Raw genomic sequence first — 576,716 nt, 5'->3', positions numbered from 1 at the left:
AGCATCTGAATTAAGCAGAACACTCCTACCCAGTCAAAAGATCAGGGCTTGATCCATCACCGTTTTTTAGCTCACTGCACCATCCCAGTTCAGAACCTGGCTACATGCAAATTAGTCTGTCCCTGGCCCAGTGCATCATGGGAACAGGGCAGACCAAACTACCAAGCCAATTCTTTACTGGAAAGGAAACAAGCTTCCGGGGACCGGTTTCTGGCATTGCAGCCATCTTCGGCCAGGCTTGCTTGAATCCTGATGGTGCAGTGAGCAAGGGACTCATGTCTGAGCATACCCTTCCACACTTGTAGTGGCCAAAACGATTCATAAAAGGGGGTGGTGATGGACAGAGCATCTGAATTAAGCAGAACACTCCTACCCAGTCAAAAGATCAGGGCTTGATCCATCACCGTTTTTTAGCTCACTGCACCATCCCAGTTCAGAACCTGGCTACATGCAAATTAGTCTGTCCCTGGCCCAGTGCATCATGGGAACAGGGCAGACCAAACTACCAAGCCAATTCTTTACTGGAAAGGAAACAAGCTTCCGGGGACTGGTTTCTGGCATTGCAGCCGTCTTCGGACCATGCATGCTGCCCATTTTCCGCCAGGAAATGAGGACACTCTGGCTAAAACTTACCCCAAGTTGCAATTTCTTGCGCTGCACCCTAAATCACAGCATGATGGGTGCAAGGACAAGTGAGATCTCAACAAATGGGATGCTCCACCTTGTCAGCCCTGTAAATTAAGACCCATGAACAGTAGGGTTTCCCATCCTGGTCGCCTCAGGGTTCCGCAGGGGGTGGAGGAAAAGACGGAGACTAAGAACAAAGTGAAGATCAGGACATATTCACTTTGGGGTCACTGCTGAAAGCCTCCTCAACTGGAAGTTGCCTCTTTCAGGATTAAATTATCCAAGAACTATTGCTTCTAGCATATCGCCCACCTGGCCCGAGAGCCAAGTTCATGGAGACCTGGTGCAAAACCTATCAACCATGTGCTACCATGGCCCACTACACAATCCTAGGGGATTTCAATTTTCACCTTGGAAACCACCTAGACAATGATACAGTCCACCTTGTAGATCTTATGTCTTCCATGGGGTTTGAGCAGAGGGTCCGCTCTCCCATCCACACAGCCGGCCACACTCTGGATGGCATTTTTAGTAATCACTATGACTTGGTGATTGAGGCAGTCCAACCCTTCAGCTGGGTGGACCATTGGCTGATCGAATTTAAAATCTCCCCCCCCCTTCCCATCAGAACAAATGAGTCCCCCCCCACTGGGCACCGTTGTTGCAGAAAACTGAACAAGATCACAACCACTAACTGGGAGGCTGCCTTGGCCTTGGTTCCTGCCGAGAGGTTCATCACTCCACCCCACACAGCAGTGGGCTTTTGGGACTGGATTAATAGGGCTCTGGACACAGTTGCTGTTAGACTTGGCACTGTTGGCGTGGGTCTTCCATTTTTTTGCTGTTGCCTCATTTGTTTTTTGCTGGTTATAGATGCTTTGGACACTGGCCACTGATATTCAGTGCCACAGTGCAAGTGCTCCCTATGGTAAATCGATGTATGGATTAGTGATTCCATGATTGGCTGGTTTAGTTTACTTGTTAGATTCCAGTGCACTGAATGTGCCCAGGGCTTGTAAATCAAATGCTGCTGGTGGGCTTGCAGCACTGGTTGTGCCACTCACAGAAGCAGCCTGTAAAAGTGTGTCTCAGGTCTGCCATTGCAGAGCCTATGTGCAGTCTATTACTGCCATGTTGACTGGGCAAGTGCATCCTCTTGCCAGTACCTAAACCTTCCCTTTTCTGCATATGAGTCACCCCTCTGGTAGGCCCAAGGGCAGGGTGCATTGTAGGTAATAGGTAGGGCATGCCCTGATGTGTGTGGCATGTCCTGATAGTGCATTAAAGCCATTTTTGTTTTTCAGTATTGCAAGGCTACCTGTTCCCCATAGGCCAGAATGGGCAGTTTGATTATAACACTTTATAATCCTAACTGACTCAGGGAATTAGGAAGGAACTCGAGTTTAGTATACCTGAGCTCATAATGATAAAATACAGATTTCAGTAAAGTTGGTTTTAACATTCTGTGTTTGAAAATACCACTTTTAGAAAATAAGTATTTTCTTGCCTAACTATCCAAGCCTGCCTCTGCTAGGTTGTGTATTCCTTGCCTGGATTTTGAGTGACAGGGGTTGGGGCATTCCAGGAGACAGGGTGAGTCAGCACAGTGCTGAATAGAGCTATCTGCATGTAGATGGGTGGGAGGATTTGCACCTGGGACCTGATTAGGGCTGTGCCTGCCTTCCACAATACTGGCTACACCTCCTGTGGTGCGTCTGATGTCCCTGGCCCACACTGTCAAAGGAAAGTAGGAGTCAACAAAGTGTCCAAGACTGAACAGAACTGGTTTGGACTAGGCACAGACACTCTCTGCCTCCAGAGAAAAAGGATTTGCTAGTATAATTATGGGGACCCATACCCCAGAACTTAGATCACTTTTGGGAAACAAGAAGAAGCTGAGTGCTCTTTGGGGGATTGGCCTGCAGTGGTTGCCTGACTGCCAAAGAAAGGAGAAAAGATGTTGTGCTACTTTCAAATCAACTTGGAAAGGAAATCCAAGGGCTTGAGATAGAGCTTGCCTCCTGCTGAAGTCTCAGGGATAACAGACTTCACCAACCAGGTCCCCAGAGTTCTTTTGAAGTGCTTGCTGTTTTGCTGCGTCTTCTGAGGTTCTGCGTGTCGCAAGGAGCTGGAAGCGCGTTTCACAAAGATGAAGCGGGATGAGATTGCAGAAGCTCCTTGCATCACCGGAGAAGAGTGTCGCCGTCCCAGCAGACGCAATCGCAGCACCGGAGAAGCGTGTCGCCACCGCAGCTGCCGTATCACATCACCGAAGCGCCTCGCATAGCTGGAGAAGAATGTCGCCGTCGCAGCAGATGCTGTCGCATCACCGGAGAAGCATGTCATCGCCAAAGCTATCGACATCACATTACCCGAAGCGCCTCGTATCACCAGAGAAGGATGTCGTTGTCGCAGCAGATGCTGTCGCATCACCGGAGAAGTGTCTCACAGGGCCTGTCGCTGCTCAGCAGATTCGTTGAGTCACTGCACGGCCGTCGGGTGTGCACGCATTGTTGTCGCATCAAGAAGAAGACGTAATTTTGTTTCATTTCACCTGATCTTGATCGCATCACGGCGGTGCAAGCCGCATCGCCACCGAAGCGCACCAACGCATCACCTCCCCATGCGGAGAATAACCAATGCTTCCCCTACTCAGCAGTAGGGCCCCAACACATATTGCGTGTAAGGAACCGACGCATCACCTTCTCTGCAACACTTTCATTGTATAGCGTTAGGCATCTAAAGGTACATTGAACTAAAAGTGTCACATTTTGCATCTAAAGTGAACTAAGCTAATTTTACCATTTTTAAAGTACAGTATTGTGGATTTTGTTGTTTGTGGTCTTGTGTAGAAATACTTATTTTTATACTACGACTTGTGTGGTTTCCATCCGTAGTGTTGTTACTTGGTTACTGTATGTGTTCACAAATGCCTTACACACTGCCTCTGAGATAAGCCTGTCTGCTTGTGCCAAGCTACCAAGGGGGTGAGCGGGGGTTATTTTAGGAGTGTACCCCATTACCCTGATTAGACGCAAGGGTCCCTATTTGGTCAAAGGTACCTACCTCTGCCAACTATAGACCCCCAAGACTAACAGTTGCCCCTTTCATCAACTGTATCTTTAAAATGACTAAATCTTCTGCCCCATGGTTCTTGGATGAACTCATGTCCCTGAGGCGTGAATGACGTTGAGAGAGCGCCATGTAAAGTGAATTTTGTAGAGGTGCACCATATGTACAAGTAGTCAGCACCTGGATATATAGAGGACTTTAATCATGTTTAGATGCGATATATGACAAAGCATTTGAATGGATTGACATCTGAAAATGTGCAGAACTAGCGTTACAAGGTGCAATTCCATGCTTACTGCAAGGTAGAAGTGTTTGAAATGAAATCTTTCACTAATGATAGATGTGTTTAATAGATTAATAATGTGCCTTTGGATGAACTATAGCGAAATGTATATTCATGCTTTATGTATTAGATAATTAGTTTAAGATTAGAGCAAATGCTTTTGTCGTTAAGGTTGGAGGCCTAAGTGAACCAAGAAAGTGCAAATGTAAAGCGTTGGGCCTATAACCAGCAGAGGCCTAGTAAATGGAAATGGCGCAGGCCTGTATGAAAATGTCTTGCTTAAACACATAAACAATAGAAATGCTTATGAAAGACCTTTAAGAATTGTTGCAACATTTGTAGACTGAGTTATGTGCGTATTTCTTTTCAGGCGCCTCATCAAGCAGTTAGTAGAGTAGAAGGGCCCATTGTGTATAAGTGTTAGGATGGTAGACTCAGACATGGAGGAGTAGACCAGGAATTCACTGAAGTAACTTGAAAGGATGAAGAGCCTGAGACCCAAGGACGTCTGAACGGACAAGAATGGACTTGTGCCATGTGGAAAAATACAGTATTCAACACCGTCTTGAGGGGCGTACCAGAAGGCGTGACATTAACATTGTGGGGTTTGGTATTGTGACAGTGCCCCGAGGGTGGAGGCAGAGCAGTTGAGCTGAGGAGCTAGAGAGAGCGGTCAGATGGGCAAAGGACATAGATGCAAGTCAAGAATGATAGTCTAAGAGAATGTGGGCGAACTTCACCTGGAAGTCACCACGGCTGACACCTTTTGGATAGGACGGGCGGTCGTTGAGTAGGGATGTCATCTAGCATAGAGTAGGGACAGACTAACCTGAATTGATGTCTATTATCCTGATGAGTACCAGAACTCAAGTGATAGCAATTTTGTTTAGCCTGATGGTCCTGGAATTGATTCTCGTTCTGTTCATTAGCCGACTGAGACTTTTCCGTAGGATTATGTTTGTATTAGTACCTGTTTATCTGTTGAACCTCTTGCTGAGGTGCCTCTATCTCCAGTTATTTTTGGTTATGTAATAAACCTTCTAAATTCAGTCTTTAGTCAGTGGTTCTTTGGGGAAAGCAATTGGGTATTTTGAATTTGATCTGTTTAGTGTCAACTAGGTTGCCTTATTCACTCCATGACAGGTAAAAAGGTCCAGTCGACCTGTGATGGGATTCTAGAGAATGAGAAGCAGACTCTAGAGGAGGAATCCCGCCGTATCAATTGGTAGCAGTGTAGGATGGTTATCTTCTGAGTGAGGGTAATCTAGAAGTAGGTTGAGATTTCCCTGAGGCCCATAGAACACAAGGATGAGTGTCCAGAAAATCGCGGATGGCGGATGGCGTTCCATGGAATCTGACGGAGAGTAACAGTGCGGCAGACAGCAGCAGGTCGGAGGAGAGTGAGTATGAAAAGGGTCATGCGTTGTTAGATTGCGGTGTCATGTTGTATTGTATGTGTATTGTCTTGCGGAGCTGAATGTCTGTAGTGTGAAAGAGGACAGGTTGTGAGCGCGCGCAACCGGTGAAAATCTTAAGCTCAAGGGCAGTTTAAGTGGTTCGGGTGTATCGAACACCCAAAGTAATTGTCGACCATTGAGAAAGGGGGTCATGAGGTACCATTGATCGCCCATAGGACCGGGATAGGGGGAACGTGTGTGTGAGTGTGTGGGTAACGGACGCTGGTCGGAAGTTACCGTGAACTTGTAACCTATCAGAGTGGCGAGTGTCCGGTCATTCGCGGACAGACATTTGCCAGTTGGTGACAATTACAGTCAGACTGTGGCCGTACAGTCAGGGAAGTGGTTGCTTGGTCGGAAGTAATCATTTTCAGTGTATGATTGGGACGCATGAGAGACCGCGAGAGGAACAGAGAGAGGAGGGGAACTGCTGCGAAACGGAGGCGAGTGACGTCAGAAGGAGCAGCGCTGTGATAGGGCGGTTAGTGTGAAGCCGCGCTGTGATAGGGCGGTTGGCGTGAAGCCGCGCTGGGATTGGTGGATTGTCATCAGGAAGTACAGCGAGTGTTGTAAACAAGGAAACGTGTTGTTTTCATTATGAAATGTTTTAAGGTATTGCGAAAATGGTTCAAAAGAGAAAACAGGATAGAACCTCGGGGTGGGGAGGAGGCTCCACCCGAGGATACTCCAGCTTACTACATGGCAACGAATGTTGGGTTGCATACCATATTGTGGCTCGATAATTGGTGTAAGATGACAGATGGAAACGAGGAATTGACTTTTCCTAAATATGGAACGTTTAGACTAAAAGTGTTATACCAGTTGAAAGCGATTATGGCTGCATTGCGACCTTTGCCCAGACCAACACAGTTCGAAGCACTAAACGCATGGATAAGGGCAGCCCACGACAGGAACAGAGATATGAGACAAGAAAGAGTGAAACGCTCGGTAAGGGCGGTTCAAGATGCAAGATGGGATGCCATGGAAAAGAGATGGAGGGTGCAGACCATTGCAGTAGACAAGTTGTATCCATTGCTGGAAAGTGCAGGCGATGGGCAGAAAAAGAGTACAGAGGATGAGGAAAGCGAGACAGATGACAGCCTGATAGAGAGACTGTTGTCGGAAAGGCCACCCCAATACAATCCAGAATTGCAGGGAACGCAAGCACCGACAAAGCACTGGGAAGCCCCAGTAGGGGAAGGCGGGGGTCCAATGGGGAACGGATGGGAAACCCCAGGGGACAAGTTTACCCCAGAAAAGGGAGAAAGGGCACCCCCACCCTCCCCAGTGTCGAAAGTAGTGGGACGGTTTACAGTACAGAAAATTAGGGTAGAAGAGCGTGTCCATTCTCAGAAATTGCCAGATGCCCTGACGGTACCTGTTACCATAGGTCCTATAGTATCAGTGTACAATCCAGAACAGACCCAAGGTGAGAGTCCACTAAAGATGGGGAGCGAGAGGAGTGCTAGTGAAGGTAGAACTGATACGGCAGATGGGTGGAAGACATTACCCAGACCGGTAGAACGAAGCACCCCTTTGGTGGCATCGGCAGACTCCTCAGAGGAGAAAAGAGGTTGGAGGGATTCGATGGATTTGAGAGGACCAAGGCCGAGGTCGATGAGGGAGTTAAGGCCAGATTTGAGAACTTGGGAAACAATTGTGGACACCCAGAGCGACAGAGCAAGGAATGTGTTTGGGACAGAGAACAAAGAGAATAGGATGGGTTCTCACTGTGCAGCTAGCGAAAGCAGGCAGGAGTGGGAAAACGGAGGTGTGGGGAGCAGGGAGACGTCTCATCATTCCTCCGGAGATAGGCGGCAGGAGTGGGACTGTAAGAGTTGCGAAGGTAGAAGGGTTCCTCCTAATACACCTGAAGAGAACAGGAGAGGGAGTAAGGAAGGTGGCGGAAGGGACTCTAAGGAAACCTCTAGCCAAGGCACATTGAGAGCGGCAATAAAGGCAAGGAGGTTAGATGTGCTGAGATTAAAATCAGAAGTAGAGGAAATAGTGGAAGGTACACTGCCACTAGAAAGGATTCAACTTTACGAACCAGATGAGTTGTTGTTTGTGGCAAAAGATGTTACTCGAAAGGCTAGGACAGCTCATGAGAAACTTTCTGAATTGGCAAACAAGTATGTGGTAGACTTGACAAAAACGAAAGCCCTACAGGGGGGCCACAGGTTACAGTATTCAGATCAAGATCTAGAAGAAAAGAGGGTGATCGGATTAAAAACCCATATTAGGGAACTGATAATGGGAATCCGGACATGGTCCCAGTTGGAGAAATGGGAGGAAAGATGGTCAAAGAAAAAGACAGTCAGGCGGAGCGTTATCGAGACATCCCCGGGAGGAGGGTTGATGCACGCTGAAGCGTACCCCTTGCAGGAGGTGGCTCATGGGGGATATGTACATGTACCCTTGAGCAGGGGAGACCTGGCTGCTTTTACGAACACATTTCCTAAGTTGAGGGAGAGTCCAGTGGAATGGTACAAGCAGGTAGAGAGGTTTGTTAAAATTTCTAAGGTGCTGTGGATTGATTTGAACGCACTGTTTGATATTGTGGTTCCAAGTGATTTATGGATAGCATGCAAAGTCAGTGTCGAATGGCCCACTGCGGAGCCAGAGAGAGATAGTGCCACAAATGGACCGTCACCTAGGGTGATGGCAAAGTACGAGCAGGCGATCACGTGGCTAAAAACTAAAGTACCACCACAAGACATTGATTGGTTAAAAATAGACTGTACAAGACAGGAACCTAAAGAGACAGTTTATGAGAGGCTATTGCTGATTTTCAAGCAGTACAGCGGATTAGATGTGATGGATCCGAAGGATATGGGACAGTTCGTATCCAAGTTTGTGCTGGGATTGAGGCCTGATATCTGCCTTATGATACAGCAGCATTTGATTTGTTGGCAAAACAAACCTCTAGATGAGATTTTGAGATATACAAGGTACTGCAGTGATGAGATAGACTCGAAGACAAAGAAGCTTAAGGATAAACTAATGTTAGTCCAGATGCAAGCAGGAGGACAGGGTCAGTCAGGAAATGGCACCATGGGAAGGATATCAGGGGGGCAGAAGAAAGACGGGGAGGAAGGTCCGAGACCTAGGATAGACATAGAGGCCCTGAAGAAGACGACCAGGTGTCATCAATGTCACGAGGTTGGGCATTGGAGACGCGAGTGCCCCCATAACCCAGAAAATCAGGTACAGGAGCAGGAGGAGGAGGAAGTCCAAGCCCCTCCGGCACGAAAGGTGACAGTGCCTAAGCCTCAGATGACGAAAGGGGGGTCTTCAGCCCCTAGAGCTCAGGTTCCCCAGCCACCACAGATTTCAGCAGGGAACAAGGTATACCACCAGATGCCTTTCATAGTTGAAGGGGATGAGTGCTATTACTTTGACCCAGTGACAGGTCGGTACCAGGATGGGGAGGAGGGTTGTACCCTTGGAGCAGTACTGGAGGTAGATCAGAGAGGACCGTTTGTAGAGGCAGATGTAGATGGACATCCCACCACCTTCTTGGTTGACACGGGCGCTTCTCGCTCCACTGTGCGGTCTGCGGTAGTTCCCAACTTACCCCTCTCAGGACAGACCATACAAGTGGTACGAGTAGCAAACAGAAGAATGACAAACCCCCTGACTGAGCCGGTCCCTGTGAAGATTGGAAGTCTTAGAGATCGACACCAGTTCGTGGTGTGTGATTCAAGCCCTGTGTGTCTGTTAGGAAGAGATCTTTTGTGTAAACTTAATTGCACCATCTATTGTACCCCAAAGGGAGTAGAATTACAGACTAATGACGACGATGCTGATTTTAAGGTTGCAAATACGCAGGTGTGTATTGAATTGTACCCTGCCATAACTGTGGATGAACTCCCATGGGATTTGAGGGATTCAGTCTCGCCGGAGGTGTGGGACTTTACAGGAGAAGAGATTGGACTGATAAAAGGGGTAGAGCCTGTCCGAATCCAAGTGAGACCAAATGCTGAATTCCAGAGAACACCACAGTACAAATTGACCCCAGATACACTTGCAGGTATAAAACCCCTGATTGAGTCCATGATTAGACAAGGGATCCTGAAGGAGGTTATGGGCAGTCCCTGTAACTCTCCGATAATGGGTCTGCAGAAGCCAAGTGGCAAATTCAGGATAGTGCAGGACTTGCGAAAGATTAACAACATTGTCGTCCCATGCTGTCCAGTGGTACCGAATCCATCAGTGATATTGTTCCAGATACCGTTCCAAGCTTGAATGGTTTTCTGTGATTGATTTGTGTCAAGCCTTCTTTTCCATCCCATTGCATGAAGAAAGCCAATTTCTTTTTGCGTTCAAAATAGAGAGTCGCGTTTTAACATGGTGTCGAATTCCTCAAGGGTATACAGAGAGTCCATCGATCTTTAATCAGTTGCTGAAAAGGAATTTGGAGAGTCTGGTACTGCCACAGAACTCGGTTCTCGTACAGTACATAGACGACCTCCTTGTTGCGTCAGACACCGAAGATGCATGTAGGATTGATACCATTGCTTTGCTGAACCATCTGGGAAGGAACGGACACAAGGTGTCCCCCAACAAGTTGCAGTACTGCCTACAAGAAGTGCAGTATCTGGGTCACAGAATAGAGCAGGGAAAGAGGAAGGTGTCGCCTGACAGGATCAAAACAATCATGAGAATGAACGTGCCCTCGACCCAAAGAGAGGTTAGAATTTTCTTGGGCATGGTTAGCTACTGCAGACAATGGATTGTTAACTTTTCCCTGAAGGCGAAACCCTTGCAGAAACTGACGCACAAGGACGTGAGTGATCCGGTACCATGGGACTCAGACTGTATGATGGCTTTTCTTGAATTGAGAGAGGACTTGTGTCGGGCTCCGGCTCTGGGAATGCCTGATTACAATAAATCATTTGCATTATTCTGCTGTGAAAGAGAGGGATGTGCATTGGCAGTTTTAGTGCAAGATCATGGAGGAGTCCGTAGACCAGTTGCATACTTTTCGGCTACCCTAGATCCAGTAGCCGCAGCGTTGCCCGGATGTCTCAAATCCGTTGCTGCAACAGGTGTCAGCATTGAAAGATGCGAAAGTATAGTGATGGGATATCCACTGACAGTGCATGTACCGCATTCTGTGGAATTGCTGATGAAGAGGACCAGGACGCAGCACCTGACCAACAATAGGCTCACACGCTACGAGCAGGTTATACTTGCAGCGGAGAATGTGACTCTTAGAAGGTGCTCTGTCTTGAATCCTGCTACCTTGTTGCCATTACCCAATGATATAGATGATGATTGGGAAGATCATGATTGTCTTGATGTAACTGAACTGTGTACCAAACCTAGGCCGGATATTGTTGATGTGCCGTTGACGGACCCTAATGAAATTTACTTTGTCGACGGCTCATGCATAAGAGACAATACTGGTCAGCTGAGAGCAGCGTTTGCTGTTTGTACTATTTCTGGAGTAATTGAAGCAGCCTGTTTGGAAGGAGTACACTCCGCGCAGGTGGCTGAGATAGTTGCATTGACGCGTGCCTGTTTGGCAGCCAATGGAATTCGGATCACCATCTTCACCGACAGCCAATATGGATTTGGGGTGGTTCATGACTTTGGTCAGTTGTGGTCCCAGAGGGGTTACATGACATCATCGGGCTCCCCAATCAGAAATGGCGAGTTCATCCGGTTATTGCTGGAGGCTTTGCAGGGTCCTGCAGCAATAGCAATGGTGAAATGTACAGCTCATACAAGAGGAAGTGACTTTGTGACAATGGGAAATAAATATGCTGATGAAGTTGCACGCTATTGTGCGGAGCAAGGTTATTCTTTTACCGAACAAAGCATTGAAGGACCAAGGGAAAGGACTGAACTAAGCATGATGCTTGAGATGGCAGACACTTGGGAAGAGTTGAGAGACATGCAAGGGCAAGCGTCAGAATATGAGAAAAGGGTGTGGACATTGGCTGGTTGTACCAAGGGAGACTTGGACATGTGGGTTTCTGCAGATGGAAGGGCTGTGTTGCCGAATGAGTTGGTGAGTGCAATGGCACGACAGATACATGGTCCTGTGCATCTGGGAAGGGATGCGATGTGTCGTGTGTTCAGGCAGACGTGGTATAATCCCGAATTTAGACAGGCTGCAGAGGCAGTATGTCAGAGATGTGTGACGTGTCAGCAGATAAATGTGGGGAAAAGAACACCAGTTACACTAAGTCACATTGGTAGGTCCGGCGGACCTTTCTACAGGATGCAAATAGACTTCATTGAAATGCCGAGGTGCAATAGCCTTAGGTATGTCCTGGTGATTGTGTGTGTATTCTCTAGATGGGTTGAGGCATATCCCACTCGTAGGTGCGATACACTCACGGTAGCCAAACTATTGCTGAGGGAATTGGTGCCACGATTCGGGGTCCCGACCTCTCTGGAATCGGACCGAGGAAAACATTTTAATAGTGAAGTTGTGAAGATGCTTTGCACTGCCCTGAACATTGATCAAAGACTGCATTGTAGCTACCGTCCAGAGGCGTCTGGCATTGTAGAGCAGATAAATGGGACCTTGAAAGCCCGAATGGCAAAGGTGTGCTCATCTACATCCCTGAAGTGGCCCGATGCACTGCCGTTGGTATTAATGAGTATGCGTAGTACCCGGGATAGGAGGACAGGACTCTCTCCTCACGAAATATTGATGGGGAGGGCTATGAGATTGCCATCGATTCCTACGACTGCTTTGCTGAATATCACAGATGATGTCATTCTTGACTATTGCAGAGGACTTTCTGATGTCATGTGTTCTGTGTCCCTTCAGGTGCAGGCTGCTGAAATTCCGGCTTCTAGCGACCTTTTTCACGACCTGTGTCCAGGAGACTGGGTCTTCGTGCGAAAACACGTCAAGAAAAACTGCCTGGATGTGCGTTGGAGAGGTCCGTTCCAGGTTATCCTAATAACCACGACATCTGTGAAAGTTGGTGGACTGCCAAATTGGGTCCATGCTTCTCACACCCGACGAGCTCCAGCACCCAAGGAGGGAACAGCTCCCCTCATAGACAAAAACAATAACGAAGAAGAAGATCCGGGTGAGGGGACAAGTCAAGCTGTGGAGGTGCCTGTGGAAGTTGGGGATTCCCCGAATCAGGCTGTATATGATCACGACGACAGTGACACCGAATCTGCCCAAGAAGAGGGAAGTGGCGGAGAAGGTGATCTGAGTGCAGAGGAGCCTGCGAGTGGGGACGAACAGGGTGTGCAAACAAGAAGCAGACGAGCAAGAGGCGCAGAAGCTCATTGGCCTGAGAGACAGAGGCGAAGAAATGTGAGAATGGCTTCTGAAAGAGAATTTTCCCCTGTGTCCGAAGAATCTGATCTGGAAGGGGAAGAAGGAGAAGCTGAGCAAAGGGGTCCGAGAAGGTCAAGGAGAGTGCAAGTACCTTGCGGAAGATATGCTACTCCAGAGTGGACTTACCCTTTCGCAAATGCTAGGGCTACCAATGCCAGGAGTACTGAGGTCCGGGAGGGTGAGGACAGTGACGGTGATCAGCACGATTCCCAATGTTAAGCTGGAAGTGATGTTGTTGGTACCTGGACTTGAAATTGAAGGTATACTGACACTCACTATTCCTAATCCCCCTCTCCTAACCAAGATACTCCTGGATAGATTGATTTTCCCTACCTTTGTTCCGGACATGCCAGTCTATGATGAAGTTGTGCTCCGCATGGAACTTTTAGATTATGTGCTGCAGGCAATCGGATCAAGTATAATCATCGACTATTGAGAACTTTGAACTTTGAACTTTGAATTTGAGTTGGATCTTTGCTTGAACTTTGAATTGCTTGAAAGACTTTTGAAAAGACTTTGTCAGTAGCTGTTAACTTAACCTAGAGCCAAGTGGAAGAAGAACAAATTTAGGAACTTTCCACAGAGGACGGAGAAGGGTTAAGGCTGTCTGTTGATTGAAGCAAAAGAAGAACTGAAACAGAATTTTCAAGCTGCCAGATGTGGTTCCGGAGACTCGAATAACAGAGAAAGAGACTTTGGGTGTTTTCCGAGAACGAACTGCTTTGTGTTAAGACCATGGCGCCTGGGAACCCGAATCGTAGAGCCAAGTGCATAGTAGGCACTCTTTTAGCTGTAGTGATTCTCCTTATAGTTATAGTAGTTTCCGTTTCCTATTTTGCACCACACAAACAAGTAGAGAAGGCGGGGGGGACACCGACACCAATTACCCCTAGCCAGAAGGAAGAAAGAGAAAGAAGAGAGAAGGCTTTGCTGGCTGCAGAGAGTCGTAGGTTACATACAGATCTGTCTAAGGGAAATTTTGGACAGAACGCATATGCAAAGCTGCTGTATGAATACATTGATGCGATGGATGCGAAGGACTGTTACGTGTGCATGCAATTGCCAGCTTCAGTAGATGAGGGTATCAGATACCATCACCTTCCATTGACATATGGGATATCCTGTAGTTTGTTGATTAGTATCCTATATGGGCGAAATCACTTTGAATACTTCTTTTCGAATTATGATGCTGTGTTACCAGAAGTCCAGAATTACAAGCATTTGAACAAGTGGGACTATTATAAGTCAGAGGACAGACTTGGATATTTTTTCATTCCCACTCAAGAGCTAGACACCCCATATGCACACCGACACAACTTGACCTGTTCACTATCCGAGATAGAGAAAAAGTTCATTGAACAGGTGGAAGATAGGTACACAAAGCAAAAGAAGTTGCGAGATTCAGGTCAAGGCAAGGTAGATTGGACCGAAGAAGAGAAACAGCATAAGTCGAGAGGGAGTTATGGTCCAATAGCTCTAGATGTAGTACAGAAAGGGAAGTTATGTTTACATCGGCCACAGACGTATTATGAAAATGTGTATGTGGGTCAGACCACGTGTGACCACACCTTCACATTAGAGTATTATACAAAAGACTTCCTGAAGAGCGTGGTTCAGGTGATTCCTACTGTGTATTTTGTCTGCGGAAGGAATGCGTATGTGAGATTGCCAGAGAAGTGGTATGGAACGTGTTACCTGGCAATTATCTTTCCCAAAATTTACCACACTGAGGATTTTGCTCTCTTAGAGGGAGGGTCTCAGAAGAGGGTGAAGCGGGGGGAGAGTGCTGGAGCCATAATTGGAGACGTGTTTGGGGCAGCGATACCCATGCTAGGAGTGATTTTAAATGACATTAAGATAAGGCGGTTAGCAACTGTAGTGGATGAACTGTCAATGAGTACAGCCAAGTCATTGGTGCTGGTTGAGGGTGAGATGTTGTCGATAAGGACAATGGTTTTACAGAACCGTCTTGCTCTAGACGTCATCCTAGCAAAAGAGGGCGGAGTCTGTAAACGTTTGAAGGTTCAGGAATGTTGCACTTATATCCCAGACAACTCTAAGGATCTGGAGACATATATATCCAACATTACTGCAATCCATTATGAGATTGAGGATTTGACCCAAGAGAATACATGGGAGACCGCTGGCAAGGGATTTGGAAAGGTTGGAAACTGGTTTGCTAACCTAGGAAAGGGTTTCCTGGGATTTGCACTGAAACCCCTCATTATAGCAGTGGCATGTGTGATTGCTTTATGGGGACTAGTGAGGTTGTACAAATGGTACAAATCAAACAGATTGGCGAGATCAATGAGAGCGCAAGAGATGCGAATGGAAAGGATGCAAGACAGTCAATACCGCAGTTTGAGAGCCTTGGAGATGCTCAAGCGAGGGAACATGGCCACAAGCTCCGTTTAGTTCAGTTCTTACACTGAGTATGATGTGAGGGTGGTGATGACACAGGTCATCAAAGGGGGGAACTGAGAGAGCGCCATGTAAAGTGAATTTTGTAGAGGTGCACCATATGTACAAGTAGTCAGCACCCGGATATATAGAGGACTTTAATCATGTTTACATGCGATATATGACAAAGCATTTGAATGGATTGACCTCTGAAAATGTGCAGAACTAGCGTTACAAGGTGCAATTCCATGCTTACTGCAAGGTAGAAGTGTTTGAAATGAAATCTTTCACTAATGATAGATGTGTTTAATAGATTAATAATGTGCCTTTGGATGAACTATAGCGAAATGTATAATCATGCTTTATGTATTAGATAATTAGTTTAATATTAGAGCAAATGCTTTTGTCGTTAAGGTTGGAGGCCTAAGTGAACCAAGAAAGTGCAAATGTAAAGCGTTGGGCCTATAACCAGCAGAGGCCTAGTAAATGGAAATGGCGCAGGCCTGTATGAAAATGTCTTGCTTAAACACATAAACGATAGAAATGCTTATGAAAGACCTTTAAGAATTGTTGCAACATTTGTAGACTGTGAGTTATGTGCGTATTTCTTTGCAGGTGCCTCATCAAGCAGATAGTAGAGTAGAAGGGCCCATTGTGTATAAGTGTTAGGATGCTAGACTCAGACATGGAGGAGTAGACCAGGAATTCACTGAAGTAACTTGAAAGGATGAAGAGCCTGAGACCCAAGGACGTCTGAACGGACAAGAATGGCCATGTGGAAAAATACAGTATTCAACACCTTCTTGAGGGGCGTACCAGAAGGCGTGACATTAACATTGTGGGGTTTGGTATTAGGGACAGTGCCCCGAGTGTGGAGGCAGAGCAGTTGAGCTGAGGAGCTAGAGAGAGCGGTCAGATGGGCAAAGGGCATAGATGCAAGTCAAGAATGATAGTCTAAGAGAATGTGGGCGAACTTCACCTGGAAGTCACCACGGCTGACACCTTTTGGATAGGACGGGCGGTCGTTGAGTAGGGATGTCATCTAGCATAGAGTAGGGACAGACTAACCTGAATTGATGTCTATTATCCTGATGAGTACCAGAACTCAAGTGATAGCAATTTTGTTTAGCCTGATGGTCCTGGAATTGATTCTCGTTCTGTTCATTAGCCGACTGAGACTTTTCCGTAGGATTATGTTTGTATTAGTACCTGTTTATCTGTTGAACCTCTTGCTGAGGTGCCTGTATCTCCAGTTATTTTTGGTTATGTAATAAACCTTCTAAATTCAGTCTTTAGTCAGTGGTTCTTTGGGGAAAGCAATTGGGTATTTTGAATTTGATCTGTTTAGTGTCAACTAGGTTGCCTTATTCACTCCATGACAGGTAAAAAGGTCCAGTCGACCTGTGATGGGATTCTAGAGAATGAGAAGCAGACTCTAGAGGAGGAATCCCGCCGTATCAACCTAGACAAGAATGCAAGGTGGGAACTAAACCATGTTGGAATTGTAGTAATTGTCACAATATAATTACAGGAAGTACATTCACACATCCAATGAAAGGACATGAAATTCAACTGAAATTGAACGCGACATGTGACACTATGAACACCATTTACATGTTAAAATGCCCCTGTGGGAAAGCATACATTGGACAGACAGAACGGAAATTAAAAACGAGACTGTATGAGCACAAAAGCAACATAAGAACAAAAATGATGAAATCCACCATTGCTACCCATTTTCTGGAAGAGAAACATCAGATAAGTCAATTAAAAGCCTGCATTCTAGAGGTAATCACAAGAACTGAAGGTAAAGACAATAAAAAGACTCTTTTGAAGAGGGAGAATTATTGGATATATCATCTTAATACCCTCAAACCACATGGGTTAAATGAAAGGGTTGAACTTTTGTGTTATCTGTAGTCTTAACCGATTGAGCAATTGTTATTGAACACAGTTGTACAACGTGGTCGAGTGAATACCAATGTATATATGTACCCAGTTGTTGATTGTCTAAGTAACATTCAGCCATCACATGTGCGTAGTCGCGAGCATTTTTTAGATTCTAATCACGCACATCACTTTCTTGTTTTTTATATATTCCACTTTATATAAACACAGCAGTATTGACATGAAACGCATGGCCCCTTTAAGAGCGGCCCGCGAGAGTTAATTAACATTAGACGTCAGACGCGCGACGTAGCAGCTTAGAGAAGGTGCACCGTTATCCGAACACGGAGTAAAGGAGAACCGGAGAAAGCGGCACTATAGAGGACCTGGTAAGCGCGTTTTGTAACACACTTCACAAACGTAGAGATGACAGCATGTCACGGTAACTAAAAAATAAGCTGGGCTAGCATTTAGCGCGAGCACATGTAAACAGTGTACGGAAACAGCACATCCATTAGAACAGTGGCTATATGTAACAAATTAATGATTCATTAACAGCGCGCCCCGCATATGATTTCAAAGTTTCACAACGTTTAACACGCAGGTTCGGTTTCCCAATGAAACACCTTAACAACATCACACCAGAGACAAGCAACAAAGCTAATTTTCACTAGTATTAAGGTGGTGGCATATAAATCGACAAGTTTTCTCAGTATTAAAAGGAACATATCTTTTGTTTAGATATCCCCTGATAAAGGCACAATGTGCCGAAATGCATTGGGAGAATTGGGAGAATTGCATGAACTCAGAAAGGAGAATAATGCATTATGGATATTGTAGTTGTATGCACAACAGCCATGCAAGAAGCATTGAATTAGTGTGAAGAAAACACTATATGGAATAATTGGAAATAAAAGACATAAATAAGGAGAACAAACCGTGCAGATCTTTTTATTTAGCACAGCAAGTCTGTGCACAGTGTGACAGCCAAAGAGCACTTGGGACTGCGACCTTAAGACTTTATGCCACACACTCCTGGGTAGGGAGAGTATCACTGGAGCACGACAAACATTTGAAACAACGTCAAAAAAATGTAGTGCATGATCCACTTCTACTAGTTTCAACTTTCTGATGTACTGATGCTATGTTTCCTTTGCGGGCGGGAGGGTGGGTGGGGCTGCTCTACTCACGGAGCAGGGCTGGGGCAGAGTGTTATGCCCACTCAAGTGCTCAATGACTGTTTGGTCGGATCTCTCAGGCTGCACAAAGCAGTAATTCACACTTTCCTGTTAGCAATGCAGGCTGTGCATGGAGTACATGCCCACGCCTCCTGTCCCTGGAGGCTGAACGCCTTGTCACAGTGCTCAAGAACAATCACAATGGTGCTTTGCAGTGTTGTGATTAGCTTTGGTGAGGTAGTCTGGCTGCCGGCTGCCTGCTCCCTGTTCCTGGAAACAGACTCAGGAGAACAGGGGCACAGAAGACGCAAGACCCGGGCTTGAGGTAAGAATTATTTGAAAATATATTTACAACCACCATTACCCCCGCATTCGCGCTCCCTTCAGTGTCCTTTCCCGCATTTCTCAGCTGTCCAGTCTCTGCCGGATCACTACTTAATGGTGGCCGCTGTGCCACCATGCGCAGCGGGCTTACCACTGGTGCGCCAAAGGCAAGCCTGTCTGCATCCATCCACCCCTGGACTGTGCCCAGCATCCAAGGGCCATTCCTCTCTGACACTTTACCGCTATGACACCAACACCCTCCTCCCCATCAACCCTGGACGCCACACCGCCTGCCATCTAGCAACACTGTAGAATTATCTTGCACACTGCACCTGTCGAAACTACAAATGTACCTTCTGCCACATCAGCACACCAGCGCCTCCTGCCACCCAGCCGACCAACAGCACAGCCAACCAGTTCAACTGCATCCTCTTAAATGGGGGGGCCCTCCATAAACATGCAACAGAAATCTGGCATCTTCTTGACACCACCTCTTCAGACATCGCCTTCTTCACAGAAACCGGGACCAATCTCTGCTCCTGATCGCCATTACCATCAACGCAACTACAAATTTACCCATATGGACCATCCTGAGCGCACAGGAGGCGCAATTTCCATTGTCTAAAAAAGCACACTCCGACTGATCACGCACTCTAATGACCCGATGGTGATCATGGAACACCTTCACTTCCAGATCCCGACCAACCCCAACACCACCCTCCACGACACCCTCATCTACAGGCCCCCCGGGTCTTTAACTCCCATTCACTGATGCCATTGTAGACATCATCACACCCCAGACTCTCTCATCCACCGATTCCATCTTACTCAGAGACCTCAAGTTTGACCTGGACAACCCCAGTGACCAGAACACCACCCCCCTCCTGGTGAACCTCGCCGATATCGGACTCAAGCAGCTAGTCTCTTCACCAACCGACATAGCCTGACACACGCTCGAGCCCGTCTTCCCCACCAGCAGGAACTTCAACTACACCTACACCACAGGACTCTAATGTACCAACCATCATTGTTTACATCATGCCTTTACCACCACCACGATACACCATCACCTTCTTTTCCCCCCCGTCACTGCTGTATCAAGGCCACTGAAGAACTTCCCGTCAACTCCCTTAGCTCCATCACTCTGCCCATGTTTACAGACGCCAACACCTTAGTGTGCAACCTTCACCAATGGATCACCAACTGTGCCTACACCAAGATGAGCAACTGGTTCACACCCCCCTCCACTAGTTCAGCCCCACCTGCAGAAGTTTTGAGAAGAGATGGAGCCACAACGTCAATCAACATGTGTCCTGATTGATGTATTGTCCTGGGTGATTTAGTGTCACCATATGTCCCTTGTATGCCACAATCTGTAGAAGATCAGCAGCAAAAGGAGTGTCTATTTTTCATCTTCATATCTGCTTAACCAGCACCCACCATCCTTTATCAAAAAAATTATTCTGGGTATGGTGGCGCGGATCTGCATACATTTTAATTATCCTCTTCTGAGTTGCTCTGGTGTCTCGCTTCTTTTCAGTTTTATAGTGATTGATATGGGGTCCATTGAGGTTGTCAAAAATAGGTCTTCCACCAAAGGAAAACGTGAATATTCATCTATGACTAAAATGAGATGTGGTCCATTTCCGACAGTCCAAAAAGGGCAACTGCAACCCTCTCCCAAGCATGGACAGGAACATCAGGCATTGTCACAGGGTGCTGTGTCACGTTGGGGGACAAGCAGTTGCAAATGTGTCACACCTTCAGCTGTGTCTTTTATCGCTTATCTAGCCAAGGGATAAACACTTGGGGCCAGATGTATGACCTTTCAGTATAGAGAGTCGCAAATTGCACATAATTGCGACTCACAATTTGCGACTCGCAATTTGCGACTCGCTAAACTAAATGTACAACTGTGTCTCAGACACTGTCTGCAATTACCAATGGGGTCGCAAATTACATGCCTCATCAATATTCATGAGGCAAGCTCGATTTGCAACCCCACTGGGAATTGCTAGCACTCACACTCACAGGGATGGTGGCTTGCTGGGGTCAGCAGACCACCATATCTGTTACTGCTTTTTCGATAAAGCAGTATTTTTTTAAATATAGCGTTTTCCTTAAAGGAAAACAGGATGCATTTAAAAAAGAAAAAATAAACTTTTCAGTTTCATTTTGGATGGGCAGGCAGAGGTCCCTGGGACCACTGCCTGCTTGTAAAAAATATTTGTGCACCCATTCACAAAGGGGAAGGGGTCCACTGGACCCCTACTCATTTGGGAATTGGGAATGGTTTACCACCTACTTGAATTAAGTGGTAAACTGCGAGTGTTTTGTGACTGCAAATGCGGTTACAAAACATTAGTACATTGCAGTCAGACTCACTATTAGGAAGAGACGCCCGTGGCACGCCCCTTCCTAATAGCGAGTCACAAACCATATTTTGTGAGTCTCTAATAGGTTGGCGATTGGCAAAATATGGTTTGTACATGGGCTGACCAATTTTGCGGTCGCAAACGGGCCGAATTTACATTTGGAACCACAAAAAAATGATTGTAGATCTTCCCCCATGATCTCTAAAGGTTCTTTTGATGGCTATGATACAACGATGCCCTTCATGTGGCAGCTCAATGACCTACTTTCTTACTCTTCCAGGTATGACAATTCATGAGCCTCACCATGTTACTCCTTCATGGGTGACTGCTAACTCATCCTGCATATTTTTTAACTTTTGGAATTCAACTATATCGGCAAGAAGTCAGGTACTTCTCCTCCAGAAGTATGTGGTAACTGGTAGTAATCTCCTTGTGCATCATGCTCCTGCCACCAGATTGCGGAGAAACTATGCATCTTGCCCAACACTCTTAATCTAATAATACTAATGGACCTATAATCGGCCCTACAACAACAAGTAAGTAGCACTGTTGGCATGTCCGACCAAAAACCAAAAGCCAAAAGGGAAGGAAGCCAGGCATATCGCGGAACGAGCGACCACTTCTCCGGAGGCAGCCGACAGGGAAACCCTACAGCTGGGCATAATGCTATTTAAGAAAGCTCTTACAAAATCTTCACTGTACGCCTTGGTAGGACCCGAAATCCAGGGTGATGCCCCACCCTCTACACCGCATGAATCAGTCAAAGAAGTAAAGGACAAAAAATGACCAGGCTATCATAATGGAAAAATTACAACCGAGGAAAATAATTGGTCTGATGCCTTATCAAAAACAGCAAAAAAAAGACAAAAAAGGCCAGAAACAATGCAGAGAGAGAACGCTTTTCAAACCAGCTTCCCCCCAAACCAACAAAACCAGATAACAACCTGCTTAATGTATACCCACTGTTCAAAAGCAGTGGAAAAACAAAGAACTCTGCTCAAACACCTGCTTCTTCATCCTATGCAACCTCAGCTTTGTTACCAACTCTACCCAAACCAAATACAGACTCTATCACGGTACTAAACGCAATTACACAACCCATCATACTAGGAACACACCAACTGGGGATACAACCCCTAACCATGCAAGACCAGAAGGAATTTCTGCCTAGTAACAGTGGCAATAAGTTAAAAGACCTAGAACCAGGACAACTAACTGCTCCTCCATCCGAAAGTACTGCAACATTAGCTCTTTCTTCACCCAAGACAAAACTAAGTTCCACCGTTGACCAAAGCCCCCTATCTCGATACTCAGTCCCTTCTACTCAAATGCAGAGGGTGCAGCATCCCCCAGGATGGGTGGCATCTCCTGTGACAAATAGTGTGGATCCACGGAGACTACCACCAGGGTGTGATCAGATCATACCAATCATCAATTATCATCTTCCCTTCGCCCATCCTCACAATGAAGGTCAACATAAAAAAGTGCCCTGGTGTAGATCGACCATCTTAACTGGCCCTCATTCCGCGCTATCCTTCGGAAGGGAGCCACGATGTACTGAATTGAATAAATATATTATGGTTGTTTCAGGCTACTCCCATTCAGTCAAAGATAACGTCGGAGGACATTTTAAGCGTGGAATTTAAAACCACCCCAGAGTGCTGCAATGGGAGGGAAGCTACATTCTTAACATTAAAAACAAACTCAATGGCAGAAGACATATTAGACTGTAAGGGTATTTTAGAAGAATGGGGCATAGGAGTTCAAAAACTCCAAGTGCCCAAATATCCAGCACCACTAAAAAAGTCACTTGACTCATTCAATCCAAATGCCCACCCCTACAGTATATTAAGTGGGACCCGGCACTCGCTTCGTCCTCCACGGAAAGACAACATGCATATTGCCTGCACTTACTCATCAACAAGGGGCCCGACCTGGAAAATAGCAACAGGTCAAATCAGGGGAGAACAATAACCCGACTGGAACCGGGCACCCTTTTACTTGTTTAGTGAAGCCACAGCTAATACCTAGCAGTGAGACGCGCACAGAAGGGCCACATTAACACATAACTCTTCTGTCATGGAACGTTGCTGGGCTATCAAGACTTTTAAGCTCAAACACAGCAAAATCATTGCTAATGGTATTGGACATTCCCTGTTTCCAAGAAACATGGCCTCTAACTCCACTAACAATCACTGGCTTCCAAGGGGTCCACCAAGCAGCAAAGAAAAAAACATCTTTGGGAGGTCCTCTGTAGGCTTGTCAATATACCTCAACCTTAACATGAAAATAATAACACATCCAATTCCAACTCAAGACGAGATGCTTCAAGTGCTCGTATTGGAGAGCCCTAAGACATCTGCATCACAAATTGAGATCCTCCTAATCAATGTCTATTTCAATAGTTTTGGATCATTATGTGCAACATCACTGAGCCAGCTGAGCGATAATTTGGATCAAATCCTCTGCGATCATGTTAATCATGAAATAATAATCTGCTGTGACTTTAACCTGAGACACCTAGGATCATTTCACAACATCAGCCCATCTTCAAATCCCCTAAGTACTCCACTAAACAAAATACTTAAGTAAACATGAATTCAAATCTGTACAGTCTACAGTCAACAACCTTGGACCATCAACTCAGACTATAAAAACTTTTAGGGGGATAAGCACTATTGATTACGTTTTGCCTCTGAAAAACTCATGAACGATCTTTTTGAGTTTTAAAGCACACCCCACAAATGATAGTGATCACCTTCCTTTTTGTACAACCTTTAATCTCCACCTACCGTAATGTAAAGGCTATAAGGTTCTGGGCACTGCCTGTAACCACGAATCAGTACATCTAATTCGGTTAATAAAATTGGGACATGTCAACCTCCAGGAATTAGCATCATGGAAAGCCGACACAGGACAGTCCCTGCAGGCGCAAAGTGGTGAATACCTAATAAACCACTGGGCATCTAAAACCAGAGGCATCCACAAAACAATGAACTCCCGCACAGGCCGCGAAAGACATCAGTTAAAATCCTTTAACAAAAATCAACTCATACTGACTAGCTCCCGGCATAATCAAAAGCTGACGAGGGCATGTAAGAAAACCCGGAACGAACAAGCTAACGTTGCATTGTTATTGGAACGTCAAGCGCTAGAAAACAACATAAGCAATTGATATGGAGGAAAAAAACAAGGCGAGGGAAAAGGATTGGCTATATGTCTACTTGATAATGAGCAAGCATAACCAGGCCAATCTATGGAGGCATATCAAAAAAACCACACGCCAGGAAGTTACAAGTTGTAACGCCATCAATGAAGCCCTGTGGTCCTCACATGTAAAAAAGCTATACGTAGTTTATCATCCGATAATCTTCCCGTTTGAACATCCAGACTCTGTTGATGACACAAAACACTGTGTCTCCACATATGCAAGCAGCAGCATTCAAAAAGTACTACGTAATATAAGAGCCTCTGGTGCACCTGGCCCAAATGGTCTCCTGGCCCAACCATTCAAAGAAGATTTAGCTCTATGGCCCGTAATACTTTCCCCATTGTTTACCACCTGCGTCAAGCTCCATCAAGTGCCTGACAGTTGGAGAGGTTCAATACTGCACCCAATATTTAAAAAGAGGGATAGACAGAACTCTATCAACTATTGTTTGGTAGCCCTATTTGATATCGAGGCCAAGATCTACGAAGCAACACTTTTAAAGGAGTTGGAAACTTGTGCAACAACAAATTTAAAAATTCCTTTCTGCAAACAGGCTTTCGACCCAACTCCTCCACGCTGGACAACATAATTACCTTATCTTATCTTGCCCACCAGGCAATCATCCAGAAATCCTCAGTTCTTTAAGCGTGCTTTGTGGATTATTCATCAGCATTCGACCTGGTGGACACAGGAATCCTATTGAGAAAACTCCAGGTGTGGGGAATTCCAAGTGGTCTGCTTAACGTCATTATATCACTATACTCGACAACTTGGGTGAAGGTCAAGCTGTCAGACACTGCGTTGACCAGGAGGTTCCCCACCAACCAAAGGCTAAAGCAAGGGTGTGTCCTTGCACCAATGTTCTTTAATCTATTCACGGTGAACATGTCCAGGGCACTCAACAATGCTAAGCTAATCCCTCCAAAAATTGGAAAAACTAAGATCACAATATTTCAGTACGTGGATAACATAGTTCTGTTGATTTTAAAAGTATTTTTACTTTCTGTCTAAAAAATTCAAACCAGCTTTCTTATAACAGATTTTAAATAGTCAAACACCCTAAATTCAATTAAAACTGCTTGCATACATTGAATGTTATATTTGGGCACCAGCTATTGCACGGACCCATCATTCTCCTTTTTTTCTCAGCCTAATATGCCTTTTAAATGTTTTATATTGTCTTGGTTTTAAGTAATCTACACAATAAACTTTCCATTGATTGATTGATTGATTGAACTGGTAGTAAGTTATTTGATGATGATCATGTCTTATCTGCATTATAGGCAGCAATGATTTGCTCCACTGATAGATCCGCTGGTGTGCTGAATCTCACAATAAAGTTCAGATATGCTTCTGCCATCTTTGAGGTCGAACTGTGACAAGATAGTGGCACTCGTGAAAAGCAATCGGCCGTGTTTTGATCCTTCCCCGGGTTTTAGACAATTTATAGTCATACTCATGCAGTCTTAACGCCCACCTCTCGATGCAAGAGGGCATCTTAGCCTTCTGGTTTCTAAAAATTATGAGCAACGCCTGGTGATCCATTATAATGGTAAATCATTTTCATAAAGGAACATATGAAAATATTTGCAGACCCACACCATAGCCAGACCCTCCTTCTCTGAAAGTAGACATGTTGTATTTCAGACAGGCTTTGACTGCCATAGGTCATAAGATATCTCTGAACTTTTTAATGGCCATTGTGTTGATCAAGGACTGCCCTCAGCTCTACTGGGCTCAAAGCAACGTTTATTTTTAGTGAGATCAAAGTAGGCCATTTCAGTTACATTTTCAATTGCATGTTTAATGTCTTTCAAACTTTGGTTACATTCTGGATACCACTGAAGTGGGACATTTTGCTTTGTCAAGTCTCTTAATGGAGCATTCACTGTAGCAAAGTTGAAAATATATCTTGAGCAACAAATGGCAATGCCTAGAAAGGAACAGAGCATGGTTACACCTTGCCGGGGGCAATCCCCATCAGAGAAGAAATGCACACAAAAATTGAGTTTGGTTTTGTGAAACTCACACTTTACGGCGTTCAGAGTGAGACCTGCATCAGTGAGTAAATGATACACTTGTGTAAGGGCTTTGTCCTGTTCTTCTTGTGTTCGCCCAAAAACCAGTATGTCATCACTCTAATTGAAAGCATGTGTAACAGGTTGGATTACTCTGTGAATAACATCCTTAAATATCTCAGCAGACGAAAAGGCTCCAAACCTCCGTCTCTAATATCTGAACAAACCAACATGAGTTGAAAAGGTAGTAATGTACCTGCAGTTGTCCTCCAGCTTAAGTTGATGGTAACCTTTATTTAGATCAAGACTGGTAAACATATTGGCTCTGTTCAATTGCACTATTGTGCCCACTATGGGGTCGATTCCGATCTGGGAAAAGCGCTCCGAATCGTCGTACGTAGCGTTTTTTCCCGTACAAATCGTACCTGTAAACGTCCCGTACGTACGACGAAGTACGATTCGTACCAGGAGCCGTACTCCGTACGAGTCGTACAAGACACAGTACGACTCTAATCTCTGTACGATTCTCCCTCGGAACCCGCTGTACGTGATATCTGTACGGTTCGCGGCTGGTTTTTACGACCCAGCAAGTACAATACGTGTCGGGTACGCACCGTACGACCCTTTTTCTACGGGAGCTGAAAACAGCCGTAAAAGCAGAGTTCGCGCCGAAACAGGTATGGAACGGCCCAAACGGGTACGGTGCGTACCCCCCATGATCGCATGGGTACCCACCGTACCCTTGCGATCATGGGGTGTACGAGCCGAACCCCCATTGTAGGATCGCTGTACGAGCCGTACCCCCATTGTACGATCGGTGTACGAGCCGTACCCCCATTGTACGATCGGTGTACGAGCCAAACACCCATTGTACGATTGGTGTACGAGCCGTACCCCCATTGTACGATCGGTACACGAGCCGTACCCCCATTGTATGATGGGTGTACGGCTCGTACACCCATCGTACATGGGGTACGGCTCGTACACCGATCGTACATGGGGTACGGCTCGTACACCGATCGTACAATGGGGGTACAGCTCGTACACCGATCGTACAATGGGGGTTTGGCTCGTACACCGATCGTACAATGGGGGTACGGCTCATACACCGATCGTATAATGGGGGTACGGCTCGTACACCCCATGATCGCAGGGGGGAATTGGGTGGGAAGTAATTTAAATAAAATGTATTAAATATGTTAAAAAATTTATTGGTATTTTTTTAGAATTAATTGTTAATTAAAAATGTATGGGTAATTAATTAAATTTTAATTGGCAATTATTTTTATGTAATTGATTAATAGCTAATTATGTTAATTTTACTTATTTATTTTCAGTAGCGGGTTCAGGGTTTATAGGGGAATTGGGTGGGAGTAATTTATTTATAATTAATTAAATATTTCAATATTATTTCAATTTATTTAATTGTATTTAATTAGAAAAAATAGATAAATATGTTTTAATTGTTAATTAAATACATAAATTGGTAATTACTTTAAAATAATTTGTTATAGATATACATTTATATTTTTTTAAATAATATATGAAGTATTTAATTTCTCTACTGTTGCAAACTCTGGAGTGGGAATAGTAATTTTTACCCCTACGCTATCCAATGCTTTCCCTAATGTTGCACTCTTTGGAGTGGGAATAGTAATTTTAACCCCTACGCTATCCAACGCTTTCCCTACTGTTGCACTCTTTGGAGTGGGAATAGTAATTTTTACCTCTACGCTATCCTAAGCTTTCCCTAACGTTGCACCCACTGGAGTGGGAATAGTAAGTTTTACCTCTACGCTATCCAACGCTTTCCCTACTGTTGCACCCACTGGAGTGGGAATAGTAATTTTTACCCCTACGCTATCCAACGCTTTCCCTACTGTTGCACCCACTGGAGTGGGAATAGTAATTGTTACCCCTACGCTATCCAACGCTTTCCCTACTGTTGCAATCACTGGAGTGGGAATAGTAATTTTTACCCCTACGCTATCCAAGGCTTTCCCTACTGTTGCACTCTCTGGAGTGGGAATAGTCATTTTAACCCCTACGCTATCCAACGCTTTCCCTACTGTTGCACTCTTTGGAGTGGGAATAGTAATTTTTACCCCTACGCTATACAATGCTTTCCCTACTGTTGCACTCTTTGGAGTGGGAATAGTAATTTTAACCCCTACGCTATCCAACGCTTTCCCTACTGTTGCACTCTTTGGAGTGGGAATAGTAATTTTTACCCCTACGCTATCCAACGCTTTCCCTACTGTTGCACCCACTGGAGTGGGAATAGTATTTTTTACCTCTACGCTATCCAACGCTTTCCCTACTGTTGCACCCACTGGAGTGGGAATAGTAATTTTTACCCCTACGCTATCCAACGCTTTCCCTACTGTTGCACCCACTGGAGTGGGAATAGTAATTGTTACCCCTACGCTATCCAACGCTTTCCCTACAGTTGCACTCACTGGAGTGGGAATAGTAATTTTTACCTCTACGCTATCCAACCCTTTCCCTACTGTTGCACCCACTGGAGTGGGAATAGTAATTTTTTTCTCTACGCTATCCAACGCTTTCCCTACTGTTGCACCCACTGAAGTGGGAATAGTAATTTTAACTCTACGCTATCCAACGCTTTCCCTACTGTTGCACCCACTGGAGTGGGAATAGTAATTTTTACCCCTACGCTATCCAACGCTTTCCCTACTGTTGCACTTTCAGGAGTGGGAATAGTAATTATTACCCCTACGCTATCCAGCGCTTTCCCTACTGTTGCACTCTTTGGAGTGGGAATAGTAATTTTTACCCCTACGCTATCCAACACTTTCCCTAGTGTTGCAGTCACTGGAGTGGGAATAGTAATTTTTACCCCTACGCTATCCAACGCTTTCCCTACTGTTGCACTCTCTGGAGTGGTAACAGTAATTTTTCCACTTACGCTATCCTACGGTAATAATATTGATTATTATTTAATTATATTATGTTACTATATATATATATTTTAACAAACATGATTGTAAATAAGTTTTTTTTATAACTTTTATTAATTATTTAAATATTATAAGGTAATTTAAGTATTTTTAAGTATATTTTAGTAATAATTTTTTTAAAATAATTTCATTTAACACTGTTTTTAATAAAGTCGATATTTTAATTAACTATATTTTTGTAAACGATATTTTGTACTCGATATTTTTGTACTTCCCTGTTTGTAGATACAAACTCGATATTCTGTCTGTTGATATTTTGTCAACGATATTTTTTCATCTCGATATTATGTCCCTCGATATTTTTTCAGTGATCCCTTCTGACTCTTTCTCTACAGCTTCTTGTAGATGAAAAGTAACTCTATGTGTTGCTGAGCAGCAAGGCGAATATCTTCCTTGATATGAACCTGCACTTTCACTTTATTGAGTTTTTCCAGGCCATGGAACAATTAAGGGAATTGGCTTATGATTTCAGACTGAGCACAGAGGTTGTAGTTGAGGGAGATCAACCCCATATCAGCATCAGTTGCAAAAGTGAGCAAGCAGGCACTCGATGGAGTCCCTTGTAGAACATGAATGTTGGCTCACAACAATTTCCTTTTGAGTTGGATTATCACTGTGAATGACCCTTGACTGCAATGGCTCAGAAGCAGCTCATATATACATCTTAGTGCCTGACGGTGAAGCAATGAGGTGAAGCACAGAGGAAAGGATGTAAAACTTTTCCACTGGCATGATATTAGTCGACACACCACTGTCTATGATGAAAGTTATTTGGTAATCGTTCACTTTCAATCTGATTTTGGGACAGTGTCCAAATGATGTTTGTTGCTTTAATTGGTAAGCTGAATTTGATCTGTGACTTTCTTTACAAGCAGCTAACCCATATGTCCTTTGGTAGATAGCATCAGCGCACACCCATCTTCTTTGCTAGTATTTGATAGTGACGCCGAGGAGCCTGTGTACAATGAGCTTGACGATAATTGATTATGCCTGGTTTCTACTTGTAGCTGATATTGCTTTTTGGTTTTAGGTGCATAATGAGAATGCTTCTAGAATGTTCTTGTGTCCATCTTTTCTTGCTGTCATGGCACACTTGATTTTTCTTTAGCTCGCCACACAGTTATGAAATGCTTCTCTTTCCCACAACATTTGCATAATTGTCTTACGGCTAGACATTTACCTTCCTGAGGAATTGAAAATCCACATCGAAAGCATAGTTTTGTTTTCCTTGAAGACATTGACTTACTTGTATCTTGTTTATGATTGTGCATGTTTTTCACGATCAATGCTGATTTATTGTGTGCCGTTCCTACTTCCATGTCAGCAGCTTGTTGGTCCGCTCATTCTTCAGCAACCATCAGGTTTTCTAGACTGTGTATTTCTTTTCACAATGTGACTTCTAAGCGAACCTGAAAGGCAGCCGTCAATGACTCTAAGGAGCATGGCTTCTACGTCTGTGAAGTCAAAGAACTTGCAATGTTTAATGAGTGCATCAAGTCTTTCAACATATCTGCCTCATTTACATTTTGGTACGATTTTACATCAGTCAGGGAGATTTTCTTTAGCACTTTTTTCACTCCATCATCTGCAAGGTTTTCCAAATATTTGAGGATCTTCTTGTAATTTTCTTCCTCTAGCACATATATGAAGTCATCAAAGGTTTCAATCCATGCAGCTCACCTGACACCAATGTTCTATTTCTTAAATGTGTCAAAGGCAGTGGTGGCTTCAGGAACACAGCTGCAATGTACTTCACGTTCCCTCTTGCTACCATTGAGAGCACATGCTGTTCAGACAGACTTTGCAGTGCAGAGCGGCTCCTACGTCTGCAAAAAAATGCCTTGTGTTTGAACCTGTGTTGCAGAATGCTCAGTTGCCCTTGATGGTGGATAAGTTCTGTGTTTCTCGTACCTTGTTGTCTAGATTGTTATTTCTGGCTTTGTCTGATTAATTGCTCTATATTTGGGCATGGCGCAGCGTTTCTGTCAAACACCTCATCAGCGGTTTTGGCTGGTATTTTGAATATGCTCCTCTGCAGAGCCTTCAATTTCTTCTGAAGCCATGTATGGGCTGGAGCAGGGCTTTGACTCCACATGTTCGGTCACAGACCACTCTGTATCCTTTCTGGAGATATGAGACACGCAAAAGCAGTTTGTCGTATCATTTCAAACTCCGAGAGAGAGCGGTCTTCTCCTTTCGGCCATGTATACCATACTCATGACCAGTTATAGCGTGTTCCCCAGCCCAGGTGCATGCAGATGAAATATGCCACCCTACAGCTGTTATCAAGTATTACTTTATTCATCAGCACACACTCACACACAGCGCATTACATCATTCTTCACAGTAACCACACCCTAACACATCCTCAAATATAATCTATTTCCTCCTCAGAGCCTGCCCAGAACCACAAAGCTCCTAATGAACATGTCAAATATGTCATTTTTTATTGAAGATTTTCTATCCCCTGAGGCTGGCAATAAGTTGTTAACTGTTTGCAAGCCAGACCTTAAAGAGCAGGAAATCGGTTCATTGAGACACTTAATCATGCTTTCTAGAGTCACTACTTTGCGCTACTTTTAATAGATCCACATGGGTGTCCTGATAAGTCAGATAACTGAAATTCTACAGGTTTGTGAGTACCAAAATTATTACACCTGTTTGTGGTAATCTAATTTGTTTCACAAGTTGCTGCCAACTCCTCTGACACTCCTCCAAGAACACAGAATTTTACAAACCCATGTGTGAATGATGATTGCCGAAGGTGTGCATATATAACAAACAGTATTCAAACCTAGAGTATTATCTTTATATGTGAGTCTTGGACGATTGTAAATTGTCTATACTTTGTGCATGTGTAAATTGTGATTCTTTTCAGGATTAACCTTTTTATACACCTAAAGAAGACCTTGTAAATCACCCGCTATTCATATAACATCCTCTGACAGAAGCTAGCAACTTGCAATTTCACTCACATAAATGATCGTGTTTTAACCCATTTCATAGTGATGAAAAAAGTATCATCGAAATCCGTAGCAATTTTTCTGAAATAATTCAAAAGTAAGACAGCGTACTATGGATAATAGTGTGTAAATGTTTAGTTGATCTGCAGATGGCCGTATGCTCAAAATGAAAAAATGTAAAACATACCAAGGCTAGTTGTTTCTTAAGATTATCAACATTGTTCACAACTATCGTCAGATAAACAGTAAACAAAGTTAGAAAGCATGAAAAAAAGTTGTACGTTCAAGGACAACTTGTATAACTTGTATGCTTATCAAGCTTTAGTGCGTGTTTTTTTTCCACCAGGCTCCAGGCCAATCTTCGTGCCCACGTTTTCCTTTGAGCAGCATTGTCTATTCCGTGCAGCTATTTAAAACATGTTGAATATCAACAATGGATTTCGGTGGTGTATTGTGCACTTTTGTATAAAGCAATCTTCACAGAAGGAGATGGCCCCAAAGCGTATAGTTCTGTGTGCTGTGCTTCACGGGCTCTCGACCTGAGTGCGAGTGACTGAGTGATAACAGAGCGCAGTGCTGTTCTATGAGTACCCTGATACGTGATGCGCAAGACAGAGTCGTGAGGCGTACCTGTGCAACGGTGACGCATACCACCCTGGTGTTAACCTGGGCTGCTATGGGAATTCACAAGGGAATATTATCAAGCCCAATATCGCCGCTTTAGCGGCAGTTTACTGCCGATAAAGCGCCGATAATTTTATCGCCTGTGCTTCATAATGTGGCCCTACGTGCGCAATAAGTTGATATAAAATGCATTTTTGGTTTTCCACAAGTTGCTCGTTTATAGGGCTTCTTTTCAACACATTAACCTCGCGGCTTTTCAGGGCATTTTCATAGGTCAGCTCAAGGTGATATCACCAAATAAACTTTTATCTCCATGACGTCCAGCAATAGATCTTCCTGCTGCAGTTTCAGTTATAAAAACATGTGTACCTACTGCTTGTTCACGTTTCTGCTGTTTTTTCTTGTGTGTATGTGTGTCTAGATGGCTCTGCGTGTGTGCATGTGTGTTTTCTGCGTGTGTGTATATTTCATGGACATTCTCTATTTCCTTTGTTAATGCCCTGTGAGTCTGTCAAGCCTGGCCAGTTATGTTACTCCAGACATATGTAATGTTTGCAGGATTAGTGTAAAAACATATTACTTTTGTTTGCAGCCAATAGTTTGAAAACAGGAGAGTTCAGTGACTTCTTTATTCAATCCATTAACTACATTTTTGCATACAGAATCCTACAGAACATATTTAAATTGAGAATTCTAACGTCTACAAAATATTATCAGTCATCCTACGAAAATTGCAATCGCCCCTCTCTGTCTAATTCACTGATTTAAAGTTCTGTGACATGTGCTCACTGGTGGAAGAATAATGTCTATGTTAATAAAGTAATGGGGGACATCGAAATAGAAATGTTGCCATAAACAAAGGATTAAAAAAAATAGCACATTATTAATTGTGAGTAAAAAGAAAAGCGTTATCCAAAGACTAATGCAAACGAACCCTAATGTCAGATCTAATATTGACTCAGACAGCAAAGTGTTTGTTTTTGAAGTGTCACTCGGGCACACTCTAGGTACTGTCTGCGTGACGTCGGGGTGGGTGAGGCAGAGAAAGCAAAATGCCATTAAAATGTCTGTGAGTGTCTTTGTCTCGGACTCTGGGCCCCTTTAAATAGCAACCCCTGTCTGTACGGTGTCTGCGATGGAACAATGGCCATTAAAAAGCTTTCAATGAAAGCATACTTACAACTCCCAGTAAAACGCATACACGTAGCTGGGAGAACGCGTGAGCGGCTGAGTATAGACAGCAACTCACTGCCTCACTGAAAAGCCGAAGGCTTTTCGGGCACTTTGCAGACACCTTTACGAAAGCTAGGCGTCTAATTCCTTTCTACTCGCTGATGTTAATCGCTAAATCATGCGGGGCCTCATTTATGAGGCTGTGCGTCACTTTTACTCCGCCGGTGCGTCACTTTTTGTGACGCACCAGTGGCGTAAAAAATGCGACTTGTTGCCCCATATTTACAAAGTGACGCATCTAGGTAGATGCGTCACTTTGTAAACCCCTGCGCCACATTATACCTGCACCAGGTGTAATGTATGCAAGGGGGCGTATTGACGCAAGAAAGGGTCATGGAAGTGACGCAGTGAAATCTATGAGATTTCACTGCGCCACTTCTAGGACTCAAATGCGTCAAAATCTTTGGCCTGCCTCACAGCAGGCGTAAGACTGACGCAGGCCCTTTCTCATGGGGCTTGCCCCATGTGAAAGGACCCATTGCTGGAGTTGCGTCACTTTTGTGACACACGCAATGCGTCACTTTTGCGCCTACAGATACGTCAGAAATACTGACTTATCTGTAACTCCTTGCGACATGATGCGTCATACTGTAAATATGACACATCATTGGTGTCGTAAGGAGGGCGCAATGAAAAGTGACGCATCGCTGTTTCACGCAGCGATGCGTCACTTTTCATAAATGAGTGGTATTTGTAAAGTATTAGGGACCTCATTTATGAAAAGTGACGCATCGCTGCGTGAAACAGCGATGCGTCACTTTTCATTGCGCCCTCCTTACAACACCAATGATGTGTCATATTTACAGTATGACGCATCATGTCGCAAGGAGTTACAGATAAGTCAGTATTTCTGACGTATCTGTAGGCGCAAAAGTGACGCATTGCTGGAGTGTGTCACAAAAGTGACGCAACTCCAGCAATGGGTCCTTTCACATGGGGCAAGCCCCATGAGAAAGGGCCTGCGTCAGTCTTACGCCTGCTGTGAGGCAGCATAAGATTTTGACGCATTTGAGTCCTAGAAGTGGCGCAGTGCAATCTCATAGATTTCACTGCGTCACTTCCATGACCCTTTCTTGCGTCAATACGCCCCGGCTGGATGCATTATACCTGGCACCGGTATAATGTGGCGCAGGGGTTTACAAAGTGACGCATCTACCTAGATGCGTCACTTTGTAAATAAGGCGCAACAAGTCGCATTTTTTATACCACTGGTGCGTCACAAAAAGTGACGCACCGGCGACGTAAAAGTGACGCACAGCCTCATAAATGAGGCCCTAGGTGTGGAACAGAAACCCTGAGTTCAACAGCAAGCATTTCTTTTGCTCATATTTATCAAATATTAGTGTACTTTTTTTCCTGCAAATTGTACTTTTTTTGTGCCCACCATCCTATGTCTCTCAGAGGGAAATATGTTTTTGTAGCGCCTGCCAAAACAAGTTTTGTGATTTACGAAGTCACCCTGCTCTTTGCATTGTGTTTCCTTCATGACACTGCAATATAATTTCTTATATTGTTCATCTATTGCTAAAGATCATGTGTACTGTGTGTGAGAAATGTGGTCTGATGTAGTACTACTGTGGATCTATGGTAATTTGAACTAAAACAATTTACTTATTAGCATGGGCTATCTGTGACTTTGTCATTATACAACACACCACATTGTGAACCATAACACCGTATACTGTACTAATTGATGAGGTTCTTGCAGGGAAAATGCTAAGAGGACATGCCGTGTGACACACTTATGCATGGTAAATAAGAAACTGGGTCTTAAAATGGGTGATTCATACCATACTCTCTTTACTGCCTCCTCACATATAGTCATTTACATTGTACCTTCATGCTATTGTAGAGCCATTTAATCTCTTTAATATCACACCTGCTTATAGGTAAGACGTACCATCTACGGTTTTGCAAATCTCAAATACATTATAACGGTGTGAAGAAATATACTCCAATGGATATTAATTTGATCATTAGCAAGTGTTTCAATTTAGAAAAGTACCTCAATATGTACATAAGTAAGATGTGTCCCACTACAGTTTGTATTATATTGCAATTTATTTAAATAGCAAAATGGTTGCATTTAAACATCGTGAGACTCAGCGCACCCTGTTGTAAATAGAGGTTTGGCTTTGCATGACAGAAAAATGGAGGCACACCAATGAAGGTGAATGCAAAGTCTAGCATACAATTCCAGAGTTACCTTTTAAATCTATATCTGAAAAAGAAACAATGCTCCTCTTTGAAGTTTACATCGTATACAAATTTTTTGATACACATTTTTAGTGGTTTTATGACTTGTTTTATTTCTTTATCCTAGACTAATTTAATTCATCTTCTTTGCACACACTAGTGCAGATTTGAAGTCGGTTCTGTCTCAATGGCGCCTGAACTTGCTGACCTGTTTATTGACTTGACTTTTTTGATTGCCAACATCACCTTGTTCGTTGGCACGATCATTGTGTCAGCATGATGACTTGTGTTGGTGCACATGCCTTTGCTTTTTTAACGTATTCATTAAACTCAACCTATTTCTAATTAGACACGAATACAATTAAATACTAAAACTTAAATTGACAATTCTATCCACATAGTTTGCCATTACATTTATATTTATATATACACCGTGAGACCAAAGGCTAAGTGGTTTATAAATGTTACCTGAACCCCGAGATGGCAATATAGGACCATATTGCACAGGTGACTAGCCATTTTTCCTTACCTTATATGATTAATGAATTGATTTTAGTACTCTTTAGAAAGAGTTAGAGAATTTGTGCATCTACTTTTTAGTACGCATTGTCTGCTTGCAACTACAAATATGTCAAAGGTTTTGAGCAATATGTTTATGTTGTGGATAATGTTCTAATATTTAGAATGTGTTTTATGCAACAATGTTTATTATAAATCAAAGATTAAATGCAAAGCACATTGTAAGGAAATTAAAAACTTGCATTTTAAATGTGCTTTTCTTTTGAAGCTTTTGTACAACCCATTTGCCACACTCACTGCAGATTGAGCTCTGATAGATGAGCTCTGATAGATGATTCATGCATTGCCTTTATCAAGTGTTGGAACTGGCCCTTCTTGCAGGGTCATCCCCAAACGTTTCGCTTCTTCCTCCCTTATTTTTCCTGACCTGTGGCTGTTGGCAATAGGACTCTGGGCACCTTACCACTGCTGATCAGTGCTAAAGTGCATATGCTCTCTGTGTAAATTGTGATTGTAATTGGTTATCCCTGATTGGCATATTTGTCTCACCAAGAAGTCCCTAGTAAAGTGCACTGAGTGTGCCAGGGCTGGTGATACAAATGCTACTAGTGGGCCTGGAGCACTAATTGTGCCACCCACATGAGTAGCCCTAAAATGGTGTCTCAGGCCTGCCACCGCAGTGCCCGTGTGCAGTCTGTGAACTGCCATGTCCGCTTGGTCAGTGTCACCACTGACCGGGCCTAACCCTTACCTTTTTGTGCACATTGGTCACCCATATGGAAGGCCCAGGGTACCCCCCTGGGCAGGGTGCAGTGTATATAAAATGTAGAGCATGTACTGGTTCAGGTGACATGCTCTGGTAGTGATTTACAGCCATTTTCGTTTTTCACTGCTGTAAGGCTATCTTGCTTCATAGGCTATGATGGGGGATGCTGGCTACAGTGGCTACCAGCATATCTTCCCATAGGAACAATATAGAACATAAGAGTCTAGTATCCCTGAACTCAGAATTTAATAACACATCTTTTAGGAAAGGTTGTTTTTGAATCCTGTGTTTAAGAACAGCACTTTTAGAAAGTTGCTGTTCTCTTGTCTGACCTTCCTGTGTGCCTTGGCCTGTTTGTGTATTGACAGTCTGGTTTGAGAGTGACAGGGGCTGGGGATTCCCCAGGAGGCTGGCTGAGTCAGCCCTAGGCTGAATGACTGCATTTGCAACTTGATGGGAGGGAGGAGTTCCACCTGGGACCTGAATAGGACGGTGCCCGCCCCCCACAGTGCTGGCTCCATCCACCCCCTGTGGTGTGTCTGATGTCGCTGCCCTGCGCTGTTTAAGGAGAGAAGGAATCATGTCAACAAAGTGCTCCAGGGCTGTGCTTTCCCTCCACAATGCTGGCTCCACCTCCTGCTGGGCGGCTGATGACCCTGCCCCTCTCTCTGAAAGGAAAGGAGGAGCCAGGAAAACAAAGTGCTCAAGAAACACCCAGAACTGGTTCAGACCGTGCTCAGGGCACACTTGCACAAAGAGAACAAAGACTTTTAGGGGTATAAGTAGAGTACCCCTGACAACAGAAAATTAGATCATCCTGGAATGAAGAAGGAACCTCTGCCAAGGAGAAAGCTGAAACTGAAGAAGGAAGATTGTCCAGCTGTTGCTCTGCTGGATTGCCCTGCTGTTGCTTTGCTGCCAAGGAGAGGGGAAGGACTTTGCTTTGTGCTGTGTCCCCTTGCTTGAAGGAATCTCCAGGGGCCTGAGAAGAGCTGGCTCCCTGTTCTCAAGTCCCAGGAACAAAAGGACTTCACCCCCAGCTTCCCCTGAGCTCTACTGAGAGAGTTCTGTCCTTCCTGGAGTGTGTGGCCCCTGTGTGGTGCCTCTGGAAGTTGTACCTGTGCTGGGAAGCTGGAAACCTAGATTTAAGAGACTTTGCTAAAGAAAAGTTAGTGCATCGCTCGCTGCGGAGAGCATCCCTGACAGTGCGAGAAAATTCCCGCTGCTACGAAGGCCGAGATAGTCGCAGCGCCTGTTGCCGCTGTCAGAGCCGTCGCATCCTTCGTTTGCGGGATGCACCCGATCGGTGCCGGAAGACTAACATCGCTGCGAGTGTTGTCGCAGAGCATGTTGTCGCTGGGTGAGATCGCCGCACCGCTTGCTTGCGGACCGCATCATGTCGCTGCGAGAGTCATCACCGAAGTCATCCCATCGTGGAGCTGCGAGAGAGAAGATCACCGTTGGTCCGCGCATCGTCGCCCCAGAGATCATCGCAACTCCAAAGATCGAACAAACTTCCTACGGAACCTACGCACCGGAATCCATACAAGTGGCCTTCCTCCCCATACAGACCGGATTAGTCGCAACACGCCCGCTGCTGCAGCGGGGCTGTCGCAAACGCCTCCCTAGGGTCTCTGGAGCAACGCATCGCTTATTTTCCACCGCACCAGCTTCTGCTTTTGGAACTTTGTCGCAACTAAAGGTACTGTGAGCTAAACGTGTCGCAACTGTGAACTTTTCACGCGACTGTGGATTATTTTTATTGCAACCTAAAGAACTTTATCGCAACCTTAAGAACTCTTTTGAAACCATATTCTTGAACTGTGTATGTTGGATGTTTGTCGTTTTGGTCTTGTGTAGTTTAGATTAAATACCTTTATTTTTCTAAACTGTTGTGGAGTCAGTTTGTGGTGTTTTCACTGTGTTACTGTGAGTGTTGGTACAAATACTTTACACGTTGCCTTCTGATTAGCCTTGACTGCTCGTGCCAAGCTACCTAGAGGGTGAGCAGGGGTTATCTCAGAAGGTTTCCTCCTTACCCTGACTAGAAGCAAGGGTCCCTATTTGGACAGTGGTACCTACCTCTGCCAACTAGAGACCCCCATTTCTAATATCAAGCATATCACATTGTTTTTCAGTGTGGAATTGCAGAGAAAACACACTTTGTTTGCCTTCGAAAAGCCCAGGAAGTTAGGATAATTTGTCCTTTACAGAAGTTGTGCTTCAACTGGGGCACCCGCTATGTTTACGTTTGTAAGTGCTTTCCATTGAGGTTTAATTTCTGTGAAATGAGCATCAGGTCCAGCAAGGAACATCACCTGCTCGTTTATCCTACAAGAGTCCACAGTTTTGCGTAAAATGTCTACACAGCTGGAATAGTTTAGTCTGGTTAATTAGTAAGTGGTGCCTCGTTTGGTAAATGCCAGGTGCGTATTCGACAGTATAGCTACATAATGGTTCACGAGGAAATGTCTCCAGAGAACTTCTCTGTGTTTTGGCAATATTATTGTTCCTTATGTATCTTTAGCCAGAAATATGTGATAACATTAATATTGCTATATAGAAGGCAACAAAACTACAAAGAGAGAATCTCCACCAAACAAGGGTACTTTAATTTAAATATATGAAGCAAGTGCTTCTTTGTTGATGGAGATGTCCCATTTTGTTGGGCCTGCAAGAATGTGGCATCATTTTCCTCGGCATCAACAAACAGATGTCCCCCAGAAGGCTTTCCTTTTATTTTTTTTATATTTGTGATTTTGCAGAAAACAGTTGCGATATGTATATTCCACTACTGCAGCTATTTGCAAAATTTGCGTGATTTTTAGACAGTGTAAAAAATATATATACACATATTGTAATTAATAATTGTGATCAGAGGATTACTGAAATAACATAAAGTGAGATTTTACTAAAAGGTTTCATGGTTGAACCCTGTTTTATTACATTTCCAGTAATCAGGAATACGTCGGCGTTCATGACAACAACATGATTATCATATGACTATGGAAGAAAGCAATTTCATTAGACAAGTCACTTTTGATTATTCTAGAAAGGTGATCCATACCCAGTTTTCTTTTCTTCAGACTTCTAGTGCTGAGATTGGATGTTCACATTTCATCACCTGCTCTTTTCAATTTGAATATCGACTTGAGACATTTTTGGGAAATTATTTCCAAATAATATGGTATCTGGTCGAAGTGAAGATCAGGAGCCACACCTTGATGAAGATAGTTCTTTGGAGGTGAAACCCCTGGCAAAGCGGCAATCAAGTGCTTGGGAGTTTTTTACTATACCCTCTGGGAAGAGGAAAGTAGTTTCAAAGTGCTCAATATACGAGAATACCCTCTCCATGGGTACGTCCAAGAAGAATTTGAGTGGCATAATGAGTATGTTGTATCATTTGAAGGCATACCACTCTAAGGTGTTGACCAGATCATAGAAGCAGTGAAGTGCAGGGCATCCATCTACCTCAACTGCAACACCAAGTGCTCCTTGAGACCCTCTATCATCTGACATGCAGCAACAGTTCCCAAAGAACTCATTAGAACTCCGAAGTATTGGCACTTTTTGTTTGGACTGCTAAAAAGTTATAACTGCTGGGGAACAATCTGTTGCCACACTTGTGGATGCTGCAAAATTGCATAATTGTTTTTTTTTCTTTTTTGTTTTTGAATGGCACTTCCGTCTCCATTTTTTATTTTGTTTTAAAACATTTCCCAGTTGCTATTTTAATTGTAAGAACCACTAAAAACTTTAACAAATAAAAAAACATTTTGAAAAATCACAAGAAAATTCTAGTTAGAACCACTTTTCTTAGTTTAAACAAAGGTCACTTGTGTGTGTGTATGTATAAGAAAGAGTATGAGGGAGTGGGTGGGTTTCTGTGTTAGCGACTGAGTGGGTGCAGGAGTGATTAAACGGATATGTAAGTGTTTGAGGGACTGGGCATATGGGTGAGTGAGTGAGTGGGTAGGACAGTGCATGTACGGGTTCTGAATGACTGTGTAATTGTCTGGGTATGTTAGTGGATGCATCAGTGGTGCTGTATTGATGAGTAGGTGTGCGAGTGGGTGTACTGATGTGTGAATAGGTACATGATGAGTGAGTGAAAGCATGAGTGTCTGGGTGAGTGAGTGTGTTAGCAGCTGTATAGGAGAGTGGGAGTTTGTGTCAGGGACTGTGTGTGTGTGAGTATTTGAAAGAATGGCTGCATGGTTGTGTTAGTGGCTGTGTTAATACCTGTAAAGGTGAGTGAATGGGTGTTGTTAGTGACTGTATGGTTGTTAGTGAGTGGGTTGTTAGTGAGTGTAGAGGTAAGGGACCTGGTATGTCAGTTGCTGTATGGGTGTTAGTATGTACAATAGTAGCTGTATGTGGTAGGATGTGTGAGTGCCTGTATGAGCAACTGAGTGTGTGCCGCTAGCTGTATGGGTGAGTAACTGTCTCTTTTAGTAGCTGAATAGGTGAGTGAGTGTGTGTATAAGTGACTGTTTAGGTGAGTTAGTGGATGTGTTTGTAGCTCTATGGGGCGTTACAGGGTTTGTGTGTCTGTAGTTACATGGGAATGTGACTGGATGTGTTAGAAATCGGATGGGTGTCTGAGTGGATGTATGAGTGACTATATGGGTGAGTGAGTGAATGAGTGAGTGAACTAGTTATTACCTGTATGAGTGAGTAAATGGGTGTTTGAGTATCTGTATGGGTAAGTGAGTGCATGTGATAGTACAATGTTTTGGTAAGTAAATTGGTGTGTAATTTAAAGTGTTCGTGAGGGACGCTGGATGAAGGGTGGTATGGTGAACGCCAAACTTGAGGTATATCATGTCCCAGGTGGTCTGTTGAAGCTCAGCTTTGCTGGATGCCTGAAATTTAGAAATAGGAGACCCAGCACTTACACGTAGCCATTTTATTGACCTTTTAACATGGATTAAAGTGAAGCTATCAAAACCTTGTATTCAGCCACGCCCCTATGCTAAATCCTGATTTGATAAGGAATGCAGATTGGCAAATGAATACTTGTGTACGGCCCTAAAACAAACTCAGAGAGACCATGTTGTAATTGCAGCAAATAGAAAGATCTATCAAATTGCAGTAAAGAAAAGGAAAGTGACCATGAAGGAGGAGAAATGGGAGTCTAGTCAAAGCCTGTCAGCTTAAGGACCCTCAAGCTTTTTGGAAGGCAGTGTGGTCAGTCTTATCCCCCTAGACCCCTCAAAACATAGTTAAGGTTCACATTACGATGGAGTTCTGGTTTGTGTATTTCTCCAGGATCTATGCTATTGGTAGCAGCGCAGCCAATGAAGTGCCAATGGTTGACTACCCTCGTCCAAAACTTGAATTTAGTGAGGAGGAGGTGCACAAGGCGATTGTAGACAGCAGGTGCAAGAAGGTGCCAGGCCCAGACCATGTCCCTCTTGAGTTATTCAGGGAAAATCTGGGGTTTTGGACCCCTGTCCTTGCCTGCGTATTTAACTCTGTATGCTGTTTGGCCATACCTTCGTCATGGTGCACCTCTATCATCGTCCCCATTTTTTAAAAGGGAAATGCCCACAATACAAAGTGTTATTGCCCAATATCTCTCCTAGACTAAACAGTAAACATCACTGGGAGAGTAAAAACAAAGACAAAGAGGTTTTATTTGTTAAGGAACTCTGACGGAGGTCCACAAAATGCATCAATACAGTAAAAAAGACAATTTTAAACACAATACAAAGAATATTTCCCTTTTTTTCCTAAAATACAACAATAGATTAAAAAGTGCAGCATAAGGATGAATATGCTATTTATACAATAATGGCAACTAATAGCAACATTTTAAATAAACCCTAATAAATTGCCAAAAAAGTTTCAAAAAATCTGAATATCCTAAAACAGACTATTTCATTTAGTGGGGCTGAAACACAATTTCTGGCCTCCTTGGCTGAATGAATATTACATTTAATAAATGATGGTCCTAAAAACAGATGCCTAGCCCTTTGTAATTCCGGACACACAAATAAAACATGATTAAGATCCTGGATGTTAGTATAACATAATTCGCAAATTTTCTCCTCTTTCGGGATTTTATCCCATATGCTAGTAACATCTCTTAAGGGCAACAGATTAATTCTCAAAAGAAGAAGTCTTCTAATCCCATGTGGATGATTCCAAATTAAATAAGGTTATGGCCTTTTCCCCAAGGCACTACCACAAACCAACTCATTTTAGGACTTAGATTTACTTAGAGCAATATCACTTGCCATGCTAATCGAGCTTGCAGACTTCTTTATGAATAGCTTCAATGCAGACTTTGGCATAGGAGAATTACTATTTAAACTGAGCACAAATAAGTCATTTGCATAAGCAAATGATCTAAGAAATGCTGAATGATCTTTTAGCTTGTCAAAGATTTCCACTCTCAGGGCAGCCCTGAGGGAACCCTCATCTCCCCAAAGGAGAGTGTTCCCCCACCTCAGGCTAAAATAAAAGAGGAGACTAAACCAAATTCCAAGCGTAAAACATGTGTGGCGGCCAGAGGATTTAGATTACAAATTTGGCAGAAGAACCGGCCTTCAGCCTTGTCAAAGACAAGCCAGTAATTATTATCTAATACATCTGCAGCATAGGTTAATGAGGGCGGAATTTTAGCCTTGAATACTTACAGGACATGACCAAAATGACGTCTCCCACAAATTTTATAAAATCTATTCAGAGCTCCAGCCTGGGAGGCGGCCTTACCAACACATAATTCAATATGTTCTGAGTCTCGGCAGTTTTTTGCAAAAACCTTTCCCAGATACAAATAAGAGTCAACCAATTCCAGTTCTTCATGCCCTAACAACCACTTATACCCATTCTTTATTCTAAGACCTTTCTTGTAGAAGATTAAGATTTTACTTTTGGAAATATTAAAATTTTCAAAAAATGACCCTCCACATAATTAGTTAGGATATCCAGTCAACGTTGCAATCCAATAGGAGTTAAATCAAAAATTGCAACGTCATCTGCATAAAGTAGGAAAGCTACAAACAATGAACAAATTCTAGGGGCATCCCCCCTCATTGAATTTAACGTGCCTGTAAGATCATATATACAGAGGGAAAACAGAAGAGGGGCTAACAGGCAGCCCTGCTTCAGCCCATTATTAGTCTCGATCCTGCAAAATAGACCTTGCTGGCCTCCCATCATCACTTGACACCAAGTGTCTGTATGTAATTCTATCAAGAGGCCCAGAAGATGGTGTGGCATTCCGAGATGATGAAGCTTTCTCCACAGCGTTTGACGATCCACTTTATCAAACACCGTTGAGAAATCAATGAAAGCCGTATAGACCGGCATACTTCGTGAGAAAGTATATTTCTCTACAATGGTCTGGACAGCCGCAATGTTGTCCATGGTACGTGATCCTTTCTAAAGCCCGCCTGTTCTGGTGGTAAAATGTTCTGGTAACTGGCCCATTGCTGCAGGTATGCTTTTTTCAAATAATTTGCCTGTAGCGTCCAACAACGCAATCTGTCTAAAACTGGTAGGTTGTTTCTTTGGGTCTTTTTTATACAAGTGAACTATAATTCTCCCCTTCCAGGAGGAGGGGATGTTAGAAGTTCGGAAGCAGAAATCAAACAAAGGTGCTAAAAAAGCTCTCCAAGCCTCTGGCTCCTTTTTAATTAACCACAATCAGAATTCCATCCGGCCCTTGTGCGCTTGAGGATCTACTATTCTTTATGTAACCCACTACTTCATCCCTTGAAGGAGGACCATATTCCAGGAGAGAAGACTCCTCTATAGAGGGCGTCAAAATATGTACTGTACCATTGTTTTTATACAATAGTGAGATGTAAACCACCCACTCCCTTTCTGGGATTGGAATAGGCAGGGCCCTCTGCCTTGAATTGCAGTATTCTGTGATCCGATGCCAGTATTTTTTTGAGTTTTTGGCTCTGGCAGCTTCCCTTAGCCTGATCCATTTGGCATCAAACTTCCTTCTCTTTTCTTTAAATTTATAACGATCTCTAGCTCGCTTAAGGCGGTTGATTTCCTGTTGTTTGCCAATGGAGAATTGTAAATGTTGTTTTCTGATTAAACGGCTAATATCTTAGTTTAATAGTTTCAGCAGTGGCAAACCCTGGTTTACAATACGGGGGCAAGTTGAGTCTGTACTTACATTTTTTATCTCCTTCATTTGTGCCTCGAAAAACTGTAAAATGTTTGGGGAATCAGAGCCCTGCCATTCTACATAACCTTTCTTCACTATCACACCTAACTCGATGGTATCTTTTGGGGTCCAAAAGGAGCAGCCTTTAGCTTTATTAAAGACCACTGATCCCTGGTCCAGGTTCACTAGGTTCAATGCGTGTAAATTAAAGGCAATTGTCAAACCCAATACACTGTGGTCAGTCATATTGACCGAGATACCACTAAATTTTCACAGGCCCCAAACATTTGGTAGGAGTCCAATAAGCTTTGTGTACGATGAGAGTCGAAAGTAAAAACTGCTGTTTTATCAAGCGGAACCCTACCATTTAAAATGACCAAGTCCATGCTTCTGATAGTATCAAGCAAAAGTAGACCCCGTTTGTCAGTTTTTATTTTATGAGGTAGGAGAGAATCTTGAAAATGCCAAATCTTCTCTGGATTGGCATAAATCTCCAGGCCAGAATTCAAAATTTTCGCATTTTGATATCCCACTAAAACAACCAAGTGGCATTCTTCCAGGGTAGCTATCTCATGAATATATGAGAAGAGTGTACTTAACAAATTGTCAAAAGTTCTCCCTGGAGGGATAAATAGATTTGCCACCAGAAAGAAAATAATGCTGCCGGATTCTCCCAAACATGACAGCTTGAGGCAGATACATAGATTTGTTGGATGGGGGAATACTTTCTGATTCCAGTTTCTCATATTGTTAAGCAAGATGGATACCCCCCGCTAGCGGGACCCCTTTCGGAGTGCTTGGCATAACAAGAAAAAACTAAAAAGCCATCACAATCTAAATCTTTACATGCCCAGGTTTCCTGTAAGCATATAATTGAAGGATTCAGGTATTTTCGAAAAATCAGTTTCTCATCTTTATGACCTAAACCAGCTATATTCCAGGCCAGAAGTACCCCCCCCCCCAGGCTACCTCGATGAACCACTTCTTTCTACCACCGGGCAGTTGGTGTGCAAGGATTTTGCGACCCAACTCCACTGAGCCAAATCGTTATCTATGTCTTTGTCCTGATAGGTGCTAATGGCATCTGACACCAGGTTTATTGAACGACCACTTTTATCTAATGACACCTTAATCTTTAGACTGTTACCTGATGGGAACTCTGAGTTGGCCCCAAAGCGTCTAAGACCACAGGATTACCAGGCCTCCGTACTTTTGGGTACTGAAGTGTAAGGCAGAAAGTGTGATGTTCCTTAGAATCTAATACAGTCATTAAATCCAGCCCTCATTTTAAAACATTTTCACAGCTTTGCAGGACCAAATTTGCCACAATCATAGAGCTAAAAACAACCCTGGAATAAAAGAGGCTCTCATGCAAGTTAATCTTCATGGATGAGATATCCTTACTTTACACCAGCTTTAGTGCCTCTATCTCAGAAAAGAGCTTGAGAATGAATCCTCTATTTACAGGGCAGGATTCACCGTTGAATAGCCAGATAAAATCCACAATGGAAGAGGAGACCTTCTACCCCCCATTATCTTTCCTTACAACACCCTTTGGAGGGATCCATAGAGGCACTCTATCGACGAAACTGACAGCTTGTGCCTCCTCATTAATGATTTCAAAGGCCATGGGATGCAGTCCCAAGGGTTAAAATCGGCCTAGTGAAGGGCCGCATGGCACCCCTACCCATAGAATTTCCAGCAGGATTGCTAAGACTTTGGTGGAGGCACTACCTCCTTTCTACACCATTCTGCAAATGCGCCTCATGGTGCACCACTGGTTGGGGATGAAGTCATCTTGGCTGCTGAGGGTCGCTGGGGGCCAAGAACCCCTACTGTTGCAACAAGTATGCCCCCAACAGCAGAATTGCTGTGACCTCTTCAGAGGCCGGCCCCCTTTCTCAACCACTCTGGAAAGGGGCCTACTGGCACACTACTTGTTGTGGGATGAAGTTCTCTTGCTGCTGAGGGTTGTTGGGGGCCAAGTATGCCCCCCCACATCCGGATGTGCTGAGATGTTGTTGGAGGCCCGCCCCCTTTCTCAACAGCTATGCAGAGGGACTAATCTATACAGTCTCTCAGATACCCACTCACTAATCCATACATCACTTACACACCCACTCACCCATACAGACACTCACAGAGCCATTTACTCACCCATACATCTGTTTACACACCCACCTATTCTCCTTTACATCAAAACACACACCTACTTACACATGGCGATGCACAGTTATACAAACACTCACATCATCTATGTTTAAAATAGAATCAATTGTTACTAGTACACACACTAAACTAATTTAACTTTTGTGATACCTTAGTATATATATTTAACACTCAGAAACCTTTAGAAAACACTCCCAAACACTGGATGATGCCATCAGTGATGTCACGCTGTCATGAGTGATGTCACTGATCATTTCTTGAAGGATGTAATATGCTAGATCATAAGCTCTGCATTGTGGAGGCGTAATTCAAAGTTAGCTCAGGTAACTGTAACTGCTGATTTCCAATGTTTTTGTACGAGTGAAATACATGTCAAGCCTCCAGTATTGAAACACCCAATGCATTTCAGCAAACAGCCTACATTATGAGCTCCCATTTTTTAAAACATTTTATACATTTAAATTACATTTTTTATTTAAAATTATTTTTATAGTGCTGTAGCATTTTTAAAGTTCCTTCTACATCTTAAAATAAATGTCTAAAATGAATTTACATTAACAGTTAACATAAAAATATTTTTGGAATTTTAAAATTTTAATTCTCTTTGTGACTTTTTCGCATTCTCTACAATAAGGAGATCTCCTCCATCGGGATGTGAAAAGTTACAAAGAGTAATTTTACACTCGTTAATTTGGCTCCACCCTTGGTTTAAGGGGGTGGAGACATGTAAGCCTATACTTGTAAAGAAATTACACTTATAAATGGTTAATGACCAAAAGCAGTAGATTTACTACGAAGTGTAAGAGTAAATTTACAAGAGTATATTTTCGAAGATGTAACATTACCTTTGTGATCAGGCCCCATAGTGTATGGAGAATCCTAGGCATCTGCTAGCCTTCTTGCAGCTCTGATACGATACAGCAGTCAAAGTCTCAGTTGGTTTTCACACATTTGACAGCACATCCCACTATCTCAGATTGTTGCACTGGCACCTGCCATTTAATTGGTGCTTAATGAATAATCTCTGTATATTCAAAACAGATATCACTAGGACAGACCCTACAACTCGACAGCAGAAGACAACAGTATAAAACTAAGTGGCATAACAAAACTGGAGGCGGGCCCCATGTAAAGTACATGGAAGGGTCCCACAAACCCAGTCAGTAGCTCTCAGACCAGGGGGCAACCCCAACGTACAGCGTCGGAACTCGGGCCCCTTGATCTGCAGTGGCTGTGGAGGGGGGGGGGGTAAGGTTATGCCACTGTAAGAACTTCTTCAAGCACTCATTTCAGCTAATGATCGGTTTGCATGTTTTCCAGCTGAATTTATTAGAGACAATACCAGTCTTCTTTTTCATTGCTCTCACATCACAACTGTAATAACCAAAAAACAAAAGTTGTTTTTTCGTGTTATGATGTAACTCTCTCTGCATTTGACCTTTCTCTTGTGTCTCCATAAACCTGAGGTAGTTGCTGGAATGGCGGTAATGTTCAGGTGCCTCCAAGCACCATCACTGTGTCAGCCAGAAAGCTGACAGTACATTTCTCTCACTGCAGATGGGTACGCAGTTTGATTGATTCTCTTCCAGCTCTGCACTTGCTCTTTGCTCTCTGTTGAGATAGGAGACCATGACACTCAAATCAGAAGGGCGAAATAGAGGCAGAGAGGGTAATGGCAGGACCAGGTGTTTTTTCAAACTATTTTGGCATGGGATGATGCTTCCAGGCATAAGAGGAGGGTGGCAGGACTCCAGGAGGCAGATTTACGTTGCCTGACGCATCTCTGCAAATCGGCAGAGATGCGCCAGGAAAGATACGGCACGCAAGTTCATCCTTGCGCCACCCATGATGCGCCGCATTTACACCATGGCGCAGGAATGAACAGATGCGTGTCGCATCTTGGGCGTAAAGTTGGCGCAGTGCTGAAGTTGAGTTACGTGTGGCACGCAACTCCAGCACTTTTCCAACTTTCCCTATCTTTAACATGGTGCGTCAAGCCTTACGCCTGCTTCAAGCAGGCGCAGGGTTTTGACGCATCAGCGTTGGGAAAGTGACTCAGTGAAATCTTGTAGATTTCACTGAGTCAATTTTCAGGGGCGTTCCTGCGACGGAACGCCCCCCCCTGCACCGGAACGCCTATATGAAACCTGACGCAGGTTTCATGTGGCGCAGGGCCTTACACCGTGACGCATCTCCATAGATGCGTCACGTTGTAAATGCCTCATAAGGATGTGCCACGTTTACGCCGCCTTGCGTGACACAACAGCGGTGTAAATGTGGCGCAAGGGGCTTGTAAATCTGCCCCCATGTACTTTTATGTTTTGGTGAGTGGAGGGTTCTATTAAGGCTGCGGGGGGTAAGGAAGGGTGTCAAATGATACTTTTCATGATTTTTAGAAGGTAAAAGGAGGAAGAGATGGTGAGTATTTGGTTGGACGAGTGCAAAGACATCAGCTTTAATTGTGTTTTATACATAGTACAATTGAAAGAGTTGAAAGAGGTGACACAATATCATGCTTGCGCTCCCATGGCTCATTTACGCCCCCAGAGGTGATCCCTGGTATAAGCTGTGGGGGGTGGGGGCATTTTAGGAAGGCATATAAAACAGTGGAAAATATATGGGTAGTTCTCACTAACGGGGTAGGTCTCCAAGGAGGAGTCTCAATTTGCATTAAATAGGCAATGAGAAAGAGCCTGAAATTGACTTTAGTATCACTTGGACATCCATATTCTATAGTTCTAGAAATCTTCTCCAAATTTCTAGGATGAGTTGAAGGCGAGTGAAAGGATCTCCTTCTCTGTGGTGGTGTCGACCATGAGGAAACCTCTCTGAGTCACGAAAACAAAAGCATACCACAGGCCATTATAAGTACAGAGAGTGCAACTGAAAATAAAAAACGACTTTACGTCTCTACACGTGAGCTCTACAAAATGCATCCCATGATAATTTTAGATTGGTGTCATGGACATCACAGAGACTGTAAGATTTTCAGATGGGTGTTGCATTTTTTTAAATAAAAATACTGTAAACTACTTTTTTTTAAGCAGAACTATGTTTTCCATACAAAGAGCTATATTTAGAATTTGGGGGAGATGTTTCTCAATCAAAACGCGTTTGATGTTCTTGACCATATAGGGGGTCAAACTAGTTTTGTCTACTGTCAGATATGCGCTATCTATTAGCATTTGTGCATGAAATACGAATTTCAATCTTAAATATTTCACCCTTTAAATAAAACGGTCAAGGTTACCACTATGCTTTTCAAACGAATTATCAATTATCCTGCCACATAATAGACACTGAAACTTTACTTTTTTTTTTATAAAATAGGACATTGGGCGTAATTAAACCATCCTTAACCTGGATTTAATTATTTTAGACAGGATTTAATTAATGTTCCACGGGTACCTACTGTAATTAAAGATTCTTTAATAAGACCTTTGGTGACATTAAAATATATTACCCTTATCTTCCGTATCATATTTGGCCTGACAACTCCGATTTGTCATTTTAGCATACGTATATGTTGAGCCAAAGGGAATTAGCTTCAAATTAATTTATCAAATTACCGTTGTTTGTTTAATTTTCTCTTCCGAGACTACTTAGCCACGTTTTTTAATTAGCAGTGCAGAAACATATGTCCTCGATACCAATTTACCATAAATTCACAAAAATGTTTCTTTTGTAAACCAAATTATATGACAAATGCAGATAAGAATTATGCTTAATTAATTATGCTCAAGTGTTCAATCTTTGAGATAAGTATAATAATGAACATTTAATTTCCTAACAGTGAATAATAATTGAAAATTATTTCAGATGATATCAGGTAAGGTTTTTACTGTATTATTAATCGAGTATATATCATTGAAAAGTGATTAGGCTCCTACATGCCAATATGAACTTGCATTGCATGTTTACAAATACTAATGTCCGTCACGCAGCCATATAGTCAATTCCGCACTCGAATTACTTTTTTTCTTCATTATCCTGTGCATTTAATGTGCTTGCAGCCTATTCACACCCAATACAAATGGAAACCTCTCAAAGAGGTTCCTTAGCCTGGAGAGTCAATAGAAAATGGAGCGCAGTTAATATAAAGCAATGTTCACAGCTGAGCCGCACGCCATTGTCAGACGACAGAACTCGAATTAGATGATTGTGATTAGAACATTTTACGGTTTAGTGAAAACGCTGGAAAACCATTTGATTTACATTTCATGCATGTTTTATCTTTTAAAATGGTTGCCGAGGAGAGCGCTAATAAGAATCGTCAAAGTCCTAAACACTCTTTGAGGCATTCATTGAAGTTAGCATTTAGTGAACGTTATGAAAGTTTTAATATAAGTAAGGGGATATGTGTATCATGCCCACTCCAAAGAGAAACGTGAAGTGTGCTCTGCAAAAACAGAAAATGCATGTTTTTAATGAGAGAGACAATAATACGAACAGACAAGAAAAGTGTGTGATGAATGATGAAAACCTGCTGCCATGCCTTCTTCCTCATTTTATTGGGATTTGTTTAAAAAAAATGACAACCATGAGTTATCCCGAACTACAAATTCTTCCCAAATACCATCTCTTTTATCGCTCTGCTCTTCCTTACTGAGCTTTGGACTTGACTGCCATAGGATATGCGTACAGTCTTAGAAAGCTAAATGTAAGTTCTTCTGTAGGGTCACACTGCTCACAAGACCAGGGCACCACTTATTACATGGAACTGTGTAGCATGGGTGAAGTGAGCTCCTCATTTGCCCCATTCCTCTTACTGCTAATACATCTTTGAACAAAGTAGGGCCAGAATAGATGTCAAGCTTTCTTAAGCCATAGGCTCGGCCAAGGTCCCTAAGATCAGCCGAGCACGGAAAACTTGTCCCTAGAATGCGCAGGGTCAACTATGGTGGCAGGAGTTTTACTGTCACTATGGCCAAACCCTGGAACTCCTTTTCAATCTCTCTTAAAAAAGAAACGAATCTGTTGGAAATTAGACAGGGTCTAAAAACCTGGGGCCATATTATCAAGAAAGGGCGATACATTATCGCCGCTTTTATCAGCAGGAAACTGCAGCTAAAGCGGCGATAATGGGCTTGATAATATGCCCTTGTGAATTCCCATAGAAGCCCAGGTTCTGGTGTTAACCTTGGCTTCTACGGGAATTCACAAGGACATATTATCAAGCCCATTATCGCCGCTTTAGCGGCAGTTTCCTGCCGATAAAAGTGGCGATAATGTATCGCCCTTTCTTGATAATATGGCCTAGGCTTTTTAAAGGGTGAGTCTTATCTATTCCATCTAGCTCTGTCTATCTGAAGGTAGCACCTAGACACCTCAGGGTATTAGTAGTGCTTTATAATTATATAATCATCATCATCATGAGTATTAAGGAGCTGGACATGCCCAGCAACAACATATTCGTGATTTGACGAGCACATGTGCTCAGTCGGAAGGTCACTGGAAGCTACTTGTCTCTAAGATCTTCAAACAATGACACAGACATGCAGAAAAAGCCCTTAGGTTGTATGTCTCCTTGATGTGCAGGGATAAAACAATATGAACGTCTTTCTAGTAGCAATGACTGTAGTGTACACAGTCTTCAAGTTGCACAGGAGGTATAGTGTATTATGTCAATCTAAACAAATACCTAAAAAACACCTCATTGCCTTGAACTTGTATTAGCAGCAAGTCCCATAAGGTGCAGGGAGAGCAAGGGCTAAGGATAGGCATGGCAGGCTCTCTCCCAGTGATTAAGGACATTTTGCCATTTGAACAGTTTACCCCTTCTAGAATTCTATTTTATGTGCATGTTCGTAAACTAACAAATTCAAACACTCATGTTTTAGAGCAAAATAGGATTATTTTGGGGTGAGTGACTGCCACCCACAATTCCTGCCAGGATAAACCCTTAAAATCACTAAATTAACCTGAGCTCCCCCCTCCCCCCTCCCCCCCCCCCGGTGGCTATGGTACAGAGCAGACATGCTTAAATTAGGGCAAGGTGTAAAATATTTATGCTGTGCCAAACAGTAATAACATCAAAACAATAAAAATCCCACGCCAAATTAGAAAAATAGAAAACATGTAATGAATGAAATGCCATCAGGTTTTACACTGAAGTAGTCAGGCTACAAAGGGTAAGCCTGTAGCTATGTTTGCACTGCCACTGTAGTGGATGTCAAAGTAGCTGCTGAAGTCTACAAGTAGCATTTAACTTCCAGGCTATGAATTTATGGCAAGTGAAATGCGCCAATTTAAAATAAGCCAGATCAAGCATGTTTAAAGGGGAAGCGAAGACAGTTTACTCCTGGTTAGCAGGAATATGGTTCATAGAGTTCTAAAACCAGCAAAAATAGGATCCAGCTAAAAAAAATCTGGGCTGACCACACAGAAAAGATGGACTTCCTGTAGTGTTTATCTGTTGTGTGTGTTTGCATCTGGATACATATGCTTTTTGCGACTTATCATGCTACTCATGCATTCTTCTTTCTTTCGCTTGTACAAATTGATATCTTAACAACAAAAAGTCAAGCTATGTTGTTGCTAATTTAAAGTACTTTTTTACATAGGAGAGATATTCATACTTAAACACCATGTCTTAGAAACAAGATCTATCTTGCAGGGGTGAGTTTCTCTTTACACATATGGATCATTATGTTGTTCTGTTATTTGAACTTATAAAGTGCATGGTTACCCTAGGGTGTCCTGGCGCTGAGCATGCCTGCTGGTTATCAGTATTGGGAGATGTTACTGTGAGAAAAGTCATGTTTTCAGCCCCTTTCTAAAAGAGAAGAGATCTGCTGAGTTCCTCCGATGGAGCGGGAGCTCGTTCCAGGCTTTAGAGGCACAAGTGATGAAGCTTCTGCTATCTCACTTGGCCTTTTTAATCGGGGGGACCAGGGCTTGTTTTGCTCCTGCGGACCGAAGAGTCCTTCCAGGAACATACCATTTGAATTTTTGCCTAAGATGATCCGCGCCTATTCCATTGAGGGCTTTAAAGGCCATGCAGAGGGCCTTAAAACTTACCCTTTGCTTCACGGGAGCCAATGTAATTGTTTTAATCCTTTTTTAAAGAGGCAAATTTTGATGTCCCTGTAAGCCATCTAGCCACAGCATTCTGTGCAATTTGAAGCCTGTTGATGTGTTGTTTTTGGGCATTCAAATATAGACTGTTACAGTAGTCTGGCTGTGCCATAATGAGGGCCATGACCAATGTCCTAAGACTGCCTTCAGGGAGAAAAAACTTTATTTTCCTTATAATTCTTAGAGTTAGAAAACATGCTGAGACCACCAAGCTTATTTGATCACCAAACATGAGCTTATTGTCCACGATCACCCCCAAGTTCTTTGCTTTCCTGGTGGGAGTTGGGCAGACACCCAGCTCAGCTGCCCACCAGTCTGGCGTCCACAGGTTAGGGTTGTTCCCAACAGGATGACCTCAGTTTTGCCTGAGTTTAATTTAAGGCAATTAGACAACATCCATCCTGAGATGGCTTTCATGCAAACCTGAAAGCGAGCCCTTGTTTCGTTCTCTTCCCCGTCTCTAAGTGACAGCACTATTTGAGTGTCGTCTGCATAGGAGGTAAGTTTAAAGCCATAGGATCTGATCAGACCTGCTAAAGATCTCACATACACAATGAAGAGCGTTGGGCTTAACAATGAGCCCTGTGGCACCCGACATGGGAGAGAGAACGGCTTTGACCTGTGGTCATCCAGTTCCACTGTTTGCGTTCATTCCGAGAGGAAGGACTGCAGAAGATTCCAAGCGGCTCCTTGTACCCCTACTTCGGACAGCTGGTCCAGCAGAACTTCATGATAGACTGTGTCGAAGGCTGCTGATAAGTCTAACATAATCAAGATAGCCTTTCCTCCCCTATCCAAGGTCCCGCTCACTTCCTCTGTTGATTCTATAAAATCCAACTCAGTGCTATATTCTGCTCTAAATCCGTATTGAGATTATGTGGTATTTACTGAGTTGAAAAGAGAAATGTTCTGCAATGAAAATCACCATGCCACTCAATCACATCTTAACACAAAACAATGGAGTTGCTCTTTCTCAACTGAGGCTATTGGTTGTTTGGGTGCATCCCTCCACCATCAATCAAGTCCCTGCATTCTAAAGCATGAGGGAGAATTTTATAAAAGGCAAGCAATTTGAATATCCCTTTGTCAGATGCACATCACTCTCCCATCTTGTCTCCTGCACTTCCCACTTTTGTGTCTCCAACTCTTAGCTCTTCTGTATGTTGCCCCCATGACCCCTCTCTCATATTATTTCCTCCCAACCTTTCTTTGCTTCAGAGTGTAGCTCCTCATAAATAATACTGCCCCTTTCCTGCAATTGCTTCATATTACCTCCTCTCTACTCTGTGTGTATCTCCTCATAATTGTTGCCCATCTCAAACACCTTCCCCTGTTGTGTCCATAAAGGATCCCGGCTGCTTTTCATCAGTGCTGCCAGTGCATTGTTTGCCCTTCTTTTATAGAAAGAAACAATTATCTTGTTGCAGAATTCCTTGCCTTCAAGAAGGTCCTCTTTTGTACATGTCAAAATAGGATTGCTTATAAAGGAACCTTTATTATAGTCCTTCTTTACTTTTATATCATACAAATAAAAAAAAAGACGTTTGTGAACGTCCACTTGTCATCCAAACTATATATAGCTTAGAAAAAATCAGAACTGTATTGGAGGCAAGGCGATTTTCAATATAAAATACAATTTGTTTATATATGTCTGCCTTTAATGTTCTTAATCTGAATTTCAGCACAAGCAAGCTCATATAGTTCAGACCTATTTGGTCTACCAATATTTGTATAATAAGACTAACAAGGCACCCTTTATCTCTTTGTCTTAGATACTTACATTGAGTGTGTATTAGGCTTGTAAAAGAAAACCAGAAGCTTCATTCATAATATTAGCACCTTATCTCTTTCGCTGCTACAATCATTACTTCAAGAAGAAATGGCTCTTTATCCTGGAAACAGTCAATGTCATTTGCACGTGCTAAAATGAATGAAAATTATCACTCTTTTTCAACAAATCATTTTGATATTCACAATATTTCTTTTTAGTTCATAAACATCTCCACTTATAGCTGTAAATGACTGCTTCCATTGGTGGATCTTACGTTTTTTCTACCTCTGAAGTGTGAAAACTGTTGACATTGAAAGCCCTATCTCCCAAATGTAGGACTTAAATGCTTTTCCCAGAGACAGCATGTATGAAATCAAATTGTTAATCTACAGGAAAAAGAATGGTTGACATTATAGGGTTGAGATTTTCTATTCAAACACCAATATATGCATGTTGAGGAGTGGTGTTGGGCATTAAAGGAATTACATTTACTATTCCAACTCCAGTCTAACCATATTGAGGGAAGGTGTTGGAAACCAAAGGGGTGACATTTACTATTCCCACACCAGCCTAACCATACTGTGGGGAGATGTTGGACACCAAAGGGTGGTTAGACTAAAGTGGGAATAGTAAATGCCAATCCTTTAAATTCCAACATCTTTCCCCAATATGGTTAGACTGGAGTGGAAATGGAGACTGTAACCCCATTAGTGTCCAATGCCTACCTACAATGGTTAGACTGGAGTGGGAATAGTAAATATGTCCCCCTTTTGTGTCCAACACCATCCCTAAATATGGTTAGATTGGAGTAGGATTAGTAAACCTCAACCCTTTATTGTCAGATTCAACCATTATGGTACAGTGGAGTGGGGACAGTAAATGTCCCCCCTTTAGTGTCCAACATCTTTACCCAATAGGATTGGACTGGAGTGTGAGTAGTAAATGTCTATCCTTTAGTGTTTAACTGCTTTCCTTATAATATTAGACTGGAGTGGGAATAGTAAATGTCACTTCTTTAGTGTCCAACACCTTCCCGCAATATGAAAAGGTTGGAGTGAGAATAGTAAATTTCACCTTTCAATGTCTAACACTTTTTTTTTAGAATGGGTTATTTGGGAGTGTGGTTATTTAATTTCTAAATTGTAGTACAGAATTTTTATTTTTTAATTGTATTTGTATGTAGTAGGATTAGTTTGTGTTATTTTATTAATGTTGTTGGTGTTTAGAAACATGATATTGGTATGTTGGTAAGCAATAATATTATTAATACAATTTTGTATAGAATAAAAGGATGTAACACATTGTTCTCAATGTAGTTATGCTTTCAAAGTTTACTTTATAATTGTACATTTTTAAACATGCATATATATTAACTTATTAATAAACACATATAAAATTAAATAAATAAGTTTTCTTAAAAAAATTACATTCTCTTTAATTACTCTTTCATGTTGCATATTTTCTAACCCTGGGTGGCGTATGCGTAGTGGTGCTTTGCGTAGTTCCACTGAGTAAAAAAAAAAAACTCTGTGGAACTACGCTTTGCTCTGCTCCACCCTGGGCCCACAAAATAGTTTCACATTTTTTTTTAATAACTCTCACCTTCTCTTCTGCCTGCCCTCCTCCTCGCCGCAGTGTCTTCCTTCTTCCGTCGTACTCCTCCTCGCGTACCTGTACATATTACATCTTGCGTAAACTGTGCAGGAGGAGGGCATGCAGAACAGAAGGTAAGGGTTTTAAAAAAAAAATTTGTAAGGGGGCTGGCCTTGGTCTCCGCTCTGCCAACGAGTCAGAGTTTTGAGGTAACTTCGGGTTCCCAGCGGAGCATAGAGTTTGTAAAACTCTGCAAAATCCGCTGCGGAGTGGAATACGACGCCCAGGGTTAATATTTCCACTTTTATTTTCTATTTTTTTGTGAATTTTTTTTTACATTGCTGTATATACATATTTTGAAATTTATTTTATCATATTTTTTAGCATATGTAAAATAATTGTGCATATTCAGCAACTTATTTTAATTTATAATTTACAATTATGTAACATGTTTTAACAACATTTTTTACACATTTCACATTTTTTATAATTCTTTACATTGCAGTATACATTTATTGAAAACGTTTAAATTATTTCAATACATTGCTATAGGGAGATAGTCATTGTTTTAGTTTCATTTAGGTTCATGTTTTTTACAACCAGCTTGTAATTTATAACTATTTGTGTTCTTTAGAGTATATTATCCCAGAACGAAGTAGCGGTAAGGTACTGCTGTTCATCCCAACAGGTAAGTCTTTGTTGAAGGGTTGTGAGGGCAGGCGGGTTTAGGGGGGTGGTCTAAAAGATGGTTACAGTTTTCTTTGTGGCTTTTGGGTATATTTAGATGTATTCATGGTGTTTTTCACTAATTAGCAGTTTGGGGTTTTCATGGAATATTTTATTAATGCGTCATTATGTTATGTTAATTTTTGTCATTGTATTTATATTTTGATGATTAAGTGTGATGTATATGAATTTGGGGAATGTAATTTGTTTTGCGGGTGGGTTTATGTACTTTACAGGTTTTTGTTTGCAAACGTGTCCAATGGGCATTCCTTTCAGGTTTTTTTAATTAAAAAAAAAGATTTTTTTTGGTTAATAATAGCCCAATACTTTTTACTTGATTTCCTTTTTTTGGGGGGTGGGGGGTCTCCTGGAGTGTTTATATAGTTTTAATGACTTTTCAGGTTTTTTAATGGTTCCTAGATACTTTGGATTTCTTTGAGGTATTCAAATTTGTTTGTTTTATTTTTGCTTTTTGGGGGGCTTTTTGGACAATAGTTTCCCAATTTGTGCAGGATTACTATTTTTTACTATGTGGATGCAGAGGGAGATCTGCAGCTACAGAACAGAACATTGTATTCATTTAATATCTTTTGGATGGGAAATGTGATATTATATTGTTTGTGCTCATATTATATATGATTATTATTTGGAATTGTGTTTTTTATGTGTTGTAATTAATGAATGTGATGGATTCAGTCTGGTTTTAGTTTCTTGGTTGGTGATGTTTATTTTTTTATTTAAATACATTATATACTATTTTTTGAGTCTTCATTAATTTTGCAATTATTCTTTTTTTGACTGATGTAATAATATAAAGTCATAGCAAGTCCTGCTTTATTTATTTGGTAGTAGGGCATATAAAAAGGGATATTTGTATTTTGATTTTCACCAGGTATCATGTTTATCTGAGTGAATTGTTTGGGATACATTTTCAAGGCCCCATCCATCATCCATGTTTGACATTGGCTACGTTTTAGTAAGTTATTTGCTGTGAAGAATATTAAAATTAATTCTCATTATTTCGGTTGTCATGTAAAAGGAAAGGTTCTTCATTATGTGTCATTTTTAAATGTTGAGGAATGTCCTGATATCTTCTGGGCAGGAGGAGTATCGCTGGTGGCTGTGTTAGTTTGTGCACTTACATACTTTAAAGTGGAGCTAGGTGGTAGTTGGCCTTTGATGTGTTCAGGGACTTAGGTCAGTAAATCTTTGAGGATTTTGGTTGTGGTTCCTAAGAACTAGTGCTTGCTTCTGTTATATCTTGCACTATCTCCCTTACTTCTATTTATATCACGTTTGTGGGTGATTTTGCTCTCTTAGTTGAATTACAACATGCTCTTTGTAGCTGCCCTCCCATAGCATACATTAGAATAATATTTGATACATTTCCAGCCTATGTTTTCTGTTGATGCACTTTCTTCGCTGTAGGCGTAGTCCATGTGATTTAGTAACTGCTCTCCTTTCTGTGAAGTGATATTGCCATAAGCAACCTACCTGGATCCCAGGTGATTCCAATGGGGCGACCATGCTAGTTCCCAAATTCTCTTGAGACTTGCCCCCGGTTTACAGATGTAGAAACTGTTCCAATGGCAAATACCAGTGAGAAGTGGGTTGGGATGGAGAACGTGTGTAGTCAAAAAGATGCTGTGGCTCGTCTACTCAACTGCAGCACTGCAGCAGGCAATCACACCAGTCTGATGAATGGTACCAGCAGATATGTTATCTATATATAAACCATCATCATCAATCTTTATTTCGACAAAAAATTGTCATAAAAGAGCACAGCAATAAAACAGTTAAAATAATACGATAAAATGTTTAGAAACAGGCAATAAAAAAACATTTCATAGCAATGTATATTTCCAATATAAACAACCCAATGACCCGCCTGCCCTGCTAATTCTAATACCAGCCCCAATAAAATTCTATTATATACCTTCTATGTCATAATTTATAGGTTAGCCACAAGTGCCCTTCTGATGTTCCACATCGCTGCTATAAACTTTGTGACAGCGAAGGCCACAGGCGAAGAAAGTTCCGTCTTTAGGATTCTAAACGCCTGAAGACAGTGGCATATCCCCACGTTTTTACATATTGAGATAATCCACCTCCGTCTCGGGTTTAAGTAAGAGGGACAAAAGAAAATAACGTGGACCTCATTTTCTAACACTGCAGTACACCCTGGGCAGTTCTTCGGCGATAGTGCGCACCAATCAGACGTGAGAGATCTGATGGGTAGCGAGCCGTGCCGCCATCGGAGAAAGAGCTTCCTCGAGGCAGCAGGGCTGATATCATCCAGGACTTGCTCCAAAAAATAAGAGTCTTTGATTAATAAAAACCTGGCTGAGAGAGTACCCAATTGGGTGCTTGATGATAAATGAGCCATACGGTTTTCCCGGAACAGCTGAACCAGTTGTTTACGTGAAATACCAGCACAGGTATGCTCCGGGTCTGACCACATTGGAGCAAGTCCAAGATTCTCGAATTCCTTCCTGACATATTTTAACCAGGGAAGCCTTCCCGCATTAGGCAAGCCCAGTACTTCAATTAGCTCTTTCCTTTATTCAAACAGCTCTGGGGTAACCCAGAGTCTCCTCCAAAAAGTTAGAGGTCTGAGGGCCAGTTCTTCCTCAATAGGTCTGATGCCAAGGTCTAGTCTTAGCGGCACTAGTGGGGTACTCACGGGCAGAGCTGTCAGTTGTCTTAAGAATCTATTCTCCGCAACAGTAATTGCTGAGCTAGTCTTGTAACCCCACAGCTCGGCCCCATAGGACACTGCCCCACGCGCCCGCAGTTTGTAGATTTCTAGTGGGGGACCAATCGGTTTATACGAAGATCTGCTCAAAAGTTTCAGTATACCCCCAGCTATCTGGGTCATCTTAAGATGCAGTTTCAATTGATGTTGGACCCAGGTGAAGGATTCATTAAGGGTAAGCCCGAGATAGTCAAAGGTGTGGACCCTTTCTAATCTAACACCATCTATCATGGGGTTTGGGCGTGTTATTGTGGGGGGGTTAAAGATGATGTATTTGGTTTTTAGGGTGTTAATTTCCAAACCCCGCTCTTTACAGAAGCAGATGAACCGGTCTAAGACATGTTGGATACCCATAGGGGTTTTAGATAGGAGCAACGGGTCATCAGCAAACATGATCGCTGTGATCCGGGACCATGCAAGCTTTGGGGCGTCACTATCATGTACCACGTCCAGATGTGCGATTACCCCATTGACATAGAGGCAGAACAGGCTAGGTGCCAAGACACACCCCTGCCTTACCCCCCTGCCAACGGGGAATCGAGCTGTCAGTGAACCGTTGCTACCACACCAGGCCTGTGCATAGTTCTGGCCGTGGAGTCGTATTATTATATTCAGGAGTGGGGATGGAATACCAAGCTCCCGAAGTACAGTCCACAACTTCTGGCGTGGGACCAGATCGAATGCCGCACGTAGGTCTACAAAGATAGTGTATAGTGACCCACCCCCGATCTTGACAGTTTTCCAATAAAGCATGTGTAACCGGAAGATCTGATCCGTAGTAGAAAAATTCTTCCTGAACCCTGCCTGGAAAGGGCTCAGGATAGAATACTCCTCAATCCAGTCTAAAAGACGATTTAGGATCAGTCGTGCAAAGAGTTTTTGGGGCACATCCAGAAGGCTAATAGGCCTGTAGTTGGCAGGGAGCAGAGGTGAGCCCCTCTTGAAGATAGACACAATCTCTGCCCCCTGCCAGGTACTCGGTACCTCCATACCCCCCCATATAGCGTTAAAAATAACCATCAGATAGGGGGCCCATACCACCGGTTCATGCTTTGGAAGGTCGCCTGGTAGTTTATCAAGGCCCGGGGCTTTGCTTGAGGGCAGGTTAAGGATGACTGTCTCCACCTCCCCCACAGTGAACTCATACTCTGTTATTCCTCTCTGAATGTTAGGAGCTGGGCTCAGCGAATTCTGTGCGCCCTCGGAGGCGTCCACCCAGTAAAGAGTACGAAAATGCTCTTCCCAGACCTCGGCGGCTACGTTGGGGGCCACAGCCTCAACTTGTTCTAGCGACACAGTATTAACAATTTGCCAACATTTCCGGGCATCTCTTCCGGGCAGGCTCGATGTTAAATTGGCCCAATGATCCACCTCCCATTCTGCTTTAGCATGATGGATTAACTTCCTGTACACAGCCCTTTTTTCATTAATCAGAGCACTATTAAGGCTAAGTTTCAGTTCTTTAATAAGCTCTGATTTTGCCCTTCTGCATGCTGGGTTGAACCAGGTAAGTTTTTTGCCTGTTTTTTTCCCATTTCCCACCGGGTTCAGGATCTCTGCTACACTTTTGGTCAATTCCTGATGAACAGCACCAAGTTTGACAGGTACTGAATCAGAAGTAAGGTCCGGGGTCAGGGCAATCACAGCGTCCAGTGCTGTGGCTACTTCTACGTATATATCAGCCACTAACTCAGGGCGGTTTACTGCCCTATCCCATCTGATTCTTTGTCTGTTGCTAGACAAAAGCGCCTGGTTATCAGATCCTCTCCCTCCCTTCGGGCTGTCTTTAGAGCGACCAGGGCAGAGAAAATCTAGGATCAGAGGATTATGATCACTTTCGGCCCTGGCTACCACCATGAAGTCAATGACTTTATGCCATGCGCATGCTTCGACGAATATATAATCCAATCGAGCCTCTTGGCCCAGTTTGCTGTAGGTGTATTTTGCTGGTATGTCCGAGCCTGCACGGCCATTGCATGCCCTTATTGAGTGATTTAATGTCATAGCTAGGATTTGTACTGCCAGCGGTGCCCATGACTTAGGCGTAGGACCCACCACTGGGGGGATTTTCCAATGATTATCCTCTTCTAGAATAGCACCATCCATCAGGTCACTCAATGGCTCAAAGTGGGAATTAAAGTCACCACCCATCACTAGAGTGGCCCCCTGGGGGATCCTAGTTAGGAACATGGAAAGTTCCTCAATGGTTTTAGACTCCGCTGTAGGGCTGACAGGTCTGGAGTAAACATTCACCAGGACAAGTCTGGAGGCGTCAGGCCAAGCCAGTAGGATGCTTTGTACATCCTCCGATGTTGTCTCCAAGATCCTGGCACTGCACCCCAGATGAGTTTTCACCCAAATTGTCAGCCCCCCAGACGGCCTTCCCTTTCCCCCCCACTTTGCGGGTATAGAGAAGGATGCAAAACCGCTCCTGAGTTGCTCCCTCTTGCCCAAGTTTCTTGGAAGAAACAAACATCGCTTGAGTCAATGAAGGTACCCCACTCTGGGCAAGCCAGTTTGTTAAGTAGCCCTGCAATGTTTCATGACAGGATTTTAAGAGATGTTTTGCCAACAATAGCCTGGGTGCATGGGATAGTGAGGTCCCTCTCCCCATTTAGCGAGAGCACTGAGTTGGAGATACCATCCCCCCTTTTAGGTGATACAGACATAAGCCCGCCCAATTCCATCTGCGAATTCCCCAGAACAGTATTCAACCCATTCCTTTCTACCGGGGTGGGCTGTGAGTTTTCATGACTTACTGAGCCCTCCCATCCTCCCAATCTTTTTCCCCTTTCAAGTCAGTCAACCTGGTCCAGTGAACTGAACCTGTTGGCATGGAAATAGTTGGGGTACATTGTGCCTATACCCTCCGGTAAAGTTCTTAGCACCCACCCTAGTCCACCCTTCTTCGCCCCAACGTGGAACTGGATAGCTTGGAGATGGGTAAAAGTAGGACAGTGGGCGGTTCTGTATTATGGTACCGGCTGTGTCTCCCACCCAGTTACAAATATGTGTGACTATACCTGGGTGCCTAAAGTTAACCAGGACCATAACAATTTCGGTTGGTTGATGTGGTGGGGCCGGTCTGTGAATATTCAAAAAGCTAACCACCTTGTTTTTTAGGGATAAGAATGATTCTGGGGTAGAGCCGCTGAGCTCAGGAACACCAGTTAAAACAACTACTAAAGAAGCCGCTTCCGGGGGCAAATTGACTGCCTTACTCCACCTGACGCGGCCCCCATCCGCTTTGGGGCGCTCGGGCTCCATGCGACCCAAGCCAGTAGTTCTAGGGGGATTAGCACTAAGCGCGCCTGATGGTGCTAGTGCTGTCAGGGGATTAGTTACTGGGGGCGCGTTTGTGGTGGGCGCAGGCACGACAACTGGAGATGCTCCCCCACCATCATCCTTGCCCTGTTGTATAGTTGGAACTAATTTAAGATGGTTCATCATCTCCCCGGTGGCCTGTTCAATAGTTGAAAGTCTACGCTCAATAGAATTTAATCTGTCCACTAGAGGGTTAAGCAAGGATTGGTAGAGCACAACGCAGGGATCAGATTATTTGTCCCTGCTTGCGCCTTGTCCCCAAATATAAATGCAGTAGGCTGGGTTATCACAGGGTCCTGGTGGCATACATTGGTGTCAGCAGTAATGAAGGGGGTAGCTTCCATGCTTTCGGCTTGTGCCAGCAGCTGGTTTGCTTCGGGACCCTTGTCAAGTTTCGCCTTTTTCCCACCCCTCGCCTGGGCGCCGCGTTTCCTCTTGGGGACAGCCCCTTCCCTCATTCCCTGCGACTGTCTACGAGTGGGAGGGAGCCCACCCTCCGAGGTCCCCGTGTTGGTAATAGCCACAGATGGTGGTAATATTGTGACTTCAGGGGTGATCGGTAAAGGTGCCCTGGCAGCTTCTGGACTATTTCCAAGGTCTTGTAGGACATCCGTAATAGACTGATCAATGCTATCCAATAGGGCTGTGGGAGATCCCCCCCCCTTTCCGGCGTTTTAGCACTAGCTATTAGACCCAGAGAAGATCTCCTGAGGCTGTCAATGCCTTGAGAGAGAGACGGCTCTCAACCACGGCAATCTCATTGGAAAGAACAGAGTTCGCTCTGATCAGGAAACTGTCCAGTGTACCTGTAATCATAGCACTTGAAGCAGTGGCCTTGCTCCGTGTCTCTCGGCCTGCATTGATTTAAGTTCTGGCCAACCTTGGTGCCGTATCGGATGTGAGTTCCTCTTGCAAATCAGGGCCAAGAGGGTAGACCCGGTCCGGTCCTGCACGGTCTGGAACGGGCTAGAACGGGCCCGCCCGTGGCCCGGGCTTTGCCCGGCGCCCGCACGTTCCGCGAGCGCGGTTGTGGGTGGGACTAAGTAGGAGGAGGTGGGGGCGGGAATAGGCTCCAGCTGCGGCGCATGGCAAGCCGCTCAGGATGCTGGGCCTCGCAGTCCCACGCCCGTCCTCACTCTGCGGTGACTGCTCCCAAAAAGATCCAGGTGAGTTCCAGGGAAAAGGGTTAGTGCAAGGCAGCTTCCTCAGCAGGTCCACGGCTAGCGAGCGGCTCCCGCAGAGCGGGGGCCGCGAGCCGTAATATGCTGCAGGGTGGCGGGGCGGGAAGAGGCTCCAGCTGCGGCGAGTGGCAAGCCGCTCTGGATGCTGGGCCTCGCAGTCCCACACCCGTCCTCGCTCTGCGGTGACTGCTCCCAAAAAGATCCAGGTGAGCTCCAGGGCAAAGGGTTAGTGCAAGGCAGCTTCCTCGGCAGGTACACGGCTAGCGAGCGACTCCCACAGAGCGGGGGCCACGAGCCGTAATATGCTGCAGGGAGGTGGGGCGGGAAGAGGCTCCAGCTGCGGCGAGTGGCAAGCCGCTCTGGATGCTGGGCCTCGCAGTCCCACACCCGTCCTCACTCTGCGGTGACTGCTCCCAAAAAGATCCAGGTGAGTTCCAGGGCAAAGGGTTAGTGCAAGGCAGCTTCCTCGGCAGGTCCACGGCTAGCGAGCGGCACCCCAATAGTAAGTCTTCAATATAGTATTAGCTATATCTTTTAAGGTATCACCTCCCGAAACGTTTTTAAATCTCAACCAACCTTTAGTTTTGTTGTCAGTTGTTATTAGATAGTCCATAGAGATTCCTTCATCAAAGTTTTGAAACTATAGTGAGTGTGATTCCAGCATGATTCCAGCATCAAACCCACAAGCTAATTTGGATAGGGTGAGTTTGTCTGCAAGCACGGTGTTGCGACTGACCTCAGCACTTGGCAAAATCAAGTCCGTTAATGCTTCTTTGCTTTGCTTCTTATTTTTCCATCCAGGTGCAAGACTTATGTGGGGCGTCGTTTGCGATGAGGTCGAAGTGGAAGGAACAAGGGAGCTTGCAAGACGGGATGCCTTGAACAGGTAAGTGGCAGGCAAAGAGGCTAAGTGAAGAGGTTGAGTGTGGAGGGTCATTAAACTAGACTGTTTATTAATGTTCAAAAAGTTCACATTCTAATTGTTTGTAATAAGGAACAGGCACAGATAATTAACTTGGTGAGTCTGCCTTCTAGAAGGTGTTTTAAAATGTTCACAAAAGTCGTGTTCTAATTCCCTATAGCAATGAACAGGTGCAGATAATTAATTTGATGAGGATGTCTTCTACAAGGTGTTATAGAATGTTCACAAAGGTTGTGTTCTTATTGCTTATAGCAAGGAACTGGTGCATGGGATTAATTTGATGAGGGCTGTCTTCCAGAAGGTTCACGTGGAGGTCATCTATGCCAATTGCTTGATGCTTATTCGGGTGGATTTTCTGGATGTTTCCGTACCGCCTGAAATCTACCCTTGCATATGCATGGTAAAACCTTTGTAAAAGCTATTAACCTTTTTCAAATACACCAGGGAACACCAGCTGCAGCTATCTATTATCAGCAGCATGTAATATGGTCAAATGTCATGGTACAAGATGTTTGTTCATTTATAAGTGTTGGGAGGAATAATCTGAGTTATGCCAGTATATTGTGATAGTCAAGAGACGTGAGCTTTGGCAGGAATCCTGACAGATATACTTTGCAACTTCTGTCATTGTATTTGAAAGTAGTGCAGTAGTTTGATGTAAATTAAACTAAAACAAGGGGTTCCTTTTGTATCAGTCACTCACTCAAGTCATACCATCCACCACTATATACTTTGTATAGGTAAAACAAACATTACATACACTCCACTATGTTGATACTGAACACTGATACATGTAAAAACTGTCTAGTTTATTTAAAATGTATAACCATTACATGTTCAACGTTTAAATATATACTGTATGTACTATTTCATTTCTATAATTAAAATCTATGTTTAAAAACAATATTCATATCATGTACTGATTATCATCACACATCTATCTCAATATTGTCAACCACATTTGTTTTGTATACAAAACAATCGCTCTAATTTATACAAACACACGGTTAACTATAACCAAATCTCACTATCAGTACAAATCGTATCCCAGCATTTTGGTGGTTTTGAATTGGTTCTCACCACCTTCTTCGGGACTTAGCCCGATAATGCTTATACATAAACCATCTGCCACTTGACACCTGGAGCAAAATGAACCCTTGATCAGGGAAATCAGCCCGACCAGAAGCGAGGTATTCACATTTAAAGATTAAAAATTTTAATGTGCCAACACAAGCTTTTTAACATGTGGTACATGAAATTTCCCCAGGAGGGCCTCTTATTTTCTTTCTGCCTCCATGGATCACCATTTACCCAGGGGCTGGTGCATACATGGAGGTCTGTGGGACCCCATCCCCTTGACCAACAACAAAAGAAGCCCACATGTATGAACGCAGCAAGGGAACTACAAATGCCAGGTCCTGTGCCTGCAAAGGGGCATGTTGGATGTGTGGGAAGCTTGACAGATGGTGTGGGAGTGGGCTCTCTGCACTGTCCATATGTGAAAGATGGCTGTGGGTGCAATGTGTTGGACAGCGGCACCCAATCTGAAAAACAAAAACCCAATGGCAGTTAAAGCAGGAAACAGACACTGCGAAGAGAAGCTTCAGAGTGGCAACTCCCCATATTATTAATTTTCCCAGGCCGAGGAGCACCCCATATTGCCCTGCAAGAGTTGATTTTGGTCCTTTCTCCCCTTGTGGTGTTCCAAGGGGGAGTATGAGCACCACCCACACTATCTGGATATGTTGTGGGGGCTGCATGAAGTGCAGCACCCCTTTAAAAATATCTAACTCAAGTCATATGAAAAATGTGGACACCGAAGAATTTAGGCCAGATGTGTGACTATTTTTTGCTGTTACAAGCACAAAATCGGGCTTTTTGCAACAGCTTAAAAGGATTGTAGTAGTGATTCGCACTGGTAAGTATGATTGTTTTGCGACTGCAAATACGGTGGCAAAAAAATCGCAGTTGCCACCAATATCAACAGTGAACCCCTTCCTCTTTTTGGTTGGCAGCAAAAATATATTTTAGGAGCAGGCAGTGGTCCCACAGACCACTGCCTGACCTTTAAAATTTAAAATAAATCTTTTCATGTTTTTCTTTCAAACGCATCCCGTTTTCCTTTATAGAAAAGAGGCTGCATTTGAAAAAAAAAATTGCTTTATTTAAAAACTAAACACAGATATGGTGGTTTGCTGTCCCTAGCAGTCCAAAATCCCTGTGATTGTAGCCTATTCCCAATGGGTTGCAAATTGCAACCTGCCTCATGAATATTGATGAGGCAGGTCATTTGCAACCTCATTGGGAATCACTTAATGTGTCTGAGACACATCTGTACATTCTGTTTTGCGCGTTACAAATTGTGAGTCGCAAAAGGTCACAATTTGTGACTCGCACAATGAAATGGTCGTACATCTGGCCTGTTGTGTCTACTTTAAAGCACTCTGGAGCTGAAAGTTTGGCTCTACAGTTGGCTAGTGCATGGGACCCCTAGTGGTAGTGCCCAAGGCTGTATTTTATGTAGCGTGAGTGTGTAAAAGAAGCACTCAGACGCGTTATATTGCTTTTCAATGCTTTATTTGAGGTATATTGCTGACAATGATTTTTGGTAAACGATGGAATGCTTTTATTGACAGTATTGATTACCTTTAAACATGGATACAGAGTCCACAGATGTGATGGTGGCTTTTTATATATGCGTATTGTTCTATCTTAAGGGGGTGATCCCTTGACCAAGCCAATAGATCTGTTTGATTTATTATTGCACCTCCCCTTTGATTAAGATGTTCAATCTGGTATAGCTGGGCAGTACTGTGATTTAGGGGACATGAACCACTAGGGCAAAATGTGATTTCAAAATGTCACCAAAGGAATTTCCCCTGACCTGATGTACATATTTGTAATTAATGTGTAGTATTTAGTGGTGAGTGTCTAATAAATGTACTTTTCCAAATTCAAAGAAAAAACACTGACAGGACAATCATTTATTGAGTTGGTATCACTACCTTAAATGTTCTCTGAGGGCTGTGCTCTGGTTGCCTAGTCTGCACTCCCCTATGATGCATGGCTGCATTAACCTCATACTTCCACTGAAGCAGGGGTTTACAACCTTCTGCCTGTTCCTCCAAAGGGCCTGCACATGCTGCCAAAGCAAACATCACATACTAATGTGCCCCAACTCCTCCATTTCCATACATTATAGACGTTGGTGCTCTATCTCAGTGTATGGAACTGTGCATTTTTTGTTACTCGACCGAGACCCTTCTACTGCACACTGCTTTCATTCCCACTCATGTGGATGGCACTGGCTGTGGTCAAATGCTGCACCTAGAAGATCAGGAAGCCTCCAGCTGGAGGATTTCCAGCAGCAATACGCTTTTTTCTTCTGGCTGCCATCTAGGAATGTAGTTAGATCCAAATGTATTGAACTGCCTATGTTGTCATCTTTAAACTTAGTGATGATTGGCATCACTGCACTAACAAGTTGAGCATTTGATTATGCTTTCAATGCCTGTCAAATGCCATTCACGTGGTGCATCTCTTCCTGCGTATATCATGTTCATAATCTGCATGTGTCAGGATTATGGTTAGGAGACAGGCACTAATGGCTGGAGGGACAAGAAAATGGGCCTGTGGAAGCTTAGATTGGCAAGAACACTAACCTGCCAACCTTCAGTGGACTCAAGCGTTCATTCACTTCCTGGGTTGGGGTCGTTTCTAGATCTAGAGGGTATAGACCTATTTAATCTCCTAGAGGCACTAGAGCTGTGACAGGAAACATGTTTCATGGTGGTAATGTCTTTTTTAATTCTTGTAACAGTTTGCACCCTTTTTGTGTCCCTCACTGTTTGTAAACCCCTTCACCCCCCAGGTTCCCTCAACTCCTGTTAGTCCCTTTGTTGCATTGTACTGTTGGTTGTGCTGTCTCCTGAGCAATTTGTTTGTAGGGTCTTACCAGCGTGTTTTCATCAGTTTCCAAGGGCCTTTGATGGTTCCTGGTCAGTTCCAATCTAGTAAAAGCATCATCTGCTGCTGGAACTAGTATGCTTTGTTTCAGATGTTATTTGCTCATTGAGAGTTAGCTGGTGTTATTTGCTGACCTTATGCCCAAGTCTTCCAACTTGTCAGGGTCTGGTGGCTCAGTGGACTAATACATCCACTGCAGGGGCATGTGTTCAACCTCATAGTTACAGGTTCAAATCCTGGTGGGTACACACAGCCTTTCATCCATCTGAGGTTGATAAAATGAGTATCACTGAGTTGGTAACCATAAACATCTGTTATTCAGCACAAGATACTTAAGGGAGAACGTGCGTTTTACAAATACACGTATTATGTTATGTCAGATCTACCTAGTTCCATAACATCAAAACAGAGTGGTGCCTCCACTTGAATGAGACGAATGCCAGGAGAATGGACTCCAATCCAGTACTTTTCTCACTCCCTTTCCATGTTTCTCCCCCAATTTCCATGTCAGGTGATACATTTCATTCTGTTAACCAACACAGATATTCAAGGGCATCACTGGCTTTCAACTGGTCCGTGAATCACAGCACGTAAAATTGGTTCACTCTGCTTCTTCAGTATGATAGTCCCCTAGCCAGGGTCCTAATATATTTTCTATAGCTGGACTCGACGAAAAATCAGTATGTTTTCGCTAACCAACCATGTATGTGCATAACTCCACTTGCTGCTTCTTTCACTCTTATTCCCTGTAGAGGTTTTATTATGGATGATGACATATACAGCATTACACGGGGTTGCCTAGTAAACTGCCCTGCTCTACCCAAGGGTCTGTTTTTATGTTCTACCAAGCCCTGAAACATGGTGAACATCACATGTGAACTCTAACCTCCAAACATGAGTTGTTGGATGTTAATCCATAACTCCTCTAGCCCTCTAATTTTAGGGGTAAATAGAGTCTTCAGAGTATTTAGCATTATCAATAACCCTGGGCGTAGTTGGCATAGTAGCGCTACGCGTAGCTACGCGAAGTGCACTTTGCACTACGCGAAATGCTGTTCGCACTGATTGCACAGTGCCGGATGCTTGTACACACTGTGCAATCAGTGCAAACCACCTCTTGCACAGTGCAAGCGGTCGTTTTCTGCCGCTCGAGTAGATTTCTACTCGAGCTGCAGCTTTCTCAACAAGGACTGGTAGTTTCTCATCGCGAGCGGTCGCGAGCATATGAGACCAATCGCAATGAGAATCCTCACCTCCCTGTGTTGAGAATCTCGCCAGGAGGTTTATTTTCCATGCTCGCAATTGGCAACTTGATGTTGCTGATCGCGAACAAGGAAAAAGTCTCGCCGGAATGTCACATTGCTCACTCGCGGTCGCCAACTTGCAATTGAGGACCGCGAGCAAGCAAAAAATGACCACTGCACTACGCTACGCGTGTTTGTACTGTGCTATGTGCAACTCGCGTAGTGCAAAGTAGCGCAAACTTCGCAAACTACGCCAGCGTAGCGTAGTGTTTCGCCCAGGGTTAATTATCAATGGAAGAATTGCGTTATGCTTTTGTTAGCAGAGATCTGCTGTTTCTAGGTTGCATTCACCTGTTGCATTGCTTGGCAGTCAATTTCTACTACATACCCCCCTAGATGTGATATTTGCCTGAGTGCTAATTGAATCTATTGAAATGATGGAAGACAATACTTCAAAGGTGGGTAGAGAGGTCAAGGCCGCCTGTTCCAACATCACCTCATTCCAGAACCTACAAGACTTGACTTGACTTTACTCTATAGAGAGCCGTTGGTGACCAACTCTAAAGTCTCCTGATAGATGCCATGAAACATGAAATCTGCACTATTTGACAATTGAATTAGAGGGCAGAAGCACCTGAGACAGTGTTTGTTTTGTTGTGGTACCTGAAAGGTTGATGGCGATGACATAGGGCAGTTTGTCTCCCACCTCTTCCCGAAACCACTGAATCTCAATTTCTCACACTATTGAAATTTTAGAAGGTGCATGTAGAAAAGATGAATCTGATTCTAATAGTTACCCCCACTTTTTGCTTGATGTTGCACTGTTTTTGACTAGTCTGACTGAAATCCTGCTAATCAGGACCACAGTCTGCTCTCTCGTTTAAATTGACTTTGGTACACTCCAGATTGGATACTGGGGTACCCTTATAAGTACATGGGCTGAAGCATGTATTATTCCACCCATGTACTATGCCACCCATTTTGCATGAGAGGCCATGCAAAATAGAACTACAGGTCTGCTACTGCAACCTGTGTAAGCTGGTGCTTCCACCTATTACTTTAGATATTGGTTCACTATATCTATTGGTCACTACACTTAAAACTTATAAGTCACCCCTATAGCAGACCGTATCAATCCTGAAGGCAGGGTCCTGAGCTCTATGTGAGAGGGTGCCCCTGCATGAGCCGAGTCTCTTTTCAGCCTTCAGGAGACCGTTCTCCCGGGTTGTCTGTGACTCAGCCAGACATATAGATAGAGGTGCATTATAACCTTGCGGTAAATGCTATCTCGAAAATGGCTGCATAGAAACATATTGTGTTTGGTATCAAACACCTTGGAATCATACCTCCACACCAGTAACTGATGTGGGAGGTATGATTCCACCCTTCAGAAGCAAGCTTCTTGGGGTCACTGGTCTATCCGGTGCCAGCCTTCATGACCTGGTCAGCACAAAATAGATGCTGCCAACCAGAGACACATTTCTGACCTCATGCTGCTGAGCCAAGCTCAAGCAGAGGAAGGCAGCACAATAGGCATCCTCTCACAGGGAGGTGTGATCACCTCCCAGACAGGATTCAGTGTATTGGGGCTGTGTGGGTGCACTCTGAGAGTTCCTGAACATCTGCACTTGGGGCACATTTAGTGTCCCTGTACAAGTAGCACCTCAAACCAGTTCTGGGAGCCATTGGCTCCTGCTCTGTTGTGAAACTAGACAAAGGACATGGGAGTAACCTCCCTCTGTCCTGGCCCTCCCCTAGGAGGGTCCCCTGAATCTGTTCAACCCTCTCCCGTGGGTACAAAAGGGCTTACCTGGCTGTAAGAATTTAGATTTTACATGGACAAAATTCTACAAAAAGAAACTACTGACCTTTGACCGTCTGGACACTTTGGACTTTGCTGGCCCTCGACTGGTCTCAATTTAGTCCCCCTTTCCATCCGCAGCTTAGTCTGTGCCCTTGCTCCATGCAGGCTCTGTGCAGGACCTGTGGTGCACTAAGGGCAACAGTGAAGGAGTCACTCCCCTGCCCTATCAGGCACCTCAATGCGATTGGCCGGTCAGCTTCTCCAAAGCTCCTGAAGACTCCAAAGATTTTAGCAACACAGGAGGTGAGTTTCTGAAGGTCCATGAGGTTGATCTGCCCTCTCAGCAAGTATCCCTCATGGGGACTGCATGACCTGAATTCTTGTGCAGTGTGTCCATTTGTAGTTGCATATGCTTGTTGGCAGATCCCGAGCTTGTGCATTGGACTCCATGTAGTCCTGACCCTGTGCAGTATTGGCACCAAAGAACTCTGGCCTCCTCACACGGAGTGCTCCGTGGGCTGCTACTTTGCAATCTTGCTCGAGGTCCCCTAGCGACTCCTGGTCATTCGCCCAGTGGGTCCTCCTGAGGGTCATCTTGATCTCTCTTGGGCTTTCCTGGTTGCTCCAGACATGCCCTGACTCCCCCTTGGTGAGTCCCCTGGACCTTGCTGTCGACACCGTAACCTGCTTGATTTTCCTGCGTGGGTTGCTTTTGCCAAGGCTTGTTGGTGCTCCGGCTGGACACCGACTCCTCAGCACTTGATATCCTTCATGGGACAGCTCACATCTGGCTCTTGGTCATCCATGATGTCTCCTAGTCCTTGTGGCTACAGAGTCAAGCATCCCGTCTTCGCACCTGAAGCACCCGACATCGGTGGGCATTTGTCTATCGAGCCCCTGGTCACTCTGAAGTGACCCAGACTCTGTCCCCTCTGCTTTCAGGTTCCTTTCTTCCAGAATCAAGGCTTGGATTCCACCAGACCCTTTTCACCTTCACGGCAGCAGTACGTCCTCACTTCCCTCCATTGAGAACAACAGCGATTTCCGACACCTTCCAGACCTATGCACCCGGCTCCCCTGGGATAGGTAACTCAGGTACTACGGTATCCACAGGTGGGGTGGCTCTCTAACCTCTTAAGTTCCAAAGGGTTTGCTCGAAGTCCTCCTAGAAGAGTCCTTAAACTTTAAAATTGCAACTGCAACTTCCCCATTCAATTGGACAGAGCCCGCGTTTGTGTCAGCACACTGGACCCGTCCTCCGTGGGGTCCCTATCTTTTCACCTTGGGTGGTTCTGTGGGGTCCCAGTGATTCTATGTGGTCCAGACCTTGTCTTGACTCAAGTCGTGATTGTTATACCACTATTTAAGTGGATCACTGACTAAATATCGAGGGACAAAATATAGACTACCCAAAATATAGATTCCAAAATATCGACAGACAAAATATCGAATTCCTATCTCCAAACAGGTAAGTACCAAAATATTGACCCCAAAATATCGTTTATATATATATACATTATAAAAATATCTAATTTCTTAAAATTAATGTAAAATTAAAAAAATATTAAAAATAAATAGCTAAAATATACTTAAAAATACCTTAAAATTATTAAATAACTAATTTAACTTATATAAAAAAAATACAATCATATCTGTTAAAACATATATATATATTAACATAATATTAATAAAAAATACACAATATTATTACCGTAGGATAGCGGAGGTGTAAAAATTACTATTCCCACTCCTGGAAGTTCAACAGTAGCGAAAGCGTTGGATAGCGTAGGGGTAAAAATTACTATTCCCACTCCAGAGAGTGCAACAGTAGTGAAAGCGTTGGATAGCGTAGGAGTAAACATTACTATTCCCACTCCAGAGAGTGCAACAGTAGGGAAAGCGTTGGATAGCGTAGGGGTAAAAATTACTATTCCCATTCCAGAGAGTGCAACAGTAGGGAAAGCGTTGGATAGCGTAGGGGTAAAAATTACTATTCCTACTCCAGAGAGTTCAACAGTAGGGAAAGCGTTGGATAGCGCAGGGGTAAAAATTACTATTCCCACTCCAGAGAGTGCAACAGTAGGGAAAACGTTGGATAGCGTAGGGGTTAAAATTACTATTCCTACTCCACACAGTGCAACAGTGGGGAAAGCGTTGGATAGCGTAGGAGTAAAAATTACTATTCCCACTCCAGAGAGTGCAACAGTGGGGAAAGCGTTGGATAGCGTAGGGGTAAACATTACTATTCCCACTCCAGAGAGTGCAACAGTAGGGAAAACGTTGGATAGCGTAGGGGTAAAAATTACTATTCCTACTCCACACAGTGCAACAGTGGGAAAATCGTTGGATAGCGTAGGAGAAAAATTACTATTCCCACTCCAGAGAGTGCAACAGTAGGGAAAGCATTGGATAGCGTAGGGGTAAACATTACTATTCCCACTCCAGAGACTGCAACAGTAGGGAAAGCGTTGGATAGCGTAGGGGTAAAAATTACTATTCCTACTCAAGAGAGTGCAAAAGTAGGGAAAACTTTGGATAGTGTAGGGGTAAAAATTACTATTCCCATTCCAGAGAGTGCAACAGTAGGGAAAGCGTTGGATAGCGCAGGGGTTACAATTACTATTCCCACTCCAGAGAGTGCAACACTAGGGAAATCGTTGGATAGCGTAAGGGTAAAAATTACTATTCCTACTCCAGAGAGTGCAACAGTAGGGAAAGCATTGGATAGCATAGGGGTATATTTTACTATTCCCACTCTAATGAAAATAAATTAATATGATTCACATAATCATCAATTAATCAATTAATACAAATTAATTATCAATTAAGAATTAATTAACAATTTATTCAAAATAAATACCAAATAATTAATTAACATATTTATTTAATTATAATTAAATTACTTCCCACCCTATTCCCCTATAAACCCACAACCCGCTACAGAAAATAAATTCATTTAATTCACATAATTATCAGTTAATCAATTAATAAAAAATAATTATCAATTAAGAATTAATTAACAATTTATTCAAAATAAATACCAAATATGCCACGCATTACCCTAATAAGACCCACTTGACAAATAGGGGTTCTTAGAGCAAGTGATTTAATTACTCAGATTGTACAGCCTTGCTAAAGTTGGTATCACTCGTATTTCTCTTAAACCTCAACTGGTGATACTGATTAGGTCCTTTCCCCACAGAAGTGTCCTCTTAGTGATGTCATCTTTTCCTGCTTAGGTAACACCCACTTTCTGCTCTCCAGGCATACTAATCCCCTGACCTTATATGAATTATTTCACTCACTCTAACCACTCCTTTTGAGGGTGTTCAACCCTTTACTGTAGCTCCTCAACTGGGTCTTTTTTACCTCTTCTTTCAGTGACAGCACACCTACTGCTATGTGACCATTACTTCATCCTGAAAAATATTTATCAGGGGACCACAAGCTGTTTCATATATAAGTAGAAAACTATCGATACTCCCGCTAAAAGATAAAGATGTGTCCCATTTAATGAAATGGAAGAGAATTCTGACTTTTTGGTCAAACAATCAGCTGACATAATTCGTGCCAGAAAAAAAGGGCTGAGAAGCTAAAAAAAGGGTTTGGTTGGGAAAGTCGATTTTGCCAGCAGCAAGTCTTTCACCAGCCCTACTACCTAAGCTTTGTTCGGCCACATTTAGGGATGAGTATCTATACACTTAGACCGCTAAAAATAATTGAATTATTCAAAATTCCTTCAGTTTGCATATTTGTAAAGACGTATTGTCAAAAATGGGGCGCCAAGGTGAGGCAAGGAAGACATTAGAGATTTTGGAACAACCATGTTTTGCAGTTAGTTTAACTTTTACAAAAAGAAAACAGATTATTGGTTACTCCTCAAACTTCAGAGATTCAAGGAATTGAATATACCAAAAGTATGTAATGGAAATTAGCCGTAAACGATGTTACAGCTTTTCCTAAAGCACTTAGGGCCATATGTATCAAGCTAATTAGCATTCGCAAAGGCGAATGCTAATTAGCTAAATGGTATGTATGAAACATTTTCGCAGCAAAATAAGGAATCGCACATTTTGCTATTCCTTATTTTGCGATTGCACTTAAGGAATCGCAAAATTTGCGATTCCTTAAATGCAATGTATCAAAGAAATATTTATGCAAAAATGCCAATAAGGATTCGCAGACTACCAACAACTTCTAGTTGGTGGTAAGTTGAGAATTCTTTTAAAAAAGCAATTTATTTAAATTCCAAAGGTGCCATATGACGCTCATACATGCCCTTAGGGCATGTATGTGCGCCATATGCCCACACATGTCTTTTTCAGGAGTGCAGCAGGGTGTTCTTGTGACACCCCTGCACCCTTGAAAATATTCAAAATTTGCGATTAGCAAATTGCTAATCGCAAATATCCCCTTCATTCCTATGGGCCTCCTGGCCCATGGAAATGAATGGGAAAATTGTGATTAGCAATATGCTAATCGCAATTTAGGAATGATAAGGAATCGCTAAAAAGAAGCGATTTCCTACATACATACCGTTTTGCGATTTCTAAATAGCGATTCCTTAAAAATCGCTATATAGGAATCGCTAAACGGTATGATGATACATATGGCCCTTAGGCTTCAATTACAAAATATTTCGCGCTCCAAAGCTGGGAACTAACAGTGGAATTTTCTATTGTAATTTGCGAATCAGCAGTCAGAAGGTTAGTATTAGGGTGAGAGGTGTGATATCATAAAGTTACCAGTGGTTTACAGACCCATTTTTCACAGATACTCCGGATATTAAAAATCTTTGAGTAAGTGTGGAAAATGGGTTGGAAACACAAACACCTCTATTTTAGAGAAAGTTTAGGGCAGTGGATCTTTTGAGAAGGAAAATGTTTTTCCTCTAGCAAAAACTCTAGCAAACTAAAAAAAAAAAACATAAGAAGGCAGACTTTTGTCCCATTTAGAGTTAGGCATACATACACACACACAGGTTAATATGAATCACTGAAAGGTAGTAAATACAATATTCATAATTCAAATACATACGTCTGTTAATCATAAAGGTGATTCTTTTTGTCATTTTCACAGTATGACTTGATCAGGTAAAAACAAACAGGATCAGATTTACAAAGCCATTGGCATGAGTATATCTGTCTTATGAGGAATATGGCTCAATTTGTGACTGCAAAGTTTTAACATGCACGCTATAACCCCGTGGATGTATGATATTGTGCATGAGTAAAAACCAGTCAAGAAGTGGCCAGTGCCGTTCTAGAGTGTAGATTAATTTGTAAAGTTTAGGAAAAGCCGCAAATTGGAGGGCTTGCAGGCGTTCTCGAACAGCTCTCAACCCCTTCTCACTGTGCAAATATTGTGTCACTGTCCAAAGGTGCTGGCATTTCACACTATGTACAATTTACAGATTGTAACTACAAAAAATCATACGTACTCATTGCTCATTGTGAATGGAGCCCATGGGTGGATTTACCCATTCCTAACCCCCAGGGCAGTTTCTGTTGATTAGCGGGGTCAAGACTGATTTGCATATGGCTGGTTCCAAACTGGAATGGCATGGTGAGCAAAAAAACGATGGATTTAGGCCCAGATTTCTGTACTGGGGTGAATGTATGACATTGTTCTGCATTCTGTCCTTCAATTCTTCTTTTTGGATTAGGAGATCACGTCAGGGTAAAACCTACATACATAAGATGCCACTCCAGTTCACTCCTCAGCAACAAGGTCACAGGTTTAGGGGCGAGGAATTAGAGCTGTCCATGCCCTATAGGTGGTAGGTGTACATAGGATTGGCAAGACAGTGTAAGGAGCTTGCATAGCCAATGATATGCTAATGCATAGAGAATGCCATTTCTAATACTATTTTTATAGACCAATTGATGATTTTTTTCTTCTTAAGAACATGTAAATATATGCATGAAATATGATTAAAGGGATTTACTCTTATGTTATAAACCTTCGAGTAAATTGATGTAAAGCACATATAAAAGCACTGTAAAATCTGCTGTACCTACAGAACGTGCTTTAGAAATGTAAAATTGATGGCTCCCTGAATTTGCGGAGAGCTAGAAACCTATTACTGCATTTGCATTCCGGTATTCAGGAGCAAAGCACAAATCAGAGAATCTTTTTAATCAAATTGAATTCTGATAATGTGCTGGCACACCAAATCTAATTTAGTCTGCATTACAGGGCCACAAGTTGACTGCTCTTACAGGACAAGGTTAAGCAGATTACACGTGGCTTCATGTCAGCAGCATCTGCTAGTTAGCACAGAGAATTCTGACATAATGGAATATGTTGTGCTGGGTCTTCTGGAAAGGCTGCTGTTTTAGGCAGGTGCTTCAGGAACATATGTAATTTATATTTGTCTAAGGAAGAATTTTACTGAGCTTTTGAAATTGTAGGCATCATGGATCCCAATAAATATGCAGCAATTAATGGTAAATAGCATTCTAGAAAATATGGTGAAATACATTTTTGAATTTTTTTTTAGAGGAAACATGGCAGATTTGTGGGAGCCAGCAAGATAAGCATGAAAGGGCTATGCATAAGGGGCCACCTTTACAAAAGAATTTGAAGTCTTAAATTCTGTTATTTGCAAAATTATAGAATTTGTGACTTGAAGCTACCTTTTTGTGGTATGACAAAACCTTTTTGTAAGAAGGAAATGGCTAGGAACGTCTGCCTAATAATTGTGAGTCGTAATGACGTATCACTGGTTTGTCGTAACAATTGTGGTTGCAAACGGATGTATGACGTTACAACGCATACTTTTACAACGCCTACCTTTACATCGCAAGGTTTACAACGCATACCTTTACAACGCATAGTGCTTTTAGGCGCTGGATAGTGAATTGTTTAATTTACTATTCCAACTCCAGTCCCCGTGGATAGTAGGGAAGGTGTTGGATAGTACATTAAACCTATTCCCTATCCTAGAGCGCCCCCCCCAGTGCATGCGTTGTAATGGTTTGCGTTGTAAAAGTTGCGTTGTGAAGGCACTGCGTGGTAAAAGTTGCGTTGTATAGGTTGTTTACCGCTGCAAAGTATGGGTCATATACTCACACTAAAACGGGGGGATGGAGGGACATCTAATTCACAAACAGGGAGCAGTCCCCATGGGACAGCATTGTTTTGGGAACTGTTTCAGGGGGATCACACAGAGGTCCAAGAGACCAGTGCATGCTACCCCTTTGTCTTATCAAATCAGAAGCATTTTTTAAACCACAAGTTGTCTTTTAAAGGACATATGCTGCTTTTGAAAATTACAATATGTTTCCTGTTTGGAAATATGAGTGCAGAAATGGAGGGCTGCTTTCCCTTCCAAGCCGCAATCCCAGTATTCGCAAAAAAACAGTGTGCTGCAACTAGAAACCTATTTACTTAAAATTAATTATCCAGGTCATTTTGTGACCCTTTTCAAATGCCCTATTTTCGGGTTGACCTACTTATACAAGTTTCAAAATGACAAGCAGGTTGCGAAATAAACGGGTGCACAATTTGCACCCACTCTTAATGACCTGCCTGTACATCAGATCTGCAGTCTTTTGGTGACTCAGAACAGCTTAACACTTAAAGACAAGGCATAATTTATGAAGAATATATTCTGACTAATGGCGGTTTCATGCTTGTAAATAGGAGTGAATTATGCTATTGTGACATACACCCTTTCTGAAGATAGGGAAATTGATGTATTTAGGTACAAGGCATTTCTATGCATAAACCTAGTCAAAAAGCAATGGAGAATTAACTGTGCAGGGCCAAAGGCAAGCATTAAGTCAAAAAGTGATGGGAAAGTAGCTAGGTTGTGACCAGTTAATTCATTGCGATGTGGTGTTCTCTAAAGAAGTGAGTTTTCACCCCTTTCCTAAATTGGAGCAGCATTTGGGTCCTCATTAATACAGGGATGTTGCTCCAGATACTGAGTACATATACTGAAATGGTTGTATGCCTTGTTTTTTCTCTTTTACACTTCTCAGTGAGCAGTCTGATAGTATCCTTGCTGCAGATATACTAAGAACCACCAGATATGGTGAACTTGCGTGGAAGAACAGTGTGGGTTTTGGTCATTATGGCTTTGTAAATAATGCAGCTGGTTTTGAAGATGGTGTGGACTGGCAAGGGGAACCAATGGAGTTCCATCAGGATGAGTGTGATGTGGTCATATTTCTTCAGGCCCTGGATGACACATTATACTGCATATAGGATTCCTCTAAAGGGTGCCAGCTGGGAGCCTGGGAGGTCGTTTAGCAGGGCATTACCACCATCCAGATGTGAACATATGAGGGCCTGAACAGCGGTTCTGAAGTCACTTTCTGGAACAAACAGTTTCATTTTCTGTAGAAGAGAGAGCCAGTACCAAGCTGTCTTTGTTTGTTGGGAATTATGTTCTTGAGATTGAGGTTGATGTCTAAAGTGAATCCAATTGACGGCATTTGATGAGAGTTGCGGTTTGAAGTCTTCATGGATCATGTCATTGAGCCAAATTTGTACTGCTTCTTGTTTGTCATACACATATCATACTAATGGCCTAAGATTTAACATGTTTGGTATTTAAAAACATTTTAAATTTCTTGTCCCAAACTTATTTGCACAATTAAGCTTATGTCAGCGGGCCGTGCGGTAGTCTTGTGCATACATCAGGTGCCGGGTGACCGATTGACCTATATTCTCTTGCCGCATTGAAGTGGCGTTTCAGCGCGAGTAGGCGCTTTGGACATCTCGCCTTGCGGTGCGGTCTGGGTCTCTCTTATCTTGCAGTGTCTAAATTGGAGCTGGTATTTTATCTAGTATTTTTAACTTGTGTGGAGCCTTAGCCTGGGATTTACCACCCTCTCAGCTGCTCCCGCACTCCGGGCTTTTAACTTCGTGGCTCCAGTTCGTTTTTCCTTTCGCTTGGCATGCTCTGCCAACCCACCTGACTCACACCATCTCCTCTGTGCTTGGCTTCCCCTTCGCTGGTGTTTCTTCGACACAGCCCGATCCGACGCCGGGATTTTCTGTTCGAGCGGCGGGTCTGTGTGGAAACGAGCCAGCTGACCCTACATCACCTGACCTACGGGGGCGGAGCCTACCAGAGGCGTCACGGTTGGGGACTACAAAGCCCACATGCCTTTCTGGCCACGCAGCGGACGCGTGCAGCGGGCGTGCCCAAGGCGAGCCTGTCTGCGCCCGTCCGCGGCCGACCGGGGCATGGGGCATGGGATACTGCCCAGATTTTTAAATACTCCTCGGCTGAGCTCATGGCGTGCCAAGGCGAGTGGGCTATTTCTAAGCACGTACAGTCCAAGCTTAGTTCGCTTGGCCTTTACACTTGTTTGAAGCCCCCCTGCTTGGAACCGCCAGGCGTGGCTGCTATGGATAGTGGGGCACAGTCTACTGTCCAACCTTTGGGCGGCCTTCCTGTGTCCTTTTTGTCTTATTTGTTGAATACTCGGTCTTTAGTTAAACATTATTTAGAGATTTTTACCTTTCTTAATCAGGTTCAGCCTGACTGTTTATTTTTGTCTGAAACCTGGCTAACCCCATCCTCTTCCCCTGACATTTTAGCTGCCATCCCGATAATTATTATGTCCTACATTCGGATCGTACACCAGGTAAACATGGTGGGGCGGTGGCTGCTATCATCCACTCAAGTTGGTCTTTTTCCCTTATTCCTTCGCCGAAGATTCCTGCCGTGGACTATTTAGTCATGAAAACCCTGTCTGTCTCCCCTCCGCTTGTTTGCGTCCTATTTTATCGCCCCCCTCAGTCTATGCCCGCTTTCTCTACCTTGGTTGGAGATATCCTTGCAAATTTAATAGTAAACCACGCACGCATAGTGTTCCTAGGCGACTTAAACTTTTGGCCTGGTGATCCTATGGAGAACTCTCAATCTAAAGAGTTCTCGGATCTACTTACCCATTTGAACCTGTCTCAATTGGTTGATCTTCCCACTCATATGTCTGGCCATATTCTTGACCAAATTTGGTCTGCTAATTTGGAGATTTCTTTACTCTCGGTTCTCCCCTGCCTGTGGTCTGACCACTATCTGATTTCCTTTTCCTTTTCCTTAAGCCCTGTGGTTAGTACCCCTCCTCCTGTTAACATTAAAGTCAGGAATTGGGGACGAGTCAATATCAGTGCTTTATGTGCTTCTCTTGTTGCTTCTAGTTTTCTAGACGGCGACTACTTAGATCTCTCCCTCCATGATCAGGCCGCAGCCATCAACACCCGGCTTACCTTATCATGTGAGGAGCTGGTCCCTTTACGATCAATTCGCCTCTCGCGCTCACACGATTCACAAAAGTGGTTCTCCCCTTCGCTCAAAGCAAAGAAGCTCCAGCTTGGACAGGCTGAGCGTAAGTGGCGTCGGGGCTATGCTCCTTCTGATAAGCTAACCTACTCTGCCATTCTCAGAGATTATAAAAAAGACATTCTTGCTGCTAAAATTCAATATTTTTCAGGACTAATATCCTCTTCTTCCAACAAGCCTAAGGAAATGTTTTCCACTCTCAACAGCCTGTGCAAGCTGGATAGAGTTACCGCTAAACCTCTACCATCTCAAGATTTATGTGATTCCCTGCATGACTTTTTCTTCACAAAAATCTCTGTTATAAAAAAACATATCGCCGTTCCCTCCCCTTCCTTTGATCCCCCTCTCCCACCTCCTTGCACTCATTCCTTTACTCACTTTCCATCGATATCCACTGAGACTTTTCTTAAATTAGTGGTGTCCACAAAATCGGGCTCTCCTACTGACAGCTGCCCATCACATATCCTCCGGCAGATTTTCTCAATTTGTCCTGATCCACCTTTGACCTTGCTTAATAAATCTTTATCATCTGGCTCTGTTCCTAATCTTTTTAAGTCCGCCAAGATCGTACCTGTTCTGAAAAAGGTAGGTGCCGATCCTACTGTCTCTACCAACTTTCGTCCCATCTCCTTGCTCCCCTTTTTGGGCAAGGTGTTGGAGAGATATGTGACACACTGCTTGAGCTCCTATATCGAAGCCTCTAACTACCTTGATCCTTATCAGGCTGGTTTTCGGCCTACCCACTCGACCCAATCTGTCATTCTGTCGGTCTTAGATGAGCTAAAAGTGGGTGCTGATCGGGGTTTTTCACAGGCTCTGATACTTCTCGATCTATCGGCAGCGTTCGACACGGTCGACCATTGTCTTTTGGTCGATCGTGTCGGATGCGCTGGCATCTCGGGGGTTGCCTTAAGCTGGATCTCCTCGTTCTTGGAGAATCGCCAACAGGCTGTCCGACTGTCCCCTTTTTGTTCTTCCCCTCGCGCGGTGACCTGTGGTGTTCCACAGGGCTCCGCTCTCTCTCCCCTTCTATTCAATCTTTATATTTTTCCTTTAATTTATGCTTTGCGCCGTCTGGAGGTCACAGTGTTTAATTACGCTGATGACCTCCAACTTATCTTTACTCTTTCTGCTTCCCCTGATTCAGTTACCCATTTTCAGAACATTATGATTTTCATCCATGACTGGATGTGTATGAATCACTTAAAGTTAAATCCCGACAAGACGGAGCTTGTCTTGTTCGGAGGTTCGCCCAATCCTTGGTGCTCCAACTTTTGGCCCCCCTGAAGAGTTTGGGCATTAAAATCAGCAGTGATCTGTCGATGCATACTCAGATCAGTATGATCGTTTCTTCTTGCTTCCTGTCTCTTCGTGTATTTCGGAAGGTCTCTCGTTTTTTTACTATTGACGCCTTGAAGGTTATTCTCCTAGCCCTTGTAATTTCTAAGGTGGATTATGCTAATTCTTTGTATACTGGTATTCCTGCCTATGAATCACGCCGACTTCAGCTTATCCAAAATCAGGCTGCTAGGGCTGTATTATAGTCGCTCTTGATTCCATCATGCCCTTCCTCTCCTTAGACAATTGCATTGGTTGCCGGTCTCTTATAGATGCCAATTCAAATTAGGATGCCTCATTTTTAAATCTTTGGCGGGCTTAGCTCCCCACTATATGGCATCTAGGCTCTCTTACTACATCCCTTCCAGGAACCTACGGTCGTCGTCAAAAAACCTCTTGGTTATCCCTCGCTTTGTTAGGAAGAAGCATAGGGGGTCGTGTTTCTCTTTTTTAGCACCCAGGTTTTGGAATGGCCTCCCTGACAGTCTTCGTTCTTCTCTTTCATATTTGGAATTCCGTAAAGGTTTGAAGACCTGGCTATTCACCAGAGCGTTTGAAGCCTAAATTGTTTTTACAGTACTGCACATTACTAGCGCCATGAAACCTTTTTTGGTATACGTGCGCTCTATAAATTGCCCCAACTTCAACTTCAACTTCATCAAGTTACAGCTGGGAGATGCAGACGCAATTGCTGATGAAAGTCTGGGAAGGAGCACTAATCAAATAATCCAATGTAAGGGCAGGAAAAAGAAAGGACATGATGGGGAAAATAATTTTAGGTGAGGGAAAAAACAGCTTCTAATGTTAATATTAAATATTTCAAATCAACAAAGCCTGAACTGGTGCATTTTACTCAGTGTGTGAAATAGGAACATGTAAGGGCTTATGAGAATTTTTTAAGGGTATTTTGTGATACATTCCATAAATATTAGACTGTTTCTTAAACAGTTTTAAGTTAATCCTGCTTGGGATGGGTAGGATAACAAATGCACCCAACATGCATAATTAATTAATAGACTCGTGTGTTACCATTGTGAGTCACAAGTGTCAACTTTTATGTTAATTGAAACTTTTAGGTTATACAAATGCATTAAGCAACAAGAGTGACAAATTAAAGTGCACTTGTAAATAGCATTCATACATCTTAGGCTTACTGTAGGTTTTCAAGTGGGACAACAAGAGCTGTGAAGGAGCCAATTGTGTTACTACCTACAATGGTGCCCTACATTCTCCCACCACATAATGTTACACTTCTTTGCTTTATCTCTCGATAGGAGTGGCCAGTGTAAAACCAATATCCATTTTCAATCAGAAGTATTCAACATGTATTTGCAATCCCTTTTCCATGTAGGAACATGAACAAATGTAATGGAGCAAACATTTTATTTCACATCTGTTAGACCTGACAGCCCTGGGGTGGCATTCCCCCCAACCTTTTGCCTACATCCTCCAATTTTCTGACTTCGTGTTTTCTGAATTTAGGACTCTATGCACGTTTCCACTGCTAACCAGTGTTTTTGCTTTCTCCTCTAAACATGGTAACAGCGGTTCATCCCCAACTGGCATATTTAATTTACTTTTAAGCCCCTAGTAAAGTGGTAACCCCTGAACCCAGGGCCTGTAAATTAAATGCTACTGCTGGGCCTGGACACTGATTGTGCCACCCACTGAAGCAGCTCTTTAACCATAACTCAGACCCGTCACAGCAGAGCCTGAATGTGCAAATTTACATTGCCTAACTGTTTTTCTTTGCCGGCCCTATACATACATATAAGTCACCACTAAGGTAGGCCCTAGACAACGCAGAGAACAGGGTGCAATATATTTAAAAGGCAAAACATGTACTTTTAAGTTTTACATGTTCTGGTAGTGGAAAAACTCCTAAGATCATGTTACACTACTGTAAAGGCCTATCTCTTCTGTAGGATAACATTGGGATTGCCTTATGACATTTTATAAGTGCGATTTCCAATTGGGAAAAGATAATACCACCAAGTCTGGTTTCCCTGGAATCCTAATTTGAAATCTTAACTGATGGTGAAGTCTGATTAAAAAAATAATCCGGAAATGCTACTTTTAGAAAGTTGGCATTTTCTTACATTCACAGCTTGGTACCTGCTCCCTGATTCTGATCAGTCTGGGGTTGGTGACAGATTGGCTTTGTGTATTACCCCTAGACAGCCACACACAATGGGACCTTAGGCTTAGACTTGATGGGCCATCCTGGAAGGATGGAAGGGAAGAGCTAGATCCAGCCTCACTTACACCTGAATAGTCTGTGTCATGTCCCCACACAAAGGGCTGCATAACCCCCTGTAGCAAGTCTGGAGCCAGAGCAGGAAAGGAGGACATATGTGCAATTCAAAGACCTGTATTTGAATACTCAGCCATTTCAAAGTCCCAACTGAGTATTAGTACTGGACCTCTGACACCATGACTTCAGTACAATTCTGGACCTGGAAGGCTCTGTCAGGAAGAAGGACTACTGTGCTGCTGAAGGACTGCCACTCTGCTGGACTGATGCCTTTTCTCGACTCCTGTCTTGCTGTGCTGCCCTACTTGCTGCTGTTTACCTGCCTGGGTGAGAAGGACTGGACCGGCATCATTCAAATCCAGAGTGACTCCAAGGGATAGACGCCTGGCCTCTTGAGCTAAAATCTCAGGACCATAAAATATGTCCACATTTCTTTACCTGCTTCTGCATCTGTACTCTACAATTTGTGAGTTTGCCTGCCAAGTAGTGCCAGACAAGTCAGGGACGCTTAGAAGTGAGGCCTTAGGTGCTTGCTTCAGCAAAACCCACAAATCTTCTGTCAAACCGGCGCATCTATGCCATTATGTGAAATAAACTATTGCTTCTAAGTGCTACTTTACAGTTTTTTTCTTTAAAAATGTGTATCTCAAGTTCTGTGTATTGCATTTTTGTCTTTTTGGCCTTGTTTTATATATTAAATTAAGTGCTATTTTTCTACACATTTTATTTTTCTTATTTTACTGTCATGTTTACATGATAATGTGGATTAAAACAATGTTTAAATAAAATTTTTTAAATGTAGTCTTATATTTTATTAATTCCTATATTATTGTTCTTGTTTTTTATTTAAAAATCAAGCCAAATGATATCAAAAAGTTTGAGTAGCTCAACATTTCAATCTAATGTTACATGTTGTAATATGTATGTCACAACATGTTTTGTTCCCATTGTACTGCGATTCCTTATTTATTATGTGCATAATGAGAACAATATTAATGTATTTTTCCCATGCCTGAATGCAAGAGATTTTGCCAGATCACATATCCACATGTGAAATAAGTTTTTCTTAATCCACATTAAAGAAATGTTAGTGTCACTAAGCATGTTACACGTTATTCATGTTTAAGTTATAAAATTAATGTTGTGTTAAATTCAATAACACAAATCCATGCAAACATTATGAGACATACATTTAGTATAAAATACTAATAAAAAAATAAAATAGAGCCTTAATTTTTTGCAAAATGCTGTAATTTATTTAAATAGGTTCTATGGTTATGTGTCATTAATATGTGACGGCTTGCTTAGTTTAACCTTTTATTTGGTTAACAGAAATGCATATATAACAATGTTGATCATTTAACAAATACATACATGTAAAATATGTTGCTAAAAGCTTAGACATAATATCAGGCATAAAGTTTATTTTGTAATCAATGTCTGTTCAACAGAAATGGTGGCATGATTGCTAACAAAATATGTTTTTATATTATATTCCAATTTATTCCACAAACATATATTTAATGCTGGTTACTTTTCAAAAGTATGGGCCTAATTTCAGGGCCCCGTTAACCTGATTTCCAGTTTTTTTCCTGTGACATTTGGGACCTTACCATGATGATCAGTGCCATAGTCCATGGATCACTTGTACCTTGACCAATTGTTATTAAGTAACACTTTTTTTTAACACAGATGAGAAACCTCAGGCACTCCACACATATCTGTCCAGATCAGACAGATGCTAGGGAGTCTATCAGGCTGTAGTTGGATGTGTTAAGATGGTCAACCGATTTTTTGATGAATTTCTGGTTATGAAGGTAAAGCCTTGTTTTTCTAGGGTGCTGGGAGTATTTACTCTGTATTGCTAGATTCCATCTAATACAAATCTTTCACAAGTGAAGTTGTTCCGGAGATCTTAAGAAATACCAAGAAATAAATAGTATCATAAAAACATAAAACACCCCTCTTCGTTTCCCTCCACACTCTGACTCATCTTAAAGCTTTCTGTCTACTATGGATCTTAAACATACTTTCCCTCTTTTCTACCTTATTCATCTCACTAACAGGCACACAGGTCCACTACTCACAATACCATCTCACATCTTCCCTTGATTATTCAGATTCAATTAATCTATCCCTATTCAAAACAAAAGAGTAAATGCATGAAATCTCAAGAGCACAAAGGTTACAACCTTAACAAAACAAATACTACCAGGAAAATAAAGCACATATTACAAATGTTCTACCTATTTACCACTAACCTTGGGTTCCAAAGTAATGTTCTGTTCACCGAAAAAACACGTCTGGTACTCATCAGCAGTAGCAAGCGCTATGCAAATAAAATTTACAATTTTCAGTTACATAAACGTACACGTAAAGATGCTCTGCATAAGAACTCCACCATGAATTGAGTGCGACAACAACTCATGAATGACATACTAATTGATCACAACACATTGAAAATGTTTGTCCCTCTTCAGTTACTGACACTTCAGGGATTCTCCAGGATGCAAATTTACTGTCTAGTTATTATTTTATATGCTTGAGAATAGGACATTCATAATAGATGGAGTTGTCTATCTGAATATTTCTTAGTCATGTACAAATAATCTATCATGCTAATGCTGCACATGGTGTAGTGTAATCATATGCCACTTTATCATTATTATTACAAAATGTCAAAAATAGTGATATTTTAAGAAAAGGACTGTGTTTATATTCTCCTGAAATAGTAAATATGTTTTTACATTTTATGTTGTATAAGCACAACATGATGTCAAACTGTGGCACAGAAAACTTGAATTAGGATTAATGTAAATGGGCAAAGCTATGTTCATAGTTGGTTTGATTTGAAAAATTCAAATATGTGTTAATGTTAGCAATATTATTGTGATATGTGTAAAGGAATGCAATATGGTTTCTGAAAGATATTATTATTTAATACAATCAAATATAAAGGTATTAATGTTTTTTTGACATTTTAGATATGATCATAGACAGCTTCAATGTCGACCTAGAGAAAGAGTGTATAAAATTCTTCCTGATCACGAAACGATGCAAGAACGGCATGCGATGAAGAAATTTTTATCAAATAGAGTGACAAATAAAGATCTTTGCCAACAATTAGAAATTGAAGTGGTCCCTGGACTTAGAAATCCAAAGATATTTCTGCTATTGTGAAGATCATGACATTACTAGGCTTTTGTACAACAGGCTCGTTTCAGTATATTGTGAGTGATTCTTATTGGATGTTTCAACCTACTTTTTATAATGGAACAATAACTGCATACAAATTCCTAGTGAAAATGACATTTTGAAGAACATCAATGCAGGCATCTATGCTTTGGAAGGCATACCATATGTTGTTGAAACTGTAGATGAGACACACATTGCCTTGGGCCAACCACATTACCAAGAACAGGCCTACAGCAATCACACACATTTCCACTTAATCAATGTTCAATAGCTTGCCTATAAGATGTACTTATATCAAGTGTTTGTGCCGAATTTCCAGGATCAACCCATGACACAGTAGTGCTGCGGAGCAACAACATACCATTGCATATGGCAGGACTGTCATCTGTGAAGACTTATATTGTTGATGAGTTGCATGGACAGTGAGGTTCATAAAAGTTGCTATAAGGCCTAATTAAGTTATTTAGAAAGTAATAAAGAAAAAGACACAATCTAAAAATGGCATGTTTCTTTCTTCCCATTTCAGGGGCTTCTGCATAGTGAAACCGAAACCATACATGGCTCCTCACTCCTCTTAGAAACCCAACAACACTAGGGGAAATCAGCTTCAAAGAGGTACACATCAGAACTAGAGGAGCAGTGGAGTGGACTGGGGGGCTCCTGAAGGCACATTTTTGATAAGGCAGGCAGAGCCCTCCTCTACTCTACTGCTAAGGTCTGAAAAAATGTCATGTTGTGTTGTATGCTACACAGCATTGCCCTGAGGAAAAATATAACTTTTATCCCAGATAATGATTATCATGGTGACACCCATGGTGATATTGTTAACATGGGTCAGCAGAATGGCAGTGATGATGAAAATGGAAATGAAATCTGATGTGAACTCATAGAAAACATGTTTGAGTAATGGTCAATTGAGCAACCATTCCTTTATTGCATACACTAAAAATGCTTATTTTGTCCAGATAGTAGATATTTTCTTACTGTGTTGTTTGTGATCCATGTTTTACGCTAGGCTTATGATATTTTATAGCTTTTGCTTTTAAAAAACATAATTAAGGTTTAAGCTATATAATACACATTTGCTAGTTAAAGCTTAGAAATATAGCAATTTAGCATATGCAGGTCCTATGAAAAGTTATAATATTAGATTATTAAGTATGTTGGTTAGATTATTAAGTATGTTGGTTATTGATTTAATTAAAAGTGAGAGTTACAATACTAGTGGAGAAGTGGTTAAATATCTTTTTATTAGATAATTCCATCTTGTCATCTGTTGAAGCACTAGCAATCGATTGGTTGAACAATGGTACATTGGAGCAATTCCGAAATATATACATTTAGTAAGCTAACTACTACAACATTAAAGGTTGCAGATGTGTTTGGTTGTCTATTCTCTTGTTCTTCGTTAAGTATTGTTAATCGAGCTATGAGGTGTACTGATTAATCTCTGATGTGTTTTTGCTGCACCAAGGTGAGGACATTGTATTTATTTTGTTCATTGAACCAAATAAATATATGTAGTGGATATATGTGTTCTGCATGTATGTTTGAAACAAAGTTGAATATTACAGCGAAGATAGGTAGAACATTTCTGTATGGAAGACTATAGGGCTGTGATGACGTTTTGGCACAAAAAAAGCTATGGACAAATGATTTACAATATGAAGATGAATTTATATTTGAAAGATTATTGACATAAAACCTTTCCTTACCTATCTGTTTTTGATTTTCCAAGATGGTTTAGAGATTGGTAAATTTTTTCCATTTATTTGGATTTGTCTTTTTCCCATGTTTTCATTATTGTTTTTAAATAAGGACTTAACACTTTGTAGTTACACATTTGAATTGTTAAATGAAATTTGAAATATATTTCAGATAAAAAAACAGATATGTGATTGCTTACTTTTTTGAAATAAATATGTACAATTGTATTTTAGTCTTACAAGTAATATTGTGAGTATTAAAAACATAAATATTACTGCGAAAATCATTTCCATACACAAATAAACAAGTCACGTGAATCAACACACAAAGCTGGTTTATAAGAAAAACATTTATTCACAGGTTGTACATATGAAATATATGAAAATAAAATTTCATAAAAATGATTTGAGAATTTCAGTCAATGAAATTTCATGATACATCAATGTAAATTTTGATACCCATATTCCAAACCCCAAAAAAAAGGTGTGATTAAGAAATCGGTTCAAGAATAGTGCGCAAAGTAAATGTATGTCACTCGCAGGAAACAGCTTTTGCTTCTTCTGGTGGTGGTTGGTTTGGGGCTGCCCTTTACTGGGTCAGACGATTGACCCCTCCTTCAGGCCCCTGAAGCAGTGTGAGGTACAACAGTTTCAGTGTTAGTGAAAGATTCAGGTGTCAACACTGTCCTCCTTTCCCTGGAGGAGCCTGCTGGAGATTTCGGAGGATGCAGAGCAGCAGATGTTTGCCCCCAAGGAATGACCATGCAAGAGGGATTATTTCAGTCACAAGGGACTTGAAACAATTCTGCAACACTGTGGTTTATAAGATACGTACATTTACTGTTGTTCCAGCCAATCATTGTGTTAACTCCAAAGGTCATTCTGTGCCCTTAGTTGCTTGATAATCTGGCACATTTTACCCTTTTACTGGCTATCCATACTGATTAGGTTTTCAAAAAATTGAAGGGATGATGTGTGACCTCCCTCTTGCAACCTTTTGGTAGATGATTTAGCCTCATCTTTTTGCCCATGGCCCTGTGGTCTTCTGCTTGTGGCTTCAGATGTTATCTGCCCTGGCTGACCCTGTGTTGCTGATGTGGCTCTAACAGGCTCCAGGATTTGTGTAGTCACTGATGGAGGAGTAGTTCATCAGTGACTAAGCAAGTGCTACAACATGATTCTCCCAGACTGATCATCCAGATCTTCTTTCTGGATAGGAGAGTCCTGTTCACTGAGGGCAAGTCGTGAAGGGCTTTCTGGCTGGAGTGATGTCTTGAGTATTTGAAGATGATTGTATTGGCTGAGATGTATAGGTATGTTATATTGTGATTTACATCTTATTACAATTACTTAATATTAAACACAACAGTATCATAAAGCACATTTTTTGTTTGTGTGAACAAAAATGAACACAGGATCCTTCGTATAAACCACAACATTGACCACAATCTTGCATCCAAGGATTTAGTCCTGAAGAAAGAATTAGATACCTTGAAAAGTGTTTGTCAATGTTCAAGAACAAACTGTGCTCACTACAAATAAAATTTGTTTACATATAATTGTTAAAAAAATGCAAATGTTTATTTATTCATTTGAGAACATCATTAAAAAATGTTGACAGTTGTCAAAAAACTGTAATGCATGTGTTTAACTTTTAATAAAGATTTAATAAACCTAGTTCTGTTACAGTAAAATTACTGACCTGTAAGTGTGATTCATCTGGCTTCATTTAGCTACTTCTAATAAGCATTATGTGACTTTAATATTGTAAAGGAATTAGAGATAAGGGTGTAGAAATGAGTACAGACCTAATCAGTACCTTATTGGTTAAACTTGTCCAGCCAGACAGAGGTCTAATATTTATTTTTTAACAATTTTTAAAGATATATACAAACAAAGGTGCTGAAAATGGGACACAAGCCTGTATCCTACTACAGAAACAGGAAGACAAACAATCAAGAAACATTCAAGGGAGGATCAGGCAACGCTCACGGTTTGTTCTTAGAAAAATTCTTAATATTGTAAACAAATCGCAAGTAGCACCTCTACATAGTAAATAAAAACATAATGGTTATTGCATGAGGCGTTTTTAGGGTATCGATGGCGTTTTGATCCACATGTACAATGCGTGGAACATCATCAGGACATTTAATTAAGCATGCCATCCCTGCACTCACCCTTTTGAACGAATCACTCTCATCGGCCAAGTCCCTATGGCCTTCAAGAAAGCCGTAGTGGTACCTAATTACCGCCTGATCACCCTGCTTCCGTTTTTTGGTGAAGGTAGTAGAGGCCCATGTAGCCAAATGTCTATCCAATTTCTTAGAGGAGTCTAAATCTCTGGATCCCCATCAGGCAGGGTTTTGGCTAGCTCATTCCACTGAAACCATAATCCTCGCTGTCCTGGACACTCTCCGGGACAACGCCAATAGGAGCTCGCCTCAGGCACTGGTATTATTGGATCTCTCTGCCGCCTTTAACACAGTCGACCATACTAATGTGGCTGACCGTGTCAAACAGGCGGGTTTTCAAGGTGTGGCAGCTCGCTGGCTCACTTCCTTTCTGGATGATCGCTCCTAGGCCGTCCGTCAAGGACACTTCTTGGCTTCCCTATGCAAAACTACCTGTGGTGTCCCACAGGGCTGGGCTCTCTCTCCCTACCTGTTCAATCTTTATATCGCCCCCCTGATTCAGTCCCTCAAAGACAGGAAGGTGATGGTTTTCAACTATGCAGATGACCTTCAACTAGTCTTCAAGATCGACACCCTGCACAGCTCTGTCACCAATTTCCAGGCCACCATGCTGCACATCCAACAATGGATGGAGCACAACCACCTTAAATTAATCCCTGGTAAGACAGAGCTTGTTCTCACTGGGGACAGCCATAGGTTCTGGGGTCCACACTATTGGCCACCTGAGCTACGACCTCCTCCCTCCCCTTCCCCCTCGGCCAAAACACTAGGAGTCTCCCTCGACAGTGACCTCTCACTGAAAACTCAAGTTGGCACGGTAATCTCTAAGTGTTTCTTTCAAATGCGTAAGATCAGGAAGATACATCGCCTTCTCACTCAGGAAGCACTGATCTAGGTCATAATAGCCACCGTCCTGTCACACCTGGACTACGCCAACTCTGTGTACTTGGGCATGCCATTATACCTGCTCAAACGGCTGCAGATGCAGATGGCTCAGAACCATGCAGCCCGAGTGGTCTTTCGACAACCTACATGACAACCAGTAACCCCCTGGCTGAGGAAACTGCATTGGCTCTTCATTTCCCAGTGGTGCGCATTAAAAACAGGCTGCCTCATCTTTAAATCCCTGCATGGCAACAGTCCTGTATTGATCAACAGCTTGATACTCAGGCACACTCCCTCATGCAACCTACGATCTGCCCTCCTCTCACTCCTCACCACCCCAGCGTTCAAACGAGTACGTCAAGGAGGCTGCAGATTTGCTACCCTTGCCCCCAAACTGTGGAACTCCCGCCGGCTGGAAATACGGTCCTGCACTGACCTTCTACAATTTAGGAAGTCCCTTAAAACATTGCTATTTGCACAAGCCTACAACTAATGTCCTCTTCGAGACACACAGAGCCTTTTCAAAGCCATGAAACCACCGGGTGTACGTGCGCTTTATAAATCTTTTTTATCATTAACATAACATTAATATATTAGACTACTGAAAGCAATCATAATTATTGGGAGAAAAAAGGGAAAAAGAAACATATCAAAGAATTACGCAGACTGATTATGAAATGACAAGCTAGTCAGTACAGATCTTAAGCGTACCTTGTAAATAATTGCAGTGTGGCATAGCGAGATTAGCCAATTTACGCATTTGTTGGAATGAAACATATAGCGCAGTGACTTAGTGGTCAACCAACAGTTTACGGCACAGTGACTGGGTGGGCAAGAATAATTGAATATAGTGGGCAATTATAGTGACTGGGTAAACATTGTGTGGCATTGTGGGAAAAAGCCTTATGATGCAGTGACTTAGTGGTTGACAGAAAATATTTAACGCAGTGACTTGTTGGGCAAGAGTAATTAAAATTCCTGTGACTGGGTGAGCAAGACAACTAATTGAACGACGCAGTGATATGATAGGAGATATAGAAAAATACAACAGCCACAAAATTAAAGCAAGGTTCATGGTGCTTGACGACACAGTGACATTGGAAGTGGAAAGGAGCCACATTGAGGAGAATAAGCAGGGCTAGTTGGGTGCCAATTCCATGCAGAATTACGTTGTGAAGTGAATAAGAAGAGAAGATATCATAGAGAGAGCCTTTACTTAATGAAACAGTTGGGGAACCAAGTATGAGGGATATGAGCCTATGATGGCAAGGCAGCGGTTCTGAAGGGTGAAAAGGTACACGGTTAGGGTAGTGTGGTAAATAAATAAATAATACCTCTATTTTTGACTGGACATAACAATAACAGATAGCTCAATAAATAAGAGTCAAGATTCGAGGTAGTAGGAGTTTGCAGGTTTTAATACAGCATAAAGGACGGGAACAGGACAACCTGCACGGGCAAGATCTGGGATGGCTAGCCAACAGGGGGGCCCCGACAGCTGTCGGGCAGGAGCTGGAATGAGCGCGCTGGCTTTTAATAACAATACACAAGTATATATACTAAAACAATTGCATTACAGTACATACAGTAGGTGTGACAGTGGGTAGAGTTAGCAACAGTCGCGAAAGATAAGGATGAAAGTGGGTGTAACAGGAGGCGTATACATAGACATGTGATGTAGACGTAACAGAATATGTCATAAATGGGGCGGAAACATGGAGGGGGCTACCGAAGGAGCCGGGACCTCTAACCTAGTGGTGCGCGCAAGCTGACAATGACGTGTAACTAGGGAGAAGCTGGGGGCTATGACTTCTGAGCTAGAAGGAGAGACGAAAGTCTGGAGAGTCAGAGCAACATGTACCTAAACACTATCTAGTATCTGATGTTTAGAGAACATGTTGATAGAATCCAAAAGTTATCAGGGCAAAGGCTAACATATACTAAGACTGGTGCATGCATTATTCTACATGTAGTGTGTGTTGAGGAATATTAAATGACCATAAATACAGTATTTCTCTTACATGGAGACGTAAAGGCTAGACGATGACTGAAACTATTGATGCGATTCAGTAGCTTAGGAATGCAGAGAAGGAGAGCTGGACTGATAACTAGAATCATAACATACTCTTGGCAGACTGACAGGCAGAGCCAGGCCGAGCCGGGCACTGTGAGGCAGGAAGTAAGTGAAGGGTCAGGGATACAGGTGGGGGCTGTATCGCTCCTCAGAGAGGGTTCAGGAGACAGGAGCTGAATCTGAGTCCGGGCCCTTTTGAGGCCTAGAAACGGGGACTTTTCAATGAAATAACGTGCACACTGAGAAACGTGGCAACGTAGCTTTACATAGGCCTAATACTCGTAGCTTTCACGAGAACTGGAAACTGGCATATTAGAGATGGACACAACTGTAATTGCGTCTTTAATCGATCATGGGGAATACATATGCATATTAATCATGCACATACAACATAACATGGGGAACACGTAGGGACACAGAACATGGCAAAATTTACTTTTCCACATTCCCTCCTTGTCACTACGTTTCCATCAAGAAACATCAATATTCATGATACCATCTATCATTTCATACAGTATCATTTGCTCGTCTCGAAATTTCTTGGAACGGGATCTAGGACGGGACTTGGGACTAGGAATACAAGAGGTAGCACAAATGCCGCAAATCGCAGGGCCACATTGTATACAGAGGCAGCAACTGAATATGATCGCTACTGCAATACCTAGAAATGACAATACTTTCCATCCCCAGGCAGAAATGATATGCCAGAGCCAACCGGACCATGTCCAGGTGCCTGGATTCTGGTGTAACTGATGGGCAATTTTATGAAGTCTGGTTATAGCTGAATAAACAGATGGCGCGTTATTAGGAATGAAAATGCAGCAACTAGATCCGATGACTCTACATGCTCCTCCTCTATCGGCCAGTATGACGTCAAGAACGAGACGATTTTGGAGCACGACAAATCTCATAGCAGATTGCTCTTCGGTTAAGTTACCTAGGGCAGAGGCAGTCTCATTCACTACTGCTTCAAGGGTTCTGGTCAATCTACGGATTAACTTACTATTCTGGATAGGTCCTATAAAGAAAAAGAATCCTCTATTGAAATCTGTATACTGTTCTAGTGCAGTTTCAGTTTGATCGACAACTGGGGACTCGATCTCCCTTCTATGTCTAATATGTACTAGATGTGTGTTTCTATGATAATCAGATGGGGCTAGGAAAACTGGTGGCAGTAGGAAGGCAATGTAACAGGTTCCCTCCCAATCGAGGGGCAGACGAACATATGCGGTCTGACCACAAACAAAATAAGAATGACGTGAAGCTTTGAAAATAGATTTCCCACTGTCACTATACTTGATAATAGTAGTACAATCACTATGTCCTACATGTACGGAACCGTTATTTCGGACACATAATTCGCCTTTGACTGGTAATACTGAAATAGCAGGTAAGTCTGGAGTAGGATCAGACTGAACATTCAGGACCATAAAATTCGAAGAATAATTACCTAAATTATAAACTTCATTTTCTAGATCTAACCCTGTTCTGTGGGGAAGACCTTGCTTGTCTGGAAAACATGTACTGTTCAGAAAGGACATATCAGTTGAGGATGACGTTAACATGGACCATGCTCCACACGAACCATTATGTGAAAACGGATAAGGAAAGAGTGGCAGAACTCCCTTCGGTGTCTGGAAAGGGGGGAGTCGACCACACACCCAACAATTAGTGGCATTGCTGGTCTGGTGTGAATAATGTAACATACGGATAAATGAATTGTTGCGCATAGCAAGACGATAAGATAGTTCATGAGGAGGCAGATCACTAAACGTGTGCTCTACTGTAGCATTAGAAGACTTATTTACATGAGAAATTGGAAAACATAAATGAAATGCATAACTCGTGCAGGTAACCATCAGGCTGAGAAACAATATAAAACTTAGAAAAACGATACATCGGATTGAGTTTCGACTAACTCTCTCACTATGGGGGTCTATTTCATACATGTCAGATACCTGTCTAACCGTTTCACCTAGGGGAGGACTTAGACAATTAAACTGGCTGACTTATTTTACTAGACCGGAGCTTACTTTTATACTCCTGCTGCGGAGTTTTCTCTAACAGGGGAGGCTTGGTATCAATGTCATTTGCGGGACAGTCCTTAAGAATAGTATCTTGGCAGTCTTTAAAATCTTGACAATCCTTGGAAAAGTTCTTGGAAACAGTTTGTAGTCGGAGTCCATGAAATTTCTTGACGTGCGACAGATGCACCCACCCCTTCCTGCCTTCCAACTTGACGGCAGTACGGGTGGCCAAAAGGACTAACTTCGGCTCCTTCCAGCGAGGCTCCAGCGGACTTGAACGATCGAAATTCCGGACAAGAACCAAGCTTCCTGGAACGATTTCATGCGGTTTCACCTCGGTATTGTCTGGAAATGCGGCGGCAACCTGTGAACGACAAGAGTGTAGGGCAGACATCAAGGAAGCTAGGTAATCTGTCAGCATATTACTGGAAACATCTGTAATACTTCGGGGTCTGGGTGTACCCCACACGTTCGGGGGGCGGCCGAATACGACCTCATAAGGGGACAGACCTGATCTGGAATGTGCGACCATGCGCATATAGAACAGAGCGACTGGCAGGGCAACTAACCAGTCTACACCTTTTTCTTGACAGATTTTGGCAATACGGATTTTCAAGGTTTGATTATGTCTCTCTACGAGACCGGCTGCTTCTGGATGGCGTACACAATGGAACTTCCACTGGTACCCTAACAACAGGGAAACGTGCTTCATTAATTCAGATGAGAAGGGCTGGCCGTTATCAGAATATACGACCCTAGGGAGTCCATAACGGGGGAAGAATTCACGAACCAGCTGCTTGGCAGTGGTCGCGGCTGTGTAATCTGGGACTGGATATGCTTCTGTCCACCTGGACAAAGCGCATACAACTACAAGGACATACTTGAAACCTCGACATCGCTCCATCTGAATATAATCCATCTGGAGGACTTCAAAAGGGTGGTCAGGGGGCTGGAATCCACCTTGTTCCACCGGGACACTTTTACCTGGATTGAATTGACAACATATCATACAGGTACGGACTTTCTGCTTGGCTGCAGCTCGTAAATGCTTGTTAAACCAAATGTTCTGGATACTGTCTAACATGGCTTTTTCTCCTAAGTGTGCAGGACTATGTGCGGTATTGATAATGACTTGAACCATTGAGTCGGGGAGAAACCATGTGGCTTTACCCTTCGTCAACCATCCCTGATCTGTCTGGACCCCTCCTTGTTCGGACCATTTCTTAATTTCCTCGGGGGTAGCATGTAACTGGATATCTATGACATCTTGAGTAGGGTCCTTAACTGTCATACAAGTAGTCTGTTCTAGAGTGGATGTCGGTGTCTTGTTAACTGGTATGTCTGGTGTCTGTGCTGTAAGCTTGGCTGTTCGATCTGCTAGATCATTACCTTGGGAAATAATGTCTGTAACTTTCGTATGTGCTTTGCACTTCATGATAGCAATAGATGTCGGTAAATGTATTGCATCTAACAGAGCTTGAATAAGGAAACCATGCTGAATCTTGGTTCCATGAGAAGTCATGAAACCTCTCTCTTGCCAGAGCACTCCAAAGTCATGTACAACTCCGAATGCGTAGCGTGAATCTGTGTAAATATTAACTTTCAGGTTCTTGGCGTGTATGCAGGCTTGAGTCAGAGCAACTAGCTCTGCTGCTTGAGCAGACAGGGTGTCAATACGGTGTGTTTCAATAACTTCAGTGTCAGTAGTCACTGCATACGCGGCTACTAGTTCTCCTGTACTCGTTCTCATACATGAACCATCCACATAAAGTGTCAGGTCGGGGTCTGGTAATGGAATATCTGTCAGGTCTTGTCTTGGTTTAGTCATAGTGTTAACAACTTCCACACAGTCATGTGTGGCAGGATTTGAAGTAACTGACGGTAACAGTGTAGCAGGATTTAGAACGTTGCAGCGTCTGATTTCTATGTGTGGCTGGAACAGTGTCAATTCATAACCTGTTAAACGTGCAATTGTCAAGTGCTGAGTCTGTGTTCGGTTTAAAAGAACTTCCACGGAGTGTGGAACTTGTACTGTCAAGGAATGTCCTAATACTATGGAATCACTTTGTCTGATAGCTAGTGCTGTGGCTGCAACTGACTTGAGGCACGCAGGCAGAGCCTGGGCTACTGGATCTAGTGTGCTCGAAAAATAAGCACAGGGCTTGTACTGTCCGGCTTGATCTTGTGTGAGAACAGATAATGCAGTACCATCACGTTCTGTGACAAAAAGTGTGAAAGGCTTACTGTAGTTCGGTGTAGCTAGAACGGGTGCTTGGCATAAAGCTTTCTTTAACTCATTAAAACTAAGTGTATGTTCAGATGTCCAAGGGAGGACAGTCGATACGGCTGCCTCCTGTGTCGTTAACTGTATCAGTGGCTTGGCTAGAAATGCATACTGAGGAATCCATTGTCGGCAATAAGAAGTGAGGCCGATAAAAGCACGTACCTCCTTCTGTGTCTTGGGCTGTGGAAGACTCGCTATTAACTGGATACGGTCAGGTGTCAACTGCCTACCCCACTTGGACAGTAAGTGGCCTAAGTAGATCACTTGCTGGACACAGAATTGAAGCTTTGAAGGAGACACCTTGTGCCCCATCTCGGCTAGGAAATACAGGACTGTAAGTGATGCTCGCTCGCAAGCATGTTCAGAACGGGCTGTGATCAGTAGATCATCGACATACTGGAGTAGGGCAGTGTCAGTTGGCATGTGAATGTTGTCTAGTTGTCTCTTAAGTGCTTGACTGTAAATACTAGGACTTTCCGTGAAACCTTGAGGAGCTCGTGTGAATTTATAGCTCCTTCCATTTAAACAAAAACCGAAAAGATACTGGCTATCTGGATGAATGGGGACACTGATGAATGCATTCTTGAGGTCGATTATGGTAAAGAATATTGCCTCAGAATCAATGGCTGTCAATAGGGATGAGATATCTGGAACAACTGGATACTGGGGAATAATACATTTATTGAGTTCTCGAAGGTCAATCACTAATCGATATACTGGGGGTGCATTTGGATCAGTACGTTTCATGACTGGAATGATCGGAGAATTACATACATTGGAGTCAGTTTCTACAACTACTCCTTGAGCCGTGAGCTCGTCAATAATTTTGGATAAGGCTGCTACAGCCTCAGGTGGCAATCTGTACTGTCTGATTCGTGGTAACACTACACCTTGCTTGAGAGTCACACGATGGGGTGTGATTTGCATAAAGCCAACATCAGTTGGACCTTGCGCCCATAGATGCTGCGGAACATTAGACAATCTCGGATCAAAATCTCGTAAAACATAGTGACCCTTGAAGTCACGTAAAAACAAACGTATTCCCTCTGGGGAACAGCAAATAACTGCACCTAATTCTTTCAGTGTCTTAATGCCTAACAAATTTTCTGGACATGATTTCGTAAGCAATAGATCAGTAGTTCGGGACAATGGACCTACTTCAAGAGTAACTGGCTTTGATATCTCGTTTACAATAGGCTTTCCTGAAAATCCAAGGGAAACATTTCTAGAGCCTGAGAGCGGAGCCCCTGGAACCTCGTCGTGACTAATGGTAGTCCTACTTGCCCCTGTATCAATCAAAAACTTTCTGTCTTTCCCCAATACTTGACTGTGAACATAGGGACCTTCTTGATCTACAGGAATCTCGATGAGAGGCAAGCCTACCTCCCTCTCTAGGCTGTTTCATGAATACGCTTGATACTCTGGATACTCTGTCTGTGCATACTGGTACATCTGCTGTGTAACATGCTGTGTTGCAGCGATAGGCTGCGGTGCTGGAACTGTCTGTTGTGCATTCTGTGGCTGAGAAGTCTGTGAAACTTGTTCTTGTCTAGGCGGACGTGGTCTTTCTTTAGTTTTACCAGTGGCTATATTGTGTTTCAGAACTGCACACTCGTTTATAAAATGACCTGGCTGTTTACAATAATTGCATGTCCCTTTAACGGGAGCTGCAGGATGACTGGCTTGATGCGGACCCCTCTTCTGACTGTCTTGAGGAACAGATTGTGCAACTAGTACTTTCATTTTCGTGTCTTTCATACGTCTTCTCTCGTGTTCTTGCTCTTCTCTGATTCTATTCTGGTGATACTGGAGCATCTGTAACATCTGGGACGGGGTACTAGCTTGCCAAGTACTTTCGACTTTCAAAACTCGATTCTTAACTTGTGGACTTGAATTCTCGACTAATTTAGTAACAAAAAGATGAGGGTATGACTCACTACTCGTCTTCAATCCACTGTTTATTATGAAACATTTTTCAAATCTGGAATAAAAATCACTAGTGTCTTCGTCTTGTTTCTGTTTACAGGCTGAGATTGCATCCCAGTCTTCCTTTTTAGTGGCTAATAATCTAGGCAAAACTTGTATTAACAGTTCAGGTAATTCTTTACATTTATCTCCAAGACCGGTACCTGGTACTCGTATCTTATCTTCAGCTTCTAGAGCTGTCCAATCGATCTTTTTCTCTCCCACCTCCCAATCTTTTTCCTTGAGTTTTTCGTATATGCCCGCAGGCAACAGGACTTTTAGCATTTTAATAATATCTGGATACGTGTATTCTCCCATACGGAGCATGTCTTTTAATTCTCGGTGGAACCCTGCTGGATCTTTGTCGTGACAGGGAATTAATTTCTTCATCTCTAAGAGTTCCATCTTGGTAACTGGGGTGTAAACAAATACTCGTTGCATTTCACCACCCGTTGTCCTAACTGGGTGTACTTCTCGTAGCGGATGTTGTCTATCTATGTAAAACGGTTTACTTTCTGGAGGCGAGACATGAACAAAATGCGGGTTCAAAAACGTTCTATATTTGTGGCGCTGTTCTAGAATGACACTAATTAAATCGGTACCTAAACCTTTCCATCTATACTGGAGTAACTCGTTCAGGACATCATGTAACGGACCTGGATCAGAATGTTGACCCTCATACAGCGTAATGAGGTGCTGGATCATATACATACCCACCAGTCTCTGCTCGGCTGGGGGCAGTTTCAGAAACATTTGTGCCACTATTTCGTCTGGAAAAGTGGTAGAATCAGTAATCCATCGGACTGCTGATCGGGCTAGTTCTTGTTCATGCATAGTACTTAATTCACTATAACCGATTCGTGATTTCAGAATTTGATCGGTAGCTTGAAACACTTGTTCTAGAGAGCCTTGTTCTGGTGCTGGGAGATGAAAGACTTTCTTGTGTTCTAGGCGTAAATGTCGGTCTGGAAGTCTAGATTTACCTACATACGCTATTCTGGCGGTATTCTCGTCGTCTACCTCTTCAGTAGAAGAGTCATTTTCTTTCTCGCTTACTTGTGCTTCTTTGCGTTGTTCGTGTAACCTTATTATTTCTTTACGTATTTTCTTGTACATACTCTCTATACTATTGAGTGTCTTGTGCTTACCCTCGGCTATATTATCACTCCACTTTGTCAGAATTCTCATTTCGGTCGGATCTTTAGTCGGGGAATCTTGTTCCCTAATTAAACAATTGATCAGAAACTTTAACAGCATGAACTGGATCTCAGATTTCCTGAGAGACATGACTTCACCAATACTTTCTGGATCTTGTCCTGTACGAATGAAACGATACATTCTGTCTAGATCTTCTTTCATATTCGGTAGGGTGACCAAATACTCGGACACCTGTCTTATACGTACGGAATATATAACCATACCATCCTCGCCTGGGACTGGATCATAACAGCATTCAGTAAGAAGTCGCCTGATTTCTGCAATAGTCTTATATTTGGGCGTACGCTGTAACGCACGTTCATGTAACTCGACTGCTCCTAAACGTCTACTTGGCGGCGGGGTACCAGGAGGACCTCCGCCCGCGGCCCCTATACTGGAATCGTCGACTGATACTCTTCGTGCTGGCAGAGTGACTGATGTGGCGGGAATTTGTACTACGAGCTGGACCGGGGGTACCGTAGCAGGTACTGCAACAGGTGCCCCGGTGACTGGAGGAGCAGGATTTACATTATTTACAGGAGCTGGTGGAACAGGATTTGCATATTCTGGGACTGTGTCGTCCAAATAGGACGAGAGAAAAATATCAGCTGCGGTCGGTTTGTGACGTAGCTTGGTCGGAACTAAAGGTGGCGGAAAATTACTGGATGCTTCCGGGGTTGCTTTTGGCAAGCCCTCGGCAAGAAGAGGATACATACCCTTAATGAGGGCATTTCTCTGCCTGTCTGACTGTTCGGTTTTAACTCGTTCACCTATTTCGATTAGTTCCCTTTCTTGGGCTTTTTCTAAGGATTCTCTACTTAATTCTGACTTTCTGATTTCTTTTTCGGTTCTTTTATGAGATTCTTTGCGCCATAACTCGATGGCATCTTTCTGTGACTGTCTGGCTTTCTTTTTCCATAATACTTCTTCTACTCGCATGATGCACTCGGCATCCCATGTACCCGATACGGGCCATCTGTACTTTTCTTCTAACTGTTTGGTGTACTCCACCCATAAATCTAGATATAATATGGCACTTATGCCATGCTTTTGATACATAAAATGACCTGGACTGTCCCTAGGCGGGACAGGAACTGCTTCTTCTAACAGACCTTTTCTAGTTTTTAACTGACGTAGTTTGGAAAACAACGGCATGACTGAACTGTAGTCTAGACACAATACACAATGACCACGATAATTACACCACTTTCATACCACGACATTGAAATACATGAATGACATTTAAAATAACAGTTTTGACAAAATACTACCTGGAATACTGAAAACAGAATACATGAATTTCTCGAGAACAGAACGGACTAGAACAGAAACTAGACGCACTGCTAAAACAGTACGAAACTTACCGGTCTCATAAAGAGACACGTCAGGACCTGCATCCACCTAAGTGGACACTTCGTGTTGGATCTGTGTACCCTAAACCCACGGACCAGAGACAATGCAATTGACCCTGTCTAGATACTACCCCAGCAACGGTACTCACCGGGCAGCAAGAACGGAAGGCCTCGGACTGGACTGGACTGCTACGATGACGGACGGACGAACTTCGGACTTCTGTTACGGGTGGGCCTCCGGATACCTCGGACCTTGGACTCTCGGCTTGGGCTCTGGTCGGGACTCGCCGCGTTCCTCCACCGCCTCGTCTGGATGCTGGACCGCAACCTCCGTCTCCTCCGTGGGCCTGAGGGATACTTGAAGCAGAAATATCTGCACGTGCACGGTATGGTTCCGTCACGGCTGCAGAGGATCAGGGGGCTTGCGTGGCTTCTCCGGCGCGTGGGGAAAGGGCAAGTCCCTATTCGGGCGCCATTATGTGGTAAATAAATAAATAATACCTCTATTTTTGACTGGACATAACAATAACAGATAGCTCAATAAATAAGAGTCAAGATTCGAGGTAGTAGGAGTTTGCAGGTTTTAATACAGCATAAAGGACGGGAACAGGACAACCTGCACGGGCAAGATCTGGGATGGCTAGCCAACAGGGGGGCCCCGACAGCTGTCGGGCAGGAGCTGGAATGAGCGCGCTGGCTTTTAATAACAATACACAAGTATATATACTAAAACAATTGCATTACAGTACATACAGTAGGTGTGACAGTGGGTGGAGTTAGCAACAGTCGCGAAAGTGGGTGTAACAGAAGGCGTATACATAGACATGTGATGTAGACGTAACAGAATATGTCATAAATGGGGCGGAAACATGGAGGGGGCTACCGAAGGAGCCGGGACCTCTAACCTAGTGGTGCGCGCAAGCTGACAATGACGTGTAACTAGGGAGAAGCTGGGGGCTATGACTTCTGAGCTAGAAGGAGAGACGAAAGTCTGGAGAGTCAGAGCAACATGTACCTAAACACTATCTAGTATCTGATGTTTAGAGAACATGTTGATAGAATCCAAAAGTTATCAGGGCAAAGGCTAACAGATACTAAGACTGGTGCATGCATTATTCTACATGTAGTGTGTGTTGAGGAATATTAAATGACCATAAATACAGTATTTCTCTTACATGGAGACGTAAAGGCTAGACGATGACTGAAACTATTGATGCGATTCAGTAGCTTAGGAATGCAGAGAAGGAGAGCTGGACTGATAACTAGAATCATAACATACTCTTGGCAGACTGACAGGCAGAGCCAGGCCGAGCCGGGCACTGTGAGGCAGGAAGTAAGTGAAGGGTCAGGGATACAGGTGGGGGCTGTATCGCTCCTCAGAGAGGGTTCAGGAGACAGGAGCTGAATCTGAGTCCGGGCCCTTTTGAGGCCTAGAAACGGGGACTTTTCAATGAAATAACGTGCACACTGAGAAACGTGGCAACGTAGCTTTACATAGGCCTAATACTCGTAGCTTTCACGAGAACTGGAAACTGGCATATTAGAGATGGACACAACTGTAATTGCGTCTTTAATCGATCATGGGGAATACATATGCATATTAATCATGCACATACAATATAACATGGGGAACACGTAGGGACACAGAACATGGCAAAATGTACTTTTCCACAGTAGGACCATGTAGTGCACGGTATAAGGGTAGATAACGACAGGGTGAGAAGGCTTACCAACGGTATACAGGGATGACAGAGGTTGCCACATTTGAGTGGTCACTGGTATGAAGGATGGCATGATTTCTTCGTGGAACCACCGGTGTGTGCTCAGAGGGCGCAAGGGCCTAGAGAGAATTAAAAGGCTCAGTGCGGAGAATTTAAGATAAGGAATCCTGAGCGCCAAGTGCGTGGCAACGATGGTACACTCACGTACAGTCGCAGGAATTCTATGGCATTTAGGGTGAGAATTGGGGGGGTGTAGGAGCCACGGGCGTGTGCATGAACCGCGTAGTGCCCTGAAAAGGAAATCTGAGGGTCTGGAGGTCGTGGCCGGTAAGGAATTGGGATTCTATCATGCTGAGGATGAGAGTGTGCAGAGAGCTTACCTAATAGCCGATGTCTACGTCTGGTTGCGCAGGGGGTCAGCTTTCTGGCGATGTGGAAAGAGGGAAGGCAAGGAGCCTCTGTCTAAATAGGAAAGTCGGGTCGCAGTTTGCCAAATTGAGCATGTGATCAGTGCTGAGTGCAGGAAAGAGGAAGGCCTAGGAGGTAGGTATAGCGCCATATTGGAGTGGAGTGTAACCCACGACATAAATGGTGTGAAGGGCAAGGTGGGTGAATTAAAAACAAGGTGATAGTGACAAGAAGGTGTATACTTTGTTAAAATGACCACAGTTAGTCAAAATTCCTTCATTATTAAAATCTATCATTTGTCCCCACTACCTATCCCAACTTCTTAGACTTACAAACGGAACTACTACATTTTTTTCCGCAAAATAAGATTACACGGTTACTTTTTACAGAACCCATGCCCAATCAACACTTCTAATACACCATTACGCCCTCCATCTACTTTTTCACCTTTCTCCAGCATGTTCCCCAGTGAGATCATCACTTTTGAGAAATTGGTCCTTAAAGAGGTGGCGCAACTAGAAAGCTTGCACCAATACTTTCCCTACAACATAACCAGAGCAGAAAAAACTGCTATCACTGCCTTAACTCAGAATGAAAACCTTGTAATTAAACTGGCCGACAAGGACAGAGGCATAGTACTCCAAGAGATCAACACATATAGGGATGAAATCAACCGACAATTAGCCAACACAGATCATTATTGCAAATTACCCACCAATCCTACTAAAGAACTCCAAACTCTGATTCTGCAAGTTACCAAAGATGCCCCCGGGCAAGGCTTTCTCAGCAAACACAAACATCGATTTCTTAACATCAAATCACCGCGGATTCCAGTAATTTTCAACTTGCCCAAAGTACATAAAAATATGGAAAACCCTCCTGGCCGTCCGATTGTCTCAGGCTGCGGTTCTATTCTACAGCCATTAGGTCAATATGTCGATTTTTTCATCAGATACTTTGTCCCACTCACTGACTGTTATGTATGTGATAGCATGCCCTTGATTAACTTGGTTGAAAACCATCCTTTCAACTCTATCACTGACACTTTATGTACATTGGTCGTAGAGTCCTTATACACAAATATTCCACTGATAGGCTCTTTACTTGTGATGGGGAATGTCCTTAACAAAAGATCACAACCGCACTCAGTCCCGGCCAACTTTATACTTCAACTCCTAGAGATTTGTCTGACTAGAATTGTTCTCCTTTTTGAAGACCAGTTCTATCAACAAGTGAAAGGAACTTCGATGGGGGCCATTTTTGCCCCCAATTTCGCTATTCTATACATGGACTCACTTGACACCAACCATATTTTGTTCCCTTACCAACCCCTTCAACAATGGCATTAAGTAATGGAAGAGGTACATAGACGACATCTTCATGATCTGGCAGGACACTGACACTTCCCTAGAGTCTTTCCTCCACTGGCTCAATCATAACTGTGGTGGCTTAAAATTCACATTAACAGAGGATAACTTATCCATCCCATTTCTTGACCTTAACATCATACATAGAGAGGGAATTCTTATCACCAGTCTTTTTCATAAACCTACTGAGCGCAATACCTTACTTAGGAATGACAGTCACCACCCCTGGGCACCCCGTAATTCACTACCATATTCGCCGTTCCTCCGAATCATGAGGAATTGCTCCATGAAGGAGGACTACTTCCATGAAGCTAAATTACTACATAACAAACTAACCAGTAGAGATTACCCCCATAGACTGGTACGTAATGTCATGAAAAGAACATGGTATTGCCCTCATGAGGCCCTATTGGAAGTTAAATACAAACCATGTCAAAATCGCTTGGTTTGTGTCACAACCACTGTTCACAATAAGCTGCGCGCGGGAGCGCACACGCAGAGAAGTCACTCTAAGCGCGCAGTGTGCTGTATTTAGCAAGCACTCCCACTACACCGTTCACACCACCGCTTTCAAAATGCAAGCAGCGCAAAAAACTGCCATTCCCTTGTTGCGGGAGACGATGATTTTTAGAGTGCGCAGCTGTGGGGTTTGTATTAGTATTTGTGCTAATTGTAGCGCACACCAGCAGCTGTGCACTGTATGAAATTTAATGCAGAGAGCCAAACACACGGCACACAGTCGCTTCGAGCTCTGAAGGGAACGTTAAAAGTACAACTCTTCCTCACGGTTTGCGTAGACAATACACTTTAGATACTCATTTCCTCAATTAAGAACTACGGAAATGATCAGTGAAAGCATGGTCTTGTAAAAGTCGATTACAGCGCACACGGACAGAAAAAGTAAAAAACATTCTTACATACAGTAAGAAAAGGTTCGGCATCATCAACAACAAAAACATATGGCTGTATAACACCACAAAATAACAATCTAAAGATGCACAGTCAGACGCATTCTTCGCAATAAAGCATACTCAGTAGATCCTGGGTGACTCACTGCTTTAAAAATCTGCATAGTCGACATCGGCAACCAATTACATTCAGCCTGCCTTTTCCTGACACACACGGATTCCCTGCTCTCTGCTCTCAAAACAGACAGAGGACCGGGAGCGTAACACAGACCTCTGCAGCCCCCCGCGTTGGGGGGGGGGGCACGCTCCAAATCTATTTTGTAAAGGGCAAGGAAATCAGGACCTATACCTAGATCAGGACCTAGACGGAAATATGACACAATCAGTATCAGCTCTCACCTCCCAGGTGGCTCTCTGGTAGACCCTCGCGCTGGCACATGTAGGGCGCATTGCCCTCTCCAAGATGATAATATTACTGCGACTCTTATAATACTTTGCAAATCTATTTTGTATCTCCCCCGCAAATTCTTTCATGGGTTGGGCACGCTTTTAGGGAGATTCAAATGGCACTCTGAATGCTGCAGAGTGATCCGTGGCAAATTTAACCACCCAGTGGAGGTGGGTAGATTAGGAGCCTTAAACTGCAAGCTCTGCTTCCTCTCTGTCCAGCTACAGTGGCTAAGCTGGTGGCTAGCCACACTCTCCCTCGTGAAGACATTCATGGGGCGGGTGGGGGGAGGATCACTTTACCTTGATGAGCTAAACGAGCTCTAAATTGCAAGTGCCTGCTGCCAGAACACCTTCCTCATCTACTTCAGATGGCCCTATGGTCCTAAACCTGAACCATGTAACTTACTAAGGGGGCTCTCCCCTATACCCCAACTCTCCCTCTCCTCAGCCTTACCTCTTCTCAGCCTCTTACCCAAGGACACCTGACACAGTGGCACAATTTCCACTGCAGAACACTGGGAGACCTTTTTGCGGGGGGCTATCTTTATGCCTTTAACAAACTTTCAGACCAGTTTGCCCTCCACAGGGGTTAGTTTTTAATAAATTAAGTGGTGTACTGCACACGCATGCCTGGGTCCCGAGGGTCAGGATAGAGGCTCACCCGAGCCTCTCTCTCATGATATTTAAAGAGCGCAGTGTGCACAAGTGGCCCCGGTCGTGCTTCTGCCCTGCTCTGACCTCTGAGCCTCTTCATTCAGGAATAGGTGACAGCGAATAAGATTGAGAGGAGCGAGTGAAGTCGGTGATGGGTAAACAAGTAGAATGAAAGGAGAAAGAGAGAAAGGAGCGACGAAGATAGAGGAAAGAAAGAAGGGGGAGAGACAAGTGCAAACAACTTTATTTTAAAATGCTGCAATAGCTTTGGAAAACGCGCAAGACATTTGTGTAAAAAAGAAAGTTGCAAGATATTGGAGAGACAGTCTATCAAGCACGCAGCAATAACTTAGACACTGGCATCTCTTATGTTGCCATTGGATTTAATTTAAATGTGAGGGACTGGAAATTGAGGGGGGTAGAGAAGAAATGGGTCGTCATCGTTTCTTATCTGAAAACATTTAACTTAGCTCCTAGAACACACAAACGTTTGAAATTAAAGGCTGCACATTGTCCACAATGTCCACAGAAGTAGCAAATACTCTACCTCTCCCTCCCTCTATCTCCCTCCCTCTCCCTCCCTTTCCCGGTCTGTCCCTCCCTCTACATCCCTCTCCCTCCCTCTACCTCTCTCTCCCTCTACCGCTCTCTCCCTCTACCTCCCTCTCCTCCTACCGCTCTGTCCCTCTGTCTACCTCTCTCTCCCTCTACCGCTCTCTCTCTCTCCCTCTACCTCCCTCTCCCTCTACCACTCTGTCCCTCCGTCTACCTCCCTCTACCTCTCTGTCCCTCCCTCTACCTCTACCTCTACCTCCCTCCCTCTACCTTCCTCTCCCTCCCTCTACTTCCCTCCCCCTTTCCCTCCTCTTCCTCCCTCTCCCTCCCGCTCCTTCTACCTACCTCAACCTCTCCCTCCCTCCCTCCCTCTCCTTCTACCTTCCCCTACCTCTCCCTCTCTGTCCCTCCCTCTAGCTTCCTCTTCTTCTAGCTCCCTCTACCTCCCTCTCCCTCTCCCTCTACCTCCCTCTCCCTCTACCTCCCTTTACCTCCCTTTCCCTCCCTCTACCTCCCTCGACCTCGCTGTCCCTCCCTCTCCATCTACCTCTGTCTCTCCCTCTCCCTCTACTTCCCTCTCCCTTCACCTCTCTGTCCCTCCCTCTCCCTCTCCATCCCTCTGTCCCTCCCTCTCCCTGTCTACCTCCTCTACCTCTACCTCCCTCTCCCTCCCTTTGCCCCTCCCTCTCCCTCTCTCTCTACCTCCCTCTACCTCTACCTCCTTCTCCATCTACCCCCTATCCCTCTACCTCCCTCTCTCTCTACCTCCCTTATCTCCCTCTCCCCCCTCTACCCCCTTATCCCTCCCTCCACTTCCCTCCCTCTACCTTCCTCTCTCTCTCTACCTCTCAGTCTCTATCTTTCTGTCTCTGTCCCTATCTGTCTCTGTCTCTGTCCCTATCTGCCTGTATCTGTCCCTATCTGTCTCTGTCTCTAGGCGCAATTGTCCAAATTCTGAATGTGCTTACATCCAGGCGCGCAACACCCATTGGGCTCAAAATCCCCGCCCCCTCCCCCCCCCACTTACCCCGTCATTTGCGGCAGCCCGGGCTGAGACAGCTTCCCGGGCGTGCACACAGCCGCACCTGAGTACTTCACAGGTCTTCCATTTACTTGTTAATGAGGCTTTGTTGTTTTTTTCACCCCTTCTTACAGCCCATGCATCCCACTTTGCCTAGAGATGACAAGGCAAGGCCTGTGCGCCGTCAATGAAGGCATGCTGGGCCGCTGGCGGCCAGCGGGCCTTACTATGAGTACCACCGATGTAATTAGTTTACACAACTTTAAAATACTTTTTAAGTGCTTTGAACTTGTATTTGCTATTTTGTCAGCTACAAAATAACAGCAAAACTAACCGCACAATACAGTATAGTTTAACGTGGCACTGTATATGTGGAAATGCACCATCTTTTCAGATTTTTAAGCAAAAGTTTGGAGGGATATTTGGCAGTGCACACACGCATGGCCTGGTTCCTGGCGCACATAGCCATGGCTGTAGCGCACAGAGACCCAACACTGCCGCACACAGAGGAAAAAAATTAGAGGGAACATTGGTCACAACCTTTTCTCCAGTTTCTAATACAGTGCGTAATTCCATCCTTAAGAACTGGAATGTCCTAAATGCTGGGACTCTCAACCTTGAACATCCCATGTTCACATTTAAGAGGGACAAAAACATTAAAGATCACTTTGTACGTTCAGCACTACCCACTAAAAAAGCACCCGGTACCTTGAACGATCACTGGGTCTACCGTCGATTACGGGCCACGCTAAATGCGGAAATTGTATTGTATGTGATCTCACGATTGAATGTCAAGAGTTTTGTTTCAGAAATATACAATCTGAACTAAAATCATTTACAAACTGTAACACATGCAATGTCGTATATGCAATCTTTTGTCCTTGCAACAGATTATATATCGGACAGACGACTAAAAAAATACGCATCTGAATATGTCAACACCGGAGTAGAATATGATGTAAGACACCCAATGCGCCTCTGGTGGAACATTACTCACAGACTGGAAATTCTGAGGATGATATACACTGGACTATCATAAGTGTAGTCAAACTCCCACAAACAGGGGGTACAAATTCCAAGTTGCTTAACAAAGAACAACTTAAATGGATTTTGAAAACTGACAGTTTCCATACAAGGCTGAATTGCCTAGAAGATTGGACAACTCTTATCTAGATTGCTGCATAAACCCATAACCGGACTGAGTTCCCTTCATTTAAACTTCTTTTAATTAATGAAGGAATTTTGACTGTAACTTTGGTAATTTTAACAAAGTATACACCTTCTTGTCACTATCACCGTGTTTTTAATTCACCCACCTTGCCCTTCACACCATTTACGTCATGGGTTACACTCCACTCCCATATGGCTGCTACACCTACCCCATTAGGCTTTCCTCTCTTTCCTGCACTCAGCATTGATCACATGCCTAATCTGGCCAACCGCGGCCCTACTTTCCCTTTTTAGACAGAGGCTCCTTGCCTTCCCTCTTCCCGCATCGCCGGAAAGCTGACCCTCTGTGCAGTCAGACATAGACATTGTCTATTAGGTAAGCTCGCTGCACACTCTCATCCTCAGCGTGATAGAATCCCAATTCCTTACCAGCCCCCACCTTCCTGGCCCTCCGATTTCCTTTTCAGGCCACTACGCGGTTCGAGCACACGCCCGTGGCTCCCACACCCCCAATTGTCACCGTAAACACCAAAGAATTCCTGCAACTCTAGGTGAGTGTATCATCGTTGCCACGCACTTGGCGCTCATGATTCCTTATCTTAAATTCTCCGCACTGAGCCTTTTAATTCTTTCTAGGCCCTTGCGCCCTTAGAGCACATGCCGGTGGCTCCACTGAAGAAATCACGCCACCCTTCATACCCGTGACCACTCGAATGTGGCAACCTCTTTGATCCCTGTATACCGTTAGTAAGCCTTCTCACCCTGTCGTTATCTACCCTTATACTGCGCACTACACGGTCCTACCCTAACCGTGCCCCTTTTCACCCTTCACAACTGCCGCCTTGCCATCACAGGCTCATATCCCTCCTACTTGGTTCCCCAACTGTTTCATTAAGTAAAGGCTCTCTCCATGATATCTTCTCTTCCTATTCACTTCACGACGTAATTCTGCATCGAATTGGCACCCAACTAGCCCTGCTTATTCTGCTCAATGCGGCTCCTTTCCACTTCCAATGTCACCGTGTCCGCAGGCACCATGAACCTTGCTTTCATTTTGTGGCTCTTGCATTTTTCTATATCGCCTATCATGTCACTAGTTCATTTTAATTACTTCACTTGTTCACCCAGTCACAAGAATTTCTATTAGTCTTGCCCACAATGTCACTGCGTCAAATATTGTATGTCAACCACTAAGTCACTGCGTCATAAGGCTTTTTCCCACAATGCCACACAATGCTTACCCAGTCACTATAATTGCCCACTATATTCAATTATTCTTGCCCACCCAGTCACTGCACCATAAACTGTCGGTTGACCACTAAGTCACTGCGCCATAAGTTTCATTCCAACAAATGCGTAAATTGGCTAATCTCGCTATGCCACACGGCAATTATTTACAAGGTACGCTTAAAATCTGTACTGACTAAGTTGGCATTTCATAATGAGGCTGCGTAATTCTTAGATACCCAATATTTATGTTTCTTTACCCCTTCTTTCTCCCAACAATTGTGATTGCTTTCAGTATTCTAAGGCACTTATACACAGGCATGCTTCATTAAATGTCCTGATGATGATCCACACATTGTACACATGGATCGAAACGCCATCGACACCCTAAAAATGCCTCATGCAATTACCAATATGTTTTCATTTATTATGTAGAGGTGTTACTTGCGATTTGTTTACAATATTAAGAATTTTTCTAAGAACAAACCGTGAGCATTGCCTGAGCCTCCCTTGAATGTTTCTTGATTGTTTGTCTTCATGTTTCTGTAGTAGGATACAGGCTTGTGTCCCACTTTCAGCACTTTTGTTTGTATATAGCTGTAAAAATTGTTAAAAATTAAATATTAGACCTCTGTCCGGCTGGACAGGTTTAACCAATACAGTACTGATTGGGTCTGTTTTCATTTCTACACTGTTGTTAAATAATTAATTCCTGAGGTCCCTGGCTGACTTTACTTCGGTCCCCTTGTTGTTTAAAAAATATATTTATTATTGTTAAGCAAACACTGATAAACAATATGCATTAGCAATAATGAGATATTTTCCACTTATATGAATGTAAAGTTACAAATTGACCTACAGTGTCATGTTAAAACTATGATTTAGGATCAGACTCTAACTACCTATGTACATTCAATAGTCATGCACATTATGTACTAATGAAAAAAAAGAAATAGGCTGATAGTCAAAAGAGCAATAATTTCAAGTTTATATGTCCATACATTCTAATCTCAGAATAGAAAAACACAAAGTGCTATTACTAATGTTCATTTAAAACAGAAAGAAAAAAAAGGAAGATAACTTAAAGTATTTAATCAAAAATTAGAAATTTAGGTATGTGTGAATCTCCACAAAATGATTTTGTGCTTGAATGAAGAAGATATTTAGGAAAATACATACATTTAGACAATACTTTCAATATTATACTAAAGCTCTGCAATTCAGTAAGAACATATTACCATCTCAGATGATTTGTGTCATGTAAAAGCCTACAGGACACATACAACTATGTTTTAAAATGCTTTAGAAAAATAGGCAATGTATTATTATTTGTTTAACAAATCCTTATGTACATACTAATGGATTTATTTTTATGAATGAATGAAGACAATTTGTTTCTATATAACGCACTACTGCCCAGGTGCATCTAGGCTCCACCAATTTCCAAAAAGAAAAGATAAACAATAAGGACTAAAAAGAGGTTAAAAAGCAATCTATTGCTTAAAAAGCCTTTTTCAGGGCTTTCCTAAAAGAGCATATATCTGTACAATTCTTCAGAGAAAGAGGAATAGAATTCCATCTTTTTGTTCTACAGTAAATAAAATTCCTGCCTCCCCAACAAGCTCTCTGTATCTTGGGAGCAGTCACATTAAAGGCTTAGGCAGACCGAGAGTTCTAGAGGGACAGTACTGGATACAGTTTTGTTTCAAATATTCTGGGCTTAGGCCGTTCAGAGCTTTAAAAATTATATATAAAGCTTTAAAATCAATATGCTTACAAATAGGCAGCCAATGGAGCTGAGCCAGGGCTAAGGAGCTTGAATGATCCTTGGGAATCCCCAATTTCAGGCGTAATGTGCAGTTTTGCAGGATTTGCAATTTATTTATTAGTAAATTAACATATAATGCATTACAGCAATCTAGTTTTGACAGCACAACTGCAGTAACCACAAATGTCTGCATATATTCGTGGTTAAAGGGAAAATGTTCTTGCAATATTAAGAACATAGAAGAATCAGGATGTCAGCACTTTGATGTTTTTGCCAAATGACAATTTAACATCAAAGAGAATACCCAAGTTTCTAGCTTTAGAAACCAGTTTATGTACTGCTCCCAGTTCCTGTGGCCACCAAGTAGGTGACCAAAATGAGGTATTCTTGCCCAACAGGAGCACCTCGGTTTTGCCAGAATTGAATTTTAAGCAGTTGTCAGACATTCGATTACTAATCCTCATTCTGCAGCTGTAAAATCTACTAGCAGTATCTTCTGGGTTGCTCACCACTGACAATACAATCTGCGTGTCGTCCACATAGCTGACAACAGACGGTCCAAAAAATGTTAGATTAAAAAATGTAGGGATCAAAAATTAGCCCTGCGGAACTCGACATGGTAGTGAAAAGTAGTAGAAGAGAATGTGTCAAGTGCCACAAATTGCATTCTTTCTAACACAAATGATTTTAAGATGGCTAGAACCGAGCGTCTAATTCTTAAAGAATGGAGCCAGTCAATCAGTGTGGTATGGTTGACGATATCAGATGTAGCCAAGAGATCCAACAGGAGAAATTCTGAACTCTATCAAAGCAGCTATTGAAGCCCGCTCCGTACTATGTTTGTCTCTGAAGCTGAACTGTGAGTGGTCCAACAAATTATTGGTCTGTATGAGGCTTACCAACTCTTTGTTAAGCACCTTTTCTATTATATTAACAGGAAAAAGGAGGCGAGAAATTGGCCTATAGTTATCAGGGTCTGAGGGAAACAGATCCAGTTTCTTAAGGAGAGGGAGAATGGAAGCAATTTTCCATGCCTCCTGGAAAATAACCCTTACTGATCATCTCATGAAAAATGCTCATCAGTCAGTTGGCTAGTACAGTAGGAGCCAATTGTGCAATCATGGGAGGACACGGTTCCAAGGGAAAGCCTGACATTGTATATGTGTAATTACAAATAAGTAAAATATGTAGTATATATTTTCAAGGTCATACCATGTTGGAGGGGCTGAAGGAGCCAAGCATCCCATGAAAATGCTTGCCCTCCACCCCAAATTCAAATGCTAGCATACCAGAGATTGCTTTCAGAATGAAAACTTGCTCTGCAATGCCTATGGGACTGATGAGGTCTTCCCACTGGCAGCAGTTCTAGTAAAGAAAATCATGAGACGGGCCCACTATTTCACAGATGTCTTTTGCTTTTGTAGATGATTTTCGTTACTAGAATTGCTGCAACTTTGCAATGATTTCATAGAGGCCAAGGGAAGCAGAATGTTGGGTCCTGTCTGCCACACCCCCAAGCCAAACAAGAACAACCTTTCCTTCAATCTGTAGCAACTCTTGAAACTACAGAAGCGCAAGAAGCACTGGCCATGAATCAGGTTGGAGATCAGGTTTCAATTCTGTTTATGGTTTAACGCTGCAAATTAAACTATACCCATCGGCTGTGCTCTTTTCTGAAGTCGCAATAGTTTAGTAAAGAATCATTCACACTCAGACCAGAGCACCTGTTGCTGTTATGTAAGGACTGAGATACCTTCGGACTGGCCTATAGAGCAATCAGGCAGTAACAGAAGGGCTAATCTGAAGTGTCAGTATGTTGACCTTTTGTGACTGTGTGTGGACCAGTTTTATGGTTCAGAGAACTATTTGTCCTGTTGATTTCCTTGCTATCACCACAACCATTGCCTGCAGCAATTTCAAATGCATGTAAACTCCCATAGTTTGCTAAACACCTATACAGCATCAGCTTGTCTCTGCAAGTTTAAAACTGCCCTGATTTGCGAATGTGGACTTTTTTAGCTACCTGAATCACTAATGGGACCCACTTTTATTATGGGGATTGCCTGTATTCTGTCCCAGTCAGACCCTGGGGCAGAGAAATGATTCAGATGTTCTGCCCTCTGTAATACCATGATAGTGGCGTAAAAAGAAACTGTTCAAAGAGGAAAGTGGGCCATAAACAGGTGTTTGGAGGTGAGTGGATGATTGAGGACACATAATTCTTATGTACTCTTATGTGAAAAGGGATAGGAGGGATAGGTTTCTTGAAGAACTACAGCACATATGTTTTTAGCCCACTAGCCATTCATTCCAGGTCCAATTGGTTGGCTACTAAAGAGGGTTACTGAAAAAAAACTATTCAACATGATTTTTCTCTTTAAAGAAGAAATGCCCTACCCTTAGTGTTATGAAACACATATTTGTCACAAATACTTATTCCAGCAGCTAATCCTACTAGAGAAGTAGTTGCTCATATATCTCTGCAGGTGTGCAGACCTGCACGGTTTTTAGAGTTGAGATATTGGTGTTAGTGAGCTCAATGAAAATACAAATTTCAATATCTTTTTGAGCCCAATTACTGCATTAGAGTGGGGGGGAAGCAATGTCAAATGCAGGAAGTACAGAAAATGGCCAGGTACCACCGCTAGGCAGAACAAAGGGCATTATCAAAGTATGTGTATTGTAGTGATATAGCGCTTCTTATCGTTAACATGAGGCCAAAGCATGTTTTTGTTTGTGCCTGCATAGGTGTGCACTGATATCCATGTGGGTGGGTGTTTTCCCAGTCTGTTGGGTGTGGGGAGGGTGAGATGTTTTTCAATTCACACTCTAAGAAAGGCATACATTACCAATTTTGTTTTGTACATTTTAAAGCATAATTACATTTATATTTCTTTCTCCAGCTTGAAAAAATCCTTCAGAACAATGTGTGTTAATGGAATTGAATCCTGGCTCTAGTAGATTGACGATTACATATTTAGGACTACAAATACTAGAATGCGAAAGAAAGCAGGTCTAGAAAAGCTACCACACCAAACACAAAACAGCTCCAGGTCAATCCAAGATTGCATGAATGTGGAATTCCACAGATTCTAAGCAAATGGCAGGATGCAATGTATTGGTACTTACATTCAAACCTAGTTGAACATCAGGAGGGTGCTCTACATTTGCACACTGCACAACACTAGTAAGTTGAGAGTGAGTTGCTAATAATATATTGGGGCCCTGGCATTATTTTAAAACTGTAAACTCTGCAAGCTTTACATCCAGCTTGTCTCTCGCAAGAAAGAAAGTTCTTATATAAAGCACACCATTGTGCCTGCCTGAAAACCAGCTGTTGTAGAAAGATTCACTGCTATTCCTTTGCCTTGAGTAAAGCAAGGACAACAGAAAGGCTTGATAAATCTGGGCCTAGGTGTGCACTAATCTTGACACCCCCCTCCAGCCCCAACAGGTCATCAAAAATATTGCTTTCACATGTGTCTTGCAGCAAACACAGTGGCTAAGGCTTGTTTAACACTGATAAGTCTAGTCCACTTTCAATAATAAGATAGCCAAAAGTTGAACAAGCGGGGGTGTTAAAAAAATTGCTCTCCCCGCCCAACTAAAACCTGGCCATCAAAGCACTGGAATCATTTCGGGTGCTATCTCAGATGAATTGGCTTTCTAGCGAATTTATTAGAACATTGGTCTAGGTCTCTGAAATGCACTACTTGCCCCCTTCCTAAAATGCTCTTTCACATTTCTTTTGTTGAAGTTATACTTCCCAAAACACTTAGATTTCTTGTCCATCTGTACCCCGGCCTTTATGACTCTTCCATCCCCTTGGTTCTTTGAAGTGGATCTGAACTGAGATCAGTGGTTTTCAAGCAAACAGTGCCATCATGTGAGACACTAAGGCTAGTACCCTGATACAGTGGGGTCAACTCTGAAACTAAGAAACGGGTACAGTAGCACTAAGAATGACAGAGCGGTACTTACAAAGGGCCCCTAGCACTGTCAGTAGCAGATAGTGACAGGTGCACCAACAATTACATAGGGACATTGACGTGGCCAAAGCAACAAAGATGCACTCACACTAGGACAGTAACAAATGGACCCTGGCAGAGGGACCATGGCAAATGCGCACTGTAATTAAGATAATGACACAGGCAAATCACACTGACACTGGGGCACTAGCAGAGGGGGTACCAACACACGACCAGTAATACAATTTGGGAACATACACATTGGAATTCTGATTTGGGATACAAAATCTAATGTAGGGACACAGTACAGGAATGCCATGGCACTGACATAGGATACTGACAATGAGATAGTGACACTGGGGCATACTGTTAGAACTGTGACCTGATATACTGAAACAGGGACATAGCTGGGGGAAGGGAATCATCATTAATGTACCGGTGCTGATAGATGCAAGGACACTGACATGGAGACACTGCCCCTGGGGCACGGACACTGAAATCCTAACACAGGGGTGTTTTCACTGGCATGGGGATGTTTTCAATGTCGCAGTGGCAGTCGTTCTGCATTAGGACATTAGCATCACAGTGAAACTGACACTGGGATGCAACCACTGGGAAACAGATAATGGAACACCAACATGGTGATATTGATCTGGGGATATAGACAGTGACACAACAAATGATGGTGGTCCAATGTCAGGATGCTTGTTTCCACTCCAGGAAGGGCATGGTCTGCCAGTTCAGGCTGGATTATTCACATGGGTAGCAGGGTCAAGACTGATTTCCAAATGGCTGGGTCCATACTGGAATAGCATGGTGAGTAAAACAATGTTGGATTTAGGCCCAGATTTCTGTCCTGGGGGTTAATGTTTGACAATGTTCAGCATTCCGAACATCATCTTTTTGTGTTGCAATGGTCTAATGCAATGGGGAGTGACTGAGAGATTGATTGCCATAATGACTTTAGGATATTAACTCTTAGATACTTATGCACAGACACAAACACTAGATGATGAAAAAGACATTGACAGATGGGCCCTTACGGAGGGGGAGACCACTTTCAGTTATTGACCTGTGGGTGCTGAGTTGAGCCATTGACAGTAGGATACTGCCACAATAGGACTGATGTGGAAGCGTATACATAGAAACATAGGGCCCGATTCACAAAAGTAATCTGAGACAAAATCCTAACTTTATGACTTTTGGTATTCACAAAAGTCATCTAGGATTAGTAAAGTTAGGATTCCTAACTTTACTACTCCTAAACTGAGACAAAATCCAAATTTTACAACTTTCGGAATTCACATAAGGCATTTAGGAGTAGTAAAGTTAGGAGTCCCAACTTACTACTCCTATACTGAGAAAAATACTAACGTTACGACTTTTGGATTTACAAAAGACATTTAGGAATAGTAAAGTTAGGATTCCTAAATTTACTACTCCCAAACTGAGAAAAATCTTAACTTTACGACTTTCTGTATTCACAAAAGGCATTTAGGAGTAGGAAAGTCTTACTTGTCTCTGTTTAGGAGTAGTTAAGTTAGGAATCCTCACTTTACGACTCCTAGATGCCTTTTGTGAATAAAGAAAGTCATAAAGTTAGGATTTTGTCTCAGATTACTTTTGTGAATTGGGCCTAAAGATATTGACATTGACACTGTGACACTGACATGGACAGTAAGTACTTCAACACTGCACTGACAAGGGTTACTGCCACAGAAACACTGCTGGGGTATAGAAACAAACACTAGAAAAGTGGAAAGTGACACAGAGACACTGAAACTAACATGGTTCATGGAGAATGACAAAGAAAAACTGACAGGGGGGCATTGGCGCCAGGGCACTGACACTGGGACATGGGTAGAAGGGAAATAGGGACACTGGTATTAATACTGGAAATCTAATGGTGGGAAAGAGAAAGAATGACACTGACTCATGGACACTAACAATGACATGGGGATACTGACCTAGAAACACTGATAGGTCCACAAACACTAATGCTGAGGCACTTAGACAAGGGTGTCCACATTGGGATATTGACACATTGATGCTACTTCACACTATCACTAGGATATACCATGCAACAAGTGCATGAAAAAAAATGAAGGTAGTGACACATGGTCATTGGCATTAGAGCACTAACACAGACACATACACACAGACACTGGGGCCTCTACACACGCACACTGCTAGGGACATATCATATTGACATAGGGACGAGGCGATATCAATACTGACAATGAAATGCTAGGACATCAATAGGAGAGTCTATCATTGCCACTGAGCCACAGCCACAGATATTTTGAGACACTGACAATGGGACAGGTAAATGGATCACTGAAATTGGAATGGTAACACTTGGAAAATGACACAGACATTGATGGGGATATTGTCACTTGAACACTGACACAGGGACACTACGACTGTCAAAGAGACACATTTAGATATGGGGACCCCCGACACTGATATAAATAAATGAATTAAATAAACCCTGTAAACGTAAAGCACAAACTAATCACCCCTAAGGGTCTCAAGGCACTGGGGGCTGTCAGGGAGATTAAGTGAGCTACTGCCCTGCCATGTAGTTCCTACAACTCTATATAGGATCTGCATGTTTAGATAACATAAACTAAAGGATTGGTGTCCAGACTGATTCCAGACACCCACCAAAGGGTAAGTTAGTCTGTAGACCAGATAGCTCACAGTGCCACTATGAGCCCCTCTTACCAAGGAGCGAATAGTTTCTGTCAACTATCTAACATGACACCCCTGACCACCTCAGGGACTGTGGAAACAGTACAGTGCTTTTCGCTCAGGTACTTGTGCCTACTTTGTCTCAGAGAGATACACAGAACAAACGGTGGGGACGTTTTCAATAAGTATTTATTGACAAACTTCATTCTAGTATAAAATAGGTGTGCTGCAACAACCATTAGACAGAAACTGATATATATGATTATGAGCTCCAGCAGAGTGAAGAAAGGGTAGAATTCTATCATAGTGCTAAAACAATGACTATATGCAGTCATATAGAAACATGACAATAAAATGCGTACTCCTGCTATGCAGGACCTAACTAGCTGTACCTAAATTTACCTAGCTTGTATGCAGGTGTGAAGCCAAGAACCCACTTAGGATAGAGCCAACCCCATTACCTGATGTGGGAGAGCAAAGTACTCAGTATTGGTCTCGAGATGGACCCCCGCCAGTGGTGTCAGAACGATGCGTGCTGCAGTGTCTGCATGCAGGGACCTCAGCATCTCGGGTCAGCATGTCAGCAGGGAAGTCTTTCTTCTCTAGTTCACCCGGTGAAGATGTAGTGCTTATATACCCGAAAAGTACCCTCAGGGGTTCCACCTAGAAGTGTACTATGGGCATGTCCTACAAGGAGACAACAGAAGTGACACTTATACAGAGTTATTATGCAGAAGATGGTAATCCTTCTGTGATACTGAGAATCCTCATGCATAAAACATGAAGCTAGTTTTTTTGAGAAAACCACACGACAGTCATGTAGCACCTAACTAGGTAAAAGGTCATCACCAGACCCATTATGTAGGACAATGGTAGGACAGATGTAGGTAAAAGGTTTTGTAACTACCTAGGCCTATATTGCGGATCAAAACGCCCACTCTTCATCCAACTGGATGACATAATACTAGATGCTAAAAGGTGCCTGGTAATGAAAAATAAAAAATCTATGTGTTAAAAATTGATGTATAAGTATAAAAATCTCTATAAATCCTCTAGAAGTTAATGTACTGTTAGACCACCTGAACACACCGAAAGCCATAGTGTCCAGTAAGAGCGGAAGAGGAAAAATAAAACAAACACAATATGTTTTTGAATTGTAGTTTTAGTTTTTTTCAAAAAATCTAATTATTCCCAGCACAAGGAGAGCCAAATGTTTATGTGTCCTGTGCGGGATACGCAACGTCACTGTTGCTTGCCTTTGCAGACGACGGACCCTGTAACACCTCTTGAATCAGGCCAATGGAGCAATGGTGACCTTCTCCGGTTTCGAAAGCCGTTACTGAGGGAGCTTTTGTTGCCTGTAAGCCTGGTGCAGATCCGGTGTCCATTCCAACAGAGGCAGAAGCATCCTCTGGTGGCTCTAAGAAGGCTGACATCAGGATTGGAATACGTTCTTGTCTGGAGAATAAGCAGCGGAGTACAGGCAAGACGCAGTCGGTCCAGACTGATCTGAATGACAGAAACAAATACCTGCTTAGTTCCCGAAGCCGAGCTGTGCTTAAATGGAGTACCATGCATTCCCGGCAACGTCGCTCCAAGAGTGTTTTTTCCATCTCCTTGGTATTTGGGATGCCATTGTGTAGTAGAAAAATGTAAACCAGGATACCCACTACACGTACGGAGTGTATTAAAGATGGAATAACTCAGAAAAATGTCTGAAAGGTGCTTAATAGTCCGGAACCTATGGTCTTAAATAGGTGTATTATCCAACTCGTATCAGACATGTTAAAGATGCGATGTACCATCTCCCCAAAATGGAGCAGGAAATTAGTTCGGACTAGGGCCTGTATCTCAGCTGATGACCTTGCAACCTGTAGATCAAAAGTCTTGCGAGCTGAAGTTAAGGCCTCCTCTTTCTGTAAAAGTATAGCTTTCAGTCTGCTCTGAGAATCAAACTGTATTAGGAAAACATTCACTGATGGCCATAGCGGCACCACCCTGAAAGTGTGGGTCGGTGGAAACAATACTTGCATACAACAAGTAAACCTGGAACTTACTGTTATGTTATGTTAATTTAACTACTAAAGCGCAACGGTTACCCAAGGGTGTCCTGGCGCTGAGCACTGCCTAATAAGTTGACATGGTTTGAGTGATTATAGATTAAATAACCATGTTTTCAGTCACTTTCTAAAAGAAATGAGCTCAGTTGCATTTCTGAGGTGAAGTGGTAGTTTGTTCCAGGCCTTTGCAGCACATGTGATAAAGCTCCCACCGCCCCAGCTAGCTTTTTTGACTGGGGGAACTATCACTTGTTTTGCTCCCACAGAATGAAGGGTCCTTCTGGGAATGTACCATTGAAACTGGTGTTTCAAATAGTCAGGGCCCACTCCATTAGGGCCTTGTAGACCATACAGAGGGCTTTAATTTGAGCCTGTTGTTTGACTGGCGGCCAGTGTAGATACTTTAATGCTTTCTTAACAGAGACAAACCTAGGTGTCCCCGTCAGCAATCTGGCTACTGCATTTTGCACTATTTGGAGCCTATTCAAGTGCTTTTTTAAATATTCATATAGAGACTATTACAATAGTCGAATCGTGACATAATGAATGCTGTGACCGCTGTCCTAAGGCTGTCTTCTGAAAGAAAAAACGTTATTTTCCTTAAGATTCGAAGGAGGAAGAAACTTGCGGAGACAACCCCACTTATCTGGTCCACAAAAGTGAGTCTATTATCCACTGTAAGCCCATATTCTTCACTTTCTTGGTTGGTTCAGGGAGGGTTCCCAGTTCTTCCGGCCACCAGCCAGTCGTCCAGAGGTTCAAATTGTTGCCAAATATGATAACCTCTGTTGTTCCTTAATTACATTTCAGGCAGTTTGATGACATCTACCACGAGATGGCTTTCATACAGTCGTGATATCTTATTCCAGTTTCAGCCTCTTGCCCATGCTGAAGGGACAGCACAATTTACATGTCATCCACATACGATGTCAAGTGGAACCCAAAAGATCTTATCAGGGATGCCAGTGGGAACACATAGACATTAAAAAGGGTATTGCTAAGGAACAAACCCTATGGCACCCCACAAGGAAGGGAAAACGGTTTGGACCTATCTTTATCTATGTCCATCGTTTGGGTTCTATCAGTCAGGAAGGATTTCAAATGGTTGCAGGCATTGCCTTAATCCCCACCTTCAGATAAACGGTCCATTAAAACCTTATGATGAACCGAATTGAAGGCTGCCAAAAGACCCAACATAATCAGTAAGGCAGCTCCTCCCTGGTCCTCGGCCTTTCTCATTATCTCTGTAGAATTTATCAGGGCCAACTCTGTGCTGTGTTGAGCTCTGAAACCATATTGTGTTGGGTCTAGTATGTTATTTGTCTGGAGAAACTGACTCAGTTGGACATTCATGGCTTTCTCAATTATTTTTGCCGGCAGGGTGAGGCGCGAGACGGGTCTATACTTATTCGGGTCTTTAGGATCAAGGTTTTGTTTTTTAGGCAGAAGAAGAATAGATGCAGTTTTCCATTTTTTTGGGAAAGTGGCCCGAGTTAAAAATGGTATTGAACAAGCGGGAAGGGCTGTCCCAATTATCTTGGGGATTTGTTTAATCCCAGACGTGGGACACAGGCCCAGAGGAGATCCTTATTGGATAGAAGTCAAGAGTTTAATAGAATCTTGTGTCTCTAATGCTAAGAAACAATCTAGCATCAATGTTATTTTAGATCCACTGGGTATCGACCTAACTGATGCCTCAGTAACCTCTTTCTGAGTAAGCGTAAATGAGGAAAAATTGCTTCCACTTTATGCTAAAAGAAGGAGGCTAGATTTTCACACAGTTCAGGACTGCTCTGTTTTTTGGGGATGTTGGGGGCAGTAAGTCTAGTTATGGTTTTGAAAAGTTCTTTAGACAAGGATTTTGCTCGTTTGATCGGTTCCGAAAAGAACGTCCTTTTGGTGTCAATTAGTAGTTTTTTATAGAGAGAGAGAGACTAGATTGATACGACTCTTTATTTATCTTATTATAGCCTTTTCTCCAGACTCGCTCTATTCGCTTACAGGCGTGTTTTTGCTTTCTTAATTCTTCTGAGTACCAAGGGGCTGATGGCTGGGCTCGCTTGGGAGTCTATAATTTTACCGGGCTAGTTTGTTACATGCCGCATCAACCCATTCCGTGTAGGCAGCAGTAGCCTTGTCAACTCTTTTTTTGTATATTTTTTTATTGAAAATTCATGAGTACACAAAAAGCACATGTATAAAAGGCGATAACATCACAAAATCAAGAACAGGGATTCCAACTTAATACATAAATGCATATCATATCATACCATACAGCCAGGGGATAATACACCATACCAATACAAAGATAAATGTATGCATATAGAGGAAGAAAAAAATAAACACTTACAAACCAAATAAGGCACCAAGCTATGCCCAGGCCATACATTTGTAGCTTCATATAAGTTATAACAGCTTCCCAGATTTGGCGCCCGAGTTTCATTTTCCGCCTACCTTTAAGAGCGTACAAGCTATATTCCATGTTGAACATTACGAGAAACCTTGCCCTCCATGCCTCAAATGATGGGGCGTCGTTTTGTAACCAACTAGATGCAATGCAGAGCCTAGTCACCGCTGTGGCTAAAAAGATCAAATATACTGATTTGCTAGGTACCTTATCTGCTGCTGCTCCCATCTCTACCCCCAACAGAATCTGCGTGGCAGACAATTGTGTAGGTTTCCCCAGAATTTCAGTGAGGAATTTTTCTATATGCCTAAACAACGTGCTTAAATGCCCACAGAAGTAACAAATATGGACCACATCGACAGCTTCCGTCCCACAGCGGAAACACTTTCCCTCCTGGCCACCCCCCCATTTAGCAATTTTATCTGGGGTATAATATAAGTTAAAGAGAGTTTTATAGTGTTGGGCGTAAAGATTAGCAGACATAAGCAGTCGTCCAGCCAAGTCTATGGAAGTCTCCACCTAATCTGTTATCCGATTTGCGATTATGGACTTCCAAACCATTAGACATTGTACCCAACATTAAGGTATAGAGTGTACCAATTCGTGCCTCTTTCCTCACTGCCTCAATGAGAGGGTTACGTTGAATTTTTCAATGGGCTTTCAACAAGTAATCCCTAATTTGTAAATATTTAAAGAAATCCGCCCGGGACAGATGATATTGATCCCTAAGGTGATCAAACGATTTTAACCCACCATTCAAAAATAAGTCACCAACCATACAAACTCCTCTCGCCCGCCATTGTATACCACTCGGTCCCCGAATACTGTTGGAAAAAGGGTAGCTGCTGTTAACGGAGTGTACCAAGAGACTCTTTCCAGCTCATACATCTTTTAGCAGCTGTCCATACTGCATAATCATGTAATAAACAAAGGGGGGAGGGAGAGGAAGAAGTGGATTCTGTCTCCCCTGGTAATATGCATAAACAAAAGGAATCCACTAGATTGGGTTTGGTGATCCCTACAGTGGTGGGGAGCAACCAGTGTTGTTTAAATACCCCTCACACACCAAAAGGCCCCTTGGTGTCATGCTTCATCATCGGGGTCTTCGCAAACCTCTACGGAATGCGGCGTGCTACGACTCACGACTACGTAGGAGCACTGAAAGTGAACTATGTGTTGGTGTGTGTGGGGTGGTAAAATGTGAGTAGTGAGGTGAAAGTGAAAACTAAAAAATACCTGGCTCGTAGGTAAACAAAAACTTTTATTGAGTCCTCGGCTGGTATCATTAAAAAGTGCAAGCGAGGTTGTTCTCTACTGATTAGGGTAAGGCAACCTCAAAAGTGCGTCACCATGTTTCGGAGTAGAGGACTCCTTCTTCAGGACAAGGATGTGCACTAGTTATCCTCACCTTACTCACATGTATATGTAGATGTCAAAGTGTGCTCTACAAAAATAATTTATGGTGAAATGTACCTATCTGTTTTATTAAAGGTCAAAGTCCGTTGCGCCCAGTTGGCGATATACTGAACCTGTGAATGAACAAAAGGTTATATAAACCATAGTGTAAAATACATGTTCATGAAAAACTGTGTAAATACACAGAAGGGTAACAGGGAACCAAAAATAGGGTCCAGGAACCCTGGGAAAGAAAATGGAAAAACACGAACAAACACATAGACTAGGACACACATTAATAGTCTCTGAAGATCTCCATCTGGTTCCATAAGATGAAAAAACGGAATTAATATCACACAGTTATCAACAGATGTATATTGCTTACTTATAGTAATGGGCTAAGTAGCCTCATGAGCCAAGAGCGTGGTATTGGGGGTCTTCTGTTCTGTCCAATGTGGCAACCTATGAGGTATTAAAGGAACCGAGTTTTAGGATCTAAAGCAGTCGGTCCTGATACAGATTTAGGCAAACATACATTCCAAACACACACACTCACGGTTACAGCGTGGCCTGGTTGGCTCTCATCCCCTCAACGCGGCTCCGACGAAGTGTCGGTCCAGTTAGAAACAAACCCCTTATATAGTGCCTCAAAGGTTACTGATTATCCCTTAATTGGAAGAGGAAAAGGCCCAAACATGGACATAACCCTTAAGTTCTGACCCGGTTCTGCGCGGGCTTACTGGGTGTGTCCAAAGTAACCAGAGTATAGCGAAGGTGAGACACTAACCGCAAGCGCATGCGCAAAGCGGTAGTGTCTGCGAAGACGTTCAGGCTGCAGGAGGAAGTTAGCAGCTACTCGCGCATGCGCGAGTGAGACGTCCAGTTTTATTGCTTATCTCAATTTGGGTCTTTTTGGGAGCGATGTGAGCGCAGCAAATATGTGCACATTCGAGTGGGAAAGGGTTAGTTTGAACTTGTCAGCGTTCTCGATAGAGAGTAATGTACAAATACAGACGTTCTATCAATTTTGTGGGCATAAGCTCTTATGGTAACAGTGAGAAAAAGACATTTTAACTCTTAATTGATGCTGTTCAAGGATAGGTTGATAGTCATTGGCCTGCTATCAACGTAGTTGGCTCCATGGAATGGAGTCATTTAGCCCAGTTGGATCCGAGCCCAAGCGAAAAACCCATCTCTGTTCTTTTTTAAATAGGCCCCTTTCTGACAGCAGTTGCTCAATTACAGTCCAATGTATCTCATTCACACAGTGCTGTGCCTCTAGAAAATGTGATGCCATTTTCGTTGTCTGTTTGTTGCACCTTACATTACTTTTGTGTTCATTTATTCTAGTTTTAACAGCACGCGTTGTCATCCCCACATATTCTTTTCCACATGGGCATGCAATTAGGTACACAACGTTCCGCTATTACAGTTTGTGAAAGCACGTTGTTCCCATCTGGTGCCGTTTCTGAAGGTGAGAGTAAGACTCTTTTCAGTGAGGTGGCAGCTATTACAATTGCCACATGGATAGTGCCATGAAGACCTTGCAATCTAGTTTGCTGGATCACATTGGTACGAGGTCTTGTGTGCACCAAGATATCTTTCAAGTTTCTTCCTCTCCTGTGAGCGAATAGGGTTTTTTCTAAATTTAGACTCCCACTTATCAGAATCCGCCAATGTTTATTTACCAGTTTGGAGATCTGGTTTGAGACGGAACTGTACGTCGTCACACAGACTGTTCTGTTTTCTGTTTCTTCTTTTTGATTACTGTCTTCCAGGAGGGCTTCCCGGTTATTATTGCGGGCCCTTTTCATCGCCTGTTTTATGATCCTGTCGGGATATCTTCTTAGTTGCAGTTTTTTGCTTAGGTCTAGTGCTTGGGATTTGTATTTTCCCACATCGCTGCAGTTGCGGCGTAGGAACTGGCCATATGGTAAGTTCTCTCTTAGGTGACGCGGGTGGAAACTGTCGAACCTAAGGAGGCAGTTCCTAGCCGTGGGTTTAAAATGTGTCTCGGTTTTAAGGTGACCTGCCTCATGGTAGATGTTCAAGTCCAGGAAAACCATTGATTCATTGGACATTTGGTGGGTAAACTTCAGGAAGTTATTTTGATTATTAATCCACTGCATGAAGTCCATGACAGATTGACCGTTCCCCACCACTGTAGGGATCACCGAACCCAATCTAGTGGATTCCTTTTGTTTATGCATACTGCATAATCAGCTATAAGTATTTTAAATCTTGTGCGCTTGTAATAGCTCCCATCAACATTAACAAACATTCGATTTTTTGCAATACTGCCCAGTATCATTTGTCAAATAGAGGGGGACTCAGCCATATCTGTTGGTCCTACCCCCGTGAGCAATATATTCATGTGTTGCAACATAGATGCAAAATAATATAAAGTAAAATCAGTGACAGCCCAGCCCCCTTGATCCCTTGGCAAAACCATGTAACGCATTGCTCTTCGCGCTTTTCCTCGTGCCCATATAAATCTAGCACAGATGGACTGTAATAGCGCAAGATTGGCTCGTGGTATCTCCAAGGGCACACATCTGAAAAAATATATTTTCTTTAGGATCATCATCTTTAGGACATTACATCTTCCCACCATAGATAGATGTAAACATTCACATTGGTCCAATTGTCTTCACGCCCCCTGCCACTAGCCTCCCCCAGTTAGACTCAACCAGCGCACTCAAGGAGGCCCGTATCCTAATCCCTAAGTAACTCACCTCTTGTAAGACCCTTGGATCATTATATGTGCCGGAGTTAACACATAAAATTTGTGTTTTAGATGTGTTTAACTTATAGGCCGACACTGCCCCATACTGTGCTGCCAATCGCTCTATTTCATACATCACTGCTGCTGGCTTAGGTGTTATGACGGCCACATCAGCGTATGCAAAAACGCGATATTGATACTGCTGTAGCATTACTGGCTGAATCCGGGAGCTACTTTCTATCATGTTATATATAAGGAGAATAATAATGGGGAACAGGGACACCCCTGTCTAGTCCCACGTGTGAGTGACACCGGTTTGGATTCAAGCCCCATTGTACAGATCTTGGCAACTGGGTGATGATACAGCGTCTGTAGAGCGATTATAAACTGTTGCCTGAACCCACGTCGTCGCAACACTGCCCAAAAAAATCCCCATGCGACGCGATCAAAAGCCTTCTTGGAATCTAATAGATTGAGACTAAGCGTGCCGCCGCTACAATTAGCATGATCAAAAAGCATTATAACCCTGTTGACATGGTTCGTTGTCCCCTGCTTAGGGGAAAATCCATGCTGTCTAACTGACACTAATGGAGTTATAACTTCCGCCAACCTAGTCGCCAACGTTTTTGAATCTATTTTGCCGTCCGCATTCAAAAGAGATATCGGACGATATGATGCCGGGAGATCAGCAGGTTTATCCTTTTTTTTAAACACAACGATACTGGCCTCATCCCATGATAAAGGAGAGGCACCAATCTGAGCCTGTCTAAATGTGGCTAACATATCCTCCTGCAGGACTCCAAAAAAGGTTTTGTAAATCTCGAGCGGGAGTTTATCCGGCCCTGCCGCTTTTCCGGCTGCTAGCTTATTAACAGCTCTCTCTAACTCACCCATAATTATAGGGCCCCCCAACCTCTCTGCATCAGCCTCACCCAAGTGTTTCTCACAAAAGCACTTTAGCAATGATTCAGCTTTTTGACAATCGTACTCTTCTCCTGCATACAGTGTTTCATAAAAATCTTTAAATACGTCCAATATACCAGTTTCATTTTCAACACGCATCCCAATGAAATCCAGAATAGCCGTGATTCTCTGAGCCGCTTCCTTTGATCTAAGTTTTTGAGCCAGGCACCTGCCACTTGCCTCCCCATACTCATAATTCAATTGTCGCTTAGTTAAGTATTTCTTGGCCGCCTCTTGGCTCCAATTAAAGTTTATTTTTGCCTTACACCTGGCTACTTGAGTTGACAAATCCAGCGTTGTCAACTCTTAGAGGAAGATTGGGTGCTGTAGCTTTGAGTAGAGTTCCTAGCTCGGAGCTATTAGTCTTTCCAAGCCCTTACTGATAGCCTTTCCTTGGGCTCTATATTGGGTTGATGATCGTATGAATTGAATGGTTCAAATAGGATGGCAGAGTGGTCTGTCCAAGGGAGTGGCAGCACCTCTGTGCAGGTCAAATTGGGATTTTTGGAGTAGATCCCATCTAGAGTGTGCCCTGCTACATGGGTGGAGCCTTCTACCAGCTGCCTAAGATCACCCCTGCTCATCACTAGTCTCAGCCTAGTAGTATCGAGGTAATTGGGCTCCTCCAGATGAAAGTTAAAATCCCCCATAACCATGAATGAGCTTCAGCAGAATCCATCCTCTAATAGTGTCCCGATGGACTCTAGAAAATCACCTCTAGGGCCAGGGGGGCGGTAAAGAAGGATCCCCTTAAATGTATCATGACAAGAAGTGTGTAAGCTAAACAAAAGTGCTTCACAGGCCAGATTAGATGCTGTGAGAAATGAGGGCTCCAGGGAATTGTGATATATAATCGTCAGTCTCCTCCCCTCCTATGTGGTTTGCCTTGAGTGTGGCTAAGGAAGCCTGGAGGTGTAGCTTTACCTAAGTTGGGTCCTGAAGCTTTATTAGACCAGGACTTGGTTTTGAAGGCTAACTTGTTGTTATATTCCTCAATAAACAATGCACATTCCATGCTATGCTTTATCAGAGTCCTTGCATTTAAAAGTAGACATTTTAGGGGGGCTAGCTCTGCTATCTTTACTATCCATCCTACCTTATCTTCCGGGACGACTAATGGAGTCATCCAAGATGTGGGGGAGAGTAATTTGGGACAAGTACTTGCCAAATACTTGGGAGTTGCCTTAAGTAGGATACTTGGGCAGTTCGAATTTCTGCCTACTGTGACCAGATGTGCAATGGTTGGCAGCATCTTGCAACAACCTCGATCATTCAACATTAAATAAGTATTGTTTGAGAGTAGTTTGAATACCGGAGGAATCACAATAGCTGGGGACCCTTTCAAATGACAAGATAGGTTTGCAACCAAAAGAGTTGCAAGCTCCGTGAAGCATAATATCCTGACAAATTAAAGACCAACTTAGCACACTTTTACAGTCTGAACCGTTGACAAAGACTTCAGTGTCACCATTTCTGCATCTAAATCTGCATGATAACTCCAAAGATTCATGGATGTATTCCTCACCTAACACTTCATACCTGCCTACCTAGTGGTGTAGTAGACAATATTGAAATTGGAATGTTGTCACTGGCAATGTTATATGGCCATGGATTGACCATTCTGTGGAAGGTGATTTAGCTATGGTGAAAAGTAATTGGTCTAAGTTTTCAATGTGCAACTTTGCATACTTCGCATCCCTTTGTGCAATTGTAGTGTGTATTTTTGTTAAATCATAAGCAGAAAAAAGAGAAGTACTTTCAAAATATCACCAAGGCACATGACCGGAGCAAAACAATGGTAGCATCCAGCTTAGAAACAGAATTGATTGTAGCTGTGATTGTCCATGTTGAAAATGGACAAATCCTGTTCCATAATATCCATAGCAGAACATACACTGTTGCCCAGTGAATACATCTTGGATGTTAATGTGTTCATGCCATTGTCCACCACTTCCAAAGCCTTGTCTAGGTTAGCCCTATCGATTTCACGTCATCTCTCCGCAGCCTCCTGTTGAGAGATCTTCCCTACTTCATTGTAAATAGCGTATAAGAAGCATTTTCAACATGGTTTTTGGGGACCTAACAAAAAATCCCTTAGATCCATGTCATCAGAAAGTAAGGACAAGTGTTGTATCACCTGGGAAAGTGTACCGGTTTTTGGTCAGTCTAGGCATAACTTCCCAACACTATAGGATGTCACCATCCCCAGAAGTTCTTGTTGTACATAGCGATGATCAGGCCTATGGATACTAAACCCTTCAGAGGTACCCTTGAATTTTGACTGACACCTATTTGTGTCTATAGGCCAAACCAACCATCCCTTCCAATTGGGATCTGATGAATTGTCTGAACCATTATATATAATGTCATCCATATTATCCTCACTATGTTGTGTATAATTTTGCCATCCCTCAAACTGTGAAAGCGAAGGAATTCAAGGTGTGTTCAAGTCCTTGATCTTAGCTAGTCCAAGACAATAGGTTTGTTGCACTGTATTGTTCAGGAAGACAATCTGTTGTGGTATGAGACACGCTCTAATTAACGCCTCAGTTCCCTGAACTTGCCAATATTTAGTCCATCAGACAGATTTCTTGTCTATAGTGCCCCTCCAAAAGTCAACCCTTTTAAAGACAGCTGGGAAATAAAGGAATGCATATGGCCATGTCTGAACTAGGGTGGCTTGGTGAGCTAAATAACGATGGATTAAACCCATATCTGTGACTTGGGGTGAATGTTTTGACATTGTGCAACATTCCGTCCATCATCTTGTGTGTTTTGCTGTTCACCCTATCTGGGAAGGGTATGCCCAGACGTGGGTCCCGTGCTCACTACGCCACTGGAGTTAAGCTATTATGGATGAAGACGGCTGATAGCCAGAAACCGGTCCTAGGATGCTTGATTCCGGTCCAGGGAAGACATGGCTTGGCAGTTAGAGCTGGACTGTTCCCATGAGGTACAGGGTCAAGACTAATTTGGATATGGCCATGTCTGAACTGGGGTTGCTTGGTGAGCAAAATGACGATGGATTAACCCCAGATCTGTGACTGGAGGTGAATGCTTTACCTTTGTGCAACATTCTGTTCATCATCTTTTGTGTTTTGCTGTTCACCCTATGTGGGAAGGGTATGCCCAGATGTGGGTTCCTTGCTCACTACACTACTGGAGTCAAGCTATCCTGACTGAAGATGGCTGATAGCCTGAAACTGGTCCTAGGATGCTTGATTCCGGTCCAGGGAAGACATGGCTTGGCAGTTCGGGCTGGACTGTTCCCATGAAGGACAGGGTCAAGACTGATTTGCATATGGCCATGTCTGAACTGGGGTGGTTTGGTAAGCAAAATAATGATGAATTAAACCCAGATCTGTGACTGGGGGTGAATGTGTTGCCATTGTGCAACATTCTGTCCATCATCTTGTGTGTTTTGCTGTTCATCCTACGTGGGAAGGGTATGCCCAGACGTGGGTCACGTACCACTACGCCACTGGAGTCAAGCTATCCTGGCTGAAGACGGCTGATAGCCAGAACAGGTCCTAGGATGCTTGATTCCGGTCCAGGGAAGACATGGCTTGGCAGTTCAGGCTGGACTGTTCCCATGAGACACAGGGTCAAGACTGATTTGCATATGGCCGTGCCTGAACTGGGGTGGCTTGGTGAGCAATATAACGATGGATTAAACCCAGATCTGTGACTGGGGGTGAATGTTTTCCCATTGGGCAACATTCCGTCCATCATCTTGCGTGTTTTTCTGTTCACCCTATGTGGGAAGGGCATGCCCATAGTGGCACGTGGAGGTGGAGTCATACAGACCTGTGACACAGTGTGGGTGGGAGAGGTTGGAGGGGTGCCCTTCCACTTCTTGGGAATACAAAATGGCTTTCCTTTCTTGGGGTTAATGGGAACAGGGGATGAGGCAACAGGCACACACACCAACTATCTCGCATCAGGTGCAAACATTGGCACTCTCTCTGGTAACATGCTGGATCCTGCCGAATGTTTTGTCTGGCTACGCCTCTGGACCACCTTCCCCTGCTTGCCAGGTGTCCCACTTACAGTGCCCTCCTTTGTCTCTTTGCCAAGGGTGGCCCCTAGAGTGCCCTCCTTTGCCTTTTTGCCATGCTAGCCCCTACAGTGCCCACATCCACCTGCTTCACTGGGCTTGGAATTTGAGTTGATGTGGCGGGGGAATGTTGCCCTGATCCCTTCCTATGTGTACACTTGCCACACAACACCTCCTCAGTGGGCACAGACACTGCACGCCTAGCTCTGCGTGATGTTTTTGGGACAGGAGAGTCCTTTGCTGGTGATGCCTCTGAGGCATGTGAGCCTGATGTTAGCCTCATTGCTTTTTCGACCTTGCTCTTCCCTGACGGGCTCTTGTCTTTGCGTTCTGGGGAGGCTCTGCTCTTCTGTGGGGATGGTGTCTGTGGGCGGGACTGCTTGGGTTGTGTCTGCTGTGTGCTCCTTGTGCTGTATCGTGTCTGTGATGCATGCAAACCGTGGTCACTGTCTTCTAATGTGGCCACTGACTGGGGGGTGGGCAAAGGCACCTAAGCAGGAATGGGAGCATGTGCCTGTTGAAGGGCAGACATCACTGCGGATGATAAAGCCTGGACTGTACGGTGTAGCCCACCCACATCGGAGTGTATGCCCTCCATGTAGGCAACCACCTGGCCTAATTTCTTGTCATGGTCACTGAAGGCATTGAGCAAGGCGGTCTGGCCCACACAAAGCTGGCGCAGGAGCTCTACCCACTCAGCACTGAGGGCAGCAGGGGGGACAGGTGCAGGCTCAGTGGTGCCAGGTGTGAATGTAACCCGTCCCCTCTTACTGACACGGACACAGCCAGCACCGGATGAAGTGGATGGGAGGCTGGGCACTGGCCGCTGTGTGGTAGATGATGTTGCAGACTCCCCTTCCCCTGTGCCTGCCAACATGGAAGCATCACTGCTGGCATCAGATGATGTAGTACTCTGTGTCTCAGGCACGGATTCCTCCTGCATACTCCGGTCCCCCTCAGATGTGCTGGTGAGCTATGTGTCACTGGCCTCTGGTGCATCTGTGGTGCTACTCTCGCCACCACTGCTTTCCGGCTCCCGTTCTTCTGTGTCCACTGGCGATTCTGCATGAGAGAGATGCAGGGTTGTGTTAGTGTCATCATCAGGACAAAGCAATCCGATCAATGAAGTACAGGAGATGCTCAGATCAACATGGTGACCACCACACACTGCAATCACATTGCAGCAACACACTACATAGCCCACAACAGTGCCTGTAACCCTGAAATCTGGCATGACTGAGCCATGTTGAGGCCACACAGCACAACACCCTGCCCGTGGATGAAGTGTACCAGACACACAACTTGCCCTGCACACACCTAGGGGGATGATGTGGGGACAACACTCATTGCCAGTGACCGACCTTCAGGGAACAGGAGGGGACAACACACACACCTATTAGGACATGACAGTCCACAATGCAAGTTGGCCATACCAAGCACCATGTGGTACTCTGGGGCACCTTGTTGTCAGATGTGTGGGCCTCACCGATCATGGTGCATGCAAAGTAGGCATACATGATGTCACACTCAGATAGTGGACCCTGCTGTTCACCCCCTAATAGATTTCCCACACTACCCAACGCAGAATGTGCAACATTGCAATGTGTGTTTGTCATTCACAGGTGACTCTGCATATCCCAGCCGTCCATGGCTGCTGAGCCCACTACGGAATCCCAGGACCTCTGTTGACATCAGGTACAATGAGGCACATGGCAGGACCCGATGTGTCATTGAGCTGACTTTTGGCCTGCTCAAGTCAAGATTCCGCTGCCTTGACAGGACTGGAGGTGCACTGTCATACTCGCCTGGGAAGGTCTGCAAGATCATTGTGGCATGCTGTATGCTGCACAACATGGCCATTCACAAGGGGATTCCCCTGCTCCTGGATGATGGTGAGGACCCCAGGCCCCTGCCTGTTCTGGGCCCTGAGTCCAGTGATGAGGATGAAGGAGTTGACATGCGCTACTTCACTTGAAGGTGGAAGACAAGGTACGACTTGTACATTGTCGGGTGTGATTGCTGTTGTTGTGAAGGGCTAGGTGCGGATGGTACAGACAGGCACATGTTGAGTCACCTGTGTGTGGAAATGTGGCAGTGACATTTCTCATGTGAACGTATGCAGAACTCTGTTTGGTGAGACTTGCTGCACATTGTGTTTTCTGCCTGTAGACTTATGTGAATGTTTTGAGTAGTGTTATGTCTGTGATGCCACACTAACGCCAGTGACTGTTGTTCTCTTGTGTCTCCCTAGGTGCCTCGAAATTCTCCAGGACTACATAGTGTACACCTTTTGGATACATCATGGACATTTTCAACACTGTAGATGGTGCAGTAATAATTAAAGTGCACAAATTCAAGTGTGTAAGTTATTTTATTTACAAAGTTGAAATGTGAGGGGTGCTGGCATATTTACATGAAGGTGGTGATGGAGCAGTGAGTTGACAATCATGGTAGATGAGATGCAAGAGTAGACACCACATCGATGTGGTGAACCAGTCCAACAGACAGGTGCCATTCACAAGGCATTGTGAGGATGGACAGTCCAAACAGTCAATGCAGTGGGGAAGAGGGTTGCCATCAGGGCTGGCTCTGTGAGTGGCCTGTGGCTGGTGCTTTGGCTGCAGACACTCCCATGCTCTCCTTTGGACGCCCTCTTGATCGCTTTGGCTGGGGGGGGGGCTGCTGCATGGCCAGCGGCATCTGAGGACTCACCCCTCTCTGTGGCTGCAGGGGATGATGGTGCACTGTCTTCCTGCAGCACAACAAGGTGGGGTGGAGATGTTGTTTGGGACGCAGGCCTGTCCCTCAGTAACGCTGCTTGCTGGGCCATGAGGTCTATCATTTGTCCTATGCATGTGTCGATGGATCTCATCAGCAGGATGTACTCACGCAATAGTTCCTCAGACTGGCCACTTTGTCCCTGGACCTGTTCATATGCCCCGATGACTCTGGTGAAGTGGTCCAGGGATGGTGTGCCAACCTTCTGAGGTCTGGGGGTGACCCTGGCCCTCCCACCTACCCTGCTGCCACGGACCTGTTGCCTCTCCACTGTGGATCCACGCACACTCTCCCTGCCCTCCACAGTTGTTGTTGTGTCCTGGTCATCCCCTGGGACAGGGAGGGTGCTGCAGGTGGTACTGGTGGTGGTGGCGGTGGCGGAGGTGGCAGCGGTGGAGGCACAGGCCGTGACTGCAGGGGTCTGCTGTGCTATTGTTGCAGCAGCCATGGTGGTGGGGAGCATCGGGGCCTGGGACCTGTTGGGCCCTGGCACACCAGATGGGCCGGCCTGGAGCTCATCGTCCAAACTGTCCTGGGACTCAACATCCGAGAGTCCTTGTACCGGGGTGGAGACTGGCTCTGTTGGTCATTGTTGTCCTCAGCAGCTAGTTCTTCATCACCTGTGGATTAGATGGTGAATGTTCAGTGTTGGGCACTGTGCAAGTATTCTGTTAGCTGCATGTCATCGACTGTCTGTACTCTACACAATTGAGATATCTTCACTATTAATTACATGGTGCAGAGGAACATCAATTACTCGTACATGTCATAAATCGATGCATTGCATGCAATTGCTGCTGTGTGTAGTGGTGCAGGTATCCCACCCCCAAACTGTCAGCCCAGTGAAGATGGCTAACTACCTATAAGTTTGTTTGGTGAACAGTGCAATGGCTTCCCGGTGCTTCTGGGTGGGAGGGAGTGCTCCATGCTGCTGGGGTGAGGGACAGGGGGCATTTTGGCAGTGGGAGTGGAGGCCTCCCACCCCCAACATGCCTCCCAGTGAAGATGTCTAAGTACCTGTAGGTTTGTTTGGTGAAAAGTGCAATGGCGTCTAGGTACTCCTGGGTGGTGTTGGGGGAGGGTTCCATCTTGGTAGGCTGTGGAACAGGGGCATGGTGGGAGTAGTAGTACAGGCCTCCCACCCACAAACACCCTGCCTGTGAAGATGGCTACCTACCTGTAAGTTTAATGAGAGTGATGCAATGGCTCCCAAGTGCTTCTGGGTATCGTGGAGTGCTACATCCTGCTTATGGATGGGTGGGACATGGGGCATAGTGGGAGTCATGGTACTGGCCCCCTCCCCCAAACAGGCCTCACAGGCAAGATGGCTACCTACCTGTTAGGTGAGGGTGAACAATGCAATGGCTGATACATGCTCCTGGGTGGGAGAGTGCTACATCCTGCTTATGGATGGGTGGGACAGGGGGGATGGTGGGAGTAGTGGTACTGGCCTCCCTCCCCCAAACAGGCCTCCCAGGCAAAATGGCTACCTACCTGTTAGGTGAGGGTGAACAATGCAATGGCTGGCACATGCTCCTGGGTGGGGGAGTGCTACATCTTGCTTATGGATGGGTGGGGCAGGGGGCATGGTGGGAGTTGTGGTACTGGCCTCTCTCCCCTAAACAGGCCTCCCAGGTAAGATGGCTACCTACCTGTTAGGTGAGGGTGAACAGTGCAAGGGCTGACACATGCTTCTGGCTGGTGTTGGGGGAGGGGTCCATCTTGTTAGGTTGTGGGACAGGGGTCATGGTGAGAGTCGTGGTACTAGCCTCCCTCCTCCAAACAGGCCTCCCAGGCAAGATGGCTACCTACCTGTTAGGTGAGGGTGAACAATGCAATGGCTGACACATGCTCCTGGGTGGGGGAGTGGTACATCCTGCTTATGGATGGGTGAGACAGGGGGCATGATGGGAGTCGTGGTATTGGCCTACCTCCCCAAACAGGTCTCCCAGGCAAGATGGCTACTTACCTGTTAGGTGAGGGTGAACAATGCAATGGCTGACACATGCTCCTGGGCGGGGGAGTGCTACATCCTGCTTATGGATGGGTAAGACAAGGGGTATGGTGAGAGTCGTGGTACTGGCCTCCCTCCCCCAAAAAGGCCTCCCAGGCAAGATGGATATCTACCTGTTAGGTGAGGATGAACAGTGCAATGGCTGACACATGCTTCTGGCTGGTGTTGGGGGAGGGGTCCATCTTGTTAGGCTGTGGGGCAGCGGGCATGGTGGGAATCGTGGTACTGTCCTCTCTCCCCCAAACAGGCCTCTTAGGCAAGATGGCTACCTACCTGTTAGATGAGGGTAAACAATGCAATGGCTGACACATGCTCCTGAGTGGGAGAGGGTTCCATCTTGGTAGGCTGTGGGACAGGGGCCATGGTGGGAGTAGTAGTACAGGCCTCCCACCCACATACATCCTGCCTGTGAAGATAGCTACCTACCTGTTAGTTTGATGAGAGTGATGCAATGGCTTCCAAGTGCTTCTGGGTGTGGTGGAGTGCTACATCCTGCTTAGGCATGGAACAGGGGGCATGGTGGGAGTAGTGGTGCAGGCCTCCCTCCCCCAAACAGGCCTCCCAAGCAAGATGCCTACCTACCTGTTAGGTGAGGGTGAACAATGCAATGGCTGACACATGCTCCTGGGTGGGGGAGGGCTCCATCTTGGTAGGCTGTGGGACAGGGGCCATGGTGGGAGTAGTAGTACAGGCCTCCCACCCACAAACACCCTGCCTCTGAAGATGGCTACCTACCTATTAGTTTGATGAGGGTGATGCAATAGCTCGTAAGTGCTTCTGGGTGTGGTGGAGTGCTGCATCCTGCTTAGGGGTGGGACAGGGGGCATGGTGGGAGTAGTGGTACAGGCCTCCCTTCCCCAAACAGGCCTCGCAGGCAAGATGGCTACCTACCTGTTAGGTGAGGGTGAACAATGCAATGGTGTTTGGGTTATGCAAGGAAGTAGATATCAGTGTGTTGGTTAACATTTGTTTGTACTTACAAGCCTCCATTTCCCCGGATACTCCAGTGAGACTCTCAGGATGCAGTATGGCAAGTACCTTCTCCTCCCATGGTGTGAATGTTTTTTGTGGGATGGGAGGGCCACCGCCAGTCCTGTCAGCCAGCTCCCGTTCTTGCTTCTCCTCTCTTTGACAACCCTCTTGAGATCATGCCACCGCTTCATGATCTCCTTCTTGGATCGCGGAGGGTACATACTGCATTGACCCTTTGAACTGTGGAGAAGTGTGGCTCAATGGTTAGAGCAGTAACTGCAAACACAACAATGATGGACAGAATGTGTATCAATGTCACACATTCACCCCAGTCCAAAGATCTGGGCCCAAATCCATCGTTTTTCCACTCCACACCACCCTGGGTTAGACAATGGCGATATGCAAATCAGCGCTGACCCTGTGCCCCATGGGAACAGTCCAGTCCGCACTACAAAAGCCATGTCCTTCCCAGAACGGAAACAAGCATCCGAGGACCGGCCCGGTTTCGAGGTAACACCTCTCTTCAGCCCGGCTAGCTTGATTCCAGTGGTGTGGAGTGCCTGGGACTCACGTCTGAGCATACCCAGTACACTTAGAGCGGTAACTGCAAACACAACAATGATGGACAGAATGTGGATCAATGTCACACATTCACCCCAGTCCAAAGATCTGGGCCCAAATCCATAGTTTTTCCACTCCACACCACCCTGGGTTAGACAATGGCGATATGCAAATCAGCGCTGACCCTGTGCCCCATGGGAACAGTCCAGTCCGAACTACAAAAGCCATGTCCTTCCCAGAACGGAAACAAGCATCCGAGGACCGGCCCGGTTTCGAGGTAACACCTCTCTTCAGCCCGGCTAGCTTGATTCCAGTGGTGTGGAGTGCCTGGGACTCACGTCTGAGCATCCCCAGTACACTTAGAGCGGTAACAGCAAACACAACAATGATGGACAGAATGTGGATCAATGTCACACATTCACCCCAGTCCAAAGATCTGGGCCCAAATCCATCGTTTTTCCACTCCACACCACCCTGGGTTAGACAATGGCGATATGCAAATCAGCGCTGACCCTGTGCCCCATGGGAACAGTCCAGTCCGAACTACAAAAGCCATGTCCTTCCCAGAACGGAAACAAGCATCCGAGGACCGGCCCGGTTTCGAGGTAACACCTCTCTTCAGCCCGGCTAGCTTGATTCCAGTGGTGTGGAGTGCCTGGGACTCACGTCTGAGCATCCCCAGTACACTTAGAGCGGTAACTGCAAACACAACAATGATGGACAGAATGTGGATCAATGTCACACATTCACCCCAGTCCAAAGATCTGGGCCCAAATCCATCGTTTTTCCACTCCACACCACCCTGGGTTAGACAATGGCGATATGCAAATCAGCGCTGACCCTGTGCCCCATGGGAACAGTCCAGTCCGAACTACAAAAGCCATGTCCTTCCCAGAACGGAAACAAGCATCCGAGGACCGGCCCGGTTTCGAGGTAACACCTCTCTTCAGCCCGGCTAGCTTGATTCCAGTGGTGTGGAGTGCCTGGGACTCACGTCTGAGCATCCCCAGTACACTTAGAGCGGTAACTGCAAACACAACAATGATGGACAGAATGTGGATCAATGTCACACATTCACCCCAGTCCAAAGATCTGGGCCCAAATCCATCGTTTTTCCACTCCACACCACCCTGGGTTAGACAATGGCGATATGCAAATCAGCGCCGACCCTGTGCCCCATGGGAACAGTCCAGTCCGAACTACAAAAGCCATGTCCTTCCCAGAACGGAAACAAGCATCCGAGGACCGACCCGGTTTCGAGGTAACACCTCTCTTCAGCCCGGCTAGCTTGATTCCAGTGGTGTCGAGTGCCTGGGACTCACGTCTGAGCATCCCCAGTACACTTAGAGCGGTAACTGCAAACACAACAATGATGGACAGAATGTGGATCAATGTCACACATTCACCCCAGTCCAAAGATCTGGGCCCAAATCCATCGTTTTTCCACTCCACACCACCCTGGGTTAGACAATGGCGATATGCAAATCAGCGCTGACCCTGTGCCCCATGGGAACAGTCCAGTCCAAACTACTAAAGCCATGTCCTTCCCAGAACGGAAACAAGCATCCGAGGACCGGCCCGGTTTCGAGGTAACACCTCTCTTCAGCCCGGCTAGCTTGATTCCAGTGGTGTGGAGTGCCTGGGACTCACGTCTGAGCATCCCCAGTACACTTAGAGCGGTAACTGCAAACACAACAATGATGGACAGAATGTTGATCAATGTCACACATTCACCCCAGTCCAAAGATCTGGGCCCAAATCCATCGTTTTTCCACTCCACACCACCCTGGGTTAGACAATGGCGATATGCAAATCAGCGCTGACCCTGTGCCCCATGGGAACAGTCCAGTCCGAACTACAAAAGCCATGTCCTTCCCAGAACGGAAACAAGCATCCGAGGACCGGCCCGGTTTCGAGGTAACACCTCTCTTCAGCCCGGCTAGCTTGATTCCAGTGGTGTGGAGTGCCTGGGACTCATGTCTGAGCATCCCCAGTACACTTAGAGCGGTAACTGCAAACACAACAATGATGGACAGAATGTGGATCAATGTCACACATTCGCCCCAGTCCAAAGATCTGGGCCCAAATCCATCGTTTTTCCACTCCACACCACCCTGGGTTAGACAATGGCGATATGCAAATCAGCGCTGACCCTGTGCCCCATGGGAACAGTCCAGTCCGAACTACAAAAGCCATGTCCTTCCCAGAACGGAAACAAGCATCCGAGGACCGGCCCGGTTTCGAGGTAACACCTCTCTTCAGCCCGGCTAGCTTGATTCCAGTGGTGTGGAGTGCCTGGGACTCACGTCTGAGCATCCCCAGTACACTTAGAGCGGTAACTGCAAACACAACAATGATGGACAGAATGTGGATCAATGTCACACATTCACCCGAGTCCAAAGATCTGGGCCCAAATCCATTGTTTTTCCACTCCACACCACCCTGGGTTAGACAATGGCGATATGCAAATCAGCGCTGACCCTGTGCCCCATGGGAACAGTCCAGTCCGAACTACAAAAGCCATGTCCTTCCCAGAACGGAAACAAGCATCCGAGGACCGTCCCGGTTTCGAGGTAACACCTCTCTTCAGCCCGGCTAGCTTGATTCCAGTGGTGTGGAGTGCCTGGGACTCACGTCTGAGCATCCCCAGTACACTTAGAGCGGTAACTGCAAACACAACAATGATGGACAGAATGTGGATCAATGTCACACATTCACCCCAGTCCAAAGATCTGGGCCCAAATCCATCGTTTTTCCACTCCACACCACCCTGGGTTAGACAATGGCGATATGCAAATCAGCGCTGACCCTGTGCCCCATGGGAACAGTCCTGTCCGAACTACAAAAGCCATGTCCTTCCCAGAACGGAAACAAGCATCCGAGGACCGGCCCGGTTTCGAGGTAACACCTCTCTTCAGCCCGGCTAGCTTGATTCCAGTGGTGTGGAGTGCCTGGGACTCACGTCTGAGCATCCCCAGTACACTTAGAGCGGTAACTACAAACACAACAATGATGGACAGAATGTGGATCAATGTCTCACATTCACCCCAGTCCAAAGATCTGGGCCCAAATCCATCAATTTTCCACACCACACCACCCTGGGTTAGACAATGGCGATATGCAAATCAGCGCTGACCCTGTGCCCCATGGGAACAGTCCAGTCCGAACTACAAAAGCCATGTCCTTCCCAGAACGGAAACAAGCATCCGAGGACCGGCCCGGTTTCAAGGTAACACCTCTCTTCAGCCCGGCTAGCTTGATTCCAGTGGTGTGGAGTGCCTGGGACTCACGTCTGAGCATCCCCAGTACACTTAGAGCGGTAACTGCAAACACAACAATGATGGACAGAATGTGGATCAATGTCACACATTCACCCCAGTCCAAAGATCTGGGCCCAAATCCATCGTTTTTCCACTCCACACCACCCTGGGTTAGACAATGGCGATATGCAAATCAGCGCTGACCCTGTGCCCCATGGGAACAGTCCAGTCCGAACTACAAAAGCCATGTCCTTCCCAGAACGGAAACAAGCATCCGAGGACCGGCCCGGTTTCGAGGTAACACCTCTCTTCAGCCCGGCTAGCTTGATTCCAGTGGTGTGGAGTGCCTGGGACTCACGTCTGAGCATCCCCAGTACACTTAGAGCGGTAACTGCAAACACAACAATGATGGACAGAATGTGGATCAATGTCACACATTCACCCCAGTCCAAAGATCTGGGCCCAAATCCATTGTTTTTCCATTCCACACCACCCTGGGTTAGACAATGGCGATATGCAAATCAGCGCTGACCCTGTGCCCCATGGGAACAGTCCAGTCCGAACTACAAAAGCCATGTCCTTCCCAGAACGGAAACAAGCATCCGAGGACCAGCCCGGTTTCGAGGTAACACCTCTCTTCAGCCCGGCTAGCTTGATTCCAGTGGTGTGGAGTGCCTGGGACTCACGTCTGAGCATCCCCAGTACACTTAGAGCGGTAACTGCAAACACAACAATGATGGACAGAATGTGGATCAATGTCACACATTCACCCCAGTCCAAAGATCTGGGCCCAAATCCATCGTTTTTCCACTCCACACCACCCTGGGTTAGGAAATGGCGATATGCAAATCAGCGCTGACCCTGTGCCCCATGGGAACAGTCCAGTCCGAATTACAAAAGCCATGTCCTTCCCAGAACGGAAACAAGCATCCGAATACCGGCCCGGTTTCGAGGTAACACCTCTCTTCAGCCCGGCTAGCTTGATTCCAGTGTTGTGGAGTGCCTGGGACTCACGTCTGAGCATCCCCAGTACACTTAGAGCGGTAACTGCAAACACAACAATGATGGACAGAATGTGGATCAATGTCACACATTCACCCCAGTCCAAAGATCTGGGCCCAAATCCATCGTTTTTCCACTCCACACCACCCTGGGTTAGACAATGGCGATATGCAAATCAGCGCTGACCCTGTGCCCCATGGGAACAGTCCAGTCCGAACTACAAAAGCCATGTCCTTCCCAGAACGGAAACAAGCATCCGAGGACCGGCCCGGTTTCGAGGTAACACCTCTCTTCAGCCCGGAATGGTTAGAGCAGGCAGACCTCGATGCAGAGCTCTGGCCAGGGACCAGGGTTCGATTCCCGCCTCGGCGGGTCTCGAGCTCATTAATTCCCCTGACCGGATATTCTCGCATCAGCGCCTATTCTGATCATGGGTCCCGCGCTGCAACTCTGGGCAATAGCTTGCTTAGTCTCCACAACGGCCCCCACAACACGAGGGATGCCTGGTCTGCACCATGGGGGTACCCAGGAGTGGACACTTCACAGGAAAATTCAGGAAGGGTTCCCTTGCGGTATTCGTACAAGCGCCGGGAAACCCACTGCGGGTAGCTGTGCGCTATACAAGTACAAAAAACAACAAAAAACAAAAACAACAACTATCCTTTTCCACATGTGTGTACTTGTGGCTAATGGTGTCTGTTGGACCAGGCTACCAAACAGTTGTGGTTCCACTCTCACTATCTCATTGACCATGACCGTCAACTCACTCTCTGTGAATTTGGGCATTTTCTGTGCTGCCATGGTGTGTGGTGTTTGAAGTGTTTGTGGGTGCAGGGGTGTGTGTGGTGGGTATGGTGTTGCTGTGTGAGGTGTGTTGTGTGGTAGGGGATTGTTGGTGCTGGTGTGATGGTGGTAGTGGTAGTGGTGGTGGTGTGTGTGATGTGTTCTTTTGTCTCTCCTGTCAGATCTGGTGTATGCCCTTCTCCTCTGGAGTGTTGCAAAGGATTGTGGTCAGTAAAGGGGCTGGTTTTATGCTCAGCTGTGTGGGTGTGTCCAAATGGGATTTGGATGTCAGGTGTGTTGTGGGTGTTGTCCATGGAATTATATCTTTTTTGGGGCATTTGTTTTTTCATTGTTATGTGTTTTGTGTATTTGTAGGGCATGGATACTTTACTTTGTACAAAGTTGTGATGTATTCCTATAGGTACTGTATCGATTCCCCTATTCCTGACCCTGGTTTGGTTAATAATTAACTAGCAGCCATCCAACGGTGCAAGAAACGTTATCTGATTAAGCCACACCACGGCACAGAAGCGCGTTATCTGATTAGGTCATAACGCATGCCATCTAATTAGACAAGCGATATTCCTCCAGCCCCTGATAAGGCATACGGAGTTCTCAAAACAAATCAAACCTACAGCGACCTGGGAAATTCCCATAACCATTGTTTTGATTTCACCGAGAACTTCAGCAAAAGAATGTGCGAACGAGCCCGTTCATATGACATCCTTATTGACGTATATATGTCCATCCTTACTTCAATCTCGGCACCTTTCAGGTTTAAATATTACCGACATTGCCTTAAGCAAACACATGCGGTGGTGACGAGATCGGAGCAGCGAGACGTGCTGAGGAGCCCAGCAGAGAGCGAAGCCCACAGGCGCTGCCCCGCCTTCCTGACGCGCTGAGAACGAGACGCTGTCTTTCTCCTGCCGAGAAATCCAGCTCCGGCGCTTCCATGCAGCCCTCGCAGGCAGCTGGAATATCAAGACCTGGGATAAGAGATACCAGCCCTCCATCATTCTAGATCTCAGGTACAGAACTGAATAACCCCTTGCAGAGAATTCTCGAATCAGTCCCTTGGCAAAACAAACTTAACTTAAACTGCTACTTATCTACTCCCGCCCACGTATTAGGCTTAGGTCAGGTACATTGGGGTAGGCGTGGTTAGAAGCACCAGCTGAGTACGATTAGTCAAATGTATATATGTATGTATCTATTTTATCCATTTTAAAGTATCATATGGCTCAGAAACCATATCAATGCTTTTACAGTATTATTTTATAATTCTGTCTCTACTGTATGCACTTTACTTAACTACAAGTATTGCAATAATAGCGATTCATTTCTCTTGTATGAGAAAAGAGACTGATCAATAAATAACATCTTTTATTGAACCACGCCCATCTCTTATTTCTCTACAAACTGGTGAAACTAAGAATGCACTGAGTAAAATAAGTTGACTATTGTTTTCACACGACTCTAGAGATACACTCTTGATTAGGGGAGAGCAAAGTTGTCATGTTCTATGGTTGTCAGAAACTAAATCCCTTCTTGTCTATCCAGGGAGGTTAAAATCCTCCTTGTCTATTTGAGAAAGTTTCTAGTGAACTCTGAGCTAGCTGGCAAACACAAACCTTTAAGTCTAATATCGTCGGTAGAAGACCTAGTTAACCTCTGCCCTAGGTCTATACTATTGAAGATATTATTCCAATGCGCAGAGCCTATTGGCATAATAGGAACTACACTACATGGTGCCCAACCATTTGGATAGGCGATAAAACTAACGCAAGACATTAGAGTAACTCAGTCGTGCTTTTTCACACAGAACCCCTTTTTTCCCATAATACTCCAAAGACGTCTGGAGTGGGTGAAAGGTCATATCCGCCAAACCTCGCAGGAGGAGACTCCTATGTATGGTTCATGGTTTACTCAACGTTGAAGGATACACTGTTCCCAGATATTGTGCATCTAATCTTTGTTTCCATAGAAACCTGATCTGCAAACAAACAGAATAACCTTCTTGACAATAGTATGTCAGAAGCTGAAGAAGAAAGGGAGACAGTTAGACTAGCAGCTGAACTCCTAGAAGCAGATAATACTCTGCAGCAAAATGACCCGGATATAATACTCATCCCGGTCAACATAAGAAAATCTATAACCCTAAAGCTTATAGAAAATGGACTGACACCAAGAGGTGGTACAGTCATATTCGTAATTGAGGCACACGAATGTCGGCAGACAGAGGTATTCTATTCATGGATAAACTTTCCAGAGCAAACGCTGTAACAAAGGACTTCCACTATTACAAAATATAGGAACCTCCTAGTGAGTACACTCCTTTCGAGGAAGTGGAAATACCACTCAAATTCCAAGAGCACCTGCTCTTGTTTAATGGCGCCCTAAAACATAATAATCACATCACCAGGCTCGGTCCACTAGGTAGACCAGGAGCAACGTGGCCGGTCCTAGCCGATACACACCACATCCAGACATTGAAGAAATGCCTGCACCAGAACTTTTAGCACAGCTAAAACAATTAATAAAAATACATAGACAATTAGTCCAATATGTAATGCGGACTTCAACTATCCAACCAGCAATTAAAATTCCACAGTTGACCAGTCATCAGGGGAACACAAATAAAATTACACCACAGAACATACAGTCCTGTCTAGGTAAAGTACCCCCAAAACGGGAACAAATTCCTTTCTGGCTAGCACAAAAAATAACTCAAATAGAGGCAGTGTTTCCAGATACCACCCCTGTTGAGAAACATAGGATTCTGACTATCTGTCTTCCAATGGGAATCGCACCACATGTGGAGGACTGTGACACTTGGGGAACAGTCTTTGCTTCCATTTACACAAAAACAGATGGTGTACCATCCATGTCAGTAATACCAGATGTGCTAAAACAGATTCAAGATGAATACGGTCCAGAACCAGCTTTAACTCTCGGTATGAAATTACTGAAAGACTTCAAGCAGGTCTCTGCAATATTATTAGCCAACATAAAGGGAGAAGCAGCAAATGTGGCGATTCGCCAGAGGTTAAAATAGACAAATATAGCAGACCAACCATCTGAAATTGCCAGAATCATAGAAAATCCTATGAAGAACTAGGAAGAGATAGTTTGGGTGGAATACCAGTGAAACCCCAACTAGTTGAAAGTCCTGAAAAAGTATTTATATAAAATAATTTAAACACTCAAAAAAAGAGCTGGGATGGAAATAAACAATCCAATCCTAAAGAAAAAAGATTCCAGTCCAGAGGAAGGTCTCCTCGGCGGAGAGAAAGATCTCCCGACCAAGGACGCAAGTCTCCCCAAAGGGAGCCCTCTGTGAAAAAATACAACCTTAGAAATAGGGATAATATAAAGAAACCTGATAGATATCAAGATATTGATACACGTCCCTCTCAATCTTTTCAGACTTCCTCGCAGAAATCGGAAAGAAGAGGACAATCAGAACAAAGGGAAGAGCACGTCAAGTCCAAAGACAGAGAACCTGCTCATCTGAATAAAAAATTACAAGTTCCAAAAAAGAAGGTAGCCAGTATTAAAGTAGTCAACAATGCCGAGAATACTGAGGACACAGCTGAAAAACGGAGAATGGGCTCAGACAATGCTAGACAGCGCAGCAGAAGTGAGCATAGCTCGCAAAGTCCTTATGAATCATCTGGAGACAGTGGACACGAATGAATACATTCAGGTGAAAACTGCAGATACCAGAGTTAGCAAACCTCATAAAATATATGAAATAACATTGCGTATAGAAGGGGATAAGACTAGAAAAATAAGGGGACTATTTTGGGATAATCTGTCCAAGGGCTATGACATCCTTCTAGCTGAACGAGACTGGCCTCCAGAGTTTGTCAGGGAGTGCCCACATGGCGAAGAAATAATTATGCCTGCCTTCTCAAACCATATTCCAATTCATAAAAAATATACACTTGCAAGAAAGTGGGCAGTAGCTCAAGCTCCTGCCTTATATAAAACTCATGTGGGATGGGATGAGGACTCTCCTCCTCACAAAATCCAGTTAAAATCACAACCTACTGCACAGAGGCAGTACACGATTAAGCAAGAAGCTAAAAAACAGGTAAAAGAGATCCTAGATCAACTTGAATACCAGGGGGTGATTGAAACTTGCACCTCACAAATGAATAATCCTTTGTTTCCTGTCTCCAAGCCAGACAATTCATATCGTCTTGTTTTGGACTACAGACACCTTAACTCATGTTGCAAAACATTTGCAGTACAAAACTCGCATAGTGCTGCACTAATGAATAACATAGTGCGCAAAAAATACAAAACCACATTAGACATTTCTAATGGATTCTTTTGTCAAAATATAGCACCAGAGAGCAGATATTTGACGGCGTTCTCAATTAATGGCACGCAAAAGAATTTCTGTCGTTTGCCCCAGGGGTTCAAGAACAGCCCAGGATTATTCTCAGCGAGAGTAACAGAATTACTACAAACATATGATGACGAGGCATTATCTTATGTCGACGACATCTATCTAACAGATGATGACTTGGATACTCACTTGAAGAGAGTGAACACCATAATACTTGGGTTCGCAGCAGAGGGTTACAAATTCAACTTTAAAAAGTCAAGAATTGCCCATCTAACAGTCCTGTTTTTAGGATATGAACTATCAAGTGAAGGCAAAAGCCTGGCTGACAATTTCCTAGAGAAATGTGCTGTAATCCAAGCACCTAGAACACTGAAAAACTTACAATCAATTCTAGGCTTCCTAAACTTCGGAAGAACTTACATTATAAATTATGCAGAGAGAATTAAACCTCTCTATGATCTAATAAAACCAGATTTTAAAAGAATCAATTGGACTCAAAAACACACAGAAATTTTGAGATCGTTACAAACAGATATGTTAGTTAAAACAAAACTACAAACACGTGACAACACACGCAACCTTGTGATTCGAGTCATCCCAGGAAGATGCGGATTCACATACCTGACCTCTAATGAGGGAGAGAAGGTACCAATAGCATACAAATCACATTTGTACACAGAAGCTGAAAAGAGGTTCAGCATTAAAGAAAATATTGTTCATGCGGTTCAAACATCTGTAGTAGAAGCAAAATACCAAGCAGACGGTAGACAGGTTACAGTCAGAACAGCAGAATCAGCTTTTGAGGCATTAACAACACCATGTAATTTACCGACAACTGCACTGAATCCAGAATGGATACAATGGGTAAATTCTGTTGATACAGACAAAGTAAAATACTATTTTGACCCAGAAATGAAAGAATTAAAATATCTAGAATATGAAAGAGAATACCCTCTACCAATCGATATTCTGCCTTTACGACAGTACGCCTGTGTAATATATACAGACGGGTATGCCCAACCCTCAGTTTGGGGAGAGCTGGCTTACAACGCCACATGCGAAATTGTAAAAGAAGTGTGGCGCGGAGGTAAATTAAGACCTCTACTTACAAAAACACACTCAGTGGAAAATAATTCAGAACAACAAACGGAAATAATTTCATTACAAATGGCGCTAGATAATGCCGATCGCGAATTCCCGACAATTATTGTGTGCGATTCGTATTACTGCGTCAAAACATACAATAACGATTTGAAGAAATGGATTCAAAACGGTTACAAAGATGACACAGGTGCCACAATAAAGCAGAAAGCACTTTGGGAACAATTAGTTCTTTTAAAGAAAGAACTACCAAAAACTCACGTGATACATTCACTGAGTCATCAGCGTGATGGCGTTCACGTTGCAGGGAATTCATTGGCTGAGACAGCCACAGCGGGAGCAACTAAACCGGCTTCCGTAGCTACAAAAAAGCGTACAGTAAAACACATTGACGGTGAAACTGTGCTGGCGGTGAAAACGTCATCAAAAGGCGACTGCTCAGCGTTACCGATCAATTATCCACTCAATTATACATACATAATCGATGCAAACTCAGTCCCTTTTGCTCGAATCCCTGGAGTGGGGGATAGAGTAATTCCAAACACGGACAGGAGAGGCTTGTTAATAGCAGATGCACATATGGGTGAGGGTCTCAGACACCTTAAGCAAAAAGATTCTCTGGAAGAATTACAATCAGTGTACTGGTGGCCAGGCATGAGCCTGCATCATCACATTTTTGTAAAAAACTGCCCAGACTGCAATAGAGATCGCAGTGGCGAGCGGGGAGGACTATTGCCATGGCATTTCACTCCAGATAAACAACAACAATAAGAAAGCACCCATCATGAAAAAAGCGCTATATTAACATAAAAAGACTAATTTTCACTTATAATGTAGACCCCAGCGCTCGGCTGACGTCTGGACTGTTATAAAAGGATTTGCAAGTCTATATTGGCATATACGCTAGGAGCATGCTACGTTTTGACTAATGTATTCCTTTTAGCCCTCAAGCTTATGGGGAAGCATGGCCAAATGAGCATTGCATAGCGGGACTCTTCTCACTTCCTTCCTGAGGGATACGGGATGGTGTAAAGAAAAAACCAAGACATAAAGCAATCTATAACGGAAAAGGTATTAGGTTCGGGAGCTGGGTGGGTCAAACATTTCATAAGTGTCCAATGTAGTCTAAATAACCTGCCAAGGAATTCTCTGAAAGGGTTCAGTCCGTACGAACTATTGTTCGGGACTAGAATGATGATCCAAGATCTTGATAGTCAGACTTCAGTGGTTAAAGACAAAAGCTTTGATATCAAAGATCGTTTGGCTATTTTACAGGACTTAAATGAAACAAGAAAAGACCTGAGCAACATAAAGCTGAAACAACAGCCAACAACCACTGAAGAGAAACCACCAGTCCCAGCAAGGCCTGTCTGGATTCCAAAAGTCGGGGATCTAGTCAGAGAAAAGATCGCGGTAAAGGAGGAATTTGGGCCTTCTTACAGAAAAGCAGTTCCTGTCTTGTCTATCAACGGGACAAGATCAGTAGTACTACCGCCCCTTGCTGGTAAAAAGGAGAACCGAGTTGTATCCATCGACCTGGTTAAACCACAATCATGTGGCCGATAACAAACAGTAGGCCAAGTGGACTCCCAAGAAGTAGCAGAACACCAATGTTTGCTACAAATACAGAGGCTCAAACTGGAAGACTGATCACCTTTGGAAAATCTACAGTGAATCAACAAGGACTATGCAACAAAGCAATGGAACTTGAACCTCTTAAAACCCAAATTAAAACTTTTCATCAAGAAACAACAACCTATGATGATGTAACTGCAGACTTTGCTAATGAAAGAAAGCAAAATCCAAAAGCAATTGGAACAATTGACAGAACAGCATCCGGCTACTTCATCAACTTCGATGATTCATCTGAAGACCTGAGTGAAGCAAAGAAACAGCCATCAGCAAAAACTTTTAAAAACAAAGCTAAAGAACTTTTGCAACAGCTGAAAGAAACCTATCTGATTTCTCCATGGATTGAATTTTGGGTGGCCTTCGGTGCATTTATCCTCATTCTTTGGCTCATCTTAGTACTATGCTTGGGACATTTCATTGAAGGAAAATATGCTAAAATGGACACAGCAAGCCAGAAAATCAACTTGGTCCTTAAACCACACACATCTTCACACATCGAGAAAAGAGAACTTTCTTCAGTGAACTTCACAGCCAATCCTATACCAGGCGGTGTAGCATGGGACAAAACTGATTATGAAATCTATGGTCCGGTTGAAATCCTGAAGTATCCACACCAATTCAAGATCTCATTGAGTGACTTTGTAAAACCGAGCTCATTTGCTGATGATTGGGACTTTGAAAGTATTAATGATATGATGTCTGATCTTGTGATGTCTGCTAAATTCACAGAACATGATTATTTGCAGGGTTCGTCTAATTATGATCAGATGTTCTGCTATAACCACTATGGTAACCATTATCTACATAAATCTGCACAACCTAGAAATGTTTTGAATTATAACCAATGGGAACATTGTGCTACTCCTCCAAAAGATAGCTCGAAAACATTTTATGATAAATATTCATACTTTTCAGGGTTTAACATAAGTAATGCAGAAACATTTTATTTCAAATTGTCAAATAAGACAGGTATGAAGACCATGCTTACAAACACAAAATTGATATATTCCGATTCATTCTTTGAACAAATCAATACATTTGGGTTTGATTTCTGGAACAATAATATTGAAGCAAAAACTGTGTGGGGTACAAGAGATTGGCAAGTACAAGGTATAGAAACATAGTTTGGAGCCTGCATGATCCCAGAACAAATTATATTTTTGAACGACACTATTCAACAAACTACCTGTCTTGGCTTAGCCAAAATCAAAGATTTGAACAAACCGTCTATTCCAAAGCCAACAGTGAACAGTAATAGCTCTAAAGATGTTGAAATAGACGTAAACCATATTTTAAACCAAAACAGAACAGATCCTGAATGGAAAAAATGGTTGATCTGGCCCACAGATACAAATAACTGTCAAGACAGATTCCTGAACAAAATACAGGGGTTCACATTGACTAGGCCAGACCCTAGATATTCCCAAAGACAACATCCAGGGATAGTAACCACCTACAGCATGGGCAAGCTCTGCCTTCAATGGCTACAAACGTCCACACTGGCTGAAATTAAGCAACACCTAACTTTACTTACAGAAGGTGCTGACTTGCGTGATTTCATATTGGGACCACGCAAACAGCGTCAAAAACGTTTCATAGCGGCCTCTATATATGCAGCTTATAACGAAGTTTGGAAAGTAACTCAAATTGAGACAGCAGAAAAAATACGGGAAATTTACCGTATTATTTTGGAAAAATCACTTTCTGTGGTGGACAATGGCTTAATGACTCTGTCCTCCAGAATATATTCTCTGGACAGCATTGTGTCTTCAGCAATCGATATAATATCGCAAGACTTACTGATGTTACAACACGGTCAGTACCAATTGCATTCTATTGTACAGCTTGGCTGGACGTTACAAAATCTGCGTTCTGGCTATGTGCCCTGGCGTTTAATCAACACAACGTCATTATTTAATATCTTTAACCTCACTGATAAACAAATCAGTTTGGCACAGAAGGGTGCTGACTATACAATTCTGAGCATTGAAAAACTTGAGAGATTACCATTGACAATGTCAGAACGACCTGTCATTGAATGGATAATACATGGGATAATAAATATTCCGATAACTACTTTCCAGTTTCAATTCTGCCAAAAATATATACAGGCAGCCCAGTATGAAAGGTTGGGTAAAGGATACATTAAGTCAATATGGAACTTGCCCTATACACACGAATGTGTAAGTTATAAAGGCCAGAAAGTGTTTCTCAGTGGCGATAATTGTGCAAGATCACTAAGTGGTACACTTCTGTGTCAGGGTATTAGTTTGCACGGAGCCTGTGAAGGGACTTCAAATACCCTTTCATGTTACCAGCTAGGCACACCTGCAACACAAATAGAACCATTCTTTAGGAGACTCTCGAAAGGGAGTTATATTCTAATAGTAGATCGCAGATGTTGTAGTTTGCTGCCCGGAAAACCTTATCTCATAACTGTGACTAGGAAGGTCATGTGCTGTGAACATGTATTGTTCCCCAGCGATTCTCCAGACAGGGAGGCAAGGTTATGGCCTGATTTGAAAATTGCTTCTATTCGAATAGATACTTTAAGCAGAATGAAGACTGTGCTCCTACAGACGCCGACAAGGCTCACGTCATCAAAGGAAACGTATGATCTCCAAGTTGCAAGGACAACAGAAGAGATTCATTCATTATTATCAACTAATTCCCCCATACATTTCGCAGAAATACTGAACAAAATCTTAAATATTTCTGATACCACTGGTATCTCCAGTGTATTTAAAGCAGTGTTTTCGGGTGCTTTAACTCCATTCAAAGCCATCCTGGGTATTTTTCCAGACTTTGTCCATTCCATTTTTGGCGGACTTCCTCTCCTTTTAGGACTAGTAGCGGGTATTCTATTTTTTATCCTGTTATTTCGCTATGGCAAACCATGTCACAGACAAAACACCTGCGACAAGGGAAGAAATGATCCTAGCCATTGGCTACCGGGACCGGGTAACTAAAATCCTTGGACTATCCCGGCTTAGAGACCTGAACATGACCTGGTTTCTTTCATTTAGACCAATGTGGCAAAGTTGTGTTATGCCTGTATTAAGATGCTTGCTATGCGGCGAAGAATGCGTGTTGGACACCTGTCTGGCACTACAATCGTATGTGCCAATGGACGCAGATACCTTGTTGGGTCCGGTAACGGCTCATGCATTGTGCTGTCCCCAGCGGCTACCAATCCTGATGACGGCATTCGTGGAGTCTTCACCACTACGATTGAGGGGTAGTGAAGTACAAGATGAAAGCAGCATCAATCAGGTACGACCTTCAGTCAGCTATGCTGATCAAAACATCAATGGAGGCAATCATGCTCAGGCTCATGAATGCATGGTAACAACTTTTTCCGAATTAGTGGAACTTTTGCAAGAAGCTGTTGACAGTTTTTTCAACAGTCTAAATGATATGATGTTTTCACCGGAGCAGCAGGAATAACTTTGAGCAAACTAGCACTCGGAGTTCCTCACATCCTGAATTTGGCCTTCAACTTTTTAAAGAAAAGCGATATGAAAAATGTTCTCATCATTTTTTCAGACTGCGAGAACTTTTTCCCCCATTCCAAAATATTTACGATTTTTGGGACACTTATCTTCTGCTTAAAGTAGACATTATTCTTAGAGAACTAAATTTCTATTTTAGGTAGTCACGAGACATACGCTATCCTCTAGCACTATTATACATAACTTTATGATTGTGATGAAATGGTCTCGCATTCTTTTTTCTGTGTTAAGAGCCATTTCATGTGTGGTTTTCGCATTTATTCATGCTGAATTTAAAAATATGCATTATATGTTTAGCATTATTAGACTGCTTGTGCATATAGTACATGTGATTGTGTTTCATATATTTTATCATTCCAATTTTCTGAATACATATGATTGTATTTTGGGGTGGTATGGTATACACAAACGCTACTGGTTTCACTATGCCTAGATTTGTAAATATGGACATAGTCTACGTGGAGTGGGTGTGATGTATTCCTACTAGGTACTGTATCGATTCCCCTATTCCTGACCCTGGTTTGGTTAATAATTAACTAGCAGCCATCCAACGGTGCAAGAACCGTTATCTGATTAAGCCACACCACGGCACAGAAGCGCGTTATCTGATTAGGTCATAACGCATGCCATCTAATTAGACAAGCGATATTCCTCCAGCCCCTGATAAGGCATACGGAGTTCTCAAAACAAATCAAACCTACAGCGACCTGGGAAATTCCCATAACCATTGTTTTGATTTCACCGAGAACTTCAGCAAAAGAATGTGCGAACGAGCCCGTTCATATGACATCCTTATTGACGTATATATGTCCATCCTTACGTCAATCTCGGCACCTTTCAGGAATAAATATTACCGACATTGCCTTAAGCAAACACATGCGGTGGTGACGAGATCGGAGCAGCGAGGAGAACGAGACGCTGTCTTTCTCCTGCCGAGAAATCCAGCTCCGGCGCTTCCATGCAGCCCTCGCAGGCAGCTGGAATATCAAGACCTGGGATAAGAGATACCAGCCCTCCATCATTCTAGATCTCAGGTACAGAACTGAATAACCCCTTGCAGAGAATTCTCGAATCAGTCCCTTGGCAAAACAAACTTAACTTAAACTGCTACTTATCTACTCCCACCCACGTATTAGGCTTAGGTCAGGTACATTGGGGTAGGCGTGGTTAGAAGCACCAGTTGAGTACGATTAGTCAAATGTATATATGTATGTATCTATTTTATCCATTTTAAAGTATCATATGGCTCAGAAACCATATCAATGCTTTTACAGTATTATTTTATAATTCTGTCTCTACTGTATGCACTTTACTTAACTACAAGTATTGCAATAATAGCGATTCATTTCTCTTGTATGAGAAAAGAGACTGATCAATAAATAACATCTTTTATTGAACCACGCCCATCTCTTATTTCTCTACAAACTGGTGAAACTAAGAATGCACGTACTGACTGAGTAAAATAAATTGTCTATTGTTTTCACACGACTCTAGAGATACACTCTTGATTAGGGGAGAGCAAAGTTGTCATGTTCTATGGTTGTCAGAAACTAAATCCCTTCTTGTCTATCCAGGGAGGTTAAAATCCTCCTTGTCTATTTGAGAAAGTTTCTAGTGAACTCTGAGCTTGCTGGCAAACACAAACCTTTAAGTCTAATATCGTCGGTAGAAGACCTAGTTAACCTCTGCCCTAGGTCTATACTATTGAAGATATTATTCCAATGCGCAGAGCCTATTGGGATAATAGGAACTACACTACAAAGTGTGGTATCGTTGCGGTGTTTTGGCATCGTCCGCCATGTTTTTCATGTTCCGTCCGCAGCGGTGGCTATGCTGCAGCTCTTCCGCTGTCTCTCCCGTTCGGAAACAGCAGTCGAAAACAGCGGATCGTACCGTGGGACCATCGGGGATATCCTAATTTCCCATGCGGTGTCTTAACTTTGCTTGCGGTGGGTAGTAGCTTTTCCGCTGCGTTTCCGACCGCCACGTCGGTTTTCGGACATCACCGCCCGCGTCCGGTGGTTTTGGTTTGCCCGCTACCGCCGCGGTGGGTAATTTTTTGGCGCTTGATCCTAATTTGACCGCCGGTTTATCCGCGGTACCGGCGGACGGTTGTTTCCTGCCTCCATGGCGGTCGGGGTGGTTTTTCGCCCGCTATCCTGATGGGGCCCTAAGTGTCACATACGGAAAACACAAAAAAAAATTGCCATGAATATCAGACATGCCTGAGCACGGAAGTTAGTTCAAAATAAAGACCATAAAACAGTGCATACATATCTACTGTTCATGTTTATCCGAATGAAATCATTCATGTATATTCGCATCTGCATTAGATCAAGTCTGTCTACAATGGGTGAAATATTTACATATACAAAGTAATCATGTGACATATGTGCTTAGTGGTAAACAATTATGCAGTATATACAAAGTGGTCCGGACTTTTGTACAGGGGAAAGGGAAAAGAACAGGTGGCCAGACATAGAACCAATGGTCCTGTTAGCTACTGGTGCTCCTTTTGGTCTGCAGAGCCTTGGTCAATCTGAGCCTTATATTGTCGTCGATGTTTCAACCCATGTTGTGCTCTCTTCGGTAGTCACTTAGGTTCTTCATTAGGACAGAGTGGGGGAGGGGTAGTGCCAGCCTAAGGATTGAAAGGACATGTGGATGTCAGGCGTGTATGTCGCTTGAGTATGAGCGATGCGTAATTGGAGACAAGGGGGGGTCGACAACTCACCTAGTGCAAACCAGATGTAGTCCTGGCTGCGTGTGCCTCTTACTGGCGGCTGGCGGTGAAATCAAGGTGGACACGGGCATAGGATTTACTGGAAGATGGGAGGGAGCGTGGTTATGGCCATATTACTGACCGGCCGTGGATCTCAATGGAGAGATCACCTAAGTGCCAGTAGCAAACGCAAGTGTTGTCGCGTGCTGGCGGCCATATGACTGGGTCAGTGCCGGTTAAATGTAATTGTTGTCTATAACATGCTTTGATTACATGCTGCCAGTGGAGGTAGTCAGTTAAGTCTATAAATCCTAATACTGAATGGAATTGAAGTGCAAGCGCTAAGGCGCTGGTAGCGTTAGTTACAATGCCGACAATCTGTGTGAAAACTGCACAGTTGGTTTTAAAACCCGATCGTGTAAACTGTGCGTGCCAAAAGGATATGATGCGCAGTGCAGTGCTGAAACAACAGCGATTTTGGCAGATAATAAATTAAGCCAAAGTTAAATACCGGTAAAGGGTGTGAAACAAGTGTGATTCCAGCAGGTTCCTGCGCATGTGTACTAACTAAAAAGGGGCGCAATGAGCTGTAGTGTAAGTTCCTTGACAATAATATGCAAAAACCTCTAGTCTGACCTATATGATTTTGTCGGATGATTAAATCACATAAAATATTTCACATGGGATGCAATATATAGGAAAATATTTTTATTTTGTTTAAAACTTGTTATTTTTTTAACTTTTCAATTTTTTCATTTTTTTGTCATATTTCATACATATTAATTTTTTTGTATACATAAATTATATCAACATTTCTTATGATCCAGTTTGTGTGACATGTATGTTATAAAAAGACTGTTTTTGATAGGAAGAACCCCAACATCTCACCATGAATACATCTCTCTCATTCTTCCATACACACTACTGCACTCACTACCCAAATTGTTAACAAACATAGAACAACAAAAAGAGTACTGAGAATCCCCTATTGATTTTATAGGGTCAAATATACAGATTCGCAAAGGAAAAAAGAAGAAAAGAAACCAAATAAATAATGGGAAATGTACAAATGCAAAGTGACAGAATCTGAATATTTGACCCTATAAAATCTATAGGGGATGCTCAGTACTCTTTTTGTTGAATTATTGTTTTACATGTTGGTCTATGTTTGTTAACAATTTGGGTAGTGAGTGCAGTAGTGTGTATGGAAGAATGAGAGAGATGTATTCATGGTGAGATGTTGGGGTTATAAAATACATGTCACACAAATTGGATCATAGGAAATGTTGATATAATTTATGTATACAAAAAAATGAATATGTATGAAATATGACAAAAAAATGAAAAAATGGAAAGGTTAAAAAAATAAGTTTTAAACAAAATAAAAATCTTTTCCTATATATTGCATCCCATGTGAAATATTTTATGTGATTTAATCATCCGACAAAATCATATAGGTCAGACTAGAGGTTTTTGCATATTATTGTTGTTTCTTTCTCCCTCCTCTAGACCTTTAATTTGATTTGGGAGTACTCTTTAGCACTATTGTCCGTGTAAGTTCCTTGACGACTGTGGTTTAAAATAATATGGAAACATGCCACTGCTAGATCGCGGGGTGTCACAACAGGAGTAATTGACACAGCGGTAACGTGGGCTCAGTTCATTATGATCGGGCGGCTGCGGCAAAAATTGTATGGAAACATGCCATAGCTGTACCGCGGCGTGTCAAAACAGGAGTAATTGACACAGCGGTAACGTGGGCTCAGTTCATTATGATCGGGCGGCTGTGGCTCACCTTTGGTAGTTACGAACGGATCTGTAAAGCAGCGAAGGACAAGCAGGCATCAGTCCTACATTGTCTCTGCGAGTGAATCCGATCAAGTCTACGTAGACGGTAGACCATTAAATGCGGACCGGCGTGATTTACAGCATGCACGCTGCGTGCCTTAAAGAGAAACACGGTTGCTAGGCAATGGGGGAGTAGGCTAGATCGATAGAGGATTGAGGATGTGTTCTGTGTGACTCAACATCCCCTCGGCCCTGCTCCGGGTTTCATCAGATGAAACGGGTATATGCTGTTTAAAGTTAATGAACACCATACTTGCGATATGCGCCTGCCTGATCATGTCAACCAATTACTCATAGTCATATCTATGCATTGAATCCTGAAAAAGCTATTTAGATACAGTAATTCATGACACGTGTTGCCAAATGGGCAAACAGGCTCATATGAAGTACAAAAACAATAATACACAGTGATGGTTGTTTAAAAAACCTGGTACCTTACATACAGAGGGGCAGATTTATGAGGCCCTTGCACCACGTTTACGCCGCTGTTGCGTCACGCAAGGCGGCATAAACATGGCGCATCCCTACGAGGCATTTACAACGTGATGCATCTATGGAGATGCGTCACGGTGTAAGGCCCTGCGCCACATGAAACCTGCGTCAGGTTTCATGTAGACGTTACGGTGCAGGGGTGGGCGTTCCGTCGCAGGAACGCCCCTGGAAAGTGACTCAGTGAAATCTACAAGATTTCACTGAGTCACTTTCTACATCAATTCCTTACGCCTGCTTGAAGCAGTCGTAAGGGTGATGCACCATGCAATGTAGGGGTGGCCCCTGTGCATTACAGGAGTCATGTCGCACTTGCGACATGACTCCAGCAATGCGCCGCCCGTACGCCGAAAGATGCGTCACGCATCTTCCCTGCCTTGCACCATGGTGCGCCGCATTGTAAATGCGGCGCACCATGGGTGGCGGAGCTGTGGCGCACTGTGGCGCACATTAACTGGCGCATCCCTGGGGATGCGCCAGTTAATGTAAATCTGCCCCTGAATTGCCAAAAAACTGTAGTTAGTGCATCTCAAAACATGTGTACTGATAGGAAGCATGCATGTTGTGATGTGAGGTTTGCTCATGCAAAGTACATAAACAGTTGTACTGCTAAACGGTTGTAATAAACAGAATTGTCAAGAAGCAGTAGTAGTACATGTCACAATATGTGTACTGGTAAGCGGCCTGCATGTTATGATGTGCTGTACCCAAGGATAATTGTGAGCAGGGGTCCCAGAGTAAGCAGTACTGAACTCTTCAGATTTGACTGCTAAAGTAAGATCCAAACCAACGTTGGGCCCCATGTCATACAGTTCCTGCCAATCTATATAGGATCTGTGCATTTAGATAAGAAAAACTAAGGGATTGGTGTCCAGACTGATTACAGGTACCCCCAAAGGATATGTTAGTCTGTGAACCAGCTAGCTCACAGTGCCGCTATGAGCCCCTCTTACCAAGTAGCGTATTGTTTCTTGCAATAATCGAACATGACAACTGTGACCCCTCAGGGATCATGGAAACAGTACAGTGCTTTTCACTCAGTCACTCATGCTTACTTTGTCTCAGAGAGATATACAGAATAAACGGTGGGGACGTTTTTCAATAAGTATTTATTGAAGCAGCGTCATTCTAGTATAAGATAAGTGTGCTGCAACAACCAATAGACAGAAACAGATATATATGATTATGAGCACAGGCAGAGTAAAGAACAGGTAGAATTCTACCATAGTGCTAAAACAATGAATATATGGAAACCTATAGAAACATGACAATAAAATGCGTACTCCTACAATGCAAACTCTAACTATATGTACCTAAATGTACCTAGTATGTATGTAAGTTTATAGCCAAGAATCTCCTTGGGATAGAGCCAACCCCATTACCTGATGTGGGAGAGCGAAGGACCCCATTGTGGTCTCGAGATGCACACCCCGCAAGGGATGACAGACCACTATGCTCTGAAGTGTCTGCATTCAGGGACCTCAGCGTCTTGCATCAGCATGCCAGCAGTGAAGTATTTCTCCTCTTGTTTGCCCAGTGCAGTTGTAGTGTTTTTATACCTGAAAGGCACCATCAGGGGTTCTACCTAGAAGTGTACTATGGGCATGTTGGGCAAGGATGACGACAGAGGTGACTCTTATGCAGAGTTATTATGCAGAAGATGGTAATTCTGCTATAATACTGAGAATCCTCATGCATAATACATGAAGTTAGTTTTTCATTGAAAACCACACAAAAGTCATGTAGCACCTAACTAGGTGAAAGGTCATTGCAAGACCCGTTATGTAGAGCAATGGTAGGACAGATGTAGGTGAAAGGTTGTGTAACTACATAGGCCTATATTGGGGTACATTGGGGTTCATAACAACTCAGAGTCACATGATGCTGAACTGAGCTGTCACTGGCACAGGGTAGTCAGGTGTTCTGCCCGCTGCACCACACCTCTCCCTTAAGGAGAATGGGAATGGGAATATTGACATCTGGACACTAATATGGAGATTCTGAAAAGACAGATTTATACTAAAGTCAGAAGATTGACACCACTTCAATAATCACATTGGGTTGTCAGGCTATAGGAACACAGAGACCCTGGCACAGGCACAAAAACGTATACAGGGTCACTGACACAGAGGCACTATTGAATGGATATAAACATAGGGAGACAGACTAGAGATCAAAACACTTGGACAATAGACATAAGAAAAAGCAAGTCTATAGTCCCAACTAAATAACATTATTTAACAACACTATCCCCAAGAAGGCATAATGTTGGCAAATGCTGATCAGCACTGTAAGAACATGGGTCACTGGTTGAGGGGGGTGAAACCCTTCTCAGCAGCAACTACAATCATTATCAGGGTTAAGTCACAAACAAACCCCAAATTAACCTGTGCTCAACCATCTGGTAGCGTGGAAAAGAGCAGTCAAGGTTAACTTAGGGGCACTATATAAAGTATCTTGTGCAACACTTCAAACAGCAATATGGCGAAGACATAGCACAAGACAAATCCCACTCCGAATTGGAAAAATAGAGTAAATTTTAATGAGTAAATCAAGATCAAAGTGGCAAAAATCCAATCAGTAAAACCGGAGATATGCAAGGGTCTGATTTGCTGCTTTGTGCGAGGAGATGTCCATGCATGGAGATGCGTCATGCAGTGGTGGTTCCATGGGCTGCGATGGGTGATTGGACGTCCTTAGATTGGGGGAGTTCGCACAGCAGAGGCAATGCATAGATTTTGAGGGAGACACGTCGGGCAGTAGAGGCAATGTGCCAGTTCTGCAGAGATGCCATGCCATGGAGGAGATGCATCTGTTCTGTTGAATCCACAGATGGGCTGGCAGAACACCTTCAGACCAACTTCCAAGGGTCAAGCACTGGGGTGGCACAACTTGGGAGGGCAGGGCTCAGAGATGATAAAGTCCAGATGCTACGTTCACGGTTGTTTGAAGCCTGTTCTGTCCCTGGGGCTTTGGACCAGAAGGCCAGCCAACTAGCACTTGGAGTCCCTCTGGAGTTCTGGGTTTAGAAATGCAGGTCCAGTTCTTGTCATTCAGGCACGAGGGCAGAAGGTCAGCACATCAGTCATGTAGAGCGGCAGTCCTTTTAGCAGCACAGCAGTCCTTCTTCCTGGCAGAGTACTGATGAGTTGGGTCTGAGGGTTCAATATTTATACCTGGTGCCCACTTTGAAATAGAGGAAACTTCTAAAAGTTTCCATCGCCCTAGGGGGGTCAGGCATCTCATTCCTCCCTGTCCTGACCTTAGCTTGTCTGGGGTGACAAAAGACTAACTACAAACCCTTTGTGAGAGTTCTCAGGCAGAGACTTTGTGATGTGCAAGTGCGGTAGGTGACAGCTCCTTTCCTTGGAGTGGTGTGGCTCACTGGTTAGAGGCGGCAGACCCGGAAGCAGAGAACGGCCTGGGACCAGGGTTCAATTCCCGACGTGGCAGGTTCATGGACCAGGGTCAGCGGACTCGATAATTCTCACCTCGGTACCTACTCTAACCAGGGATCACACTCGGCAACTCTGGGCATTAGCTTGCCTCATCTCTACAACGGCCCCCCACATGCGCCGGGGATGCCTGGTTTCACCTTGGAGATACCCAGTAGGGACCATCTCAAAGGGATAGCCAGGACGGGTTCCCCAGCGGTCTACAGCGCCACGACGCCTCAGGGCAGCAGTGCGCTTTGCAAGACGCATACATTTACATTTACATTTACATTTACATTTCTCCTCATCAATTCAGAGTGGCCCATCCTTCCAACATCTAGCTTTGGGAAACAGCCTTTACCACGAAACAGTTACAACGCATGCCATTACATGGCATGCCGCTACAATGAAAAGAGTGTGCAGCAGTGGATAGAAGGTGTTGGATTTAACTCCAACACCTTTCCTGCAATAGAAAATTAATCTATTCCAACTTCCAACGCTCCCCCGACAGAAAGTCGGGGTAAAGGTTGGTGTTGCAACGGCATGCGATGTAATGGCATGAGTTGCAATGTCACATATTCCCTAGCTTCCATTTGTCTCACTGTTTGGGAGCTATACACTAAGACTAACTGCTAGCTACAACTCTTTATATGACCCAGGATCAGGCTACAGGCAATAAATGGTTAGGACAGGAAAATGACAACTTTCTAAAAGTGTCATTTTCAGAATTGAAATAAAAATCTGACTTTACATAAAATAGTTTTTTTTATTCACAATGCTTTAGGCATCAAACTCGAACTGTCCATGTGCTCCCAATTAGACGTTACAGCGGTATATATGTAATAAGGTAACATGAGTGTTATCATATGAGAGAGGCAGGCCTTGCAGTTGTGAAACAACTAATGTAAGAGTTTTTTACTACCAGGTCATGTAAAACTTAAAAGTACATGACCTACATTTTAAATATACTACATGCTGTCATTTGGGCTTTTTGGGCCCTACTCTAGGAGTGAGATATGTGTACTAGGAAGGACATTTTCAGCCTGACAAAAGATGTATTTTACCAGACTCAAAGACTGCAATGGCAGGCCTGAGACATGCTTGCAAGGCTACTTAAGTGGGTGGCAAAATAAGTGTTGCATGGCCACTAGTAACATTGAATTTCTGGCCATGGGCATATATAGTGCCACCTTAGTAGGGACCAACAAGTAAATTAAATAGACCAATTGGTTGAAAGTCTATTTTACGAAGGATAGAGTACAAGTACTTTAGCACTGGTTAGCAGTGGTAAAGTCTGCCGTCCTAGAAGCCTACAAAAGCAGATTAAAAAAACAGGAGGGTGAAGGCAAAAAGATTGACGATGACCTTGCAGAAAGTCCAACAAGCAGCATTTTATCCTAACCTTAATTTTGATGTAATAAGGCAGCCTATCGGCAATTACCCCTCAGCCCTGCCTAAAATAACCCCCATCTCTGCCCTTTCCAGTTTGGGTTGACAGGAAATATCTTTGGTTTCCAGAAACAGTGAGTGCACATGCTTTCTACTGTAACAGTGCAATGTAGCTTCAACGAGGCCGGGCCTACTGCATGTGAAGGCAGACTAATACTAAGGGTGTCTATTCTTGATTCCATATCACGCTTCTTTCTTTCACCACCCTACACTTTATGTCTCTTTTTTCGTACTCTTGCAGGATCTTTTCCATCCCTGTGTTCTATCTTTGTCATCATTTTCCTATATTTCGAATCCTCCTTCTTTCTTTCTTTTCTGCCAAGCTTGCTTTTGAGCTGGAAAAAAATTCTGATGATGAAAAAAAAGACTAAGTCCACAAAGGTAAGTGCCAGTACCTGATACATGAAACCTGCTTTACATAGTAGAAGTGGGCCTAACACCATACTCACTTCCTAAATTGTACCCATGCTTTCATAATATCCTATGCCTACCTTGTATACCTCTACAACTGTGCCACTGAGGTCTCTCTCACAGAAGATGATGTAGAACTGCCTTAAAACCCATTCATTTATAGTTAATGGCTGTTATGAAAATATACCTAAAAAACTGGCTTTGCCATACTTTTCCACAAAGGTTTCTTGAGGGAGAGCAAACAGCCCCATGCATAATTGCATTTTTGCTCTATTTAGTTTTCTGCAATTTTACTGGACAGAAGTGCTTTGAAAATACCACTTAAAACACATTTCATGAAACATTCCCAGTGTTCCTTGCTCACTGTGCTTTGAAAGCTGCCATTTACTATTTATTATCCATAACAGTTGCAAATGTAGCACAATCCTAACAATTAAACAAAAATAGTTAAAAGTTTGCTGTGTTCTGTAATATTTCACCATATTGTGCTGTTAATTAAAAAATATTTGTGGGGGACCCACAGCTATGTTGAATACCGAGAACTGAGATACCCATGTAGTTATTCCTTGGGGCCTGGAACAAACCCCCCCTCACAAATAATTCTACCTTTTTATAATGTCCGACTATGAGGGCTTGTAGGTAGTCATAACAATTACCTTGTCCATTTACGTGTCCTTCATTTTGCTTCTCTGTCACATGCTTTAAGTTTTAACTAGAAAACCAAATAAATATTGATGTACCTTTTTTTTGTGTTTTGTGTAGCGCAAACTCAACCCAAAGATATCAGGTATCCAAGCACATTACATGAGCACCAGTTTTGTTACAGATTGATGCATTAATTTCTGTTAGGCACAAGGAGATTAAGTGATTTGCCCAGAATCTCAGGATGTTGAGCGTCCCTGTCGAGACTTGAACCCGCTAAAGAAATGGGGTTTCACCCAAAATTGTCACAGGACCTGGGTTTCAAATAGTAAGAAAGAAAAATGGTCCTAGACCTATCCTTTATATTCAAAACAAATAACTCAATCAAGTAGCTATTAGTTACCAGGAATTAATCCTTAAGCAAAGATACGGAAGGAAAAACCGAATACGTTTGTCTACATACACAAATAATACATACCCAACAGTTGTTCAGAGAAAACCATGTTTACTTATGAACACATTCATTTATTTGAATATTTACAAATTCATAAAAAACTTTTCACAAAAGTCAAAAAGGGGAAAATAGAAATACTGCCAAGTGCAGTATAGAGTGCAGAAGGCAGTGCTCGTGTAAAGAGATTGTGATAAAAGAATTTAAAAAAAATTGAAAAACAAAGATAAGTTATAATTCCTCTCAGATGAAACCTGACCCACAATTTTAATCACAACGAATTATTATTCAAAAAGGAAACACAATGGGGGTGGGGAGGAAGAATGGATTCAGGTTTCACTAAAAGTGGGGGGGGGGTTGTGGTTGTCGACGTTTCGACCCTGACGCATTGGTGGGAGGATTAACACCTCAGCTGTGGGTCTTCATCAGGACAAGGGAAGGGCAAGGGAACCTAAATTGAGGGAAGGCAGCACCTCATGTGGATGAGCTACCAATTAACGATAAGCTCCACCAACATAGTAAATGTTGAAATGGCAAATGTAAATCCTCGATCTACCAATGGCGAGGTGCATCAAAAAGGGAACTTAATTCCACACACGGGTCAATGTATTTTTAATGAAAATAGACCCAGAAGCGATAAATTGCAGAGATGCTCGGTGGATAACCTAATCGGATCGAGGATTTACATTTGTATTTCTATTTTCCCCTTTTTGACTTTTCTGAAAAGACTTGAACCCGGTTCCACAGCTTCGAGGTTGACAGCTCAGGCCGTAAGGCTACATCCTCTCCCCAATCGACAATTTCATCAACCGTAATGGTCAACTCATTCTTAAAATCCTTTGTGTTTTTTCTATCAGACATTATGGTCAACAAACCAAAATGAAAAGAGTACAAACATATAAAGGAACTGGAATTCTGTTGGAGCATGTGGCTCAGCCTCAAATAAAGAAAATAGCAGTCTGGTTAGAGGGTTGCTGTTCATGGTGGTGCGACCAGGTGAAATCAAATCAGGTGTGTGTTTACAGGGACATATGTATCAGTCATGCTGACTTTTGCATTGGTTTGCTCGACAAGGCACGTCTACCATTTTGTCGGAAGCATACATTGAAAGTACACCCTGCTGACCTTCACTTACTCCGTTACACTGTTCCATCCATCCAGATGCAACTGCGTACAAATCTAAATGGTGTGGACAGATAACCACCAGACAAGCTTCGGTATAGGCAGAAATAAGACGTAGTAATGTGCGTTGACTCACGTTAATAACTCATTATGGCAGACAATGGAACTTAATGTAACTCTCTAAATGTGGCAGTTGATATACCGTCAGCCTGGTGGATGAATAAACTACTATGTGACGGAGGAACTGAAGTCCGTCCTCTGAACTCTAAATCAGGCCCTTGGTTCTATGTACTGAAAAGCCATGTTCTCAGCATGCTGACAGTTTACACCATTCTCTCCTTCAGTTCGCAGCAACATATGCATTCACAACCTTTTAGCTCCAGTTAAAACCTATTGGTGTTAGACCTAGCATCCTTTGCAAGGTTACCCCTGTCTTTTGGCCTCTACCTCCTGTATTTTGACTGTGTGCTTGACTTTGGTTTTGCTGGTTTAGATACTCTGGCTGCTTTCCCACTGCTGCTCAGTGATAAAAGTGCAGGTGCTCCCTGTGTAAATTGGGATTCTAAATGGTTCTTCATGATTGGCATTTTTAATTTACTGATAAGTCCCTAGTAAAGCTCACTACGGATGCCCAGGGCCTGCAAATCATATGCTGCTAGGGGGCCTGCAGCGCTGGTTGTGAGTAGCCCTGTAAATGTGTCTCAGGCCTTCCATTGCAGTTTTAAACTGCCATGTCAACCTGGCAAGTGCACCCGCTTGGCAGGCCCTAACCTTCCCCTTTACTATATGTAAGGCCCCCCTAATGTAGACCCAAGGTACCCCTATGGGCAGGGTGAAGTGTATGTGACAAGTAGCACATGTACTGGTGTGTTTTACATGTCCTGATAGTGCACTATTGCAAGGACTAACTCTCCCATAGGCTATCATTGGAGCTGCCTTGTGACATGTTACAGGCGTAACTTTCAATTGGGAGCAGCCAAAGATGTGGCGTTTGGGCACTCTGATCTCAGAATTTAATAACACATCTCTTAGTAAAGGTAGTTTTTAAATTGTTTGAAAATGCCACTTTTAGAAAGTGGCCATTTTCTTGTTTAACCATTCACTTGAGCCTCTGCTAGCCGGTGAAATCAACGTCTGGATTAGAGTGACTAGGGGCTGTTTGTGCATTCATTCGAGACAGTCACACAAAGGGAGTTGAGGTGTGCCCTGCTTGTGCTGATGACCCATCACTAGGCTAATGGGCCCTCCTGAGCTAGAGTGGTGGGAGGAGCTGTCACCCGCACCTGATTAGATAGGGCTGTGCCTGGCCTTTCACACATGCAAAAAAAACAATTGATAGACAGAATTATGAACAATGTCATACATTCACCCGAGTACAGAGATTTGGGCCTAAGTCTGTCATTTCGTTTGCTCCTCATGCCATTTCAGTTTAGACCCAGCCACATGCAAATCAGTCTTGACCCTGTTCCCCATGGGAACAGTCCAGCCCGAACTGCCAGTCCAGTTCCTCCCTGGACTGGAAACAAGCATTCTAGGACCAGTTTCGGGGTTTTACCCTTCATGAGCCAGGCTAGCTTGACTCCAGGTTCAAGGAGAGCACAGGACCCATGTCTGGGCATACCCGACCCACTCAGGGTGACAAATGCAAAAAGAACAATTGATGGATAGAATGCTGAACAATGTCATACATTTACCCCAGTACAGAGATCTGGGCCTAAGTCCATCGTGTTTTTTGCTTCCCATGCCATTCCAGTTTAGACCCAGCTATATGCAAATCAGTCTTGACTGATCCCCATGGGAACAGTGCAACCTGAACTGCCAGGCTAGGTCCTCCCTGGCAAACATCCTAGGAACGGTTTTGGGGTTTAATCCCTCGTCAGCCAGGCTAGCTTGACTCCAGTGGCATGGAGAACACGGGACCCACGTCTGGCCAAACCCGTCCCACTCAGGGTAACAAATGCAAAAAGAACAATTGATGGCCCTCCTGAGCTAGAGTGGTGGGAGGAGCTGTCACCCGCACCTGATTAGATAGGGCTGTGCCTGGCCTTTCACAATTGCAAAAAGAACAATTAATGGACAGAATTATGAACAATGTCATACATTTACCTCAGTACAGAGATCTGGGCCTAAATCCATCGTTTATTTTGCTCCCCATGCCATTCCACTTTAGATCCAGCCATATACAATTCAGTCTTGACCCTGTTCCCCATGAGAACAGTAAAGCCCAAACTGTCAGATCAGGTCCTCCTTGTACTGGAAACAAACATCCTAGGACCGGTTTTGGGGTTTCACCCCTCATCAGCCAGGCTAGCTTGACTCCAGTGGTATGGAGAGCATGGGACCCACATTTGGGCATACCGGTCCTACTGGGGGTGACAAAAGCAAAAAAGAATAATTGATGGACAGAATGCTAAACAATGTCTTACATTCACCCCATTACAGATATATGGGCCTAAATCCATTGTTTGTTTGCTCCCCATGCCATTCCAGTGTAGACCAGACCATATGCAAATCAGCCTTGACCCTGTTCCTGATGGGAACAGTCCAGCCTGAACTTCCAGGCCTGGTCCTCCCTAGACTGGAAACAAGCATCCTAGGACCAGTTTCGGGGTTTCACCCCCTCATCAGCCAGGCTAGCTTGACTCCAGTGGCATCGACATCACTGGACCCACATCTGGGAATATCCCTTCCCACTGAAGGTGACGAATGCAAAAATAAAAATTGATGAACAGAATGCTTAACAATGTCATACATTCACCCCAGGACAGATTTGCATATGTCTGGGTTTGAACTGGTGTGGCAAAGTGAGCTAAAGAACGATGATGGATTCAACCCAGATCTGTGACTAGGGGTGAGTGTCTGAAAAATTTCAGTGCTCCATCTATCATCTTCTTGTGTTTGCTTGGTTCACCATTTGTTGACAGGGTATGCCCAGACATGGGTCCCTTGTTCACTTTGGCATTGTATTCAAGCTAGCCTGGATGATGAGAGGTGTTACTCCGAAACCGTTACCAAGATGATTTTTTCCGGTCCAGGGAAGAACTGGCTTGGTAGATCGGGCTGGACTGTTCCCATGGGAACAGGGTCAAAACCGATTTGCATATGGCTGGGTCTAAACTGGAGTGGCGAAGTGAGCTAAAGAACAATGATGGATTCAACCCAGATCTGTGACATTAATTTAGTAAATAAAAAATCTGTATACAATAAAAACAATGACAATACATTTAATATTTTTATATACATTTCTCATAGCATTTGAAACATCAGAATAACTGAAGGTGACAAATGCATAACTTCCCAGAAAGGAAATTATTTATTATGCTGCATGGGATATGACTACACCCAAGAAAAAAAAACAGGCAACAAAATTAATTGGAAATGCAGCAAATATTATTCAAATGCATGTTATGGGAGGGCTACAACAAAAATAAACTACTGTATTAAATGTTAAGGAACATAACCACCCCCCTAACATTGCTCAAATAGAAGTGAGAGATGCTTTAAATACTCTGAAAGAAGCTAGCACTAACTCTCAAAAACCTACTACTGAAATACTAAAAGACCAACTCCCCAGAATACCAGAACATGTAACTGGCCAATTACCCTCTGTTTCAACATTAAAAAGGCTGATAGCTAGAACGAAAAAAATCAACTGCTACCCCCAACTAACCCCCAAAACTTTCAGTGAAATTCAAATACCACCTGAACTCATTGTAACTCATAATGAAGAGCATTTTCTACTTTATGAAAATAAATCTAACGACAGAAGGATTATAATATATGCAACTCCCACAAACTTACTTAAAATACAGAATTGTGAGACATGGATGATGGATTGAACATTTTAAATATGTACCAACCAGGCTTCCCGCTAACCTGCGCAGCTGCGCGCACCTTTAAGGCACCGAGCGTGCAGTGTCCTATGTAAAGCGCGTACACATTCTCGCCGCCGCCCGCTTTTAAATTGCGAGCGGCGAAAAACGGCAATTTACCTGTTGCCTGAGGCCTTTAGGAAAGTATTCCTGTTAATCACAGCATTCATCATGCGCTGCAATTAACAGGAATATTTTCACATTGGCCCACAATCAGCACCCAGCTGCACAGTATTTAGAAAAGAAATGAAGCAAGTTTGAAAGCAGGACGTGTAAAGCACATGTCGTGATTTCAGACTTGCTTCATTTCTTTTCTAAATACAGTGCGACTGGGTGCTGATTGTGGGCCTTTGTGAAAGTATTCCTGTTAATCCCAGCACCCGTCATGCGCTGCAATTAACAGGAATATTTTCACAATTGCCCACAATCAGCACTCAGCAGCGCTGTATTTAGAAAAGAAATAAAGCAAGTCTGAAAGCATGACGTGTGAAGTACACATGCTTTCACACTTGCTTCACGTTCACAACACATAATTTGATCTCCACTGCACAATTCCAGGGTCTCTGGTGGGTGGTAAAATGGGCGTGTGACAGTGAGTCTTTGGTTTGGCGTTCCAAATGGTAGCAACCATTTAGGTTATTTGCAAGAGGAGCGTTGAATCTCATTCGTGGCATCTCATCCCTGAGAGCTCCATATACTGTGAGTAGATGCTTCATTTCAGTTATTCCTAGTTGTGCTACATTATAGGTGGTTTTGAGTGTTAACCAATATAGCATTGCTAAAACGATGTGTCCCATAGTACACAATTGTAGAGGGAGTGTATTCAATTATTATTATCTGATTGGCTCTAACTTGACTCTAGGAGTTTATCCTATGTTTTCACTTTTTTGCTGTTTTCTTTTGCACAGGCATGGCCCAGGGGCATAAGAGCACTTTCCAAAAGAACCAGATATTACACATTACTTTTTAGGCACCGGGAGATTAAGTGATTTTGCCCAGAATCACAGGTGGTGAGCCAAGGTTGGGATTCAAACCTGTTTCCCCGGTGCTAAAGTCAGCGGCTTTAGCCCTTAGGCCTCATCCCTAGCCAGGCCTTTCCAGGTCTCGCCTATAGACAGCCTTTAGCTGTTGTCGAAGACGTATTGTGGGCAAATAGCAAACTAAACCCCCTCCCCCCGAATACGACCGGTACCTCAAATTCCATCAGGAGAGAGAAGCTAGTAAGGTCTGTCCTCCCTAAAAGAGGTCCTTTCATGCCTCCTATCTATTAATCTCTCTACCCTTTAAGCCTTTCATCCAGCGTCCATTTCATATGTCTATTCATGCTCCCATTTGTCTGTCTTTTCATCTAATCCATCCATCCTTTCTTTACCATTGCATCCATCCATCTGTCCATCCATCCACCCATCCATCCAGCCATCCATCATTTCACCCACCTTTTTTCAACCACCCATCGTTTCACCCTTCCATCCAGGTTTCCATCCATCTATACAAACATTCATCCTTCAACCCATTCTTACGTGCACCCACCCATGCAAATATAACTTTATTTTTCCATCTCTCAAACCTTTCACCTTTGTATCCATCCTTTTATTGACCTCTCCTTCTTGTCGCAGTTTCTTCCTTCTTTTCATATTTCCTATATTTCATTCTTCCTTTCTTCCCTCCATTTCTCTTTCCCTCTATTTTCCTCATTCTTTCTCCATCTGTTATGGTTTCTACCCCGCATTTAGACAAGAAATGCAGCAAGTTTTTATATAGTGCAAACTCAATCCAAAGGTTTTGGAGCACTTTACATGATTTATTATTATATTTGTTTTGTATGCATGGGGAGATTAATTGATTTGCCCAGAATCACAGGATGTTAGGCTGACCCGAGACTAAAACCCTTCTCCTAAATCGACAGCTCGAGTATTAAGCCACAACCACAACCACAAGAGCGGAAGCATTTTCAATATTATATACAACTTGATGCATGAAACAACCATTGGCGAAGCCAATAGTCTTGGCTTCTTGTAGGTGTAATGTTACTTGTATTATATGACAGAAGCAGCAAAATATCAGTAGGGTGGTACATGATGCGATGCACATATTTCTTTGTTAATTACTTTTAAGCCACACCCTTAATTGCATCGGATACGCCCCTTTGAAAGATCCCTGAGTATTTTCATCCCACTCAAAGCCCTGGTTTACACACAAGGTCAGGTTCTAGGTGCACATAGCCTTGGCTGCAGCGCACAGAGACCTTCCTCTGCTGCACACAGAGGAAAATAATTAGAGGGAACATTGGTACCAACCCATTTTACCAATTGTACACAATCCATGGAATGTATCACAATACCAACATCCCCTCGATATATGCCCTGTTATCAAACAAACAAACCACTACCTATGTATAACTCTTAACAAATGTAAAGCAAGAAACTAATAATTACTATCCCCCAAAAATTATCATTCTCTTTGAACAGTCAATTATACAAGCCATCCTAAAAAACTACCCTCACACAGCAATACAAGGTTGCTATTACCACTTTAATCAATGCATATGGAGACACCTTCAAAAATCTGCACTTAGCGTAGAATATGCAACTAATAGCAGTTTGCATATTAAATCCTAAAGCTAATTGCACTAGTATACATCCCAATAACTGATGTAGTAGAACACAACAATCTTTTAATAGAAAGCCCCTACTATCAAACAAATGAACATAAGCTAAGTCTTCAACTCGACTATTTCAAGGACACCTAGATGGGAAGGCTACACAGATCTGGACACAGGAGACAACCCAAATACCACATTCCATGGTGGAATATATATAACAGTACCATAAACAAAGAAGCAAAAGCAACTAACACTGTGGAAGGATGGCATAATGCTTTCCAAGCCACAACAGGCAGAACCCCACCACCCTACATAAAGGACTACATTTATTCCAAAAAGAACAAAGCTACCAACAACTAAGACTTGACTGTCTGTAACACAGCTAGGTCCAAAACTAACTAAAAAGACTAAAACAATTTTTCGAGCACCTACAATACAAAATAAGACTCTACCCAAAAACTAAAGGGCTAGAATATCGAGAAACAATCCCTACTTTAAAACAGAACTGCAAAAACATAGAAAAATCGTAATTGTGCACTAAATTCTTAAATAAACATTTCTTTGCAAACATGTAAAATATAAGCATTATGTCAATTAAGTTTAACTCATTTAAAAAAATGATTTAACATAATGAATATATTTTAAATATGTACAAACGTCAATAAAAATGACAAAAATTAAATATCCTTTCCATTGTAAATAATTTAAAATACCTTACATTTTTGTTGCTGAAGAATTGAATCCAAAGTGCCATAAATAAATCCAAACATGTAAAAATCCCCAAACTTACTTAAAAGTACCCCAAAAAAATGGAAAAATACAACTGTAAAAAGTATAATCCAGCACCAACATATCCGTAGACTCCAATCTTACCATAGGAATGGACTTGATAGAGCCTTAAAGAAAACTGTACATTAGCTACTTATAGACTAGGTCGAAAGTAATACTAATTAAGTTTTTTGTTGCTAAGATCTTGTTGACTTCTACACATTGTTGTTTCAACCCATGCCATGTGATGTTAAGCGCTCTGATACCCATGGGTCCTGTACGCGCTATAGAAAACTGTTAATAAATAAATAAATCCAATAAAAATTCAAAACATTTAATTAAAACAAAACGCTCCATGAAAACCCCTAAAATAAAGGAACAGTAAAATAATTATTAGTTTACTAATACACACTTCCTTTAAAAAAAAGTATGCATCTCCCAACATCAACTTCCAAATGACAAAAACCTGTAAAAAAAACAAACCACAATCCGTCCCGCACAAATACACAATAAAATCATTGAAAAACACACATAAACACACTAATAATACCATACTCTAAACCTATTTATAAATATAATATATACCCTAACACCTACCTATCAACAAAGTGACCGCATTTCACAAACACAAAACTACTAACTAAACTGCACCAAAAACACAAAATATAAGCTATACCCACACTTTATGCTACATAATTACCTTCACCCTATACCTAAATGAAGCCTGAAAGAAATTAAACTTACCTTAACCGATGCGATGCAGCTTCCAACCGCGAGCTTCTTTCCTAAGAAATGACCTAAAACAACACAGATAGTCTACAAAATACAACTTAGTTTAGACAATGGCTACCTAGATAAAATAGTAAAAAAAACATTTCTACTTTAAGTCAATGTATATTAGAAATGGAATACAAAAAATGTTTAAAACATATTAGTAATGTACTACATTTTTTTCTTTTCTGTGTAAATTTTTTAAAGTATAATACTAAATATTAGAAAATAAATAATATGTTAACTTACTAATGTGATTTAAAAAATTATAATGCTTGCTACAAATGTGCAAATTAGTGTCAAAGTTAAGAAATATTTTTCTTTTTAAAAATGTTTTCTTACCTTAATAATTCAATTTGTAATTACAACTTAAATAATATTATACAAAATATAATATTATTTATTCAAAATATGCAAAAAATGTAAAAAAGTTATACAATGAGAACATAGTAAACAATGCATGTTATTAAAATTATGCACTGTATGTAATTATATAATACATATTTACAATGTAAATAAATATTCAATAACTGTTACCAAAAAACTATGTTATAAACAAAATGTAAAAAACCAGTGGAGACCTATATCTTTTATTTGTAAAATATGTACATATTTACCAAGTTCTACCTTATAGAAAAGTTAAAATTGTTTCATGCTGACTATACCTGTTTATGTTTAAATATGTACTAAATATGCAATGTAAACAAAAAAAATAATTGTTATTTCTCTTTATGATGATATATATTACAAAATGTTAAATAAAACAACATGCATATTATTTATTTTCTTGACTCTTTGAATGAAAATAAAAACTTTAACAAAATATAAAAATTGTGTTGTATTGAATTCCTATATTAATTGTTGTTTTCTGTAACTACAATAAAATAATTATCTCAACTTGTATATCACACTTATACTTTTTTGATACACATACATAACATTCTATTACCACTTAAACATAGATTTCTATCATTAACCTTACTATAAAAAAATAACTAATATTTTACTATTCCCACTCTACACTATTGCAACTCAGGGAAACTGCAGGAGACTAAACAAATATCATTTACTATTCCCACTCCAAACTACTGAAGAAGAGACCCAGTGAGAGAGGGACTTCATCGTACCTGAGAATCTCATAGCTCACTCCACTGTTACACATCTTGGGAAGGACAGGAAGAGGAGGAGTCGCGTATCACCACTGTTTGCAACTGCCGCTGTAGCCGCTACAGCCACCGCTGCTGTTTCGTGGTCCTTGGTCGCGGCTTGACTGTCTGGCCTTGGGGCATTCCTGTGTGTATTCCGATGTGCTGGTGAGCCTCTTGGTTTCCGCTGGTCCGCTGCCGGAGTTCTGCTCGGTTTGGTCCGGTTTCGGGGGCTCGAATTGCTGCCTTGCCACCCTCTGCAGCCTCGTGTCACAGGTCTCCTGTCACCCCTGTCTCTACCCTACTCGGAGCTGCTTGGCTGCAGTCCAGCGCCCCGCTGTGGCTCCAGTCCGGGTGGCTGGGGCTGCAGACTATTTTTGGTTCAGGCAGCTCGCTGAGAGCACGCTGTAAGCTGAGAGCAGTGTGTACAGCTACCTGTGTGCTTGACCGTCCGTGTAGTTGCCGCAGGAATGCTAGGTGGCAGTGCAGGATTGCAGAACAACAGGATTGCAGGACGGAAGGAGCAGGTGAGGAGCGGGAGATCAGACGGGCTGCTGCTACTGCTGCTACTGCTACCTCAGGACACTTGGGCACCCCTGTGGATCTCCAATGCAGGCAGCTTGCGGTAAGGTGCTAGCAGTCAGCATTAGAGTCTGGTGGGGCAATGGAAGGGTTCATCATTAGAAAAAAAAAAAGCCAACGCTAACCCATCCTGCCTTGCTCGCACTACGCTGACCACAGCTGAGAAAGACTTTAAGGAAGCGAAGAAGCGAAAAAGGCCACCTCATTCAAATAAATAATGAGCCCAACCTTAAAGATCTTTGAAAACAGTCCTTCACAATAAGGGAACTAGCCTGTGCAACACTATAGTTGGAATTTACTCAATGAATCTTTTCCGCATTGTGTATTCTTGTGTATATTTATTGGTGGATGGTATTTTTTTTTCATACTATTGCGCACATCGTGGCATATAGGAAAATTTGGGCTCTTTACTAATCTGAGCAAGGTAGCCAATAGAAATGCAGTCAGGAAAAGAAAGAACTGTTGGGACTCCTAAAAAATGTGTTCGAAAAAATCAAGCACCTAAAGTGCTAAAAATGGCTAGAGCTAAAGCCCAAACTAAGGGGGTGTGTCAGACTCTAATCTCTCCAATAGCTAGGATGTTTGAAAGATCTACAAAAATCCCCCAGAAATTTGATTTTATGAAAGATCCTAAAACAGTACTCATGTCAATGCAACTTGAACCAGAATTGAAAACCCTTCTGACCCCAATGAAGCCAACAAACGAGTCAAAAGAGAACTTAGTTTTTCCCGATGAAGATGAGGAACATTGGGTATTCGGCCAAACTAAAGACAAGGAAGGTAGAGATCGAGAAGGACAAAGTAATGTGCACATAGAGGAAAGTGATTTACAACAGCTTGTAAATCCTCTGAATCAAATAATTTCACAAGAAATAATATGTAGAGAGTTGAATAAGACAAGGATGGTTGTAATAACAAAGGACTTTGATCAAGTTGATAAGAACAAGAATACTTATTACGGAGGAGTTCCGCTTCCAATAGAAGTGAAAGTTGATATTAGGGAAAAAAAGGACGAAGTAGTCAATGAACAGACACTGGATTCTCAAGCATTTCATCGAAAGGCCAATAAGGAGGACAAAATTGGTCTTATATTAGAAAATCGTCAAGAAGGCCATACCGGATCAATTAAATTGGAGTACGGCACAACCGGGCAAATAAATGAGGGCGGTGAAAATACCACAGTACAAAGATGTGAAACCCGAGAACTATAACAACAGGTCGCTAGTAATCAATCAAAGAAACAAGTTAGAACAAATAGCCTTTTAGAAAGCAACGAATATCCTTTATCCGCAAATGAATTTGCCACAAATAACTCCAGTGGTTTAACAACAAAACACCTATCTGAAGCCATACACAAAGAAAACTGTCAAAATAATAATAAAAGCCCCTCAAACTGTAAGGAACTATACATGGACAAAATAACAAAAAAAAACAGAAAATCAGGACCCAGGAAATATTTGGGATATATTTTATCAAACATCAGTACTTTCCCTTGAAGCGCTAACAGCGCAATCAAACAAAATGGATATTCAAGTAGACATACTGGGAGTTATGGCCAATGCAGTTACCAGGATTGAGATTAATTTGGCTGAGTTGAACAATCTTATAATAAAATAAAGAAAAGCACAAAGGGAAGTTGAGCCAAGTTACATTGAGTGCACATGTGCTCCAATAATTAACAAACTAGTAACCATTCCAGGTTGTGAATACAATCCTTGAGGGCGTTAAAGAGATTGTTTGCACAAGAAAAAAGGATTACCACAAGGAGGACGGATATCATTCTAATACAAGGAAACCTATATTAGTAGATAAAGCGGAGCAACTGAAAAATTGAATACCAAGGATGCAAGTATATCAAGTATGGCTATACAACCAAATCTAAAGCAATACAAAAATAACACAAATGGTAATAAATTATTGTTGGATTCTCCACAAGAATTCAATAAAGAAGGTTCAAAAGACGACGACTCAGTGGTCTTTGAAATAACAAAAAGACAGAGAAAAAAGCTACTTAAAGCAAGAAATAAGGCAAAAAAGGAAAGTTCGTCAAAAATTGATAATAAATTGGTTACACCAAAAAAAGAAATAGGAACAACAGTAGAAACCAAAACGAATTTAAAATCAAACTTAATTGAAGTAGGAGGAAACCTTAGGAATGAAATGAAATGAATGAAATGAAATGAAAATAGTTCTTATATAGCGCATGGCTACCCGAAGGCATCCCAGCGCTTGCAGCTACAGACGGAAAGGTGAGAAAAAAGAATTAGTTTGTAGGATAAACAACAATAGATAGCAAAACTACTGGGACAAAATCCTCAGACGCCAAACTAAATAGTGATGGAAAAGAAAAATATTCTGATATTTTTTCTAAACCATCGAACTCTAGAACCAATCAAAAATTGGCCAGATTAAATATAAGCACGGTAGCTGAAAACTCCAACCAAAAACTGTCTGCTCTTGGAGTAGAATCTCAAAGGGTATGTGAAGAAGAAGTAAAACGGAAAATCAACAGAAACAGTTATGCAATAAAAGATCTTACTTCCTGTGACATCCAAAGTGAACAAACTAAAAGTTTGACAAAAGAAATGATGCCATGGAATATACCGGAATTCAGAAAAACAGTGCATAGTCAGAATGCTATGCAAAATCATAAAGGCCCAACAACTCACTACCTAACAGAGCAAGATCAAAAAACATCACTCAATCTTGCTATGAATACAAACCAAAAAGAAGATATTCCTGTGGGAAATAAACAAACTAAAAGTATGACAAAAGAAATGACGCCATGGAATTTACCGGAATTCTGAATAACAGAGCATAATCAGGATGCCATGCAAAATCATAAAGGTCCAACAACTCACTTCCTAACAGAGCAAAATCAAAAAACAGCACTCAATCTTGCTACAAATACATACTAAAAAGAAGATATTCCTGTGGGAAATGAATTGGGTGCTGAGAGAACAACGAATAATTCTCAGAAGATAAAAGAAATAACAGATGAAGGGATATATAAAAAAATTCGAAATACCCTAGTAATTGAAAGAAGTAGACAAAATAAGCGAATCACCTACAATGAAAACGGAACATCGGAGGGCACAAAAAGTCACACTAGGCTTTTAAAAAATAAGCCTGCCCAAATTATCCTCAAACCTCTCTATGAATCAAGAGGAACACATGACATCTTAAATAGAGGAAATATCCTCCGGCTAATAAAACTATACCATCACTTGAGATGATAACATCTGAGGATATTCAATGTGTAGGTGTTCCGACAAATCCCGAAGGAAGTGTTCCATTAACATTGGTTACAATAGCCACTGGGCCCATAGCGGACTTAATTTTGAAAGAGTACGGAACCTTCCATAGTTGGGGGATACTAATTAGCCCTCTGCTACCTAAGGTCTATCCAACACCATTCTTAAGTAGAGAAAGTCCATTAAAACGCTCACAACGTGAAAAAACCAACCCTGTCTTTTCCATATTAAAAAAACCTTTGGGCAAAACAAATTTGGAGGGAAAAGAAGGGTTTAACATATTAAAGAGAGAAAACATAAAGAGAGTGAATGAAAAATGGATCACAAGAACTTTGCACGGTAGTGAGGAGAATTGACAAACGTCATCACAGACAGTCCAACAGATACAGAGCGTAGACACTACAATAATAAATATTTCCTCACGGAATATAAATGGAATTCGTAAAAAACAAATCGATGCTCAAATACAAGGATTATCAAATAACAACCAAATAGCACTATTGCAGGAAACGTGGGCAACTGAACCATTCATGTTAAAACACTACAAGGGATACTTTGAGTCTGCAATCAAATATCAGAAATGTGATCGTCCCTGTGGTGGTCTAGCAATATTTGTATGGATTGATCTAGAAGTAAAACATGATCAAATTCAGATGAATAATCCACATCTGCTTGCGGTAAAACTATTATATAAACCCAGTAAGAAAAAGGGCATTCAAAACACTAATTTTGGCCAACATATATATATACCACCAAACCTGACCTCCAAGAAAGAGATGTGCGCTGTTCTTAATAATTTCCTAATGGATCAAATCTTGGAAGAGCCCTTTGCGGATTACATTGTATCAGGGGACTTTAATACAAACTTGTTAATATCCTTCACGCAGGACAACTTTGTTCAGTCACAAAATCAACAATGGGAAATGCCGAAACCAATAATGGAACCAAGAACAGCTAATAAACAAACTAGTATGGGGAGAAACCTTGTGATGGACATGGAAGCACTGGGACTTAGAATTTTGAATGGTAGATTCTCAACAGACAGTCCACCCGCTTGTTCATTCCATTCATGTAAAGGTAACTCACGTATTGATTACACATTGACATCACTGTGTACTTTCAACAAAGTGAAAACTTACCATCTGAAAAGAATCCAGGACAGTGATCACAGTCAACAAACTATTGAGATAAAATTATCCTGTCCAAAATCTCAAAAATATCAAGCAATGCAAGGCCAGACCTAAACCACCAACTATAAGAAACTTGTATGGAAACCCCATATTGCTGAGGAGACTATGGCAAAGGCGAAAATTCTAGTTGAAGAATGCTTTAAGGAAACAAGGATGAGAACATTAATAGACCAATGGGAAAAATGTACATAGAAGGTAGTGAGTTATAAGGAACAAACATCATGTGCAGAAAGAATAAAAATGGTCCAGAGTGAAACAAAGAAATCCAACATCTATCTCTCATATACTGTAAGAAAACTCAGACATACGCAAAATAAATTAAGGAAACAGATAATTAAGTATCCGTTTACGATGAACTACGGGTATTACTAAAAAACACAAATTACAATCTGAGGAAAGTATTATGGAATGAAAAGAATAAAGCAAGGCAAGATCTGTGGTCAAAAATCTTCATGCAAGTTCTTTAACTAATTCACAGAAATTCTGGAAATTGATTAACAGTCTAGCAAGACCAAATAAACAGGCTGTAGGGTCTGTTTTAACCAAAGAAGAATGGGTGACGTTTCTTTTAGAACATCTAAACATAAACATAAACATGGCCGTCCTGGACACCTTGAGAGACGGAGCTGACAAGGGTACCTCCCAGGCCTTGGTATTATTAGATCTGTCGGCCGCCTTCGACACGGTGGACCATAACATTCTTCTCCACCGTGTCGAACAGGCCGGCATCCAGGGCCTAGCGCTGGCATGGGTTAAATCCTTTCTCACTGGGAGATCCCAGACCCTCAGCCTAGGTACATTCAGGGCCCCCAGGGAGCACCTGCCTTGCGGGGTCCCCCAGGGCTCCTCTCTATCCCCCCTTCTCTTTAATCTTTATCTTCGCCCTCTTCTTTTCTCTTTGAGGCAGTGGGACGTCACCGTCTTTAATTACGCGGACGACCTACAACTAATTTTCTCTCTAAACTCTTCCTCTGCTATCCCCACCTTCCAGGCAGTCATGTCCCATATCTTTCAGTGGATGTGTCAGAACCAGCTTAAACTGAACCCAGGAAAGACGGAGCTCCTCCTGCCGGGCAAGAGCGCCGTCTACTGGGGTCCACATTTCTGGCCGGCAGAGCTTGGCTCCCCTCCCACTCCGGTGGCCTCGGTGAAAAGTCTCGGGGTCACTATTGACGCTGGGCTTTCTCTCGGGCCGCAGGTGGGGACGGTGGTCTCCTCCTGCATGTTCCAACTACGCAGGATTAGGAAGGTGGCCTACCTCCTAACCCCCGATGCCCTGCTGCAAGTCATTATGGCCCTCGTTCTCTCCCGCCTGGATTTTTCGAATTCCATCTACCATGGTTCGCCCAAATGTTCCATCTACAGGCTGCAAATCATTCAAAACCAGGTGGCGAGACTGGCCCTCGGGATACCAAAGTGGCAGTCTGCCAAACCTCTCCTCATCAAACTGCATTGGCTCCCTGTCAGCCTAAGGGCTGCCTTTAAGCTTGGGTGCCTTATCTTTAAGTCTCTCTCTGGCTCTTGCCCCGCTTTTCTGAAATCCCTCATTCGACCTTACTGTCCTTCACGCAATCTTAGATCACTTCACTTACATCTCTTGGTGGTCCCTTCCTTTAAACTCTATAGATCTGGTGGTCGAAGATTCGCCTTCCTCGGCCCCAAATTCTGGAATTCTCTCCCTCTCCCAGTTAGGATCTCTGGCACTCTCATCCAATTCCGCAAATCACTAAAAACCTGGCTCTTTCCACAAACTAGCTAAATTCCCTCTGTCCCTTCTCAGCACCCTACCAGCGCCATGATACCCACGGTGACAGTGCGCTTTACAAGCACCCCCTTAACATAACATAACATAAAAACCTCAGCAAATAATAAATGCACAAATAGGGAAGAGAGGGCAATAGATGATCTGGAAAGTGATTACGAAATTCACATAACCAACTCACAGGTTTCAACGGCATTCCATTTGCGTTTTACAAGGAAGCACCAGAATTTTGGTCTGTTTACCTGACCGATGTCTTTCGTGAGGTGGTTCGGAGTGGATAGATTCCAAAATCATGGAAAGGTGTGTTAATAACACCAATCTATAAGAAAGGAAATTGGCAAATACCGGAAAACTGTTGGCTAATTACTTTGCAAGACACAGATGCAAAAATGTTTGCCAGGATTTTATTGGTGCTTTTAACAGATTGGGCAAAGAAGAACCAGGTATTGCCCCCGATTCAAACAGACTTTATCAAAGGCCTTGGAACATCAACGAATATACTAACATTATCGGTATTAATTGAAAAGGCAATATTTAGAAAACAACCCTTATATCTTTGTTTTGTAGATTTCAAGTCTGCTATTGATTGTGTTGACAGAGTTCTTTTATGGGCTTATTTAAAAAACCAAGGAATTACGGATAGTTTGCTAAAAATGATCAGGCTTCTACACTCCGAGACCAGGGTTAGGGTTAGGATTGGTGACGGAAGTATACTAACTAATGAAATTCCTACAACAAGTGGTCTTAAACAAGGGTGCGTTTTGGCTCCCTTGCTTTTTAACTTGTTTTTAGCTCATCTTTCTATTAGGTTGAACGAAATCAATGCACACCCTCCAAGGTTAGCATACAAACAGTTATCCAATTTGTTGTATGCTGATGACGTCATACTCTTAAGTCATACCAAAATTGGAATGTAACGATTAATTGATGGTATTTTTAAGTACTGAAAAGAAAACGGGTTGGTAATAAACGAAGCCAAGACCAAGGTAATGGTCATTACAAAAAAGTGCGACTTAAATTTAAACACAAATGGTTTTTAGAAGACAAAGAACTGGAACAAGTTGCTATTTACAAATACCTTGGCATTATTTTTAATGATAATGGAAACTTTCAGCCACAAAAACAGGACATTACAAGGAAAGCAAATACCTTGTTGAGGCATTTAGAACCATTCAGAAAACCAAAGAAGACCTGTCCTATCATACTCTCCTGAAAATAATTGCTGCAAACATACTCCCTACCTTAACATACGGTAGTGAGGCAATGAATGGAAAAGATGCTGAGATCATTAACATTGCTGTCGCTAAAGTATACAGAATTTTATTTTCACTGCCAAAGAATGCCTCACAAGCACAGGTCTGGCTAGAATTTGGGCTAAATAATCAACTACATGCAAGGAAAGGTCATCTACTGAAAACTTGGAACAGAATAAAAAATTATCAGAATAATCAAATGTCTCGCTTACTGTGGCAAGAAGTAAAAAATAACAGAAATGTATATGTTTGCTCCTATTTAAATAAATCGATAGACGAATTTGGTATAACATCAATTTGGAATACTACTATTATACAAGAAAGCTTAAAAAATACGATAAACAAGCTTACCAACCATCTTTCCTTGATAAAGGATGAAGAAGTATTAGTAAAAAGAAATCACGCATGGCCAATCGTAAACGGATGCAAGAAAAAAAAGGTACAAAAATATTTAGAAAAATCGTGGACCGAGAAAAACAAACAGATTTTTATTAAAGCTAGATTCGGTTGTTTGCCAGGGCTATGTCACTTACTACCATGGAAGAGATTAGAAGTAGGAAATCTATTCCGGCTTTGTAAATTAGGGCAAGAAAATATCATGCATTTATTGTGTCTCTGCCCGAATCTGGACAATGAAAGAAAAACTATTCTCAAGAGACTGTTTAATATGCGAGGTGTAAGGACATGTAGGCAAGCACTGATCGCATGTTTAAATCCTGAAGACTTATCGATGAACTCAGCGTTTGTGAAATTTTAACGAACTGTGGTAATTAAATTGCAGGCTTTTATCTGAGTGATTTATGGATTGAGCTACTATGTGTAAGATAAAAGAGAAAATGATATACGATCAATTGTTTTATAACTTAGCATGTATGATATATAATCAAGTCTTTGGGCACAAATTGGAATGATGGATTGCTTTTATAATTTTAAACTTTTGCTTGATATTTTAGCTCTTTTTGTAAGATTTTAATTAATCAAACAAATAAACACTCCAAACTATATTAACTCAGGGAAGGCGCTGGATAGTAATATGTGACAAACAAGGACCCCCTGATTTGGATCAATTTCCTGGGTCAGGGTAAAACAATTTATGTGAGTAAAATACCCAGGCAAAATCTTAATGGAACACTAGCACATGGACAATAACATTACCCAAACATAGTTTGGAAGTACTAATTAAGAAAGAACTGAAAAAACGTTTTGCACATTAAGTGTATTTTAATTTCTATTGTAAAACATGATTTAAATGATAAAAAGGATTTAAGTACATTTATATCGATACATGATAAAATATTCCAGCATTATAGCATATGCATGAAACTAGACATACATCAGGTACATATATAATACACATAAAAAGATGGTTTCCTGTCTACGCGTTTCGACACAACTGTGTCTTCCTCAGGACTGTACCATCATATTTCTGTAAAAAATATATATAAGAGATATTTTACAAGTTTATATCTACAGTGCAAAAAACGTTTCTTAATTAGTACTTCCAAACTATGTTTGGGTAATGTTATTGTCCATGTGCTAGTGTTCCATTAAGATTTTGCCTGGGTATTTTACTCACAAAAAGGCGCTGGATAGTAAACATAGAGAATATAATATTCCCACTCCAAACTAAAAAAAAATCAGGGAAGGTGTTGGACACTAAACATATATAATTTACTATTCCCAATCCAAAGGTTATCAACTCAGGGTGGATGCTGGACACTAAATACATATCATTTACTATTCTCACTTCAAACTATATTAAGTCAGGGAAGGTGCTGGACGCTAAACATATAGATTTTACTATTCCCACTCCAAAATGTTTCAACGCAGGATGGGTGCTGGGCACTAACCATATATAATGTACTATTCCCACTCCAAACATGAAAAAGTCAATGAAGGTGCTGGACACTAAACATATATAATTTATTATCCCACTGTAAACTACATTAACTCAAGGTAGGAGCTTGGCACTAAACATATATAATTTACTATTCCCATTCCAAACTATATTAACTTAGAGAATGTGCTGGACACTAAACATATGTAATGTACTATTCACACTCAAAACTGTATTAACTCAGGTAAGGTGCTGGATACTAAACATGTATAATTTACTAGTCCCGCTCCAAACTTGAAAAAGTCAGGGAAGGCATTGGACACTAACCATATATAATTTACTATTCCCACTCCAAGCTGTATCAGCTCAGGGTAGGTGCTGGACGCTAAACATATATAATTTACTATTGCCACTCCAAACTACATTAAGTCAGGGAAGGCGCTGGACACTTAACATATATAATGTAATATTCCCACTCCAAACTGTTTTGACTCTGGGAAGGTGCTGGACACTAAACATATATAACTTACTATTCCCACTCCAAACTACAATAAGTCAGGAAAGGTACTAGACACTAAACATATATAATTTACTATTCCCACTCCAAACTGTATTGACCCAGGGAAGGTGCTGGACACTGAACATATATAACATACTATTCCCACTCCAAACTACAATGAGTCAGGAAAGGTGCTGGACACTAAACACATATAATTTACTATTCCCACTCCAAACTACATTAACTCAGGGAAGGTGCTGGACACTAAGCATATATAATTTACTATTCCCACTCCAAACTTGAAAAGGTTAGAGGAGGTGCTTGACACTAAACATATAGGGGCAGATTTATGAGGCCCTTGCGCCACGTTTACGCCGCTGTTGCGTCACGCAAGGCGGCGTAAACGTGGCGCATCCCTACGAGGCATTTACAACGTGACGCATCTATGGAGATGCGTCACGGTGTAAGGCCCTGCGCCACATTAAACCTGCGTCAGGTTTCATGTAGGCGTTTCGGTGCGGGGGGGGCGTTCCGTAGCAGGAACGCCCCTGGAAGTAACTCAGTGAAATCTACAAGATTTCACTGAGTCACTTTCTACGTCAATTCCTTACGCCTGCTTGAAGCAGGCGTAAGGGTGATGCACCATGCAATGTAGGGGTGGCCCCTGTGCATTGCAGGAGTCATGTCGCACTTGCGACATGACTCCAGCAATGCGCCGCCCGTACGCCGAAAGATGCGTCACGCATCTTCCCTGCCTTGCACCATGGGTGGCGGAGCTGTGGCGTACTGTGGCGCACATTAACTGGCGCATCCCTGGGGATGCACCAGTTAACGTAAATCTGCCCCATATAATTTACTAATCCCACCCCAAACTATATTAACTCAGGGAAGGTGCTGGATACTAAACTTATTTAATTTACTATTCCCACTCCAAACTAGAAAAAGTCAGGAAAGGTGCTGGACACTAAGCAAATATAACTTACTATTCCCACTCCAAACTGTATTAACTCAGAGAAGGTGTAAGACAATAAACATATATCATTTGCTATTCCCACTACAAACTACATTAAGTCATGGAAGGTGCTTAACAATAAACAAATATAATTTACTATTCCCACTCCAAACTACATTAACTCAGGGAAGAAGCTGGACGCAAAACATATATAGTTTTCTATTCCCACCCCAAATTATATTAACTCAAGAAAAGTATACAAAATTATAATTTTTGAATGCAATTTTGACAAAATAAATTACATAAAAACATATAAAATAATACAAATTATAAATATAATTCCATATTCCCATTTATAAACACGTATCCAATAATATATGATTTTTGTAATTAGTTTTATTTGATAATCAAAAATTTTATAATTTTATTTTTTACATTTATTTTCAAAATGTAGAAATGTTCTTTTTTTCCAATTTAAACATATGTCGGCAAAATTATTTACAAAATATTAAAAATTAAGTTAGAACTTTGCCATTAATATAAAAATACCCCCAGCATCACCGATCACCCCAACATCACACTCCTAAGATCCAAAATTAATATTTGGAATTCAAATTTTTTTTATTTCAATTTTTTATATTAAAACACACCTCACCCTTATCCCATATAACCGCAACCTCCGACTCCTAAAAAATAATTTTAAATTTCATTTATATTATTAAAAAGAAAAAAAATATATTTTATTTTTAAAACACTCCCCACCCATATCCCCTATAAACTCATTATCCCGCTCCTAAAACACAATTTTAAATTTCATTTATATTAATTTAAAAAAAATGTAAACTTATTTAAAACTCTTCCCACCCTTATCTCCAATTCAACCCAAAATTCCGCTTCTAAAACATTTTTTATTTAAAACATATACAATTAATTAAAATGTTAATACATTTAAAATTCAATCAATCAATCAATCAAGGACATTTATAGAGCGCACTACTTACCCGGAGGGTCTCAAGGCGCTTGGGGGGGGGTGCTGCTACTGCTCGAACAGCCAGGTCTTGAGCTTCTTCCTGAAGGAGAGGTGGTCTTGGGTCAGGCGCAGGTCGGTTGGGAGGGAGTTCCAGGTCTTGGCGGCCAGGTGGGAGAAGGACCTTCCTCCTGTTGTCGTTCTTCGGATGCGGGGGACGGCGGCGAGGGCGTGACTGGCTGATCGGAGGTGGCGTTTGGGAGCGTAGAAGTTGATGCGGTTGTTGAGGTAGCTCGGGCCTTGATCGTGTAGGGCTTTGTGTGCTTGGGTGAGGAGACGGAAGGTGATTCTCTTGTTGACGGGGAGCCAGTGCAGGTCTCTCAGATGTCCGGAGATGTGGCTGCATCGGGGGATGTCGAGGATGAGTCTGGCTGAGGCGTTCTGGATCCGCTGGAGTCTCTTCTGGAGCTTGGCGGTGGTTCCGGCGTAGAGGGCGTTGCCGTAGTCCAGTCGGCTGGTGACGAGGGCCTGGGTGACCGTCTTCCTGCTCTCGGTGGGGATCCACCGGAAGATCTTCCGTAGCATGCGCAGGATGTTGAAGCATGACGAGGAGACGGCGTTCACTTGTCTGGTCATGGAGAGGGAGGAGTCCAGGATGAAGCCCAGGTTGCGTGCGTGGTCTGTCGGTGTGGGTGCGGTGCCCAGGGCGGGGGGCCACCAGGAGTCGTCCAAGGCGGAGGGCGAGGAGCCCAGGATGAGGACTTCCGTCTTGTCTGAGTTCAGTTTCAGGCGCTGGTCGTCATCCACTCGGCTACATCTTTCATCCCTTCGTGAAGGTTGGCTCTGGAAGCGGCGGGGTCGTTGGTCAGTGAGAGGATCAGCTGGGTGTCATCGGCGTAGGAGATGATGTTCAGGTTATGTTGGCGTGCGATGGGCGCGAGGGGGCTCATGTAGATGTTGAAGAGGGTGGGGCTCAGCGAGGATCCTTGAGGGACGCCGCAGATGACTTCGGTGGCCTCTGACTTGTACGGTGGTAGACGGACTCTCTGTGTTCTTCCGTCGAGGAAGGAGACGATACATTCCAGTGCCTTCTCCTGAATTCCGACGTTGCTGAGGCGCTGCACTAGGGTGCGGTGGCAGACAGTGTCGAATGCCGCGGAGAGGTCTAGGAGGATGAGGGCCGCTGTTTCTCCGTTGTCCATCAGGGCTCGGATGTCATCGGTGGCAGCGATGAGGGCGGTCTCGGTGCTGTGGTTGGCTCGGAAGCCAGACTGTGAGGGGTCGAGGGATCCATTCGTCTCGAGGAAGGCGGCCAGCTGTTTGTTGACGGTCTTCTCGATGACTTTGGCTGGAAACGGGAGGAGCGAGATGGGGCGGTAGTTCTTGAGTTCGGTGGGGTCCGCTGTTGGTTTCTTTAGTAGAGCGCTGAGTTCGGCGTGCTTCCAGCTCTCCGGGAAGGTGGCGGTGTCGAAGGAGGTGTTGACGATGTCCCGCAGGTGGGGTGCGATGACAGCGTCGGCCTTGTTGAAGACATATACACAACAAATCGATATTCTTGTCATCGATATTATATACAACAAAATGTTTGACTTTCGACATCTTAAACTAGATAATATTGCACGATGATATTTAAAACTCAATTTTATGTCTGTTTACTACCTAGCGCCAACACAGACACCCGTGCACCATAGTGCAACGGTGCCAGCCTTATAGGGGAAGACCTTCCTACACATAAACAATCAATGGCCTTTTGCTGTTTCTATCTGTGCTGCACAACACAGCACACATAGAAACAGCATAAACTATACGAAATGAAACAGTTCTCCTTGTTGCGCCTGTTTAAGACCAGTTTTCCTTGGTCTTAATTTTGACCCTGCCCCATTTTTACGCTGCCCTTGCAAATATGGGCAAGCATCAAAATGAATGGTTCTTGTGGTGGAACGTCCACCACAACACCCATTGCCCACCCCTTTAAAGTATAGCATGAAAAGGGGCCTTATTTACAAGGTTGCGTTAAGCCGCATTAAGTGGTATATTCACAAGAACGTGTGATAACTATCGCAAGAGTAGCGTAATACAACTTTCACCATCGCAGCCTATCGTGGGAAAATAACCCTTTGGAAACGTGGAATTCACAACACGGCGGTAGCATGCGATAGACTGCCGGAACAGGGGACAACGTCTATGATACAACCACCTTGAAAGCCACAAAAACACAAACCACTACATCAAAAAACATGCGATGGGCCAAAGCGCAATGAGGAAACTAGCGATAATCAGCGCCAGGCCTGCAACACACACCTTTCAGGCGGGAAAAATTAACATAAAAGTAAAAAAAACACAGACACAAACTGACCAACACCCTAGCACCATGGAGGCTGCCGGAGCAGGCGCAGAGGATGAGCGCTACCACACATGCATGAGTGCAACCCCACATACACCCCGGAGGACCAGCCTCGGACTTCGGGGACAGGGAAGGGCAAGGACAAGAAGAGGAAGAAGATTTTCAGTCAGCAGGCGAACAGGATCATCGTCACGGAGGTCATGGAACACCATCAACTACTGTTCATCACCTCCAATGTGTAATTGAGCACCAAAAACAGAACATGGCAGAACATCGTGGACAAGGTGAATGCCATCCGGAAGCAAAAGAGGACAATGGATGAGGTCAAGAGGCGATGGAATTATATCAAGTGGCGGACCAAGGAGAAACTCTCCGTCAACCGAAAGGCAGCAACGCAGACTGGAGGTGGGGGCCCAACGCCTCACCTAAAGCTGGATGACATGGAGGAGCTGATGTCCACAGTCATCAGTGTGGAGACTGTGGCCAGAGTCGAGGGATCTGACACTGCTCGATAGGACATGACACAACTGCAACAGGGGGAGTGACCACCAGGTACTGGGGGGACGGGTGAAGATTGGCACAATGGCACACATGCAAACCCAAGCACAGCACAGTGCACACCCACAATGACTCTGGGTCCTTACCCAGATCTAGAGACTGTCACAATGTACAATGCCATGCTGTCTGAATGTCACCATGTACCATGCGGCTACCTTGGCGACCTCATTCAAAACTCACCTCCAGGATCAGGGCAGGCCAGCTGCATTGAGGAGACCCCACCCACTTCTCAAAGCACCCAGCAGGAGGCACCCACAGCCCCGGCACCAACCCAAGGCCCCCAGGATGAACACATGACCTTCCAACTTTGTGTGCTAGAGGGACAGAGGGAGACTGCAGAGCAGGTGTGGGAGGGGTTCTACCTCATGGCTATCAAACTTAATGCCATCCTTTTGTGTGTAGCCCCGCTCCATGGTCTCCAATGAGCCCTGACTGACATCGCTGGAGTCTTGACGCAGAGAGAAAAACACCTGTCCACTCAATGTGGCTCCAGCGATACCAGCCGTGAGCTGGCACACATGCAGAGCCTCATGGAGGACGGGGTAGGGATGGAGGCGTAAATTATGGCAGCCACCGCTGAACATTAGTGTAATGTAGCAGGGATCTACCATGCCCTGCAGATCCTCATCATGGCATTGCTACCACAAGGCATGGCAATGTTGAATGCTGCTGCCCTCACACCATCCACATCTTCGCCCCTGGGGTTGCTATGCCTCCCTGTGCAGCAGGGTTAACCACTCCAGCACCTGATGTGCCAGTGGTTCACAGTGCAGACGACAAGCCACCTCCGGTGCCTGAAGTGTCAGTGGTACACAGTGTGGCAGATGATCCACCTCCAGCACCTGAGATGTCAGTGCCAACAGGGTGGCAGACAATCCACCTCCGGCACCTGAGGTGACAGTGCTATACAGTGTGGTAGACAATCCACCTCCGGCACCTGAGGTGACAGTGCCACACAGTGCCGCAGCCGGTACAACAACACCCACATGTGGGGTAGGGCACATATCCGGGGACAAGAACATGTATGGGCCTGTGATCAGAAGAGCTCAAAAGCATTCATTCCCACCACCTGGCCTTTTTCTGCCTGGTCCCACATATGGCCTCATTACATTCCACTGACCCCCGATTCACTCGGATGCACTCACCTTGGTCAGCGACATGGGCCACCACATCCTGTTTGATGACCAATGACACGGCTACCACACTGCGGACTGTACCCCTCCTCTTGGGCAGTAGTTGTCTTCCACTGATGGACTCTGGCTGGCACTCCATGGGCCCATACAGTGTGGTGTATTTGGTAGTGCCCTGTACCGCTCCAGCTGAGGAGAAGCACTGGATGTGCAATAAACATCCAGTGATACATTGCTGTGTCATGTCTTTCAACATTCATGTATGTATGTGTGGATGAATGTAGGAACAGTGGTTTCCCTTGCATCAATGATGCCAGTCAGAGGGTTCTACATGTCAAATTGGGTCACAGGTCCCATAGACACCACAACAGGGACACATGCACCAGCCACATTCTTGTCCGGACACAGACTGAACCATGCCCACGAGTCATCTTTGCCAGCCCTGCGCTGTTCTGGCATTCAGCAGGCCAGACCACTCAGCTCACGCTCCCTTGGGAGCGTCATTGCTACCGTCACAAGCATACTCGCTAGTGGTGTGCAGGTCACTGGTCTAGTTGTCAGCATGTCACAGCCACTCCCTGAGGGCAGGTTTGCACGCACACCACACTCAACCGGCTCAGGCGTCACAGGCCATGTGACCCTGCAAATATAATTAGCCGACAACGTCACATACCCCCCTGCCACTGGGGACTGGATGACGGACACAAGGTCTTGAGGCCGGCACGGGCCTACCACCACGTGGCGCTGACTGGGGTTGAACAGGGTTTGTGTCAGAAGCTGCATTGTGACCGGCACAGGCACCCCACCACGGGACGCCGACTGGGGTTGGACAGGGTTTGTGGCAGACGCTGCATTGCGGTCAGCACAGGAACCCCAACACGGGACACTGACTGGGGTTGGACGGGGTTTGTGGCAGGGGCTATGTTGCAACTGGCAAAGACACCCCGCCACGGGACGCTGACTTGGTTTGGACAGGTGGCCAGCACAGACACCCCGCCACGGGACGGTGACTTGGGATGCACTGAATCATTGGCACCTTGAGCTTCTGAGTGGGTTTGCAGCCAGCGATGATGGCCCGTCCTGGCAGTGGACTGCTCAGGATTTGTGTGCCTTGCTGGACCGCAGTGTAGGCTGCGCCAGTGGCCTGTGTGGGCCTACCGCGATGGGGCTCCGCATCCGGGGTCACAAAGTTAATGGCACCCATTGGGCTGTGCGGCTGTACAGGCTGCGATGTTGCCGGGTGCCCTGGTATGTCCTATGCCATTGTGTAATCAAGTTCCAGCACCAGACTTGAGACCTGGTGGCCTGCACAACGTGTATGCATGGTGTGGAGGGTGCCATGTCAGTGGGCCCCGGGCTTGTGGCTTGCAGCGGCACTTGGTGGGACCTGCAGTCTACACGCCAGTAGCCGAAGGTGAGTAGTATTGCCCAGGTATGCATGGGCAGACATGCTCCGATGGGCAGTGGGAGGGCCTGGGATGCCTCTAGCTGTGTGTGCATGGGCTTGCGAGCGACGTTGTCTTGTGCAAGTGTGTTTACTACCATGTCCCTGGACTCTGTTTCAGATGACGGCTCTGTCTCTGATGTGCGACCTGGTGTGCAGCTCTACGTACCGGCAAGTGGTTAGAGACACACCGGTGGCAGCAGGTGAGCAGTGTGGCCTGGGTGCGCTGGGTCGGCTCTCTCTCCCCCTCTCCTCTCTCTCTCCCTCTCTTCTTCTCTCTTGCTCTCTCTCTCCTCTCTTCTTCTCTCTCTCTCTCTCTCTCTCTCTCTCTCTCCCTCTCTTCTTCTTTCTCCCTCTCTTCTTCACTCTCTCTCCCCCCTCTCTTCTTCTCTCTCTCTGTCCTTTGATGTGTGCAGGACACACCTTCTCATCATGGTTTATGTCATGCAGGCTGTGACCTACGAATTGTGTTGAGGGGAGCCGCCATGTGCCTTCATTTAATTTCTGTGTTGTTTTAATAAAGTTTCATTGTTTGCTTTGAAAGTGAATGTGTGATGCTCATTTCTGTGACCATACATGCATTGCCCCCAGTTGTGATTGTGGGACATCAGGCAGATTATTTCGTACATGTTTAGTTGTAGCTGATGTGGCATGTCTTTGCTGGGGAGGGCCAGGGGGGTGTTCCCGGGGTTGGTGGCGGTGGGTGCTGTGGCCCTCTTGGGTGTCCGGGCTGCATGATGAGTGGCTCCATGGCATATCTTGCCCTTCCGATGACGCCCTGGGCTGTGCTCCTTTTTGTGGTGCAGGCTGCCGTCTGACTTTACACCAGGTCAGAGCAGGTGTAAAATTCCTGCTGCTAACGTGCCTTATCGCGTGTTTTGTGTTCTTATCGCCGATCTGTCTGGTCGTTGTGAATGTTGAGGTCTGGTGTTGTCGCGGCTTTGTGCAGAGGAACGCCTACTCTGCAACTTATTAGCGATAGTTGCGGGGGTCCTCTGTGGTGTTGTTTTTTGCTGCTGGTATTGCGGGAAAAGTGGTGCTGTGGGTTGTTAGCAACTGCTTGTGAATGGTGGGGTACACTTATCACAACTTTGGCTGCGATAAAGTGCAGTTAATTTCGTGATAGCTCCTTGGGAATATGCCCCATATTGGATTAATGCTGCCTTGTAAATAGGGGAAAGCTCATATCGCCACAAGAACTTCACTAAAAGAGACTTTCCTGTGGCTTTAGAGGCTTGTAAATATGCCCAAAGAGTCATCAGCACAGAGAAATGCCCACTTTCTAAAAGCACTGAACACCAAACAACATTTCAATGCTGTCTCTGAGACTCAAATTATTCTTTTATGTGGTTACTACATTTAATAAACAATATTCTTTTATGGGGGGACTACATTTAATACCAGTGAACACCTTTAAGCTCTTCGTCTTTTCATTGTACAGAAATATTTTTTTAGAAAAACATTTGTTAAATGCACCTTGAAATATACAGGACACCAAAAACATCACATTACAATTACCCACCCACATTACACACTCTACATTACAAATTTTTACAAACCAACATATAGCAAATATTTGAATGAAACAGTTATGAAGTGTATTGCCCAAGAGGAGAGGTTTCAATATGTAATTAGTCCATTCATATGAGCTGCTACACTTTAATGTACTCAACCACAATATGCCATACTGGTTTTGAGCAACGGAATGGTCAAATATTTGTTCCCATCCTCCGATGTTCCACCACTTATTGAGGGCATATACTTTTGAGTTAGTTGAGAATGTGTCAATGCGTTTTGAACCTTACATCATTTATAGGTTCAGGACTCTGAACTGATACACACAACAACAAAACAATAGTACAACAAACATCAGGGAATTCTTAATTGGATAGTTGATTTAATCCTGCAAGATCTTAAGGGCACCCACTATTACCTCATCTCACGTTGAGTCTCAGAGTCAGTTTTGGCATGTTGTTTGGTGTTCAGTAGATTCAGCGGCCTAGCTGTGCTGACTGATTAAGGGCTCAATTCCTCATGTTCAGATTCACTTTCTAAAAGTGTTTTTTCTAAATTAGTAATGTAAAACCAAACTACACCAGTAAGGAGGATGTATCACCATTATTCCAAACATACCAAAAATGGTAATGCCACTCCTTTCTGATCAGGAATTGCCACTTGAAAATATATAAGGGAATTCCGAATGCTAGCCTATGAGAGGGGAATTCCTCGCAGTAGTGAGAAACACAATAGGCTATTTGTCACTACCAGGACATGCTACACAATAAAGGCACTTGTTCTACCTTTTGTTTGCACAGCACCCTGCCCTTTGGGTTACCTAGGATCTATCTTAGGGGGTGACCTTTTTGTAATAAAAAGGGGAGGTTAGGGATTGGCAAGTATTTTTAAATGGCAAGTTAAATGGCAGTAAACTGTGCATGCATACCCTGCAGTGGCTGGTCTGATACAAGTTTGAAAGGCTAGGTCTGTGAGTTGAGCAAGCAGTGGTGCAGATCCACTAGCAGTATTTAATTTACAGTACCTGGGTATATGGGATACAAGGGACTTATAAGTAAATTAAAATGCCAAACAGATGTGAACCAATCATACCATGTTTAGAAGAGGGAGCATATGCACTTTAGCACTGAATAGCAGTGTAAAAGTTCACAGAGTCCCGAAGCCAACAAAAACAAGGTACAAAAATAGGAGGAGCAAGGCAAAATGTTCGGGGATAACCCTGCAAAAATGTCAAAGTCCAACACTGTCAATGTGATGGTTGGCACTGAGTCAAGAAATCTGTAATTTGTTTTCTGGTTGAGGGTTTTTTGACGCATTGTATGTCTCTTGTTGGTTCTTGTCATTGATCAATCAGGCAAAAGCCAGATATCCATATGGTGAAGTCATGAAGAGATGGAAATTAGGATAAGGACCACAGGGACTTCTGGGTTGCTGGAAATCTAGAGGCATATTTTTGGACCACAAGGCTGCTAGTTTTAAACAAGTGGTTTTAAAAATTACTAGCAGTTTATGGAGCATGTTTGTTACTTATTATAATTCCCTTTGTGTACCTAGAGTTTCAACAATGCTTAAAACATGACTATTTTTGTCTTTAATTGATATCCTTCATTTCAGTGTTGAATGTTTGGCTTAAAAAGTGTTGTATTTTCAAAATGGTAAATGAAAACTTACAAATTAACATTTGCAGGCAAACAGCAGGGTATCTTCAGAATAGAAGGAAATGTAATAGAATCTTGCAGAGGTTGGGCATTTCTATACGCCTGGGTTTAATTAGTTGGTCTCCTCATATGCTTGGAAACCATGAGTTAATTACGGGCTCACTTTGAACAAAAGAATGAGGAACAATGGACTTCAGTTAGTATGCCGCAGTTTTCCAGGAAGAATACCCTGCCTTGCAGGTTACCATAGAGTGACACATGTAAACAAGGTGAACTGCTATGGCAACTTAAAAACGAATAACAACACGAGAGATTAGAAGAGTGTGAAAACTGGTGGTGCAAATCCAGTAGAAAGATATACCAACAGATTAGTTGACCTGCATCTGTGAGAGCAAAAATATACAAAATGATACAGTAAACGACAAACAAAAGAATAATAACAATCACGCAAGACCTTTGAGTATAATTTCTCTGTAACTTTACTAAGATACTTTTACTGCTTTGAGTTCTTATTAGAAATACAAATGTTCAGCAGTTAGTATAATATTTGAACAAAAACATGAATACATTATTTTTGCTATTCAAATTGATATTTTTCTATGGTAGGAAGTGTCAACATTATTAGTTCACCAAGATAAGGAAGACATAAGTAGTATAACCGTTTATCATTTTAAAAGTGACATTAAGAAGTATTTATGACAGGGATCAGTGATTGTTCCCAGATTAATATTATATATAATTTGTAATGTATTTTTTAAGGCGTCTTATAAATGCCATAGAACTCTTTACACATAATGTAAGTCTATAAGTTATAATATTACAGCAATGTATCTATTGCGGTAAGGCAAATGCTTAAGCTGTGGGTTGGAACTTTCTTTTTTACTCGATATAAACTGATACTGCATCAAACTCCTGCATTGTTCGGCGTCTACCGAATTGATAATAATAATCTGATATGTCGACGCTGCGTTTTATTTTGTAGTCTAGGATACTTTTTTAATTCTGCGTTTTTGCTTTACCAGTAATATTCGTGTTGAATATTCTCGACCTCACATAAGCATCACAAAGTTGACTCTGAAATAATGTAAATGGGTGTTATCCTAAGGGTTACACAATTCATAACACAAAATTACTTTCCACTACTTTGGATGCTGAGGTACACCCGAGATTTGTTACAATAGTGAAAGTGATAGGCAAAATTGGGGAGAGAATGTGATCTGTTTAGCGCCTTGAGACCCTCCGGGTGAGTAGTGCGCGGTATAAATGCCTATGATTGATTGATTGATTGATTGATCTGTTGGCTAGACTGCCGGCTTTGCTGCTGGAAACCAAGGTTTGATCCTCGGGGTCCCGTCCATATCCTGTGATTCTGTGCAAATCATTAAGGGGCATATCATCAAGGGCTGGTGATAGAATTATCGCCACTTTGGCATCCGTTTTTGGACGAAAAACGGCAATAATTATATTGCATTATTTACAAGGACACCTATCGCGTGTTTCCTAGATTCTGCTCCCGTTTTGTTCATGCCTCGCTTTGCATCTTTAATGAGATTCACAGTAGGTGTTCCCTGGGAAAACTAATGGAAAATGATCGCTAACTGTCCTTCTCCAATACGGCCCGGGACACCCATAGCGATATTAAAAACAGCGCTGACCGCTGTTATTGCCGGTATTTTACGTCTGCTTTTTTATGACTACCTATCTTTGACATGGGAGATGGATTCAGTGGCTGAATCCACATCTCCCTATTATCAAGCTTTCCTCTATCGCTGCGGGAATATCTCTAGATTTCCAGAGATATTCCCGCATAACGCTGCTTTTGCTGGATTATTTATCCCCTTGGAGAATCGCTTCGTTATCCGGGCGATAATTTCCAGCAATAAGTGGCGATAAATATAAAAGCGCTAAGCGCGCTTTACGATATTTATCGCCGTCTGTTGCGGATATGCCCCTTAATCTTCCCGTGTCTGAATGTGTCCTTATGTAACTTAACCGGTGCTCATGTAAAGCTCTCCAATACCTTCGGGTGGAGTTTGCGCTATATAAAGCAGCATCAAAAAATATATATAATAAAAACAAGACCCACTAGAAATTTAAATTGAAAAGTTACAATAAAGAGTGAATTAGTTGCAAAAGTATGTATATACGCTAAAACATAGAGAAAAAGGCAGTGATACAAGGAAGCGATATTGGACAGCAGGATGGTGGAAAGAGGAAGTACGTTTCATTTGAGGCTACGATATTTTCCCTTTCGATCTGTATGGAAAAGGGTGAACAATTTGAGTGTACCATGGGATAATGAGGGGATGCACAGGCAGGCGCGGCCGGTATGGGAGTACCGGCCGGGCGGTGACGTGGGGAGGGGGAGGGGCAGGGTGCGGGGGAAGTAATATATGGATTACGGAGTTTAACAGGTAAATAAACACATAAATAAATAAAACTAATTTTGTTGCCTGCACTGCATAACCAAATGCGATGCAGTGCGCACAACAAAATTTGTTTTATTAATGTATATGTTTACTTACCTGGTAAACTCCGTAATCCATACAGTACTACCCCCACCCTACCCCTCCCCACATCACCGCCCGGCCGGTACTCCCACTACCTGCCGTGGCTGTGCATAGGGGACCACAATGGCAGATGATTTACCCTGTAACTGTGTACACTTTTTAGTGCCTGGTAGATCTGTCCAAGCCTAATACCAAATGTAACACAAGAGGTATTTACAATGCTTTTTTAATAACGTAGCATTGCAACGTGGCAAGACACCAATTATGAGTATATGTTTAGGTTAACAAATCATAAACTACTCCTTAATCAACAGCACCGAGTCTACCATCAAAACTCACAACTATGAGACTAATTAAACAAGTCTTATGCTGGGTAGACCAAGAAAAAGAGCAGGAATCTCTTCAAACCAAAAATATTCTCCAAGCAAAATTATATTACCTGGTCATTCATGGAAAGAGGAAATCGAAGTAAATAGATTTTAATCGAGGTTTTTCTTAGATTTTTTTTTTTTGCAAGTTCACAGAATCCAAGAGGGTTGCTCTTTGAAATATATGACATTTGTAGTTGTAGACTTCCAGTCATCCATTCATCATATACATCCAGCCTCCTTACCATCCTAATCCTAAATTATTTTTGGAATTAGTTTATAGCGCATTTTGCACAACATGTTTTTATCTCCAAAGAAAAATAAACAATTTCCCTATGAAGAAACACATTTGGAATATTAAAAATAGGGGTGTTTCTTCCCTTTGGGAGTGACATACACTTAGGGCCAGTTGTACATAGACTTCCATTTGCAATTTCCTAATAGTGAATTTTTGCGATTCGCTATTAGCACCACCATTCACAAAGGGGAAGCGGTCCCTTGGGGACCGCTTCCCATTTACAAAGGATTACCACTAACTTGAAGTTGATGGCAAAATATAAAGGGACGCACGTTCCTTACACCACATCGCAAACCGTTTTTGCAATTAGGTAATAGGTTATCGAATCGCAAATAAGGTATGGTACATCAGAAATGCCAGATGTACAACATAGACTTCCGTTTGCAATTCCCTAATAGCAAATGTTTGCGATTCGCTCTTGGGAAATCTCAAGCAGCTATGTACAACAATGTGTTTTATACTGTTTGTGATTCCCAATGGGTCGCAAGGGACCTGCCACATTAATACTCAAGAGGCAGGTTGCAATTTGTGTCCCAATCGGAAAGGCTAGCACTCACAGGGATGGTGGCAATCGGAATGGCGAGCACTCACAGGGATGGTGGCCTGCTGGGGTCAGCAGACCACCATGTCTAACTGCTTTATAGGTAAAGCAGTTTTTTATTTTGAAATCAGCCTGTTTCCTTAAAGGAAAACGGGATTCATTTAAAAAAAAAAAATGGAAAGCTACCGTCTCATTTCTAAAGAGTAAGCAGTAGTCCGTGGGACCACTGCCTGCTCTTAAAAAAAGTTGGTGCCCACATTCACGCAGGGCAATGGGTCCCTTGAGGACCCCTTCCTGTTTGCAAATTGGTTATTACCAACTTGAAGTTGGTGCTAATTGCAAATGTTTTGTGACCACATTCCCGGTCACATAACAGTCATACATACCAGTGCGATTCGTTATTAGGAAGGCATGCCCTAAACACGCCCCTTCCTTATACTGAATCGGAAAACCAAAATGCAATTCAGTAACAAGTTACCAAGACACTTTTCGGCCTTTGTACAAGGCAAGATGCATTTTATCGGTCACAAACAGCCAGTCGCAAACAGCCCAATGGGCTTTTTGCAACCAGAAAAATGCTTCTTACATTTGGCTCAAAATGCTTTTTTCTTCTCGCAAACAGCCTGATTCGCAGAATCAGGCTGTTTGCGAGAAGAAAAGAGCTTTGTAAATCTCACCCCAAGTTTGTTTTTTTGCAGTTTTTCTTCATGTTCAGGTAGAAAATGCTTTCGGTACAGTAGCGGCCGGTGGTGGGAGTGCTGCGGGGTGGTGGGGCAGGGTGGGGGCGGAGCAGGGTGAGGGGTAGTAAACTATGGCATACAGCCGAACAGAGGCAAGTAAACAAATAAATAAATAAAACAAATTTCATTGCTCGCGCTGCATTGCCAAATGCGAAGCAGCGTACTCAACTAAATTCGTTTTAATTATTTATTTGTTTACTTACCTCCGTTGGGCCATATTCCATAGTTTACAACCCCCCACCCTGCTCCATCTCCGCCTCACCGCCCCGCTGCACTCCCACCACCGGCCGCTACTGTTTAGATATGGTACTATAGTACTGAGCTCCCAGAAGTATGACAGGCTCATACAGAAAAACCCACCAACCAGCGGGTCTTTTTCAGCATCTGTAAGATAAATTTGAATTTCTAAAAAAAAATACGAATGCTGATTTTGCAAATTAGGATTGTGTGTTCTATATCATTGAGGATTCTTTTTAAACTTCTCACCGATGAAACGTTAGAGGGGGTTTTCAAATTGGATGAAATTTCAAACCTTTGTTACTGACGTATATGATCTTGAAATACTCATAGAACACAGATGTCTTATAGACATTTATCCGGGAAAACAAAATAATGTTAAAACAAGGGTATGGTGCCTAAAACAATATTTCTTTTTTCCACGATTTATTCTGAAACCTAATTTTAAATCAAAAAATCCCCTTTTCAAATTGGGTCTCCTTGATCAACGAATCAAAATTCAATAACTCTAAAGCATCTCTCAAATATATGTCAGTAAAAGCCCCCCCCAAGCAATTCATTTTGAAGTACTTTGTATATTTATTATAACCAAGACCAGGGTCTCTGGAATGATACAATTCAGTGGTCACGTTATTTTCTACGCAGCTTTGTATATACTGTACAATTTGCCACCCTGGCCACGTACCCTACAACCTGCTGCATAATATGCAGATCTCAACAAAATACAATTGGTTCACAGCTCAGGTCTAAAGTTGCTAAAGAAGCATAACAGGTAGAGGCCTGCACTTCAATGGAGACCACTTGCAAAGTTTTGAAATAAGTAACTCAACTCACTCGTTTAGCAACAATGTCTACCAATGAGAAACTATACTTCATCCATAGTGGCAGCTCAGGTTTCAATTTAAAGTTGGGTGCTTCTAGATCCTCTTTGTGCGTAGCCCTCTATAGCTTCAATGTGAGAAATGAGTAAGGCAGGACATGGGAAGATGGCAGCAGGCTGATTTACTGGTTAGCATATGATGGACTAGGCAATTCTCATCTCCTATCTCTTCACCTGTGCTGCTTGTCTCTTGTTGCTTGTTTATCACTCCTGCAGTGGCATCTTGGCTGCTGTTTCTCTTTGTAGCATTACATTGTTCCACTTGGCATGCTCTTGGTGTGGCTTCTGTGAACTCAGCATGAGGGTGACTGCAGTGTTGCAATTTTTGGGAGCACTGGAGAGAGTTGGAGAGTCAGCGCGCTGCCAAAGCTCAACGCTTACAGAACCACAGCATGAAGTGTAGCCAAGAGAAGAACTGTTTCTTGAGGTTCCAGGGGTTTTGGTAGCCACCTTGTTTTTTTCCTGGAGGGTTCCAGTCAGGGGATTCTTATTGCGCTTCTCCAGGATCGACAAGAGAGTAAGTAGGCACAATCAGCTGATATTGCAATTGAATTAGAAGGTTTAGGAAATAACCATTGTGTCTTGGTAATTAAGGCAGGGGAGGAGGTTGAAGGTGTTCGTAAATTTGTATTCCAACTATTTCAGAAAGCATCACCCAGGATATTTGTGATATATACTCACAAATTCGAAGGGTGCTTATATTTCTGTTAAAAAGCCTAAGGACTCTGAACATAGTTCAAAGCTGTGTGCCATTTCGATATATGTAGGAAACTATCACCTCATACATAGTATTTGCCAAATTTTCGTCCTGCCTAAATAAGCCATTAATTTGGACAGTTTCTCCCACATTCACTTTGATTTCTGCCAAAGCACAGGAGAAAGGAGATGATGCTTAAGACAGATGATCTTGCGATGCAAAAATAAATGGCGTCCGTTTTCTTTGGTTTGCAAGCATCTACTAATTAAAGCATGTTTCATAATAATTATGTCCTCTTTTATGCATCTGAAATTGTCTAGAGAATATTTGACACTTGAAAGGTTGCCAGGGCTTCCGACATTGAGGCGCTACCAAGGAATGACATGTAGTGTCCACTAATCAGTAGGAACTGGACGGTTGTCGACAACATAAACTTTGGGATGTGTCAAACTAGTTCCAGGCACCCCTGAAGAATGTGTTGTCCCACAGGCCAGCTAGCTCAGAGGGCTACACTGTTGCCTTAGGATCTACGGTGACAGACATAGAACCTTTTGCTCATACTCTCTTTTACTCAGAGAAATATACAAAGAACATACAAGAAATATACAAAGAACACACATAGGCACATTTTCAATATTTATTGAACCAAAGTGATTCTTCTATAGAATATATGTGCTGCAATGATCAATAGACAGAAGCAGATTTAAGATATAATAATCGCCAAGAGAGTGAACAGAACAAAAAGCTCCACCATCGTACTGAAACAATGTGAATAGGCAAGCATATGAAATACAAGCCAGCATACTCCTACTATGCAGACCCTAACCTATGTGTCTATGGTGTATGTTCCGCCGAGAGTCCTCTTACTGGACGATCCAACCCTATTACCAGATGGGTAAGAATGTAGGACATGTTCATGAGCTTGACATCCCTCATTGTAATGTCAGTCAGCTGCTGGTCAAAAGCTTCAGCGTGTAGATCCTTCTTGTTGTCAGAAAAAGGACCTCCTCTAACTATACCTGGAAACAGATGTTTAATTATGGAAAAATGCATCCTTGCCTTGGGCCAAGTTTGTAATCAGGCTGCCATTGTTTGGCAATTTACGCCATATGGACATAACTAACAAACACATTTGCACAACGTATGTGTAGACCTCGTACAGAATGCCAAGGCAATGGGATAGTTTTCTTGCCAAGTTGATTCATGTAAATAGGGTCGGTGTTTCTAGGAAACTGACCCAAAGTGCCACCCACGAATGCAAATGTGCGTCAAACGTTGATGTGTAAAGTGAAGGCAATTTTAGGAAAGATTTGTGTTCATGTAAAGATGGCAGTGTTTCCTATTAGACCTAACTGGGACACATGACACCCACTCCTAGGACATAAGTGGGGTTAGAAGATATCTAAAGGTACTAACCCTACTGCTAAAAAAAGTTCAACAGCATATGTAAAGGAAATTGTTAAAAATCATACATAAACATAATAAAAAAAATGCTTAAGAATAGTCACTCATGCTATTCGGATACCCAAAGCATTAAGAAAGCCAATATGTCTTGAAAAATATAAAAGTTACAAGAAGAAGGCAATTTAAAATATATTTGAAGTATTAAACCCAGGCTGAATAAAAGCCAGATGTTTGTGTTCTGAGTGGTAGAGGAAGCATTTCTGTTTCAAGTGTCCGCAGATGATGATCCCAGAGCAAGTTGATAGAGCAAATATGTTACCATTCACCCCCAACATCAGCCGCTGTGGGAGAAAGAACAGCCAATTGGTGTTCCTTTGAGACAGAGCCAAGAATCAAACCACCAGGAGCAGAAGGAACCCAAGGAGCCTCGTAGAACACGGCCAGGAGTGCAGAATCCGCAGGGGACAGCTGCACAAATGGGCCTTCAGCAGGTCCACCAGTATGTGTATATCCAATGGTTCACCCAATTGTGACCCCAAGCACAAGTACAGGACACACTCATAAGTGTACAGGGCACAGCGGAACATGGGCGACATGCATTGTAGCCATACAGTCCAAAATGACATGATCCAATGCTCATTCAGTTCTCGAAGAAAATGTACGCCAAAGCAATTCACCACGTGTTCACAGCACAACAGGACGTGAGGCAGTAGCAGATCCTTTTGATCTTGATGTGGGACATCCAAAGCATTATCTCTTCAAAAAGCAGTAGGACCAGCGTAGGATCTCTAAAGATGTTTCTGACTACTGAGTGGATAAAAGATGGAATAACTCCAAACACCATCAGGAAGTTGCTGACCAACCCGGAGCCTAGATTTCTGAAAAAAACCACTATTCCAGTCATACCAGACATGTTAAAAATATGATGTACCAGCTTTCCAAAATGTCGTGGGAAGTTGGTGCGGAGTAGTGCCTGTATCTCTTAAGAGGGCCATGTCATCTGAAGCTCAAACATCTCCTTGGCCGAATTTAAGGCACATATTTTTGAAATATTAAGGCTTTCAGTTTGATCATGGTGTCAAAACCCATGTTATTACGATTATTGGAAGGCCATATTGTATCCTCCCTAACTGTATGGGCAGGTGGAAAGTGGTCTTGTGTACAACAAGTAACAATGGAAGACAAGGGGCCCGAATCACAAAAGTAATCTGAGACAAAATTCTAACTTTACGACTTCCGGTATTCACAAAAGGTATTGAGAAGTAGTAAAGTTAGGATTCCTACCTTTACTACTCTTAAACTGAAACAAATCCTAATTTACAACTTCTGGTATACACAAAGGGTATTTAGGAGTAGTAAAGTTACAAATCCTAACTTTACTACTACTGAATGCCTTTTTTGAATACCGAAAGTCTTAAAGTTAGGATTTTGTCTCAGATTATGTTTGCAAATCTGGCCCAAGGTTACTACATTAACAGTCACTGGTTTCATCCCTCAGCAACCTTGACTGTTCAACATCAGGTAACTCCTATTTGTGAGCATTCCGAAAGTAGCGTGTATCAGGGCCACCAGAGAGCTTTTCAAGTAGCAAGTAAGGTTTGCCACAGAGGTATTACATACTCAGTGCAACAAAATATCTTTGCATGATAGGGACCCTCTCAAAGTATACTCTCAGTCAGAACCGCTGAGAAAACATCACTATCCTTATTCTAACACCAACATTTGAAAGGAAGCTCCCAATGTTCATGTATGAACTCTTCACCTAACACTTTATATCTGCCCACTTGATGGTGTTGTGGACAGTACTGAAAGTGGAAAGTCGAAATTGGTAGTGTAATGTACCCATAGATTATCCAATTCAATGACGCTATCTCAGCAACTGTAAAAGGTAATTTTTCCAGTCTTTTAATATGAAATATGCAACATAGTGTATTTTGCATCCTTCCATGCCACAGCTATCTGTAATTCTGAAAGATGGCATGATGAAAACAGATTCTGATGTTAATGTGTTGCCACGGCACGTGGCCAGAACATAGTGTCTCTAACACCAAGCTCAACAATAGAATAGACCTAAATTGGAACTGTCCACGTTGTAATGTAGACACGTCTTGCAGTATGACATCTATTGTGGACGTCACAATGTTACCGAAGGAATATATTCTAGAGGATTAGGTAGTATACCATTGTCTACTACTGCAAGTGCCTGTTCTAAGTTGGCCCTGACAACCTCATGCAATATTTCAGCAGCCTCCTGTTGAGATATTTTCCGTATCTCATTATAGACAGCATAAAGAAAGTGTACATATATAAAACATTTAAAATCCATATGTGCAAATACAGTTTCTTTACAGTAATATAAAAAGATGGATATCATATACTGCGCATTAGAACACAGCAAAAAGGCATGGGGTTATTAGTCTGTCTCATACTGCAATAATTCCAAATGGGCATACGTTTTCCTGAGTTTAATTGCTTGACAAATGAATGACGACACTATGGAGCACAATTCTACTGTATTTAAATTGCATAAAAATTCAGGGCATCCTTAAAAGAAAACAATTTCTGTTTAAAAAATACAGGTTTTAAATAGTGTTCCCTTATATCTTGTTAGAATTTGCAAAACAGAATAAAATGTTCAGTTAATTGCACAAGAGTTCCATTGCAGAGACATTTGGGTTAATCTTTTTTCCATACACCAATTTCAGGAAATGCCAAAGCATAAAGTAAAATACCATATTGTAGTCTTGTAGGATAAAAACTTGCTTGCATAATTATTTACAAGTAACAAACATTTTAGAATATTGTTACATGGATTGGCTATGATATATCTTTGTATAGTAGATTAACATCTTTCCCTGGAATCTCTCCTGTCCTCCATGAAACTCAAGAGGAGCTTCTTTAATTCTTTTTTACTGTAACACAGAGTGCCTGTAGGATCATCCAAGGAAAAATGTGCATCTATTATTGTTATCTATTATTGTTAAAAGGCTGTTCACATGACCAAACCAGGTAATTTTGTCTCTACAGTCAAGGCCTAGGCAATCGTTAATAATTTCCTAAGTGAACTTGGTTCCAGACTTAGTCCAAAGACTATACCAAAATAAAAGTGTGTCACTGTAAATCATGTCTTCAATATGAGGAACTACTAATTTACTATGAACTATGTAAGAGGGTATAGATTGTGATACTGCCAAATGTTGGCGCAACAAATTACTCTCCAACTTAAAAGTGGGCACCAGGTATAAATATGACCCTCAGACCAAACCCTTCAGTACATTTCTGAACCTGTGGAAGACTTAGAAAAACTACGGTTCTGCTCTAGAAGAAGATCTTCAACTGAGAAGGACTGCTACCCTGCTGACCGATGCCCTGCTGCCTGAGTGCAAGCACTGGACATATATCTTGAACGCAGGACGGCAAGAGTGACTTCAAGAGCTAGTTGGCCTGCCTCTTGACCAGAGCCTCAGGGACAGAAGGCCCCAGCTTTCCTGAACCCAGAACCTGGATTCTCTCTGTTGTGAGTCTCACCCTCCCAAGAGGTGCTACCCCAGGCTTAAATCCTTGGAGATGGGCCTGAAAGCAGCTTGCCAGCCCAGCAGAACTGACACAGCGTGACACATCACCTCCTAAAACTCCACATCAGAGCCGCACGCAACAGATTGCCTCACAGAACTCTGCATAGGAACCTCAACATGACATAATCCTGAAGTAGGGCTTTGCACCACAGCCCACAGCTGCCTCAGATCTGCCGCTACACAATGCATCTTCGATGCAGGCCTTCGCATTATAAGTCCTGCAACTTCTTAACAACCAGCCTGGGCATGACACATCATCAACACAGGACTTTGCATCGCAGGCCCCTCATCAGCAGCATCCTCGATGATGATGCAGTACTTCTCTTTGCAGCTTTGCAGCTTCCCTGAACCAACACTACATGAATCACCTCCACGCCAGAACCTTGCATCGACTGGGCTAAGCAATGCATCCTCACAATACCTCACAAATCTCCACAAATCAAGATTTAAGGTATTCCTGTTCAGCGGGCCTGCCTGGTCCCAGTATCTGTCCTGTGCTCCATCGTGGTTGGCCTAAACTTGTGATTTTGTCCTGGTCCAGTGCTACCAGATAACAACACTTGATGCTTTGTGATTTTTGGCGCTATTTTCACTTCAATCTTTAAAATCTGATATCTCTGGTCCTACTAATTGGATTTTTGTCATTCTGGTCTTAAATTATTCATTCAACTTTATTTTATTTTTGAAGATTGTAGTGGGATTTTTCTTGTCTTGTGTTTCACTTGACTACTGTGTGAATTTCTGCATAAATACTTTACATACTGCCTCTAGGTTAAGCTTGGCTGCTCTGTGCTAAGCTGCCAGAGGGTTGAGCACAGGTTAATTTAACATTTGTTTGTGACTTCACCCTAACAAGCATTGCAGTTTCTGCTTGAGTAGGGTTTCACTCCCCTCAACCAGTAATCCAATTTCTTACAGCTGCCAACTCACGTGACTGCCCAAGGTCTTGCAAGAACTCTCCCAAGGGGTTGCAAGACCTCAAGACGATAGGCCAGAAGTAGTGGAAAGGTCACTGCCCTCCAAACCAACTCCCTAAGGCCAAAGATGTTTGGGAATGTGGTTACTGAAAGGAAAAATGGAAAGGTAGGTGCCCAACTTGTGGTGCGCACGAGGCCATGAAACTTCCTAGGTGAAGAGAAAATGTAGGGGCCTGGTAGGACCCGTATAAGATGTCCCAGAGCACAGAGAGTACACCCCCCATGAGAGGGTGGTCACAGCAGTTCTTCCCCCAAAATGCCCAACCGGATGCAGCTTGTTTGGAAATTAGATATGGAACCTGCAAACCAGATGTGAGGCATGAACAAATAAGTCATGTTCCCAGGAGCGGTTTTCCAGGACACAATCTTTCCAATCCATCATATATTACAAATGTCCTTGCACATGCTTAACATCAACAAACTTGCTCAACTCTAACTCCCAGTGGTTTTGTACTCAATAGGGAGGAGGGGGTGGAGCCTCACGGGTATCGTGATTAATGAGTTTCAGCCGGGATATGTGAATTTATGAGTAGATCTGATATTCAGGGAGTATCTGGAGGCAAAAGGATATTGGATTCAATATCTTAGTCACAGGGAATTGTCTCTGGAATTGGAGTTGTATTTTGCAAGGGGTGCTAGTCCCAGATTGTGTGTAGATAACCACACCAGATCCCTAGGCTAATGCTCTGGCTCTTGAGAATGGTGTTTTTCCTGGAGTACGTGCTGTAAATCGTGAAGGAATTGCATGACTGCGGGTACTTGGTTGGAGAGTGTAGGTATCTCCACTGAAATGGTTCTTGGCTGCATGCAGTTTGGCAGAAAAAGTGGAAGCAACCTGTAGCTGAGTGTGTTTTATTATTGTAAACATACTCCACTAAAGGGAGTACCACTACACTAAAGGGAGACCCACATCTCATTGACTAGATTTAGTGATGACCATGCAAAGCAATATTTGCTCAATTGATTGATTGGTCCATTCGTTTTGCCCATCAGATTGAGGTTCATAGGCAGAGTACAGGGCTACTTCTATTGTCAGGGATGTGAAAAGAGTATGCCAAAATGTGGCAGTAAATTGTGATCCCTGATTGGTGATTAGCTTGGAGGTATCTCATGAAGCCAGATGATCTGTTGAAGGAAAACATCACTCAGTACTTTGGCCAAGGGAATCTTTGTTAATGCCATGAAATGAGCCGTTTTGTGACAGATTCCACAACCACTAAGATTGTGGTTTTGTGATTAGAGGATGAGAAGTCTGTGACAAAATCCATACTTGCCGTATATCAGGGTCTAGGTGGTATTCCCAAAGAACGCAATGACCATGGGGGAGAGAAATGGGTGGGTGTCTGCTTGACACATTCTGGACATGCTTGAATATAGTTGTTGATCAGTCAGCCTTAGGGTGGTTTTCTCCAAAACGTTTTTACATTCCTCCACCATTTTTGCTGAACTCATTTTTGTTGGTCTTAGGACTCTGTACACTTTGCCATTGCTAACTACTGCTAAACCAGTGCTCCCTCCTTAAAACATGATAACTTTGGCTCATCCCCAATTGGCATGTTTTATTTACTTAGAAGATGTCCCTAGTAAAGTGGAACTCTATGTGCCCAGGGTCTTTATATTAAATGCCAATAGTGGGACTGCAGCACTGATTGTGCCACCCACTTAAGAAGCCCTCGAAAAATGTCTCATGCCTGCCATTGCAGCCTGTGTGTGTGTGCAGTTTTAAACTGTCATGTTGACCTGGCAAAGTAAATCTTTTACCAGACCCAGGATTTCCTTTTCTGTAAAGCCCAGATGGCAGGGTGCAATGTATTTAAAAAGAATTAAATGTACTTATATGTTTTACATGTCCTAGTAGTGAAAATTTCTTAAATCCATTTGTCACTATACTTCAAGGTTTACCTCTCCCATAGGATAACATTGAAGTTACCTTATTACATGCTATAAGTATCTGGAAAGCAGTGCCATGCCAATACTGAACCCTTGGAAGTAGGCCTGAGGTGCTTGCCTCTGTGGATCCAGTGGAACCTACGCATCACATCTATTGTGCAACGCCACCAAGAGCAGAACCGGCGCATCGCTGCGGCTGCGTGGAACGGAGCAGCCACAATGACACGCAGCACATCACACCCTGTCACCACATTGGAACTGCCACAACATGACTCATCCTCAACACAGATCCTCTCATTTCTCGTCGACAGCAGCCTCAATGATAATTCCGGAAACTGCATCATAGCACCGCAGCTCCTTAGAACCGAGACATTGCCTCAACTGCGCAATAAATCCCTGAAGTCAGACTTCGCAACGCAAGCCCTAGAAGACAGGATCTTCAGCGATTATGCAGCAAGACCTCGAGTTGCAGCTTCGACGCAAGTCGGAACCAATGCATCGCTTCAGCTGGTGACTCTGCAAACCAGGATTTAAGCTACTATGTTCAGCGGGCCTAACTGCGTCAATGTAGCTGACCAGTGCTCCATCACAGTTGGCCTGCAATTACGACTTTGTCCCAGTCCTGAGTGACCAGATTCCACAGTTTGCATTTTACAACTTTGACACTATTTTTACTTAAATCGTTAAAATGGACTATCTCAGGATCTACTGATTGGATGATTGTCATTTTGGTCTTATTTTATTTAGGAAAACCTACTTATTTTTTCTAAACCTGTTGTGAATTCCTTTTGAGGTGTGTTTTCACTGTGGTATTGTTTGAAGTGTTGCATTAATACTTTACACATTGCCTCTTAGTTAAGCCTGACTTCTCTGTGCCAAGCTACCTTAGGGTTTATCACAGGTTAATTTAGGGTTTACTTTTGACTTCACTTTGAGAAGAATTGTGGTTGCTGATTGAGAATCGTTTCACCCCCTAAATCAGTAACTCAATTTATTATAATACTCTTTCACGTCACTGTCCATAGTTGAGCACCTAACCACTGTCTACAAATATCTAAGGCTTTTTTTCCTCAGAATTCCCAACAAGGGAGATTTGTGACTTCAAAACAATGCTTTCTATCAGTGTTGGACTGGGTTTGAACAATTAATCTTCATGATAAAAAAGCCCATATTGGACCTGGTGATTCTTTTCTTTCGGCTATAGGTCTGGGTCATGGGACTGGGTTTCATTCTTAACATGTGCAAGGTATGTTTCCTCATTGCAGGTGTCAATGATTTTATCAGCGGGAATGATATTGAGTAGGATCTCAGATGTGAGAGTAAGAGCTGAATGTTCCAGTTGAGACAGTGCATCCCCATTTGGCATTTTTGTCTCCTGGCTGGAATGTAATAACAAAACTGAACTCTTTAAAAAACTATTAGCAACACATCCATCTGGTTATGAAGGTTTTAACAGAGCGAACAATTGTAAATACTTGTGAGTGGAGCACACTGTGATAGTGTGGTTGCCTTCCAACAAGCAGTGCCTCTATTGAGGAATTCCAGTTTGATAGCCAGTAGCACTCTCTCAGCTACCATATAATGTTGCTCCTTAGGGAGCCTTCTTTTTAAAAACATGCTATAAGATGTAAATTACCTCTGTTGGGGTCTCTCTGGGAATCAATTACTTTACCAGCCACCTGCAAAGCTTCTACTTACACAAACAAGAAAAGGGTTGGTCTTGGTTAGGATGTTGCAGTACAGGTGCCAAGTTGAATTTCCTTTTTAACATTTCAAATGCTTTATTGGGTGCTTCAGATCAATGAAAACTGATGTGTGTCTTTTTTGAAAAGTTGATAAATGAGGGGCCACAAATTACAAGCAGTGGGTAATAAAGCATCTATAGAAGTTGGCAAATCCAAGTACTCTTCAGACTTCTTTTACAGAGCAATCAAAGATGGGTTTCACCTTTTGGAGGTCTATGGTAATTCCAGCAGGAGACAAGAAGTACTCTAATAACTCAACTGACTTATTGTAGAAGATGAACTTTTTGAGCTTGGCAAACAGTTTATTTTCCCGCAATGTCTGGACAACTGCTTGTACATGCTCAATGTGTTATGACTCTTTTTGGGAACATGTTAAACTATTGTCTATTTAGAGGTTAGCACAGATGTCCAAGAATTTCCGTATTACCTAGTTAATGAAGTATTGGGACGCTGCTGGGTTGTCTAAAGGGCATGACGGTGGACTCAAACATTCTGAATTTAATTCAAAATGCATCTTCCGTTCGTCATCCTCTTTGACCTATATTAAATGGTAGGCACCCGAGGTCCAGTTTTGTATAGATTCTTAGGCACAGTCCTGGGCACATGTGGTGAGGATATTTGTAATATTACATTCAGTTTCAAAGCGTTATATCAATGCAGTGGTCGACACCAGTATAAGTTCCAAAAGTTTCTTTATATTGAGGCAACAACTATGTTGAACAAAGCAAACCAGTCGACACGTGTTTCGTCACTGGGAGAGGTCCTGTGACTCATCAGGGCTATAAGCGACTGTATCAGAAGAGGAGCAGGCCCCCAGTAACCAGTGATACTTCCAACCGGTTGGGGGCAAGCGGGAGACTGGAGGAACTGCGAATATAGGCACTGGATGGCACGCCGCACTGGTAATGAAGAGCGGATGAAAATAAAGGCCGCAGGCTGGGAATGGGCTGAATGGCGTGTTTGGAGCAAAAAGGCCGGGGCGGGTACGCCAAGGTGATTGGAAGGTAGATGAAACCTGGGATAGCAGGAGGAGGAGGTCCAGTGTCCGGCGGCGCGGCTGGTAGCGAGGAGCCGAGTCGGTGGTGGGCGGTAGGGAAGAGGAGCCCAGATGCACGAAAAGTTAGGCGGTATCTAATGGTATGCTAGCAGGATGATGTAGGCGCCTGAGGTCTGGAACAGTTGGCACTACAGGGACACTGGAGCCATGTGGAAAGTACTCCACACGGCCACGCCGCAGGACACTGGACCTCCTCCTCCTGTTATCCCAGGCGTCATCTACCTTCTAAGCGCCTTGGAAGCTAGATGACACCACGTGTGCCCAGGACTGTGCCTACTTTACAGTGTCGATCCTGTGATTCACACATTCCCCGGGGGTTTTCGGGTTACTCCCCCGACCTGGCAGCACCGTACCGATACAGGTCCATAGTTAGCACACGCAAAAGCTTGAGCGCGACTTTCCTGACTTAACTAAAAACCCCATGCCTAACTTTGTATAGATTGTTAAATTGCAAACTTGATCTAGGAATATGTGGATCGAGGGCAATGGGTAATGATTCTTTATGGTAGCTTTATTGACAGCCCTATATGCAATATTTTATTGCAGTTCTCCATCTTTTCAGGACTGAAGAAAAGCAGAGATGAAACAGGAGGGGTGGAGTGTTGAGTAAACTTTAAGTCCAATAGCTCATTTAAATATTTCTGTAAATACTGAGAGGCAGATTTAGAAGCCCCTTGCATGACTTTTGCACCGCCGGTGCGTCACTTTTGTGACGCAGCTGCAGCATAAATGTTGCAGCCTATTTACAAAGTGACGCATCTCCCTAGATGTAAAGCCCTGCGTCACATTATACCTGTGTCCGGTAAAATGAATGCAGGGTGGGCGTTCCCAGGCAAAAAGCCATGTAGAACTGATGGCGTAAAATCTACAAGATTTCACTGCTTCACTCTATGCCTTCACTTCGTCAAAATCCCTATGCCTGCTCATACCAGGTGTAAGGAATGATGCAGGGCTTTTTTAATGGGACTCACCCATCTATTGTGCCGCATTGCTGGAGTTGCATCACTTTCATGAGCAACTCCAGCAATGCATCACTTTTGCGCCAACAGATGCGTCAGAATTTCTGACGCATCTGTTAATCCTTGCACCATGGGGCACTATATTATAAATACAGTGCATCCATTGGGGTGAAAGGACATTCGACTCTGATGCAAGGAAACTGACACAACTATGCAGATGAGTCAGTTCCTTGTAAATGTGCCCCTGAATTTCTAGCTCAGCTGTAGTGCAAACCCTACTGCATGGGAGTGGGGACCTAGGAGTCAAATCAAACTTGCAATCGAATACTTTATGTGGGAGCAAGTAAGTTGCCTTTTGGGCATCAAAAACATCATCATTGGTATGATAAGTCACTGGTAGAAGAGTCTTGGGTAAATAATTCATGGTTGCGCAATCTAGAGGCCAAACCAACTCCTGTGCTTCTTGATAACTATATTTTAGACAGTTGTTAGATTCTAAGGTGACCTTTCTAAGTGACCAGTCGATCCAAGGATTGTGTAGTTGGAGCCACGGAACCCCTGGAATGATGCCAAAAGTGGGAGTGCCTACTAAATCAAAGACAATCTACTTGGTGTGTCTGTTTTCGAAAACCTTCACCAATAGTATGTTTTGGAACGGGATGAATCCAGATGTTAGCTCAGACCTGTTCACCGCTCTCACCGGTTCGGGCTCATCCTTGGATTTTCACGGTATTCCCAGGTGGGCTGCTAGAGAGAGATCTAAGACTGTATTCCTTTTCTGCTAAGGTTAAAGGACCTTGGAATCCCCCATTCTGCATACGCTCTGTATTCTATACCTTATTCTCAGGACCCTTCCTCTCAGTCTTGAGAAAGATGACCATCAGCCCAGGATCTTTCCCCTTTTCTTTCCCCAAGTCAGTGATCTAGCTTGACCACTCAATCATTAAATCCCATTGAATGTCGATAAGCAGATACTGACTCATTCTCAGGCTCTGTTCTGGTCAATCGGAAGACACTCGTACAGCACCTCCCACTTCCGCCTTGCTGGGAGTTGCGAGCAACGCCACGCAAGCAACGCTGCGAATATCTCAGACATCGCATATACGGACCGCACCGAAATTACTGCACATTGTGGGGACAGCGAAGCAGCGGTCGCGGGAGCCGCAAGCCCGACCTGGGAGCCCGGTCGCGTGAGACGCGAGCTTGAGCCACGAACGAAAATCAGCAGTTAAATGGCAATTAAATGGCAACCCGGGAAATTAGGGGTTGCGAGGCACACCACAGCCGTGAAGGCTTAATAAGTGCCTCTACCCACCTTAAGGGGCACTTTGAAGCCAAGAAAGTAGGAGAAGTGAGCCATGAGGGTCCAGATTGTGTAACGAGGGCTCCTTGCAAAAGTACAAATTGAAAGAAGGCTCAGGTGGCAAACTGGCATAGTGGTGATTAACTGTCTGGAGTTATACCGGCAAACAGAATAGAGTAACAGTGGTTGAGAAGTGGTGGAGGTGAGAGCGTACAACCACAGAACAGAGGTAAGTGGATTAAAGTTCTAAGTCTACGAAAAATTTCTGTAAGAGGAAAGCTAGGGGAAGATTAAAGACATATGTGGTGTTGGGCTTAAGAGTTCCCAACGATTATTACGCAAACTTAAGGAACCCAAGGAGAAGAATACTTCAGCGTGGTTTTACACTAGAAGGAAGGAAGGAATTCAGGGACGAGGGGACCCTAAGAGGAGGAAAAGGAAAAGTGATGGCCTTAGGGAAATCTAAATCCCAGAAAGTCCTAATAAACGCTAAGAAATCAGGAAATAAAAGTCCCGGGATGGAGGAGTCGACTGAAACACAGAAAGTAAGGAGTGAGGGGAATGGTGGCAAGGCAGCACCTACAGGAAGTAAACAACTGGTGAAGGGAAACACCCAATACCTGAACTTAACCTCTCAGTCAGCGACGATGATGACTATAAAGACAGTGGGTGTAAAAGGTGGATCAGCAGTATCGAAGACGATTTAGGACTTTTTAGGGAAACATTTCAAAGGGAAGGATACGCCTGATAAGGAGCAGAGTGTTGTAGAGACTCCACTAATCTCAGAGGACCCGGCAGCTTTAAGCATGGAATCTCTGAATCAAACGAACTGTAACATCGCTGAGGTCTCTATGGAACCACGCTTATCCTTCTCGCCCAGGTTATTTTGGTCATTGTTTGTTCATGACATAGAGGCAGAGGTGGCGGAGGAAGAAGGAGCCCCTCTAAGTAAACCCTTGTGTGAGGAAGACTCTAACCAGAGGAAAGACTGTTCCAACGCAAAAGGAAGCCTGGAAAATTCCTATGCTGTCCAAACTGATTTAACTTGTCCTTCATTGCATAGCCTAGAGGTTACGGGATCCTCCAGTGTATTTATGTTAGAGGTTATGCTGATGCTCCAGAAAACCCTGCAGGGTATTTTAGAGGTCTCAGTTTTAAATAATGAAATTCTAAAAACATAAAGCAAGCAGTTTAAGAATATGATTGGGGAGTTGACACAAATTAAAGGTCTAATGTCCTCATTAGTAAGACCAGTAGAAGACCTTCAGGAGACAAAAGTTGGTAGGGAGGAAGAAGTTGCAAGGAATAGCGAATCACAGAGGGATGAGCCTACGGTATATATATCACGTTGCCCTATGATCATAAAAAGATGCAGGGAAAGGAGGTATATTAAACAATACATCCCGCAGCCATGTAAGGAGGGGAAAATGTCCACCCAAAGGCCAACTCTTAAGACGACAGGTTAACGGGAAAGGGGCAAAGTTAAAATTAAGGCCAAATGGTAGGGTAGTGACCCCAGAATCTAAAAAGATACGTTTTGCAGAAACAGGATAAACTACCTGTAGTCCAAAATTACAACCTAGGTGGACAAAGGGAAAAAGAACCTTAAAGAGTGCAAATGAGGTAGTTATAGAAAGAGGGTTGGGTATGTCCTCAGGCGTAAGACCTAGCAACATAAACCATGACAAGAGCCTCAGGCAGAGAGGTATTGAAGAAGTAAACAGGCAAAGAAGGGAAGATAGGATAGATGGATGCCCACTAGGATTACAGTTAGAACAATAGGTGGATCTTTGACTCCTTTTGGAGCCTATAGGACAGGGTAAAGGTGGGAAAAGAGTTTGGAAATTAAACCCCCTAAACCTCTCCCAACTCCTCTCTTCATATTCAAAATGCTCAAGCCTACAATATATTAGTTCAGAAGACCTTAAAGAAGTAGGGTTCTTAATAAACACCAAAGGGAAAGAGGTAACCAAGGTTCTACTTCATTCTGCATTAGTAAAAGTAGCATTGGAAAAAGCAGAACCTGAGATGATAAAAGAAGGCATTAGAATAATAAAAAGAGAGGAAATGACGAGGGACAAACAGGGGAAGTCTTTTCTCAGGAACCATGCTGGGCTGGGTGACCGGCAAATAAGAATGATCAACTTTGAAAGGGGTAAGAAGGAAGATTTTGAAATTACAATAGCCCTTGCATATATGGAATGTGAAGAAAACGGGTACCTGAGCAATATTAATTAGGAGCTAGGGTCGTCGCACAGCTTGTCTATATTATCTTGGAATGTTAATGGTTATAAAAGAATAGTGCTCCAGGAAAGCTTTAAAAACATTCTAAAGAACACTTACATCGCGTGTTTACAGGAGACCTGGCTGTGCGATGAAACCCTAGTTACAGAAGGATTTACCCATCATGAAAAGCCAGCAAGAAAGAATATATCTGGTAGACCATCAGGCGGTCAGCTGACGCTGGTTTCAACAAAGATTGCTAGGAAAATAAAATCCCTTGAACTTAAATGTAATTGGGCGCTAGGCAGCAGAGTGTGGACATTGAATAATAATCCATGTTATGAAGGTATATGTATTGTCAATGTGTATATCCTGAACGGAAAGGGAAAAGATTATAAGGTGGACCTGGAATGCTTAACAAAGGACTCAGGGGTCTTATGTGATACCTACCCGAGAGATGTGCTTTTGATATTGGGTGATTTTAATCACAGACGAAACCCCTCAAAAACAGATTCATGGTGTAGAGATTTGTTAAGAGCCTACAACATAGAGACCGCTAAGTTCCCCAACTGCGACATTTCACCCCAAGATGTGGCGCTTGGACAATTGTTGGGCTCTATTGGGCTTGTGTGCGTAAACGGAAGAAAGCATATGGATCGGCCTGCTGGGCGCCCCTTTACAATAGGGCAACAAATGTGTCCGATAGATTATGTGTTTATACAGGCTTGGAGTTTTGAAGTAATCAAACACTTTGAAGTAGCAAGGGTTCAAGGTAGTGATCATTATCCACTGCTGACAAAATTATATGCAAAAAGAGTCCCTCAGAGACAAAGTGCCATTTAAGTCCAGGCAGAATATTCAAAGCGACTTACAACTCATATCATAGAAGAACATATTAAAAAACTAAGCGCAGTCCAGTTGACATACACATTAGTAAAATACTACCTGAGGAGGATATTACCTGGTACGAATGTATGATAAGACAACTGGTAGAATATCTTAGGATAAAAATTAAATGTGGTAAACCTGGGGCATCAAGTAAGGAAAGACTTCTTACTAATAACAAGCCATGGTTTGACGAGGATTGTCGCAAAGTAAAAGCCAGCATTAGGCAAAAGGAAAGAAGTTTAAGAGGTAGACACAATGACGAAGTGCTTCTTAATCTTCAGAATTTAAGGTTAAAATATAAAACAACTGTTAGAGATGAAAAAAGAACTGATAAGGACAGATGCACGGTGAGGCTACTTAAGGTAATTGAAGAAAAAAATGTGAGAGGCTTCTGGAAATTAGTACAAGAGAGCACTGGTAAAGTCTTAGGGTCCTTGCAGTGCTCGGTGCCGCAGGATAAGTGGGTGGATTATCTGGAAGAAATTTATGGGAAGTGGCCAAGGTTGGAGGAAATAAACACCATTGCATGGTCAGGTGTAAGGAAGAAGTAAAAGAGCATTTCTCCCTAAGCCACATTAGGAGTATAATATCCAGGCTAAACTTAACTCGAGCCGCCGGCCCAGATAACCTGCCGGCTGTTATTTTAAAAACAAACCCGGAGTGGTGGTCAGAGTTCTTTTCGAAAATGTTTCTGGGGTTTCTTAATACAGGGGCCATACCAGACAGTTGTAAATTCCCCTAAAAACTATTGTCTAATAAACCTCCTGGACATAGGAGAAAAAGTATTTGCTAAAGTAATCCTGGGATTACTCAAGGAATGGATAGATGAAAAACAGATAGTGCCCCCAGAACAGGGAGGATTTAAAAAGGGACATTCGACAGTTGATCACTGTTTTGCTCTCTGGTCCATCACGCGGAAGTCGATCGAGCAGAGGGGCAATTTGTTCTGCTGCTTTGTGGACTTCCGCGCAGCATTTGATCTGGTGGACAGGGAGCAGCTGTGGTCAACTTTGCTAGGGTATAATATCCAAGGTGATTTATTGGCCTTGATCCAAGCCCTGCATGCAGAAAACTGGGCCCAGATAATCTTGGATGAGAATGGAGGATTGTCCCAGTGGATTCAGATTGGTAATGGGATGAGACAGGGGTGCGTACTTGCCTCCTTGCTTTTTTCCCTGTTTATAGAAAGGTTAGAGGGGCTAGCCCGAAACTAGGAGGAAACCATATTTCATGTTTATTGAATGCAGATGATCTGGTAATCATGGACCAGACGGAGATTGGTCTACAAAGAAAATTAAACATGTTTAAAGAATTCTGTAAAACTAAAAAAATAGTTGGAAACATGGAACAGACCAAAACCCTATGTTTTGGAAGAAGAAAAACAAATTTCTCCTGGTATCTGGGCATAGAGATGCTGGAAAAAGTAACAGAATATAGATATCTGGGAATGTAGTTCGCGAGTAGCCGGCAATGGTATACCCATCTTGATGCATTAAAAATAAGGGCATCGGTTTCTGTGAAGAGATTAAAAAGCTGTAATAATTTATATGGAGAAATGTCCGATAGACCGGTTTAAAGGCCTATTTAGCAATGGTCCCTCCACAATTCTTGTATGGTGCAGAGGTACTCTATTTAAGTGGCAAAAAGGGATGGGACAAAGAGGACGGAAATATCCTTAAATGTTTGTTCTCGCTGCCTAGATCGTCCATGGTACAAGTAGCAAGATTAGAATTGGGAATCACCTCATGGGGTATAACTCCCTGCAAGGCTTTATTGCGTGTCTGCCAATGGTTAGGATCAGGTGAGGACCAAAAAATCTCACAGTGGTGTAAAAATGAAATTGCCAACAGTGAGTTGACCTGGGCAAAAGAGACCAGAGTCTCAATTATTGAAGCGTATGGTGTTTTAAAGCTAAAGTTGTGCCCCCAGCCCCCTGGCCTAAAGATAGATAAGAAAGAACTTAGGACACTGGTAAAAGAAGCATCTCAAACCCATGATCAAGAATACCTCTTACGGAAAAGCTCAGTTACTTTTATGGCCTCAGCATGGGAAAATGATTTACATTACCCTATATCGACAGGTTACCAAGCTGCCTGCTAAGGCGTGTAGTGCTAAGATTGAGAATTGGGATAAACCCTTGTTACGCGAATAAAGGGGTAAAAAAACTTAATGATAAATAGCAATGAAAAATGCACCTGCACTTTAGGCACCACCTGTGATATTCTACATATATTATTAGATTGCTTGAAGATTTTAGATATACGAAGAGAGATTTTAGGTCCGATTTAAAAAAAATATTAAATTAAAAATAGGATGCAAGCTGCAAACCTCTTAGTGGGAATGATACATTTAGGTATAGCCTGTGCTATTGGGAAATAAATAAATAAAGTGAAAAAAGTGAAAGAGTGCCTTAAATGTAAAGAGTATTGATGACATTTAGATCTTTTAAGCCACAGGGAGAATGAGGTATTAATGCATAGAAGCATTGTGTGAGACATACCAGAAGGTCTGTGTGCCTCAAAAATGGAACAGTTGGTTATATTAAATTTTAAGATGATTTTCACCCCAAATGTTCATGATATGTGAATTATAGGCTTAGGAAAATGTATTATATATTCTATTATTCTAACTTGCCTATTTTAATGAATGATATGCTGCTTAGTGTATACCTGTATGGTTATAAAAAAAACGAATAACGTTTTATTGACTGACTGACTGCCACTCAATCAATAAAGTCTGAGCAGTCCTGCGGCAGGTCTATGATATGTGACAACAATTCTTTTATGTTGTCTCAGAGACCTCTATGGAATAAAGAGGTTCTCTTTTCTTTGGACCACTGAGTTTCTGTAATTAAACTATTAAAAACTGTTTTGTAGAATATTAGGTCTTTAGACCTTTGTTTTAGATTTAAGAGTTCATTTTCACTCGAACGTGTCGGGCAAATAACCTTCTCACTGTTTCTTTAAACCTAGGAAAATCATACAGGCAAAGGTCAATATTATTAATAAAATGTATAGAGCATTTGGATGCATTTCCCCACAGATTGGAAGTCACAAATGATATCATGGAGGCATCATTTGAGGAGGCATGTGGTCTACACAAAGCTGAAGCTGGAATTGACTGATGAAAATGTCATAATTAGCGCTCTCTCCATAAAAAATCATAACAGAGAAGCCAAGGGGACACTTACATTTACAAGCTGGGACACCAGGCACTGGGTTGCGGGGGTGTGATTACTTTTACAAAGGGTTATCCACATCTAGGAGGTTGTAAAAAGGGACATCTCCCCTTCGAGGGGGCCTCCAACCCAAGGATCACCAGTGAATTTATACCTCTGCAATTTGCCTTTTAGGGCACCTTTTTTGTCTATTAGAATTTTACCCACTGACTGTAAATACCTAAAGCCCTCACTAGCTCCTGTACATTTGGGGAATTCTCACTTAAGGCTTGGGCTGGATTCTGAGTTGTGATTTAGTCTGGGATGCTAGCCATATTACCACTGGCGGAATGAGTTGTTATGACTTGACTTTCTGTGAGTCCAGTCACTCATCTAATATTCCAGGAGTTATGCAGGGGAAATGCTGGTATACCCACTCAGCTTAAGAACACCTCCCTACAAAAGCGTATTATTTACAGGGCTGGCAGGTGTTTGAGGGGAAAGGAGGTTGTGGGGAAATAGAGCTAAGACACTGGGTACTGGCTTTTTCTTCGGCCTTTCCTGCTGGGATCATTTCTCAAGGTTGCTTTCTCTGAGGGTCATCTTTAGCCTCAGGTAACTGAAGGGGTTTGTGTTTGAGTCTGTTCTGCAGGGAAATAGATAATATTAGAATTGATAACACCTTGCATCGCTAAGCATGATTATATTCCTCCCCATGGCAAATGATTGAATGCCTGTGTCAGTTTGTACGTTGGCCGTAGAGAGAATGGATTATCTCACATCTCCTGATCCTTGATATGTTCTCTAGGATGATGCCAATCCTTTTGATGTCCTTTATAAGCCTTTCCGATATACAGGTTGCTAGGGCAAGCTCCAGGTCTGTCTGTCCAAATGCTAAAAAGCCCATGTATAAATAAATACTGTTGGGCTACTGTTTCATATTCCCAGCTAGTGTGCAAATGTTCAAGTAGTTGAGGATGGTTGCTCGCAAGCCAGGCAGTTAAAATCACGCAGTACAATTCTTCGGTGTTCTCACCTTTTTCCAAGATTATTTTGATGGCTTATCTACTTTCAAGGTCCATACCTGTGAGGAGGATCTATGATCTGAGATTTTATAGCTGCAGTTCACCAGAACAAAGATGCACAGGTAAGGCAATTTAATTGAGAGTGTTTTCCAAATTGGTCACCTGACCCTTACACATGAAGTCATGCGGGGTTTAATCTGAGGAACCAGTATTTATTTATACTCACGCCCCCAAGATGGCTGCAAAATCATCTGACTGGCAGATATCCTGCAAGAACTCACTAAGGGCCTGATGTAGGTAGCCAAATACCGGTCGGCAACGGCCGATTTCGGCCGTTACCGACCGGTATTTGGCTTTTGACATGTAGGTGGCTTGGAATTTGCAGAATCGGAATATTTACCGATTCGGTAAATTTACCACTTCGGTATTTTCCGAATCGGTAAATATACCGATTCTGTTAATCCATATGTAGGTGGCACAGTTTGCAGTGCCACAGGCCCTTAGGATTTCTTATTTTACCACCCAATCCTATTGGGTGGTAAAATACCGAATTCCAGTGTACATGCACATCTGTGCATGTACACCTATGCCATGTAACACACAGACATGCCCTTAGGGCATGTATGTGTACCACATGGCACACAAGCCTGCAATTGGGGTGCTACAGGGTGTCAAAGTGACACCCCGTTCCCCCTGCCAGGATTCGGTATTTACTGATTCTGTAAATACCAAATTGGTATTTTCCTTTGATTCCTATGTGCTTCAAGGCCCATAGAAATCAATGGGAAATACCGATTTGGTATTTACAGAATCGGTAAATACGAATCTACAGATTCGGTAATTGAAAAATAAAAATTACCTACATCTGCCTACTTCCGATTTACCTACTCTTAAATACCGAATCTTACCGATTCGGTATTTAAGAGTAGGTAAATTGGAAGTAGGCAGATGTAGGTAATTTTTATTTTTCAATTACCGAATCTGTAGATTCGGTATTTACCGATTCTGTAAATACCGAATCGGTATTTCCCATTGATTACCTACATCTGGCCCTAAATCTTATGTGGGATTGCAGGACCTCCAAACAATAAGCCAGAAGTTGTCAAAATGTCACGGCCTGCTGAGCAGACTCCCGCAGTTGCATGATTGGGATTATGGTTATGGTGGTGGTAGAAGGACAGGTGGGTCCAAACCTATGGAGCATGAGTGGCAGGAGGCTACTGAAGTGCAAAGAATATGTGGGGGTTCAGGTGAGCCCTATAAGACGGTCCAGAGCACACTGAGAACACCCCGATGGAGGGTGGTCACAACAATTTCTGAGTATTTTTTTGTTTTTTTAAACGTTACTTTCATACTTTGATATTACCTCACATGCACATGGAGACTCCTCAGTCGTAACCGTACTATTTACTCTTAGTTTGTTAATACCAGACAAATCATAAAGCTACACAAAAGTGCACATTTACCCTTGCAAATCAGGCCCAGTGAGAGTAATTTTACTACTAGAAATGTTTCTAATGGTAGAATTATAGTTCATGTATTCCAATGAGTAGCAAAGTTTCTACAGCAAGTGTAAACCTATTCAAAACTGTAAGTTTACCTTTGTGAATCAGGCCCTTGTTGTTCACACCTGGACTCTAACCCAAAGTTTCTTAAGCTCTATGCCTAGTAGGAGTCTTCTACCTCTTTTTTCCACCATCTCCTAATTAGTACTAGTTGTTGTATATCCATATCACGGACCCTTGACTGGAGCACTCTGACCTTACCAAACATCATTTCTTTAGTACCATGGGGAGAGACTCTGGGTTCTCACGCACAAAATACTAATTTAGACCATATGACATTGGATTGCGATGTACCCCCATTTTCTCTAAATTATTTGGAATCAGAACTCTCAGAATGGTATGTCTACTGGAATAAGGTTTTCCTCCATGTGGCTTTTTATATGGCTTAGTATCTCTATTAAGTAACTATTGCTGTTTTTCTAAAGTTAATGTGTCTCCATCTGTAGCCATATAATGATGCACAAATATGCAGCTGTTGGTTAATTGAGATTTGACTCAGACCTCTTAGAACCTCCTAAAATCTAAAAAGGCCTTCTGTCAGCAAGCGATCTGGATAATATTCTGTGGTTCTGGTGCTAGAGAAACTAACATGAACCTTAACATATATAATAATTGCCATGTCTTTTTATCCAGTGTCACTCCAATCTCCGCACAGACTGCAAGAAGAAGTTCTTTAAAGACAAATACATTAGCAACCAGATGGCTCTGCATTTCTGTTTTGTGGTTTGAAACCTCAATGATATATTTTGAAAATTACACCAATTATTGAGTTGCCCCGTAGAATATATTGTGCCCTAAGAGCTAATCATTCCAACCACTCTTTAAGTTCAGAGTCGGACCTTTGCTTACAGAACCATCCACATCCTTTAAAATCAAAATTCAAGTCCTAATTATATCCAGAAGATATAACAGACATGAAATGTCACAGGGCTCATTTCTTTCTATATGACATGCAAACACAGCTCAGTCTGGGTTACCCACCATGCCAGATGTCTTTCTTGTGCAATAAACACAGGGTTTCACAACTCCTGGACATCCATAATAAAAGGAGGAACAAACAGTGGTGTTTATGTTTGGTCCAAAATCCTTACTCCTTAGTAAAAGTGCTCACAACCTCATCTGAGGAGTTCAATACGGATCCTTCCTGAGCCTGACCCTCTTCAATGCAGAGATGATCCTTCTAGCTAGCATTATCTCCTCTCACAACATCAACATTCTCTAACAAAACTCATTCTCTCCCTCACGTATAGGACATCTAGTATCAAGTTCAATGCCTGCATGGCTGAAATTGCCCACTGAATGAAGACCAGGGCCCAGATTCACATACGTTTTAGCATTGGGTTATTGTTACTTTTGAAATGCTAAGCCAACGCTAAACCTATCTGGGGATTAACAAACCAACACTAATTGGTATTAGCGCAGGTTTATATGGAAAAGTTAATAGGTTTTAAAGTGAGATAGGCCCGTGCACTGCGGTTGATAAAGTTTCAAACAAAGAGTCAAATGTTTGTAGGTGCTCCAAGGTGTCGCCCAACACCCTAGGGCGAGTGAAGAATAATCCACAAAAGTGTAATCAATGGTACATTGATGACATCCCTTAGGCACTCAAATTGGTGAATCCCTCCTCAAATGATGAACTAGAAGGTGAATATTTTCAACTGTTATTTATTTGTTTCTGTAAATGGTATTCATTTCATATACATTTTCAAAATTTCAAAAACAAGGTTAAACCTTCGCCGGTCCATGTCGGCGTCCGGAACCTTCCTTGACTTCCAACTCCGTAAGTAACAACTAACCACAATTACCGCTTTCCGTGCGCTTTTTAACCCTCGTTTAAACAAGCACTTCGCTACCAGCCTGATTGTTTTTTTGTCTTCACCCGTTTCAGTTTTGTTAAAGATTCACGGTAAACTCATGATCCTTTCTCACCACGCTAGCTTACACGTTTACCTTTTTCACCCGATCGCAAGTGGAGTTGTCATACACCATAAGTCAGCCACTGTTTAACCACCAAACTTTTTATTAAGGACCAAACCATACTAACTTACACCCTGGTGTTTTCATTGGGCTAAGGAGCTTTCCGTTTTGTAGATACTTTTCATTTTTTAGATACTGTTTTAGATACTTTTCATTTTATACGATGGTTACAACGATATTCGTCTTTATTTTAGAGGCTCCCCGATGAAGGGCGGTTGCCCGAAATGCATTGGAGCAAGATACAACAACATGCATATTCGAAGTTGGATTGTTTTTGAAATTTTGAAAATGGATATGAAATGAATACCATTTACAGAAACAAATAAATAACAGTTGAAAATATTCACCTTCTAGTTCATCATTTGAGGAGGGATTCACCAATTTGAGTGCCTAAGGGATGTCATCAATGTACCATTGATTACACTATTGCGGATTATATGGAAAAGTGACACAAAGCAGCGTGAAATGCTGCTTTTCATTACTTTGCGTTAACGGAGAGTTAAATGGGTGGTACATGGGTGTTCCCATGCAACCACCCCTGGGTTTTGGCGCTAAACCCTATCTACTAACATCAGTAGACAGGGTTTAGTGCCAAAAAGTAATGCTGCTGGAAAGTAGGTGTTAAAGGGAGAAATATTTTTATGTCTCCTTTGTTTTCCTACTTTGCATGCATGCTGCACTGTGCAACACACATACAAAGTAGGAAAGCATGTTAAACTTGTCTAGGCATATTATTTTGTTCAGGAAGGGTCATCTTCCTGTACAACTCCTATGCCAGACTCAGGCATGCACCCTAGCACTATGGTGCTAATGTGTATGTCTGGCGCATGGCAACTGAATTCAGAGCCAGCACTTGGGAGAGGGGAATAGAGTGCCATATCATGGTGAATATGGCTCTCTCCTGATTTCTCCTTGTCACATAACTCAGCACAGCCTCTTTGGGCGCTGCACTGCGTTGCGCGACACCTTTCAGAATCTGGGCCCAAATGTCTAAAACTGAAGGCTGACAAAACTGAAATTATGATCTTTGAGAAGGGCACATCACAGTGGGACTCCACCTGGTGGACAACAGTGTGAGGAATGATACCCTTGTCCCCAACACCATTGCCAAGAACCTCGGGATCATCATCGACAAAAAACTCAACATGACTGCCCGAGTCAATGCCATCATCGCCTGACACTTCTATAACCTGAAGATGCTGAGGAAGATTTTCAAATGGCTCCCAGTTAGCACCCAGAATACTATCATGCATGTCTTTGTCACAAGCAAGCTGGACTTCTGGAACATTCTGAAACATTCTCTGGGATCAACAAAAAACACACCGGAAGGCTGCAGACCATCCAGAACTCAGCAGCCAGAATCTTAACTTCCTGTGCCATCACACCACACCTGCAGGAGCTAATCTACCTCCCCAATCACAAATGAACACAATTCAAACCTTCTCACCCACACTTTCAAGGCAGTACATATCTCTGACACAAGATAGTTCAACAATCGCATCTGCTTTCACAAACCTTCCAGACACCTCCTCTTGTCCAGACTACTTCTTGAGGAAATCTCATACATACAGAAAACCTAATTCGGTGGTCGGGCCTTCTCCTTCATTGCTCCTAAAATGTGAAACAGCCTGCTGCTTCAAATGAGAACCTCCTCCTCACTTCTTGAAATCCAGAAGGAGCTAAAGACCTGGCTTTTTGAGTAGTCCTTCTAGGCCCTGGGTGTGGCTTAACTTGCTCTTGCTCAGTGCCAGGAAACCCTGCTGGGTGATAGTGCACTCTACAAATCTGCATAACTTGACATAACATAACAACCGCACTATATGCTTCACATATACTGCACCACACGTACACCAATAAATACAGTCATAGTACAAATTCACATAGAACACATTCACACAGAATCATCCTAAATCTCATCCACATCCTGCTCAGCAACAAGCAAGCACCCTCAACTGTACTAACCCTCCTGCTGATGCTAGGCAATGCGTGCTCTGAAATAATCCTCTCTACTGACCCAGATATACTCACACAACACAAATTAGATCCACATTTCATCGCAGAAACATGGTGCATAGTTTTCAACTCCACACACATGCTGCACAACCTGATGCTCCCAGGCTAGAGCACTTATCATCATCCACAACTCTACCTCTCCTTGCATTTTAAGTGACCCCACATCACAGGCCATTTGAGCCCTTAAAATGCCACCTCCCACTGACAACATCACAGACTGCTGCTTCTTCCTAATGTACAGGCACTCTAGATCCAACATGAACCTAAACCAAAAATTTCAAACATCATCAACTGCCTCTCTTCAGGACATTGACCGCACATTAAAATTCTTTGGTGTCATAAGATGCATGGTGATTACAGCACTGATGAATTCCACTCCACCCTTTATTATACTTTACACATCAAGCAGCATATCATCGAAACAACCCACTCTGAATGCTGGACATTTAATCTCATTATGACCTTATAATTCATTTTCTGCTGCAATTCCCCAATATTCTGTACTAGACAGAGAGTTTTGATATCAACAATTTCTTCCTTCACATCTCACTTTACACCTTTACAAAAAGAGCAAAGTAAGCCTACTACAAGGCATTGCCACCAATACCCTTCAAGAATATGTCACCAAATTGATTAATGTATACAACCCAGCCTTAAAAAACCAGTGGAACCATCCACATCACTGAAAACATAGCATAGCTGTAGCATATTCCATATATCTAAAACATTATTTGACTACATAGTCAGGTTATAATGTTGATCTGTACACCATCATGCCAAAGCTATACATCTTTATTTGTGACAATGTGTGTTCTATGAGTATATTCAGTCGTTTTTTGGCCATTACGCCTGTAGCTGATAAGAGGCAGTCTTTAGTTATATAACATTTGATTCTAACCAGCCTAATATCAGTTTTCATTCATTTTGTGTAGGGTTACAGTCCAATACATAAATAATCCCTTTTTTAACAACTCTCTGGGCATGATTTCAAGTTTGACAGTCTTGCAGGAGGCCGCCACACCAGCGCCCCACTGCCAGACGGCCAACCCATAGTTTGACCAGCCATCAGATTGTGAGTATAATCCTGGTGGGTGGTCGTGCAGCAGCGGTCCCACAGCAGTGCCTTTCTATGGTTGATGGGAGAGCCTTAGAAAGGCACCTCTGTAGGAGTGCCACGACCCTTTCCTGCACCGACAGAAAAGCACAATGTTGTGCCCTTCTTTCCGTGCGAGAATAGGGGTTGTAAAATACAACATATGGGCCCCTACATGCACCCCCATGAGAAAAGGAATCAGGGGACATGCATGGGCCCCCTGTATTGCCTCAACGCCATCCTTTCTTAGGGAGGCTCGCTGCTGTGTAAAGGGTCACAGTGAGGCAACTTTTAATATGATCGGTAGTGCCACAATAGTACAGCCAGCATATTGATGCCTCAGACCACTGTGCCAGCACCACAGGATCAAGGATCCCAGTGGTAGCAGCGGTGTAGTGGCAGTCCCATGGACCATGAACTCGTAATCGGGCTCTCTGTTTTTACCTTTGCTCCATTCTGTAAAGACACTGTTTACATAACTTTTCTTACTGGGAATATGAGATATAGGACAAATGGAAATGACTTTAATTTCCTCAGTTGGTAATGCATGCATTATATAAATTATCCTCCAACTAATTTCGGGTGTGATACCCAGATGGTTCCCTATTTGTTACCCCAACGAGCAGATGATGATTGCCATTTTGACCCTATATTTTATTGTGTAACTATCTTGTCTAAGTGGTCTATACCTACAGCCATCTTTACCCTAACAAGTTAGGCAACTTTTTTCTTTAAATTCTTACATTTGTAACACAGTTGAATTTTCTTCCATTCAAATTGATAGATATATTAGATGTTGATAATCCCAATATGGCACAATTTTGATACAGAAGTGCTGCATCAACCATTGCCACGTTTAGGCCACACTGCACATGCTATGTGCACATGGTAAAAAAAATATTCCACCTTTAAAATTAAGTCACTTATCATGTTGTTGATCACTCCTCACTTTTATGGACCCACTGTCTTTTAGGTTGTAGACCTGTTTCCTAAACTAAGGTATGTCTTTAAGCTCTCTTGAACACCCAATCCTGGTGTAAAATGACTTTCAGTAGAAGAGATTTGTGGTCCTAACCTTTTTACATACAGTGCATTTTAGCTGATACATGGTTCCCTGTGATGTCCAATCAGTATATGACTTTATGTAACCATGACCTCACAAATGCTGCTCCTAAATTGGGTCTCACAGTTTCCTTCAATGCTAGGTCTTAGTGGCTGTTAGGCATCTGAGATTAAGTATTTACCTGTCCTATGATTTCATAAATGTCTCACTTTGACCTCCTACCTTATAACCTAAACCATCTTCTGTTAGTTTACTTAATGTTTGCATTATGATTTCAAGAGACAAGCTGAAACTTTAAAGCATGGGTAATCATCATACTGCGTTATCCCTTTATTTAACAGCTCTTCTCATAAAAAGTATTTGTCTCCTAGTACCAGTTAACCCTTTATGATACCAACTATTTATGTACTGTAGAAATATGTAGAAATCATGCACAAAGGTTTTATCATAATTTTGAAATGTACATCTCTTCGTTATCTTCCTGGTGTGGCCTTGTAGTTGAATAGAAGCTGAAATATATTGGCTCATTTGGAGAAAACATATCAAACAAATGATGTACAATTAAACACACCATGTTAATAAGTGGCAATGTACTTTTCTTTGTTCATAACATTCTACAATTATATTGAATTTACCGTAAACTGCTAGGGCCTTTGAGTACAAAAGATAAGAAGGGACTCTGTACATAAACATGATGTATTGATGTTTTAACATAATTCAATGGTATATTGAATTGCAACTAGAGTGAAAACCCTAATGCATTGCATTTATGTGTATTCATGGCTGTTGGATAGAGAAAACAACTATATCAGGATGAAATATATAATGCAAAAAAATAATTGCCTCACAGTTAGTGGTTCCGGAAAGCACCTGATTAATGCTGTGGTCACATTCGATATCAGACAGATTTTTCCTCACGAAGACTATAATAACCTTAAAGTATGCCTCAGACAAATTAAAGCACTACAGTCTGCATACAGTGACCTCATCACTGCAAGTAAAACAACATTCTTGAGTAGAAACACCAATAAAGCAACTAAAATAAGTTAATCAATATTCAAGGTTCTTAAGCACTGAATCAGCCTTCTTGTAGACACTACCATTCCACAGTCATCTGACAGTCAGCTGACAAGCACAATGATAGCAATCACTTTTCATATGAAAATTAACAGGATGAGATGTGACATGAACAAAATAAAACAGATATTCAATCTGCCATATCTCCTCCCCTTGATTCAGCCTCCTTAAGCATACTGAATTCATTAACATCTTCAACTCCCTTTCAGGCTACCTCCTAATACAATGAGTAGTAAAATCACTTTAGTGTGATGCCTTAGAAACCTCCTCTTTAAATACCTCTCTTAGCCAGGGTGTCTTCCCAAATAACCTGAGAACAGAGAATACCCATCACCCCTACTTATGAGAAATATTCTGAATGCAAAGGATATAGCAATTACCATCCCTTGACCCATCTACCTTTCCTCAGGAAAAATTTGCAAAAACAGACAAGGAAAGAAAAAACACTCCACAAGATAACCAATATAGTTTTTGACCAACAACAAAAAAGAATAAACATACATCAGCACTGATGTCACACAACTTTGCCTCAAGATTTTCTCACCTTATTGCATTCAACAAAGTAAAACCTAGACTTAACCCTGAATTGGATATCAAGCACCCACCTAAATCTCTACTCAAGATCAAAATACTCCCTGCTATTCAGAAACTGCACCAAATAACCACAGATTCAAGACTAGTTTCTATCCAACATAAAGAGAGATGGTTTACCCTAGCTGACACCCAATGCATAGTCATTGTGATTCACCATCGACACAGACCTCTTCTTCAAATAGCACATAGCTAAGGAAACCACAACTTAGTTGTACCAGCACTCACTCCTAAAAAATGGAAATGTCTTCATACCTAAAATTAACATAATGTGTATTTGCAAAGCACATGTTCACAGCAAAGGGTATCTCGGTTCTGAATAACAGATGTTTATTGTTACCCAACTTAATGGTACTCATTGTATTGACCTCAGAAGGATTAGACGCGGAGTGGACCCACCAGGATTTAAACCTGTGACCATGAGATCAAACTCAATTGACACATTAGTCCATTAAGCCACCAGACACCACTTGAGAAGTAACTTCAGAATGTCATAATAACAGCGAAAGTGTTAACCTCCCACAGGTGCCCCTAAAGTGCATTGCTAGTGTAGGTTTGAAGAGGCTTTACCATAGCATCCCAGCTCTGAATAATCTCCATTGGCTCCTCATGCAGTCACCGTCATATATGATTAGCTGCATTTCTTCTAAGGAAATTAGAAACAACAACCAGGAAACTAAGCAGATCAGGTGGGAAGTCTCATACCATGATCAATCTATGTAGCAAGGATCTGAAAACAAAATTCAGATTTGACTTTTTCAACCTAGATGGTTGAAAATGAAAAGAAAATGTAAAATAAGAGTCCACAGAGTACCAATCTTTTGTTAATAATTTTGGACTGTAGCCTGGACTCTCACCCAGGTTTCAGTGCACTGTTACTTCTTATTTAAGTATGTACTATATAAATGCCTTCACATAAATGTTCATTTAGTATTATCGTTTTAGCTATTGTATATGTAATAAATCACCATGTAAAACAATGAATATTAAAAATAGGTTCGATGTGAACAAATCTATATGGATCAATAAATAATAATTTATTGTTGATAAAACCTTTAGTCGCCCATTTTGAAATATTTATACCCGATAAAGTTACAGCAATGCCTAACTGCTGTATAGTTATGTACGACATCTGCTTTCCTGTGTATGGTCCAACCCCAGTTTCTTCACACTTTTCTTTATCTATTTTTGCTGTTGTTATGTCTCTGTTCATTATGGCACTGACATTCAGTATCACAGTTTCTGTTTTGTACCTAGAAGGGTCTGTCAAACTGACTTGCCCCAAATGGGTTATTTAAATTGCTGGTAAGGTGGTCGTAATTTAGCACAGAAATATTACAAGTGATTTGGATGTTATATGTCATATGTGGGCTGCAATGTGTATTTACATCAACCACGTATATTACAAAAAATGCATGGCTCTAGAGATCATCATTTTCTCTGATTGGTTTGCTGTTTAAAGTTGTGCAATATAATAAGTCAAGGACAAATGTGTCTGCAATGTAGAAAATCCTATCTTTTTAAATTAGCGGATTCATCCATAAAGTGTGCCTTTTAAGACACAACTGGGTGTGTTTAACAATGAGGCATACTTGATATTAGAAACGTATGCCCTCATTGTGAGTAATTACAGAAAGCTGTTTTCAATGTACAGGTAAAGTTAAAAATGTCAATGAACAGGCTTAGTTAATCGCAGGTGAATCACTGTTTCCTATATTGGTGTGAGAAAATTCTAGAAACCCAACGTAAAGGTAGATTCTTTATACCTTGTATGAAAAGAAACTATACAAAATTGTACTCTGTGCTACCTACCACAACACAAACATGAGCATCACTCTTTTAGTATTGAAAACGGTTACTTTCGTTGACACAACTGCTAATATACACCTTGTAAAAGTTCTGAAAGAATCAGAAGTTATTGTTCATGAAACCAAAGAATTTGAATGATTATTATTATTAATCTTTTTATTAACTTATGCTCAAGCGACCATTTATAATAAACAGTTATAGTAATTTGCATATCGTTGACATTGCAGCTTAATCGCACTGGGCTCCCAAAAGGATACATGGTCACTACTAATAAGCATTACCACAGATCCAACCGAATTTGAATGATTTGAGCCAATGTTTGAAAAGTTTGGCAAGCAAAGGGCCCTGTGATAAATGTTTATAACTTATCCAGACCTGGATACCAATTCCAGGTGTTATTTGTAGATGGTCAGTCTCTAGGATAAATTACTCTTTACAATTATTATCCCTGTTTTCCATTTTTACTGATAAATACAGGCAGAAGGCCATTTATTTTCATTTCTGTCTTTACTTTTAAATGTGGATAAAGAGGGAAATTGGATTCTTTGTTGAGTGATTCTAAGTGCTATCAGTCATAAGTGCCAGGCCAATAACTGTGACGATTGACAGTTAAGGGTTTAAAAAAAGCATGGAATTTTAGTAAAGAGGCTTAAACAGCAGTAGGTGTGCACAACCTTGATACTAAAATGTTCATGTTTTCAAATAAGTGCATTGATTTATCATCTGTGGGTGTTCCTGTCAATGGAACCTAGCAGGCGTTCAAGCATGAATGCAAATTTATCAGTTACATAAATGTGGAAATATATTAGTTTCAACTTCATTTATTCACAAAACTCTAATTAAATATGGATAAATGCATACAACATTAGCAGAAAATAAATATGGATAAATGCAGATGGAATGTAAAAGAAATACCATAAAACCAGGAGCCGTAGGTAATTGCACATTACTGATGGGTTCCTTGCCCATAGCTACATAAGGATGAAAATGAATAGCCTGATTTAGAGCTTGGTGGATACGATTCTCTGTCACAAACATAATGGATATCCCATCCTCCATAAACAAGTGCTATAAAATATCATGCACTTGCAATCTGTCGGATGGGACACTCCATCACATTTGTGATGGAGTTTCCCATTTGTTAATCCCTAAATCCGGTCTTAAATTGAAAGTCCAAGAAGTCTGTGGTGGCCTGCAATAGCCATTTAGTATACTGGAGAACGCAATTTGTTCCACAAATACATTGACATCTACAATGTATGTGTAAAACTTCTCATGTTTTCTTATACAGTCTAGTGCTACATCATTAGTCACTGTAATAAGACACTATTGAAATTACTTCATTTTCATAAGTGTTTTAATGATTTGTATTTAGTAATACAGGTAGAAACAAAACATATATACAGTACAATGCTTTCAAAGGACAAGGCAAATCCAAGGCTTCCATAAGTAACCGAGGCTCCATCAATGACGGGTGACTTTAAAAGCAAAAAGTTCATTCAAACTGGAAAGATAATGTAAGGTACTAATCCCATCAAACACATTTTTGTGAAGTTCCATACTGCCTCTTCCCTTAAAGCATACACTTTTCCACTTGTTATTCACCTATTGCATCTTAAAGACCCAAACGACCAATGAAGGAGCTTCACCTTGACTTCTATTTTTGAAGAATAGGAGATTTTGCCACTAGAGATGCAATAAAAAACAGCTGCCTTTGCCATAAGGAAAGCTTTGTAGAATCACAAACCCCAAAAAGGGCTCCCAAAGGATCAGATGTAAAAAGACACTGGAGTGTTATGGTGAACCACTGAAAGGTCTTAGACCAAAAGTCAGCTAGTACAGGGCATGTAAAGCAAACATGAAGCCAATCTCTTACATCAGATCCACATCTAAAACACACCTCAGATGCCATAGGAAACATTTTGTGTAGGTGATCTGGCGGGAAAACCCATCCTTTTAAAGTGTGCTCCTCTAATTGCTTTGTGAGTTCACAGATCGTACTGTTTCCAGGTAGATGGTTCAGTCTTGCACCCTGTACAAACCTCAACCTTATTGAGAGAAAAAGGGTACCAGTTTGGTCTGTAGCTGTTGCAATAAAATATGATATCAGTTGACCACTCCAATCTGTTCGCTAGCATAGTAAGTGTAGCTGATAGCGGAACTTAAGGAGTCTCTTAAGGTGTGGAACTTTTGTAGGAAATGATAGAACTTAAGATATGAGAAAAACAAGGAAGCAGAGACCACCAGATTACTTATTTAATCCTGGCTCCAGAATTTTGAAGCTCCAGATGCATAGAAATTCTTAAAGCGGAGGATCCCAGCTTTTTCTCAGTTGCGTATGTGCCCTTGTCTACCTGGAGGCCTAAAAGGTCACACTTGTTCAATCGCATATCTAAATGAAATTCGGGGAAAAGGTACCCTTCCTTCAATTGGACGCGCCATGAGAGGACGATAAAAGGGAACTTATGATAGAGCCTAGGAACTTTTTAAAAGTATGTATTTTTTAAAGTTTGGAAGGGCTAGCCCACCATCTTCAATATGAAAATGCAGAGTTTCTAATTTAGTAAGGGGCTTTTTCCCAGACCAAGTTAAATGAGGCGTCTATTCAACCTCACTAAAAATCTCTGATGCATCTTGATTATGATGTTGAAGAAGATGAAGAAAAAGAGGGGCAGGATCATCATTTTGGTTAATGCTACTCTTCCGATGATAGTTAGCAGATACGACTACCACCAATGTAGCAAGTTCTGGACTTCAGCTAGAGTGATAAAATAATTGAGCTGGTAAAGTTCTGAGAAAACGTGTGAAACAAAAATGCCCAATAGAGTTAGAAGACTAAAACTGGGATTGCATTTCAATCGGTAGTATTAATTCAGAACAGTTAAATAAAGTAACTTCTGGCTTAGCGTGGTTTATTCTATAGCACCCCCCAGTTCAGAAAAAGACTTGATTTTGTCAAAGGTTCTAGAGATATTTTGCTCCTCTGCACTCAAGTAAAGGATCAAATCATTGGCAAATTATTTCAGTTTGGGTGCACTCTGGAGAAGGTCTTTTATTAAAGGATCCTGCTGGAGAGCTGAGGCCAGAGACTCGCTAAAGAGGGCAAATAACACTAGGGATATGGGGCAGCCCTTACAGGTTCCACAGCTGTCCAAAGGTGTCCCTGCAGAAAGTGAATGAACCATAATTCTGACTTGAGCTCCTCAATAGAGGTTTTCTAAAAACCATACTAGCTTTGAAGGAGAGCCAAACTTAAATAAAATAGCAAAGAGTATCTCCCACTGGACTAGGTCAAAAGCCTTCTCGGCATCGATCACAATGATGGCTGCTTTATTTTATTAGAAAAGCAGTCAATGGCCTGTAACAAGAAATTAGTGTTCAATTAGATAGCTCTCCCTGGAAAAATACTGGATGGACCACCTCTTAAGCTAATGGAGGTATTCTAGCAGCAATAAGTATTTCATTATTGTTGTTCAAAAGACCTATTTCAATCAGGTTATTTGGGTTGTTTGCTCTTTTTCAAAAAAGCTAACAATTACTGGCTCAGTAAATGAACTAGGGACTTTACACCCATCAAGTATTTCATTAAACAGTTTAAACAGGAATGCCGTGATCTGGGCCACAAAAATATTATACATCTCGGCCAGCAACCTATCATTCCCACAACTTTACCATAGGGGGTTGCCCTGATGGTCTCCAGAACCTCAGTAAGGACAATAGTGGCTACTACTGTTGTTTGCTGCTCTCTGCTCAAAGAGTGAAGGTTGATAACCCCTAAGTATTAATTTACTGCATTTAACAAGGTCATAGAAGAGGATGCATACAAACTAGTGTACTGCGTTAAGAAAACTCTAGCGATAACAACCATCTTGCCCCTATCCTCATCATAAATTGATTTGATAATTGCGTTATTGACAGACCATGCCTGGAATCAACGGCATGCTTACTCCATTCATAATAATGCTGGAAGCTTGAGTTCTGATTAATTACTATCTGAAATGAAAAGAGATGTTTAAAGGCATACCCAGCCTTGTGAGAATTCCCCCCCCCCAAAAAAAGTTCTCAAAATACCCACACGCCCTTACCTCAGCTTCGGCTGAAGTGAAGAATTATTGAGATATAAAATTGGCATTTTTGGCATCTTTGCTTGCAGTTAGAGCATAATGATTTGAACATGGGCTGACATGAGACATTAAAGGGCAGACCTAAACTTGGCCTGATTACTGGCGTCATTACTATTGCATAATGCAGCTTTTTATAAATCTCCTAATCAATGGCAAGTAGCCAATAGTGAACTGGCCCCTTTAGCCCACCCTGTTTCTGCTAGTTTTTTTTATTTCTGGCATTATTCCATTTTGACCCCAAGAACCTTGAGCCTTGCCTGTGTAAAAAAAAAAAAACACCTCGATTAGACCAACAGCTTCGTCCCAACCTGGCTACCTGCTTTTCCTTTTTGCCATCCATCTCGACTCCCTATCCTGGAGCCTTACCCACCCTGGGCCCCTTCCCTGACACCCTCCAACTCCCCCAGAACTGCATACCCCTAGAGTGAATTCTTTGAAATGGCAGTCTGGGAACCCACCACTGGGGAATGCTGTGCAAGCATGTATCTGTTGCCAGCTGACCCCTCCCCACACCCCTAATAGTGAAGAAAAGAAAACACAAAAAGAAAAATGTCTCATTTTTTCTACCAAGAATTGTAATATGTACAAGACAAATATGTTAAGGAAGGAGCCACCCCCTCCCTAGATCAACCCTCGTTTCTGCTCACACAAAGATTCATTTGAAATTCATTCTTTCATGAAACACTGCTTCTTAGCTCTCCTCATGGTGCCTCCTTCTTCATTATACAGAACACATTTCTAGCCTTCTCAACTGAATGGGAAACATGCACTCTATGCTTTAACAAGACCTTAAGTCTAGATTGCTGCACAATAACAGCCAGGGCACCATTGCTCTTTATGCCGTTGTGCTGCTAAAATTGACATATCTGGAAAAAACACAAAATCAGTAATTATCTGAGTAGGAGAAAGATTTGCTCCTAATTGCTCTGGACAAACTTAGGTATTTTGTTCTGAAGTCACCAAAATTGGACAGAATAGTTTGAGGGTACTTGACGTTGAGAAAACAAACAGCTGTAACCCTATGAGTAACGGTTAAGTCAACTCCTAGATTTGCCTTAGACAGGAGATCAAAGTGGAAATGAATCCTGCAATATCCTGTCCGCCTTGCGATCCTCTGGGATTCCAACAAATCTCAGAGTCTAATGTCTCAATCTGTTTTCTATTAAGTATGGGCGAAATCGCGGTCCGTGAAATCGTGCGAAAGCGAATTCGCGATCTGCATAATTTGCGAATTCGTGCGAAATTGCAAATTTTTGCTTTTTGCTTGTTCGCGGGAATTTTTGCGTGTTCGCGGGGCTTTTTGCGTGTTCGCGGGCCGCTTGCATGGCAAAGTTATGGGCACAGCACCCTCTGGTTCATCACTGCCACCCTCTGGTTCATCACTGCCATCCTCTGGTTCATCACAGCACCCTCTGGTTTACCACTGCCACCCTCTGGTTCACCACTGACACCCTCTGGTTCACCACTGCCACCCTCTGATTCACCACTGCCACCCTCTGGTTCATCACAGCACCTCTGGTTCACCCCTGCCACCCTCTAGTTCACCACTGACACCCTCTGGTTCATCACAGCACCCTCTGGTTCACCACAGACACCCTCTGGTTCACCCCTGCCACCCTCAGGTTCAGCACTCACTACTGCCACCCTCTGGTTCATCACAGCACCCTCTGGTTCACCCCTGCTGCCACCTTCTGGTTCAGCACTCACCACTGCCACCCTCTGGTTCACCACTGTCACCCTCTTGTTCACCACTGTCACCCACTGGTTCACCACTGCCACCCTCTGGTTTACGACTGCCACCCTCTGGTTCATCACTGCACCTCTGGTTCACTCCTGCCACCCTCTGGTTCACCACTGCCACCCTCTGGTTCACCCCTGCCACCCCCTGGTTCACCACTGCCACCCTCTGGTTCATCACAGCACCCTCTGGTTCACCCTGCCACCCTCTGGTACAGCACTGCCACCCTCTGGTTCACCACTGACACCCTCTGGTTCACCACTGACACCCTCTGGTTCATCACTGCCACCCTCTGTTCACCCCTGCCACCCTGAGGTTCAGCACTCAATACTGACACCCTCTGGTTCATCACAGCACCCTCTGGTTCACCGCTGCTGCCACCCTCTGGTTCAGCACTCACCAATGCCAGCCTCTGGTTCATCACAGCACCCTCTGGTTCACCACTGTCACCCTCTGGTTCACCACTGCCACCCTCTGGTTCACCACTGTCACCCTCTGGTTTATGACTGCCACCCTCTGGTTTACGTCTGCCACCCTCTGGTTCATCACAGCACCTCTGGTTCAACCCTGCCACCCTCTGGTACAGCACTGTCACCCTCTGGTTCACCACTGCCACCCTCTGGTTCACGACTGCCACCCTCTGGTTCATCACAGCACCTCTGGTTCACCACTGCCAACCTCTGGTTCACGACTGACACCCTCTAGTTCACCACTGCCACCCTCTGGTTCACCACTGCCACCCTCTGGTTCATCACTGCCACCCTCTGGTCCATCACCGCCACCCTCTGGTTCATCCCTGCCACCCTCAGGTTCAGCACTCACTACTGCCATCCTGTGGTTCATCACAGCACCCTCTGGTTCACCCCTGCTGCCAACCTCTGGTTCAGCACTCACCACTGCCACCCTCTGGTTCATCACAGCACCTCTGGTTCACCCCTGCCACCCTCTGGTACATTACCGTCACCCTCTGGTTCACCACTGCCACCCTCTGGTTCACCACTGCCACCCTCTGGTTCACCACTGCCACCCTCTGGTTCACCACTGCCACCCTCTGGTTCATCACAGCACCCTCTGGTTCACCACTGATCCACTCTGGTTCACCCCTGCCACTCTCAGGTTCAGCATCAGCACTCACCACTGCCACCGTCTGGTTCATCACAGCACCCTCTGGTTCACCCCTGCTGCCACCCACTGGTACAGCACTCACCACTGCTACCCTCTGGTTCATCACAGCACCCTCTGGTTCATCACTGCCACCCTCTGGTTCATTACTGTCACCCTCTGGTTCACCACTGCCACCCTCTGGTTTATCACCACCGCCCTCTGGTTCACCCTTGCCACCCTCAGGTTCAGCACTCACTACTGCCACCCTCTGGTTCATCACAGCACCCTCTGGTTCACCCCTGATGCCACCCTCTAGTTCAGCACTCACCACTGCCACCCTCTGGTTCATCACAGCACCCTCTGGTTCTCCACTGCCACCCTCTGGTTCATCACTGCCACCCTCTGGTTCAGCACTCACTAAAGCCGCCCTCTGGTTCATCACAGCACCCTCTGGTTCACCAGTGCCACCCTCTGGTTCACCACTACCACCCTCTTGTTCACCACTGTAGATTATGGGGGGAAAGCACACCTGCCAAGCCTCAACTGAGATGAATTAATTTGGGGCTGGGTAATGTGTCACTGAATTTGTGCTTCAAGTCTGGCACCTGCTTCCTTAGATGTAAGTGCTTCCTGTTGCAGTTATTTTTTTAACAGGAGCATTGTGCCATACTTGTAACTATTCTCTGACCCTGCTTTGAGGGTCAGAGCAGGGTCAGAGAATAGTTGCAAGTAGGCAACTGAACTCTGGAGGGGCCCCTCAGGAAGAACTACAGGGAATGGTTACAAATTAGCTTCAACTTTTGCACCTGCTAAGTGCTTTCAGTTTTCCAAAATTCGTTTTTCTGCCATTTCGCGATATTCGGGGGGCGCGAATTCGTGCGAAATCGAACTTGCAATCCGCAAATTCGTGCAAATTTGCTGATTTCTTTTTTTTGCGTGTTCACACTGTTTTTTGCTTACTCGCGGACCGCTTGCAGCGCACCAACCCCGAGGTTGCCCATGCGGTCGTGTATGGGCGCGGCCATCTTGTTTGCATGACGTGTTTCCGTTTCCGGGCGCTCGGTGCATGCTCGCGTCGTATTCGGCGCACGATTAGGTGTTCTTGGGCGTTTTTGCATGCTCGCGGGGGAAATATCGCGCAAACTTACCCACGCAGTCCTCTATGGGCGCGGCCATCTTGTTTTTCATTCTCTGCTATGGTTTTGGGCATGCTACCTTTCTATCCATCCTACATCTTTGTAATCCTATGTTTTTCTGAACTTTTTTTAGTTTTTTTTGCTTATTATCTCTCTCTTCAATTTCCTACATCTATATTTTGTGTTTTTTTAAACTTTTTCTTACTTTATTACCTACTTTATTTCTTTCGCTCTCTCTCTTATTTTTTTCACACCTATTCTTCTTTCCTTCTTCTTGTGCCCAGGACCATGGTTAAGGGAGGTGAAAAGGGCAAGGGGAAGGGCCCAGCACCCCGTACCCGGCTCCCTTGCGGGCGTTTGAGGGGGGAGAAAGTCAAGGCCAGGGAGATCTTCTCTGCGGTGGAGGTGGCCGCCTTGATGGTTTTCATCCAAGTCCACCTCCCTAAGACCGTGTCAGCAGGTGGGCGGATTGCTTCCGGTTACAGCCTCCGGGAGCGTCGCCAGCTGTGGGAGAAGGTGTGCCGGCGCATGTACAAGGAGTCTGGGGTCCGGCGCACCTACCAGCAAATGACGCACCGGTGGAGTGACATCTTGGACCGGGAGCATGACATACTCAACCTGCTCGGTGTGGAGATCCCTGGCCTTGGTAAGTAGCTATTTAATAACTACGTTTTTTCCTTCTGCTCTGTTATATTGCTAATCTATTTTTTTCCTGAAGAGTACGAATGCTGCTGATTCAATTACATTGCAGGTAAATTAATGTTTAAATAGCTTCTGTCATTCCAGGTGCTCGCCTGGATATTGGTGTTGCTACTATGCTTACTTGTTTGCAACTTTTTAGTCATTTGAGAGCATTACGGCATAATGCTAGAGACAGTGGACTCAAGTATAGTCCTTCTTTGTACTCCTGCTGCTGCCACTTTGAAGAGATAGTGGTGGATTGATACGTTGAGTATATTATTTATTACTTGTTATAGGACATTTGTCAGTGGTCTGCAATCATGATGACGGACTGTGTCTGTCACGCGACGTCTCGTGCTGCTGAGTGATGGCAGTCGTAGTAGAACCTTTTTGTCGTTAATGTAGTTAGTGAATTACATAACTTTCCTATTGGACGGTCTGCGAATCCTGCAATACTGTACTACTATCCTCCTAGTTGACCAGATCAGATGCAATTGATGTTAATTTGTTTCCCCGACATAATTTTAGATTGAGTACAAAGAAATCAAATATTTCCCAAAAAACAATCATCCATGTTGTGTTTCATTATTTCATGATCACCAGGACCTCCCAGGGGCAAGGCAGCGGCGGCAATAGAGACTCCGGTGGCAGAAGGTGGAGAGGCTCAGTCCCTTGCAGGCTCTTCTGCTGGCCCCAGTAAGTTGTTCTATTGTTATATTAATACTTATACTTCCCTAACTTTTACAGCTCCTATTCATTACAAACTGGTTCCTAATAATTCTATGTTTTACAAAATAGTCTTTGATCTTCTTCTAATGTAGACTACTTTCTACAATCTTATCCTGCCTCTACCATCACTCTCTGTGCTACTACTATTTACAATTATGAGTCGGTCTGTGTAGGTAGCTAAGCTTGCCCATTCGGCAAACGGTGTGAAACAAAACTCTGATACAGCAATAGCTCTAGGCACTGAGTGCAGTCCTCTGGGTTGCCCTTGCTGTCTATTCCAGTCTTCTTAATGTAAGTGCTTTGACAATTTCCAACAACAAAATGTCATTGTTTACACCAAGTAAAAGGTAGCAGTTGCCTTTTTGATTTGAGAGGAGCACATCCCATACCGCTAGTGTTTCAGGGACTATTCTGCACATAAAGAAGTATGGACAAGATAAATAGGACATTGTTGATGATAGGTGCAGTTCGACTTTCCACATACCTCAGTCCGAACAGAAGTTGAACCCCCAATCCCCTGACCGACTATCTAAAATGTCTGACCAATGATTTTACGACCCAGAACAAAATAAGAAGACTACCTCCGAGTCCCGGCCTATCTGAGTCACTGAAACATGACTGCCAAGTGCATTAGTTCAAACCGTTCCGCTCACTCACTCGTAAACAAAAACCACACAGTGTTTGTTAGTTTTAAAGTTTTATTTTCAATTAAGAAATGAAAACATTATTTCTTTATTTTCAATAGCTGTAGTATTCTGATGGATGAAGATGACGTTAAAGTTTAAACAACATTCCCATGAGTGAAATTAGTATGACTCAAACTTAATAATAGTTAACAGACAAAGGAAATTATTAGAATAACTGTGCGTGAGCCCCCACCTTCTTTAAAGTACTTAAAGTACTGCTGGTGATGACTCAGTAGTAGTTGGTGAATCGTCTGGCAGAAGGGCAATGGAATCTTTTTTCTGTAATGAGAAAAATGGTGCACGTTAAGCAAGCATTCATCAGTTGTCATAAAAAGAAGTGTAGCATTTAATGGAATAAGCATTTAAAAGGTTAACACCCTCCCCAAAACCGTTACTTTTTTTCAATCCCGGTAATAAAAAATGTGTTATGTAACATTTTCTTCCATTACGAGACAAAATAGGGGGTTGTGTATGTCATCTGAAAATATGACATGTTTTTCCTAGACGTCACAACATCTGATGCGGCACAGATGACCACCAGTGCCGGGGCCAGCAGTGCGGAGGGGTCCCCTCTGGATGCGGTGGCGCCAACAGGAGGAGCTGGGGGGGAAGACTCAGCGGCGGCGGATGGTGGTAAGTTATTATACTCCTTACTTATTGAAATTTTTTTGAGTAGACTCGTAAAGGAGTGTATGATGTACTGTACAGTAGTACACAGTACACTAGTATAAGTACACTGTACTGTCAAGAACATTTACTAATTTAGAACTACTTTTTGGGCTATCACGGAGAAGACAGTCAATCTTGACTTGTAATAGCATTAGCGGCGGTCCTTCTCTGGTAACCAATGGACCCCTCTATTTCACTTCAACTCAGCCGGCAAATTTTTATTGTGAAGCCAAGTCATATCAGATGTAGTTTAGGGATGTGAAGAACGAAAAGTTAAAGAAGGGTGTAACGAAGGACGAGCGAGTCTTAATATTTATTTATGACTGTAAAGAATGGTTTTGTTGAATGCAATTCAACATAAGAAAGAAGACGGCGGTTTCCAAAATATAAGGAAAAGGGTGTTAGTTGGTTGTTGACAAAAAGAAATTTTGGAACATTTGAGACATTAAGAAGAATCATAGACGTACTTTGGAAGCCTGGATGTTATCTTCTCTATCCTCCTCGTCGATAGCAGAGGTGTATGATGTAGTAGAGCAGACGCTGAGTGGATGAAGTATGGCCAGTGGCAGTGCCAACACTATAGAAAAGTAAGACATTCCTATCCCCACCTGCATGTACTGCTTAAAGTACTGCGAGCCTGCATCATCATGGCCTGTGTCTGTATTTCTTTGGTGAAAGCTGAGTGAGCTGCCATTATGGCTGCTACCACAAGTTCATGTACCAGTAATTTCTTTTGCAAAACAAGAGAAAAAAGGAAAAAAGGCCTTTTTTTAGTACTCTCTGACTATGTATGTAGTAATGAGTCCACCTATAGTGCTGCTAGTGGAATTCCTGAAACTCACAGTGTCACAGGCTTACAAAGATGGCGGAAAGATACATGCCAAAATGTTATACTGTGTTTGCTACTTGCTGGTGTTACTGAGTGTCAACCTTCCGTTGAATTATTTTGACTTTATGTTAAAGACTATTGGCTACAGTAAACACTTAGAACATTAAATTAGTGTTAAACATAGCAAAGACATATCAAATAGCTGGAGGGATGAATTTGAAGCAGGGATCAAACAAACGCACAGAGTCACACTCGTAGAAGTAAGTTCAAGTTCACAAGAATATCATTTAAAAGATAAGGAGTATTTTGGATACTGTTACTGTTTTTTGTAGTTGTCCCGTTGAATTTGTGAAGTTGATGCATCCAGCCATTTCTCTTATTCGCGGTACTCCTTCATTCCATCGGATGCTCCGTCGATCAATCTTGGTGACCAGACACACTGACTGTCCACTGCCTGCCTGATGCGGATTTGCGGATCGCTAATTGTAAGCCTGAGTAGTACATCGATGGCACAGGGTAAAAGCCTGCCTGTAATTGATGATGGAAAAACACAACAGTAAGTGTTAAAGACACCTCGGAGAAAAAAATATATAAGGCACGCTGTGTAGTGCAAAAATTATACTGTCACTTTCAGAGATGACAATCCCCAAAATCTAGAACACCCCACATTACCCTCCCAAAAACATGCAGAATACTGCTGCTACCTCGCAGAGGCCTAATTTCAAATCGTGCCAAAACGCACTCAGAAAGTATGGCCAAAACCCCCCTTTTCCACCATGGATTTTCTTCAAACCACTTGCAATCAAAATTAGACATTCCAACAAGTGTTCCAAGACACCACCCAGTCGTAAAAATCTAGAACCCCCGCCCAAACACATGCAATACAATACTGCTAACCCTAACGAGCCCTAAGTTAAGAATAGTGGCAAACGTTTTCTTTAACTAAACCAAATCCCCCCTTTCCCACCATGGATTTTCTTCAAACCACTTGCAACCAAAATTACATATTCCCACGAGTGCTCTAAGACCCCAGAACCCAGTTGCAAAAATCTCGAACACTCTCAAACACATGCAATACTGCTGCCAGTGCTAACCCTAATGAGCCCTAAGTTTAAAAAAGTGCCAAAACGCTTTTCAGCATGGATTTTCTCCAAATCACTTTTATCCGGTATTAGACCTTCCCAGCAATGCCCCAAGACCCGCCAACCCACCCGCAAAAAATCAGAACACCACCAAACAGGCAAAAAGCAAAAATGGAAAATCTCATACTTAGAATCGGCCTTCTTTCAATTCTGTCCAAACGCGCTGTGCAGCTAGGCCATAACTCCCGTTTTCCACCATGGATTTCCTGAAAAACAAATGCAATCAAAATTAGACTGTGCCAGCAGTGCTCCCAGACCCCAAAACCCACCCCCAAACACCAGGAACTCCCCCAAACAGCACCCCAAAGACAAGCAAGTGAGCAAAATCGCAAAACTTTTTCAACTCCGATTGTCTCCAAAACACTTTTATCCGGTATTAGACCTTCCCAGCAATGCCCCCAGACCCGTCGACCCAGGCGGAAACAAGTAGAAGACCCCCAAACAGGCAAAAAGCAAATATACAAAAATGGGGACTTCGGAATTTTCAGGCAAATTTCCAAAATCACTCCGCGCGCGCTCTGCAGCTAGGCCCTAACTCCCCTTTGCCACCATGGATTTGTTTCAAACCTCTTGCAATCAAAAGTATCCATACCCAGCGTTGCTCCAAGACCCCAAAGCCCACCCCCAAACACCAGGAACCCCCCCAAGCAGGCCCCCGAAAACATGAAAGTGAACGAAAACGCTAAAAAGTGAAAAAAAATTCACCATGTATTTTATCCAAAACACTTTTATCCGGTATTAGACCTTCCCAGCAATGCCCCCAGACCCGTCAACCCAGGCGGAAACAAGTAGAAGACCCCCAAACAGGCAAAAAGCAAATATACAAAAATTGGGACTTAGAAATTTTCTGGCAAATTTCAATAATCACTCCGCGCGCGCTCTGCAGCTAGGCCCTAACTCCGCTTTGCCACCATGGATTTGCTTCAAACCTCTTGCAATCAAAAGTATCCATACCCAGTGTTGCTCCAAGACCCCAAAACCCACCCCCAAACACCAGGAACCCCCCCAAACAGGCACCCAGAAACGCTAAAGTGAGCAAAATGCCTGAAAATGGATACAAAATGTCACTTCCAATTTTCTCCAAAACACTTTTTTTCCGGTATTAGACCTTCCCAGCAATGCCCCCAGACCCGTCAACCCAGGCGGAAACAAGTAGAAGACCCCCAAACAGCCAAAAAGCAAAACCTTAAAAAGTGAGACTTAGCAAATTTCGGGCCAACCTGGAATTCAGTCCAAATGCGCTGTGCAGCTAGGCCCTAACTCCCCTTTTCCACCATGGATTTCCTGAAAAACAAATGCAATCAACATTAGACTGTGTCAGCAGTGCTCCCAGACCCCCCGACCCAGCACCGCAAATCTAGAACACCCCCAAATAAACCCAAAAACCTGCAATACTTGTATATTGAAAACATGGCAAATTGCGCTGTTCACAAAAAACAAACAGCATTTGGTTTCAACAGAGACAGACAGCCATTGCCATCCACTGCATGCCATCTTCTCATTATTCATTACCTGTTCTACTTTATGTCCGCATCTTCTTCGGAAAGTGAGGGCCCACAGGGCAGCCTCTCCTGTAAATTTCAGAAGTAGGTCTGTCAACAATCAGCAAGCATGTAGTCAGTCAGTTATTTCAGTCCCACTTGAGGGGACTCGTCTAAGAAGACAAAGTTTGTTTTTTCTCCATAATCCATCCATCTGCCTTGAGGGAAATGGATAGGGGGAGTCTAGAGGAGGAGGATAGAGGAGCATGATTGAGTTGTGAACTTGTGAACATCTGAATGCAGACTGCGGCACCTTCAAATCAATAAGGAAAATAAGATGAAGACAGTGCTGATGATGGACTTATTGTGATTAGGTGATTAGAGATTTGTTGTGGTAAAAGTAGCAAAACTAAGAAAGACACACAGGAATAAAAGTGAATAAGTACGGAAAAAAAGGAAGTCATTTTCAGTCCTTGGTGTCAGGGAAGCAGAGCTCGTCCTCCAAGTCTATGAATTGAGACGGGAGTAGGTCTGGTGACCGAGAAGAACTTCCGTTGTCGTCATCTAAGTCGGTGTCCTCTTCCTTCTGCGTGCATTCACGTATTTTGTAATCGGGTGGTATGAAGTGCTGATTCCTCTTGATTATTGTTAACCTCTCCACATTTTTGGGCAAAAGGCGGGTCCTTTTTGAAGTAACAATGGCACCAGCAGCACTGAAAACACGTTCAGAAGACACACTTGCGATTGGGAAAGACAAATAATTTAGAGCCAGGTTGGTGATCAGTCGCCATTTTGAACTTTTTGTATACCAATATCCCAATGGGTTCTCATTATGACAGACCTCTGTTGGGTCATCCAGATAGGCCTGCACCACCGACTCAAGGTGTTGATCCACTTTGCGTACCATCTGCGACCTATTTATCAGTTTACCGAGCTAACCCTTGCTGAGTTAGCCAATGCCCTTCCGACAATATTTGTTTGCTGCCTGGTGCAGGTGAGGATGATGAAATGGTTGCTGGTGTCGTTAACGGCTGTGAGGGAAAGTGACTCCCTTCGGCCACGGATTGAGAAGTGGAATTTGACGCCGGTTGGCCTGCTGATTCAGTTGTACTTGTGCTGCCTCCTTGAAGGTTCTGCCAGTCTTTTTTGAACCGAGTGGCTGACACAGCTAGCCAATGTTTGTGCTTTGAAACATCTGCTTCAGAAAACGGAATGAAAGTATTGGTGGGCAGTGCCTTTTTGTACCGTGGATCAAGAATAGGGGCACAAATGTAATGTTGTTCTGTATGTACCTTTTAAGGCTTTCATTGTGAAGTAGGCGCCATAATAACTTCTCCGCCAAACCATATGCTTCTCGCTTTTCACCATCATCTCGGAACGTTGAAGACACCTCCTTCAGTTGGTGCTCTAGCATGCGCAACAATGGGATAGCTTTGCTCAAAGAACAGTCCTCCCTGCTGACTTCACGCGTGAAGAGCTCAAAAGGACGAAGCATGTCTGTCAGGCTTGCAATTAGCTTCCTTTCCTCCAACTCTAGCATCAAGTCTTTGTGAGTAGAACCCAGTTTAAAGACAAACTCATGTATTACCTCCCACTGCTCAGACAGACGCTCAAGCATGTAAAAGGTTGAGTTCCAACGTGTTGCCACCTCCTGGATTAGTCCTTTGACTGGCAGTTTACGTTCATATTGAAGGCTCCTCAGCTGCTTCCGGGCCTTAAAAAATGGTTGAAATGTGTGCAGATTTATCGGCAGATGGTCAGTACTTTGACGACTGGCTCTTCTGTTTTCAAGAAGGCTTGCACCACGATGTTAATACTGTGCGCCAAACACAGCACTCTGAAATAGCCACCGTTGTCCATGGCCTTAGCTATATTACTGCCATTATCCGTGGAAACATAACCAACTGTGCGGTTTCTTGGATGCAGCCATTCATTGACCTTCCTGTTAAACTCCTCCAAAAGGTTAGGTGCAGTGTGAGATTTCTCCTTGGCAAACATGCCTACTGTTGCATGTTTGCGAGTAGCTTGAAAAACTTCCTCCGTGTCAACATCTTTGTGTTTTAACTGTTTTTCGACCCCTGCAAAAGAGACCCAGTGTGCAGTGATGCACATGTAATCAAGGGTTTGGCAACTGGTCCACATGTCTGTTGTCATGTGGATAGTGTGAACAGCACTCTTCAGAATAGCTGCGCCAATCACCTCCAGCACATCTTGATGTAGAGCTGGAACAGCAACCCTTGCAAAATAGGACCGGCTAGGAACCTTCCATTTAGGGAAGACTGTTGCCACCAATTCACAAAAACCCACCCCTTCCACGAAAGAGAAAGGGAGAAGGTCCAGCGCTAGCATTTTAGCCAGCTTTGCGTTATACAGACGCACCGTTGGGTGGTTGCATTCAAATGGCGCATCCGACCAAAACATGCTGCTAATGGTGCGCTGGACCGTTTTACGTGATGATGATGATGATGCAGACTTCAAACCAGTTAGGCTCATTGATTTAGTTTTTTGCATTGGTGTCTGTCCCAGACTCTTAGTGTGCCTCATACATGTTGCAGGGGTAGAGGGTGTGGGCGCTACCACTGCAGTGCTGCTGCCAGGGGTACTGGGTGTACCAGAAAAAATGTCTGTCACTTCTTCACTTCCCCCCTGCACGATCAGCCTCTCGTCATCATCATCAGATGCAAATGTCAATGGATACATTTGGATCAGTTCTACTTTGGACTTCCTGGATCTTACTTAGGTGCGCATACCACTGGATATGGTGGTGTTTTTTTAGATGACCTCTCTGGCCTGCGGTACCATAATTGTAACCAAGCTTACCCCGACTAACTACAGTTTTACAAATCGAACAAACAACCATGTTTTCCGCCTTTTTGCTAACAGTAAAGAAGTCCCAAACTGGGGACTGGAGATGTCTGCTGGTGGTGGAGGCGCTACTTTGACTTTCAATGCCAGATGAAGTGGAGGATGGGTGTGGCTGAATTTGTTTCTGATGTTCACTTACAGCACCACTACATGAGGTAATAGAGGTCGAGCTGGATGGAGGTCCCTGCCGGCCCTTCTGACGAGAAAATATGGAAGCTGGAGGTCGTGTTGGTGTTGTAGTTAACTGCGTTGGTGGTGGTACCAGTGCCACGCCGACCACATCCCGCTCAGCAGCCATTGGGGCTAGGGTTAAAATGTTTGTCTGCTGCATGCCCGCTGTGGCTGGTGTGACGTCTGTGATGACTAGGTCATCGTCCGACTCTTCATCAGCAGCAGAAGGCACCACTTCTTGTTCATCGTCAGCAACCATAAGTCGAAGCCTTGCGGGAACCTTCCTTTTAGGCTTAGCTACCTTTGTCGGCTCATGGCGTGCCTCACTGTCAGACTGCATTGGTGGGCTTCAATCAAGATCAAGGTCATCAGAATGAAGGGGGCTTGAAGAAGAACTTGTAGTAGTAGCAGCCCTCCTTAACCTTTTTCTTGCTGGGGATCTGGAAGACAATGGATCATCCTGAGGAGGAGTGGCTTCCTTGGATGATTCTTCCACTTGAATATCAATTTCCTGATGTGCCCCTACTTCTGGAGGAACAAGCGTTGTAGGCAGTTGTGCCGCTCCATGCACCTCTAGTGGCACCTCTCCATGCACCTCTACTTGCGCCTCTCCTTGTGCATGTACTTGCGCCTCTCCATGCACATGTACTTGCGCCTCTCCTTGCTCATGTACTTGCACCTCTCCTTGTCCATGTACTTGCGCCTCTCCTTGCCCATGTACTTGCCCCTCCTTGCCCATGTACTTGCGCTTGTACTAGTTGCACTTGTGGTTGTCGTTGCGGCTGTGATTGTTGAACACTCGCCAGCTGAGTTACACCCGGCGTTGATTGGATGGTACTTTCTTGTGATGAGCCAACATCACTGGTCGATGGTGATTGAACAACCAAAGTGGCTGACGCAGCAGCACTAATGGTCTTGGACCTAACTTGGCGTGGTGGCACTGACCCCAATGAGGCGGAGGTTCTGCTTCCAGCTTGGTCCCCGGCGGACACCGCTGCTGCTGCAGGCGTAGTTTTTTTCCCCAAAAAAGGTGTTGGTGGGCATACCCGTCTCCTTGGTAGGTGGTGCCACTTGCTTCTTCTGCTCCTTCTTACTGGCTGTGGCACTGGCAACTTTCTTCGCTGAGGCGCTACGGCCACCTTTCTTTGGGCCCATCTTCTTCAGATGTCAGAACAGCAGGCCGCAGTTGCACGAGTTGCAGAGTTGTCTTGTCTGCGGCCACACGTGACGTCGCGTGACATTGTGCTGCACACAACGCTGCAGGACTTCTTCCTGGCACTGGTGGTTCTCTTGTGCACCTAAAAGCAATGTAAGACAGAGGAACATCAGTTATACACCCCAAAAAGTCGAAAAACACATAAAAATCACCACAATCCCAAGCCATCAATGCCCTCAATGATGTTTAAATTCAAGACACCCCACAGAAAGACTAGGCCCATGCACCACTCACTACCCCTGGGCATAATGGATGAAAGCTAGGCAAAATGGGTGCAGGCCTGAGAACACTGCCTGCCTTCAAAATGGCCCCTTGCCCCCCGGCACATGGCCAAGCCCTGCCTGTACCAGCACTCAAAAAGGCCCCCACCCACATGCCCAGTCCCCAACAACACCCCAAAAGTCAAAAAACACATAAAAATCACCACAATCCCATGCCATCCATGCCCTCAATGATCTCTAAATTCAAGACACCCCACAGAAAGACTAGGCCCATGCACCACTCACTACCCCTGGGCATAATGAATGAAAGCTAGGCAAAATGGGTGCAGGCCTGAGAACACTGCCTGCCTTCAAAATTGCCCCTTGCCCCCAGCACATGGCCAGGCCCTGCCTGTACCAGCACTCAAATTGGCCCCCACCCACATGTCCAGTCCCCAACAACACCCCCAAAAATCGAAAAACACATAAAAATCACCACAATCCCATGCTATCCATGCCCTCAATGATGTTTAAATTCAAGACACCCCACAGAAAGACTAGGCCCATGCACCACTCACTACCCCTGGGCCTACTGGCTAGTGAGGCTTTACAGGCACCCCAAAATAAAAAAATAGAAAACATATAACAGTGAGCTAAAATTCCATGACAAAAATGAGAATTAAGTTAAAAATCAGAGAAACAGTTGTATCATGCACCCATGACTAACCCTGGGCCTACTGGATACTGTGTCTAGCTACCACCACAATATATATTTTGTTAAAGTTGTGAAAAAAGTTTTAGAACTGGAGTTGCCTCAACTGCAATGCCCCAAACAAACAACACCAACTTGTTTGTAAAATCTCAAGTCCAAAAGTGATCCAAACTCCAAAGTCCAAAAAGTCCTCAAATACAAAAATCCACCAGCAGCAAGAAAAAGTAATCCTTCCAGCTCAACAGCCAAATGAAAAGTGGCCAGTACATGGACAAAGCACTGGGAGGAGCCTGCTGGACAGGAACAGGAAGTTGGAGACTCTGAGTCACTTCCTTCCTCCCACCCCACCCTAAAAAATGGACTCCTGCACCAAAACGTGCAGCCAAATGTCAATCTGAGGAGTTATTCTGATCAAAATCATCATTTTCACAAGGTTTATGCCTCCTGCGGTGGATTTCTTGTGCAGAATTGCAATTTTTGCAATTTCGTGAACGCGAGCTTTTCAAACCTCCCGCCGGAAGTCAGCTGCGCGCCGTAGCGGGCATTTATGACGTACTCGCGTTGTCAAACTCTCGCCGTGCAAGATGGCAAGCCACGATGACGTAATTGCGTTCGAAAAACTCTTGAGCGATCACGCAGCAAGATCGAAAATGGTGCAGCACACCAAAACCGTGAGAAAAACAACTCGGCAGGCTCAGAGTCAACGTCGTGCGCGCGATATTTTATTTTTCAAGCGCGACCAAGCAAAATAATTCGTAGCTTGCGAATTCGCGAATTATTGGATAATTTCGCGTGATTCGCGGATCGCGAAAACGTCTAAAATCCGCAAATTCGCCCGCGAAACGGATTTTACGCCCACGCTTATTTTCTATATCAAGAAGTTTTAACTGAAGTTCTTCAAGTTCCATTTGGATTTTGAAGTTGACCCCTTCCTTGTTGCAGCTTGAATCTTCCAGGATGGAGACCCTCTGCTCCACATCAGTAATACAAGAGGAAAGTTGTTGAATGTTAGTGCTGAGCTGTTCCAATTGTTCGTTAGTTTTCCTATTAGCTCTGTTATGGGATATTTTTCATCGCTAGCAATTCCTTCCGAATTTGATTCAGAGTTATCTCAGCCAAGGGCGCCAGAAAGGAAATGACCTCTTTTGGAGAGGTTAAGACATGATTTGAACTGCCCCCCGGAGGAGGAGAATCTTGAGTTGCACTTTCACCTGATCCAGCAGGCTTGTGTTGCACACCATTTGGAGATTTGACTGGAACGCCCATCATGGTCACCTCCTGCGCACCCTACGAAGCCAATATACAGAACAGAGGGTAAGTCTGTTTTTCTTGAATAGTAGCAAACATATCAATTTTAGGTACAGGCTGATCCTTCTACTAACTAGCTGATCTTAGCTGGGTGGAATCCATGAGGTCAAGAATTGTGCTTGCATCGGCAAGGGAGCTCAGTTGCGGTGTATCTGGCTGGCTCAATGCCTCAGAGGTAGGAGGTTGCTGTACCCCCGAAGTAACTCAGCCCTGTCTCCTACTCTGGTGGCAGTCTGACCATGACCCTTACTGCCTTTTATATTCTGAATGTGCTTTTACTCCTCTACAGTTCTATTTAACATCACCGACAACGGCTAGTCCACTTCCCACTTTACAGAAGACCAAGAGCTTTACTTTCTAGTCTGTCTCCTTCCCCACTACTAGTGGCATAACACAGGCCCCCGCAGCCCCTGTGGTGCAGGGGGCCCTCAAGCCCCAGGGGGCCGCCTCAGCACAGTACTCTGACCTGAGGGTTCCAGATTGAGTCTGGAGGGACCCTTCATGTACCTTGCAGGGGGGCCCCATCAAGTTTCGTTACACCTATGCTTACTCCCTTCTTTTCCCACCTGCTTACTGCTCCCTTACCTCCTTCCTAGCTATTGCACAGCAAGATCCTGTAGGCATGCTTGGCATAGTCCCCCCAGATACTGACAGACTTGAAGCCGACAGTACTACGCGCTACAACTGAATCTGAGCTTTTGCATCCTCACTCGGCCAGGAAAGATAGCGGGTGTTAGAAATTAGGGTCTCTAGTTGGCAGAGGTAAGTGCCTTTATCCAAATTGGTACCCTTGCTTCAAGTCAGGGTAAGGGGTATACACTCATATAACCCCTGCTCACCCCTTTGGTAGATTGGCAGAGCAGACAGGCTTATCTCAGAGGCAGTGTTTTTACTGCATTTGTGAACACATACAGTAATACAGTGAAAACACTACAAATGGACACCAGATAAGTTTAGAAAAATAAATAATCTTTATCTAAGCCAAAACAAGACCAGGCGACAAAAATCCACAATACAGTTATCAAGATATCCTTAAAAATAGGTTACCAGCAGCATTTGATTTACAGTCCATGGGCACACATAGTGCACTGTATGAGGGTCTGACAAGTAAATCAAATATGCCAATCATGGAATCACTAATCCAAAACATCAATTTACAAAGAGAGCATATGCACGTTAGCACTGATCAGCAGTGGTAAAGTGCCCAGAGTCATAAAACCAACAAAAACAGTTCAGAAACAATACAGGAGGAAGGCAAACCGTTCTGGGACGACCCTGGAAAAAGGGCCATGTCCAACTTGACCCCCTTCCAGCCTAAAGCCAGGGTAGGCTAATCAATACCTTGATGGGTTTCCCTGTTTGGGGCGATAGAACATGGACCCTGGCCCGCAACTGCAGAGGCATACTCCAGTTCTACTCCAATCTTAACCCATTTGGATCCTCTGTCCATACTCTCAGGGCCCACGAAGCTAACCCATGGGGAACCCTTCTCCTCACCTGTGGACACCATCTCTGCAGCACCTAACTTTAGCTTGCTCACAGGTGTGTCACAACAGACAGACAGTAGTGTGGCCCAGTCCAACCCCTGGGCATTGTGGTGTAGTTCCTATATTCCCAATAGGCTCTGCGCATTGGAATAATATACACTATAGATTTGACATAGGATTGAGGTCAGTATGTCTCTATCGAGTATACTAAACTTAATTGTGCGTGTGCCAGCTAACTCAGAGGTCACTAGAAACTTTCTTGAATAAACAAGAAGGGATTAGTATCTGACAACCGCATAAACATGACAAGTTTGTTTCCCCTAAAACCGGAACAATATCTTCAAAGTCGTGGAAACAATAGATAACTATTTCACTCAGTCAATTATGCATGCTTCGTGTCTACAGAGTGCAGAGAAATAGAGAGATGGGCGTTTCAATAAAAGGGTTTATTGAACAGTCTTATTTCTCATGCAAGAGATATGAACTCGTACAATCGTTAGACAGGTTACGAAGTATAATGCATACAGCGTGAACAGTAATATAAAATAATACTGTAATAGCATTGTCTGTTGCTATGAAATATATAAAAATACATACATAAATAACACAGGCTAAAATACTTAACTGGTGCTTCTAATATACGCCTATCCCAATGTACCTAACCTAGGTCTAGTACCAGGGAAGAAGTAGGTGCTGTCTTTTGTTATAGTTTAGTTCTGCCAAGAATTGCCAAAGGTTTCTCTAGGTTCTAATCAGCTCCATACCTTAGAATGAGAGAGGTTGGTATCTCTTTCACAGGACTCGACTTCCCAACACCCCGCAAGGGGAGTCAGAAACACTGGAGCTGGATTCTTGGCAGGAGGATGTCAGTGCGTCAGCTGGAGAGTTGGCCTCTTTGGCACTTGCTGTAGCGAGCTGCTTCGTGCAAATAGGTAGTCAAACTGCACCGAACCACACTGTGCTTTGCCATAGCAAGTGAAGGTATATTTATACCTTGAAGGTGTTTAGGAATGCCAGTATTGACGTAAATGTTTGGCATATGAACGTCATGAATAAACCCCTAAGGAATAGTTGTTCATGCATAATAATGTGTTCTTGGAGAAATCCATATCCAGGCAAGGGGAAGTCCCTAACGGCTTAAGTCTGGTTTTCCAAGAATCGTTGTGAAGCAGTTGAACGGTTGGAAGTAGCCGTGCCTGTATTTGGGTAGCATGGGCTATGCCTAAATAAGGAGTGGATTTCTATGCCTATATAAGGGCAATGTGAATTATACCTATATAAGCGCATGAATCGGGAAATTTCTTCGGAATCTAAAATCGAACAAAACAGTGTGACTCCTGTCCCCTTCCTCGGGGCAACTCTGTCCAGCAGGACAGCAAGCTACAGTGGCCACTGACAGCTGCCAGTTATAAGAACCAGGCCCCAACCCTTTCATGGTTCTCCGACCTCGGTGGCGTCAGAGACTGGGGGCAGTAGCCCCAGGTACCTGGCACCCTTGGTCCACTCTCCCTCCTGTCAGGTCAGGTATGACATCCTGACACTGACCCACCAGCCCCAGGCCAGTACCCTTGGGCTGGACAGGAGACTAGGGTGGGCTTTCCAACAACCAGTCCTCCCCCTAGGGGCTCTACAACCTCTCACCAGGAGCGGTACCCCCTTCCAGAATTATCAGAGCACCTGTGGCAGGTGCCCTGCACAATTTGCCCACCAGTTCAGGGGTTCTATCCTGCAACTGGGATCCCAGCTTAGGGTCTGAACCCTTATTCTGGACCTGTGCCTGGCAACCCAGGACTTCTGGGGGAGTACACCAAGCCCCCCCACAGTAAACACATCCTTGTGGAGTTGTGTCAGAGTCTGCCTGGCGCAGGTCTCAGGCCTCCTGTCTATCTGACAAAGCATGAAGACCTCCCAGACCAGAAGTGACCTCACCAGGGTCAGTTCTGGGGTGCTCTGACCTAGGAGCTGGTAACCCCTGACCCACTGGTCCTTTCAATGGGGACGGCGTCTCCCTCTCACCCCTCTCACTGGACTCATGCACCCACCCCACTGGAGTGGTGCAGCCAGATACCAGAGCTGGTAGAATGCTGGTTACAGCAGTCTCCCCAAGCTCAATTGACACCTTTTAATCCCCCCAGGGAATGGCCACCCGGTAAAGACTAGGGCCCCCTCCTGGTGTTCACTTATGGAACCCAACAGGCTTTGGGAATGAGTTTTGGGCACCTCAGGACACTGTCCAATCCCACTCCTTCTCCTTTGAGATTGGACATTGTACCCTACATCCCTCCCACTACTCTGGGACCTATATGAGCTACCACCACCCTCCCCTACCTCACTTGGTTGGGGAAAACCTGATTTACCTCCTTTAGGATCACCCCCAGATGCCTCTCCAGACCCTCTGGAATCCACCAAAAGGTCTGCCTCCAGTGTGAGTTCCCTGGGGTCAGTGACCTCACACTCCACCCAGTATTGGCATAGCTCTGTAAAACAGGGACTTAAAATATGCTCCACGAATTGAATCATACAATCCCACACAGGTGTTAACCAAGCTGTCCTTTGCCTTACCATCCAGTGCCTCACACAAGTACCCCACACCACTCTCCTGAGATTGGCAAGACAGTGTCCGACTGTCTCTGTCACTCTACCCACACTCTTCTGGGTGGTCTCCACACTCACACACCAGGACTTCTACTATGGGGGAACCCCTCTCCCTGCACCTCTCATCTAGAGTCAGTAGAGCATCCCTCCCACCGTTAGGACTATGAACCCCTGTGCCAGTTCCCCAATCCATCTCAGGGACAATGAGCACCACTGGAGCTACCTCATATTCTTGAACACCCTGGTGTATGCTAATCCCCTCCTTCAACTCAGGCACCACATCTATGGGTGTGTGTACTGCTCCCTCAGTACCAGATAACACAATTTTGCTGCCACCATCTGAGCTGGAGTCCACCTTCAACCCAGCCAAGCTCACTTCCTGACCTACATACAGTTGTTCCTCTTGGGTCAAGGCCCTCCTGGCCTCAGCCCTCTCGAGCTCCTCATCAAGCTCTCTCAGCCTCTGCTCACAAGCCAGCCATCTTTTTCTGTTTCTTCCTCACTTTCAGGGAAGTCCTCCTCCTCATGCTCCACTGGTAGTGTTGGCCCCCAGCAGGGTAACTCATAATGAAATAGGAATGCCTCTAGATCCTCCCTGGACTTTCTCTTCACAGGCAACCCCCTTTCCTTGCAGAACACACATAGCTCCTTCATTGTATAGATGAACATGTGCCAGAAGTTCCATTTTGCAACAACTAACCAGAGTCCTAGTATCAGAAATACTTCCAGGAGGACACCAGAAAACAGAAAAAACTGTATGGGGTTCCGTAATGGTCTGCACTCACTAGTAGTGTAAACTAATCACTGTATGTAAGTCGCAAGTGCAAGTCCAGATCCTCACCGCTGGCCACCAATGTTAGAAAGGGATGTCTCTAGTTGGCAGAGGTAGGTACCTTTGTCCAAATAGGGGCCCCTGCTTCTAGTCAGGGTAAGGGGGATACACTCCTAAAATAACCCCTGCTCACCCCCTTGGTAGCTTGACATGATCAGACAGGCCTATCTCAGAGGCAGTGTGTAAAGCATTTGTGAACACATACAGTAATACAGTGAAAACACTACAAATGTACACCACACCAGTTTAGAAAAATACATATTCTTTATCTAAGCCAAAACAAGACCAAACGTAAAAAATCCACAAAACAGTTATCAAGATATCCTCAAAAATAGGTAATTTACTGAAATAAAGCTTGTAGCAACAAATAACCCCACCTGGAGTTATTATGATGTTGTGACCGGTGAAAATCTCAAAGTACAGTGCTGACCGCGAGGTGCGCGGTGTTGGGCCCACAAAGAACAGTACAGAAACGATGAAAACAAAGACAGATCACAGTGTCCGGGAGGGGATGCTTCGATGGCGCCTCGCTGCGTCAGTTCCTTTTGACCCCAGGGGAGGTGAAGCCTCAGTTCCTTACTGCAGCGCAGGGGAGGCGACACAACTGTTCCTTACTGCATCGGGAGGTGACGTCACAATGGCGCCAAAGCCTCAGTTCCTTGTGATGGCAGGATGGCGCTGGATTCGGGGATCACGCACATTGAGAATCGGCTCAGCGATGATAAAGTCGGCTTTGAAGTCGATGCGGCAATGTAGCAGGCGTCAAGCCTACATCACAAGTCGGAGCACCACTCACGGCTTTGGTGCAGGTTACAGCATCGCTCGCCAGTGTCGGTGTTGCAATTTCATTCTGTACCAGCTGAAACATTCATTCCAGATGCAGGGAGACAGAAGGGGAGAAGTCTTTGTGTTCCTGAGACTTCAGAACAGGAGGCAAGCTCAGTTACAAGCCCTTGGAGATCATTTCTTCAAGCAGGTGGCAAGCAAAGTCCTTTTTTCTCCTTTCCTTGGCAGCAAGCAGCCACTGCAGGCCAACCCCAGACAGCAAACAGCACAGGGTCAGTATTCCTCCTCAGTTTCTCTGGCTCTTCTCCTTGGCAAAGGTTTCCTCTTAATTTCCTAGAAGTGATCTAAAAGTCTGGGTTCTGGCCCCTCTTTTTATACACCAAAATCTTTTGTTCTCTGAAGGCAGAGTGTCTGTACTCAGCCAAAAACAGTTTTGTGGGGCACTTTGCAAGTGCACAACAACCTCCTTTGTCAGTGTGAGCTCTGGCTCCAGACACACCACAGTGGGGAGGAGCCGTCATTGTGGAAGGCAGGTACAGCCCTATTCAGGTGAAGGTGCTAGTTCTCCCACCACTCCAAATGCAAACCAGGCCGATTCAGCCCAGTCCTGACTCACCAGACTTCTGGGGACGCTTCTCCAGCCCCTGTCATCCAAAAGCCAGACATGCAATACACAAACCTAGCAGAGGCACACTGGATGGTTAGACAAGAAAATACCTACTTTCTAAAAGTGGTATTTTCAAACACAGGGGAACAGAAAGCCTTGCAATAGTGAAAAACGAAATTGGCAGTATTTCACTATCAGAACATGCCACACACATCAGGGCATGTCCTACTTTTCACATACAACGCAGCCCGCCCACAGGGGTATCCTGGGCTTACTTAGGGGTGACTAATATGTAGAAAAGAGAAGGTTTAGGGCACAGCTTTCCAAACTGTGTGGCGCGACGCAGTAATGTGTGTCGCGCCATGCGACGCAATAACGTAGGCCAGATGGCCGATATTAGGCTGGGGAATGCGAGCCCCCTCACTCAAGGATTGCGATGTGCACGTGACAAGGTGGAAGGCAAAGCAGCTGCGGAGTGGAGCCTCGTGATCTGGAGATCGATCCCGGACTATACAGCAGGAAAGCTCCATATAGTCCGCCTGAAAGTAGTGTAGTAGAGATAAGCAGTGACATCACCAGTACACACTACCGAGCATGCTCACACACCAATACACCCCCACCCCCCCTCCATACACCCAAGCACATGAGGGCGCAGCATCACTTGCTTCCTCCAGTAGACAAATTACATTTCTGCTGCGTCCATGTGACACCCTCGTGGCCTCTCAGCACCTCAGCCATGTACCCTCCCACCCCAGACGAGCAATAAACATAGAAACTCGGCTCTGGTGAAGCTCAGATATCTGCTCATCAATGATGAATCCGCCGGTCGGCCGGATGGGGTGGGGGCCAGTTTTTGAGAGGGGGCCGGTTTTGCTGGGGCAAAGGTGGAAGAAGCGTACTTAGACAGGGAGCGCAGGGGAGGCTAGAGGAGAGTCAGGAGGAGCTGAGGGGATAAGATAGCCTCCAGCTGTGATTAATACTGTGAGAGAAAATAGATTCTGTGTCAGGCAAAGTCAGCAGCATCTGAGTCTCGGCAGAGCTTCCTGGGACGAGGGAAGGCAGCGCCGCGCCCTGTCTGTGGAGCCAGAACCTCGCGTTATGTTCTGATCAGACGGGCAACTAGAGCTAACTTTCGGGGGGGTGGGGCTGGAAAATATTTCGGGGGGGGCTAATTCTTCCAACCACAGACTGCTGTAAGAAGGGGTGAACACACAACAAAAGTCTCATTTACAACTAAATGTTCTTTTAAAGACCTGTTAAGTACTCGGGTGCGGCAGCAATTTGATGCTCGCCAGCCCGTGACGCTGTCTCCCCCTGGGCTGACACACACGACCGAGGGGGGGGTTGAAGCCCCGTGAGCCCAATGGGTGTTGCGCACCTGGTTCTGATGCATGTGCTTTGTGTGTAATGCGTTCGATAATTCATCGGCCTCTTGGCGCTATCATTTCTCACTGTCAAAACCGTTGTCCACATTGTTAATGAGGCTCCGAAAAGACCTTTCCACTTACCAGTCTGAGAGTTCAATCACTGAGTAATTCGCATTCTGAGGGGGCGTCTGTGTGCTTGGTCATCGATCAAGGGGGGTCTCCATGCTTCATTGATGAGCGTCTCTGTGTCTTTGGTTGATCAGACCCCATGGTGCCCCCTCGCCCAGGATAACTGCATGCACTGACTGTCTTTCAGCGGACACTGTCACTTATCATTTGTAAATGTGGCCCGATAAAAGTGAAGTCCAAGCTGCTACACCTACTACTTTGGACTTTCCCTCCTCTCAGATGATAGACTTTGCTGTTTTACATACTCAAGGTTTCAGAAAGAGAGTCCAGTCATTCTGAGAGGGAGTGTTCACTTGAAAAAGGATTCATCCACCCCTCCCCCGCGGCTTCCCCCCCACAAATCCTACAATAAAAGCAAATGCGATTATTTTAGGTCTGGGCATTCTTGTAATCAGCTTGCCTTTAAGGCTGCTCGCCGGATAAAGCAGCTGTTACAGGGGTGTGTGCACTTTGCAGGTCATGATTTTTGATGACGGCAAGTTATCAGGTTCGGATAGTACACCTGCAGAAGAGTCTGTAACCTGCAATATACTGAATTCACATCTCTTTAAAATGTCTCTCTTGGTTCGCACACCTGCTGCTGAGAATTGAGTGCAAATTGCAGTTACAGTATCAAAACCTATTGGCGTAGCTCATCAGTTTGGGGAACTTGCTCCAGAGATGAGCAACCTGCAGGCTACTTTAAAAACTTGCTGGGCCTGTTTTAGTTTTTTCATCCTTCCAAAGCTCATAGCATATTTCACTGCTTTGAGGAGTAAAAGGTCACATATGAGCACCAGCTGACCATTCACTTTCTCTGATGTACTAGACGAGCCATTACGTTTTATTATGTTAGGTACATTTGCGTTGTTTTTCAACAGGCTACACATGGAAATGCACGGATTACATTATTTATCCTGTTGATTGTAACAGTGTAAATAAAGCTTACAAATAAAGGGCAGGAGAGAGATTGGGTGGACCTCTTCATGGTCTATGTGTCTTATAAGTGCATTTGAATGGCAGATTGAAGGCGGTATTAAAATGGCAGATGTTTGGTAGTGTATGTTGTTTGCCCAGCTTTGGATGTATGTGGTTTGTAGACAGGAGCATTAAAACAGACAGGAGAAGAGAAAGTAAGATATTCAGGAGGAGAGAAGATGAGAGTTACAGAAAGGTACGAACCGAAGTGGGCCACTCCAGCAGTGACTCCTAAGAACTATTTTGGGTACCGGCACAAATTTTGTTACAAATTAAGCACTGGGAATCAGTGGCAAGAACATGGTGCAATTAGCATCCACAGAAGTTGTTTTTAGAGAAACAGTGTCCGTTTCACCAGTAAACATTTACTGAACACTTCAACATTGAAATGAAATGAAATTTAAATTGCAGGCCAGAGCTGACGCTTCAATGACATTGGTACCCCCCAGAGATTGATGCAATAAGCAATCACACGTGATCCCCTGTGTCTAAAAACAAGCCAGGTGGCCGGGAGTGTGTGCATTTACAGTGGTCACTGTATCTATGCTGCTCTGTTATATGAATGTGGCATTTGCCAAATATTTGCTTTTCATTTGCCTGCAGTTGCTTTCGGCTTGTTCACAAGTTCAGTCGCTCATCTCTACACCCCGCCCCGTCCCCCGATCAATTGTAATTCCACATTGAGTTTCTCATGCAGGGTGATGTATTGATTTTAAATGTCTCTTGTTGGCTGCAGAATTTCCTTATTTCTCCCATAACATTTTGGATTTAAGGCACTATGTGTCTGTGTGCATGATCAGTTTGTGTGTCTTTATTTAATCAGCGGTTCTATATCTGTTATAACTGATCAGTCAGTCTATGAGTTTGGTCTGTGTGTCTCTGGTTGATCGGTGGGTCTGTGCATTGTCATTGATCAGTCGCTCTGTATAGTGGCATGTGTATTATGCTCTGTGGTGTAGCCAATTACTTGGTCTGTGTGTTTGGTTGTTGATCATTCTATTTTCTGATAATTGTGTGTGTGTGTGTGTGTGTGTGCTTGTTAATTAGCGGGTCTGTGTGTTTGGACAGTGAGTCTGTGTGATTGGTTAACTAGTGGGTCTGTACGTTTGGTCGTTGACTAGTGGGATTGTGTGAGGTTTTGACTAGTGTGTATTTTAGGTGATCAGCCGGTCTGTTTCTATATTAAAGGCATTACTGGTTGCATTGTAGCTATCAAAACTCAATGACATTATTAGTATAGCGCTCCATAGCACCATTTTGCCTGGTTTGTGGTGTAGGAAAGCAATCAAATATGGCCAGCTTAGTGGGTTGAATACTTGCTGCAGAGATCCGAGCAGCCTAATGGTCACAGTGTTTGATATTGTTTGAATACACCCCACCTTTCAGGCACAAGACTTAGGTCACAAACTTAATCTGCCTCATTACAAGTGCATGCATAGCTTCCAAGGTCTTTGTCTGATGTGCTGCTTCAGGCCAGGTTTTTTTTTCTTGAAACCTGGGATTTGGAGTCCAGTTTTGCAATGAAATAAACAAAACTACAAGACTCGGAATTCAAAGAAGAAAATTGGACTGGAGAAGCACATCATGCAAGGACCCCTGGAAACTCAACAGGGCTGTAAGTGAATTACATCTGATGGAGCGAGGTGATGAAAAACTTTTTGTTTAAACTCGCAAAGTTAAACTTCCATAATAAATGTAACAGTATTAACAAGCATGTGGTGAAAATATTAATCAACTTAGTTTTAAAATGCATTCATTCAGAAAACACATGGGATTAACTTATGTGCTCTACGTTGCAGATGTGAAGAAAATAATAAACTAACATTGTCTATTAACTTTGTCAGTATTAAATGCAGCCGTCTAACTGATAGCATGTGCTTATTTTGTGTGCTTACGTTATGTCTTTTCTGTGACAAAAGCTTGTGGAGAATCCTTGCGGTCTAAAAGAAGAAGGTAGATATGAATGCTGCTTTGTGTGCTCAGCTAGGTAACATAAATTAACGGGTTATTAATTAGCAAAGGGGGTGGGTGGCAGAATGGGGCTCAATTCTCTAATTAATTGATGTCTTGTGTTTGTTTGAATAATAGTTTCCGAGTGAGACCTAAGGCATGCTAAGAAATGGCATTACGAATCTTGTCCAGAGAGGAGCCTTGCACATATTCAGAAGTGGAAACTTTTGACACGTTGACATTTTTGTCAGAAAATGCAGTTTAATAAATTGTGCTAAACGTGCTATTGGAGAAAATGGCTCAAGGACAGGAATCCAGCAAGATTGCCAAGGCAAGGAAGTTGTGAACTGTAACTCAAGAGAAAAGTAACTTTTTTGAGGAAGCCAAATGACACGAAATCTGAGGACAATAGGGCTTAAGAAAAGCCTGAACTTGGTTTAGAAACAGAGATGACCTAACGCCCTAATCGTGGACTGACATGGCGCAGCCAATGAACGGCATGGATTTCTAAGAAATTATATAATTTGTAGAAAGTTTAGCTAGATAGAAAGGTATAAAACCTGACCTCATGGGCAGGAGGGTGCTGCTCGCTTTCTGATTCCTGATAGACCTGACATGCTGTCGGACTTCTGTCTCACATAAGGACAGCAGTCTTAAATAGATTTTTCCTTTCTATGTGGAGTGATATTAGTCAGGGAAATAGTTTGAGGGAATGGAAACTGCTATTTTGCTTTTATTCATGCTTATTGATTTGCCTTGAAAGTGTCAGTCTAATAAAACATTTCCTTATAAATGCTGCTTTTTTCTAATTGCTAATAAAATAAAGATTCTTAATAAAATGATCTTTCTTGAATAATAAAGTTAAAATAAAATTAGATTTTGAAACGACAAGCTGGTCTTGTTTATTCATGGTCTAGTTACCATCAGTTGATCCATTTGCCTAAGTGACTTAATTAAAATGATAAATGTTTAAAACCATGGTGAGAAAATATAAACTGCAGTTGTATATAAATATGTAAATAGTTTGTGAATAGTTCTGATTAATTAAGTCACATGATTCAGTTGCTCAAAATTGTCTCGTTGGTTTATGGGCCTTTATTAGTGATTTATGATCAATGGTGAGTATTGTGGAGATAGGTAGCGTTTATGAGACAGTTTTCCTTTAGGAGCGCTGGATCAATAAACTTGGTAGCAGAGTTACGGTTACTATGGTAACTGACACGCTACATGGTAATTACATAGGATAGATGTTTAACATATGTTGAGTCTGTTCAGTAGTTATATGTAGTCGAAAGGTTTTTTCCAGCAGTGTGAAAATTCCTGGTTTGCCGGCAAAGTAAAAGTGTAGTGTAACAGGTGAAGTTGCAAAGTGCATTTGTTCTGTTTCAAAATAGTGGTATGGTCATATATCACTAGTGTTGTGGACGTACAGCACAAGATTAGGGATTTTAGGTGTGTAAGGTAGAATGTATAGTGAGTATTGTCTATGAAATTGTAGCTTTTGAGTATATATATGTTTTAAAACTCATTGTGAAAAGAGTAGCAGATTTTATCCAAGCTTGAGTGAAGGGTAAGGAAGCGTCGTCTATCTCACTGGCGAGCGAGGATTTCTAGCGTGGGTTAAAGTCCTACCAAGAATCATGTATGTATGGTTAGGGATTTTTCCGTTTGAATGTGCGCAAATGATTTTGTAATATACGATCGAGTGAAACTTTGAATTGTTACTATATGTGCATTCAGAGAAAAACAAGTTCGTTATTACTTGTTTGAAGGGTAGAGTAGCCTTACTTTATCAACGAATTTAAATATTCTGTGAGAATAGCGTCGTCTATTTCATGCAAAAGAATACCTAAATGACTGGGAAAACTATCGCTTTACTTAGCGAAACAGACAAATGGTTTGTTTTTGTGGAGTTACTAACTGAATTCCATTGAAAAGATTAATAAAATATGGCGCTGTGAAAATATTTTGTAAAGGAGGTGTCAGTGTCACAGCGGAGCGAGGACAGAGAAGCTGCAGCAGCAGTATACGCCACTAGTGTTGCGCTGTGATTGGCTAACATACGTCACAGTAATCGCGCACTGATTGGCTCATGTGACTAGACAGGCTTGCAGCTGATTGGCTTATTCTGGAAAGCAGTAATTCTATTGGTTGAGCAAAACAGTGATGAAGCTTAACCTGATTGGCTTGTTAGTGAGTTTCGCGCACGGATTGGTTGGTTTTGAGGAACAACAAGGAAATAGTTACGATCTATTCCGGAGTAAGCGGAATTGTTTAAAACATGGATTATTATTATATGAAAGAGAAAAATAAGCTTTCTTGGTTTCAGAAATTGAAAAATAAATTGAAACCTGACAAGAAAATTGAAACGCGAGGTGGAAGATTAATTCATAAGTACAAAACACCTGCAGCTTATATGTTAGGTGAATATGGTTATCATACTTGTCTTTGGATTGAGAATTGGATGGAATATACCAAAAATGATGGGGTATTAGTATGGCTGGAAGATGGATCATTTAACATTAAGGTTTTGAAAAACTTAAGAGAAAAAATGATGACTCTTGTACCAAGACCTAGACCTACTCAATTTGAGGCTTTAGCTGAATGAGAGGATGAAATGTTTGAATTAGAACGAGAAAGTAGAGGTGTAACAAGAGGTACTAGATTTAACATTAATAGGGAAACTCATGAGGATAGAATGCTTCGATGGAGACGTGCAGACATGTGAGATGGTCTGTATCCAGCGATATTTCGTGAGGCAACTGATCAAAAGGGTGCTCAAAAGAAAAATAATAATGGTGGAGAAAGTGATTTAGAAGATGGAGTTTTAGAAGAGATTTATGTTACAAAACCTTATCAACCAGTTTGTTCATGGTCTTCCCCAAGAGTTCCGCCAGGAACTTCCCCAAGTGCTCCTCCAAGAGAAATTATTGATGAGGCTTCACCCAGATTAAATCAGAATAGTGGAAAAACTCCTGAAAGAATAGAAACAAGATCTAATTCTAGTATATCAGGGGAAAATAGAAATTATGCTGAAACCCCAGTTCAGAGAAATGAAACCCCAAGAAATGTAATGAGAACAGAAAGAAATGAGGAATTACCAAATACCTCAGAATATTTCCTATCAAAAGATGAATTAATACAGCAGTTAACTAAAAGCATGGAAGCATTAACAGTACCTGTAACAATTCGACCTGTTCTTCCAGTATTTGATCAAAAGGAAGTTAGACATTCAGCTTTAACTGTTGCATTAAATGCAGAAATTCAGAAAGTGGCTGAAAATTTTTATTCAGATTTATCTGAAATTCACCGAGAGAAAACAATGATGCCCGACTTTTAATCAAACTTTGTCAAATAAAACTCCATCTGGTGCAGAATCTGATTCTGGAACTCCGGAAAAGAGCATAAATAAAATAGATTTAACGAACACCCCACAAAGCTCAGAATTTAAATTACTTGATGTTGCAAAGTTGAAGGCGGATTTGGAGGAATTGATTATTGGTACAGTTGGGACTGGCAGTTTGAAGCTATATCAGGATGATAAATTATTATTTATTTGTAAAAGCATACAATGGAAAACGAAAACCAAATATGATCAATTAGAGGAAATGGCTGCTGAATTAGAAGTGGATTTAAGTAGACAGAACAATTTGCAGAAACATTATAGAGTGGATTTCTCTGCAAAAGACATTGAAAACATGAATACGACAGGAAGAATTATTCATATAAAAGATTTAATTGTGTTTCTAAAAAGATTGGGTGAATTAAGTAAATGGAGAGTAAAATAGACAAAGAAAAGAGAGGAAGACAAAAGAGAAAGAGGATAAGTAGCAAATGAGTTTCCAATGAGAGAAATACCAGGAGGAGGGTATGTGCATGTTCCTTGGACAAGACAGGACATTTTACTGTTTACAAATGATTTTCCTCGGCTGAGAGAAAAACCTGTGGAATGGTATCGACAAGTAGCCAGATTTGTGAAAGTTTCAAAAGTTCTGTGGATTGATCTTGATGGATTATTTGACATAGTTGTCCCATCAGATCTATGGACAGAATGTAAAATTTCTATAGATTGGCCTAAAGAAGAACCTGCTCGAGATAAGGTAACAGGTGCTCCTTCATCAGATGTTATGAATCTGTACGAAAAGGTAATTGTGTGGTTGAGAAATAAGATTCCCCCAAAAGAAGTAGATTGGGTTAAAATAGATAGAACAAATCATGAACCAAAAGAATCAGTACATTCATTTTATGAAAGATTACTGCTGGTATTTAAACAATACAGTGGTTATGAAAAATTGAGTGAAAAGGATATGAGCCATTTCATATACAGATTTGTTTATGGCTTAAGACCTGAAATTGGTGAAATGATAAGATCTGGAATAATTGGCTGGCAATCGCTCTCAGTAGACGGCATTTTGAGAAAAGCAAAATACTGTAGTGATTAATTAGATGCTAAACAAAAGAAGCTAAAAGAAAAAGCTATGTGGGCACAGGTGAAAGTGGCTGAACAGCAAATAGTGACTCTGGAAAACAAAAGTGTCAATCAAAATCAAGGGAAATTTAAAGGTAATTTTAATAAGCCAAGATTGATGTGAAATATTGAAGAATTAAAGCAAAAACTCCCATGTTTTAATTGCGACGAAATTGGACACTAGAAGCGCAAATGCAAGAATCCGCCCAGAAATTTTAAAAATGCATCATTAAATCCACAGATGCTGAATGAGATAAATCTGCAGCAACAGCTACAGCGACAGGTAGTGAATCAGCAAAGTCAGATACCACAACCGCCACTTCCAAACTGTGTAAATGTGCAGAGATACAATACAGAAACAGGATTCTGTGGAGGTGAACAGGTAAACAGATCGCCAAGAGTGAATGTGTCAAATGTTTCTCAACAGTATTGGTTAAAAGAAAATGGAGGGAGTGATTCTGAGGATTACTTATGAAGGTGCCTGAGAGAGGAGGAAGAGTGTGTATTTGGAGCCACTCTTGAGGTAGATCAGGCTGGTCCATTTGTAAATGGTAAAGTGAATGATGTAGAAATCACTTATCTGGTGGACACAGGTGCTACCCGTTCTACTGTTAGATCAGTGGAAATAGAAAACCTGCCTCTCTCTGGTGATAAGATCCAAGTAGTTGGTGTAGCTAATCAACAAATCAAAACAGATTTAACAGAACCAGTTGAAGTTGAAATTGGTAAATTTAAGGACATGCATAGATTTGTAGTTTGTGACAGCAGTCCTGTAAACTTGTTAGGAAGGGACATCCTTTGCAAGATGAACTGTAAAATATATTGCTCACCGGATGGTATTGAGCTCTAAACTCAAGAAGAAGATGGGCTTTATAAGTTAACAATGTTAATGGTTGAAGCAGAAGAAAGTAAAATATTTCCTGTATTTGATAAAAATAATCTACCTGAAGAATTAAAAGAGACAGTCAATGCTAAAATTTGGGATTTCACTGGAAACGAAATGGGTTTGATGAAAAATGAAGACCCAGTAAAAATATCAGTAAAACAAGGAGTAGATTATCCAAACATTCCTCAGTATAAAATGAAAGCAGAAGTTATTGAAGGTGTTATTCCTATAATTGATAAATTCATAAAACAAGGTGTTCTAAAAGAAATTGAGAGCAGTCCATGTAATTCACCGATTATGGGAATCAAAAAGCCAAATGGAACTTTCAGGATTGTTCAAGATCTGAGAAAGGTTAATAAAATAGTTGTTCCATGTTGCCCTGTTGTGCCAAACCCAGCGGTAATTCTTTATCAGATTCCGCATGATGCAGAATGGTATACAGTTATAGATCATTGTAATGCATTCTTTACTGTTCCATTGCATCCAGAAAGCCAACAAATTTTTGCGTTCAGGTTCCAAGACCGTATCCTAGCATGGTGTCGAATCCCTCAAGGGTATGGAGAAAGTCCATCTATTTTTAATCAGTTGCTAAAGAAATCCTTGGAAAATCTAGATTTACCTGGAAAATCAACATTAGTGCAATATATTGATGATCTCCTTGTGGCTGCAAAAACACGAGATAACTGTGTGACAGATACCATTACTCTTTTAAATCATTTGGTAGATGAGGGACATAAAGTGTCTCCTGCAAAATTACAGTTTTGTAAACAAGAAGTAAAATACCTTGGTCACAGAATTGCAAAAGGAATCAGGCAAGTGACAACTGAGAGAATTAAAATGATTCAGGCAATGCAACCTCCAAAAACACAGAGACGGGTCAGAATGTTTCTAGGAATGGTAGGTTATTGTCGTCAATGGATTAGTGGGTTTTCAGTAATTGCAAAACCACTGCAGAGATTGACAAAAGCAGACATAAAAGACCCGATTACCCTAACAGATACTGAGTTAGAAGCTTTTGAGCAGTTAAAGAAAAGTTTGTGTGAAGCTCCAGCATTGGGGATTCCAGACTATGAGAAGGAATTTGAGCTGTATTGCAGTGAAAGAGAAGGATGTGCTTTATCAGTTTTGATTCAAAGACATGGAAAATTGAGAAAGCCAATAACATATTTCTCAGCTGTTCTTGATCATGTTGCAAAAGCAGTACCAGGCTGCTTAAAAGCAGTGGCTGCAACAAGTGTGAGTTTCGAACAAAGTGAAGGGATAATAATGGGATTCCCTGTAAATGTATATGTACCCCATTCAGTTGAAATTCTCCTCACTAGAAGCAAAACACAGCATTTGACAAGTAACAGGTTAACAAAATATGAAAAAGTTATCCTTGGATCAGATAACGTATCGATTGCAAGATGTGTGAATTTAAATCTTTCCACATTATTGCCTGATGGTACTGTAACAGAAATCAGAAATGAAAATGATATTGATCATGAATGCTTGGATGTATTAGAATATTGCACTAAACCTAGGCAAGACATTAAAGATGTCCCATTAACTGAATCAGATTATGTTTATTTTGTTGATGGTTCATGCTTAAGAACAGATGAAGGTGTTCTGAGTGCAGCATACTCTGTCTACACAGTTGCAGATGTAATTAAAGCCTCTTGTCTCAAAGGAATTCGTTCAGCTCAAGTAGCAGAATTGATTGCTTTGATTCGTGCATGTGAAAAAGGTAAAGAATTAAAGGTTACCATAGTGACTGATAGTCAGTATGGGTATGGCGTAGTCCATGACTATGGCCAGCTTTGGTCTCAAAGAGGTTATTTAACTTCTGCGGGAACTCCTATCAGGAATGCAACATTGATTTAAAGGTTAATCGATGGTATTCAGCTACCAGAGAAAATTGCTGTTGTAAAATGCACAGCACACAAAAAAGGTGATGACTATATGACAAAAGGAAATGCATATGCTGATGAAATTGCTAAATTTTGTGCAAAGAATAATATGTCCATTAATCGGGGAAAAGACAATGAACATGTTTTGAACTCACTTATGCTAACATCTGTAGTTGAGACATGGCAAGGAGTAAAAGATTTACAAGATGAGGCAAGTGATGAGGAAAAAGACACATGGTTAAAAGCAGGTTGCAGACAGAGAGAAGTAGATGAAATTTGGGTTTACAAAGATGACAGACCAGTAATGCCAGATAGCATGATTGCTGATATGGCTCGAATGCATCATGGTCCAGGACATATTGGAAGAGATTCAATGATCAGATTGTTTAGGCAGACATGGTACAATCCAAAGTTCAGACTAATTGCAGAATCTTTTTGTCAGAGATGCTTGATCTGCCAGCAGATCAATCCAAACAGAAAAACAGTTGTGAGCATGGGAACCATAGGACGGAAGGGTGGTCCTTTTACCAGATTACAACTTGATTTCATTGACATGCCACCTCATAACAAGTTGAGATATGTGTTGGTGATAATCTGTCTGTTTTCAAGATGGGTGGAAGCATTCCCAACATGTAACAATGATTCAGTTACTGTGGCAAAATTGCTTTTGAGAGAAATCATACCAAGGTATGGATTTCCAGTGACGGTCGAGACTGATCGTGGAGGTGTGCTACCTGACAGTGTAGGTTTGCACAGGCTTTGTCCAGTAGAGTGCGCCAGAGAGCAAAATTGTCAGAATGCCACTTCGAGCAGGCCGAGCGGGCTGAAGCAGATCGTAGCTGCGGGAGAAAACAGCCTGACCGGCCATTAGCCCACCCTTGCCTCGGCTGTGGAGAGCCGCTCCCGGGGCAATTGAAGCCGCGTATGACCATGTAAGGCCCTGCAGACCACCCTGAAGTCCCCTGAAGCGCCTCCGCGGCCCACCGAGATCTGCCGAAATCTGCCGCTGTCTCTCCCGTCCTCAGTCCTGGAGACAGAGCAGCCATGAGGACCGCGTGGTGAAGAGGGTACGGCCCCGCCCTAGTGCCGGTAACCGTGGGGGGACCCTCAGCTGGACAGGTGACAGCAGGATCGGTCAGTCACCGTGACCGCCTGGATCCCTGGTCCGCCGGCACGTTGGAGCAGCGGCCGCAGCAGGGGCGATCCTAGTGGTAGGCGGATCGGGGAGTGCAAAGGGTGGACTGCTCCTAGCGGCGGACTGCATTGGACCGGAACTAGGGGCAAGCGGAGCAGTTTGGCGGCAGCGGCAACAGTAGCTGGTGACCAGTAACAAGCAACCAATCGCGCTCCCGTGGTGGCGCTGAGGAATTGCGCGTCCAGCCAAACAGAAACAGAGGGAATTGAACCACTGCTCGCGGCTCACCATCCACCGCCCCGACTGAGAACCATGAGCTGTGTCCCCACCGGGAGCCCAGGAGCCCAGTAGCCCAGGAGGATCGGCGTAGGCTGCAGGGAGCAGCAGGTCGCGCGTGTACAACACAAGCGCAGGAGGAAGCGCAGGAGGTAAAGGGAGTAAAGGGAGTGATTCAACAGGCGGCCTCGAAGGAGAGGGTGGAAGGAGAGGGTGTGAGCCCCCACTGCAAGCTGCAATCTGTAACAGCCCCATACCCCCTCACCCAGCCCTTACAAACTTCACTTTCACCAGCAGTCGTAGGGAAAAAGGGAGAGGTGGGGTCTCACTCAGCAGACTCCATCGCCACCAACGACTCAGAGCAAAGCCCAAGGAACTTCATAAGCAGCCAAGAACTAGTTAACATCTACTCCGCGTGGGCACGGGTGATCACCTCTCCCAACCTTTAACAAACCTGAAGACAAAGGGCCTTTTTTGTTGTGTAGATCATACTGTTTCTGGCCCTGACCAAGGAACAAAAGAAACAAAGGGAAGAGGGGAAAAAAATAAATACACGCAATCAGCATACCCACATGATTACTTCAAAACACAACAGAATGAAATCTGGAACAAAGCGGAAAACAACTCTAAGCAAAAAGCAGAAAAAATCTAATCCAAAACCCGGGCGAACCACCAAAGACGCCTCTAATCCTTCAACTGACGGCAAGTCTGTGGCACAGGGCGAAACGGAGGGGTTGGACACAGGAAGTTTGGTTCCACTACCTGAGAATCCCGGCCCAGCGACAGGAAAACAACAGCAGCAAAAAATAAACAAATTCTTTTTTCTAAATGAGCCGGTCTCTGCGATTTTTGCACCGACAAAGGAGGTGCAATATCTCCCTAGCCCAATTCAGCGGATATGACTAAATGGTGACTCCCCCTAGGGACACTCTACAAAGATAAAAAGCAAATGCCCCCCTCCCATTGGGAGTTCAACTAATCCGTCTGCCCTAAAGGGTCAGACGGAAAAAATCAGCATCTCGAAAAAACAAACGGAAATTGTGTTGGCCCAAGTTCACAAAACACCTGGGCACCTCGAGAACATAGATCCTAAAACGGACACGGTTACTGAAACACTAAGCCCACTAAGAAGACAAGACATAAAGAGTATGCACACATCTGCATCACATCTCACGGCATCACAAGGCGAGGAATCGCTTGAAAACATTTTTGCAATCACAGGGTCCCAAAACCTTAGCAATATTGACCACTCTAAGTTGAACAAAACAATTCAAGGGAACGAACCAGATGGCATGTTTAACCATACATACAAAGGGGTGGATGGAAATGCAGACCCTCCATTACCTTCAAAACAGATATCAACAACTAATACAAAAACAAGGAGAGCATTACATCTCGGGCAACCTACAATGGAACAGTCTACTATAAAGGAACACAGGCAAGAGCCACTGGCGTCAACTCCGCGAAATTTAGAGGTCCGCAGCAGCAGCCACAGAATCCTAATCGACGACACTGCTAGCAACAGTAGCGACGTAAAGGATAACCCCCACTTGGAACCTATTTTAATTTCATCAACAAGCAGGATTGAACAGCCGGACGATTACCTAGAGAACAGAGGCAGTTTACAATCCAACACAAACTGGGGGAAGGCCCTAATAGGCACGTTGGACCAGGCAATAAGAGCATTAAACTTCCAATCCGACAAAATGGAGGTTCAAATAGACTTAATAAACATCATCGCCGAGCATATATCTAAAATAAGCCTCAAGACCGACACAATAATGACCCTACTGGTCAAAAAGGAAAACGCCGACAAAAAAAATACCACAATCACAGACCGGCTAAGCCAAGGAAACAGACTTCTAACCCAAAACAATGCAAAACAAAACACCTGTAACTGTGGGAGCATAATTGAAAAATTGGCGTCCTTCCCAGACATTCTAAATGACATTCTAGGAGTGGTGAAATCCTCATGTGATCTAAAGGGAAATCTGGAACATACCGACAACTCCATGAATAAAGAAATTTCAATAGCTCCTAACGTCCGATCAAAAAGGAGCTCTCCCAAAAAAGTGGCTCGGAAGGGGTAATGGAAAACCAAGCGGAACAAATAAACGACGGTCCACCATCCCATCCATCTGTACATCAGGACAACCTAACAAAACGGCAAAGGAAGAGAGCCAGGAAGGGAAGGCCAAACCAAAAAACAAATTACAACGTAGCCACCGAACACCTCTACCCAATCTTCATAAAGAACGTAAGTCAAGGACATGAAATAATCAAAGACACGTTGAAATCCCCCAACAACAGACAGGATCAACGGCTCTCAGAAAGGGTGAGTTTCTCGTTTGAGAACTCAATAACGGTGGTATCCACACATAAACTAGACTCAATCTCCTCCGATGGGCCAAGGCCGACCAAACAACTAACAGTAGGCCAACACAAATCCAGTCGGACAACTAAACAAACAATATAGTCAAGGAAACCTGTGGACAAGCACTCAAATGAATGCGTAAAGGTACCGGCTCTTCAAGACGCATCCCGCTACATAGAGGTTAGCCCGCCCTCACTACAAACAAATGAAAGAGAGAAAGTACGAAAAAGAATCAACGGGCCCGTGAGTGAAAAAACAAATCAAAACAGGGAACCAAAAACCTCTCACTTGGGAAAAGACCAGACGGCACTAAAGATCATCACAAACGGTCCAAGTAGGAGCGTTACTATAAAGAGTGGTTCCCAAGAATACAAACAACAATCACAACACATATCACCCAGATTTGTGAAGACACTAGAAAAGAGTATTGTGATAAGTAAAGACCAAGCAAAAGACAATATAAATAAAGGGTCCACACGTACAAAAGACTTCCCAACGAACCGGGAAGGAAAACACACACCAGAACTGGACGAGATCGAACCAGTTGTGACATTTATCCCGGAATATGCAACAAAGGGAAGACAAGACATCCTTAACAGAGGAAAATTCTAAAACTAGTTAGGGAATTCCGGAATTAAACGGAATAGTCTCTCAAGACATGGAAGCGGTAGAGTTCAAGCAAAACAAAGCTAGGCCGGATACTGAAAACTCGGTCACCACCTGGAAATCAAAAGAACTAGCAGTAAAAATGTACTCTCACAGAGCAACATTCGAGAGTTGGGGAATCACATTGCTGCAACACAAACAACCGAGATACCCCTACCCCCTCTACAATAATTCAGACCATCAAAAAGACGTAGAATCACAAAGTCCCAAGGTAAAAACGTGCCTACACGCAGCCCGAGCAACATCTCTGGACAAAAGAACAGACATAAAAACCATCTCAAAAAGCCAAACTGTCAATTACCAGCTTCATTGTAGCAAACAAGACTGATCATGGATCCCGTCAGCACTAAGCAAAAAGAGTTCCTAGAAAAGACACAAACACCACTGTCAGAGAGCAAACAAAAGGACAGCACATGGAAGAGTCATACTTGGAAACAATCAAACTATGTTCTTGGAATGTGCACGGGTTTAGTAGCATGGAGCAAGACCATGAAACCCAATTATTTTTTGAGGGACAAGACATAATACTTTTACAAGAGACCTGGAACTCGTCCCATCTAGGAATTCCTGGCTACACAGACTACCACATACTCGCAGAGAGGCATTCAAAATACGGGCACCCACGAGGAGGCCTGACAACCCTGATTTCACAAAAATACAAGTGGGACCAAGAGGAACTGGACGCTGTGCTAAACTGGGTCCAAGCCATAAAAATTACAATAAAGCCCCAACACCAATTACTACTACTAAATATTTATATACACCCAGAACGAAAAGCAAAAACGGAAAAAGTTGGGAACACTAATCCAACTTATTAAAACCCTTCAAAAAACTAACAAACTCAGCTCTATGATCATCTCGGGAGATTTCAATTGTAACTTACTCAGCCCCGACAAGGGTAGACCAAACAGGGAAAAAAAGCCAGTATAAGGGTCCTACCAAGCACAATGGGGCAATTTAATCTCAATGGGCCTAACAATTTTAAACAGTAAGAAAAAAGGTCACTCCCTGCCATGCCCCACTTACATGAGCGGCAAGGTCAAATCGACCATTGACTTCACAATCGTAAGTGCGAGCATGATAAAATCTATAGTAGAGTACTCAAGAGTTCCGCGTTTGGAAAGTGACCATTTCCCGCAAATTTTAAGGTTGACCATCGCAGTTCTAAGAGCAGAAACTTTATGTTCACTACAGTTACATCCAGAAAAATTTAACCTATGGAAAATAAAATCGAGGGGAGGAGAAACAAAGAAAATCATGACAACAGCTAGCAATTTTGTGGCAAAACTAGGGAGCCTCAAAAACGGAGATCCTGTAAATAACTGGGAAAACTTAATGGAGGAACTTAAAGAAAAACACTCAGTTAAGTCGAGGGCGATTAGAAACGGAAAAGGAATGGCAGCACCATGGTTTAACGCGGAACTTAAACCAGAAAAAAGAAAATTAGCCAGGGCACAAAGATCGGCTGCCAAGGGACACATCTCAAACAACATAGACATTAGATTCATGAGAAAAAAAAAATAAAAAATTATGGACGGCGAAGGAACAATACAAAGCACAGACTTGGGAGAAACTACTGATTACAAGCAAAAAAGCATCTTCCAGAGAGTTCTGGGCCCTCATTAATGAATTAAACTCAAGAGCAACACTACAACAGGACCCTGGGATTAGTGACGAGGCTTGGGGGAATCATGTAAAGAACTTATACTTAAAAAAGGAACCCAACAAAAACAAACAAGGCTCACCTAACAACATTGAAGATGACCGTTTTAAACGTACACACGTTAGTTCAAGGCTGCATGACAACGCAAACTTAGAAATAAATTCCATTTACCAAGACGTTTTGACCACCCGTGTCCAAATAAAAACGCTAATTCAAAAATTAAAGCCAGAGGGGGCACCCGGACCAAATGGCCTTCCAACAGCAGTTTATAAAACAGACAAAGACTTTTGGGCTGATCACTTAACAGTGCTATTCAACCACATTTTCACAAAGGGAATCCTTCCGACCACTTGGAAAGGGAACATTATCCATCCAATCCACAAGAAAGGAGATCGAAAAAATCCAGGGAATTATCGACTGATCTCCCTAATTGACGTTGAAGCCAAGTAATACGCCTCGTGCCTACTGGAAGAGCTGCAGGACTGGGAAAAATCAACCAATAAAATTCCTAGGTTCCAAACCGGTTTCAGATCAGGGATGGGGACATCCACAAATTTGACCATCTTGGGCCTGCTAATGGAAACCGCCCCCAAAAAAAATCAACAATTAAACGGATGTTTCGTAGACATAAAATCAGCCTTTGACCACGTAAGCAGGTCAAGGCTTTGGAGCAAGCTAAGAAAATGGGGGATGCCAGAAAATATAATAAATGCTTTATCCGGCTTGCACAGCGAAACATGGGCAAAGGTCAAACAAGGGAACGGGACCAGCCTCACAAAACAAATTGAGACTCAGGACGGCTTAAAACAAGGCTGTGTCCTTGCCCCCAGCCTCTTTAACCTATATCTAGCAGATATCGGCCATAACCTAGACGTATTGGAGAGCCACGCCCCGAAACTCGGCAATACCCGGTCCCTATCATGCAGTACGCCGGTGATATAGTACTACTAAGTAAAACCCCAATTGGTCTGCAACGCCTAGTAAATACATTATCGTCCTACCTTGCACAAGAAAAATTGGAACTCAATAAAGAAAAAACAAAAGTGCTCCGGCTTGTGGAGGGGAAGAAACTGAATTTCAGATGGTCAATTAACAACTCAGTCCTTGAAGAGCAGGTTTTATATAAATACCTGGGCATGACCGTCGAGCAGGGCAATACAAAAAAAAGGCACATTCTGGTATTAACAGGGAAGGCGCAATCTCTAATTTACGCATACAGGCAATTGCAAAAAACAGTGGGTGGCCCAAATTACACGCACTTACTCAAAGTAATGGTTGCACAAATAATTCCCACCTTATCATACGGGTTAACTGCTTGGCTAGGAGGGGAATCAACAATCATAAACAAGTTACAAAACAAAATATAAAAGGTAGTGTTTAATCTGCCACTCTCAGCTGCGCCTGCCCAAGTTCGATTAGAATTTGGTTTGCAGAACCAAGAAATCCGGTCAATGTCCACGTTTGCAAAACTGTGTCATAAGCTCCGCTCTGCCCAAAGCGAGTCAATGGACAACATCTGCTGGAAGGAAATAAACTACCAGGAAGTCCAGCCCAATACCACTCAATGGGGAAAATATCTTAGCGAAAGTTTGACCACACTGGCCCTACATGAAGTATGGAAAAAAACATCGACCATGCGCAATTCTGTAAAGTTGCAAACGGACTTGCAAAAAGGATTTCTTTGCTAAAAGACAAAACAATCTTAACCAAAAGGCGACACGCTTGGACAGTAATTAACTCATATATCAACCACAAGCCACAAGGATACTTAGCTTCGCATTATAGCCAACACCTAAAAAAAGCTTTCATAGCGTACCGAATGGGGATGCACCACTCAAAAGATCTACGGCCCTTGTGGAAATCGCAACTCGAAAGTGCCAACTGTAGACTATGCGGACATCAAAAGGAAACACTGATCCACTTGTTATGTGCATGTCCGGCCTTACTGGCTTTAAGAAGAAGGCATCTACGGGCAATTTTTATCACATTAAAGATTCGCACATGCAGACAAGCAGTGATAAGCTGGCTAGGAGGTACCTCATCCATTCTGTCAAGCCGGGGAGTTAAATTCATGGCCGAGGTAATATAACTGATACAAGAAACTGAACAGACACCCACCACTTAGCATACACAGTGGTTAAGGGAAGGAAGAACGCGGTGGTAGACCGGTCATGCTGTGAAAACTCTGTCACGGTCACGCACATTGTGTTTTAAGGAATGAAACATGTACAGAGAGGTCCTTTCCTGGGACAGAACTTTTAGACTTTTTTGTAGTCCTGAAAACAGGTTATTTTACTTTTTCCTTCTTTTCTGTTTTCTTCTTTTGTTTTTATCCTTTTCGAATATTGTAAAGATTTTTACTAATCAAACAATAAAAAATGATGATGGCTGATCGTGGCACACATTTTGAAAACAGATTATTAAAATTGATTTGTGAAGCATTAGACATAAAGCAAAAGCTACACTGTGCTTACAGACCAGAAGCATCAGGTGTTGTTGAACAAGTGAATGGCACAATCAAAAATAGAATAGCAAAAATGTGTTTAGCTACAGGAATGAAGTGGACTGATGCACTTCCACTTGTTTTGATGTCTTTGAGAAGTACTCCAGATAGAAAAACAGGTTTGAGCCCCCATGAAATTGTCATGGGCAGAGTTATGAGTCAAGCATTTGTTCCAGTTGGTAAACTATTGAGCATTAATGATAGCGTCATATTGGAGTACTGCAAGAATCTATCTGACGTGGTGACTTCTGTGTTCCATCAGGTGGGAACTGAAGTGATAACAAAAGAAAAGGAACAAGCTCATGATCTGTTACCAGGAGACTGGGTGAGAACAAAAGTTCACCGAAGAAGAAATTGCCTAGTACCCAGGTGGTAAAAGGCAAGACAGGTGATACTTGTCACAACAAATGCAGTAAAGTGTAGAGGATTGAAGAGATGGATTCATGCTAGTCACACCATATGTGTACCAGCTCCTGAAAATCCTGATGAAGGTGACACTACAGCTGTTTCAGATTCTGAAGAAGAACCTGAAAGAAATCCAGATTCTGAAGATCGACAGGGAAGTCGACATCTGAAAAATTCAAATGCGAATGAGGCATTGAATGAAGAAATTGAAGAGATTGTGATACAAGACTCTGAAAATGATGAAGATCTGCTAGATCAAGAAGCAGAAAAAGAAGCTGAAAAAGAGGTGATTCAAGATCAGGAGAGAATTGAAAAGCAGATTGGAAGCTCTGGAATAAGGAACTAAAATTCTGAAACTGGTGGTTTGGAAGTAATTGAAGAAGAAGAAGAAGAAGACGAAATTCCAAGTACCAGCTATAAGGATGATGTTCCTAACAGAGTGAAACTGCCGAGTAAAGAAGTACCTGGATCTAGAGCTGTCATTACAGAAAGTGAATCAGATGAAAGTGATGATGAATCCAAAGTGAAAAGTTCAAGGAAAAGAGCTTGGAGAGCAGAGTGTAATCTGACTGAACCAAAGAAGAAAATATTAAGAAAAGGAGATCATTGGCCAGATGAAAATGAGAGTCCAAAATTCAAATTAGTGCACAGATCAAAAGAGCAGGTTAATGAGGTCTCAAGTCAGAAGGGAGGAGACTCAGATAAGAAAAATCAAGCAGGAAAGAAAATAGAAGTGATAAGTAATAGAGCCAAGAGAGTAATAAGGCCTAATCAAAAGTATAAGTCACCTGAATGGACTTATATTATTGTCCCACCAGTAGTTGAAGTGAATAGTAGTAGCCAAGAAGATTTGGATGATACAAGTGATAATGATTGATTTTGTTCTGACATAAGGTCGAAGAAATTGTGTTAGCTGGAAAAACACATCAATGTAAGACATAAGGTCGAAGAAAAGCTGTTAGAAAATAGGGTTTTCTTTAAAAAAAAAGGAAAAAAGAGGGGTGTATATTGTATATTTAATAATTTTAAAATTTTTACATTTTTGTTTTTTGTTTTGAAAGGCTCTTGTTTCAAAGTAAAGATGCCTTCTACTAATAATAATTTGAGATGCTCTATTGTCAGGAGATGTTGCAAAATGTCTTCTATATGTGTAATCCTAATAATTTTGGTTTGGTTGATTTTAGCTGTCATTTTTCCTTTTGGAATTGATAAGGAAGAGTATAAAACTAACATGACTAGTAAAGTTGTGGTTAAACAAGATAACCATGATATAGTAGGCAAGACTAGTAAAATCATTGAGTATAAACCAGAGATTCACCAAGATAGATCTGTTGGAGATTTTTCTAGTAATACCTTTTCAAGACTTTTATCTGAATATGTTAAGGTAATGGATGTGAAAGATTGTTACATTTGTGTGAAATTACCCACTTCTGTCTCTGAAGGGGTGACCTACAATATGTTTCCTCTTACTTATGGCATCACTTGTAGTGTAATAGCTAGTTTGTTTTATCGGACAGGTCGTTTAGAATATTACTACTCTAATTTCGATTACATTTTTGCAAATTTAAAAGTTGATAATAGCTTGAATAAACTGAAACATGCTAAACAGATGAGGGAATTTTTCATAGTAACTAATGAACTTACTTATGAGTATGGTTTTAGAAATAATTTAACATGTAAGTTGAGGTCGGAAGAAAAATCTTTTTTGAATATGGTTGAAGAGAGAAGGGCAATTTATAAGCGAAATGAGATGCTGAAACAAACCAAATCTAAGTTTTGGCAGATTTAGGATGAAAAGCTCAATGGTAGAACTGAGAATGTTGCAATTCATATAGATAAACCTGTTAGTGGAAAGCTTTGTATTAGAAGAGATAATACTCTGTTTAATAATTACTTTGTAGGTGCTAGTCAATGTGAAGATACGTATAAATCTTAGGGGGTTGGGGATTTAAAGGAGGTAAAGATCCAATTTTTCCTGGAATTTATTTTTTTGTGGGAACAAAGCTTATTACAATCTCTCAGACCACTGGTATGGGACTTGTTATGTTGGTTTCGTTTTTCCAAAGATTTTTCATGTAGATAGAAATGCAAAAGGTTCATTTGAAATCAGTAATCATCTGAGTAGATTTAGAAGGGAAAGCTTTTCAGAAATATTGGGTGACATATTTGGTGCAATAATACCTTTGGTGGGTATAACCTTGAATACAGTTAAGATCAGAAAAATGTCTACAATAGTTGATAGATTGTCAACTGATACTGCTAGTGGATTTCAATTAGTAAATACAGAACTTATTGCCATGAGAACAATGGTAATGCAGAACCGTCTCACATTAGACATTCTGCTAGCTAAAGAAGGAGGAGTTTGTGGAATTTTACATGTCCAGCATTGCTGTACATACATACCTGACAAAAGCCAGAATATAGAGATGTATATCAAGAATATTACAGAATTACATGCTGAGGTTGTACCTTTAGAAGATGAACATTTTTCAGAACGCTTGAGCAAAAGATTTGCAGCAATCAGAAACTGTTTTTTAGAGATTGGTAGTTCAATCTTAGGTAAAATACTGTGTCCTTTTATAGTCATAGTTGTAGTGATACTTTTGTTAAAAATTAGTTGCATGATACACAAGAGAAAAACTATCTAAGGGAAAAGAAAAGAATTTACAAGCTCAGAAAAGAAAAAGAAAAAGAAATAGAATTAGAAGAGTTTCGTAGATCTCAATATGAGAGTTGCAGACAAACAGCTGAATCGAAAGTTTAGAAATACTAATATTAAGAAAGTCCAAAACATGTTCAAGGGTTGAAAATTTTCCTAAAATTTTGGGTGTTGTTTGGTGATTTTGAAATCACCAGATTAGGGAGTTGATGGAACGAGGTGATGAAAAACTTTTTGAGATAAACTTTTTTAGAGAAACAGTGTCCGTTTCACCAGTAAACATTTACTGAACCCTTCAACATTGAAATGAAATGAAATTTTAATTGCAGGCCAGAGCTGACGCTTCAATGACATTGGTGCCCCCCGGAGATTGATGCAATAAGCAATCACACGTGATCCCCTGTGTCTAAAAACAAGCCAGGTGGCCGGGAGTGTGTGCATTTACAGTGGTCACTGTTTCTATGCTGCTCTGTTATATGAATGTGGCATTTGCCAAATATTTGCTTTTCATTTGCCTGCGGTTGCTTTCGGCTTGTTCAGAAGTTCAGTCGCTCAACTCTACACCCTGCCCCGTCCCCCGATCAATTGTAATTCCACATTGAGTTTCTCATGCAGGGTGATGTATTGATTTTAAATGTCTCTTGTTAGCTGCAGAATTTCCTTATTTCTCCCATAACATTTTGGATTTAAAGGCACTATGTGTCTGTGTACATGATCAGTTTGTGTTTCTTTAATTAATCAGCGGTTCTATATCTGTTATAACTGATCAGTCAGTCTATGAGTTTGGTCTGTGCGTCTCTGGTTGATCGGTGGGTCTGTGCATTGTCATTGATCAATTGCTCTGTATTGTGGCATGTGTATTGTGCTCTGTGGTGTAGCCAATTACTTGGTCTGTGTGTTTGGTTGTTGATCATTCTATTTTCTGATCATTGGGAGTGTGTGTGTGTGTGTGTGCTTTTTAATTAGCGGGTCTGTGTGTTTGGACAGTGAGTCTGTGTGATTGGTTAACTAGTGGGTCTGTACGTTTGGTCGTTGACTAGTGGGATTGTGTGAGGTTTTGACTAGTGTGTATTTTAGGTGATCAGCCGGTCTGTCTCTATATTAAAGGCATTACTGGTTGCATTGTAGCTATCAAAACTCAATGACATCATTACTATAGCGCTCCATAGCACCATTTAGCCTGGTTTGGGGTGTAGGAAAGCAATCAAATATGGCCAGCTTAGTGGGTTGAATACTTGCTGCAGAGATCCGAGCATCCTAATGGTCACAGTGTTTGATCCTGTTTGAATACACCCCACCTTTCAGGCACAAGACTTAGGTCACAAACTTGGCCAATATCTCATCTGCCTCATTACAAGTGCATGCATAGCTTCCAAGGTCTTTGTCTGAGGTGCTGCTTCAGGTCAGGTTTTTTTTTTTCTTGAAACCTGGGAATTGTAGTCCAGTTTTACAATGGAATAAACAAAACTACAAGACTCGGAATTCAAAGAAGAAAATTGGACTGGAGCAGCACATCATGCAAGGACCCCTGGAAACTCAACAGGGCTGTAAGTGAAATACATCTGATGGAGCGAGGTGATGAAAAACTTTTTGTTTAAACTTGCAAAGTTAAACTTCCATAATAAATGTAACAGTATTAACAAGCATGTGGTGAAATTATTAATCATCTTAGTTTTAAAATGCATTCATTCAGAAAACACGTGGGATTAACTTATGTGCTCTACGTTGCAGATGCGAAGAAAATAATAAACTAACATTGTCTATTGTCTTTGTGAGTATTAAATGCGGCCGTCTAACTAATAGCATGTGCTTATTTTGTGTGCTTACGTTATGTCTTTTCTGTGACAAAAGCTCGTGGAAAATCCTTGCGGTCTAAAAGAAGAAGGTAGATATGAATCCTGCTTTGTGTGCCCAGCTAGGTAACATAAATTAACGGGTTATTAATTAGCAAAGGGGGTGGGTAACAGAATGGGTCTCAATTCTCTAATTAATTGATGTCTTGTGTTTGTTTGAATAATAGTTTCCGAGTGAGGCCTAAGGCATGCTAAGAAATGGCGTTACGAATCTTGTCCAGAGAGGAGCCTTGCACACATTCAGAAGTGGAAACTTTTGCCACGTTGACATTTTTGTCAGAAAAAGCAGTTTAATAAATTGTGCTAAACGTGCTTTTGGAGAAAATGGCTCAAGGACAGGAAACCAGCAAGATTGCCAAGGCAAGGAAGTTGTGAACTGTAACTCAAGAGAAAAGTAACTTTTTTGAGGAACCCAAATGACACGAAAGCTGATGACAATAGGACTTAAGAAATGCCTGAACTTGGTTTAGAAACGGAGATGACCTAACGCCTTAATCGTGGACTGACATGGCGCAGCCAATGAGCGGCGTGGATTTCTAAGAAATTATATAATTTGTAGAAAGTTTAGCTAGATAGAAAGGTATAAAACCTGAACTCATGGGCAGAAGGGTGCTGCTCGCTTTCTGATTCCTGATAGACGTGACATGCTGTCGGACTTCTGGCTCACGTAAGGACAGCAGCTTTAAATTGATTTTTCCTTTCTTGGTGGAGTGAGATTAGTCAGGGAAATAGTTTGAGGGAATGGAAACTGTTATTTTGCTTTTATTCATGCTTACTGATTTGCCTTGAAAGTGTCAGTCTAATAAAACATTTCCTTATAAATGCTGCTTTCTAATTGCTAATAAAATAAAGATTCTTAGTAAAATGATCTTTCTTGAATAATAAAGTTAAAATAAAATTAGATTTTGAAACGACAAGCTGGTCTTGTTTATTCATGTTCTAGTTACCATCAGTTGATCCATTTGCCTAAGTGACTTAATTAAAATGATAAATGTTTAAAACCATGGTGAGAAAAGATAAACTGCAGTTGTATATAAATATGTAAATAGTTTGTGAATAGTTCTGATTAATTAGGTCACATGATTCAGTTGCTCAAAATTGTCTCGTTGGTTTATGGGCCTTTAATAGTGATTTATGATTAATGGTGAGTATTGTGTAGATAGGTAGCATTTATGAGACAGTTTTCCTTTGGGAGCGCTGTATCACATCCTATGACACTTGTAATAAGGGAGATGAGATCTGTCAAGTTTGTGATGGAGTAATCCTCAAACCAAACTCTGTGGGGCTGTGTGTGTGGGGATTGTGTGTGTGGGGGTTGGGTGTGTGGGGTGTGTGTGGGGTGTGTGTGTGTGTGTGGAGTTTGTGTGTGTGTGAAAAGTGTGTGTAGAGTTTGTGTGTGTGTGTGGAGTTTGTGTGTGTGTGTGGAGTTTGTGTGTGTGTGTGTGGAGTGTGTGTGGAGTTTGGGGTTGTGTATGTGGAGTTTGGGTTGTGTGTGTGGAGTTTGGGGTTGTGCGTGTGGAGTTTGGGGCTGTGTGTGTGGAGTGTGGGGTTGTGTGTGTGGAGTGTGGGGTTGTGTGTGTGGAGTGTGGGGTTGTGTGTGTGTGTGGGGTTGTGTGTGTGGGGGGGAATTGTGTGTGTGTGTCTGGAGTTGTGTGTGTGTGGGGTTGTGTGTGTGACAGTAATACTAAAAGCATCTCTGGGTCAGGCTAGACCTAAAAACAGAAATGAGGGGATTAACCAAGTTAGGCAGTATGCAAGTGACATCATGGTGCATGACATCGCATGAAGTAACAGCACAGCTTGTGACATCACAGGTGGCATTACAGAAAATGATTATATTCTTGCTTCATGCACAAACCTAACCTTGCTTACTCTCAGTTTTGCCAGTCACTGGCTTTGATAGACCAGATTAACAATTGATTTATTAACCTACCTGCTTTCTCAAATTTGCTTGGAAATGCACCATTTGCCCACTACTTTTTCAAAAAGTAGTGGGCACAGGTGGTTTGCGCGCGCTTGCTCGCGTTACCGTATCCCTGACATTTTTTTCACAAAAAGGTGTGTCACCAACATGGAAAGTTTGGAAAGCTGTGGTTGAGGGACTGGCACGTGTGTGCACTTGCCAAGTTGACAGGGCAGTCCCATACTGCACACAGGCTCTGCAATAGCAGGCCTGAGACACATTTTACAAGCTGCTTCTGTGGGTGGCACAATCAGTGCTGCAAACCTACCAGCAGCATTTGATTTGCAGGCCCTGGGCACACATAGTGCACTGTACTAGGGTCTGACAAGTAAATCAAATATGTCAATCATGAAATCACTAATCCATAACATCAATTTACAAAGAGAGCATAAGCACTTTAGCACTGATCAGCCGTGATAAAGTGCCCCGAGTCATAAACCCAACAAAAACAGGTCAGAAACAATACAGGAGGAAGGCAAAAAATTCTGGGATGACCCTGCAAAAAGGGCCAAGTCCAACAGGGGGTATTACTAACTGGACGTTCACTGCCTCATGCAGCATTGAGAGGACTCTTCTCAAGCATCTGTGCCCCCCTGGCAATGGAGCTGGGCTCTCCAGCCTTTTCTCGGCTCCAGTTTTTTGGCAGCAGTGCTGTCCTACACAGCCACCATCTCGGTACGCATCTCGCTGCTCCTCCCAAAAGTGCATTCGGCCGCAGAGAATGGCCGAAGCTTATGCTTCATTTGGATAAGTTATTCCATTTGATTTGTGATATTTTAATGCCTATTGCTAGAACCAAAGGCTGGCCACTTAGCAGAATTATAACATATTGTTTAACAAAATAAGTGAAGACTAACTTTTTATCCCGGCTCAACGTTTTTCCTTGAAATGAACCGTTTTAAGTAGAAAGACATTTATGACATTATGCATTTTTTGCATGGTTAGAGTTCAGTCCATAAAAAACAGAATTTCTCTGCATTTTAAGACATACTGCAAATTGTAACCGTTATTGAAATTGACTGATACTAAACTACTTATAATGTATTGCTACACCTAATCGCTAGTTGTATATCGGTTTGTTTGCACTACAGATTCCACATGTATTATCCGTAACTACAACCATTCTATACCTTTCGAATACATGAGCAACAAGCCCCAGTTTTTAGAGAAAAATCAAAGGTGTCACAGTGTAGTGTATGGAATAAAATGTCTTCTGTCGAATGTTAAAAGTATGTTACTCCTCGTTCCATGACTATATGCATCAACTTGCCCTTTGACTCAATCCTCTACATGCAGACAGGACTAATCAGTACTTTATTAATTATCACAATTAGGAGGTGAAGTATTGCGAGTGAAATAACTATACAGAAGTTAAAAGAAATATTTGGAAAGGTGCGAAACAATATTCCATCTGTTGTTATGCACATTGTGTGTGTTTTTTTTAGCATTTAGCTTCCACAACCCCTTTTCCTCTGCTTTCCTATCATAGCGTTTCCAGTTGATGTGCGGAATCGCCATATTTCTTAAGGATTGCAGGAATGGTGCAAATGTGAAATTGATCAAATACTGAATGTTTTTTACATTTCAGTAGGATTCTTAATAAGTCCATCTGTCTGTAAAACCGTTGACTATTGGTTCATTGCCCGAACAAGGATAAGCATGTACAAGAACAAAATTAAGTACTTTGCTGTACAAAGAGCCTATGAGAGAATGCAAATACATATTTTCATCAGCGTCCAATTGCTAGTCATGAACATGGAAAGGTAAAATCGAATTATTAATATTTTTTAGAGAGCACTCTGTCGTGGAAATGCAAAACAGACTTATTCTAATGACAGCATGGTAATAAAATGCTTCTTGCTTCTTTGTATTTTTTGTTGTCATCATTGCATTGATTCCCGCTGCATCATTGCATGAATACCTCCAATTCCAGTTTATCTTCTCTTCTTTTCAAAAAGCCTTCTCCCCAAGAGCTTAAACTCTCTACACAATGGATGGGGAAATGCCATAATCCCTTAATCTACTCCCTATCTTCATAACCTGGCAGGAGCATGAGCAGAGGTTTCTGACACTGTCACACTCAATTGGAATTGCTTTGCCTTACAGAAATGTAAGCACCTAAATCCAAGCTGTTATATTTTTTCCTGGTACTCCCCTAAAGTCTGCCTTTTCAGCAGTATCGAGGGGGAGCTCCTTTCTAAGCTTAAAGATGTCCCTTTTATCATGGATGATTCATCGTTTTCTTTTCCAGAACTACATTAGCTGCCAGCATTTGTAAAATGAAGGGCACATTTAGAAGAAAAATGTGTGCAACTGCAGTCACGTTGTGCTATTGAGGAAGGGCAATGCAGAGACATATTTACTAATATATGTTGCTCTCTTTCCAACTCTGGCGCACAGAACAGCTCTCTTCCGTTGCACCACACACACACATTTGCTCTGTAGTAACCTATCAGTACAAAATACTGTGCTTAGCATAACTTTAAAACCTTTTATACATTGGATGTGTGTTGTACAGCGGAGCAGGCATGTGAAACGTTAGGAGAAATTAAAACATTTCTCCTTGTTAGCACCACTCTCAAAGAGGTGTTACATTTTTGTGCAAAGGAGTCTGATGATGTTCTGGCTGTGGGTGTGCCGAGAACCACCAGAGATGCTAAGATTGTCTGCAAGATAAGTGGGGGGGTTTGTTGTGCTGGCTTGGCAAAGATGGTTTTTAAGGTGTTGCAGGCTGACAAACAGAGCCGATGGAAATACAACAAGAAGGTGGGGGTGGTGTTATTATCGTTCTTCCGCCCCTGGGTGAGGTGTGCTGCTAAGTGGTGCAAGTGTGGAGTCAGGGAACTACGGAGCAGGGTGTTGCCATAATCCAGATGCAGGAGTATGGGGACTTGCACATGGATTCTGAGGTCGCTTATTTTTATTTTTTGTGAATTCTGCCAGATCGTCATTAGGATACACATGGTTATAGATTTAGTTCACAAATCATACTCCAATTCATATCTTTCTGATACCACTTTGGATTTTATCAATGTTCTATGTCAGCTATCTCTTCACTCCCCCTTCTTGGAAGCTTGTGTATTTCCATATAGTCTATGAATACTCATGTGCAATCCCCCTTAAAACTGTCACGCCACTTAATCCCAATTGCCTCCATCAATCAGGAAACTTCAGCTGGTTTGTAGGTGCCTGTCTCTACCCAAGCATCAAACTCAATATCTGCTTATTATTTTTAAACCATTGGGTCTGAATCATATATCAAATTTATATTTCATATGAGTCCATCATTAAATCGTCTTGTTTTAGGGATGTTACAACTTATTTTCATTATATACATACAGATGTTGTCTTGATAACCATAATGTATCAAATAACAAGATATTACATTTGGTTATGTTAATAATATACATAATCAAAGTTAGTGTTCATTCCTTACTTGTCTACTACAATTTAATATGTTTCAGTCTAAAATTAAATCTTACAGATAATTGTTCATTTTCTCATCCTTATTCTGTCCTGTGTTTTTTTTTCATTTCCAATGAGATTACATACATTGACCTCAAATGTCTCACTTCTGTGGTTTGGTTACACCTCTCACATTATGTTTTATCATATTAATTTCAAAGTACTTGACCAATTCTGCATTGCTCTGATGTTTCATAGCAAAGTGCCTCAACCCCAGATTAGTAAAATCATTATTTTGTATTGCTTTTTGTACTCCAAATGATGTTTTTCAATGCCTATATTGTACTCCAACTCTATCTTGTGTAGGAAGGGCAATATATTTGTGATATGGCACAGTGTATTTCTTCACCCAAAACCTACCAGTGCATGCTTTGCATTTTTGCAGGGAACAATCCTCTGTATATTCTGCTGCCAATTCCCTTTTTTGTGTCTTGCAGATGGCTGTGCACCAGATTGTGTTTCAATGAATATATTTTCCTGAAGGTTCTCTATGTTCTGCTCTCAACCATATGTAGGTCCTACTTACAGACGATTCCGAACCACAGATGGTGGATTGGTTACATATAAATAATTCATATGACTTAACTTGCAGGGGAGAGGGTACTGCAAGCCCCTGGATCATTTCTTCAGCTGGATTGAGGGGACAGAGGTGGAAGCTCCTCACAGCTCCTTCCAGCAAGCAATATAAAATCATCATCACCTTGCCATAGGGAGGAACATGTGCGGGCCGTAACTGGGCAAAGCCAAGGCCAAGGGTGGCCCATCTTTGCCCTTCATCACCCGAAAGAGCCTAGGCTGGGCCACCCCTCTTGATTATTTTGTCTGTTAATATATTGGAAACTTTAATGGTATTAGGAAGCCTGCCAATCAATAAGGATCCTCAACTGCCTGAAGATGAATGATGGCCATGTGTAAACTGTGTATGTGTGTGTGTGTGTGGGGGTGGGTGTGTGTGTGTGTGTGTGTCTGTGTGTGTGTTTCTGTCTCCTGAATTGGGCAAATAGAGGAGTTGATGAATCCTATTTCAGATGGTGCTTTACATAGCAATCCTGCTCCCTGTTAAATGAACTATGCTCTAGCACAGGGGTACTCACAGTGCGGCCTGCGGGCCGCTGGCGGCCCGGCAAGCCTTCTCTGGCGGCCTGCGGACCTTTCAGACATCTACCTGAGCTTTTTTTTTTTTAAAAGGCTGTCTGCAACCAGAGCTCGACTCAGAGACTCTGCTGCCTGTGGGGGCCGGGCGATGTTCGCCGTAGTCAGAGTGGGGCTGCAGGGGCGCTGAGAGGTGAAAATAGCCTCATTAACATGCTAATGGTCTGACCGGCGAGTGCGGGAGGGAGGGAAAGCGAGGGAGGGAATAGTGCTACATGCCGTGGAGATCTTTAGATTTCCGTTCAGCAGAGACCAAGACCAATGTTCTTAACGAGATTCTCTTGCCATCATCAGCCACATCAGAGCCTTAGCTGACCTTCAATGTGGCTTTGATGGCACCTGTCGTGACAGCTTGGGAAAAGCCATCATCTATGCCAGCGGTGGATAGACTTGTGGCATAGAGGTACAGTTCGGTACCAGGCAGCAACTCACTTTTTCTCTCCACACACCCATATCCAGAGAGCCTGGTTATTTAAGCTTCTTTCTCCAGTACACAATTGAGTGGTGCCTTATTTACTGTACATTCAGATAGGGAGTCTAAAAGACTGGAAGCATGGACAAGAAAGCCTTCTCAGCAGGTAGTATAGCCCTGAAATCGTTAAAGGCCAACTGCCTTCTCGCCTGTTGTACCCATGCTTTATGGGGTATAACCCAATTGATGTTGCCCCACATCCCGCAAACATGAAGGATCATTTCAGGAGGTCAATGCAGATTGTCAGAATGCTTCCAGCCATATCATTAAATCTGGACTAGACACAGCTCTACTCCGTTGCCCATACTATGAGGACATCCATTTGTATCTATCTGCATATTTGTCTTCGGATGTCCAAATTCACTGAAGACGTCGAAACCAATCTGATGGACCTTACCTTTGTTAAAGTAGGAGGGAGGGAGGGAAAGGAAGGCAGACAGAGGGAGGGAGATCGAGGGAGGAAAAGGGAGGGAGAGGGAGACAGAGGGAGGGAGACAGAGGGAGGAAAAGGGAGGGAGAGGGAGACAGAGGGAGGGAGAGTGAGAGGGAGGGAAAGAGAGGGAGAGGGAAAGTGAGGGAGGGAAAGGGAGGGAAAGGGAGGGAAAGCGAGAGAGAGCGAGGGAGAGCGAGGGAGAGGGAGGGGAGAGGGGGAGGGAGGGAGGGAGAGTGAGGGAGAACGAGGGAGGGAAAGAGAGCGAGGGAGGGATGGAAAGCGAGGGAGGGAGGGAAAGGGAGGCAGACGGAGGGAGACAGAGGGAGGGAGGGAGACAGAGAGGGAGGGAGACAGAGGGAGGGAGGGAGACAGAGGGAGGGAGGGAGTGAGAGAGTCAGAAGGAGTGAGACAGAGGGAGAGATGGAGAGAGATGAAGCGAGAGAGTCAGAGGGAGACAGAGTCAGAGGGAGACAGAGAGACAGAGAGAGGGAGAGGGAGAGGGGGAGGGAGAGGGAGGGAGAGGGAGGGAGAAAGGGAGGGAGAGAGGGAGAGGGAGAGAGAGGGAGAGAGAGGTAGAGAGAGGGAGACAGAGAGCATGAGTGAGACAGAGGAAGAGAGGGAGTGAGAGAGTCAGAGTGAGTGAGACAGAGGGAGAGATGGAGAGAGATGGAGAGAGAGAGAGTCAGAGGGAGACAGAGAGAAAGAGGGAGACATAGAGACAAAGAGAGGGAGAGGGAGTTGGAGAGGGGAGGGGAGAGAGGGAGGGAGAGAGGGAGAGAGAGAGGGAGAGGGAGAGAGAGGGAGAGAGAGGGAGAGAGAGAGGGAGTGAGAGGGAGGGAGAGGGAGGGAGACATAGAGAGTGAGAGAGACAGAGGAAGAGAGGGAGTGAGAGTCAGGGTGAGTTAGACAGAGGGAGAGATGGAGAGATGGAGAGAGATGGAGAGAGAGAGAGTCAGAGGGAGACAGAGAGTCAGAGGGAGACAGAGAGACAGAGAGAGGGAGAGGGAGAGGGAAAGGGAGAGGGGAAGGGAGAGGGAGGGAGAGGGACAGAGAGAGGGAGAGAGAGGGGGAGAGAGGGAGAGAGAGGGGGAGAGGGGGAGAGGGAGAGAGATGTGTGTCTATGCCGGGTCTGGTGGCTGAGTGGACGAAGGCGTCCGATGCAGGGACCTATGATCAACCTCATGGTCACAGTTTTTTTTTTGCTCTAGCCCCGCCCCTTCCCCACTGACCCCGCCCCCACCGGTGCGGCCCTCGGACACAAACCACACTGTAAATTTGGCCCCCGAGAGAAAGTTTGTGAGTACCCATGCTCTAGCAGAAATACTAACAGAGCTCCAACAAAATTTATTCTAGGCTACTAAGAAACGGTTGGATAAATGTATCATTTTATAATCAGGAGTTAACTTTTTTCCAGCTTATTTTAATATACCTGTGGATAGCGGGAACGGTAGAGTTTTTTCAGCTGGAGCTAGCATAGTAGTGTTAATACCCCCAAATTCTGTAAAAAGTCCCCAGACAGTTAATAATCCTCAAGTTGCACTTAAATAAAAACAATGGTCAAAACAACTCAGAGAAACTCCACATTTAATGAAATATATGCCGCAATTGAAGAGGCGGAGACAGTATTGGACTTTGCTAAAGCTCCAAACCAATGACCTCTTAGAAAGTCGCTGAAAAATTATTAAATGTGTGAATAAAGAAGCACTCTAAAACTATCGGGATAAAATCTCCAGTAAGTGCCATTGTCAGTGAGCAGAAGGGGAATCACTGGGAAAGCCATCATTTTGGCAACAGTCCCCTTCAAGCACGTAGTCATTTGCCACATAGATACACACCTCTGATGAACCTGGAAGCAATGAGTATCTTCACTGAAAATGCAAATGGGAAAGAGTGAATGTCAAAGCTTCACACTTCAGAACTAATAGTGACATAACCACAATTATGTCTGAGCCAAAGATTGAAGAGAGCAAGATTGAGAGTGAGGAAGATGGCGGCGAGGAGCCCCAGCTCCGTTGAAGTGGTACAAACATTGATTTATAACTGGTTACTAACTGATGTCTGAGAACCAGAAAAAGCAATTTATGACTTTCGATCACCATGGGCTCCATGCGATTCGATCATGACATCGTATGAGTCTTGGTAGTGACAAGCAATCCAGATGTGACCAGCGTGACCAGCGTATCAGGGTTTTGCAGCACAAACCTGTGACTTGATGTCAAGATAGACCGGAGTACCAGAAATATCGGACTACTGGAGCACTAAGTGAAGATCCAGTGATCCTGATCCAGTGAATTCAAGACATCAAGACAGCAAGATACCAATGTGACCCGATCCTCCTGAACTAAAGAGAGAGACCTTCCATAATCTGTCCCTTCTATCTGCTCAGATCCCGGGTGTAATGCACTGCTCCCAACATGATAACATCTTCTAGTAGCACCAAAAACCGGACTCACAAAGTAGAGTTAGATACCTGAGATCTCTCTTGGATGTGCAATGTTGCCTCTTGCTGTAGACCACCGATCCTTCCTGCCTGACTTGCCTGACCCTGTCACTGGTTTTTACAATGGCGGGTCCCATCGCACAGGTGTGTGTGGCACTGAAGACTGACAGGCGATACTAATCAAAGGACCTGCCCTCCAAGAGACCTGCTTTCAAGAGATCCAAGTAAGCACTACCAGTACACTCAGCCTGATCCATGTTCACGTTATTACAAGGTCGCAACAACAAATATCAGACATGCTTGCAGAGGTTGCCTGACCTTAAGTTGGCGCCACTAGCTGCACTCAGAATGCATTCAGCAAAAGTGTGTTCATCATAATTCGCCCAAGAATCACACGTTCCAAGGAAGCAGTCCTGTTTTCCCATGCAGCATTTCAGGTGGTGTATCAATCAGGCATCTCCTTTCGCTTTTTGGATTTGGAGCTACCGATCGAACTCCATGCCACTCCATGCCACTTGCTTCTTAAATGACACCTAAAATGGCAGCGACTGCTAATCTGCTCATGCTATAAACGCAATAGAGCCCCCTTACCTATCAATCCACACAGCTATTGGCCTGGCAGTCATGGTACGCAGTATTGAGAATTACTCTGGAAAAAGAACAAAGAGCTAAGCCCACCAGGCAGAGAACCTGGAAAGAGAAAACTAACAATAAAGGGTCTTATTCCTTTATATATAATCAGCCAATTCTGAACAGTCTCTGAGTCGGGTTCTAACTCCTAACCACTTAGTTTACTCTGGAAAAAGAACAAATGACTAAACCCTCCATCACTAGCCAGGCTGAGAACCTGGAAAGAGAAACTAACAATAAAGGGTCTAGTTCCTTTCTCCCTAGACAAGCCGGGAAATTAGGGAACTGAAAGATGACTTTCTCTAAGAAGGAAACTAAACCAATTGGGAATCTAAAATCAACAAATATTGGATAAACTCCCTCTCGCCAAACCACTAAGGTACTAAACCTCCTCCAGCACCTCCTAGATCTGCCCCTCCTACTCTATTACCCTGGGGAGACCCCTCTGCAGGGACCCCTTAGCGAAAACCCGCTCAACTGTGGGTAAACAACATCAAGACACCCACAGAGACAAGATGCCTCTTGCCTCATCAACCTCCCTCCGCCCTCTACGAAATGTTTGAAAACCCATGGTCCTAACTCTTTCCCCATCATCTTCCCACCTAATCTCTCACTCACAGCAAAAAGAAACTTCAAACATAGGTTGATTAGACAAGTCCCGGAAACTCTCATCACTGACATATACCACTGCTCCTCCAAAGGCCAACAGAAAATGGATCTCATCTTGCACACCTAGCGTCCCGCGAAATGGAACACAATACTTAGATCCCACCTCCACATATTCAAAATATCTAGCACCCCTCTCATCTGCAAATGAACAATCTCTAACACAAACCACCATTCGCACAGCGGCAAAACATCTGCTACCAACTACAGCAATGATGTAGTCCTGATTCAAGCCAACAACAACAACCTAGACTTTTTTGACTCCCTATTCCACACGCTACGGAACGCCATCACTCACTTACACTTTAAAAACTCACACAACCCCTTCTCCCCTATTCCCATTTCCACAAACCTACCATCCCCTCCCGTGAAATCACAAAACAATCTTCAGACTCACTCCACCAAAGTTTATCTCACCCCCTCTGACACCACCCTCTCTTCCTCTTACACAATTTCCCATTAGCACACCAAACACTTCTCTTCCAGAGCATTTCCAAGATATGTCTATGCTAAAACTCCACATCCCCCTCCCGAAGCCTTCCCCTCCCTTCCCTTTCCTAGCAATTTGTCCACATAGACTACCAGGGGAGCTGACACTCAATCAAAGTCTCCCAACTCCCACCCCGCCACCCAACAGTACTCAACAAACTGTTGCTTAAAACACAAGAGTACTCCCACCACATGACCTTGGCTAACCACAGGAGTAACATTGGTATAAATTACACCGTAACTCACCCTCCCACCAAAAGGCTCTCACCATCCCTAAACTGTCCGCACAAGTCACCTTGAACCTAAACTCTCTTACCCCCTCCTCACTGAATATGTCACAAAGACTCTTTCTGGTGGAAAGCCAACTAGAGATTATCATACAGGGCCTAAGCAAAATATTATCGAACATCACCACACATCTGGAGCCTATCCAACGCTCACTCCCCTCCAACTGACTCCAACAAACATTACCCAAGCACTCACAAGCCACAGCCACACAACCGGAACTCAACCCCCTTGCTAACCAGCCTCAGAGACCCAAAAGAACTTGTGCCACAATGTCCATGAAAGAGGCGATCGATCTTGTCAACTCTTATGACTCCTCTACAACAAGCAACCCCAGCTCCACGATCCAGGTAATCATGAGATTTGGAAGAGACCACATCACACCAAGAACTGAGAGACCACCAGCCCTCCTCACGAACATACCCATGGCCCCCCCAGAAGATACCCGACAACAAGACAACGACCCACTGCAAGCTTATAAACTACAGATCTGCGACCGAGCTACCAACAGAACTGCTTGCAGCGCACCGACCTCGAAGTTGCCCATGCGGTCGTACATGGGCGGGGCTATCTTGTGCACGTTGCGTATTCCCATTTCCGGGCGCTATTGGCAATCTCGCGTTGTGTGCGGCGCGCTATTACGAGTTTGTGCGTATTTTTGCGTGCTCGCGGAAAAATATCGCGCAAACTTACCCACGCAATCCTCAATGGGCACGGCCATCTTGTTTTTCACTCATTACTATGGTTATGGGCCTGGCTTTTCTATCCTCTTGTAACCTTTCCAATACTTTGTTTCTTTGAACATTTTTTTGCTCATTATTTATCTCTCTTTTTGTCTAGATCTATATTTTGTGTTTTCTTCAACTTTTGTTACTTTAATAACTACTCTTTTTGTTTAGCTCTCTCTTTTATTTGATTTATTTCTTTCCCTCTATTCTTTTCTTCTTTCGGCCAGGACCATGGCAAAGGGAGGCAGCAAATCAAAGGGGAAGGGTCCCGCACCCCGTAGCCGGCTCCCTTGCGGGCGTTTGAGGGGAGTGGATGTAGTGGCCAGGGAGGTTTTTACCGCGGTGGAGGTGGCCACCCTGATATTTTTTGTTCAGCGCCACCTCCCTAAGACCGTGGCAGCAGGGGGCAGGCCCGGTCAAGGGTATGGCGTCCGGGAGCGTCGCCAGCGGTGGGATAAGGTGTGCGGGCCATGCGGAGGGAGTTGGGGGTCCGGCGCACCTACGACCAAGCGGCGCACCGGTGGGCCGACGTCCTCGACCGGGAGCAGGACCTGCTCCACCTGCTAGGTGTGGAGATCCCTGGCCTTGGTGCGCAGCTATTTAATAACTACTTTGTATTATTCTGCTCTGTGTTATATTGCTAATATATGTTTTTCCTGAAGAGCAAGAATGCTGCCTGTTCGATTACATTGCAGGTAAAATAGTGTTTAAATAGCTTCTGTGATTGCAGGTGCTCGCCTCCTCAATGGTGTTCCTATTGTGCTTACTTGTTTGCAACTTTGTGCTCATTTGGCCTGAGAATATGTACGAGTGTAGTACTCTACAGAGCTGCGTAATGCTAGAGAGACTAGAGACTCAAGTCTAGTCCTTCCTTTGTTCTCCTGCTTCCACTAAGAAGAAGAGATAGTGATGGATTGATAGGTTGAGTATATTATGACTTGTTATTAGTAGTAGTAGGACATTTGTTAGTGCTCTGCAATCATGATGATGGACTGTGTCTGTCACGTCGCGTGCTGCTGAGTGCTGGCAGTCGTAGTAGAACCTTTTTGTTGTTGGTTTAGTTAGTGATTTACATAACTTTCCAAATAGACGGTCTATGAATCCAGCAATACTGTACTAGTAGTATCCTCCTAGTTGACCAGATCAGATAGGTCAATACACGTAGTGCAATTGTTGCTAATTTGTTTCCCCGAGATAATTTTAGATTGTGGTCAAAGAAATCAAATATTTCAAAAAAACAATCATCCATGTTGTGTTTCTATATTTCATGATCATCAGCACCTCCCAGGGGCAAGGCGACTAGCACCATTGAGACTCCAGTGGAAGAAGGTGGACAGTCACAGGATCGGTCCCTTGCAGGCTCTTCTGATGGCCCCAATAAGTTGTTCTATTGTATACTTCTACTTCCCTAACTTTTACAGCTCCTATTCATTACAAACTGTTTCCGAATTCTATTTTTTACAAAATAGTCTTTGATCTTCTTCAAATCTAGACAACTTTCTACATTCTTATCCTGCCTCTACCATCACTCTCTGCGCTACTACTGTTTACGATTATGAGTCGGTCTGTGTAGGTAGCTAAGCTTGCCCAGTCGGCAAACGGTGTTAAACAAAACTCTGATCCAGCAATAGCTGTAGGCACTGAGTGCAGTCATCTGGGTTGCCCTTGCTGTCTATTCCAGTCTTCTTAATGTAAGCTCCTATTCATTACAAACTGTTTCCTAATTCTATTTTTTACAAAATAGTCTTTGATCTTCTTCAAATCTAGAACACTGTCTACATTCTTATCCTGCCTCTACCATCACTCTCTGTGCTACTACTATTTACGATTATGAGTCGGTCTGTGTAGGTAGCTAAGCTTGCCAAGTCAGCAAACGGTGTTAAACAAAACTCTGATCCAGCAATAGCTCTAGGCACTGAGTGTAGTCATCTGGGTTGCCCTTGCTGTCTATTCCAGTCTTCTTAATGTAAGTGCTTTGACAATTTCCAACAACAAAATGTCAATGTTTGCACCAAGAAAAAGGTAGCAGTTGCCTTTTTGATTTGCTAGGAGCACATACCATACCGCTAGTGTTTCAGGGACTATTCTGCACATAAAGAAGTATGGACAAGAGAAATAGGACATTATTGATGATAGGTGCAGTCAGACTTTCCACATACCTCAGTCCGAACAGAAGTTGAACCCCCAATCCCCTGACCGACTATCTAGTGTGTCTGACCAATGATTTGACGACCCAGAAGAACAGAAGAAGACTACCGCCGAGTCCAGGCGCATCTGAGTCACTGAAACATGACTGCCAAGCGCAGTAGTTCAAACCCTTCCGCTCACTTACTCGTGAACAAAAACCACACAGTGTTTGTTAGTTTTAAAGTTTTATTTTCAATTAAGAAATGAAAAAATGATTTCATTATTTTTAATAGCGTAGTGTTCGGAGCGAGCACTGCTGATAGATGACATTAAAGTTTAAACAACATTCTCATGAATCAAATTACTTTAATGTAATAGTTAACAGACACATGAAATTATTAGAATCACTGTGCGGGAGCCCCCACCTTCTTTAAAGTACGTAAAGTACTGCTGGTGATAACTTACTTGTAGTTGGTGAATCGTCCTGTTGGCAGAAGGGCAATGTAATCTTCTTTCTGTAATTAGAAAAATGGTGCACGTTAAGCAAGCATTCATCAGTTGTCATAGGAAGTGTAGCATTTAATGGAATAAGCATATAAAAAGTTAATACCCTCCCCAAAACCTTTACTTGTTTTCAATCCCAGTAATAAAAATGTGTTATGTAACATTTTATTCCATTACGAGACGAAATAGGGGGTTGTGTATGGCATCTGCAAATATGACATGTTTTTTATCTAGACGTCACAACATCTGATGCGGCACAGATGACCACCAGTGCCGGGGCCAGCAGTGCGGAGGGCTCCACTCGAAGGGCGGATGCGGCGGCACCACCAGGAGGAACTGGGGGGGGAGGCTCAGCGGCGACGGACGGTGGTAAGTTATTATACTCCTTACTTATTGAAATTTTTGAGTAGGCTCGCGAAGGAGTGTATGATGTACTGTACAGTACACAGTACACTAGTACAAGTACACTGTACTGTTAAGAACAGTTACTAATTTAGAACTACTTTTTTGGCTCTCACTGAGAAGACAGTCAACCTTGACTTGTAATAGCATTAGCGGCGGTACTTCTCGGGTAAGCAATGGCCCCCTCTATTTGACTTCAACTCAGCTGGCAAACGTTTATCGTGAAGCCAAGTCATATCAGATGTACTTTAGGGATGTGAAGAACGAAAAGTGAAAGAAGGGTGAAACGAAGGACGAGCGAGTCTTAACATTTATGACTGTAAAGAATGGTGTTTTTGAATGCAAGTCAAGAGAAGACGATGGTGGTTTCCAAAATATAATGAAAAGGGTGTTAGTTGGTTGTTGAGAAAAAGAAAACTTGGTGCATTTGAGACATTAAGATGAGTGATAGACGTACTTTGGAAGTCTGGATGTTATCTTCTTTTTCCTCATCGATAGCAGAGGTGTATGATGTAGTAGAGCAGACGCTGATTGGATGTAGATTGTTACTTTGAACAGCATGTCCGTGCCAGAGTAGCAAAGCTGAGGAAATCCAAATACTAGAATTTGTGATTGTTCACAAATACTCCCTGCCTTGACTAACAGTACAGTACTATACTTTGCAAGCACAGCATCTATTGTGTATGGATTGTATAGTTGACAACATTATATCAAGTCAAGTCCCTTCCTCCGCCAATTATGGGTACCACACTCACTCCCTATGTTAATAATTTTATTTCAGCTGTGTTATGGGTGGACTATCACTGTAGTTCACTCAATCTATCAAAACAAAGCACCTAAAGGCATCCATCTTATAAAACAAAAGATCATGTGATCAGCAGTATAATGATATATGATCAGAATTGAATAATCTTCATTCTTCTTCTGTAGTAGTCAAGGCCCGGGGGGGCAGTGCGAAAGATATCATTACATTGAGCAGTAGCCCTTGATGTAACCGAGTATGGCCAGTGGCAGAGCCACCCCTATAGAAAATTAAGAGCTTCCTATCCCCACCTGCATGTACTGCTTAAAATAATGCGAGTCTGCGACATCATGGCTTGTGTCTGTTTTTCTTGGGTGCAAGCTGAGTGAGCTGCCATGCCGGCTACCACAAGTTCACGTACCAGTAATTTCTTTTGCAAAACAAGAGAAAAAAACAGAAGACTTTTTTTAGTACTCTCTGACTATGTATGTATTAGTGAGTCCATCCCTAGTCCTGCTAGTGGAATTCCTGAAACTCCCAGTAATGTCACAGGCCTACAAAGACGGCGGAAAGATACATGCCAAAATGTTATACTGTGTTTGCTATTTGCTGGTGTTACTGAGAGTCAAATTTCAGTTGAATTATTTTAACTTTATGTTAAAGACTATTGGCTACAGTATTTTTCTTTCTTTCTTCATATAGATGCTACTCCGAAAAAGCTAACTCAAAAGGAGATGGCTGTCCGGGCCAGGGCCCGTAAGCTGGAGGCTATTTGTGCCGAGTATCGGTGGCTGTGGGCTCGGGAGCAGGAGGAGGAGACAGCAGCCATTGCATCCTCCTCCAGTGCTCCCGTGTCCACCAGCCAGAAGCCTCCAGCCAAACAGAGCCATGGCCCGACAGCCTCCTGGCACCGTCGCACAGCAGCAACACAATCAGCTGCCCCCCCCCAGAGCCTGGATGGTACATCAGCGCCACCTCCGTAAAAGAGTGGAGTACCTGGAGAGATTGGCCGAAAAACATCAGCGCCAGCTCCGGGACCTCCGCAAAGAGCTGCGGGACTTGCAGCAACAGCTGTCCACACTACGCCACCAGAGGAAGTGACTGTCCCTTGCCCCTTTTTTACAGACTGTTGGGGGTGGGAATTGGGTGTTTGGGAAAGGGGACTTTTGGACTTTTGGACATTGGTTGAGGTTAGGTAGGGGGTTAATTTATTTTATTTTTGGACTACATGAATATATTTCTTAATAATTATTTGTCATACCAAAACATACTATACGCGTTCGTATTATTTTGTGTGGGGGTGGGCGGTGGTTACTGGACGTTTGGTTTCTTCCAACTTACCAGCATGTCAACATCTAGTCCTGAAATGTACCAAAGTGCCAGTAACCGAGTTAATGAATTCAGTAGCCCTACTAGTACTTTACTAGTAGTACTGGCAGTCTCTGCTCTCCTCCCAGTCCTAGCCCATTATTCTACCTCTCCAAAATGCTTATCTTACCTGTGATTCATGTTTGAGAATAGGGGTAGCCACAGGGCTGCCTGCATGGCAAATGGCGATTAAGGTTGGTTGTTGACATGAATCCTCGACGGATGAAATATCATTGTTGTGCTGGTAGTAGTAGTGGTACACACTGGCAGTAGCAGCATATGAAAAAAAAGTAAATGAAACATTGAGTGGCCTGAGCGTAGCATTAGAAACAGTACGATAGATAGTACGCTACAGAACAGTGCTATAAATTGTAGCCTAAGCAGTGCTAAAGTATTCTAAATATAAGTACTAGTTTCGTGGACTATGGCTACTGTAAGAAATAAAATTAAGGCAAAGGATTCTTAAAAATAAGAATTAACCATTTGATTCGTCATGTGTACGAGCATGATGTTTGATGCTCAATTCACGATGTCGCACATGAAATTCCATTTTCCAACATTTTTCTGGTGCTTAGACCTTATCCTCCCCTGCAAGTGTGTGGAATTTCTTGTTGTCATAGTCATTCCTCAATGAAAAACCGCACAGCCTGGGGGAAGAGGGTTAGGGCTTTTGAAGATTGGATGGGAATGGGTTTTTTTGGGAAACGTTTTGTGGAGAGAAGAAAAAAAAACACTGCATGGACAAACAACAAATGAAGAGAAACAGATTTTTGGATTCAAAGATATTCATAAATCTTTTAAGGGACATAAAGGTAGTGCACTACTGCATGCATGAAGTTGTTTGCTAAACGGATGGTTAGGTTACTGAAAAGTTATACTTACTATATCTTATTAGTAAGTATGAGGAAACAATTTGACATTGACACTAGTACAGGGCTGCATTAATTACGCAATTTCACTTGCCTTTCTACCCTCATAGAGAATAAACATATATTATTAGTACATTAAGTTAGTTATAAAAATAGCAAAGAAAGGTATGAAAGAGCTGGAGAGATGACTTTGAATCAGAGAACAAAGAAACGCACCTAGTCACATTCGTAGAAGTTCAAGTTTTTTACAACAATAACATTTAAAAGATAAGGAGAAGTTAAGAGAGAATACTGTAACTTTATGTTGTAGTTGTCCTGTTGAATTGGTGAAGTTGCATGCATCCAGCCATTCCTCCTATTCGCGATATACTCCTCCATTCCATCTTACGCTCCCTCGATCAATATTGGTGACCAGACACACTATCCACTGGCTGCCTGATAAGTAATTGCGGATTGCGTCTGAGTTCAGCGTTTGTTCCATGGCACATGTTAAAAGCCGTCCTGTAATTTTTGATGGGAAAAAACAGGAAGTGAACCAGTAAAAAAATCTAAGCTGTGTAGTGCAAAAATAACACTTATCAGTTTTCAGAGCTGACATTATTATTATATACAATGATCACTTCAAAAGTGCGTACCCTGGTTCTCCTTTACAAGGATAGTAATAGTAACTATGGTTGAATTCTGCTGATCCACCATGGATTTCTTTAAAGAAAATTGCAAACAAAATTAGACATTCCCAGGAGTGCTCCCAGACCCATGAACCCAGTCGGCAAAATGTAGAACACCCCCAAGTAGCCCCCTAAAAACATGCGATACTGTTACCAGGTTGAACCCTAACTTCAAAACGTGCCAAAACGCACTCTGCAGGTAGGCCCAAACCCCCCTTTTCCACCGTGTATTTTCTTCAAAACACTTGCAATCAAAATTAGACATTCCCAGGAGTGCCCCTAGACCCCTTAACCCAGGCGCAAAACTGTAGAACCCCCCCAAGTAGCCCCCAAAAACATGCAATACTGCGATGGGGATGAGGCCTAGTTGAAAATCAAGCAGAAAGCGCACTTTGAAATTAGGCCCAAAAGACCCCTTTTCCACCATGGATTTTCATCAAAACACTTGCAATGATTATTAGACATTCCCAGGAGTGCTCCCAGACCCCTAAACCCAGCCACAAAAATCTAGAACCCCCCCAAATAGCCCTCCACAGAAAAGCAATTGTGGTAAAAAAAAAAATTCACCTCGGATTTTCTTCAAACCACTTGCAATCACAATTACACATTCCCAGGAGTGCTCCCAGACCACTGAACCCAGTCGCAAAAATGTAGAACACCCCCAAGTAGCCCCCAGAAAAAATGCGAAAGTGCTAACCCTAACTCCAAATCGTGCCAAAACGCACTCTGCAACTAGGCCCAAAACCGCCTTTTCCACCATGGATTTTCTTAAAAACACTTGCATTCAAAATTAGACTGTGCCAGCAGTGCTCCCAGACCCCCAGGCCCCCCAAAAACCTAGAAGCCCCCCCAACAGCCCACCAAAAACAGGCAAGTGAGCAAAAACGGAAAAACTTTTTCACCATGGGTTTTATCCAAACCACTTGCGCCCGATATTAGACATTCCCAGCAATGCCCCCAGACCCGTCAACCAATCCGCAAAAAAGTAGAACACCCCCAAACAGGACAAAAGCAAAAATGCAAAAACTCACACTTAGAAAATGTAGGGCCTACCTGGCTTCAATTCAGTCCACACGCGCTCTGCAGCTAGGCCCTAACTCCCCTTTTACACCACTGATTTTCTTAAAAACAAATGCAATCAAAACTAGACTGTGCCAGCAGTGCTCCCAGACCCCAAACCCACCCCCACAAACCTCGAAGCCCCCAAACATCCCCCCAAATACAGGCAAGTGAGCAAGAACAGAAAAACTTTTTCACCATGGATTTTATCCAAACCACTTGCGCCCGATATTAGACCTTCCCAGCAATGCCCCCAGACCCGTCAACCCACCCGCAAAAAAAGTAGAACACCCCCAAACAGGCCAAAATCAGAAATGCAAAAACTCACACTTAGAAAATTTAGGGCCTACCTGGCTTCAATTCAGTCCACACGCGCTCTGCAGCTAGGCCCTAACTCCCCTTTTCCACAATGGATTTTCTTAAAAACAAATGCAATCAAAATTAGACTGTGCCAGCAGTGCTCCCAGACCCCAAAACCCACCCCCAAGAACCGAGAAGCCCCCCAAACAGCCCCCCAAAAACAGGCAGTGAGCAAAAACGGAAAAGCTTTTTCACCATGGATTTAATCCAAACCACTTGCGCCCGACATTAGACCTGCCCAGCAATGCCACAGCCCCGTCAACCCACCCACAAAAAAGTAGAACACCCCCAAACAGGCCAAAAGCAAAAATGGAAAATGTGCCACAGAACATTTTCAGCCTACCAGTCAACATTGGTCCAAACACGCTCTGCAGCTAGGCCCTAACTCCCGTTTCCCACCATGGATTTTCTTCAAACCGCTTGCAATCAAAATTAGACTATGCCAGCATTGCTCCCAGACCTCAAAACCCACCCCCAAAAACCTAGAAGCCCCCCAACAGCCAGCCAAAAACAGGCAAGTGAGCAAAAACGGAAACACTTTTTCACCATGGATTTTATCCAAACCACTTGCGCCCGATATTAGACCTTCCCAGCAATGCCCCCAGACCCGTCAACCAATCCGCAAAAAAGTAGAACACCTCCAAACAGGCCAAAAGCAAAAATGCAAAAACTCACACTTAGAACATTTAGGGCCTACCTGGCTTCAATTCAGTCCACAAGCGCTCTGCAGCTAGACCCTAACTCCCCTTTTACAGCACGGATTTTCTTAAAAACAAATGCAATCAAAATTAGACTGTGCCAGCAGTGCTCCCAGACCCCAAACCCACCCCCACAAACCTCGAAGCCTCCAAACATCCCCCCAAATACAGGCAAGTGAGCAAGAACGGAAAAACTTTTTCACCATGGATTTTATCCAAACCACTTGCGCCCGATATTAGACCTTCCCAGCAATGCCCCCAGACCCGTCAACCCACCCGCAAAAAAGTAGAACACCCCCAAATAGGCCAAAAGCAGAAATGCAAAAACTCACACTTAGAAAATTTAGGGCCTACCTGGCTTCAATTCAGTCCACACGCGCTCTGCAGCTAGGCCCTAACTCCCCTTTTCCACCATGGATTTTCTTAAAAACAAATGCAATCAAAATTAGACTGTGCCAGCAGTGCTCCCAGACCCCAAAACCCACCCCCAAGAACCGAGAAGCCCCCCAAACAGCCCCCCAAAAACAGGCAGTGAGCAAAAACGGAAAAGCTTTTCACCATGGATTTTATCCAAACCACTTGCGCCCGACATTAGACCTGCCCAGCAATGCCCCAGCCCCGTCAACCCACCCGCAAAAAAGTAGAACACCCTCAAACAGGCCAAAAGCAAAAATGGAAAATGTGACACAGAACATTTTCAGCCTACCAGTCAACATTGGTCCAAACACGCTCTGCAGCTAGGCCCTAACTCCCGTTTCCCACCATGGATTTTCTTCAAACCGCTTGCAATCAAAATTAGACTATGCCAGCATTGCTCCCAGACCTCAAAACCCACCCCCGAAAACCTAGAAGTCCCCCAACAGCCAGCCAAAAACAGGCAAGTGAGCAAAAACGGAAACACTTTTTCACCATGGATTTTATCCAAACCACTTGCGCCCGATATTAGACCTTCCCAGCAATGCCCCTAGACCCGTCAACCCACCCGCAACAAAGTAGAATACCCCCAAACAGGCCAAAAACAAAAATGCAAAAATTCATACTTAGAAAAATTAGGGCCTACCTGGCTTCAATTCAGCCCACACGCGCTCTGCAGCTAGGCCCTAACTCCCCTTTTCCACCATGGATTTTCTTAAAACCAAATGCAATCAAAATTAGACTGTGCCAGCAGTGCTCCCAGACCCCAAACCCACCCCCACAAACCTAGAAGCCCCCAAACAGCCCCCCAAAAACAGGCAAGTGAGCAAAAACTGAAAAACTTTTTCACCATTGATTTTATCCAAACCACTTGCGCCCGATATTAGACCTTCCCAGCAATGCCCCCAGATCCGTCAACCCACCCGCAAAAAAGTAGAACACCCCCAAACAGGCCAAAAACAAAAATGGAAAATGTGACACACTGAAAATTTTCGGCCTACCACTCAACATCGGTCCTAACGCACTCTGCAGCTAGGTCCTAACTCCCCTTTTCCACCATGGATTTTCTTCAAACCACTTGCAATCAAAATTAGACTATGTCAGCAGTGTTCCCAAATCCCAAAACCAACCCCCAAAAACCTAGAAGCCCCCCAAACAGCCTCCCAAAAACAGGCAAGTGAGCAAAAACGGAAACACTTTTTCACCATGGATTTTATCCAAACCACTTACGCCCGATATTAGACCTTCCCAGCAATGCCGCAGACCCGTCAACCCATCCGCAAAAAGTAGAACACCCCCAAACAGGCCAAAAGCTAAAATGTTAAATGGGACACTGAAAATTTTCAGCCTACCAGTCAACATCGGTCCAAAAGCACTCTGCAGCTAGGTCCTAACTCCCCTTTCCCACCATGGATTTTCTTCAAACCACTTGCAATCAAAATTAGACAATGCCAGCAGTGCTCCCAGACGCCAAAACCCACCCCCAAAAACCTAGAAGCCCCCCAAACAGCCCCCCAAAAACAGGCAAGTGGGCAAAAACGGAATAACTTTTTCACATGGATTTCAGCCAAACCACTTGCGCCCGACATTAGACCTTCCCAGCAATGCCCCCAGACCCGTCAACCCACCTGCAAAAAAGTAGAACACCCCCAAACAGGCCAAAAGCAAAAATGCAAAAACTCACACAGAAAATGTAGGGCCTACCTGGCTTCAATTCAGTCCACACGCGCTCTGCAGCTAGGCCCTAACTCCCCTTTTCCGCCATGGATTTTCTTAAAAACAAATGCAATCAAACTTAGACTGTGCCTGCAGTGCTCCCAGACCCCAAAACCCACCCCCAAAAACCTAGAAACCCCCCCAAACAGCCCCCCAAAAACAGGCAAGTGAGCAAAAACAGAAAAACTTTTTCACCATGGATTTTATCCAACCCACTTGCGCCCGATATTAGACCTTCCCAGCAATGCCCCCAGACCCGTCAACCCACCCGCAAAAAAGTAGAACTCCCCCAAACAGGCCAAAAGCAAAAATGGAAAATGTGACACTGAAAATTTTCGGCCTACCAGTCAACATCGGTCCAAACGCACTCTGCAGCTAGGCCATAACTCCCCTTTCCCACCATGGATTTTCTTCAAACCACTCGCAATCAAAATTAGACTATCCCAGCAGTGCTCCCAGACCCCCAGACCCCCCCACAAATCTAGAACACCCCCAAACAGTCCCCCAAAAAAACGCAATACTGCTAGGCCTCAGTTTAAATTGTGCCAAAACGCTGTCTGCAACTAGGCCCAAACCCCCCTTTTCCACCATGTATTTTCTTCAAACCACTCGCAATCAAAACTAGACTATCCCAGCAGTGCTCCCAGACCCCCAGACCACCCCCCACAAATCTAGAACACCCCCACACAGCCCCCCAAAAACACGCAAAACTGCTAGGCCTCAGTTTAAATTGTGCCAGAATGCTGTCTGCAACTAGGCCCAAAACCCCCTTTTCCACCATGGATTTTCTTCAAACCACTCACAATCAAAATTAGACTATCCCAACAGTGCTCCCAGACCCCCCGACCCACCTCCACTAATCTAGAACACCCCAAACAGCCCCCCAAAAACATGCAATACTGGTATATTCAAAATACGGCAAATTGCGATGTTCACAAAAAATTGCTGTTTTCAGCACTTCCACTACTTCGATCCTCTTGAAACTTACCTGGACACTTGTTCCAGCGATTCCCAAAAATCTCAACAAGGCAGAACACAATCAAACCACTGCGCTCTTTGAAGAAGAAGAAGAAGAAGAAGGTCTACGACTAGTTTTCACTTAGTTTTCACCCAAACACACGCGCCCGCAAAACACCAAAAAAGGCCAAAATTCTACCAATTCTGGACCAAAGAACGCCAAACCCCCTAAAACCTTGCCAACATCATTATGAACGAGCCTGTATCGGGCCCTGAGCCCTAGACTCAGCGGGAACCCTACCAACTTAAACCCAAAAACCCTACTAAATCGCACTGAACCCTAAACCCTAGATATGCTTTGTCTGTCTATGTCAAAGAGCCTAGGTATGCTACATCAGGATGCTTCACTCAGTGGTGCCTGCCTTGACCGTCTGCATGGCCCTGCCGCAAGAATGGGCCAAAAATGCGTTCCGCTCAAGAATTTGCGATTTTTCGGTAATTTCGCGAGATTCGTGAAAAACAGCAAATTTCGCAAGCATAACTGATGTTTGGCCCAAGCTTGAGGCAGTGCCATGCAGACGGTCATGGCAGGCACCACTGAGTGAAGCAACCTGATGTAGCATACCTAGGCTCTTTGTCAGACAGACAAAACATATCTAATTGTATGCAGCAGGCCACATAGCCCCAATTTTACATGAACTGCTGTCTGGAATGGACTCTGCCTGACATAACAACAACAGTACACTGCCTCGCCCTCGACCACTACATACCACGAATAGACAGACATGTAGTTCTGCTGTAGTAGTTGTTGTAGACTGGTTTACTTTTTTGTCACTCACAAATTGGCCATAGTTCTTCCGTAAACTGACGCTGATGATCCATCCATCCCAGTGAGTGACTGTAAAGAAAAAAGATATAATATTTAATCAATCACTATGGTATATTGGCAAGTGAGTCCACTCCCAGGACATTTTGCATATTGATAAATGCAACATAGTGGCCCCTGAATTTGAAGTGCAACTTGAATTAAACAAGGTAAAAAAAACAGAATAGTTGACATGAGTTACAATTACTGTGTAAAAGATTAAATAATAACTAAGACAAGACATATGATTCATTTCATGCACGAAAAAAAACCGCAACTGGTTTCATCAGAGCCAGACAGCCATTGCTGTCCACTGCATGCCATCTTCTCAATTATTCATTACCTGTTCTACTTTTTGTCCGCATCTTCTTCAGAAAGTGAGGGCCCACATGGCAGCCTCTCCTGTCAATATCAGAAGTAAATCTGTCAGCAATCAGAAAGCATGTAGTCAGTCAGTAATTTCAGTCACACCTGAGGGGACTTGTCTACGAAGACAAAGTTTCTTTATTCTTCGTAATCCATCCATCTGCCTTGAGGGAAATGGATAGGGGGAGTCTGGAGGAGGAGGATAGAGGAGCATGATTGAATTGTGAACTTGTGAACCTCAGGAATACAGACTGCGGCACCTTCAAATCAATAAGGAAAATAAGATGAAGACAGAGCTGCTGGTGGACTCGTTGTGATTAGGCGATTAGAGATTTGTTGTGGTAAAAGTGGCAAAACAAAGAAAGACACACAGGAATAAAAGTGAATAAGGACGATAAAAAGGAAGTCATTTTCAGGCCTCGGTGTCAGGGAAGTAGAGCTTGTCCTCAAACTCTATGAATTGAGACGGGAGTAGGTCAGCTAACAGAGAAGAACTAACATCACCTAAGTCGGTGTCCTCTTCTTCCTGCGTGCATTCACGTATTTTGTAATCTGGTGGTATGAAGTGCTGATTCATCTTGATCAGTGTTAACCTCTCCACATTTTTGGGGGAGAGGCGGGTCCTTTTTGAAGTTACAATGGCTCCAGCAGCACTGAAAACACGTTCAGAAGACATGCTTGCGAGTGGGCAAGGCAAATAATTTAGAGCCAGGTTGGTGATCAGTGGCCATAGAGGCCTTTTCCTATACCAATACAGCAATGGGTTCTGATTAACAAAGACCTCTGTTGGGTCATCCAGATAGGCCTGCACCATCAACTCAAGGGTCTCCACGATTGCTCCACTTTGCGTACCATCTGTGGCCTTTGCAGCACTGTAACGAGCAAACCCTTGATGAGTTAGCCAATCCTCTTCTGACAATATTATGGCTCGGCCTGGTGCAGGTGAGGGTGATGATACGGTTGCTGCTGGTGTCGTTAACGGCCGTGAGGGAAAGTGACTCCCTTCGGCCACAGATTCAGAAGTGGAACTTGATGCCGGATGGCCTGTTGATTCAGTTGTACTTCTGCCGGCTCCTTGAACTTTCTGCCGCTCTTTTTTGAATCTAGCCAATGTTTGTACTTTGAAACATCTGCTTCATCAAAAGGAATGAATGCTTTGCAGGCCACTGCCTTTTTTACCGTGGATCCAGAATAGTGCCACAAATGTATTGTTGTTCTGTATGTATGTTTTTAAGCCTTTGATTGTCAACTAGGCGGCTTAATAACCTCTCCGCCAAATGATATGTGTCTTGCTTTTCAGCATCATCTCGGAACGTTGAAGACACCGCCTTCAGTTGGTGCTCTAGCATGACCAACAATGGGATAGCTTTGCCCAAAGAACAGTCCTCCCTGCTGACTTCACGCATGAAGACCTCAAAAGGACAAAGCATGTCTGTCAGGCTTGCAATTAGCTTCCATTCCTCCAACTCTAGCCTCATGTCTTTCATAGTAGAACCCAGTTTATAGACATAATTCTTTATTACCCCCCACTGCTCAGACAGACGCTCAAGCATGTAAAAGGTTGAGTTCCAACGTGTTGCCACCTCCTGGATGAGTCCTTTGACTGGCAGTCTACGTTCATGTTGAATGCTCCTCAGCTCCTTCCGGGCCTTTAAAGAATGGCTGAAATGTGTGCAGATTCTTCGGTAGGTGGTCAGTAACTTGCTGACTGTGTTTTCGTTTTTCAAGAAATCTTGCACCACTCTGAAATAGCCACCATCATGCATGGCCCTAACTATATTACTGCCATTTTCCGTGGAAACATAACCAACTATGCCATTTCTTGGATGCAGCCATTCAGAAACCTCCCTCTCAAACTCGTCCAAAAGGTTAGGTGCAGTATGAGTTTTCTCCATGGCAAACATGGCTAATGTTGCATGTTTCCGAGTATTTTGAAAAACTGTGTCCGGGTCAACACCTGCACTTGTCTTGTCTCTAACCCCTGCAAAAGAGACCCAGTGTGCAGTGATGCACATGTAATCAAGGGCTTGGCAACTGGTCCACATGTCTGTTGTCAAGTGGATAGTGTGAAAAGCACTCTTCTGCAAAGCTGCCCCAATCACCTCCAGCACATCTTGATGTAGTGCTGGAACTGCAACTCTGGCAAAAGAGGACTGGCTAGGAACCTTCCATTTAGGGCAGACTGTTGCCACAAATTCTAGAAAACCCACCCCTTCCACGAAAGAAAAAGGGAGAAGGTCCAGCGCTAGCATTTTAGCCAGCTTTGTGTTATACAGACGTACCGGTGGGTGGTTGCGTTCAAATCAATCAATCAATCAATGCATTTATATAGCGCACTACTCACCCAGAGGGTCTCAAGGCGCTAGGGGGGGGGGGGTCCGCTACTGCTCGAACAGCCAGGTCTTGAGTTGCTTCCTGAAGGCAAAGTGGTCCTGGGTCAGGCGGAGGTGGTTCGGGAGGGAGTTCCATGTCTTGGCGGCGAGGTAGGAGAAGGACCGTCCCCCTGTGGTGGCTCTTCGGATGCGGGGGACGGCGGCGAGGGCGTGGCTGGTCAATCGAAGCTGGCGTTTGGGAGCGTAGAAGTTGAGGCGGCTGTTGAGGTATCCTGGGCCCTGGTTGTGTAGGGCTTTGTGTGCGTGGGTGAGGAGTCGGAAGGTGATTCTCTTGTTGACCGGGAGCCAGTGCAGGTCTCTCAGGTGTCCGGACATGTGGCTGCGACGGGGGATGTCCAGGATGAGTCGTGCTGAGGCGTTCTGGATCCGCTGGAGTCTCTTCTGGAGTTTGGCGGTGGTTCCGGCGTAGAGGGAGTTGCCGTAGTCCAGACGGCTGGTGACGAGGGCCTGGGTGACCGTCTTCCCGGTCTCGGTGGGGATCCACCGGAAGATCTTCCGTAGCATGCGCAGGATGTTGAAGCACGACGAGGCGACGGCGTTGACTTGTCTGGTCATGGATATGGAGGAGTCCAGGATGAAGCCCAGGTTGCGTGCGTGGTCTGTTGGTTTGGGTGCGCTGCCTAGGGCGGGGGGCCACCAGGAGTCGTCCCAGGCGGAGGGTGAGGATCCCAGGATGAGGACTTCCGTCTTGTCCGAGTTCAGCTTCAGGCGGCTGTTCTTCATCCATTCGGCTACCTCTTTCATCCCTTCGTGAAGGTTGGCTCTGGCGGTGGCGGGGTCGTTGGTGAGGGAGAGAATCAGCTGGGTGTCGTCGGCGTAGGAGATGATGTTGAGGTTGTGCTGGCGTGCGATGTCTGCGAGGGGGCTCATGTAGACGTTGAAGAGGGTAGGACTGAGCGAGGAGCCTTGAGGGACGCCGCAGATGACTTCGGTGGCTTCAGATCTGAACGGGGGGAGGCCCATCCGACCAAAACATGCTTCTAATGGTGGGCTGGACCGTTTTATCTGTTGATGATGATGATGCAGACTTCAAACCAGTTAGGCTCATTGATGCACTTTTTTGCATTGGTGTCTGTCCCAGACTCTTAGTGTGCCTCATACATGTTGCAGGGGTAGAGGGTGTGGGCGCTACCACTGCAGTGCTGCTGCCAGGGTTATTGGGTATACCAGAAAAAATGTTGGTCGGTTCTTGACTTCCCCCCTGCACATGAATCAGCCCCTCGTCAGCATCAGATGCAATGTGAATGGATACATTTGGATCAGTTTTACTTTGGTTTTCCCGGATCTTCCTTAGGTGCGCCTCCCACCGGATAGTGTGGTGTTTTTGGAGATAACCTCTCTGGCTTCCGGTACCATAGTTGGTACCAAGCTTACCCCAACTAATACTTTACAAATCGAACAAACAACCATGTTTTCTTCCATTGGCTAACAGTAAAGAAGTCCCAAACTGGGGACTGGAAATGTCTGCTGGTAATGGAGGTGCTACTTTGACTTTCAATGCCAGATTAAGTGGAGGATGGGTGTGGCTGAATTCGTTTCTGTTGATCACTTACAGCACCACTTGTTGAGCTAATGGAGGTCGAGCTGGATGGAGGTCCCTGCCGGCCCTTCTGACTAAAAAATATGGAAGCTGTAGGTCATGTTGGTGTTGTAGTTAACTGCGTTGGTGGTGGTACCAGTTTCACGCCAACCACATCCCGCTCAGCAGCCATTCGGGATAGGGTGAAAATGTCTGTCTGCTGCATGCCCGCTGGGGCTGGAGTGACGACTGTGATGACTGGGTCGTCGTCAGACTGTTCATCAGCAGCAGAAGACACCACTTCTTGTTCGTCGTCATCACCCATAAGTCGAAGCCTCGCGGGAACCTTCCTTTTAGGCTTAGCTACCTTTGTCGGCTCATGGCGTGCCTCACTCTCAGACTGCATTTGTGGGTTCCAATCAGGATCAAGGTCATTAGAATGAAGGGGGCTTGAAGAAGAACTTGTAGTAGTAGTAGAAGCCCTCCTTGACCTTTTTCTTGCTGGGGATCTGGAAGACAATGGGTCATCATCAGGAGGAGTGGCTTCCTCGGATGATACCTCTGCTTCAATATCAATTTCCTGATGTGCCCCTACTTCTGGAGGAACAAACGTTGTAGGCAGTTGTGCCGCTCCATGAAACTCTAGTTGCACCTCTCCATGCGCCTCTCCATGCGCCTCTCCATGCGCCTCTCTTTGCGCCTCTCCTTGCGCCTCTCCTTGCGCATGTACTTGCGCTTGTACTAGTTGCACCTGTGGTTGTCGTTGCGGCTATGGTTGTTGAACACTCGTTAGCTGAGTTACACCTGGCGTTGATTGGATGGTAATTTCTTGTGATGGGCCAACATCACTCGTCGATGGTGATTGAACAACCAAAGTGGCTGCCGCAGCAGCACTCATGGTCTTGGACCTAACTTAGCGTGGTGGCACTGAGCCCAATGAAGCAGAGGTGCTGCTGCCAGCTTGGTCCCCGGCGGACACCGCTGCTGCTGCAGGCGTAGTTTTTTTTCCCAAAAAAGGTGTCGGTGGGCACACCAGTCTCCTTGGTAGGTGGTGCCATTTGCTTCTTCTGCTCCTTCTTACTGGCAGTGGCACTGGCAACTTTTTTCGCTGAGGCGCTACAGCCACCTTTCTTTGGGCCCATCTTCTTCAGATGTCAGAACAGCAGGCCGCAGTTGCACGAGTTGCAGACTTGTCTTGTCTGTGGCCACACGTGATGTCATGTGATGTTGTGCTGCACACACCGCTGCAGGACTTCTTTCTGGCACTGGTGGTTCTCTTGTGCACCACCTAAAAGCAATGGAAGCCAGAGGAACATCAGTTAAACACCTCAAAAAGTCAAAAAACACACAAACATCACCACAATCCATTGCCATCCATGCCCTCAATGATGTTTAAATTCAAGACACCCCACAGAAAGACTTGGTCCATGCACCACTCACTACCCCTGGGCCAACTGACTAGTGAGGCTTTACAGGCACCCCAAAATAAAAAATAATCAACATATAACAGTGAGCTAAAATTCCATGACATAAATGAAAATTAAGTTAAAAAAAAAAATCACAGAAACAGTTGTATCATGCACCTATGACTAACCCTGGACCCTGGACCTAGTGGATACTGTGGCTACCCACAATATATATTTTTTTTAAGTTGTGAAAAAAGTTTTAAAACTGTAGTTGCAGCAACTGCAATGCCCCAAACAAACAACACCAACTTACGTGTAAAATCTCAAGTCCAAAGGTGATCCAAACCCCAAAGTCCAAAAAGTCCTCAAATAGACAAATACAAATATCCAGCAGCAGCCACAAAAAATAATCCTTCCAGCTGCAGATCCAAATCAAAAGTGACCAGGACATGGACAAAGCACTGGGAGGAGCCTGCTGGACAGGAACAGGAAGTTGGAGACTCTGGGGCACTTCCTTCCCCCCCCCAAAATGGACTCCTTGCACCAAAAAGTGCAGCCAAATGTCAATCTTAGTAGTTATTCTGATCAAAATCCCCATTTTCTGAAGGTTTATGCTTGCTGCGGTGGATTTCTTGTGCAGAATTGCAATTTTTTGTTCAAATCTCCCGCCGGAAGTCAGCTGGGCGCCGCATCTACGTGTTCGGCATTGTTTACTCCCGCAATGCATAATCGCGGGCCCTTATAACGTACTCGCGTTGTCAAACTCTCGCTGTGCAAGATGGCTTGCCGCGATGACGTAATTGCGTTCGAAAAACTCTAGCCCGATCGTGCAGCAAGATCCAAAATGGCGCAGCACATGCAAACCAGGAGAAAAACAACTCGGCGGACTCACAATCACGGTAAGTCAACGCCGTGCGCGCGATATTGTATTTTTCAAGCGCGACCAAGCAAAAAAAGCCGCAGCTTGCGAATTTACAAATTTTTGGGCAAATTTGCGCGATTTGCGGACCACAAATTTGCCAAAAATCCGCAAATTCTGTGAACGAAACGGATTTTATGCCCACCCTTACTTTGTCCTTCCTTACAATGTTTTTCAACATGTACATTGCTAATTGTCTTTAACCAATACCAGTTGGGATACCTTGTTTCTGTACAACTGATTCCTGGATGGCAGTGACCTCACATCCATGGGAGCGACCACAGCACCAGGCTCCCTTCGATCAGTGAGGCATAATTCCATATGCAAGGCCGGCGACATGTAGTGCCACTAACCCTGTACAACACAAGGCACGACACGTGGTGCCACTAACCCTGTTCAACACAAGCCAATCCCACATGTGGAACTGTGTCCTGAGTCCTGAATGGCAGTGACCTCAAGTCCGTGGCAGCGACCACAGCACCAGACTCCCTTCGATCAGTGAGGCATATTTCCATATGCAAGGCCAGCAACACGTGGTGCCACTAACCCTGTACAACACAAGACGCGACACGTGGTGCCATTAACCCTGCTCAACACAAGCCGATCCCACATGTGGAACTGTGTCCTGAATCCTAAATCGCAGTGACCCCCAAATTCGTGGCAGTGACCACAGCACCAGACTCCCTTCGATTAGTGGGGCGTATTTGCATAAAGAAGTCTTCGATGTGGAAAATATTGCCGACGGAAATATAAGTCAAAGGATACATTTTACACAAATTGTCGATTTGGCTTTTCACGTCCAGTAATTTCCAATACCATACCATCACTCAAAAATCACCCAAAAATACTTATAGTTTAAAAAGAACAGTAGAATCAAAGTACATTCATGATTACAATCCGGTGATTTTGAAGATGTGGTATGCAAATATGGACATACAATATGTTGCAGATAACTCAATTGCTGTTGCTCACTATGTACCTCAATGTATTGCCAAGTCTAAGAAGACAGAATTGAAAAAAATGTGGGAGTAAATTTCGCAGGAGAAGACACTTAGCAAAAAATTGTACAGCTTGAAGATGCTTTCACATCGAGAAATTGGATCCTATGAGTGTTCGGATCGATTGACATCTGCAAGTTTACATTCAAAGTCAAGAGGCATCATCTGGATAAGTCTTGGTCTTGTTGCAGCATGAAATCGAGTTTTGAAATCTGTGCAAGAAATTGAATACTTGGCACAGAATGAACCGGAAAGTGCAGATATTCTGAAAACAAATATGTTGGATCCGTACTATCCAAATAGAAGTCCATACCTGGAAACCCTATGTCTATATGAAATACTGCAACATTATAGTTTAAAAAAAATGTCACAGAAAATATAAATGAAGGAAAATATGCTGTAATTGGATCTGAAGGATGTATGGTAAAGCATGACAAAGGAAATCTGATTAATCACAGGAAATTAAGTTGTGATACTCAAGGTAAAAGAGAGTTTTTCTACTTAGCTCTTCTGAAACTCTTCAAACCTTGGCGGACTGAAATGGAATAATGTGGACATTGTGACTTCTATGAGGATTCTTCAATGCATGTAAAGATTAAGCATGGGCGGATTTTGCGGATTCGCAATCCGCGAATTTGCGGATTTGCGAATTTGCGGATTGCGAACATCCGCAAAATCCGCGAATTCTCGCGGATTTTGCGGATTTTTTTGGGGGTGTGTGTTCGCACGGGTTTCTGCAAGTTCGCGAGGGTTTTGTACAATTTCGCAAATTGCAAACTTACTTGTCGGGTCGCCAGTTTTGCGAACTTGTTGTTTCTACGTGCCCAGCCTGTTTGCAAGGCTTTCTTCATCACTGCCACCCTCTGTCACCACTGGCACTCTCTTTGTTCACCCATGCCACCCTCTGGCTCACCCATGTCACCCTCTGTGTCATCACAGCACCCTCTGGTTCACCAGTGTACATTATTGTGGCAAAGCAAAGCACTGCCATCCTCTGTCAACACTGGCACTCTGGTTCACCCATGCCACCCTCTGGCTGGCACACCCATGCCACCCTCGGTGTCATCACAGCACCCTCTGATTGACAAGTGAGTGTACATTATTGTGGCAAAGCAAAGCACACCTGCTAAGTGCTTTAAGTTTTGCAAACAACAACACCTGCCCTGCCCCAACTGACATTAATGAAGGCTGGCACCTGCTTGTCTGCTCCCTTCTCTTTTTGTTGCAATGGCATACTTGTAACTATTCTGTGACTGTCAGAGCAGGGTCACACAATAGTTGCAAGTAGGCAACCGGATTCTGGAGGGCCCCTCAGGAAGCACTACAGGGAAATGGTTACAAATGATGAGCTGGAACTTTTGCACCTGCTCGTTGGTTTTGCTTTTGCAAAACTAGTTTTTCGGTAATTTCGCCCTATTCGCGAGGCGCGGCGTCGTGCGAACTCGACCGTTGAAGACGCGAACTCGTGCGAGTTACCCCAAGGTTGAGTACGGGCGCCGCCATTTTGTTTACGTGACGTATTTCCGTTTCCGCCCGCTATGTGTAATCTCGCGAAATGAGCGCCTTGCGAATGCAAGTTCGCACGAGTTCGCGAGAGAAATCGCGTGCGAGCTTACTTACGCGCACGTGATCGGGCCGCCATCTTGTTTTTCATTCATTCCTATGTGTCTGGGCATGGTGATTCTATCCTCTATATCTCTGCCATCTTTTGCTTGTTTTTAGATTTTTTTTTAACTATTTCACTTTTTTTCTATCCCTCTAGTTTTCTAGGTCTAAAATTTTGTGTTTTAGGCTACTTTTGTTTACTTTTCAACTACTTTTTTAAACTTTTATTTTCTTCTTCCCTAGTTTTATTCTTTTTCATTTTGTCTCCTTGTTCCTAACACCTGCCCAGACCATGGTGAAGACAGGTGTGAAGCTGCCCAAGACGGTCCCCGCAGCCCGTGCCCGGCTCCCGTGTTGCCGCTTGAGGGCGGAAATGGTGGTGCCCAGGGAGAACATCAGCCCTGAGGAGGTGGGCGCACTCGTTTTTTATGTACAGCGCCGCCTCCCCAAGACCATCGCGGCAGGCGGCAGGATCGCTGGAGGCTACACCAACCGCCAGGAGTGACGGAAGCGGTGGGAGCAGGTGTGCCGGGCCCTGTTTCACATCTCGGGGGTCCAGCGCACCTATAATCAAGTGACCCACCGCTGGACCGATATCCTGGACCGAGAGCGCGACCTGCTCGACGTGCTGGGAGTGGAGGTCCCCGGGCTTGTGAGTAGTAGTAACAATTTTTTAATCCCTCACTACTCTGTTTTTTCTCCTGCTCTGTGTGTTATATTGCAAATGTTTGCTTTAACTTTTTTACAAAGAGCAATAATGCTGCCGATTACATTGATAGGAGAGGTAAATTAATATTTCAAAATCTTCTGTGCATTTCAGGTGCACTGCTCTCCTTCTCTGTGGCGGTGCCACTGCTTATTTGTTTTCTATTTTGTGTTCATTTTATTGGGCTGAGTAATGTATGAGTGTACTTTACAGAACTGCGTAATGCTAGACACAAAGGGGCAGATTTACAAGCCCCTTGCGCCACGTTTACGCTGCCTTACCTGACGCACAGCGACGTAAACGTGGCGCATCCCTGCGAGTCATGTACAACGTGATGCATCTAGGGAGATGCGCCACGTTAAGGCCTGGGCCTGCGCCACAATCGATGCGTTCCCACGCAGGGGGGGGTGGGAGGTGGCGGTCAGGCAGCTGTGCGCCTCGCAAAAGTGACTGCGTGAAATCTACAAGATTTAACGCAGGCACTTCCGCGACGCTGCTACGTCAATTCTTTATGCCTGCTTGCTTGAAGCAGGCGTAAGGACTGATGCGGTATGTTGAGTATTGGGCAGCCCTGAGCATTGCTAGAGTTGCATCGCGCCTGCGACGTGACTCTAGAGATGCGCCCCTCTTTCGTCACGAGATGCGTCACGCATCTGCCTACCCTTGCGCCAGGGTTTGCCGCATTGTAATTGCAGCGCATCTGCCGTGACGCAAGGTTAGTTTTGCATTAAGCATTTCTTCTGGTGCACCTCTGGAGGTGTGCAGCCCAGAACTCGTAAGTATGCCCCTAAGTGTCAGATTAGCAATTACCTGCGCATCCCTGCAAAGTGTGCGGCACGCCAGCACCACCCATGGTGCGCCGTATTTACAATGCGGCACACCATGGTCCCAAAACGTCACCGAAGCGTTACGCATCGGTGCCGTAAAGGCGGCTCATTGATGGAGTTGCGTTGCAACGATGGCGCAGCTCCAGCAATGCTGCGTCAAGCCGTACGTCTGCTTCATGCAGGCGCAGGGTTTCAGTGATGCATCATTGTCCTAAATGACTGATTGAAATTTTATATATTCCCCATAGCCACTTTTAGCATGCGTTCCTACGCAGGAACGCCCTCCCTTGCGCTGGAACGCTCCCTTATGGCGCAGGGCTTTAGAATGGGATGCATCTCCCATATGCGTCACGTTGTTAATATACGCCACACCATGGTGCCTCTCTTGTTGTGGCGCTGCGTCACAAAAGTGACGCAAGAACGGAGCAAAAGAGCTGCAAGGGGCTTGTAAATCTGTCCCTAGAGTAGAGGCTCAGGTGCAGTCCTTCTTTTGTAGCCCTCTTTTTGGCTGAAATAGTTGGTTCTTGTTCTTTCTAAATGTTTGATTTGGTTGACAAGGACATCGACAAACAGCAATCATCAATGTTTTCTGTTCTTTCTTTCATGTTGTACGTCAGGTCCGCCCAGGGGCAAGCGGACAGAAAAGGAGGATGCTGTGGCTCCAAAGGAGGAGGATGTAGGCCAGGGCGGCGAGTGCTCCTTTGCTGGCCCCAGTAAGTTTTCATTTAAATATAGAGGACCTATTGTTGTCCAAGCGTTCTTAATGTAATTTTTTCGAAATAGTGTTTAGATAAGAGCAAAATCCATAATACTACTGTTGCAGGGACAATTCTCCACAAACCGAACTATGGACACCAAAGACCAGAGTAATAATATTTCAGAGTGGCGTGTTTGGCACATTGTATAAACCTGGTAGTGTCAGCGGCACGGACTCCTCCTTGCAAAAATTGCAAAATTTTTCGCTCAGTCACTCTAGTCTGGAGGACCAAAAACCACAGAGTCTATTCAAGTTTAAAAGCTTTATTAAAAGTTAAAGTAAACACATATATTAAAATATAGTTAGCTGGAAATGTGCTTGGTGCTGAGTTGATGAGTAATGGAACACATTTCTTGTGGTCGAGCCGAGCTTTCACCTGGTTTGAAGTTGATGTTGCTCTTGTCCTTAGAAGTCCAGTTTCTGTCTGTTCAGAGAAAAATGGTGTGTGTTAAAATTAAGCAAGCATTCATCAATTGTGACAAAAAAGTGCAGCAAGACAACAGCCTTCCCTGGAAGGAGGGACATTTTTACTTTAGACAAAAGTAGACAGTCAATTACTTTTTCTGTTGTTTTCACATTCTTCATTCCTGGACCAAATACTAGTGAGTGGTGTAATCTAACATTCTTAAATCTACTTTGTAGGTGGAACATCTGGTGGCGGGGCCAGCTCTGATGTGGTGGTGGTGATTGACTCGGAGTCCGAGGACCACTCTGGGGAGGAGGCGGCGCAAGAGGACCAAGAACAGAGTCAGACTGTGAGGGAGGAGACAGTGGTGGTGGCGGGTACAGGTAAGCTGGATCATGGTACTATCTGACTCTTAGATAGCATATGATGTGTATCTACAGAGAGTAGACGGTCACTGGATGAACTACGAACATACTATGAAATGTTTCCGGGGGGGGGTGCAACATCATCACCATCTCCTGAGTCCTACTCCTGACATGATTGAGCACAAGTATTAAATACATTTTTTTAAATCTAACACGACATAGAGCTTAAATAAACAAAGAACCCCATAGGGGGAAGACAAAAATCTTGTGCGGCACCACAGCAGACGACCTGGCAACTACATTAAAACAGAGGGAAAAATAAAAAATTGCCAGAAAAAAACAATTCAATCTAAATCTGGAGGATGTGGTTATAAAGCATGGGTCGTCACAAACTTTCTCTCGGGGCCAAATTGACAGTGTGGTTTGTGGCCAAGGGCCGCACCGAAGGGGGCAGGGTCAGTGGGGGAGGGGGGTGGATCTAGAGCAACAAACAAAACTATGACCATGAGGTTAAACTCATGCCCCTCTCTGCGGACGCCCATGATACTGGCCTGAATAGTTTTGTACTGCGCTGGCTAGTTGCTAGTTGTACTGTGACACAACTTCATGCTGAATCATTTTGTGTTAATCATATTCTTAAAGAGCATTGGTTACAGATTATGTCTTTCTTTCTTCATATAGTGGGTCATACTCGAACAACAAAACCTACAAGGAGTATGCAGGCTGTACTGGCCCGGCAACGGAGGCTGGATGCTACTGTTGCCCAATATCGGCGGCTGGTGGAACTGGAGGGGGACGACACGCAGTCGAGTACATCAAATGGCACATCTGCATCCTCCTCCGTGACCCCACGTTCTGCCGGTCATCGCAGTGCTCCGGCGAAACGGAGCCGTGCTGTCAGACGCCACCGCCGAGCAGCAAAGGCTGCCCCTCATAGTACTGTAAAGGCTCGCTTGCGCCGTGCTATCCACCAAGTGTGCGACCTGGAGGCGGAGGTCCGTAAATTGAAAGAGTACCAAAATTTGGTGGAGGGCCTCCGCTTAGATCACGCCACCCTCCGGGAGCAGTACAATGCCCTGGCCCTAAGGCATGATGCCCTGGAGGCCAAAATCAACAACATGCATCCCTAGAGTGTCCCTTGCCCTTTTTTTAGTGACTTTTGGGGGGTGGGAATTGGGAGTTGGTGTTTTTGGGGACTTTTGAAGGACTATTTATTTGTTGGGGTTAGGGAGGATCTTGCGGGAGTTTATTTTGTTAGGGATATAAAAATGCACTTTTTCAAACTTTATCTGAGCATACTTGTTTTTTACTACTTTTGAGCCTGGTGGGTGGTGGGTTTGCAGTAAGTTCGTTTTACTGAACACTGTCAGCGTGTTGGTTCACGTGTAATTGGCCAAATGTTTTCCAAAGTAAATGCCTTTCACAGAGTTTGTTAATTCAAGAGTCCTAGGACTTTACTACTAGTACCACTGTCACTCTCTCGCCTCTCCTAATACTCCATTATACTACCTCCCATCCAAACGCTTATCTTACCTGTAATTTGTGTTTGAGGGCTGGCTCCACCTGGAATTCACATTGTCCTAAAGCGTTCTGCAGCAGGGCCCCAACTGGAGTTTCCCGGCGTGGATTTTCTGCAAAACAAAAGCAATCAACATTGTAAATGTGGCAGCGGTGCTCACAGACACCAAAAACCTACAAGCCCCACAGACAGCACCCCTAAGACAGGCAAGCGAGCAATAATAACGCGTGTAAATGACCAAATGTTTTCCAAAGTAAATGCCTAACCAATTTCATCCCTTAATAGACCTTGCCAGCAATGGCCCAGCCAAGACCCGTAAACCCAAGCGCAAACAAGTTTGATTGACACCCCCCAAACAGCCAAAAAGCAAATCGGGGAAAAAAAGTCACACTTAGCAAAATGTATTTAAATGAGGACTCACTACTTCCAGTCCCTCTTTAGGGGAGTCGTCAACGTAAGTTTCTTCATTGTGCAGAATCCAGGCATCAGCATTACGGGAAACAAATGGATAGGGTGAGTCTGGAGGAGGAGGATAGACGACCAGGACTGAGTTGGCAACTAACTGTTGTGAACCTAAGGAATGCTGCGGCATCAAAATCAAGACAGTTCTGCTGATGGGCTTGTTGTTTGATTGGATGATTACAGTTTTGTTGTGAATGTGATGAAGCACTTGCTAAACAAAGAAAGACAGACACACAGGAATAAAAGTGAATAAGGACGAAATAATGAATCATTGACTCATTTTCAGAACTCGCTGTCAGGGAAGCAGAGCTCGTCCTCAAACTCTGCAAATTGAGTCGGTAGTACTTCTGGTAACTGATGAAAACTTCCCTCAGGTAGGTCGGTGTCCTCTTCTTCCTGCGTGCATTCTCGTACTTTGTAATCTGATGGTATGAAGTGCTGGTTCATCTTTATCATGGTGAGCCGTTCCACATTTGCAGGCATGAGGCGGGACCTTTTGCAAGTCACAATGCCACCAGCAGAACTAAAAACACGTTCTGAAGACACGCTTGCGAGTGGGCAAGACAAGTAATTGATAGCCAGGTTGGTGAGCTCTCGCCATATCTTTCTTTTCCCATGCCAATACGCCAATGGGTCCTCAGTAATATTGACCGCTGTTGAGTCATCCAGATAGGCCTGCTCCATTGAAACAATGTTCTCCCGGATTCCTGTACTTTGCACTTCTGTGTCCTTTCTGGGACAAGGAAACCCTAGCTCACTTAGCCAATCCGCTTCAGACATATCACCTGTGACTGGTGCAGATGATACGGTTGCTGGTGTGGTTAACGGCTCAGAGGAAAAGTCACTCACTTCTGTCACAGGCACAGATGCAGAAGTGTTTTTTTGGGACGCCTGATGGCCTGCTGATTCACTAGTAGTACTGTCTTCAAGTTCTCCTACAGTTTCCTTCCGCTCTCTTTCAAAACGAATGGCTGACTGAGCTAGCCAACCTTTGTACTCTGTAACATCTGATGTTTCAAAAGGAATTATTACTTTGCCAAACAATGGCTTTTTGTAACGTGGATCCAGAATAGTAGCACAAATGTAGTGCTGTTGTTTCTTGATATTTACAAGCCGTTCATTGCTAACTATGCGTTGTAATAATCTCTGCGCCAACTCATATGCTTCATTCTTTCCAGCATCTTTTAATTCTGAAGACACCACATTGACTTGGTGCTCGAGCTTCAGCAACAATGGGATAGCTTTGCTCAAAGAACAGTCCTCCCTGCTGACGTCACGCGTGAAGACCTCAAAAGGACGAAGCATGTCTGTCAGGCTTTTAACTAGCTGCCATTGCTCCGCCGCTAGCATCATTTCTGTCGTATCACCACCCAGGTTGTAGAAATACTCATTGACTACTGGAAACAGCTCATGCAGACGCTCAAGCATGTAGAAGGTTGAGTTCCAACGTGTTGCCACCTCCTGGATAAGTGCTTTCACTGGCATTCTACGTACATTTTGCTGGCGCCTCAGCTCCTTCCGGGCCTTAAAAGAATGGTTGAAATGTGTGCATATTCTTCTGCAGATGGTCAGTATTTTGTCGACTGCAAGTTCTTTTTTCAAGAACTTTTGCACGACAAGGTTCATACAGTGCGCCAAACACGGCACTCTGAAATAGTAACCGTTCTCCATGGCCTTAACTACATTGCTGCCATTATCAGTAGAAACATAACCAACCTTGCAATTTCTTGGGGGCAGCCATTGCGAGACCTTTTTGTTAAAGTCATCCAAAATGTTGGCTGCAGTATGATTTTTCTCCATGCCAAACATGGCTAATGTTGCATGTTTACGAGCACCCTTAAAAATCTCGACCAAGTCACCACCTGCATTTATCTGTTGTGCAACCCCTGAAAAAGAGACCCAGTGTGCAGTGATGCACATGTAATCAAGGGCTTGGCAACTGGTCCACATGTCTGTTGTCAGGTGTATAGTGTGAACAGCACTCTTCTGCAAAGCTGCCCCAACCAACTCAAGCACCTCTTTATGTAATGCTGGAACAGCAACCCTGGCAAAATAGAACCGGCTAGTAACCTTCCATTTAGGGGCCAATGTTGCCACGAGTTCAAGAAAACCCACATTTTCGACAAACGAAAAAGGGAGAAGGTCCACCGCTAGCATTTTAGCCAGCTTAGTGTTATACAGGCGTACAATTTGATGGTTGCGTAGAAATTGCGCATCTGAGGAGAACATTTTTGAAATGGTGCGCTGGACAAATTTACTGGATGATGCGGATGCCTTCTTCGACCCACTTCTGCTCAGTGTTGACATTTTCCACATTGGTGTGTCTCCCAGACTCTCAGTGTGCCTCCTATGTGTTCCGGAGGGTGTGGTGCTGCCAGGGGTACTGGGTGCAACCGGACAAATGTCTGACGCTTCTTCTACCTCCCCGTCATCTTCAGATGAAACACTTAGTATGGGTATATTTTGGCCACTTGCCCTTTGGGATTGCTTTCCCTTGATGTTTGCTAGGTGCGCAAACCATTCGACAGCGTGCCTTCTTTTAAGATGACCTATCTGGCCTCCGGTTCCATAGTTGGTACCAGTCTTACCACGGCTAACTCTAGTCTTACAAATGCAACAAACGGCTATGTTATCATATTTTGCATGGACACTAAAAAAGTTCCAAACTGGGGACTGGAAACTTCTGGTTTTGCCGTACGAGATGATACTGCCAATGCCAGATGAAGCAGGGGTGGATGAGCCTTGCAGATATCTACTGGGTTGTGCAATTATTGCAGCAACCCTACTTGAGGGAGTCAAGCTGGATGGAGTCCCCCTCTGGGGAGAAAATATGGGAGCTGTAGGTTTTGTTGAACTTGTTGTACTACTTGACTGCGTTGGTGGTGCTACCAGTGCCACGTCGCCAGGGTCACGCTCAGCATGACGTCGGGATAGGGTATAAATGTCTGTCTGCTGCATGGCCGGTGTGGCTGGAATGACGTGTGTGATGACTAGGTCATTGCTGTCATCCTGTTCATCAACATCAGAATGAACCACTTCATCAAGTCCGGCGTTCGGATCCATAAGTATGAGCTTTCCGGGGCCCTTCCTTTTAACATTTGATACCTTTCGCAGCGAGTGGTGTGCCTCCCTCTCAGACGTCGGAGATGGTTGCCAATCTAGATCCAGATCATCTGATGAGGCGGGGCTTGAAGAGGAACTTCTACACACACTCCTTGATCTTTTCCTTGCTGGGGAGCATGAATCATCAGGAGGAGTGCCTTCGTCTTCCTGACATGATACCCCGGCTCCAAAGTCAATTTCCTCCTGTGCCCCTACTCCTGGAAGAAGAACCATTGTGGGCACTTGCACCGCTCCATGCGCCGCTACATGGGCCTCTTCACTGACCTCTACTTGCAACTCTCCATGGACCTCTCCTTCTCGGCCTTCTCCTTCTCGGCCTTCTCCTTCTCGGCCTTCTCCTTCTCGGCCTTCTACTTCTCGGCCTTCTCTTTCTCGACCTTCTCCTTCTCGACCTTCTCGACCTTCTCCTTCTCGACCAGCTCCTTCTCGACCTTCTCCTTCTCGGACAGCTCCTTCTCGGCCAGCTCCTTCTCGGCCAGCTCCTTCTCGGACAGCTCCTTCTCGGACAGCTCCTTCTCGGCCAGCTCCTTGCGCATGTACTTGTGCTTGTACTAGTAGCCCATGCAGTTGTTGTTGCGGCTTTGGTTGTTGAATAGTACTTGTGAGATGAGTTACAACCTGTGTTGATGGTGTGCTGCTACTTTCTTGCGATGAGCCAACATCACTGGTCGTTGGTGATTGAACCACTAAACAGGCTACCTGTGCAGCACTCATGGTGGGCCTTTGTTTTTCCCACAAAAATTTAGTGGTTGAGCCACCAGTCTCCTTGGTAAGTGGTGCCACTTGCTTCTTCTTCTCCTTAGTAGAGACATCTTTCTTGCAAGAGGAGCTACGGGCACCTCTTTTTGGAGCCATCTTCTTCAGATGTCGGAACAGCAGGCGGCAGCAGGACTTCTTCCTGGAACTGATGCTCAACGATGATGCGGAGTTATTGACTTTGTGCACCTAAAAGCAAACGAAGACAGAGGAACATCAGTAAATATATGTTGCATATGTAGCGCTTCAATAAATAGTTTGCAAGTAGGCATTTATGAATACACACGTGCACACCACACAATATGGAAATTTCAAAATTAAGAATTGCTAAATTTTTGGGAAACAGGAATTTAACATTGATCCAAGATAGCACACACACAGAGGGTTATAGTTTCATGTACCACTGACTCCCCCTGGGCACAATGGGTGAAAGCAAGGCAAAATGGGTGCAGGCCTATGGCACAAAGCTCACTGCCTGCCTTCAAAATGGCCGCTTGACCCCCATCCACATGGCCAGGACCATGCCTCAAAATGGCCCCCACCAACATAGCCAGCCCCCAACCCCTACTCCAAAAAGTCAAAAAACACAACACCAATCAAATCACCACAATCCAATGCCATCCATCAAGTTTCAGAAGGTTTATGCTGCCTGCTGGTGGTTTTCTGGTGCAGAATTGCAATTTTTGCAATTTCGCGAGTGCGAGGTTGTTGCTTCACGACGCAAACGTGGCGAAAAACCAGCAAAATCCGCAAACAGAGCGATTCTGGGCCGCCTGGGCATGATAAAATCACAGCACACTGGGTGCAGGCCTATGGCCTAAAGCACACAAACTGCCTTAAAAATGGCCCTTAGACCCCCACCCACACGGGACCAGGCAATAAAATGGCCCCCACCCACATAGCAAGCCCCCAACACCACCCCAAAAAGTCGTAAAACATACAAATATCACCACAATCCAATGCCATCCATGCCCTGGCCAGAATCTTGTTAAAATTCAAAAAAACAGTTGTATCATGCATGCACCCATAACTAAGCCTGGTAGTTTTCAACTCATGTGCAGAATTGTAATTTTTACAATTTCGCGAGTGCGAGATAGTTTCTGCGCGGGACGCGAGCAGTGCGAACACAGGCATTTTTTTTTTTTTTAAATCCGATTTTCGCCTGGGCATAATGAAAAAAATCAGAGCAGACTAGGTAGCCCTAGGGCACAAAGCACACTGCCTGACTTCAAAATGGCCGCTTTACCCCATCCACATGGCCAGGATCTGCAGGACCAGGCCTCAAAATGGCCTCCCACCAACATAGCCAGCCCCCAACCCCACCCCAGAAAGTCGAAAAACACACACAAAAATCACCACAAACAAACAACATCAACTTATCAACTTACTTGTGAAATCAAATTTCGAATCCAAAAGTAATCCAAAAGGCCTCAAAGCCAAATCTCCAGCAGCATCCACAAAAAGTAATCCTTCCCCGTCAAGATCGAATTCAAAGTGGCCAGGAAATGGACTAAACAATGGGAGGAGCTTGCTGGACAGGAACAGGAAGTTGGAGACTGGGCCACTTCCTTCACCCCTCCCCAATTGTAATTTTTGTAATTTCGCGAGTGCGAGATTGTTGCTGCCCGCGCCGCGGACCGCGAGCAGTGCGAACACAATCAAAAAATCCGCCGCGCGCGGATTTGCGTATTTTCGCTACATCCGCGAGAGTTCGCGGATTGCGGATTTACCGAAAATCCGAAAAATCCGCAAGCGGAACGGATTTTGCGCCCATGCTTAGTAAAGATAGCATTGAATGTACAATTTTTTCAAATTATCTCCAAATTTTGAACAAAGAGATAAATCAAGAAAGAACTATTCTAGCTGAAATAGCTAGAGATAGTTCTCAAGATAGTCAGAGTTCACGTAACACACAATCTTATCTTGCTTTTTATCTAACAGGCTGTGAATCACGAATCAACGTTCACCCCCCAACACCACCAGAGCTGAACGCACGAAAAATCTGCCATGATGCGTGGCCATCCTGACAATTAACACCCAAATTGAATTGTGAGTTAAGCTGCACCTCATGTACGCAACGGCTGAGGAGGTTTCTTCGGCCAGTGGTGGACCCTCTTATTAACCCTGGGCGTAGTTCGCGTAGTAGCGCTACGCGAAGCTACGCGAAGTGCACTTCGCACTACGCGAACTTCACGTAGCACTACGCGAGCTGCGTAGTAGCATGTTCGCACTGTGCAAGATGCGTTTTCAATGATTGCACAGTGCGGACAAGAATCCGGCAATGTGCAAGCATTGAAAACGGCATCTTGCACAGTGCGAGCTGTAGTTTTCTGCTGCTCGAGTAGATTATTACTCAAGCGGCAGCTTTCTCAACGCAAACAGGTAGTTTCTCATTGAGAGCGGTTGCGAGCATGCGCAACCACTCACAATGAGAAATCTGACCTCCTCGCGTTGAGAATCTCGCCGGGATGTCATTTTGCTTGCTCGCGGTCGCGAACATGACGTTCAGGACCGCGAACAAGCAAAAAATGACCGCTGCACTACGCATGTTCGCACTGTGCTATGTGCAGCTCGCGTAGTGCGAAGTTGCGAAAACTTCGCAAACTCCGCAAGCGTAGCGTAGTGCTTCGCCCAGGGTTACCTCTTATACACACAACTGTGGCAGAAGGTGAGCAGAGAGACTTCTTTCCGAAGCAGCGGGCAGTCACCTCTGGGCAGTGGGAGTGGATGGGGTGCACCACCCTTATTGCGCATTACCGAAAAATAGAATTACGTGTGTGCAGTTGTCTGTACTCTTCAATTACTAATTTTATGCTATCTTTCAGATAAAAGTGGGCATAACTGGTGAGTACCAACCAGTGAACCCGTTGGTGGTGCACACGTGAGTGGTCATTTTGCCACTCTCACATTTTTTCATATCACTGAGAGTGTCAATATACTCTGGGTTAAGTCGAAAGGAACTTAACCCTTCACTGTTTTGGGGACTGTCTTTTGTATAAATGTTGTTTTAAAAAAAGGTGGTAAACGTTTGGTGACTACCTCATACTTAAAAGAAAGAGGAGTCTATGGATTCTGTAAATTATAGTATATCGCATAGGTTTCAGAAAGTACACTACTTGAAAATAGGCACCTTAGGAACCAGGTCTTGTCGGAAGGATTGGACTACTAGCAGCCAATCACAGTGAAGCTTGCGCACACGACTTAGGCTCCGCCCAAATATCAAAACTTTTATTTTTCTAATTTCTCAGCAACTACTGAATGGATTTACACTATTTAAAGGAAGGTCGCTCTCTGACACACGCCCTACCTTTGTGCCAAATTTGGGGTAATTCCATTCAGTAGTTTCGGCTGTAGCCTTGCACAAAATTTCCTATGGGAAAATGATTTTTTGACTCTTATTTTTTTAATTTCTCAAAAACTACAGAGCGCATTTACACCATTTAAAAAAAGGTTGCTTCCTGAACCAAGCTCTACCTTTATTCAAAATTTGGGGTAATTCCGTTCAGCAGTTTGGGCTGTAGCTTGTTGTAAAATTTCCTATGGAAATTAACATGGGGAAAACGCGTTTTGGTACCCCCTTTTTTATTAGCCCCCACTTGACGAATCACCCCCAAACTATCAGAATAGGAGCTGGCCTGGATAGACTTTTTTTAGGAGAATTTCGCAAAGATTCGTCTAACGACGCCAAAGTTATTAGCAAATCAAAAAATGCTTTTTCTATGGAAACTAGGTTATAACTATAACTACCTTCTGGTGACCGCCAGAAGGTAATATATATATATATATATACACACATACGCTACGGTAGCTCTCTAGCTACCTCTGAGTAGCTCACCTGTGTGCATCCCAGCTTATTAAAGGAGAAGGCTATTGATTTTTTGAAATATTATACATTTTAAAAAAAATGTAATATACAGCACTAATAATATTAACAGGCTGTCAATGTGTTTCATTGAACATAAGTAGCTCTCAGTACAGAAAAGGTTGGAGACCCCTGATATATATATGTATTGCTCTAAAATGCTATGAAAATTAAATTGTGCATTCTTTGTCTCTCATGAATGATATTTTATAAGTGTTTGGCTTTTTTATATCAGATTTTTGGTACATACCATTTTGGTATGATAATATAAACATTAAAGTTAGGCAATCCATTTTCATAAATTTTGATAAATGTCCACTTAGGACCTATTTTGCCTAATTCCTATTATAAGATGCAACTTTAACTGATTTACCCTTGAAAATCACTTGTGTTTGTAATTGTTTTTAACAAGATCCGTCAAGAGAAGACTGAGTTCCGTATTTATTTATAGCTTTCAATAGTGCGAACCAATCCCAAACTGGTATGTAAGGGCTTTACATCAAAACAGTTACTAATGCTAACCTAGCAGAACATATAAAAGACTATTGAATTAGATTTTCGGTTTTATTATTACTTACATGTTCCTCAACCAAATTGACCACCAGTTCATTCACAAGGAAAGGAAGACTTGAGCAGACTGGATTTAGTAATTGAAAGTCCACAGTGATAACATGGCTGTCTCTCAGAAGACCCCGGAGTAAAATATAGAACAATGGATGATGGTGGTGGCTAACCTCATTACTCATCCATCCAGCTAAAATCACAAAGGGCTCACCATACAGTGCCACCTCTGTGAACTGGTCTGATCATGACCCCACTACAAGCTGAACTGGCAGGGAGTCATTTTCTCCCATACAGCATGCAGCAAAATGATGAACTATTGCAAGTGCAGCCAAAGTACAGTGGAGGAATGCATTCAGCCCATAGTTGTCACCCAAGCAACCACAAGGATGGCAAAATCCAAGATCACTGGGTTGGTGCCCTTACACTTCACACAATTTGCTGAGCTGATGTTGGCCACAATGTCAGTTTTGTGAGCTCTGGTGCAGAAGGGCAAAGGGACCACCAGGGAATCTACCCTTGCCGTTGAAGCCAGAATGAAACTCCATTCTGTTGACCAATGACAAAGACCTCTGAGATGCAGTCATAATTCCAGGTGGGCATTGATGGCCCGTGTTGATCTGCAAGAGCAATGGGATGTTGTATGGTAGTGATAGGTCAATGGCAGGGTTGGGAAATCAACCTAAGATGGAAAGCATGAATCAGATCTCTGCCTGAGAGCTCTAGTTCATCTGCTGCCATCTTTCAGTTCCCTATCTGTATAGTATCAGCAAGCAGTGGTCACACTAAGTTTTTTGATAATAATACCTGCAAGTTGTTTAGCTCCTTCCAAGTAGGTGGTTATTGGTAAATCTTCTTCTGCTGGAGCATTATTTATGCCATCATTTATCCACACAACTATAGCATCACATCTGCAAAGTAAGCATTTTGCAGTGCAAGTGACTGCAAAATGTGTGCTTGTAAGTGGCTAGTCTTTGTGAACTTAAAGCTGTATTGCTGTTTGCTGGTCTTCTTAATTGTTTCTTCCCCAGAATGATGTTTTAACACTGAAGCAGCAGAGCAACACAAATGCAGACTGGAGGAAACTCCAGATTCCATGGGAAAACCTGAGTGCAGCAGACACTTCTGGATGTTCAGGCAAGCATACAAAGACAGGCAACAAGAAAAGGAACAGGAAACTGAAGTATGGGGTTGTAGTAGGTCACTCCAAACGAATCATGAGCTATTTGGAAGGATGGAGGATAACTTTATTTCATGAGTTAGGCCCAATGACACTGGTGATGTGCTGATAGCTCTGACAGGCAAAGAAAGATATCTCACAGTTCTCTGAGCCACACTATATCTTCAAAATAGAATACAATGTATAGGTTAAAGAAACACACCTAGCAATACATTAGAAAGGTAAACTAACATTACAATGCAAAAGAATACACTTTGCATCACCCTCCCCTCATAAATAAAACAAAAAGGGAAATACTTATGCTAAAGAAAGGGTAATAATAACTTATTAGTACAATTCAAAAACCTTTAGCTTAGCAGGTAATTTTGTTGGATCTTGAGCTGCAGGTGGTTCCGTGACTTTGTGCATTGATTTTTCCTGAGTTACAAACTTCTTAATTGTTAACTGGAAGAGAATGAGTTACACTAAATTTTGTGAGTCTGTAATGATTTAAACCAGATCCTTCAGTGCGTACAGAACTAGAAGTATTCTGAGTGCTACTTATATTAGCATTAAAAGAAGTTGGCTTTTGTTGGCTCACTACATCCGTGGACATCACATAGCCATTCTCAGTGGAACTCCAGCATGTCTGTTTGTATATTTCAGCTTGAAATCCTGGGATGGGAACCAAGCTATCCTTGTTCCACCAACATTTGCCTTGCGGTAATACTGAATCTTTCCTGTTTTTGTCACTCTAACAGACAAAGTGAATTTGGACTCTGCTTTTAACACTCTATTGGGTTTCTTGATCAAAACAAATTCCTTTCATTTAATCTCAACCTTACATAGCTTGTGTCTAGAATCATACCATTCCTTCTGTTTGTTCTGTTTCATCATCACTCTATCTCTCAGGGTTTGATCGTGTAAGTTACTCCCATAATCTGAAAATTTGAATCATAAAACTAGTTGCAACCACCACGGATTGAGTTTGGTCCTATCTTCCCTGCCTCTTAGGCTTCTGAAAGGAGACATTTCAGTAGTGGAATGAGGAGTTGTTAAATAACTCCAAAGCTTTTTCTCCAAAAATTTCCAAGTAAGCACAAAGCGGAGTCTGAGTTCTCTCATGGAGAATGTGAATAGCTCTTTCAACAATGCCATTTGAGGCTGGATTATAAAGCGCTACTTGCAAATAAGCAATGTTCAAACTTGTCACAATTTTCATAAAGCTCCCTTGATGCAAAATGTGCTCCATTATCAGAGGCAAGAAATTGCGAACAGCCTAAAATTAATAAAATTCTCTTGAGGAAATTAATGGCTGGATAGGTGAATCTACAAAAGATTCACTTAGAAAAATAGTCAACTAAAATAACTAGAAATTTCTGGTTAGCAGTTAAGAATTGGAAAGGACCTGAAAAATCCATGGCTACTTTAACACAAGGCCCTGAAGGAAGAGGAACAGGATGAAGAGGTTTGCTGGAAGTTGCCCTATGATTGCCAGAGACTATGAATTGAGGGCATTTCTCACTAAGTATAGAAACCATCTTGTCCATAACCGGTAAACAGAAGAATTGCCTCAATTTTTGCAAGATGCAGATATGCCCAAATGGCCAATGTGAGCTATAGTAGTTATATGCTCATGTAGTGTACAAGGTGGTGTAAATACATTTTTCGCATACAAACCTGACCTACACAAGACAATTCTGCAGCAATGTGTGCAAAACCGCACAATTCTTCTGATTGCAATTTACTAGAAGGCCACCAGATCCTTGTGTACTGATAGACCTTTTCCAGAATGTCATCTTTGGCAGTGGTTGATACCCATTCAGTCTCAGAAAAAATGCCACCTCATGCAATCATAACATCCAACATTGCAACAACAAATTCTTTCTCACATCTCATGTCCGCAGCAATGGTAAGATGTAAGTGTGACAAACAGTCTGCTGTGAAATTTTTACCACCCCAAATACATTTCACAGACATGTGGAATTCTTGAGGTTTCAAAAGCATTCTAACTAAACGTGCATACGCTTTTAAAAAAACATTTGCACTCAATAGGTATACAAATGGCTTGTGATCAGTGAATAAGTCAAAGGATGCTCCCCAAATGAACATTTTAAATTTGTCCACTTCCCAAACACAAGTAAAAGCTTCATGCTTGATGGTGCTGTAGTTTATCTCTGCATGAGATAAAGTGTGTGAAGCAAAGGCTACCATGTTTTCATGTCCATCCACATTTTACCCAAATACAGCACCCATCCCTTTAAGGCTAGCAATAACAGTGATTAAAGACTTGCCTTTAGGCTCATACGGCTGTAAAACAGGAGCATTAATACCCAGGTCTTTCATGCTCTGAAAGGCTTGATTGACTTGTGAAGACTACTCAAACCTAGCTCCTTTTTAGGTTTCGCCTGCACAGCGCTTGCACTGTGATTCTCAAATCTTTTGTATTTAATATATCTCAACAGGGGTGCCTGCATTTACAATACATCTACTACATCTCTTCACACTGTTTAAGCCCCATTCACTATCAAGATGTAATCTTTCCCACAGAAAAGCAGGACAGCTTCTAACAATATCTCGAAATTCTTGATTTTTATTACTTAATTGTGTAAAGCAGATACTTTAGCTTTAGAAGGTTTGTGGCATTTCCTATTCATGCCTCAGTGCCTTTCTTTGCACTTTGTAGGCATTATTGGATTGATTTTTTTCAACTTAATCTTTTTGGTCATTATGATCAAATTCTAAATGTTGTAAACGAATTTGCAAGTTAATAATAAAGTTAATATACAAGAGCTATGCTATATTTTATTACTAAGCAGGCAGCCGCAAGTGCAGTTACCTTGGGAACAGCAGGGTCATGATTTGAATGGTGCAGGAGGTGCAGTGGCACCAAGGAAAAAAGTTGTCACAACTCCTCTAACCACCAAATATTGCTTTATTTTACTACTAAACAGGCAGTCACAAGTGCAGTTATCTTTCAGGCAACTGGGACAGTATTTGAATGGTGCAGCAGGTGCAGAGCCACCGGGCCCAAAAGTTATAAGAACTTTTCTAAAACCTAATATTGCTATACTTTACAACTCAACAGTCAGTCACAAGTGCAGTTATCTAACAAGCTCTTGGGTCATGATTTCAATTGTCCAGCAGGTGGAGAGGAATCGGGAACAAAAGCTCCAGATACCCCACTAAACACGAATTATTGCTATATTTTACAACTAAACAGGCAGTCAAAAGTGCAGTTATCTTTCAGGCACCAGGGTCAAGATTTGAACGGTGCAGAAGGTGCAGTGGCAGAACTCCTCTAAACACCTAATATTGCTATATTTTACTACTATGCAGGCAGTCACAATTGCAGTTACCATGCAGTTGAAAGGGCTTGATTCAATGGTGCAGCCGGTGCAGTGGCACAGGGGCCAAAAGTTGTCATAATTTCACTAAACACCAAATATTGCTATATTATACTTCTAAACAGGCAGTCACACGTGCAGTTATCTTGCAGAAAATAGGGTCATTATTTGAATGGTGCAGCAGTTGCAGTGGCATCAGGCCCAAGCGTTGTCAGAACTACTCTAAACACCTAATAAAGCAAAATTTTACAACTAAACAGGCAGTAATAAGTGCAGTTATCTAGCAAGAACTAGTGTCATGATTTCAACAGAGGAGCAGGTGCAGTGGTACCGGGACCAAGAGCTGCAGGTACCCGACTAAACACCTACGGTTGCTATTTTTTATTCCTAAAAAGCTAACCACAAGTACAGTTACCTTTCAGACAACAGGGTCATCATTTGAATGGTGAAGCAGGTGCAGTAGCATCGGGCCCAAAAGTTGTCAAAACACCTCTAAACACATAACATTGGTATATTTGACTATTAAACAGGCAGTCACAATTGCATTTACCTAGCAGTTAAAATGAACTTGATTTGAATGGTGCAGCAGGTGCTGTGGCACTGGGGTCAAAACTCTAGGGACTCCACTAAACCCACATTATAGCTGAATTGTACTACTAAACAAGGCAGTCCCAAGTGCATTTATCTAGCAGGCAATAGAGTTGTGATTTAAATGCTGCAGCAGGTGCAGTAGGACCTGGATCAAAAGCTCTAGGCGCCCCACTAAACATCAAATATAGCTACATTTTACTACTAAACAGTCAGTTACAAGTGCAGTTATCTTGCAGACCACAGGGTCATGATGTGGATTGTGCAGCAGGTGCAGTGGCACTGGGCTCAGAATGTGTCATGACTTCCTTGAAACACCTAATATTCCTATATTCACAACTATACAGTCACACACCATTGCAGTTATCTTGCAGTTGAAAGGAACTTGATTTGAATGGTGCATCAGGTGCAGCTGCGCCTGGGCCAAAAGATCTAGGGACCCCACTAAACGTAGAATATTGCTAAACTTTAATACTAAACAGGCTGTCACAAGTGCAATTATCTAGCATGCAATAGGCCCATAATTTTAATAATGCTCCAGATGCAGTGGCACCGTGGCCTAATGTTGTCAGTGCTCCTCTAAACACCAATTAATACTGTATTTAACTATAAAATCAGCAGTCACCAGTGTAGTTACCTTGCATGCACTAGGGTCATGATTTCAATGGTTCAGCAGGTAGAGTGACACCAGGGCCCAAAGCTTTAGGAACCCCTCTAAACACCAAAGATTGCAATAGTTTACTACTAAACAGGCAGTCACATATGCCGTTTTTAATGTTATGTTAAAAGCTTTTATAAAGCACACGTACACCAAATGGTTCCACGGTGCTACGGAGGCAGAAAGGTGATAACAGGAAAATGCTGTTAAATGTCATATGATTGGGCAAACAGTTGAGTCTTAAGCAGTTTTCTGAACTGTGCATAGGACGTAACCAATCTCATCTCCACGGGGAGAGAGTTCCAAATTTGTGGGGCTAAAACAGCAAATCTTGAGCCTCCATGCTTCTTACATTTAAAAAAGGGAGTGACTAGCAGGTTTAAATGAGAGGAGCGCAGATCCCGGGAGGGAATATATTGTTGAATCCTAGAAGAGACAAAAGCTTGGCTATTGCCATGAAGGGCTTTAAAGATAGTACATCCCAGCTTGAAAGCACACCTCTTGTCCACGGGGAGCCAGTGGACGTTTTTCATAATAGGTGTCACATGCTGTCACTTTGGTTGATGAAAGATGAGTGTGGTAGCTTGGTTCTGGACCAGCTGAAGACGTCTTAGGTGATAGGCAGGGATGCCACAATACATAGAGTTAGCATAGTCCAATCAGGTGATAACCAAGGCACCGAGGACCAGCTAACCGCCGCCCTCGCCCAGAACCCACCCACAGACCCAACCGACCCGACGCCGCAGCCCGCAACCTCAAACAATGGATCAATAACTGCGCCAACACCCTTGACCCGCTCAAAAAAAAAAAAAACACACCAGCAAGAGAGCCAGCTGGTTCACCGAAGTCCTCCAGGCCTCCAAGCGAACCTGCAGAAAACTGGAAAAAAACTGGACCCGTGAAAGAACACCGGAAGGTTACACAGCCCACAGGAACGTCACGCGCCAACACCACCAACTCAACAGATCCGCCAAATGGACCGCCTTCAGAGACAACAATGCACACAACAGCAAAGAGCTCTTCAGCATCGTGAAGGAACTCTCCAACCCCTGCTCCAACACCAACGACATCCCACCGTCACAAGACCTGTGCGACTCGCTGGCCACCTTCTTACATCGCAAGATTGCAGACATCCACGACAGCTTCGATGCCGTCACCACCCCGGCAACAGCTGACACCCCCGCTCCCATGACCACCTCCCACACCAACTGCCTGCTCACCTGGACCAACATCAATGACGACGACACCATCAAGATCATGAACACCGTCCTCTCCGGATCCCCGGAAACCCCCTGCCCACATCACATTTTCAACAAAGCCAGCAGCACCATCGCACCCCACCTCTGGAAAACCATCAACATCTCCTTCGAGACAGCGACCCTCCTGGAGAGCTAGAAGCACACAGAGATCAACACCTTACTAAAGAAACCCAAGGTGGACCCCAAGGACCTCAAGAACTTACTTTCCATCTCCTTGCTCAGGTTCCTGGCGAAGGTCATCGAAAAGGCCGTCAACAAACAACTGACCAGCTTCCTCAAAGAGAACAACATCCTGAACCCATCCCAGTCAGGGTTCCGCAGCAACCACAGCACCGAAACTGCCCTCATTGCTTCCACCGATGACATCAGGATCATGCTCGACAATGGACCATGCTCCTCATCCTCCTGGACCTGTCAGCAGCTTTCGACACAGTCTGCCATCGCACACTAAGAGCACGTCTCCATGATGCCGGAATCCGAGAAGGCCCTGGACTGGACCACCTCCTTCCTCTCTGGGAGAACCCAGAGCGTCTGCCTCATCCCCTTCCAAACCGAAGCAACCAAGATCATCTGCGGCTTACCCCAAGGCTTATCTCTCAGCCAAACGTTGTTTAACGTCTACATGGCACTAACCGCCCACGTTGCCCGACAGCGTGACCTAAACATCATCTCCTATGCCTACGACACCCAGCTGATCCTCTCACTCACCAAGGACCCCCACACCATCAAAACTAACCTCCATGAAGGAATGATGGCCATGACAATATTGAGGTCCTCATCCTCGGTTCCACCCCCTCGGCCTGGGACGACTTCTGGTGGCCGATGGCACTAGGAGCACCCCCTACACCCACCAACCACGCACGAAACCTAGGGGTCATCCTCGACACCACACTCTCCATGACAAAGCAGGGCAACGCCGTCTCCTCCTCCTGCTTCAACACCCTCCGCATGTTTAGCAGGATCTTCAAGTGGATACCCACTGAAACTAGAAGGATGGTCACCCAGGCCCTTGTCAGCAGCAGACTGGACTACGGCAACACACTATACGCAGGAAACCCCGACCAAACTCCTGAAACGACTTCAACGCATCCAGAATGCCTCTGCTCGCCCAATCCTGGACATGCCCCGCTGTAGCCACATCACATCCTACCTGAAAGACCTGCACTGGCTCCCCATCAACAGGAGGATAACCTTCAACCTCCTCACCCACGCACACAAAGCACTCCACGACACCGGACCAGCGTACCTCAACAGATGACTCAGCCTCTACTCTACACCCCCGCCCGCCACCTTGAAGAGGTTGAATGGTAGAATTATCACGTGAAATAATCGTAGTCATGTTGCGTTGGGAAGGTTTCATAGAATTACTAAACTGAACTTGTTCTAACCCATTTGGTAAAACATGACAAGACATTTCAGGAATCTGACTCACAGCATTAGGAGCCAAATAATCAATGTCCACACAGAACTGCCAAAGTGAGGTGGGAGAAGGCAGCCACAATCCTGCCATCAAAACATACCCCTAGTCAAAGTACCCACTCAGAGACAAGCAATCTGTGTTCAACACCCATGGTGAAAAGAAAAATGCAGCTGCATGGACTAGATGCATACCGATAATACCATAAATCACCTTGCCAACTGTGATCAAGAAACGCCTCCTGACCTCGAGGCCACCAGGTGTACGGGTAGACCGCAGCTCAGTCCTTTGCCAGTTGGATATCCTGATACATAAACAGCAGATAAGGGTTGGCAAACCAGGCAAATATGACTAGTTTGTGTTGAATGGCAATGTACTTTATACTTCTTTACTCTCTGCCCCCACCCCAATCAAATCAAATCAAATCAAATACAACTTTATTCGGCTTTAAGATAAAACCATAAAAGTTACAAATTTCCATATTGCAAATAAAACATACAATTCAAGGGAAATAACCCCTTAAAAAGAAATATACACACAATACAGGAATAAAAAACAAGAGAGAACAAGTGCCCAATGGCTAAAAATCATCTACATAAAGTGGTGATTGGGATGCCTACCATCGTCAAGGGGGAACTAACTATCCATACAAGTCCTAAGTCTCATTGTGGATTTCAAGAAACCTAATATAAAAAGTAAACAATCTGGTTTCAACTATAAAAAATAAAAAAGAGCTGGGCGGACCATTTTTAAACTTTTTTAAAAGAAGTGTTACAAAATGTCTGCGAGGTACTTCAGAAAACTTACAAAAGAACATAAAGTGTAGCAAATCCTGTGGAGACATACCGTCGCAGCCACAGAATGCTAACACCTGACCTCTACAGCTCCCTTTTGGGACAGCAAGTAGTAAGCGAAAAAATCCAGTTGAAACCTGAACAATAAAAGACGCTCATAGGTCGACAATGGCCCCAAAAAATATGGCTCTATAGAAGGGGTTGTTTTAAGCATCACAAATTTACAGACACTCAATTCTCCAATTTCTAACTCATCTCTTTCAAACTTTTTCAAGCTAATAAAAGTTTTCTTTACAAACTCCACGTCATTCAGAGTGATAGAATCAGGCTTTGAAAAGAGATCCAGATGCCTCAGCTCTTCAAAGCTCCCTTTGATGTATTTCAGCCATGGTATTCGTAACATGTGATAGAGGCTTAAACTCTCCCTTAAAATCTGATGGTTAAGAGCTAAGGCATAGATGCATCAAGATAAAATTCGTTGGGATGCATCATTCCAAATGCAAAAATCGCAAATTAAGAAATCGCAAAATTGTGATTACTTGCATTTAAAGAATCTCAAATTGAGATTTCTTAAATGCAATGCATTACAGTTTAAAAAATAGCGATTTCGCTAATAGGGATCGCAAATTAACATGAAGTTGAACTTTATAGTAATTTGCAAAAACTTTGAAAAATGCACTAAAGTGCATTTTTCAAAGTTTGATGTTGCGCACACACATGCCCTAAGGGCATGTGTGTGCGCAACATATGTGCACAGATCAATTTCAGGGGTGCAACAGGGTGTCCTTTGGACACCCCTGCACCCTTAAAATCACATTCTCAATTTGCGATTCGCTAATTGCGATTCGCAAATTGAGAATGTCTTCCAATTCATTACAATGGGCCTGTAGGCCCATAGGAATGAATGGGGAGGTATTCCTTAATTGTGACTCGCAATTTGCGAGTCGCCTTTAAGGAATTTTAAGAAATCGCTATTTTTAAGTGATTACTTCACGCATTGCATTTTGCTATTCCTTAATAGCGAATCGTTATTTTTCGCTATTAAGGAATAGCAAAATGGGTTCTTGATGCATCTGGGAATAAGTCTTTATTTGACCAACATTTAAGCCAAAACACCAGGGGTCGCAAAGCCAGTATGTTGCATAAATACGGTATCCTCATTTCTTCATGAACCACCAAATTTGGTGTGCCACTAGGCACCCCTAAGAGACGTTTTAAAAAGGTGTTCTCCACCACCTGCAGGGCATCTGTAGCTTTAGACCCCCAAATTTCACTCCCAAGGCTGGCGGTAGCAACACTTTTAGCCTAGTATATTTTCAACATCGCCGCAATTGGGCGCTTACCCATCTTAGCATCAAAGTTGAAAATAGCACTATTTACCCTTGAAACCTCCCCCTTTTTTTCTGTATAAGGGGCCCCTAGTTCAGTCGATCAACAACTAAAACCCCTGGATAAGAAAAGATCGATGTCCTTGGCACTTTCTCCTTGCCCACTTTAAAGGGGTACTGTATCTTAGACTGACCTGCAAAACATAGGATTTGGAGTTGTTAAGAGCCAAATTACGGGCATCCATAAAACTCAGAAAGGTGTAAAGCAGAGACTGAAGTCCCCTTGCAGTTCTGGCAATGAGGACGGCATCATCCGCATAAAGCAGGACGGGTAGACCTCGTCGCCCCACATATGGGAAGTTGTATCCAAAGCATTAATATATAGAGATTGAATAAAAAATGGGCCAAAATACATCCCTGCCGAACCCCCTCTCAATTTTAAAATCCCTTGATACACGGAGATCCTGAGCATATCTGATATTAGCCTTGGTGGCCCTGTGCAGATCCTCCAGGAAATTAACCAAGTTGTCCTCCACCCTCATGGCCCTCATGGATTGCCACAGCTTCTCCCGATTAATGTAGTCAAAAGCAGAGGAAAGTTCCATGAAGGCCATGTAGATCGTACCTGGGCGGGCAATTGTGTAATTCCTAAGATCATATAAATTGAGGAATTGGGCCATAGTCGAACGTCCTGGATGAAACCCATATTGTATGTCGGAAATTATCTTAAATTTCTCTGCCCAGGAAGATAATCTTTCCAATAACACCCCCCCACAACCTTTACCACGGAATCAAGAAGGGAGATTGGTCTATAGCACAAGGTGCTATTACGATCGCCCTTCTTGAAGACCGGCACAATAGTTGAGGTGGCCCAAGAAGCAGGACAACCATCTCTCTGTCAACCATAAAATCCCTGCCTCGATCTCCTTCTGCTCAAAAGTCACAGAGGCAGCGATATTAGCCCTACCATGGTATTGTGATGGTTCTATAGGGCACCTAAAGATGGATTTAAAATGGGCCACCCATTCGTCCTCGGTTATATGGGCACCTAATTCTCCATCCCTGTCCTTCTCGAACAATGGGCGATTAACAATGCCCCAGAAACCCGAGCTGTTCCCTAAGGTACTTGACTCCAATAAGTTTCTCCAAGTCTCCTCCTTCAATTCCCACTTGCGGGTGGCCAAAGCCCGTTTATACTCAATTTGATGGGCACAGATTAAGGGTTGGTTTCTTGGGATAACGTTTAAGGCTTCTCTCAGTTTTCTCGCAGCCCTAGAACAAGAGGGATCAAACCATCTAGGAACAGTTGACACTGTCCTATGTGAAGGAGCACTTAAAAGTTCCCCAACCTTGGTGATAATAACATCAAAAGCACTAAGAAGAGGAGCCAGGTGAAACACAAAATGCTACTTCAGTTGCACAGGAGATTTTTACCTCACCATAGAAAGTGTCCGGAGATATCTGCGACCATTTTATGTGGATCTTTCAATCTGTAAGTCTTAACAGGCCCGGTACTACCACCCTATCTTGTGTTAGCAACAACCTACCTCCCATGTGCACACAGAGGGGGTTGTGGTTGCTAAAATCGCTATTCACAATTGTGAACATGCAAAATTCAGACTGAAAGCCGGACTGAAAGCCGGATGAAATCAAGATATGATCAATAAAGGATCCCACACCTCGCACTTTAAAAAACGGGACAGAATATATACTATGAGGGGCGGACAGAGACATTAGTTACATCAAGACAAATTCATTGAGCAAATTGTTCAATGCGTCCCCCTTGGTGGAATGCTCAAAATGGAATTCCCTGCATCCTTGCACATCCCAGCTCAACCATACATACGTATTTAGGGTCTTCACAGGGGTGTATATTAAAATCACCCACCACCATAAGTTTATTCGCAATGAAGCCGCAGGACTGCCTTATATAACAACCCAGCTGGGCAATCTTACAGTCTCCCTGTGCGCTTATCGCATTGTAGAAATTAATAATGCCCATACTATCATTTTCCCTCCTCAGGATCATGAGAATTGAATTGAAAATCCTTGTTAACAATTGGTAGTGGCTGGATCTTACAGGACACAGCCAAAGTTTCAAAAATAACCAAACCACCCCTAGCTCTACCGCAAACTGACGGGGAAGCAGGGATGAAAAAGGCTTTATAACCCTCTAAAAATAGATCACAGTTCACCAGCCAAGTCTCCTGAAGACAAATCACAGAGAATTGTCTTATAAACTTAATCCATAGTGGATCCCGAAACTTGGCTGCCAGTCCTGCAATTTTTCTGGACATTACTTATATCTACATTAGAAATGACCCCATGATTTACTGCCAATGAAGGGACCCTCTGCTGAGGTTTAATCTCCCCAGCCATCTCTGTCCCGCGAGCCACCCCACTTAATGTGGGATGGAAAAAGACCCCTGTCGATGGGATATCTCTACAGCGAGCTCTATGTTCTTATGCTGTCAGTCACACTTATCCAACCTTGATTAAATTGAGAATTTGTTGGATAACTCTAATGGGGGAACAGGATAGTGCCCGTTTATTTGAGACAAAACCCTTTGAGTTTGAGGGTACCTACCAGCTGTGGCTTCAAAAGGTCTTTGAGTTCACCTTTCATGAGAAACGCTTGTATTAGGGAGCCTTGTAGAATCAGCCTTATGGAAATAAAACAAAGGAAGAATCTGGATATCCGAACCCCGGTGTATGTGATCAGAATAAGCATCCTGTAAGATTCTATCCGCGATGAAGGATCTGTTAAAAATCCACAATAAGGCAATCTCCCCACCCTGGTTTCCTCGAACTCCTTATCCAACCAACACGACGCACCATAATATTGTTGCGTTCCACTCTTAGATCCACAGAGGTATTATTCGACAGCCAATGAAGAACCTTATTTTTAAGTTGATTAAAGTCCCCGTGGGATCCTGGCGGAAGCGGTGGCACATTCCCCAGGATCACTACAAAGGGTGTGGCTTTAGGGGGAAGATTGATGAGCAGTGAATTCTGTAAGACACTTGTTGACTGCCCCTGCATCTCTTCCAGTGAGCTGCCTAATCTTTCGGGAGCCAGACCCTGATGGTGAATGGATGAAGCCCCACTAAATGCCTGTCTTTCTCATGTACCATCTACCATCCTCCCTACTTCTTGAACGGCCAAACTTTTAGAATGGGACTGGACTCCACTAGAGACCCGAGGATCAGAAGGATCTGTAGATGGTCCAGGGACGGATATAGTACAAGAGGCTATGTTATCTCTAGTCCCGTCCAAAATCACAGATTGAACGGGTTGAGCAGGCCTGTTGCGCTCTACTAAACATTTCTCAATTGATTTTAACCTATCCATAATGGAGCTCAACTTGGCGTCCAACAAGCTACTCATAGTTGATTTGAAGGCTTCCATCATACTGTGAACTGTATTTTCAGCTGTCGTTACTTTTTTGGCTTTGCTCCCTAATGGCTGAGATTTTCTTTTTATAGTCCCTCAGGGCCTTTGTGTCATCCTAGGTTGTTGAAGAGGGCTAACACTACTGGGCACATCTAAAGATATATATTTTTCAATGCCACCATTCCCAGATATAGGATGAGAAACACCACTCTCCCTGTTCTCGATGACAATAACTGGGGAGAGTGGCCTATAAGGCACCTCGCATAGGGTTCTTTGCGAGGGGGATGGGGCATCATTATCCTGTGAACGAGCACCCAGCCCAAGGGTTGAAGGCGAACTTGGAGATTTAGTAATAACTTCCCCTAAAGAGTCTGTAGGGCCAGCCAAGGTAGAAAATAGGCCACTAGATGGAGATCTGGAGAGACGCCTATTCACTAATTGGATCTCCTTATCAATAACCGATGCAGCTCTCTACAGGGAAGCATCCATAGTTGTAACATTATCCCTCGTTACAGCCTTTAGCCCTTCTTGGTTGGCTTGGGTCGTCCACCTCCCCTTAGTTCAGTAACAGAATAAACCCCCAAAATTTGATTAAAAAATAACCACTTACAGGTTACCTGAAGTTGCCAACACAACACAACACAAAACAAGAACCCTGTATGTAGTGAGATATAAAGATTAATATAGTGTTACCACAACAGTCTCCAGCCGTATGACTACAGGAACTCAGATAGGACCCGTTCAAATGGTACTCCACCCGCAATATATCAAAATGACACCACACGTGTATGCTTCTATAGATTAGCATGCCTAAAAATGTCAGTGTCCCATTCCAATATGCCCGATGGTAACCTATACATGATAAATGTTAGTCCTACTTGGTATCGCTAACTATACACGGAGTCAAGGGAGATGGCCCAGCCTCTACCGGCCCCTGACGGGCACAGACGGGCCGCCCTTGGTCTGGGCTTCGTCCCGGGCTTTGTCCCGCACACGTCCCGTGCCACAGTGCGAGAGGCAGCGCTAAAAGCACGTTGGCCAGAGCATCCCTCTCACGGCAGCACCTGTGTGGGGTCAGAGATTTTGGGACCTGTACTCCCCTTCCATAGATTGAGGCACTCGCAGTGCAGCAAACAACAGGTAGGTCCTGGGACTCCTGTCCCACCAAAGTTAATAACAGCAGGATACCGGGTCCACCCAAGGATTCCAACAGCAATATTTAAAATCTCACCCCAATCAAAAAGACTTCATTTTCAGGGACCTTATAAAGGAATTTCTTTATAAGGTTAGTATTATGGAAAGAAAATAATGGTTTTCAAGATCTATCACATAGTAAATATCCTTCCCAATCCATCAAATAATGGAGTTTTCCTTTGAAAATATGAGAATCACAAATTTATTTAAGAATGAACTCTTCATGACCATGTACGAGGACAGGTTTAGGGTGATAAGATGTCTATGTCATATGAGGTGAATGTGTAGGTTTAACAAACATATAAAAAGAATTAATTTACCAGTTGGAAGGAAACAACATGAAACGTAACTGGGTTTAGGATTTGAGTTATGGTAAAATGACAAAGGAGCATGGGAATAACTACAATCAAATAATCCTAAATGGTAACTGCATGAATGATAACCAGACCCTATCTCCTACTTTACGCACTGGTGCCATTTATTGGTGACTGTTTGCATATTTGACCTGTTTTTCCTGACTTAACTTCAAACTGGAAAGGGGGTTTGTTTGAATCTTTTTCAAAGTCTAGAGTACATCTTGAAAATGCAGGAACTGTTATATCTGTATTTGGAAATAGAGGACATGATGAGAACAATAGCAATAATGCAAACTAAAAATAGATGTATATTGTTAAACAATGTTCTGCATTGTTATATACAAATTTGGCAGTAAGAATATCTAGTCATTCACAAATCAATGTACGTAGTCTATTAAGGCTTAGATTAGACTCTCAACACACTGGTGGACCCCAGGTCACCTCAAAAACACACCAACAACTCCTGCCTGTTTGGGAATGTGCAATAATACATTTTGTTTGGACAAAGAAACCTAAAGCAAGGAAAACAGAATATATTATTTCCATTCTCTGATATCACTAAGACATCACAAGCAGAACGCTGTGAAATGTTTCCATGATGGACACCTGCAGGTTAAAGAAGCATAGGTTTAATGACCCGAAACTGAAGGTTCTGGCTTAAGTGGTAGTAAGTCTCTATTACTGACTAATGTAGCATCTCATGCTGAAGCAATCAGAAACAAATAAGAACATGCCTGTGGAAGGAGATAAAGGACACAATCAATATTGCATCAACATGTTCAAATGATGCTGAGAATGTTAAATCAGGTACCAAACCTTAAAAGACCTTGGGCATGTTTATCAAGGTTTTGCATCGTCCTTAACACCACGCAAATTAGCCCAAGGATGACACAAATCTTAAATGAGATTTACCAAGCTACACAAGGCCATCTTGCATGGCCTTGCAATGCATGGTAAATCTGGAGTAATGCACGCACGGCAGATTGCAAATCCTATTTCTTCCATGTTCCCAATCCTTCACTCTAGATGATTAGTAAGTGCTTCAATACGGCATATTCACAGTCCCATAACACCATAAACACATCTACAACATTCAGGGCATAAGCATATCAACATTGTTTTTCATGGGATACTGTGCTGGATCCCCAATTGATGCTCGATCTTGCCATCCTGTAATGCAAACGTTTTGTGTAATGCACAATCCTCTCCATGATGGGATGGCAAGCTGCACTATGTGAGTATGGTCTATTGAGCTATCATGTTTGGGCCCCTGCATAAGTCCACTGCATACCATTGGCAAACTCTTCTGTGAGAGTTTTATCGTTATATTCTGCTGACATGTCTACTAACCATACGTTAGATATTAACACATATTGTTGCGTTCCCACGTCTTATTTTGAGGGATCAAACACCATAATCTCATTTCATGCACTGTGTGGGATATTTTGTTTCCAATAATTTAAGCCATTATTAGACGTTTGGAACTTTCAAAGCTTGCCATTTGAACATGATTTACAACTTACTCACTTTATGATTGAGAAATTTATTTAAGGTGGCTATATTTTCCTTGGCAATATGTACCTCTTTTGTAAATGTATCATATTGTTTTGTACCATTTGTATAGTGCTAAATACCCCAGGCAGAGCACTGAACCACTAAACCATAAAAATAGAATGGTACACCATGGGGAGGAGGGGTGGTTGTAAGGGAGATGGCTTTCCTTTGAACATATGTGTAGGAAGCTGGCTTTGTATACTCTATACCAAAGTGAGGTATAGTGTGCACAGAGTCCAGTGTAACCCAAAAGGTAGGCAAAGGTAATGTAGATAGCACCTCACTCTTTATTTGTGGTAGTGTGTAAGCAGTAAGGCTTTATCAGAGGACAGTGTTAAGCATTTGTTGTACCCACTCAGTCAGCAAACGAATTAACACACTCAAAGACTGAACTTCAGACCAATTCTTTTTGTATGAAAATATTCTTTTAGTTATTTTATTTTCTAGAACCGAGCAAGTCTGACACTGGTAAGCAATAAATACTTTGCAATAGTAATGCATTTTGTAAAACAGTTTGGATTGCAATTGTATATGCACTTTGTTTTGATTACAGTATTGTTACTGAAAATGCAATGCTTTGGAAATGCAGGACATGTACTTTTTATAGGCTTTTTCGTAAAATTACCAGTAGATTACTTTGCAGATAACTTTTCTTACATAGTACAGTATACATGCATACTGCACCGGGACATTACTTGTAAACAGGTGAGTAAAAGTTTTGTTGTTATTTAGTACAATTTTAAAAGGATTTCTTAGGTTTTCCAACTGCACACTTAGAAACTTTTCTTAGAAAAACAGTCACTGTTATCCTATGAAGGAAAATAGGGTTATCGTTTAACAGGTAAGTACTTTGTTGTGGGAGTTGGTATTCCGGGGTTAGACTCAGGGGCCCCCCAGGGTCAAGGATGTACTCTTTTTACACCCACAGCGGCACTAGGGCGGCCGGGTGCAGAGTGCTGAGGTCCAATGTTATCTGAAGGGGGATATGGGGACTCTGGTTGGTGGCTGATGAGCAGGCAACTGGGTTTTGGGAGCAAAGCTCCTGGACTTAAGCTCAGGGCAAATTGGGGTTCAAGCCAGCACAAAAGATGCATCCTCAGCAGCATTGGGGCGGCCGGGTGCATTGGGGCAGCCGGGTGCAAAGTGCTGTTTTGGCATTGGGTCCCTGTAGCTTTCAAACAGGATTCTCCGGTTTACAAACACACTGCAGGCTCGGTGACAAAGGTCTTCTGGGTGCGACCACCACTTGGAGAGGTACGTTGGGATGCTGGGGGTAGGTAAGGCACTGTCGGTTGGGCCACCTGTGGTCATGGGGTGTCGGGTGCAGGTGTGCCTTTTAGGGTTGGATCTTTTTACCAGCTCCTGGTCACGGTGGGGGACCTTCCGGTTTGAGGCTGATGACTTTGGCTGGAGGCTTGAGATAGGTCAGGGATCACTGGGTCTCGGGTCAGGATCACTGGGGGGACCTCCTTTTGATGTTGGGCCACTTGAACTCGGGCTTTGGGCTTCGGTTGTAGAGTGGTGCAGAGCTGGAGTCTGTTGTAGAACAAATCTGGTGTTCACGGGAGACAGAGTCTTTGGGATTGAAGGCAGGCCTGTCCTCCGGGTTTCTCGAGGTTGCTGGCTGCAGGACACACTGGGATTTTGCTGGAGTAGGTTTGAGGTGGGGACAGGCAGGTAGAGCTGGGGCCAAGTCAGTGGGCATCAACCTCTTGTTCACTTCGGCATGGCTGTTTGGTCCTTCTTCTTGTTTTCTTCTTCTGGTTTCTTGTCTGAGAAAGCAAGATTCAGGGGTGCCCCTAAATACTAGATGTAGGAGCATTACAGGTAGGTAAAATGTTGGAACCAATGGGTCCCTTCCCTGTGGGGGCAGGGCATAAACCTTTCCCTGGTTGGCTGGGTCCCCCATCTGCAAGATGGCTGGGACCGAGAGTTGTGCTTCACCTCGCCCCTCCACCTGAGGGGTGGAGTTAGAAGAGGTGGGCACACCTCTCTTTCTCACTTGTTTTTCCTGCCGGTTCACCCCCCCCAAACTGGGGGTCAGAATCAGTGGTGAATAGTTGCTGAAAGCAGCAGGTGGCCTGGGGAAGCTCAGTGCTGTGGAATTTGTAATGACAAGCTCCCAGCAAAATATAATGTTAATGGCAGCACTGCACTTACAATGTCTAAGAATGGACGTAGACACTATAGGGGTACAGGTCACCTGTACCCTCACCACTGGTATAGGGCACACAGCTAGAGGGATGACTGATCTATGCCTGGGCAGTGGGTTGCAGGCATAGCACACAGGTTTGTGTGCAATGCGACTCTTCACTTTGTTCTTCACTAAGACATGCAGCCTGCGTAGGCAGTGCAAGTGTAAAGATACAGTACCTCTAAGGGTGGCACAATAAGTGCTGCAGCCCTTAGAGGCCTTCCCTGGTCACAGAGCCCTAGGTACCTGTGCTACCATTTACCAGGGGCTGAACTATGGACAGATATGCCAATTGGGCTTTGTTTTCAATGCAGTTTTAGGGAAAGAATAAAGGTTCTGAGTACCTGATTGACAGGAGTCCAGGGCACACTTAGTCAAAGCACATCAGCCGTTCAGCAAAAAGTGGGGGCAACCATACAGAAAGAGGGCACTTTCTCACAATATGTGGTAAGTGTTTCCATGTCATGAATGATGTGTGGTTATTGTGTTGTGGGTATAGTTTGTGTTTTGCTGGCGGCTCTGATTAGTTTTGCTGTTCCCTTTATTCTGCGGGTATTTTGCTCTTTTGTGTCCTGATGTCCTCTTCTGGCTGTGATTGGAGGTTGCCCACTCTGAGAATCAAAGATCTGCAAGAAGATACTACTTAACATTGCTCATTATATGATTTTTACAGTGAGATGTCAAGTATGGAGTTTTTCCAAAATGCACTGTGTTATATTCACTCTTTTTTATCATTATTTTGGACCTGCAGGGTGACCATTGTTAGAGCCCTCCACTGACCACCAATATGAATCACATCTCAAGTGGCTTCACAGTCCTGTGTGGTTAGTATTGAGTAGTTTGTTAATCGTCTGGAATACCATGTATCTCTGCCATACCATGTATCTCTGCCTTCCAGCAGCACAGAGAGTTCAACAGGTCCTTTCATGCATTATATGCCTGTCTTAGAGGACGTCCATGACCCTGCAGTTATGCAAGATTGAAACCAATCACCTTTATCTGACATGGAACTCGTTGGTGGCCAGCAATATTCTGAACATACATTATAATATGATGCTTTGTGATTTGTAATTCCTAGTGTGCCTATTCTCCAAAACCAAAATGAACCGGCAGACCACAACATGTTGGGTTGGGTCTATGCTGAACATTATTTGTGGCAGAATCTGGAACGTGTAACATTTAAATCATCTTACAATATTTTGTTGCTGTCCCACTGTAACCTCATTTATTTAGCTAAGACTTGAAATTTTAAACATATTCCACAATAAATCTGTTTTTTAATTTTTGTATACATACAGTGTTTGTTCCTGCTTAATATATTATTTGTAGTGGGGCAGTGTTTTTCATTTAAATACTGAAGTCTAGATTTGCCTAGATTGGCATGCTAGTGGCCTTTTTTAAATGTGATTTGTTTGTGAATTTTGTATGGTACCAATGGCAAAGGCCAACTTTAAGGTGATGAATATTGTACAGACAACTGCCACAAACAGTTACTTTGTACAAACGAAGAAACGGGGAATGGTTCTGTTGTAAATATACTGTCACATGAAAAGTGAGGAGAGCAGCTGATCAATTTACTGTCTAAGGGATTGGGGAAGAGCCTGTGAACGACAAGTTTAAAAAAAAAACATTTTATTAGTCCTCATTCGCCTTAAAATAATAGAGACTGCAAAATTTGCTCTGGGGCCCCCCTTGATTGGCACCTTCCAGAGATATCTGTTTAAAACCAAGGTTGGTGCACTTTACACAAAGCCTCTCCTTTTGTAGTTTATTCTGACTCCAGAAAGGCCATTGCAAAAGCCACCGGAGCGGTGAAGTAACACAGTGTAAAGGTATAATCATAGGACTATGTTCACATCAGATTCAAGCCATTTCTAAAATGGTAACCAGAAATCTTTCTTCATATTTAGTGATGCTCTATCTAGTTTGATCATATACTTCACAGACCTAATCCAATCTATTTTAGTCGAGAGACCATTTTTTATCCAATTTTTACAGATCTCCCTTCAGGCAAGCAAGATCAAGTTAAAACCTAGCCTTCTTTTATCAGCAGATATAGACTCATAGTGTTCCGGGATCCGAAAGAAAACCTGGACTATGCTTACCTGAAGTTTCATTCTGAGTTTTATAGAAATACAATTACTCACATCTGCCCAAAAGTATTGGATCACGGGACTCTCAAAGAATATGTTTATATTGTCTACCTTCTCTTGAGTGCATTTTGGGCATTTTGGAGTGACAACCTTCCCCCATTTAGAAATCCTTAGGGGTGTCCAATAGGGCCTATGGAGACAAAAAAGTGGTTTCTCTTCAAGTTTGCAGCCTGCACCATGGAATACAAGATGTTACACGATACTTGCCATACGTCTTCTAGCAGGATCCCGGCAAGCTCTTTTCCCACAGATCCATTGGTAGTCTGAAGTCGCCCTCTGAAAGGTCCATCAAATCAAATCAAATCAAATTTAGCTTTATTCGATTTATCTGAAAAATCATAAAAGCATACAGGTACAGTTTATACCATAAATTTAAAAAGATTTCCATATTGAAAAAATTTGTAAGGGATCTGTAATACATTTTTCCATATATAAAAAGTCAGCGATAAACATATAACCAAAAAGTCTCATGTTAGAACTTGTAAAGAGTTTAAACATGTAAGGCCTACACCATAGAGTTTCTGTATTTCATCACTGACATTAAAAAACGAGAAACAACAAAAATAAGATACACCTCATCTAACAAAAGTAACTTCAGATAAGCAGTTTTACATGTTCTTATGCCCCAGGATTTAAGAAGAGGTAAGAGGAATAATTTCCTCGGGGCAGAGTAGAGATTACAGAAGAACATAATATGAATGTTACTTTGCGATGAATGGTCATCGCATGGGCAAATTAAATTCGCCGAAGTCCAATCATTGTGTTTTGGGAGGGTGACCATACGGAAAAAGGTACCTAAACGCAGCCTTGTAAGAAGCATGCGAGGGTAAGGTGCAGTTTCAATCCTGAGATACATTTGTAAACCTTCACTAGGGGTAATTTTTTGATAACTCAGGGTAGAAGTCTTAAGTTTCTCAATGTTCCATCTGGCGCTTTCCAATTGTGTGATTAAAAGTTTTTTGAGAGCTGGCCTAGACAAGTTTTCTAGGGACTCTGGAGTATCATAAAATTCGGGGTGTCCAATTTTAGAGAACATCAGCTGGACGTATCGTAGCCATTTGATTTTGGATACACCATCCAAGTTCTTACAGTCCGCGATGAGTTCTCTATTAAATTGGCATTCCATAGTGGTCCAGATTTTGTGCCACAGCAAGCACGGTGATAACTTTATAGTGTCGCTAAGGTATTTAGGGCCAGTCTCAATGTGGGTAATAAAAGTCGAAGTAGATTTGCTCACACCTAGTAAATATCGGATAAAAAGGTTCTCACAGGTTTGTAACGAGGACACGTTTTCAAAGCCCCATAGGCCTGCTCCATAAGTGACTGTCGCTATACACTTGGCTTGATAGATCTGTAACATCTCAGCAGTCGGTTTGCCCCCGATTTTTGCTGCGAAAGTTCGCAGGGCCCCAATGGCACGACTAAAGGCAAGTTTCCTAGCAGATACTGCGTGTTTCCAACCTCCTTTCCTCTCAAAAACAACACCCAGATAGCAAAAGGTGTCCGTGCACTCAATTCTTTGCTCGTCAAGATATATCGAACATTGTGGCCTTTTGTTCTTTTGGGTGCATGACATGGAGAAAGTTTTGGAGATGTTCACTTTCAGATTTCGTTTCCCCATGTAAGATGAGAATTCAGTTACTGCTCTCTGCAGCCCTACCTTAGTCCTAGACATGATTGCCGCGTCATCGGCATATAAAAGAATGGGTACAGGCCTACCATTGGCAGCTGGATAATCACATGGCAGATTTATTAAATGCTCTACAATAGAATTTATATAAAAGCTAAATAAGAGGGGCGCAAGTATGCAACCTTGCCTAACCCCTCTATTTATGGCAAATTTCTGTGTGCATTGACCCTGGGACCCGAACCTCACTCTAGCCCCGGCATCTCTATATAGTTCTTTTATGAATATAATGATGGTGGGATCCACCCCGATATGTTCCAATGTTGACCAGAGCTGGAGATGGTCCACACAGTCAAATGCTGAGCTGAGGTCAACAAAGGTAACAAAAAAAGGAGATTTCCTTTCTGAGTGTTGAACCTTTACAATTGACTGGCACGTTCATATAGGCTTCAATACACAGCAATTACCCCAGATAGTCTAGTTAAACCAACACTAACAACTGTATGTATCAAAATATAATTTTTATTTTGATATTGTCAAAGCAAAGAAAATACAATCATAAAATTTGCTAAACACATTAAAATCCTACTCTCATCATCATAATTACATAGAATCATAAAAATCCTTTTATGTACAACACATTTTAGACAAATCATTCAGATCTTAAAAAACCATAATTTTCAAATGTACAAAAAAACAATTAATAGTGCATATTCAGTAAATGTAACAGGTAACAAACAGGTCCCCTTTTTTGGCCTTGGTGTATTTGGAGATCAAAAGGGACAGGTTTAAACATTGTTCCTGGGTACCCATTCCCTTTCGGAACCCGTATTGGAGTTCGGAGATGACCTTTTTCTCTGTCTCCCAGTGTTGGATTCTCTTAAGGACGATCCTTCCTGCAATTTTCATGAGACCGTCCAATAAAGATATAGGACGGTAGCAAGCAGGATCGTCCCTATTCCCCTTTTTAAAGATGGGCACTACAATTGCATCTGACCAGGTGTTAATTAAGCCACATTTGTTTCCCATATTCAAAACGTTAGTTAAGAGGGGAGCCCAGAATTCGAGGTTTGTTTTGTAAACGTCCACAGGGGTGTGGTCAGGGCCAGGAGCTTTCCCTGATGGGCTTTCTCTGATGGCATTTTCCACTTCTAGAGAGGTAAAAACCAGATCAATTGGATAGGGGGATACTGGGGGGTCGCTTGACTGGTGATCCTGAATTAAATTATTCAAGGATAAGGTTTCCTTTTGTTGGTTCTGCGTGTCCCCCTGGCTATTGGTATAAAGTTTGCCGTAGTGTTCTACCCAGAGCTCTGCCGTAATTGCTACATCTATGCAGTTGTCACTAGCTTTTGTGTTATATACCGATCTTATAACTTTCCAAAAGAGGTTAGTGTCCTTATTCCTGGCAGCTTCCCCCAAAGCTTCCCAGGCCTCCTTTTTCATTATTGCCTTCCGATGGTTAATTTCCCTCTTATACTCTCGTCTGGCCTTGGAAATTTGCACCCTATCTTTGGGAATAGCATTTAAAACTTTCTTCAAATTCTTTAGGGCAGCTGTACACCTGGAGTCGAACCACCCACGTGTGTGTTTTCCATTCTTTTTGTTGCTCCTAGTTAGCATGTCTTTAATGTAAAGCTGAATATTAGCGAAGGCTGCCATGATCGCCTTTGGATCTATATCTTCTTCTAAACAGACAAATATGTCTGTAAAGCAAGATGATATGAGGCTGTGAAAGAAGATTAAAGGATTCAATTTCTCCCACTTTATCACATAGCCGTTTATCCTTGTTAAAGTGACCTCAAGTGAATATAGCGGCCCACTAGATTCCTTTGCTTTCTCCTCTGTGATCATGACCCCAAAAATAATCGGATAATGATCGCTCATTGGGTCGTCCCCAATCTCCCAAAAAGTTATAAAGTCGGGTTTAGTGGGTGACGTTAGTGCAAAGTCAATTGTGGTTTCACAGCCTCTACCATTGTATGTTGGGGCAAAGGGAACTGGGGGGGAACATGCCTGATTAATGAAAGTAAGATCAAAAGAAAATATGATACTGTTAAGGAGAGACCCCAAGAGGTGTGTGAGAAGTGGAAAGGGCCATCCTCCTCGTGATCTGAAAGGCCGCACAAACCTAACTCAGAAGATGGGCAGATGGCACAATTAAAATCTCCCACCCATAGAACTGTGTGATCCCCCGTGTTTTGATCTCTCACTTTATGAATATAGTGTGACATTTTATTCAAAATCAATTCCATTTCATTAGCTGGCATGTTGTTATAAAAATTCACCAGTATCACCTTTTGTGTGGTGCCCCATTTAAATGAAAGAATTTGGAAGTATTGATCAGAATGGAAATCATATACCTTTATATCCCCTACATTCGATGTATATATGCACAGGCCCCCTTTATTTCGACCCTGAGGAGAGGGAACAGCGGGTGAATGAAATGTTCGATACCCCATAATGTGACTTTCCTCTACAAGCCAAGTTTCTTGCAGGCAGAGAACACCATGCTTCTGTACAATCTCCAGCCAAGGTTTGTGGGTGATCTTATTACCCAGGCCTGCTACATTCCAAGATAGGAGTGAGTGTTTTAAGTCGCTATTTTTCTGGACTGGTTGGCCCACATTCCCAGTTGCGTCTAACGGAGCTAGGGAATGTACCATCTCTAGATGTTGTGTGGCCCGCACAGCAAGGGGGCACTGGGCAGGGCAGGGTTGTTCTACACCCAGGAAGGTTAGATTTTTGTTAATAGATGGAGAGTTATCGTTGTCATTGTTACTGGCATTAGTTGTAAGATTTAGAGCGCTCGACCGAAGTGAGCGATCAAGAGTTCCCAGTCAATCCACCTGGTCTAGGCATTCAAACCTATTCATAGTGGGTGCACCTTCCCGCCAGTTATTAACGGGTTGCCATCCCTGCCCGTGCCCCTTCCATCTGTGATTGTGGGCTATGGACCAAACCCCAGGAGGCTCTACTATCTGTTTTGGAGGGTAAAAAAAGGTAAGGGGTTTAGTGACGATAGATTGGTGAATCGCATGTGGATCCCACGTGGTGATGAGTTGGGCTGTGTGGGGGTCCGCAAATGACACCACAATACAGTCTCCCGATATGGATTTATAAGTGCGACCCACCCATGGAACTCGCCTGACCATTAAGACCCTGCTCCTGGTGGTATAAGGGTGCTGCCTGTTGACATTTAGCCAGTGGATCACTTTGTTCTTTAAGGACCACTGGGTTTCCACGGTGTCAGGGTCAAGCGAAGGTACCCCAGCCAAGATGGCAACATAGGGCCCAGCATCAGGAGGGAGGTCAATATAGCCCCCACGAAAGTTCTGTTGATTTTGGTGTTGATTAAATGTGCGCTGTAAAAGAGGGGTGATAGGCTTGGTCGCCTTCTGATCAGTTCTAGAAAAATTTTTGGGCTGCACCTGTTTTATGGAGGGTTTTATATCTGGTTTTGATGAGTTAGATGAAGAGGGGACAGGGACATTTGCAATTGTCCGGGGTTTCGGAATTGGGATAGGTTTGGGTAATAGGGATGGCAAAGGAGAGGGCAGAATTATAGGAACAAGGGAGGCCTCGTTAGGGGCTAATGCCGGTTGGATGCCAGCATTGGAAGCTGGTACAAGTTGGGTACCATCATTTCCAACCTGTGGGGCACCCTCAGTAATGTGGGGATATGTAGCTTCCAGCTGTTTTAGGCTAAGCGTGGCCAGGGATACTAAAGTTTTATCCATTTCAAGTAGGTGATTCTCAATGCGTGACAGTTTGAGTTCAAAAGGTGACAATAGTTGTTTTAAAGTGACCCAGACTGTTTTAAGAAAGTCTTCATCATCACCCGCCTTGTCCATATCCCTCCCTAGGTCATTTTGCCCTCCCCCTGTTAAGTTGTCACCAGGGACGGCAAGATTCTCTAAGACAGGAGCAGTAGTGATGTTAGAATAGGTAAGATCGCTATCACCCCCTGTTGGCTGGGTGGCTGCATGTGATGTTTGTTTGAACTCCCCTATGTTAGGCAGAGTTCTTCTAGAATTGAAAAACTGCTGCCTTGCAATTTTTGCTTTCTTGCGAGCGTAGGCAAGTTTTGCAATGTTCTTCCTTTTCAGAATTTGACGATCTCGATTTTTACTTTTTACTACAGAAAAGGAAGGAGCAGGGATGTCCAACAGAGTGATAGACTTTTCCTGTACAGTAGGGACATGACTCTCAGTAAGTTTGGAGGTCATGGGTGTAAAGATAAAGGAGGAGTCTAATGGGGGTGAAGAGGAAGAAGGGGGAAAATGATGAATGTCGGCATGAATTAACAGAGGGAGGGGGCGTGAAACCTGTTGGGGGATGCAGCGGACGCAATATTTCCCAGGGATGATTTTTTGGAGTTAGCAAATGTTTGGGAGAGCCTGCGCGCAGCGTCAAGCTCGATAGAAACCCTATTCTGCATTTTAGAGATTTCGGCGTCTATTGCTAAATTTGTCTTGACAAGAAAATCGTCCAAGGTGCCATTTGACTTGGTTAGGCCCAGTGCAGTCTTACTACGACTCCCCCTAGTACACATGATGTGTGACAGATAGAATTCCTGTAGCGTACTCACTAATATCGAAGTCCAGGCACGAAGTCAATGGGACGAACCAAGGGGGGTGGGCCAGGCCAGTCCTCTTAGGCCTCGAACGGCCTCAAACGGTCCCGCCCTTGTCCCGGGCTTCTCCCCGGGCGCTCCCGCGCGCTCCCGCGCAGCGTCTCTCACTAGTTTTTATGGGCCAATAGCAGTGGGGCGTGTTGTAGGAAGGTGTGGGCGGGGCGTTCAGGGAGAGCGGGGCCAGGTGACTCAGCCTCACGCTCGCAGCCCTGAAGCCTCACACGCCCCCTCAGAGCAGCCAGGCAGGAAACCACGAACCAACAGCAAACGGTGAGATGAAATCCGCAGCGGGACCCGCGGAGCGGGTTCCGCAAGTCGTGGGTGAAGGCAGCCCTTAGCAGCAAACAGCTCCAGCCAGGTCAGGGCCAACGTTCAAACAGCGTCCCACAAGGGGAAAGTCCAGGTGCCTTTTTAATTACAGGAAGGTGTGGGCGGGGCGTTCAGGGAGAGCGGGGCCAGGTGACTCAGCCTCACGCTCGCAGCCCTGAAGCCTCACACGCCCCCTCAGAGCAGCCAGGCAGGAAACCACGAACCAACAGCGAACGGTGAGATGAAATCCGCAGCGGGACCCGCGGAGCGGGTTCCGCAAGTCGTGGGTGAAGGCAGCCCTTAGCAGCAAACAGCTCCAGCCAGGTCAGGGCCAACGTTCAAACAGCGTCCCACAAGGGGAAAGTCCAGGTGCCTTTTTAATTACAGGAAGGTGTGGGCGGGGCGTTCAGGGAGAGCGGGGCCAGGTGACTCAGCCTCACGCTCGCAGCCCTGAAGCCTCACACGCCCCCTCAGAGCAGCCAGGCAGGAAACCACGAACCAACAGCGAACGGTGAGATGAAATCCGCAGCGGGACCCGCGGAGCGGGTTCCGCAAGTCGTGGGTGAAGGCAGCCCTTAGCAGCAAACAGCTCCAGCCAGGTCAGGGCCAACGTTCAAACAGCGTCCATCAAAAGCCAGTACAGGTTTGCCACCTCTTTCTTTCTTGTGCCTTTCCTAATCCGTTTGGACTCCAGCTCATTTGGAGAGTTAACGTCTACTCCGACTGCTTGATGCCAGCTTTTCATTTGTAGATATTTGAACCTGGCTAATTTGCAATATGTGATCTGTACAATGTTGAGTTCCATCTTCGACGAGTTGTTTACACACATCACCCCAGTCTGTCTCAGGGGGAACCACTAGGTTATCCTTTGTCCATTCTGGGGAGTCGGGCTCGTCCCATAGTGGCGCTAAAGCACTGTAATAGCTAATTTTTAACTCTTTTCTGATTTTACACCACATAGCTGCAAAACCATGTAAAGTCTTGAGATGCACCTTTTTAAAGTATCTAGGGACTCCAAATTTATAGATAAAACCTTGCTTCCCTCCCTTCACATTTATCAACATCACCTTTAACATTTTCCCAATGTCTGAACCATCTGGTTCATTCAATAACATTTTCCCATTCCTTAGGAGAAAAACCCACGCATAATAGGATAAATCTGGTAGACACAGACCTCCCTTGTCCCTCTTTCTGCGCAACTTTTTCCATGAAATCCGTGTGCATTTTGAGGGCCAGATAAAACTGCTTATCTTGGACTGTAGTTTATTGCACCATTCCTCTCTAAAAACCACAGGGATGTTCTGAAATAAAAAGATGAGTTTCGGGAGGTTCATCAATTTTATTAACCTCTTCGACGCTCATGACGAGCTCAAGTTACACCTCTCGTACGCTCATGACGAGCTGAGCTCGTCATGAACCGCGGGATTCCGTAATCTTCAGCGCACAGCGGGAAAATGCGCCGCACCGATGCGGTTAAGTTCACTCTTCCGATGATTGTCAGCGGTAATTGTGACCGATTTACTAAAGACTTACAGACATCTTTACTAACTCTTATGAACTTTATTTCCGGGATTCTCTTGATGCTTTGTGTGGCCCTGATACCCAAATACCTCATCTCAGTTTTAATACTCCCTTGTTGTGCATTCATATTCCACTCCATTATCTCTGTTTTTGTTTCATTCACTTCATATCCTGAAATGCGCCCAAATTGAGAGGTTATCCTGTATAACATAGGGACTGAGATAGACAGATCTAAGGTATACACCATTAAATCATTGGCGTACAAAGCAACCTTTTTCTCCCAGCCACTGTGCTTACAGTGAGATACTTTATCTTCATTTCTAATTTTCACAGCTAAAGGCTCAATGTATTGTTTGAAGAGGAGGAGGGGGACAGGAGGCACCCTTGTCTAGTTCCCCTTGAGATCCTAAAAGCGGCATATAAATTCCCATTCTCCAAACCTTAGCTGTTGGGGTTTGATATATCAGACCCACAGTCCTGCAGAAGTTCTTACCAAGATTACACAGCTTTAATATTTTCTGAAGATAGGGCCAGTTTACCCGATCAAAGGCTTTTGTGGAGTCTAAGGTGATGATGGCCAGGGCAGCTTTATGGAGCGAGACTAAGTCTATAGCCCCAAGTTGATTGTAACTTAGAGCCTGAATACCCCTCCCCCTGACAAAACCTCTTTCATCCTTGTGTAGAAGATCCCCCCACCACCCCTTTGAACCTTTCTGCTAAAAGTTTGGCAAGTATTTTATAATTCCAATTTAGCAGCAAGATGGGCCTATAAGATTAGGCGGTTTTGCTGGTTTGAGTTTCAGCATAACTATGACTTTGTTCCAGGATGCTGGCATATACCTCCCTTCCTAGAAAATGTGTGAAAACAGCATCTCCATTACTGGGATGAGAATCTCACTCAAACATGTATAAAGTTCAGCTGGTAGCCCATCTGGACCTGCTGCTTTACCTGACTTCCCAGCCATAATGGCCTTCCTGATCTCACTCCCTATAATGGGGCTATTGATGTTTTCAGCATCTCCTTCACTGATTTTACTAGGAGCATCCTGACCCAACCAATACTCCACATCGTCTTCAATAACTTCCCATCCATCCTTATATACCTTTTGGTGGTTATGGAAGGCCTCTTCTATTTCTTCACTGGTCATAAGGGAGTTTCCTGACACTTCACACCTAAGTTCTTTTATAAACCATCTTGCCTGATCATTCTTGGTTTTCCAGGCTCTGAGTTTTCCACACCCTTCCCCATATTAGAAATGTGCAAGTTTACTCATTTGCCACCTTTTCCTCAATCTGCCTTCGATCACCCCAGCTAATTCCAACCTGAAAGTCTGAAGAGATGCTTGTATGGACCCTGATTCCTGTTTGACCCCAGAGGTTAATAACTGTTGTTCCAACCGCTGGATGTTCCGTTCTATTTCCCCTACTTCTGCTCTATATTTTTCTGTTTAAATGGCTATATAGGCATTATATATTCCCTCAAAAAGGCTTTATAGGAATACCATAGGACCCCCAGTGGGGCACTGTCAAGATTGATTGCAAACAACTCCTGAGTCTCAGTACTCAGGATCTCAATCACTGACTCATCTAGTAATGAGACACAATCCATTGTCCATCTTCTATATATTAACTTAATTGACAAATCAAAAAATAGGGTCACTGCAGAGTGGTCTGATGTATACCTAAATGCTTAGCCTCTTTCTCTCATTTTTTCAGACCTTGATCTATTAAGTAAAAGTCTAATCTTGATTGGTGGCCATACTTCTTATTATTGAAAGTAAAACCCCTCTTAGTACCTGCTGGAAATGGCCCTTTTTCCAGGGTTGTCCCCAAACCTTTTGCTTCTTCCTCCTATTTTTTCCTGAACTGCTGTTGTTGGTTTTAGGACTCTGGGGACTTTACCACTGCTATTCAGTGCTAAAGTGCATATGCTCTCTGTGTAAATTGTGTTAAGGATTGGTGTTTCCATGATTGGCATATTTGATTTACAGGTGAGGCCCTAGTACAGTGCACTGAGAGTGCCAGGGTTGGTAAATCAGATGCTGCTAGTGGGCTTGCAGCACTGGTTGTGCCACCCAAAGAAGTAGCCCTGAAAAGGTAACTCAGACCTGCCACTGTAGAGCCTGTGTGCAGTCTGGGACTTCCTTGTCGACTTGGTAAGTGTACCCACTTGCCAAGCCCTAAACCTTCCCTTTTCTTACATGTCAGTCACCCTTAAGGTAGGCCCAAGGTACCCCTGTGGGCAGGGTGCTGTGTATGTGAAAGGTAGGACATAACATGGTGTGTGTGGCATGTCCTGATAGTGAATTACTGCCAATTTCTTGTTTTACTATGGCAAGACTACCTGTTCCCATAGGAGAGAATGAGGAGTTTGTTCATTACATCTTGTAAACATAACTGGCACTGGGAACAAGGTAGAGAAATGAAGTTTAGTATGCCTGATCTCAGAATCTAAAGATGCATCGTTTAGTGAAGGTAAATTTTACATTCTGCGTTTGAAAATACCACTTTTAGAAAGTGGGTATTTTCTTGCTTAGCCATCCCTTTTGCCTCTCCTAGGATGTGTATTGACTGTCTGGCTTTAGAGTGGCAGGGGCTGGGGAGGAGCAGTGGCTCCAGAGAGTCTTGGTGGGCCAGGGCTGGGCTGAATAGACCTGAGCTGCATTTTAGAGTAGTGGGAGGAGTTGTCACTAGCATCTGATTCTGCCCGGTCTGCATTTAAAGTGGTGAGAGGAGATTTCCTTTGCCCCTGAATAGGCCCTTTCTGCTTGGACAATTACGTCTCTGCCTCCTGCCGGAAAGCTGGCCCAGAGAGGACCAAACTGGTTTGGACTAAGCACAGAAAGTCTCTGCCTGAGATGACAAAGGATTTTGGGCAATAAAAAGTGGGGCCGAAACCCCTACACTTTAGAACTCGCTGGAATAGAGGAACCAGCCAAGAAGAAGAGCTGGAAGAGCTGCCAGGAGGAGTACTGCCCTTTGCTGTGTTGTTGCTTTGTTGGGTTGGCCTGCAGTTGCTGCTTCTGCCTTGGGCAGGGAAAGGACTGGACTGAAATGTCTTTACTTGTTCTGAGTACCTCCAACGGCCTGAAATAGAGCTGGCCTCCTGTTCTGAAGCCTTAGGGACTGCAAAACCCTCACCAACCTCTGGGTACCGCTTCTGGAACCGCTGTTTCAGTTGCCACAGAGAAGGGAACCGCAACCGACTTCGTTGTTGGCTCTGCGACCACATTGCAGACCGCACCATCGCACCTCGCACCGCAACCCTACGGCGACAACTGCCGCGGCTGCCACTGATCTGCTGCTTGCACCGTGACCTGTGGGCACCGCAGTCCACACCGCCTCTCGTCACTTTGTCATCCTGGTCTCCCAGACGCTGTCGCTGACTCGACACCCATGACCGCATTGTGGTTGGGGGCACCACTCATAAAGTTTTACGATGCACTGCCTCATCTTACATAACTGTCTGGGCCGACCGATGCCAGCTCCTGCAAACCGGCTCTGTCCCCTGCACCGCAATGTGCACTGTCTCGCCCTGCACCATAAGCCTTGGTCACACCAAAGCTGTCCGGACAATCGTCACTGAGCCGCTGCCTATACCGCAGTGAGAGGACACTGAGCCCTGCACCGCTTCCATTTTGCAACGCAACCGCGACGGTTGCCATGACCGGCTCGCACCTCCGTGTAAGCCCCAACGAGAAAGGTACTCTTACTGAGTCTGTTCGCCTTTTAGTTGGCCTATATTGATGAGGTCAGCTGTAACTGTTAGACTCTGTTGTTTTCAACATCGTGGTAGCCCCCGATGGAGCTACCGACTCGTACGAACTGTGTTTTTCAGGTATTTCTGCAGTTTAGAAGACATCTTGCAAAGTATCTATTTTTCAAGTACTGTATTGTGGATTCTTTATCGTTTTTCTTCTTGTTTTGAATATATAAAAATATTTGATATTTTTCTAAACTGGTGTAGTGTCCTTTCGTAGTGCTGTCTCTATGTTACTGTTGGTTATGTGCAAATGCTTTACACACTGCCTCTAAGATAAGCCTGACTGCTTGTGCAAAGCTACTAAGGGGGCGAGCAGGGGTTATTTTAGGAGTGTAACTCCCTTATTCTGACTAGAAGGAAGGGTCCCTACTTGGACAAGTTGCAAACTATTGCCAACTAGAGACCCCCCTTTCTAACATTGGTTGGCAGCGGTTAGGATAGGACTTGCGTTTGCACTTGACTTACAGTGATTGGTGTGCCCTACTACCATATCGCACAGCATTTTGTACCACATACTGATTTTTTTGGGGTCTATTTTTGCCTTTCCATCGGTCTTGAACTTGAACTTTCCAGTACAACATGCCTGAATCAATTGCATCATCTGCTGAATCCTTGGAAGTGGCCTTTGAGGAGGAAAGGTTAGAAACCTACAATGTTAAGGAATTGAAGGTGATCTGCAGAAACCCCAAAGTTCAAATCAGGGGCATCACCAGAAAAGAGGAGCTACAATAGGCGCTGAAGGCTTGGGTAGCAGCCAGACTTGCTAATGAGCTGTCTGGGGATCTTGGCATGGAGGCAGAGGAGCCTATTCCAAGGGTGGATGTGCTTTTGGGAGGGGAGGCACCCTCTAAACCAGGCAGCAGTGGCTTGTCCCCAGAGGAGCTGGAAGACAGGGGGGAAGCAAGGAGAGTTGCTATGGAACTGGAGAAGCTTAAGCTAGCCATGGATGAAAAAAGGATGATGTTAGACCATGAGTTTAAAATGAGAGAGCTGGACTGGGAAGCCAGTAGGGCTAGGCCCAGCCCAGATGGTGGCAGCAAAAGTATTAGGTCTAGCACTGAAGATGAGGTACACACTCATACAGACTTGGTGCCCTGCTTCAAGGAGGGGGTAGACATACACCAGGGGGTTCAGGATTGTGATGGTGCTCCAGTGGTGCACAGTGTCCCTGAGGTGGATTGGGGAACTGACATAGGGGATCAAATTCCTAGTGGTGGGAGGGACACACTACTGACTCTAGATGAGAGGTACAGAGAGAGGGGTTCCCTCATGGTAGAAGCCCTGGTAGGTGAGCATGGAGACCAGCCAGAAGATTATGGGTTGAGGTACAGCAACAGTCAGACACTGTCTCACCAGTCTTGCGAGAATAATGTGGGGTACTTTCCTGAGGGACTAGATGGTTGGGTACAGGGTAGTTTGTTTAACAACTGGGTGGGGCTGTTTGATTCAACTGTTGGTGAGCATATTTTAAGTCCCTGATTTCAAGTGCTATGCCAACACCCGGGGGAGTGTGTGTTCTCTGACTCCAGGGAGCTCACACTGGACGCAGACCTTTTGGGAAATTCCAGAGGGTCTGGAGAAGCATCCGGGGGTGATCTGAAGAAAGTGGCTTAGAAATTTCCCAACCAAGGGTGGTGGAAAAGGTTTGTGGTAGCCCAGATAGGTCCCGGAGTCATGGGACGGGTGTAGGGACTCACGTCCTGTCTCCGCGGAGGAGTGGGAATGGGCTGTGGCCCATGGTGCCTGAAGCCCTGTCCCAGAGCCTGGGTGGTTCCATTAAGGAACACCACATGGGAAGCCTAGGCTGTACTGGATGGCCACCCATTGAGGAGGATCCCCTAGTGTCTGGGGAACTGGGGGGAGCTGCTGTAATGAGCATCCCACCGGTTCTGGTGTCTGGCAGCACCACTCCAGTTGGGAGGGTGCATGAGTTCAGAGAAAAGGGTGAGGGGAGGACACCGTCCCCAGTGAAAGGACCAGTGGATCAGGGGTTGCTAGCTCTGAGGTCAGAGCACCCAGGACTGACCCTGATGGGGCTACTTCTGGCCTGGGGTCTTCATGCTCTATCAGGTGGACAGGAGGCTGGAGAACTGCACCAGGCCGACTCCCGTACAACTCATGAGGAGTGTGTTTCCCTTGGGGCGTTGGTGTACTCCCCCAGAGGTCCTGATTTGCCAGGCACAGGTCCAGCCTATGGGTACAGACCCTGGGTTTGAGGACCAGGTTCAGGGTATCCCCCCTGCCCTTCAGGAAGAGGCGACTGCTAGCAGTGCCCCTACCAGTTTGTCTTCTGGGGGTGCTGCTCCAGGTGGGGGTACAGACCCCAAGGGAGGAGGAATGGGGGTGGGAGAGACTACCTTATTCCTGTGTCCAGCCTTAGGGTACAGAGCCTGGGCTGGTGGGCCAGTTGCAGGATAGCACCTCTGCGGCGGTGAGAAAATTGTGCAGAACACCTGCCACTGGTGCCCTGACAATTCTGGATTTGATGGGGACTACTCCCGGTGGGGGGATGCAGAGCACCGAGGAAGGGGATGATTGTGGGAGAGCCCACCCCAGTCTCCTGTCCAGCCACAGGGTACAGACCCTGGGCTGGTGGTCCAGTGTCAGGATGTCATACCTGACTTCGGCAGGAGGGAGAGTGGAGAAAGAGTGCCAGGCACCTTGGGATACCGCCCCCACTCTCTGATGCCACAGAGGTCAAAGAGGCCTGAAAGGCATAAGGCCTGGCTCTGCAACATTGACAGCAGTCAATGAGCACTGTAGCTTGCTGTCCTGGTGGAAAGATTTGCCCCTGGGAGGGTAAACGGAGTCACGCCTCAGGGGTGGACTGGGGCACACCACTGTGTTGGCCATGTGGGTACTGTCTGCATGTTGGGACACATTTGAGAGCAAAGTAAGTTTAGGCGCTGCACAGATGGGTTCCACAGGTGAGAAGATGATTTCCCCATGGGTCAGCTTAGGGGGCCCAAAGATTATGGTCAGAGGGATCCAACTGGGTTCAGAGAGTCCAGGTTCCATGCTCTATCGCCCCAAGCAGGGAAGCGGATCTAAGTATGGATTAGTCTTCCCTGGCTTTAGGCGGGAAGGGGGTTGTGTTGGAAATTGCCCTTTTTGCAAGGTTATCCCCAAACTTTTTGCTTCTTCCTCCTATTTTTTCCTGACCTGCTGCTGTTGGTTTTAGGACTCTGGGTACTGTACCACTGCTATTCAGTGCTAAAGTGCATATGCTCTCGGTGTAAATTGTGCTATGGATTGGTGTTTCCACGATTGGCATATTTGATTTACTGGTGAGGCCTTAGTAAAGTGCACTGAGAGTGCCAGGGATGGTAAATCAGATGCTACGAGTGGGCTTGCAGCATTAGTTGTGCCACCCACAGAAGTAGCCCTGAAAAGGTCATGCAGAATTGCCATTGCAGAGCCTGTGTGCAGTCTGGGACTGCCATGTCTACTTGGCAGGTGTGCCCACTTGCCAAGCCCTAAACCTTCCCTTTTCTTACATGTCAGTCAACCTAAAGGTACGCCCAAGATACCCCTGTGAGCAGGGTGCTGTGTCTGTGAAAGGTAGGAAATACCCTGGTGTGTGTGGCATGTGCTGATAGTGAATTACCTGCAATTTAGTTTTTCACTATGGCAAGGCTACCTGTTCTCATAGGACAGAATTGGGAGTTTGTTTATAACATCCTATAAGCAAACTGGCCCTGGGAACAAGGTAGAGAAATAAAGTTTAGTATGCCTCAACTCAGAATCTCAAGATGCATCTTTCAGTAAAGGTGATTTTTACATTCTGTGTTTGAAAATACCACTTTTAGAAAGTAGGTATTTTCTTGCTTAGCCATCCCTTGTGCCTCTGCTAGGAAGTGTATTGACTGTCTGGCTGTGGAGTGGCAGGGGCTGGGGAGGAGCAGTGGCTCCAGAGAGTCTAGATGGGTCAGGGATGGGTTGAATAGACCTAGGCTGCATTCAGAGTAGTGGGAGGAGTTGTCACTAGTACCTGAATAGGTCCGGTCTGCATTTAGAGTGGTGGGAGGAGATTTCTCTTGCACCTGAATAGGCCCTGTCTGCCTTGGACAAAGCTGTCTCTGCCTCCTGCTTGGAGACTGGGCCAGAGAGGACCAAACTGGTTTGGACTAAGCACAGACACTCTCTGCCCGAGAGGACAAAGAATTTTTGACTATAAACCTGGGGCCCTAAACTTTAGAAATTGCTGGCATCAAGAAACTTGCCAAGAATAAGAGCTGGAAGAGCTTCCAGGAGTAGTACTGCCCCTTTGCTGTGTTGTTGCTTTGTTGGCTTGGCCTGCAGTTGCTGCTTCTGCCTTGGGCACTGAAAAGACTAGACTGAACTTTCTTTACTTGTGCTGAGTATCTCCAAGGGCCTGAAATCGAGCTGGCCTCCTGTTATGAAGTCTCAGGGACTGCAAAGACTTCATAAACCTCTGGGTACTGCTTCTGGAACCTCTGTTTCAGTTGCCACAGAGAAGTGAACCACAACTGACTCTGTCACCGCACCCTCCACATCTCGCACTGCAACCCTGGTCTTACCAACGACGATGACCAACGACGCTGCCACCGAGTCGCTTCTTACACTGTGACGAGTGGGCACTGCAGTCCGCAACACCTAACTTCACTTTGCTAATCTGGTCTCACAGATACTGTCGCTGCCGGTGACTCGACACCTGTGACTGCATTGTGGTTGTGGGCACCACTCGGAAAGTTTCACGACGCACCGCCTTGTCCCACACAGTCGCCTGGGACGACCGATGCCAGCTCCTGCAAACTCTCTCTGTTGCCTGCACCGCAATCTGCTAGCACCGCATCGAGCACCGTCTCACCCTGAACTGTAAGCCTTGGTCTCACTGACGCCATCCGGACGATCGTCACTGAGACGCTGCCTGCACCGCATCGAGAGGATACCATGCCCTGTACCGCTTCCATTTTGCAACACAACTGCGATGGTTGCCACGACCGGCTCAGACCTCCATGTAAGCCGCACCGAGAAAGGTACTGGTACTGAATCTGTTCACGCTTTTGCTGGCCCGTATTGACGTGGTCAGCTAGAACTGTTAGACTCTGTTATTTTCAGCATCGTTGTCGCCCCGTACAGAGCTACCGACTCGTACGAACTGTGTTTTTGAGATATTTCTGCAGTTTAGAAGACATCTTGCTAAGTATCTATTTTTCAAGTACTGTACTGTGGATTATTTATAATTTTTGGGTCTTGTTTTGAGTATAGAAAAATATTGGATTTTTTTCCAAGCTGGTGTGGTGTTCTTTTGTAGTGCTGTCTCTGTGTTACTGTTGGTTATGTGCAAATGCTTTACACACTGCCTCTAAGATAAGCCTGACTGCTCGTGCAAAGCTACCAAGGGGGCGAGCAGGGGTTATTTTAGGAGTGTAACTCCCTTATTCTGACTAGAAGGAAGGGTCCCTACTTGGACAAGGTGCAAACTATTGCCAACTAGAGACCCCCCCTTTCTAACATTGGTTGGCAGCGGTTAGGATAGGACTTGCGTTTGCACTTGACTTACAGTGATTGGTGTGCCCTACTACCATATCGCACAGCATTTTGTACCACATACTGATTTTTTTGAGGTCTATTTTTGCCTTTCCATCGGTCTTGAACTTGAACTTTCCAGTACAACATGCCTGAATCAATTGCATCATCTGCTGAATCCTTGGAAGTGGCCTTTGAGGAGGAAAGGTTAGAAACCTACAATGTTAAGGAATTGAAGGTGATCTGCAGAAACCCCAAAGTTCAAATCAGGGGCGTCACCAGAAAAGAGGAGCTACAATAGGCGCTGAAGGCTTGGGTAGCAGCCAGACATGCTAATGAGCTGTCTGGGGATCTTGGCGTGGAGGCAGAGGAGCCTATTCCAAGGGTGGATGTGCTTTTGGGAGGGGAGGTACCCTCTAAACCAGGCAGCAGTGGCTTGTCCCCAGAGGAGCTGGAAGACAGGGGGGAAGCAAGTAGAGTTGCTATGGAACTGGAGAAGCTTAAGCTAGCCATGGATGAAAAAAGGATGATGTTAGACCATGAGTTTAAAATGAGAGAGCTGGACTGGGAAGCCAGTAGGGCTAGGCCCAGCCCAGATGGTGGCAGCAAAAGTATTAGGTCTAGCACTGAAGATGAGGTACACACACATACAGACTTGGTGCCCTGCTTCAAGGAGGGGGTAGACATACACCAGGGGGTTCAGGATTGTGATGGTGCTCCAGTGGTGCACAGTGTCCCTGAGGTGGATTGGGGAACTGACATAGGGGATCAAATTCCTAGTGGTGGGAGGGACACACTACTGACTCTAGATGAGAGATACAGAGAGAGGGGTTCTCTCATGGTAGAAGCCCTGGTAGGTGAGCATGGAGACCAGCCAGAAGATTATGGGTTGAGGTACAGCAACAGTCAGACACTGTCTCACCAGTCTTGCGAGAATGATGTGGGGTACTTTCCTGAGGGACTAGATGGTTGGGTACAGGGTAGTTTGTTTAACACCTGGGTGGGGCTGTTTGATTCAATTGTTGGTGAGCATATTTTAAGTCCCTGATTTCCAGTGCTATGCCAACACCCGGTGGAGTGTGTGTTCTCTGACTCCAGGGAGCTCACACTGGACGCAGACCTTTTGGGAAATTCCAGAGGGTCTGGAGAAGCATCCGGGGGTGATCTGAAGAAAGTGGCTTAGAAATTTCCCAACCGAGGGTGGTGGGAAAGGTTTGTGGTAGCCCAGATAGGTCCCGGTGTCATGGGACGGGTGTAGGGACTCACGTCCTGTCTCCGCGGAGAAGGAGTGGGAATGGGCTGTGGCCCATGGTGCCTGAAGCCCTGTCCCATAGCCTGGGTGGTTCCATTAAGGAACACCACATGGGAAGCCTAGGCTGTACTGGATGGCCACCCATTGAGGAGGATCCCCTAGTGTCTGGGGGACTGGGGGAGCTGCTGTAATGAGCATCCCACCGGGTCTGGTGTCTGGCAGCACCACTCCAGTTGGGAGGGTGCATGAGTTCAGAGAAAAGGGTGAGGGGAGGACACCGTCCCCAGTGAAAGGACCAGTGGATCAGGGGTTGTTAGCTCTGAGGTCAGAGCACCCAGGACTGACCCTGATGGGGCCACTTCTGGCCTGGGGTCTTCATGCTCTATCAGGTGGACAGGAGGCTGGAGAACTGCACCAGGCCGACTCCCGTACAACTCATGAGGGGTATGTTTCCCTTGGGGCGTTGGTGTACTCCCCCAGAGGTCCTGATTTGCCAGGCACAGGTCCAGCCCATGGGTACAGACCCTGGGTTTGAGGACCAGGTTCAGGGTGTCCCCCCTGCCCTGGAGGAAGAGGCGACTGCTAGCAGTGCCCCTACCAGTTTGTCTTCTGGGGGTGCTGCTCCAGGTGGGGGTACAGACCCCAAGGGAGGAGGAATGGGGGTGGGAGAGACTACCTTATTCCTGTGTCCAGCCTTAGGGTACAGAGCCTGGGCTGGTGGGCCAGTTGCAGGATAGCACCTCGGCGCGGGTGAGAGAATTGTGCAGAACACCTGCCACAGGTGCCCTGACCATTCTGGATTTGATGGGGACTACCCCCGGTGGGGGGATGCAGAGCACCAAGGAAGGGGATGATTGTGGGAGAGCCCACCCCAGTCTCCTGTCCAGCCACAGGGTACAGACCCTGGGCTGGTGGTCCAGTGTCAGGATGTCATACCTGACTTCGGCAGGAGGGAGAGTGGAGAAAGAGTGCCAGGCACCTTGGGATACCGCCCCCCACTCTCTGATGCCACAGAGGTTAAAGAGGCCTGAAAGGCATAAGGCCTGGCTCTGCAACATTGACAGCAGTCAATGAGCACTGTAGCTTGCTGTCCTGGTGGAAAGAGTTGCCCCTGGGAGGGTAAACGGAGTCACGCCTCAGGGGTGGACTGGGCCACACCACTGTGTTGGCCATGTGGGTACTGTCTGCATGTTGGGACACGTCTGAGAGAAAACTAAGTTTAGGCGCTGCACAGATGGGTTCCACAGGTGAGAAGATGATTTCCCCATGGGTCAGCTTAGGGGGCCCAAAGATTATGGTCAGAGGGATCCAACTGGGTTCAGAGAGGCGTAGAACAGGAATAAACCCCTGCTGTTGCAGTCCAGGTTCCATGCTCTATCGCCCCAAGCAGGGAAGCGCATCTAAGTATGGATTAGTCTTCCCTGGCTTTAGGCGGGAAGGGGGTTGTGTTGGAAATTGCCCTTTTTGCAAGGTTATCCCCAAACTTTTTGCTTCTTCCTCCTATTTTTTCCTGTCCTGCTGCTGTTGGTTTTAGGACTCTGGGTACTGTACCACTGCTATTCAGTGCTAAAGTGCATATGCTCTCTGTGTAAATTGTGCTATGGATTGGTGTTTCCACGATTGGCATATTTGATTTACTGGTGAGGCCTTAGTAAAGTGCACTGAGAGTGCCAGGGATGGTAAATCAGATGCTACGAGTGGGCTTGCAGCATTAGTTGTGCCACTCACAGAAGTAGCCATGAAAAGGTCATGCAGAACTGCCATTGCAGAGCCTGTGTGCAGTCTGGGACTGCCATGTCTACTTGGCATGTGTACCCACTTGCCAGGCCCTAAACCTTCCCTTTTCTTACATGTCAGTCAACCTAAAGGTACGCCCAAGATACCCCTGTGGGCAGGGTGCTGTGTCTGTGAAAGGTAGGAAATGCCCTGGTGTGTGTGGCATGTGCTGATAGTGAATTACCTGCAATTTAGTTTTTCACTATGGCAAGGCTACCTGTTCTCATAGGACAGAATTGGGAGTTTATTTATAACATCCTATAAGCAAACTGGCCCTGGGAACAAGGTAGAGAAATAAAGTTTAGTATGCCTCAACTCAGAATCTCAAGATGCATCTTTCAGTAAAGGTGATTTTTACATTCTGTGTTTGAAAATACCACTTTTAGAAAGAAAGTATTTTCTTGCTTAGCCATCCCTTGTGCCTCTGCTAGGAAGTGTATTGACTGTCTGGCTGTGGAGTGGCAGGGGCTGGGGAGGAGCAGTGGCTCCAGAGAGTCTAGATGGGTCAGGGATGGGTTGAATAGACCTAGGCTGCATTCAGAGTAGTGGGAGGAGTTGTCACTAGCACCTGAATAGGCCCGGTCTGCATTTAGAGTGGTGGGAGGAGATTTCTCTTGCACCTGAATAGGCCCTGTCTGCCTTGGACAAAGCTGTCTCTGCCTCCTGCTTGGAGACTGGGCCAGAGAGGACCAAACTGGTTTGGACTAAGCACAGACACTCTCTGCCCGAGAGGACAAAGAATTTTTGACTATAAACCTGGGGCCCTAAACTTTAGAAATTGCTGGCATCAAGAAACTTGCCAAGAATAAGAGCTGGAAGAGCTTCCAGGAGTAGTACTGCCCCTTTGCTGTGTTGTTGCTTTGTTGGGTTGGCCCGCAGTTGCTGCTTCTGCCTTGGGCACTGAAAGGACTAGACTGAACTTTCTTTACTTGTGCTGAGTATCTCCAAGGGCCTGAAATCGAGCTGGCCTCCTGTTATGAAATCTCAGGTACTGCAAAGACTTCATCAACCTCTGGGTACTGCTTCTGGAACCTCTGTTTCAGTTGCCATAGAGAAGGGAACCACAACTGACTCTGTCACCGCACCCTCCACATCTCGCACTGCAACCCTGGTCTTACCAACGACGATGACCAACGACGCTGCCACCGAGTCGCTTCTTACACTGTGACGAGTGGGCACTGCAGTCGCTAACACCTAACTTCACTTTGCTAAACTGGTCTCACAGACACTGTCGCGGCTGGTGACTCGACACCTGTGACCGCATTGTGGTTGGGGGCACCACTCGGAAAGATTCATGACGCACCACCTTGTCCCACACAGTTGCCTGGGACGACCGATGCCAGCTCCTGCAAACTCTCTCTGTTGCTTGCACCGCAATCTGCTAGCACCGCATCGAGCACCGTCTCACCCTGAACTGTAAGCCTTGGTCTCACTGACGCCGTCCGGACGATCGTCACTGAGCCGCTGCCTGCACCGCATCGAGAGGACACCATGCCCTGTACCGATTCCATTTTGCAACACAACTGCGATGGTTGCCACGACCGGCTCAGACCTCCGTGTAAGCCGCACCGAGAAAGGTACTGTTACTGAATCTACAAATGGGGGTGGGGTCGCACACTACTCACACACCGGCGGTGTCGACCCTAAGGACTCTGGTCAATGTAGTAAAGTGTTCGCGATGCATCATCTTTCGATCTTCTGCTATCTTCGCTGTCTTCGCCATCCCTGGACACATGTTTCGGGGTATTACCCCTCATCAGCAGGGATAGGCCGTGTACTGGGGTTGCCGATGGCTGCCAATATCTGCCAGGTATAGAACCACTCAGGCGCGTAGGTGCGGGATCCCAGGCTCGTCAGCCCGCTGCTCAAGGGAGCTTTAAAGTTACAAATGGGGGTGGGGTCGCACACTACTCATACACCGGCGGTGTCGCCCCTAAGGACTCTGGTCAATGTAGTAAAGTGTTCGCGATGCATCATCTTTCGATCTTCTGCTATCTTCGCTGTCTTCGCCATCCCTGGACACGTGTTTCGGGGTATTACCCCTCATCAGCAGGGATAGGCCGTGTACTGGGGTTGCCGATGGCTGCCAATATCTGCCAGGTATAGTACCACTCAGGCGCGTAGGTGCGGGATCCCAGGCTCGTCAGCCCGCTGCTCAAGGGAGCTTTAAAGTTACAAATGGGGGTGGGGTCGCACACTACTCACACACCGGCGGTGTCGCCCCTAAGGACTCTGGTCAATGTAGTAAAGTGTTCGCGATGCATCATCTTTCGATCTTCTGCTATCTTCGCTGTCTTCGCCATCCCTGGACACGTGTTTCGGGGTATTACCCCTCATCAGCAGGGATAGGCCGTGTACTGGGGTTGCCGATGGCTGCCAATATCTGCCAGGTATAGTACCACTCAGGCGCGTAGGTGCGGGATCCCAGGCTCGTCAGCCCGCTGCTCAAGGGAGCTTTAAAGTTACAAATGGGGGTGGGGTCGCACACTACTCACACACCGGCGGTGTCGCCCCTAAGGACTCTGGTCAATGTAGTAAAGTGTAGTAGATGATGCATCGCAAACACTTTATTACATTGACCAGAGTCCTTAGGGGTGACACCGCCGGTTTGTGAGTAGTGTGCGACCCCACCCCCATTTGTAACTTTAAAGCTCCTGTGAGCAGTGGGCTGACGAGCCTGGGATCCCGCACCTGCGCGCCTGAGTGGTACTATACCTGGCAGATATTGGCAGCCATCGGCAACCCCAGTACACGGCCTATCCCTGCTGACGAGGGGTGATACCCCGAAACACGTGTCCAGGGACGGCGAAGACAGCGAAGATAGCAGAAGATCGAAAGATAATGCATCGCAAACACTTTATTACATTGACCAGAGTCCTTAGGGGTGACACCGCCGGTGTGTGAGTAGTGTGCGACCCCACCCCTATTTGTAACTTTAAAGCTCCTGTGAGCAGTGGACTGACGAGCCTGGGATCCCGCACCTGCGCGCCTGAGTGGTACTATACCTGGCAGATATTGGCAGCCATCGGCAACCCCAGTACACGGCCTATCCCTGCTGACGAGGGGTGATACCCCGAAACACGTGTCCAGGGATGGCGAAGACAGCGAAGATAGCAGAAGATCGAAAGATGATGCATCGCAAACACTTTATTACATTGACCAGAGTCCTTAGGGGTGACACCGCCGGTGTGTGAGTAGTGTGCGACCCCACCCCCATTTGTAACTTTAAAGCTCCTGTGAGCAGTGGGCTGACGAGCCTGGGATCCCGCACCTGCGCGCCTGAGTGGTACTATACCTGGCAGATATTGGCAGCCATTGGCAACCCCAGTACACGGCCTATCCCTGCTGACGAGGGGTGATACCCCGAAACACGTGTCCAGGGATGGCGAAGACAGCGAAGATAGCAGAAGATCGAAAGATGATGCATCGCAAACACTTTATTACATTGACCAGAGTCCTTAGGGGTGACACCGCCGGTGTGTGAGTAGTGTGCGACCCCACCCCCATTTGTAACTTTAAAGCTCCTGTGAGCAGTGGGCTGACGAGCCTGGGATCCCGCACCTGCGCGCCTGAGTGGTACTATACCTGGCAGATATTGGCAGCCATTGGCAACCCCAGTACACGGCCTATCCTTGCTGACGAGGGGTGATACCCCGAAACACGTGTCCAGGGATGGCGAAGACAGCGAAGATAGCAGAAGATCGAAAGATGATGCATCGCAAACACTTTATTACATTGACCAGAGTCCTTAGGGGTGACACAGCCGGTGTGTGAGTAGTGTGCGACCCCACCCCCATTTGTAACTTTAAAGCTCCTGTGAGCAGTGGGCTGACGAGCCTGGGATCCCGCACCTGCGCGCCTGAGTGGTACTATACCTGGCAGATATTGGCAGCCATCGGCAACCCCAGTACATGGCCTATCCCTGCTGACGAGGGGTGATACCCCGAAACACGTGTCCAGGGATGGCGAAGACAGCGAAGATAGCAGAAGATCGAAAGATGATGCATCGCAAACACTTTATTACATTGACCAGAGTCCTTAGGGGTGACACCGCCGGTGTGTGAGTAGTGTGTGACCCCACCCCCATTTGTAACTTTAAAGCTCCTGTGAGCAGTGGGCTGACGAGCCTGGGATCCCGCACCTGCGCGCCTGAGTGGTACTATACCTGGCAGATATTGGCAACCATCGGCAACCCCAGTACACGGCCTATCCCTGCTGACGAGGGGTGATACCCCGAAACACGTGTCCAGGGATGGCGAAGATAGCGAAGATAGCAGAAGATCGAAAGATGATGCATCGCAAACACTTTATTACATTGACCAGAGTCCTTAGGGGTGACACCGCCGGTGTGTGAGTAGTGTGCGACCCCACCCCCATTTGTAACTTTAAAGCTCCTGTGAGCAGTGGGCTGACGAGCCGGGGATCCCGCACCTGCGCGCCTGAGTGGTACTATACCTGGCAGAGATTGGCAGCCATCGGCAACCCCAGTACACGGCCTATCCCTGCTGACGAGGGGTGATACCCCGAAACACGTGTCCAGGGATGGCGAAGACAGCGAAGATAGCGGAAGATCGAAAGATGATGCTTTGCAAACACTTTATTACATTGACCAGAGTCCTTAGGGGTGACACCGCCGGTGTGTGAGTAGTGTGCGACCCCACCCCCATCTGTTACTGAATCTGTTCACGCTTTTGCTGGCCCGTATTGACGTGGTCAGCTAGAACTGTTAGACTCTGGTATTTCCAGCATCGTGGTCGCCCCGTACAGAGCTACCAACTCGTACGAACTGTGTTTTTGAGATATTTCTGCAGTTTAGAAGACATCTTGCTAAGTATCTATTTTTCAAGTACTGTACTGTGGATTATTTATAATTTTTTGGTCTTGTTTTGAGTATAGAAAAATATTGGATTTTTTTCCAAGCTGGTGTGGTGTCCTTTTGTAGTGCTGTCTCTGTGTTACTGTTGGTTATGTGCAAATGCTTTACACACTGCCTCTAAGATAAGCCTGACTGCTCATGCCATGCCACCAAGAGGGTGAGCAGGGGTTATTTTAGGAGTGTAACTCATTTATCCTGACTAAAAGGAAGGGTCCCTACTTGGACAAGGTGCAAACCATTACCAACTAGAGACCCCCATTTCTAACAGTACCCATTTTATCTCTCCATATATCCAACCAACCTAGCTGTTTCATAGAAGACTTTAATAAGGATAGCATCTTACTATTAAGGATTGCTGTACTCTTCAATTAATGATCCAAATCACCATCCAACACTACGTTAAAATTAGGGGTGGGCAGCAAATTCCGTTCCGCTCGGAACGCAAAAATGTCAAAACTTCCGCGATCCGCGGTGGAACGGAATTTGGGGGCATGACGGCAGTAGAAAGTGCTCCAGTTGAGTAGAGGTATTGCACAAAACAGTGGCATCTGCCTGGATAAATATGCAGGGCAGGATTCATTATGGCGCGGTGCTCCTCTCACAAAAATTAAACCTCAACAGGAAGCACTTACAGACATAAATAAAGCAGGTGCCCAAGTAGAAGCTCAAATTCAGTAATGTATTAATCTCAGCCGAAAAAACTTGTGAGCACGGTCGAGGCTGGGCAGGTGTGCTTTCCCCCCATATCTGCTGTGGAAAATTAGCTGTAATCCTTGATGGAGGTCTTTGCATCCAAGTTTCTCGAGCACAATCCCTGTGTAGTTCCAGTGACCAGAAGGCTGCTTTCTCCTCATCTGCTGCTCTGATCGGTCTCTGACCCTTTATAAATATTAGGCATGTGAACTCACATGGAAGCCCCATCCATCTGGCCCGCCCCACACACACTAACGGTATGCAATGTCTTTTTGCCCTTTACCCACTATGATGGTCAGCTCACTCAAGGGACCTCGGCGCCTTTTGGCATGGTGGCAAAGTTACAGATACAGACACACATGGTCACTAGAAACAACTCTTCTGGCCCTTTACACAGCTGTAGTGTAGGAAAAGCACTGTACATTTACCCAACGAGGTAGCGCTTACTGATTAGCCAGTAGACTAGAAAGATCTCCAGTCGAGTAGAGCGATTGCACAAAACGGGGGCATCTTCGTGAATAAATATGCAGGGCAGGATTTATTCTGGCACGGTGCTCCTGTAACAAAAATTAAACCTCAACAGGAAGCACTTACAGACATAAATAAAGCAGGTGCCCAAGTTGAAGCTCAAATTCAGTAACGTATTAATCTCAGCCCAAAAAATTTGTGAGCACGGTTGAGGCTGGGCAGGTGTGTTTTCTCCCCATTTCTGCGGTGGAAAATTAGCTGTAATCCTTGATGGAGGTCTTTGCATCCAAGAGTTTCTCGAGCGCAATCCCCGTGTAGTTCCTGTGACCAGGAGTCTGCTATCCCCTCATCTGCTGCTCTGATCGGTCTCTGACCCTATCAAGAGGCATGTGAACTCGCAAAGGAGCCCCACCCCTGAAATCTCCGCCAGCAGGCGAAATTACGCGTGTTCACAGATATTTTTTGATAATTTGTTGGAGAAGCCACCTCTAATATAGCTCTTTTTATATATCTTCTCAGTTAGTTATTCTGTTTTTTATTTACAAGCGTGCTGTGGAGGTGGCACGTCTGTCCTCAATCCGTGCCTTGACAATAACCTTCCTACCTTGAGTTGTCTAGCCACTCAACCTCTACGCACTGTTGCTATATGTGAGAAATTCACATTAATTAATCTTTTGAAACAAATTTATTCGAAAACACTTTCATGCTTTACTTGTTCAATCATAAACACAAATTTTTTTAACTGTTATAGTTATTGATTTGATTTAAGTCATCAAGCAATACATTTATAACATTTCTTTATGAAAACACACATAAATTTGAACTATTGTTCATTTCATAAAGTTTTTTCAAGACGTGACAAGCTGATGATTGTAGCCCGATGCATTTCGAGTCTTGAGAGACTCTTCCTCAGGGGCCTGAAACTAAATATGTACATACTGTAAGTTAAGCTTTCCAAGTACACAATCTTCTGTATGTGACAAGCGCACAATTTGAAAAATGTTAAAAACTCCAATGAAACGTGCATGTTCCTCCACCTCACCTCATAGTGCAAAAAACAGTCTCGACAATACTCACATCATGGAAACCAGATTGTACACCACCTACCAAAAATACCAATGTAAACAATACTGTCACGAACTCAACTGAATGAGTGATGAAACCCTATTTCAAATAGGCCCGGTGGCCCGGTGGCAGTGGGCTGATTGGTCGGTTGCTTGGCGAGCTGCTGCATTCCCCACTTCCCGCCCCGCTGATTGCGAGCGGTGGCGACATCCTGGCAAAAATTGTTTTTAAAATTGTTTTAACCTACCTTCAAAGTTGTGCAGGTATCTAATACTTTTGGGCATCTAGGGGTGAGCTGCCGGCTGGGGTTGATCGGGTCCTTCGCGGGCTCCCAGCGGCAGCGGGCGCCATCTTGGCTTGGGCTTCGTTCTCCACCACAGCCCTGCCCCTCCCCCGCCGCTCCGCCCCTACTTATACGGATAGTATGAGGCAGCGCAGCGGACGAGCGCAGCGGGCGCGACGGATGCGCGCCGGAGTTGCGCCTGAGTTAAACCCGTCTGCGCCCGTCCGCGGCCGGCCGGGGCAAGGGGCACGGGATGCTGCTGGCTATACCATCTATACCCCGTCTCAGTTATGCCTCCTATGGTCCCCCGGATGTATAAAATCTGCTACTTCCATCGCCCTACAAAACCTTGGTCTATATAGTCCTCCCCCATCCCACCCCCCCAGTCTTGTATCTTATCTTGCCTCATCTGCTTTCACATCCTTTCCTGCCCCCCCTTCACCCCCAGCCCCTCCTGCTCTATTGCCCTCTACTTCGGCTACTCTTTTAAACACCAGGTCCGCCGTAAATCACCAGTACGAGCTATTTGACTACCTTGACACCAATAAACCAGATCTCTTGTTCTTAACCAAGACCTGGTTCAAGACCGACTCCCTGCCCAATGTGCTTGCCGCCTTACCATCTACTTATTCCGCCATTCGTGCGGATCGCTCCGACGGCAAGCGGGGAGGTGGAGTGGCGCTAATAGCCCGCACTGATGTCACTTTTCAAATCCTTCCTTCCCCACTCATCACTGACGTTGATCTTCTTGTAGCTCGTTCTACTTCCCATCAAGTCCCCCTTACTTTTGTTCTTATCTACCATCCTCCCCAGCCCACTCCCTCTTTCCTTCCCGAGATCCAGACACTTCTGGCCACTTTGGCAGTTAATCACTCCTCTGTACTCGTACTAGGGGACCTTAATTTCTGGCCCAATGACCCGGCCGAAAGCCCCCAATCCAAGGAATTTACCAGCCTCATGAATAATTTGAATTTTGTACCGCTCATTCACAGTCCTACCCACCAACATGGCCATACATTGGACCAAATCTGGACACTAAATGTTCCGTCCACTCCTCCTATTATTTTTCCCTGCCCTTGGTCAGATCACTTCACCATTACGTTTTCCCTTACCTTATCACTCCCGGTCAAACCCTCCCTTCCCAAAAATACCTGGGTTCGAAAATGGGGCAAGGTTAACATGCCCTCCCTCTGTTCGGCCCTGGCTACGACCTGCCCGGACCTTACTGGCTTGACAGCCGGCCCTCAATTAGCCGTAATTAATAACTGGCTCACGAGGGCAGGAGACGATTTCGCCCCCTTTAGGCGCCTCTCAGTAAAACGGGCCCATGCAGCCAACCGTTGGTTCACCTCCGACCTGAAAGAGAAAAAACTTGCTGCAAGAAGGGCTGAAAGAGTTTGGCGAAGAACTTACGACCCTGCCTCAAAAACAACTTATCTGGCCACTCTGCATACCTATAAAAAGAGCATCCTGGAAGCTAAGGCCGAATATTACACCCACAGGATACTGGTCGCAGAGTCACAATCGAAAGAAATCTTCTCCACTGTTCATGAGCTTGCCTCATCTGCCAGAGCTACATCAACCATTCCCCCGTCTCAATTCCTCTGTGACTCGCTTAACGAGTTCTTTATAGACAAAGTTGAAAAAATTAAACACAACATTCCCCAACCCTCCCCCACCTTTATGGACCCTTCCCCTCCCCCTTCCTCTGCAAAGCTGACCTATTTCCCACCCCTTACCATCGACACCCTTGGTCCTCTGCTTCAACGGGTCAAATCAGGCTCGCCCCAGGACTTTGCCCCTGCCAACATACTCAGGGAAATCTACTTAGCTTGTCCCACCCCCCCCTTACCCTTCTTAATGATTCCCTTATCCATGGTCATGTTCCCAACTCACACAAATCAGCGGTTGTCATCCCAATTTTAAAAAAATTGGACGCTGATCCTTCCTCTGCCTCTAATTACCGCCCCATTTCAAACCTTCCCTACCTTGCCAAGGTACTCGAAACCCACATCACTTCCACGTTGAGCACCCACATCGAGGCAAATCATTGCCTCTCCCCTTGTCAAGCTGGTTTCCGCCCCCTGCACTCTACCGAAAAAGTGGTCATTTCAGTCATGGACAAGCTGCGTGAAGGAATTGACATCAACCTTCCGCAAGCCCTTATTCTCCTTGACTTATCCGCCGCTTTTGACACGGTGAATCATACCATTCTTCTTAGCCGTGTCAGGGCGGCGGGTGTAGAGGGCCTAGCCTTTCGCTGGCTAGAGTCCTTTCTTGCTGGGAGAACACAGGGAGTCCATCTGGCTGGTTTTGCAGCGGCCTCTCGCAAGGTAGAGTGCGGCGTTCCTCAGGGATCATCACTTTCCCCTCTTTTGTTCAACCTCTACATCTTCCCCCTTATTTTTATGTTACAGCAACTGGAGGTCACCGTATTCAACTATGCGGATGATCTCCAGTTAATTTTCAACCTGTCCCATTCACCTTCATCTGCCTTGAATGTTCAAACCACTATGACCCTCATTCAAGATTGGATGAACTGCAGCCACCTCAAACTCAATCCGGACAAGACCAAACTGGTCTTGACCGGAGGTGGCTGCAGTCCCTGGTCTCCCTCTTTTTGGCCCCCCTCTCTTGGTGTCCCTCCACTTCCGGTTCCTAAAGTTAAGACCCTGGGTATCTTTCTAAATCCCCAGCTTACGGTTCTCCCACAAGTTAATTCTGTGGTTTCTTTATCCTTCTTTTCCCTCAGAGTGATTAGGAAAGTTTCCCGCTTCTTTTCCCCCCCAGCTTTAAAAATCATCATGATGGCCATGGTACTGTCCCGTATAGACTATGGCAACATAGTCTATAACGGAGCCCCTGCATACATGATCCATCGCTTACAACTGGTGCAGAATCAGGCGGCCCGTCTGATCCATGGCCTTCCCAGATATCATCGGGTCACCCCTTTACTCAAGACCCTGCACTGGCTCCCCATAAGAGAGCGTGCCCTGTTTAAACTCGGCTGTCTTACCTATCAAGCCAGAGCAGGCACTGCTCCCGAGTTTATTTGCTCCCTCATTAAACCATATCGCCCAGGCAGAGAACTCCGCTCGGCCCATCTGGCCCTCCTTACCATTCCTCGCTTTAAAAAGCTGAGGGCGGGCGGAGCGAGATTCGCTGTCCTGGCTCCTACGTTTTGGAACTCCCTCCCGATTGCTCTGCGTACCTCACTCTCCTATCCCCTTTTCAGGAAAAATCTTAAAACTTTTTTGTTCACTCAAGCCTACCCCTAAATTTCTCCGCTGCCGCCATCCACTGATCACCACTAGCGCCATGAAACCGTTGGGTATGCGAGCGCTGTACGAATGTTTTTAAATTCAAATTCAAATTCAAATGTACTGATGCGTTACATCATCTTACCTTGGTTAGTCTTCTCTGTGTTCAAAAACTGTCACTACCTTCGACAAACGGCAACCTTCCTTTCACCTAAAACACAGAGCACACTATTTACACTCGCATTCTGTTTGAACCCCTATAAATTTATTGCGTTTACAATCTCCCAAAAATACCTTCAACGTCACTACTCTTCAACGTACTCCTTTTCCTCTTCATGCGGTACCAGTCGCCACACTAACCTCGTAAACGAAACTCTCTCAAATACTCGTCGTCGAATCGGGCTTCTGCCGTTCACTTCCGTTAACAACATAAAAAACGGACTGCGCCGTGATTTCCCCTGAGCGCCATCTTAGCTTAGTCAAAAACCTCGGTAATATCAAACGAACTGCTGGAACCCTGGCTACTCTGCCAAAACTGTCCAATTCCTCAATTCTTAGGGTTCCTTGTTTTCATGCATAACCGTGAAAGATAAATAAAATATACAAGAGTGAAAAGAAATGAAATAATATAACAGTGATAATAAATAATGATGTAAATGAGCAGTGGGAATAATACAGGTACAATGCAGAATATTTACAATATAGACATGATGTTTGACAATCAGATGACTTCAGATGCATCTACCTACGGGTGCACCCCTTTAATTGTTTTATAGAAAACATGAATAGTCTATTTTTTCAATGAGCCCTTGTGGCTCCTGGGTCCCTAGCTTTTTCATCCAGAATATTTCTCTTTGAAGGAGGGATCTGGTGAGATCCTCACCTTCTCGTGGGTTCATCTTTTCCAGGACTGAAAACTTCAACTGGGATATGTTGTGCTTGTTGTCAAACCAATGCTTTGCAAGATTGCTCTTCATGTTGTTGTTTCTAATCGTGCTTTTGTGTTCTGATATACGGAGTTTTAGTTTCCTCTCAGTTTTTCCCTCATAGATTTTTCCACATGGACATTTGATGTAGTAAATTAGATTATTGGAATTGCAATCACACGTATAGAAAAGTGATATTGATTTGCCTGTTTGTGGATGGTGTAGGCCTCTGCTTCACCATCTTGAAATGGTTAAAAAAGATCCTCTGGATGCTGCCCCTAGATACGCAAAAGACCGTAGTCAACGCACTTATTACATCTCGTCTTGACTACGGCAACATCCTATACTTGGGTTCAAACAAAGCTGTCATAAACCGCTTACAACTGGTCCAGAACTCAGCGGCTAGACTACTTTGTAACATTCCTAAAACCTCCAGTGTGTCTAGCCATCTGAAAAACCTACATTGGCTCAGGGTGGAGAGCCGCATCCGGTTCAAAGCCATGAGCTACATGTTCAGGATCAAATCCGGTACCGCCCCTAAATATTTACAAACCCTGGCAACCCCCTACATCCCGACAAGAGTGCTGCGTTCTCAACACTCCGCAAACTTCTCCACCCCGAAGTTCAGGCTAGCGAGAATGGGAGGAAGATCTTTTTCTGTCCTAGGGCCCACCCTCTGGAACAAACTCCCTATCCACATCCGTAAAGCAGCCAGTTACGTCACCTTCAGGAAACATCTAAAGACCTGGCTCTTCCAGAAATAATCTACCAGTCACTATTTCACCCTACCAAAATCGCTTCTTTTTTTGTCATCGGCGCCGGGAAACCCTTGTTGGGTAGCTGCGCGCCATACAAATGCAAAAAATAAATAAAAAATAAATAAATAAATAAATGTATAGTAGCTCCAGTAATAACATTATTACAATGCACGCAATTCATGCAACGTTTCATGCCTTTAGCTGTTTGTTCTCGTTGTGTAGATGATGACTGTAGTAATTCTTTTAGGTTTTTTGACCTGGTGTATGCAAAAATTGGTTTTTGCGAGAAAATCCCTTCAAAATCCGGTTCATGTTGTAAGAGTTCCCAATGTCGTAAAATGATGTTTTTTATTTTAACGGAACTTGTGGAAAATTTTGACACAAAAACTTGTCTGTCCTGAGTCTTTTTGGGCTTTTGTCTCAATAGGTTCTCTCTGTCATAAGTTTTAATTCGATCCTTTGTTTTCTCTAGAACTTTCTGGGGATATCCTCTTTCCATGTACTTGGAGTTTTGTATTGTCAAATGTTTTTCCAATTCATCAGGTTCTGAACAAATTTGTTTGATTCTCATGTATTGGGACGTGGGTAGGTTGTCCTTTAAGTTTTTCGGATGAAAACTCTGGTACAAAAGTGCATTATTTACATCTGTCTCTTTTCGAAATACCTCTGTTTTCATTTGGCCTTCCTCTAGTTTAATTACTACATCCAGAAAGGAAATTTCTTGATCACTGATGACATGAGTAAATTTGATTTGTTCTATGTGAGTATTCAAGAGTTTAATTTTATTCTCAAGCATTTCTCTGCTTCCTGCCCTTAGTACAAATATGTCGTCAATGAATCTCTGGTATATGATACTTTTGCTTTGCCAATCCTCATCTGCATAAATAAAATCAGATTCGAACTTAGCCATAAATGTATTGGCATATGCCGGAGCCCCAGCAAATCCCATTGACGTTCCACTTTGTTGTGTCCTTGATATGAGACCCATTGTAACTGGGTGTGGTACCATTTTTGAGCCACTGGGTCAATATATTGATACTTTTTTGCAACAGTTTGTGCAAGAATGGCCTTCTTATATCAAGGACACGAACCATTTTCTTCAAAAACTAAAAGAATTTCCTATCACCCGAAATTCACTATTCTGTACAATAGATGTTAAATCATTATATACATCTATTCCCCACCAATCTGGACTGGAAGCAGTAGAATGGGCATTGTTGAAACAAGCTGATATTGGTGCAGAAAAAACATTTATTTTGGAACTACTACACTTTTGCTTGTATCATAGTTATTTTCAATGGGACACTGAGTTTTTCTTACAACAAAGTGGAACGTCAATGGGATTTGCTCGGGCTCCGGCATATGCCAATACATTTATGGCTAAGTTCGAATCTGATTTTATTTATGCAGATGAGGATTGGCAAAGCAAAAGTATCATATACCAGAGATTCATTGACGACATATTTGTACTATGGGTAGGAAGCAGAGAAATGCTTGAGAATAAAATTAAACTCTTGAATACTCACATAGAACAAATCAAATTTACTCATGTCATCAGTGATGAAGAAATTTCCTTTCTGGGTGTAGTAATTAAACAAGAGGAAGGCCAAATGAAAACAGAGGTATTTCGAAAAGAGACAGATGTAAATAATGCACTTTTGTACCAGAGTTTTCATCCAAAAAACTTAAAGGACAACCTACCCATGTCCCAATACATGAGAATCAAACGAATTTGTTCAGAACCTGATGAATTGAAAAAACATTTGACAATACAAAACTCCAAGTACATGGAAAGAGGATATCCCCAGAAAGGTCTAGAGAAAACAAAGGATCGAATTAAAACTTATGACAGAGAGAACCTATTGAGACAAAAGCCCAAAAAGACTCAGGACAGACAAGTTTTTGTGTCAAAATTTTCCACAAGTTCCGTTAAAATAAAAAACATCATTTTACGACATTGGGAACTCTTACAACATGAACCGGATTTTGAAGGGATTTTCTCGCAAAAACCAATTTTTGCATACACCAGGTCAAAAAACCTAAAAGAATTACTACAGTCATCATCTACACAACGAGAACAAACAGCTAAAGGCATGAAACGTTGCATGAGTTGCGTGCATTGTAATAATGTTATTACTGGAGCTACTATACATCATCCACAAACAGGCAAATCAATATCACTTTTCTATACGTGTGATTGCGATTCCAATAATCTAATTTACTACATCAAATGTCCATGTGGAAAAATCTATGTGGGAAAAACTGAGAGGAAACTAAAACTCCGTATATCAGAACACAAAAGCACTATTAGAAACAACAACATGAAGAGCAATCTTGCAAAGCATTGGTTTGACAACAAGCACAACATATCCCAGTTGAAGTTTTCAGTCCTGGGAAAGATGAACCCACGAGAAGGTGAGGATCTCACCAGATCCCTCCTTCAAAGAGAAATATTCTGGATGAAAAAGCTAGGGACCCAGGAGTCACAAGGGCTCAATGAAAAAATAGACTATTCATGTTTTCTATAAAACAATTAAAGGGGTGCACCCGTAGGTAGATGCATCTGAAGTCTTCTGATTGTCAAACATCATGTCTATATTGTAAATATTCTGCATTGTACCTGTATTATTCCCGCTGCTCATTTACATCATTATTTATTATCACTGTTATATTATTTCATTTCTTTTCACTCTTGTATATTTTATTTATCTTTCACGGTAATGCATGAAAACAAGGAACCCTAAGAATTGAGGAATTGGACAGTTTTGGCAGAGTAGCCAGGGTTCCAGCAGTTCGTTTGATATTACCGAGGTTTTTGACTAAGCTAAGATGGCGCTCAGGGGAAATCACGGCGCAGTCCGTTTTTTATGTTGTTAACGGAAGTGAACGGCAGAAGCCCGATTCGACGACGAGTATTTGAGAGAGTTTCGTTTACGAGGTTAGTGTGGCGACTGGTACCGCATGAAGAGGAAAAGGAGTACGTTGAAGAGTAGTGACGTTGAAGGTATTTTTGGGAGATTGTAAACGCAATAAATTTATAGGGGTTCAAACAGAACGTGAGTGTAAATAGTGTGCTCCGTGTTTTAGGTGAAAGGAAGGTTGCCGTTTGTCGAAGGTAGTGACAGTTTTTGAACACAGAGAAGACTAACCGAGGTAAGATGATGTAACGCATCAGTACATTTGAAATAGGGTTTCATCACTCATTCAGTTGAGTTCGTGACAGTATTGTTTACATTGGTATCTTTGATAGGTGGTGTACAATCTGTTTTCCATGATGTGAGTATTGTCGAGACTGTTTTTTGCACTATGAGGTGAGGTGGAGGAACATGCACGTTTCATTGGAGTTTTTAACATTTTTCAAATTGTGCGCTTGTCACATACAGAAGATTGTGTACTTGGAAAGCTTAACTTACAGTATGTACATATTTAGTTTCAGGCCCCTGAGGAAGAGTCTCTCAAGACTCGAAATGCATCAGGCTACAATCATCAGCTTGTCACGTCTTGAAAAAACTTTATGAAATGAACAATAGTTCAAAATTATGTGTGTTTTCATAAAGAAATGTTATAAATGTATTGTTTGATGACTTAAATCAAATCAATAACTATAAAAGTTAAAACAATGTGTGTTTATGATTGAACAAGTAAAGCATGAAAGTGTTTTTGAATAAATTTGTTTCAAAAGATTAATTAATGTGAATTTCTCACATATAGCAACAGTGCGTAGAGGTTGAGTGGCTAGACCACTCAAGGTAACACAGATATTTTTTGCCATTTCGCGGAATTTTGCAAAAGGCAATATCGCAAGTTCCGCCCACCCCTAGTCAAAATCCCCTGCTAAGATGACGGGCTCAGAAAAACTTAATAATTCCGTGAGTAATCCTCTAAAAGAGCTAGGGTTGTCTATGGTGGGTCTGTAATACCCAACCAAAGTAAATTTATGATGGTAGCACCTAATTCTAACTATAACCATCAACCCGCCCTGGCTACTCTGCTATCTATTATTGTGAGATGTGGGTTCTTCTGGACCAGAATTGCCACTACTTTTATAGTTAACTGTTGGGTGATACATAAAAGCTCTTGGACCCAACCTCTATATTTAAAAAGACTTCTTATTTCTATGTGGGTCAGATACGTTTCCTGCAATACTAGGATCTGTGCCGGGACATCTTTTAGATATTGTAAAATCTGTTCCCTTCTATACTTAACTCTTAGCCCATTCACATTCCAAGATAGGATCTACGGCTGGGCACTCTGGTAACTCATCGATTGTGTCATTTTCTTTCTACACAAAGGGTGCCAGAAACCATATTAAGGAGAACAGGATATATTTTTTTAGATTTTCTCCCACTGCACCCCACCCTATTACCCCTAGTCCTTCCAAACCCCCTGTATCATCCACCCCGGAGAACCGTCCATTTTCCTCTTCCGTGGTCTAAACCTAGGCCTATGGGGGCCCCCCTGTAGTCGGAATAATAAGAAGTACCTTACAGTGTTTTAAGTGCTTGTCTTTACTTACTTAACTTAAGAATATTTAAGAGAGGGACAAATGTAAGAAGAGGGGAAATCAATTTCCTACCCCGAATTCCTTTATCTTATCCTTGCATCTGCAATGGATTGTAAGAATTTCTCCGCATCTTCCACCCGCTGGATAATCTGCAATGTGTTGTTGTGCATCACCCGCAGTGTCGCAGAAAGTTTTAGCTGTGCAGTGGCACCTAGCTTCTTCAGTGGGTCAACCAGTTTACGTAACTCCCTTTCTTTGTTTTCAGTAATCGATAACACATCTGACCTTATTTCAAAGCTAATTCCATCCACAGTTAGCAACTTCATTTGTAATTCCTTGACAAGGATTTCTTCCTTTCTCTTATACGTGTGAAATTGAATTAAAATGTTCCTGGGTTTTGTCTTGTTTGTGGTTAACCTGATTGGGTCCCTGTGCACCCTCTGAATATCTGCCATCAGATCTTGTCCTGTGCAGTCAACTTGGATTCCTACTTTAATCAATCTGACCACAAATTATTTTAGGTTAGCCCCCTCTGCCCCCTCGGGAATTTTTAACAGACCGAGATTATTCCTTCTTTGGTTATTTTCGATAGATTACAGCTTTTCTTGAATACCTACTCAATTTTCCTTTAACAGAGTAATCTCTTTCTTATTTTCCTCAGTTTGAGAAGTTAACTCCTTCACTGTTGTTTCAATTACAGAGGTTCTGGATGCCAGGTCATCTAATTTGTTTTCCATTTTTTCACATGCTGACCTAATCTCAGTCTGATTTGTTTCAGAGATCTCAAATTTTCCCCTGACTTCTGCTGGCAGCAGCAGAATCAAGTCTGAGACTGACTGAGCTATTGTCTGATTGTATGGTCTGGCTCTCAAGTCGAGACTTGATGTCTGACTCTAGCCACTAAACCCTGGTTATAAAATCCCTTGTACTTCAGCCAAGGAGGGTGGAAAACGCATAATTGTATCCAGAACCTGAATGTTTTAATATGAAAGTTTTTGGCATCACTTTAAAAAAGGTTTGAAATGAGGGCGTGACCTTTAATTTATGTGGTTGGGGAGGCAACCTTACCTTTCTGGATATCCCCCTCTTGGGGCTTTCTCACTCCTCAGCCTCAGCCTGATCTATCTGAGTATTTATAGCTTTTTTTTATTCTTACAATGTCTTGGGTCGGGTTAAATTGAGTATTTTTACAGTCAGTTGATGAAGCCCCTGTGACTGTACTTCTTAAAGCATTTCTGCCTTGATGTTGAATACTAGCTATCGCCTTCCCCTTTGCATTTACACTTGACAACAAAATATTGCCTTGTCCCTCCTGGGGGATTTTCCCCCTCCCCTTGAGATTGTCCTCAAGGGTTATACTGGAGTGGCAATCCCCCCGTTCTTCTTACCACTTTCTTGCAGAGACCTCTCCTCCTACCTGTATCCATGTTGGCACTCTTTGACTCCTTCAGGCCTCCTCCTGATTCCCTGGAGGGGCCTTCTATACTTGTGCTGCCTCTGCCCCTACTTCCCCAGACAGGAACTCACGCAACCGCTCTCCACCCCCTACCAAGCTCACGTGCTGCATGGGACCACTGCAGATCCTGACAGTCCCAGCAGTTGGTTCCGCGGCTGCCACCTCCAAATCCATTGCTGGTGTGGTCAAAGGTTCGTGGAAAATCAAAAATCCTCCTTGCGAATTGTACCTACCACCTAGTAAGCGGTTTCTTCATTTTATAATTGTAAATTCCCTGTTTATAGCTTTTACTGCAAGCGGAAAATACTTCCAACTCCTGGAGTCTCCACGACCTGCCACTATCTGGCCACCATGTCCTCCATTTAACTACATGTTTTTCATTATGATTTCAAAGAGGAGATGTCAAAGGGTTTGTGCATCTCGGAATAAAAAAATGTATGGGGCACCATCACCTACCACCATGTCACCACTACCAACTGACAGTCCGCCTCCATTTTCCCATTTCCTGAGCTCCCCTCCAACTAAATTCTCCTCCCTCACTCTGCTAAGAAATAAACTCTTTTTTGTGTACTACATATGAATGTGTGAGTGGACTCCTGAACTATGAAACTTGCTTTTAAATTCTTATCAAATCAGTTTTTAGTTTATGAATTTAACTATTTATTTTGCATTTTCCTGTAGCACTCTTGAATTATGAGAAATTCGAGCACATTACAGAGAGATACCTGTATACATAAGAAATAAGTAACCATAAAGCAGCAGAACAATAAAGGGTCAGCTTTGAATTTTACAGGGCCACTCTGGTGTATCCTGTGTCTAATACTGGGTATCATAGTGTTAACTGACATTTATTTTTGCCTCTGCTCGGTATACCTCCTGAGGAAAGACTGCATGTTAATTGAAGTAATGTTTCTCTGAGCTTGTGCTGCATTTCGGGCGCCCGCCTGTGCAAATTGGGTTTGACCTATCTCAAACAACAATGCAAATCTTTTGCGGAAACCAAATAGAGATGATATGCAACAGTGGTGAGGGTAATTTTACAGTAGTGTCTCTAGAGGAGTCCAGATGTTGTCCATGCCCCAGCTCTGTTTGTCCTGCCCCCCCTTTTGCCCCACCACCACAGCTATTGAATGTGCCAAACTGAAAAATAGATAAACTGAAAAAAAGACAATGTACCTTGTGACACACATCTATGTGTCCAAATACCTTTCACCACACACCAGCATTTGTTTGAGGCTATACATTTGGGTAAAATGTCTAAAATGTACTTTTGATGTCTGTATGTGTGTGTGTGTGTGTGTGTGTGTGTGTATATATATGACCATCAAATGGGCAGTGACTTAAATCCATGGAGCAGATTTGTCCCCAGTTACCCCCTGGGATTCGGATTGATCTGTTCCAGGAGTTGGTGATAGAGGACTTAACTGAACTCCGGAGAAAATGACAGAACAATCCATAAATTAACTTCTCCCCAAAGGATTCGAAAGACATTAATGACTTGAGAAATAATCCATCTTTGAATATTAAGCCTTCTGACACGGTGGGACATATTGTTTTGATGGATATGCAAACCAATCTATTAGAGGTTAGGAGGCAATTGAGCAACCCTGTCCATCACACCTGCCTTAATGGAAAACCGATGAGAGAATAGGAGAAGGAGTATCACCTAAAATTGAAGTTGTGCCATCATTCAAACCTCTTGGAATGTGATGAATTCCAGAATCTCAAAGTGGAAAAATGTGAAAATCCAATCCACCAGGGAGGCCTATAGTTAGTTTGGTTGGATCACTATTGGAAAACAGCTTAAGATATCTGGACTTACTCTTGCAGGAGTATGTAACCAAACTACCATCAAATTTAAAAAATAGCACAGATTTCCTAAGGAAATTGAATCGGATCCCATGGAAGCAGGAATATATAATGGTAACATTAGCCATACTCTTATGAAATACATCCATTTAACACAGTAAAGGATTTCAGGTATGTGAATATTTTTTGAGGGATCGTCCAATAGAATAGTTTGACCACACACATATATTACTAGAGATGTTGAAATACTGTTTTACCCACAATGTTTTTATATTTATTGGCAAATATTATTTGCAACACCAGGGTCCGACCATGGGCACCTCCTTCACCACCACAAATGCAAATTTGTTCATAGGGTTGTAGGAGAAGGAGGGGGCTTGGGCCCAAGAGAATGAGATGTTTACCAGGAAAATTGTACTGTGGACTCGGTTTATAGATGACTTGTTTATCTTGTGGGAAGGCAATGAGGATGAATTCAATCCCTTCCTAGAAATACCTAATTGTAATGAGCTTAATTTGTGGCTTAGAGATAAGCAGAGTCACCTTCACTGTGATTTTCCCTGAGTTAGGATTAGAGGTAGTTGGTGATACATTAACCACAAAATCCAACAGCCACCAACTCCTTACTGCATGCGAATAGTGGTCATCCTGGTGCTCTAAATTGGAGCATTCCATATAGTCAAATGTTAAGGGTCAAGAAAATATGTTCCACAGAAGAGCTGTACCATAAGGAAATTTGAGGCATTGTCAAATGTTCCTTTAAAAGGGTATATCCTAAAAATGTTCTGGAAGATGCCAAAAAAAGTACCAGTGAGAAAATGAGGGATCAACTATTGTACTCACAGAGTTGGAGCCTAAAAGAAAATTATCATGAAGTGAAAAGATTATTTTTGGAACACAATATGGCATAATCGAGAATCAAGAGGGTCTTGCAAAAGAACTGGCACGTCCTGAAAAAGGATGAATATCTAAAGATATTGTGGAGATGAGTCGCCAAATAACGTCTAAAAAAGCAAGATCTTTGGGGGACATTTTAACATCTAGTCACTACTATCCAATGAGGGACATAAAACTGGCTCTCTGTGATCACAGGAGGTTTCATAAAATATAGCTCATGTAAAGCATGAAAATATGATTAAAATTGCAGGATTTATCGAACCTTTGAAGGCCATGAACTGAAAATTAATGATAGAATCACTTGCAATACGGATTATGTAATCTATGTCCTTAAATGTGGATGTGAAAAGTTGTATGTGGGCAGCACATCATTGAGTTAAGAATGAGAATATTACAACAAATAAGAGCAATAAAAAATGGTGACAAGAATTACCCCATGTTCTGACAATAATACAGTCGATCATTAGCGACATTTAGTTACTGTGGAGTTAAACACATTCAGGCCCATCCAATGGGAGGTGATCGCGAAAGACAACTGAGGAAGCAGGAATCACGTCTAATATTATGAATAGGAATGGAGATACCTTGGGGCCACAACACTGATATTGAACTGTAAGTCCATCTGTAATTCGGACATTGAATGAAACCCTGGTTTCTTGTTGCCTCTTTCGTTATCCTTTTAAAGTAATACGTGGGCTCAGGATTACCATGGGTCGTTCTTATTGAGAAGAAAAGGGGACTGGATATATTGGATTGAAATGATGAACTACGCATGATTTTTTCATGAGATCTGAATTGTTCACAGTCGAGTACAGCAAGCTCTGTGAAGATTGTGCACCTTGTATAGAATCAGATTGAAAAATGTTGACGTCATGCATTTTATGGATGGTTAGCACTATATACATATATGATATCAGGTTTTTTATGGAATACAATGTGCCTCATGGTTTCTTGAAAGATCCAAAGTCGTAGGAAGTGTCATGATAACGTACTGTGCACTATGTAAGCATCAAGCATTTGAGATTTGTGAATTATAACATGATCACACTATGTACTATTCAGCACTTTTAGGCACAAGGGAATCCCACATTGGATGTACTTGTCACAAATTGTGAAGATCAGACATTGTTAGGTCCCTCTGGTTCAGGTGTTATGCACTTTATAAGCATTATTCACTTTAATAGCGCTACAAAGTCCTGTAAGAGTTACATATATTTAATCTCATGTTTTTATGGATTATAATGTACCTGTAAGCACCTTGAAAATGTGCCCGACAGTGCCTTTGAAAGATCTAGAATTGTAGTAATTGTTACGATCATATATTGTGCACATTAAATATGTTGATTATATTATTATAAATTATGTATTTGTTAAGAATTTAGAGGTGAATGAATTCCATATTGAATGTTGTTGCTATTAATTGTGTGTTTTATATTATGTGGCAAGTTCTGACAAATCCACGTTTCTCTATATCTTGCACTGTTCACCTTGTGAGCATTATGCACTTTAAATAATTGAATTATAAAGTACAGTGTGGGTTTAGAGTACATTTATATTTGACAGACATATATCAAATATTATGAATTTAATCTAATCGGAATACCTTGAAGCAACATGGGATTGCAAGACTCATCAGGATCATATACTATGCACTTTAAGAGCATTATGTCCTTTAGAAAATGGAATTATATTATGATGCATTATGCACTTTAAAGTAGCTTAATGGGTGAAGGAATCTTACGATTATCTCTATTGGCATAAACAAATGATTGAGTACTTAACGGGAGCCCAAATGCACATTTTATGTACTTTGTGAGAGGAAAAACACTCTTTTGCATAGTAATTAAAAGTGTTTAAAGAGGTATTATGCACTTCTACTGTGATATAGTTGGAATAAGAAAGGTTTTTGATGCACATGTTTTTTAAATTACGATTTAGGAATGCGTTGCTGCTCAAAACATTGGTGTGCTGTGAATGAGAAAACTACAAAGAAGAATATATAGAAATTATTGTGCTTAATACAAAGAAATGGATCATGAAATGTGAGCCTGGTAATTAGTGTATATTATGAAGGTTTATGATAATCATGTGGGGATAGAGGATTTAAGTATAGTTGGGTTATGAAGTTATCTGAACACAAATGGACGTTCACAAAATCATGGAGGTTGGAATTTGCTATTGTAGAATATGTATAATTGTCGCTCTAGTTTGTAAGGATCACTGAAAGGAACAAAAGGACTGGTGATAAAATGCTATGCACTGCAATGTTTGTGAGACCCATTTGAAGGCGTCATCTGAAATGGATCGGTCGTTTTATTGTGTTGCTTTGTCCCATGAAATACCTCTGGCATTACACATTTCACACTGTGTTAATTGAGCAGCTATGTTTTCTAAACCATGATTGTGACAAGACCATGTATAGTCAAAACACATTTGGAAATAAAATAAATTCTCAGTCTCTTTCTTTGAGGTTTTGCATTCGGCATATCGGAAGCTCTGCTGACAAACTGTCCACCCCCTCCAGGGCACGGGAGTCAGAAGCAGTTTGCATTTGAATATTTATATACACTGACATATATATATACACAGCCATACAATGACATTTGTAGGCATTTTAAGTAAACATATTTATTTAGAGAGGATACATAAATGGTGTCTGTGTAATGTGATCCAATAATGTCAATGAGGGATTCTGGTGACATCATAAACCACGAGTCCAAAGGTTGAGTTGTTTGTAAATGTCACCTGAACAACAAGATGGGTATATGGGATCATAGTAAAATTAATAGCCTTAGTGAAGTATTTATGTTGTATGTTAATTTTGGAGTAGTTAGATTGAAAAAGCTGTTTCCTTCAACATGCATTAACAATTGGGATTAAAATATTTTGACTTTGTACACCCTGTCTGAATAAATTGTTAATACAAAATAGCCAACAGAGAGGATCAGTGTATTTAGGTGATTATATGGCTGAAGAGTTTACCACCTAATTTTAGATTGATTGAATTTGCCACATGATCTCAAATCAAATGGATGAAAATATTAACAGAGAATGTGCTGCATAGTTTGTATTTTTTGCCATATAACATAGATAACCATGACTCATAATTTAGTCCTCCACGTCACATCACACCAACCCAAATCTTCTCACTACTTACATTGGTTTCTTTTTTGGGATTGGGCAAATTCTCTATACATTCAATTATCTGATATCTGTGATCTATTGGCCAGCAGCTTTGCCGACATATTTTGTATCATAATCTTCCAGTTCTCAGAGCGACTCGCCCAAAATGATTCACACCAAAAGAGAAGAACAACATCACCTTAGCAGAAAAGGCCGCTTTTATTTATAAGATCAGGCAAATTTCTTCACATAACCATAACTTATATCACATGCTTCATATATTTTTCCAAAACCGTATAAATTTGAACGTCATGCCAAAACCATATAATTTCATTTCAAACATATTTCTTTATAACTGTTTTTCCAAAACCTTCAATGTTTAATTTCCTTTTATTAAATGACCCCATATTTCAACAGCTTTCAACTTCCTTTCTACTTCCTTTTCTTTCTCCCCATCCTGATCCTTCCCCCACCCTCTCTCATGAAGAACGATCAATGTCCGCTTCAGACATTGACCTCCCCCTCTTCCGCCACTCAGGAAAAACCCCGATTTTTCCTGACCCCACCCCTGTTGAAGTAGAAACAAAAACCCTTCATTTGTGTTTTGAATCTGGATACTCCACTCCTGTAACTACCCACAAATCCACATTCAATTCTTTAGATAACATATCCCGAATTTCCAGAATATAGTAAGCCATACCCAAATGAGTCAAATGCACCCCATCGTCTCTGAAAAGATGACCTTCTCTGCCAGTGATGTTGTCATGCGCTATGGTCAATATACCCATACCTACACAAAATAACTTCATGGACCTATTCAGTTTCTTCCATGCTTTCTCAATGGCAGATTGATTCCGTGCATTCCTCCATTGTTTTCTTAAAACGAATACTGTCCATACGAGCTGGGTCCCCTACCAATTATTTTTAATCAAGGCTAAATCCAACTGCATTTTTCGTATCAACACTAAACCAGACAAGGAAACTAAATTGTTTTCTCCTAAGTGGAGTATCAACATATCTGGGCCACCTCTGTCATAACGAATTCGAGTGAGCAATGGGAACAAAATGTCCCATCTCATGCTCCCTTTACTGCACCAGTAAAGTTCGTGTCCATCGTTGGGTATGCCCAGATTTCTTCCGTAGATCTGTTGGTCAGCAAAAATCGCCGCCCATTTCACGAAGGAATGGCCTATAATCCATATCTGCTTTTTGCGTGGATGTAAACCCCGAATATCACCTAGATAAAAGAAAAACAGCATCAGAAAAACAAACTGATAACCCGAAGAAAGTCTGCGAGCTTACACATATGTTGCTTTTTTTTACATATCTCGCACAACAAGCTGAGCGCCATCTACCAATTCTCTTGATAGTTCCCCAACCAAAGTCTTGCAGCTTCTGACGCTGCTCCTATTCTAAAAGAATGTGTGGCAAACTGTAACGGGTCTTGTCCTAATGAAAGCAAAACCTTCCTAAGTAAAGACAGTAACTGAGAACTTGTTACCTTTAGTTGTGAGTTGCGGACAAAAATCGGTCCTTCAACAAAATCTTTTGAGCACTTGAAAAGCCTCCATTCCCCAACCGGACAACAACCCAGACAGTCAATGGCATTCAGGTGAATACACAAACCTTGCCCCAGCTGGTCAGTTTTTGATTATTTCAACCCTATTAGTAGCCTGTCCCCTTCTAGAAAAATGTCCTTGCTGTCTAGACCTTGTTCTTGCCTTAAACCTAATAACTCTGAGACTCGAAAAGCCCCAAAAAATAACCAAATCATACATAAACGGAAAAGTCTAACTTCTTGAACATCCTAACATGCCTCTGGCAGTTTGGCTAATACTTGCTGCAATAAGTCAAAGGATATGGGTGCTCTCCCTTTCTCAAACCTGGGCTGTTCCCTCTGCCAAACTTTAAAAAAACAATTTGCCAACACATTGTCTATTGGATCAAAACCCCAATACAACTGCCCGTAAAACGATACCCCAGCTAATTTCCCTGCAATCGTAGTGTGAGACAAACCTTTGCTAATTAACTCTAGAATAAAATCCAAAACAAAATGAATGTCCCCTTTATCACGCGGTACATATTAGAAAACCTGTCCATAACTTAAAAATTCTTGCCACGCAAGCCTGTACGTCCGTTGGGTGGCCGGCGCTATAGACTGTTCCACCAGCTGCTCGATTTTCAATTCCCTAGCGCCCAGACGCTGTGCGGTATAGGTGTTTTCGAAGTTGCCACTCCAGGGGTCAGTAAAAAAAATCTTTCCCACTGGGAACGAGAAAGGGCATCAGCAATTGTGTTATTTACCCCTTGTATATGTTTCGCTTTGAAAACAATGTTCAATTTAAGAATCAACAGCATAAACTCCCTCAACCAACTCAGGACTCTCAAGTGTTTTGCTTTCTGCCTGTTGACTAAATGGACCACTGCCATATTGTCCACATGAAACAATATCGTTCTATTACTCAATTCAGGTCCCCAAACTGTCAGTGCCACCAACAAAGGAAACAATTCTAAGAACGCAATGCTACGGCCCTGTGCCTTCCATGAAACTGGCCAATCCTCGGCACACCAGCGCACTCCCCAAAAGATTCCATGCTCTCCTGACGCGTCTGAATAAATTTGAACTTGCCACATAATGCCTTCTTCAATAAAATATAGAGACGCCATTAAACTCCTCTAAAAAAAGAAGCCAAATTCTCAAATCCTCTTTAATGTTTTTTGTTAGTCTAATCCTGTGATGTGGCCCCTGACATACCAAGCTGTCTGCAGAAAGTTCTGCCCACTCGTACCACTCTGCATGCAAAATATAAATACCCTACAAGGCGCTGTACCTGCCTCAACTGTAATTTGTCCATTTTTAGAGCCTCTGTGATACATGCCTTGATCTCCACTAATTTGTCTTGCGGAAGTCTTGCCATCATGACAGTTGTATCTATTTTGATACCCAAAAATGTTATCTTAGTGTCTGGACCTTCCGTTTTGTCAGCCGCTAAAGGTACCCCAAAATCAAAGGCCATCTTCTGAAAGGCTGACAATGCTGAGCTACAATCTTCAGACTGTGTAGTGCCCATGAATAAAAAATCATCTAAATAATGGCAAACTCGACCTACCGGACATTGCTGCTGAAAGACCCATTGCAAATATGAACTAAATAATTCAAAAAGGGCACAAGACACAGCACAGCCCATAGGAAGCACTCTGTCAAAAAAGAAATAACCATCAAATTGCATTCCCATTAACTCAAAATCTGCTGGGTGGATTGGAATCAACCTGAATGCTGATTGAATGTCGCACTTTGCCAGTTCTGTCTTGTGCCCCTAACCTTTTACCATTGTCAATGCCTCATCCACTGTAGTATATGACACTGCAGTATCTTCAACTGCAATAAAATCATTAATAGACCCACCTTCTGGCCAAGAAAGGTGTTGTATCATTCGGTATTCTCCTGGTGTCTTTTTAGGAATGACCCCTAACGGTGAAATAATGAGATTTTCAAATGGCATGTGGCAAAAGGGGCCCGCCACCCTGCCTAACAAGACCTCTTCAAACAATTTTCGTCTTACCACATCTGGACACTCTTTTGCAGATCGCAGATTATCTGCCCAACGTTTGACTCTCGGGCCTTGGTAACTGATTCGAAAACCTTCTCTAAATCCCCAATATAATTTTGCCGCTGCTGACGTATCTGGGTAACTATTTAGCCAGGGAACCAACAACTCCCATTTAATTGGGGTAAAAGCTTTTTGATGAAGCCAGAAATGCTGCCCCCCTTCCTCTATCTATCAAGCCTTGCTCCTGTAAACCGTGTCCCATCCCTCCTGGTGTGGCTGTAAGACATTGGGTGAGTGTATGGTTGCCCCCGCATTGGGAGCATTCGTGCTTAAAGAGACAATATGGTCTGGAACAGTACCCTCAGTTATAATTCCAACATGCCCCAGTTCCACTTGTGTGTCCCCTTGCCAAAAACCCTGCCCCTCCCTGAGCGGTGCGCCCGAGAAAGGGGCGATATACTACAGGCAGCCCACTGGCAGTATGTGTAGTGTCCGAAGGGTGGGAGGAAGACATCCACTGCAGCCATAGTTCCGTATCAATGTCTCCCCATGGTCTATTCCCAGAGATACTCATCCTTGCCCTGAACTCTTCGTCGTAATTTAACCAAGAAACACCACCAAAATGCATGTGAGCTTTTCTCACGACGTCCATATATTTGAATATAGACACCGCCCTCTCCGGGTACCTTTCACAATAGATACTGGCAAATATAAAAAAAATGATGTCCAGTTATCTATACTACTGGGAACTCTGGGGCGTCTGGCTAACTCCAGTTCCTCCTCCTTAGTACCTTCTTTTGCCTGAAGATCACGGTGTAGTAAACGAAAAACATCAACATATTCGTGTTGCCATATTTTTTGTTTTGTCTTCTCACTCAAATGCGGGCCTAAAGGCATCGCCACACCCATATATGGTAACCGTTTAGGCAAACTCACCCGTTCAACACTCCCTCCCTGCTGTGCATTGTTTACCTCCACCCCGAAACTCCTGTCCTGTGTTGCACTCACCACCTGATTTTTTCCCACTGCTTCTGGCACCGTGTCACGTGAATCTTTGTCTTTCCCTGTAGAAGGAACCACATCCCAAGCCCCCCACCAGTTCGGCTTACCCTTTGTTAGCTGTTCTTCTCGTCTCTGAAATTCAGTTGGAGAGATCCGCTCATGATTCTCGTGTTCAACAGGTCCCGCGTCGTCTTGAGGTACCTGCAATGAGTTAGCAGAGGTGGTTGCCCCGCTTCCCCTCCCCTTATCCTGCTGTTTATGGGACGTGTCCATCCGTTCCCAAGTGTATTCCATACCTCCCCTCCCTTCCATACCCCCCCTAGCTTCCACCCCTTTCCCGTCCCTCTGGTGATAATGCACCTGTTGACTTCCACCTGGGCGTTCGCCATCTCCAACCCCACCATCAAAAGTATTCCAGTCAATGGCAGGCTCTCGCTCTAAAAACCTGCCCGTCAACAAGGGATTCGCTGAAAATCCCCCGGTAAAACCACTGCGTTTGGCGGCCGCTCTGCGCTGTGCTTCTACACTGCCAGTCTTCTTCTGTACATTACCGTAGCCAGGCCCCTTGTTCCGTTGCCCTTCCTCTCGCCTTCCGCTAGAAAAAGGAATGTCTCTGGCACTGTCTTTGTTGGTTTTGCCACGAAGACTATCCCCTGCCCGGGTATGTTCAACCCATATCCATTGCCCATCTAAAAGGTCCCCCATCTAATCTTCTTCGGGTCGAAAACCCACAGGCGCTTTTCTTGCTACTGGGAAAACATATTCTCTGTTGAACCGTGTATTTTCCGAACCTTTCCCCCGCATGAAGTCTATAAAATACTCCTGGTCCTTGTCCAACTGGACGCCTTACTCCTCCTGTTAGTTATGTGCACCCTCCCCTTCATCCAAAACCTCAGGGGCTGACACATTGCTGGGGGGCGGGGAAACTGGTAAATTCCTAACTATATTAAAATTACCGACTGCTGCTCCTGTCCCTGGCTCTTTTGCTGCTTTGCAGTGAAAAAAGGGGGGGTGGCACTGCCTGCTCTCCCGCCCCCCACACCCATCTGTGACCCCATGTCGGAAAAATCCTCTTCACTGCCGCTAGAATAGTCTACTAGCGCCCTGCCAGGCATATCTGTTGTGTCTAACATTGCAGCCTCTCCTTGTTCCTCACCCTCCGTTTGAATACTTTGAATGCTATGTGGCACGCTAAAAACCACCACCTGGGGGTGCCTGTGCCCTTTGCTAAACACAACTCCTGCTCCTCTCCCCCTTTCTTTTGCCTGGCCCTCAGTTCCCTCTGCGCCCTGCCCCTTGACAGCACAGCCTGCCAGTCTGGCTCCTCAGCTGACTCACCAAAATGTTCTGCACCACCAATGGACCCCTCCTCCTGACTGGGGAAAGCGAGGCCGCCATCGACTGTCCTGAGAGTGACCAGCCTCCTCTCCCAGCTGTCACTCGACGTGCTCCAGCAGAACGTGCCCTCCTGACGTCTCTTCTCATGGTTGCTGTCTGCCTGCAGGCTTCAACTGCACGCCTGACTCCCCTTGACGTAGCTCTCGTGGGCGGCCTGACAGGTGTCAACAGAGCTTCGCCAGCCCCTTCGTTTAACAGGTCACTTCTCCCGACTGCCTCAATGACCCTGAGCGCCTCTCGCAGCGCTTCCTGCGACATCATGACTCCGCCGGGGAATTCAGCTAATATACGCTGTTTCCGCCGCCTGCCAGCCACTGGAATTGCCTGCGACACAATTTCCTCACTGAAATCCTACCTTCCCTCACTAAACGCCGTTCGGCAATGGCGTTCGCGCTCCCTACCTACCTACGTCACTGACCGCGCGCTGCAACCTGCCGCCCAACTCGCGCTTCCCTTGGCCCGAACCAATCGGGCGAAAATCCCCGGGGGGAGACCGCTTGTCGCTCTGCTCCCCCCGAGGATCCCACTCTCAATCTGTCCAGGCACACTCAATAATTCAATACCTCTCATGTCTTGTTTCCCTATTACTTCAGTAGACGTAAACAGCCTAGATCAAAGCAAGGGAGCAAATGGCAATGGAGCATAATAGCGAAGTAGATGAGTATTCTCAGGTTTTAGTCCTGATGTATACTTCTCTCAAGAAGCCTGCTCTACAATCATCAGCCAAAGAATAAACAATGAGTGTCCCACATATGTGGGTGGAGGCAGGGAGAGTATTATAGATTTTATGTTTATTTCACAAAGATGCCTGCAATTCATTGGTGATTTTGAGGTAGACCCAAATAGTGTGAGCGTTCATAATCCACTTATAATGAAAATCATAATAATAGCCCAGCTTGGGTATGTTGTAGGTAACACAGTTTCTTTTAATCCTAATAAGGGAGTAATACTTAGATGGAATAAAGTAAAACCTACTGAGTTTGAAGCTAAAACTGTTAGATCTAATTATGATTCTATTGTGAAATGTCTAGCCTAAGATCTACCACCTGCTGAGATAATTCAGGAATTCCAACTGATCTGTTCAGACGTAGCCAAAAATTTGACAAAAAAGATTAAGGCGGTGGACAACCCGGATTTAAGGTGATTCAATGCGGAATGCACAAGAGCGCACAAAAGTTTAAAATTGCCATTGCATGTACATCCTCGAGACAGGGCTCAGATTAAATTTGCTTGAAAGGTTTAAAAAGATACAGTGAAACTGAGGAAAGAAGAACTGAGACGCTCGGCCTGGGATGATCTGGAAAGAGTGAGCACCCTGAAGGACTCAAAAAGCTACTGGGAAGTTATAAACCACCCATTATTTAATGGGGAGTTTGGCAGGATGGATTCCTTGATTTTGGGGGATGTTTGGGAAGCTCACTATGTGACCATATTTAATCCAAAAGGCCGCCCTTTTGAGGCCCCCCAGTGTGGATCTGCCCCAAAACCTAACCTCGTCCTGTCAGTTAAGCGCGTCAATCTCAGTAGCTGAGGTTGAAGCAGCCATAGTCAAAGGAATCTGCATAAAAGCCCCTGGCCCGGATGGAGTGCCACTGGGTCTCTTTAAAATCAATCTTGATCTGTGGGCTCCATTATTGACAAATGTGTTCAAAGCAGTGGTGATCTGCCCTATCCCGGCATTTTGGAAGGAGGATATAGTGATTCCTGTGTTTAAAAAAGGTAACAGGAGTGACCCCGCCTGCTAGAGGCCAATCTCCCTTATTGATGCCACAGCAAAACTGTTGGGTAGGGTTGTCCTTGCTAGACTAGAAACCTGGGAAACAGACACATAAATGATTGCAAGGTCACAGTATGACTTTGGAAGGGGCATGGGTACTACTGAACAGTGCCTCAACTTGTCCCTAATTATGGGCAAGTGCATGGGGGCCAGAAGAGGTTCTATTCACCTGGCCTTCATGGACTTGTCCAGTGCTTTTGATACTGTAAACCAAGACAAGTTGTGGGCACTGATGGGAAATGGGCACCGAGGAACCTTTAGTTTCTTTTTCTCTGTAGGCTCCACCCCTCTTCGTCTGTAACAATCAGATGTGACGCTAACGGTGAAAAAAGTAGGCCTATCGCATCGACAGGGAGTTTCCAGCAGGGATGCAATTTAGCGCCTTTCCTTTTTATAATTTACACTAAAGGTCTTGATGCTTTCTTGTCAGAGAACGATCTTGACTGTCCACATATTGGGAGCATCCAGGTCCTGCTTCTTTCCTATGCAGATGATACTGTTTTAATGGCCTTAACAGCACATGGCCATCAAAAATCTCTGGATATATTTTCCGATTTTTTGGTATTGCTGGATCTAAAGGTTAATTTTGTGAAATCTTATGCTATGGTCTGTGGACCTAAATTAACTAAAACTAGAAACTATGCTGTTGGCCCAAAGAGGATTGATAAAATGAAAATGTTTTATTATAAAGGGAACATTTTTAATAATAAACTGAAATGGGATCCGCTTGTGACCTCAAGGATGCACAATGTAAGCAGGGTTGTAGAGGGGCTTTTCCGTTTTGCATCTAAATTAGGGCAAAAACCGGTGACCAAGCTTGTTACACTCTAAAGCTAAATGTGTCCCGGTGGCAATTTATGGTACAGGTGTTTGGGGGTACTACAACGGTAGCCAGTTGCAAATTTTGGAAAATAAAATCATCAAAATGCTACTGATGGTTCCAAATGGTGCCCCCACAAGCTTTTGTCATTATAGGTGGGGCTTAATTTTGTTGAAAGATTGTATAAACATTGCCCCCCTACTTTTATGTGTCGAGATGTGGTTATCGGAAGAGCTGGAATTTACTTTATTACAGATTGCCTCAATCTTGATGGTGCATCAGCTATTTCCTGGCTATGATTTGTCAGGCATAATTTCCATAAGTTAGGCCTGGGACAATATTTTGGTTGCTCAGTCAGTATCCCTGACAATGCAAAAAGAATCATAAAAGAGGTGCACTTTGCTAGGGCAAACACCCGCCGTTCTCAACCAGAGGTAGCAGGGCCTCTTTGTTTATTCCCTGCTAAACAACAATGTTATTTAACGTATACCACAAATACCCAGATACGTTTTTATCTTACAAGATTCAGTTTATTGATCTTGCATTTTTTATTAGCCTTTCCAAAACAAGCAGGGTGGACGGACAACTTGGTGTCTTACCCTTGTGACAATTTGGCAGCCCAGAGCACATTGCACCTTATGCTATTTTGCACCCTATACAAGGAGCCTAGGAGAAAATGTTTAGTCCCGATCTTAAAATAAACAAGACCATGTTTTTACATTGATGGTTTTACCTATTTGCATTCTCTGGCCACATCTGAAATACGCACTGGGGTTTCCAATTTTATTAAAGTGGCATTTGCTGTTGGAAAAAACGGTATTAGTAGTTGAAACTGATCCAGCTTAACTAGATTCATTACTAAATCTTTTAAATGCATGGTTTAAGATTGAATTATAAGGATTGTATCTTTTTTATCTTATTCTTATTATTTTTTTTAAACAAATTGAATTGTGCAAATTGCATTCCATGCTGTTTGTAAATAGTTCATGGGAATTATAAACTGTATCAACAATTTTATGTACTTTTATGGTTTTCCTCTCAAGACCGAATAACGTTATTTTGACTTGAGTGTCCCACAAAATGCCTTGTTCTTTTTATAAGCCCATTTCAAAATGTTTTCCTTGCTTAGCTGATTAAGCCAGCACGGGAGTTTTTATTACGTTCAAAGGTCCTGGATTCCTTTTTTTACCTCCTTTTAATCCTAGAGGTTTTAAATGTGGTTTGCATCAGTAAGAGCTGCTGTGCAAGCTGGATCCCTTTCTACCATAGCAACGAATTTCAATGTGTTGGATGTTCCCAGTTTGTCAAACTCTGTGTGATCCTCCATGCAGCCGGTGGCCTTTTTCTACCAACTTACCTCTTCCTACTTTAACGGTTCTTACTTTTGAGCCACTCCTAATGGATTGCTTCCCATTCCCTGATCTCCCCTCCAACTAAATCCTCTTCTCTGACTCTGCCGATAAACTTTAGTTTGAGCACTACACATATGAATGACTGAGTGAAATCCTCAACCTCTATGAAACCATTTTTTTTGTTAACCTGTTTGGAAATGGTCTTTTTCTTAACCAGCTTGGAAGCTGTTTCGGGTGCATCTAAACATGGCCCCTGTGTTTCATGATGAAAAATGCTTCAACATTGTACAACCTTTCAGCAATGCATCACCCTGCTGCTTTTATAGCCTGCTAACAGGAACGCAGGCAGTAAGCTGCCTGCTGACTAGACTCAATTTAATAATATATACTTAATTATGGTAATAACCTACGCCGAAGAGTCTGGGTCACCTTTGACTTTGTGATTTTGTGGATTGTGTTTTTTGTGGACAGTAATGAAGACAATAGGCATGCCTCACCAAATCATTGCATCTCTTCAGGAATGTTATTTATTTATTTATTTATTATATTTATATAGCGCATTATCACCGATTGGTCTCTAAGCGCTTGTACTTGAAGAAAAACCAGAACCATTCAGAGAGCAGGCACCCCAGTTATATTATACCCCATGCTTCTCGAAAAAGCACTGTTTTTAAAGATCGCCTAAAAGGCATTAGATTTGGTTCCTTCCTGAGACTTGATGGTAGTTTATTCCAGGCTGAGGGGAGCGTAGTTGAAAAAGCTCGTCCACCCAGAGTAGTCAGACGATAGCGCGGATTTACTAAAAGAGCGTCATCCGCTGAACGTAAAGTTCTTCTAGGTGTATATTGCACCAACCTGGCTTTAATATAATTAGGTGAATTGCCATAAATCGCTTTATGAGCGATGCACAAGCCTTTGAATAAAATCCTCTGCCTAATCGGAAGCCAATGTAATTGACGTAAGAGAGGAGAGACGTGAGTGTATCTAGGCTTTCCAAAAATTAATCTTGCTGCATCGTTCATCACGATTTGTAGTCTAGAAAGTTGCTGCTGGGGAAGCCCAATGTAGAGGGCATTCCCATAATCGAGACGTCCTAGAATCATTGCGGATACCTCCGTCCTTCGTGTGGAAAATGAGAGCATTGGGAAAATTTTCCGAAGTTGCCTTAGGAGGCCAACGCAAGTGCCAACCACCGAAGACACTTGATTTTTCATGGATAGATTACCATCTATATGGATACCCAGGCTTTTCACCACTTTTGCGGGTGTCGGTGTCCTGCCCAACTCCTGAGGCCAGAGAAGATCGTTCCAAGGATTGCTTGAGGTGGTAATAGGCAATACTTCGGTCTTCTCTGGATTAATCTTCAAGGAGTTGGTGGACATCCAGTTAGTCGTGTATTTTAAGATGTTATGTAACCTAGCCTGGGTATCAGATGACTCCTCAATTTGTATGATAATCTGTGTGTCATCGGCGTAGTTAAAGATTTGACACTCCATTTGATTTAGAGCAGAGATCAGTGGCTGTAGGTATATATTAAAAAGTTATTGTGACTTAATAGCATCTCTTACTGATAACAAGGAGGTAGAGGAGATCAATTTTAGGATGGGGCATACAATAAGAGTGTCCGCTATCTCTTCTGCTACTTGGTGTGTTGATTACACTGATTGCAGTAGCTGAGTGTCTAAGCATAACAATTACCATTTGCTGTTGTGTAGTTCCTAGGAGTCCCTCAGGACCTGCGCGTTTTGGATGACCTAAACTGAGGGATTGGTGTCCCAACATCTTTCAGACACCCCCACAGGATATGTCAGCCATTAGACCAACTAGCTCTACAGTGCCACTAACACCCCCTTGTATGCTACAATGGTGTAGGTAGTGTTGAACAACCACTGAACATGACAACCCTGATTCCTTAGGAATTCTGGAAAACAGTACAGTATGTTATGCTCAGACACTCGTGCTTGCTTTCTCTCAGAAAATACACAGGATGGCAATTGGAACGGTTCAATAAGAATTTATTGGTCCTGCAACAGCCTGGTGTAAAACATATGTGCTGCAACAATCAAAAAACAGAAGCATACAAAAGAGATTGCTAGTACCAGTGAATAGTAGATACATTTCTTCCATAGTACTAATAAGATGAACAGAAACAGTTCAGATAAAAACAGGAGCACTTGAATATTCCTAGAATGCATACACTACGTAATTTGCAAAAATGAACCTAGCCTAACCTGGATGTGTAGGTGTATGTATTGGCATAGATATGTGTATCTATAGCCAAGAAACCCCTAGGGACGAATCAGCCCCCTCACCTGATGGTTTAGAATGACAGCCCCCATCTCTGCATTGAGGATGACAACTCACGAGGGATGTTAGACCGCTGCTTGTTGGAGATTTGATATGCAGGAACCCAGTATCAGCTTGGAAGGAATTCTCCTCTAATTCGTAGGGGGGAGTGAGTTTCTTTTATATTAAAGTGGTCATTCCAGGGTTTTTTATAGAATCAATATGTTTTTAAAACAACCTGGATGTTTTGAAAAGAATCATAAATGTTTTGAAAATAATCACCAAAGCTTTTCTAAACAAGTTCGATCATGCACAGCTGGCCAAGGACGAAGAAGAAAGTTGTTAGTCTTATACAGAATAAATCTGCTGTGCCTGGGGACATGTCTATATACGTCAGGTACAGGGATTCTGATAGAAGACTCAGGGGCATATTCACAAGGAGCTATCACTGAATTAACAGCACTTTATCGCAGCCAACGTCGTGATAAATGTACCCCCCATTCACAAGCTTGTGTTAAGAGGCATATCACGAGTTTACCCACAATAGTAGCCACAAAAAACATCACCACAGAGGACCTCCGCAACTATCGCTAATGAGATGCAGAGTAGGTGCTCCCATGCAAAAAGCCGTGACAACACTACACCTCAACATTCTCAACAACCAGCCAGATCAGCGATAAGAACACAAAGCATGAGAGAAGGCACGTTAGCAGCAGGAAAATAACACCTGCTCTGACCTGGTGTAAAGTCTGACCACAGCCCGCACCACAAAAGGGAGCACAGCCCAGAGCCACACCTGAAGACAAACGGATGCCATGAAGCAACTGAACATGCAGCACGGAGAACCAAGAGGGCCACAACCCCCAACGACAACACACCCAGGACCACCCCTCCCTGGCTCCCCCCGACCAAGGACATTCCACATCAGCTACACCTAAACATGTACAAAATAATCCACCTGATGTCACACAATCACAACTGGTGACATGCATGTCTCATCACAGAAATGAGCATCACACATTCACTTTCGAAGCAACCGATTAAACTTTAATGAAATGAACACTGAAATGAAAAGAAGATACATGGAGGCTCCCCTCGGGACAATCCGTAGGTCACAGCCTGCAAGACGAAAACAAGATGAGAAGGTGTGTTCTGATCACATCAAAGTACAGAGAGAGAGCAAAGGAGAGAGAGAGAAGCAGAGAGGGGGAGAGAGAGAGAGAGAAGACGAGAGGGGGTGAGAGAGAGAGATAAGAAGAGAGGGGGAGAGAGAGAAAGAAGAAGAGAGAGGGAGACAGGGAGAGAGAGAAGAAGAGAGGGGGAAAGGGAGAGAGAAGAAGAGAAGGGGGAGAGAGAGAGAAGAAGGAAGAGGGAGAGAGAGAGAGAGAAGAAGAGAGGGGGAGAGAGAGAGAGAAGTAGAGAGGGGGAGAGAGACAGAGAGAGAGAAGAGAGGGGGAGAGAGAGAGTGCCGCCCCTGTGCACCCAGGCCACACTGCTCGTCTGCTGACACCGGTGTGTCTGCAAACACTTGCTGGTATGTATAGCAGTACACCAGGTCACACATCAGAGTCAGAGCTGTCATCTGAAACAGAGTCCAGATAAACGAGTGGCACAGTACACACACTTGCAATAGACAACATCGCCCGTCCGCCTATGCACACCCAGGCAGAGGCACCCCAGCCCCTCCCGCCGCCCAATGGAGCATGCCCGCCCATGCACACCCGGGCCTCACTGCTCACTTTCCGCCACCGGTGTGTAGACAGGAGGTCCCAGCACGTGCCGCTCCAAGCCACAAGCCTGGGCATGTGGACATGGCACCCTCCACAGCATGCAGCCACATTGCGCAGGCCACCAGGTCTCACGGCTGGTGCTGGGTCTTTATCACTCCATGACATAGGACATACCAGGGCATCCGGCACCATCGCAGGCTTCACATCCACTCATCCCAATGGGTGGCACTAACTTTGGGATGAAGGAAAGCGAGGCTATGTGGCGGTAGACCCGCGCTGCACACTGGCTCTGGCCTATAGTGCGGTCCAGCAGGGCACACAAAACCTGAGCTGTCTGGACCACGGGGATGGGGCATCATCGCCGGCTGCACACTCGCTCAGCACTTAAGGTGCCTCTACCTCAGTGCACCGAAAGACTCCGTCTCATGACAGCCGCAATGCTCCGTGTGACACTAACCATGTTCAACCCCAGTCAGTGTCCTGTGGTGGGTGCATGTGCCGGCCACAATGCTCTGTGTACCACTAACCCTGTTCAACCCCAGTCAGCATCCCGTGGGGGGGTGCCTTTGCCGGTCAAAATGCTCCGTGTGCCACTAACCCATGTCAGCCGCAAGGCCTTCGAGTGCCACTAACCCTGTGCTACACCAGTCAGCGCCACGTGTTGGTAGGCCTGTGTCAACCACAAGGCCTTCGAGTGCCATCAACCCTGTGCTACGCCAGTCAGTGCCACTTGGTGGTAGGCCTGTGTCGGCCGCAAAGCCTTTGGGTGCCACCAACCCTGTGTGCGGCAAATCATGGGCCCTTTATGATTGAGCACCATGGAGCATCCGTCATTCAGTCACCACTGGCAGAAGGGAATGTGACGCTGTCAGCCCCTTATATTTGTGGGGTCACATGGCCTGTGATGCCTGTGCCGGAACGGTGTGGTGTGCTTGCAAATATGCCCTCAGGGAGTGGCTGTGACATGCTGACAACTAGACCAGTGACCTGCACACCACCTGCGAGTACGCCTGCTACGGGTAACAATAAGGCCCCCCTCGGAGAGTTAGCGGAGTGGTCTGGCCTGCCGTAAGCCGGAACAGCGCACGCCTTGCAACAATGACTCATGGGCTCTGGGCGTGGTTTAGTCAATGTCCATACAAGGAAGTGGTTGATGCATGTGTCCCTGTTGTGGTGTGCATGGGACCCATTACACAAATTGCTATGTAGCAGCCTCTGACTGGCATCCCACAGGATGAGCATCATTGACGCAAGGGAAATCACTGTCCCTATATTTATCAACACATACATACATGAATATTGAAAGACATGACACAGCAGTGCGTCACTGGATGTTTTTTGCACATCCAGTGCAGTTCTGCAGCTGGAGTGGTACAAGGAAATGCCAAGCACACTACACAATATGGGCCCATGGAGGCCCAGCCAGAGTCCATCCTGGGATGACAAGTACTGCAGAAGAGGAAGGGTACAGTCTGCAGGTTGGTCACCGTGTCATTGGTCATCAAGGCAGGATGTGGCAGTCTATGTCACTATCCAAGGTGAGAGCATCTGAGTGAATCGGGGGTCAGAGGAAGGTCAGGAGGCCATGTGCGGGACCAAGCAGAAACAGGCCAGGTGCGGAAATGAATGCTACTGAGTCCTTCTGATCGCAGGCACATCCACGTTCTCATCCCCAGATGAGTGCTCTGCCCCACCTGTGGGTGTTGCTGCACCGGCTGCAACACTGTGTGCCACTGACACATCAGGGGCCGGAGGAGGATTGTCGACCGCACTTTGTCCCACTGACACATCAGGTGCCAGAGTGGATAGGCCTGTCACACTTGGAGGCACTGGCACACCAGGAGGCAGAGATGTGGAAGGTGTGGGGGCAGCAGCATTCATCATCGCCACACCTTGTGGCAGCAATGACATGATGAGGATCTGCAGGGAAAGGTAGATCCCAGCTACATTCTGCTGATGTGATTCTTTCCGCCTCCATCTGCACCATGTCCTCCATGAGCCTCCGCTTGTGTGCCAGCTCACGGCTGGTATCGCTGGAGCCACTCTGAGCAGACAGGTGTTCTTCTCTCCACGTCATGACTCCAGCGATGTCAGTCAGGGCTCATTGAAGACCATGGAGCGGGCCTACACACCCAAAGATGGCGTCAAGTTTGGTTACCATGATGCCAAAGCCCAACTGCACCTCCTCAGCCGTCTCCCTCTGGCACTCCAGCACACGGCTTTGGAAGGCCATGTGTTGTTCCTGGGGGTCTTGGGAGAGTGCAGGGGCTGTGGGTGTCTCCTGCTGGGTGGTTTGGATAGTGGGTAGGGTCTCCTCAATGCAGCTGGGCTGCCCCGATCCTGGAGGTGAGTGGTAGATGAGGTCAATAATTTCTTGGATGGTTTGGGTGTTGATGCTGGTATTGTCCTCCTCATCATCTGTGAAGAGTGGCTGGGACTGCTCTGCAGGAGGTGTTGATGGTGCTCCTGCGATGTGAAGGGGAGATGGTGTATTACAATGTGTCCACATGTATGTAGCTGCATGGTACATGTTGACATTCAGACAGCATGGCATTGTACATTGTGACAGTCTGTAGATTTGGGCGAGGACCCAGAGTTATTGTGGGTGTGCATTGTGCTCTGCTTGATTGTGCATGTGTGCCATTGTGCCCATCTCCCCCCGTCCCCCCAGTACCTGCTGGTCATTCACCCTGTTGCGGTTGTGTTGTGTCCTGTCGAGCAGTGTCCGATCCCCCGACTCCGGCCACAGTCTCCACACTGATGACTGTCGACACCAGCTCCTCCATGTCATCCAGCGCGAGCAGTGGTGCTGGGTCCCTACCTCCATTCTGCGTTGCTGCCTTCTGGTTGGCGGAGAGTTTCTAATTGGCCTTCCACTTGATGTCATTTCATCACCTCTTGACCTCGTCCATTATCCTCTTGTGCTCCCCGACGGCATTCACCATGTCCACAATGTCCCGCCATATTCAATTTTTGACGCCCAATGACACATTGGAGAGGATGAACAGTTGTTGATGGTGTTCCATCACCTCCTTGACTTTGATCCCGTTCACCTGCGGACTGAACTTTGTCTTCCTTTTCTTCTTGTCCTTGCCATACCCTGTCCCCGAGGTCCCAGGCTGGTCATCCAGGGGGTTGTGGGGTTGTGCTCGTCCTCTGCGCCTGCTCCGGCTGCCTCCATGGTGCTTGGGTGTTGGTCAGTTTGTGCTTGGGTGTTTTTTCTACTTTTATGGTGATTTTTCCCACCTTTGAACAGAACCCCACGTGTAAGACGGCACGCTACGTGAGAGCAGACTGCAGGCGGTCTAGCGTCCTGGGTGAAAGCTTTATTGGAAAAGAGAAGCTCCCTTAATTAAACGCCATCCCATGTCGGTTTACAAATATTTTAAGATTTTATTATTGACCAAGCCTGAGAGACGAAGTCCATACTAAAGTCCTCATGGGCGACAGCAGTGGGTAATACGTTATTCTGATTCCCTACCTCGATATCTAATACTGGAAGGACCGATTGTGGCCTACCATTTTCAAGTAAACAAGATTTTCCTTATATTGTGGGAATGTTAAAAATTTATCCTGATGAAGGTGTTGGCCTGGAATTTAATTTGCCAAAACCGAAACGTGTTGATGCCCTTGTGTATTGGGATACATTATATCAGTGGACTATACAACGTTTCCAATTTGACAGATATGTTTACAAAATTACAAAATTGGAATATGATTTGCTGAAATTGGACTACAATATCCCTTTCCATTTCCATTTTCATTTTTTAACCAGTGTGTTGTTTTGTTCCCACTATGTGATTATTACCTGCATGTATTGTATCAGGATATATTGTTATCCCTTCTTTTTTAATGTGGAAATAATTTTTTGTATAATAATTTGTGTACTTTTTTATGATTTCTGACTATTTTTCGCATCATCTTTAGTGTTGCTCAAATTTGTATGAATGTATCAATTAGTATGATGATAAATGTAAATTTGCTTGACTGCTTATAATTGGTCCAAAGGGGACTCTATTTTTTGACATACTGTCTTTTGGAACCCTACCCCTTTGGTGTTTGGGGTCCCTCTCTTTAATTAGAGATTTTTCCCACCTGCCAGGTGTGTGTTGCAGGCCTGACGCTGCTTATAGCTGATTTCCTCATCGCGCTTTGGCCCATCGCAGGTTTTTTGGTGGTGTGGTTTGTGTTTTTGTCTCCATTGAGGTGGTTGTATTGCGGACATTGTCCGCGGTTTCGGCAGACTATTGCATACTACCACCTTGTTGTGAATTCCACGTTGTCACTGGGTTATTTTCCCCCGATAGGCTGCGATGTTGAAAGTTGCATTACGCTAGTCTTGCAGTAATTATCAGACGTTTTTGTGAATATACCCCCCCAGAGCCTGGTGTTGAATACACAGAAGCAAGCTAATAAGTAAAAGATCACCTGTTTAGAATCGCTATTGTCATGTGGATGAGATGTTGTACGTAAAATGGAGTATACATGACAGGGCTATCCTAAAGGCCATGACATTGCCTATATGAAAACGTGTCAATGTTTTACCTATAAGGAAATAATTACGAAACCTGCTTATGTGAGGATTAAGAAACAATTGCGGAGCATTTAAATACTATTGATAACTTTTCAATGGATTGTATGCATAACATTCATGTGGAAAGGGTTGAGTAGCACACATGCTCTTGTGTTAAACCACATTGGAGAATCAAAAACTCTGAGAAAAAGATATATTTAGGCATATTTATGCCTTTACAAAAGGGAGGATGTTATAAGTCCTGCTAAGCACAAATAAAAGAGTAAATTAAAGCCCAGTCAAGGTTTTCTGGAGCCTTTAAATGTACTGTATTTGAAAACTTTAATTTGGTTTAAAAAAAATTCCTACTGCTTCCAGATTAACTAGTTTGTTTCAGGAAATACAGAGTATCCTATTTACATTTTCATAAAATAATTAAATTCAGCAATAGCCTCCTGTGTTTGGAAAGGAAAAAATACCAGGATATGCCATATAAAGTAGCTGTTTAACTTGTCGTAAAATACGTAATTCTGCAGTCTCCTCCTCTCTTTGGAAAGGGAAGAACACAATTACATACCATCATAATGTCTGTCCTGCTGAATAGATGGTATTGGGTGTATAGATCTGGAACACTATCATTTAGGTTCAGTTGTCCTGCATCTGAAGAGACTGACAATCTAATTTCAGACCACATGTAGAATGCAACAATTTGAGATCTGACAGTTCTCAAAGAATTAACAGACAACCATAAAGCAATGAGCAACTCCAGTGCCTTAAGACCATCAGGGGTGATTTGAGGTGCTTTATAAATCCATGTTTAATTGGTTTGATTGATGTACCTATTAGGCTTCTTCAATAATTTTGCACATTTGCATATTTTACACAAAAAATAGATTTGATATATTTTTAAGTCGAATATCAGGCACAGAAATATTGTTTGAAGCAAATGTATTTAGTAAATATCTTTTATATAAATATCATCCCATTAGGGGTAGATTTTCTGTTATTGCCCTAATGCAGAACTATTTTTGTAGACAATATTTAGGGCACAATATTAGTGTCCAATGCCATTCCGACAATAATATTATGGATAAAACTCCTTGCTCAAAGCAGAAGTAGTGACAGCTGAAGAAAGGAAACTCTGAAAGAGGGTCAAGTATATGAGTTCAATGAGCCGTTGGGTTTAAAGATCTTCAAAACATTCACTAAGGTTCAAAAGGAATTTTTAATATAGTGGTTAGGAACATTCTTCAAATGTCTATAATTGGGGGATTACCAGAATAAGGTGACATCATAAAATGTGACAGAGAATAATCAGTAATTTCTCTGTGACTACCATCGTTACAATATTTTGCTGATATACAGAATTATGTAAAGTGTTGGACCTGGTACTGATTGTTGGACCTGGTACTTTTCACAGGGTCTTCACAAGATTTTGGCCTGTTATTGCTGAAACTCATTTTTGTTTTTGTTGCATTAGGACCTTGTGCACATTTTTCCTGCTAACAAGTGGTAAAGTGCCTAGTAAAGTGCCTGTCCGCTGTCTATAAAACATGGTACAATTACCATCTTCCTGATTGGTACATTTAAGTTACCACCTGTAACAAAGTCCTGTAAATGAAATGCTACTAAAGGGTCTGCAACTTTCATTGGGACACCCATTAAAGTAGCCTTTTAATACATGCCAGTCCAGCCTGTAGTGTAATTTTAAACTACCATTTTGATCTGGCAAAATAAACCTTTTGCCAGGACTAACCCTTCCTTCTTATCTTACAAGTCATCCCTAAGTTAGTTCCTAAAATATCCGTAGGGCAGGGTGCATTGCATTTAAAAAGCAGGACACGTGAGTTTAAGTTGAACATGCCCTGGTACAGAAAAACTCCAAAATTCATTGTTCACTTCTGTAAGGTGTGTCTCTCCCATTAGCTAGCAATGGTATACCTTATTACATTGAATTTGTTTTAACTTTGAATTGGGAACCGATATAGACATTGGGCCTAATTGTTTTTTTTTTTTTTTTCCCCAAGACCTTTATTAGGTGTAAAAAAAAAAGGAACTTACACAGCCTCGTCAGCCTACAACCTGAGATAGCAGGCCGGCAGCAGCTTAGAGTAGTAACACAGCATCATAGCACGATTAGGTGGAGACAGTTCGTTAAACACAGCATGTCGCCTACAACCCTTTCGGGCCGGCCGCGTCAAAAGTAGAACAAGGCAATGTACATTACGTCATCTTACTAATTATGTTCCAGAGCTATTATAACTCAGCAGCTGGACATCAGAGGTCTCTTATGTTTCTGTTTTCACCCTCCTCCCCCACCCCCCAACCATCAAAACCTGAGAACAAAAGTGAGGAATCAACAGTGTACAATCTCTCTCTCATGTATGTCCACCCTTCAGAGTATGTGATTCAGCATAATGACTGGGGCAGGGCGAGCAGAGGGAGAAATTCCCTCCAGGGGAATGGCTGAGGCGTAGGTGTAGCGCCCTGCAATACCTGGCAAGGGGTATTGTAGAGGGGGAGTGAATCGAGCGGTTAGGTAACGTGTCTGTGGTCAGGAAAGTGATCTATGCGTGCAAGTAACGGGCAAGCCCTGTGCGAGCGTTTGTAGATGGGAAACGTGCCCGGAATGCGCGAGAAGGCCCACATCCCCCAGTAGTGTGGCACGTACAGGTTGGCTCGGGGTCTGTCACGAAAAGTTTACTGCAGTGTAAGTGTGTGCCGACACGATTATCCCTGACATGGTGTAATGTTCGTCCGTGGAGGTCAGCGTGCAGGGGATCTGATGAGTAGGGGGGGGGGGAAGGAGGTCTGACGGGGAGGGTTGTGGTAAGGATTGAGTATTCTCCCAGATGGATCCATTATGAGGCACGAGACGGATTTAGTTAACTGTCCGGTTCTTCTGTGTCGTCGTCCTGCACTCGGAGGAGATAAGCAGTGAGGGGTCCCCATAGGTCTTTGGGACGCATTTTATGGGGCAGCAGGTCCGCATAGTTGTGCAGTTGTTCCTGCCATGTGGACATGGTTGACAGCCAAGATTTAAATTTGGGGGCTCGTCCCCTTCCCCATCTGCAGGCCAGATGACGTTTCGCCAGTAACAAACTTAGTGCTAAAAATTTACGATGCATCTTAAGGGAGGGTGGGGCCAGCCCCAGCAGAGCTATTTTGGGGCAGGGAGCAAGCGTTAATCCCACCATGTCGGACAAGGCACTGAACACATCAGCCCAGTATGTCGCAACGTCCCGGCAAGTCCAGGCAAGATGAGCGAAGTCCGCCTCCGAACTTTTACAACGGAGGCAGCGATCATTATCCCGTAGTCCAAAGCGATATAACTTGGTAGGTGTATAATAAAGGCGGTGCAGAAATTTGAAATGCACTAGGCGGAGGCGAGCGTTGCCCGTAACCGCGTTGGTGTGGGAGCAGCTTTCCTCCCACTGTTCATCCGAGAGGGGGGCATCAAGGTCCCCATCCCATGCCTGCCTAGCTTTCAGAAGCGGGGGGTCGGAGGCAGTATATGCATGCTTGTATAACATGGACACCACATGTTTCGGGTTGTTAGATTGTAAAAGCGCATGTAGTGGGGCGACCGTGTCAGGTTCATCAGGGAAGTCAGGCGTAATCGCCCGAATATTCTGGCATAGCCGTGTGTAAAGAAAAGTGTCCATTACAGTAGGTGCATGCCCTCCAAAGAACTGTGCAGCGGAACGAAAACGGCCCTGAATGAAGAGATCTCCCCACGTGTGCAATGCCAGCTTAGTCAGCAACCTACGTCCAATTTCCTCCTGGGTAATACTCAGTCTGGGATCGTGCGCGAGCACCATGCGAGGGGAGTATAGGAGAGAAGCGCCCATGCGTGACTGGATCCTGCGCCATGCAAGCACAGTGCAATCTACTGTAGTAGGGTCGCGATCGGGGATTCGATTGTCCAAGTAGAGGTAACCAGACGGCTTCGCGGGCCGCATATAGCCGTCCTCGACAGCAAGGTGTGCCATGAAGGGTGGGGGATGCAGCCAGTACGCAGCAAAATGGCCCTGCGCACAATCATAGTAAAGGCGAAAGTTAGGTACGTCAAAGCCACCCTGGTGGTATGGAAGCATGAGGGTTTTGAGTCCTATTCTGGCTTGCTTTCCTCCCCATATCAGCCGGGACACCTGAGAGTCTATAGCACGGAAGAAATGTGGGCCAGGGCAGTAGGGGATATTAGTAAAGAGGTACAATAACTTGGGGAGAACAACCATCTTGAGCAGCGAGACACGCCCCGCCATGGATAGGGGGAGGTGGATCCACTTAGTGATATTATCTGTCAACCTATCCAGAACCGTGCCGTAATTAGCTCGCAAAAGGGCCTCCCGGTCTCTGGTAACATTTATCCCCAGATATTTCAGTTCCTCGTCTTCCCATACTAATGGGTAGTCGAGAGGGAACCTGTGGGTTTTGTCCGTGAGTGGGAAGAGGGCAGACTTTGCCCAGTTTATTTGTACACCTGCGATGGCACCGAACCTGGTGACCTCACGCAAGATGGGGTTTAGGTTTTCCTGAGGCTTGTGTATGTAGAGGGTCATGTCATCGGCATATAGTGATATAAGTAACTGTCTCTCGGGGTAGATAAGGGAGCGATGGTTGTGGTGCTGACGTAGTTTGGCAGCCAGGGGTTCTATGGCAATCGCGAAGAGAACTGGGGAGAGAGGGCAGCCCTGTCGAGTGCCCCTGTGTATTTCAAATGGGTCTGAGCGAGCACCATTTAGGAGGACAGCAGCCTGCGGTTTACAGTACAGTAATCGAACCCAATCAAGGAAGCTAAAGGGGGTGCCCATACGTTCCAGCAGCTTTAAGAGATAGTCCCACTCAAGGGAATCGAACGCCTTTGTGGCGTCTAAAAAGACCGCCGCGGCCTCGCAATTGGGGTCTATATCTTGCAGCACCGCCTGGAGGGTGCTGAGGTTGTGGGAAGTGGCGCGATTGGGGACGAAACCCGCTTGATCAGGCAAGACCAGGCGTTCCATAAGAAGGTTCAGGCGGGTCGCTAATACTTTTGCTAGTATCTTGACATCAGTATTTAGCAGGGAGAGGGGTCTATATGAGTCACAATGTTCCGGGGGCTTACCAGGTTTCAACAGGGAGGTTATAAGGGCCTCCCGCATACTCAGCGGCAGGACTCCCTCCTCAAGGGCCGAATAGTACACATTTTTAAGAATCGGGGCCAAGAAGTGTATAAAAGTTTTATAGAAGTCTATCGGTAGACCGTCGGAGCCCGGGGCCCTGCCTGATTTTATAGACATAATGGCATCCTTAATTTCATCAACTTCCAATTCCAGGTGCAAAAACTTTTGTTGGGTTGGGCCAAGCCAGGCGATAGCGGTGTCATCGAGATAGGAAGGGAGATCTAGTGGTGTCTGTCTCTGAGAGGTGTATAGTGTAGCGTAGTGTTCTGTGAGGACCCTAAGCTGGCAAGTGAGGTCCCTTTGGGGCGTCCCATGTCTATCAAGCAGTGTGGTGATGTAAGAACTGTGCCTGGGTGGTCTGATAGCAGAAGCGAGGGCCCTACCTGGCCTATCTCCTTCTCCATACACCCGAGCTGTGTAGGGTTTCCCTAAGAACTTACATTCTTTGTCTGCTGCATCAGTGTACTCATTAATCTTTTCCCTAAGCTGCGCCTGAACTGCGTGACCTACCGACCCGTTGGACAGTTCGCTCTCTAGCTTGCCTATCTCCCCCTCCAGTTTCCACAGGTCTCCACGAAGGGCCCTGAGGACCCCACCCCCTTTGGATATGCACCACCCGCGCACCGTAACCTTGAACGCCTCCCAAACAACGGTGAGACTTGAAACAGAGTTGACGTTGCGGTCAAAGAAATCAGTTATGTCTTGTTCTGAATCAGCCTTAAAGGCTGAATCTGTGAAGTGTGCGGGGTTCAGACGCCAACTCAGGAAAGGAGAAGCATCCAGTGGAATGCGCAGTGTCAATAGGACTGGGGAGTGATCTGAGTAGGTGCGGGGGAGATGTTGCGCCTTGACAAGCCATGGGGTGAGACCAGCAGAAAGGAAGACATAGTCTATGCGTGCCCAGGTGGAGTGGATCGCGGAGAAGTGTGTACCCTGTAGAAGAGTAGGATGCAAGTGCCTCCATGCGATTGTCAGGTGGTGATCCTCCACTATACCTAGCAGGGTGCGTTGCGTGTGTGTATAATGTCCGGCTTGCGGGTGTGACCGGTCAAGCGCGGGGACCAGCGCGGTGTTAAAATCTCCGCCTACAACAACATGAGATATGCCTAGGGTCTGTATCTTGCCCCACATGGTGAGGAGGGCAGAAGGGTCATCCGTGTTGGGGCCATAATAGCAAGCAAATAAAACAGTATGTAAGTGCAGTTTCCCCCAGAGCAAGCAATATCTACCCGAGGAATCAATCTCAGAGCCAAACGGTGTAAACCCCAGACCCTTTTTAACCAGATTGTGGTACCCCTAGCATAATTCGAATCAGCAGAGAACACCCTGCACGCCGCCCACCGGGAAGCAAACGAGGGGGACGCAGAGGGCACCAGATGTGTTTCCTGCAATAGAGCAACTGAGATCCCGTGCCTGTCCATATATCCCAGTATCTGTCGCCGTTTCCTAGGGTTATTAAGGCCCCGTACATTCCAAGTAACAAGCTGAATGTTCAAAGCCGGTTGAGGAGTGTTCACGTCACCCATCCCACCCCGGAAATGCAAATGAAGCACAAGCTTACCGCCCACAATAGCAATCCAGTAATAGCCATAAATGCAATACTCTCACATAGCAGATTGATCATAGCATTCCTCAAAGTCTCAGTAGTTCCCACCGCGTCTACGCAGCAGGCTCTAAAACAGGTAAAGAACCCAACTTGTCCGGCAACCCCAACAGGCCGGCAATGCATAACAGTAGTCTGTCGTGGCATGGTGCAAATAGACTGTAGAAGTGGCCCGTAAGTTACCACTGCCTGAAGGTACAATAAAACCCCACCCACACCGGCATTCCCAACTAGCCGGGAATTAGGACTCCCCACCCCCCTCCCTAACAGCAACAACCCCAAAACTAAAGATACGGTAAAGTTCTGTAGGGGATCACCCATTGGGGACGGCAATCCAGGGGCGCCAAACCTGCCCACCACCTCCTTACTTTCACCCACAGGACGCTAGGGAACCCCAGCTACCCTACGTGGGATGGAGGTGGGCGACCAAGCACTTACAGAGTTTTTTCCCTCCAGTGAGATTTGAAACAGTATAAGAAAATGTACCTCACCAAGCATTACAGTGATCGGTCATGTGGTTAGTTCAGGGCAGCGTCTTCATGATCACACCAGAAGCTCAGTAAGTCAGTCTTGTTGAGACATTGGTGACTGGGACCTGGAGCGTTGGATTCCATCCTGGTCTGTGGATCGTTCTCTCTGGTGGCGCTTGAGAAAGTCCTCCACCTGCTGCGGATTCAGAAAAAAGTGCTGTGAGCCACGATGCGTTACTTTCAATTTGGCCGGATAGAGCATGGCATAGGAAATGTCCAGGGATTGGAGTTTCTTCTTCACCCCCGCAAACTTACGGCGGGCCTCTTGTACGGAGGGGGTAAAGTCAGGGAAAAATGAGAGCGTCGTGTTGCCATATGTGACCGTGCCCACTTCCCTCGCTCTGCGCAGCACCGCATCTCTGTCTCTGTAATTGAGGAAGCGAGCAATAACAGGGCGCGGTGTCGCTCCGGGAGGAGGGCGGGCAGCAAGAGATCTATGGGCCCTCTCCACAATGAGGTGCGGGGAGAAGGATTCCCTCCCAAACAGTTCCACGAGCAGCTTTTCCATAAACACTTCCATCTTCCCTGTGCTGGTTGACTCCGCAAGGCCAAGGACGCGGACGTTGTTGCGTCGGGACCTAGCTTCTAAGTCCTCATTCTTGTCCGCTATTATTTTCAACAGTCTGTCCATCTGCGTGACTTGCTTGGCAGTGGAAGTGGCCCCATCCTCGAGCGCTGAGACCCTGTCCTCAGCCTCCTTTATACGAGTGTCATGGTGTTCGAGTTTAGCGACGACACTATCCATACGGGTATTGATGGTGTCGATCTTGGCGTCTATCGAGGAGAGACTCTGCCTCATGCCCAGCAGGAGTGTTTTCCATTCATCCTCTTGGGGCATGGGGGTGGCCGGTCCCTCCGCACACTCCGACTGTGTTTTGGACGCTTTCTTGTGGGTTTCAAAGGGGATCTTAGATTGTCTGGCGTCGTTGCGGCCCATGTCGCGCCGTGGAGTCCGCGGTGTCGCGGTCTGAGAGGAGGCCAGGGCGTGGGATGGTGTTAGCCGATGTCAGGGGATGAGAGCCAAAGAGCAGCAAAGGCGCCGGGAAGTCAGGCAGGCGAGCGACCACAGCACCACGTGTTTCCCAGGTACTAGGCCGCAGATGGACTAGCCAGTGGGTAGAATGACAGAGTCAGAGGCCATCACGGAGAGGCGAACAGCTGAGTCTGAGGGTGGGGCCCAGCGTTGCAGTAGCAGCGACTCCGGGCCCTCGTCAGCCAGGGGGCCCCTAAGTGCGGCCAGTGACCGAGTGAGGGGGGGGACAGAAAGCCGCAGGCCAAACGCCAGCTGTCCCGCCTCTCAGCAGCGGGGGTCGCGGGGAGGATTACCCCTCCCCCTCCAGCACGCGCGGGTCGCACAGTGTTGAGTCTTCGTTCAGCGGGGGGGGGGGCCAGGAGGGGTGCACCCTGGGGGGTCCGCTCAGAATGGTCAATCGTGCACTTTGAGGGCCCACCCTGAATGTTCAAGCATGCAGCGCAGGGGAGCGAAGTCCGTACCTTGTGATTAGCTCCTCAGGCCCCCTGGAGCTGGAGTAGGTAGGTTGCAGCCCGTGGTCCAATGGGGGAGGGGGCTCAGGACTCGACTCTGCGGGTCCCACACCGCAGCGTGAGGACCCCCGCCGAGAACAGGCCTCCCGCCGCACTCCACAGGCGGCCCACGGGGAGCTCCTCGTGGTCAGGAGCAGGCGGGCGCAGAGGCGGGGGGGGGAGCCGAGCGCTCCGGCACCTCCGTCCGGCAATCTCAGTTCGCAGGCGGCTGGGCACTCTCGGGCCTCAGGTGCAACCCCAGCAAGCGTGGCAGCAGAGCGGGAGCCCGTCTCCTCTGTATGGACAGGCTCCAATCTGAATAGGGACCGGCGGCCGGAGCATGTAGGCCCGCAGGTCCGGAGCGGGCAGGCCCCAAAGCACCGGCCTCTCCCGCGCGCCGGATCCGCTCACGTAGAGCGACCCCACCAGCAGTATAGGTCGGCGCCAGGCAAATGTCTCCACAGCTCACGAACTCCTCGGCCGATCGGGAAGATTGTGGCACCGATGGAGTCACAACAGTTCAGGGATCACTCAGAGACCATTCAGGAGTAGCCAGCACTGGAGAGGATATTGAAGAAGTGGATGTAAGCGCTCAGTCAGTCGGGAGCCTTACATCAGTGCGGCCATCTCGGTTTGGCGCCACCTAGCGCCCCCCCAGACATTGGGCCTAATTCACAAAAATTGATTTACACTTCAAAAGGGATTTACCAGCAGTGTTTTTATGAGTGCATATTCTCCGCACATGAAAAGATAGGGCAGTCTTGTGAATCCACTTATATTTTTTACAGAGAGCCCTATAACAAACAAGTTTGCTGGAAACTTCAAATATGGAATTTCAGAAACTTTCCTTGCATAGGCTGTGACCGAATGTATGGGCCACCTTTGTAACAGTCAACAAACTATGGCACTTTTATTCATTCTACTGGTCCCTGCTGTTCACCCAAGCGGAGGTATATTGCACTTATGCTCTTCTTATCATAATCTACACAACTCACAAGCTAAGCATTTCCAAGCAAGAAAGAATGTGACACCTACCTCAGCTGTAAATCAAACACACAAAGATGAAACCATTTGCTCCTATGTTGGAACCTCATCACTATAGTCAAATAATTTACAACAAATCAGCCATGGCAGAAGTCTTTAATGGAAACACGACCACTTCAAATGTATCTAGCCGGCTGCAAGATGGCTGCACCTTGAGAGGGCTCTGCCGGCCAAGCCTTCAATCTGCAAATATCCTGCAGACTTACCACCCATCGTCATTCGGAACCCTGCCATCGCTGATCTCCTGCTTCAGGGGCACAAATTGATACGTCTCCCGAGGCCCTGCGACCTGTGGTGCCTGATCCTGAGCTGCATGTTCCTCGGGCCTGGGCCCAGCCTGATTTGTCCTGTGCCGATTTCCTGGGATCACCTGGAGGCTGTCGACCCACCCTGTGCGCCGCTGCCTCCGACTTCAGTGCCGGTGAGTCTCGCGGCTGGGGGGGCGCTCTGTGGCTGGCTCAGGTGCGCATGTGACACCGCCCAGCCCGGCCTCCTCTTAGGGGGTCGCCTAACACAGCACTCGGGCACCTGCTGTGGAGGCCAACTGCCATTGGGCCGGGTGAAGGAGGTGGCACGCCCCCCACGACTCTCCGCTGTGGGCGGCTCCCTCTCCTCCTGCGCACTGCTGGCTCCCGGAAGTGATGCCCTGCAGCTGTTGCGCTAGTGGCCTCCCTGCCTCCGCTCAGCCCGCCTGCTCATACGGCGGCCTACTGGTGAGCCCTGTGGTCTGGGGCCATGCTGCTCTGGGCTCTTCCGCTTGCCACCCATAAAAGCTGCACAAAACCATCGCCTCATCAGTCTGCGTCTGCCTGCTCCTCCTGCTGAGGCCCTTCGGCTCACCTGCAACCACCGAGGCTTACCGTGAACCCCTGCTGTGGGTTGCCACCTCTTCCGCTGTGCTATTCTGGATACCAGCACTTCTATCCTGCGGCCGCCATCCCGGCCAGTAGCCCGTCTCTACGGTGACTGTCGGGGCTAACACCAGCTGTTGCCTGCTTTGTGTTGGTGGGCCCCACGATCTACGACCGTCCCAGACTATCTTACTCCTCCTTGCTACCACTAGCGGCCTGTGGGCTCCACCTCCTCAGTCTGTGTCTGCCTGCTTCTTCTGCCTCGACCCCACCTGCCTCCACCGCTCAGCTGTGGCCTTCAAACATCACCAGGGTTGAGTGCACAGACTGTCTGGGATATCGCGGTGAGGCTGGAGGGTCCCATTTGCCATCCATGGGGCCCTGCTCCCTACTATCCATAATGCTCACACACCTCAGCTTTCCTGATACAGTGGGTCGTGGGTCTGGCCGAAGATCCCTCCGGGCGGATGATCGATGGATTCCTCCTCCACTTTGCTTCCCGTCCGATCAGATCATTCATTTGGGGCACCGTAGGACCGGACATTGTTACCTCGCCATCTGCTGAGCTCCCCGTGTGCGCTCCTCATCTCTTGTGGCTGCCATGGGAAAGGCTGACCCCAAACAACCCAAGCTCACATTTGATCAGCGTAGACAGATGTGCTAGAAGGGCACTGGTGTCGACAGGGGTGACCAACCTGCCCCCACGGAAATGGCCACTTCACATGAAGATGACCTCAAAGTCATCATGTTGGAGGTGAAGTCCGCGGTTTCTGGGATCACCAACCAGCTGGATCAGCTATCCTCCCGCCTGGACGCGGTCAAGTCCCGTGTGGACTCCCATGACAACCGCCAGCTGCATGTCGAGTCAAGAGTCTCCGACACGGAGGGTGCGGCCACTCAAGACCGCCAAAAACTCCTACAAATGGACAAAATCCTCGATCTCATATACTCCATGAACGAAGATTTGGAGGCATGCTCCCGCAGGAGTAACCTCCACATCACGGAGGTGCCAGAGTCCACCAATAATTCACGGATGGAAGATTACGTAGAGACTAAAGTGGAGCAACTGGTACGCAAACTGTTTGGTGACATACTCTCCCAGGTCTTCATTGTGGAAAGAACGTACCGCTCTCTTGGTTCCCGTCCTGCCCTCGGTCTGCCAGCTCATCCCATCATCGCAGAAATCCTAAATTTCTGGGACTGCGATGCAATTCTCCGGGCGGCCAGGGAAAAGGTGAAATCCAGCACCAGGGTAACTCACTGTCCTTCTACCCCGACTACACACTGGCTGTGCAAGCTGCCCGCCGTGAGTTCCTGCCTGCAAAGCACATTTTGCAAAAACATGAGATCTCATATTCTCTTGCTTATCTGGCCTAGTTGCGTGTCAGGCAGGGTTCCAAAACTCTGGTCTTCCCGGATCCCAAGAGCGCCCTTGCCTTTGCCAAGAAACTAGATCGCACACATCGTTCCACCCAGGCTAATTTTCAGGACTCCGATGCAGCCAATCTCAGCAATAATGACTGATATGTTCTTCTCACTTGTTCTTGGTCATCTAATTCCCTCTCAATGACTGTATGTTTTTTACTTGACATATTAGCATTGGGCCTCATCGGCATTTTGACTGAATGCATCCTGCTGATTCGCCTGAAGGCCGGACCTACTCGCTCTCCTTTTCCAGGTTATGATGTAACATGTAGTCTGCTTATATGTTAGGCTTGGCCAACCGGCCCTATAGGACAGGGTTGTCCTCTGAGAAATGCCATGTCTCCTTGGGATGATTCCCACTTTTGCTATTGATTTCCACTCTCCAAGTTTCGGTTCCCCGGGGTGGCTTACAGTCGTTTCTCAACCTATTTGGGGGGTTGGAATGGGCGGAGGGCGGGAGGGGGGGTAATGGGTTTTTGTGTCCTCCTCTTGAGGTGCTCTTGTTTTGGACTGTACTCCTTTTGCCTTACTCTTGTACATCTTATGTTGCGATACTTCACTGCTTGTTGGGGGTCTGTTTGGGCAGGGGCGGGGGCTTCTTTTGGATGTTCAGCCTCCTCCTGAGGTGACGTTGCTTACATATTTGCCTACCTCATACATATCTTGCTTGCATCACATCATGGTGATTATTCTTAGGGTCGTGCACCTGCGTCCGATGCCACCTGATACCTTTCATCCAGTTGTGAATGCTCCCCCCCTTGCTAAGCTATTCACACCGGCTGGAACTAGCTCGCCCCGTCACATACCCTACACTGCCACACTGCCTATTCTGTTCTCTGTTTGATTGCACCGCCATGCAACCCCTTCCTAAGCTCCTGACTGAATCCACCACGCTGCGCTCTGCTCTCCCCTTCACCTACGCCGCATGACTGACACTATTTTTTGGACGTGGAATATCCGCAATCTAAATTACCACCGCAAGGCCCGACTTATTCACACTCACCTACTTCGGCACAAAGTGGACATTTGTCTATTACAAGTAACCCATCTGTTACCTGCGATTTCCGCTAGGCTTCATTCCAGACACTGGGGAGAATCACATTCCTCTTTCTATTGCAACTACTCCCGGGGGATGTCCATTTTGATACGTAAGGGTCTCCCTTGGCAAACAACCCAAGTACTCACTAATCTGGAAGGGTGCTACATTATCGTCAATTGCTCCTTGCAGTCCCAACCCTTAATGATTGCTGCAGTATATGACCCTAACACGGGCGACCCTGATTTGTTTGCACACATATGGCCCCCGCCGACAATTCCCTGTATGATGCCTGGCGTCACTTGCGGCCTGAGGCCCGCGAGGGCTCTTGCGTTACTGGTACCCGTGGCTGTTGGTCCCATCTGGATATCTGGAACACAACCTCGGATATTCTCCCCTGGCTTATCTCCGTTGATCATGTGGCGCGCACGTTCTCAGATCACGTGCCGCTACAGCTTAATCTTCGTTTCCCCCACTCCCCATGGCGGGCCTTCACTTGGTGGTTCCCCCGAATGCACTCCGTGACTCTGTCTTTTGTGACGAAATTCAGACTACTATTACTAACTACTTTGAGCTAAATGTTGGTTCTGTGGACTCTCCCTCCACACTTTAGGAAGGTTTTAAGGCGGTGATCCGCAGCAAATGCATTTCTAAACAGTCTGGGGTCTTGCGTTCTACTCGTGTACCCTGGATAAATTAGAGTCGGAAATCAAATCCTTGGATTCTGCCCATGCTCTCCAACCCAGCTCTGCTACTCTTGCTCAGCTTCGCTAAAAACATTCAGAATTCGCAGCGGAGGCCGCTAGAGAGATCTCTTTCCTCGGCAGAGAGGCCCGGGCTCGCCGTTTTGGTGAGGGCGACCGGCTTGGATAAATCCTCCACCCCCCTTGAGCTGCTTCATATATCACTGCGCTCCAGGATGGTGGCCCTACCAGAACTACCTCCCCTGAGGAAATTGAGGTGCATTTTACGGAGCATCTATTCCTACTCGCTATCTAGGTATCTGGTTAAGAAGGGAAGTGGATGACCTTTGGAGGGTTAACTTTGGAAATGCGGTGGACTGGCTCGAGTCCAAAATACCCTTATGGAACCGGCTTCCTCTGTCGTTGGCTGGCCGCATAGCCATCTCCAAGATGATGGTCCTCCCGAAATTTCTTTACCTTTTCTTTAACATTCCCGTTCCCCTAAATGCCCTCTTTTTTCACGTTATCCACTCTCTTATCTGGGCTGGTAAGCAACCCAGGATCGTGTACAAAACCCTCACCCTCCCTTTTTATCTTTCTTTTTTTTTCTTTTTTGTTTAATCGTGGATCATGAGTTCTTTCTTTCATTAGCTACACCTCCTGTCTTTTATCTTTTTCCTTTATTTTTTTTTTATTTTTTTTATTATCTGCTGCTAGGTGTCAAGGGTTTTTTGCAGATTCACTGATGGAGACTAGTAGCTCATCCGCCTCGAGAGGAGACTTGATGTTGTACATTTTGTTATTGAACATTATCTTTAAGGGTAGGAAGGAAAGGAAAGGAAAGGGATAGGGGAAATAAGCATATAAAATAGGGTAAAATTGGGCCCCAAAAAAAAAATACCCTAATATAAAAGGGAGAAGCAAATGAGTATCCGATAGGTAAAAAAGAAAAAAGAAAAAAAAAAGTGGAAAAAATGGGGATAAAAAACAAAGTTAACTGTCAAAGGAAAATGAGGGGAAAAATGGAAAGGTAAAGGGAAAAAAAAATCCCATTATTGGATCTCCCTCTCTCTTCTCCCTTAAGTCATCTTTGATAAGAAGACCCGATCAAGACCAACTCTTTTTATGACCTATCATCACTCGGCATTTTTTTGTTATCCAAGGGAGATCAACAACAATAACATATTTAACATAAAGTAAAATCAAATTTTCATCACCTTTATAATATGGAGTATATTTACCGATAAATGAGATAACGAGGGCGCCAGACAGGAGCACGTCGGGGGACGATAAACTGGCAAGACATCTAGCCAGAGTAAGTTGGGGGGGTTTTCCAGGGGTGGGAGGGGGGGAAAAGCACAAAAAAATAAAAGTCCTCAAATGCTAAATCTTAAACTCTTAAAAAACATTGATCCAAGGGTGCGATACAATAAATGTTTGGTTAAAACAGGAGATGACAGGCAGATAACCAGCAGATAACCAGCAGGACAGCAGTAGAGCAGTCGGATGGTAAAATTAAATGATAGATATTAGATTTCTATCCTGGAACGTCAATGGTCTGCGAGTAAGGGCGAGAAGACATAAAATCATGCAGTACCTTAGAGACTCACCCGCGCAGATCATGGCGATCCAGGAGACACACCTAAATAAACAGGAGATTACTGACGTACAAAAAAAATTTAAATGGGTGGATAAAATTATAAGTACAGACCACAATGCCAGTATTCGTGGGACTGCCATCATCTTCAAAAAGGGAGTAAGGGCTCAGATCATGGACTGGAAAACAGATGCGAGAGGGAGATGGCTGATAGCTAACGTTAAACTAGACTCAAGATGTCTTACTCTTGTTAGCTATTACGGCCCTAATCAGGATGACTCCTCTTATCTAAACATATTGCAGAACCATCTGATTACCAGCTCGGACCCCATAATATGGATGGGAGATTTTAATTTAGTGTTAGATCCAAAATTGGATAAATCTCCCAGCTCCAGGGCTGTAGTGCAAAATAACATGAGGGATACGCTCCGGAGCTGCATGTCAAACCTGGGGCTAAACGATCTTTGGAGGCAAAGAGCCAGGAAAACCATGGGAGTCTCCTTCCATAACTATAAGTATAAGCACAAATCGCGAATTGATTATGCCTTGTTCAGCCTCTCTCTAAAAGACCATATTAAAGATTTAATATATCTACCTCAGCATTTATCAGACCACTCAGCTATCCTCTTCGCGCTAATTCTAGAGCAGGAACCTATTCATGCATCATGGTCCTTTGACTGAATTATACTATTAGAGGAAGAGGAAAGAGAACACCTCATATCTGAAACCGCCTCCTTTCTAGAGTGGAATATAGGCTCTGCCTCTCTGGTAAATGTATGGGAGGCCTGGAAAGCTTATATAAGGGGCGGCATTACTAACAGGGCTTCTTACAGGAAAAAGAAATACAGAGAGGAGATCTTAACAATAGAGCAAGATTTACTCGCTTGGAGTCGGCAGATCAAGTTCCCTCAGCTAATCAAGAGAAGAAAAGAGAATTAAAAGGTAAATTAGAAACGCTATTGCAAGAGAGACTTAATAAACGATGGCAGGCGAGTAAACTCTCGCACTTTGAATACGGCGAATCCGCTGGGAAATTGCTAGCCTGGAAAATAAAAGCCGACCAAATCAGGAATTACATTAAAGAAGTGAGAGTGTCAGGAGAAACGGTGACTAGGAAGACTGATTTTGACATCGGGGAAGCCTTCAGTGACTTTTTTCGAAACATCTACACAGAAGAGATCAATACTAACTCTGAGCAAAGTTCTGAATGGCTGGATAAGGTATCTCTTCCGATGCTAAACAGGTCCCAAAGGTAAAATCTCGATAAAGAAATAACAGAAACAGAAGTCGAAAATGTCATCAAACAGCTAAAACAGGGGAAGGCGGCGGGACCGGATGGCCTTCCGGGGGAATTGTACCGGGTACTTAACTCTACCCTCACCCCGCTTCTAATGACCCTATTTAATAATATATTAATCAGAGGCAAGACACCACCTAGCTCCTGGGGAGAAGCAAATATATCCCTAATATTAAAAGCAGGTAAAGACCCAGCAGAGTGCGGATCATATCGTCCAATCTCGCTTCTCAATAATGACTATAAAATCTTTGCGTCAATTTTAGCCACACGTTTGGGCAGCGAGATTGGATCAATCTGCACCATGATCAAAAGGGGTTTATTAGAGGCTGACAATTGGCTGATTTAACATATGACTTAGTGGGAGCCATTGACATTGCCTCAACTTTTTCTCTACCCCTTGAAACCATGACACTCGACGCTACAAAAGCTTTTGATAGGGTCAATTGGTCCTATCTGAATATAACAATGGACAAATTTCAACTTGGTCCTAAATTTTGCAGAGCGATAGGCCTACTATATAAAAACCCTAGAGCCTGTCTGTTAGTCAATGGCTCACGAACTAATCCCTTTAAAATTAGCAGAGGGACAAGGCAGGGGTGCCCTCTTTCCCCCCTCCTTTTCAATTTGTACTTAGAGCCATTTGCTCAGTCCATAAGAGAAGATACTAACATCCCGCACTTCTCTTTTTATGGATGGGAGAAGAAAGTTGGACTATATGCCGACGATATCATCATCTACACAACGGACCCGGCCCTGGCATTTCCAACGATTATAAAGAAGGCGGGGGAATTTGGGAAACTTTCTGGATATGAAATAAACGCCGGGAAGACAGAAATAATGGCCTGGAATATCACAAATCTCCAACTTCCGGTAAAACCCTCAATGAGATACTTGGGAATAACAATCACCAAAGACTTAAATATTCTGGCTCAAAACAACTTAGACCGGATCTCCCGTGAATCTAAAACCTTGATGAAATCCTGGTCCTTTCTCCCGCTTACCATCTATGGGAGAAGCAGTCTGGTTAAAATGTGCATTCTCCCCAAATACACATTCATTTTCAATACCATCCCACTAACTTTTGAAACCAAACTACTTACAAAATGCCAACAAAATATTAATTCATTTATCTGGGGCTACAAGTCAAGCAGACTGGCGTGGACGAAACTAAGAAGGAGAAGAGAAAAGGGGGGAGCTCGCCTTGCCAGATCTGGAATACTACGCTTGGGCGTTCCATCTGACTCATTCCAGGATGCTACTTAAGATTCCTTTGGACAATGCAAATGGCATTATGTTTAAGGCAATGCTATTGGGTTCGGACCTTCCACTGAACGGCTTCCTATTTAAGTTCGGCCTTCAGAAATTCTTTAAAAAAGTTAGGCTAAAGTCACTACTGGGCCCCATAAAAGAATGTACACAAATTAAATCCAAGGCTGGGATTGGGTATTTCTCTAAGTATGCTCCGATCTGGGATTTGCCTGGGTTCTCACCATAATATACTGAGACAGTTAAAACGGTCCTACTGGACGCAGGTATAACACGGTGGGGGGAGTTAGTGGCAGAAGGATCCCTCATGAAATGGGAAATATTCAAGGTCAGGGTAACAACATCACTCTCCTGGCTTGTATATATACAACTGGCCAGCTGGATGTGAACTCAAACTAGGGGAAAAAAGATATTGGGTGAATACAGCCTCCTAGAAAACAACTTAGTGGAGAAACCCGCGGGAGGTAAGGAAGTTGCACTCTACTATTGGAACATCATAGATGATGGAGAGGGCGAGCCCAACCTTCCGGTAAAACTGTGGGGAGGAGAGGGAGAACTCCAGGTAGAGCGCATATGGGTAGAATCCTTTACTCTCCTCTACAAAATCATAAAGCCAGCATGGCTGAGGCGCAATCAGTTCTTTACATTACATCGGGCGTATTACTCCCCCAAGAAGCTCTCGAAATTCCAACCCGGGAAATGTTGTAGTAAATGCTCTCTCCCAGCAGCCTCAGATCTACATATGTTCTGGGAGTGTCCGAACATTGCTACTTATTGGCAAGAAGTCAAGAAATCACTCGAATCAATTCTCAGAATCTCTATCCCACTTTCATGGTCTCTAATCGTCTTTGGCCTGAACGAGAACATTAAGGGATTAGAAAGAGAATTTCTATTCTATGCTATTCTACTAGCAAGAAGAGAAATCTGTAAAAACTGGGTCAGTACGAACTCCCCGACACATGCAGAGTGGCTGTCTTCATTATATGTAACATCGAAGGTAGATCTAGCTAGAATGTGCAGTCCTCGTTCTGTGAGATTCTAGAACTTCTTGATTAAGTGGAGACAGAATAATTAGCCAACCCGGGTTTTTTTTTTTTTTCCTCCCCGGGTCCGATGATTAGACCGAAATCTCCTTGCCTAATGGGAGGCACCCCATGCCATATTGCTGTCAGACTACCTGCCAATAAATGGCCCGAATGGAGATAGTTCGTGCAGGGTTCTTCATTGCCTTAGACATCTCGTCTGCCTCCTTGTGTCTTAGGAGATCATTTTTGTGGTCTCTTGGAGATGGAGGGGCGAACCGGGTCTCGTGGTTGGAGCGCCCCTGGATCGACTATGTGGCTAATGAGGACAAAAAAAAAAAAAAAAAAAACCCTCACCCTCCCTATGTCTTGTGGTGGCCTGGGCGCCCCTAACTTCAAGCTTTATGCAATGTGTGCTAAGAACAGTTTCTTGCACTTCTGGATTCACCCCACCCCTTACCAGCCGCATGTGGAGGTAGAAGCTGATCTCGCAGCCCCTTGGCCGCTAGTCACTGACCTGTTTGCTCCAGCCAAATTCCAATGCACTGAAATAGATACGGTCGAGACCATGCACTTGGCCTGAGAGGGACTAAGCAGTTTGTCCAATGCTCCGATGATCTCGGCTAGCAAGATGTTGTTTGCCATCCTACCTTCCCTCCTCCCCAACCCTCCGGCATGGCTAAACAAGCCACCAGCTTGGGGCTGGCAACATTGAAGGACCTTTATCCTGGGAACACGTTCTTGCTTGGTGAGCAAAATAACGATGGATTAAACCCAGATCTGTGACTGGGGATGAACACCACTGGAGTCAAGCTATCTTGGCTGAAGACGGCTGATAGCCAGAAACCGGTCCTAGGATGCTTGATTCCGGTCCAGGGAAGACATGGCTTGGCAGTTTGGGCTGGACTGTTCCCATGAGGCACAGGGCCAAGACTGATTTGCATATGGCCATGTTTGAAATGGGGTGGCTTGGTAAGCAAAATAACGACGGATTAAACCCAGATATGTGACTGGGGATGAATGTTTTGCCATTGTGCAACATTCCGTCTATCATCTTGTGTGTTTTGCTGTTCACCCTATGTGGGAAGGGTATGCCCAGATGTGGGTCCCGTGCTCACTACGCCAGTGGAGTCAAGCTATCCTGGCTGAAGACGGCTGATAGCCAGAAACCGGTTCCAGGATGCTTGATTCCTGTCCAGGGAAGACATGGTTGGCAGTTCGGGCTGGACTGTTCCCATGAGGCACAGGGCCAAGACTGATTTGCATATGGCCATGTCTGAACTGGGGTGGCTTGGTGAGCAAAATAACGATGGATCAAACCCAGATCTATGACTGGTGGAGAATGTTTTGCCTTTCTGCAACATTCCGTCCATGATCAAGTGTGTTTTGCTGTTCACCCTATGTGGGAAGGGTATGCCCAGACTTGGATCCCGTGCTCAATACGCCACTGGAGTCAAGCTATACTGGCTGAAGATGGCTGAGAGCCAGAAACTTGTCCTAGGATGCTTGATTCCGGTCCAGGGAAGACATGGCTTGGCAGTTTGGGCTGGACTGTTCCCATGAGGCACAGGGCCAAGACTGATTTGCATATGGCAATGTCTGAACTGGGGTGGCTTGGTAAGCAAAATAATGATGGATAAAACTCAGATCTGTGACTCGGGTGAATGTTTTGCCGTTGTGCAACATTCTGTCCATCATCCTGTGTGTTTTGCTGTTCACCCTATGTGGGAATAGTATGCCAAGACGTGGGTCCCGTGCTCACTACGCCACTGGAGTCCAGCTATCCTGGCTGTAGACGGCTGATAGCCAGAAACCGGTCCTAGGAAGCTTGATTCCAGTCCAGGGAAAACATGGCTTGGCAGTTCAGGCTGGTCTGTTCCCATGAGGCACAGGGCCAAGACTGATTTGCATATGGCCATGTATGAACTGAGGTGGGTTGGTGAGCAAAATAACGATGGATTAAACCCAGATATGTGACATGGGGTGAATGTTTTGCCATTTGCAACATTCCATCCATCATCTTGTGTCTTTTGCTGTTCACCCTATGTGGGAAGGGTATGCCCAGATGTGGGTCCCTTGCTCACTACGCCACTGGAGTCAAGCTATCCTAGCTGAAGACGGCCGATAGCCAGAAACCATTACTAGGATGCTTGATTCTGGGCCAGGGAAGACATGGCTTGGCAGTTTGGGCTGGACTGTTCCCATGAGGCACAGGGCCAAGACTGATTTGCATATGGCCATGTCTGAACTGGGGTGGCTTGGTAAGCAAAATAACGACGGATTAAACCCAGATATGTGACTGGGGATGAATGTTTTGCCATTGTGCAACATTCCGTCTATCATCTTGTGTGTTTTGCTGTTCACCCTATGTGGGAAGGGTATGCCCAGATGTGGGTCCCGTGCTCACTACGCCAGTGGAGTCAAGCTATCCTGGCTGAAGACGGCTGATAGCCAGAAACCGGTTCCAGGATGCTTGATTCCGGTCCAGGGAAGACATGGCTTGGCAGTTTGGGCTGGACTGTTCCCATGAGGCACAGGGCCAACACTGATTTGCATATGGCCATGTCTGAACTGGGGGGGCTTGGTGAGCAAAATAACGATGGATTAAATCCAGATCTGTGACTAGGGGTGAATGTTTTGCCATTGTGCAACATTCCGTCCATCATCTTGTGTGTTTTGCTGTTCACCCTATGTGGGAAGGGTATGCCCAGACGTGGGTCCTTTGCTCACTACGCCACTGGAGTCAAGCTACCCTGGCTGAAGACGGGTGATAGCCAGAAACCGGTCCTAGGATGCTTGATTCCGGTCCAGGGAAGACATGGCTTGGCAGTTCGGGCTGGACTGTTCCCATGAGGCACAGGGCCAAGATTGATTTGCATATGGCCATGTCTGGACTGGGGTGGCTTGGTGAGCAAAATAACGATGGATTAAACCCAGATCTGTGACTGGGGGTGAATGTTTTGCCATTGTGCAATATTTCGTCCATCATCTTTCGTGTTTTGCTGTTCACCCTATGTGGGAATGGTATGCTCAGACGTGCGTCCTTTGCTTACTACACCACTGGAGTCAAGCTGTCTTGGCTGAAGACAGCTGAAAGCCAGAAACCGTTCCTAGGATGCTTGATTCCGGTCCAGGGAAGACATGGCTTGGCAGTTCGGGCTGGACTGTTCCCATGAGGCCCAGGGCCAAGATTGATTTGCATATGGCCATGTCTGAACTGGGGTGGCTTGGTGAGCAAAATAACAATGGATTAAACCCAGATCTGTGACTGGGGGAGAATGTTTTGCCATTGTGCAATATTACGTCCATCATCTTTCGTGTTTTGCTGTTCACCCTATGTGGGAATGGAATGCCCAGACATGCGTCCTGTGCTCACTACACCACTGTAGTCAAGCTGTCTTGGCTGAAGACAGCTGAAAGCCAGAAACCGGTCCTAGGATGCTTGATTCCGGTCCAGGGAAGACATGGCTTGGCAGTTCGGGCTGGACTGTTCCCATGAGGCACAGGGCAAAGACTGATTTGCATATGGCCATGTCTGAACTGGGGTAGCTTGGTGAGCAAAATAACGATGGATTAAACCCAGATCTGTGACTCTGGGTGAATGTTTTGCCATTGTGCAACATTCCGTCCATCATCTTGTGTGGTTTGCTGTTCACCCTATATGGGAAGGGTATGCCCAGACGTGGGTCCTGTGCTCACTACGCCACTGGAGTCAAGCTATCCTGGCTTAAGACAGCTGATAGCCACAAACCGGTCCTAGGATGCTTGATTCCGGTCCAGGGAAGACATGGCTTGGCAGTTTGGGCTATACTGTTCCCATGAGGCACAGGGCCAAGATAGATTTACATATGGCCATGTCTGAACTGGGGTGGCTGGGTGAGCAAAATAACGATGGACTAAACCTAGATCTGGGTGTGAATGTTTTGCCATTGTGCAACATTCCGTTCATCATCTTGTGTGTTTTTCTGTTCATCCTATGTGGGAAGATGTGGATCCCGTGCTCACTACACCACTGGAGTCAATACATCCTGGCTGAAGACGGCTGATAGCCAGAACCCGGTTCTTGAATGCTTGATTCCGGTCCAGGGAAGACATAGCTTGGCAGTTCGGGCTGGACTGTTCCCATGAGGCACAGGGCCAAGACTGATTTACATATGTCCATGTCTGAACTGGGGTGGCTTGGTGAGCAAAATAATGATGGATTAAACCCAGATCTGTGACTGGGAGTGAATGTTTTGCTATGGTGCAACATTCCTTCCATCATCTTGTGTGTTTTGCTGTTCACCCTATGTGGGAAGGGTATGCCCAGACGTGGGTCCTGTGCTCTCTACGCCACTGGAGTCAAGCTATCCTGGCTGAAGACGGCTGACAGCCAGAAACTGGTCCTAGGATGCTTGATTCCGCTCCAGGGAAGACATGGATTGGCAGTTCGGGCTGGACTGTTCCCATGATGCACAGAGCAAAGACTGATTTGCATATGGCCATGTCTGAACTGGGGTGGCTTGGTGAGCAAAATAACAATGGATTAAACCCAGATTTGTGACACGGGGTGAATGTTTTGCCATTGTGCAACATTCTGTCCAGCATCTTGTGTGTTTTGCTGTTCACTCATGTGGGAAGGGTATGCCCAGACGTGGGTCCCGTGCTCACTGAGCCACTGGAGTCAAGCTATTCTGGCTGAAGACGGCTGATAGCCAGAAACTAACTAAGGGCTGAAAATCCGTTCCGCTCGCGGATTTTGCACATTTTTGGCAATTTTGTGGTCCGCTAATTGCGCGAAAGTGTCGAAAAATTCGCAATTCTCAAGCTGGCAGATTTTTTTGCTTGGTTGCATTTCAAAAATACAATCTCGCGCGTACGGCATTGACTTACCGTGATTCTGAGTTCGCCAAGTTGTTTTTCCTCCCGGTTTGCGTGCGCTGTGCCATTTTGGATCTGGCTGCGTGATCGCGCGAGACTTTTCTACTGTGAGTACGTCACAGCGGCCCGCCATCTTGCACTGCGAGAGTTTGAGAATGCGACTACGTCATAAGGGCCCGCGGTCACGCATCGCGGGAGTAAACAATTGCAAACACGTAGATGCGACGCGCAGCAGACTTCCGGCGGGAGATTTGAACAGCTCGCTTTCCCGAACTTGCAAAAATTGAAATTCTGCACAAGAAATCTAACGCAGGCAGCATAAACCTTCTGATATTGATGATTTGGATCAGAATAACTCCTCAGATTGACATTTGGCTGCACTTTTTTGTGCCAGGAGTCCATTTTTGGGGGGTGGGAGGAAGGAAGTGCCCCCAGAGTCTCCAACTTCCTGTTCCTGTCCAGCAGGCTCCTCCCAGGGCTTTGTCCATGTCTTCGTCACTTTTCATTTGGATCTGGAGCTGGAAGGATTACTTTTCGTGGCTGCTGCTGGATATTTGTATTTAAGGACTTTTTGTTTGGATCACTTTTGGATTACTTTTGGATTTGAGATTTTACAAGTAAGTTGGTGTTGTTTATTTGGGGCATTGCATTTGCTGCAACTACAATATTTAAACTTTTTCACAACTTTAAAAAATATATATTGTGGGTGGGCACAGTATCCAGTAGGCCCAGGGTTAGTCATGGGTGCATGATACAACTGTTTCTGTTAGTTTTGTTGAACTGAAATATCATTTATGTCATGGAATGAATAGCTCACTGTTATATGTGGAATTCTTTTTTTCATTTTGGGGTGCGTGTAAAGCCACACTAGCCAGTAGGCCCAGGTGTAATCATGGGGCATGGACCAAGACTTTCTGTGGGGTGTCTTGAATTTAAACATCATTTAGGGCATGAATGGCATTGGATTGTGGTGATTTTTGTGTGTTTTTCGATTATTTGGGGTGTTGTTTGGGCCTGGCCATGTGGGTGGGGGCCATTTTGAGGCCTGGTCCAGGCATGGCCTGGCCATGTGGGTGGGGGTCAAGGGGCCATTTTGAAGCCAGGCAGTGTGCTTTGTGCCATAGGCCTGCACCCAGTCTGCCTTGCTTTCATCGATTATGCCCAGGTGTACTCAGTAGTGCATGGACCAAGGCTTTCTGTGGGGTCTCTTGAATTTAAACATCATTTAGGGCATGGATGGCATTGGATTGGGGTGATTTTTGTGTGTATTTCGATTTTTTGGATGTTGTTGGGGCCTGGTCCAGGGCCTGGCCATGTGGGTGGGGGTCTAGGGGCCATTTTAAAGCCAGGCAGTGTGCTTTGTGCCATAGGCCTGCACCCAGTCTGCCTTGCTTTTATCCATTATGCCCAGGGGTACTCAGTGGTGCATGGACCAAGGCTTTCTCTGTGGTGTCTTGAATTTAAACATCATTTAGGGCATGGATGGCATTGGATTGTGGTGATTTGTGTGTGTTTTTTGCTTTTTTCGGGTGTTGTTGGGGCCTGGCCATGTGGGTGGGAGCCATTTTGAGGCCTGGTCCAGGCAGGGCCTGGCCAAGTGGGTGGGGGTCAAGGGGCCATTTTGAAGCCAGGCAGTGTGCTTTGTGCCATAGGCCTGCACCCAGTCTGCCTTGCTTTCATCCATTATGCCCTGGGGTACTCAGTGGTGCATGGACCAAGTCTTTCTGTGGGGTGTCTTGAATTTAAACATCATTTATGGCATGGATGGCATTGGATTGTGGTGATTTTTGTGTGTTTTTCGCCTATTGGGGTGTTGTTGGGGCCTGGCCATGTGGGTGGGAGCCATTTTGAGGCCTGGTCCAGGCAGGGCCTGGCCATGTGGGTGGGGGTCAAGGGGCCATTTTGAAGCCAGGCAGTGTGCTTTGTGCCATAGGCCTGCACCCAGTCTGCCTTGCTTTCATCCATTATGCCCAGGGGTAGTCAGTGTTGCATGGACCAAGTCTTTCTGTGTGGTGTCTTGAATTTAAACATCATTTAGGGCATGGATGGCATTGGATTGTGGTGACTTTTGTGTCTTTTTTGCTTTTTTGGGGTGTTGTTGGGGCCTGGCAATGGCCGTGTGGGAGCCATTTTGAGGCCTGGTCCAGGCAGGGCATGGCCATGTGGGTGGGGATCAAGGGGCCATTTTGAAGCCAGACAATGTGCTTTGTTCCATAGGCCTGTACCCAGTCTGCCTTGCTTTCATCCATTATGCCCAGTGGTACTCAGTGGTGTATGGACCAAGTCTTTCTGTGGGGTGTCTTGAATTTAAACATCATTTAGGGCATGGATGGCATTTGATTGTGGTGATTTTTGTGTGTTTTTTGCTTTTTTTGGGGTGTTGTTTGGGCCTGGCCATGTGGGTGGGGGCCATTTTGAGGCCTGGTCCAGGCAGGGCCTGGCCATGTGGGTGGGGGTCAAGAGGCCATTTTGAAGCCAGGCAGTGTGCTTTGTGCCACAGGCCTGCACCCAGTCTGCCTCCTTTCATCCATTATGCCAAGGGGTACTCAGTGGTGCATGAAACAACTCTCTCTGTGTGATCTCTCTTCTATTAATGTAAACATCCATTTTTGATTAGAAATAATTGCAATTTTTATTTTTGGTCTTTCCTTTTTTGGGTGTGTTGTAATAATAATAAATGCCTAGTTGCAAATATTAATTGAACTACAACATATGCAACATTTATTTAACTGATGTTCCTCTGGCTTCCTTTGCTTTTAGGTACACAAAGAGAACCACAAATCATCCTCATCGTTCATCATCAGTGCCAGGAAGAAGTCCTGCAGCGGTGTGTGCAGCACAACGTCACGTGACGTCACGTGTGGCCACAGACAACTCTGCAACTCGTGCAACTGCGGCCTGCTGTTCTGACATCTGAAGAAAATGGGCCCAAAGAAAGGTGGCCGTAGCTCCTCTACCAAGAAAGTTGCCAGTGCCACTGCCAGTAAGAAGGAGCAGAAGAAGCAAGCGGCGCCACTTACCAAGGAGACTGGTGTGCCCACAGACACTTTTTTTGGGGGAAAAAAACCTACGCCTGCAGCAGCGGTGTTCGCCGGGTACCAAGCTGGGAGCAGCACCTCAGCTTCATTGGTCTCAGTGCCCCACCACGCCAAGTTAGGACCAAGGCCATGAATGCCGCAGAGGCAGCCACTTTAATTGCTCATTCACCATCAACCAGTGATGTTGGAGGAGTGTGGCTCAATGGTTAGAGCGGCAGACCCTGATGCAGAGTTCTGGCCAGGGACCAGGGTTCGATTCCTGCCTCGGCGGTGTCTCGGGCTCAATTTCCTCGGACCTATTAATTCTCGCCTCGGTGCCTATTCTAATCATGGGCCCCAGGCTGCAACTCTGGGCAATAGCTTGCTTAGCCTCCACACTGGCCCCAACAGCGCTAAGGATGCCTGGCTTCACCCTGGGGGTGCCCAGGAGTGGACACTTCACAGGGAAAGCCAGGAGGGGTTCCACAGCGGTATGAGTATCAGCGCCAGGAAGCCGCATAGGCGACACCGCAAGGTGACCGTCTGGTGACAGTGCGCTCTATAAGTACCATGACATTTACATTTACATTTACATGTTGGCGTTGACTCATCACAAGAAAGTAGCATCCAATCAACGCAGGGTGTAAATCATCTGACGAGTGTTCAACCACAGCCGCAATGACAACCGCAGGTGCAACAAGGAGAGGTGCAAAGAGAGGCGCAAGGAGAGGTGCAAGGAGAGGCGCAAGGAGAGGCACAAGGAGTGGTGCAAGGAGTGGCGCAAGGAGTGGCGCAAGTAGAGGCACAAGGAGTGGTGCAAGGAGTGGCGCAAGTAGAGGAGCAAGTAGAGGCGCACGGAGAGGCGCATGGAGAGGTGCAAGTAGAGGCGCATGGAGAGGCGCATGGAGAGGCACAACTGCCCACAATGCTTGTTCCTCCAGAAGTAGGGGCACATCAGGAAATCGAAATTCAAGCGGAGGTATCATCCGAGCAAGCCACTCCTCCTGATGATCCATATCATCCATTGTCTTCCAGATCCCCAGCAAGAAAAAGGTCAAGGAGGGTTAGTACAAGTTCTTCTTCAAGCCCCCTTCCTTCTGATGATCTAGATCTTGATTGGAACCCACCAATGCAGTCTGAGAGCCATCCAGCTCGACCTCCGTTACCTCAAGTAGTGGTGCTGTAACTGTAAGTGCACAACAGAGTCAAATTCGGCCTCGCCCATCCTCCACTTCTTCTGGCATTGAAAGTAGCACCTCCACCACCACCACCAGAAATCTCAACTCCCCAGTTTGGGACTTCTTTAGTATTAGCAAAAAGGCGAAAAACCTAGTTATTTGTTTGATTTGTAAAACTGTAGTTAGGCGGTGTAAGCTTGGTACCAACTATAGTACCGGAGGCCAGAGAGGTCATCTCCAAAAACACCACACTATCCAGTGGGAGGCGCACCTAAGTAAGATCCGGGAAGCCAAAAGTACCACAAATCCAAATGTATCCATTGATATTGCATCTGATGACGACAAGGGGCTGATCGTGCAGGGGGGAGGTGAAGAAGCGACAGACATTTTTTCTGGTACACACAGTACCCCTGGCAGCAGCACTGCAGTGGTAGCGCCAACACCCTCTACCCCAACAACATCTATGAGGCACACTAAGAGTCTGGGAGAGACACCAATGCGAAAAAGTACATCAATGAGCCTAACTGGGTTGAAGAAGTCTGGATCATCATCATCACGTATGAAAACGGTCGAGACCACCATTAAAAGCATGTTTAGTTGGAGGCGCCATTTGAACGCAACCACCCAACGTCACGTCTTTATAATGCAATGCTGGCTAAAATGTTAGCTCTAGACCTTCTCTCTTTTTCTTTCTTGGAAGGGGTGAGTTTTCTAGAATTTGTGGCAACAGTCTGCCCTAAATGGAAGGTTCCTAGCCGGTCCTATTTTGCCAGAGTTGCGGTTCCAGCACTACATCAAGATGTGCTGGAGATGATTCGGGCAGCTTTGCAGAAGAGTGCTGTTCACACTATCCACCTGACAACAGACATGTGGACTAGTTGCCAAGCCCTTGATTACATGTTCATCACTGCACACTGGGTCTCTTTTGCAGGGGTTAGAGACAAGATATATGCAGGTGTTGACAGTGACACCATTTTTCAAGCTAGTCAGAAACATGCAACAGTAGCCATGTTTGCCATGGAGAAATCTCATTCTGCAGTAAACATTTTGGAGGAGTTTAACAGTAAGGTCTTTAAATGGCTGCATCCAAGAAAGCGCATGATTGGTTATGTTTCCATGGATAATGGCAGTAATATAGTTAGGGCGATGAATGATGGTGTCTATTTCAGAATACCGTGTTTGGCGCACAGTGTTAACATTGTTGTTCAAGATTTCTTGAAAAAAGAAAACAAGGTCAGAAAGTTACTGACCAAGCGCCGAAGAATCTGCACACATTTCAGCCATTCTTTTAAGGCCCGTAAACAGCTGAGGATCATTCAACGTGACCGTAGAGTGCCAGTCAGAGGACTCATCCAGGAGGTGGCAACACGTTGGAACTCAACCTTCTACATGCTTGAGCGTCTGTTTGAGCAGTGCTTGGTAATCAATGAGTATGTCTTTGCACGGTGTTCTTCTATGAAAGACATGAGGCTAGAGGTGGAGGAATGGACCTAGTTAAAAGCCTTACAGACATGCTTCGTCCTTTTGAGGTCTTAAGTCAGCGGGGAGGACTGTTCATTGGGCAAAGCTATTCCATTGTTGCGCAAGCTAGAGCACCAACTGTAGGCGGTGTCTTCAAAGTTCAAAGATGATGCTGGCAAGCAAGACGCATATCAGTTGGCGGAGAGCTTATTAACACGCCTAGTTGACAATGAAAGGCTTAAAAAATATACATTCAGAACAACATTACATTTGTGCCACTATTCTGGATCCACGGTACAAAAAGGCACTGGCCAGCAATGCATTCATTCCTTTTACTGAAGCAGATGTTTCAAAGTACAAACATTGGCTAGCTCTGTCAGCCACTCGGTTTGAAAAAGAGCGGCAGGAAATTGAAGGAACCGCCAGAAGTACTACTAAATCAGCAGGCTGTCCAGCGTCAACGTCCACTTCTTCGGCCTATGGCAGTCAGTTTCTCTCACAGCCGTTACCGACACCATCAACCGTATCATCATCCTCACCTGCACCAGGCCCAGCCATAATATTGTCGGAAGCGGATTGGATAACTCATCAAGGGTTCGCTCGTTCCATAGTTGATTCAAAAGGCCTCAGATGGAATGCAAAGTTCAGCGCCCCTGGATAACCTTGAGTGGATGGTGCAGGTCTATCTGGATGACCCAACAGAGGTCTTCATTGATCACAACCCATTGCTGTATTGGTATGGGAAAAGGGGTCAATGGCCACTGATCACCAAGCTGGCTCTAAATAATGTGTCTTGCCCACTCGCAAGCGTGTCTTCTGAACTTGTTTTCCATGCTGCTGGTGCCATTGTAACTTCAAAAAGGACCCGGCTCTCGCCCAAAAATGTAGAGAGGTTAACAATGATCAAGATGAATCAGCACTTCATACCACCAGATTACAAAATATGTGAATCCACGCAAGAAAAAGAGGACACCGACTTAGGTGATGGAAGTTCTTCTCTGTTAGCTGACCTACTCCCGTCTCAATTCACAGAGTTTGAGGACGAGCTCTACTTCCCTAACACCTAGGCCTGAAACTGACTTCCTTTCTTTGTCCTTATTCACTTTTATTCCTGTGTGTCTTTCTTTGTTTTGCAACTTTTACCACAACAAAACTCTAATCACAACAAATCCATCAGCAGCACTGTCTTCATCTTATTTCCTTAGTGAAGGTGCCGCTGTCTACATTCCTGAAGTTCACAAGTTCACAACTCAGTCATGCTCTTCTATCCTCCTCCTCCAGACTCCCCCTATCCATTTCTCTCAAGGTAGATGGCTGGATTACGCAGAATCAAGAAACTGTTGCTTCGTAGACGAGTCCCCTCAAAAGAAGTGGGACTGGAATTACTGACAATATGCTGATTGCTGACAGTTACTTCTGAAATTTACACGAGAGGCTGCCCTGTGGGCCTTCACTTTAAGAACAAGATGCAGGCAAAAAGTGGAACAGGTAATGAATAATGAGATGGTATGCAGTGGACAGCACTGGCTGTCTGGCTCTGATGAAAGCAATTGCTGTTTGTTGTGCGTGAAATTAATCATATGTCTTCTGTTATTATTTAATCTTTTACACACTAAATGTAACTCAAGTCTACTCTGTTTTTTTTACCTTGTTTAATTCAAATTGTACTTCTACTGCAGGGGCCACTACGTTGTGTTTTTTAATATGCAAAATGTCCTTGGACTCACGGTGTGTGTAGACTGCAACTGCATGAACAACATTGAGTTTGCCAATATACCATGATGATGATGAGTCTTGATGATCAAAGTTACATAATATCTTTTTTCTTTACAGTCACTCACTGGGATGGATGGATCATCATCGTCGGTTTACGGAAGAACTATGGCCATTTCGTGAGTGGCAAACAGGTAAACCAGTCAACAACAACTACAGCAGAACTACATGTCTGTCTAGTCGTGGTATGAAGTGGTCGAGCCAGTGTAGTGTTGTTATGCCAGAGTCCAGACAGCAGTGCATGTAAAATTGCGGCTATGTGGCTTGCTTCATACAATTAGATATGTATGCTACATCCGGTTGCTTCACTATGTGGTGCCTGCCTTGACCGTCTGCATGGCCCTGGCATGCTGTGTGCTAATTACTATCCTTGAAAAGGAGACTCAGAGTACACACTTTAGAAATGATGCTTGTATGTAATACTGTCGCCTCTGAATCTGAAAGTGTTATTTTTGCACTACACACCGTACCTTATATTTTTTTCTCCGTGGTGTTTTAATATCACTTCCTGTTTTTCCATCAACAATTACAGGCCGGCTTTTACCCTGTGCGATGGTAAAAACGATTAACTCAGGCTTACCATTAGAGATCCGCAATTCCGCATCCGCCAGGCAGGCAGTGGACAGTGTGTCTGGTCACCAAGATTGATCGACAGAGCGTCAGATGGAATGGAGGAGTACCGCGAATAAGAGGAATGGCTGGATGCATGCAACTTTCCAAATTGAACAGGACAATTACATGTTACAGTTACAGTATCTTCTTCACTTCATATCTTTTAAATAATGTTATTGTTGTGAACTTCAATGAGTGTGCCTCTGTGCGTTTTTTTGCTTGCTGCTTCAAATTCATCCCTCCAGCTATTTGATAAGTTGCTTTGCTATTTTTAAAACTAATTTAATGTACTAATAAGTGTTTATTCTCTCTGAGGGCAGATAGGCAAGTGAAATTGTGTAATTACTGCAGCCCTTTACTGTCAAATTGTTTCTTCATAGTTAGTAAGTCTTAGTAAGTACTACTTTTCAGTAACCTAACCATCCATTTAGCAAACAACTTCATGCATGCAGTAGTGCACTTCCTTTATGTCTCTTAAAAGATTTATGGATATCTTCGTATCCAAATATTTGTTTTTCTTTATTTGTTGTTTGTCCATGCTGCGTTTTTTTTCCTCTCTCCACAAAACTTTCCCAAAAACCCCCATTCTCATCTAATTTTCCAACCCTAACCCTCTTACCCCGGGCTGTGTGGTTTTCATTGAGGTGTGACTAAATGACAACAATAATTCCAAACACTTGCTGGGGAGGATAAGGTCAAAGCAACAGAAAATCAATTTCAAGGCTGGTGAAGGAATCCAAGGATATATTCTTCTTATTCTGCTTGACACACACCCATGAATATTTGCAAATCAAATCAGAATTTCATGGGCGCCATCAAGTGGATTGATCATCAACAACATCCTCCTCCTTCACGTGACGAATCGAATGCTTACGCAGCTATGTCCTTCACCTTCAGTACTATTTCCTGTAGTAGCCATACTCCACGCAACTAGTACTTATATTTTGAATACTTTAGCATTGCTTAGGCTACAAATTATGGCACTGTTCTTATGTACTGTACTAAATATCATACTTTTCTAATGCTACGCTCAGGCCACTCAATGTTTCATTTCCTTTTTTTTCATATGCTGCTACTGCCAGTGTGTACCACTACTACTACCACCACAACAATGACATTTCATCCATCCAGGATTACATAGCCAACCTTAATCGCCATTTGCCATGGAGCCAGCCCTGTGCCTAGCCCTATTCTCAAACACGAATCACAGGTAAGATAAGCATTTTGGGGGAGGAAGAATAATGGAGTAGGAGGAGAGGAGAGACTGACGGTAGTACTAGTAAAGTAGTAGGACAATTGAATTCACTAACTCTGTCAGTGGCACTTTTGTCCAAATTTGGTTGATTAGAAAATGTGAATCAACCAGCCACTTAAGTTTCAGGAAAACAAACATATAGTTGAGTGAACCCCCCCCCCCGCCTCCCCTCAAAACAGTAAAAACGCATATGCTATGTTTAAGTTGAAAATAAATAATTATTTAAACCCTAACGAAAATAAACTATTCCACAAGACCCGACCCACCCCCCTCCCTAACCCCAACCAATGTCCATGAATTGTCCATGATTCTGTGGTTTTTGGTCATAAGTGAGTGAGCGAAAGGGTTTGCAATTTGCAAGCATGATTTCAAGACTCTGAGAGGTCGGGACTCTGAATCGGTAGTCTTATGTTCCGGGTTGTATAATCATTGGGGATCATCAATGCATTCGGGAGCTAAATAATGACTCTCTGACACACTAGCTAGTCAGTAAGGAGATTGGGGGTTCAACTTCTATTATGACAGAGGTATGTGGAAAGTCTAACTGCGCCTATTATAATTTACTCCCTGCAACAGTAGTAGTATGTTCTCCTATCCAATCAAAAAGTAAACTAGTATCTTATTCTTGGTGGCCATTGACATTTTATTCTTGGGAATTGTCAAAGCATAAACATTTAGAAGACTTCATTAGACATTATGGACAACGCAGACTACTGCACTCAGTGCCTACAGCTATTGCTGAATAGGAGTTTTGTTTAACAGTACACCTTTTGCCAGCTCTGCAAGCATAGCTAGCTATACAGACAGACTAATAATAATCTAGTAGTAGCACAGAGAGTCATAGTAGAGGCAGGATAAGCATTTAGAAACAGTCTACAAGAAGATCAAAGACGATTTAGGAACAAATAGAATTATGAGGAACGTTTGGAATAAATAGGTGCTGTAAAAGATAGGGAAGTATAAATTATAATATTACCAGGAAAACTTACTGGGGCCGGCAGAGGAGCCCTCGACGGACAAATCCTGGTCTTCCTGTTGTTCCTGCTTTACCGGCGCTGCTACCTCCTCCTCTGTCCTCTTGCCCCTGGTGGGAGCTGATGTACAACATGAAAGAAAGACACAAACATGGATGATTGTTGTCAAGCAAATCAAACATTTCAAAAAAACAACAACAAAATATTTCGGGAAAATAGACAACAATTGCACTAAATTAATTGACCTATCCGATGTGTTCTACTAGGATATTAGTATTGCTGGATTCACGGACCGTCTACTTGGAAAGTTATGTAACTCACTAAACCAACTACAAAAAGGTTCTACTAGGACTGGCCACCTCCACCACGCTAAAGATCTCCCGGGCAGTTACTTCCTCCCCCTTTAAGCGCCCGCAAGGGAGCCGGCTACAGGGTGTGGGACCCTTCCCCTTAGACTTGCCGGCTCCCTTTGCCAAGGTCCTGGGTGAAAGAAGAAAAGAATAGGGGAAAAAAAGTAAATAAAAGAAAAGAGAGAGCTAAACAACAAAAGTAGTTATTAAAGTAACAAAAAGTAGAAAAAAACACAAAATATTGATGTAGAAAAAAAGAGAGATAGATAAAGAGTAAAAAGATCAAAAAAAGTTCAAACAAACAAAGGATTGCAAAGATTAAAGCAGGATAGAAAAAGCATGCCCAGAACCATAGCAATGAATGAAAAACAAGATGGCCGCGCCCATTGCGACCACGTGGGTAAGTTTGCGCGATATTTTCCCCGTGAGCATGCAAAACGGACGCGATCACGTAATTGCGCCCCGCAGGTAGGAAATGCCCAACTCGAGCATGCAACTAGCGCCCGGAAATGGAAATAGGCAACGCGAACACTGAAAACAAAATGGCCGCGCCCATGTACAACCGCATGGGTAACTTCGCGGTAGCTGCGCTGAAAAAAATCCCAGCGAACACGCAAGAATAAAAAATTCGCAAAGTCGCAAATTTTGCAGACCACGAGTACGTATTCACATAAATTTGCGTACCGCAAATTCATAAATTTTGCCCATACTTACCAGAAACCCCAGTCCTAGGAGGCTTGATTCCGGTCCAGGGAAGACATGGCTTGGCAGTTCGGGCTGGACTGGGGCACAGGGTCAAGACTGATTTGCATATGGCTGGGTTCAAACTGGAATGCAATGGTGAGCAAAACAACGATGGATTTAGGCCCAGATCTCTGTACTGGGGTGAATGTATGACATTGTTCTGCATTCTGTCCATTATCTGTTGTTTTTGCATTTGTCACCCCGAGTGGGACGGGTATGCTCAGACGTGAGTCCCGTGCTCTTCATGCCACTGGAATCAAGCTATCCAGGTTAATGAGGGCTGAAAGCCCGAAACCGGTCCTTGGATGCTTGTTTCCAGTCCAGGGAGGACCTGGCTTGGCAGTTCGGGCTGGACTGTTCTAATGGGGCACAGGGTCAAGACTGATTTGCATATGGCTGGGTTCAAACTGGAATGCCATGGTGAGCAAAAAAAACGATGGATTTAGGCCCAGATCTCTGTACTGGGGTGAATGTATGACATTGTTCTGCATTCTGTCCATCAACTGTTGTTTTTGCATTTGTCACCCCGAGTGGGACGGGTATGCTCAGACGTGAGTCCCGTGCTCTCCATGCCACTGGAATCAAGCTATCCAGTCTGATGAGGGCTGAAAGCCCAAAACCGTTCCTTGGATGCTTGTTTCCAGTCCAGGGAGGACCTGGCTTGGCAGTTCGGGCTGGGCTGTTCCCATGGGGCACAGGGTCAAGACTGATTTACATATGGATGGGTTCAAACTGAAATGCCATGGTGAGCAAAAACACGATGGATTCAGGCCCAGATCTCTGTACTGGGGTGAATGTATGACATTGTTCTGCATTCTGTCCATCAACTGTTGTTTTTGCATTTGTCACCCCGAGTGGGACGGGTATGCTCAGACGTGAGTCCCGTGCTCTCCATGCCACTGGAATCAAGCTATCCAGGCTGATGAGGGCTGAAAGCCCGAAACCGGTCCTTGGATGCTTGTTTCCAGTCCAGGGAGGACCTGGCTTGGCAGTTCGGGCTGGACTGTTCCCATGGGGCACAGGGTCAAGACTTATTTGCATACGGCTGGGTTCAAACTGGAATGCGATGGTGAGCAAAAAAACGATGGATTTAGGCCCAGATCTCTGTACTGGGGTGAATGTATGACATTGTTCTGCATTCTGTCCATCAACTGTTGTTTTTTCATTTGGCATCACCTAACAACATCAAAACTTATCAGATAGAATTCTAACATATTAACATGTTAAACATTACCTTCCTACTCCAACATTGTCACACATCATCATTGTGAGAAATAAGGTTATTTGTTGAGGGGAGTAGAAGATTCACTCAGTCAACAATCACATTCCTTGTCAGGGTGAACCACAAAAAGTGACCAATTATACTCATGCTCTGGTAGCTTGGCACAATGCAGTCAGGATTGACCTAGAGTCAATGTGTAAAGTATTTATGCAGCAAACAAACTGCAATAAAGTGACAACATAACTCAAGAATTGTAGTGTAGTTCCTATTATCCCAATAGGCTCTGCGCATTGGAATAATAGGAACTACACTACATGGCGCCCCACGTTGGGCGCCATGTAGTGTAGTTCCTATTATCCCAATAGGCTCTGCGCATTACAATAATACCTCTAATAGTATAGACCTAGACCAGACGTTAACTAGGTCTTCTACTGTCGATATTAGACTTAAAGTTTTGGGTTTGCCAGCTAGCTCAGAGTTCACTAGAAACTTTCTCGAATAGACAAGGAGGAGTTGAACCTCCCTGGATAGACAAGAAGGGATTTCGTTTCTGACAATCATGCACATGAATGCATGGTTACATCCTTTTCCGAGTTAGGGGACCTCACAGGAAGCTGTTGACAGCTTTTTCAGCAGTCTCAACGATATGATGTTCTCACCAGAGCAGAAATAATGACTCTTGAACAAGCTAGCACACGGCGTTCCCGACACCTTGAATTTGGCCTTCAACTTTAATAATAAAGTAGCAAGATCGACTTTTCCTCCAGTTCACGGACAGCAATTTTTTAGCAGCCCCAAAATATTTTTGTTAAATTTTACGGGACACTTTTCTTCTGCTTAAAGTAAGAACTATTCTTAGAGAACTCATTTCTATTTTTAGAAACTTCATAGACATTAGCTGCCCGCTGGTATGTTTATAAATATTTTTGAACTGTGATGAAGTGGTCTCGAACTTTTCTTCTGTATTAAGAGCCAGTTCATGTGTAATTCTAATATTCAATTACTAATAATGTATACATATGCGTGATTATTTTAGCATTATTCTACTGCTTGAGTGCATATAGTACATATGACTATTTTTTTCCCGTATGTTACATAATTTCAAAATGCATTATGTGTATTTTGGGGTGGTAAGGTATACGTGATACTCTACAGTATGTTTTACTATGCCTAGATTCGTAAATATGGCCATAGTTAGCGTGGAGTGGGTGTGATGTATTCCTATAGGTTCTGTATCGATCCCCCTATTCCTGACCCTATTCTGGTTAACGAGTTAACTAGCAGCCATCCCATGATGCAGAAACCGTTATCTGATTACGCCAGACCACGGCACAGGAGCGCGTTATCTGATTAGGTCATAACGCTTGCCATCTAATTAGGCAAAGCAATATTCCTCCAGCCCCTGATAAGGCATACGGAGTTCTCAAAACAAATCAAACCTATGACAACCTGGCAAAAACCCTGCGGCCATTGTTTTGATTTCACCGAGAACTTCAGTAAAAGAATGCGCTAACGACCAGCTCGTATGACATCCTTATTGACGTATCTATGTCCATCCTTACGTCAATCTCGGCACCTTACAGGTATAAATATTACCGATATTGCCTTAAGCAAACACACGCGGTGGTGACGAGATCGGAGCAGCGAGACTTCCCTAAGCCCAGCAGAGAGCGAAGCCCACTAGCTGCCCCGCCTTCCTGACGCGCTGAGAACGAGACGCTGCCTTTCTCCTGCCGAGAAATCCAGCTCCGGCGCTTCCGAGCAGCCCTTGCAGGCAGCCTGGAATATCGAGACCAAAGATGAGAGATACCATCCCTCAATCATCCTAGATTCAAGGTACGGAACTGAATAACCCCTTGCAGAGAATTCTTGAATCAGTCACTTGGCAAAACAAACTTAACTTAAACTACTACTTTCTATCCCCGCCCACGTATTAGGCTTAGGTCAGGTACACCGGGGTAGGCGTAGTTAGAAGCACCAGTTGAGTACGATTAGTCAAATGTTTATATGTATGTATCTATTCTGTCCATTTTAAATATCGTATGGCTCAGAAACCATATCAATGTTTTTACAGTATTATTTTATACTTCTGCTTTTATTGTATGCACTTTACTTAACCATAAGTATTGCAATAATATCGATTCATTTCTCTTGTACGAGAAAAGAGACTGATCAATAAATAACATCTTTTATTGAACACGCCCATCTCTTCCTTTTCTCTACAATCTGGTGAAACTAAGAATGCACGTACTGACTGAGTATAATAAGTTGTCTTTTGTTTTCACACGACTCTAGAGATACACTCTTGATTAGGGGAGAGCAAAGTTGTCATGTTCTATGGTTGTCAGAAACTAAATCCCTTCTTGTCTATCCAGGGAGGTTCAACTCCTCCTTGTCTATTCGAGAAAGTTTCTAGTGAACTCTGAGCTAGCTGGCAAACCCAAAACTTTAAGTCTAATATCGACAGTAGAAGACCTAGTTAACGTCTGGTCTAGGTCTATACTATTGGAGGTATTATTCCAATGCGCAGAGCCTATTGGGATAATAGGAACTACACTACAGAATATCACAAACCAATTTAGAAAAGTAAAGTACATTTTAATAAAATGATACAAGAGTGACAAACATCCAATCAGCAGAACCAGAGATGTGCTATTTTTTAGTAAATGTAGAGCCTAAAAGCATGATTGCCGCTCCAAGTAATCTGGTAGTGTTAGACTTGGGGAAAGTTACAAGTTCAAGCCTACCGCGATGTGGCACAGGTCGGATACAGCTAGGGTATTTCCACTATAAAAGATACCTCTCAAACTCAGGCAGCAAGAATTCCCGGTGGAGGAGGTCGCAAGGAGAGCATCATGGTTGGTTGTCGCTGTAGCGCAAAGAGCAGGATGTCATTGCTGAAGAGTGAACAGCTGGTCCGGTATTGTGGACAGTCATTGCTGTAGCTCCGCATTGCCGGTCGCCGCTGGCTGTTGTTGTACCATGGAATGCAGATCTCATGTCAACAACTCCAGTCCCAAAACATTAAAACAAATTTCACAAGTCCATCACATAAGCATGTTTTTGCTAATAATGTTCCAATGCTTACACAACAAGATATGTTGAATTACTGTAATGTTTTTATTGTTATTGTTTTATGTGCTTTAATATTCATGCAAATAAGGTGCTTCACTATGTGACTTATTTGTTTGTGCTGACTCTGATGACTCATTCAGTGTTTCCTCTTAGCAGCAGGTGTCAGTTGTGGGACATGCTCAAATGACCTGCTGATCATGATGACTCATTTGTTTGTGCTGACTCTGGTGACTTCATTGTGGTTTCCCTTTAGCAGCAGGTGTTTGTCTGGAACATGCTCAAATGACCTGTGGACCCTGGTGACTCATCTGTTTCTGCTGACTCTGATGACTTCAATGTTGTTTCCCTTTGGCAGCAGGTGTAAGTTCTGGAACATGCTTGGGGCATCGCCGACTGAGACAGCACCTCTATTTTAAAGAGGTTGTGTCCTTTCAGCTGTGCTTGCTATTCGTGAATGTTTTTGAAATTAGCTGCCATGTCAACAAACCAAATAAGCAAGAGATTTTCTCAATTTCTGAGAGCTGTTCTGGTCTTTCTACAGTCCAAGGCTGCACATATTTCCTGATTCTACACTCTCTAACTGCATGTTTTCAGTCTCCTCTCACCTTCTTCAGACGTTCGGCTGAGGTACAACCTTCTGGTGCTCAATCAAAAGTTCTTCTAGTGAATTAGGAAAAAACTACACTCTGGTAAGGTGGTGAGTTGAGGGTCATGTTTATTTTAGCACTAGTGGTTGGTGAAGGGCGCTCAACCAACCCTAGCATGAGAGACACTTTGGGAACTAACTCTTAGTTCCCCCTTAGGAGAGATTTGTCTTTGGATATGTAGGCTTTGTGGGGGAACTCACAATGAACCTTGAAAAGAACAGTTACAGCTTTTGATTCAGGCATATCAAGAACTCTTTGTTATATAAATAAGGAACTGTAATTCTGGAATTTGCTCTCTTAGTGAAAACAACCATGACTTGCTTGTATGAAATGTAAAAATAATTATTTGTGAAAGTAGAACTAAGAATTGTTGACTAACATTTTTCATTCAAGTTCTCCTTGTCTGTAGTACTCACCCTAACATCCCTTCCCCTCATATGGCCACATTGATACTCTGGTGAGATAGGAAACTCAGAGTCTGGGCTGCCAGCAGGAGGGCAGCTTGAAAGCCTCACTTACAAAGAACTGGGCCTTACATATCGCTTTGCTGATTGTTGCTGGCTGTCACTGTAGTGAAAAGAGCAAGCCACACATGGGGGTTCACTTTGGTGGTTGTCATGGGCGGCAGAGTCTAGGGACCTGTTTGCAATTGCAAAGAGTCCAAACTTTAAGAGTTCCCCTTTTTTCTGTGGTGGAGATAAAACTATAGTCAGTCAAGGGTACATAACCTTAGGGGCACCTCTTGGGGATCAGGAAGAAACCCCATAGAAGGCCCACAGGTCTCAGGCAGGTTCAGTTGCAGGTCTAGACAGACTTAGTGCAGCAGGTGAGCTGGACAGTTTCAGGGAGGCCTCTGAAGCTTGTTATGCCTATGTAGCTTACACAGGCCAGCCCACTAACCATTGGAGTAACTCAGGTTTGCCTTGGCTGAATATAAGTAGGTCTAGTCTTTTTTCTCAGTCAGCAAGGCAATCCTCAACAGAGCTGCGGTCCTCTGGAAGCAGGGCAGTCCTTCTTTTGTAATATTCTCAGGCCTAGGAGTATTCTGATGATGGGCCCAGGAGGTCCAATATTTATACCTAGGGCCAGCCTTTCTGTGTGGGGGACATCCTGTCCAACTCCGACATCTGGTTCTGGAAAGATCTTCCCTTACCCTGTCAAGGCCCCAAACAGTCTGGGGTGACAAGTGGCTTGTGTCAGGGTCCATTTTGTGTGCTGGAGGGAAGCCCTTTGAAGTGTAAGTAGAGCAGGACTCAGTGTAACCCCCAGCCATTCAGGAAGAATGGCCCATAGCACCTACACACAATCTCCCTTTGCATCACAGACTGAAAGGAACACAAAATCCCCAAACACTAGAGCCATTCACAGTCAGACGAGCCAGGACACTGATAGAAGGCATAAATGGTTAGGACAAAAAATGCCAACTTTCTAAAAGTGACAATTTCAGAATTGTGACAAAAAATGCGACTTTACCATTAAAGAGGATGTTAAACCTAGTTAAATTACAATTCAGTTGTTGCTCATATAGTCCTCTTTGACAAAAGTACAAGAAAATAGATGACGTTTTCTTTTTTCTTAATATCATAAGCCATTATCGTAGGACCTTTGGAAAAGTGTGACTGCTTAAAGTCCCAAAAAATATCAGGAACACTTTATATAAATAGTGCACAGCTTTTAATGAGGGAGGAGCTAGGCTCTATGAATGAGTAGAGATGGGGAAGGTCTATGAGCTCCTTTAGGAATAGGGATAAAGGACGAATGTAAGGGGAGATGTAATGATGGTAGAGACTGCAGCCAGGATAGAAATAGTGTATTAGGTTATGATTTTTACTTTGAAGAGCTAATGTTATTTTTTTTAGAGATCTTTGCTAGTATTGGAGGCTTCTGCTACGATAGGTTTGTAGTAGGCATCTTCATAATGAATGAAGAGAAGGCTTTTATTTTTGTGAGGCTGCCTTGCATTTTGTGTTGTATCATTTCTTGTACTTTAAGATGGGTAATGTCTTATCAATGTGTTACGTGTACTTTGGCGAGGTAGGTTGCATTATAAAAGCACAAAATATGCTTGACAGCATTGGCTTTAGGGTAAGATTGATTGAGTGTAGGCTGGCAGTTACTTCTGTTGTGCAGAGAGGACTCTGGTCATTAGATTGAAGAAGTCTTGTTGGAGTGTGTGGCAGGAGAAATATTTAATTGAACAGCACTGCTTTTTTAGATTGGCGGGAGCTATGGTGATTTGTGGATGTGTGATGGCAGAAGATATAGAGGTGATGTTGTAGTTTCACTCACATTGTCTGTAGTGTCTATGAGATAGGTGCACTTGACCATTACAACTGAAGTGCAGTGTGAAAGGTCAAAGCACTACTACCACAACTGCAGGCATGGATTCTGCTTTCTAGTTCTTAATATATAATACACATTTTAATAACTCCCTGAAAAGAAAATTGTTGACTGTGTGGGCATTATTCATTTTTCCTGCCTGCATCTCACTAGCCTAGGGTGCCAGGATACAATGAGAATTCACTCCTTGCCCATCCTAATTGAATACTGAGAACTCGCAGTCTGGAACTACGATATGAACAGTAATAAGAAACAGGGAAAATGGAAAAATAACAGCAATCTGTTCCAATGGAAATTATGCCTCAAGATTCGTAGAAACAGCTCTTGAATAAAGTAGAATAAGGTGTGTGAGAATTTTGTACTGTTATGTTATGTTATGCTATGCTGTGTTATGTTATGTTATTTTATGTTATGTTGTGGTAGGTTGTGAGTATCATGCTAATCACTCATGCTGGTATCCAGGTGCTGAGCAGGGGGCCAGGCAGCTGCATCCTGGTGGAGTTGATTGAAGAGCTCGGATTTCAGCTTCTCGTGGAACTCGAGAAGGAAAAAGGAGGCTCTAATGTGGAGAGGGAGGTTATTTCATGTTTGATAGAGAGATAAAAGAAAGCATGTCCTTCTGCTGTGGCTTTGTGATGCAGGTATGCTTGCCAGTGAGATTCCAGCAGAGCGAAGTTTTAAGTGGCTGGTCAGATATGCAGGGATAGTGTTTTGTAGTGCTTTGTATGTGTGTGTGAGCAGTTTGAAATAGATGCATTTGTGAATTGGGAGTCAGTGCAGTTCTCTGAGGTGTGGGGTGATGTGGGTGTGGAGGGGTAGGTTGAGTATGAGTCTTGCAGCAGTGTTTTGTACGGTCTGAAGCTGGTTCAGTAGCTTCTTAGTGAATCCTGTGTAGAGTGTTTTGACTGTGTAACCATTTTCCGGGTATTTTCAGGAAGCCATTTGTAGATCTTTCGTAGTAGCATACAGATGTGGAAGCAGATGGAGGTCACTTTGTTTTCCTAGAGTGTAAAGTCGAGCTTGCCATCCAAGAGGAATCCCAAATTTCTTGTTTTTGAGGTTGGGGTGGGTGAGGGTCCAAGGTTAATAGGCCACCAGGTGGAGTCCTATGAGAATGCTTTATTTTCGAAGATACTGACATTATTAATTATTCTTTTTCCGACAAATTGCTAACTCACCTCTGATCTACAATTCCATTTGTGACAGCTTGTCACCCCTAGTAGCATAATCATAACTAGAAAAGAAAAAACTTATGTTAATAGTACTGTTTTGAATAAATTGGATTATATAATTTAACATAAAGTGCCAAATGATGACTGAAGCTTGAATTATGTTGATGATATCTGAAAAATCCACTGTTACTTCACAAGGTGGAGGTGTGGCGCCGCGGTTAGGGCGACTGGCTCTGGTATATGGGGATCACTGTTCAATCCCTGGCATTGGCGGCAGACTAGCCCAGCACCATGTGACTCTGGGCAATAGCTTGCTTAATCTTCCTGCCAGCCCAAAGCGCCTAGAGACCCTTACGGTTGATTGTGCGCTTTACATATGTGAATTAATATTATTATAAGTCTCATGCATAAAACTTCGAAATACTCAGTACATTCTTCAATATAGAACAAGTTTGGCTGTGCTCATTGTTACTTCCCATCACATAAAAATAACAAGCAAAACACTCAAACACAATGGTTTTCCAAACTGCCAAGAGTTTATTCTTCAGTGTTCATGAATCTGATCAACAGAATCTCGTAAAGTTCTATAAGCTTTCCTCCACAAATATAAATAAATATTCAAGAACAGAGTTCGACATAGCTTTTTCCACAAAAGGATATAAACAATCTTGAATTTGAAAGAGGCTTTGATAAATGCCAATTAGAAGCTGGCACCAAAAATCATACTACATGAATTTATCAAAATATTATCAGAAAAAACTAGATGAGCTGGAATGCACTGAAACCTTATACAGAGATGAGATCCCTCAAACCAAACAAACACAGTTAAGGTACACCTTCTTTCTTTGTTAAAATCTAAAAGGTCTTGTCCAAAATGTTACCAGCTGACTCTTGATACCAAATGGAGAAAACGAACACGGCAGAAACAGCATCGGAGCTTCCACTGTAAATACGGTAGGGCTTCCAATGCTGTATGTCAGCCATGTGGATATGCCTTGCCCACCATGAAGGTATTTCCCAGCTTGCTAAGGCTCTACCTTAGGAAGCACAGTGGCCCCACCACCTCTAAATGGAGTGAGGGAACCCGATGTCGGTGGATAGATCCAGTCATATTTTTTGGCAGATGCTTCATCTGTCCAAATCTAAATAAAGAACTTAGGAAGAACATGATAAGGAGGAATATTTAAGGAGTAAGTGTCCGAATAATGGTGAAAGTCAACCCAACTGATGCTAAGATTCCAATGAGAAATTATATCTACAAAAGACAAGATCACAGGTAGAAAGCTATTTTTCTAATCCTTCACTGTCAACCTAAAGCCTTCTCTAAAGAAAAGGGACTGACTGGCCAATAAAGATTATGGTTAAACCTTATGAAGGGTATGCTCCCAGATACAAGAGTTGTCTTAAACAAATGAGAATTGTCATAGGTGACTCTTGGCATCAAATACTGCAGAAATACGCAACTCTGCACGCTCTTAGGGGCATATTATCAAGAACAGGCGATAAAATTATCGCCGCTTTATCGTCAGGAAACTGCCGCTAAAGCGGCGATAATGGGCTTGATAATATGCCCTTGTGAATTCCCATAGCAGCCTAGGTTAAGACCAGAACCTGGGCTGCTATGGGAATTCACTAGGACATATTATCAAGCCCATTAGCACCGCTTTACCGGCAGTTTCCTGCCGATAAAGCGGCGATAATTTTATCGCCTGTTATTGATATTATGCCCCTAAGTTCATTGACACAGAAAATGGTATCTCAACAGACTGACTCATAGTCTGCAATTCAGTTTGCTATGGTTTTAAAATGCCCACCTCTGCCTACATGGAACATCCTAGCCAAAGGCAAAAAGTTATTTTACGGGGTTGAGAAAACCTCCATGGTATCCCAGGTTGTCCATCTCGTTTCTCCATCATCCATAGGTCTAAAATAGGTCCCTGAACATGTGCTGTAGATCTCATGTCCTAATTCGTTTGGGCAAATCTCTCAATAAATTTCCAAATTGTCTTCCCAGTAACAATATCTTTCCAGCAAAAGGGATATTTATAATACATTTCAAATGTTTCTAAAGACACCAGTTTGGTTTTAGCTTTTATTTGATCGAAGATAATGGCAAGTAAGGGAGGAGTAAATCATAGTTGGGTCTGCATTTGGGTCTGCATTTGCCTCTCCCAAATATAACATTCCACATTATTTGGTATAAAAATGTCCTTCAAATGAGCAGGAAGTGGAGGAATTTAAATTACACCAGTCCAGCATGATCCAGTAACATTTGGGGCCATATTATCAAGAAAGGGCGATACATTATTGCCACTTTTATCGGCAGGAAACCGTGGCTAAAGCGGCGATAATGGGCTTGATAATATGCCCTTGTAAATTCCCATAGAAGCCCAAGTTCTGGTGTTAAACTGGGCTTCTATGGGAATTTTTAAGGGCATATTAACAAGCCCATTATCGCCGCTTTAGCGGCAGTTTCCTGCCGATAAAAGCGGCGATAATGTATCGCCCTTTCTTGATAATATGGCCCATAATTCGGACAAGTTTACAAACATAACACTTACTTAGGACCAAGAAAGAGGGATATTATAAGAAGGAGGATTTAGGGGACTGAAGTATCCTTACACACGCACGGACATACGCATACAAAAAAATATGGTTACGAAAATTTAGGCTTGCAGTAGAGAAAATATTTATGGTCAGGAAGGGAAACCCCTACCCAATCCCAGAGGTTTAATACAATTTTTGCCTAAGCTGCAACACGTTCTCTTTTCAACTCAGAGTTTGTCCAGAAAAAAACATGCAGTTTTTTGTACCAGTGGTCCAATAGTGCTTTTCAAAGAGAATAACTTAAAAAATCTAACAAAGGTGTCAATGCTTCTTTGGGCAAAATATGTGTCTGAGTCCAAAATGTATCAACACTTTACACCATGTTTGAGTCACAAAAGTAATGCAAACCCAGCACAAAACATTGTACTGGGATTTAATTTCCATCGCAAATCCATATTTGCATTGAAAAGTTGCCAAAAGTAACAGAAAGCAAAGCTCTTTGCTAATTTGGGCACATCAAGAATGCCATGGGTGGTACATAGGTGTTCCAATACAGTCACCATAGGTTTTAAGCAAAACCCTATTTACTAGACAGAACTTTGCACCCAAAACCCACACGTCTATGAGGCAGGCATAGGTTTCAGAAGAGGTTTCTTGCTTCACAAATGTTCAAATTTTGCATGTGTTCTAAAGTGAAGAGCTGACATACAAAGTAGGAAAACTGCTAACGCATACTTTCTCATTTTCTTGTAGTGGAAGGGTCTTCGCAGCCAAAAGTGTGATGTGCAGGCACTGGACAATAGAAAAGAGAGCGCCATATTTTTGTAGCTATGTGTGTTTTTGTTTTTCCATTGTCGCAATGCAAATCACCGCAGCAGCTTAGATTGCTGCACTGCATTGCTACAAAAATGTGTAAATCTGCCCCCACTCATCTAAGTCTTGTAATTTCGGTAGACCCATTTAAATGGCCCTCTTACTAATAACGTGTGTACCTAGTTAGGTTATAAATAATATTGCTTGCTCTTTGCAGCATTATAATACTGCAACATTTATGTTAGGAACAGCTTTATAAGGTGAAGTATAGTTTGTTTGGTTAAACAGGTATTTTTTAAATCTACACCAGGAGATCCCACCCGGTGTGTAGGCTGTAGAAATACTGTTAGCAACTCTTATACCAGTATGTATTACTATTGAAAAGCAATGCAAAAACATTCTATTTCGATGTCATTATTAATTTATTTTATATAAATATATTTTGAAGCAAGGGAGTAGCCAGAAAAATACAATATACCCACTTTGAATAATGTTGTAAATGGCAATAGCCAAGCAAAGTATGTGGTCGTCCGTGACAGGTTTGAAAAAAAAATGCCTGGTGATGCCTTTTATATTTAATAGCTTATATGTCTTACCTCTTTCCTTCAACCTTCTATTGATCTATTCTTCTGTCCTGCCATCTTTCCTTCTGTCTTCCCTTCCATCCTTCTATCTCCCCTTGCTTCTTTATACCTTTTAATCTGTCCATTATTGTATATTTCCTTCTATTCACGCCCATCTACCTGTCCATCTTGTCTTCCATTGTGGCATCTTTTCCACTATCCTTCCATTGGTCCATCCTTCCTTCAAACTTTTCTTCGACACTATCATGTTTCTTTCTGTCTTTCCTTCTGTTGGTCTGTCCAATTTATTTCGAATCCCTTCCTTCCTACTTAACCTTCATCATTTATCCCATCTTTCCATCCATACTTTCATCTTCTTTCCACCCTTCCTTCTATCCTTGTATCTTTCCTTCCACCCTTACTTCCTTCAGTCTTTGGACTAATCTCAGTCTTTCTTCCCCTCTCCCTTTTATTGTGTTCACTCCATTTGCCTCTCTCACTTTTTTCTTTATCAGTTTTCTAATTCCTCACTTTTCCTTCCTTGTGTTTAACTTATCTGGCAACTTTCGGCCCACACCCACATGTGCAAAAATGTAATTTTGTATTTCTAAGCTTCTAAGTGAGACCTAGGAGTAATACATCAAAGTCACGAGCATCCATAACTAATACTTCAGTGGGCTCAGAGTCAACCCCCTCTGCAGCTGGGGAAGTGGGTTGTTGACAACACTCTTTTCTTGAAGTGCGGTTGTGTAATTATAGGAACATTTGTTAGTAAATGTTTAAACATTTACTGTGTTTCAACTCAGGTAGGCATTTTGTGGAACTGTGGGGCATATTATCAAGGACCGGTGTTAAAATTATCGCCGTTTTATTGGCAGGAAACTGCCGATAAAACGGCGATAATGGGCTTGATAATACGCCCTAGTTAATTCCCATAGAAGCCCATGTTCTGATGCTAACATGGGCTTCTATGGGAATTAACAAGGGCGTATTATCAAGCCCATTATCGCAGTTTTATCGGCAGTTTCCTGCTGAGAAAACGGCGATAATTTTAACACCGGTCCTTGATAATATGCCCCTATGTGCCTATGAACATCCGGATGGCAACGCCCACTTTAAGTTTTGGAACCTTTCAAAATGATGACCCTTCCAGGTTATTACTGAGCCTCGGTCATCTCATAATCGATACCTGTGGCCTTTGCTTCTCACTGTAGCACCAAGAGCCCTTAGGAGGTACTGTTCTAAATATAAACATTATTCTTGGTCTGTACAACATTTGTGCCACCTCAGCAAGTGGTCGTGGAAAAACGCCCATGATGTTTTGCAGTTTTACATCATCTGTGATATTTTTCCTTTAAATACGATAGAAGAACACGTGATGTTTTTTTCATGTACAAGGATTGCATAGCTGTGCGCAGAATCAAGGGCCCTTCCCACTGTTACTGGCTGCTTTTAGGGACAAGGTAAAATGAGCCAATTTATGCTGTGTTGTTAGGACTCTAACTTCACAGGATTTTTAAATGTTCCTTCGCAATACCTGCTCACACCTCTGTATCCTGTGGAATAAAACGAATAACCGGCTCTGCTTTGTATGTCTCGTTAAACTAGGCTGGAACAGGTGTGCTACTTATCCTAAAGCATCCATTTTGAAAATGACACAGGTATGAAATGTAAAGCAGTTTAAAGGGAAAGAACAGACAGCTTGATTGACTTTGAAACTCAAATTTCTCTCTGAACATGCCCTTTTGAGTGTTTGCAGCTTGTATTATTATTTTGCTTTGAAAACTAAGTCACCTGGTGATGACATTTAAAGTAAGTAATTCCTCAGCAGATGACAAACATGAGCTTCCTGGGGAATATCTTAATGAAAAAAAAGTGACAACACACCGTAGAACACCTAAAAAGCTTCTATTGAATTTTCATTGTAAACATATTGTATTTCATATAATAGAGTTTAAACTGTGTAGCAGAATCGGGCAATTGCTGTTAACTGTGGAGAGCAGTAGCCGTTTCTATTCATGGGTGTTAAATGACGGTTTAATGAGCGAGCCCCTGACTTTAGCACTAAAACATGTAATACTATATTTCGGAAATATGAACACTGTGCGTTGCTCTAGGCGAAAATTGTGCATCAAATATTTATTCCAGGTTGAGCTTCGAAAATTGTCTTTCAATGGGGATTCAGTGGTTGCCAGACAGAAGTCTGCAAAAATATTAGAATGTTGGACAGTATATGCAATAAAAAGTAACATTCTATCAAAAAGGGTTAGTGAGATGTTCAGTAGTAATTCTGCATAGACTGGTCAGTGAGCACGACAGCATGGTATATGTTTTCTTTAATTCTTTTGTCCATCAATGTGCACATTTCAAACATACTTTCTCAAATTATTCGTTGAATGTTTCAAGTTGATGTCATTACGGTGGTTGTGCAATAGTTCTGGAAGTACTGAATTGCAGACATGAGCCTGAAAAACGTTTAGTCATTGCTAACCTGGAATACTCCTCGCCATATCATTTAGGCATGCAGAAATGTACACAAGAGTAACATTTTCATGTACACTATTAACTTTTTTCTCCACAGGGAAACTATTCTCCCTGTGGAGAAATCACGTTTGTTTCACCCTTATTTTACGTGTGGGTGCTTCCTCCCTATTACCGGGGTGAATTTGAACCTATTCCTATTTTAGAGTTGAGAAACCTTCAGCAAATTCTTGTAGGTATTTTCCAACTTTTACAGGTGCACCCTTGAAGTGGAGAAAAATGTTAAAATATGGAAAAATCTCCAAATTCATAAATGCAGTTTGTATATAGAATATTCTTCCTTCTTGGAGGTAAATATACTGAAACCTCACACAACACAGCACAGAAACCAAAGTTGCTGCGCTGCATTGCGTGAAAGATGGCAAGCAGGACAGGGCCATATTTTCTAACTTATGACACTGTTGCTTTCTCCCCCCTGAGCCCGTTTGCTTTCTGCCAGGAACACACCTTGCACAATAGTGAAGGATGTGTGTGATGTCTAGATTAGGATTTTCATTGGAAGATTACACTGCCAATACAAAAGTATATGTTTAGACTTCATTTAAAACGTTTCTAACTTTGTACGATGTAAGGTACATCATACATCAAAAGGTAGAACATCTTTCAAGAAAAACAAACTTTTATCAAACATTACACATGCCTCGAGGAAGCACAAAAACACTGTAAATCTTTTTTACTATATACCACTTTGTGTCAAAATGTATGGCTCCTTGCACAGGAATGCCCATGGACAACCCACGGGAGCCCTCTTGAGGCAAAGGAGAGCAAAGTAGAATAAAGGGCTACTGTGCGTTAATCATGGGCTTCGTTCAGTTGTTCAACTCAGCCCTTTCTGCAGGGTCATTCTCAAATAATTGCCTTCTTCCTCCCATTTTTGCTGAATTTGTTTTTGTTGGCCTCAAGACTCTGTGCACTCTACCACTGCTAACCAGTGCTAAAAGGCTTCTGCTTTCTCCTTAAAACATGGCAGGATTGGCTCATGCCAATTGGAATATTTACCTTACTTGTAAGTCCCTAGTACAGTACACCACCTGTACCCAGGGACTCTAAATTAAATGCTGCTAGTGGGCCTGAAGCACTGATTGTAACCCACTTAAGTAGCATTTAAACATGGCTCAGGCTTGGCATTGCAGCCTGTATTGGTGCAGTTTTAAACTGCCACGTATCTCTGGCAAAGTAAACACTTTGCCAGGCCCAGACCTTCCTAGTTATTACATGTGCCACCCCTAAGGTAAACCCTGGACAGCCCAGAATGCAGATTGCAATGCATTTTAAATGTAGGACATGTACTTTAAAATGTTACATGTCCTGATAGAGAAAAACACTTACAGTTGTTTTTCACTACCGCAAGGCCTACCTTGCCCATAGAATGTTATGTTATGTTACTGAAACTTGGCATAGTGCAGATGATTCTCTCCCAAGACAGTATCTCAGTGCGCAGCCAAATCCATATCAAGGCAACCATTCAGAATATGTATCAATAAAGAAGATCTCTTGGAGAAATAGACACAATCAGATATCTCACACTCCACTTTGTCGAGCAAAGTGGAGTGTGAGAAATCTGATTGTATCTATTCCTCCACAATAACTTTCTTATTGATGCATTGACTGTATAAGGAACCCTGTCTCTTGGAGTAGTGGGGCCATTCTCTTTTATTGACAACCATTCAGAATAACCAGGTCTTCAGTAGTTTGTAAAGCTACTGAAATCTGAACACAAACAAATATAGAGAGGATGCTTGTTCTAGTGATGAGGGCCATGGTAGGAGAACTATCGGCCGCCGTATCTTGAGGTGCGAATGCGAGGGGGACACAACAGCAATTTGTCCATTGATCTAAGATTTCAGATAGGGCAGTACTGAGTACGTTTCTCCCGTAGGTAGGCCAGTCACTTGACAACCAGGAATTTGTGAATGTGACAGAGAAGATTGAACAAGGATCATTTTCTCACTGGAAGCCAGTGAAGAGCTTTGAGCATAGGGGCTGATGGAGAACCCGTAGGAAGCTTACCAACCAGGCGCTCAGCCATATTTTAGACAACCTTCAATTTAGAGAGGAATGATTCATTGATGTGTACCAGCAAGGCATTCCTGTAATCAAGGAGAGTCATTATGAGAGCCTGAACAAGAGTTCTCCTTGACCTTAGCAGGAGCCACTGAACTACTTTTTAAAGCAGGCGCACAGTGCCAAAGCAGGCACCACAGATGGATATAACCTGTTCTTTCATACAAAGATTTCTGTCAACCAATATGTCAAGCTTTTTAGTGGCATTTTCTTGCCTTAGCCATTTGGTGCCTGCAGCCTGACTCTGGCTCACATGGATGGGTGTGGGTGACAGTTGAGCTTTGAGTATTCCTCTTAGAGAGCCTCATAAAATAGGGAGCTTAGGTGTGACTGGGTGGGCCATCACTGGCAAGATGGGAGGGCGGAGCTGGACCCAGCCCCACTTACACTTCAAAAGGCTATGTCCTAACTCCACACAAAGGTCTGCATACCCCCTGTATTTAGACTGGAACCAAAGCCAGGAAGGCAGGGCACCTGTGCAGCTCAAAGGCATGCCTCTAAAAGCTTCTCCGACTTCAAAGGCACAACAGTGTTTAAATACTGGACCTCCGACACTAACTCTTGAGTACACTTATGCCCCGGTTGACACTCTGCAAGGATAGAAATTTAAAGATACGATGTTCCGAGGGAGGGATTTCTGATGTGTATTAAGTCTTGTAAAATTGAAGGAATTCTTTCAAAATATCTTCATCCTTAAATTTCGTCCTTTAGTGTTCATCTACAATGGATTCTACATTGATCTTCTAATGTTTAACTTTTCAAACAGTTAGCTAATACATTACCGGCTTTATTCTGGTCACCATAAAACTTTGCACCAGATTTAAATAAATATGTTGAAGCATTGTTTGTTGATTCCTTATTAAATTGAAATTTAACATTTATAAGTTCTGACAAGCAAACCTTCGATTTAGAAGAATAATAAGAATGCTCCAATCTCTTTATTTTAGCCAGGAGGGTTTTAGCGAGTTCTTTCAATTTTTTTAATTTTTTAGAAACATATCCCATGAAAAAATCCCTGGCTGTTGCTTTGAAAGCATCCCATACCACATAAAAGGGTAAAGTGTCAAATTGATTAAAGAAAAAATATTCAGTGAAAAAAGAAATAAAGGAGGAAGTAAATGTTGGATCTAAAAGTAGAGCATTATTAAACCGCCATTTCCGAGGTGTGTTGGGCTTCTGTAAAATATCAAGCTGAATTATGGTAGGGGCGTGATTGGATATTAAAATAGATCTAATGTCCGCCGCTATAAGCGACTGAGATACATTATGTGATACGAAAAAGTAATTTATACGTGATAGGGTATGATGAGCTGGAGAGTAATAAGTGTATTCATGTAAGGTAGGGTTACAGTGTCTCCAAGCATCTATAAGTTTGTATTGTTTAATGGTTTGTGTGAAAAGTTTATGGGCTTTATGAGGTCAAAAAGAAACCAATGAGTTGCGATCTAAAAAAGGATCAAAAACCTGATTGTAATCAGCTGTAAGGATAAAGTTGTGTACAATACAGTGTGTAATTTGTTAAGCCAAGAATGTCCAAAAATAGGACTCCCCAGCGGTGGGTGATTAAACATTAAGTAAAGAGACAGGAGCATTTCCCAACATCAATTTTGTAAACAACCATCTACCATCCTTATCTAAGCATTGTGATAGTAATTTAACAGGAATCGATTTACACTCCATTGGGTTTGCCATCACCTCGTGAGTAAAAGACCTCTCGTACCCAACCTCTCTTCAATTTTTGGATTCTTCTGCCATTACATGAGACTCCTGTAAACAGGCTATATCTGCTCCCAATTTAGCTACATGTGTTAATACTCTTTGCCTTTTACTAGGTGAGTGTAAACCTCTGACATTCCAAGAGATCAATTGTAGAGACATAAAACAAATAGAAAGATTAAAAAGACACCAATCAAAGCAGACTGTTAAACAACAAAGAGTATACCAAAGAGTATACCAAAGAGCATACCAACTATGTGCAAAGTGAAACATACAAACTAGGACTAAAGAGAAAGAGAGATAGAGATAAGAGTATTCATGCAATGTTTCAGATATAAGTGAACAATAGAAGAGAATGAATAAACAAATGAGAGAAGAATGAGATAAAGATATGAAAAAAGAAAGTAAAGAGATAAGTGAACAGAGAATGTAAAAGTACGGAAGAAAAAACATACCTAAAACACTTTCAAGTAATCCAAGACAAATAAAAGGTGGGAGGGGATGAGGCCACTTAGAACAATGACGTGTCCAGACTCCGTACGGGAAGGCGGGAAGATAGAAAAAAACAACAAGCAAAAAAACAGAAGGGAGGTACAACACAGAGACATAACATGTAAGGAGAAAAAAGGAGGTTAATAAGCAATCAAAAATGTTGAAAAAGCAATAACAACAACTGTTTGAAAATGAAGAAAGTTATTAACATTTTGAAACAAATGCCAAAAACAACAGCATATTAAAGAGAAAACAAGCGAGACAACTACTTGGTATGCAGTAAGGAAGTGTCCATAGGAGTTGCATGACAAGAATTAAGAAAGCTTTTAAGTTTTGTAGGATCCTCATATGTGGTAGTCTTGTTGATGGTCACCTTGAACAGGCATGGGTAGAAGAGGCCATTTTGCGCCCCCATCGAGAGAAGATGCAGCCTCATTGTCAGGAACTCTCTACGTCTGTCCGCAGTGGGTTTTGAGTAATCTTGAGAGAAAAACAGAGGAATACCTGACCATGTGATACGATTAATTGCTCTGGCAGCTGATAAAATATTGATTAGGTCAGTGTATTCCAAACAATATAAGATTATACCTCTTGATTTCCTCATAGCAGATGAAGACATTAGAAATGGAGGGCCCAGTCTATGAGCCCTTTGGATGTTAAGATGAGTATGCTCTGGCAATGTAAGAATTTTTTGAATGAAGGACTTGAAGAAAGAGATTGGGTCAGACCCCTCTGATTCTTCCGGTAATCCATATATGCGAAGATTGTTTCTTCTATTTCTGTTTTTGAGTTTTTCAACCTGCTTTTGTTGCGCCACTACTTGAGAATGCAGCTTCTCCACTTTGGTGTTAGAGGAGCTCAGAAACCCAATATTTTGCTCCATTGTAGTAACTCTGTCCTCTAGACTTGAACACCTGTCCGTTAGAGTTTGCAGCTTAGAGTTAGTTTTTTCAACAAAAGGACGTAGAGCTCTGATTTCCTCTAGTAAAAAGTCTAACAAGACTGATGAGGGTTGTTTAGGAGGAGAGGGAGGACCTTTCTTCAGACATTTGCTGGGTGCCCTATTAGTGCCAGAGGACATAGTAATAGCAGATGACGAACCGCCCTTATGCGATATATTTGTTGTGTCTTCCATTGATAAATAGTGAGTGCTTGAATTGAAACAAGTGGAAAATTTGCGTGGTAAGGGTGCGGAGTGCGACAAAACTTTAATTCATTTGCCCATGCACCTGAGCAAGATTGTAGCAGTTGTAACTACTTCAGTAAATTAAAAGTTCTGTTCTTGCCCCACCTTTCACCAATGTTGAAACAACACCTCAATATTCTGAAGACAAGTATGCATTTGAAATAGAAACACAGATTAGCATATTCTTTGTGAGGTATTGAAGAAAGATAAGAACATTCTCATCCTGTTATAAAGTTTCATGTAGGTATAAGCATTTATATGTTTTCCTTGTGGCTCTTTGCATGACATAAATAAAAAATGAATGAAACAAGAAGAAGGAGTATATTCCTACTGCAGGCAGAAGAGAAGAACTGGTGCGAACTTGTAAGATATGCTCTATTTTGAAAGAAAAAAAAAGAGGCACCCATGAAGCCTTTAGAGCATTTTTTTCCTCATGAAGGATAAAATGGTGATGAATGAGAAAAAATGCAGTCACAAACCATAGTACTCCTGGGGAAAGGAACAACCTGTTTATTGTCTAGAGTGAATATTGCAGCTCATTTAAGCAGTAGCACGGTTATTGTAAGAGGTTGCTGCATTTACCAGCAAATCTTCATTGCACCAAATCACGTCAGGTGCGAAACAAAATGGCGGTGGCTCCGTAGTAAAGCCGCGTTGCGGTCGAAGAAAGAAAGCTGCTGCGTGGGACCACGAGGAACAAAAATCACCTCATTTGATGTTGTGATGCCTCCGATGTTCAGACCATCATTCTGGGAGCCTCATGAGCGGTAGGTGCTGCGTCTGGTTAGTCTCCCTCTCCGCCGTCCTGGGAGAGTCAGTGACTGGCCGCCATCTTCCTCGGGCACTAGCTACACCCCCCCACATCCACTGACATTTGATTGCCTTTATGTTAGACTTCTGTTGGTTTGAAATTATGCGTTATTTTCCAAGGAATGTACATTGTAAAAAGTCTTACTAACACCAGTCTCAGTGCATCCCATTTAAAGAAAACATGATTGATCTAGTGCATTTTTCAAAATGTGTGGTTGCCATGCATCTGGCAAGTCAACACATGTTCACGCTCTTTGCATGAGGATTTCATTCCTCTTACCACAATATAGTAATTCATATTCAACTTACACGATTTGGATTTTATTTGATTAGGTTTATGTAGGAAATCTGGGAAATATATGGTGATGTTACTACAATGTTCATTCCAATGTATTAGACAGAATAACATTGTCATCCTGAATAAATGCAAGCACCATGGGCATTTTACGGCATAAACACAAAAATGTGTGTCACACGTTGATAATGTTCATTTGATTTTCTGCTCCATATGTAAGAGGTTATGTACTTTGCCTTTTATAAAGTAACTGTAATTTATGTATTGAAGACAAGGAAAAGTTTCTTCAGTTTCACTGTTTGTGGTTATCTCTAACTCTTCATTGTGCTCGCTGCCCTCGATCTTGCTTGAACACTCCTAGAGTGAAAATTGAAGTGCTGTGAATGTTGGTTTGGGGCAAAATCTCATTTTACTTTTTCATCGGTTTCGACCAGACATCATTGTTTCTGAATCATGCATGTCATAGCATGTATTTTTAGAAATACATACAAAGTATTTTTTATTGCTTTTTTCTTGCTAATTCAATAGTTATAATGGTGGGAATGTTTTCAGCTCTGATTATTGATCATTAAGTTATTTCTTCTTCATAGCTATGTCTTTTGAATATTTCAGAAAATGTATATGCTTTAATGTGATATTCATGTTGATTTGAAATGATTCGTCACAGACTGAAAATTGTCTATATAATTTTCAAAAACATTAATTTAAAACTCTAAAAGCGTTACAAACTTCTTTGGAGTGCTTATGGACAATCATACAATCTGTACTTAATTAACAAATTAATTGCTCACCTTGCACCCAACATAACTTGTTAAATATAATTCAGCAAAAGGACTAGAAAATGTGCTGGAAAACTGACATTTAAGGATGTGGAGGCAATGAGAAAAATACTATTCATCTCTAAGTCTGTTGTAGCTTTTGCCTTAACCATCCACCCAAGCCAAACTCTTGCAAAATGAAAATCACATAGACAGGGCACAAAATATTCATCAATGAAGAAAGGTGATTTAGGATAGTAAGTATCTTATAAATGTAAAATAAATCTTTTTTCCAGAAGATATTCATGCTGATCTGTGAGGTTCCGGGAAGAAACGAGTGGTTCGGTATGGTTGCAATGTGCCAACAGCCATTTTACTAAGAAGCTCACGCTGTAGTGTTCGATAATTGCTGGAACTTTAGTATTAAATATCTTTTATTGAGCAAGTCAACACGGTACAGGCACCAACGAGCAAGAGCGATTGCCAAGCATTTCAGTAAGAGCTAGGGCTCGACTACTGCAGAGGGCGCCAGGACGATGCAGCATTTACACGATCGAGGTTATACATAGGCAAGCCGCCTACAACCCAGCATGGGCCGGCCGCGTTTCAAACAGTGCAGTGCTATTTCAAGACTGCCCTAGATCCCTCTGCAGACCCGCACCCCCTTTCGCCGGCGTGAATCATAGCCCGCCCCCACTGCATGGCTTCGCTGTTAGTCAACACACTCTTTAAACAATCAACCCCAACCCCCCCCTTTTCTTAACTGACCTATCCCTCCCCGTGCCCAACACCCCTTCCTCCCCATTGCCCCTACCCCTACGGTCCCGACCCCCCCATACCACCCCTCTCCCTCCCCCCCGTGGTCCATGATCTCATTCCAGCTGGTGGTACAACATCACTCATCAGTCCGAAGGGCGGGCTTGGTGCCCTTCTCCTCCTGGGCAGTCTCTGTCAGTCTCAACAATCTAAGATACTTCGGGCAGGGCACCTCCACAAACTCTGAGGACAGGAGGGCCAGAAACGGCCGCCAAAGCTCAGCATACTTAGCCCCCTCCCCCGCTTTATACAAAGAAAGTCTTTCCATACCCAGGACCATCCACAGTCGGTGGAGCCAACCCTGATGCGTGGGGGTAAGGGTAGTGTACCAGTGTGCCAGGATGTTTTGTAGCGCCGAGCCTAGTGCTATAGCCATCAAGCGTCCCCTTCGTGATCATAATGGATAGGTCAATGCGTTAGGGAGCCCCAAAATGATGTATGAAGGGAAGCGCAGGATTTAGTTGTCAAAATGGTTATCCACGTCATCCTGTACCTAACGCCAGTATTCCTGTAGAAATCTACATTCCCAGAGTATGTGCATGAGAGTGCCCAGCTGTCCACATCCCCGCCAGCATAAGGGGTCCTTGCTACTGTCCATTTCAAATAGCCGTTCCGGAGTGTAGTACCAATAGGTCGCCACCTTCGTGAGAGTGTCCGTGAGCCCCATATGGTACGCTGAGTGTCGCGCTCTATAGTATATTCCTTCCCACTCCTTATGTGTAAAGGACCTCCCCATCTCTCTCTCCCAGCGAGCCCTACTCGCGCTGTAGGTGTACCTGTGCTTATGCGTGAGCATTTTGTAAAGGTCTGAGATTAGCTGCTTGTCGGACTTGCGCGTGATCAACCAGTATTCGAAATCCGTCAGTCGCCTGTCCCCCTCCGATCTCACCATCTTGCTAAGGGCCCAGTGTCTGACTTGGAAGTAGCGGAGTCGCTCGGATTCCGAGAAGCCGAAATCTTGGCATAGCTGTGTAAAGGGGACTATCCCTTCGGGACCATACACCTGGCAAACGGAGCGACATCCAGCAGACTTCCATCGTTCGAAAGCCTTCCCATCCAACCCCGGTTGAAAGTCAGGGTTATCAAGGAGGGGGGTAAGTGGCGATGGCATGGTGGTGAGACCGAGCGCCACCCTAACCTGATCCCAAATCTCCAGCGGGACTCGGCTGATGAGAGACGCGTACAGTTTGTGGGGCCTATGCACCCTGTGCATAAACGGGATCTCTTGCAATGTTCTCCCGGCGACCGCCTGGTCCTGGAATAACCAGTGCTTCCCCGACTCCCATTGGGTCCATTCCGCCATGTAGCGTAATTGCGCCACCTGGAAGTATGTGGCCAGGTTCGGAATCCCGATCCCTCCGTGTTCTGGGGCAAGCATCGCTATCTGAGCTTTCAGGCGCGGCTTCCTCCCGTTCCAAATAAATTGTGAGAGCTCCGATTGCATTAATTTAATCCAGCCTTTAGGGAGGGTGAGAGGTATAGAGCGAAAGATGTAAAGGATCTGGGGAAGAATCGTCATCTTGATCGCTGCTACCCTGCCTAACCAGGACAGCGGGTAGTGTTTCCACTGTCCCAGCTCCTGTCCAACCTTCCATTGTAGGTGGGTGTAGTTGACGTCCACCGTGGTCTGTAGGGAGGCCGCCAGTTTGATGCCTGGATACGGAACCGCATCCGTCGCCCACTGCGGAGGAAACTGGTCCTGCTGCTCAGAGCGCGTGGTCAAAGTCAGGGATAGATCGAGGGCCACTGACTTCGTCATGTTGACCTTAAAGCCCGACACACTGCCAAACCTGTCAAGGTCAGCCATGCAGGCAGGGAGGGAGCTCCGGGGTCAGTGAGGGACAACAAGACGTCGTCAGCGTAGAGACTTATGACATGGATGTCTGCCCCAAATTTAATACCCCTAACTTCCGGGTCAGTTCGGATTAGCTGTGCGAGCGGCTCCATGTAGAAGGCAAATAAGAGAGGGGATAATGGGCACCCCTGCCTGGTGCCTCTTTCGATCTTGAATCGGGGGAGGATAAGACATTAATCCGGACCGTAGCAGAGGGAAATTTATAGCAGTTCAGCACTCTGGTCCGGAACTTGGGTCCCATTCCCGCCTTCAGTAACACCTTCTCAAGATAGGGCCAGTGCACCCTGTCAAAGGCCTTCTCTGCATTGATGGCCAGCATCATGTATTCGCCCTGTGTGCGGGATGCTTTCTCAATGAGATGAAGGGCCCGTTTGGTGTTATCTGAGGTCTGTCGCTCCGGAATTAAGCCAGACTGGTCCGGCTGAATGAGACCTACCATGCAGGGGCCCAGTCTGGAGGCAAGGATCCCTGTATAGAGTTTAAGGTCAACATTTAAAAGGGAGATGGGCCTGTATGCCCCACAGTCAGTGTGGTCTTTGTCCGGCTTGGGTATAACCGCAATGGAGGCCTCAAGTAGATCCCGGGAGATCGCTCCGTCTTCCGCGAACGAGGTAAAAAGTTTGGCCAGCAGCGGAGCGAGCTGAACACAAAAGGTTTTGTAGAAGCACGCCGGGAAGCCATCCGGCCCGGGCGCCCTCCCGAGTTTGATGTCTTTCTCCAGGCCATCTATTTGCTCCTGGGTTAGAGCTGGTAATGGGATCGCCTCCAGGAAGGCCGTTTCCGCCTCCGGGTCGGGTGGGACTGCTTCGTATAGAGTAGCATAGAAATTGCTGAAGTCCTCTGCTATTGCTCGATCTCCGGTGATACTTGTACCATCATTCTCTTTCAGTTCCTTAACCTCCCTTTTCTGAGAAATCGTGCGTAGCTTATGTGCTAGCAGCCGCCCGCATCTGTCCCCCCCGTGTAGTGTGCGTGCTTCAGCCGTAAAGCAGCATACTCCGCCCTGTCAAGGTCCAATGCCGCCAACTGCTGACGAGCAGCCCTTAATTGGCGCCAAATCCTCGGGGCTCCCGTCCTCCTGTGAATTTGCTCTAGTTCCCTGGTCTTCTGGGTGAGTTCGTCTCTCTTGACTTGGCGCTCTCCAGTGCGGTGTCCCCGTTACTGTTATGGGACAGATAGTCCTTTATGGCTCCCTGAATTCTGGCGACCGCCTCTTTCTTGTAAAGCAACGAGTCCCGGAGCCGCCATACCCTGCCCGCGCGCGGTGCCTTCGGCCCCGCAAGAGTGATCGTGACTGGGGCGTGATCTGAGAGGGACGCTGTACCGATTTCTGCACTGATGATAAGTGAATGCGCCGCTGTGGAGACAAGCAGGTAATCTAGGCGCGCATACGTTTTACGTGCCGCTGAGAAGTGCGTGTAGTCAGTTTCACCTGGGTGAAGCTCGCGCCATGCGTCTACTAGCCCTAGATCTTTCAAACGGGCCAGACATGTTGCCGACAAAGCACCCACCTGGCTAGTGCACTGGCAGGATCGATCCAGTGAATTATCCAGGACCAAATTCAAGTCACCCCCTAACAGAAAGTGACGGTCTATTGTGTCAGTTGCCTCTGTGAGTGCAGTGTGCAGAAACTTCTCTTGACCCTCATTAGGCCCGTAGATCGAACCAATCGTATAGGTCAGGTCTCCCAATGCAAACCTGTAAACCAGCACTCTTCCCTGTCGGAACCGTCCATACAGCGGAGCGGACCCGGTGGCGTGCCACTAGAATTGCCACCCCCGCCTTTTTCTCTGTGCAGGAGGAGAAAAATTGCAGCGGAAACTTGCTAGAATGGAGGCGGTGGCAGTCCGTAGCTACGAGGTGCGTCTCCTGTAGGAGGCAGATATCCGCCTTGGACTGTTCTAGGAGCAAGAGGACTGCTTTGCGTTTCACTGGGTTGTTCAGCCCTCTCACATTCAGAGTGAGAACAACAAAGTTATCCGGAGCCATCTAGGGAGAAAAGACCTGACAAATAGCCATTAGCGCTGCGCCCAAACTGCCCCATCTTGGAGGTTCACCTGCCCCATCGAACTGCCACCACTCAGGTCAGCCGACACACCACCGCGCCAGTTGACCATGAACCACGATCCCACCCCACCTCCCTCCCGCTGCCCAACCCCCAGGAACTCTCCCCAACTCAAACCCCCCCATCCCCCCCAACTGCAAAGTGTCATTGTCGTTCCTGAAAAGTGTCATTGTCTCTCATCCAAGGATGAAAAGGAAAAAGGAATAAAGTAAGGTATTCTTACTAGTCTATCCGGGAGTTTCCTCCCGCCAACGGCCTGGCGGCCTGAGCGGACATTCAAATCAGTCGACGTCCTGAGACTCTCATCCCGTGGGACCGGTGCCGCTATCCGTGGCTACTGCATCCACCGCGGCGCGTTGTCCTGCTGCGATCTCCGTCGCCGGAGGCTTCTTGACTCGCCTCCGCATTCGCTGTTGGCTCCATTGCGGCCTCCTCCCTTCTGTCTCTGGCGCCGTTCCCTGAGCCTCTGCATCCTCTTTCGGTGCTTCTATACCTAACAGGGTGCAAGCTTCCGAGACCGATCGGAGCTGGTACTGTTTATTCTCCAGTCTGAAAATGAGGCGAAAGGGGTGGCCCCAACTGTACGGAATACCCTTCTGTTGTAGGAAGGATGTGACTGACTTGAAGAGCCGGCGCTTGTGTAACGTGAGTGCCGCTAGATCTTGAAACAGCAGCGGAGAGGTGCCCTGGAACGTTACCGGGTGCTTCTGGCGTGCCCTCTGTAGTATTTCCTCCTTGGTACGGTAGTCTTGAACACACACCAAGATGTCGGGAGGAGACGACCGGTCCTGTGGGCCCTATCAAGCAGTAGAGGAGAGTCTAGCGGTCTCTCCAACACGTGGTTGAAGAGCTCTCTAGCATAGCGAAACACATCTTGGGTGGCATCAGACGTGGCAACATTGCGAATGCGGATGTTATGACGCCTGGAGCGATTTTCTAAGTCTTCCAGGTGGAGTTGTAGATCCACTTGTTGGTCGTGCATTCGGATAATCTCCTGTTGCTGAGCTGAGAGTTCCGTCTCCCGTTCGTCGCTCTTGGCCTCCAGGTCCGCCACCCGTTCCCCTATGCCATCCATCTCGCGCCGCACTTCTCGAATCTCGCTGGTGAATTCAGTTTTGAAGGTCTGAATATCGTCACGCAGGGAGGCAAAGAGGGACTCCAAGAAGGCCTTCGTTATGGGCTCCGTACCCTCGTCCGGGGGCTGCTCCATTTTTATCGGTGTCGGGGCCACGGCGCCCTTCAGCGGAGGGGATTGAGACTTAGCAAACATCTCCTCCACTGTTTTGCCTCTGGGGGGTCTGCCCGTGGACATCCCTCTTTCCTGGCGGGCCAACTACTCGGAGTCCCGGGACCTTCATCAGGGCGACTGGTCGCGAGCCTCAGTGTGCTTGCAAGCGGGCGACAGGCCCCGCCGCGGCCAACGCACACTCCAGGGGCCTCTCCTGCACGAGTGCCCCGCTGTAGATCCTGGGTGTGTGTTGCAGCGCGCCTCTCTCACCCTCAGCCCGTCGGGTTGTACTACGCCCTTCGCAATGACCAGGCTGTGGGAGTCGAGGGATTCGGGGTATGAAAATGTCTGTGTCCTTGAGGGCCACCGCCCAATGTCATCACACACCACCGACGGCGAAGTATGAACAGCCGGGCTCCGGGCAGGTACGCCGCTGAATGAGATCATAGGCCACGTGGGTTGGGCGCCGCGTGGCGCGGTCGGGCCTTATGGCTCCTACGACGGCCTGCTGCAGCTTCCGGTGGCCGGGGGGGGCACAGTAGCCTCTAGGTTTGGTCACTTCCAATGTCTGGGAGGGCCCCTGACGCTGTCCAGCGGCGGTCGCCTCTTACTGTGAAGGGAGGGAGGCAGGCCTGGCTTTCCCCGGCACCGCGGCCACTCACGCCGCTAGCCAGCAGGCCCCGCTAACCTCAGTCTCTGCCAGGGGGGGACACCTCCCTCCAGGTCCCGGGCGTGGGTAATGCAAATCGGAGATAAGCAGATAGGTAAGTCCTTGACGCCGGGCCGATATGCCCGCCGAGAGGCCAGCCGCCACAGTTCCCCAAATGCCGCCCAGGACCAGCCACAGTGCCGCCCGCAGCGCCCAGGATCAGCTCTCACCGCCGGCTTCTTGCTGCGGCCTGTCTCTGCCGTCTTCTGTGCCTCGTGGTGTCCCCGCTTTGCTCCGCCGCCAGTCGGACCAGCCACCCGCCTCTGCCGAACTCCAGGCACCCTCCGCCAGTGTCACGGGCCCCGGTGCAGCCTCCAGGTGCTCGCGGGAGGGACCCGCCTCAGATCACGTTGGGACGCCGCGTCAGGGCCGCTCCGACCGGCCGCGTCCACCGCACCACTGCGGCCTCGGTTTCAGGTCGGAGGGGGGAGGGGCGTTTGTTCGAAGCAGCCGCTCGCGGTGCCGTCAGCAGCCGCCACCGGGTCCGCTCCGCTGTATGGACGGTTCCGACAGCCCTGAGCACAGGCTGTAGATGTAAAAGGCGTCGGAACCGGTGCTAGAATCAGGCCGTTGGCAGGAGCTGTGGTGAGACACGTCCGCTCACTCCGCCATCTTGGCCACCAATTGCTGGAACATTAAACGTTTTTGGGGAACTTTTCTACAAAGCCCCCTTTTCATCTGGAATGTATTTAAAAACAAGGTAACTAGATGTTCACCAAATTTTCTGACCAATTAGAATCACTGCTGTAGCTTGATGATTCGTTTTCAATGCAAAATCCCTTTGATCGTCTGCTCTATGGTGGTCTTTTGTGTTGTCTCGTTAATAGGTGGCTTTAGCAGTCTGTTGCAGCTAGCGCTGCATACACTACAACATATGATAAGCTATGAGCAAGCCTCTCTGATTGGATGGCTACATTTTCTATCTCAGTTCCCTGCTTTTCTGTTGGTAGGCTTTCTTTGCTATACTTTTGAGGGTGCCACTACTGCACCATTTCTATTTTATCCTTTCTTTTGATTGCCTGCACCGCAAACTTCCACTATTAATTTGGGGATTTCATTTTTCATTTAGCACTCCTTGGGGTGCAGGTTCTGCTTCTTCCTCTGCCATTTATTGAATATAGAGTGTGCTCCTCTTTCCCTTGCCATCCCAATCTCTCTGGTCCTGTCTCTCTCCTACCAACCTCCCTCTGAGTGATGCACTCTTAATGCCATCTCTCTATGACCTTCTCTGCCTCTTTTGCTTCTTCCCTGCCTCAGTCTCTGTTTCCCTCACCCCTCTCTCTTCAACATGAGGATGACCTTAACCTTGAGCATAGTGTTATTCTCCATTAGATGAGACCTGAGATGTGCGGAGAATTAGCTTAGTATTGCCTGGATGTGGTCTTGCTTGACTTTCCTGTGACTCTACCTGTCCTCTTTCCTGAATCATATTTCCCTTCCCTGGCCTTTTCCTGTCCTCTGGCACCATCCCTCTTTCACTCCACACAGACCACCATTATTGGCTTTGCCAATGCCAGACGATTTTAAATTTGTATTTTCTACACTTTTAAGATAGTAAACATGTGACATGACATAACGTAGCATATGTAACATGAAGGCGATCTTGAAAGCATAGAAAATAATGTTTTTTTACTTTCAAGATGGCCATCACATTGTGTGATGCAACATTGCATGCTGTAACATTGTTTGGCACAAAATGGCAGGCAACTTAAAAATATGTCAACATTATTTTCTTTACTTTCAAAATAACTTCCACATTTATCATTCCACATTGCATCATCGAAAGAGGCAACCACCATGAAGGTATAAAACATTTATTTTCAATGTTTTCAATATAGCCGCCATATTGCATTGTGTCACACATTGTGTAGCTGACATCTTGAACGTACAAGACATAGACGTTCCAGATGGCTAGTTTCCACTATTGGCAATGCCAATGCAGAGGCATTTTAAAAGCATCCAGCACTGGCAAAGCCAACAGCGGTAACTGAAAAGCATTGGCAAAGAGAGACCAATTGGCTTGTGCAAACCAAAGTGGATAAAATTAGTGTTGCTTTATTTTTTTGCTGATTTTTATGGGCTGGCTTGACAGCACAGATGTCACCAGACGGTTACGTAGGTAACATTGGAGAAGAGGATTTCGCACCACCCACATGTTGGGAGCCAGGAGAACATGTATTGGCGTTGTGTGTTTCACAAAAAAAGTGCGTGCCCTCCAGCAGCTGTGATTGTCAAGTTTATTTATCCAGCTGACTTAACTTGAACTTTCAGGGGCACCCACATGACATTGTAATGCTGTATAAGTATCTAAGGTAACTAGATAGTTTATGGTGTTGTCTTTTTCTGGCAGCAGTGCAAATGAGAGGAGGGCAGTCATTAACCTACAGTGCATCTGTCACCAAACCGTTTACACCAATATTATTCTATAGTTCTTTGCTTCCACACAAATAGATATTCATTCCCATTGAATTTACCTGCAATGATTCACAAACTGTACAAAATTCCTTTAATGCCAGCGCTATTGACATTGCTGATGCTTGTTTTTTGTCATTTATGACTTAGAAATTACTTTAGATCCCTTTCTCCCATTCTATTTTAGCAAAGTTTTTTTATCACTAACTCACTTGTGAGCCTATCCACAAATTGTGTTTTCGAGTACACAAAGTAGTGCTACAGCAGTATTACTAATGTACTATGGAATACAAATCACAAATTGTAAGACAATTCCCATTTTTGCAAGGTCACTCCCATTTTTGCTGCATTTTATTGCTTGTTTTAGACTCTGCATGTCGATGCCCTGTTGTCCAATGCCCAGTGTATGTGATCTGACCTCTAAAGCATGGCTAAATTAGCTAGCTCCTATTGGTACATTTGTCTTTCCCATAAGGACATAATATATGATGCAGAAATACACCCATGGTATGTAAAGGTAAATGTCTTCTTTAGACTGCGGACCTACTGTGCCATCCATTAGTGTGACAAGGAGAACATAACTTCAGGTCTACCAGTGTAGCCTGACTGCTGCATTTGAAACATGCTGTCCAGCCCCTCAAAATGGCCCATTTTTTACAATTAAAAACATCACTTTAAATATGAATAAAGTCACCTCTATGTAGGAATTGTATCCCACAAGGTAAAATACTTTGTATATAAAATTGGGGCATACAGAAATGTAATGTTACCATTTTCCTACAGTGACAAAGCCCCAAATGCCATTTTCACTCTGGCAGGCTCTGGGTGGAGAACAGATTAAAATAATAAATCAGTTATCTTGGTTTGGGACTAACTACAAAATTAGTTCAGCCACTCTTTTTTAATATGTATTCAAAAGCCCAATTCAATGGGGAGGTTAAGACTTTAATAGATATTTAGGAAAAATAACTTTTAGAGTGTTACATTTTCCCTGTGTAAAGATGTGAAAGCAAATTTGCATTCGGCCCAGAAGCTGCGTAGCCAGGGACTGATTTTTTGATGCGTGAAAACTGCTCCCAAAGCAGGAACAATTACCTGTGTGTTGGTAGGTATTTTTCATCCGCTTGCAGGAGGATTAATTAGGAGGGACACAGGAAATGAATTAACGTGTCAAAGGACTGTCCTATCACAAGTAAATGTAAGCTGAGATTGAGAAGGCAACCTTCACCGCCCCAGCCATGCTGACTCCAAACCCAGTGGGAGGGGAGTTACTGCCCATAGAATGGGACTGCTATTTCCCTGACTAAACCACTGGGTGGGCACATATGCACACCTCTGTCCACACTGTTGTCAACTCATTACCCTGAGTACATTAACTATAACTCACCACTCTACCAAGCACTATGTTTTATAACTTATTTTTTGGACATGTAATGAGGCTTATTAGGAGTGCTATGATTTAACATACTATAATTAATGTAAAATTAGTATGAGCAGTAAATGGAGAAGGCATATCTATGAACCCACCTATGGATTTTGATGCTATCCTTGATTTACTAAGGTGAGTAACACTGGGACTGCTCCCTGAAGCAAGCATAACGAGGAGAAAGTCTTTTGTTCTCCCTTTCACGTACTCTTTCGTACTCTTTCGATGTGTTCTGCATTCTGCTCACGCATAGACAGAGCAAATTGTTTCTAAGAATTTTTTTGTGCAGGAAATTATCCAATTCTGCACAACAATATGCTCCCTGTAACACAGACACCCTTTCACTACGGTGCAAGGATGCCTGCATTAACACTATGCAGAACAAGGGTGCACCAGCACCATTAGACAGCAATAATGTGAAAATCCCAGTAGATGTGGTGCATTTTTGCTGTCTGCCTTTCACGTTGCAGTAACTTTGCTTGTTGTCCTGCGTTGCAAAAAATATTAGTAAATATGTCCCATGATATACAATGTCTGTACCTTGCCTTGGCACACACAGCAAGATACTGAAGGTGATGTGTCATTGTGAGCTCTTTACCATTTGGGAATGGGTTGTGAATTATTGGGTGACAGGCGAGTTTCTCGCAATGCCTTATAAAGATGTAAAGGAAAAAACTGAATAAATGATGGACCCTGCCTAGAGTAAGCACCTGACTAACTTTCCCCCGTGAGGTATCTTAACCCTTAAGTTTAATCAAGGGGGTTGTGTGCACACTGAATGGCACCCATCATCACCGTGCCTATTCCCTAGGGAATTTTGATTCAGAACAAACAGCAGCAAAGGTGCACCACAAAACATAAAACAGTAAGTGCAAACGATGTTTAAGCAAAATAAGGAGATATTCCTCAGAGATGTTGGAGTTCTTCTTTGAATCTTTATTTTCAAGAGGCAATAAAACACATACAGCCGACGCGTTTCGTCCCAAACTGGGACTTCTTCAGGGCTTTAAATCAGTTGGACGTCGCATATGGGGAAGAACATATGAGGAAGCGGGGTCCAGGGGTCACCTTCCCGGCTAATGTAATCCTGTTCTATAGTTGTTCTTTCAGAGGTTGATTATACAAGACGAGATCTTGATATAAGTTTGTTAGCGGTTAACAGAGGAAGAAGTGTCAATGGAGTTCTTGGGTGGTATGGAGATTCATGTCACCTTGCTCACAATAATTGCTCAGTCCGTATGCTGAGTCAAAAATAGAACTGGTGTTGGACTGAAGGTCCTGTTAGTCCAATGGAAGAGGGAGTGGGCACTGTGTCCCAGTAGGCCGTTCTTGATAAAACGGCCGGCACCCATCCACAGCCCTCGACCTGATGACACACCCGTAGCGACGTCGTGGGCTGTGGATGGGTGCCGGCCGTTTTATCAAGAACGGCCTACTGGGACACAGATTCAAAGAAGAACTCCAACATCTCTGAGGAATATCTCCTTATTTTGCTTAAACATCGTTTGCACTTACTGCCTTATAAAGATGTGTTAATAAGTGATAGTATGTCTGCTATTCTCGTTGGTGGGCAAGGCAAGACTAGACAGCTGTAAAAGGGACCGCATTACGGATGGGAAGCCAGAGGGTCCCCACTGGCTTAGCAAGAATGCCATTGTCCCTAATGCAATCAAGACAATCGGTGCTGCTGTTGCCAGTTTAATAAAAGACAACTCTAAGTAGTGTGTAGTGGCCCCTCCCACTGCTGGAACCCAGTGCCACTGCACCTGCTGCATTAATGACAGCAGGACCCACTTTAGGGCAGCACTACTGGAGCGGCCACACTGGATGCTGACCCGTGGAGGGGGGCGCTGACCTCATAGGGGGGCTCTGTGTTTAGTAATAACTTATGATTGGAGAGATGAGGGGTACTTTTGCCTGGTGGTAATGAGCAAATCTGGGGAGGCGGCCTTGGGGTGTGAGGGTGCCAAAAATGATTGTCGCACTGGGCGCCACCAGCCCTAAAGCCGGCCCTGATTGACAGCTATGTCCTTGACTGGAGGAGGAAATCTCATCCATAGTATTGTGTGAACTGCAACGGAATATGTGAACATACTGGAACTGTCCATGATTCTTTTAACCTGATAGCTAAAGTAACACATTCCCCCACCCACCCACAAATTTGCACTCAAATTAATCTAATGTCCCAATGAACAAAGGAGTGACATTCGAATCCATTTCTGTTTGGCAGAAATAGTTCCTCAAAGTCTAGACAATATTATGTTACAAAATGCACCCAATAGCTATTTCATTCTCAGTGCGCTGGTGAGAGCACCGAGACAAAAACTGACGTGCCATAATGTTCTGTTTGCATCAACTGGAGAAGTTAGCTATTCTTGATCATTTAATAAGCCCTCAAAGGACTAAAGGAAATGTAATTAAAGTGCCAGGATGGCACCAGCGCAAAGTTAGAACTACAGAGCCTGCCAGCTGCTTTGATTCTGCAAGAGTTAGCCCTCAGCAGCCATTACAACTACTGGCTGTGGCAATGAAGTTTTGCTGCACAGAGGAACAAAAGGAGAGAACTCTGTCACTTTAGGCGGAGAGTGCTGCTCTGAAGGCTTCTTTTATGCTAATTATCATTACCTTCGGTAATGCATATCAAGTGTTTGCATTTTTGATATCCCGTTACTCCATGTAAGGAACAATTTGCATACTAATGGGTTTTGGGACACAATGTGCATCGAGTGCAAGGATTTTAGGTTTATTCATATTACGAAGCGCATTAGCTATTCATAATATGCAAACCCCAGTCTCTGTTGATGCCTAGATTGGCCACCAATGAAAGAAGGTGTTTGTGGTACAGCCGAGGATATCCTGGCTGCGTCACAACATGCAGCCACTGGTGGTACACTTTTCGTGTGCATATAAAAGGTCGAACAGCTCCGGCGCCAGCTTGTGAGCTAACGTGTTTTGAAAACAAGTACAAATACAAACCTAATGTGCTTGAATGTAGGGTCATTAGAGATACACCTTTTACAAAAATACCTCCAAAACATTTTAAACGTTAGCTGCATTTTTAGCCCATTGCGGTCCCCTCTCTTCAAAAAAGTGGTGAAAGAAGTGGCATAGTTTGTTTCATCGGCTAATTTGAGGACATCAAAATAAGAGCTTAAAAGGTTTAAAATGACTTCTAGCTTCATGGTATGGTATTGCTGTGTTCACACCTTGCACAGTAACACAGCTATGAGTTTTAGGTCAGGGTTTTGAAAGCACATCTGGCAAAAAGACCTTCTGCTAACAATATACCTATAGTGGACTTTGGGTCTTCCCCCTTAAACCAATGACTTTCTTTACCCAGCTTCTTGCTGCCGTAGGATGGAGACAAGGGAAATGATATCTTGGTGACGCACAGCGCAAAATTGATCTCAGGCCTAATGATGGAAGCTGCGTTCGTGAATCCTTCTACGGGTACTAAAAAGTATTTGAATTGGACTGCATAACGGAATACTTCAAATCTATAGCCTTTTCCATCGACTATTGCTGGCTTGATCTGGAGTGTCTATTTGTAATGTTTAACGCTACATGTGTTATCACATTAAACTCAGACCTATTGGCTTTGCAATGCATGTTGAGCTTGTCTCTGTAAGTGAATAACTAAGAGAAGGGCACACAGTTTGGAAACTTTAAAGCTTGGCATATTTGTATTAATTTGAGGGTTTGTGGCCAGGAGTCTTTCTTAATTCCGACTTCCTGTTTTCTTCTGTTAATGTCAGTAACTGAATTTTGAGTTTTGGTGGGTTCTTTTGACCCTAACTAGAAGTAGTATACACCAATCACTGTATGTAATGCACAAATTCAAGTCCCATCCTCACAGCGGATCACCAGTAGTACACATTAAAAGTTGACCTGTGCTCACCCTCTGGTAGCATGGCACATAGCAGTCAGGCTAAACTAAAGAGGCAATGTGTAAAGAATTTGTGTGTGTGGGTGCAAACACACACACAGTAACACAGTGAAAACACCACAAATGTACTGCACACCAGTTTATAAAAATTGCAAATATTTATCTGTGTAAAACAAGACCAAAATGACAACAATTCAACATACACAAGCCAAGATATGAATTTTGCAAGATTAAATCATAATGCAGTGCTTAGAAATCAATAGCTCCAACTGGGACTGTCTGATCACGCGTGACCAGGAGAGATCTAAACGTTCAGTCCGACTGCACTGAAGTGCAGGCTGGATACAGGAGATACACAGATCCGCTAACAGTACCTAGGATGCCTCAAAAATTGTAGACGATGCAGTGCACAGGGGAGGTGAGGCGTTGTGGATGCAGGTGATGCATCAGTTCCTGGAGGCAGTTGAAGGTCGTTTAAGCTTTATTGCTGAGGTACAGTGCAGTGCACAAAGGAGGTGATGCATCGGGTGCCGGTGATGCATCAGTTCCTGGAGGTGACGCAGCGTAGATGATGGGTCAGTGTCAAGAGCGCGATGCATCAGTTTCACTGTGTCGATGTCGAACTGCTGGGCAGAAGGCACTTCATAGGTTGGAAGCCACACAGGCTGGGACTGCGTCAAGAGTCAGGATGGTGCACCATGGGCATAGGTGATGTGGTGTTGAGACTCCCGCAGCAGCAGTTCTTTGTAGGTGCTGCAGCAAAGTTAAGGCTCGGTTGAATCGAAGTCGTTGCTTCATATACTAGGTGAATCAGGACCACAGTTTTGGTACAAGTAGAGGTGATGTGTTAGCAAGGTTGGAACTGTGTTGTAAGTCGCAGTTGATGCGTCACACACTCAGCGAGCGGGGACCAAGGCTTCAGTGCAGGCATTGATTTCACAGGGAAGCGCAGATTCTGAGATGATGCTTTGGAGCTGATGCACTGGCTTCTTGGTTGCAGCATCAAAACTCCCTTCCAAAGGCCCAAGACTGTGTTTGGCATCATTTGGCAGAATAGTACTCACAGCAGAGGAGCCCAAGTGCTGGTAGCAAGATGCAGACCTTTGTGGTCCCTCAGACTTCACAACAGGAGGCAAGCCGAAACAAGCCCTAGTGGAACATTTAGATGCAGGATGTAGCGAGTAAAATTCAGTCCTTTCACTCCCACACAAGAAGCAGCAGGCTAATACAGCAAAGCAAGCAGCAACGTGGCAAACTCTCCTAGCAGCACACCAGTGCTTCTTCCTGGCAGAATGTTGTCAGTCCAGAAGTGTTCTGAGTATATGGTGTCAGAGGTTCAGTACTTATGCCCATTATTTTGGCCTTTCAATTAGGGAGACTACAAAAAAAGGACTTTGTAGTGCACCAGACCCTGCCCGTCCTGGCTCTGGCTCCAAACACACTACAGGGGGGCATGCAGTCTTTGTGTGGGGACAGGCACGGCACTATTCAGGTGTAAGTGTCAGCTCCACCTACGACTCTAACTCAGGATGACTCCTCAGCCTCTGGACACTATCAGTAAAGCCATCAATTACCACGCAGACAAGTTAGACACCCAAGTGGATCTCTTAAACTCTCTAGCCATCTACGTTCAGGGGATGGAAAAAAAACAGCAAAACTTTAACGAGATGATCACGAGGGTGCAGCAAAATCAAGAAACAACTTACCAAATGTGGCACTGCCACTGCACCCAAATAATAGATCATATAGCAGTGGTCCCAACTTTAATGTGTGAATCATTGGGGTTCATCAGGGATACTTCTTCCAAGACCAATTCACCAGCTAATTAAGCATTAAGCAAAAGAAACACAGAGGGAAGAGGATCAGGTTTGTCCTAGCCCTTTCAAGGAGCAAAATGCAAAAGTATTGGAGACTAAGTTTGCTCAAACACCGGGAAGTATAAATACACCACAACCAACAAAGGTATTGGGCAACACAGGCATCTTGTCCATTCCTTCAATAGATTGTTGCAGCGAGTCACCAGCAAATCAAACAAAAGTAACTGCTCCATTATCCAAGCGGGAGAGAAAACACTTTAGAAAGGTCAGAAAAGGAAAAAAACATAACCAGTACCACAAAGGAGTAAGATGTGACCCAAAGTGAAGACGATGTAACATCCACAAACACTCAGGATGTCAGCCTAGAGGCCGACATGACCCCATCCACTAATTAGCCCTCCACCTCAAAAAGCCATATTCAACCCATAACGGAACACTTGCAGCTAGTAAATGTATACAGTATATACAAGCCCACCGAAAAGAAATGGTAGGCAACAACCCAGGTCACACAAACTATGAAAACAACTCCCATATCGGGATGAAATATACTAGTACCCACCACAACCAGCTTAAAGGATGACATCCTGCCCGAGAAGGGTGACAGTGAGGCAAGGAGCAACCTCGAAATAATACACAGTTACCGCATGGGAAGGGGTGCAGCAACGACCTCAAAGAACAATGACACACACATCCAAAACATTACAGGTAATGTTCAGAATCTCTACCACTCTTCCCTGGACAAATCGCGGAGGAAAAACAAACCGAAAAGAGTCAAGACACCGAACGAAAGCCGATCTTTCCTGATTTTACAAACAACAACAATAAGTTGAACTTCATCCCTCATTATGTATCAAGGGGAACTCGTGACATCATCAACAGAGGTGTATTATTAAAACTACTCAAAGCACTCCCTTCCTTGAGTCATATCGCCACTGGTAACTTAGAAAGCATAGAGTTCAGACTCAATCCCGACTCGACTGGTCACAAAATCACTACAGCAACTTTTTTCGACAATTCCATCACCGAGCAGATCTGGCAGCAGGAGGATTCATTTGTTAAATGGGGCTCAGAAATAAAAAAAGCTAGCTCCCCCCTTATCCAATCCTGCTACAACAACTAAACCCCCAGAGAGCATGCTGAGAGGTGCGAAAAGCCCGGATCAACATAGCACAATAGAGGGCACAGTCCAAACCGGAGGGGAAATCACAGTCACCTTCGCGCAACCCGAAGTAGTCAAGCACACAGGTCATAGGCAGTCGAACATAAATGGAACACGCCACGGAACGGCATCAACGAATTCAACTAAAGCATTAAAACTAGACATTGGTTGTAACATCTATTCCTTGAATGTGAATGGCCTAAGCACAAAATTAGAAGATCCCGACTTCATGGAATTCATCAAACAGTATGACCTACTTTTATTACAAGAGACATGGCAGACAAACCCTTCACAAAATTTGGGATGTAAAGAATTTATAAATCTGGCAAAGAGAGACTCGAAACACGGAAGAGCTAAAGGAGGCTCTCTATTTTTGTCTCGACCTACATCTCAAGGCAAGTTTCTGAAGTAGACCTTGACTCGACCTTGATGTCATGCATCAAATGAGCGGCCTCGCCCTTCGTTAGCCTGCTAATAATGAATGTCTACATCCACCCTTCAGCTAAGCAAAAGAGATCAAGTAGCGAGACTCTAACATCAACACTAGCCACCCTCAAACCTGCTCACCCACAGGCCAACATCATTCTGTCAGGAGATTTCAACATGAACCTATTATCTGGCAGTAAAGAAAGATCAATAGGCCATACTCGATCCAGCAAACGATGTGATACAAACGGTAACAGATGCGCATCTCTGCTGGAAGAACTATCAATGTGCGTACTAAATGGACCAGTCTCGCCCAAGAGCCTCCCAGCATATACCAGGGTTACTCAAAAAACAGGTTCAACTATTGACTATACACTAACAGATCAGGAAATTCTCCCATACATATCGAACTTCCAAATTAAAGAAAGGACAGAAAGCGTCCACCACTTCAAACCTTCTCTTTGCCCATAAATACGGCAAACTCAATAACAGACAAAGTGATGTCCCTACAAGTGCAATGCTATAACTTGAAATAACTCACTTGGAAACTTCTGCAACATCATGGCCACATGCACTGCTCTTTTGGAGAGTTTCACAGTTGAATCATTATGTATAAAGGTCTGGGTATCTTTCACTCACGATCTAAACAATTAATTCACAAGACAAGGCAACGGCCGAAAAGTAGGAAGATCAGCAGGGGCAGCTTGGTTGACTTATAATCTAAGGAAACAAAAAAATCATCTGAATAAATGCCTAAGACAACTATGAACCCGAGGTTCAGAATCCACTCAGGATATTCTTTCCTTAATATCAAAATCAAGAAAAAACCTAAAAAGGGACATCAAGGGGGCCAAGAAAGATTATAGAGAACTTCTCTGGGCAAAACTCCACCATGCCAGCAAACAAAGAGACTCCAAGCTCTTCTGGAAAGTCATTAACCAGCTATGAAATAGCAAGAATTGACATTTCAACTCGGAACTAATGGAGGACACCTGGAGAGGCCATATCGAACATACAAACAATGCTATTCCACCCTCAGGCATCACAAATTATAGAGTCTCAAACGCAGGAATAGCCCACGACATAGCTAAGTTAACCATCAGAATTCTCCCCGCAGATTTCACAAGAACAGGTCCTTAAAATCATAAAAACTTGAGGCCTGAAGGAGCTCCAGGGCCCAACGGTTTGCCAAACGCTCTATTCAGGCATGACCCTTCATTTTGGTCTGGTATCCTAACTCCGCTTTTCACAAATGTGCTAGCAACATGCACGATCCCTGACTCCTGGCGAATGAGTATCTTAAACCCCATATACAAATCAGGTTCACGCTCCACCCCGCTAACTACAGAATGATTGAAATCACAGAAAGGTGTCAAAGGAGATTTATTTTAAATATTCGTGATAAACCTGAGACCACTAATTCTGATGTTTTTGAGCATTAAATCTGCTTAATTTTGATAATTCAAAAAGACAATCATAAACAATTGGGCATGTCTTTAAAAAAAAAACACAACTGACGGAGGAGATTTCATCTGCAGTCAGGCATTGCTTTATTTTTGTGCTTCAGACAGACTGCATTTAAATTGACACGCATAGTTTGGTGCAAGTTAAAACACATGACACATAAGACATGAAATGAGGCCTAGTCAGTCTGAAATGCTTTTGCTGAATTAACATGTGTTTTTGCAGTGTAGAAAAAACTTGTGGCCTTTTTAGTTGTGAAGAATACCCATAGAATGTGATCTCTCTTCCCAGGTCATTTCCTAGTAATTTACACCCCTGTCCCTGTCTTAATGAACGTTGGCTTGTTGCATATTTAGAAATATATATATATATATATATATATATATATATTACCTACTGGCGGTCGCCAGTAGGTATATATAGTTAGGATTTTTTCCCTATGGGATTTTTGAAAATTCTATGTCTAATAACTTTGGCGTTTGTGGACGGAATTGGCTGAAATTTTTTGGGAAATGGAACATTTTGTTTCTGAGCAGCCCCTGGAAATTTGGGGGGGTTCGTCAAGGGGGGGCTGAGAAAAAAGGGGGGTCCCAAAACGTGTTTTTAACATTGAGTTTTCCATAGGGCGGTTGGCCTCACTTTTAGCCCGAACGGCTGAATGGATTTGCACGAAACTTGGCAAAATTGTAGGGACTGGTAGCCCGATGTGCCTTTGCTAGGTCTCAATATATGTGCTTCAGTGGATTTTGAGAAATTAACGTTTAAAAAAAGATATATATATGTAAGCGCGCTCCGGGCAGCGCTCCGGTTCGCGGACTTTACGCGTACCGGAACTTCGCGTAGCGAAGCTGATTGGCTCTCCGGTGCCTGTCAACATTCTAAACAGTCCGGAGCGGCCGCCATCTTGTCTCTCGGTAGGATCGAGAGACAAGAGGAGGCCAAAACAAAGGGGGAAATGACCATAAGGGGGCATAGTATATCCTCCCTGACCCCCTAGGTTTAATGTGGAGGCTTTAAAAGGGCCCCGCGGGGCCAAAAAAAAAAATGGTTCCATAACTTGTTCATTGTTGCTGCCCAGAACAATTTCGAAGGAAACATTCTGCTCACCTTCCATTTTATTGCTGTAATTTGCATAAAAAATAAATATATCAGTAGTGATAGGACACTGTTGGGTTTAAGTTCAGACAGGTACTTGTGAGTTTATAACAGAGAAGTAATCTATGGGCACTGTATGGTTTCAGGCGTGAAGTAGTACTATTAAAAAGTGCCTGTGAAGAAGCCTAAGTAAATTCATAATTATACCACAGAAACCTAAATCAATCCATAATTATAATAAAGAAGCCTTTCTCAATGTCTAACTCTTACAGAGGGATAGTATATAACTATCTGAAAATGTTTTCAAATTTATAAAATATTATCTCACCTTCTAAAAACAAGTTTAAGTTGTGAGTGAAAATGATCTTGCAATGTAATTCAGGAAGTAGTAGTCAAAATGGCTGTGTTTCTCTCTCTTTCTTTATATATATTCAGGTACATAACCAATCAAATGTCAGGTAAAAAAAGTAGAAAATGAAAGTAACATTTTAATTGGTTGTCAATTCCAACACTTCAGATGTGTTTTGTGAAGTAATTTACCTCAGGGTATTTAGAGAGGTCTACAGGCTAAATGGCTAAATGGAATTCCAACCAAATTTGTGAAAATGGTAGGGATTGGTATGTAGTATGAGCTAATCTATATTTGGTGAAATTGTCTCCAGTCGCTTTTCTGTAAACTACTTTCCCACCTTTTTTGATGGTGCGCTTCCCAGGGAGCGACCCGGTACGCGAACTGGTGAGCGCCCCGGTTCGCGAACCTTAAGCGTTACGGGAGTCCACCATTTTGTGTTTCGGTCGAATTAAGATACAAGATGGAGGGCAAATAATGTTCAGAATGGGTAGAAGGGGGCACGGTAGACTTATCTTGACCCCCTAGGTTTTCTGAGGGTGGCTGAGGAGGCCCATATGTGCGAAAAAAAAAAAAAATTAAAAATTTCGCGAGGTTAGCTCCCGGTTCGCGTACCGGGAAGCGCCCCAGGGAGCGTACTTTGTTGAAAATTAGTGAAAAATGTTAGAGTAAAATAATAATTGTGAGTGATCAGATGTAGGGTAGCTCTGAGAAGAGCTTTTGGGTTTATGGTACATTTAGGTACTTATAAGTAGGTACCAATGCACAGTCTTAAATTCAGAATGAAAATTCTGTTGCCCTCATCTGAGAAGTGAACTCTATCTCCTCTGTAGATATCTTGGATGTAGTAACGCAAGTTATTGTTGTACAGGGAGCCCATTCCATGGTCTCTCATGTAAGCTGAAACAGATTTGTTTACATGCTTCCTCGACTTCTCAATTTGTGGACAAAATTGGTTTGACCACCTCCATTTCTGTCTTTGGCATATATTTGAATATACCAAGGCAGTTTGAGGAAAAAGTGCCATCAATTGCTCAAAGGTGTCCTTTAAAAGCATTTCCAGACCTACCCCAGTCAAAGTGCCCAAATCATTACCTCCACAGTGCACAATTAACAGGTCAGGTTTTGGCAAATGCATAAAGGTTTTCACCAATGGTATCAATTGGTGACATTTTAATCCTCTGTGGCCAAACCACTTAATTTCCACATCTTGTAAATTGAGGTTAGGTAAATTTCTGTTCTTAGCATACCTGTGAGCCCAGTGGATATAACTATGTCCAACAATCCAGACAGAAAACATGGCGAGAGAAGGTTCTGCTGCAGTCAGATGAAGTGTGGCAATGAAATGGCAGTTGAAAAAATGAGAGTTTAAAATGAAAAAAACTGTGGAGTTTCTGTGTTAATGAAGCAGTAACAGTGATTGGTGGATTTTGATTGCTGAAAACAGAAAGTTAGGGTGCATGGATGAGTTCTTTGAAAGATGTATTTTGAATGGTCAATAAAAAATCAATAAATGAAAGATTGCAGTGGATACGCAGGTGCACTGAGAGTTCAGAGTTCAATTGCAACATTGTTGTGTGAACTTGCAAACACCAGAGGTCTTCCAAGAGGTGGTTGCCATGCAGAAAAGGCATGAAATGGCAGAGGGGGGAAGAGTTTTCATTTGAAAAAAAGTGAGGGAAGAGTTTTGATTGGGTGACATGAGAGATATGTGTGAGGAATTACAGCATTTCTGTGCTTTTGATAGCTGCAGACTCTGGAGTGCATACCTTTTGCTCTGCTGAAGACAAATTGGTGTGTTTCTGAGACTGTTTTCAAACTCAAAGTATTTGCTAAGGTGAGAAAATATTTCTTTAATTTAGATAGAGAATAGTGTGCTTTAAGGAGAAAATTATGAAGAAAGTTGTGTTTTTCAAATGTTGCTTGGTCTCAAGTGTTTTACAAATAGATTTTGTTTCTTTGAGAAAATGTAATTGGAGAAAATGTGAAGTATTAGTACTGACAGGGTGTTTTTCTTCATAGGAGCTGTGGAGTCTTTTCAAATTATGACTAGAAAATCGTTTTTGAGGAAAATTAATGGTTATAATATTTCTGACAAGGACATAATGGTGTATGCTTCTTTATAAGGCAATTGACTGTCTCTGATGTTATTTTTCCCATTTCAATGTAAGACCTTTCTCTGTGGCGCAAATTGCTTGTAAATATGCTCCCACCTGTGCATGGCAAATTTAGATTTTGAATGTTTGTGTTACATAGCCATGTTAAAAGTGATACAAACATGCTGCAAAGGCAATCAAAAAACGCTTTTATGTGTCTTAAGGACATTTTAAGTAATTTTCCCATGTGCAGTGTTTTGAAATTATGATTTGAAAATCGTTTTTGGGGAAAAGGAATTGTTTTTAAATTTATGACAAGGACATAATGGTGTATGCTTCTTTATAAGGCAATTGACTGTCTCTGATGTTATTTTTCCCATTTCAATGTAAGACCTTTCTCTGTGGCGCAAATTGCTTGTAAATATGCTCCCACCTGTGCATGGCAAATTTAGATTTTGAATGTTTGTGTTACATAGCCATGTTAAAAGTGATACAAACATGCTGCAAAGGCAATCAAAAAACGCTTTTATGTGTCTTAAGGACATTTGATGTCATTTTTCCCATATTACATTAAAAGACCTTTCTCCGTGGGGTACATTCCTTGTAAATATGGTTACACTTGTGCATGGTAAATTTAGATTTTGACTGTTTGAGTTACATAACCATGTTAAAAGTGACCCAAAAAAATTGCAAAGGCTTTCAAAAAACACTTTCATGTGTCTTAAGGACATTTTAAGTCATTTCCCTGTGGGCAGTGTTTTCAAATTATGACTTGAAAATCGTTTTTGAGGTAAAGGAATGTTGTTAATTTTTATGTGCGCCATATGCCCCCAAATTTCTTTTTCAGGGGTGCAGCAGGGTGTTCTTGAGACACCCCTGCACCTTTGGAAAAATTCCTAATTTGCGATGAGCTAATTGCTAATCGCAAATTGCACCTTCATTCCTATGGGCATCCTGGCCCATGGAAATGAATGGGTAATTTGCAATTAGCAATTTGCTCATCGCAAATTAGGAATGGTAAAGAATCGCTATTTATTCTTTAAAATTCGCTATTTTGGAAATGCAAAATAGTTTGATGATACATATGGCGGTTGATCTCTAACAAGATAAGAAGCTTAGGGATACATTTATGATGACTGGCGCAATGAAGTGGACATCACTTACTTCATTGGTAGAGCTTTACATGTATTATCTCCTCTGTATTCTTCATCAAGCGTAACTTTAATCTGCAATCCTGAGTAGGCCTCACCTTAAACAAACCTCTGGATAGGCCACACCTTATCGTCATCATGAATTAATCATTTAAAATGCTAGGGACAGATTTATGATAGGTGTATGCCTCTTTTGCGCCACTTACAAAACACTGCCCATGGGGAAATGACTTAAAATGTCCTTAAGACACATGAAAGTGTTTTTTTAAAGCCTTTGCAATTTTTTGGGTCACTTTTAACATGGCTATGTGACTCAAACAGTCAAAATCTAAATTCACCATGCACAGGTGGGAGCATATTTACAAGGAATGTGCTCCATGGGGAAAGGTCTTATAATGTAATATGGGAAAAATGACATCAGAGACAGTGAAATGCCTTATAAAGAAGCATACACCATTATGTCCTTGTCATAAATTTACAAACCATTCCTTTTCCCTAAAAACGATTTTCAAATCAAAATTTGAAAACACTGCACATGTGGAAATGACTTAAAATGTCCTTAATTCAAAATTTGCTATTCCTTATTTTGCGATTGCACTGAAGGATTTGCAAATTTTGGGATTCCTTAAATGCAATGTATCAAACAAAAAATATGTAAAAAATGACATTAAGGATTTGGAAACTACCACCAACTTCTAGTTTGTGGTAATTTGCGAATTCTTTTCAAAAAGCTTTTTTTCCAAAAAACAAAAGGTGCCATATGACGCCAATACATGCCCTTAGGGCATGTATGTGCGCCATATGCCCCCAAATTTCTTTTTCAGGGGTGCAGCAGGGTGTTCTTGAGACACCCCTGCACCCTTGAAAAAATTCCTAATTTGCGATGAGCTAATTGCTAATCGCAAATTGCACCTTCATTCCTATGAGCCTCCTAGCCCATGGAAATGAATGGGTAATTTGCAATTAGCAATTTGCTCATTGCAAATTAGGAATGGTAAAGAATTGCTATTTATTCCTTAAAATTCGCTATTTAGGAAATGCAAAATAGTTTGATGATACATATGGCGGTTCATCTGTAACAAGATAAGAAGCTTAGGGATACATTTATGATGACTGGCGCAATAAAGTGGACATTACTTACTTCATTGGTAGGCCTTTACATGTATTATCTCCTCTGTATTCTTCATCAAGTGTAACTTTAATCTGCAATCCTGAGTAGGCCTCACCTTAAACAAACCTCTGGATAGGCCACACCTTATCGTCATCCTGGATTAATCATTTAAAATGCTAGGGACAGATTTATGATAGGTGTATGCCTCTTTTGCGCCACTGTGCGTCACTTTTATGATGCAGCGGCGGTGCAAAAGATTTGCTATGAGGCGACAAAATTACAAATTGATGCATTTAGGCAGATGTGTCATGGTGTAAAAAAAACGTGCCACATGAAACCGATGCAGCAGTGATGCAAAAGATGCACCATGTTGCAAGACAGGCCTCACTTGGGGCCATATGTATCAAGCTAATTAGCATTCGCAAAGATCAAAATTCTGCAAATTTCGGCCTTTGCGAATGCTAATTAGACAAATGGTATGTATCAAACAAGTTTGATGCAAAATAAGGAATAGCAATATTTGCTATTCCTTATTTTGCGATTGCACTGAAGGATTTGCAAATTTTGCGATTCCTTAAATGCAATGTATCAAACAAAAAATATGTAAAAAATGACATTAAGGATTTGGAAACTACCACCAACTTCTAGTTTGTGGTAATTTGCGAATTCTTTTCAAAAAGCTTTTTTTCCAAAAAACAAAAGGTGCCATATGACGCCAATACATGCCCTTAGGGCATGTATGTGCGCCATATGCCCCCAAATTTCTTTTTCAGGGGTGCAGCAGGGTGTTCTTGAGACACCCCTGCACCCTTGAAAAAATTCCTAATTTGCGATGAGCTAATTGCTAATCACAAATTGCACCTTCATTCCTATGAGCCTCCTAGCCCATGGAAATGAATGGGTAATTTGCAATTAGCAATTTGCTCATTGCAAATTAGGAATGGTAAAGAATTGCTATTTATTCCTTAAAATTCGCTATTTAGGAAATGCAAAATAGTTTGATGATACATATGGCGGTTCATCTGTAACAAGATAAGAAGCTGAGGGATAGATTTATGATGACTGGCGCATCACCAGGGATGTGCCAGTCATCCTGCGCCGCTGTTCCGCCACCCATGGTGTGCTGCATTTACAATGTGGCGCAGCATGGGGCAAAAATGGCACAGATGCGTGACGTATCTGTGCTGTAAAGGTGGCGCATTGCTGGAGTTGTATTGCAAGTGTGATGCAGCTCCAGCAAGGCTCAGAGGTGCCCCATCTCCACAATGTTGCGTCAAGACCTATGCCTGCTTAAAGCAGGCGCAGGGTTTTGACGCAGCTTTCTCCTATCTGATTGTAAATGCGGCACACCATGGGTGGCAGAGCAGCGGTGCACGTTAACTGGTGCATGCCTGGGGATGTGCCATTTAACATAAATCTGCCCCTTTACATTTAAGTATGTGCAGGGGACACAGAGTCGGTGAGGCTTATCCAAGGTTAAGAAGAGATGAGTCCTGTTCACTGAAAAATTAGACATAGGCTTCACCTGCTCAGCATCGCTGGACATGGCTAAATAATAGCTGCAAAATGTTACTCTTGTTAAAAAATTTTACTATTAAAATCTCTGAGATTTGTCTCTTACTCTGCAACATCTCATTGTTGTTATCTTTCTTTAAAGATAAAGACAACATCAACATGAGCGATTATCTGCAATCAGTTGATTTTGACCTCATCATTGAACTTGTAATTGAAACATCAGTGGATGTTGATCCCTTGGATGATTTAAATCCTGAGGATGAAGAAGAACGTGATGAGGATGCAGATTTGTCCGAATTATATGACATAGGGTGGGAAGCTGACCTGCTTGAGCCTATGGAACTATAAACATTTATTTTAAAAATTTATAATAAAAAAAAAGTAAAAATGTAAACCGTTTAATTTAAAAATAAAGACACCTTCAAAAACAGGTTATGTGTAGTGTCTTCAATAAAATATTAAAATATGCTCATAAAATTAGATCAGATTCACATATAAGATAGCACAGGTAACATGATTATAAATTCCATTTCTTTTCTGCTATTTCTGTATTCTAAAATTGCCATGCACTAAAAAATCTTATATGTAAAAATGTAAAGTAGTGTTTTAAGTTTTTGATTACTGTTATTGATGTACTGTTGGGTAATAGTGGTTAATAACATTTTTTAATATATTTTACCACAGATTCAACTGCAGATCATTTCAACATTTCACCATGCCAACGAAAGAAAGACTGAGAAAGGCTGCAAAACGTCAAAGACAGCAGGTGATTGAAAAAAAGCAGCAGTCCTCTAACAAAAAGATTTGTCAAGTCAACAAGAAAGCACCGGGTAAGAGTACAAAAACATTCATAAGAAATATTTGCAGTAAAAAAAATATTACTACAGAAAATGTTTCAGTCCAGAAAAAGAGAAGCAATTCAAATGGAAAGGAAAGGCCAATCAAAAATGTTACTGCTAGAGCAAGAGATAACTCTGTGCATGATAGTAGAAGGAAACAACAGTTTAGGGACATTCGTAAACGAATGTTCCGCAACAGGATAATTGGCAATTTGTTAAAAAATATTAAGAAAGGTCAACAGAAAGTGGTTTTTTATAAGAGAAAAAAAAGTTGAGAAAGTTATTGATCAGGCATTTGAAATTAAACGTAAGTTATTTATTTTGATAATCAATAGAATTAGGAAGCTAAACAAGGCAATTTATGATTTCAAAAGAAATAGTAGATGGAAGAGAATAGTTAATCGTAGTAATTTTTGTGAAGTTTTTTCTGGAGAATGGATGCATAGTTCAAGCTGTGAGGCATTTTTTAATGAGGAGAGTTATTTCCAGGATAATGATTTGGTGCATGCAGTTGACACCAGTGGTCGTGCTTATGAAGTGAAAGATGGTTGTCCAGTTGAAAAAGAAAAACTTGTGACAACAGAGGCAGAAGAGGTGTTAGGTAATGAGGTTTTAGGAAGACGTGCTAAGGGTCCTGTGTACACCTGGAAGTGTAGTAGTATTTGCAGTGTGCGACAGGATTCCATCAATTTGCTTTGTGATTTTGTACGGTCATTTAATAAGAAAAGTTTGAAGCAGAAAATAAGGTTGTTGCAAGAATTAGATCCTTGCAGAGTGAGAGAAGTGACAGGTTTGCATGGTCATTCACTGGCTTGTCTTTCCAGGAGAGTATGCCAGAGTGTTTTTCATCATTTCAGGATGCTAGCAGTGCATCATAATAAAGTGAGGAAATTAGTTAGAATGTTGTATTATGCTAAGAGTCCAGCAATTATGCTTAAAAAATTATGTGCTGCTCTTTTGCATGGTTCTGAAATAGATGTGAAGAATATATGTGAAGAAATTGAGTTTTGTTACTTTGGAAGTAAAGAGGAGAATGTTGAAATTGACCAAGAAGAAGCGGGTAATGTGGAAGATAGTGTACAGGTTTCCAGTACAGATAATTTCCAGAGGGAAATTGCCACGTTTCAGGTCAAATCAAGTGAGAGGCCCAATTTCACTTGTGTGTGTTGTCGACGCACTTATTATAAGAATCAGACTAAGTTAGTGGATTTATATGCAAAAAGTGAAAGGGAAAATAATAGTGAATGGAAGGATTTCGCAACATACTTGATGGTAGAAAATTGTTTTGATTTGGGATTGGATCAACGTGTGTGTACTTATTGTTGTTGCAAATTAAATCAAAACCAGATGCCTGCTAGAGCAGTTCATAATAATCTGGAATTGGTTGAGATTCCTTCTGAATTGAAGGATTTAAATACTTATGAATCTATTTTGATTCAAAGTATCCATCCCTTTCAGGCTATTGTAAGAATGGAGCCAAAGACAGGGAAATTGCCTCCATCAGATTTACAGAGAGGATTAAAGGGAAGAGTTGTTTATTTGCCTCTAGATTTGAAGAAAAACATTAACACAATTGGAGTAGAAAAAGTGGACGAGGAACCTCTGGTTATCTTAGTTAATGGGGTTCCGACAAAGAATAAGAAAATATGGCAAGATTTAGTAGATGTTACGAAAGTTAAAAAGGCAACATTGTATTTGAAAAAAAATAATAAATACTATAAGAATGTATATGTTGCAGAAGAGGAAGTAAGTGAGGAAGAGGATAGCGATTTGTGTGCTGGTCAAATTGAGAAAGTAGAAACTTCTACTAGTGAAGAAATATATGAACATTATAGTGTTCATCCTTTGCATTCCAAGGAAGTCATGGGGAATGCTATTGAGTTGTTTCAAATGAAACAAGCCAAAGGGAGTCCCATTAGTGTTTGGGAGGAAAGTTTGGAAGCTCGGTGTTTCCCACAGCTTTTTCCAACAGGTCAGGGAGGAAGATATGATGAGCGACCTCATCAAATTCCTGCTTCTGAATACCGGACTTTGCGATTGTATGCAGGAGATACTAGGTTTCGACAATGCATTCCTTATTTGTTTCATCTCTTGTTTGAAAGCGATCTGTCTGGACTGTCATATGCAGTGAACCACATCTTGAAAAGTGGTATACACATGCAAAACATCTCGGCAAGTGACTTTATGGATAAAGTCAATGTCCAAGACAGTATTTTGGATTCTCACCTGATTAATCTCATGGCGTGTCAGCGTGGTACTAATGAGTACTGGTACCGTCGTCATGGTGATTTAAAATGTATGCTGAGGAACTTAGGTACTCCCACATGGTTCCTCACTCTGAGCTGTGCAGAGTATGGCTGGGAAGACTTACTTGAATTTCTACGAGAGGCAAATGCTAACGTAGAAAACATCGAATTCAAGACACCCGGAGAACTGTGCTCTTTGGATCCAGTCAATGTATGTAGGTACTTCAATCATAGATTTGAAGCTATGATGTCTTTCATCATGAATAAGAAGAATCCACCTCTTGGAGAGGTGTTGGATTTCTTCTGGAGAAAGGAGTACCAAGCAAGAGGTGCTCCTCATATACATATGTTGCTGTGGATCAAGGATGCACCTAAATTTGGAACGGATCCAGAAGACTCAGTGATGAGTTTTATACAACAGTATTCTACGTGTGCTGTTCCAAACGCAAAGGAGAAGAAAAGCCTAAGAGAAAAAGTTCTGCGTTTCCAAAGCCATCGATGTGGAAAGTACTGTCGTCGTAAATTCCGAAACAAGGACAAGTTCTACACCAAATGTCGTTTCGGTTTTAAACGACCGGTGATTTCTAAAGGAAGAGTAAACAGTTTGATGTCTTCGCTGCGACATAATGTGATGAAGAAATCACCTAAAAACACATACAATTTGAAGAGGAACGAAGAGTCCAAGTACATCAACGACTACAACCCGGTGATTTTGTCCATGTGGAATGCTAACATAGATATACAGTTTGTGGCTGATAACTGTATGGCTGTGGCTCGGTATGTGATGTCTTACATCACCAAAAAAGAGAAGACAGAATTGAAGGATATGTGGGAGGACATTTCCCATGAAAAGAGCCTCAGCAAGAAGTTGTACAGTTTCAGTCTGAAGATGTTGTCGCATCGAGAAATTGGAGCGTACGAATGTTCTGACCGGTTGTCTTCAGCAAGTCTCTATGCCAAGTCCAGGAGTATCATTTGGGCGAGACTTGGTCTTGCTGCAACGCGTAATCGAGTTCTCAAACCTGTGCGGGAAATTGAGTATTTGGCGGAAAAGGAGCCAAACAGTACCGACATTTTGAAGACCAACATGTTGGATACATATTATCCAAATCGAAGCAGTCACCTCGAGAATGTTTGTCTGTATGAGGTTCTGCAAAATTACATATTCAAGAGGAACATCAAAGAAGATACTGAGAAAGGAGTGTATGCTGTAATAGGAAGTGAGGGATGTCTGGTCAAGCAAAGAAAATGCCACTTGGTAAACCATCGAAAATTGAGTGGCGAATCTCCTGAAAAAAAGGAGTTTTTCTATTTAGCACTTTTGCAACTTTTCAAGCCTTGGCGTGCAGAAGAGGAACTGCTTGGAGATTTTCTCTGTTACGAAGACTCTTTCAATGCCGCCAAGGAGACCATAGAATGTCCTGCTTTTCCCAAATATGTAGAAATGTTGAATGCGGAAATTGAGCAGGAAGCAATGATTGCAGCCGAGATTGCCAGAGACAGTTCTCAGGACAGTCAGAGTTCTGCTTCATTGAGTCAGGATCCACTAGGAGGACCTGTTATCGAAAATGAAGCTGCCACTGCTATGAATGAAGTGGAAAGAGCCATGGCACATGCTCAGGAGGATGCGGTTAACTTAGAAGAGTTGGAAAGACAACTCAACGTTGAGCAGAGGAAAATATATGACGAAGTTACCATGCAAATTGATCATGGATTAAGTCATGACAAGAAAGAGTGCTCATGTACGTCGTTGAAGCCTGTCCGACTGTACGTGAGTGGAGAAGCGGGAACTGGAAAAAGTTTCCTCATTAAAGCAATTTCATGCTATTTGCAGGAAAGGACAGAGTCATCGCTGTCTTGTGTTGTCACCGCTCCAACTGGACTGGCAGCACATAACATTAAAGGGATTACTTTACATCGTTTACTGATGCTGCCAGTGGAGCATGACAACAAATTACAATATCACAAGCTATCTGGAGATGCTTGTTTTGAAGTTTCAAGAATCTTGAGGAAAATGAAACTTCTTATCATTGACGAAGTAAGCATGGTTTCCAATGTCATGCTTGCCTTTGTGCATTTGAGAATGCAAGAAGTTCTCAAAACAGAGTATGATGTGTTATTTGGTGGCAAACACATCATTGTTTTCGGAGATCTTCTGCAGCTGACACCAGTGAAAGGGCAACCTGTGTTCAAAATGCTCACGCATGAAGATACCAGGAAGTGCCTAGGCAGCATTGGCAACGTCAATATATGGTTAAACTTCAATTATGCTGAACTGCATGAAAATATGCGTCAGGCGAAGGATGAAGTTTACAAGACTATTCTACAAGATGTTAGAATTGGAAAAGTGACCGAGCATGGGAAAGAAGCTTTACATGCACGATTACTGTCAAATTTATATCCAGAACAAGATGTTGTGCCTGAGAATATTTTTCAGAAAATTACTGAGAAGAAATCTGGAATATGTTTGATGCCAACTCTTGCAGAATGTGCCAAATTCAACAACAAAATGTTGCATTTAGAAAAGCAAGAGATTGTGAAACTGGAAGCTATTGACAGAGTAGAGCATATGGGATCAACAATTATTTTGTCTGAGAATCTGAAAACAAAATTGGATTCATTAGAGAAGAGTATATCTAAAACTGCAGGTTTTGAAAAGACTCTGAATGTGTGCTTGAACTGCCGTATAATTTTAAGAAGGAATTTACATGTTGAAAGAGGTCTGGTAAATGGATCAATGGGTAATGTTGTTGATTTTGTAAAATACAGAAATAGAGATGGAATTGATTTTTTAAAAATTTAATTTGATGGCATTGAGGAAGTACAGCTAATTGGTCGTTGCTCTGCTAGATTTTTGCTTGTAAAAGACTTATATGTTCGCCGTAAGCAGTTTCCTGTTTGCTTGGCATATGCGGTGACAATCCATAAATCGCAAGGTTTAAGTGTAGACAGTGCATTGGTGAATATTGGCAGTTCTGTATTCAAGGAGGGTATGGCATATGTGGCATTGTCACGAGTTAGAACTTTATCGGGATTGTACTTGATTGAGTGTGATGTCACAAGCATTTGTGCGGATCTAGATTGTGTTAAGGAATACAATAGGTTAAGAAGAGAGTATGCGCCACATTTGCCTCAATATCCTTTGTTTGAGAAACGTGTGGTAGGCCGGAAACGAAGAAATGTAACCAATACTGGGGAGGTTGTAGCAAAAAGACGAAAAGTCGATGAACCTGAAATTATAAGCAGAAACAAAAAGAATTCTGTTGAAGATGTTGTTGGTTTTCAATTTGAAAACAGTTCTGGTGTCAACTGCTATGCTAATGTAGTGGTTAATGTTTTGTTTTCTCTAGAAAATGTAAAAGAAGAGATTGTGGTCAATTCTGATCAAAGATTTTGCAGTTTGTTAAATTCTGTGTTAGAGAAATGTAGCACTGATAGAACAAACATAGAAAGTGTGTCTGAAATTCGAAATCTGTTAGACAGATGTTCAGGCCAAACACAATTCTCTCAAAATAGTCAGCAAGATTGTCAGGAGTTTTTAATGTATATGCTTGATGTATTGCATGCTGAAGGTGTAGATGTAGATCAGCTGTTTGGGCTATCTTATCAATGGCAGCATGACTGCGAGAACTGTATGGTATCAAGTACTACTAGTGTAGACTCAGAAAGATTTATATATTTAACTTTGCCAGACTGTAAATCAGTCTCCTTTAATAAGCTAGTAAAAGCAGCTGATCACAACATGGAGTGTAGCCAATGTAAATCTGAAATGATGTCCACATTATTTATACGAACATATGGCCAGTATGTCATTTTAATGTTCCAACGATGTAGGGCTGATGGAACAAAATGGACAACTTTAATTAAAGATTTTGTGGCTTCACAGTTGTCAATATCAGGAAGGACTTTTGTAACTGTAGCAATTATATATCATGACGGTCCTTCAATAACATCAGGACATTACACAGCTTATTTAAAGTCTAGAAATGGCTGGTCATTCTGCAATGATTCTGTTTTAATTTTCAAAAAAAAATTGCCGTATGACCCTAAAAACTCTTACCTGGTGTTTTTAAAACCAAAATTTTAGGGAAAGAATCTCGGGATGTGCTCTGAGGAATTTCAAGAAGTTCTAATGGCTTCTACACGATTTGGCCTTGAGGATAAGTGTAGTTCAGAGACATAACTTCTAACCATAAGACTGGACGTCATGGAGAAATACGTGCACTTTGAATGAGTTCAGAAAAACTGTTTCTTTTTATAAGCTAATTGAAGCAGCCAATCAAAACATGGAGTAGAGGGAATGTAAGTCTGCAATGCTGTCTACTGTTTTACATTGCTTTGTGATTAAAAGTGATGTAGAGAATTAAATAATTGTAGTAGTCATAGAGGTAGTGTAAGTCTGCTTCATAGTAAGCAGTATCAGTGTCATAGGAAATGTAGAACATGACTGAGCAAGAAGGGGAAGATATTACTATTCCAGGATTGTGAAAATGATCTTCAACATTTTAATTCTGAAAGTTGCAGAAATGCCAAATGACGGGATTGGCTTACAAGAAATCCAAGAGTTATAAATGGCTCTGACAAGATTTGGCTTTGTGGAAACTTGTGGTAGAGAGCAAGAAGTCATTTATTGCATGTAACATGTTTTTAAAAACGATGGAGGTTTTGTTTCAGAAAGTGGCGGGCTGAAAGTAATAACAGCACAACAGAGTGTAAGCTGTTCATAGGACATCCTTTGACTTCATGGAAAGTAAGTTAACTTTAAGGAGTTCTGAATTCTGATTTGTTATGTTGTATGGGTTTTTTAAACACAATCATTTTGATTGTGTTTTTTTTTCCGCTGTTATATGATGAATACCTTCAAGTCACTGTTTTTAGTGAATTTTGATACATTCTGAGAACAGCAAAAATAAACCATTTAACATGTATAATTAATTCTGTACTGTTTGCATTTATGATGTATATGTAGAACTGTGTAGGAGGCATGGAGAAGGTGAGGCTTCTGTAAGTGTCAAAGTTGTTGCATGCAGTGCTGCAGTTCTGCGTACTCTTTCATATGCTGGACTACATCTGCACAATGAGATACCTAAGCAAAGGAAACACAAGTGATGTGATTGTGAAATGAGCAAAAGAAATTGCACGTATTTCAATTACATCACCTGTGTTTCCTATCATTACGAATCACATTGTGCAGATCAAGTTTAGGTCTGTCCAGGGAAACATAGGAGGTTTGGACTTTGTTCAAGAGTGCAGTGGACATGACTCACTTCATTGGTAGACCTTCACATGTATTATGTCCTCTATTCTCTTCAACAACTCGAAATTTCATCTGCAACCCTGAGTAGGCCTCACCTCAAACAAACCTCTGGATAGGACACATCTTATTGGCATCCTGAAGCAATCATTTAAAATGTCAGTGTCTTGCGACACTTTTCTGAGACAACAGCAATGCAAAAGATGCACCATGTTTTAAGATAGGCCTCACTTCATCTGCATCAAGATACTGTTAGTTTAAAATGTATATCTTTAGGACTGTGTAGGGGGCCTGGAGAAGCAGAAGCTTCTGTAAGTGTCAAAGTTGTTGAAAAACTGTTTGTCCTTCAATCTTTTCCCTTGTCTTTTGTAATTTTTAAATACATGTTTTAATATTTTTCAAATGTTTGTTCTCTCTTTCACAGATTGAAAGTATAAAAACAAAAAGTGAGTAATTTAACGACAATTATAAGGTAAATGTTTTGTACTCTTTTCGTTACATTTCTATCACATTTAACTTCTATTAGTTCCACTGCTTCATTTCTTTAACCCTCAGTTTCCTGCCTTTGCTACTTCCCTCATTCCTTTCTCTATTACCTACTTACTCAACTCCTTCCACTCTTTTTCTCAGTCCCTCTCTTCTCATAGTTCCTCACTCTTGTTCACTCACTCCGTCTCTATTACTCTTAGTGTCTTTGACTGATCACTCTATCACTATTTGTTCATAATGCTTTCTCTGTGTAGTTGAAGCACACTAAGGGGCATATTATGAACACAGCCAATAAAATTATTGCTGTTTTTATTGGCAGAAAACTGGTGCAAAAGTGGTTTTAGCGGCAGTTTTCTGCCGCAAAAGCGGCTTTAGCGACACATTTCTGCCAATAAAAGCTGCAAAACTTGTATTGCCTATGTTGATGATATGGCTCTATGTTACTTACATTTCTTTGCTGTTTCAATTAATCTTTTTCTGTTATTTTTTGTTTTCTGTTTTCTATTTTTTCTCTCTGTTATTCCCCATGTTTTAATCTTATTTTGAACATTCACTCACATTCTCCAAGAAACTCTTCTTTGTTAATGTTATACTCTCTTTTTTTTCTTTCACTTCCTTATCTATTTTGTTTTTCACAATTATACCCTCTTCCGTCTTTTCTTCGGTAAATAGATCTATTAAACAGTATCTCTTCTTTACTCCCTATAGCTGTCTTTCTTTTAACATCACTCTCTGTTTACTTTCCTTATACTTACTCTTTTAAAAAAAAAAAAAATTTGGGGTTAGCTCCCGGTCCGCGTACCGGGAAGCTAACCGGGAAGCGAACCAAAAGAAATAGAGCTTGCCAGAGTGCTAAACATTCTAGCAATTGTTTTTGAAAGGGGAGGTAGTTCTGAAAAGAACTTTTTTTTAAAATATTTTTGTTGTTTTATATTTTTTTTTTTTGTTGTTTTTTTTGTATTTTTTGAACGATTTTATATTTTTTTTGGTTTTTTTTGGGGGGGGGACAACAAAAAACAGGCATTGAAAAGGGCTCAACAGGAGCAAAAAAAAAATTACTGGGGGCGGTTAGGGCAATTATGATGTTCATAAGCCAGGTTGATAGCATTTATACTCATATTACTACATGCTATCAACGCACCACAGTGCATACAAGTATGTTTCATGTGGCCAAAATTCTCTTGTATGTTTAGCACAGTTTCCCGTGCCTCTGCTGGTGTCAATGAAATTGACGATCTTGATCTGGCCACAGGAGTTGATGTTGGATTTTCCTGCAAATCCCGTATTTCCGCCCGGCTGTAATTAAGTGGATGCTTCCTGGTCATGTGCCTATGCATAGTATAGTTCCCATAACTATACTTCTTATCCGTCCCTCTTGATAATTTATCTTTGCAGATGAGGCAGGTGACATACCTCGCATTCACTTTTTTTTGGCCAGGAGGGATTGAATAAAACTGCCAGATGAAACTGGGTTTCTTATGGGAAACCCGGGGCAACTCTTCTAAGAACTGTGGTTCTTCTCCCTCCTCTTCCTCCATTTCTTCCTCTTCCTCCTCTGTGTTGGTCATGACCTGGGGAGGTGGTCCTCTCTTCCCATGAGAAGGTGGAGGTGGTGGTGGGGGTGCACCAGCTGAAGCAACTACTGAAGCCATTTCTGAAGTATTAATAAAGGTCTTCCTCTCACAATGATGAAAGTCAGAGTGAGGAAAGAAGGAGGGGTTTTCATCATTTGGGAAAAACAATAGTTCTCAACCAATGAAAAGTGTTATTTTTAGGTCACCTGACCTAGCCTTACATGATTATGAAACCAAAAGTGAAATGAACCAATGAAAAGTGTTATTAACAAGTCACATGACCTGTTATGCTTACGTTACGCGCTCCGGTCCGCGCCCCGGATAGCTTCCGGGTCGCTGCGCTTCGCGCCTCGGTCCGCGCCCCGGAGCACTTCCGGGTGCGCTAATGTAGTACGTCACAAGACGCATTACGCGGCAACGCGATACGTCGCGCTTTCGCGACGAGCCGCGGATCGCTTCCGGGGAGCTGCGTTTCGCGCCTCGGTCCGCGCCCCGGGGCACTTCCAGGTGCGCTAACGCGGTACATCATAAGACGCATTACGCGGCAACGCGATACGTCGCGCTTTCGCGACGCGTCACGATGTTGATTTCTTACCGGTTCGCGGACCGGGTCGCCGCATCAATTTGAGCTAACGGAAAGCTTTCCGGTTCGCGGACCGGGAGCGAAACAAAAAAAATATTTAAAAAAAAATTATTAATAAACATATAAAATATATTTTTAGATTTAAAGAAGAATACATTTTACAGCTATAGATATTAGCTTTTAAAAAACCAATGAAATTCACTGAAAAAACCATAGGTTATAGACCATATATAGTTAGGAATTAGCATTTACAAAACCTTGAAAATTCACTGAAAAAACCATAGGTTATACACCATATATAGTTAGGAATTAGCATTTAAAAAACCTTATTTTACTCACACAAAACCATTGAAATTCCATATATAGTTAGTTGTACTAACTATATATCGCGCACCCGCAATCCACTGCTGATCATGTCACATATTACATCATTCATGACATGGTCAGTGACATCACTGATGACATCACTGATGACATCTCAAATGACATCACTGATTATACTCATATTTAACACTGGGTGTAACAGAGGTTATATTAAAGTGTGAGGAGATGCATTTTATTGTCACATGAATGATATCATAAGTGATGTGATCATTGATGTCAAATGAGATGTCATCAGTGATGTCATCAGTGATGTCATTTGAGATGTCATCAGTGATGTCATCAGTGATGTCACTGACCATGTCATGAATGATGTAATAAGTGACATCATCAGCAGTGGATTGCGGGTGCGCGATATATAGTTAGTGCAACTAACTATATATGGAATTTCAATGGTTTTGTGTGAGTAAAATAAGGTTTTTTAAATGCTAAGCCCTAACTATATATGGTCTATAACCTATGGTTTTTTCAGTGAATTTTCAAGGTTTTTTAAATGCTAATTCCTAACTATATATGGTCTCTAACCTATGGTTTTTTTCAGTGAATTTCAATGGTTTTTTAATAGCAAATATCATAAGCTGTCGAATGTCAAGTACGTGGTAAGTAAAAACATTTTCGTGTTTATGCACACTGATCTGCTTTGAATGCTGCCCCCCCTCCCCCTCATTTCTATTAGGAGTACTCTCTCTTTGCAGATAGTGAAGGGTAGTTAACGCAGGCCTTTGCCCCCGTTGTAATCCGTCGTGCCTGCTTCTCTCTCCATTTGATTGATTGTTATCCAAGCATTTACTGTTTTAGAATTGGTTCTCTTTGGTTCATTCTCTATTTACAAACAAGCACAGAGTCGCAATACTCTGTTTAGTCTTTGCAGATAGCGAAAAATCGTGTAAAAAAACAAAAGGAATCGAGCAAAATCAGTAGGCCACTAATGGGATCTCTTTTTGACCTCGCTAAAATAGAAACATTAGGAACAACCCCTCATGACAAACACGAAACTATTGAGATGAACTGAACTCCACACCATGATGGCTGCAATACAGCTCGGCTCCGCCACCCACCCCGCCCAAAATAACGATAAACTCTATGCAAATATTACAAATATATACAACACACCAGCAAAGTAACAGGGTAAAACATTTTATTAAACAACTATTTACATAACTATTTTATACTTTTTGATGCCCGATCCGGCTAGCTCAATCGATCGAGCATGAAACTCATGCACTCTGATGGTTCAAAGTTTTGAGGAGTGCTTGTAACACTGTCTGAAGCCTATTTGCACTTGCTTCAGCTTCACTATTGTCAAAGTAAAGTGGGGACTGTTTGAGGACGTGACTGCATTTGTGAACAATGTAATGCGGTGCCACCCTGAACCGCTTGATGGAGGCCGCCGAGGGACGGTGTGATGGCGCGGACTCGGAGGGGGCGCTTGGCTCCGGCTCCCTCCCCAAGTCGTGTTCTCCTGGTGTAGCCTGGATCAAGCGGAACTTTTTGCCTTTTGGTAACTCTTCCATTCTTGACCTTGTCCCACAATCCGTTTCACCTAAAGACACGCTGTAGTGGGGCGCCCCTTTACCATTTCAGTTACCATTCCACCCGCTTTTGCTACACTGTGCCTCTTCCACTATTCAGCTGTTTACCGCCCGCTCTTTCGACAACAGCGTCTCGCTCACCATGTAGTTGAGTTGCTCCGGCTCTTGCGGTGCAGCGATAGCCGGCTGCCACAGTACTCTCAAAATGGCGGCCGGCTCTTCAGATTTGGGCGTGGTCCACTAAAATTGCCCTGCGACACCTTGGAACTCGGACGCTTGTCTGCTAGAGATTGGGCTCCATTCTCGAAAGCGTCCCCTCAGCCTTGAAGATTCTACAAAAGTCTTGGGGGCCCCCGACTCCCGCAGGCTTCTGGTGGAGAGCGGCTAGCATTATTGCTCGTCGAATGGCCACGACGGAGCTACGAAATGGTGGTGCTCTCATGCTAACGCCAGCTTCTGTCTGAAACATCCAGAAACACTGTAGATTACCAATTCGATCAGTTCCGGTAGCGCCCCAACGTGACCCGGTAGAGAAGAACTAGCCCTCCCCTCTTTCACTGATGGTTCTTGTTGCCTGTCCCTTCTGTTGTCATTTAGCAGAACTATTTAGCCTGCTGAAAGGGGTTGTGTTCCGACCGCTGGTTGGTGGAGACATTTTGACTATATTCTAGACCTGCGTTGTCGCGTAATGCGTCATATGACGCGCCGCGTTAGCGCATCCGGAAGTGATCCGGGGCGCGACGCGCAGCGCGTAACGTAAGCATAACAGGTCATATGACTTGTTAATAAAACTTTTCATTGGTTCATTTTACTTTTCTTATTCTAATGATGCTTTCGAACATTATTTTTTCTTAAATATATGTTATAATGTTCCAGGCTAATGTACTTTCCCGGAAAATTTACAACTGTCCTGCAAGTAAAATATATTCCTTTTTCGAGAAAAAGGGCGTTTCTTCGTCCCATGACGGAGCCATTGAGCAAAAGAGGGTCGGCCTGCTGTCTTAGTCGCCGATACGCCTGAATATCAGATTCTTATCGATCACTTTATGTTGCAGGAGTAGAAAACACAACAGCCCTTGACCATTTATCTTTACTGCGTTCCTGCGTATTATACCTTTTACCCTTCATGTAATTGGACTGCTTTATTTCACTTGCCTTTTACTGATTCGAAAACAGTGACTATTATTAAAAACTTTACCAATGTATATACTACTACCATGTTTTCTTTTAAAAACCTTTATTGTGAAAATGTCATTATACAAATACGGGCCTATAACCACGTGGGCCGGCCACGGAGCAAACTGTAATCGTATATGATGAGTAGACATTTACACTGTAGAGGAACGTAATGGGCGGGCCATTAGGTTGCAAGAACTAAAGTGTCTAACAGTTGCGGAATCGGTGGACGTACATTTTATAATTAAAATACGACAGGGCCAATTACAATAAAATTATCTAGATATACATTTGCGGGCAAGTACCATGGGTGACGTTAATTCGAACTTTCAATAGTACAGTAATCAATAACACATCAGAACTTAATATCAATAGGGATATCGAAATATTCAATCTATTCTCGTCCCCGCCCGCCATGTGCTTCAAAACTGCATACGTATCTCGTGATATCAAGGTTGTGCAACCAGTACACAACAAGGAGTTACGAGTCCCATTTATTCCGGCGCCATTTTGGGTGAGGACGGGCAGGTCCAGGATATAGTCAAAATGTCTCTACCAACCATCGACTATGATGATGTTCATATGCTGTATTTATTAGAGTAACACTCATCTGTCCACATGAAATTAATTTGCCACAATCTAAACATGTCATTTTAATCTTTCCAAAGTTCTTCTAAATATTTGAGACCGTTTCCCTTGCCTCTGATGCTGTCAGTGCCACTTCTTTGATGAATGTACTGGCAGGTCGGGGGTTCTCCTCCAAATCTCTCTTTTATGCAGCACTATAATTAATCGGTGCCACCTCTCCATATGACGATGCATGGTATAGTTACCATAACTATATTTTTTTTTCGGTTCCTCTGGAGAGTACATCGTGGCAGATGAAGCGTGTAACGTACCGGGCATTTACCTTTTTTTGCATGTAGAGGAAAGGAAATAAATTCGAGCGTCCGAGTTCTAAGGTGTCCCAGGGCCATTTTAGTGGACCAGGCCCAAATCCAAAGAACAGGCCGCCATTTTGAGAGTCCTCTTGCAGCCGCCTGTCGCTGTAGCATCAAGAGCGGCCGAAACTCAGCTGAATGGCAACTGAAACAGTAAAGGGGCGCCCCACTACAGCAGACGAGCCTCCACCTAGGAAGGCCCATTCACGCCGCCTCCCCCCCCCCCCTTCGGGCACCCCACGCCGTTATTTGGAGCAGGATTGTAGGATGGCCACACCAGTACGGCAACTTGCTAGACACCACCTCGGTGCCTACCAAATCTCAGCGCCTTGTGGTGTCTTCTATTCAGAAAACATTGTTGTGCTGCCTTCGACCTATTCGCCGCAAGTGCGCACGCAACTCAGCTGCATAGCTTGCTAGACACCACCGAGGTGCTAACCGAATCTCAGCGCCTTGTGGTGTCTTCTATTCCAAAAATATTGTTGCGCTGCCTTTGGCCCCATTCGCACATCGGTCCGCTACTGACGCCATCTCACAGGCCAACGGGGCGCCCCACGCCGACTTTCAGCATTGTAGGATGGCCACACCAGTGCGACAACTTACTAGACACCACCTCGGTGCCATCCGGATCTTGGCATGTCAGCGCCTTGTGGTGTCTTCTATTCAGAAAATATTGTTGCGCTGCCTTTGGCCCCATTCGCACATCGGTCCGCTACTGACGCCATCTCACAGGCCAACGGGGCGCCCCACGCCGACTTTCAGCATTGTAGGATGGCCACACCAGTGCAACTTACTAGACACCACCTCGGTGCCATCCGGATCTTGGCATCTCAGCGCCTTGTGGTGTCTTCTATTCAGAAAATATTGTTGCTCTGCCTTTGGCCCCATTCGCACATCGGTCCGCTACTGCCGCCATCTCACAGGCCAACGGGGCGCCCCACGCCGACTTTCAGCATTGTAGGATGGCCACACCAGTGCGACAACTTGCTGGACACCACCTCGGTGCCATCCGGATCTTGGTGCGTTGTGCTGCCTTCGGCCTATTCGCACATCGGTCCGCTACTGACGCCATCTCACAGGCCAACGGGGCGCCCCACGCCGACTTTCAGCATTGTAGGATGGCCACACCAGTGCAACTTACTAGACACCACCTCGGTGCCATCCGGATCTTGGCGCATTGTGCTGCCTTCGGCCTATTCGCACATCGGTCCGCTACTGACGCCATCTCACAGGCCAACGGGGCGCCCCACGCCGACTTTCAGCATTGTTGGATGGCCACACCAGTGCAACTTACTAGACACCACCTCGGTCCCATCCGGATCTTGGCGCGTTGTGCTGCCTTCGGCCTATTCGCACATCGGTCCGCTACTGCCGCCATCTCACAGGCCAACGGGGCGCCCCACGCCGACTTTCAGCATTGTAGGATGGCCACACCAGTGCGACAACTTGCTGGACACCACCTCGGTGCCATCCGGATCTTGGCGCGTTGTGCTGCCTTCGGCCTATTCGCACATCGGTCCGCTACTGACGCCATCTCACAGGCCAACGGGGCGCCCCACGCCGACTTTCAGCATTGTAGGATGGCCACACCAGTGCGACAACTTGCTGGACACCACCTCGGTGCCATCCGGATCTTGGCGCGTTGTGCTGCCTTCGGCCTATTCGCACATCGGTCCGCTACTGACGCCGCCTCACGTGCCAACGGATTTTCTACGCTTTTTATACCCTATGCCGCATAACAGGTCATGTGACTTGTTTATAAAACTTTTCATTGGTTCATTTTACTTTTGGTTTCCTAATGATGGAAGGCTTGATCATATGACCTAAAAATAACACTTTTCATTGGATGAAAACTATTTTTTTTCCCCAAACGATGAAAGCCCCACCTTGTTTCTGGATGTTTCAGACTGAAGCTGGCGTCAGCATGAAAGCACCACCATCTCGTGGCTCCGTCGTGGTCATTCCGCGAGCAATTATGGCAGCCGCTCCCCACCGGAAGCCTACAGGAGTCGGGGGCCCCCAAGACTTTTGTAGAATCCTCAAGGCGGAGGGGACACTTTCAAGAATGGGGTCCAAGACCTAGCAGACAAGCGTCCGATTTCCAAGGTGTCCCAGGGCCATTTCAGTGGACCAGGCCCAAAAAGGAAAGAGCCTGCCGCCATTTTGAGAGTCCTGTGACAGCCGCCTATCGCTGCACCGCAAGAGTGGGCGCAACTCAGCTGAATTGCGGATTTTGACACAGTGGACCAAAAGCGGACGGAATGGCAACTGAAACGGTAAAGGGGAGCCCCACTACAGCAGACGAGGCTCCACCTGGGAAGGCCCGTTCACGCCGCCCCCCCCCCCCGGGGCGCCCCACGCCTTTATTCGGAGGGCGGCAACTCAGCTGAATTGCGGATTTTGACACAGTGGACCAAAAGCGGACGGAATGGCAACTGAAACGGTAAAGGGGCGCCCCACTACAGCAGACGAGGCTCCACCTGGGGAGTCCCGTTCACGCCGCCTCCCCCCCCCCCCCCGGGGCGCCCCACGCCGTTATTCGGAGGGCGGCAACTTACTGGACATCACCTTGGTGCCATCGTTCTGCTGCCTTGGAACTATTCGCACAACAGACCGCTACTGATGACCCACCCCCCGCGACGCCCCACGTCGGATACCGAAATCAGTGCGGCACCCAGGCAACATCACCTGGGTGCCGTCCAGAAATCTGGACGTTGTGCTGCCTTGGGACTATTCGCACAACCGACCGCTACTTCCTTCTTTTTGCCTAAAAATGTTTAAATGTTTTTACTGTTTTTGTTTTGTTGTATATATTTATAAGTTATTAAAGTTTTATAATCCTACTACTTTGTTGGAGTGCTATATATTTTTAATGTGACACATAATTGTAAAAACTTTGATGTACAAAGAGTCATCCCTGGAATCTTCCGCTTCAGGCTCGGTCCCCTCCCCAATCACAATACAGGATGGTTTTCAGATAGTAGGAACGCGTGTGGTGTGACGGATCTCATCGGGTGTGGGTCTTGATCTACTATAACTCCTTTGAAGAGGGGTAATTCTTTACAGCTGGGGCCATAAACTACATCTGCAGGGCTAGCTGATAGCCTGGGACCGGCCTGGACAATCGGACACAGAGGAAGAGGAGTGTCAGAGGGTGCGGTAGTGAATAGGGCGAAAGGGAGGTGTCGGGCGGGCACAGGGTGTGATTCTCAGGGAAGAGCAGCGCAGATGGGGGGAGGTTTATTGCCCATGCATAAGACAGAGAGCGGGGGTGACCAGTGCCTGGGGGAGATGCTTGCGAGGGTGGGGAGCCATGCTAAGGATCGACAGCGTGCAGAGAGTGGGTCTGGTCAAGTCATCTAAAATGGCTGCCATGCACGACAAAAGTGTGGCATTTGAAAAAAGGCAAGATGGCGCAGACAATGTTTTTCAACACTTCCTGATTTCCTTTGAATCGAACGTTAACAGACGTTGGGGCCTATTACCAAAGTTAAGCGATATTTATCCCTAACGATGCTTAGCAACGAATTTTTTACCGCTAAGCATCGTCAGAAATTATCGCAGATAAACCTTGCTATTATCAAGGTTTATCGCAAATGCGATAAAAAACGGCCGCAATGCATTAATATCGCTGAAAAGTCCGCGATATTCATGCATTACCGAGCTAATGCTCTTAGCCATGTTATCCACCTCCCATTGGATAACATGGCTAAGAACTGCTCAGGGCAGGTGTTACTTTTTGGAGATATTCGCGCTTAGCGCGAATATCTCCAAAAGTTGGTAATAGGAGATAGCGATGTTAGCGACTGTTTCCAGTCGCTAACATCTTGGCATGCCCACTTTGCATGTCATTAGTGATAAATATCACTGACATGCAAAGTGGGGCCCAAGATGGTCGCTATCTCCTACTAGCGGTCGCTAACTGGTGTTAGCGACAGCTAGGTAATACAGAGATAATTTTATCTCGGCTTTCTTGGCTTTTAAAGCCAAAAAAGCGGAGATAAACCCCCTTGATAATATGCCCGTTATCTCTCCCACACTACCGGTCCCCCTGGGCTTAAACGCCGAGATGGTAGGGACTGCATCCCGTGAAGATAGGCCGAGACGTCACTCAGCAGAAAAAAAAGTTACAAAAAAGTCTATAAACATACAATAAGTTAAAAGTCAATCATTCTTCATTCCTTGTAGTACGCTCCCCAGTCCGCTTCCCGTTACGCTAACCGGGCGCACCCCACCAAAAAAACGATTTTTCTTTGCCCCGCGAAGCCCTTTTAAAGCCTCCACATCAAACCTATGGGGTCAGGGAGGATCTACTATGCCCCCTTATGGTCATTTGCCCCTTCGCTTTGGCCTCCTCTTGTCTCTCGATCCTACCGAGAGACAAGATGGCGGCCGCTACGGACTGTTTGGAATGTTTACAGACGCCGGAGAACCAATCAGCTTCGCTTCACAAAGCTCCGTAACGCGAAAAGTACGCGAACTGGAGCGCTGCCCGTTCCGCTGTTACAGATATATATCTTTTTTTGAACGTTAATTTCTCAAAATCCACTGGAGCACATATATTGAGACCTAGCAAAGGCACATCGGGCTACCAGTCCCTACAATTTTGCCAAGTTTCGTGCAAATCCATTCAGCCGTTCGATTATTATTATTTATTTATTTTTTGCCCCGCGGGGCCCTTTTAAAACCTCCACATCAAACCTAGGGGGTCAGGGAGGATCTACTATGCCCCCTTATGGTCATTTTCCCCTTCGCTTTGGCCTCCTCTTGTCTCTCGATCCTACCGAGAGACAAGATGGCGGCCGCTACAGACTGTTTGGAATGTTTACAGACGCCGGAGAACCAATCAGCTTCGCTTCACAAAGCTCCGTAACGCGAAAAGTACGCGAACTGGAGCGCTGCCCGGTCCGCTGTTACAGATATATATCTTTTTTTGAACGTTAATTTCTCAAAATCCACTGGAGCACATATATTGAGACCTAGCAAAGGCACATCGGGCTACCAGTCCCTACAATTTTGCCAAGTTTCGTGCAAATCCATTCAGCCGTTCGGGCTAAAAGTGAGGCCAACCGCCCTATGGAAAACTCAATGTTAAAAACACGTTTTGGGACCCCCCTTTTTTCTCGGCCCTCCCTTGACGAAACCCCCCCCAAATTTTCAGGGGCTACTCAGAAACAAATTGTTCCATTTTCCTGAAAATTTCAGCCAATTCCGTCCACAAACGCCAAAGTTATTAGACATAGAATTTTCAAAAATCCCATAGAGAAAAAATCCTAACTATATATACCTACTGGCGACCGCCAGTAGGTAATATACATATATATGCACCACCCGCCCTGTGAGGTTGTAGGCTCCTTAAACGGGGAAACTTTGGCTGGAATTGATTTAACAGGAGCCAGACCCGCCTGCATCATGTCAAAAGAAATGAAGGTACGATTAATTTCGACTGAAAAAACGGCATCTGCAAGGCAAGGGAGTGAGAAAAGAAAATTCATTTTCGTTCACGAAGGACTGAAAGATTAACACATGTTCGATATTAAGTCCTATTGGTGGCAGCAAATGCAAAATAACATCGAAATGTAAATATGCATGTAACCACACTTGGTGAACTTTAAATATAACTGCAATGTCCCCAACAAGATTTAGATGATGGGAAAACGAACTGCAAGTTTCAAGAATTATACCGAATGTGCGATAATGGTTACATTGCATTGTGGGAACTGAAGTATTTGAAGACTACATTGGAGACCGGTAGTCTTCAAAATGCTAGCGTAATCACGCAGGAAATGCAAAATCCCGTGAAAGTTGCCTGTGAACAAGGCTGCTGTGACAGCTGAAACGCGTCAGGTTTGGATTCAAGACTTCTACAAAAGATTATCTGCTTGCTGGCACTCGGCGTAGATGGTGAATAAATAAGTGTTTTTCGGACAGTCCAGTGTGTGGTGCATTCCTTTCAAGAACGTGGAGGAAGTTGTGCTGGATATATATATATATATATATATATATATATATAACCTACTGGCGATAGCCAGTAGGTATATATAGTTAGGACCTAGCTACCATAGGAAATCCGCAACATTCTATTGGGAATAACTTTGGCGCCGGTTGGGGAATTTGCGTGTAAAGTAAAGTAAAATATCTTTATTCGATTGTTTACGTATAACAATCATAAAAGTACATTTCATAAACATTTAAGGACGCAATAAAAAATTATAAGAAGAGTAATATCACATGGACATGACCACAAGCGTCAATACATAGTTATAGTTAAAAAGAGATAAAAATACAGTAGAAATATAAATACAATCAGTAGCAAAAGTAATTAACCTTCCATACTTTTTCTGTGTTTAAGTGCTAGTTTTAAAAAGCTACATACAAACATAGTACATTCACTATTTAACATTTGGAGGTAATAAAGTGCAGGTCTGAATTGTAGAAAGTTCAACTGTTTAAGTAAAAGTTTTAAAAACAAGTTACGGGGGACTGTATAATACTGACAGAAAAATAAAAAGTGTGCCAGATCTTGCGGAGACTTATTGTCGCAGCCGCAAGCTGGCAACACTTGTCCTCTATGTGCCCCACTTGGTACAGCTAGCAAAAGATGGATCATATCGAATCGAAACCTTGTTAGCAAAAAGCGATCATATCCGGGCAAAGGCCAAGCTAGGTAGGGTTCCATATATGGACTCGTTTTTGTAAGAGCATGCAGTCTCACGCTATTTTTCTTGTACTCGCTCTCCTCCCTCGCCAAATGTCTGGATAACATAAAGGTGTTCTTCACGAATGTTACATCAGTTTTAGTTATTGTCTCAGGGGCTAGAAAAAGTTCCGGCCGACCCAGTTCAAGGAGACATCTTCTAACATATTTTATCCACGGAATCTTAAGCATCCCTTCCCACTCTAATGCCTCTTGCAAGATGTTTCTGGTGAGGGGTATATCTATGTTTAGCCAGCTATTTAGCCAGCATAACAAAGGATTCACAGCTAATTTGTCGCTTAGATAGGGCATAGCAAGTTCCTCATGGACGGAGAAGTTTGCCGTGCCCCTAGGTAGCCTTAAGACCTGCTTTAGAAAATTATTCTCAGTAACCTCTAGGGCATCTAAGGATTCTGACCCCCATATTTCACTCCCGTAGCATGCGACTGCAGTGCTTTTAGCTTGGTATAGCTTCAGAACAGCAGCCACCGGGCTGTTACCCATTTTCTTAGCAAAATCCATTATTGCTGCATTTGCGCGCACCACCTCACCCTTTTTCTTTAGAATTGCTGGAGCCCAAGTTAATTTATGGTCGAAAAGGACACCAAGATACGAAAAGGTCTTGGTTGTCGGTATTTTTTCGCCATTTACAAAGTGGGGGTATCTTTTTTGGGGGATTAAACCTGTCATCATTGTAAAGGATTTCGAATTGTTGATGCTCAGGCCACGGGAGTTCATAAATATGAAAAAAGAGTCTAGCAAGGTTTGAAGACTGATCGCCGTTCTGGAAATTAGGACGGCGTCGTCCGCGTATAGCAGGACGGGCACGCCCTTCTTTCCTATATATGGATAGTCTGTACCAGTTTTTAGTAGGTGCTCCTCCAATTCATTGATATAAAGATTAAAAAGAAAGGGGGCTCAGATGCACCCCTGCCTAACACCCCGATTTATCCTAAAATCCCTGGTTACTTACATATCTTGGGTATAACGTACGTTTGCTCTTGTGTCCGAGTGGAGGTCAGCTAGAAAATTGACCAGGTTTTGCTCCACTCCCATTTTTTGCAGGACCTCCCAGAGCCTGCCTCTGTCTACGCAGTCAAAAGCGGACGATAAATCCATAAAGGCCATATGGATGGTCCCTTTTCTTGCTATAGTATATTTGCCATTTATTAAGTACAGGTTCAGACATTGAGTTATCGTAGAGTGACCTGATCTGAACCCGTATTGTATTGGCGACAATATATTGTTTTCGTTGGCCCATGCTATCAGCCTGTTTAAGATGATACCCCCCACCACCTTGGCACCTGAATTAATCAGCGATATAGGTCTGTAACATGTTGCACTGCCACGATTGCCCTTCTTAAATACAGGCACTATAGTCGAGGACCCCCAAGATTTTGGGCAGCCAATTAAGATTCCGGCATTTATAACTGCAGTAAGAACTGGGGCCCATAAAAGGGTATTTGATTTAAATAAATCGGGAGGAATGCCATCAGGGCCAGGTGCTTTATTGCTAGTTAAACCCTGAATCCCCTTTTCTACCTCCCCCACTGTAAAACACAACGATTCTTCATCAGAAGTTTTAAAAACAAAGTCCGCTTGTGGCTCGTCACTTTTAAAGATTGTACTATAATGTGATATCCACTCTTCTTCGGGTATATTAGTCCCAAGCGTAGGATTGCTGGGGTCATCAAACAAGGGCTTGTTTATGATACTCCAAAACTTAGAACTATTACCCAGGATTGCAGGGTCGCACAGAGATTCCCAAATGCCTGCTTTCACTTATTTTTTCCGAGCTGCCAGGACTGTCTTGTATTTAGATCTCAAAGTCTTTATAAGAACAGAATCTCTTGGGATAGCCTTAAGTGTTTTTTTTAAAATTCGTCCGGCCTTTGAGCATGCTTGATCAAACCATCTTGGTTGGTGTTCATAGTGACCCTTCGTTGGTATGGTTAGCAATTGTCCAATTCTGTCAACCACAACGGAGAAGGCAATTAGGGTCACTTCTGGCAAGGTGGTAGGAGAGACACAAAGGCCTAATTCTTGACCACAGCTAATGTTGATTGAGCTGTACAGATAGTCACTGTTGACCTTTGACCATTTCAAACGTCGATTTCCGTTTATTGGTTTTAAAGAGCCACAATCAGGCCGTGGTTTCCTGTGTTCAAAGAAGCCTCCGCCAATTTGGATGGAAAGAGGATTGTGGTCACTGAAGATACTTGTTTGGATTTCAAAATCGGTGACTAAATCGACAAGATCTCTCGAAAGGAGAATGTGGTCTATGTAAGAACCATTTCCATAGCCTTTATACGTAGGGACATCAAAGATGTGAAAATCCTCCAACATGGACATTGCAACAGTTAAGTTCCTGTCATCAATTAAGTTATTGACGTAAGTGCCACGCGACGAGTGGTCAAAATGGAAGCCAGACCTGGTATTACAACCTAAGAGGCCAATAGGTGTCGTTTCAGGATTGCCACATGGATGCGCATTAAAATCTCCAGCAATGAGGGTGCTTCGAGGCAAACTTACCACTTTTGCTTTTAAGAAATTGTGTAGATGGAGGATGTTACACTCCCTATTTGGAAGTACAGCATTATAGAAGTTGATGAGGGTGAGTGCCCTTTTACCACTCCTGAGCACCAGGGCTTGGATATGTCTGTTGTCAGATGCTCTATTTGAAACCTGGCAACTAAGTGCGAGGCTAATATAAATTGCCAGGCCCCCCTTTGATCTTCCACTGTTCGACGGAGCTGCCGGTTGAAAAAAACTTTGGAAACCCTCAATATATACATTTGCATCCTCCAGCCATGTTTCTTGGAAACACAGAACGGTATAGTTTTTTATAAAAGCCATCCATATTGGGTCATTAACCTTGGCGGCCAGTCCAGCTACATTCCAGGATAGAAGTTTTATAATGCATGGTGCTGTGAGGCCTAAACCTACTACCTGGGCCTTGTTTATAGGTGAAGGTATCACTTGAACCCCTCGATCGATCGTTGTGTCTGCTTGCGTTTCATTACTGGGAGATAGAAGATTTGCGTCACTAGGGACTGTGCATTGAACTTGACTAAAAGGATGTGGGAGACTAAGCCCATTCAGAGTCAGCATGCTCTCAGAGTGTTGTACTAAGGGAAGTGCCCTGGATGTTTCACTAGCCTCTTGGGTAGAGATATGTGTGCGCTCCAAGGCAGTGCTCTGTGTTCTATAGGAGAATGCTTCCCTAAATGATGACTCAAGAGGGGTAGAATGGGAGGGCGAAGATACGAATTGTCAGTCAATCTCATCCAGATAATCTGGAGCATAAAGAGCGTCATATCTGTTTGAGATGGGAACCCCATATTGCATATTTAGATGATGTGGGTATGAGTAGTGCTGCTGTTGAGGGCGAGATAAAAGCTCCCTTCTCTCTTGTTGTCATATGTGATAGCTATTTAGCCTACTCTGCCGTGGGGGTTCCTGTCTATAATTAGTGAAGTTCATTAAGGTGGTTGGGCCATAAGGCCATGTGTTTTCCCTAAGTTGATAATCAGCTATTGGCTCGAGCAACTCCCCCTGACCATAGGTTAACTGTGATTGTGTTATATGTTGGCTAGGGTTATTTGAAGGGTAAAAATAGCTCAAGTCCATAGTGCGGATCAGACTGTTCATCACACCGCTTTTCCAGCTACTAATAAAACTGGCTGCACGACTGTCACCGAGGGTTACCACAATACAATCACCCTCAGTCGATTTAAATCTGGTTCCCACCCAGTCTACCCTTCTCACGTGAGAGATATGACCATTTATGTGTTTGGGAATCGGTCTATGGGTTGTCAGCCAGTGGCTCACCTTGTTTTTTAGATCCGCTTGAGATTCTGCCCTCTCGCCCGCTAGTTTAGGTACTCCGATCATAACGATGGTATACGGGCTGGATTCAGGTGGAAGATTTATGTGGAGTGTTTTTTTTAGCTACCACCGGTTTTAACAGTTTATCACCTGTTTGGTTTGTCGGTATACTCTGGTTAGATGTTTTAATTTGTCTCGTTGGTTCTATATGAGTTGGTACTAGTTTGACCGGAGAGCTCTCGGCGGCCCATTCGCATTCCTCAATTTCCGTGTCAGGTAAGGATTGGTGATTACTCAAGGTGTCAGCCACTATGTGGGGTGGATTAACTCCTCCGTCTAAGATTGTTACCGGTTTAATAGGAGGGTTCTTTTCCTGACATGTTGGCAAGTTTTGTTTGTTAACAATGTTAACTGTGACTTTCTTCGCCCGTGCGTTTTTATTGCTAGTTGAAGCAAGGGAGCTACTAGCTGGTATAAAAGTAGAGGTTGATTGTGGTACGTTCAGTATTTTAAGCAAGGTGAAGGATGCATCATTTTGAGCCCTTTCAAATTTCCCCAATGCCTTCTCGATGTTTAGAACTCTCTCACTAATAGGCAACAAGAGGGACTTAATTAGTGTTTCTAGTTCACCCAGAAGTAATTTATTATTTATCGTTGTGTGATCTGCCTGATCTGTGTAATGGATAGGCGTGTTTGTAGGGACTGTCTGCTCTTTACTCAGGAGCGGACCTGGAACTTGACTGGTTATAAATGGACATGGAGTCGCTGTTTTGGAAGCAAGTTTAGCCAGTCTAACTATAGACCAGATGTCATGGCTGAATTATGTTGTTTAGCCTTAAGCCGAGACATGTTTTTGACTAAAGATGGTTTTTTTTTACTTCGTATCCCATGACACCTAGTTGTGTTTTTCATCGCATGACTCATTCCGGGTGAAGGTTTTGTTGTTATAGATGTTAAACCACCCATAGAAGGGGCCACTGGTTCTAGATGGGCTATGGGCGACAGACATGTATTAATACCATTTTCGCTAAGCAGCATAAGGCTATTATCCCTGCTATTGCCTGTAGAAGGTATAATCAGAGCTGTTGGTGTGTTGTCTCTTGTTTGGGGACTAGGAAGCCCTGTAAATGACAGCATTAGAATGGACTCTTGAGAATTCGTTGTATTGTCCAGTGTGTTGACGTTTTTGGTAGTATGTAAAGAAAGATCCGGGAAACACAAATCTGGAGTTAGTGAGAGGCGTCTTTCAGAGTCCTGGATGGCATCCGCCACTACATTGATCGTTTTCTGTAGCATTAGATCTATGGCAGTTATTGTGGGAAGAGGGGTATTGGAGACATCTTTAATTCTGGTTGCAGATCTTGTGGCCACGGGGGTATTTCTAGTTTTATGCATCTTGGACTGATTTTTTAAGTCTGACAGTAGTAGTAATAATTTTACCCCTTGAGTGTAGACTGAGATAGAAGAGGTACTTAAGGATTACCTTGGTGAAGTTCAGCGATGCGAAATATCAGGGGGGTGGCCCACCCCGTCCTCCTCGGTCCATTGAGGGCCACAGAGGGCCCGCCCTTTGCCCGGGCTTAGCCCCGGGCGCTCACGCGCGCTCCCGCGCGCTCCCACGACGCGGGGGTGACGCTGCCTTTATGCGCCGCCTGGCGCGATGGGAACGGCGTCTGGCGCCGCAAAGCCAGTTGGGGATAGTAGTTTGTGAGCCTCCTCCACTCGGCGGCCGCTTTTCACCAGTAGTTGCGGCGGCGGGAGGGGTACACTTCAGGCAAGCAACCAAGGATTGTGGCAGGGTCTCTGTGCAATTATTACCCTCGCTCGTTCAGACTCCTTGATTTATAGTTCTTTTCGCGTCACCCGCTCTGCCGGGGTGTGGCTGCCTTTATGCGCCGCCTGGCGCGATGGGAACGGCGTCTGGCGCCGCAAAGCCAGTTGGGGATAGTAGTTTGTGAGCCTCCTCCACTCGGCGGCCGCTTTTCACCAGTAGTTGCGGCGGCGGGAGGGGTATACTTCAGGCAAGCACCCAAGGATTGCCGCTAGGTCTCTGTGCAATTATTACCCTCGCTCGTTCAGGCTCCTTGATTTATAGTTCTTTTCGCGTCACCCGCTCTGCCGGGGTGACGCTGCCTTTATGCGCCGCCTGGCGCGATGGGAACGGCGTCTGGCGCCGCAAAGCCAGTTGGGGATAGTAGTTCGTGAGCCTCCTCCACTCAGCGGCCGCTTTTCACCAGTAGTTGCAGCGGCGGGAGGGGTACACTTCAGGCAAGCACCCAAGGATTGTGGCAGGGTCTCTGTGCAATTATTACCCTCGCTCGTTCAGGCTCCTTGATTTATAGTTCTTTTCGCGTCACCCGCTCTGCCCAATTTGCGTGTAATTTTCCAAAATGTTGGCCAGATCCACAGCGCTCCTTCCCTGAAAGTTTTGGGGGCATTCGTGAAGTGGGGGCTGAGAAAAAAGGGGGTCCCAAAACATGTTTTCCCCATGTTAATTTCCATAGGACGTTCTGACAAGTCTACAGCCCGAACCGCTGAACGGAATTACACTAAACTTGGCAAAATTGTAGGGACTGGTACGCAGATTTGCCTTTGCTATATTTGGTGAAAATTGCTCCAGTGGTTTTTATGAAAATTAACTTCAAAAACACATATATATCTATATGAGCTCACCCTAAGCTTACCCCTAAGCTTACGGGTATGCGTACCGTACGCGTATGTACACGTACGGTACGCCTACGTGCGCGTACCCCTATGTGCACGAGCTGCATGCTGATTGGCTGCCACGGTCTGTCAACACTCTAAAACAGAAATTGTGGGCAGCCATTTTGTGCCTCGGTAGAGTGAGGTACAGGAAAGCAGAAAAACAAATGTGTAGAACTCAAAAAGGGGGAACGGTAGAAGCACCCTGACCCCCTAGGCCTGCTCAGGGGGTCCCACAAGGACCCCCAAGGCAAAAAAAAAATGTTTTTTTTAAAAAAGTTGCGGGGTACGCGTACCCTACGCGCACGGTACGCATACCCCGCGACTTTTATTTTGCCTTGGGGGTCCTTGTGTGACCCCCTGAGCAGGCTTAGGGGGTCAGGGTGCTTCTACTCTGGCCCCTTTGCGAGTTTCACACCTTTGTTTCATTGCTTTCTTGTGCCTTGGTTCTAACAAGGCACAAGATGGCTGCCAATGCTTCCTGGTTTGGAGTGTTGACAGACAGTGGCAGCCAATCAGCATGCCTTCCCGAGAAAGCTGCATGGTCATTGGCTGTCAACACTTCTAACCAGTAAGTGTTGGCATCCATCTTGTGCTAGTGTTGACAGACAGTGACAGCCAATCAGCATGCCTTCCCGAGAAAGCTGCATGCTCATTGGCTGTCAACACTTTTAACCAGGAAGTGTTGGCATCCATCTTGGGTCTCAGTAGACTGAGGCACAAGAAAGCAGAAAAACAAACCAGTAAAACACAAAAAGGGGGCAGGGTAGAAACACCCTGACCCCCTAGGGCTGCTCAGGTGGTCCCACTAGGATATTAATATATTTAAACGTTATCCGCTAATAGAATTAGCATTTAAAAAACCTTGCAAATTCACTCACAAAACTATAGGTTTAAGGCCTTATTTAGTTAGAAATAAGCATTAAAAAAACCTTTGAAATTCACTGAAAAAATCATAGGTTTCAGGCCATATATAGTTAGGAATTAGCATTAAAAAAAGTTTGAATATATGAAAACGTTATCCGCTAATAGAATTAGCATTTAAACAACCTTGCGAATTCAATGAAAAAACCATAGGTATCGGCCTTATATAGTTAGGAATTAGCATTTAAAAACCTTTGAAATTCACTGAAAAAACCATAGGTTTCAAGCCTTATATAGTTAGGAATTAGCATTAAAAAAATATTTGAATATATAAACATTATCCGCTAATAGAATTAGCATTTAAAAAACCTTGCGAATTCACTGAAAAAAACATAGGTTTCAGGCCTTATATAGTTAGCAATTAGCATATAAAAAACCTTTGAATTAATAATGCACCAAACCCTACACATGGGGCTAAATGCTTTTTCTTGCATGAAAAGCTATCTAAAAACATTAGAGCATGTTGCTATGAGTGTATTAACTGTGTGCGCTTTTAAAATTTACACTAATGCATAATAATGCTATGTTGCACATTTTTATTTTTGCATGTTGTTCACAAATAATAAGAAAAGCTGCTTAAAAACTAATAGCTTTGCTAGGAAATCTTTAATAAAGGATATTAGTATGGAGTTGGGAAACATAATGGGTTGATTTACATAAAGTTTATACACTTTTGTGTTTGTTTTGTTTTTGGGCCTAAAATTAAATGGTTGCCTGTGAATCCAGCAAGGCTGTGACTTGCATTAAAAGAAGAGAGCATGCTCAGATTGTACCAGCTTGCCTCAAGACACGAAGGAGTCAAGACCACTGTGAACTGTACAGTCTTGTGATTGTGCCAATGTACCAGTGTTAGTTAAAGTATCCTTCCTGCCTGCGATATGACAGAAAGGAAAATCAGACTGAAACATTTTTTCCTAGTAAATGTTGCAAAAACATATAAATGTAATAATCATTTACGCTTCTTTTGTTAAAACTGGTATGCTCTAGAATTTTCAATGAGTCAGGATAGTGAGACCTCTTGCCATCGTGGCTAACCAATCAGGTACAAGCTTTTCTGAATATGAAACATTTTTGTGTAGTCTGCCAAGAATTAGAGTATAAATAATTACCTCTTTGTAGGCTTGGTTGGCTTTAGGATCTTCAGCTCTAGGGGGGCGTGTGAGCTCTTGAGAGAAGGAAAATATTAAACCAGACATTATTTGGGTTAGGTACGTGATCGTCACGGGTGCAGCCTGGGGTGAGATTGCTTCCAAGGAGAGTCAGGTGGGGGGTTCCTTTGCTCATATTTTTTTAGGCAAGTTCTTGCACGTCATATTTTTGGCAAGGCAGATCACATTTCTCTGTGGTCTGTGAAGGGCGGGCTTTCTCACTCTTTGTGTAGCTCAGAGTGGCAGAGATGCAGAGAGCAGCAACAGATAGAAAGGCTTTTTTAGATTTAGATGCTAAAATTCTAAGTTTATGCTTTGACTAATTAACTAGTTTGAAAAGATGTATTTGTCTTATGCATTTATTTCTCTTAATGGGAGATTTTTGCAAATTATTTAATTATTGATTAGCCTTGCATTTCTTATTTTTCTTAGATACTCTTTAAGAGTTTTGACTGACATTTTGCACCACATTTTCTTTTCTACACGTGATGCTTATATGCAGCCTGTAATATGTTCTGTTTTAATGCTATTTTTCCTGTTTTTCAAATTCTGTAACCTGATTGATATTTTACTAATGAATAAAGGGTTAGGGAAAACCTTAACTTTTGACTAGAAAATAAAACCCTTTAAAAAACTCAACAACTCTCTTCATTGGCTTAAATAATAATTGCAATTTTGACTGGGCATGTTTATGAAAAGTCTCCTGAAGGTAATACATGATGTCAAGGGCCCAACACCTTTTCAGCCGTAAAATCGAGGTAGATGAGTTTTGCATTGAGAAATTACCGTGAAATTACCGCTGCATCACAACATTAGTAAATCACACAATTGCAACAGATTTGTATTTGTGATTTCGAACCATTTGTTTTGTGAGACAATATTTACAACATATATATAATACCAAATGTTATTTGTAACAAAAATATATACAGCAAACCAATGATCACAAGACAAACATCGATAAATGATGTGTGCCAGCCTGCAATTAAACCAGTTCGGCATTTACACTGAAAACACAAGGCGGACAATTGCTCACTCAAAGACACATGTCTACTGTCCTGCCAGTGGGAGGGTGTGGATGCATATCCTACTTAAGGGTGTTGACAACCCCTCGAGGCACACCCTTTTCTACCTTCCCCCACACTCAACAGCCACCGCTTTTTGAATCCCCAACAATTCCGGGATTCTCTTCAGGATTCGGACTTGGTTTTGTTTTGGATCTCAATTGTGCCGCATACAGATGTCCATCATCTGTTCTTCAATTCATAGTATTAATCAAGGCTTACATTTTATGGATGTGTGGAAGCTCTTGATAATGATTTAAAAACTGTCCAGGACCTTGAGACTCGTGAAATGTAGTTAGAGCTCACAGGCAGTGCTGCCGGTTTGAATGAGAGAAGCAAGATGATCCTGGACCATTTTAAAATCATTATCAAGAGCTTCCACACACCCATAAAATGTAAGCCACAGGCAGGACAGTAGACATGTGTCTTTGAATGAGCAATTGTCCGTCTTGTGTTTCAGTGAAAATGGAGGACTGGTTTAATATCAGGCTGGCACACATGATTTATCGATGTTTGTCTTGTGATCATTGGTTTGCTGTATATATATTTGTCACAAAAAACGTTTGGTATTATATATGTGTTGTATATATTGTCTCACAAAAGAAATGGTTCTAAATCACGCATACAAATGTGTTGCAATTGTGTGATTTACTAATGTTGTGTTTCCTTTTAAAAGACATGCCCAATTTATTTATGAATGTCTTTTTGAATTATCAAAACTAAGCAGAATAAATGCTCAAAAACCTCAGAACTAGTGGTCTCAGGTTTATAGCGAATATTTAAAATAAACCTCCCTTGACACTTTTCTGTGATTTCAATATTTGGGTGGTCCAGTTTGGGGAGTACAGGACCCAAGCCTTCCTTGTTTTCACTAACTACAGAATGGTAGCACTAATTGACGTTGAGGCTAAGATTTACGCTTCAAATATGCTGGTAGATCTAGAAGATTGGGTGTGCCGTACACATGTTATGCCAAACACGCAAACCAGATTTCGGGCTGGAATGGGCACCCTCACTAACAGCTCCACGGTCACACTTCTAGTCAAATAAGCGCATGCAAAATCTCGTACCCTGTATGCGTGCTTTATCGATCTTAAAGCGGCGTTTGACTAAGTACCAAGAGCAAGGCTATGGGCCAAAATACAAAATTTGGGGGCTCCAACTAAACTGCTGGAGGCGATAATAAATCTCTACTCAGACAGGTGGGTTCAAATAAGGAAAGGAGACGGGCGCAGAATAACAAGCAAGATTCCAACCAAAAATGGACTAAAACAGGGGTGTGTGTTGGCCCCCTGCCTATTTAATATCTACACCGCTGACCTTGAGAAACATCTTCAACAAGTTCAAAGTGACCCCCCAAAACTGGGACAAATGCCAATCACCAGCCTCCAATATGCGGACGATATTGTTCTTCTATCACAAACACCAATAGGTCTGCAGCGAACAATGACCCAGCTAGGAGCCTATATGACGACAGCTCAACTAGCATTAAACCTCAAGAAAACCAAGATGCTATGCTTTTCTAAACGTCATAAAACAGGGTCAAAAGGTAAATTCAGCTAGAATCTAGATGACAAACCAAAATCCCAGGTGAATTTGTACAAATTCCTAGGTTTTCAGCTCAATCACAACCTTAACTTTAATCAACAGCTGGACTAAGGGAAAATTAAAGCAAATCAACTCCTCTACGCCTTTAAAATTCTAGAGAGGAAGTTAAAAGGCTGTTCAACTGGTCACCTGCTGAAGGTAATTGCAGCAAAATTCATATCAACTATATAGTATGGGTCGGAAATCATGAACACAAAAGCTGCAGCCTCCTTAAACCAAGCCCAGTCGAGTCTCTTCAAGAGTCTGTTTTTAATCCTCCGAAACATCTGCCAGTCACAAATCCGACTGGAATATGGGCTCAAAAACCAGAAACCAGCCAGACAAGGGACGGTGGTCAAATACTACTGGCGGATGAGGCAAGCAGAAGAAAATACTTTAGCCCACTCTTGCTGGGAAGAAATTGAAAAGCAAGCGAGACAAAATAATTCCATCGTCACAGTTTTAAAAGAATCACTCGCGGACCTACACCTCGAAGAGGCCTGGCATACAATTACCTACTACTTTGTGTTTAAAAATGCAGTGGATACTGCAACCAAACGAAACTCGTTGTTAATGGATAAAACTGCTTTTGCCAAGAAACATCATGCATGGGCAGTGATTCAATCTTATCAGAAGCTGAAATCACAACTGTATTTGTCAGAACACTTCTCACATCATAAAAAGCACTATCTGACGATGTTACGGTTGGGGTCATTCCCCACACAGGATTTGACCCCTAAATGGAAGTGTACATGGCCGACGAAAGAATGCTGATTGTGTGGACAGGGAGAAGAGACACTATCACACCTCTTATGCATTAGCCCCTCGCTTCTAGAAACTCGAAAAATTGTTCTTCGCGAGATCTTCAGGAAAATCAAATAAGGACATGCAGAGTTGCAGTCATTCAATGCCTTGCAGGCTTGTCAATCCAACTGTCCTGCAAAGCCATCACGTTTTGGAAAATGGCAGCCAAAGAACTAGATAATAAATATGAACTAACTTGAGTGGCTTCGACAAGACTGCCTGGACTCTCCTCATCTGTACTTGCTCTCCTCACTGAACCACCTTAAATCTTTTAAATTGCACGAATTACAAACTTAATATCTCTTATTTTAACTATTGATGAGGATTGAGTAATGACAGCACAGTGTTTTATCCCTTAAATCTTCTAAACCACCAGTTTTAAACCATTTTGTATTAAGTGCTTTTTCACTCTTTTATGATTTTTAATGAAATCAAATTAAAGTATTATTAGTAATATAATCCGCAGCCTGGTGATAGCCCATCAGGACATACAGGGCACACCTCAGCTCCCTTTGCACGTTTGTCTGGAGAGAATGCAAAAAGCTCATTTGTTACCCTGGTCAGATATGTATTATAGGGACAGGCAGAGGCACATAATGATCAAACTAAACAGCACATGTCCTACCTGTTAAATACACCACACTCTGCCCATAGGGCTACCTATGGCCTACCTTATGGGTACCTTATATGTAATACAGGAAAAGGGCTGGTCTTGGCAAGTAGGTGGACTTGCCAGGTCAGCATGGCAGTTTAAAACTGCACACACTGACTCTGCAGGGCAGGTCTGAGAAATGGTTGAAGGGATACTCATGTGGAAGACACAATCAATGCTGCAGGCCTACTAGTAGCATTTGATTTACAGGCCTTGTGCACATGTAGTGTACTATACTAGGGACTTATTGGCAAATTAAATATGCCAACATGCCATTACATTTTAGACACAGAGCACATGCACTTTAGCACTGCTCAGCAGTGAATAAGTGCCCAAATTCATAAACCCAGAAAAAATGAAGTTTAGCACACAGACAAAAACAGAGGCAAGATGCAAAAAGGCAGGGACACCACAATAAAAGATGACAGGCCTATCACGTATCCCGCCAAGCGGAGAGTGGGGAAAACAACCCAACACCTTGGGAGTTCCATTCATTAAGGTGGAAGAACCTGTAAATACCATCAGCTTTGGTGTGCTCTGTTACAGGATGGTGTTCTACTGTAAATTCCATTCCCTGTAGGGAGATTGATCACCTCTCAACAATGCCCATCATCTCTCCATAGCTACTCTCACGAAGTTTCATTTGTTTTACTGAGCTACTCAGACCAGTGTAGAAAATCAATGCACTTTACATCACACACATTGTTCAGATACAATGACTCATACATTTGTAAGTCAGTCTATAGGAAATCTAACAGAAGACAATGAGGATTACATGGTGTAGGAATCGCATGTCATCCATACTAGTAGGCAGTATATTTTAAGAGTGCTCTGCCAGGAAAAGGACAAACTCAGGATTTAAAACGTAGCAAAGTGGTTGACTTTACTACTAAGAGTCTTATTTCTACCTAAACAAACCCTTTCTAGCAACACTAGGATAATGAAAGACTGGGGGAAATGTAAGTTTCTATCCTATACCATGCATTGTGCATGCAGTTCTTTGATGACTGTTCATAGGTCAGTGTGCTATATTAGGTTTGTAATGTATAAACTGCAAGTAACAAAAGGATCTCTGTCAAAAGAAATAATCCAAAGAGCTAGCCACTCAAAATACAGTTCTGTGATCCGCATGGTACATATTCATTGCAGCAGGCATATTAACCCTCTGAGCTTCTTTATGATGAGACAATACTTCGATTTCTCACCAGAGTTATCTTGACATTTTTATTGTTGTCTGAAAAATGCTGGAAACACAAGGAATTCTTCAGAAGGTGCTTGTAAACCCATAAGTTATTTCTGAGCACAATGCCACTCACCACCCCCAGCTCAGCACCTCCTTAAAACAGGTCCTTGCTTCCAGAGTTGTAATTTGTTCACGATAGTCTTTGAAGAATACATTCGGCAATGAATTCTTTTAGAACAGTGTTTACATACTTGAATATTTTCAGGATATACACGTTAACTTGTAGCTTTTTAGAAGTTATACATGCTGATCAAGGGTTGTCACCAAGGAAACACATGATTAAAATCAATACATCACACAGTATTTGAATCCCACACATATTTAAAAAACTGAATTTAGGAAGGTGTTTTATTGGAAATTAACTTAAGTAATAGACACCTTGTATGAAATGTTGTAATTGACTCGGCCAACCCGAATGCTTAACATGTTGATACCAACTACTGTTGCTTCCCTGCACTCTCTGCTAGGCAGGGTCAGGAAGTACATAGCATGAATATTGTTTGCCTGTTTCCAATGAGACTAGGAGGACATGTGCTACAGCCTTAATTACACATGCCCTCCAGCATTTAAAGCTATTTATTTCCCTCTATATACGAGCTTGTACATGACTCAGGCCTCCCAACAAGGGATATGCCAGAGGCACATAAATGCGTGGCAGGCAGTTAACAATTGTTTACTCCCTTTGTGGAGCGAGTGTTTATCACGGGAACACCAGATCAGAGACCAATAACATTTACATAAAAAATCACTTCATCTTGGACAATTCTTCCCTTGGACAGGGAAAAGAGTGTGTGTGTCTAGGGTTTGGTTTATCATTAGATACCAAGTTGAAGTTCCATATATCTTTTTTATGTTTAATAAGCTTTATTGAATCATATCGTAAAAATCGATAACATACATAAAAGACCTAAAAAATAACAATGTATAGAATATCTTATGAACAAAATATAGTAGGCAAATAATCATAGTAGAAAGCCGTTTTCATTTTGGGAAAATAAGGGAAAGGAGAGAGGGGGAAAGGAAAATAGGGGGTATAAAATATATTAATAATCATAATCGCTAAATAAATGTAATCACTAAATAAATGTCATCGCTATTCTCCTAAGAATGGTAGAAAAAAAGTAAAGAGCAAGTAACTGTTGAATAACAATTGCATCAAAATAGAAGAAGAGGAAAGATAGAACAAAGAGTAAGGAATTCAGTGGGGTTTGACATTTTCTGAACGATGAGAAACGTTTTTGACAGAAATCATATTTAAATAGGTAGTTAATGATAACCAAAATACATCTCTATTTACATGTAGATTGCATTGGGAAGCATAAGCAACATCGAACCTATGACATTGACAAACAGTATTCCACCATGGCTTCATTGAAAGTTTGATCAAACATTTCCAATTTATCGTAATTTGTTAAAAAGCTAAAGCCAACATAAGATTGAATAATCCTCTTTCATGAAAATGTAAAGGAATGGATTTTGATAAACTTCCCATAAAGAGAAGAATATTGGACATAGGAGTGTGAATCCGAAAAATGGTAGATAAACGAGTTCAGATTTGTGTCCAAAAAGAAATAACAGAGGGGCATGAGAAAAGCAGATGTGATAGGTCTACCGATGGGAAGTCACAGGACCAACACTTCTTATTGTCTGTTTGTGTGAAATTAGCTATAGAAATGGGAGTGAGATATAGTCTGTAATATAGATAAAACACAGATTGAGTGGTGGAGGCGAATTGTGAGATTCTCAGCGACGGAGAACAAATCTTGTTCCAGATATCAGTGCTCCACTGAAAGTCAAAGTCCGATTCCCAAGCGAGTTCCACCTTAGTTTTGTCTTGTTCTGGATTCGTAGTATAAAAGAATTTATAGATTAAGGAGGCTTTTGGAGTTGATGCTAAGATTTTAAGAAGTGAGTCTTGAGTAATAGAAACCTCATCTGAAGGAAGGGAATAAAAAATACTCAGAATTATTTCCATAAGCATGGAACATTTATATAAGAAAGAGCGAGGACATTTAAATTTAGTTTGAAAATCAGGATAAGAACAAGGAGAAGTGTCATCAAATAAATCAGTAACCCAGGTAATTCCACTCGTTCTCCATGAAGCCCAGTACAGAGGTCTGTTATTTATAGTTATAAGACGATTATGCCACAAGGGAAAAATTTGAAAAACATTTCAGGATATTAATTTTGGTTGAAAATGGGGACATAACAAAGAGCAAGTGTGTTTAAATAATTGAAGGGATGTAAGAGTGTTTTTGCCAGTGAAAGAAAGAACGTCCTTAGACGAGAAAGGAGTAAGTAAACAACGTTCTATATTGACCCAAAGAGGAGCAAAAGGAGAACATTCCGTAAGAAGCCAATGGGAAATTTGCTTTAAGCTGAAATCTTTATGATATAGTCGAAAGTCTGGAAAATTTACCCTACCCACAATTCTCGGTTTTCTAAGATGTAATAAGGAAATTCTGGATTTTTTATTTTTCCATAGAAATTTGGAAAGAAGAGAATCTATGTTTTTTCAAGAATGTGACGGGGATATGTAAAGGAATCATTGAAAAGCAATATAATAAGATAGGAGTAATCATCATTTAATGGAGTCAAGATGGCCCCACAAAGAGAGAAAGAGGGGATTCCAGGATGAGAAAAGTTTGGAGATAAAATCTAAAGCTATATTCATGTTTAATTTAACTGAGTCAGTAATAGAATTAGAAAACCAAATACCAAGATATTTAATTTTTGAACTATTCCAATGAAAGCCAGTGGATTCAAAATGCTGTTTGAGACAACATTTTGTAATTGGTAGAACTTCAGTTTTATCAGAATTGATTTTATATCCTGATACTGCTGAGAAATCATTGATGTCTTGCAATAATGAAGGAATAGAAAAATCTGAATTTGAAATAAAAAGCTAAATATCATCAGCATAAGCGGATAATTTCAGATGATGATCTCCATACAGAAAACCAAAAATAGAAGAATTTTGATGAATACGAGAAAGGAAAGGTCCAAGAGAAAGAACAAACAAAAGGGGGGATAATGGGCAACCTTGCCTCACACCTCGATGAAGTGGAAAAAACTGAGAAATGTGACCATTTACAATGGTAGTAGCAGTAGGGGTAGAGTAGAGGAGAGATGTAAGAGAGATGAATTTAGTACCAAAGCCATGCCATCGAAGAGATTGAAATAGAAAGGACAAAGCTACTCTATCAAACTTTTTTACCGCTCAATGGAGATCGCCGCAAGAGGGAAAGATAATGAAGGAGCTTTATTGAGAATATTAAAAAATAGACGAGAATTATCAGAGGTTAGTCTACCTTTAACAAATCTGCACTGTTGGGGGCCTATTGAATGGGGGAGGAAGGATTCCAGACGCAATGCTAAACGTTTTGCAAAGATCTTATAATCAACATTTATCATGGAGATGGGACAGTAATTTTTACAAAATTTTGGATCCTTGCCCTCCTTATGAATAAATCAAATAGAGGCTTCTAAAAAATACCACTTGCTGCACCTGTGGAGCAAAAATTATAAAAGAGATTAAAATGTTTTGGTAATAATAACTTGGAGAAATGAAGATAGAATTCTACGGAAAAATCATCAGGGCCTGGGGATTTATTTGTCTTTAAAGAAGGTAAGGAGGAGGAGATTTCCTGTAGTAAAAGATCCATGTCTAGAGAAGCGAAGTCTAGATCAGGAGAAGAAGGGGAAGGAATGGAGCTAAGATATTTATTAATAAGAGATTCAGTGGGGGGCGATTCAGCAGTTATAAAACAATTTGCATTCATTTAGTTTATCGTTGTCTTTGAAAAGGTGTTTGCCATCAGTAGATTGAATGGACTCAATGAATATTTTCTCTTTTCTAGCTTTTTAAATTATTAGCAAGAAGTGAGCCCACTTTATTATGGCCACCATAGTATTTGGCACTACTACGAAGCATAGTAAAGGAAGCACTATCAGTAGAAATTTTGTTAAATTCCATGTTAGCGCAAAAAAGTTGTTGTAGAGTAGAGTCTTATGAAGAAGTATAAAACTGATGTTCCAATTGTTTAATTGAAGATAACAGAGCTTTATGCTTATTGGAGGATAATTTATTTTTCTTATATAGAAAGTCTATCATAAAACCGCGAGCAGTAGCTTTAAAACTATCCCATACTAAAACAGGAGACGTAGATGCATCTTCATTAATGGAAAAGAATTCTTCAGCAAAAGAGGTAAAAGAAGAGGAAAAAACTGGATCCTGTAAAAGATAATTATTAAACCTCCATCTAGACATTTTAGAGTGAGGAGGGAGTAAATCAAAATCAGCAATTGCTGGAGCATGATCTGAAATCAAAATGGGCTCAATCGAGGCGGAAACAAGGTTTTGGGCCAAAGGTTTAGAAAGAAATATATAATCAATCCTGGATAGGGAACCATGTGGAGGGGAGAAAAAGGAAAATTCTGATTGGTCTTGATTACATATCCTCCAGGCATCTACCAATTGAGTGTTAAGAAATTGCTTGTGAGTTTTGTGTGGGATAAAATGTACCTGAGATTTGCGATCAATAAAATGATCTACAACTTGATTGCAATCTCCTGCAAGTATGAAAAATTCATCCCTATTGTGGAAAAACGTGTCTGTAATAGTAGACAAAAAAAGATGGATCTGGTTTAGTTGGGCCATAAAGATTAAAAACAGTGATAGGTATATTATTAATTATTTGTTTTACTAGAATCCACCGACCATCGGAGTCAGTATCTTGTGTAACAACAGTGCATTTCAACTTTTATGGAATAGAATAACAACCCCATTCTTTTTTGTATTAGTGGGAGAAATCAATACTGAACCAACCCAATTATTCTTACGTTTGAGAGCTTCAGCCTCAGATAAGTGAGTTTCTTGTAAAAGAACTAAATCTGGTTTATATGAGGCTAAATGTGAAAGAATTCTCTACCTCTTTATAGGATTCTTAAAACCTTTAACATTAGGAGAAAAGAACTGGTGATAACAGGATAAAATCTTCTAAAATAATAGGGCTAAAGAAAGGTAAAGTGAAAGTTAAGACTAAACTCAAGAAAACTATTAGCAGCCCCCTGGCTAGAGATTTAGCTACTATTGGTTTAGGAGTGAGAAAACGTATCAGGGACGAGAGCCCCTTAGGAACATGAATGCAGGCGAAGGGGGGAGTCAAGAATATGGCTCTGATACTTTCGGGGGCAAGCCCTGAAGATGATTTGAATTTGAGGACCGTTAATAATACTTCCAATACTTCCAATCGCTCTGATGATTTAAATTTATCCACGCCGGGGGTAAATGCAATTCTATTGGATATCCCCGATACTCAAGCTAGTGAACTAACAACTGCAACAGCAATTACAAATATAAATACAAATATAAGACCTATTGACAGCGCTAATACTTTGGACGCTTCTCAAATACCTATAACACAAAGGCCTCAGGATGTAGGAATGACTAAGGGGGCATATGAAGTACCTGGAGAACCAAATAACACCAGTACTGGCATGGGCACTGTTAAGAATATTGTCCCTTCACTTTTTCCGGATTTAGATACAGAAGACAATGCACTTACTGAACAGCTCGGGGAGGCGAGTGACTGTTCATATAATGATGGAAATATGGGGCCGGCAGTCTGAACACTTCTTCTATGGATCTGATTATGCGGACACTTTTGGCTCAGCGTCAAGAGGGACAGCTACACTTCCTACAATTACGAGAGGATAACACCAAGCTCCGGACTTTTTATGTTAGAAGTATCCAGTAAACTAAGAGGGGTCCCGCAAGATATAGAGGAATTGAAACAACGAGCTGTGGGGGTCGAAGAAGGTGCTGCGAGATCTGAATCTCTAATGCAAACACACAACGGAAGAATTGCCAAGCTAGAGGCAAAGGTCGAGGACTTGGAGAATAGGGCGAGAAGGTACAATCTTAGACTATTTGGTATACCAGAAGGGGCAGAAGGGACCGACCCTCGGGCCTTTGTCGTGAAACTCTTTCAAAAAGCCTTCGTCGACCTGTCCGATTGGGACTGGGATTCCCAATTACAACGAGTGCACCGGTTGCCAATATTTCAAAGAAATAAGACCAGCAAATAACCAAGACCGCTATTGATTAATTGTGGGAATTTTTTACTTCGTCAAGCGGTATCTTTGAAAGCTAAATTCAACAATCCTGTTACAGTGGAAAATCTTACTTTTTTTGTCCGGTCCAATTTAAGTAAAGAAACAATGGACAGACGATGGCAACTACGCAAGATGATTGACTCATTTAAAGCCGCTGGATGCACGGTGTATCTACAAGAGCCGGCTAGGCTCAAGGTTATTAAAAATGGACAGGTGTATTTCCTTGCTGAAGAGAAGGAGGCCGAGCAATTATTGATTAAATTAAGCATTTGAGTACCTATAACTGAAGTTAATGGGAAAAATTGATAGGATAGAGGTGCTATTATGCAATTAATTTCAAAACGTATATCTTTTTCTTGAACATATTTAGGCTCTATTCTCTTATTAAGAAATGCTTAAATTTTTTTCTCAGTGGTAGCCGAGCTCAGTCTCTCCACTTGCTACTTTGTGATGCTGCTCATCCATCTGCATCAGGGTATAGAGGGTAGCTCTCCCTAAGGATCTTTTTGGGTGGGTTGGGTGGGATGGGTTTGTGGTTTGGTTTGGTTTGGGGTTAAAAGGGGAAAAACTGTATTGCAGGAAAAAAAGATGGGCAGACATAGAGATAAAAAATGTGTGTTTATGCATATTAAACGATATATAATACAGAGGAGTATGAACAACTTAGTTACAATTAATGTCTTTCCTTAGATGTTTGGTGTGGAATGTTGCTGGTCTTAACAGTAAAGATAAAAGGAGATTGGTACAAGAAGAAATGAATATGTACAGACCCCATATGGCACTTATTTCTGAAACCCATATCGGGTTTCAAGATCGTAAACTTTTATCCCAAATGGGCTACGATCTTGATGTTTGCTCAACGTTAGGGGCATCAATCCGGGGGGTAGCCATTTTGAAACAGAAACATACAAGAATAGCTATCATTAAAACTGCAGCTGATGACAGGGGGAGGTGGGTAATTGCACAGGTGCAATTTGCTGAAAAATATTATGTATTTTGTTTGGTTTATGGTCCTAACACCGACGAACCCAAGCTTTATGAACAATTAAAATTGAATTACTCGAGTGGGAGGGTGAAATATTGATAATGGGAGATTTTAATTGTGTTATGAATTATAAGAAGGATTCCACAAGTAAAATCAACACAATCAGGATGCGCAGAGTTAGAGCAGCTATAGTTGAATTGGGTAGGTTACACAATTTGAAAGATGTTTGGCGCACTAAACACCCTACTATAGCTGGGTATACATAATATTCGGACCCCCATAGAGTCTGTTCTAGAATTGATATGGTATGGGCAACAGACAATATTTTGGATAACTGCAATATAGAACTCTGCCCGAGAGTTACATCCGACCACAACCCTATACTGTTCGAATTTAAAACCCTCAACAAAGAGCAATCCCCTCGACAGTTTACATTTCCTAGATATTTATTTACAGATGATGAATTTGTCTTGGGTATTAAAGCACATATAAACGAATTTATAACATTTAATATCAATTCAACCACGGTTAATTTTGTGTGGGATGCGTGTAAATGCAGCATTAGAGGCTATGTGCAACAATACATCTTAAGGAAAAATACTGAAAGATGGAGGGTAGATAAGCTAACTACATCTACTATTTTATTAGCCGAACAACAATTGATAGATGCTGTAATACAGGGGAAGATAAATATTGAAGAGTTGAGACTAGGATTGGTGTCATTGAGGTCTGCATTAAAAAAGACTCTTAGGGAGAAATTCAGCTCCAAAATACATAAATACAAACTAGCCCAATATGAAGGGGGCGATAGAATCGGTAAGATCTTGGCCTATAAGGTAGCTGATAAAAAAGCTAAATCTACTATAAAATTAATAAAAGGGTCAGATTCTATCGAATATAAAAAATCGGAGCAAATTTTAGAACAATTTGCCAAATATTATTGCCATTTATATACCCCAGATAATATACCCTCTCAGGAAGAAATTACAAATTATCTAGATAAATATTTGCCAAGCCGACTAGATACTGAAGTAATCAAACAACTTGGTGCTAAGATTACCATAACTGAAATAGAGATAGCCATCCAAGCACTACCTTTAGGTAAGGCTGCGGGAGAAGACTGTTTGCCTATAGAACTATATAAAATTTACAAGAAGGAACTTTTACCGCTTTTTCATTTGGTGATAGATTCTGTAGGTCAAACAGGAAGTGCTCCTATATCTTGGAGAACTGCAAAAATAATATTTTTTCTGAAAAAAGGCAAACCACCAGAGGACCGAGGGTCAAATAGGCCCATCTCATTAATAAATACCGATGCCAAGGTCTTCGCCAAAATTTTGGCTAACCGTCTTGCCCCTATTATGCGTGATTTAGTGAACTGTCAACAGCATGGGTTTGTGGTGGGGAGAGACACCACTACCCATATTAATACCGCTGTGACTGCATTTGATGTAGCCTCGACTACTCTCACCCCACTCGGAATGGTTATGCTGGATGCGGAGAAAGCGCTCGACCGAGTGGGGTGGTAGTATTTGTGGGCAGCGTTGAGCGCATTCGGTATAAAGGGGCAATATCTTAGATGGGTTCGATCTTTGTATGAACTACCAATGGCAATAGTTAGCTATGCTGGAGCCAATTCGGCTAACTTCGCAGTTAAAAGGGGGACAAGGCAGGGGTGTCCTTTATCACCCCTGCTTTTTGCTCTAGCCCTGGAGCCATTTTTAAATGCATTGTCAGTTCAAGATAATAATATACCAATGCAACACAGTGGCAAGAGTTTGAAAATAACCGCTTTTGCAGACGATATAGCTATATTCACTACAAATTTAGTTTTGGCAATCCCTGAGATAATTAAAGAAGCTAGTAAATTTGGAGAGATATCAGGGTATAAATTAAATGTTAGTAAAACCCAAGTAATCGCCAACTACAAACCTGCTCAACCGATATTGGGACTCTGTACTAATGCTATCTATTTAGGAGTTAAGCTTGCTGCAGAAATAGAGAATATTATAGCATTGAACTATGACCCCTTGCTTAAGGAAATAACTGCATCTAGGACGAATAAATTTAATAAAAATGAAAATTGTACCAAAATTGTTGTACTTATTTAGATCTATCCCTTTACAACTCAACAACGTATATATTAAAAAAAATAGAGAGTATATGTAGCAGCTATATTTGGGGCTACAAAAAAGCTCGTAGATCAATGGCTTGTCTGAAACTCCCAATCAAAAAAGGGGGATTAAATTTCCCGGATTTTAAAATATATTTTTTTGCAACTTTTTTTCAACGCATACGTAGCCTATTAACCAATGATACTTCCCTATTTTTCCATCAATTTATGTTGGGACAAGATAGTAATCAGTTTTTGCACCATGTGCATGACCCCAACTATTTTAAGAGAGTCAAGTTTAAGACCACGAGACACATTAAAAGAATCTGGGATCAAATATGATTTTTGGTAAGATTCCTTTTTTTAATGCTGAGTTGCAGATATGGGGGAACCCAGGGTTACCAGGCTTCTTTTCTGATGGTGCGGGAGGACTGTGGCTGGAGCATGGCATAAGTACCCTAGGCTACTTATACGGCTCGGATGGCTTTTTGAGCTTTAACGCACTAAAATTAATTTACAAAATTAGAGATGCTATGCATTTTAAATACATTCAGATGAAAGATTTTTTGGTTAATAAAATGAAAATTGAGAAAGTAGAATATTCAGATACCTTAAAATATCTTTATTCGAAGCACACTAAATCACTTATTAGCAAGAGCTATGCCTACTTAATCAGCCACAGGCAAGGAGATTGTGAAAACATGGCGGAGAAATGGACCAACCGACTAGGTGTTAACATTAACGCTAGCCAGATTGCAGGCTCGCTCAGACAAATAAACCTAGTGGTCCAATCCTCAAGCTTAAGGCTTCAATTCTATAGAACGGTGACTCAAATTTACTATACACCACAAAGAATTGCTAGTTGGACCTCTGGAAATGTTTCTAGCGAGCGAACTAAATGTCCTAAATGCAATTTTGAAGCCGCCGGTATAGAACACATGCTCTATCAATGTCCGGAACTTACAGCGTTTTGGAAAGGATTAACCGCGGCTCTAAACAGTAGACAAATTATATTTCCAACACTTTCGGCACATTTAGTATTGCTGGATATACAAGATATTAATAGCAAGCATTAAGACTTGATATCTATTGTTATTGCTTGTGCTAGGTTGGTTATTGCACGGACTTGGATCTCTAAGGAACCCCCCAATGTTATGGAGTGGTGGAATCTTATTAATGAAATACATACGATGGAACTTTCATTGGCTAAGTTAAGGGGCACTAAGGCATTGAAAGCGAGGGAAAAAATGTGGGGTACATTCATTTGATATATATGTAAATATTTAGAGGGATTAGTTCACTCTTTCTTTTTGCTTTTCTTTTACCGGCAGCAACTAAAATGACTTATTTTTGAGAATGTATACTGTTATCCTCTGTATATATTCAATGGTTAAATCTATGTTTGGATATTTCTGCCTCTGATATTTGTATGTAATGAGATGTCTTTTTTTTCCTGCAATAAATAAAAAATATTTAAAAAAAAAAGAAAAAAAAACATAACATTACATTTGATAACTCTGAATGAAAAATATTAACATCAAATAGCAGTATAAAATTGAGAGAAATAATGCAAATGAGTATAAACAAGAAATAATGAATACTTGAAAGATCAAGAGAGATATATGCAAGAAAAAGGGTGGTATAAGAGGAATAAATAAGCTAAATATGAAAAATTGAGAATAAAGAAGAATAATTAAGAAAATAGCAAAACATTTTTGTATTTGAAGAAGGAGAAACAAAGAACAATAGGGAAGGTAAAGACATGATATAAAATAGGAAGAATCAGACATGGAAAGAAAAGGGAAGAGTAAATCTATTAGGAAAAAGCAAGAAAGAAGGAAAAGAGGGAAAAGGAAAGAGAGAGGTAAAGCAAGGAGAGACAGTACATATCCAAAAAGGATGACTGAGAATAACATACCTGAGGCGTAACAAAGAAAAGACAATGGGGCAGGGACGACACATGACAAGATGAACCACCAGAACCTGGGAAGTCCGAACCGCATCAGGAGGAGGAAATAGGGAACGAACCATAGGGATTGAAAAAACATAAACGGACCTGTATGGATAAACAAAAAAGACAATTAACATTAAAATAATACATAGAGAGTTATATGGCTAGCTAACGAATGACAAGAAATATGATAAACATGAACTACAAATGCTGCTTTAAATGAACAATTACAAGAAGAGGGGACATCAAAAGACAAACCTGTGTCATGACCAAAGAAATTTACTAAAAATTAGTACTTCAATTGAACAGGAGAGTCAACCATTTCAAGGAATTGCAGTGTCCATAGCACTAGTAGTATGGGAATGGATACATTTTCTGAGTTCTGCAGGATCTTGAAAGGAACAAGTCTGGTTTTGGTAAGTAACCTTAAAAATGCAGGGTTGAAAAAGACCATAGCGAGCACCAAGAGATGGTAGAGGTGTCAGAACTTGCTCTGCAGGATCCGCTTGTTGCATATAAGGGTCCACCTCCTGACGTCACCAACACACTGAACATAAAATATACAGGGTGTTCGAGCAATCAGGCAAGGGATAAAGGAAGGGAAGGGAACAGCTGGGAATAGGGATCTGAAATGACATAAAACAAACAGCAATAAATGTAACACTGCTTCACCACAACTACACTCATGAATTCTCGCTAGGCATGCATACCTGAATTCAACAAGGAAGAAAAATGTTGCCTTCAAGAAACAAACAAGCTATGGATAAAGTTTCTCTTTCCCCCCCTGTAAGAGAAAAACATAACATGAATACCTAGTCAGAGTGAACAATGTTTAGATCTATATGATGACCCTCTGTATGTACCTACCACATAGGAGATACACGTCTAACCCAGCTGAAAAGTATAATGTAAGTACAGTGCTTCTCTATTCTTTGGAAGTAAGAGAAAGTCTTGCGTTGGCAAGTTGAGAGACAAGCCCCAAGATCAATTTACCCACGCTGAAATAGTTAAAAAAGACCAAGGACACGGTAACACGAGGTTGCGACCACCTCAGTGTTCCGCTCATAAGAACCACTTAAACACCATATTGTCTGATGGTACAGAGTTGCGACCACCCCAATATTCCAGAGCTCTTGGCACTAAATTAACCAACACAGTTTGAAGAGCACTAACTCCTATAACTGAAAACAACCGGTAGCGTGTGTTTGCGACCACCACCAATGCTCCGGTCAATCAGGTTCAAATCACACCTTAAGAAAATCTTGTTTCATACACGTATCTCCTGTACTGTCAATAACGGTAACACAAGGCTCATAATACCTCCGTGTTCCGCTTTCACAAAAGCAGTCTTTAGAATGCTGGCAAACCGCGAAAACAAAGAACACGAGGATTTCACCTCCGTGTTCATCCAACACAAATCCAAGAAGGAAACTACAACACGAGGCAAGAGAACCTCCGTGCTCAGCTCCTGGCTCTCCAATAGAAAAAGGTTCCCAAATAAGCGGTCTTACCTGCCGCTAAGATTCCAGTGTTTCCAGGCAAGTTCGAACCTTTGTTCACAGGTTACCGGCACATCACAAACCCGGAACACAACAGAATAACTTGCGCTAGCTCAGGCGCGTGACGACGACATATGCATTTCCTGCAGTAGAGGATCATGGGACTTGTAGTTCCCATCGCCCCTGATCCCTGTCGGAACCCGGAAGTGTCAAACAACTGCATGACAGGTAGGCGCCGCTATGAATCCTGACATCATGCCCCACCCCCTAGCGCCTCCTAGGGCCAGGCTTAGCAGGAAACCTTTGGTGAAAAGAACGCACCAACACAGGTGCATGCACATTCGAACAAGGCTCCCATGAATCATCCTCGGCTGCGTATCCTTTCCAAGACACCAGGTACCACAACACACCCCTTTTCCATTTGGAGTCCTTAATGCTCTTCACCACATATTCTAAACCACCATCACGGGCTATGGGAGGGGGAGCGCGACTCCGAGCAGGCAGGGCAGGTTTCAACAGACTGCAGTGGAACACAGGGTGTATCCTGAGTGACATTGGTAGTTTCAACTTGTAAGCCACTGGGTTCCCACGCTTCAAGACTGTGTATGGCCCAATGAAGCGGGGATGAAACACACTCCTCATTTTAAACCGTATGTTCCGAGTAGATAGCCAAACTCTGTCCCCCACTTGAGACACCGGTCCATCGGCACGGTGAGTATCTGCCCATTGCTTATACTCTCTGTTAGCCTTCAATAACTGTCTCCTCACCAGCCTTTGAACAGCATGCAACCTCCTCACCACCCCTAAAACAGACGGTTGATTTGCCACCTCATCTGGAATGGTAATTGGCAAAATCCTCGCATCAAAACCATAGTTAGCACAGAAAGGAGATACTCCCACAGAACTATGCCAGGCATTATTATAGGCGAGTTCAGCCATCCACAACAACGAAACCCAAGAATCCTGAGCTTCGACAGCATAGCAACGAAAATACTTTTTCAGCGAATGATTCAGCCTCTCCGTCTGACCATCCGTCTGCGGATGGAAACGAGTGGAGAGGGAGGAGACAATATGCAAAGCTTTACACCATGATTTCCAGAAGCTGGCTATGAATTGGGGTCCCCTATCTGAGACGATGATTTCAGGTATTCCGTGAAGACGAATGACTTCAGTTAACAACACTGGGCTGTTTGACCTGCCGTTGGGAGATTCCTGCAAGGGATGAAATGCCCCATCTTGGTTAAACTCTCAACCACTACCAATTCCGCTGTTTTCCCTTGATCAGGAGGTAAGCCAGTTATGAAATCCAGACTGATACTTTGCCACGGGCTCAGAGGAGTAGGCATGGTCATCAGCTTGCCTTTACTTCTTCTATTCACTTCTTTTGCTCAAGCACATACCTCGCATTCTGCCACCCAGGACTTTATCTCTCCTGTCATGGCCTCCCACCAGAAATGTCTCGTCATGAGTTGTAAGGTTTTCTTTACTCCCTGATGACCTGATACCGGGGTCTTATGACAACATTCAAAAGCCTTTTTTCTCATTTCTTTCGAGGGTAAAAACAGTCTGTTATTCACAAAAGGCAATCCCTGTTTCAGTGAATGATCATTCGCCTTACTACACCAAGTCACCCAAGCTAGGGGAGACTTAAGTTTCCTGAAGCTGGTCAAAAAGTTCTCTGCGCTTAGCATGCAAATTACTTTGAAGGGTTCCACTATCGACTCCAAAGCCAAAGTACTGTCCTCTTTTTCTTCGCCTCCTAGTCTGGACAGGGTATCAGCTTTCACATTATCACTCCCTGGACGGAAAGTAATGACGAAGTCGTATCCTGCAAAAAACAGCATCCACCTCATCTGCCTCTGTGTTAAGTGCCTAGCTGTTCTCATGTATTGGAGGTTACGGTGATCCGAGTATATGGTCACAGGAAACACTGCACCCCATAGGTATTGTCTCCACTCCTGGAATGCTCTTTTCATAGCTAGCAGTTCTTTCTCTGCAATAGTGTAGTTCTTTTCAGCTGAACTCAGAGTTTTAGACAAATACACCACAGGATGCATTTGTCCTGTATGTTGATTCCTTTGGGACAAAATGGCCCCGATAGCCTCATCCGAGGCATCGGCTTCCACAATGAAAGGAAGATCAGGTTTTGGATGAGCCAAAATAGGTGCTGACGTAAAAGCTTGCTTAAGGAAGTCAAAAGCCTGTTCCAATTCTGTAAACCACTGAAAAGGAACTCCCTTTCTAAGCAGACGAGACAGAGGTACAGCTACCTGGTAGAAATGGAGGATGAAACGCCGGTAGTAATTGGCAAATCCTAAAAAACATTGCACATCCCTCACTGTTTTAGGGGATTGCCAGTTTTGTACTGCCAGTACTTTTCTTTCTGCCATTTGCAGTCCATCAGAGCAAAGCATAACTCCCAGAAACTCCACCTTCTCCACTCCAAACTCACATTTATTCAGCTTGCAAAACAAGCAATGGTCTCTTAGTCACTGCAATACCTGCAGAACATGGGTAGTGTGCATGCTAGTGTCCTCCGAGTAGATGAGGATGTCATCTATATAGACCACAACACTAATGTCCACGTAATCCTTCAAAACATCATTCAGAAAGAACTGGAATGCCGCCCGGGCGTTACACAACCCGAACGGCATTACAGTGTATTCATATAATCCATATTGTGTTTAGAAGGCGGTTTTCCACTCATCCCCTTCTCGGACGTGCACCAAATGGTACACGTCCCTGAGATCTAGCCTGGTGTAGATCTGGGCATCTCTTACCTGGTCCAATAGAACCGAAATCAAAGGCAAGGAATACCTGTTACGCACTGTGTATTTATTCAACTGTCTATAGTCTACACAGGCTCACAAATCCCCATTTGCTTTTGCAATAAAAAACAGAGGGGAAGCTGCTGGAGACTTTGAGGGTCTGATGAATCCTAACCTCTGGTAATGATCCAAAGAGTCCTTCAAATGTTGGGTTTCAGGGACGGACAAAGCATACACCCTACAAGAGGGTATAGGAGCCCCATCCACCAGGTTTATGCAGCAGTCGTATGTTCTATGTGGAGGCAGCCTCTCCGCCATCTTTTCACAGAACACATCACTAAATGACTGATACTCATTGGGTAACACCATGTCCTTCTCCGCTGCAGTAGCCACCGAAAACGGGGATGACAAAACCAATGCCTGAGAGGATTGATGGAAAACTAAATGCTCTTAACATACAGGAGAAAGAAACTCAACTGTCTTTGTTTTCCAGTCTATGGTGGGGTTGTGAAAACTTAACCACGGCATACCTAAAATAACCTCATACTGAGGTGCTTCAATGATGTTAAGGGATAAGGAGTCTCTATGTTCCCCTCCAGAAACAGATACCGTGAGGTCCAATTGCTCCGTTTGCTCTGTGATTAACCCTGACTTCAATGGCTTGCCATCTACTGCCCATACCTCTTCTGGTGTGTCCCTCTTGACTCTCTTTAAGGATAAATTGGAAACCAGCCCTCTGTCTATGAAGTTCCCCGTGGCCTCTGAATCAATCATCACTAAGACTTGATGTATATTATGATCACATTCTAAACTCATGGGAAGGATGATGTGAGTCACGGTTTCTTGTAAATTCTCACTTGATAAAGAAGGGATCTGCCACTGTTTAACCTCCTCAGGGACTGACTTCTTGTTGGTAGTAGAATCACTACCCCCACCTGTTGATGATACAGCCAATCTTTTCTTTGCCCACCCTCCAGTAGACTTGGGTTTGGATGGGCAATCCCTGAGAAAGTGTCCTCTTTTCCCGCAATACATGCACAGGCCCTGTGCTCTGCGGCTATCTCTCTCTTCTCTAGACAAAGGGGCACGTACAGCCCCTACTTCCATAGGTTCACTACCCTCTACTGGAGGAGACCACGTCTTCCGGGGATTACTCTCAGTCCGGACATAGCTTTTGTCCCAACGCTTTCTTTCCCCAACACGCTCAGCCATCCTGCCATCTAACCGCAGAGTAAGATTGATCATATCAGCACATGTAACTGGTTGAGGGTCAATTTGCGCTATTATATCCTTTAACCCTTCTTTCAAACCCTGGTAATATATCGACATCCTTTTTTCCTCAGGCCAGGACGTCTCAGCTATCAACCGATTAAAGGTTGTCAAGTATGTAACAAGATCATTTCTTCCCTGCCTCAACTCCAACAGTTCCCTATCAGCGCTAAAAGTGGGCGTTCTTCTATCAAATACTCGTTCAAACGCTAATCTAAAAGCTGACCAATCAGACAACACGGCATCGTTGTTCCTAACCAAGGGAACAGCCCAATTAGCAGCATCTCCCACCAAATAAGATATGGCGAAGGCCACACGAGAATGATTATTGGGGAAAGAGGCGGGTTTGCATGAGAAATGCAGTAGAATTTGTGTCAAGAACACCTGTGTTTTTGCAGGATCCCCCGTGTACCGTTCTGGGCTTGCTAATGGTATGGGTGGAGGAACCGTAACCTGTATCTGAGTACTAGCAGGCCAGGCATCAAACGGATTCCTGGCCAACTTGTCCTCCCTATCCCTAAGAGCAGTGGTTTCGGCTCTAGAAGCAGCTAACTCCTGTTGCACTAAAACAAGTGCCGGCAGGACGTCCTCCATGGAGGCCATACCTTAAACAAACGGACCGGGTGGAGCACAATTTGTGGGCGAGTTATTCTGTCAGAACTTGCTCTGTAGGATCCGCTTGTTGCATGTAAGGGTCCACCTCCTGACGTCACCAACACAATGAACATAAAATATAAAGGGTGTTCGGGCGATCAGGCAAGGGAAAAAGGAAGGGAAGGGAACAGCTGGGAATAGGGATCTGAAATGAAATAAAACAAACAGCAATAAATGCAACACTGTTCTTCACCACAACTACACTCATGAATTCTCGCTAGGCATGCATACCTGAATTCAACAAGGAAGAAAATCTTTGTCTTCAAGAAACAAACAAGCTATGGATAAAGTTTCTCTTTCCCCCCTGTAAGAGAAAAACATAACATGAATACCTAGTCAGAGTGAACAATGTTTAGATCTATATGATGACCCTCTGTATGTACCTACAAGAAGGCACATAGGAGATGCACTTCTAACCCAGCTGAAAAGTATAATGTAAGTACAGAGCTTCCCTATTCTTTGGAAGTAAGAGAAATACTTGTGTTGGCAAGTTGAGAGGCAAGCCCCAATATCACTTTACCCACGCTGAAATAGTTCGAAAGACCATGGACACGGTAACACGAGGTTGCGACCACCTCAGTGTTCCGCTCATAAGAACCACTTAAACACCATATTATCTATTGGTACAGAGTTGCGACCACCCGAATACTCCAGAGCTCTTGGCACTAAATTAACCAACACAGTTTGAAGAGCACTGACTCCTATAACTGAAAACAACCGGTAGCGTGTGGTTGCGACCACCACCAACGCTCCGGTCAATCAGGTTCCTTAAGAAAATCTTGTTTCATACACGTATCTCCTGTACTGTCAATAACGTTAACACGAGGCTCATAATACCTCCATGTTCCGCTTTCACAAAAGCAGTCTTTAGAATGCTGGCAAACCGCGAAAACGAAGAACACGAGGATTTCACCTCCGTGTTCATCCAACACAAATCCAAGAAGGAAACTGCAACACGAGGCAAGAGAACCTCCGTGTTCAGCTCCTGGCTCTCCAATAGAAAAAGGTTCCCAAATAAGCGGTCTTACCTGCCGCTAAGATTCCAGTGTTTCCAGGCAAGTTTGAACCTTCGTTCACAGGTTACTGGCACATCAAAAACCCGGAACACAACAAAATAACTCGCGCTAGCTCAGGCGCGTGACGACGTCATATACATTTCCGGCAGTAGAGGATCATGGGACTTGTAGTTCCCATCGCCCCGGATCCCCGCCGGAACCCGGAAGTGTTAACCAACTGAATGTCAGGTAGGCGCCGCTATGAATCCTGACAAGAGGGACTTGAAGATTAAGGAACTCCTTTCTTCTGGCTGCTGTAGTATTAGAAACATCTTGAGAAAGATATACCCTTTGACCTAGCCAATATATTTGTTGTTTGGCTCGAGCTTCTGAAAGAATTGAAAGTAAGTCAGTGAATTAAAAAAAAAAGAATAATGACTCTCCTTGACTTGGTCGGAGACGAAGAACTTGAAGCATGGGGACCCAGTCTGTGGGCCCTCTGAATACTAAGAGAAGTGGATGAAGGCATATCCAAGAAGGAGGAAAAGGAGACAGGGTCATCACCTTCAAGGGTTTCAGGTAGTCCATAAATACGTAGATTGTTCCTCTTATTTCTGTTTTCCAAATCCTCTGTATGTTGTCGAAGATGACAACCCTCTTGTTCTAAAGAAGAAAGCCTGTGAGAGTTGTCTTGTACCACTGAAAGTTGCTGTTCCACTGAAGATACTCTGTTTTCCATCGTAGACCAGCACTTGCATGTTACTGTGGGTTTCCTCTACAAAAGGGTGTAAAGCGTGAATTTCCTCCAATAATATCGCTAAGGAGATAGGGGATGACGACTTGTCAGGAGATGGAGGGGCCTGCTTTAGACATTTAGAAGATGAGAAAGGTGGTGAGGTTTTTGTAGACTGCAAGGAGGAGTGACGGTTGGAAGCAACACCTGCCATCATTTCCTCAGTAAGGGGTGAGGATACTGAAGATGGGACTGTTGTTGACGGAGAGGAATAATTATTGGGTACAAAGACAAATTGTGTTTTACGCAGTCTTCCCATATAAAGAGGTGGCACTAAAAGTAATGCACACGCTACAAAATAGGCGCAATTTTAGTCCTCACAGGAAGAAGAACGCAGAGTAGCCTCTTGGGACTGCAAAAAATGTCATGAAGGAGAAACTATATCATTAGAAATCTGAACAAAACATAGTTGAGGAGCCAGTGAGGGTGATGCATGCAAAAATATGGCAAGGAAACATGCGTATCAACAATCCTCGAGGAAGGTTATGGGGACTCCATAAATGACTTCCAAGTGTGAAATAAATCTTTCAAAACGCAAATTTGCTTGTTAGACAGTGAAGTAGCTGAGAGGCTTGATGTAAACAAAATGGTGGGCACTCTGATGCGAGGGGAGTATCATGTGAAATATCCACAGCATCCCTTGTAATAAATGTATACAGCCTACACATTATAAGCAAGCTTGCTGCAGTCATTGAAGTGTTTATCCAGCCATAAAACATTCAATAATAGAGATAGAGTGAAGGCTTTTGTCCATTTTGTCAAGGAGGTTAGTAAACCTCTAAAATGGCAGATGCGCTGACGGAGAGCTGTTAGCGGCGAAAATGTAAAGAAGCTTGACACGCTGTGTACTGAAAATTGGCTCACCAGGGTCCAGGCATGCCTCTTTGATGGTGCAGGTGGATTTTCGGCAAGAAAACGTACAGGAAGCGCACTTTTGATTAACATGGATGTCCCGACACGGCAGAGTTCTCCTGTCAGGCTTCCAACTTGATCGGCGCTGTAGCCATGCCCCAAAGTTCCATATATCTAAATCAAGGAACGTCTTAGTACAAACAGCTCGCTTTGCAAGGGACAATGGAGGGCATTTGATCACATGCCCTTGAACTGTACAAAGTGATTAGCCAGAATATTTCTTATATGGAGCAGAATTATGGGGTTATTTCAATGCTATGCAAACGTCAATCAATGACAAGACTTTTTAAAAGATTATTGAAACTTCCACAGGAGCTCCTACAATCCCAGTATAACTGGAAATGATATTTCCAATAAAGCTTTCCTTGCCAAGCTTGTCATTGTTGTATTGGATTGGGGTAAGAAGCACACCTGAGCTTGGCCACTAGTGTTAAGCACTTTGCGATGGCCTGGGACACACAGCCAGTGGATCACTTGGTTGTTTTTTTGTAGAAATTACATGTGCAGGGGAAAATTAATTTACCTCATTTGTGGGTGTCCCCTAACTTGATTACCACAAATACTGCAGTCTAAGACAATACAACATATAGACTTTGGTTACATGGTAACTTGACGTATGAGCTCGCTTAATTTGGAACTAATACAGGATGAGGTTTTTCCAGTGCTAGTTAATGTTTCTTAAACATATAAATTGGCATTCTACTATTGCATTATTTTAATTTCAAATAGGGAACATCAACATGCCAAAAAATTGAATTATTTAAACCTTGTTGAAGATAGCATACAATGTTGTTCATATGTCCAATGTATTTTGTTCCAGAGAAAGTGTGTCTCCATCTGCTAATGAGAGACTTGGGTGTTCAAAACTTTAAATTGCCATTGGAGATTTTGCGAAGTGTTGGCGATGCCCCGGTTTCTGCTTGCAGCTTGGACCATTAGGGGCCGCTCTTGTAACTCATGATTATAGCTGTTTTCTTCTTTAATGTTGTATTTGTATGTAATTTCCATTTATTCAATCTGGTTTTAGCATTTTTTTTTAAATATTTTATGGGCTGTACTCGAAAGAGATGGGTTATTGATATTGATTGATTGGTTATAAAAATATTTTTAGTTAATCACGTGTAAATAGTTTCTTGGAAAATTATTGAAGAAATAATGGCTTTGCTATAATGCTGCTTTTCAATATATTGTATAAATTATGAATATAGATATATATTCATGATTATGTATTTGCTAAAGATTGTCTTGTCAAAGTATAAGTATCTTTCCCTTTTTTTAGGTTCCTATTAATTTTATGCAGCACTACAAGGTTTCTGGCGAGATGCTACAAACATAAGCCCACCTTGAATCATCGAACATTATAAACTTTCAGCAAGACCAAGTTGTTCACCCAATACAACTCAGTCAATTCTGGATTCCAATTTTAAGCAACTACTGTGATAATTATTGCACTTTACAAACATTTTTACAATATATTACATGGCCCAGCCCAACATGATACACGCTGGGAAAGTAAATGATGCACGGGCTTAAACTGATTGCGATCTCACACCACAAGCAGTCCATACTTGGTAGCTAAAAACATGTGCAGGTATTGATGCTGTGGAATGTAAAAATACACACACACAATTATCCTCCTGTGATTGGATATCAGATGTGTAACATAAATTATGTGTGCTTCTACTGTTGAGATAATGTGACTATGGCTTCAGTAACAGGAGTGGTGGAAGTAGGGGCGCAGGTCGTGCTGCAGCACCTCCAAAATAACTTAGCAGCTGTTCAGACGGAGAACGAACAAAAAAGATGCCTTTAAATATTGTTTTTTTTTATCTTTTTGCTTTGCGTTCAAAGACAGAGTTCAAGTGTTCTGAAAACTGCTGCTTATTCTTTTAACTTCACGATTGGTGCTTACTCTTCCTTTATCTGGCTGCATTGTGAAGGATTTTAGTCAAGTAAGTGACAATGTTGGTGTTGTAGAGAAGATGTGAAAGGGCAAGTTGTAGGATGTCAAATTTTTGTCTTTGAGAAATCCCACAAAGTGATGGTTCACAGTGGTTTACCTTGATAAACAGAAAAAAACATCAGCAAACGCCTAACAGCAAAGCCATGTTCCCAATCAACTGACAAGAATTTTATGAGGAACATTTAAAAAATGCATAAAGTGAAGTAAATGCATTCGATTCATATACGTGCTGGAGGACAAAAGGACATAGCACAGTTGTTTTTAACAAACAACTCAACTGAAAACTTGTAAGAGTAATATACAAATATTTCACAATAATATCAACATTAAGTAAAGTATGAATGATACACTTTTGGTAATAAAGATTTAAAGAGGACTAAAAAAAACAAGGCATTATACTTGTGTGACACACAAATAATAAATATGCACGGAAACCTGATGTTTACACATTATCATCAGCTTTGTCTTTATTGTTTCAGCTTACAAACATGAGCCACACAATACAAAACTTGCAGCTATGGAAAGAAAAAGTTAGACCTAAAACAACACATAAAGAATAGTATGATACTGGACAAAAGTAATATTATGATAAAATCACTAACCGACCTAACTCTTCCTGACGGTTAGTAAGAATTCCTGATCTTAGCTTAACAATAAATGTTAATGCCCATTCATTATGAATAAAATACAAGGGGAAATGTCCTGCCTGTAAAAACGTCTATTTAAAACACAGCATTGACTACAAACACAGGTTACTCATGAGTTAATACTTTAGCAGGCAAAAATGCATCTTAATTGGAGTTGCTAGGCCAACATAAAACTTCTACCCTTAGATAGACCTCCTGATATAAACTGGATAATAAAGCGCTTGTACTAATCCCCAAAAATGCTGGAAGTATACACTACAATAGTATGAACAAGTGGAACAAAAGCACTTTAATGCCCTTGTATGCCCTTGTTAGTACATTTGGTTGACGTAATCAATCTAGTAGCTTCCAATGCGGCACAGATACAAGAAGAAAATTAGAGCCGAGTCTGTATACTTACAAAAAAACAAAGGGGCATGTTTACAACTAAATGGTGTGGAGCTGCAAACAATTTATGAGTGCAGCACTGTGTCATTTAAAAAATGCAGGGATGTGCCGTATTGACAAGAACACAGCGCACCACTGTGTTTTCCTGTGCGCCGGGACTAAAAAGCTGCCTAGCACCAGTGCAGAAACCCTTGCAACATGGAGCAAGGGTGCCCGAGTTGCAGGAATGATTGTGTTTGTGCAGAAAAGGACACTTTCCCTCACAAAAACAATAATGATTGGCATTTTGCTCCTTCTATGTGTGCCGCAGATGCAGCACACGTAGAACGAGCAAAGAAACAAGGAGAAATAAACGTGTTTCTCCTTGATGCGCCACCGGAGCTTCATAAAAGGTACCACAAAGCCCTTGTAAATATGCCCTAAAGAATCCATATAGTGCTTTTTATTGTGACTTCCAAAAAGAGGGCAAAAGGTATTGTCTTTTGGCCTGGAGTGTGAATGAGCAAAGCATCATAAAACAGATGATGGTTTAATTAGCAGTGGGCGAATTTTGCGAATTCGCGGTACGCAAATTTGAGCGAAAGCGTACTCGCCGTCCGCAAAATACGTGACCTTTCGTGAGACTGCGGATTTTTTTTATTTTTGCAAATTCACTGGATTTTTTTTCATCGTGGCTTCCGCGAAGTTACCCATGCGGTTGTATATGGGCGCGGCCATCTCGTTTTCACTGTTCGCGTTGCGTATTTCAATTTCCGGTCGCTAGTTGCATGCTCGCGTTGTGCAGTTCCTGTTCCGGGCCGCCATTGCGTGTTCGCGTCCGTTTTTGCGTGCTTGCGAGGAAAATATTGCGCAAACTTACCAACGTGGTTGCAATGGGCGCTGCCATCTTGTTTTTCATTCATTGCTATGGTTCTGGGCATGCCTTTTCTATCCTGCTTCAATCTTTGTAATCCTCTGTTAGTTTGAACTTTTTTTAATCTTTTTTACTCATTATCTATCTCTCTATTTTTGTACATCTATATTTTGTGTTTTTTTAACTTTTTGTTACTTTAATAACTACTTTTTTTTTAGCTCTCTCTTTTCTTTTATTTACTTTTTTCCCCTATTCTTTCCTATTTTTCCTTTCTTTAACCCAGGACCATGGCAAAGGGAGCTGGCAAGTCCAAGGGGAAGAGTCCCGCATCCCGCAGCCGGCGCCCTTGTGGGCGTTTAAAGAGGGCGTCTGGATGTCCCAGGGAGATCTTCAGCGCAGTGGAGGTGGCCGCACTGGTCTTCTTTGTGCAGCACCACGTTCCCAAGACCATCACAGCAGGCGGCAGGCCCGGTACCGGGTACGGCCTCCGGGAGCATCGCCAGCTATGGGGTAAGGTGTGCCGGGCCATGTATCGGGAGTCAGGCGCACCTACAACCAGGTGACGCCCCGGTGGTCCGACATACTGGACCTGGAACAAGACCTGCTCGACCTGCTTGGCGTCGAGATCCCTGGGCTTGGTGAGTACTAGTAGCTATTTAATAACTGCTTTGTTTTCTTCTGCTCTGTTGTATTGCAAATATATGTTTTTTCTGAAGAGCAAGAATGCTGCTGATTACATTGCAGGTAAATTATGTTTCAAAAGCTTCTGTGATTGCAGGTGCTCGCCTCCTCAGTGGCGGTGCTACTATCCTTACTTGTTTTCAATTTTGTGCTCATTTGGCCGTAGTGATTATGTATGTGTGTACTTTACAGAACTGCGTAATGCTAGAGAGACTAGAGACTCAAGTCCAGTCCTTCCTTTGTACTCCTGCCACTAAGAAGAGATAGTGGTGGTGGATTGATAGGTTGAGTATATTATGACTTGTTATTTAGTAGGAAATATTTTAGTGGTCTGCAATCATGACGGACTGTGTCTGTCACTTCGCGTGCTTCTGAGTGCTGCCAGTCCTAGTAGAACCTTTTTGTAGTTGGTTTAGTGAGTTACATAACTTTCCAAGTAGACGGTCCGCGAATCTAGCAATACTAATATCCTAGTAGACCACATCAGATAGGTCAATAAATTTAGTGCAATTGTTGTTTATTTCCCCTGAAATAATTTGTTATTGTGTTTTTTGAAATGTTTGATTTTGTTGACAACAATCATCCATGTTTGTGTCTTTCTTTCATGTACATCAGCACCTCTCAGGAGCAAGAGGACAGAGGTGACGGCGCCGGCGGAGCAGGAAGACCAGGATCGGTCTGCCGAGGGCTCTTCTGCTGGCCCCAGTAAGTTTTCCTGTTAATATTAATAATTATACTTCCCTAACTTTTACAGCACCTATTTATTCCAAACGTTCATCATAATTCTATTTTTTCCTAAATCGTTTTTGATCTTCTTGTAGACTGTTTCTAAATTCTTATCCTGCCTCTACTATGACTCTCTGTGCTACTATTTATTATTATTAGTCTGTCTGTGTAGCTAGCTAAGCTTGCACAGTTGGCAAAAGGTGTTAAAAAACTCCTATTCAGCAATAGCTCTAGGCACTGAGTGCAGTCCTCTGGGTTGTCCATAATGCCTATTGAAGTCTTCTTAATGTTTATGCTTTGACAATTCCTAACAATAAAATGTCAATGCCCACCAAGAATAAGATACTAGTTTACTTTTTGATTGGATAGAAGGACATACTACTAGTGTTGCAGGGACTATTCTGCACATACAGAACTATGGACAAGAAGTAGGGCATTGGTGATAATAGGCGCAGTTAGACTTTCCACATACCACAGTCATAACAGAAGTTGAACCCCCAATCTCCTTACTGACTAACTAGTGTGTCAGAGTCATTATTTAGCTCCCGAATGCAGCGATGATCCCCAATGATTATACAACCCAGAACATAAGACTACGGAGTCAGAGTCCCGACGTCTCAGGGTCACGGAATCATGCTTGCAAACCGTTTCGCTCACTCACTCATGACCAAAAACCACAGAGTCTATGTAAGTTTTAAAGCTTTATTAAAAGTTAAACAACTAGCTCTGTGTGTACTCTGTATATTATTTTCAATTGTGCATTATATAAAAAACATTTATTAAAATCAACTTCATAGAAGAGAAACGGTAAACTCATGAAAACTGAACAGTGGCTGATTTTACACATTAATTGTTGGAGACCCCTCACCTGGTTGGAACTTAAAGTACTGGTGGTGATGATGATGAGTAACGTATTGCTCTTGTTCGTAGAAGGGAATCTTCTGTCTGTTATGAGAAAAATCTTGCAGGTTAAAAAGCACGCATTCATCAGTTGTGCCAAAAAGTGTAGCATGTTATGGCTAAGCATAAATAAAAACACCCTCCCCTTCCAAAAGGGGAATTTTTAGTTTAGTCTAGAGAGTCACAAATAAATAAGTTTGTTGATGTAGTAACATTTTTTTTCATTCCTAGAAAAAATAGGGAGTGGTGTATATGCCATCTAAAAATATGAAATGTATTTTCTAGCCGGAACACCACGGGCACAGACCACCACCAGTGCCGGGGCCAGCACGGAGGTGGTCACTCCTGGGGCAGATGCGGTGCCACCAGTGCCAGCAGGAATTGCTGTGGGGGATGCCTCGGTAGTGGCGGGCAGTGGTAAGCTATTTTATTCCTTACTTATTGAGATTGGAGAGTAGGCTCGTTGCAGGGGTGTATATGTTGTACAGTGCAAGTACACTTTACTGTTAAGTAGACTTACAAATTTAGAACTAAGTTTTTGTCAACCAGGTAGAAGACAGTCACCCTTGACTTCGCATTTAGCAATAGCATTAGCGGTGGGAGTTGACGAGTAACCAATGGCCTCCTCTAAATATGACTTCAACTCAGCTGTGAAAGTTTTATCGAGAAGCCAAGTCAGATCAGAGATCAACTTGATGGATGGGATGAACAAAAAGGGGAAGAAGGGTGTAAGGAAGGACGAGTGAGTTAAATTAATGACTGGCAAAGAATGATACGTATTTTTGAATGCAGGCAGAGGTGGCTGATAGGAATCTGATTCATGGCCGGTTGAAGCAAAGAGGGGTGGAGGAGAAAGAAAAGAGGACTGCCTGGGTGGGTGAAACAGAAACTGTATGTGTGCGCAATGTATTCTTTGGGTCAAATTCAAATGCAAGTCAAGCACGGATGCATGGGTGGCGGTTTACAAAATAAAATGAAAAGGGTGTTTTTCGGTGAGAAAAAGTAAGGTTTGTCCATTTGAGACATTAAGAAAAATGATTGACATTTACTTTGAATGGATGGACGCCTGGATGGTATCTTCCTCATAGATAGCATAGGTGTAGTTTGAAGAGCATATAACACTGCACGTCCGTGCCAGTGTAGCAAAGCCGAGGAAAGTATAAGTTGTAATTTTTCAGAATACTCCCTTGACTAACAGTAGTTTGCCAGCACTGCATATATTGTGTATCTATACTGTATAGTTCACATTATAAAGTCAAGTCACAAGTGCCTTCCTCCGGCGATTACGGGGACCACTGACTACCTATGTTAATAATTTTTTTTCAACTCTGTCAATCAATTAATAAAAACAAAGCACCTAAAGTCATCCCTTATATAAGCAAATATCATGTGAAGGGGTAGATGATCATATTATCTTCTTCATTTTCCTTTTGTAGTAGTCAGGGGCAGGGCAGGGTGAAAGTTAAATTAATTGAGCAGTAGCCCTTTTAACAGAGTATGGCCAGTGCCACCCGTAATAGAAAAGTAAGAGCTTCCCCACCTGCATGTACTGGTAACAGTAATGCGAGTCTGCGTCATCATGGCTTGCGTCTGTTTTTCTTAGGTGCGAGCTGACTGTGCTGGCATTATGCCGGCTTCCACAAGATTATGTACTAATTTCGTTAAACAAGAGAGGTGTACTGTCTGAGTCTAATGTAGTGAGTCCATAATGCTAGTAGAATTCCTGAAACTCCCACTAATGTTAGAGCAGAGGCCGACGAAGAGGGAGGTTAGATAGATACATGCCACAAATGTTATGTACTGTGCTTGCAAGTTGCTAGTGCTACTGTGACACAACTTTCTGTTGAATTATTTTGTGGTAATCTTAAGGAGTATTGGTTACAGTAATTTTTTCTTTCTTCATATAGATAATCCTTCTAAACTATCAAGGAAGGAGTTGGTTATCCGGGCCAGGCGACGGAAGCTGGAGGCAATTGTCGCCGCATATCGGCGCTGGTGGCTCGGGAGGAGGAGGAGGACTCTCAGTCAACAACAACAGCTGCATCCTCCTCCACTGCCCCTGGGTCATACAGCCAGCGTAATCCTCCAGCGGTACGGCACCGTGGTCCGGCAGCCACCGGCCGCCACCGAGCAGCGAAACCAACAGCTGCCCCCCACAGTACCTGCAAGGCGCGTGTGCACCGCCTAACCCTGCGAGTGGCCTACCTTGAGCAGGAAGTGGAGAGGCAGAAAGTTTTGCTCAAGGCCCTCCAGAGAGAGCTGCGTGACCACCTGGCCACAGAACATCGCCGGCCAAAGTAGAGACTGTCCCTTGCCCCTTTTTAAAAAACTTTTGAGGGGTGGGAATTGAGCGTTGGGGTTTTTGAACATTTGGGGACCTTTCTTGGACATTGGTTGGGGTTAGGGAGGGGGGTGGGTCAGGTGTTATGGGATAGTTTATTTTTGTTAGGGTAGAAATAATTATTTATTTTCCACTTAAACATAGCATACGCGTTTTTACTGTTTTCTAGGGGAGGCGGGGGGGTAACTGTACTTTTGTTTTCCTGAAACTTAACTGGCTGGTTGATTCAAATTGTCTAAGTAATCGCACAAATTTATACAAAAGTGCCACTGACAGAGTTTGTGAATTCAATTGTCCTACTACTTTACTAGTACTACCGTCAGTCTCTCCTCTCCTCCTACTCCATTATTCTTCCTCCCCCAAAATGCTTATCTTACCTGTGATTCGTGTTTGAGAATAGGGTTAGGCACAGGGCTGGCTGCATGGCAAATGGCGATTAAGGTTGGGTATGGAATCCTGGACGAATGAAATGGCATCGTTATGGTGGTAGTAGTAGTGGTACACACTGGCAGTAGCAGCATATGAAAAAAAAAGGAAATGAGACATTGAGTGGCCTGAGAGGAGAATTAGAACAGTACTATAGTGCAGTACACAAGAAATAAATTGTAGCCTACGCAATGCTAAAGTATTCAATCAAAAGTTAACTACTAGTTGTGTGGATTATGGCTACTACAAGAACTAGTACTGAAGAACACAGCGGCGTAAGCTTTCGTCACGTGTAGGAGGATGTTGTTAATGATGAATCGACTTGATGGCGGACATGAAATTCTGAATTGATTTGCAAATACTCATGGGTGTGTGTCAAGCAGATTCAGAATATATCCTCGGATTCCTTGACCTGCCTTGAAATTGATTTTCTGTTGCTTTTGACCTTATCCTCCCCAGCAAGCGTGTGGAATTATTGGTGTCATTTAGTCACACCTTAATGGAAACCACACAGCCCGGGTGAAGAGGGTTAGGGTTTGAAAATGGATGGGAATGGGGGTTTTTGGGAAGGTTTTGGGAGAGAGAAAAAAAAAACACAGCATGTACAAACAACAAATGAAGAAAAACAAATCTTTGGATACAAAGATATCCATAAATCTTTTAAGGGACATAAAGAAAGTGCATGCATGAAGTTGTTTGCTAAATGGATGGTTAGGTTACTGAAAAGTAGTACTTACTACAACTTACTAACTAGTACTAAACAATTAGACAGTACAGGGTTGCAGTAATTACGCAATTTCACTTGCCTATCTGCCCTCAGAGAGAATAAACACTTAATAGTACATTACATTTGTTTTAAAAATAGCAAAGAAACTTATCAAATAGCTGTAGGGATGAATTTGAAGCAGAGAGCAAACGCACAGAGTCGCACTCATAGAAGTTCACTACAATAACATTATTTAAAAGATAAGGACAAGTGAAGTGGATACTGTAACAGTATGTTGTAGTTGTCCTGGTCAAATTGGGAAGTTGCATGCATCCAGCCATTCCTCTAATTCGCGGTACTCCTCCATGCCATTGGGCGCTCCGTCGATCAATCTTGGTGACCACACTGTCCACTGCCTGCCTGGCGGATGCGGAATTGCAGATTACTATGGTAAGCCTGAGTTAATGTTTTTCCCATCACACAGTTTAAGTGTCGGCCTGTAATTGTCGATGGAAAAACAGAAATGTATGTAGTGCAAAAATAACACTTTCACTTTCAGAGGCAACAGTATTACATACATGCATCATTTCTAAAGTGCCTACTCTGAGTCTCTGTTTCCAGGATAATATTTAGCGCACAGCAGGCTAGGACCATGCAGACAGTCAAGGCAGGCACCACTGAGTGAACCAACCTCCATGTAGCATACCTCTTTGACACAGACTGACAAATCAGATCTAATTTTATACAGCAAGCCACATAGCCGCAATTTTACATGAACCGCTGGCTGGACTCCGGCATAACACTACACTGGCTCAACCACTCCATACCATGACTAGACAGACATGTAGTTCTGCTGTGGTTGTTGTTGACTTATTTACCTTTTTGCCACTCACGAAATGGCCATAATTCTTCCGTAAATCGACGATGATGATCCATCCATCCCAGTGGGTGACTGTAAAGATATTATGTAACTTTGGTCATCATGACTCATCATCAATCATCATGGTGTTGTCAAACTCAATGTTGTTCATGCAGTCACAATCTACACACAGTGAGTCCAAGGACATTTTCCATATTAAAAATGCAATGTAGTGGCCCATGCAGTAGAAGTACAATGTGCTTTAAACAAGGTAAACAGAGTAGACTTGAGTTACATTTAGTGTGTAAAAGATTAAATAATAATAGAACACATAGGATTCATTTCATGCACAACAAACAAACAGAAATTGCTTTCATCAGAGCCAGACAGCCAGTGTTGTCCATTGCATGCCATCTCATCATTCATTACCTGTACCACTTTTTTCAGCATCTTATTCTTAAGTAAAGGGCCACAGGGCAGCCTCTTGTGTCAATTTCAGAAGTAACAGCCAGCATAGTCAGTCATTCCAGTCCCACTTCTTTTGAGGGGACTCGTCTACGAAGTGACAGTTTCTTGATTCTGCATAATCCAGCCATCTGCCTTGAGGGAAATGGAGAGGGTGAGTCTGGAGGAGGAGGATAGAGGAGCATGACTGAGTTGTGAACTTGTGAACTTCAGGAATGCAGACAGCGGCATCTTCAATATGGAAATAAGACGAAGACAGTACTGCTGATGGATTTGTTGTGATTAGAGTTTTGTTGTGCTAAAAGTTGCAAAACAAAGAAAGACACACAGAAATAAAAGTGAATAAGGACAAAAAAAGTAAGTATTTCAAGCCTAGGTGTCAGGGAAGTAGAGCTCGTCCTCAAACTCTGTGAATTGAAACGGGAGTAGGTCAGCTAACAGAGAAGAACTTCCGTCACCTACGTCGGTGTCCTCTTCTTCCTGCGTGGATTCACATATTTTGTAATCTGGTGGTATGAAGTGCTGATTCATCATGATCATTGTTAACCTCTCCGCATTTTTGGCCGAGACGCGGGTCCTTTT

The sequence above is a fragment of the Lissotriton helveticus genome, chromosome 4_1 (genome assembly GCF_964261635.1).
Source record: "Lissotriton helveticus chromosome 4_1, aLisHel1.1, whole genome shotgun sequence".
Classification (NCBI taxonomy): Eukaryota; Metazoa; Chordata; class Amphibia; order Caudata; family Salamandridae; genus Lissotriton; species Lissotriton helveticus.
This window is presented reverse-complemented; position numbering follows the sequence as displayed.